This window comes from Phalangium opilio, unplaced genomic scaffold, assembly GCF_054372755.1.
Source record: "Phalangium opilio isolate 3A_F unplaced genomic scaffold, DU_Popi_V2 ptg000209l_1, whole genome shotgun sequence".
Classification (NCBI taxonomy): domain Eukaryota; kingdom Metazoa; phylum Arthropoda; class Arachnida; order Opiliones; family Phalangiidae; genus Phalangium; species Phalangium opilio.
This window is the reverse complement of record NW_028324217.1, coordinates 22,100,613-22,642,015: the sequence shown is the minus strand read 5'-3', so window position 1 is coordinate 22,642,015 and position 541,403 is coordinate 22,100,613. Positions and strand designations below refer to the sequence as shown.

The 541,403-nt window shown below is 38.5% G+C and overlaps 40 protein-coding genes, 8 long non-coding RNA genes and 1 other non-coding gene across 63 annotated transcripts; 40 read left to right on the top strand and 9 right to left on the bottom strand.

Moving 5' to 3' along the window:
* Positions 1-2,476: 2,476 nt before the first annotated feature.
* Positions 2,477-3,756, top strand: LOC149621324 (poly [ADP-ribose] polymerase 1-like). Its single transcript, XM_089854216.1, has 2 exons — positions 2,477-2,813; positions 2,876-3,756. Exons 1-2 carry the CDS (start codon positions 2,679-2,681, stop codon positions 2,918-2,920), a joined length of 180 nt encoding a protein of 59 aa, XP_089710342.1. The 5' UTR covers positions 2,477-2,678; the 3' UTR covers positions 2,921-3,756.
* Positions 3,757-4,393: 637 nt separating this feature from the next.
* On the bottom strand, positions 4,394-7,373 carry LOC149621323 (uncharacterized). 5 transcript variants are annotated; one of them, XR_016375205.1, is made up of 4 exons: positions 7,184-7,373; positions 5,510-6,622; positions 5,207-5,447; positions 4,394-5,148 (listed from the first exon to the last, which is right to left on the bottom strand). XR_016375205.1 is itself a non-coding variant. In XM_089854211.1 (4 exons), the coding sequence occupies exons 2-4, from the start codon at positions 6,446-6,448 to the stop codon at positions 5,409-5,411; spliced, it is 903 nt and encodes a 300-aa protein (XP_089710337.1). In that variant the 5' UTR covers positions 6,449-6,622; positions 7,184-7,373; the 3' UTR covers positions 4,394-5,408. The 5 variants fall into 5 exon arrangements, 4 of the variants coding, with proteins under 4 accessions (XP_089710337.1, XP_089710339.1, XP_089710336.1 ...); XM_089854211.1 differs by having other exon boundaries at positions 4,394-5,447; positions 5,510-5,628; positions 5,704-6,622; XM_089854213.1 differs by having other exon boundaries at positions 4,394-5,447; positions 5,510-6,201; positions 6,377-6,622.
* Positions 7,374-8,114: 741 nt separating this feature from the next.
* On the bottom strand, positions 8,115-9,413 carry LOC149621322 (uncharacterized). The gene is made up of 2 exons (XR_016375206.1): positions 9,125-9,413; positions 8,115-8,983 (listed from the first exon to the last, which is right to left on the bottom strand). It is a non-coding gene; the product is annotated as an uncharacterized LOC149621322 (long non-coding RNA).
* A 1,895-nt stretch (positions 9,414-11,308) lies between these two features.
* Positions 11,309-17,917, top strand: LOC149621321 (uncharacterized). Of its 4 annotated transcripts, XM_089854209.1 has the most exons (10): positions 11,309-11,457; positions 13,278-13,497; positions 15,351-15,432; positions 15,493-15,555; positions 15,940-16,071; positions 16,154-16,290; positions 16,354-16,397; positions 16,636-16,899; positions 16,955-16,995; positions 17,057-17,199. In XM_089854209.1, the coding sequence occupies exons 3-10, from the start codon at positions 15,358-15,360 to the stop codon at positions 17,060-17,062; spliced, it is 762 nt and encodes a 253-aa protein (XP_089710335.1). In that variant the 5' UTR covers positions 11,309-11,457; positions 13,278-13,497; positions 15,351-15,357; the 3' UTR covers positions 17,063-17,199. The 4 variants fall into 4 exon arrangements, 3 of the variants coding, with proteins under 3 accessions (XP_089710335.1, XP_089710333.1, XP_089710334.1); XR_016375204.1 differs by adding an exon at positions 17,281-17,917 and having other exon boundaries at positions 16,636-17,209; XM_089854207.1 differs by having other exon boundaries at positions 16,636-16,995; positions 17,057-17,917.
* Positions 17,918-19,672: 1,755 nt separating this feature from the next.
* LOC149621320 (uncharacterized) lies at positions 19,673-27,661 on the top strand. Its single transcript, XM_089854205.1, has 7 exons — positions 19,673-20,140; positions 23,235-23,316; positions 23,390-23,452; positions 23,833-23,964; positions 24,048-24,217; positions 24,279-24,322; positions 26,055-27,661. Exons 1-7 carry the CDS (start codon positions 20,094-20,096, stop codon positions 27,164-27,166), a joined length of 1,650 nt encoding a protein of 549 aa, XP_089710331.1. The 5' UTR covers positions 19,673-20,093; the 3' UTR covers positions 27,167-27,661.
* A 35,234-nt stretch (positions 27,662-62,895) lies between these two features.
* Positions 62,896-67,170, top strand: LOC149621319 (uncharacterized). Its single transcript, XM_089854752.1, has 6 exons — positions 62,896-63,281; positions 63,343-63,463; positions 63,574-63,709; positions 63,782-63,820; positions 65,000-65,155; positions 65,239-67,170. Exons 1-6 carry the CDS (start codon positions 63,269-63,271, stop codon positions 65,479-65,481), a joined length of 708 nt encoding a protein of 235 aa, XP_089710878.1. The 5' UTR covers positions 62,896-63,268; the 3' UTR covers positions 65,482-67,170.
* A 381-nt stretch (positions 67,171-67,551) lies between these two features.
* LOC149621318 (uncharacterized) lies at positions 67,552-71,876 on the top strand. The gene is made up of 3 exons (XM_089854751.1): positions 67,552-69,647; positions 69,713-69,975; positions 70,241-71,876. The coding sequence occupies exons 1-3, from the start codon at positions 69,318-69,320 to the stop codon at positions 71,751-71,753; spliced, it is 2,106 nt and encodes a 701-aa protein (XP_089710877.1). The 5' UTR covers positions 67,552-69,317; the 3' UTR covers positions 71,754-71,876.
* Positions 71,762-73,986, bottom strand: LOC149621317 (uncharacterized). Its single transcript, XM_089854010.1, has 2 exons — positions 73,654-73,986; positions 71,762-73,568 (listed from the first exon to the last, which is right to left on the bottom strand). The coding sequence occupies exons 1-2, from the start codon at positions 73,895-73,897 to the stop codon at positions 72,052-72,054; spliced, it is 1,761 nt and encodes a 586-aa protein (XP_089710136.1). The 5' UTR covers positions 73,898-73,986; the 3' UTR covers positions 71,762-72,051.
* On the top strand, positions 73,943-75,998 carry LOC149621316 (uncharacterized). Its single transcript, XM_089854749.1, has 6 exons — positions 73,943-74,007; positions 74,904-74,985; positions 75,045-75,107; positions 75,493-75,624; positions 75,715-75,884; positions 75,947-75,998. Exons 1-6 carry the CDS (start codon positions 73,943-73,945, stop codon positions 75,996-75,998), a joined length of 564 nt encoding a protein of 187 aa, XP_089710875.1.
* A 209-nt stretch (positions 75,999-76,207) lies between these two features.
* LOC149621315 (uncharacterized) lies at positions 76,208-77,664 on the top strand. Its single transcript, XM_089854413.1, has 2 exons — positions 76,208-77,382; positions 77,455-77,664. The coding sequence occupies exon 1, from the start codon at positions 76,235-76,237 to the stop codon at positions 77,366-77,368; it is 1,134 nt and encodes a 377-aa protein (XP_089710539.1). The 5' UTR covers positions 76,208-76,234; the 3' UTR covers positions 77,369-77,382; positions 77,455-77,664.
* Positions 77,665-80,378: 2,714 nt separating this feature from the next.
* LOC149621314 (uncharacterized) lies at positions 80,379-82,519 on the top strand. Its single transcript, XR_016375524.1, has 2 exons — positions 80,379-80,852; positions 81,171-82,519. It is a non-coding gene; the product is annotated as an uncharacterized LOC149621314 (long non-coding RNA).
* Positions 82,520-91,271: 8,752 nt separating this feature from the next.
* LOC149621313 (uncharacterized) lies at positions 91,272-93,709 on the bottom strand. Of its 2 annotated transcripts, none has more exons than XM_089855428.1 (3): positions 93,463-93,709; positions 91,987-92,103; positions 91,272-91,906 (listed from the first exon to the last, which is right to left on the bottom strand). In XM_089855428.1, exon 3 carries the CDS (start codon positions 91,884-91,886, stop codon positions 91,272-91,274), a length of 615 nt encoding a protein of 204 aa, XP_089711554.1. In that variant the 5' UTR covers positions 91,887-91,906; positions 91,987-92,103; positions 93,463-93,709. The 2 variants fall into 2 exon arrangements, with proteins under 2 accessions (XP_089711554.1, XP_089711553.1); XM_089855427.1 differs by having other exon boundaries at positions 91,272-91,892; positions 93,463-93,705.
* A 1,493-nt stretch (positions 93,710-95,202) lies between these two features.
* Positions 95,203-113,213, top strand: LOC149621311 (uncharacterized). 3 transcript variants are annotated; one of them, XM_089855449.1, is made up of 19 exons: positions 95,203-95,476; positions 98,234-98,301; positions 98,363-98,489; positions 98,577-98,722; positions 98,787-98,931; positions 99,015-99,095; positions 99,166-99,265; positions 99,338-99,556; positions 99,624-99,778; positions 109,441-109,790; positions 109,878-109,963; positions 110,039-110,149; positions 110,220-110,434; positions 110,503-110,571; positions 110,628-110,723; positions 110,803-110,926; positions 110,978-111,167; positions 111,262-111,473; positions 111,582-113,213. In XM_089855449.1, exons 1-17 carry the CDS (start codon positions 95,427-95,429, stop codon positions 111,098-111,100), a joined length of 2,265 nt encoding a protein of 754 aa, XP_089711575.1. In that variant the 5' UTR covers positions 95,203-95,426; the 3' UTR covers positions 111,101-111,167; positions 111,262-111,473; positions 111,582-113,213. The 3 variants fall into 3 exon arrangements, with proteins under 3 accessions (XP_089711575.1, XP_089711576.1, XP_089711577.1); XM_089855450.1 differs by having other exon boundaries at positions 111,262-111,477; XM_089855451.1 differs by having other exon boundaries at positions 95,361-95,476; positions 98,190-98,301.
* Positions 105,119-108,262, bottom strand: LOC149621312 (uncharacterized). Its single transcript, XM_089855452.1, has 4 exons — positions 107,137-108,262; positions 106,695-106,868; positions 106,511-106,604; positions 105,119-105,636 (listed from the first exon to the last, which is right to left on the bottom strand). The coding sequence occupies exons 1-4, from the start codon at positions 107,491-107,493 to the stop codon at positions 105,161-105,163; spliced, it is 1,101 nt and encodes a 366-aa protein (XP_089711578.1). The 5' UTR covers positions 107,494-108,262; the 3' UTR covers positions 105,119-105,160.
* Positions 113,214-128,424: 15,211 nt separating the features above from the next.
* On the top strand, positions 128,425-133,587 carry LOC149621310 (uncharacterized). Its single transcript, XM_089854748.1, has 6 exons — positions 128,425-128,596; positions 128,656-128,718; positions 129,100-129,231; positions 129,319-129,491; positions 129,554-129,597; positions 132,167-133,587. The coding sequence occupies exons 1-6, from the start codon at positions 128,486-128,488 to the stop codon at positions 133,273-133,275; spliced, it is 1,632 nt and encodes a 543-aa protein (XP_089710874.1). The 5' UTR covers positions 128,425-128,485; the 3' UTR covers positions 133,276-133,587.
* Positions 133,588-144,050: 10,463 nt separating this feature from the next.
* LOC149621309 (uncharacterized) lies at positions 144,051-154,670 on the top strand. Its single transcript, XM_089854747.1, has 4 exons — positions 144,051-144,994; positions 145,222-145,963; positions 146,492-146,508; positions 153,647-154,670. The coding sequence occupies exons 1-4, from the start codon at positions 144,677-144,679 to the stop codon at positions 154,454-154,456; spliced, it is 1,887 nt and encodes a 628-aa protein (XP_089710873.1). The 5' UTR covers positions 144,051-144,676; the 3' UTR covers positions 154,457-154,670.
* A 2,268-nt stretch (positions 154,671-156,938) lies between these two features.
* LOC149621307 (uncharacterized) lies at positions 156,939-205,929 on the top strand. Its single transcript, XM_089855426.1, has 8 exons — positions 156,939-156,960; positions 157,070-157,135; positions 197,338-197,419; positions 197,490-197,594; positions 197,892-198,023; positions 198,109-198,958; positions 204,534-205,310; positions 205,383-205,929. The coding sequence occupies exons 2-7, from the start codon at positions 157,086-157,088 to the stop codon at positions 205,286-205,288; spliced, it is 1,974 nt and encodes a 657-aa protein (XP_089711552.1). The 5' UTR covers positions 156,939-156,960; positions 157,070-157,085; the 3' UTR covers positions 205,289-205,310; positions 205,383-205,929.
* Positions 177,526-180,377, top strand: LOC149621308 (uncharacterized). Its single transcript, XM_089855463.1, has 2 exons — positions 177,526-177,787; positions 179,285-180,377. Exons 1-2 carry the CDS (start codon positions 177,589-177,591, stop codon positions 179,974-179,976), a joined length of 891 nt encoding a protein of 296 aa, XP_089711589.1. The 5' UTR covers positions 177,526-177,588; the 3' UTR covers positions 179,977-180,377.
* A 13,026-nt stretch (positions 205,930-218,955) lies between the features above and the next one.
* LOC149621304 (uncharacterized) lies at positions 218,956-246,932 on the top strand. Its single transcript, XR_016375444.1, has 2 exons — positions 218,956-219,135; positions 246,572-246,932. It is a non-coding gene; the product is annotated as an uncharacterized LOC149621304 (long non-coding RNA).
* On the top strand, positions 236,931-237,451 carry LOC149621306 (uncharacterized). The gene is made up of 2 exons (XR_016375390.1): positions 236,931-237,158; positions 237,228-237,451. It is a non-coding gene; the product is annotated as an uncharacterized LOC149621306 (long non-coding RNA).
* Positions 239,840-242,249, bottom strand: LOC149621305 (uncharacterized). Its single transcript, XR_016375148.1, has 3 exons — positions 240,211-242,249; positions 240,063-240,130; positions 239,840-239,983 (listed from the first exon to the last, which is right to left on the bottom strand). It is a non-coding gene; the product is annotated as an uncharacterized LOC149621305 (long non-coding RNA).
* A 6,360-nt stretch (positions 246,933-253,292) lies between the features above and the next one.
* Positions 253,293-263,233, top strand: LOC149621302 (uncharacterized). 3 transcript variants are annotated; one of them, XR_016375442.1, is made up of 3 exons: positions 253,293-253,866; positions 259,633-260,300; positions 262,644-263,233. XR_016375442.1 is itself a non-coding variant. In XM_089855267.1 (2 exons), exons 1-2 carry the CDS (start codon positions 253,446-253,448, stop codon positions 260,232-260,234), a joined length of 1,023 nt encoding a protein of 340 aa, XP_089711393.1. In that variant the 5' UTR covers positions 253,293-253,445; the 3' UTR covers positions 260,235-260,340. The 3 variants fall into 3 exon arrangements, 2 of the variants coding, with proteins under 2 accessions (XP_089711393.1, XP_089711392.1); XM_089855267.1 differs by lacking the exon at positions 262,644-263,233 and having other exon boundaries at positions 259,633-260,340; XM_089855266.1 differs by lacking the exons at positions 259,633-260,300; positions 262,644-263,233 and adding an exon at positions 257,756-259,233.
* On the top strand, positions 260,995-261,067 carry TRNAV-CAC (transfer RNA valine (anticodon CAC)). Its single transcript has one exon. It is a non-coding gene; the product is annotated as a tRNA-Val (tRNA).
* A 1,017-nt stretch (positions 263,234-264,250) lies between the features above and the next one.
* On the top strand, positions 264,251-267,364 carry LOC149621301 (uncharacterized). Its single transcript, XM_089855270.1, has 3 exons — positions 264,251-265,943; positions 266,011-266,313; positions 267,174-267,364. Exons 1-3 carry the CDS (start codon positions 265,818-265,820, stop codon positions 267,249-267,251), a joined length of 507 nt encoding a protein of 168 aa, XP_089711396.1. The 5' UTR covers positions 264,251-265,817; the 3' UTR covers positions 267,252-267,364.
* Positions 267,365-269,905: 2,541 nt separating this feature from the next.
* On the top strand, positions 269,906-290,738 carry LOC149621300 (uncharacterized). 2 transcript variants are annotated; one of them, XM_089855262.1, is made up of 7 exons: positions 269,906-270,194; positions 270,263-270,334; positions 271,065-271,196; positions 271,287-271,423; positions 272,830-272,918; positions 273,014-273,658; positions 288,808-290,738. In XM_089855262.1, the coding sequence occupies exons 1-7, from the start codon at positions 270,129-270,131 to the stop codon at positions 289,404-289,406; spliced, it is 1,740 nt and encodes a 579-aa protein (XP_089711388.1). In that variant the 5' UTR covers positions 269,906-270,128; the 3' UTR covers positions 289,407-290,738. The 2 variants fall into 2 exon arrangements, with proteins under 2 accessions (XP_089711388.1, XP_089711387.1); XM_089855261.1 differs by lacking the exon at positions 288,808-290,738 and adding an exon at positions 284,080-285,801.
* On the top strand, positions 290,058-405,382 carry LOC149621289 (uncharacterized). The gene is made up of 3 exons (XM_089854746.1): positions 290,058-290,067; positions 290,842-293,929; positions 403,796-405,382. Exons 1-2 carry the CDS (start codon positions 290,058-290,060, stop codon positions 291,540-291,542), a joined length of 711 nt encoding a protein of 236 aa, XP_089710872.1. The 3' UTR covers positions 291,543-293,929; positions 403,796-405,382.
* LOC149621297 (uncharacterized) lies at positions 295,359-314,845 on the top strand. Of its 2 annotated transcripts, none has more exons than XM_089855264.1 (7): positions 295,359-295,615; positions 295,684-295,755; positions 300,086-300,217; positions 300,308-300,444; positions 301,171-301,259; positions 301,355-302,002; positions 314,161-314,845. In XM_089855264.1, the coding sequence occupies exons 1-7, from the start codon at positions 295,550-295,552 to the stop codon at positions 314,406-314,408; spliced, it is 1,392 nt and encodes a 463-aa protein (XP_089711390.1). In that variant the 5' UTR covers positions 295,359-295,549; the 3' UTR covers positions 314,409-314,845. The 2 variants fall into 2 exon arrangements, with proteins under 2 accessions (XP_089711390.1, XP_089711389.1); XM_089855263.1 differs by lacking the exon at positions 314,161-314,845 and adding an exon at positions 312,652-313,677.
* LOC149621299 (uncharacterized) lies at positions 303,473-304,483 on the top strand. Its single transcript, XM_089855268.1, has 2 exons — positions 303,473-303,890; positions 303,966-304,483. Exons 1-2 carry the CDS (start codon positions 303,547-303,549, stop codon positions 304,387-304,389), a joined length of 768 nt encoding a protein of 255 aa, XP_089711394.1. The 5' UTR covers positions 303,473-303,546; the 3' UTR covers positions 304,390-304,483.
* Positions 305,268-309,225, bottom strand: LOC149621298 (uncharacterized). The gene is made up of 4 exons (XM_089855256.1): positions 308,329-309,225; positions 308,129-308,257; positions 307,877-308,073; positions 305,268-307,698 (listed from the first exon to the last, which is right to left on the bottom strand). Exons 1-4 carry the CDS (start codon positions 308,579-308,581, stop codon positions 305,344-305,346), a joined length of 2,934 nt encoding a protein of 977 aa, XP_089711382.1. The 5' UTR covers positions 308,582-309,225; the 3' UTR covers positions 305,268-305,343.
* Positions 320,670-328,267, top strand: LOC149621296 (uncharacterized). The gene is made up of 7 exons (XM_089854256.1): positions 320,670-321,173; positions 321,279-321,347; positions 321,820-321,901; positions 321,974-322,078; positions 322,433-322,564; positions 323,224-324,124; positions 325,650-328,267. The coding sequence occupies exons 2-7, from the start codon at positions 321,301-321,303 to the stop codon at positions 326,123-326,125; spliced, it is 1,743 nt and encodes a 580-aa protein (XP_089710382.1). The 5' UTR covers positions 320,670-321,173; positions 321,279-321,300; the 3' UTR covers positions 326,126-328,267.
* Positions 337,478-338,754, top strand: LOC149621295 (uncharacterized). The gene is made up of 2 exons (XM_089855164.1): positions 337,478-338,536; positions 338,625-338,754. Exon 1 carries the CDS (start codon positions 337,648-337,650, stop codon positions 338,446-338,448), a length of 801 nt encoding a protein of 266 aa, XP_089711290.1. The 5' UTR covers positions 337,478-337,647; the 3' UTR covers positions 338,449-338,536; positions 338,625-338,754.
* Positions 339,372-348,740, top strand: LOC149621294 (uncharacterized). Its single transcript, XM_089854745.1, has 7 exons — positions 339,372-339,449; positions 339,528-339,607; positions 340,934-341,015; positions 341,086-341,190; positions 341,546-341,677; positions 341,833-342,733; positions 347,698-348,740. The coding sequence occupies exons 1-7, from the start codon at positions 339,372-339,374 to the stop codon at positions 348,372-348,374; spliced, it is 2,055 nt and encodes a 684-aa protein (XP_089710871.1). The 3' UTR covers positions 348,375-348,740.
* Positions 350,715-356,940, top strand: LOC149621293 (uncharacterized). The gene is made up of 7 exons (XM_089855259.1): positions 350,715-350,851; positions 350,957-351,025; positions 351,498-351,579; positions 351,652-351,756; positions 352,112-352,243; positions 352,902-353,802; positions 355,724-356,940. The coding sequence occupies exons 2-7, from the start codon at positions 350,979-350,981 to the stop codon at positions 356,491-356,493; spliced, it is 2,037 nt and encodes a 678-aa protein (XP_089711385.1). The 5' UTR covers positions 350,715-350,851; positions 350,957-350,978; the 3' UTR covers positions 356,494-356,940.
* Positions 371,878-375,891, top strand: LOC149621292 (uncharacterized). Its single transcript, XM_089854744.1, has 2 exons — positions 371,878-373,756; positions 373,826-375,891. The coding sequence occupies exons 1-2, from the start codon at positions 373,298-373,300 to the stop codon at positions 374,576-374,578; spliced, it is 1,212 nt and encodes a 403-aa protein (XP_089710870.1). The 5' UTR covers positions 371,878-373,297; the 3' UTR covers positions 374,579-375,891.
* On the top strand, positions 378,549-383,893 carry LOC149621291 (uncharacterized). The gene is made up of 4 exons (XM_089855265.1): positions 378,549-378,587; positions 378,978-379,109; positions 379,195-380,053; positions 383,098-383,893. Exons 2-4 carry the CDS (start codon positions 379,107-379,109, stop codon positions 383,445-383,447), a joined length of 1,212 nt encoding a protein of 403 aa, XP_089711391.1. The 5' UTR covers positions 378,549-378,587; positions 378,978-379,106; the 3' UTR covers positions 383,448-383,893.
* LOC149621284 (uncharacterized) lies at positions 391,208-460,855 on the top strand. The gene is made up of 7 exons (XM_089855257.1): positions 391,208-391,395; positions 391,464-391,535; positions 392,169-392,300; positions 392,391-392,527; positions 421,790-421,878; positions 421,974-422,618; positions 459,086-460,855. The coding sequence occupies exons 1-7, from the start codon at positions 391,357-391,359 to the stop codon at positions 460,117-460,119; spliced, it is 2,148 nt and encodes a 715-aa protein (XP_089711383.1). The 5' UTR covers positions 391,208-391,356; the 3' UTR covers positions 460,120-460,855.
* LOC149621290 (uncharacterized) lies at positions 398,948-401,318 on the bottom strand. Its single transcript, XM_089855272.1, has 4 exons — positions 401,003-401,318; positions 400,050-400,210; positions 399,272-399,399; positions 398,948-399,042 (listed from the first exon to the last, which is right to left on the bottom strand). Exons 1-4 carry the CDS (start codon positions 401,038-401,040, stop codon positions 398,986-398,988), a joined length of 384 nt encoding a protein of 127 aa, XP_089711398.1. The 5' UTR covers positions 401,041-401,318; the 3' UTR covers positions 398,948-398,985.
* Positions 411,621-412,387, top strand: LOC149621288 (uncharacterized). Its single transcript, XR_016375443.1, has 2 exons — positions 411,621-411,918; positions 411,995-412,387. It is a non-coding gene; the product is annotated as an uncharacterized LOC149621288 (long non-coding RNA).
* LOC149621287 (uncharacterized) lies at positions 422,395-422,990 on the bottom strand. The gene is made up of 3 exons (XR_016375446.1): positions 422,724-422,990; positions 422,536-422,659; positions 422,395-422,453 (listed from the first exon to the last, which is right to left on the bottom strand). It is a non-coding gene; the product is annotated as an uncharacterized LOC149621287 (long non-coding RNA).
* Positions 431,387-440,128, top strand: LOC149621285 (uncharacterized). Its single transcript, XM_089855952.1, has 4 exons — positions 431,387-433,189; positions 435,169-435,257; positions 435,353-435,493; positions 437,766-440,128. The coding sequence occupies exons 1-4, from the start codon at positions 432,114-432,116 to the stop codon at positions 439,217-439,219; spliced, it is 2,760 nt and encodes a 919-aa protein (XP_089712078.1). The 5' UTR covers positions 431,387-432,113; the 3' UTR covers positions 439,220-440,128.
* On the top strand, positions 434,289-436,103 carry LOC149621286 (uncharacterized). The gene is made up of 2 exons (XM_089855269.1): positions 434,289-435,257; positions 435,353-436,103. Exon 2 carries the CDS (start codon positions 435,511-435,513, stop codon positions 436,027-436,029), a length of 519 nt encoding a protein of 172 aa, XP_089711395.1. The 5' UTR covers positions 434,289-435,257; positions 435,353-435,510; the 3' UTR covers positions 436,030-436,103.
* A 12,307-nt stretch (positions 460,856-473,162) lies between the features above and the next one.
* On the top strand, positions 473,163-478,234 carry LOC149621283 (uncharacterized). The gene is made up of 6 exons (XM_089855258.1): positions 473,163-473,615; positions 473,946-474,027; positions 474,089-474,193; positions 474,548-474,679; positions 474,765-475,590; positions 477,119-478,234. The coding sequence occupies exons 1-6, from the start codon at positions 473,449-473,451 to the stop codon at positions 477,889-477,891; spliced, it is 2,085 nt and encodes a 694-aa protein (XP_089711384.1). The 5' UTR covers positions 473,163-473,448; the 3' UTR covers positions 477,892-478,234.
* A 5,732-nt stretch (positions 478,235-483,966) lies between these two features.
* Positions 483,967-487,840, top strand: LOC149621282 (uncharacterized). The gene is made up of 4 exons (XM_089855273.1): positions 483,967-485,975; positions 486,439-486,520; positions 486,579-486,641; positions 487,002-487,840. The coding sequence occupies exons 1-4, from the start codon at positions 485,929-485,931 to the stop codon at positions 487,170-487,172; spliced, it is 363 nt and encodes a 120-aa protein (XP_089711399.1). The 5' UTR covers positions 483,967-485,928; the 3' UTR covers positions 487,173-487,840.
* On the top strand, positions 487,624-501,330 carry LOC149621280 (uncharacterized). Its single transcript, XM_089854743.1, has 5 exons — positions 487,624-487,690; positions 487,845-487,930; positions 487,982-488,181; positions 488,255-488,298; positions 500,024-501,330. Exons 1-5 carry the CDS (start codon positions 487,624-487,626, stop codon positions 501,130-501,132), a joined length of 1,506 nt encoding a protein of 501 aa, XP_089710869.1. The 3' UTR covers positions 501,133-501,330.
* LOC149621281 (uncharacterized) lies at positions 491,794-496,930 on the top strand. Its single transcript, XM_089855947.1, has 6 exons — positions 491,794-492,057; positions 495,841-495,922; positions 495,982-496,044; positions 496,426-496,557; positions 496,647-496,816; positions 496,879-496,930. Exons 1-6 carry the CDS (start codon positions 492,011-492,013, stop codon positions 496,928-496,930), a joined length of 546 nt encoding a protein of 181 aa, XP_089712073.1. The 5' UTR covers positions 491,794-492,010.
* Positions 501,331-515,870: 14,540 nt separating the features above from the next.
* On the top strand, positions 515,871-517,771 carry LOC149621279 (uncharacterized). Its single transcript, XM_089854742.1, has 4 exons — positions 515,871-515,997; positions 516,064-516,126; positions 516,186-517,010; positions 517,099-517,771. Exons 1-3 carry the CDS (start codon positions 515,871-515,873, stop codon positions 516,920-516,922), a joined length of 927 nt encoding a protein of 308 aa, XP_089710868.1. The 3' UTR covers positions 516,923-517,010; positions 517,099-517,771.
* A 2,102-nt stretch (positions 517,772-519,873) lies between these two features.
* On the top strand, positions 519,874-526,504 carry LOC149621278 (uncharacterized). Its single transcript, XM_089855946.1, has 5 exons — positions 519,874-519,884; positions 520,084-520,165; positions 520,236-520,340; positions 520,915-521,779; positions 525,457-526,504. Exons 1-5 carry the CDS (start codon positions 519,874-519,876, stop codon positions 526,227-526,229), a joined length of 1,836 nt encoding a protein of 611 aa, XP_089712072.1. The 3' UTR covers positions 526,230-526,504.
* Positions 526,505-528,040: 1,536 nt separating this feature from the next.
* Positions 528,041-529,735, top strand: LOC149621277 (uncharacterized). The gene is made up of 3 exons (XR_016375445.1): positions 528,041-528,124; positions 529,429-529,510; positions 529,582-529,735. It is a non-coding gene; the product is annotated as an uncharacterized LOC149621277 (long non-coding RNA).
* A 327-nt stretch (positions 529,736-530,062) lies between these two features.
* On the top strand, positions 530,063-533,076 carry LOC149621276 (uncharacterized). Its single transcript, XM_089855943.1, has 4 exons — positions 530,063-530,158; positions 530,251-530,420; positions 530,482-530,525; positions 531,543-533,076. Exons 1-4 carry the CDS (start codon positions 530,063-530,065, stop codon positions 532,637-532,639), a joined length of 1,407 nt encoding a protein of 468 aa, XP_089712069.1. The 3' UTR covers positions 532,640-533,076.
* The last annotated feature ends 8,327 nt before the right edge of the window (positions 533,077-541,403 follow it).

Here is a 541,403-nt window from a genome sequence, read left to right as displayed (position 1 = left end):
ACTCTACGATTACAACTATCCATGACATTGCGTTCACTGCCCTTGTACGTTTACAGTGAGTGGCACCGTGGCCAGTTATTTTAATTAAAATACCTAGGCCACAGGTCCAGTTTTAAAAAAATACTTATCCATCTATCCTTATACCTTACTGAAGGCTACAGTGAAATATCCATGAAGCGTAAGCTTCTATTATAAATCCATGGCCTAAGTAAGGCAACTTAAGCCTTGGTCGAAACTAACATCTAAAATATAAATTAAAAAGGTATCCTAAGTATAGAATTTCAACCGAGACACATAATTAAACGAAAAATAGACCCGCCAGAGAAATTTTTAATAAATATAGTGTTATATTTATTGAAAAATATCAAGTTAAAGTTCCAAGGCGGTGAAATGGCAAATTAGCGTCGTCTACTGTAGAGTAATGAACAATTAGCGTCGTCTGCTGTAGAATAATCTTTTGAGGTACTTACATTTTTAATTAAATAAACATACTTAGACTTAATTAATTTTCATGAAACTTGAAAAAGGCACACCTTGAATAGTTACTTGTTAATTTGAAAGTATTCCGAAACGTAACTTCGCTTTAGTTTTTAAATGATTCGATGTACAGGAGCACCAAAAACCCCATGTTATTCCTATGGGAAAATCGGCGAAAATCTGTGAATTTTCATTTAACATTACGGGAGGGTGTGGGATCTTATCTAGAAGGGCCTACCGGCCCTCTAGAATAGAGACGTTGTTCTTTTCGTCCTATTGCTATTTGTGCTCCGTCTTTTCTTTCTATCGTCGCGGAATGTTTGTCGAGTAAGATGCTGGCGTCTTTATCAGTGATTTGGCTTGCTGGTAGCAAATTTCCCTCAAGCTCCGGGATGTACAACGTATTTGCCAAAGTTAGGGTGCAACCTCCATTTTCTGCCGATAACTCGATTTGCAAATCTCCAATTCCAGTTGCAGTTAATACTCCACCCCCTGCCACATCCACAGTAGCACTTTCTTTCTTGAAGGTAATGAAATTTTTCCAGCGTGGCGTCATATGATCAGTGCATCCACTGTCCAACATCCAACGACCATTGGACGAAGCATGTCCATGTCTTATCGCAGTGAGAGCCGCGTGTGATATAGTTGGGTTTGCTCTGTTAGAATTTTCTTGTCTCTTGCTTACATATGTCGCCTCATGTTTTACGGAAGTCGCTTTGTACTTTCCATTCTTTTCGTCTTCTTCTCGTGTGCAGTTTCTCGCTATATGTCCAAATTCGAGACAAGTATAACATCGCAGACTAGCGTGGGATTTTGTGTCGTCAACTATACTTTCCACGTTTTTTCTGCTGCCGTTGGACCAAAAATAAATAGGGGAAAGTGTCGGACTGCCATATTTTCCTGCCTTTGCCTTAGCTTGACATGCATTTCGAGACGCTCAAGGTGTTTAAAATGGTATCAGCCAATCAGATTTGTAGTTGATGATGTCATTCTTCCCGAAAATAACGCTCGTACGCCACCAAACGGGAGAATTTGGCATAGGCTTATCTCAAGGAAGAGTTACAACCTCGGACCTCCGCGCTCTGTTCTATTTTCTTTAGTGTTATTTTTGCGTTTGAACGAGGTTGAAGTTTGTTTAAAACGTTAGCAAGCCGAAATTAAATTTAAAATGCCGCAGATGTTCTTGAAATCATCATTTAATTCAAAAAACTCATCGTTAAAATCCTTTAGAATTTCATTTAAACTTAGGCCCTGAGTTAAAACGTTTTAATATTAGTAAATAACATCAATATTAGCAAACTAAATTAAAACAATCATGTACATCATCAAATTAAATTGTGGCGATAAACTGCAGTGGCCACTTTTAGCCTCAGTCAAAAGCAGCTAATGTAAAATAAAACCGCACTATTTCTTCACGCTCAATATCACAAATTATCTTAGGTACATGGTGAATAGGTGAGGGGGATGGAACAGATTTCTCGAGTATGCATTCACCCCTCCACATGCATGTCACAGACGAAGGAGAGAGTCCGACACTTTCCCCTATTTATTTTTGGTTGGACCTATGCATTCTATTTTCACGTACTGTACTTCTGCCTCTGCTATATCGTCCTGTGTTCGAATGTCTGTAGTTACTTTGTGCAGCCATAGCGGAGTTACTGTCGTCTTCTTCTTTCACACTTCTTCTATACTGGTTGGTAGATTCAAGCCTTCTCTCTTCCTCGAGTAATTTCGACTTCAATGTTGATAAATCAAGGTCATTTTTATCAATTCGTAAACTTCTGACAAGAAATTCATACTCTTTCGGTAGTCTAAGAACGGCAAAACCAGCCAAGACTACTTCCTCAAATTCAAAACCAGCCAAGACTACTTCCTCAAATTCAAAACCAGAGTGGCTTACTTTATGGTACAGAGCACTTCTTCTAGTGAGGTATTCTCCAATACTTTCATTTTGACCTTTTCCGGTGTTAACGAAATCCTTTAAAATAAGAAGTCCATGCCACGTGTCGAAAGTAGTGTGTATATTTTTTAACGTATCCCAAATCGCTTTTGCACTTATGCATTCTGCAGTGTCATCTAAACTTTCGTCATTTACAATCAGGTACATAACGTTTTGGTTTTTAAATACATCATTAACCAGAAAAGTAAACCAAATAATCAAGCTGTGCTAAATTATTCAAACCTCTTTGTATGATTTAGAGATGGATCCAGGTCCACGGTGGCGTACCGAATATGCCAAAATTGGCAGGTCATCATGTAAAAGCTGTAAAAGCAGCATAGCTAAAGATGAGCTAAGAATGGCGGCAATTGTTCGGTCACGAATGTTTGATGGAAAGGTAAATATCAAAATTGAGCATCTGATGACGCGTGTAACATTAATTTCTTATTGTGGAAACAGGTTCCAAATTGGTACCATTTTCTTTGTTTTTTTCTAAAAGTTTAAAGTGTCAACTGAGGCTGACCGCTCACACTTTGAGGCTTTACGTTGGGAAGATCAAGAGAAAATGAGTAAAATTTCGAGTGGGTCTCAAGCAGCAGCTGCTGCTTCAAGCAAAACCCCATCTAAAGGAACAAAGAGAAAAAGCTCCTCCATTGAAATTCAAGACTTCTCAACTGAATATGCCGAAAGTAATCGGTCATCTTGCAAAGGTTGTGGAGAAACAATCGTAAAAGATCAAGTTCGCATTTCAAAACTTGACAGACAGAGTGAAAAAGCTAGACGATTTGGTCCACTACCAGCGTGGTATCACGTTGATTGCTTTGTACAAGCGAGAGAAACTTTGGAGTTTTTTGAAGATGGCTCTAAAATACCAGAATTTAAGACACTCGTTGTTGAAGATCTAAAGGCCATCAAAGAAAAAATATAGAAAATAGAAGTAACTCCACTAAAGAAGATAAAGAAAGTGTAGCGAAGTTGTGCGACGATAAAATATTCGCTTAGCATATTGCTAAGATCACGATTAAAAGTTTAAGGGGAAAACCTCACTACAAAGAGGAATAAATATAAACACGTGGTCCGGGCTCGTTACCCTTACTTTCTCTAGCGGGGTAGCGTATAAAGATTAAAATACTATTGGTCAGTATGTCTAGGGGATTTTTAGAGAGGGAATAATTAAACGACATTGAGAGTTACCAAGGTCTTAATGTTTAATTTTAATAAACTCACTAACAAATGCATAACCAATAAACTAAAATAATAAACATGCACGCGACAAAGAAAATAATAATAAAAATAAAACTATTCATGCACAATGAAATAATAAATTTATAAAAACAAAATGGTCATGGCCCATTCTCTTACTTCTCGTTAAGCGAGATATACCTATAATGGTTTCAAATGATCGTACAAAGTTTCAAAGTTTTAAAACAAATACTTCTTTTCTAGTTCCCTCACGCCAAGAAGCAGTGTAAGCACAATACAGCTCCGTGGTGTAAGGGGACTAGCCTCCCGCGTTTAGTGAACGCGAGCTCCATCTAGCGAGAACAACTCTTCTAATATGGCGATCCTTCCCCTGTGCGTTGGTTTCTCGGCAAGTATTTAGTGGAATGGTCTATCAAATGCAATTCTTAGCTTTACTAGTACAATTAAATGCAAATCTTGACCCTACTAGCACAATTAAATGCAATTCTTAACCTTATCAGCACAATTAAATGGAATACTTAACCTTACAATTAAAATTTCCTTCCTTTTAAAAAACAAACAAAGGAAAAAATATCATCACCTTACCACAATCTTCTCCCTTCACAGGCGAGCGAAAAATTTTATACTGTCAAAGGCGATAATGTGGCACAACAGCTACAGGAAGGTCGGACTAATAGCCCTATCGTAGATATACATCATACGATGTAGCGACATGTATAGAGATAGTTGCATTATCAGTGTCAGCGTTTCGATTAAAATTCAAAACGCAAAAACTTTCAAAGATTACCATCTTTTATTTATGTCTCCATTAAAGAGTGCAAAACAAAATTATTGAAAAAATGTAACAAGTACAATAGCAATTTTAAGGGACTTATTTAAAATTGCGTAAATTTAGAAAAACATTTCTTGAACATGAAATTAGTTGAAAATTTTGTATGGCCAATAAAAACTACAAACACATGTTCGTTTATTTGGAGTAAAGCTTTGAAAAAAACCCATCAAAACGAGTAACTTTATACAATAATCACTAAATACGAGAAAACTAAATGTGAACAAAAAAATTAGTATGTAATTCTGTATTACTTTTGAAAAATTGTGTAGCTTTTGAAGGAAAATTCTTGAATACGAAAGTAATACTAAGATAACCATGTTTGGGTTAATTTGAAAAAATGCTTTGAAAAAAAAAACCCCTGACAAAAGGAGGAACTTTTCCTTGTCACAGTGTAATCACTAAACAATAAACAATATTTATGTAAGGATACTAAGGATGTAAGTTACAAGATGTAACTACAACTGCGCACAATTCTAAATTACTTATTTAAAAATGCTCAGTTTTTTTGAAGAAAAAAATCAATGTACAAAATTCAACAACTTGTTTTATTTAGAAAACAAATGCACTAATTTGAAGAGGAAAAAAACCAAGTAAATATGAGTGAAGTTACACGCATTTTAAGAACAATTTGCGCAATTAAGATCCAACTCAGGAAAAAGCTGAATTAAAATACCAGTAATGGTTTCCTTCATCATATCTTGAAAGTAAAAATTCTTCAATATCTTAAGGAGGTTTTTGGCCAAGTTCTTACTGACAACAGTTCGAGCGAGGTAATATTTCAACAGATCCGTATCGTATTCAGCCAACGTTTCGATAATGGGAAGATGATCAGGAGATAACAAATTCTTGTCATAGCTCTTGGGCTCAATGCTATCAATTACCATTTTGATGGACACAGCGTCTTTGTTTACAGCCAATTCAGAAGTGATGTCATCAAAGAACCTTGAATCGATAACTTTAATTAATTCTTCTCTTGGGAATCTGGTCCAACAATATCTGAACAAAATACTACAGTTGTAGCGTCTGACAAAGTCGAACGCGCCATCAGCAAACTCTACCAAATCATTGCCGTTTGTAGCTTCAATGGCGCCTTCCAATTTGCCAATGTAATGGCCCAATGCCTTTAGAATATGCGTATTTCTTGGCCACGCGAAGTATGATATGTTCATCAATAACTCTTCAGGAGGTTGAAATTTGGATACTAATGCGCACATTTGCGTGTAATTTAATTGACTCAATAAATATCCCTGACCTGATACTTCTGAAAGTTGGAGAGGGTTGTTGCTTGCATAATTCGATGGTTTAAAAATAATATCCAAGGCCTCAATTTTTTCTTCTACAGTTAAATTATTAAACAGAAATTTTACAGTTGATTTTCTAAATTCCAAACGATGAAAAACCATGACAAAAAATTGAACATCAATTGTCGTAAAAAAAGATGGGTCTAAAAAGGAATAATCCGGCGGGGCCAGCCCTCCTACTTTATAAATCCAGTATCTAACCATCAAATATTCATTATCATGGAAATATTTTAAATGCTGTTCGTCTCTGATTCTTGGCCACAATTCCCCAATTTTATCCTCCAAACAGTACGTGCACGCCATGTAAAAACTGAATGTCAAATCGAGGTCACTTTGATTCTCTAGTAGTAATCTGGTCATCTTGGGTCGATTTAATGAGCCTTCAACAGTCCAGCTCAAATTGGAGAGTTGGTGTTCCAGGGTAATGTCAGTGATGTGGTTTTTGATTTCTAAAAGCCAATGATATATTTCATTTCCTACATCATTCAATACCATTAGGGTAATTTCTTTAAAAAGTGTTGGTATGTTGGAACGCTTCAATTCGTCAATTGCTCCGTCGTTCAGTGACTCGAGGTTTAACCGAAAACGCAGAGGATATCGCAAGGATTTTTTAATTGAACTAACCCATACTAACGAGGCGAATTTAGTCAGGGCTTGGCGTTGAAGCGAAATCGCAGGCAGCTTGGCAAGCTCCATTTCGAATCTTTCAATACGGCTTTTAATAAATGGGCGTATTCCCTATGTGTACATACTTGATGTATCGAATCTTCAAAATTTCCAATAGTGAGTAATAGTGTTAACTAAATGTTTTCGATATGAATCTTCAATCTAATCATCAGGAATTATCGCTTTTGTTGCAATGCGACTGACCTTAAACCATAAAAATTAAATAAGAACAAGAGGTTATTTCTTCCATGCAAAAGCAAGAAAAAAACATGCATTACTGCAGTCATCGCTAAATAAAAAATGCATTAATGCAGTTATTGCAAAATAAAACATTCCAAAAGGGATTTCAAAAATGAAATACAACTCCATGCATCTTACAAGAAGATAGATTGCTAAAACGCATCACGATGGTACCCATAGTTAATTGTAATTACCGACAATTATCTTCAATTTTTCTAACTTCAGAGCTTCAAACAACGGTTTAAAATATGAATGGATTTAACAGTCACAGTAAAACGTTAAGAGTATGATGAAATACTAATTAAACGAGTACACCAACTGAAATATTTAAGTTAATGCCAAAATTAAAGGAAATGCCACCCCACATGTCTCCCAAAACAAGCTCTAATTTCCTTCTAGAAAACAGATGAGAATTTGAGAAAGGACTCTGTTTCCGCCCAAACGCCAAGTTTCCAGCACAAAATAAACACCTATAATGTCGTTTCGGCAGAAAAGTAAATTAAGGAAAAAAGTAATTATAAAAACCTTTGCAAGTAGCCAATTCCGAACACTCGATGAATTCTTTACTATTTACATTAAACGATGTGTTTTTAACAGACAATATTCAGCGGCATGCCACGTTTTACCGCTTTTTTGAAGCAGACGACTGAAGACGGCTTTGTTTGGTCACTTTCAGCGTGGGAAATAAGGCGGTGGCACACGGCAAATGACCAGTTTAAAATTGCCTGGACCAGTTTAAAAATTAAATCGGAGGGGGGGGGGGTCAGTGGTCCACAGGACCACTAAGAAAATTCAAGGGTTTCCAGAGCCCAGACATTAGGTATAGTCTGTCACATAGATATATTAAAAGGGTAGATACACAATTCAATGGGAGGTCGACGTGGAAGGGGCAACGAGCAGACAGCCGCTATTTTCTGGGGGTAGCCGTATAAAACGCCATCTATCGGGAACTTTCGAAACTAAATTAAAGGATGAGCTTAGAGTAGTGGCACTCTATGTTAACCCCCTATAGGGCATAATAAGTCAAACCCTCGGAGATGCCATTACTCCATTTTATACGAGCTAAGAGCAGAAAAACTTATTTTATAAATTTTACACCTGTAAAATTGTTTAAAAAACACTTGGAACTTGTATTTCTACTTACTTTCGAGGAAATACCACCGTTTTCTGAAGGTAAGAGTCTTTTTTTATACATTTATTAGTAATAAAAACATTTAAGGCGAGCTAAGCCTTGGTCTTGTAAAACACGGCAGATTAGTGATTAGCGTTGTTTTCAGTGTTGAAAAACGTTATTTTATCATGTTAAAAAAACGTTAGCAACGTTTTAAGGTACTGATATTTAAATATCCGGACATTAAACTGTTACATATTCTTAAAATAAGAGTCGATAATGGTGCCCACCATAACAAACTTTGTTAAGTGTGTGTCTCTATATCTAAAGGCATAAAACAAAATATAACATAAACGTTTTTATTTACTTATTTATGTAACAATCATGGCTTCAACTCATGTTTGCTGCGTTCAAACTGTAGGTGTAAAGAACGTTTTCTTTCTTACCACAACTTTCCGAAAGAAGTGGATTAATTCTATAACAACAGCTGTAGGACCTCTGTCCACTGATATCTCCAGTTTACGGATTTGTTCAAAACATTTTACAAAATCAGATTTCTTTCCCACCACTGGAAAGAGACTACGTAGAGCGCTCAAACCGTACGGTTCGCGATTCCATCCTAATTTGGAGATCAAATTAATGTAACCGATGAAATTATCCCTAAACTGACTCTCCGTAATTTGACTCTCGAGCAACAATCTGAAGCATTAGAAGAAATGGGAGCGTTGTCCTTTGATCATGGATTGAAGCATGAACCCGCTGCTTTTTCAAATATTCAGGCAACACATCAATACCCAGTGTCACACCTCTGTGGGTTTGATTGTTAATCCACAATTTTGCTTCCTTGGGGCAAGCCCCGATTGCCTTATACTGGTTGAGGACCAGCTGTACTTAGTGGAGATCAAATGCCCTTACACTATTTTCAAGAATAAAGAAACTATCAGAGGAAAAGCAGCTTCGGGTAACTTTTACCTTTACATTGACGAAGAAACGGATGAACTGGAACGGCTATCATCAGATTCAGGGTCAGCTTTTCGTGTGTAACGTACCCGTATGCTTTTGGGCAGTATTTGTGCCACCCGATAACATCGAAATCTTGATGATAGTGAAAGACAACCAATTCATCAATGATACCTTGCTTCCAAAATTATCCTCTAAATATTTCATTAGTCTCCTAGGCCTACCTCATTTTGCCATAGAAATGTTCGAAAAGCCTAAAAAATAAATTTTCCAAGTCACTAAAGTACAGCCTCTTTTCTCTATGTGCAAATCAAATCTACATTATGGCCATGACCAAGGCTTAGCTCGCCTTAAATGTTTTTATTACTAATAAATGTATACAAAAAGACTCTTACCTTCAGAAAACGGTGGTATTTCCTCGAAAGTAAGTAGAAATACAAGTTCCAAGTGTTTTTTAAACGATTTTACAGGTGTAAAATTTATAAAATACGTTTTTCTGCTCTTAGCTCGTATAAAATGGAGTAATGGCATCTCCGAGGGTTTGACTTATTATGCCCTATAGGGGGTTAACATAGAGTGCCACTACTCTAAGCTCATCCCTTAATTTATTTTCGAAAGTTCCCGATAGATGGCGTTTTATACGGCTACCCCCAGAAAATAGCGGCTGTCTGCTCGTTGCCCCTTACACGTTTTTTTCGTTAAGCCTAAGCCAGCGAAGTGGATCTAGACCCTTTATAGTTTTACTATATCTATGGTCTGTCAAACGAAAGAAGAGCCCTGAGAAATTTGTCCAAATTGGTGTCGCCACCATCGACCCCATAGTACTTTATACCAGTCTTGGAAATAAGGATTTTTTTGAAACTAGTCCTCGGGACCAGTGACCCCCAGCGTCTACAATATTAAACTGGTTTTTGGGACCAGTGACCCTATACTTAATTTATTTTTTACTAATCCTATTAAAAAATTAAGGAAGTATTTCGTTGACGCACAGCCCACTCGATCGGGCTATAGAAGCAAAATTATGTCAAAAATCAGAGTTAACTCTTAACATTGTCGTCAATGGGAGGAACACCGTTTTTTGGTCCTAATTTTGAAAATACTGGTTGAAATCTCTTGAATTTTTTATGAGATTTCCAAAATAAAGTTTGATATTTTTGTGCAAAGTTTTTCTCTTCCAAAGTTTTTTGTAAGAACATTAAAACCAAAATTAACCATAATTTAATTTCCAAAACATAGCAAACGTTGTTTTGCACATCTGTTTAAAATTTCAAGAGATTTACACCAGTAATTTCAAAATTAGCCGGTCATGTTAAAAGCAGGCTCCTTGGATTTTTCGAGCGAAAAAGCCCAAAATTACCAACACGCTCTTTTACAAAGGAAAAACATTGTGTGACTCTGGAGGGGCTTCTATAGCGTGTGAAGCCAAAGCGTGATCGAGTGGGCTGTGGTTGTAGCATGGAAGGCAAGAATGAGAAAAAGTCAAGGCTAGGAGACTATATCCATGGAGTAGAAATTTATAATGACTAGAATTTTTAAACTGGTCCCTCCAGAATTTTCATAAAAATTCTCAATAAATAAACTGGTCCCAAGGACCAGTAACCCCCGGGGTTTGAATAAAAAAACTGGTCCGAGCAATTAATAAACTGGTTTTTGACCTGTGGACCTGTGCTATTTCCAAGACTGCTTTATACTTGTTTTGTTTTGTCAATAGTCGTCTGTAATATAGTCTGCTATAAACAGATAGGCTTAATCGCAATAGAACCAATACATTTTGCTATATATATTTAATATGTTTATGTTTCATGATTTTTTACGATCATCGAGTATTAAAGAATAAAAAACAAAATTAACGACAAGACACCAGTTTTACCTTCGTTGAACTAGCATTGCAATATATTTTAATGACATAAGTTAAAGTACTTGTCCATAAGTCTAAGTAGTAAGTAGTTCAGTATCAAAGCGTCTTCAGTCCACATCTTCATCAGAGTCTTCGCTGTCTTCTTGCATATTAATTTTAAGAGGTTCAATTATGGTTTCGATGATGGAATCTTTTTCCCAATACTCATGCATTATATTCTCGACGTGAACTTTATGAAATAATCAAGCGTCACAAGTCCAGACCAGAACCCTGAAGTACGAAATTGACGAGGTTGCTAAAAGTAGAGGTCACACGGTAGTGAGGATTCCACCGTACCATTGCCAGTTTAACCCGATTGAACTAATATGGGCACAAGTGAAGAACGACGTTGCGAAGCAGAATTCTGGTTTCAAACTCTCGACGGTCAAAGATGCAACATTGAGGGCCATTGAACGTGTGACACCAGAGAATTGGTGTAAGGCAATAGAGCACGTCGAGAATATAATGCATGAGTATTGGGAAAAAGATCCCATCATCGAAACCACAATTGAACCTCTTAAAATTAATATGCAAGAAGACAGCGAAGACTCTGATGAAAACGTGGACTGAAGACGCTTTGATGCTGAACTACTTATGGACAAGTACTTTAACTTATGTCATTAAAATATATTGCAATGCTAGTTCAACGAAGGTAAAACTGGTGTCTTGTCGTTAATTTTGTTTTTTATTCTTTAATACTCGATGATCGTAAAAAATCATGAAACATAAACATATTAAATATATATAGCAAAATTTATTGGTTCTATTGCGATTAAGCCTATCTGTTTATAGCAGACTATATTACAGACGACTATTGACAAAACAAAACAAGTATAAAGTACTATGGGGTCGATGGTGGCGACACCAATTTGGACAAATTTCTCAGGGCTCTTCTTTCGTTTGACAGACTATAATACAGGGTGTTTCTGGAAAGTCTGGCACACATTAACACGCATGTTCCTTGGGTCAAAAGGAGTCCGAATGGTCCTATGACGTTTTGGGGTAAAGCGCTCCGTTGCGACGTTATGGGCGCTCAAAAGTAGGCCGAAAAACAAGGAGATTTTGCAGAATTATAGCACTAGTATTGTGGTTTTGACCCAATTGTTTTCGATTATTGAGCATAAGGCAATGATCGAAATAAGTTCAAACCTAGTGGAAGACCGTGAACGTGTTAAACGGCCAAAAGCGCTAATCCCTTTGTTTTTATTAATGATTGTAATTAAAGGTAAGGAAAGTAGCTCAGATACTGGTTACTTGTTTGTTCAGATGTACTGGTAACTGACCAGTCTTTTATTCTTTATTTGAATTAGACACATTACTTTTACAATAATTCGAATGAACCCCATTACTTTTACAATATTAATTCGAATGAACCCCTTAACCTTTACAATAATTCGAATGAACCCCTTAACCTTTACAATAATTCGAATGAACTCCTTACAATAATTCGAATGAACCCCTTAACCTTTACAATAATTCGAATGAACCCCTTAATTTTTACAATAAATCGAATCGAACCCATTAATTTTACAATAAATCGAATCGAACCCATTAGTTTTCCAATAAATCGAATCGAACCCATTAATTTTACAATAATTCGAAACGAACCCATTACATTTACAATAATTCGAATCGAACCCATTATATTTACAATAATTCGAATTGAACCCATTTCATTTACAATAATTCGAATTGAACCCATTTCATTTACAATAATTCGAATTGAACCCATTACATTTACAATAATTCGAATTGAACCCATTACATTTAAAATAATTCGAATTGAACCCATTACATTTTCAATAATTCGAATTTTTCCCCTGCTGTCTTGGTCTAAACATTAGGGTAGTTTTCAACGTCAGAAGTTGTAAGTTTTTTACAGACGGCTTAAATGTGTGTACCTTAACGTGCTTCATGGCGTACGCGCGCAAGTTTGCTTAAACGTTGATGGTGCCCATTTTGAATAATTTTCGTAGAACAATGTAATTGGGTTTCATTCGAATTATTGTAAAGTATGGGGTTCGATTCGAATTATTGTAAATGTAATGGGGTTCATTAGAATTATTGTAAATGTAATGGGTTCGATTCGAATTATTGTAAATGTAATGGGGTTCATTCGAATCATTGTAAATGTAATGGGTTCGATTCGATTTATTGTAAAATTTAAGGGGTTCATTCGAATTATTGTAAAACTTAAGGGGTTCATTCGAATTATTGTAAAGGTTATGAGTCTAATTCAAATAAAGAATAAAAGACTGGTCAGTTATCAGTACATCTGAACAAACAAGTAACCAATATCTGAGCTACTTTCCTTACCTTTAATTACAATCATTAATAAAAACAAAGGGATTAACGCTTTTGGCCGTTTAACACGTTCACGGTCTTGCACTAGGTTTGAACTTATTTCGATCATTGCCTTATGCTCAATAATCGAAAACAATTGGGTCAAAACCACAATACTAGTGCTATAATTCTGCAAAATCTCCTTGTTTTTCGGCCTTCTTTTGAGAGCCCATAACGTCGCAACGGAGCGCTTTACCCCAAAACGTCATAGGACCTTTCGGACTCCTTTTGACCCAAGGAACATGCCTGTTAATTTGTGCCAGACTTTCCAGAAACACCCTGTATATTGTAATTATCCACGTCTTCAGTTTAGCAGACGACGCGGCCTGGTCAGTGGTCATGCACCTGTTTATTTATTCCAAGCCAGAGGGGTCGCTGGCCCAATGTCCAGCTTAAAACAAATCCTTATTTTCCACCCTGTCAAAGATCGTAACGAAGTCTGTGGCAGTCTGGGAAATAGCACACTTCCTCTGGTCCAAAACCAGTTTATTAATTGCTTGGACTAGTTTTTAAATTCAAGAAGTGGAGGTAACTGATCCTCGGGACCAGTTTATTAATTGCAAATCTATAGGAAAACAAAGGCTAGGACCAGTCCAGAGACCAGTTTATTATTTCAGACACTAGGGGGTCACTGGTCCAAAGGACTAGTTTAAAAATTATCATTATTTCCCCAGACCAGTGTGGGAAATAAGGCACAATCACAGGCCAATAGCCAGTTTAAAAATTACCTGGGTCAGTTTAAAAATTAAACGTTTTGGGGTCTACTGGCCCTGGTGGCCACTTAATTAATTCAAAGTTTTCCCCCCTCAAGATTTTGGTTCATTAAATAAATACTATGGGATTAATCCCTAAAATTATCTCGTCTTTGCTTCTGTGCTGTTTGCTTGTTTGGCCTGAATTGTATATTTGGGAGTGGGATTATGGGTGGGTTTTGTATGTCTGTCTACGCTCTACACAGTGTACAATCTGTAGATGAAGTGATTTTTGGCAGTTAGCTAAAGGGAAGATAATCTCTCGGTAGTCTTGTTTGGGTCTGGTCTTTAGGGAAAGGCAGCCTGCTGATTTTCACTGTATTAGCGTCCATGGGAAGATAACAATGGAGTGCCAACTCCCTCCCTACGGGTTGAATTTTTTAATTTAGCATTACTCAATAAAGACTTATAGTTCTTGATTTTGGACTCCAATATTTTGAAATACCCATACCTGTAAAAACTAACCTACTAAGCCTATGCCATAGCACATATTGTCATGAATAGATAATTTGGCCATAAATTACGAAAGCCTGATTTTTGAGGCTAAAAATGGTAGGTGGCCCTGTGGCCAGTTTTTTAATTAAAATACCTAGGCTCTAATGGCCACAGGTCCAGTTTTAAAAAAATCCTTATTTCCCACACTGCCCCAGACATGAGCGGCTAAATGTGCGCCGGTTTTTATTATTATCAAGTTTTATCAACTGAATAAATTTCCCCTTTTCCATAATTTTACTAAATAGAATATGTTTTTACCCCTAATTATTGGTACCTTTCCAAATTATGGCTAATTAGCTTTTTTATTGCCACCTTTTCCAAAAAATTGTTATTTTTGGTTTCTTTCTACCCTAAAAAGAGGCGCACTTTTAGCCATTCGTGTTTTCCTTAGTGAGAAATATTTTAGTAGAATAGTAGTAAAAATAGTAGTATTCACCCGTGCGCGGAAAAGCAAAACCTATGATGGAGAAAATGGGATAAAATTGCTACATTGTGCCGTGCGGTCTAATTGTAGCAAAAGAAAATAATATTATAATTATTATTAATTATATTATTAATTATAATTATTATATTATTTTCTATTTTCTTTTGATTGTAGTAACAGTAAAGAATAGGGAGCTCATATTGAAAATATGCCTCCTGAGTAGTCAAACTGTCGCTATCTATAGTATTTTCTCCGTCATTCGTTTAGCTTTTCAGTCTAGAAAAAATAGTACTGTTTTTACTACTATCCCTCTCAAAAAAAAATTCCCATTATCAAAGGCGACCTCCTAACTAGGAATGATCCCACATAATGATGTACATTCTTTCGGAAATATTAGACCCCTCACTAATCACAGTTCAACAACATTTTATAATGAATGTTAATTATACAAAATTATTTTATTTAAAATTTATATATACGAAGATCTGATTAGTTTTAACATGAAATAATTGAGTCGGAATTTTGACAATGCTCTTGCTCTTGCACTAATCAAACCTTTCAGCTTTGAAACTCTTTGTCTCACAAAGGTCATGGGAACGCTATAAACTCATATTAGTTTAAAATATAAACATTTTACTCCATTCCTTCGCTTGTTGTTCAAATAATGTTTCATGTTTCAAAACATACCTTCATTCAAAGTTTAATTTTAGGAAAGAAATGTGTCGACACAAACTGTCTTTACGCAAAGCCTATATGAATTTGGTCGATTCTCAAAGAGTTGTTCTCGGAGAGGTATTTGAGCAAATATTGTTCTACCGCGTGAAATTACAAAAAAACTGCTGTTTGTTTTAGGAAATGGATAAGAATGATTGTTTCTTAAGCAATGATGATAAAATGAAGAAACTGAGGAACAAGGTACTATTTGACCAAACGAGAAAACTTCCCAAATATTGTTCCCATAGAAAAAACATTACGAGGAAATCTGGCAGGAAAAACGAAGCAAGGGGCACTTTCACCATGCTTGAGCGAAAGCGCCCAGTTTTCTTGTCTACCGCCACTCCATGGCTGATGAACATTGAACTTTTTTAAATGTACTGCCAATGAAAAATTCCCCTCTGATTGGCTAAAAGCTCAGAGGGTTTGAGGTCCCTTGTTTTAAGCATCATTGAAAATAAGGACCTATAACGTTTTTTCGCGTCATTGGTTTCTCCTTTTTCTTCCTTGTCCCTTTAAAAGGCATTCTGTCTGAAGGTCCCATGGAAATCAGCTGTAGTAATGGAATCTTATTTGAATTTTTAGTTTGACGTTTTAATTTCAAACGTGAGAAAAGAGAGGATGGAAAATGAGCTAACTATTAATGAACAACGAGGTAAGATTGACAGGCTCAATAAGGTCAGAGAAGAATTGAAAAACAAAGTCAAAGATCTCAAGGTACGCGACATTGTTCATTTGATGAAAACGCAAATATGACGTTAGATATTCTTTAACCATTATAAATTGTTCAAAAAATTAGGAGAAAAATGGAGAAATTCAAAAGGCTAACGATGTATCAGTGAAAGTTGAACCAGTTGATTATGATTTAGAGCCAGATAGCCAAGCATTATCCCTATCAATTGCGGAACAGCAACAACCTCAATCTCAAAATGAAAGGTATTGCAAGAGAAAAAAAGGTATATTTTATTGTTTTGTTTTATCACAATTTTAATTGTATAGCTCGGAAGGAGTCCCTACTGAGGCCAGGAACCGCAAGCAGCCTGGTTTGTAAATTGCAGAATATTGCATTTTTAACGTTAATTTTTGGACTACGCATGAATATTACTAAGAGAAAAGAGATGAGATTCTGAGAATCTTTCACTCCTAGTCCCCACTGTGTAACGATCATTTTTTGAAAAGGGGTCGGACTAGCTCCGTCCACATCTCATAGAATCATCGCACTTTCCTTGTGTCGAATCTATAATTTCCAGATGTTACATGATTATTTCCTTATTTATGTAGGTAAATCCAAGGCAATTCATAATATTGAAGATGAAAGACTTGTTGAACTTCGCTCTAAAATTCATACTAGAGAACGAAGCTTCAAATGTGATCAGTGTGATTATGCAAGTAAGGAGAAGTATTATTTGATTAGGCATCGACGCATTCACAGTAGTGAAAAAGCCTTCAAATGTGATCAGTGTGACTACTTCAGCAAGATCAATCATCACTGGGTTGCCCATCAATGCAAACACAGTGGGGAAAAACTCTTCAAATGTGTTCAGTGTGAGTATACTAGCACGCTCAAGTGTAATTTGATCATGCATCAACGCATTCACAGTGGTGAAAAACCCTTCAAATGTGATCGGTGTGACTATAAAGGTACGCAGAAGGCTCATTTGATCATACATCAACGCATTCACAGTGGTGAAAAACCATTCAGATGTGATCAGTGTGACTATAGATGCAGGCAGACGAGTTCTTTGCTCAGACATCAACGCATTCACAGTGGGGGGAAAACCCTTCAAATGTGATCAGTGTGACTATACTGGTAGAGATAAGAGCAAATTGATCGCACATCTACGTAATCACATTGGTAAAAAACCCTTCAAATGTGATCAGTGTGACTATAAATGTAGGCAGAGTAGTAATTTGATCGTACATCAGTGCATTCACCTTAAGGAGGAAACCTTTCAATTGTGATCAATGTGACTCTACCAGCACACGTTAGTCTAATTTGATCACACATCAGGGCGTTGATAATGGTGAAATACCATTCAAGTTTTTTCATTGTGAAGATGTATCATCACACCAATGTTGAAAGCACATGGGCGAATAGAATGGATTTGAAGGACTGGTAAAGATTAGAATCGAGGAATGTTTTTATTGTAAGGCCTATTTGTATAATGAAAAATTTCCAATGTTGTAAAATGAAACGATGTTCCTCTGACAAATTCCTTTTCCGTTACACGAACTATTGCGGGCAACACTTGTTCATGGTGTGATAAAAATTGCGCCCGACATTGATTATAACCCGAAACCTTTGTTAGCTTTTCATTTCAGATAGATTACATAACTGTAATTAGACATAGCTGTCTCATTGCCTATGAAATCTATATTTATTTTGATTTTTAAATTCATTAAAAACTATCACGGAGCAGCAATGATACCATTGTCCAATCTTCATTACAAGTAAATTCTCCTAATTCTGAAATAAAGTACGTTGATTTCTTGATGTTCTGTTTTTATTGTTTTATTGTAAATGGATTTTTACGAAGATTAAAATTTATAAAATCTGCTTAAATGATATCAGTTTTCAGATGGTAATTTCAATTGTAAAAAGTTACCTAACCTTTGGGGGGGGGCAACATGATACATAATTACATACAAAAAAATGAAAACGTTTATGCAAAATTACGGTTTTATTTATTTATTACAAGCACATGCTCACCAAAATTTATTTGTAATTCAAATAATATTTCTGAAAACAGTTGCGGATCCCCTGTTGTATGATTCTTAAAAAGCCACTTGTTCCTGAAAAATTAGATACAATGCAGCTTAAAGCCTGACAAAAGCTTAAAAACTATGGAGTTGGGATTATTGTCGTGATATACTACAGTAGAAAGTTGTTGAGTCAATTTTACATATTTCATTCGTCAAACTGACCTATCGATGGAAATAATGTACAGTATGAACACTTCATAGTTTACGAGATATCTACGCTGAAATACCTATTTTCTTCCAGTGTGAAATTGAAAATGATTCTATTTAATTTCAGAATTTCATTTAGATCGCGAGTTTAACGTTAAAAAACTTTCTGTGCTCCCATTTTTTTTCCGAGAGCCCGACAAGGAATTGAGCGAAGTTTTTTTAAAACGATTGCTATGATTGCTTAAAGACTTCAACGAAACAAGCTGTTGGCGCCGAGCACAGATCGAGTGAGCTCTGGTGAGTGGGACATAATTTCTTAAAAATAATCTTTTGTGAAATAAGTCTGAAAGCAGTTTTGACAATTATCCCGTCGCGAGTCCAGCCAGATCTTATGCTCTACATTCTGATTTGATGGTCTGCTAGTGGTTCAATGGAAATAGTTTAAATAGATTAATTAGCTAATTTTTTAAAAGATATCACCAGAAGGGGAACGGGATTTAGATATAACCCATTATGTCTTGAAGATATAGCATTTAGTTTTGGAATACCACATGTTGTTCACTTTTACTACATTTTATATCTAATTTAATTTATAATGTTTAATTTTGGAGTTTGAAGGTAAAATATTGATATTTTAATAAATTATCCATTATATATTTCTACTTTTGCAATTAAAGCGCTTAAAAATAATAATTTGTTATTTAAGTCTGAATTTAGTTTTGACAATTTTCCTGTCACGAGTAGAGCAAGATTTTGGTCCACGATAGTCTACAATCTGCATCACGCTGACCAGGACGACCGCCTTATTTCTACGTTATTAATCACGTTGTCTTGATCTACAGTTCTACACACAGTTTTCAAGGTCTGCTACGTTCTGGCTAATTGACGCCTTTATGAGACATACCTCATGCGATTGATTGAGCCGTTGATAAGATAATTCATTATAATAACATTAAGAGTATTCATTATAAATAGGTTTAATTATAATTAATCAAATATTCTAGTTCAATATAACAAATAACGTAATCAAAGGGCGGGAAAAGCTGACTGGGTTTGGTATTGAAATAATTTGTGTTTCATTTTGCTAGTTGGTTCAAAGGTCTGAAATTATTTTTACGTCGCGAGTTCGGCAGAATTTCAGTTCTTTTTTCCGAGCAAGTTTGCGTCGTTGAGTGCGTGATCGAGTGGGCTATGGTTTTTGAAAACTGCTGTCGCATATTTCTCGATGACGGTGATTGAAACTTGAAAGGCCGTCAATTTGCCAGAACGCAAAAGCAATTTGCAAAACCACCGTGGCCAAACTAGCCCAGAAAAACCGAACGGAAATATCTGCCGGACTCGCGCTAAGGCTGAGAATTAAGAAATAAGGATTTTTAAAGTGGATATTTTTCCAGGGCCACCACCTTATTTCTCACATTCTCAGCCTGCTGAGTCTAGAGATTAGTCAGATAAGTATTGCATTATCTTCGCCAACATTATTATTACTGTTGGCAAAGGTTTTATCTAAATTCCACTCCAACAATAAAAATAATACCACCTCCAAGCCCGAGACTGGGAAACTTAGCTGTCTGCTAGTCATTCTTATCTTATTATGACACGAAAAGCGGTCAACATCAACAAAGTAGACGGAAGCCTTTAAATGCGCATTACTAAAATTACTAATGCTTAGTACTAGAAATACTATTAGTAAAAGAAGAAACTCTTTCTCCAACTAGAGCAAAACAAGTAGTTAATGCAAAAGCATTCAGTTAGACGATATAGGGCTTGACTTATAGCCTTGAATGATTGGTTTAGTCTGATTCTTTGGCGTGTAAAAGAGGACAAGTAGGATGGATTCGTTGAAAGATTGTGTTGTTACGTTGAAGCCTTTAAGCTGGTAAGTAATAAAAATATTTCGAACTCGAAGAATGCCTCAAGTGGTTTAATGGAATTGCCCAGGCTAAACCGTATCTAAGCAGACCTAATCTGGGCTAATGTAACCAAACTTAACACGAAACAAGTTTCAGTTCTTTGATCCATCTATCATAGAATGGCCAAATGGGCCAGAGAAATGAAAATCGTTAAACTAATTACAAATCACGAACTCTTCAAAAAACACGTCTAGATGTACATTCCCTCACAAATCACGTCGTGATGTACATTCCCTCACTAATCACGTCATGATGTACATTCCCTCACTAATCACGTCATGATGTACATTCCCTCACTAATCACGTCGTGATGTAAATTCCCTCACTAATCACGTCGTGATGTACATTCCCTCACTAATCACGTCGTGATGTACATTCCCTCACTAATCACGTCGTGATGTACATTCCCTCACTAATCACGTCGTGATGTACATTCCCTCACCAATCCCGTCGTGATGTACATTCCCTCACTAATCACGTCGTGATGTACATTCCCTCACCAATCCCGTCGTGATATACATTCCCTCACCAATCCCGTCGTGATGTACATTCCCTCACTAATCCCGTCGTGATGTACATTCCCTCACTAATCACGTCGTGATGTACATTCCCTCACTAATCCCGTCGTGATGTACATTCCCTCACTAATCACGTCGTGATGTACATTCCCTCACTAATCACGTCGTGATGTACATTAACTCACTAATCACGTCGTGATGTACATTCCCTCACTAATCACGTCGTGATGTACATTCCCTCACTAATCACGTCGTGATGTACATTCCCTCACTAATCACGTCGTGATGTACATTCCCTCACTAATCACGTCGTGATGTACATTCCCTCACTAATCAGGTCGTGATGTACATTCCCTCACTAATCACGTCGTGATGTACATTCTCTCACTAATCAGGTCGTGATGTACATTCCCTCACTAATCACGTCGTGATGTACATTCCCTCACTAATCAGGTCGTGATGTACATTCCCTCACTAATCACGTCGTGATGTACATTCCCTCACTAATCACGTCGTGATGTACATTCCCTCACTAATCACGTCGTGATGTACATTCCCTCACTAATCAGGTCGTGATGTACATTCCCTCACTAATCAGGTCGTGATGTACATTCCCTCACTAATCACGTCGTGATGTACATTCCCTCACCAATCCCGTCGTGATGTACATTCCCTCACCAATCCCGTCGTGATGTACATTCCCTCACTAATCACGTCGTGATGTACATTCCCTCACCAATCCCGTCGTGATGTACATTCCCTCACTAATCACGTCGTGATGTACATTCCCTCACTAATCCCGTCGTGATGTACATTCCCTCACTAATCCCGTCGTGATGTACATTCCCTCACTAATCACGTCGTGATGTACATTCCCTCACTAATCACGTCGTGATGTACATTCCCTCACTAATCACGTCGTGATGTACATTCCCTCACTAATCACGTCGTGATGTACATTCCCTCACTAATCACGTCGTGATGTACATTCCCTCACTAATCACGTCGTGATGTACATTCCCTCACTAATCACGTCGTGATGTACATTCCCTCACTAATCACGTCGTGATGTACATTCCCTCACTAATCAGGTCGTGATGTACATTCCCTCACTAATCAGGTCGTGATGTACATTCCCTCACTAATTACGTCGTGATGTACATTCCCTCACTAATCAGGTCGTGATGTACATTCCCTCACTAATCACGTCGTGATGTACATTCCCTCACTAATCACGTCGTGATGTACATTCCCTCACTAATCAGGTCGTGATGTACATTCCCTCACTAATCAGGTCGTGATGTACATTCCCTCACTAATCACGTCGTGATGTACATTCCCTCACTAATCAGGTCGTGATGTACATTCCCTCACTAATCACGTCGTGATGTACATTCCCTCACTAATCACGTCGTGATGTACATTCCCTCACTAATCACGTCGTGATGTACATTCCCTCACTAATCACGTCGTGATGTACATTCCCTCACTAATCAGGTCGTGATGTACATTCCCTCACTAATCACGTCGTGATGTACATTCCCTCACTTATCGCGTCGTGATGTACATTCCCTCACTTATCGCGTCGTGATGTACATTCCCTCACTTATCGCGTCGTGATGTACATTCCCTCACTTATCGCGTCGTGATGTACATTCCCTCACTAATCAGGTCGTGATGTACATTCCCTCACTAATCAGGTCGTGATGTACATTCCCTCACTAATCACGTCGTGATGTACATTCCCTCACTAATCAGGTCGTGATGTACATTCCCTCACTAATCACGTCGTGATGTACATTCCCTCACTAATCACGTCGTGATGTACATTCCCTCACTAATCAGGTCGTGATGTACATTCCCTCACTAATCAGGTCGTGATGTACATTCCCTCACTAATCACGTCGTGATGTACATTCCCTCACTAATCACGTCGTGATGTACATTCCCTCACTAATCAGGTCGTGATGTACATTCCCTCACTAATCACGTCGTGATGTACATTCCCTCACTAATCAGGTCGTGATGTACATTCCCTCACTAATCACGTCGTGATGTACATTTCCTCACTAATGACGTCGTGATGTACATTCCCTCACTAATCACGTCGTGATGTACATTCCCTCACTAATCACGTCGTGATGTACATTCCCTCACTAATCAGGTCGTGATGTACATTCCCTCACTAATCAGGTCGTGATGTACATTCCCTCACTAATCACGTCGTGATGTACATTCCCTCACTAATCCCGTCGTGATGTACATTCCCTCATTAATCACAGTTCAATGACATTTTATGAGTGTTAAATATAAAAAATATTTTATTAAAATTTAATATTAGACACTAATCAGTCGGAATTTGTAACAATGCTCTCCCACTAATCAAACCTTTCAGCCTTGAGCCGGTTTGTCTCACAAAAGTTTGGCAACACTGTAAACTATTATTAGTTTAAAAAATCAACATTTTTCTCCATTCCTTAGCTTGTTTTTCAAAAAATGTTTCATGTTTCGAAACACGTCTTCATTCAAAGTTTAATTTTAGGAAAGAAATGTGTCGACATAAACTGTCTTTACGCAACGCCTATATGAATGTGGTCTATTTTCAAAGGGATAGTCATAGAAAGGTATTTGACCATAAATTGAACTATTCCTTGTTCTACCGCGTGAAATTACAAAAAAAACTGCTGTTTGTTCTAGGAAATGGATGAGAATGATTGTTGCTTAAGTAAAGATGATAAAATGAAGAAACTGAGGAACAAGGTACTATTTGACAAAACGAGAAAACTTCCCAAATAGTGTTCCCATAGAAAAAACATTACGAGGAAATGTAACATAAAACATGCTTGAGCGAAAGCGCCCAGTTTTCCTGTCCCCTATGAAGTCTTTATGAGATTCAAAATAACATTGTCTACCCCCATTAAATGGCTGATGAACATTGAACTTTTGTAAATGTCCTGCCAACGAAAAATTTCACTCTCATTGGCTAGAAGTTTAGAGGATAAAGGTCCCTTGTTTTCATCATCATTGAAAATGAGGATTATAAATGTTCTTTCACGTCATTGGTTTCCCCTCTCTCTTGTTTGTCCTGAAAGTCACATGGAAATCAGCTATAGTAATGGAATCTTATTTCAATTTTTTAGTTTGACGTTTTAATCTCAAACGTGAGAAAAGAGAGAATGGAAAATGAATTAACTATTAATGAACAACGAGATAAAATTGACAGGCTCAATAAGGTCAGAGAAGAATTGAAAAACAAAGTCAAAGATCTTAAGGTACGCGACATTGTTCATTTGATGAACACGCAAATATGAGGTTAGATATTCTTAAATCATTGTTAATTGTTTCAAAAAATTAGGGGAAAAATTTAGAAATTGAAAAGGCTAACGATGTATCAGTGAAATTTGAACCGGTTGATTATGATTCAGAGCCAAAAGTTGAACCAGTTGATAATGATTCAGAACCAGATAGCCAAGCATTATCTCTACCAGTTGCGGAACAGCAACAACCTCAACCTCAAAATGAAAGGTTTGCAAGTGAAAATAAATTGTATTTTATTGTTTTATTTTATCACAATTTAATTGTATAGCTCGGAAGGAGTCCCTACTGAGGACGACAACCACAACCAGCCTGGTGTGTAAATTTTTACTTTAGTAGAAATATTGTAAGACTCCCCAAGTCACTTGCTGGGTGCACAATTTTTTGAACCCCCCACGGATAAGCTACAACTAAAGCCCCGACGAGTTTTACGCCAACTTCTAAAAGCTTTATTAGTCAGTGGTGATGGTATGAAGTTGGCCAAACACATTGCGGAACCCTTAAAGAATGTGCATTATACGTCATTATTATGTAATGAAATGCTTTGCACAATTTGATGGCTTAACATACAAGAATGAAATTCATTCGACCCCTGTTGGCGGAAGTAGCAAATGTGATTTTATTTCTGAACTCAAAGATCAAGACATCGCCCAAATAGCAACTAGTTCAAATCTTCCAACAGTCTTTTGAGGATCGACAGAGCATGCTGGGAAATAACTTATGATAACCTGATTGAGCTACGATGGCACAGAGAAAGGCTTTAAAGTATTATAACGGCAAAAGCAATAAGCCAGAGCTTGAACGCCTCAATTATTATCGTTTATGATCAGATTAGAATTTTTATATGATAAGTGAAACAAATGTAGGCTTTACTTACAGCGAAATTACGTATGTTCGATTTTGGGAAAAGATTAGGCATTATTAGTTATCTAAGCAAACGATTGCCACTAGAATACGTATTTCTGTGAAATATTTGAGTTAAATTTTGGGATGTGTAAATTCGCCTCACCTTTAGTCCAAAAACTCGCCCCTAGGTCCAAATATAAGTGTGCTTGCAGAATTCCGAATTTTTTATGTTAATTTGTGGACTACGCGTGAATATTACTAAGAAAAAATAGATGCGATTCTGAGAATCTTTCACTCCTAGTCCCCATTGTGTGTGAAAAGTGGGCGGATACTTTAGAAGGCTCGCGACTAATTATGGGGTGTGATACGAGCTCCGTCCACATCTCATAGAATCATGGCGCTTTCCAGTAGGCCTGTGCGGGTAGTGATTTTTGGGTTTCGGGTCGGGTACGGGTAGTTGAAAAAACTTCCAATCGGGTATCGGGTCGGGTACCTGGATTTCTAACGGGTACTCGAATAAGTAGGCCTAGCTAAACTACCATTATTCGGGTGCTTTTCGGGTAGCAAAAAATCATATCGGGCACTTATCGGGATGAAATACTTTTATATGTGAAAAAAATAAGTGTCATGAAAGACTTGGATACCATTATGGCGAAAAGTACAAAAATAAGACGCTAAAGGTGGAATTCATAAACGTCGGACGCAACGGAATTTAGTACAGGCAAAGGCAGGGCGTCGTGCGCAAACTTCCGCCTTTTACGCACGACGCCCTGCCTTTGCCTGTACTAAATTGCATCCGACGTTTATGAGAAGTTTGCGCACGACGCCCTGCCTTTGCCTGTACTAAATTGCGTCCGACGTTTATGAATTCCACCTTTAAGCTATTAGCGAGGATTGAAATAATGAATAATACTGAGCATTGTGGAAAAGTTTACTCAAACTTAAGTTCTTCTAAGTTCAAGAAACTTTGCCAAACCAATAACAGATTGTCCTAAGCCTTGTCATGGGTAATGAGCGGGAAAATTTAAATATTCGAATAATTTCGGGTATTAAGAAATTAAATTTTCGGGTACCGGGTACTCGCACAGGCCTACTAATTATGGTGTGTGATACGAGCTCCGTCCACATCTCATAGAATCATCGCGCTTTCCAGATGTAACATGATTTTTTCTTTATGAAATGTATTTTTTGATTTGTGTAGGTAAACCCAAGGAAAAACATAATATTGAAGATAAAAGAGTTGTTGAACTTCGCTTCAAAATTCATAATAGAGAACAAATCTTCAAATGTGATCAGTGTGAATTTTCCAGCACACAGAAAAGTAATTTGATCAAGCACAAACTCATTCACTTTGGGGGAAAAGGAAGACCCTTCAAATGTAATCAGTGTGATTATGCCAGCAAGCTGGAGAGTAATTTGATCGCGCATGAACGCATTCATAGCGGTGAATTACCCTTCAAATGTGATCAGTGTGAATATGCCTGCACACGGAAGCATTATCTTATCGCGCATAAAAGCACGATGCATAGTCTTGAAACACCCTTCAAATGCGAGCATTGTGACTTTAGTAGTGTGTGGAAGCATTGTTTCATTAGACATCAACGTCTTTACCATGGTGTAAATCCCTTCAGATGTGATCAGTGTGAATTTGTAACCACAGAGAGTGGTCATTTGATCAGTCATCAGATCAGTCATCAGCGCATTCGCAGTAGTGAAAAACCATTCAAATGCGATCAGTGTGACTTTGCTTGTACTCGGAAGTATGATTTGGAAATACATCAAAGCATTCACAGGGGAGAAAGACCCTTCAAATGTGATCTCTGTGACTTTGCAAGTACTCGGAAGTATGATTTGAACAAACATGAACGCATACACGATGATGAAAAATCCTTCAAATGTGATCAGTGTGACTTTGCAAGTATTCGTAAGATTGGTTTGATCAGACATCAACGCGTACACGGTGATGAAAAATCCTTCAAATGTGATCAGTGTGACTTTGCAAGTATTGGTAAGAATGGTTTGATCAGACATAAACGCATTCATGGTGATGAAACACCATTCAAATGTGAGCATTGTGAATATGCAACCACACAGAGGAGTAGTTTGAACATACATCAACGCATTCACAGTGGTGAAAACCCCTCCAAATTCGATGAGAGTGAATACGCTATCGCGTGGAAGAGCTTATTGATCAAACGTCCACGCATTCACAGTGGTGAAAAACCCTTCAAATGTGATCGGTGTGGCTATGCATGCACGCATAGGGCTCATTTGATCAATCATCAACGCATTCACAGTGGTGAAAAACCATAATAAACCATTCTAATGTGAATAGTGACCTATGTTAGCGCGTGGAAGTGCTTATTGATCACACATGAACGAATTCATGGCGGTGAAAAACTTCGTAAGTTATCATTGTTATTTTAGGTGAGCTGTGAGAGTAATTTTATCAGACCCGTCAACGCGTTCACAGTAGGGAAAAACACTTCTAATGTGATCATTGTGACTTTACCAGCAAACCCTTCGCACGTGATCGCAATAAATATTCAAAACCACTGACCATAACTAAATATTCAAAAGAATTCTAAATGAAATTTATTAATAAACAGTAGTGGAGGATGCTAATGTATAATCTTCATTATAGGTTAATACTACTAAATTTTTAACTTTTTAATTTTTTTACTTACTCTGATTTTATTATAAGTGAATTTTAATTGTTTGAGTTTCATTTTTAGAAAGAAAGTTAGTTGTACAAGCCTTTAATAATGTAACGAGTATTAAAATTAATAAAAATCTGTTTAAATGATATCAATTTTCAGTTGGTAATTCAATTGGGGTGGCTCCCATAATCCCCCTGGACATAATCCCTCCAAAATTTCCCCCCGTCCAAATGGGCATAAAGGGATACTTTCTTTTAATTTCATTGCAATAAATCCCTATAAGGTTAATTTATTTCGATAGATAGACAAATAAGGATTCTGAAAATATATATGTTTTTATATTTTAGTTTAATTAATGATTTTTAAATTACGATTAAAAGATCCAAAATGCTCTTGTTTTGCGATCATCAGGGCACCTGGTGACACAGAGCCGAACCACCGAAAAACGTTACTAGTTCGTCTCTACCAATTTCTCCGTAGTGTTTTTCCTACTGGTAGGGGGATTCATTCTGTGAGCGCAGTATGATACAGATTGACGGGAATTGGTATGGCTGCACACCAAATTCTTCTACTTCAGAAGAACTACCCTCAGATTCGTTTATTATAAATTGTTCCGAATTTTCTGAATCCAAAGAATCAGAGTTCGAACTTTCATCCTCAGATTCAGGACCGGAATGATCAGAAATACTTTCTCGTCTGACATTCTTAAGCATATAAGCAGACGACGATTCACCAGGCAAGCTGACCTAGATTCTCGTTCCTACTACTTTTTACTCCTTAAACGACAGTTTTCATTCCAACTACTACCAACCAATCAGAGGCCGAACTTTACCTACGTAGGTAATGGGTTGAAAATGGTGGCCGATTTTAAATCTGGCGTTCAAAATTTCAATTTTTATTCACGTTTATTTTAATTAATAAATTTTTCTCGCGATTTCTACTGACCCCCATGTTTTTAGGGGTGGTTAATTTATAGAAAACCAATGTTAGTGTGACCAACTCAGATAAAGCCGATTCTATCCCTATAAGACAATATCCCCCCAAACTGGAGACAAAATCCCCCCAAACTGGAGACAAAATCCCCCCAAACTGGAGAAAAAATCCCCCCAAACTGGAGACAAAACCCCCCAAATTGGAGACAAAATCCCCCGCTTACGGAACAAAATCCCCCGCTTACGGAACAAAATCCCCCGCTTACGGAACAAAATCCCCCGCTTACGGAACAAAATCCCCCGCTTACGGAACGAAATCCCCAACTTGGAGACGAACCCTTCAGGGGTCATTCCTATTTTAGAGGTCGTTTTCCACAGTGGAAAATTTTTTAGTAGGATAGTAGTAAAAATAGTAGCATTCCCCCTACGAGGAAAAGCGGAACCAATGATGGAGAAAATAGTATGAATTGCCGACTAACCATAAATTTTCGCCTTTTCCAAAATATTGCTGACTAACCATAAATTTCCGCCTTTTCCAAAATATCGCTGACTAACCATAAATTTACGCCTTTTCCAAAATACTGCTGACTAACCATAAATTTCCGCCTTTTCCAAAATATTGCTGACTAACCATAAATTTCTGCCTTTTCCAAAATATCGCTGACTAATCATAAATTGCCGCCTTTTCCAAAATATTTTTGACTAACCACAAATTTCCGCCTTTTCCAAATTGGAGACAAAATCCCCCGCTTACGGAACGAAATCCCCAACTTGGAGACGAACCCTTCAGGGGTCATTCCTATTTTAGAGGTCGTTTTCCACAGTGGAAAATTTTTTAGTAGGATAGTAGTAAAAATAGTAGTATTCCCCCTACGAGGAAAAGCGGAACCAATGATGGAGAAAATAGTATGAATTGCCGACTAACCATAAATTTTCGCCTTTTCCAAAATATTGCTGACTAACCATAAATTTCCGCCTTTTCCAAAATATCGCTGACTAACCATAAATTTACGCCTTTTCCAAAATACTGCTGACTAACCATAAATTTCCGCCTTTTCCAAAATATTGCTGACTAACCATAAATTTCTGCCTTTTCCAAAATATCGCTGACTAATCATAAATTGCCGCCTTTTCCAAAATATTTTTGACTAACCACAAATTTCCGCCTTTTCCAAATTGGAGACAAAATCCCCCGCTTACGGAACGAAATCCCCAACTTGGAGACGAACCCTTCAGGGGTCATTCCTATTTTAGAGGTCGTTTTCCACAGTGGAAAATTTTTTAGTAGGATAGTAGTAAAAATAGTAGTATTCCCCCTACGAGGAAAAGCGGAACCAATGATGGAGAAAATAGTATGAATTGCCGACTAACCATAAATTTTCGCCTTTTCCAAAATATTGCTGACTAACCATAAATTTCCGCCTTTTCCAAAATATCGCTGACTAACCATAAATTTACGCCTTTTCCAAAATACTGCTGACTAACCATAAATTTCCGCCTTTTCCAAAATATTGCTGACTAACCATAAATTTCTGCCTTTTCCAAAATATCGCTGACTAATCATAAATTGCCGCCTTTTCCAAAATATTTTTGACTAACCACAAATTTCCGCCTTTTCCAAATTGGAGACAAAATCCCCCGCTTACGGAACGAAATCCCCAACTTGGAGACGAACCCTTCAGGGGTCATTCCTATTTTAGAGGTCGTTTTCCACAGTGGAAAATTTTTAGTAGGATAGTAGTAAAAATAGTAGTATTCCCCCTACGAGGAAAAGCGGAACCGATGGAGAAAATAATATGAATTGCCGACTAACCATAAATTTTCGCCTTTTCCAAAATATTGCTGACTAACCATAAATTTCCCCCTTTTCCAAAATATCGCTGACTAACCATAAATTTCCGCCTTTTCCAAAATATCGCTGACTAACCATAAATTTCCGCCTTTTCCAAAATATTGCTGACTAACCATAAATTGCCGCCTTTTCCAAAATATTGGAATTTTGGAAATAAGTTAAAACAAAATCAGTAGTTTACTTCTTTTGGTTTAGAAACATTGTTTGCAATACCTTTCACTCTTGTGAATTATACTTTTGCATTATTATTAAAGATAATCTTTGGATTTGGGCTTCCGTTTACCTTTACTTCTAAATGCCTATTATTTGGGGGGATTTTCAATAAAATTATCCTTTCGGTAGGATTTTGTTGAACAGTTTTCCTTTTGGGGGATTTTGTCCTGGACTTTTTCTCTGGGGGGATTTTGTACAAACACGTCTAAAATCGGGGGAAAAAGTCTTGGCAAATCCAAAATAGGGGGATTTTGTCCGGGGGGATTATGTCCAGGGGGATTATGTACGAGACCCATTCAATTGAAGTGCCTAGCCTTGTCATACTGAGATAAAAATGGCCTATATTCATTTCATTTGGCAATATCACATCTCTTTCCTTTGAGATATTAACAAATGAAGTTTTTGAGCGGTGCAGGACTGTATTCGAGGTTTAGTATATGAATAGACCATTCCATTGTTTACTTGAAGAGAAACCAATAGACAGCGTACTCCCCTCAAGCCAAGAAGCAAAGCAACGTCCCGCCGACTCGTACTGCTTCGTCGAGCGCGTCAAAGGGCCAGGCTTTCCAGCGCTGTTAGTCAACTTGCCTACTTTTTTGTACAGGGAGTTGCACATCCTATAGAGCTTCGAATGTTTTTCACGCCCATCCTTTATCCATTGACCTCCTTTCTTTATTGTGATTATTTTCATTTTTGGTAACTAAAATTGCGTCAGCGCCGCACTTTACAAAGACTACTCTCCTTATCCTGGAACTAACTGCAAAAATTCACAGAAAAATGTACCTTCAAACAAAATAGCTATTAGAAAACTGTTAGTCTCTCATTGGAAAAGCAAGACATGACCTTGCAAAGACGCAAGTACAAGTATTTTACAATTAACGCATCATCGCTACCAATAATTTAAACCATTTTTCCTAACGTAATAATGAATGTAAATCCTTTATTGTTTAGTAATAAACAATGTATATGTTGTGTTTAAAACATGGTGGGAAATATTTTAAAATCTATATAATAACACAAATATTCACCTTTTTATTAAGATTTGAACTAATTAGCAACACCAATGATTTAAAACTAAGCATTTTAAATTTCGCGCCAAAGAGTAGATTTTCTCGCTATTTACGTGTTGCTGTTGGAAGTAAAACATCCAGTGGTTATTGCGCATGTCAATGGGCGGGGCTTTACATTTCCCGAATCCCCACTCGGTCTATATCCCACTCTAGCCGCTGCGACTGCGAGCAGCTTGTGTCCAGGAGCGCATGATCGAGTTGGCTATGGTATACCCCTGGTGCCAGCTCCGGCACCCAGCCGCGCCGTGCTCAAAAATTAAAACCTACTGCTAGAGATTAGTTTTTGGCGGCAATTGGTGTAGTTATCTTTTGTAACAATTTCAGTTAAGTTTTAGCCATACAGCTGGAAAACGGTAAATAAAAGAGGAATCTATCTCTCCAAAGAGCAAGAATATCAGAACAGTGTAAGTGATAACTGATAACATTATTTTTATAGAGTTTAATCAATAATAAAAGAAATGCACATGGGTAAAATAAATTATTATAAAAGTTAAAAGGAGGGTGAAATCAAGCGATTTTTTTATGGATTCTTCTACTAATTATAAGACCAGTCTACATTATGAAATATTCAGGAAATACCTCCAAATGATTTCAAAATTCAAATTAGGTTGAGATTTTATGGATAATTTGAAATAAGCACCTCCGACCAATCGCATAACGCTTTGCATTCCTGTTAAAAAAAATTCGTTGCACCCTCTACATCTGGCCCAGTTTTAAAAAATCTTGCGCTAAATTTCATTCGACATGGAGCACGTACCGCGAGAATTTTGTTATCAAGAGGGCAAGGCGGTATGCGATTGCCCAGAGGTGCTTATTTCAAATAGTCCATAAAATCTCAAATAGGTAAAAAAATCACTTAACCATTTATGATAACATTATTACTAAAAAAGTACATTTTTTTAAGCCTCGACTTAGAATTCTGTTGTACTAAACTTATCAATGCCAAATCTTTTTATTATTTTAAAATTTTCCGTGTCAAAGGTCCTTGACAAACAGAGAAAATCGGGATATTACGTCGCAGTCCATGAAAGTGTGAGTTCCTCAACTGAATGTCGAAGTCAAAAAACGATTTGGAATTGTCCCTTGAAAGAAATATGGAGAACGAATCAATTGTAGAATCTTTGGAAGCACAGGAATCTAAAAATAAGTGTCATGAAAAAGGAAATATTGAACCGATCTACGGTTTGCCGGAAATGACCCCGGTTCATCTGGAAAGCGACTTACCGGATATATCGCCTGAACTTGAAAACGATACTTCAGTGTCCAACTTAGATGCCCTTGAACCTTGCGCCTCAAACCATTCGTCTGCTAGTTCGAAAATTGGTAAGTATTTTTATTCTTAAAAAGTGTGAGTACCTGAGAGAGTCATACTGCTACCGTGTTTGAAAATAAGCTTGAGCAATATATCCACTGACACTGGTAAAAAGGGTGATTTTGAAAAGTCCATCAATTATGAGGGATCGTGTTTATTGGGAACAACTGAGTGGAAAGTATCAATGAACATGTTGTGTACAACATTTGGTTACGGATATATACCACCCCCCAAAACATTGACCATTAAAACAAGGAAATATCCAACAACTACTTTAATCCGAGTAACCAGCTTGTTTAGAACTAGCAGACAATTTCAATAACCTTCAATCTAAGTTAGATTCAAAACCTTTAACTAGGTTGTTAATGGCACATGAAAACGACTGTCGTACCTTTTCAGCACCGCGGTAAGCCTCCATTTTCTGTTTAGTTTGCTCGAGGTTTTTTTCTATAGTCGGAATACGTCATTCGTGTCTGTATGACCCAACACCCACGGGATCCAATGGGACAGGGCGGAGTAATGACGGACATGAAAGAGGTGGGGCTTACTTGTCCACTGACACCGGCGTAAGAGTATAAGCGGAAGATCTCGCAACTTATATCTTCTTATAGTATATTCCTTTTTGCTTTAACCATAGTTATTAATTTGCAAAATGTGAAAATATCTCAGGGTTTGAAATGATTTTTTAAAAGTCTATCGAATCACGCGTCGCACGGTGATACCATAAGTTCATAAGACATGTTACATAAGTTTCTCAGTTTATACTGAACGCTTGTCATGAAGTGACGTAGGTGAAGAGTCATAGATTCTCGAAAAGCGACGCCTGGTTTTGGTGCTGTCAAAGGCTTAGTTTAGACTAAATAGGATGATGGAACTCTTGCAAAACCGCGTGTAGTCAATTGATGTGTCGTTCTCGAACTAGCTCTAATTAAGTCTCTAGCATTACGAAGTATAGGAAGTGTCATACTTATGGAACACATCTTATAAACTTATGGTGATACGAATGAACCAAAAATTATTAAGTAAGATCTGCATGGTGAGCAACTGATCACCAAAACTGGTCAGGGATATCTTGCAACAGCCGACGATTTTCCATCGGAAAATTTCGTCCTAAGAGTATTTTTTATACTATTTATACTCCTATTTTTTCCTATGAGGGATTTACATTTTTGGCTGGGCTCCCTTCAACTATAATTTTTGTGATAATTAAACTTCTTCAGAAGTGAATGATAATCCTCTAAAACTTTGCAAATTCATAACCTTTTTGAAAACAAACCGAACATTATATTATCTGGAAAATTTGTATCAAGGAGACACAAATTATTTATTTATTTATTTATTTATTTATACAAGACAATTGCCCACAGAGCCAGCTGAGTGGCTTAAGCGTGAGCAGCGATAATAACATGCGTTTCCTATGAGAGGTAATAGAATATATATATACATTTTTAAAGAGAACAATTAAGTTAAGATACAATTGGAATGGAGGGGCCTCCTATAGGGGGAGGCAAGTATGGCGAAACAAACGATCAAGAAACTAAGCTAAGGTAAAGACTTAAAATACTCGGATAATTTACGGCGAAATTGGGACTTATTGGTAATAGTAACGAGGTCAGGGGGTAAAGAGTTCCAGTCATCAATGACGGCAGTAGTAAAATGAGTTTGACGATAGGTAGTTAGAGCCCTAGGCTTAAATAATTTGTGAGAGTGACCACGGGTGCGAGTACTTGAATTACGGGTAAAATAGTCGGAGAAGGCGGAGGCAAGGTGACCATGAATAAAGTCGTGAACGAGGCAGAGATTATTCATTTTGAGGCGGGTGGCGACAGGGTCAAGGTGTAATAATGAGAGCCTGAGCGGGGCTGGGCGATTGCAGATTTGATTGGGGAGCTTCGAGTACGCATTTAACAGAGGGTTCAGCTTTTTGTGCTAACTTCGATCTAAACTTATATTCAAGGGTTAATTTTCTTTCTAAAGAAAAATCCAAGAATGAACTTTCAACTCGATGCGAGTATCCCAAAAATGATGAAGAACGTCAAATGCGAAAGAGGAACGTTGAAAAGATCTTCAAATGTGATGACTTTTCCAGCAAAGAGAATAGTCTTTTGATCACACATCAACTTATTCACAGTCGGGAAAAACCATTCAAATGTGATCAGTGCGAATATAAATGTTCGCACAAGAGTAGGTTGATAGCACATCAACGCATTCACACTGGGGAAAAACCATTCAAATGTGATCAGTGTGAATTTAAATGTACGCAAAAGAGTGCTTTGATCACACATCAACGCATTCACACTGGAGAGAAACCATTCAAATGTGAACAGTGTGAATTTAAATGTGCGCAAAAGAGTGGTTTGATCACACATCAACGCATTCACACTGGAGAGAAACCATTCAAATGTGAACAGTGTGGATATGCCAGCAATAACAAGACTAGTTTAATCAGACACCAACGCATTCACAGTGGTGAAAAACCATTCAGATGTGATCAGTGTGATTATGCCTGCACGCAGAAGAGTGGTTTGATCACACATCAACGCATTCACACTGGGGAAAAACCATTCAAATGTAATCAGTGTGAATATAATTGTACGAAGAAGAGTGGTTTGATCACACATCAACGCATTCACACTGGAGAAAAACTATTCAAATGTGATCAGTGTGGATATATATGTTCGCAAAAGAATGCTTTGATCACACATCAACGCATTCACAGTAGTGAAAAACCCTTCAAATGTGATCAGTGTGATTATGCCAGCACGAAGAAGAATAATTTGATCAGACATCAACGCATTCACAGTGGTGAAAAACCATTCAAATGTGATCATTGTGATTATGCCTGCACGCAAAGAAGCAATTTGATCACACATCAATTCACTCACAGTGGAGATAAACCATTCAAATGTGTTCAGTGTGGATATGCTAGCACTCACAAGACTAGATTAATCAGACACCAACGCATTCACAGTGGAGAAAAACCATTCAAATGTGATCAGTGACAACGTGAGCGCGTCGATGTGCTTATTGTTCACACATCAACGAATTCATGGTATTTATAAACTTCGTATTTGATCATTGTGATTTTAGGTGAGCTGCGAGAGTAATTTTATCAGACCCGTCAACGCGTTCACAGTTGAGAAAAACCCTTCTAATGTGATCAGTGTGACTTTACCAGCAAATTCTTAACACGTGATCGCAATAAATATTCAAAACCATTGACCATAACTAAATATTCAAAAGAATTCTAAATGAAAACTATTAAGAAACAGTAGTGGAGGATGCCAACGTATAATCTTCATTATAAGTTAATACTACTACATTTTTAACAATTTAAATTTTTTACTTAATACTCTGATTTTATTATAAGTGAATTTTAATTGTTTTAGTTTGTAACTTCGACCCATTTCATTTATTGAAACAAAGTTAGTTGTACAAGCATTTAATATTCGAACGAATATTAAAATTCATAAAATCTATTTAAAGAATATCAATTTTCAGGTGTAAGTTCCGCTATATTTTTCCTATGAGATATTAACAAATGAAACGTTTTTGAGCGGTGCAGGACTGTATTAGAGATTTAGTATATGAATAGACCATTCCATTGTTTACTTGAAGAGAAACCAACACACAGGTGTACTTCCCTCGGCGCCAAGAAGCAAGGCAACGTCCCGCCTACTAGTGTTGCCTTTAATGCGAGCAGCTTGCTTCGTTGAGCGCGTGATCGAGTGGGCTATAGCCCGGTACTTTTAATTTATCACGCAAGGGCAAGACTTTCCAGCGCTGTTAGCTGGCGTCGCTAGCATCGACTTGTCTACTTTTTAGTACAGCGAGTTGCACATCCTATAGACCTTCGAATGTTTATCACGCCCACCCCTCGCTTTTGAAAATTGTTATAGATAGTTTTTGCGGTCCAAGTCTGGCAGAATCTCTGATATTTTCTCGAGGGCGAATCGGTTGGGCAATACGTCACGGACTTAAGACTCAAAGCCAAAAGCTGTCAGTTTAAGGAAACAGACAACATGATTAGAGATCAACTCGTAACGGGAATTAAGGATCCCAAATTACGTAAACGTATGATGGCGGAGACAGATGGTGATTTAACGCTGACAAAGGCAATAACTATTTGTCAAGCAGCGGAAACTTTAACTATGCAACTACAAACATGGGGTGACAATGTCAAAACACATGAGACCCACAAAGAACAAGTAGATTCGTTAACACATAGTAAAGGAAAACGGTCAGCGGGAAACACATATAAGAACTATCCGGCCAAAACGGAGGCTACATCCTCCAGATCGCCAAGCAATATGATTAAAAACTGCTATCGATGTTGCGGAACTCACGAACGTCTGAAATGTCCTGCATATGGACAAAAATGCCTAAAATGTAACGGTAATAACCATTTTGCCAAGGCTTGCCGACTAGCAAAACAGAAGGTAAACGTACTGGAAACGGGAAACAGCGACAGTGAAGACTACGTCTTTGACATGTCTGAGGTACATTCTTTGAATGTTTATAACATAGACACTCCTACATCCCGAGACTGGATAGTACATGGCCAAGTTGGAGGTTCAAAGGCAACAGCTCCATTCAAGGTGGATACTGGAGCACAGACGAATCTTTTACCACTACGCTATTACCACAACTTGCAAGACAAACCTAACTTAAAACCATACGATAAAACAGTTACTGGTTATATGGGAGAGGAAATACCCATATACGGTTATGTTAGGATGACTGTGCAGGTTGGGAGTGCCAAGATACTCACGAAATTGGTCATCGGCCCAGATGATAAGAAACCAATTCTTGGCCTGAGATCGAGTGAATCTCTAGGTCTCGTGGACACACAGGCAGGTCCCAAATCAGCTGAAATAGGAGCAGTCTCCACTAACGATAGTTCCGAGGGGGATGAAACATTCAAGCAGGCAATGATTACACAGTATCCCACCATATTCAATGGAATTGGTTGTTTGGAGACCAAATGCAGTATTAAGCTAAAGGAAGATGCCATACCGGTAATATCTCCACCTCGCAGGATCCCCTTTGCCATGAAGGATAGACTACAACAGGAGCTAGCCTCTATGGAACAGATCGCTATTATACGGAAGGTAGATGAACCTACGGACTGGGTGAGCCCTCTGGTACTAATTGAGAAAGGCAAGAAGCCGAACCAGACAGGCCAAGGGAGAATACGAATTTGCCTGGATCCGCAGCGGTTGAATGAAAATATTCGTCGTGAACATTTTCCGATTCCTACAAAAGAGGAGATACAAGCCGACTTAGCGGGAGCCGCGTTTTTCACAAAATTGGACGCTGCTTCAGGCTTTTACCAAATACCTCTTGACAAAGAAAGTGAGCTATTGACCACTTTCAATACACCTTTTGGAAGGTATTGTTTTAAGAGAATGCCGTTTTGGGATAGCGTCAGCACCGGAGATCTTTTTCAAAGCTTTTAGTCACGTTTTCGATTCAGCTGAGGGCATACGACCTCTTCACGATGATGTGTTGGTATGGGGTAAAACACTTGCCGAACATGATGCTAATCTCCACGAAGCTTTGCGACGCCTTTCAAAGGCAAACGCGTCTTTGACATGTCTGAGGTACATTCTTTGAATGTTTATAACATAGACACTCCTACATCCCGAGACTGGATAGTACATGGCCAAGTTGGAGGTTCAAAGGCAACAGTTCCATTCAAGGTGGATACTGGAGCACAGACGAATCTTTTACCACTACGCTATTACCACAACTTGCAAGACAAACCTAACTTAAAACCATACGATAAAACAGTTACTGGTAATATGGGAGAGGAAATACCCATATACGGTTATGTTAGGATGACTGTGCAGGTTGGGAGTGCCAAGATACTCACGAAATTGGTCATCGGCCCAGATGATAAGAAACCAATTCTTGGCCTGAGATCGAGTGAATCTCTAGGTCTCGTGGACACACAGGCAGGTCCCAAATCAGCTGAAATAGGAGCAGTCTCCACTAACGACAGTTCCGAGGGGGATGAAACATTCAAGCAGGCAATGATTACACAGTATCCCACCATATTCAATGGAATTGGTTGTTTGGAGACCAAATGCAGTATTAAGCTAAAGGAAGATGCCATACCGGTAATATCTCCACCTCGCAGGATCCCCTTTGCCATGAAGGATAGACTACAACAGGAGCTAGCCTCTATGGAACAGATCGGTATTATACGGAAGGTAGATGAACCTACGGACTGGGTGAGCCCTCTGGTACTAATTGAGAAAGGCAAGAAGCCGAACCAGACAGGCCAAGGGAGAATACGAATTTGCCTGGATCCGCAGCGGTTGAATGAAAATATTCGTCGTGAACATTTTCCGATTCCTACAAAAGAGGAGATACAAGCCGACTTAGCGGGAGCCGCGTTTTTCACAAAATTGGACGCTGCTTCAGGCTTTTACCAAATACCTCTTGACAAAGAAAGTGAGCTATTGACCACTTTCAATACACCTTTTGGAAGGTATTGTTTTAAGAGAATGCCGTTTTGGGATAGCGTCAGCACCGGAGATCTTTTTCAAAGCTTTTAGTCACGTTTTCGATTCAGCTGAGGGCATACGACCTCTTCACGATGATGTGTTGGTATGGGGTAAAACACTTGCCGAACATGATGCTAATCTCCACGAAGCTTTGCGACGCCTTTCAAAGGCAAACGCGACGTTAAATCCTGAGAAATGCGTATTCCGTACAAACCAGGTCAGGTATATGGGCGAGCTGATCTCAAGGGAAGGTATGAAACCAGACCCGAGTAAAGTAGAAGCGATTGCAAAGATGCCAACTCCACGTTCAAGAGCCGATGTAGAGAGAGCCTTGGGGGTAGTAAACTTTCTAGGAAGATACGTTCCACATTTGTCTTCACACACAATTCAATTAAGAACATATCTCAAGCAAGATCTCGAACCACAATGGTCAGAAGAGCATGACGAAGAGTGGAAGTATATACAACAGGTATTGGTAAGCAAACCGGTTCTTCAGTTCTATGATCCGTCGAAGAACACGAAAGTATCGACAGACGCCTCAAACTATGGTCTAGGGGCCGTATTGCTACAAGAGCACAAGGATCAATGGAAACCCGTAGCTTACGCTTCTCGAGCCCTAACAGATGCTGAAACAAGGTACGCTCAAATTGAGAAAGAGAGCCTCGGACTAGTCTTTGGATGCACGAAATTCCACAACTATATATATGGAAAATCTGTCGTTCTGGAAACGGATCATAAACCGTTATTGGCAATGTCAAAGCGACCAATTGCGGACATACCGCCTAGACTACAAAGGTTATTTTTGAGACTTACCAAATATCAATACACGCTGGAGTTCAAGCCAGGCAAAGAATTAATCGTGGCTGATGCACTCTCAAGAGCCACTTTGCCAAGTAAGCACGAAGATCAGACATGGCAAGATGAAACAGAAATCCATGTAAGCGAAGTAGTCAAAAGCTTACCAGTAGGAAACTTGATGCTGCAACGCTTAAAAGACGCCACTGCCAAGGATAATACGCTAATGGCCTTACGACAACAAATGTCAACGGGATGGGCGAACATGGATTCGACATTACACGCTTATGCCGGTGTAAGGTCCGAACTAACGGCAGCTGAGGGCCTCATACTCAAGGGTACACGAATAGTAGTACCACAGATCTTACGACCCGAGATGTTACGCCTAATACACGATGGTCATCTAGGGATTGAGAAATGTCGCAGGCGAGCGAGACAAGCACTCTATTGGCCAAAGTTAAATGATGATATAGAGCGAACGTGTAAAAGTTGCGCTTCCTGTAATAAAGTACATTACATTCCACCTCACGAACCACTGTTGATGAGAGACACCCCGAGTAAACCATGGATCAGAGTAGCCACAGACCTTTTCCATCTCTCAGGCATTGATTATATTGTGGTCATCGACGCATATTCAACCTACATCGAAGTTGAAGCGCTCAAATCCACAGCAACAAGTACAGTCATAAAAAGTCTTAAAAGAATATTCGGACGGCATGGCATACCGGAAGAGGTGTTGTCAGACAATATGCCTTTCGACTCAACTGACTTTCAGAGTTTTGCGAAAGCCTATGGCTTCACGTCAACTAGATCGAGCCCACACTATCCACGTTCAAACGGATTAGCTGAAAAAGGGGTTCAGATAGCGAAACGGCTCTTGAAAAAAGCTCTGGATTCTAAAGAGGATTTTGAACTTGGGTTGTTAAGCTATCGCAACACACCACTAGATCATGGGAAATCCCCGTCTCAGTTGCTTATGGGTCGGACTTTGCGAACACGTCTGCCGGTCTATCATAAACCAACACGACAACCACCACCAAAGAAACATTCACAGGTCTCGAGTGGTCGACCTCTTGCGAAATTGGAGCAGGGCGACGTGATACGAATTCACAATCCAAACGATTCGAGTTGGGCACGGAAAGGACAGATCAAACAGGAACTAACACCGCGGTCATATCAAGTACAACTGGATGATGGGGCTCTTCTGAGACGAAATCGCCACCAGATTTTGAAGACTGAAGAAACACCGACGCCATCCTCACCGCGAGTCGCAGAAAAGGAAGCCGTCAGTCCCCCAGTACCTCCGCTCGAGGTCAGAGATGATATTCCACTGAGAAGATCTACTAGGGTGATTAAACCACCGAGAAGGCTGGACCTCTAAGGCTGGACGTCATCCATTTCTTAACATTGACGATTAGTGTTTAATATGTTTAGAGTTAATATGTTTTCAAGTTAATATGTTTTAAAATTTAAAGTTTCAAGTTAATATGGTTTAAAATTTAAAGTTTCAAGTTAATATGGTTTAAAATTTAAGTTTCAAGTTAATATGGGTTAAAGTTTCAACTTAATATAGTTTAAAGTTTCATACGATTAAAGTAACATTTGTTTTGTTTTACGAGAAGAGATGTATCAATAGCATGTTTGAACTTCCCGCCTATACTGTTGTTACCAAGAGGGCGACACTGTACTGTAAAAAGACAAGAGTAAGGGAGAACCCTCTAGAACGTAGTAGCAAGTACGAGGCAGAACAATAAAGAAGTTTTGTTACAACTGCTGCCCATTATTTAAGTGATTAATTAACACTACCCTACCAACAGTAGAAAACGATACACATGATACTTCTAGAGAACCACACTTCACTCCACAGCAGTGACAGCAGTCTTCAGCACACTTCCTCTGGTTCAAAACCAGTTTATTAATTGCTTGGACTAGTTTTAAAATTCAAGAAGTGAGGGTTACTGGTCCTCAGGACCAGTTTATTAATTAAGAACAAAGGTGGGGGCCAGTCCGGAAACCAGTTTATTATTTCGGACACTAGGGGGGAACACTGGTACCAAGCAGCGTGGGAAGTAAGGCGGTGGCATAGGGCGAATGACCAGTTTAAAAATTGCCAGGACCAGTTTAAAAAATGCCAGGACCAGTTTAAAAAATGCCAGGACCAGTTTAAAAAATGCCAGGACCAGTTTAAAAAATGCCAGGACCAGTTTAAAAAAATGCCAGGACCAGATTAAAAAATGCCAGGACCAGTTTAAAAAATGCCAGGACCAGTTTAAAAATTGCCTGGACCCGTTTAAAAATTTAATCGGAGGGGGTCAGTGGTGTACTTGACCACTAATAAAATTCAAGGGTAACTGGGTAACCAGAGTCCAGATATTATCTCAACTATTTCAATTATCCACTTCTTTATTTTAGCAGACGACGCGTTCTGGTCAATCTTCATGGATCAGTTTATTTATTCCAGACCAGGGGGGGGGGTGGCTGGCCCAGTGTCCAGTTTTAAAAAATCCTTATTTCCAACACTGTACTCCCAAGGACTAGTTTAAAAAAATCCTTATTTCCCAGACTGATTGACGGCGGTTAGGAAAAAATTAAAGCTGTCTGCTAGACGTTCCCTTTTTTTGGCGTTCGTACTTTGTAGTGATTAGTGAATACCTTTGTTACGGTAACGGTTCCTCCTTTGAAGGCTTTAATGTATTTTTATTGATTATTAATAAGAGTATCTATATACAAGAAAAGCTCTTAATAAAAGTTGAAGCTTTTTCTCTTTTTTAACCCCAAAAACAGAAGAGTCAACAGTGTGAGTAACTGTGAAACCGAAACAACGTTAATATAAGCCTTGCCTGGTAAGAATGTATATTAAACTGTGGGGAAACGCCCTTGGTAACACTAAATCTTTGTTTATGGCCATACTTTTTATTATTATTAAAATTTTACGTATATTATCTTAACAGGGAAACTGTACAAAAAGTGATGGAATTTGTTAAAGAATGTCGTGTTATGATCGAACGTTTAAACTGGTTAGTGATGAATATAATGCAACTTGGATCATGTTAAACAGGCATAACGGATCCAAACCTATTGAAACTATTATACCTTGAAAAGAAATAGATCTTTCTTGCTGTTTAAAAAATAAAAAATGCTTGCAGAATAAATAATTTATTCGAAGCTAGTTGTAGTTGTATTCAGAAAATGTGCTTGAGAAAATCCCTAGTCTTGAACGAAAGTGTCACAATTTAAGCATTGCTATGTTTTTCTTAGCTTTTTATAGCGAAAGCTACAATGTATGGGGAAACGTTCCTTGTCCGTTTTTGATTTACCTTCAGTTTGGAAAATTATTTTATTTTAGGGTAGATTTTCAATCTCACCAACTCTCTTTACAAAATTCCGAAATGAGTTTAGTAAATCTTCAAAGGTTGGCGATTAAAGAGGTATTTGCGAAATTATTGGAATATTGCCTGTTTAAGAGAAACTGAAGATGACGAAAACTTTGTTTTTAGGAAATGGACTACGAGGAAGAATGTAACTATGATCACTTGAGCAAAGATGATCTAATCAATGAAGTAAAAGCTAGAGATGATCGAGTTAGGGAACTGGAAGCCAAGGTATTTTCAAAGCATAGGGGTTTTTTAGCAGTGTGAAATTAAGCACAGAGATATGAGGAACTTTAAATGGATCAGTTATCGAATCAGGTGTCCCTTAAAATAGAACCAAACTCTATGAGTGGGTTAATTAATTTAGGTTATTGGTGAAAACACCTATCAGGATTGGCACAAAGCTAAGGGGATTGGCAACACGTCCTTCGTTTCTTTATTAACAAATAAACCCGACGAGGGCCTTTGTTGCTGATCCCCTTCTTGCGTGTCATTATCTTCCCCTTTTTCTCGCTTGCCCCTTTAAAATACGTTTAGCCAAAGAAACTCCGAAGATTGTTTTGTAATGGAATCTCTTTTGGTTTAGTGTAATGTTTTAATTTCAAAAATGGCAAAAGAGAGAGTGAAAACATCATTAACGATAAATAAGCAAATAGACGAAATTGAAAGACTTAATAGGGTCATTAAAGAGTTGGAAAATAGAATCAAAGATCTGATGGTATGCAACATCCTTCACTTTCATACTCGATTGGAAAGAGAATTACTTTAAGAATGAAAGTTATTGTTAATTGTTTAAAAAATAGGAGAAGAGTGGAATACTTCAATTTCCTAACGATGAATTAGTGAAAACTGAACCCGTTGAAGATGATTCTGGAAATAATGGCCAGGAGTTAACCCTTCCAGTTGTGATGCGCAATGTCCAAGGCAACCTGTGTAAAGAAAACATTAGTCAAGAATCACCTGTTTCTGAGGTTGGCAATACAAACCCTGAAACTACCTTGAAAAAAACTGAAAATATGGGGTTTATAAAGCGAATTACGAATCCATGTGTCCCTAAACCGAAATACAGTGACAGTTTGCCTCAAAGTGCGCCTTCACCAAAAATTAAAGTTGAAAACGAATTCGAAATGTCCCCTGACACAAACACGGAAAGTGATTCGCCACAAGAACCTCTTGAAAACAATATTACCATTAACGATTCTTATCGTAAATCGCCAAGTGTCTCGACGGAGGGGGACACTGAGGATAATTCAACTAAATCGAAGAGATTTCGTGTTCCTGAATTGAATGTTGAATCCGAAAAACATTTGGATCTTTCTGTTGACGCAAATGCCGAAGACGATTCATTAGAAGGATCCCCAGAAAATGATCTTGATGATAACCAATACAGAATCAACTTGACAGGTGCAAAGAAAAGTGATATATTGAGTGTGCCAGTGCTTGATCCTGAAGAAGAACGTAAAGCAATTGAGCTATCAGAATTGAGCTCCGTCTCTATGGAAAGCGATTTACCCGAAGTTCCAATTGCAGTTCATCTTGATAGTTCGGTGTCCAACTCGGAGACATTAGAAGATGTCGCTCCAAAGAATCCAGAAGGTAAAACCTCATCGCCTCGTTCGGAAATTGCACGTAAGTCACTTCATTCTTTAATAGTCTTGAGTACCTAGATTGAAATATCATATTTCTAAGCAACTATTTTCGCCTTCTCATTTAACTGCTCGTAATACAATCCGAATGTATTTTTCACCCTCCGAAAAACGCGAATGATGAAGACATGGCCTCCCTGATTTTGGACGCAATTCCGCTTTAAACTTAGATGAAAACTAATCTTGGGTCGAAAGCCCCTAAGCGAGGCTTATTTTCAATCGTTGTGGTTGTAAATACTTAATAACAGTGGCATGACGCCATATTGTTGCGCAATTTAGTGTAGTTATACTGCTTATATTATTGAAGCGTACGCTGATTCACGTGATCAAAGCCTTTACTTTTCTTCGACATTTCTTCTTCGTACAACTTGGCATTCTGTTCTTTTCAAGTGCGTCTACACAATTCTACGTATTTAATGCCTTTTTTTTGCAAACTTTATGTGATGAGTACATCGTTAATTCTACCGTGAAAGGTTTTTTCTTCATCCAGGCTAAATTAATTCAGTATCAAACTTAGTAAGGATGAAATTTATAACGTCCCATTAAAACGCGAACCGGAAAAACCCCTCAAATGAGATTAGTGTTCCTTTGGAAGCACGCAAGAAATTATTTGATGAAAATCAATGCATTTACAAATTACACTAAGAAACTTCACATTTCTAGCCGCCATTTTTCAAGATGTCCTCGGATTAAAACCAATTTCTTTAACGTCCCTGCAACATTTATGCGGGGACGGTTAGGCCGGGGCATTGAGTATCAATTAGGTACGACTTTTACTTAACAACACCAGGGTGCCTATTCTGTACGCTTCGAAAGGGAGTTGTCGATCGACATCTCTCTCGGTCTCGAAAATCACAAAAATGGTATTCTGTCGGAAGTTGTCGAGTATCGACAAGTTGTCGAACTAGATATCGACAGGGTTTCGTTTCGAGTAACCCCTCTTACATGAGTTTTAATCTGAGAGTGAATAGCTGCCCTTCTACATTTATCTCGTTTTGAGTTAAATAATCTGGCTAGGGAAATTATTCGGTGAGTTTTACGAAGACAACGTTCTATCAGAAGTAGAAGAAGATGTAGTTGTACTCAGGGTGCCTTTTGCTAGGCAGAGAAACAAAGTGCAAACTAGATGTGACAACAGAGAGTGGGTGCCAGAACGAAAGAAAATGGTAGCTTGTCTGCACGCAGCATCAGTTAGCATTTGATTCTCCGAACATCCGTTGAATTTGAAAATTCAATTTATGTTCATCCCCTTTTTACCTCTCCGTTTGACGATGTCGTCACGGAGAGGTATTACACTGGACGTGTCTGTCGTCACGGAGAGGTATTACACTGGACGTGTCTGTCGTCACGGAGAGGTATTACACTGGACCTGTCTGTCACCGCGTTCACGCAATTGCTGGTTTTCTTATTATTTACTGTGAATCAATCGCCTTATATACCCTAAATTTCAAAAAATTGTTAAAGAGGCATACGCTTGAATTGAAACGTCAACAATAGCTATGTTTAAAATGATTTTAGGAATAACGTTTCTTAGGGTTACCCCCCATTTCACCCAATTTAAAAGACCCAATTCCCATTTGCCCTAACCTCATTTAACCCAATTCCCAGTTCCCCTATTCCGATTAACCCAATATAGCATACCCAAAAAGACTCAAATAGCAGTAATTAATTCAGCACGAACTTCATGATGTATCTTTAATTCATAATTTGTGAAATGCATTACGTAATTAGACATTTGTAAATCTCAAACCTAATAGGACAATATTTTGGAAAAGGCGGCAGCTAATTAATAGGAAAATCTTTTGGAAAAGGCGGCAGCTAATTAATAGGAAAATCTTTTGGAAAAGGCGGCAGCTAATTAATAGGAAAATCTTTTGGAAAAGGCGGCAGCTCATTAATAGGAAAATCTTTTGGAAAAGGCGGCAGCTAATTAATAGGAAAATCTTTTGGAAAAGGCGGCAGCTAATTAATAGGAAAATCTTTTGGAAAAGGCGGCAGCTAATTAATAGGAAAATCTTTTGGAAAAGGCGGCAGCTAATTAATAGGAAAATCTTTTGGAAAAGGCGGCAGCTAATTTATAGGAAAATCTTTTGGAAAAGGCGGCAGCTAATTAATAGGAAAATCTTTTGGAAAAGGCGGCAGCTAATTAATAGGAAAATCTTTTGGAAAAGGCGGCAGCTAATTAATAGGAAAATCTTTTGGAAAAGGCGGCAGCTAATTAATAGGAAAATCTTTTGGAAAAGGCGGCAGCTAATTAATAGAAAAATCTTTTGGAAAAGGCGGCAGCTAATTAATAGGAAAATCTTTTGGAAAAGGCGGCAGCTAATTAATAGGAAAATCTTTTGGAAAAGGCGGCAGCTCATTAATAGGAAAATCTTTTGGAAAAGGCGGCAGCTCATTAATAGGAAAATCTTTTGGAAAAGGCGGCAGCTAATTAATAGGAAAATCTTTTGGAAAAGGCGGCAGCTAATTAATAGGAAAATCTTTTGGAAAAGGCGGCAGCTAATTAATAGGAAAATCTTTTGGAAAAGGCGGCAGCTAATTAATAGGAAAATCTTTTGGAAAAGGCGGCAGCTAATTAATAGGAAAATCTTTTGGAAAAGGCGGCAGCTAATTAATAGGAAAATCTTTTGGAAAAGGCGGCAGCTAATTAATAGGAAAATCTTTTGGAAAAGGCGGCAGCTAATTAATAGGAAAATCTTTTGGAAAAGGCGGCAGCTAATTAATAGGAAAATCTTTTGGAAAAGGCGGCAGCTAATTAATAGGAAAATCTTTTGGAAAAGGCGGCAGCTAATTAATAGGAAAATCTTTTGGAAAAGGCGGCAGCTAATTAATAGGAAAATCTTTTGGAAAACGCGGCAGCTAATTAATAGGAAAATCTTTTGGAAAACGCTGCAGCTAATTAATAGGAAAATCTTTTGGAAAAGGCGGCAGCTAATTAATAGGAAAATCTTTTGGAAAACGTGGCAGCTAATTAATAGGAAAATCTTTTGGAAAAGGTGGCAGCTAATTAATAGGAGAATATTTTGGAAAAGGTGGCAGCTAATTAATAGGAGAATATTTTGGAAAAGGTGGAAGCTAATTAAAAGGAGAATATTCTGGAAAAGGTGTCAACGAATTATTGGAACCTAACCTAACCTAGAAAAAGGTATTGATACGTACGTTGTTAACAGAATCCAGTGGCTTCGAAATAACTCTATCCTTCATAATCTCAACTGCTCTTTTCTTAATGACATGCAAATGGTCTATGGGATGATTGTGCTCATTTTTGGCATATAAAACTGTTTTATTGGCGGTCGCCCCTGTCACCTTGCATTCCGCTATCGGGCATCGCCAGTATTTGCGATCTCGAACTACGTTTTTTATCGTCATCATCTGACCACGAATTACGGGGGCGCATTTTCCTTTCGACGTTTTCAGCCACTTGTTAGCGCCCAAACCCCCTTACTAATAGATGGCGCTAGAGTCCTGCCAAAAACTCGATCAATAACCCTATTCCCTCGCCTCGCACACGCTTAGGTAGGAAAGAGGAGGAATACGGCCTCTTAACGCGCGGCTCTCGTAGAGAGAGGACGGTAGTATTAACGCTATGTAACGTACCTGATTTACTTTATTTTATTTCATTGATTAAACTCTTTTATTACACTAATGATCCTGACTAATCAATACACGACTCTTACATCTCAGAAGTGGGATATTTATCCAATTACGCCGTTATATTAGGAGATGAAACGCGATACGAAAAACATTTTTGCCCGGTACGAAAACGTGCAGAAAACAAAGCCGAGTCCTAAGCCTCGTCACGTAGTAACGGGAAACGTTATGTTTTTATCGCGCTAACATCGGTATTTCTATTTCTACGGTAAACGAAACAGTCGGTTTTATTATGTTTACATATAACGAACCTTCGGTTAACGGCGCGGATGAACTGAACGATTAATGAACGATTAAATTGCGAACTTTGGCCTTATTTTTACTCGTGAGCTTTTGTGAGACAAAGGGAGCTACGCGGTCACCTTGCCAACGATTCATGCAAGAAACAGAGAGCTGTCTCCACGTACGAAGAAGCGAGCGAGTGAAAAATACTAGGCCCACGAGGTGCATTTTATGCCGCGAAACGAAACCGCCAACTGGTAGCACGAAACGAAGAGAAAACCCCACTGAAATTACATCGCGAACAGATTCCAACGTTCTTGAATCTGTAGGCCACGAAACGCCAAACGTAAGCGAAGAACTTTCATACGAAAATCTCACCATTAAGCATTCTACCAGCGCGATTAACGAAATTACTGACGACTTTCCTTCACGAACGGGTTCCAACGTCCTAGAACCCGGAGGCAACGAAGCGCCTACGGTAAGCAAAGATAATTTCGCCGAGAATAACGATTTCAACGTAACCAACGACACGGCGGGTTCCGAAGTCTCTGAACCCGAGGGCAACGATCAGCCTACTATAAACGAGGAGCTTTCCAACGACTATTTTGAGGAGAATAACCAAACTCACGGCTCATCTAGCGGAAACTCCGACACCCATCGCGTTCTCTCCGAAAGAGTTTACGCCTTGAACGAAGGTTCTCGATTAATCCACGTCAACAACGAACATATCAGCGATAGCGAAGATTCTTTTCACGAATTATCAGAATCTCCTCGAGCTGTTGGTCCAATGAGTGTCAACTCGGACTCTGGAGACGAGGATAACGAACGAGAACGGGGATCCGTCTCACGTGAGAATTCCCGCAACGAACGAATTATTCCACCCGGAATGGAAGGGCTTAGGCTACAAGACGAAGCTGGCAGGCAAGTACCTCAAGGAATGCTTTCTCTTACGGCCTTTGAACAAGCGATAAAATTAGCGGTCGGTGCTGCTGTAGAGCAAACGTTAGCGGCGGCTGGGAATGGCGCTAACCGGAATCACGATACTAATTCCGGGGATGCCAGTAGAATTATCCCTGATTTTGATCCTGCAATGGCACCTCATCAAACGATAAATCAATGGATAAGGAAGATTGACGATGCTGCAAGGGCCTACGGTTGGTCTGAGCGTCTCATCATCAACACAGCAATGCCGAAACTCAAAGGAACTGCTCAAGTATGGTATGAAAGCCTTGATACTGTGGTACACACTTGGGGCGAATGGAAGGAACTTCTCGTAGAATGGTTCCCGCCAGTCAAGAACTCTCAAAGGCTTTACCGCGATATGGAACAGAGGACCCGCCGTTCAGGGGAATCTGTAGAAGTATATTATCACGACAAAGTAGCCAAGGCGAGGCTCTGCGGCCTCTCAAACGATGACATGATGGAATACATAATCACAGGTCTGCACGACGAACAGCTGATTGCGTCTTTGAGCGTCCGTGACTACGATACACTACCGGAGCTACTTAAGGCGATGCGACAGTTGGAAGACCGATTACAATCATCAAAACGAAACAAAGCCAACTTATCCAACGAATCAGTCAAGGATAACAATGGGCGTCACGGAAGGGCTCCCGATCTGAAGCCCCAACCCCAAGAACCAAAGACTGAGGAACGTAGCAATGGATCGTCTAATTCCCGAAGAAAACCGAAGTTTAAACATGGTGAACCTCTCTGTTTTAACTGTTCTTCATATGGACACATGTCGCGAGACTGCAAGAAGCCCCAGAAGGTAATGCGTTGCTTCTCGTGTAGACGACCAGGGCACGAATCTAAGGATTGCACCACGAAATCGCTTCCAAGTCAAACTCGAGAAATCGCTCACGTTGAGAGTAAACACGCTGATGTTGATGCCAATCAGAAGTATTTCATGGATGCGGAAGTTAATGGAATACAGATAAGGTCGTACGTTGACTTGGGTAGCAAATGCGTCGCTATACGAAAAAGCGAAGCTGAGCAGCTGAAAATAGAAACCGATGAAGTCGACGGAGACTCGTTCATAGGTGGTTACGGCTCAGGGAAAACGAAGCTTTTAGGAGTGGGCAAGGTTAGTCTCAGGGTTGACCAGGCGACGGCCGAGGTCAAGATCCACGTAGTACCAGACACAGCTCAAGATATACCCCTCTTAATCGGACAGCCCTTTACCGAACAACAACATATTGTAGTTGTCAAGCGAAAGAAAAACTTACGTATTTTTGAAGAACGTTCCAACGAGCAAGACGGCGACGAATGCCTTCTCAATCTGGATATCCCGTCGTTGCCAGAACCGGCGGTAAACCTTTGGGCTAAAGGAGCCACTGTTATCCCGTCTAACTACATAGGAGTAGTAGACCTAGTAACGCAAGGACGTAGTCACGACCCACTAGACTTGTACATAGAAACCAGCATGAGGATGAAGCCGGGAAACGAATATTGCATCCCCCGTACTGTTTGCTCAGTTGGTCAAGATGGGGAAACGTCACTGCCAATTTTCAATGTATCGGATCAAGATTTAACTATTAAAGCTGGGCAGATAGTAGCACGAGGCGAACCGTGCTTTAGGGAAACAGCATCCGTCACCGAAGTTTTACACGCGGAAATCGTCCAAAGACCTCCGCTTCCTGTGGAAGATATCGTTACGGGACCGGACGTATCCGAAGAAACTCGGTTGCAGTTACACGAGCTGTTAAACTCATATCGAGACTGCTTCGCCAGCGATCTGATGGAACTCGGCAGAACGGACAGGGCCGAAATGAAAATTGAGCTAGTAACGAATGAGCCGGTCTCCTATCGACCTTACCGCTTGTCCTTTGCTGAAAGGGGCCGGGTACGAACGAAGATCTCAGAGCTTTTGGAAGCCGGGATTATAGAAGAGTCTAACTCGCCGTATGCCAGTCCCATAATAATAGTTAAGAAGAAAAACGGAGAAGAACGCTTGTGCGTAGATTATCGCGCTCTAAACAAGATTACGAAGAAAAACGCTTACCCGTTGCCGTTGATAGAAAGCCAGTTGGAACGGCTTAGCGGTAATAAGCTCTTTACAAGCTTGGATATGATGTCGGGTTACTACCAAATTCCTGTGGACAAGGATTCGAGAGAAAAGACGGCTTTCGTGACCCCCGATGGTCATTACCAGTTCATTACGATGCCGTTTGGGCTCTCCAACGCCTGTGGAGTTTTCCAAAAGATGATCAACTCTGTATTAGGAACGCTACGGTACGCTATAGCGCTCACCTACATGGACGATGTTTTGATTCCGTCAGTCAATGAAAGCGAAGGCCTCAACCACTTACGTCAAGTGCTAGAAGTCATACGGAACGCGCACCTGTCATTAAACCTGAAGAAATGCCGATTTCTGCTCAGTGACATAGAGTACCTGGGATTCGAGATAAGTCGGTATGGGATCCGTCCCGGTTCAAGAAAGGTCGACTGCGTAAAAGAATTTCCGCCACCGAAAAACGTCCACGAGCTCCGGCGATTCTTAGGACTCGCCAGCTATTTCCGGCGTTTTGTTAAGGGTTTCGCTATGGAAGCTCAACCACTCACGACACTCTTACGAAAGGATATGGAATGGGTATGGAAGCCCGAACAAGAAAAGGCTTTTACCTTCCTCAAAGCAAAACTCACGGAGAGGCCCATTTTAGCCTTATACGATATGAACGCTAAAACGGAAGTTCACACGGATGCGAGTAAAATTGGTCTCGGCTCGATACTTCTCCAGCAAGCTGAGGATCAGAAATGGCACCCAATTTGCTACGCCAGCAGGAAGACGACGAAGGAGGAAGCGAAATACCACTCAAGTGAGCTAGAGACGTTAGCTGTGGTTTGGAGCCTAGAAAAGTTTCGAGTTTTTCTAATTGGAATGGAGTTCGACGTGGTAACGGATTGTAATTCGGTGCGGTGCACCCTCTCGAAGAAACACCTGGTCCCACGAATTGGACGTTGGTGGTTGCGACTTCAAGAGTATACGTTTCAAGTCACACATCGCCCCGGAACCCGAATGGCACACGTAGATGCTCTGAGCAGAGCGCCATGGGACGAAGCCGAAGATATGGAACCTACGGACGGTCTTCAGATTTTTCACGTTGAAATAACCCGCGAAGATTTCCTAGTCGCGGCCCAAAACGAGGATCCTAAAATGAAACTAATCAAGGACCAGCTAACGAAAACAGGGAAGCTATCGAAAGAAGAAATAGGAGTTCGTAAGGAATACGTCCTCAAACAAGGAAGGCTCTTTAAGAAGATCCGAATGGACGAAAACAAGGAAGAAACCTTACTCTTGGTAGTACCAAATCGTGCCAGGTGGCGCGTGGTAAAAAGTTGCCATGATGACCTGGGCCATTTTGGTCTGGACAAGACTATCCAGAAAATTAAAGAAGACTTTTGGTTCCCTGGTATGAAACGCTACGTCAGACGCTATATTTCGTCGTGTCTCGAATGTTTGTTTCACAAACGCCCCTCCGGCAGGCAGCCAGGCTTCCTACATTCGATAGATAAGATTGGTCTACCCTTTCACACGCTGCATTTAGACCACCTGGGTCCGTTCGTTCGAAGTGTAAACGAAAACACTTACTTGATTGTTGCCATCGACGCTTTTACAAAGTTTACAATCTTGAAGCCAGTTCGAAACGCGGGAATGAACCCTACCAAACGATTTTTACAAGAACTCATCGGAGTATTTGGAGCCCCGAAACGTATCATTACGGATCAAGGCACAGCCTACACGGGAAAGGCTTTTGAAGACGCTTGCAAGTTAGCACGTATCACCCATGTTCTTAACGCCACCGCAACGCCTCGCGGGACTGGTCAGGTTGAACGCCTAAACCGAGTTTTGAGTCCGGCTTTAGCAAGCATGACCGTACGTGAAGATGACAAGGATTGGGACGAGCATGTTCACCAAATCCAGTGGGGAATAAATAACACGATACATAAGGCTACGCAAAGAACGCCTTTCTCCCTACTCTTCAACTACGCGTCGAGAAATCCAACGGGAAGCGCTCTCATAGACGGCGTACGAGAAACCTTTGACGAAGATACGCTCGAACGACGAGCCAAAGCCATTGAAGCTATAAGGATCGACCAAGCGAAGCAGAGAACTCGATACAACGCAAAACGGGCCAAAGCACCAACCTTTGAGCCTGGTGACCTTGTCGTAGTTGAGCGCAAACCCGAGGCTACCGGGTTACCAAGGAAAACAGCAGCGGTCTATAAAGGACCATACGTTGTCGCTGAGAAGCTAAAACACGACCGTTATCTTATAGAGGATTGCCCGGAGAACCAACGAAAGCAGAAGTTCTACCGAAATACGGCTCCGGTAGACAAAATTAAACGTTTTCTCATAGTTGACAATGCCGATGACGATTCCGGAGACGAGTCCCAAGATGACGTCCCACCACCTTCACCAGGAGTTCCGGTCTTTGCTGATTCCAAACGCACGCAATTCCGTCCAGCTAGCAGTGAGTCGACCATTTCCCAAGAGGATACAACAGCCGAAAACGAGACGGCTGTCGAAGCTGATGGTACGAATACTCTGTCCGAGCATGATGCCGACGAAGACGACGGAATGAGACGCAGTTCCAGGCGACGCAGAACTCCGCTCTATTTAAAAGACTTTATTTGCTAAATTTAATTTTTACCATACGCGGGTTAATATTTTTGTTACGCGTTTTCACGTCGTTACTACGCAATTTAGTTAGTCTTTTGTAACGTTTTTCACCAAACAGGTGTTTGTTAACTTTTTTATTTTATTTTGGATGGCCGAGTGTTAGCGCCCAAACCCCCTTACTAATAGATGGCGCTAGAGTCCTGCCAAAAACTCGATCAATAACCCTATTCCCTCGCCTCGCACACGCTTAGGTAGGAAAGAGGAGGAATACGGCCTCTTAACGCGCGGCTCTCGTAGAGAGAGGACGGTAGTATTAACGCTATGTAACGTACCTGATTTACTTTATTTTATTTCATTGATTAAACTCTTTTATTACACTAATGATCCTGACTAATCAATACACGACTCTTACACACTCGACTTCCATATTTAATAAATTACACTGATCAACAGTCTCTTATATACTAATTTTAAAAAACTTATTTTGAAATATTGGTTTTTTATAAGAAAATACGAATTAATAAAACGGGTACTTTTTTTGTGCCAACTTCCTGTTTTATCGCCTTTTGGGGCAAACGGGAATTGGGAGAAATGCATTTGGGTGAAGCAGGAATAACCGAATTCTTCCGATTGGGGCAAATGAGATTGGGTGATATGGGAGGACACCTTTCTTAGAATGCCTAAACTAATATTAAGCTAAATTACTGACGATAAAAGTAATCAATATAAATTATATTTAATTAAGAACAACGTCTCGACTCGTAGAGGTCTATTTTGGTTTCCCAACTTGTTGTTTATAAGGTCGTTTACTCATACTTAAAAAAAAACAATGAGTTTTCGTATTGTTCTTGAATGTTACTGTATTTTGATACTATACATTAAATGATGTATGTGTCGTTTTTATATTTCATTAATAAATTTCTGTAGGGAAATTCAGGAAGCAACGTTCAACTCGGACCAAATATTCTGATGAATATAAAAGGGGTCCACAACGTCACACTAAGAAGGGTAACGAAGAAAAACGCTTCAAATGTGATCAGTGTGACTTTTCAAGCACGCAGAAGGGTAATTTGATTGCGCATCAACGTATTCACAGTGGTGAAAAACCCTTCGTATGTGATCAGTGTGACTTTTCAAGCACGCAGAAGGGTAATTTGATCGCGCATCAACGTATTCACAGTGGTGAAAAACCCTTCGTATGTGATCAGTGTGACTATGCAAGCACGCAGAAGAATAATTTGATCCAACATCAACGCATTCACAGAGGTGAAAAACCCTTCAAATGTGATCAGTGTGACTATGCAAGTACGTGGAAGATTAGTTTGATCGCACATCAACATATTCACAGTGGTGAAAAACCTTTCAAATGTGATCAGTGTGACTATGCAAGCACGCAGAAGGGTCATTTGATCAGACATCAATTTATTCACAGTGGTGAAAAACCCCACAAAATTTAATTAGTGCTAATATGCTAGTAATCATTTGAGTAATTTGATGATACAATGTTGAAAAACGCCTCAATAGTGATCGGTGGGACTATATATATGCAGACAGAAGTGTCATTTGATAGTACATAAACGTAGAAGTCACACGAATGAATAGATGGATTTACATTTTAAATGTGTAGGACAATAACCATATTTCATCGGCTTGTGTAATGAATGGGCCGAAACTGTGTATGTAACAATCCATTAAATTTCTCCATTATAAATTGTATTAACGGAAGCGCCGGAAGACTCTTGGTGCACTATACCCAGTTGTAACACCACCATTTTCAGAACTAATTTTATATTAAATGTAATAAAATTCACATAGACGATGCTAAAATAAGCCATAATAAATTTTGGATACGTTTTTCGAATTGTTCGAAACTTATTTCCAAACGTTTGAGCTTTTCTTCTTTCGAGCGATTTCCATTTCCGTTATCAGTGCCCTCGGAGCTTTCGTTAGCACATAAATTGTCTGAAGTTTCTTCAGGTTTTGATGTAGTACTTGCTAAATGTCCTGGATCGTCATTTGCGTCTTTAATTACTTTAACTTCGTCATCAGCTCATGTACTGGATGGTTTCAACAGAGACAGGAAAATTTTCGCTAACCCTGACTTTACCGTTGAAATCAGGCTTTTTGTGTTTTCAGTACTTAGTACCTTTATCATTAGATTTAATGGCTGAATTTTACTGTTAGATCATATTGTCACGTATATTTTATCATGTGTTCATTAGGATACGTTTGCATTCCGTATATTGTCTTAGGACCGTTTCAGTGATCAAATTTTAATCTAAATATATTTTCGAAAGTTGTTTCTTTGTTTATGTTAATTTTTTCCGAATTTGACCGAGCTGCCTGGTTTATATCGGTAACACTATTGGGAAGTTTTAAAACTGGTTTGATTGAGTTCTTCTATAGACTGGTAAGAACATACTATTCTGGATCCGTAACATCTGAGCTTTATGATTAACCACTATTAAAGCATCGTATCGTTACATAGAATTTGAAAACTATCCGTTGTTCGCTTTAGGCGGACGCTACTTCTTTAGCGCCACCGCGTGACCGATACATAACAAGCTAATTAACTTTTTTAGGATAATATTACTAAATCTTGGGTTAATTGAAAAATGACAGTCACCATCGGTTGCTAATTCTAACCACCAAATATGCTATACACTCACGAAAGTGAGTCGGAAGTAGCTAGCTCTCGTAGGAAAAGGAAACTAGCCGGGTAGCCGCGCGACTGCGAGCAGCTTGTGTCCGCGAGCGCGTGATCGAGTTGGCTATGGGACGGCCCAGGCGCTGGGGTCAAAAACTAAAACTGTCTGCTAGAGATAACGGTAAATGAAAGGGGAAACTACTACTACTTCTTCAAAGAGGAAAATAATCATAACAGTGTAAGTTATAACTGATAACATTATTTTTATAGAGTTTAATCAAAAATTGAAGAGATACACAGGTTAAATCTTTATTATAAAAGTTCAAAATATTTAACAGAAACTTTCGAGCTCGTGGCTCATTTTCAACTGCCACCCACGTGCTCGGAAGCTTCTGTTAAAAGCAGGGTGAAAAGGAAACTCAAGCGATTTTTTGTCGATTCTTCTACTAATTATAAGACCAGGCTGCATAATGAAACATTCAGAAAATACTTCCAAATGATTTTAAAATTCAAATTAGGTTGAGATTTTATGGATAGTTTTAAATAAGCACCTCCGACCAATCACGTAACGTTTTGCATTACTGTTATCAAAATTGCTATTGCACGCTCTACATCTCGCACAATTTTATCAAATTTCATTCGGCTAGGAGCGTGCCACGAGAATTTTGTTATCAAGAAGGCAGGGCGTTACGCGATTGGCCGGAGGTGCTTATACATAGTTTTCAGGAATGGAGATTTGCAACCATTAACACAAGGAGACCAGGCGATAGCAGACGATTTTACGCTTTTAGTCGCCTAATCTCCTTCTATTAATGGTAGGAATCCTAGATGCCTGTAAACTATGTATTTCAAATTGTCCAATAAATCTCAACAGAATTGTAATTTTAAAATCACTCGGAGATATTTCCTGGGTGTTTCACTATCCAGAATTCCAGATTGGTCTTATAGTTAGCAGAAGAATAGGTAAAAAACCACTTAACCATGAACGTAAATAATTTTAAAATTTATGATAACATAATTATTAACATAGTACTTACGTTTTTTAAGCTTCGACTTAGAATTCTGTTGTACTAAACTTATCAATGTGAAATCTAGATTTATATTTATTTTTATTATATTAAAATTTTACGTGTCAAAGGTCCTTGACAAAGAGAGAAAATCGAGATATTAAATCGCAGTCCACGAAAGTGTGAGTTCCTCAACTGATTGTCGAAGTCAAAAACATTTGGAATTGTCCCTTGAAAGAAATATGGAGATCGATTCAATTATAGACTCTTTGTTTGAAAAACTAGAAGCACAGGAATCTAAAAATAAGCTTCATGAAAATGGAGATATTGAACCGAGCTTCGGTTCACCTGAACTGACCCCGGTTGATCTGGAAAGCGACTTACCGGTTATACCGCTTGAACTTGAAAATGATACTTCAGTGTCCAACTTAGATGCCTTTGAACATTGCGCGGAAAACTATTCGTCTGCTAGTTCGAAAATTGGTAAGTAATTTTATTCTTAAATAGTGTGAGTACCTAGTATCATGTTTCGCGCATTGATACCATAAGACATGATCCACAAGTTTCTCACTTGTTACTGAGAGTGAGAGCTTGTCATGAAGTGACGTAAGATTCTCGTAAAGCGACGCCTGGTTTTGGCGCTGTCAAAGGCTTAATACAGACTAAATAGGAAGATGAACTGCAAAATTAATGGAGTGTAGCAAATCGATTCTCGAACTAGCTCTCATGAAGTCTCTAGAATTAGGAATTATAGGACACATCTTATAAGCTTATGGTGATACCAATAGAGAGCTAACAGTTCTGAACCTGAAACGTCACACCCTTCTATCTCTTACTGGAATTTCATCCCCCCTAACGGTTGGAAAGAGTATTCTACGCGCAAAAATGCCAACTAGAGAATGGTTGCGTGACGTCAGACTATCTCGTTCCCCTAGCCAGTTGTTAGCTCCCTATAAACCAAAAACTATGAAGTAAGGTCTGCATGGTGAGCAACTGAACACCAAAACTGGTCAGGGATATCTTGCAATACACCCTTTCGACGGCAAAAAGGGGGGTAGGCAACCCTTAGTATCGGGAGATACAAGGGGGTTGCTCCAGTGCCGTGTTTGCGCACTCTCAGATCCAAAACGCCTACAGCGCAGGCGCTAAAAAGCGAGATGGAAGGCAGAGTTTTACCCCCGCGCCTTTCCCTCTTAGACTCGTCGAAAGGGTGTATAGCCGACGATTTTCAATCTAAAAATATCGTGCGAAGAGCATTATTATGCAGAATCAGTTGTAAAAACAACCTTAAATGTTCTGATTAAGACTATCGTTTTACCTTGTTTCAATAATGGCACTAGTTTTAACTTTTGTGGCACCAGGTGGCACCTTTTGTAAAAACTTTAAAATTTAAAGGAAAAGATTACGTCACATAACATTATTCCTTAAAAGAACGGAATTTTTCTAAATATAAAAGAAAGAATATTAAAAAAAAATGATCTCTTATTACAAAATAATTAGCACTTAATTAGTCTTAAAAACAATCAAGGACTACTGCGCCATCCGCCATTGGTTTAGTTCCGTCTGCTAAATCGAACCACTTACCCCTACGGGAGTAACGGGATTGGTTGAATTCAGACAGGCTGAGAGAGGTAGGGGTAAGAGGTTCGATTTGGCAGACACCACTAAACCAAAGGCGCGGATTGCGCAGTAGTCCTTGATTATTTTTAAGACTAATTAAATGCTAATTATTTTGAAATAAGAGATCATATATTTTTTTAATATTGTTCCTTTTATGTTTAGAAAAAGGCCGTTCTTTTAAAGTATAATGTTATGTTATCTTCCCTTTTCCTTTAAATGTAATCCGCCATTTTCAAAATTAATTATTTATTAATTTTAATTAACTCCATTTAGTGTATTGGAATGGGAAAATATTAAATAACACTGACCAGCGTCCAAAATACAGGGAACCCAGAGGTCCTATAATTCCGACAAAATTCTATATTTTTGAACATGACTTATATTATCATATAATTTCCTATATTTTTCGAAGTTTCGGTATAGTTTAGCATCAAATTTATCAAAATTTAGCTCAGTTATCGAGATCCCATTTGACTATAGACACCGAAATTGCTGAGCTCCCTTCGCTTAACTAGTTAAAAATGCCTCGGTATATTATGGTTCTGGTGAGCTTTGCGTCTTGGGCCTGTGGGCAGCTAATAGATTATCTATTAAGTTGTCGTTTGCTAGATCACATTTTTTTAGTGCCCTATGTAATCCTATAATTCTGGAAAAACGTCCTATAAATTCCTATATTTTCATGAAAAAATACCTATAATTCCTATAAATATTTTCGAAATTCGGCTGGGGGTCCTGGTTTACAGAAATGACTTGAATAAAAATGCGCTAAAACTTCGGACATTTTAACCTTTTAGATTTTGAAAACAAACCGAACTTTATATCATCTGAGAAATTTGTATCAAGGAGACAGGGGACACAAATTAAAAGAGGGTTCAGCTTTTTGTGCTGACTTCGATTTAAACTTATATTGATGGGTAAATTTTCTTTCTGTAGAAAAGTCCAAGAATGAACTTACAACTCGATGCGAATATTCTAAGAATGATGAAGAACTTCAAATGCGAAAGAGGAACGTTGAAGAGATTTTCAAATGTGATCAGTGTGACCATGCCTGCACACGGAAGCATTATCTTATCGCGCATAAAAGCATGACACATAGTCTTGAAACACCCTTCAAATGCGAGCATTGTGACTTTGGTAGTGTGTGGAAGCATTGTTTCATTAGACATCAACGTCTTTACCATGGTGTAAATCCCTTTAGATGTGATCAGTGTGAATTTGTAACCACAGAGAGTGGTCAATTGATCAGTCATCAGATCAGTCATCACCGCATTCACAGTGGTGAAAAACCATTCAAATGTGATCACTGTGACTTTGCAAGTACTCGGAAGTATGATTTGAACAAACATCAACGCATACACGGCGATGAAAAATCCTTCAAATGTGATCAGTGTGAATTTGTAACCACAGAGAGTGGTCATTTGATCAGTCATCAAATCAGTCATCAGCGCATTCACAGTGGTGGAAAACCATTCAAATGCGATCAGTGTGACTTTGCAAGTACTCGGAAGTATGATTTGAAAATACATCAACGCATTCACAGGGGGGAAAGACCCTTCAAATGTGATCAGTGTGACTTTGACAGTGCTCGGAAGCATGATTTGTTCAGACATCAACGCACTCACAGTGGTGAAACACCCTTCAAATGTGATCAGTGTGACTTTTCTAGCAAAGAGAATAGTCATTTGATCACGCATCAACTCACTCACAGTAGTGAAAAACCCTTCAAATGTGATGAGTGTGACTATGCAAGTAAGCGTAAGAGAAATTTGACCAGACATGAACGCATTCATAGTGGTGAGAAACCCTTCCAATGTGATCTATGTGGCTATAAATGTAGGCTGAAGTGTACGTTGCGCGCACATCAACTCATTCACAGTGAAGAAAAACCGTTCAAATGTGATCAGTGTGACTATGCAAGTAAGCGAAAGGGTGATTTGGCCAGACATGAACGCATTCACAATGCCGAAAAAGCTTTCTGATGTGATCTTTGTGACTATGCCAGTACAAGAAGATTAGTTTCATCACACATCAACATCCAAAACACCTCTAAGTAATTTAAAACTTTGTAAGGAGATTTATTTAAATGTATTGTTCAACGCGTTTTAATTTTCTTAATAAATATTAATGTTATTGGCCACTCTTATTAATATACATATGCTTGGCACCTTTTGGAAGGTGACCAGTTGAGACTTAAGCCGGTGTAAAGAATATTAAACCCGCGATTTTATATCTGATCCAACAAAACAGCTTCATGACTTTACATACATTTGCAAATTTATTGACGTAGTAGGTATCCTAAAACTAAGTAGTTTTAAAATTCATACACTCCGCCATAGAACCACGATGAACTATTTTTAAGGCAAATTATTCATTAAAGTTTTAGGAGAATTTCTTAAAGTTAAGTTGGAGTATTTTAAGGAAAATTGGAGGTAACATAACATTATACCTTAATATAATATATATAATATAATATATTTTATATATTATATATTATATTATTACAATATGATAATTAGCATTTAATTAGTCTTAAAAACAACGAAGGACTGCTGCGCTATCCGCCATTTGTTTAGTGGTGTCTGCTAAATCGAACCACTCACCCCTACGGGATTGGTTGTATTCTCACACGCCGAGAGAGGGTAAGGGGTAAGAGGTTCGATTTAGCAGACGCCACTTAATCAATGGCGGATGGCGCAGTAGCCCTCGTTTTTAAGACTAATTAAATGCTAATCATTTTGTAGTAAGAAATCATTTATTTTTTATATATATTTTTTCCCTTTTATATTTAGAAAAAGGCCGTTCTTTTAAGGTATATGCCTATAATAGTTTTTTTATAAAAAATAAAAATCATCACATAGTAGAGAAATAAATCCTTCAATTTCTCTACTATGTGATGATTTTTATTTTTTATAAAAAAAACTATTATAGCTGAAGTCTTGAAATTTTACAGGATAATATCAAACCTTTCAATACACGTCTCATTAAAAATTCGTGAGATTTGAACCAGTGGATGCACTAATATTGTCAAAAACGTTGATAAAACTGGTCCCCTCCCATACAGGCCCATGTTAAAACCAGACGGGTTTGCATTTTAGACCGAACCTATGCTAGTCTCATTTTTAGGGTCGATTGAGCGGGCTTCTATAGCGCGTGCAGCCAGCGTGATCAAGTGGGCTATGATAACACTAACTGAAATATTAGAAATTTTTTTGTAGTTCAGGAAAATATCACAGTGAAAGGCTTAGGAAACTTTTGGAAATTTTGGCTTTGGAAATTACTATGGCGAATAAAGGTAAAAAATTGAACTAAACCAATTACTGTCTGACAAATTAGAAATCCATTATGTTTTGCAGAACCTATCCATAGAATAAAGCTCAGTAATGCAGTTTTTCAAAGATGGACAATGGAGAGGAATCGGTGGGGTATAGGATCACAAAATGATAAATTTGTCACATTCCTACTTGACAAACTGCAGTAAGTTTTTGAGGCCTGTTCTTACGCTATTGCGACCCCAAACCCTCTTTTTCACAGTAATAATTACACTGTTAACTAATATATATATATATATGTTTATTGAAAACAAGTCAAGGGGAAATGTGTAATAAATGGACCCAAAGTGTGTTCAATACCACAGAGAAAAATATTCAAACTGACCCCATTACCACATTTGAGAAGATGACATCTCCAGGGTTTCCTCCTCAAAGACATTATATGAAGGTTGTAATTCATATTTGTTTTAAGAGACCCATGCTGTAAATTTATATTTTACAATAAAACTGAAATTTATTTTAGGAAAGCAAAGATGATCAAATTAAGGAACTGAAAGCCAAGGTAATTTACATGGTATTCCTTGAAGGTCGTTTTTTTATTTTTTGGGCTGGGCGTTTATGTCAAGAATGTCCCCTATGTCTTAAAAAAAAATGTTTATTCTCACACAAATAAAATGGGAAAACAGTTTTGAAAAATGGCGCCAAGTGGCAGCACTAGTCACTAGGTACATACACTTGGAGACGTTCATAGCAGCACATGACCCACAACCATTTCTACTCCATTATACACTTTCCTCCATGTTAAAGCGAGTCTCGGCTGTGGTTTAGTTTAAAAAAATGCCACTAGATGTTCCTATAATCGAGGGGTGGAATTGACTGACCCTCTAAGCTTATTAAAAGATAGTTTTAGCTCCGCCCTCACGGACGAGTTCTGATTGGCTCCTGCCTTTGGCAAGGTAAAATTTGTGTGTAGAAGATCAGCCATATTGTTAGGGTTTTGCATAAATCGGTGATACCAAATGTGGATGAGAGGGAAAGTATGACAATGGCCACAGAGCCCGTGTTAAAAAACGGGGACATCAAAGTTTCGCCAATAACTATTTAGTTTACTAGTAACTGATGGACTTGCAAACTCGCGACTGAAAGTAGTTCAAACATTTATGCTCCTTGGTTTAACCATAGCCCACTTGATCACGCGCATCACGACGCAAGCTGCTCGCGCTATATAGGTAAATTACCGAGATTTGTTTTAAGCGTATCTAGTTTTATGTGCTCTTCTATCGCTAAGATAACCTTACTCAAATCCATATTGTACCTTCAAATACCTTTTAAAACATTACCAGCTACTCTGTCCTGACTACAAACACAAATCGAGGAAGTTCTAGCATACACAATAGCAGACGACGGTAACCGCGTAACCGCGAATTAACACAAGACCTATTTTAAGGGAGTGAACAGGCCCAGTATAGCTACGCCAATAAAACGGTCAACTACAAACTCTGATGACTCGCGACTTTTGGCCATTTTCATACTTTTCCTCTCATCCACTTTTGGTGATACTATGAACATTTTACATGTAAAAGCGCCATATATTTGTTTAAAATGAACTAAGAAAATATCATGTGGCGCCATCAAACGGAATTTGAATCAGTATCGGTTTAACCGATACAGTACTATTTTGAAACAATGAGTATCACTGCCAATACTGATATGTACAGGTTTTAATTTTTTTTTTGCGTAGTGTGATGTTTTAATTCTGAATACGAGGAAAGAGAAAATGAAAATTACACTAATGCTAAATCATCAACGAGAGGAAACAGAAAGACTAAGTGCGGAAAGTGAAAGGCTCAATACAGTCATTGAAGAATTGAAAAAGGTACTTGAAGAAGATCTCTTGGTATGTTCATGTTGATGAGAATTGAGAAGCGAAAATCTAGTTGAAGTATCAGTCTAATCATGATTAATTTACAATATGCTTAGGAGAAAAATGACACTAATCAAAAGGCCAGCAACGAATGCGTGAAAGATGAACCAGTTGAATATGATTATCAAAATACTAACGATGAATGCCTCAAAGCTGAACCAATTGAGTATGGTTCGGAAATGTATAGCCAAGAAATGCAAATTGGCCAAAAACGATTCAAATGTGATCAGTGTGACTTTGGATGCAAGAGCGAGGATTATTTCATTAGACACAAACGATTCAAATGTGATCATTGTTAGTTTAGGTGCAAGAACATGAGTGATTTGATCATACATCAAAACATTCACAGTGGTGAAAAACCCTTCAAATGTGATCAGTGTGACTATTGATGCTCGAAAAAGACTACTTTGATCATACATCAAGGAATTCATAGAAGTGAAAAACCCTTAAAATGTGATCACTGCAAGTTTAGATGTAAGAACAAGAGAGGTTTGATCAAACATCAACGCGTTCACAGTGGCGAAAAACCCTTCAAATGTGATCAGTGAGTGTGATTATGGGTGCGCGGTCAATAGTAATTTGATCAGACATAAACGCATTCACAGTTGTTGTGAAAAGATATTCAAATGCAATCAATGTGACTATACTGGCAACTATAAGCATAATTTGATCAATCATCAATGCAATCACTTCGTGAAAAAGCACTTCAAATGTGAACAGTATAACTCTTCTAAGGTGCAGAAGATTACTTTGATCACATATCGATGTAGAAAACTTGCGAAATAGAATGGATTTATCAGTCAAATCTCACTTATGGGAACCTGAAATAGATTTAACATAACATAACAGAAAAGAATGTTTGCCCACTGAAAAAGCTGGAACAAGACCGTTGTTGCGTCAAAATGCACTTATCATTCAAATTAGAATTGGTAGTATCTACTCTGGAAGATGAAGACACTTGCTGTGCTAAATATTTTTTTAGAAGTTAAAAACCGGTTTTTAAAGATAATTTTAATTTTATAAGTGCCAAACTATAAAGAGGCAAAAAAGGTTTAATAAATGTGCCTATGGAAATCCGCATCTTTGTTCTTTATAAGCAAGAGTTGAATCACAAGACATCCGCCGCTTTTACTTCAAATTTTGATGACACCTAACCCTAATCGCCTATAGAGTGCTGTCAGAAGCGCCGGTGTGACGTCACCCATGCGGTTTTCCCATAAAGAAAAAAACGGTAACTGTCATGGCCGCCCATTGTTAAAGGCAGACTCGTGACGTTTAACCTTGGATTTGACGTCACAACTGACAGCACTCTATATAGATCTCGCACTCTCTTAGAACGGCCGATCCCGATGTTAACACTGTTTACTAGGTATTTAACACTGTTTATTGTTCATTTATCCCTTGCGTTATTTCACTAATTGTAGGGTAATGACAGTGCTACGTGAGCAAACACCCTTCTATATCACAGCTCAGTGTCACAGCCCCTAATGGGCGCGTACAACAGTCTGGGAAATAGCACACTTCCTCTGGTCCAAAACCAGTTTATTAATTGCTTGGAGTAGTTTTAAAATTCAAAAAGTGGGGGTTACTGGTCCTCGGGACCAGTTTATTGATTACAAATCTATAGGAGAACAAAGGCTGGGACCAGTTTATTATTTCAGACATTAGGGGGTCACTGGTCCAAAGGATTAATTTTAAAAAATATCCTTTTTTCCCCAGACTGGCATACAATCCCAATCTTACAAGAGCGCACCTAGAAGGGGGATACACAGTCTACACCCCTCTCTACGCCCACTGGTTTATAGAGTAATTTCTTTCCAATATATGGGAACGTCATAACCCTCTATCTCTTACAAAGTTTCCCCCAACGTTGGGGATACAAAGTTCACTCCCCCTCTCTACCGAAATTACTCTAAAGTGTCTGCTAGTTATCATTCGGAAATTTTTTTTGGGGGTGGGGGATATTTTTCACATTTTAAAATTTAAAATAATCGGCGACGAATCAGTCATAGAGATAGGAACATATATACCTCTAGAGTCACAACGTATATCCCGAGACAGGCCGCACTTTTTAAAACCATGTAAACTTTATCATTCGACACCAGCGCCACTATCGGCGATATTCTTAACTAAAATATTATTCGAGCTACAAATAGATGGCGTTGCTAAATAAGGTTTTCGCGCTAAAATGACTTTTTGGCGGGAAAAATATATCAAAATAGTTCTTCCGTTTTTGCACAGATGGCGCTGGGTGTATTTGATAAAGTATACTGTTTTTAACGTTGTATATTCACTAATGATAAGGTTAAAGTCTATGGGGACGCTTCCATGTTGTGACTCTAGAGGTATATATGTTCCTATCTCTATGGAATCAGTACGGATGGTTCACTAATGTTTTACTCCATATTCTGACTTTCGCGATATCTATTTGCAGTTGAGATTTCAATTTCCCGCCGATAATCCCATAGTTACGTTTTTGGGCCAGGCAGAGAAATAAGGACAAATATCCTCCTTAGAAATTAACTGCGCCAGATTAAAAATTAACTACTTGGGGTCTACTGGAGTACTGGCCTCGTGGCTACCTAATTAATTAAAAATGTTCCAAGATTAACAATTTCAAGTGGCTAATGTCCTGTTTATTTAATAAAATTACTTGGGCTCTACTGGCCATATGACCAGTTGAAAAAAAAACCTTATTTCTCAGCCTGTGCAGCGTGACTCTAGAGTCTAAAGAGATAAATCAGTAAGTACTATATTATATCAATACCACTCCAGTAGTCAAAATATTACCGCCTCCAAGTCCGAAACTGGGAAACATTCCTGTCTGCTAGTCATTCTTGTCTTATTATGGCGGCTGGCGCGAAAAGTGGCCAACGAACAGCGTAGACGGACGGAACGGAAGCCTTTAAATGTGTATTACTAAAATTATTAAGGCTCCTTAGTACTAGAAATACTATTAATAAAACAAGAACAAAGGAATTAGTTACTTGTAACAGGAAAACCTTTCAGTTAGACGATAAAGGGCTTGATTGCCCTGGCAAAACCTAACCTAAGTTTATCTATCCTGGGCCAGCGAATCTAGAAAAGATTCGTAATTTAGAGCAGTCTTGGAAATAAGGATTTTTTTGAAACTAGTCCTCGGGACCAGTGACCCCCAGCGTCTACAATATTAAACTGGTTTTTGGGACCAGTGACCCTATACTTAATTTATTTTTTACTAATCCTATTAAAAAATTAAGGAAGTATTTCGTTGACGCACAGCCCACTCGATCGGGCTATAGAAGCAAAATTATGTCAAAAATCAGAGTTAACTCTTAACATTGTCGTCAATGGGAGGAACACCGTTTTTTGGTCCTAATTTTGAAAATACTGGTTGAAATCTCTTGAATTTTTTATGAGATTTCCAAAATAAAGTTTGATATTTTTGTGCAAAGTTTTTCTCTTCCAAAGTTTTTTGTAAGAACATTAAAACCAAAATTAACCATAATTTAATTTCCAAAACATAGCAAACGTTGTTTTGCACATCTGTTTAAAATTTCAAGAGATTTACACCAGTAATTTCAAAATTAGCCGGTCATGTTAAAAGCAGGCTCCTTGGATTTTTCGAGCGAAAAAGCCCAAAATTACCAACACGCTCTTTTACAAAGGAAAAACATTGTGTGACTCTGGAGGGGCTTCTATAGCGTGTGAAGCCAAAGCGTGATCGAGTGGGCTGTGGTTGTAGCATGGAAGGCAAGAATGAGAAAAAGTCAAGGCTAGGAGACTATATCCATAGAGTAGAAATTTATAATGACTAGAATTTTTAAACTGGTCCCTCCAGAATTTTCATAAAAATTCTCAATAAATAAACTGGTCCCAAGGACCAGTAACCCCCGGGGTTTGAATAAAAAAACTGGTCCGAGCAATTAATAAACTGGTTTTTGACCTGTGGACCTGTGCTATTTCCAAGACTGATTTAGAGGCCGTTTTTCTATGTGCGCCTGTTTTTATTATAGGGAAACAGCATGAAGCGGTTTTTGACCTTCTAGTGACGTCACGCCCGGAAGCCGCGACCTCTGGATTTGTTTTTTTTTAATGGCCGCCATGTTGTATGTGAATTATTGGTAAAAAGCACATTATAAATATAGTGGAAGACATGGCAAATCAACAAATTAATTTCGATAAATCAGATTATTTAGAAACTTTAGCCGAAACAACTAAAAAAAGGTATATAGAAAAAATTTCATTGGTTAATTATGAGGATCCTTACTGTAAAAATACGGTAAATTGGAGCCAAGGCTTAAATGATTACCCGGGCATAACGTATCCGGACTTGATTTCATATTTACTATTTAAGGAGAGTTACTATAGTTTTGAGGAATTTAGGGCTTACAAAAGCCTTGAAGCCTATAAACAGTTTGTGGATGGTTGGGTTCGAGATGTTAAAGTGAAGAAATTTAATTCACTTTGCATAGTCAAATGTCATGTAAGTGTAACTGCAAAACTTTTATGTGAAGATTCTTTTACGAAACTTCTGTTTGGATTTGGCAGGTTCTTCATTCTCAAAGGTTAAGGGCAACCGAAAAGCCATTAATACCATGGATAATAGCAGAGGAAGAAGGGAAAATTATTTGCGGTCATTGTACCTGTATCGCAGGACTCGCGGAAAGTTGCACTCACATTGGTGCATTACTGTTTTTTCTTGAATACGCGGTTAGATATAGACAAACAAAAACTGTAACCTGTGAAGCAGCTTACTGGTTAGTACCCCAACTGAAAGAAGTAACCCCATCGACTATCAGTAGCATCATAAGTTTATAAGATATGTTCCATAAGTATGTCACTACCCATACTTCGTAATGTTAGAGGCTTAATGAGAGCTAGTTCAAGAACGACGTGAGAATTGACTACACTCGGTTTTGCAGTCCATCCTCCTCTTTAGTCTGTACTAAGCCTTTGACAGCGCCTCACTAGGGGTCGCTTTACGAGAATCTATGACGTTTCACCTACGTCACTTCATGACAAGCTCTCATTAACGGGTGACACACTTATGGAACATATCTTATAAACTTATGGTAGCATTGACTTCACAACGCCGGCAAGAAAGAAAATAAAGTTAGACAACCTTCTCGATTCATCTCTTCCTTCATCAATACCAGTGTCTAATGTAAAGAAATCTAAGCCCGTTCCGGCACAAAGTAAAGAAGAATTGAACTCTTATAGGCAAAAATTACACGCAGCTAATCCGAAGGCAGCTATTTTCTCCCTTTTACACGAGTACCAAGAATCGTTCATCCCAAAATGCTTTGAGAAGTGTAGATTTCCACAGATTTTAACCGAGCTATATGAAGAGGATAATGTGAATCTTTCATTTCAAGAACTTGTGGAGAAGAGTAAGCACCTCCAAATCAAAGTTTCCAAGGAGCAATTGTTAAATGTGGAAAAATCCACTAGGGGACAAGCTAATTCAAATAAATGGTTTTTATTCCGAAGTGGGCGTATAACCGCTTCTAAGTTGAAAGCATCTTGCCACACTAATCCTGACAAGCCATCAATCTCTCTGATAAAATCTGTATGCTATCCAAAGTCATGCACATTTTCAACCGAAGCTACTAAATGGGGGTCTACTAATGAACGGGATGCGAGAAGTCAATATTACAATTTAATGAAGCACAAGCACAAAAATCTACGCGTTGAGGAGTGTGGACTTTTCTTAAGTGAAGATTATCCTTATCTTGGCGCGTCCCCAGATGGTTTAATATCTTGTGATTGCTGTGGAGAGGGAGTTTTGGAATTGAAATGCCCTTATGTTTTTCGCAACGCAGTAATAGAAGAAACCATTGGTTCAGAAAATTCCTGTCTCGATGGGGAGATGTTGTTGATTAAAAATAATTCCTATTTCTATCAAGTTCAGGCGCAGATTTTTATAACAAATAGGAAATTTTGTGACTTTTGCATTTGGACAACAAAAGATTTTTTTATTCAACGAGTTCTGCCTGATCAAGTTTTTTGGAGTTCTGTCCTTAGAAAGGCAGGTTTTTTTTTCGACAACGTGATAATGCCTGAACTTTTGGGGAAATTTTTCACGCGCAGTTGGCAAGTTCCAAAGGAAAATGTATTGTCCGTACAAGAATCAGACAGTCTATCTTCATTAGTTCCACAACCAGGAACAGCAAATTTACAAGCTCAAACTATTCAAGCTTTCGCGCCTCCTAAAATGAGTCAGGTGCAAAAACCCTCGCAAGGCGAAACCGACCCAATTTCAAAAAAACCTGAGACTCAAAGACCCTCACCTTCTAAAACACGTTCCCCTTCAATTCTACAAGCAACTCTGGCGCAATCCCCACAAAGAGTGAACCAGAGAATTCTTACTCCTCAAAGTCCTAACATCAGGTGTAACAGTTCTAAGAAATTGGAAAGAAAGCGTAAAAAGTGGTGTTTGCCTAACTGTAAAGGCAAACGAACGGATAAATTCATTGCTTGTGATAACGCGACCTGTTCAGTAGAATGGTTTCACGTGAAGTGCTTGGGAATGAAATCCATTCCTCCGGGTTCTTGGTTTTGTCCTCAGTGCAGAATCCAAACAAAATAATATATGAATTAACTGAAAACATTGTTATATTTTATTTATTTTAAAAAAGGTTAAAGGTTTCAAAAACCTCGGCATTAAAACAAAGCTTAAAAAGTTAAGTTCCTATTATTTATATGTTATAATCTATTTATATATAATAATTAGAGTTTATGTATTTTTTAATATTTGTTTGGATTTAAATCTTAATATATTTAACTCCTTTTTTTAAGTACAAAATAATAAAATATGGGATATCAATAAAAAGTAAATTTTCTTTTCCTTGAAATAAACCAAACATAGTTTTTCTAGTCAATGATAGTTATTCAAATGGTATAATTGGACTAGAAAGATTCGTCAATGCACAACAAACTACCGCAATTTTGTCAATTGCCGCTAAATCCTCGCCATCGCAACATCCCAAAAGTTCAATTGGCATTTTTATATGGAGAATCCTAAATTTTTGGCGAAGAAAACCGATAACACGCTCCACATGTATCCTTACATGTACTATATCTCTCGTGGACTCCACGTCTTTTGCCGCTAATTGGTTTTTTCTTCCTTTTTTCGTAGGGATTTTAACTTCGGCATAATGAAATGCAACACTCTCCTCAATGTCAAAACCCCTATCTGCTAAAAGCACGTCTCCAGGCAGAAGATTTTCCAAAATACCACAATTTTCGGTGATGTGTGTGTCTGTCACACGACCTCCCCAGCCTTTCGAAATGAAAGTTACTGTCCCTTGAGGACTAATTCCAATTAAAAATTTCACAGTATTTTGATGTTTATACTGAGACCAAGTTTGCGCTTTTGCCAAGAGCGAGGCTGATTTGTCACAAAACACCTCAAAACAATCTATGACAACAACCACCTTTTTACCAAATTTTTCTTGGAAAGTTATGGGCATTGTTTTTTGAAGGGCCTCTCGTTCTGGCCAAAAAATGTTTTTACAATTTCGATGGTATAAAGCATTTAGACAGTTATAAAATGTTCTCCCAACAGTACGGTCTGAAACGTTAAATCTGTACGCAAGATCCAAGTGGGTGCAACCTAATCTTAATTTCATAAGCGTTAAAATCAGTTGTTGAAACTCGGTTAATTTGGCTTTCGGGGGCTTAAAAAGGTAAGGTTTGACTTCTTCATACACTACGAGCAATAATTCATAATTTTCTAATCCCGTAAAAAAGTTCACCTTCGCGTCTTGGTCCTTGAAAAATGACTGCTTCAACAAATGTTTTTCTAGTTCCTTTTTAGTTTCAAGGAGACTAGAATTTAATTCCTTCAAATCATTGATAAGATTTTTAGTCTGTTCTTCCGACACTTTCAGCTTTTCTTTCAAGTTTTCAATTCGTAACTCTGCACTTTCTAATTCAAAAGTGTAAGAAACCCTAAACTTGGTTTGCGTTCCCTGGTGAATTAAATCAGGTCTTGCTGGTGTTTTCTGCAGTATTATATCTTGCTCCATCTGCATATCATCCTCAGTTAAAAACTCATTTGTCTGTGTGCCCTGCTCAATTAAAATGGTATTTGTTTGCGTGACCTGCTCAGTTAAAACCGTATCAGTCGCTGTGCATTCGTCGACATTAGAAAGTCTTTTATCTCCTGTTCGTTCGCAGTTTAGAGTGTTTACATCAATGTCTTGCATCACTTGTTCTTCATCTACTCTAGGTATCGGCCCGACTATATTCGATGGTTCATTTGGACGAGCATGGCGTTTTAGCCTCCTTTCATACCGTTTCGCCTTAGATAGAATGGCTTGTTGTTTACTTAGTTTTGGCCATACCAACAGCGAGGGTGCCCAGTCTGGATGAGTTTCATCGTAAAGCTTTGCTGGAATTCCTATACAAGTAACACATATTAATAGATGCTCGTTTTTAATTCTTTCCATTTTCAATTTTCATACAACAAAATATTTAGCACAAACCTGAAATAAAATGTTTGGAACACACCCGCATTAAGTCTATTTGTGCATCACTCAGCTTAGTACTACATATGCCCGTTTGCGGCCTTGGTCCAATGCTTCTCATCCACTGAAATCGCCTCTTCGTTGATAAATCCAAGGTTTTTTTACCTTGATTTCTTATTATTCTTGGAATTCTAAAGAATTTCTCACGACTTTCAGCAACAGCTTTGCTTTTACACTCAAAAACGCAACAGTATAGCACCATCTTTCGAGAGTTTATTGTATTTTTGTAGAGGGCGACACATACAATATGGCGGCCGATTCAAAATTCAAATCGGGCGGTAAAAAATTACAAACCGGTGACGTCACTGAATTGTTCGTGCTGTTTCCCTATTATCAAGTTTTATCAACTGAATAAATTTCCCCTTTTCCATAATTTTACTAAATAGAATATGTTTTTACCCCTAATTATTGGTACCTTTCCAAATTATGGCTAATTAGCTTTTTTATTGCCACCTTTTCCAAAAAATTGTTATTTTTAGTTTCTTTCTACCCTAAAAAGAGGCGCACTTTTAGCAATTCGTGTTTTCCTTAGTGAGAAATATTTTAGTAGGATAGTAGTAAAAATAGTAGTATTCACCCCTGCGCGGAAAAGCAAAACCTATGATGGAGAAAATGGGATAAAATTGCTACATTGTGCCGTGCGGACTAATTGTAGGCCCCCTAGTAACAGTAAAGAATAGGGAGCTCATATTGAAATATGCCTCCTGAGTAGTCAAACTGTCGCTATCCATAGTATTTTCTCCGTCATTCGTTTAGCTTTTCAGTCTAGAAAAAATAGTACTATTTCTACTACTATCCTACTCAAAAAAAATTCCCATTATCAAAGGCGACCTCCTAACTAGGTCCACTAGGAATGATCCCACATAATGATGTACATTCTTTCGGAAATATTAGACCCCTCACTAATCACAGTTCAACAACATTTTATAATGAATGTTAAATATGCAAAATTATTTTATTTAAAATTTATATATACGAAGATCTGATTAGTTTTAACATGAATTTTATTGAGTCGGAATTTTGACAATGCTCTTGTTCTTGCACTAATCAAACCTTTCAGCCTTGAAACTCTTTGTCTCACAAAGGTCATGGGAACGCTATAAACTCATATAAGTTTAAAATATAAACATTTTACTCCATTCCTTCGCTTGTTGTTCAAATAATGTTTCATGTTTCAAAACATACCTTCATTCAAAGTTTAATTCTAGGGAAGAAATGTGTCGACACAAACTGTCTTTACGCAAAGCCTATATGAATTTGGTCGATTCTCAAAGAGTTGTTCTCGGAGAGGTATTTGAGCAAATATTGTTCTACCGCGTGAAATTAATAAGAACTGCTGTTTGTTTTAGGAACTGGATAAGAATGATTGTTTCTTAAGCAAAGATGATAAAATGAAGAAACTGAGGAAAAAGGTACTATTTGACAAAACGAGAAAACTTCCCAAATATTATCCCTATAGATAAAGCATTAAGAGGCAATCTGGCAGGAAAAACGAAGCAAGGGGCACTTTCACCATACTTGAGCGAAAGGGCCCAGTTTTCTTGTCTACAGCCACTCCATGGCTGATGAACATTGGACTTTTGTAAATGTACTGCCAATGAAAAATTCCACTCTGATTGGCTAAAAGCTCAGAGGGTTTGAGGTCCCTTGTTTTAAGCATCATTAAAAATAAGGACCTATAACGTTCTTTCGCGTCATTGGTTTCTCCTCTTTCTTGCCTGTCCCTTTAAAAGGCATTCTGTTTGAAGGTCCCATGGAAATCAGCTGTAGTAATGGAATCTTATTTGAATTTTTTAGTTTGACATTTTAATTTCAAACGTGAGAAAAGAGAGGATGGAAAATGAGCTAACTATTAATGAACAACGAGGTAAAATTGACAGGCTCAATAAGGTCAGGGAAGAATTGAAAAACAAAGTCAAAGATCTCAAGGTATGCGACATTGTTCATTTGATGAACACGCAAATATGAGGTTAGGTATAGCAATATTCATTAATCATTATAAATTGTTCAAAAAATTAGGAGAAAAATGGAGAAATTCAAAAGGCTAACGATGTATCAGTGAAAGTTGAACCAGTTGATTATGATTCAGTGCCAAAAGTTGAACCAGTTGATAATGATTCAGAACCAGATAGCCAAGCATTATCTCTACCAGTTGCGGAACAGCAACAACCTCAATCTCAAAATGAAAGGTATTGCGAGAGAAAAAAGGTATATTTTATTGTTTTGTTTTATCACAATTTTAATTGTATAGCTCGGAAGGAGTCCCTACTGAGGCCAGGAACCGCAAGCAGCCTGGTGTGTAAATTGCAGAATATAGCATTTTTAACGTTAATTTGTGGACTACGCATGAATATTACTAAGAGAAAAGAGATGAGATTCTGAGAATCTTTCACTCCTAGTCCCCACTGTGTAACGATCATTTTTTGAAAAGGGGTCGAATATTTAGAAAGCTCATAACTCATTAAGGGGTGTGACACGAGCTCCGTCCACATCTCATAGAATCATCGCACTTTCCTTGTGTCGTATCTATAATTTCCAGATGTTACATGATTATTTCCTTATTTATGTAGGTAAACCCAAGGCAAAACATGATATTGAAGATGAAAGAGTTGTTGAACTAAGCTCTAAAATTCATACTAGAGAACGAAGCTTCAAATGTGATCAGTTTGAATTTTCCAGCACACAGAAAAGTAATTTCATCAGACATCAACGTATTCACGTTGGGGGAAAACCCTTCAAATGTAATCAGTGTGATTATAGTACCAAGAAAAAGTATGATTTGATTAAACGTCAACGCCTTCACAGTAGTGAAAGACCCTTCAAATGTGATCAGTGTGATTATGCAAGTAAGGAGAAGTGTTATTTGATTAGACATAAACGTATTCACAGTGGTGGAAAACCCTTCAAATGTAATCAGTGTGATTATGCCAGCAAGCTGAAGAGTAATTTGATCAGACATCAACGCATTCATAGCGGTGAAAAACCGTTCGAATGTGATCGGTGTGACTATGAAGGTAAGGATAAGTATTATTTGATCAGACATCAACTCATTCACATTAGTGAAAAACCCTTCAAATGTGATCAGTGTGATTATGGTAGCAAGCGAAAGTACGATTTGAAAAAACATCAACACATAAATCACAGTAGTGAAAAACCCTTCAAATGTGATCAATGTGAATATGCTAGCGCGACTAAAAATTATTTGTTTAAACATAAACGTATTCACTTTGGTGAAAAACCCTTCAAATGTGATCAGTGTGACTATGGATCCACGCAGAAGGCTCATTTAATCGCACATCAACGCATTCACTTTGGTGAAAAACCCTTCAAATGTGATCGGTGTGATTATGCCAGCACAATCAAGAGTAGTTTAATAATACATCAACGCATTCACAGTAGTGAAAAATCCTTCAAATGTGATCAATGTGAACATGCTAGCGCGACTAAAAAGTATTTGTTTAAACATAAACGTATTCATAGTGGTGGAAAACGCTTCAAATGTGAACAGTGCGACTATGCAAGTGTGTGGAAGGCTCATTTAATCGCACATCAACGCATTCACAGTGGTGAAAAACCCTTCAAATGTGATCGGTGTGACTATAAATGTAGGCAGAGTAGTAATTTGATCGTACATCAGCGCATTCACCTTAAGAAGAAAACCTTTCAAATGTGATTATACCAGCACAAGTGAGTCTAATTTGATCACACAACAGCGCGTTGATAGTGGTGAAATACCATTCAAGTTTTATCATTGTGAAGATGTATCATCACACCAACGTAGAAAGCACATAGGCGAATGGAATGGATTTGAAGGACTAGTAAAGAGTAAAATCGAGGAATGTTTTTATTGTAAGACCTATTTGTATAATGAAAAATTTCTAATCATTGTAAAAATCGAAATAAATTGAGATTTCGCTTTTGAATGAAACGATGTTGTTTTGACAAATTCCTAATACCTTTTCCGTTACACGCACTTTTTCCGGCAACATTTTGTTCATAGTGTTATTCTACAGGGCCGGTAGGCCCTTGTAGATATGACTTGATACCGTTTTGTAACGTTAAAGTAATATTCACCCGCTTTTGCTAATTTCCTATGGAGATTAACATGGGTTTTTCGTGATTTTTCCCCACCGATAACTTAAAAACTACAGCGAAGATACTTTTCGGAATTATCTTAAATTAACAATTAAGTATTCAGGGTGTGCTATCGGCCAGCTTGATCAAAACAATTAAGTCTAAGTATGTTAATTTTACTTAATTACAGAAGTACGGCTTTGACCATCGCGATTGGACAAATAATTAGCTAGATCTCTTGGAAAACTCAGTGTCACTACGTCTCTGTAGTGTGGTGGTTATCACGTCCGCGTCACACGCGGAAGGTCCCTGGTTCGAGCCCTGGTAGATACATGTATTGACCATCGTGATTGGACATAAGAATTAGCTAGATCTCTTGGAAAACTTAGACTTACCACGTGTCTGTGGTGTAGTGGTTGTAATATATATTTAACAATTATTTCACTTCACTTGATTTAATAAGGTGACATATAGGCAGCGTACTTTTCCCCTACTTTTAAAACCATTAAACTAAGTAATATTACAAGTTCAATAGATTGTCTAAAAAAGATGTTAAAAGCCACGGTAAATGGTGCATAAATGCTTAATATTTCCTTAATACTTGCAAATAATATTAGTAAATGGCGTGAATTGATCATAGAAATGGGGTTAAAGTACACCCTAAATGATGTCTTTTATGGCACTGGAAAAAACAGCATTTATGGTGTTTGAATGCACCATTATATTTTAGAGTGCAAATGTATGACGGTAAAGCAAACATAATTATTCAAAATTTAATTACATTAAGTCTGAAGTGACAGATATTATATAAAAACGTCTTGGTTTGGACCAAGGCCGAAAAAACAAACGATATGTGTGAGGTTTATCAATTGACTGAAGTTCAGATATTGAAATTTTTTTCTAGTTCTTTTTATCCACTCAATCCTTAATCAATATTTAATTTAATCAACTGATTTTACTGTTAATCGATCTAGTCTATCTAAATTAATTGAAAAAATTACATATCTACGCTTTTTCAAGAACAATTAATTTCATGATAAAATGTTTTCGAAAATGTAATTGTTCTTGAAAAAGCGTAGATATGTAATTTTTTAAATTAATTTAGAGGGACTAGATCGATTAACAGTAAAATCAGTTGATTGAATTAAATATTGATTAAGGATTGAGTGGATAAAAAGAACTAGAAAAAAATTTCAATATCTGAACTTCAGTCAATTGATAAACCTCACACATATCGTTTGTTTTTTCGGCCTTGGTCCAAACCAAGACGTTTTTATATAATAAACATTGCTCCCGAAATAGATTATAACCCGAAAAGTTTATCAGCTTTTCATTTCAGGTTGTTACGTAACTGTCTAATTATCTATGAAATCTATACTTATTTTGATTTTTAAAATAATTGAAAACTATCAAGGAGCAGTAATGGATGAAACCATTGTCCAATGAATATGAATGAATATTAAAATTCCTAAAATCTTTTTAAATTATATCAGTTTTTAGATGGTAATTTCAATTGAAGTGTGTTACCTAACCTTTTGGGGCAACATCGTGCATAGAGATGTGAAATTACCGTAATTTTTAAAAACGGGTAAATTACCAGTAAATTACCGATTTAAATTTTTGGAAAACAAAAATTACTGTTCAGTCGGTAATTTTTGGAAATTTATATTTTCGTGTGCTTACAATCCATTACTTAAAACAAAGTTTTTAATTATGAGCACTATCTGACTACTTTACACGTATTTGCGGCTTTTGCTACCAAGACGGCAGCCGTGGCCTATCTAATCTGATTTCTAATTAAAGTTTTATTAAAGACAAATATCTAACGCAACTTTGTAAGAACTGGCTAGCGAATAGCGCCTGGCGAGTCATTTTAGAAGTAAACACAGAAATTATTGATCATTTAAGAGTAAAATGAACATTTAATGCGTAATAAAAATGTTTGGTAATTTACAATGGTAATTTACCGGTAAATTACCATTGTAAAATTACGGTAAGATATAAAACGTTATTTACGCGGTATTTGGTAAATTACCAGTAATTTACGGACGGTAAATTACCGACTCACATCTCTAATCGTGCATATAAAGAAATGAAAAGGTTTTGGGCAGTGCAATTTACAATCGTAATTTGTGGGACGGGACCGTATTAGAGACTTGGCTTATTAGAAAGTGTACTAATTTCTGCCCAACATATTGATATGTGAATCTTGACAAAAACAAATTGAAAGAACTTTACAAGTAAGAAAACCAATATAAGAAACTAAAGTGGTATCAGAAGTATATTATAAGTAGCAAAGTGCCTTGTTACACCTTAAGTCTAATTCTAGGAGAGCGATAGCTCTCTTAGATAAGACCTCATACCGACTTCAATGTATAAGGATGGTTTTTTGATTGGTTATAACTTTTTTTGTATCGTATTAACTGCTTTGAAAAAATTCCACAGAACTACAATTCGGGCCCTCAATATGTGGTTAAAATTTCAAGAAGATCCACCCATTAGTTTATTGTATAAAAAATAAAGTTGCTAAGGGTGGTTTTCATTTCCATAAAATTAATCAGCCCTTTTGGTGAAAAAGTTAAATTTTCCCATAGAAATAATATGGAGTTTTTTTCAAATTTAGCCATTTTGTCGCCACCCTTTTGAAATGAAATATTCGTTTGTTACGTTTGGGAACGGTTTTATATCAAAATTTAAACCTTTTTCTAGGACCATTTTTAAGGTTTTTGAGAAAAATTAATTTTAAGTATGTTTAATTTAAAATTTTAAAAACTACCCCAATCTGCGATATTTTAGCATGGATACACTGTTTTATTAGTAGATATCAGCGCGACCAATATTGGCCTTTTTTTACGTATAGTTGCCTCATAATAATCCGATTGTTTATTCTTAATGCCTTTTGGTTGAAATGGCCTATCGATAGTGAGATAAGACTGCTTTAATAGCTCTTTTCCCCTTTTTCACCCCGTTTGTGGCCGCCATTTTTTTTTAAGGGGAAAACATTTTAGAGTGGGTCCTTTTTCGTTGTCATTTTCATATGTTTTGAGGATTTGCTCATGGATGGATTTTAAATATAATATAAAGTAGGTTTCAAGCTTTAATATAAGCCTAATTTCATAATTTTCCACCTTTTTATTGTCCCACAATCTATTTGTAAACTTGGCACTTTTTTTAAGGCGGTGAAATTGCGCTAAGCCTTGGCTTAACGTTAATTTTTGCCGTTTATAAAAATGTTTATTTCTCGTTGCCCGTTACTTCGCCTTCTCGTATCGTCGTACTTTAAAAGTTTAGACTTTGAAAGTAGTGCTTTGTTTTCTTAAATATTACTTAATTGTATAAAATTTCAATATTATAATTGCCTAAAACGTCCGTATTAACGAATTCAATGTTTTTTGTTGAAGGGACGCGCCTTGCATTTGAATTTCGTTCCCTCGAAACTACCCCCTTTAAGAGACCGGCCGCCGGAGGCTTTTTCTTTTACGCCCTCTCGGTCGCTCGTTCAGCCCCGATTCCCCCGAAAACAGCTGTAGTGAGTGACTCTGTTATTTACCAAAAATGTATGCGGTCAGTGTGTTGTTTTTGCATTTTAATGCTTCTAATCGTGGTGCACGTCGAGGTTTACGAATCCAACGTGTGTTGCGTAATGAAAATCAAGGGTGGATACTATATGATCTAATGATCTATGCTTTAAAAGGAATTTGACGGCGACAGTCATGCAAAAACGGTATTAGGCCTTGCCAAAAGTTGACTAAGCTATAGTGAGCCTTCGTCAGTCAATGATATAAGAAATTGACCCTCGGATATCCTCTGACTAGGAGATGGTTATAAAGTTACTAACTCTCGATTTTGGAGGTAGATACTGTCTAGTGACACTTAAAGTAACGACTTAATCTTATAAACAGACTAACATCATAAGCCCATATCGTAAATTCACCGATGTTGATATCTAAGCTTACTTGAAATACCAATACCAATTTTTTTAACTCAATGAATCTTAAATATCAACATCAAAAATTATCTACTGAAAGAGATATCTACTAATATTCCATTCAAATTTCTCGCAACATTTCAAATTAACGAATAGAAATGTGCAAATGAAGTTCAAACTGATTAATTGGGCAAATTGCTATATTGGTCACCATTACCGATCACAGATAGATTTGCGCCCTTCAGTAGTGTTTATTATGCTTGTAAAATGGTAAGCGAAATCTGTGATTAAAGTTTAAAATAGACATGAGCAAAAAGGGCTTTATAAATATCAACTCGATTACCGAATATCTAAATTTGACCAAAATTAAAAAAATATTCTCTTCGTGATTAAAAATCTTGTTTGAAGCAGCAAGCGGCCATCTAATCCTTATTTACCTTATTTTGAATTAAAAAAAAAATAGGTTAATACCTCTTTCAGTAGATGATTCATTGATATTTCAGTTTCATTGAGTTTAAAAAAAATTAGTTCCACCATTGGTTGATTTTCAATATTGACCAATCGATAATCACAAATTTTAATAACTAAATCACAAAAACCGGTTCAAAACCATATTAGTTTTGAAACGATTAAATTATAATTTTAAACATATATATACTAGTTAATTCCTCGTAGTCGTAGGTAATTAGTTTATTTCCTTAGTGAAAATAATGCTGAATATTATATACACAAAGTAAATAATAAATTGACTTCTAAAATTTAAATGTAAAGTGTGTGCATTATTTCCCAATTAATAAAAGATATCCACCTATTTTTCATTCAAATTAATTACTAATTTGTGGATAATGGATAGAAAATGTCGAGCTCTTAAAATAGTATTACAATTTTTTTAATTAAATAATTATTAATAAATTTCAATAAAATAAATTCTGGTTAAATACATAACACTACTTTTTATTAAGTTTCTGAAATTATCAGAGCTAAATATCAAAGAGACACATAATTAATTGTTCTCATAAGGTGAAAACCCAGCTGACTTATAGCGTTTTCCTTTGGGTCCTCGCGGAGCGCTCCCAAGGAGCAATAAAAATGGTAGTAGTAGTTTCCAGCTTCGTTAAAGACTGTTTTTGAAGCATAGGATCTCCTAATTTTATTCCTCCATGGGAGCGCTCCGCGAGGACCCTAATAGCGAATTCCACTTACTGCTCTCGGAGCGCTCCCATGGAGCAATAAATATAGGAGACCCTGATTTAGCATAAACAGTCTTTAACGAAGCCGAGAACTACTTCTCCCATTTATATAGCTCCATGGGAGCGCTCCGCGAGCAGTCAGTGGAAATCGCTATAAGGAAAACGCTATTAGAAGTAAAAAAATACCAGGCTGCCAGGCTGTCTCTTACACAACAGAGTTGGCCATTCTCGCTTATGAGAAATGAATCCTTGTCATATGCATCTCTGGACTTTAGGAGCTCCAGGACTCCCAACTGAATCAGGGTGGGAAATAGGAATTTTTTTAAAACTAGACATTGGGCCAGCGACCCCCTGCCCAGGAATAAATAAACTGGTCCATGACCATTGACCAGGGCGCGGCGTCTGCTAAACTAAAGAAGTGGGTAATTAAAATAGTTGAGATAATGTCTGGACCCTGGTTACCCTAGAATTTCCATTATGGTCGTGTGGACCACTGCTCACCCTCCGATTTAATTTTTAAACTGGTCATTTTCCCGGTGCCACCGCCTTATTTGCAACGCTGATCTGAAGATTTCTTTTGACCGGACCATAGCCTACTCGATCACGCGCAACACGTCGCAAGCTGCTTGCGCTATAGCGCGAGTCAGGGTGGGAAATAAGGATTTTTTTAAACTGGACATTAGGCCAGAGACCCTCCTGACTTGGAATAAATAAACTGGTCCCTGACCATTGGCCAGAGCACGTCGTCTGCTAAGCTAAGGAAGTGGATAATTAAAGTATTAGAATTTTAATGTGTGGACTCTGGTTACCCTTGAATTTTTTAGTAGTCTCGTGGACCACTGACCCCCCTCCGATTTAATTTTTGAACTGTACCAGGCAATTTTTAAACTCGTCATTTGCCCTGTGTTACCGCCTTATTTCCCACGCTGGCGCGAGTTGCTTTGCGTTGTCGAGTGCGTGATGGAGCGGGCTATGCCTGGAGTCCCAACCCCCGTTACTTACTACCAAAATACCCACTAGCATAGCCCACTCGATCACGCTCTCTTTTCCCCGGCTACATATTTTGAAGAGGGCACTTTTTAGGCGTATTTTTAACAATCTTGGATCACCTTTGTGGACTTTTAGGGTAGCCCTTATAAATTGAGTCTTCATTGCCCTGACTATATTGTGTTTAAGGTTTATAAGCTTAATATCAAACAGACGTTAGTTAATGCTACAAAAAAGTTCGAAATTGATAATCTTGGATCGTCTTTGAGAAGTTTTAAGGATATCCGAATTTCATATTGGGCTTATGAAAAGTTTGAGCTAAAGGTTAAACAGACATAAATCAGCGTCTTAAAAAATTGTGTAAAACTGTCAATTTGGTTCGATTTGTGGAATTTTTAGGGGAGCGCCCCGCGTTTCAATAAAGGGTTGTAAAAAATTGTATTATGTTAATTACAATAAGAATACAAACTTTCAATGAGTTACGTTTTTATTTTTTGGAGTATCATTATAAATAAATGACTGATTGAGCAAAAGTTACGGTCCCATTTTTATATGTTTCTGCTTAGTGTAGATTTTGAAAATGTAAAACAGTTTCTTAACAATCTTAATTAAAATGAAGACTGAAGGAGCAGATATTAATCAAAAATGTCTTGATTAGAATCAAGTCCTAAAAAGTATCGATAAGACTGAGGTTATCACTTGACTGAAGGATCAGATATTAACTTTTCTTTTTAATTGAAACTTAAAGGCATGCTTAAGAAAAAACAACGTTCCATTACCGTTTTCCGTTGAAATAACTTATTTTACAGGTAATCAATTTCAAAAATTTACTTATCTCGGGTTTTCGGGCACAATTCCATTCCCCCAAAACATTTTATCATTACATTAATTACTTTTGAGAGATAACGTGTCAAAATAAGCTTTAAAACAATAAAAAACTGAATGAGCGGTCTGTTTAGCCATGACCAAAACCTTCAAATCAGTGTTGCTAATGTTAGAAAGTGGATGTTCCCACTTCCATTTTAAAAATTTGCCGCATTTCCCACACCCCCTTTTTTACAGTCATATTTATCTGGACTATTTTATCATACTAAGTTTAATATGGAATATCACTCCGCATGGCTTTGACAATATGTACAAATGCTTTAAAGCTTTAAAATTCTCAAAATATGCTTTCTTTTTTTCAGTGCCAAACTTAAAATCACCGAATTTATTTCAAAATGTCGCTTGAAATTATTAAACCGAATAAAATTTTCGAAAATGCACTTATTTTAACTGTGCAGTTAAAATTAGTGCATTTTTGAAAATTTTGCACTATTAACCCTTGAACAGGAAAATTCCGACATTTGATTGATTTCGGAAAAATATTACTTTTTCCCCACAGAGCCTAAAACCAAACCTAAATCTCCCACGATGTGGGAAATTACCCACACATTGGCAACACTGCTTTAAAAACTTATAACAAGCACACTTTCGAGACATGTTCTGAACAAATTAGTGCTTAACCCTCTAATAGTACGACCACGGAGAATTGATGTAAACTGTAGTTGAAATATATTCATGTGCGACCTGCGGCACTGAATGGTCTCTAACCATTGTTTGAAACTAGAGAGAGAAATAGTGAGCAGCATTAATCATGTCCTGAGCTATGAGAATGAACAGTATGACTGTTGACTGAAGTACACTAGACATTACATCATTTTGCATAACCACGAGTAAAAATCTAACTGTCCCTACTTAATTTTCCGCCATTGTTTTAAAACGTATCCACTGCGAAGCATGCCGGGCACAAATGAGGGAACCTTTTAAAACTCAATGTCATACACGTACTCTCTCAAAAGTAATTAATGTAATGATAAAATGTTTTGGGGGAATGGAATTGTGCCCGAAAACCCGAGATAAGTAAATTTTTGAAATTGATTACCTGTAAAATAAGTTATTTCAACGGAAAACGGTAATGGAACGTTGTTTTTTCTTAAGCATGCCTTTAAGTTTCAATTAAAAAGAAAAGTTAATATCTGATCCTTCAGTCAAGTGATAACCTCAGTCTTATCGATACTTTTTAGGACTTGATTCTAATCAAGACATTTTTGATTAATAAAGACAATGAATTAATTATTTTACTTCGATAAATATTCGTAGGTTTTCATTAATAATAATTTTCCGTCGTGGAGCTATTTCTTCTTGGGAACATCCATCGAGAAGGCGCTATCTCTTTCCTAGTGGCATATTTTTCCGCACCATTTTAACCGTACAATAAAGGTGGAACTTTATATTGTTACGAGTTACTAACTCGAATAAAACCGCATAATTCCTCGCAGATATTGATATTCAAGCGATATAAATCTTTTTGGTCCGTGAAGTTTTAAATTAAAAATAATCGAATTTATCCTTACCGCATTTAGTGTATAGTTCCTCTTCTCTCACAATCCAGCAAAGCAACTGATTTAATGATTTTGGCTTACACAATGCTTTTATCTCCGAGCACCAATCTTTTAAACGTTTGCTCTAAACGATTTTGTAGGCTTTAAATATAATATAGGTAATTAGCACGGCTGTCTGTTAAATGTATTTTGGTGTCATTTATATTTATAGAAATCCAAGATGTCGGACAATATGCCAATAGAAACTATAAGGCGTACCTAATATTCTTCGCAATCTACTGAAAAACAATGTACCTTGTCAAAGGCAGGAACCATTTATAACTCATTCACGAGGGCGGAGCTAAAACTAGCCTTTGCTAAGCTTAGGGAGCCAGTTAACTCCACCAAAATTTAGCGTCATTTCTTTAAACCACAGCCGAAACTTGCTTAAAGCTGAAATTCCAAAACATTTCAGTATCGGACATTTTCGATGTAAAAAAGGAGGGTAGGCAATTCTCAGTATCGGGACATACAAGATGGTTGATACATCGCCGTCTTTGCGAAGTCTCATTATACAAAAAGCAAGGTGGAAGGCAAAGTTTTACCCTAGTGTCTTTCCCTTTTAGTTACATCCAAATGGTCTATTGACAACGAGATATTTATTAGGAACGTCAATTTCACTTCGAAATCTAAAAGGATAAATTTTGAAATTGTCCCTTCCCTCCTAGAATTCACAGAGTAGGTTAAAACCAGACTTGCTGAATCTATCTTTGACTGGAAACTTTACATCTGTTAATCAAGTCACGAAGAATATTTCGTAATATCTGCTTGTGTGTGTGTGTACTGTTTTGTGTCGCGGCATGGTCAAACTGAACTTTCGATGGAAGTGATTCCATGAAGGGAAAATGATTCTAGTTTAATTGTTGTTAAGATAAATTTCAGAATTTCATTTAGATCGCGAGCTTGACTTTAAAAATTTCCTGCGCTCCCATTTTTCCCGAGAGTCCGAGCACATTTGTTAATCAAGTCACGAAAACTATTTCGTAATATCTGCTTGTGTGTACTAATTTGTGTCGCGTGTATATCTTTATATCGTGTTAAATTAGTACACAATACCCGTGTTTCCTAATTTTCTAAGGTAAGATACAAAACGTTGACACTGTGTTTAGTCGATATTCATCACTTGCGAATCGCAAGTGATGAATATCGAAGTGATGAAGTTGCGATAGCTCGCTGAAAAGTATATCCCCAATTGCCGGTTACGCGGGGGGAGGGGGTACTATGGTTTGAGGAAAGTGGCCCATAGAGACATGTTCCCATGTCTAAAGCTGCAAATACTGTACATATAGTTTTCGGACTTGGAGGATTCATACTATTTACACAGGGGCTACAAAAGTGCTACAAGTAGCTTGGCCACCTTATGTGAATGGTATGTATTCTCCTAGTCTGAAAACTATGCATAGAGTAATGGCAGTACTACTTTTGCAATGGCAATAGTCATATCCTTCTATCTCACACCTCAGTGTCACCTCCATACAAGAGCGCTCCCAGAGGTAGGGATACACAGTCTGCACACCTTTCTACTGCCACTAATCTAGTTATTATTCGGAAATTTAAAAATTCCGAAGCGAATTAGTAGAGATGGCTCTAATATTTCATTCCATTTACTGCTTTGGAGCGATCCGAAGACTTTTTCGATTTCTATTTGCAGTTGTGATTTTTCGCCTCCTTTGAATTTTCCGCCGATAATCCGGGAGTTACTTGGGCTCTACTGGCCTTATGACCAGTTTAAAAAAAATCCTTATTTCTCAGCCTGCGCAGCACCTTCCTATCCTTAGTCAGAGAGGAAACTTGGTCGTCAGTGACTCTAGCTCTAGAGGTAATCAGATAAGTATTTTATTTTCTAAATGCCACTCCGATAACAAAAATATTACGACCTCCAAGCCCGAAAGCCCCGAAGCTGGGAGTGGGAAACTTAACTTACCCAGGGTGAGAAATAAGGAAATTTTTTAAACTGGTCATTTGACCAGTGGAGCCCAAGGGTTTTAATTAAAAAACTGGTCAATGACCACTTAATATTTCTACATACTGTCAGAACTGCGCTGAAATGGTTCTAGGTTTTATATACTGTCTATTTGTTTTATATGTATTAATTTCTATAACCCACTACTGGGAATTTATTTTTTTACTAAAGAAGGGTAATTTAAAAAGTGGTCACGGTGACCACTAGACCCTCAGGCATTTAATAAATAAACTGGTCACAGCAATTTTTAAACTGGTCATTTGCCCAGTGCCACCGCCTTATTTCTCACCCTGAATTTAATGCAAGTTATTTTGTAATAAAAGATATTTTTTTTAATATATTTCCTTTTATGTTTAAAAAAAGGCCGTTCTTTTAAGGTATAATGTTATGTTGCTTGACCCTTTCCTTTAATTATGGTGATATTATGAAAATGGCTTTTTGACGTTTTCCATTAGACTAAATTGAAAGGAAAATAAGCCTTCACCCCCTAAGAGATAAAATTGTAAGGAATAAATCTTTAAGTTTATTTCCAAAGAAAATATCAATATCGAGAAGGCCTCCAGTTTTCAACAACAAGCCAGTCTAAAAATAGACATCTAGTGAATAGGCGAGCTATGATCGCTTTTGGGGGCAAGGGGTCAGGGGGGGGTGTGTGATTGCGCGATTAAACGGTGAAGAAATAAAGCAAAAATCTTGAGAACGCCGACTACGCCAGCATCAAAACCCGGGTACCCTTAATATACGTTCGTTACTGTGAGTCACGACGTGCATCTTTAAATTACTGCGAGTTTTGGTATGGTAATCGCAAGTATTGCATTTGATCTTTTACTTTTACGAATATTGGCCATGGAATACTAAATTTATGGGCATGATTGTTACTCTAGAACACATCGTTCTGGTATAATGATCAACTGAGGCAGCAATGATTCAAAGTTTGTGAAGAACATTTTTATTCTTTAGCACTTAACATATTCGTCCTTCCCTTTTAAATCTATACTTGCACCACGTCATTGGTGACGTTGGGATCCATACTCAGTTAAAGAACAAAACTCGGATTATACAATAAGGGAAGTAAGACTTGAAAAATTCTTAACTGATGGGTTATGAGAGTTACCGTTTTCTCATCGACTTACCCTTACCATGTACCACTAATACCATTTAATAAGATTTCTATTATCCAGTACTTTTAAGTCAAATAAGACTTAAAACTTTCACATCGATGACATCAAGTACCCAATATATTATCGAATATGTTAAACTCTTTTTTTTAACCCTTCGAAACGCAATCTTAACATTTTATCCCGTATTATCCTTCACAATCTGATTTTAACAAAATAAAGAGGACAAAATTTCTTAAGGTTTAATACAAATCTCTAATAAAAAGGCTTATTTTCAAATCAATTTTCTTACGTAAGTTCAGCTTTCATTTGCAAACATTCAATAAACTTTTGACCGTTTGTTTCCAAATAGAGAGGTTAAGAAGAAACAGAATATACATAAAAAGTCTTACTTAAACGGAGTTGTTTTGAGGCAGTTAGAAAGTTTGTAACGAAATTCATCAATTGGAAAACATACATAGACTCTTTAGTCAAATGACATTACTAAAAACATAGTCAAAAGGAAACTCAATGACAGTATTCAAAACATACATAGACTCTTTGGTCAAATGGAAACTAAATGACATTATTCAAATTAACTTTAACCGCCTCGTAAATGTAAGGTGGTTCTTTCATTCTTATGTAATAGTATCCAACATAATTCCCCGAATCTTCCAATTTTTTCAAAATAATAGAACAATGTTTGTTGGTAAACTGATTTTCATCGTTACCCAAACCGAACTCATTCTTCAGGTGATCAATTGGTTCTTCCCATTTTACGCTTGATTCCAACCTCGAAGCGTCAGGATCTGGGCAATAAATCACTTCGTTCACTGGGAGAGGCGTTGCAGCTTCGTTTTCCAATTTGACACGATTTAAGTGAAACTCTGAACTAACATTATCACTCGATAAAGGTTCTGGTTCTTTCTTTACTTCCTTGGAAGTTATGGTATTAACTTCGCACTTGGAAGGCGAAGTATTTAATGAAATTACTTGGTTAATGTTGGAACCGATATGTTTTGAATTGGTACATTTAGACTTCCTCGCGTTTCCGGGTTCATCAGGATCTGATTCTGAATGAATTTCGACTTGTTTTGACTGGTCAGTTTCATTGAGAGAATCATCGTTTATATTTGTCATCTGTCCCCGTTTGTCGTCTGGCTTGAATTTTAATGGACACGCAGAGTCTGCAACATTCTTTGATTGATCGCTATCGTTCTTCCTTCTTAACGAGACCGTTTTCCGAGTTTTTCGTCCAATTCGAGATTTTAACGGATGAAGTCTAGCAATGTGATTTCTTAGTCCATGTTTTAATTTGGCTGCGAAATCACAAAACGTACACTTAAACGGACGTTCGTCACTGTGAGACACGACGTGCTTCTTTAAACTCCAGCGTGTTCGGGTACGGTGACCGCAAATATCGCATTTGAATGGACTCTCCTCACTGTGAGTCATGACGTGTATCTTTAAATTCCCGCGTGTTCGGGAGCAATAATCGCAAATATCGCATTTGAATGGACGCTCCTCACTGTGAGCCAAGACGTGAATCTTTAAATTCCCGCGTATTCGGGAGCGATAATCGCAAATATCGCATTTGAATGAACGCTCGTCACTGTGAGTCATGACGTGTATCTTTAAATTTCCGCGTGTTCGGGCACGGTAATCGCAAATATTGCATTTTAATGGACGCTCGTCACTGTGAGTTTCGACGTGTATCTTTAAATATCTGCGTGTTCGGGCACGGTAATCGCAAATATTGCATTTGAATGGGCGCTCGTCACTATGAGTTGTGACATGTTTCTTTAAATCATCTCGTCTTTGGGAACGATAATCGCAAATATCGCATTTGAATGGACGCTCATCGCTGTGCGTCAATATGTGTCTCCTTAAATCCTCTCGCCTACGGGAACGATATTAGCAAATATCGCATTTGAATGGACGCTGGTCACTGTGAGTTACGACGTGTATCTTTAAATTCCTGCGTGTTCGGGTACGGTAATCGCAAATATTGCATTTGAATGGACGCTGGTCACTGTGCGTCAATACGTGTGTCTTTAAATTCCTGCGTGTTTGGGTACGATAATCGCAAACATCGCATTTGAATGGACGCTCGTCGCTGTGCGTCAATACGTGTCTCTTTAAATCCACGCGTGTTTTGGAGCGATGCTCACAAACATCGCATTTGTACGGACGCTCGTCACTATGAGATGCGACATGTTGCTTTAAAACATCTTGTCTTTGGGTACGGTAATCGCAAATATCGCATTTGTAAGGACGCTCATCACTGTGCGTCAATACGTGCATCTTTAAATTCCCACGTGTTTTGGAGCGATACTCACAAATATCACATTTGTACGGACGCTCGTCACTATGAGTTGCGACATGCATCTTTAAATGGCTGCGTTTTCGGGAACGATAATCGCAAATATCGCATTTGTACGGACGCTCGTCACTGTGAATTAATTTATGATTCTTGAAGACTGAGCTCATTCCTGTCTGGAAACCGCACTGTTCACACTTTAACTTCATCTCTCCCTATTGAATCAATACTTTAAATCACTATGCTTTGGGAATCTCATAAGAGTTGCATTTAAACAATGTAACGGTAAGATAAGTGATTTGGGCATACCGGTTAATTCTCACATAAACATCCAAATGTCTTATTGATCGAAATCTGAATCGGATTGCAAATTTTACATCAGTGTACGTGTTGAACAGCAGATACTGAGCTAAATTGTCATTAAAGCTGAAAAAACATAACTATATTATGAAAATGCTCCACAATTACATTAGTTGAGGATTCATGCAAAAATGAGGAAATCATCCAACATTCTAACTAGAGTAATCTATCCAGTTTACCATAGGACTGCGATAAAAGACGAATGGCTAAAAGTGCGCCTCTTTTTAGGGTAAAAAGGAACTAAAAATAACAATTTTTTGGAAAAGGTGGCAATAAACAAGCTAATTAGCCAGAATTAGGAAAGGTACCAATAATTAGGGGTAAAAACATATTCTATTTAGTAAAATTTTGGAAAAGGGGAAATTTATTCAGTTGTTAAAACTTGATAATAACAAAAACAAGCGCACATTTAGCCGCTCATGATAAAAGTGATCTAATTAATTAATCAGCCAAAAAGGCATGGCCAATATGACACTATCAATAATGGCGTTTTCCTTTGGGCAGATTTTTTACTGCCGGAGGCGCTCGAAAAACCTTTGCGTATTCCAATGGTTTAAGTTCAGTAGTGATGAGACGCGGTGCATGCTCCATTGGTAAAATTAGCCTTGAACTCCCAGCGCCATGCCAGCACTACTGACTTGCCAACACGGCAATAATAAATCGAAACAGGGCGCTAATAAAGTCCATTGGAATACGATTTCATGGGCTATCGTTTCATAATTATCGTCTGCTCGAACGTCGGCGTGCTAAGTAGTGATGTAATGAAAGCGGAGCGATTTTGTAATTATCAGACATATTCATGTCCCTAGAAAAAAATGTAGATGGCGTTGGTAAAGCCAAGGCCCAGTTGGATATCCGCAAAGATCCCAAAGGTCGAAAAGCAAAGTGGGTGTGGTAAAGTGCATCAAAAATTATCAAAGAATGGCACTGCGCAAGCTCTAAATTGAGTAGAACTGAACTGAACTACTTTTCAGAAGGGAAATTCGGCTTTCACGCTTTTGTTCCGGCAATTAGGGCGATGGGAATGTGACATTTTTCCAATGGAATATGCATACTACAAAATTTATTGTGTCGTCACGATCACGTGATCGTAACACCAATGGATTTACATGGCAAACTTGCATTTATCGGTTCTTAAGGGGCATTTTCCACCCTACCAATGGAATACGCACTTTGTACTAGTATAAGAACGGACTTCTTCCGAACATAGCTATTTCGTACCAAAGTCGAACGAATAGTGTGTTCCATTGAAACAAGATTAAATATGTTATTGTCATGGGTATATTCCATTGACATTTGAAGTTGTCGATAATTTGTTTGATCCTGTAACAGCATTACGCGAAATTCGGTTTTTTTGCCGCCAGCGCCGGCAACACAAAATTGGCCCAAAGGAAAACGGTATAATATTCAAAAAATCGAAATTACCTTTAATTTTAAACTCCGAGATAACGTTTTTATACGCTTCCAACTTCCGAGTAGATCCAACATACTTCCCTTGGGGGAACACTATTTTACCCCGAAATTATTTTTGCCGAACTTTTGCCGAATTACCCCAAATTCTAAAATAGTAGAAATCTCCCATGCGTCGTCTGCGAAAACATCCTAAATGACTTCTGGTTTCGCCTTCGGCTTTTCGGGGTAAATTAGTGGCCGTTTCGGCACTTTTCAGCACAAAAGAGTGGGGTAAAATATAAAAATACGGCCCCCACACTAAAAGTCGCAATTAAATCAAACTCTTTTGTGCCGAAAAGTGCCGAAACGGCCACTAATTCAGGGTGAGAAATAAGGAAATTTTTTAAACTGGTCATTTGACCAGTGGAGCCCAAGGGTTTTAATTAAAAAACTGGTCAATGACCACTTAATATTTCTACATACTGTCAGAACTGCGCTGAAATGGTTCTAGGTTTTATATACTGTCTATTTGTTTTATATGTATTAATTTCTATAACCCACTACTGGGAATTTATTTTTTTACTAAAGAAGGGGAATTTAAAAAGTGGTCACGGTGACCACTAGACCCTCAGGCATTTAATAAATAAACTGGTCACAGCAATTTTTAAACTGGTCATTTGCCCAGTGCCACCGCCTTATTTCTCACCCTGCACTAATTTACCCCAAAAAGCCGAAGGCGAAGCCAGAAGTCATTTAGGATGTTTTAGCAGACGACGCATGGGAGATTTCTACTATTTTAGAATTTGGGGTAATTCGGCAAAAGTTCGGCAAAAATAATTTCGGGGTAATATAGTGTTCCCCCTTTCCGGGGACCGCGTCTACAAAACCAGGGTAAGAAATAAGGGGTACGTTCAGTAACGAAAATCTCAAGGAAATCGCTGTTTTCTTGATGTTTGGTTGATGGGCTAGAGACGTCACAGTGACGTAGAAGGCTGTTGAACGGTAAAGTGACATTTTGAAGTTAGCGTTGTTTTCGAAATTGGACTTGGGGAAACGTATTACCCGCAAAGCGCAAATGGCTCGTCTCAATTATTAACAGGCTCGCAAATAATGAATTTTTTTAAGAAAATTATGTCTATTTGAATGGTAGAAGCAGTTTTGTCAAGAAAACTAATACAATTACTGTAGGAATAGCATCATTGGAATTTAAATTTTAAATACCGCGCCAAATTTTCGTCTGTCAAGTGTTCAACAATCAAGCACTACGTCACGCCATCAAAAAAACCATATCGATTACATGGTTTTTTTTATGGATAAGCGCTGAGCATCATGACGTCAAAACCGGAAACGCGAAAAAGCGTACAGTAGGGAAAATCTGACATCGCTTAGTAAGCGCTGTCATCAAAGAGGGTTACTGAACGTACCCAAGGAAATTTTTAAGAACTGGTCATTTGACCAGTAGAGCCCAAGAGTTTTAATTAAAAAACTGGTCAATGACCACTTAATATTTCTACATACTGTATGAGCTGCACTGAAATGGATTAATTTCTATAACCCACTACTGGGAATTTATTTTTTACTAAAGAAGGGGAATTTAAAAAGTGGTCACGGTGACCACTGGACCCCCAGGCATTTAATAAATAAACTGGTCAAAGCAATTTTTAAACTGGTCATTTGCCCAGTGCCACCGCCTTATTTCTCACCCTGAACTTAGCCGTCTCAGGCTGTCTGCTAGTCATTCTTATCCTGGCGCCCGCGATAAGCGGTCAACGTCACGAGACAACGAACATCGTAGACGAAAGCCCTTAAATGTGTATTACTAAAATTAGTAATCCTTAGTACTAGAAATACTATTAATAAGAGAAGAAACTCTCCAACAAGAACAAAAGGCATTAGTTACTAGTAACAGGAAAACGATTCAATTAGATGATAAAATGTTAATTTAGCTTTGAATCATTGGTTTAATCAGATTGGTTGACGGGTAAAAGAGGACAAGTATGATTGATTCTTTGAAAGATTGTGTTGTTACGGTGAAACCTTTAAGCTGGTAAGTAATAAAAATGTTTCGGAAATTTGAAGAATACCTCAAGAGGTTTAATGGAACTGCCCTGGCAAACCCTAACCTAAGTTAATCTAATCCGGCCTAACTAACCAAACACAATGTAAAACAGGGTTCAGTTTTTTTGTCCATCTATCTTAGAAAAGCCAAATGGGCCAGAGATTCAAGAAAAGAGTTGCTTTGGGCTTACTTTATTGTACAAAAAGGGAAACCTTAAAAGCCAATTAATATTTTTTGGAAAATAGAGTAATGGCAGCCCTCTGCCTTCGACTGGGTAGGATTGCACTTTACGTGACCCACCCAACTAACAATGGTTTCTAGTTAATTGGACCATGAGGAGTCCGAAAAAAATAGTTAAAAAATTATTTGACCGCCGCAAGTTGGTCAAAAAATTTTTTGAAAATTTTAAAATCCATGCACTTACCGCCATTGAAACCGCTATCCGCTTAACGCATTCTGCACTCAATCTTGCAAAATAAGCCGAGGAGGTCTGTGAAAAATTGCCGGACTCGCGCCGGAGTTTTATAGCTATGGATTTTTTTAAGCTTATGGAAACATTTATTTCTGATAAAAGGAGGGAAATATAAATGCGAGAAAAACTGAAATGTTTTGGGAAAATCGTTGAATTTTTTGGGAATTCAATAATTGATAGCGGGAAATTTTGAAAACAGCCGTCAAATTATTCGGGATTTTTTTTAATTCACTCAACATTATTTTTGGGAAAATGTGTCAAATCCTTGGTAAATATGATTTTTTGTAAAAAAAAATTGAAATAAAAGGCGTAGAGAAAAGGTGTCAAAATATAGGGAAATTAGCAAATGTCAACGTCAATATTTCAGAAAAGGAGTCTAGTTTTTTTTGCAACTATATTTTGGGAAAGGCGACAAATTATTGAGAAAGAACCAAATGTCAACATCAATATTTTGGAAAAGGCGTCAATTTATTTCAACAATATTTCGGAAAAGGCGGCAAATTATTGGGCAGTTAGCAAATGTCAACATCAATATATATGAGGCGTCAATTTATTTCAACTTTATTTTGGAAAAGGCGTCAATTTATTTCAACTATATTTTGTAAAAGGCGTCAATTTATTTCAACTATATTTTGGAAAAGGCGTCAATTTATTTCAACTATATTTTGGAAAAGGCGTCAATTTATTTCAACTATATTTTGGAAAAGGCGTCAATTTATTTCAACTATATTTTGGAAAAGGCGTCAATTTATTTCAACTATATTTTGGAAAAGGCGTCAATTTATTTCAACTATATTTTGGAAAAGGCGTCAATTTATTTCAACTATTTTTTGGAAAAGGAGTCAATTTATTTCAACTATATTTTGTAAAAGGCGTCAATTTATTTCAATATTTTGGAAAAGGCGTCTAGTTATTTCAGCAATATTTTGGAAAAGGCGTCTAGTTATTTCAGCAATATTTTGGAAAAGGCGACACACTATTGGTCAATTATCAAACGTCAACATCAATATTTTGGAAGTCATTGCAACTATATTTTGGAAAGGTGCCTATTTTTCGGCAATTTGATAAATGTAAACACCTTTTCCAAAATATCGTCCTTTACATTTACCAAATTCGGGACTAATTTGATGCCTTTTCCAAAGTATCGTCCTTCACATTTATCAAATTCCCAAATAATTTGACACCTTTTCCAAAATATCGTCATTCACATTTATCAAATTCCCAAATAATTTGACACCTTTTCAAAATATCGTCATTCACATTTATCAAATTCCCAAATAATTTGATACCTTTTCCAAAATATCGTCATTCACATTTATCAAATTCCCAAATAATTTGACACCTTTTCCAAAATATCATCCTTCACATTTATCAAACACCCAAATAATTTGACACCTTTTCCAAAATATCATCCTTCACATTTATCAAACACCCAAATAATTTGACACCTTTTCCAAAATAACGTCCTCCAGATTTATCAAATTCAGATTAATTTGACACCTTTTTCCATGATATCGTCCTTCAGATTTATCAAATTCAAGAATAATTTGACGGCATTTACCAAAATTCACCGTTATCATTTATCGAATTCCCCAAAAATTCAACGACTTTCCCAAAACATAGCAGTTTTTCTCGCAATATATTTCCGTCCTTTTATCAGAAATGAAAGTTTCAGTAAGCTTAAAAAATTCCATAGCTATATCTCCGGCGCGAGTACGTCAATTTTTCACAGTCCCACCCGGCTTATTTTGCAAGATTGAGTGCAGAATGCGTTAAAGGTTACGTCGGCGCCGTTTATTACCGATCTGGAACGCTAGATGGCGCCAGGAGAAGACAGTGTTGTATAGGATTTCCAAAAAAGTCCATACCCCACGATTGGCTGAATTATATGACGTCATACAAAGACCCTATTCTGGACTGTCCAATACAATATCAATCATGGCTTGCTAGAACCCGCGAGTAGGGCGTCCGTTTAGGGTATATTGTCGCGTCTTTTTCTTTCAGGATTCGGTTTCATCCGGTTTTCGCAACGGTTTTCTAAGTTTGAAATTCATTCTAACTTTGCTGTCGTAGAGAGCTGTACTAGACTAGTTCGTTACGATTTGAATATAAAGTTGACACGAATTTGTTGCTGTTTTTATAATTTTTTGTTACATTTATTATAATTTTCATAACATAATTTAAGAATTAATAGTACTAGTAACTGAAATATTAGAAAATATTTTGTAGTTTAGGAAAATATCACAGTGAGTGAAACGTTTGTTTTGACCAAGGCTTAGGAAACTTTCAAATTTTGGCTTCGGAAATTCATTTATAAGTAAAGATACTATGGCGACTAAAGGTAAAAAATTTAACTAAACCAATTACTGTCTGACAAATTAGAAATCCATTATGTTTTGCAGAACCTATCCATAGAATTAAGCTTAGTAAAGCAGTTTTTGAAAGATGGACAACGGAGAAGAATCGGTGGGGTATGGGAATAGAATCACAAAATGATAAATTTGTGACATTCCTGCTTGACAAACTGCAGTAAGTTTTTGAGGCCCCCAACCCTCTTTTTCACAGTAATTATTATGCTGTTGGCTAATATATATTTATATGTTTATTGAAAACAAGCCAGGGGGAAATGTGTCATAAATGGACCCAAAGTGTGTTTGATACCACTGAGAAAATTACTCAAACTGACCCCATTACCACATTTGAGATGATGACATCTCCAGGGTTTCCTCCTCAAAGACATTATCGGCGTGTGACACCAAAAGGTAGATATTCAATGCTTTATTCACCTAACTAAGCCCGGGAGTTTATTTTTTCTTTTATTTGCAGATAAACCAGAGACTCCTACCTATAAGAGGCTAGGTTTGGCTATGGAGTCACCATTGGCTAATACGCCTGTTAAAAGAACTCCAACAAAACGGGCAAAACGTACCTTATTTGAAGTGGAAATGGAGGAGGAGGAAGAGCTTGAAAAGTAAACATGCCCTTTTCATTTGTGTTAAACTTAAAACAATCCTACAGTCTTGGTTCTTTCTAATTTGGGCAACCTTAATTCAGGGAGGAAGATGGAGATGAAATGGAAAGAGACGCTGATGAAGTAGAGCAGGAGGCATTGGGAGACGAACTTGAAAATCTAGAGTAATATTTTTTGGAATATTGTTTAATTAATTTGTTAGAAATTTTCCTAAATCTCCGCAAACACTTATAGTAATGAAGGAGAATGTGATGATCTCAATTTTGAAAATGATTTTACGGAAGATGACGATAAAGATGCTGATTATGAAGAATTAATAATTGAGTACAATGAAGTAAGTTCTCCCACTTTAATTCTTCAATCTTCTTATAATTTCAAATTAATACTTATATGTTACTCTTTTTAGCCTGTGCCGCAAAAACCTAAACATCTAACGGCTGAAGAAATAATAAGGGAACCTATGTGTTTTGTGTTTACTCCTTTTCTGACATCTCTCGTTCAAAAAGCTTTTGGAACAAAGTGCCAATATTGCAAATCAGCCATCACCTACAAAGTTCATAGGCGAGCTACCGCCTTCATTTATATGTGGAATTGTTGCGAAGGATCAGGTGGAAAACATGCAAAGGTAATTAGAAGATTTCCATTGTTTTCTTTCAATCACAAATGCCTAAGGTATATCTCAACTCTTATAGGGCAAATGGGAAAGCCAACCGAATTTTCACGGCCTCTATGCTGGAAATTTATCACTTGCAAGTTCTATAGTTCTCTCTGGTAACCAGTACGGAAAAGTGGCGTTATTGATGCAACATTCCAATGTACATTTTTTTGGAAAAGACACCTTTTTCAGGTAATTCAGTCTTTTTCTTTATGGTGCTGGGACCCCATTCTGTAACGTCCATTCAGAGAAGCTACTCTGTTAGAACCCTATCCTATTATAAGGAGAGAAATACTCCATAGAGTACTTTCATTTTGCCTATATACAGAATTTTCAAATTAATATTTTTCATCATGCCTACAAACATATCCCTAGTAAAGATTCTGCCCAAAAACAATTCTTCCCTTTTTTTTTATTATGATCTACATCCTGTCACAGCCCTCCTCCTCTTTTGCTGTTTATAGTTTTGAAGAGAATTGCAAAATAAGCGTCCTTCCAAATAGAAATTTCAATTTTCTTTTATAGTTTTTCGTAAATTTTTAAAAACAATGGCTTACGCCCACGTTTCCGTTTTTCTAGTGTGTATCAATGTACCGCAGGGTTTGTACACGACCTGGAAAAGTCTGGGAAATTGAAAATAGGCCTAAAAAGTCAGGGGAAAATATTTTTGAATTAAAAGTCAGGTAATTGTCAGGGGAAAATATTTTTGAAGTAAAAGTCAGGTAATAGTGAGGGGAAATTGGAAGTAGTAATGGATAGGCGGGTACACTAGCCATACAGTAACCTCAAAATCGCTGTAGGCTGTAGGCAATTTCACACGTATTTGAAACTAAGGTCTAGAGTAGGCCTGTGCGGGTAGTGATTTTTGGGTTTCGGGTCGGGTACGGGTAGTTGAAAAAACTTCCAATCGGGTATCGGGTCAATTAGGCCTAGCTAAACTACCATTAGTCGGGTGCTTTTCGGGTAGCAAAAAATCATATCGGGTACTTATCGGGATGAAATACTTTTTTTTGTGAAAAAAATAAGTGTCATGAAAGACTTGGATACCATTATGGCGAAAAGTACAAAAATAAGACGCTAAAGGTGGAATTCATAAACGTCGGACGCAACGCAATTTAGTACAGGCAAAGGCAGGGCGTCGTGCGCAAAAGGCGGAAGTTTGCGCACGACGCCCTGCCTTTGCCTGTACTAAATTGCGCTGCGTCCGACGTTTATGAATTCCACCTTTAAGCTATTAGCGAGGATTGAAATAATGAATAATACTGAGCATTGTGGAAAAGTTTACTCAAACTTAAGTTTTTCTAAGTTCAAGAAACTTTGCCAAACCAATACCCGATTGTCCTAAGCCTTGTCACGGGTAATGAGCGGGAAAATTTAAATATTCGAATAATTTCGGGTATTAAGAAATTAAGTTTTCGGGTATCGGGTCGGGTACCCGACCCGATACCCGACCGGGTAATTTTCGGATACCGGGTACTCGCACAGGCCTAGTCTAGAGTTCCTGCACTGGAGCTAAAAAAACTGGGGGATATTTTCCTGAAGATCCTGAAGTTTTTAGTCTCTTGACAGCACGTACCAAGCTGCTACGTCACATAGAGACTTCGCTTTGCGCGTGCTGACAAGCGATGTTGTAACAGAGTATATACAGAATAAGCTGTCGTCCGAGATAGGGAGTTGCCTATCCTGTAGAGTGAAAAGAATTTCCTCACGCGCATTCTTTATCCACGGTAATAGTTTCAAAAAGAGGGCTAAAAAAATTGGGAATTGAATTTTTGTCAAAAGGAGCCTTTTTATGAACTCCTTCGGTGGAAGGGTAAGAACACCGTTCGTCTCTACTCCCCCCCCCTGCAAAATATTCTTTTCGCGGGAGGGATGAACACCCTTCGGCCCTGCTTTCCTCCCCCAGCAACATTGGGATTTTATGTAAAGGCCAATTTCAAAAAAGGACCGGCAGACTAAGCCCCCCCCCCCTCATCATTTTTTGACAGCCAAGCTTTTGATGGAATCTGATGGGGTACAACTTCAATATTTTTGGTCTCAGGCTCTAAACCCAGTGACACACTGAGACATTTCGTGAATTTCAAGGTCGTCCGCCAAACACCAAGGTATCTCTTGTGTGTAAAATTTATATGCTATTGGCTTGAAAGGCCAAATTTTCAGTCTGCAAGTGGCTTTACTAATTTATAGCGTATATTTATTTAGACTGTATTAATTTATATGATTAAAAAGGCCTAATTTAAATGAAATAGTATAATTTTAATTGCAACTAGCCTTTTTTAATTATATACATATTATATTGAAACCGTTTCTACAATCGGAAAAAACCTGATATATATACTACATCGTTGATTTTGGGTCGCCACTCACTGTTCTTGTGACGGCCTCTAAGGGACAGATATTGTTTATTCTCACCGTTTCATATAACACCACCATTTATTAAAGCGGTAATATTACGTCATGACAATTAATTTCACATGTCACAGCTAAAAACTGTCGATTCTTATCAGGGGCGTCAACTTCATTATCTTAACACATTTTCTTTACTTTTTATTTCGGCTGACATTTTTTGAAGCTAAAAATAAATAATTTTTGCCATAACAACGAAGTTATGGTAAAAATGTCAGCCGAAATAAAAAGTAAAGAAAATGTGTTAAGATAATGAAGTTGACGCCCCTGATAAGAATCGACAGTTTTTAGCTGTGACATGTGAAATTAATTGTCATGACGTAATATTACCGCTTTAACAGTTGGTGCTGTCATGACATGTGATATTAATTGTCATGACGCAATGTTACCGCTTTAATAAATGGTGGTGTTATATGAAACGGTTAGAATAAATAATATCTGTCCCTTAGAGGCCGTCACAAGAACAGTGAGTGGCGACCCAAAATCAACGATGTAGTATATATCAGGTTTTTTCCGATTGTAGAAACGGTTTTAATATAATATGTATATGATTAAAAAAGGCTAGTTGCAATTAAAATTATACTATTTCATTTAAATTAGGCCTTTTTAATCATATAAATTAATACAGTCTAAATAAATATACGCTATAAATTAGTAAAGCCACTTGCAGACTGAAAATTTGGCCTTTCAAGCCAATAGCATATAAATTTTACACACAAGAGATACATTGGTGTTTGGCGGACGACCTTGAAATTCACGAAATGTCTCAGTGTGTCACTGGGTTTAGAGCCTGAGACCAAAAATATTGAAGTTGTACCCCATCAGATTCCATCAAAAGCGTGGCTGTCAAAAAATGATGAGGGGGGGGGCTTAGTCTGCCGGTCCTTTTTTGAAATTGGCCTTTACATAAAATCCCTATGTTGCTGGGGGAGGAAAGCAGGGCCGAAGGGTGTTCATCCCTCCCGCGAAAAGAATATTTTGCAGGGGGGGGGGGAGTAGATACGAACGGTGTTCTTACCCTTCCACCGAAGGAGTTCATAAAAAGGCTCCTTTTGACAAAAATTCAATTCCCAATTTTTTTAGCCCTCTTTTTGAAACTATTACCATGGATAAAGAATGCGCGTGAGGAAATTCTTTTCACTCTACAGGATAGGCAACTCCCTATCTCGGACGACAGCTTATTCTGTATATACTCTGTTACAATATCGGTTGTCAGCACGCGCAAACCCACGTCTCTATGTGACGTAGCAGCTTGGTACGTCCTGTCAAGAGTCTAAAAACTTCAGGATCTTCAGGAAAATATCCCCCAGTTTTTTTAGCTCCAGTGCAGGACCTCTAGGTAGACCTTATTTTCAAATACGTGTGAAATTGCCTACAGCCTATTACACGTATTTGAAACTAAGGCCTAGAGGCCCGTGCACCCGAGCTAAAAAAACTGGCGGATATTTTAAATCCTGAAGAACCTCAAGTTTTTTGTCTATTGTCAGCACGCATAAACCTAGATTGCATAGAGACCTAGGTTTGCGCGTGCTGAGAACCCATGTTGTAACAGAGTATATACAGAATAAGCTGCCGTCCGAGATAGGGTGTTGCCTATCCTATAGCGTGAAAACAAATTTCCTCAAGCGCATTCTATTACTACCGTGAATTGATAGAAGGCCGGAGACCAAGGAGACTGTATAATAGGCGATTTAAAAAATGACGTTTCACATGGGGCGCGTGCAGAAACGCGGGAGGGAAAAATGCCATCCATCTCCGCTTTCCTCCCCCATTACATCGTTTGTACAGGGAACTTTTTAAAAAGGCCTATTATATATCCTCCTTGCTGAAAGCTCTCTCTCCCAATAAACGTGTTTTTCCCCTACCAACCTCCCTCCCTCCCCCCTCCCCAAAGACCCTTCGCTCGGGAGAGAGGAAAGGGGAAGTAGTTTCTATCAATTCACTATGCCTCTGCATTCAAAAAGCCCGCGAAATTTAAACTACATTTCTTTCCTCTCTCTCTCTCTCCTCCCCGGGCGAGACGCCCGTCTCCCTCCTCCCCCTCTCACTATATACCAGGCACGGCAGGCAGGCAGTTCTCTCTCTACGTCGCGCTTTCAATTCGTTTCTCGGAGAGACCAAATTCTCCGTCAGCCGCCCTTTCAAAAACGTTACCAGTGCCAGTGGCTCTCTAAGAGCGTGGCGCACATGCGCAATCGGCGCAACCGAGAGAGAAAAAAGTCAGAAGTTTGTTTACATTGTTTATTACGCGGCCGAGGCTTGAGTTTTACGGTGTCGGTATCTCGGCGATACTCCGATACTGGAGCCGCTTCGCGAATCGTGCGTGCCTACAGTGCTTCGGCGACGGGTTTCTCTCCGAGCTTCTCTCTCTCCGTATCGTGTACGCGTCTGGTAAAATAAAAAAAATCAGGGGTTGGGGGGGGGGGTCTTGTGGCGTGGGCGTCGGGTTTTAAAAAAAAGGACGCTTATTTTGTAATTCTCTTCAAAACTTTAAAAACGGTACAACTTTATGAATTCCGAACTACCCAGCAGCGGTTCCCACGGATGGGCCATGCCATTACAAAAGATGGGGGAGGGCTGCGACAGGATATAGGTAAAAAAAGGGGGGGGGCAGCTTTCGTGCACCTAAAAATTTGAATCTTTGCCCGGGATTTGTTAGTAAGCATGGTGAATGATGTTAATTTAAAAATTTCGTAATGGCAGTTCTAAGTATGCAAACGTCACACCCTTCTATGTCTTAGCTCAGTGTAATCCCACTACCAAGCGCGTAAGTATCCACTCTCATAAATGCGCGCCCAGAGGAAGGGATACATAGTTTACACCCCCTCTCTACCGCCACTAGTCTATAGGCAAAAATGTTATTTATATAAGTGAATTGCAACAAATTTACAAAACCTGTATGAATTCAAATAAAGGTTTACTAAGAAATCATTGAAATTATAAACATATTTACAAAACATAAAAATTATAAACATATTTACAAAACATAAAAAGTATAAACATATTTACAAAACATAAAAATTATAAACATATTTACAAAACATAAAAATTATAAACATATTTACAAAACATAAAAATTATAAACATATTTACAAAACAGAAAAATTATAAACATATTTACATAAATCTCCCTCTTTAACCTCCCCCCCCCTCAGGCAACTCTTTCAATTACCCCGGAAATCTTCCCGGTTGGAACCCTCGGTATTCCCCATCGGGGCTTGGAAATGATTCACGAATACGCCTTACACAACAGGCTGGCAAAACCATCCTGTTGCCAAGGCCGAGGAACCCAAAGAGGGATAGACATAGATTCGCGTAAGCTTGAAATCTCAAGTTTGCGTTATCTATGTCTAAATTCCTCTCTAGGATTAACTCGCCCCTGAGGCGCATCGTCAATATGAGTACCATTGGTTCCAAACAAAATAATTGAAATTGTGGCCTGAGGGTTTCGCATTGAATGGTGCCCTGGATGGTACGACAGCACACATTCTCAAGCGCTGTTGGCATAGGCATACAGATTCCGCATAGGCAGAACTGTTGCCCCTGCGCGGGGGGTGAGGAAGGAGGGGGACATTCCCTCAATCTATCGCTAGTTTGTGTTTGTGGTGCGTCTCCGAGGCCAGGGTCGTCGTTTTCACGTAAAACTATTTCATTAAAACATTGAATATTATCAACCATTCATATTTTAGGCTTTGCATCTAAAATTGCATGAAAGAAACATGGAAGTTTGAAACTGATTTTAGTAGAAGTGTGTGCGTGTTAGTTAGGGTTGGTCAAAGAGCGTTTACCCTAGGTTCGGGAACCTTATTCAAACCAAGGAGGGTATAATGAAGAGGTGTAGAAGGCTAAGGTTGAGAGTTCTCGCTTTGTGCATTTTGCAGCATGCTGGCGTATCTTTCACTGCCCTCACATTGGTTGAAATACAGTAATCGGGGAATTTTAAACTTCCCCCTCTAACTTCTGTTCATTCAGCGCGCCATCGCTTTCGCCTCTCTCTTTCTCTCCAAATCGGCCACTGTCTTCCCCTCTTAAATTTACCTTTAGCTTCTCTCTCTCCAAATCGTGCGCGCGTCCAGGAAAGGCCAGACGCTTGAACCCTCTCTTAAATTTTACCGTAATTATAATTCCATAATTCCGTGTAAAATTAAAAACGAAAAGCGAGAACTCTAAAAATGCCTTGTCAAAGCCGTTAGCTTCTACTTCTCTTCTTTCTATCCTCTTCGTTTAAAGTATAGGGTCCTCGCCTGTGACGTCATTTCATTCCCCCTTTCCTGTCCCCTTGCTGTTTCCATGAGTATGTCCTTTCAACGCCATATTCACTAACCCGTAAACCGGCTTTAGACCCCTACTTCTTATCCCATTTTTTTCACGCAAAGACCGTATACATAGTCGTGTTCAGTCAGAATGTTATATAGCATAGAAAGTAGGACTACTGAAGTCCAACTGAACACAGCTATAAATGTCTATGGAAAGAGACTTGGAAAGTCTCTGTTATTAGACAGTTAGAAAATGTCTTACTTTCTCCTAAAATGGCTTCCGTTTCCGGAATCAACCTGGCCAATCTTCGGAGAAGTCTATCTTTAGTGGTGATATCTAGACCGTCGATAACATCCTACAAAAAATGTCGTTTACCTTTGAATGTAATTCAAAAAATATATATATATATATATATATATATATATATATATATATATATACGTACATCAACGGCTCTAGATATATTTTCACTAATAGACGGCCCTGCCTCGGCAGGCACTACCAAAACCGAAAATGCCCCCCTCATCGCCGGGTCTTGCGCTTGTCGCACCCTTTTTAGAGCCGGTTGCCGTCTTGCCTGGGCACCGCGACTCCTACGTTTTTTAGGAGCAGGGGTGGGCTATAAAATTTATATTTTGTCCTTTACATCATATGAAAACTAAAAAAATGGGGCTGTCATTCAAATCATGCGTGCATGCAATATTTATCCTCGGATGCTTTATAAACTTATGTTAAAATGGTCTTTAAAGAAATCTGGCCAATGAACAAAGAATGACTTAGGCTAATTTCACGCTATGCCACGCTTGATGCGGCGGTCGCAACACTAAATGTCCCGGACCGTCAAACTGGCCTTATTTTATATTAATTTCAAAAAGTCAAAACCTAACCTCCAGCTCGGGAAGTTCTTCTGAGGAAGAATCTTCCTTGGGATCCTCATCTTGAGAATTCGAATCCTCGCTTCCTCTTTCCAATTCTTCGATGAGGTCCCGAGTTGGCTCCCCTGCTCTTCCCACAATTATTTGAGGGTCTGGGGCGCGGGAGGTGCTAGGTCTTTGCTGGTTTGTGCAAACTAGCACCTTTTTGCCCACAAACCCGCAGCTACATCGATCGGTGCACTCGACACCATTTGCCCTACATGGGCACCCTAGGCGCCCATGGGCTCGAGCACACACGGACCGACACGAACAACAATTAGAAAAGGGGTCGGCTGAACCCGATTTCATTGCAATTGGGAAGTCTTCCATATTTTTGAACCTTTGTAACGTTGCCCGGATATGTACGTTACAGGTCTCTCTACGAGCGCGATTTTAAGTAGCGAATGTAGGAGATATTAAAAAGTGACTCTTCGTTTTGAGGGTAGAAATAGAACTGATATTTTATTATTCGGAACAACAGTCAACCTGTCATAAAACCATTCGGAGAGAGTTTCTTAACATCTCTCCGCCAAGTCATCAAGCCATAAATTTAGGTAGATTATCGGAAACTCCAATTAGTGCCTAATGGCATCCTAGTCCGGGAGGTCAGGGTCACGAGGACCATCCCAGCTAAGATGACAATAGGACACCCTAAAGGCATAGAGGGTTGGAGAGTATGGAGAGTATGGAGACGCGCGGCTTTTAGCGACTATACGGCGAGTGAAGTAGCCGGCCGTTACACCTTCTACTCTCAAGAACACAAGTTTTAAAATGAAATGAAATGGTAGAGTGGGAAAAAGTGAAGCGAGCAATTTTAGCACGTTGGCGTTAAAATCAAAGGGGTGATCACTTTTGGTTTCGTGCCTAATAACCAATGGATAAGGAAAAAGTAATCGTTGTAGACGCTGTACCTTTTACTACAATATAAGGATTATGCTTAACCTTTAAAGGGAGGGTGAAGTAGAAAATGAAGTGATTTTTTATCGATTCTTCTACCGATTAAAAAACCAGTCTGTATGGTGTAACATTCGGAAAATATTCCCGAGTGATTTTAAAATTAAAATTAGGTTCAGATTTTAATAATAATTTTAATTAAGGACGTCCGAGCAATCGCGTAACGCCCTGCCTTTTTGTTAACCAAATTCTCGTGTCACGCGCCATGTCTCGCGCCACGATTGTCACGTCGCGCGCAAATTTTATCAAATCTCGTGATAAATTTCATTCAACACGGAACGTGTCACGAGAATTTTGTTAACAGAAAGGCACGGCGTTACGCGATTGGTCGGACGTCCTTATTTAAAATTATCCTTAAAACCTGAGCCTAATTTTAATTTTAAAATTTTTCTGATGTATTTCCTAAATGTTTCACTATGAAGACTGGACTTATAATTTGGACAAGAATCAATAAAAAAATCACTTCATTTTCTACTTCACCCTCCCTTTTTAAGTGGCGTGCACTTGATAGCGCTAACATCCTTACATATAATACCTTTGAACACGAAATCTGATAGTGATTATCCCCTCGATATAATTATAGTCAGGCTTATCAGCTCCTCTTGTTGGTTGCCCCAAGTTTTTATTGTTGTGCTAAAAGCATTCACTTGGTTATTTTGTATACGAGAAGCTATGGGAAACCTTTTACTTTTAGAAGGACAGGATGGTTGCAATTTGGGGGGGGGGTTACAGAGTCAGGACCAATAAACTTAATGGCTCATGGGACAGACAAGGAGATTGGTTAAAGAATTTTTAGCTTTCCGATGCTTTTGAAATGAAAGCAATGTCTTTTTACTGTTTTTCTACTACAAATTTGTCATAGCGTTGGTGTTGGGTAAAGAACTGAAGAAGTACAGTCAAAACAAAACTGGAGACTTCAGTTACGGTTTTAATATCCATTAAAAGCACTCAAAACGGTGTATCCCTCCCTCTAGGCGCCTGGTAGGGGGATGACACTGAGCTAAGAGCAAAGTAGTCCATACAAGAGCGCGACCAGAGGGAGGGATACACCGTCTACACCCCCTCTACCGCTAGTCCCGTTACTAGTCTATAGCCTTAGATCGTTGTTGGGTGATGTACAACCTTAGCACATTGGAAAGCACACGGACTAATGGAAAATGATTATTGCCTTGTTTGAGAATGATAAAATAAAGGGACTAGATAAAATTCATCCCCTCTCACCTTTAGAGAAAACGATGTATAGACATGGAGACCGGGGAGTTCTCGCTAGCGAGCATATATCATTATTATTAAATTGGGCATGAAATTGTTTTTCACCATCAGCTATCAGCTTCATTTTTTGAAGCCAGCTGTTGATGTTTTCTGGGAGAGGACACAAAAAGAAACTTTCGAAGAATTGTCGGGAAAAGAACTTGTAGTAGCTGGAGATGGAAGGATGGACAGTCCAGGGCATTCCGCCATGTTTTGCACGTACACTTTGGCAGATACTGAATCAAAGAAAATCATAGCTATATCCAACAAAGACGTTCGACACGCTGAAGGGAAAAGCCCGAACATGGAGCTCCTGGCTTTCAAAGGTGCTTCCAAAGAGGTTCTGGAGCTTGGCGCCCAACACAATGTCAAAGTGCTGGAAGTCGTCACAGATGCTCATTCAGCAATTTCAGCTGAGCTAAGTTAGTTTGAAGCACGACATTAACGTTTGGCGATTTTAGAATGAATGGTATATTTATGAAAAAAAATTTATTCGCGACTATTCGTAGGGAAGGAGGATTCTTGTTTGCCAGGTGTAAAACACTCGTGGGACACGTGGCATGGTGGCAAAATAATATTAAAGAGATTGAACGAAGTAAATATGTTTCCATTTTTAAATCTCTTGTCACACCCTTTATCAAGTGAATGAAACAGAACGTGTTTCATGTAGATTGGACTCAAATCTAAAGAACATAGAGATTTATGTCACTGGGCTCCTCTACTACGTAATCATTTCTGGTGGTGCTCCAAAAATTGTCAAGGACAGGTCTTCACTATGAAGGTATTGTGCTATGATTACCTTGAATGAATCTTGAAGAACAGGTGGTCATTTGAAATCCAATTATTTATAGAGTTTGTGGTTGACTTGTCTCCACCATGTTATCAACGAGCATGAGTGGCACTTGGAGATAGGCATGTTCAATCATTGCGACCATGAACCTTTAACTGAAGAGCAGCTGGAAAAACACCCCTGGTTACAAGCCAACTCTCCCACTTTCTTAAAATTAAGAAGCGAAGTTATGAGGAAGTACCTCTTGAAAAATATGGGATACTTCACAAACTTTAGGTATGCGTGAGTACATAGAGAGATGAACTGTACCACCATTCATCACGCGCAAATCTTGTTTGTTACAGGCACACAGGCTTTCTCGAAAGTTACCACAGTCTAATTCTAATGTATGCCCCAAAAAGAATCGCTTTTGGGTATGTCTAACTTTGTTTCCATCGTAATCACATAGTAATTTTTGTCTGTGATGTAGCTACTGGGGCTACCAAATAAGGATTAAATTAGCCGCCATAGACCACAACAAGCACTGTGGAAGGCCTCGGGCTTGTAGACAAGATGGACAGCCAAAGTAAAATTTCATTAATATACTTATTATAGCCTATGTGTTTGTGAAATAAGCATAACGGTCATAAATGTGTGGATTCCAGAGATACACGTGCCTACAGTAAACGAACGAAGGCGTGGTACATTGTGCCAATATATGAGAAGAAAAAATATTCATATATTCCGGAATTAATGCGGATCATTTTCGAACAGAGGGAAAACTTCAAGGTAAAAATAAAATCTGTTCTTTTTCAGCTATAAATTTATTATGATTTCTAGGGGTCATTGAAACAAAAAGTACCACTGGATGCTGATCACCCGTTAAGGATTGCCAAAACCAGAGGAATGGTAGAAGCCCCTTCAAAGGAGGAATTAAGAGAGAAACAGATATCTCGATTTTAAATAATAACTAATAACTAAATTTCTTGGGAAATGACCGCAAAGCGACCCCCCACCACCCTAATAACTCGTAAGTCATAGGAAGGGAAATTTGCTGTCATCGTGCACTGTCAGTCCTTGAAGGGAAATGAAATCACTTTTCTAATGTCAAAAATAAACTTCAGCAATCCACGAAATAAGAGGTTTCGACAGTTGGAATGCTGAGGAATCAACGCTTAATAGGCTTGGGATCCTAGACATAAGAGACCCAACAAAGGCTTGGGATCCTAGACATAAGAGACCCAACAAAGGCTTGGGATCCTAGACATAAGACACCTGAAAAATCCATCACCACCCTCTTCTTTGGACCAACGTTAGTCGTCCTCATCACCAACGGGTAGGTAAGATGGTGCCTGCATGACACAATCACTGCTATTTAGTATCAGCTCTGGCTTGATATTGATGGCCTGAAACTGACGAAACAGTTTGTTGATGGTCCTTGCAGGTCTTGAGCTTGGGACCTTGTAATGGATGCAGCGAGATGGCGTCATTTGGCATTAGTGACCTTTCATCCCGCATATACCCGCTTAGTCGGTAAACGTTAGGGGCGGCATGGTTTGGGCTGACTTGGCGGTATACCGGTGTCTCCTTGGTCACTTAGATGGACAACACATCCCCATACGATAAAGGACTTCAACCGTTGAAATAAAAGAGAACCAAAGCACGTAACGTATTATTACTTATTAGACTCTAAACTTGGCCTTAATACATCAGTTCATATTTCTTGTTTTATAACCTTCATACTTTATGACATCGGAGGAGAGGTTCCTCAGTATCACCACCATGAAGGGGCCGGATACCTTCCCGCAATTGGAAGCGCCTGAGGAGTTACCCACATCGGAGGCATCAGCGCGGAAGGACCTGCATACCAATGTACCGTTACCATATCTAGATGAGGAATGTACCGAACGCCCTGGAAGCGGAGTCAACGAAGGAAACATGATGCGCCAGTGTCGAACGAGAAGCCTAAACTCCTGTGCCACAAGCAACCAAGAAAGTCGTTTTGTATATCAAGCGATACAGGCTCGAGAAGAGACGCTGTAAAGGAGTTTTCCTCCGCGGTCTAACCCGGTTTCTCCTTTCCATTAGTTAGTATGCTGTGGCATAGGGGCTAGCCACCACCCCTCTATGCAATGTAAAGGGACCCACCTGTAAACTAGCCACAGGCTTAGTGTAGAAATCCCTTCATAGACAAAGCCTAGTTATTATTATTAGTCCATCTATATCTATATAAATCAAAGTCCTGACAGACTGATAATCAACGCCCAGCCCAAACCGCTTGCCCTAGAAAGCTGAAACTTTGCAGGAACGTTACTTAAAAGCAGTAGGCGCGTACTAAGAAAGATTTTTTCCAATTTGCCGCCATCTTAAAAAATGGCGCCCACAAATGTAAAAACTTCTCCATGCAACAAAGCCCGCGCGTTTCAACCGATTTCACAAATATTTAGTACACTAGCAACCTATAGACGGGCTGAATGGTTTTTCGGGTTCGATTTGTTGCCATCTTTCTAAATGGCGGCCAAAAACTTAAAAACCCTTCTTTATGGAATAATGACCGCGTGAACAGTAATAAAAAATGTCCCGACGGGCTAGCGGGCAACGCTGAGTGCCTTTGCTCCTACGGTGCTACAAAAATATTATTTATCTGTTAAATCTAACCATTCTTTGTATCATTTTGATGGAAGTTCTTATTACACGCGAGCGACGCCGCCAGTAACAGCTAGTCAGAACATATATATCAACCAATTTTTAAATTTAAATTAAATACAAAATTTTACTTCCTAATTTATACCTACTACTATTTTGTTGAATAATTATATATTTGTTATGCCTAATAGGATTATCGATTGTAACATTTTATATTTCTGTATAATTATCATATTTGAATGTGTTTGGGGAACAAGTAACGGACGCCGCCACGAGGCGTCGTTTTCCGTTTGTGACCTTTGATCCCCAATATACGCGCTTAGTCACTTTTCATTTAGGTGCGGCATGGTTTGGGCTTAGTTGGCGGTATACGGGTGTCTCTCACTTAGATGGAAAACTGTTGGAATAAAAGAACTAAATGACGTAACGTATTATTTATTTCTTAATTAATGGACTCTATAGTAGTAAGATGTTTTCTCTGGCCCGCTAACTAGCTTTAATGTACGGATTGTACGATTTGGTCTGTTACAGCCTTACTCGGCTCAGCAGATGTGATATTAGGCTTAATAGACACCTGCATTAGATACTGATTCTTTCTCTCCTCTTTGCTGCAGCTACAGTGAGGGTGCACAATATGCATTTGGCATCAGTGGTGGGACGTGACTCCTCCCACAATAATAATGACTATAATTAAAGGGTTCCACATCCACAAGTCGCTTGGTACGGATGAAATGACACTACCTAGCTTAAACTGCACTAGGTGAAAGTAGCGCCATTGTCGCGGAGCAAGATTTTTCCAGTGGAAAGTATATAAAAGGAATGGCCGACTGACTTGTGCAAAGTGGTAGTCTAGTGCACATATCAAAATATATTTCCACTGCATATTTTGAGTTTCTATTTTAGAATCAGATACCGCGGTGAACTTCTTGCAAGGTTTTATAATAATAATAATAATAAAGGCTTTTTATTGGAACAAGCATTAAGGTGGAGTCCTTATTTACAATGATGTCCAGAGTTAATTTAATAAATAAAAGTAATAGATAATAACTTAGATTAAAAGTATAGAGCCTGTTTACAGATAATTGCAGCCTCATTGGTCAAAGTAGTAGTTGTAGTCCGTGGTATTTATATTTGCGACTTCCGTCGCGGAGGAGTATTTTCGAGTATTGGATATAAATGTATGTATATTTTTGAAAGTAATTGGTTTATTTGTTCACTTTGTTTATATATTGGAAACACTAAGTTGTCCCTTTGATTACGTGTGGCAGAATTGGGCTCAAACATGTTTATTTGCTATTACAATTATGAAACTAAATTAGTCAAACGCAAAGGTTAATCTATTTCTTTTCAACGTCAATAAAGGATCAATGTATTGTATTTGTGGTTTATCATTATAATAAGCACATAGTAAGACCAAGTGTAAGTCACTGAACTAAATTAAATACTTACTAAAATAGGACGAATGCATTTCAATATCGTGGCTATGTAGGATCACATCCGCAAACCAAAATTTTGGAATAAAAAGAGTATAAAACAAGCGTTCAATATAAAACTATTTTATTTTTTTCCCGAGTGACCGAACATTCTCAAATATAATAAGTAAATCTTACACCTTCATTTCAGTTTAGACCATCTAAATAATCAAAAACAAACCACCCTTTCACAGCATGAAGTTAGAATAATAAACAGCCCGCGCCTTCAAACCGTCGTCTGCTCTAAGTCTAAACTGTTAAATGGCAACTTATGTCCAGCACTGGTAGAAAAAAAAGGTCTGATCATAAACCAACCTTAAAAATTAAAGGTGGCAGCACATTCTTGGATTTTTTTGAAGCTGTGCGGACAAGTACAACTCTAGGGGCGAATCGTGAGCAGATTTCCGCTTTAAGCGGATAGCGGCTTCAATGAGGGTAAATGAGTGGATTTTGAAATTTTCAAAATTTTTTTTAACCAACTTGCGGCGGCCAAATAATTTTTTAACTATTTTTTTCGGACTCCCCACAGTCTAATTAACTAGAAACCATTGTTAGTTGGGTGGGTCACGTAAAGTGCAATCCTACCAAACAGGTTTCAGTTCTTTGATGCATCTATCTTAGAATGGCCAAATGGGTCAGAGAAATGAAAATCGTTAAGTTAATTAGAAATCACGAACTCTTCAAAAAACACGTCATGATGTACATTCCCTCGCTAATCACGTCGTGATGTACATTCCCTCACTAATCCCGTCGTGATGTACATTCCCTCGCTAATCACGTCGTGATGTACATTCCCTCACTAATCCCGTCGTGATGTACATTCCCTCACTAATCCCGTCGTGATGTACATTCCCTCACTAATCACGTCGTGATGTACATTCCCTCACTAATCACGTCGTGATGTACATTCCCTCACTAATCCCGTCGTGATGTACATTCCCTCGCTAATCACGTCGTGATGTACATTCCCTCACTAATCCCGTCGTGATGTACATTCCCTCGCTAATCACGTCGTGATGTACATTCCCTCACTAATCCCGTCGTGATGTACATTCCCTCACTAATCCCGTCGTGATGTACATTCCCTCGCTAATCACGTCGTGATGTACATTCCCTCACTAATCACGTCGTGATGTACATTCCCTCACTAATCACGTCGTGATGTACATTCCCTCGCTAATCACGTCGTGATTTACATTCCCTCGCTAATCACGTCGTGATGTACATTCCATCACTAATCACGTCGTGATGTACATTCCCTCACTAATCACGTCGTGATGTACATTCCCTCACTAATCACGTCGTGATGTACATTCCCTCGCTAATCACGTCGTGATGTACATTCCCTCACTAATCCCGTCGTGATGTACATTCCCTCACTAATCCCGTCGTGATGTACATTCCCTCGCTAATCACGTCGTGATGTACATTCCCTCACTAATCCCGTCGTGATGTACATTCCCTCACTAATCCCGTCGTGATGTACATTCCCTCACTAATCCCGTCGTGATGTACATTCCCTCACTAATCACGTCGTGATGTACATTCCCTCACTAATCCCGTCGTGATGTACATTCCCTCACTAATCCCGTCGTGATGTACATTCCCTCACTAATCCCGTCGTGATGTACATTCCCTCACTAATCACGTCGTGATGTACATTCCCTCGCTAATCACGTCGTGATGTACATTCCCTCACTAATCCCGTCGTGATGTACATTCCCTCACTAATCACGTCGTGATGTACATTCCCTCACTAATCACGTCGTGATGTACATTCCCTCACTAATCCCGTCGTGATGTACATTCCCTCGCTAATCACGTCGTGATGTACATTCCCTCACTAATCCCGTCGTGATGTACATTCCCTCGCTAATCACGTCGTGATGTACATTCCCTCACTAATCCCGTCGTGATGTACATTCCCTCACTAATCCCGTCGTGATGTACATTCCCTCGCTAATCACGTCGTGATGTACATTCCCTCACTAATCACGTCGTGATGTACATTCCCTCACTAATCCCGTCGTGATGTACATTCCCTCACTAATCCCGTCGTGATGTACATTCCCTCACTAATCACGTCGTGATGTACATTCCCTCACTAATCACGTCGTGATGTACATTCCCTCACTAATCCCGTCGTGATGTACATTCCCTCGCTAATCACGTCGTGATGTACATTCCCTCACTAATCCCGTCGTGATGTACATTCCCTCGCTAATCTTGTCGTGATGTACATTCCCTCGCTAATCACGTCGTGATGTACATTCCCTCACTAATCCCGTCGTGATGTACATTCCCTCACTAATCCCGTCGTGATGTACATTCCCTCACTAATCCCGTCGTGATGTACATTCCCTCGCTAATCACGTCGTGATGTACATTCCCTCACTAATCACGTCGTGATGTACATTCCCTCACTAATCACGTCGTGATGTACATTCCCTCGCTAATCACGTCGTGATTTACATTCCCTCGCTAATCACGTCGTGATTTACATTCCATCACTAATCACGTCGTGATGTACATTCCCTCACTAATCACGTCGTGATTTACATTCCCTCGCTAATCACGTCGTGATGTACATTCCATCACTAATCACGTCGTGATGTACATTCCCTCACTAATCACGTCGTGATGTACATTCCCTCACTAATCACGTCGTGATGTACATTCCCTCGCTAATCACGTCGTGATGTACATTCCCTCACTAATCCCGTCGTGATGTACATTCCCTCACTAATCCCGTCGTGATGTACATTCCCTCGCTAATCACGTCGTGATGTACATTCCCTCACTAATCCCGTCGTGATGTACATTCCCTCACTAATCCCGTCGTGATGTACATTCCCTCGCTAATCACGTCGTGATGTACATTCCCTCACTAATCCCGTCGTGATGTACATTCCCTCACTAATCACGTCGTGATGTACATTCCCTCACTAATCCCGTCGTGATGTACATTCCCTCACTAATCCCGTCGTGATGTACATTCCCTCACTAATCCCGTCGTGATGTACATTCCCTCACTAATCACGTCGTGATGTACATTCCCTCGCTAATCACGTCGTGATGTACATTCCCTCACTAATCCCGTCGTGATGTACATTCCCTCACTAATCACGTCGTGATGTACATTCCCTCACTAATCACGTCGTGATGTACATTCCCTCTCTAATCCCGTCGTGATGTACATTTCCTCGCTAATCACGTCGTGATGTACATTCCCTCACTAATCCCGTCGTGATGTACATTCCCTCGCTAATCACGTCGTGATGTACATTCCCTCGCTAATCACGTCGTGATGTACATTCCCTCACTAATCCCGTCGTGATGTACATTCCCTCGCTAATCCCGTCGTGATGTACATTCCCTCGCTAATCCCGTCGTGATGTACATTCCCTCGCTAATCACGTCGTGATGTACATTCCCTCGCTAATCACGTCGTGATGTACATTCCCTCACTAATCCCGTCGTGATGTACATTCCCTCACTAATCCCGTCGTGATGTACATTCCCTCGCTAATCACGTCGTGATGTACATTCCCTCACTAATCCCGTCGTGATGTACATTCCCTCACTAATCCCGTCGTGATGTACATTCCCTCGCTAATCACGTCGTGATGTACATTCCCTCACTAATCCCGTCGTGATGTACATTCCCTCACTAATCACGTCGTGATGTACATTCCCTCACTAATCCCGTCGTGATGTACATTCCCTCACTAATCCCGTCGTGATGTACATTCCCTCACTAATCCCGTCGTGATGTACATTCCCTCACTAATCACGTCGTGATGTACATTCCCTCGCTAATCACGTCGTGATGTACATTCCCTCACTAATCCCGTCGTGATGTACATTCCCTCACTAATCACGTCGTGATGTACATTCCCTCACTAATCCCGTCGTGATGTACATTCCCTCGCTAATCCCGTCGTGATGTACATTCCCTCGCTAATCACGTCGTGATGTACATTCCCTCGCTAATCACGTCGTGATGTACATTCCCTCACTAATCCCGTCGTGATGTACATTCCCTCACTAATCCCGTCGTGATGTACATTCCCTCGCTAATCACGTCGTGATGTACATTCCCTCACTAATCCCGTCGTGATGTACATTCCCTCACTAATCCCGTCGTGATGTACATTCCCTCGCTAATCACGTCGTGATGTACATTCCCTCACTAATCCCGTCGTGATGTACATTCCCTCACTAATCACGTCGTGATGTACATTCCCTCACTAATCCCGTCGTGATGTACATTCCCTCACTAATCCCGTCGTGATGTACATTCCCTCACTAATCCCGTCGTGATGTACATTCCCTCACTAATCACGTCGTGATGTACATTCCCTCGCTAATCACGTCGTGATGTACATTCCCTCACTAATCCCGTCGTGATGTACATTCCCTCACTAATCACGTCGTGATGTACATTCCCTCACTAATCACGTCGTGATGTACATTCCCTCTCTAATCCCGTCGTGATGTACATTCCCTCGCTAATCACGTCGTGATGTACATTCCCTCACTAATCCCGTCGTGATGTACATTCCCTCGCTAATCACGTCGTGATGTACATTCCCTCGCTAATCACGTCGTGATGTACATTCCCTCACTAATCCCGTCGTGATGTACATTCCCTCACTAATCACGTCGTGATGTACATTCCCTCACTAATCACGTCGTGATGTACATTCCCTCACTAATCCCGTCGTGATGTACATTCCCTCGCTAATCACGTCGTGATGTACATTCCCTCACTAATCCCGTCGTGATGTACATTCCCTCACTAATCACGTCGTGATGTACATTCCCTCGCTAATCACGTCGTGATGTACATTCCCTCGCTAATCACGTCGTGATGTACATTCCCTCACTAATCCCGTCGTGATGTACATTCCCTCACTAATCACGTCGTGATGTACATTCCCTCACTAATCACGTCGTGATGTACATTCCCTCACTAATCACGTCGTGATGTACATTCCCTCACTAATCACGTCGTGATGTACATTCCCTCACTAATCACGTCGTGATGTACATTCCCTCACTAATCCCGTCGTGATGTACATTCCCTCGCTAATCACGTCGTGATGTACATTCCCTCACTAATCCCGTCGTGATGTACATTCCCTCGCTAATCACGTCGTGATGTACATTCCCTCACTAGTCCCGTCGTGATGTACATTCCCTCGCTAATCACGTCGTGATGTACATTCCCTCACTAATCGCGTCGTGATGTACATTCCCTCAATAATCGCGTCGTGATGTACATTCCCTCAATAATCGCGTCGTGATGTACATTCCCTCACTAATCGCGTCGTGATGTACATTCCCTCACTAATCGCGTCGTGATGTACATTCCCTCGCTAATCACGTCGTGATGTACATTCCCTCGCTAATCACGTCGTGATGTACATTCCCTCGCTAATCACGTCGTGATGTACATTCCCTCGCTAATCACGTCGTGATGTACATTCCCTCGCTAATCACGTCGTGATGTACATTCCCTCACTAATCACGTCGTGATGTACATTCCCTCGCTAATCACGTCGTGATGTACATTCCCTCACTAATCACGTCGTGATGTACATTCCCTCACTAATCACGTCGTGATGTACATTCCCTCACTAATCCCGTCGTGATGTACATTCCCTCACTAATCCCGTCGTGATGTACATTCCCTCACTAATCCCGTCGTGATGTACATTCCCTCACTAATCACGTCGTGATGTACATTCCCTCACTAATCAGGTCGTGATGTACATTCCCTCACTAATCACGTCGTGATGTACATTCCCTCACTAATCACGTCGTGATGTACATTCCCTCACTAATCACGTCGTGATGTACATTCCCTCACTAATCACGTCGTGATGTACATTCCCTCACTAATCACGTCGTGATGTACATTCCCTCACTAATCACGTCGTGATGTACATTCCCTCGCTAATCACGTCGTGATGTACATTCCCTCGCTAATCACGTCGTGATGTACATTCCCTCGCTAATCACGTCGTGATGTACATTCCCTCACTAATCACGTAGTGATGTACATTCCCTCACTAATCACGTCGTGATGTACATTCCCTCACTAATCACGTCGTGATGTACATTCCCTCACTAATCACGTCGTGATGTACATTCCCTCACTAATCCCGTCGTGATGTACATTCCCTCACTAATCACGTCGTGATGTACATTCCCTCACTAATCCCGTCGTGATGTACATTCCCTCACTAATCCCGTCGTGATGTACATTCCCTCACTAATCACGTCGTGATGTACATTCCCTCACTAATCACGTCGTGATGTACATTCCCTCACTAATCACGTCGTGATGTACATTCCCTCACTAATCACGTCGTGATGTACATTCCCTCACTAATCACGTCGTGATGTACATTCCCTCACTAATCCCGTCGTGATGTACATTCCCTCGCTAATCACGTCGTGATGTACATTCCCTCACTAATCCCGTCGTGATGTACATTCCCTCGCTAATCACGTCGTGATGTACATTCCCTCACTAGTCCCGTCGTGATGTACATTCCCTCGCTAATCACGTCGTGATGTACATTCCCTCACTAATCGCGTCGTGATGTACATTCCCTCAATAATCGCGTCGTGATGTACATTCCCTCAATAATCGCGTCGTGATGTACATTCCCTCACTAATCGCGTCGTGATGTACATTCCCTCACTAATCGCGTCGTGATGTACATTCCCTCGCTAATCACGTCGTGATGTACATTCCCTCGCTAATCACGTCGTGATGTACATTCCCTCGCTAATCACGTCGTGATGTACATTCCCTCGCTAATCACGTCGTGATGTACATTCCCTCGCTAATCACGTCGTGATGTACATTCCCTCACTAATCACGTCGTGATGTACATTCCCTCGCTAATCACGTCGTGATGTACATTCCCTCACTAATCCCGTCGTGATGTACATTCCCTCACTAATCCCGTCGTGATGTACATTCCCTCACTAATCCCGTCGTGATGTACATTCCCTCACTAATCCCGTCATGATGTACATTCCCTCACTAATCACGTCGTGATGTACATTCCCTCACTAATCAGGTCGTGATGTACATTCCCTCACTAATCACGTCGTGATGTACATTCCCTCACTAATCACGTCGTGATGTACATTCCCTCACTAATCACGTCGTGATGTACATTCCCTCACTAATCACGTCGTGATGTACATTCCCTCACTAATCACGTCGTGATGTACATTCCCTCACTAATCACGTCGTGATGTACATTCCCTCGCTAATCACGTCGTGATGTACATTCCCTCGCTAATCACGTCGTGATGTACATTCCCTCGCTAATCACGTCGTGATGTACATTCCCTCACTAATCACGTAGTGATGTACATTCCCTCACTAATCACGTCGTGATGTACATTCCCTCACTAATCACGTCGTGATGTACATTCCCTCACTAATCACGTCGTGATGTACATTCCCTCACTAATCACGTCGTGATGTACATTCCCTCGCTAATCACGTCGTGATGTACATTCCCTCACTAATCACGTCGTGATGTACATTCCCTCGCTAATCACGTCGTGATGTACATTCCCTCACTAATCCCGTCGTGATGTACATTCCCTCACTAATCACGTCGTGATGTACATTCCCTCACTAATCCCGTCGTGATGTACATTCCCTCACTAATCCCGTCGTGATGTACATTCCCTCACTAATCACGTCGTGATGTACATTCCCTCACTAATCAGGTCGTGATGTACATTCCCTCACTAATCACGTCGTGATGTACATTCCCTCGCTAATCACGTCGTGATGTACATTCCCTCGCTAATCACGTCGTGATGTACATTCCCTCACTAATCACGTCGTGATGTACATTCCCTCGCTAATCACGTCGTGATGTACATTCCCTCACTAATCACGTCGTGATGTACATTCCCTCACTAATCACGTCGTGATGTACATTCCCTCACTAATCCCGTCGTGATGTACATTCCCTCACTAATCCCGTCGTGATGTACATTCCCTCACTAATCCCGTCGTGATGTACATTCCCTCACTAATCACGTCGTGATGTACATTCCCTCACTAATCAGGTCGTGATGTACATTCCCTCACTAATCACGTCGTGATGTACATTCCCTCACTAATCACGTCGTGATGTACATTCCCTCACTAATCACGTCGTGATGTACATTCCCTCACTAATCACGTCGTGATGTACATTCCCTCACTAATCACGTCGTGATGTACATTCCCTCACTAATCACGTCGTGATGTACATTCCCTCGCTAATCACGTCGTGATGTACATTCCCTCGCTAATCACGTCGTGATGTACATTCCCTCGCTAATCACGTCGTGATGTACATTCCCTCACTAATCACGTAGTGATGTACATTCCCTCACTAATCACGTCGTGATGTACATTCCCTCACTAATCACGTCGTGATGTACATTCCCTCACTAATCACGTCGTGATGTACATTCCCTCACTAATCCCGTCGTGATGTACATTCCCTCACTAATCACGTCGTGATGTACATTCCCTCACTAATCCCGTCGTGATGTACATTCCCTCACTAATCCCGTCGTGATGTACATTCCCTCACTAATCACGTCGTGATGTACATTCCCTCACTAATCACGTCGTGATGTACATTCCCTCACTAATCACGTCGTGATGTACATTCCCTCACTAATCACGTCGTGATGTACATTCCCTCACTAATCACGTCGTGATGTACATTCCCTCACTAATCCCGTCGTGATGTACATTCCCTCGCTAATCACGTCGTGATGTACATTCCCTCACTAATCCCGTCGTGATGTACATTCCCTCGCTAATCACGTCGTGATGTACATTCCCTCACTAGTCCCGTCGTGATGTACATTCCCTCGCTAATCACGTCGTGATGTACATTCCCTCACTAATCGCGTCGTGATGTACATTCCCTCAATAATCGCGTCGTGATGTACATTCCCTCAATAATCGCGTCGTGATGTACATTCCCTCACTAATCGCGTCGTGATGTACATTCCCTCACTAATCGCGTCGTGATGTACATTCCCTCGCTAATCACGTCGTGATGTACATTCCCTCGCTAATCACGTCGTGATGTACATTCCCTCGCTAATCACGTCGTGATGTACATTCCCTCGCTAATCACGTCGTGATGTACATTCCCTCGCTAATCACGTCGTGATGTACATTCCCTCACTAATCACGTCGTGATGTACATTCCCTCGCTAATCACGTCGTGATGTACATTCCCTCACTAATCCCGTCGTGATGTACATTCCCTCACTAATCCCGTCGTGATGTACATTCCCTCACTAATCCCGTCGTGATGTACATTCCCTCACTAATCCCGTCGTGATGTACATTCCCTCACTAATCACGTCGTGATGTACATTCCCTCACTAATCAGGTCGTGATGTACATTCCCTCACTAATCACGTCGTGATGTACATTCCCTCACTAATCACGTCGTGATGTACATTCCCTCACTAATCACGTCGTGATGTACATTCCCTCACTAATCACGTCGTGATGTACATTCCCTCACTAATCACGTCGTGATGTACATTCCCTCACTAATCACGTCGTGATGTACATTCCCTCGCTAATCACGTCGTGATGTACATTCCCTCGCTAATCACGTCGTGATGTACATTCCCTCGCTAATCACGTCGTGATGTACATTCCCTCGCTAATCACGTCGTGATGTACATTCCCTCACTAATCACGTCGTGATGTACATTCCCTCGCTAATCACGTCGTGATGTACATTCCCTCACTAATCCCGTCGTGATGTACATTCCCTCACTAATCCCGTCGTGATGTACATTCCCTCACTAATCCCGTCGTGATGTACATTCCCTCACTAATCCCGTCATGATGTACATTCCCTCACTAATCACGTCGTGATGTACATTCCCTCACTAATCAGGTCGTGATGTACATTCCCTCACTAATCACGTCGTGATGTACATTCCCTCACTAATCACGTCGTGATGTACATTCCCTCACTAATCACGTCGTGATGTACATTCCCTCACTAATCACGTCGTGATGTACATTCCCTCACTAATCACGTCGTGATGTACATTCCCTCACTAATCACGTCGTGATGTACATTCCCTCGCTAATCACGTCGTGATGTACATTCCCTCGCTAATCACGTCGTGATGTACATTCCCTCGCTAATCACGTCGTGATGTACATTCCCTCACTAATCACGTAGTGATGTACATTCCCTCACTAATCACGTCGTGATGTACATTCCCTCACTAATCACGTCGTGATGTACATTCCCTCACTAATCACGTCGTGATGTACATTCCCTCACTAATCACGTCGTGATGTACATTCCCTCGCTAATCACGTCGTGATGTACATTCCCTCACTAATCACGTCGTGATGTACATTCCCTCGCTAATCACGTCGTGATGTACATTCCCTCACTAATCCCGTCGTGATGTACATTCCCTCACTAATCACGTCGTGATGTACATTCCCTCACTAATCCCGTCGTGATGTACATTCCCTCACTAATCCCGTCGTGATGTACATTCCCTCACTAATCACGTCGTGATGTACATTCCCTCACTAATCAGGTCGTGATGTACATTCCCTCACTAATCACGTCGTGATGTACATTCCCTCGCTAATCACGTCGTGATGTACATTCCCTCGCTAATCACGTCGTGATGTACATTCCCTCACTAATCACGTCGTGATGTACATTCCCTCGCTAATCACGTCGTGATGTACATTCCCTCACTAATCACGTCGTGATGTACATTCCCTCACTAATCACGTCGTGATGTACATTCCCTCACTAATCCCGTCGTGATGTACATTCCCTCACTAATCCCGTCGTGATGTACATTCCCTCACTAATCCCGTCGTGATGTACATTCCCTCACTAATCACGTCGTGATGTACATTCCCTCACTAATCAGGTCGTGATGTACATTCCCTCACTAATCACGTCGTGATGTACATTCCCTCACTAATCACGTCGTGATGTACATTCCCTCACTAATCACGTCGTGATGTACATTCCCTCACTAATCACGTCGTGATGTACATTCCCTCACTAATCACGTCGTGATGTACATTCCCTCACTAATCACGTCGTGATGTACATTCCCTCGCTAATCACGTCGTGATGTACATTCCCTCGCTAATCACGTCGTGATGTACATTCCCTCGCTAATCACGTCGTGATGTACATTCCCTCACTAATCACGTAGTGATGTACATTCCCTCACTAATCACGTCGTGATGTACATTCCCTCACTAATCACGTCGTGATGTACATTCCCTCACTAATCACGTCGTGATGTACATTCCCTCACTAATCCCGTCGTGATGTACATTCCCTCACTAATCACGTCGTGATGTACATTCCCTCACTAATCCCGTCGTGATGTACATTCCCTCACTAATCCCGTCGTGATGTACATTCCCTCACTAATCACGTCGTGATGTACATTCCCTCACTAATCACGTCGTGATGTACATTCCCTCACTAATCACGTCGTGATGTACATTCCCTCACTAATCACGTCGTGATGTACATTCCCTCACTAATCACGTCGTGATGTACATTCCCTCACTAATCCCGTCGTGATGTACATTCCCTCGCTAATCACGTCGTGATGTACATTCCCTCACTAATCCCGTCGTGATGTACATTCCCTCGCTAATCACGTCGTGATGTACATTCCCTCACTAGTCCCGTCGTGATGTACATTCCCTCGCTAATCACGTCGTGATGTACATTCCCTCACTAATCGCGTCGTGATGTACATTCCCTCAATAATCGCGTCGTGATGTACATTCCCTCAATAATCGCGTCGTGATGTACATTCCCTCACTAATCGCGTCGTGATGTACATTCCCTCACTAATCGCGTCGTGATGTACATTCCCTCGCTAATCACGTCGTGATGTACATTCCCTCGCTAATCACGTCGTGATGTACATTCCCTCGCTAATCACGTCGTGATGTACATTCCCTCGCTAATCACGTCGTGATGTACATTCCCTCGCTAATCACGTCGTGATGTACATTCCCTCACTAATCACGTCGTGATGTACATTCCCTCGCTAATCACGTCGTGATGTACATTCCCTCACTAATCCCGTCGTGATGTACATTCCCTCACTAATCCCGTCGTGATGTACATTCCCTCACTAATCCCGTCGTGATGTACATTCCCTCACTAATCCCGTCGTGATGTACATTCCCTCACTAATCACGTCGTGATGTACATTCCCTCACTAATCAGGTCGTGATGTACATTCCCTCACTAATCACGTCGTGATGTACATTCCCTCACTAATCACGTCGTGATGTACATTCCCTCACTAATCACGTCGTGATGTACATTCCCTCACTAATCACGTCGTGATGTACATTCCCTCACTAATCACGTCGTGATGTACATTCCCTCACTAATCACGTCGTGATGTACATTCCCTCGCTAATCACGTCGTGATGTACATTCCCTCGCTAATCACGTCGTGATGTACATTCCCTCGCTAATCACGTCGTGATGTACATTCCCTCACTAATCACGTAGTGATGTACATTCCCTCACTAATCACGTCGTGATGTACATTCCCTCACTAATCACGTCGTGATGTACATTCCCTCACTAATCACGTCGTGATGTACATTCCCTCACTAATCACGTCGTGATGTACATTCCCTCGCTAATCACGTCGTGATGTACATTCCCTCACTAATCACGTCGTGATGTACATTCCCTCGCTAATCACGTCGTGATGTACATTCCCTCACTAATCCCGTCGTGATGTACATTCCCTCACTAATCACGTCGTGATGTACATTCCCTCACTAATCCCGTCGTGATGTACATTCCCTCACTAATCCCGTCGTGATGTACATTCCCTCACTAATCACGTCGTGATGTACATTCCCTCACTAATCAGGTCGTGATGTACATTCCCTCACTAATCACGTCGTGATGTACATTCCCTCGCTAATCACGTCGTGATGTACATTCCCTCGCTAATCACGTCGTGATGTACATTCCCTCGCTAATCACGTCGTGATGTACATTCCCTCACTAATCACGTAGTGATGTACATTCCCTCACTAATCACGTCGTGATGTACATTCCCTCACTAATCACGTCGTGATGTACATTCCCTCACTAATCACGTCGTGATGTACATTCCCTCACTAATCACGTCGTGATGTACATTCCCTCACTAATCACGTCGTGATGTACATTCCCTCGCTAATCACGTCGTGATGTACATTCCCTCGCTAATCACGTCGTGATGTACATTCCCTCGCTAATCACGTCGTGATGTACATTCCCTCACTAATCACGTAGTGATGTACATTCCCTCACTAATCACGTCGTGATGTACATTCCCTCACTAATCACGTCGTGATGTACATTCCCTCGCTAATCACGTCGTGATGTACATTCCCTCGCTAATCACGTCGTGATGTACATTCCCTCACTAATCACGTCGTGATGTACATTCCCTCACTAATCACGTCGTGATGTACATTCCCTCACTAATCACGTCGTGATGTACATTCCCTCACTAATCACGTCGTGATGTACATTCCCTCACTAATCACGTCGTGATGTACATTCCCTCACTAATCACGTCGTGATGTACATTCCCTCACTAATCACGTCGTGATGTACATTCCCTCACTAATCACGTCGTGAGGTACATTCCCTCACTAATCACGTCGTGAGGTACATTCCCTCACTAATCACGTCGTGAGGTACATTCCCTCACTAATCGCGTCGTGAGGTACATTCCCTCACTAATCACGTCGTGACGTTCATTCCCTCACTAATCACGTCGTGACGTTCATTCCCTCACTAATCACGTCGTGATGGACATTCCCTCACTAATCGCGTCGTGATGTACATTCCCTCACTAATCGCGTCGTGATGTACATTGCCTCATTAATCACAGTTCAACGACATTTTATGAGTGTTAAATATAAAAAAAATATTTTATTAAAATTTAATATTAGACACTAATCAGGAGATCTGATTAGTTTTAACATGTATTAATTCAGTCGGAATTTGTAACAATGCTCTTCCACTAATCAAACCTTTGTTTGTCTGGCGGCACTGTGAACTCTTATTAGTTTAAAATATCAACATTTTTCTCCATTCCTTAGCTTGTTTTTCAAAAAATGTTTCATGTTTCAATGTTTAATTTTAGGAAAGAAATGTGTCGACACAAACTGTCTTTACGCAACGCCTATATGAATTTGGTCGATTCTCAAAGAGTTGTTCTCGGAGAGGTATTTGAGCAAATATTGTTCTACCGCGTGAAATTAATAAAAACTGCTGTTTGTTCTAGGAAATGGATGAGAATGATTGTTTCTTAAGCAAAGATGATAAAATGAAGAAACTGAGGAACAAGGTACTATTTGACAAATCGAGAAAACTTCCCAAATATAGTTCCCATAGAAAAAACATTACAAGGAAATCTAACATAAAACATGCTTGAGCGAAAGCGCCCAGTTTTCCTGTCCCCTATGAAGGTTTTATGAGATTCAAAATAACATTGTCTACCCCCATTAAATGGCTGATGAACATTGAACTTTTGTAAATGTCCTGCCAACGAAAAATTTCACTCTCATTGGTTAGAAGTTTAGAGGATAAAGCTCCCTTGTTTTAAGCATCATTGAAAATGAGGTTTATCAATGTTCTTTAAACGACATTGGTTTCCCCTCTCTCTTGTTTGTCCTTAATGTCCCATGGAAATCAGCTTTTGTAATGGAATCTTAATTCAATTTTTAAGTTTGACGTTTTTATTTCAAACGTGAGGAAAGAGAGAATGGAAAATGAATTAACTATTAATGAACAACGAGATAAAATTGACAGGCTCAATAAGGTCAGAGAAGAATTGAAAAACAAAGTCAAAGATCTCAAGGTACGCGACATTGTTCATTTGATGAACACGCAATTTGATGATATTAGCAATATTCATTAATCATTGTTAATTGTTTCAAAAAATTAGGGGGGAAATGGAGAAATTGAAAAGGTTAACAATGTATCAGTGAAAGTTGAACCAGTTGATTATGATTCGGAGCCAAAAGTTGAACCAGTTGATAATGATTCAGAACCACCAGAAAGCCAAGCATTATCCCTACCAGTTGCGGAACAGCAACAACCTCAACCTCAAAATGAAAGGTTTGCAAGTGAAAAAAAGGTGTATTTTATTGTTTTATTTTATCATAATTTTAATTGTATAGCTCGGAAGGAGTCCCTACTGAGGACCAGAACCACAACCAGCCTGGTGTGTAAATTTTTATTTTAGTAGGAATATTGTAAGACTCCCCAAGTCACTTGCTGTGTTCACAATAATTTGAACCCCCACGGATAAACTACAACTAAAGACCCGACGAGTTTTACGGCAATTTCTGAAAGCCTTATTAGTCAGTGGTGATGGTATGAAGTTGGGCAAACACATTGTGGAACCCTTAAAGAATGTGCATTATACGTAATTTATATGTAATGAAATGCTTTGCATAATTTGTTGGCTTAACATACAAGAATGAAATTCATTCGACCCCTGTTGGCGAAAGTAGTGAATGTGATTTTATTTCTGAACTCTACTGCTGATGCCAATCACAAAGATCAAGACATCGGCCCAAATAGCAACTAGTTCAAATTTCCCAACAGTCTTTTGAGGATCGACAGAGCATGCTGGGAAATAACTTATGATAACCTGATTGAGCTAAGATGGCACAGAGAAAGGCTTTAAAATATTATAATGGCAAAAGCAATAAAGCCAGAGCTTGAACGCCCCAATTATTATCGTTTATGATCAGATTAGAATTTTTATATGATAAGTGAAACAAATGTAGGCTTTACTTACAGCGAAGTTACGTATGTTCGATTTTGGGAAAAGATTAGGCAGTATTAGTTATCTAAGCAAACGATTTGCCACTCAAATACTTGTTTCTGTGAAATATTTGAGTTAAATGTTGGGAAGTGTAAATTCGCCTCAACTTTAGCCCAAAAACTCGCCCCTAGGTCCAAATATAAGTGTGCTTGCAGAATTCCGAATTTTTAATGTTAATTTGTAAATAACGCATGAATATTACCAGGGATAGATAGACTTTTTTAAGACGGAATAAACAATGTTTGGCCTTTACTTCAGTCCGACTCATAGACGAGTATATAGTCCCTTCCTTCAACACGTAACCAAAAAATTAAATTATCTTTACGTATTGGTGACGTTGCTGACGGGGAGGGCCAAAAATACGTAATTCCTGTTTACCTCTGTCGCCATGACTACGACCCCTCTTGCGTTGTACCATAGCCCGCTCGATCACGCGCGTCACGACGCAAGCTGCTCGCGCTATAGCTATAGAGCGCGGATCGAGTGGGCTATGGTTTTACAGATAAGCGTCTTCACAGGGGTTCAAAATGGAGCCGTCTAAATGCGAGGGTCCGGTAATTATTCGGGAATTGTTTTTAATAGCAATTAAGAAGGTAGATTTGGTGCCGGTGTTTTGGATTTGGAGTACATCTGTAACGGTGAAAAGTGTTCGCTAATTCTTTCTTAAGCCAAGTATGTCTACTATCCTCATGATTTTGTAAACGAATTTGATGAAGTTAACCAAGGCTTAGTGAATGGTCAGGAGTTTTGTGAGCTTAGTGTTTGGTTAAAACCTGTTCGTGCTGTAATATCTATGAAGACTTTTACTCAATTCTAACTCACTTTTAATTTTCTTGGGTCTTCCCCGTTTTTTTCAGTTGCAAGCCCTATGTCTTGTGTAACTTCCATTTTTAAACAATGTTATTTCAAAAATTACAATCCGAGCCCATTCCAACTTGGCAGACGAAGGGGCAGACGTCGTTTATTTGACCCGGATATACATACAACGCCATAACAAAAATAAGACCCGCCTCTTCTTTCATACCCCTCCGTCACGGGTAAGGGGGTCGTGGACTAGGACGCGCACCCGAATAACCCTGTTACCCATTCCGTCTTAAAAAAGTCTATCTATACCTGATATTACTAAGAAAAAATAGATGCGATTCTGAGAATCTTTCACTCCTAGTCCCCACTGTGTGTGAAAAGTGGGCGGATACTTTAGAAGGGTCGTGACTAATTATGGGGTGTGATTCGAGCTCCGTCCACATCTCATAGAATCATCGCGCTTTCCAGTAGGCCTGTGCGGGTAGTGATTTTTGGGTTTCGGGTCGGGTACGGGTAGTTGGAAAAACTTCCAATCCGGTATCGGGTCGGGTACCTGGATTTCTAACGGGTACTCGAATAAGTAGGCCTAGCTAAACTACCATTATTCGGGTGCTTTTCGGGTAGCAAAAAATCATATCGGGCACTTATCGGGATGAAATACTTTTATATGTGAAAAAAATAAGTGTCATGAAAGACTTGGATACCATTATGGCGAAAAGTACAAAAATAAGACGCTAAAGGTGGAATTCATAAACGTCGGACGCAACGGAATTTGGTACAGGCAAAGGCAGGGCGTCTTGCGCAAACTTCCGCCTTTTGCGCACGACGCCCTGCCTTTGCCTGTACTAAATTGCGTTGCGTCCGACGTTTATGAATTCCACCTTTAAGCTATTAGCGAGGATTGAAATAATGAATAATACTGAGCATTGTGGAAAAGTTTACTCAAACTTAAGTTCTTCTAAGTTCAAGAAACTTTGCCAAACCAATACCCGATTGTCCTAAGCCTTGTCACGGGTAATGAGCGGGGAAATTTAAATATTCGAATAATTTCGGGTATTAAGAAATTAGGTTTTCGGGTACCGGGTACTCGCACAGGCCTACTTTCCAGATGTAACATGATTTTTTCTTTATGAAATGTATTTTTTGATTTGTGTAGGTAAACCCAAGGAAAAACATAATATTGAAGATAAAAGAGTTGTTGAACTTCGCTTCAAAATTCATAATAGAGAACAAATCTTCAAATGTGATCAGTGTGAATTTTCCAGCACACAGAAAAGTAATTTGATCAAGCACAAACTCATTCACTTTGAGGGAAAAGGAAGACCCTTCAAATGTAATCAGTGTGATTATGCCAGCAAGCTGGAGAGTAATTTGATCGCGCATGAACGCATTCATAGCGGTGAATTACCCTTCAAATGTGATCAGTGTGAATATGCCTGTACACGGAAGCATTATCTTATCGCGCATAAAAGCACGATGCATATTGAAACACCCTTCAAATGCGAGCATTGTGACTTTAGTAGTGTGTGGAAGCATTGTTTCATTAGACATCAACGTCTTTACCATGGTGTAAATCCCTTCAGATGTGATCAGTGTGAATTTGTAACCACAGAGAGTGGTCATTTGATCAGTCATCAGATCAGTCACCAGCGCATTCGCAGTAGTGAAAAACCATTCAAATGCGATCAGTGTGACTTTGCTTGTACTCGGAAGTATGATTTGGAAATACATCAAAGCATTCACAGGGGGGAAAGACCCTTCAAATGTGATCTCTGTGACTTTGCAAGTACTCGGAAGTATGATTTGAACAAACATGAACGCATACACGATGATGAAAAATCCTTCAAATGTGATCAGTGTGACTTTGCAAGTATTCGTAAGATTGGTTTGATCAGACATCAACGCGTACACGGTGATGAAAAATCCTTCAAATGTGATCAGTGTGACTTTGCAAGTATTCGTAAGAATGGTTTGATCAGACATAAACGCATTCATGGTGATGAAACACCATTCAAATGTGAGCATTGTGAATATGCAACCACACAGAGGAGTAGTTTGAACATACATCAACGCATTCACGGTGGTGAAAACCCCTCCAAATTCGATGAGAGTGAATACGCTATCGCGTGGAAGAGCTTATTGATCAAACGTCCACGCATTCACAGTGGTGAAAAACCCTTCAAATGTGATCGGTGTGGCTATGCATGCACGCATAGGGCTCATTTGATCAATCTTCAACGCATTCACAGTGGTGAAAAACCATAATAAACCATTCAAATGTGAATAGTGACCTATGTTAGCGCGTGGAAGTCCTTATTGATCACACATCAACGAATTCATGGTATGTGATCATTGTGATTTTAGATGAGCTGAAAGAGTAGTTTTATCAGACTCGTCAATGCGTTCACAGTTGGGAAAAACCCTTCTAATGTGATCAGTGTGACTTTACCAGCAAACCCTTAGCACGTGATCGCAATAAATATTCAAAACCACTGACCATAACTAAATTTTCAAAAGAATTCTAAATGAAATTTATTAAGAAACAGTAGTGGAGGATGAAATGTATAATATTCATTATAGGTTAATACTACTAAAAGTAATATAAGAAACCTCCCTTCGGGAGGAAAGTATACAATGGCGAATATTTCCCGAGACATCCTCGTACCGCGAATGTCCCCGCGCACTTATACGGCAGTAAACAAAGTTTAAAAAATAGGCCCGGGCCGCGTAAAGCGTAGGAATACATTCTCTGATCTCGCGATTGCGTCGGCTGCTTAAGTTATGTCAATTTCACAGATGCATTGTAATTTTAAACATTTCCAATGAAATAATTCATGCAGTATTTTTAGATTTTGATGATAATCAATCATTAATAAACAGGCAGTGACTCGATTATAGGATTTTCATAGGTCTTTGCATGAAATTTGAATAAAACCCTTACCTTGCCAAGGTATATGACTAACACTATACATAGATAGATTTTAAAATGGTGTTATTATCAATCTCGAAATTGGATTCTTGTATTCATAATTTTCATCTTCTTGGCTTCACAACAAACTAGATTTACGTTTCGAAATAATCGTATGTGAATATTTATTAACAAAATCAGGAATCTTCCATTTCTTTACGACAGACGGCTAAGCAGACTACACGAGTTTGAAGCGCTTTTTCCCTCTTTCCCTTTCCAACGACCATATCAAAGGACTAAGATGTACCGTACCTTGTCCATGAGCAATAGTGTCTGAATATGGTATTTGGCGGTTCGAGGATGTCTCGCGTGTTTTAACGTTATTATGGCGTCTTGTATACTTCCCTCCCGTAGGGAGGTTTCTTATATTACTTCTGATACTACTAAATTTTTAACTTTTTAATTTTTTTACTTACTCTGATTTTATTATAAGTGAATTTTAATTGTTTGAGTTTCATTTTTAGAAAGAAAGTTAGTTGTACGAGCCTTTAATATTGTAACGAGTATTAAAATTAATAAAATCTGTTTAAATGATATCAATTTTCAGTTGGTAATTCAATTGAAGTGCCTAACCTTGTCATACTGAGATAAATATGGCCTATATTCGTTTCATTTGGCAATATCACATCTCTTTCCTTTGAGATATTAACAAATGAAGTTTTTGAGCGGTGCAAGACTGTATTCGAGGTTTAGTATATGAATAGACCATTCCATTGTTTACTTGAAGAGAAACCAATAGACAGCGTACTCCCCTCAAGCCAAGAAGCAAAGCAACGTCCCGCCGACTCGTACTGCTTCGTCGAGCGCGTCAAAGGGCCAGGCTTTCCAGCGCTGTTAGTCAGGCGTCGCTAGTATCAACTTGCCTACTTTTTTGTACAGGGAGTTGCACATCCTATAGAGCTTCGAATGTTTTTCACGCCCATCCTTTATCCATTGACCTCCTTTCTTTATTGTGATTATTTTCATTTTTGGTAACTAAAATTGCCTCAGCGAAGCACTTTACAAAGACTACTCTCCTTATCCTGGAACTAACTGCAAAAATTCACAGAAAAATGTACCTTCAAACAAAATAGCTATTAGAAAACTGTAGTCTCTCATTGAAAAAGCAAGAAGTGACCTTGCAAAGACGCAAGTGCAGGTATTTTACAATTAAAACATCATCGCTCGGTCTACCAATAATTTAAACCATTTTTCCTAACGTAATAATGAATGTAAATCCTTTATTGTTTAGTAATAAACAATGTATATGTTGTGTTTAAAACATGGTGGGAAATATTTTAAAATCTATATAATAACACAAATATTCACCTTTTTATTAAGATTTGAACTAACATTATCTATAGCAACACCAATGATTTAAAACTAAGCATTTTAAATTTCGCGCCAAAGAGTAGATTTTCTCGCTATTTACGTGTTGCTGTTGGAAGTAAAACATCCAGTGGTTATTGCGCATGTCAATGGGCGGGGCTTTACATTTCCCCACTCGGTCTATATCCCACTCTAGCCGCTGCGACTGCGAGCAGCTTGTGTCCAGGAGCGCATGATCGAGTTGGCTATGGCATACCCCAGGTGCCAGCCCCGGCCCCCAGTCGAGCCGTCCTCAAAAATTAGAACCTTCTGAGTCTGCTAGAGATTAGTTTTTGGCGGCAATTGGTGTAGTTATCTTTTGTTCCGAAATCCGTAACTACTTCAGTTAAGTTTTAGCCATACAGCTGGAAAACGGTAAATAAAAGAGGAATCTATCTCTCCAAAGAGCAAGAATATCAGAACAGTGTAAGTGATAACTGATAACATTATTTTTATAGGGTTTAATCAATAATAAAAGAAATGCACATGGGTAAAATAAATTATTATAAAAGTTAAAAGGAGGGTGAAATCAAGCGATTTTTTTATGGACTCTTCTACTAATTATAAGACCAGTCTACATTATGAAATATTCAGGAAATTCCTCCAAATGATTTCAAAATTCAAATTAGGTTGAGATTTTATGGATAATTTGAAATAAGCACCTCCGACCAATCGCATAACGCTTTGCATTCCTGTTAAAAAAAAATTCGTTGCACCCTCTACATCTCCCACCCAATTTTAAAAAATCTCGCGCTAAATTTCATTCGACATGAAGCACGTACCGCGAGAATTTTGTTATCAAGAGGGCAGGGTGGTACGCAATTGCCCAGAGGTGCTTATTTCAAATAGTCCATAAAATCTCAAATAGGTAAAAAAAACACTTAACCATGGACATGAGTAATTTTAAAATTTATGATAACACTATTACTAAAATAGTATATTTTTTAAGCCTCGACTTAGAACTCTGTTGTACTAAACTTATCAATGCCAAATCTTGATTTACATTTATTTTTATTATATTAAAACTTTTCGTGTCAAAGGTCCTTGACAAAGAGAGAAAATCGAGATATTACATCGCAGTCCATGAAAGTGTGAGTTCCTCAACTGAATGTCGAAGTCAAAAAACGATTTGGAATTGTCCCTTGAAAGAAATATGGAGAACGATTCAATTATAGAATCTATGGAAGCACAGGAATCTAAAAATAAATGTCATGAAAAAGGAAATATTGAACCGAGCTGCGGTTCATCTGAACTGACCCCGGTTCATCTGGATAGCGACTTACCGGATATATCGCCTGAACCTAAAAACGATACTTCAGTGCCCAACTTAGACGCCCTTGAACCTTGCACGACAAACTATTCGTCTGCTAGTTCGAAAATTGGTAAGTTATTTTCTTCTTAAAAAGTGTGGGTACCTAGAGAGAGAATAGCCCGAGTCATACTACTGTGTTTGTGTTGTGTACATAAAAAGTAGTCTAAATAGTTTTTTATGTAACAACGCGAGATAAAGAATAGGGCAAAATTTGTATATATAAAGATAAGAGAAGCTTGCACAGCAATCATTCCTACGCGCGCCGTGACGGTGATAAGTTCATTTACTATGTATTAAGTTTAACGTTTAATGTGATCATTAATAAATTTATTTTAAATTACAACCAGTATGTTTGTCAATGTCGGCTCTTACTTAAGTTAACCCCACACACAAACACAAAAATTGGCGACGGACACTACGAACTTTTAAAAAAAAACACGCGGACGTTGACGTTAGACTCATCATTTCCGTTACATCGGGAGCAGTTCGCACACAAACGACATGGCTTCTGGTCGACTTTTTGACCCTTTCGATGAAAATCTGGAAACTTGGACTATTTACGCCGAACGACTGGAATTCTTTTTCCAAACTATGGGCATCACGGACGAAGATAAGAAGAAAACACACTTACTTACTTGCGTTGGCTCTACAGTATACACGACTCTTCGAAGTATCCTGAATCCAGTCACACCACAGGATGCCGCCTGTACTTACGCGACAGTTTTGGACACGTTGAAAAAGTTTTACAACCCCATTCCGACTGAAATCGCAGAGAGGGAAAAATTCTACAACAGATCACGTCATCCCGGAGAAACCATTGCCACGTACCTCACAGAGCTACGAAAGATGAGTGAGTTTTGTAAATTTAAAGACCTGGAAACAATGATACGTGATCGTTTGATATTTGGAATCAATAACCAACAAATCTACGAGCGACTGATTACTATAAAGGACATAACCCTGGAAATAGCAACGACCACGGCAATCTCCATGGAAACCGCTGCCCGAAACTCCAGAGAATTGAAGCAAGGTCCTAACGCCAGCTCAACAGTAGTCAACGCAATACACAATCGTAGACGCAGATCTCACGCTAAAACGTCACAAGTGAAATCTCAAAACCCCACGTTCAATCCACCAGCGAGGAAACCGGATCTTACACACCAACGTAGTTGCATTCGTTGCAAGGACTCCAACCACATACCGTCAAGTTGTCCATACCTTAACGCTACGTGTTTAAAGTGTAACAAAAAAGGCCACATCGCCAGAGCATGCCTCGCCGAGAGAACGTTTTCCAGACAACAACGTCACAACACGAATTTGATCACCTCGGAAGAACCAATGCAATTATCGACAGACACCGGCAAAAACCATCAGGAACACTATGGATACGAAGTCTTCCACCTGAAACCCGATGGAGCCTGCTCGAAACACGAAAAACCTCCGAAACCAACGATCATCGCATGCGAAATCAATGGCCAAACCACGCATATGGAATACGATACCGGATCCGCATATTCCATTATGCCCATGGACAAATTCAAAACTATATCTACAACGGAAGACATAGAACCTTTCACGGAAAGAACGCTTATCGCCTACAACGGGGACCCTGTAACCATCCTTGGACAAACCACAGTCCACGTAAACTTTTCCGGACGATCAGCGATGCTATCACTATTAATTGCCAGTGACAACAGACCCACCATTTGCGGTCGAGCATGGATTTACTCTTCACTACGAATTGAAGACCCTGCATTTCAAGCTCTCCACGTCAACCATATTAATAGAAATAATCCTGAAGTAACGGCAATCCTGGACAAACACAAGAAGCTATTCTCAGACACTATGGGTTGTCTGAAAGACGTCAAGGTACATCTACACACTAAAGCAGGAATCACACCCAAGTTCTACAAAGCCAGAAGCGTACCATACGCGTTGAAGGACAAGGTCAACGAGGAACTGGATAGACTGGAGAAAATGGGGATCATTGAACCAATTCCTCATTCCAACTTCGCCACACCAATAGTACCAGTACTGAAACCTAATAAAACAGTGCGGATATGCGGCGACTACAAGATCACAGCGAACCTGATGATCGATACGGAAGTTTATCCATTACCCAAGGCTGAAGATGTCTTTGCCAAAATGGCTGGATGCAAAGTTTTCGCAAGACTTGATATGCGCGACGCATACAACCAGTTAGCCCTGGATGAAGAATCAAAGAAACTGGTGGTCGTTAACACGCCGAAAGGATTATACGCCTACAACCGCCTACCTTTCGGAGTTTCATCAGCCAGCGCTATATTCCAGAAGCAAATGGAAATATTACTTGCCAAGCATGATGGTGTTTGCCCGTTCCAGGACGACACACTCATCGGTGGAAGAGACGACCAAGACTGCTTAAAAAGAATAGATCAAGTACTAACAACACTAGAAAACGCTAACCTACGCTTACGCAGAGACAAGTGTTTATTCATGGTACCCGAATTGGACTTTCTGGGCTACAGACTCGATCAACACGGACTTCACCCACAAGAGGAAAAATTGAAGGCCATAATGGAAGCGCCGTCCCCAAAGAACGCCGACGAACTACGCTCGTTCCTGGGATTATTCAATTATTACTCGAAGTTCATACCGAATAACTCTACGCTGCTGTCACCACTATACCACCTTCTGAAGAAATCCGTAGCATGGACTTGGGGAGACGATCACGAAAGAGTGATGAAAACAGCCAAGCTCGCTCTTAAAAACTCCAATGTACTAACGCATTTCGACACAACAAAGGACGTTCTACTCGCCTGCGACGCGTCACCTGTCGGAATCGGCGCAGTTATATCGCACATAATCGACGGTGTAGAGAGACCGATTGCTTTTTCATCAAGGACCCTCACCACGGCGGAAAAGAAATATCCCCAGATAGAAAAAGAAGCCCTCGCACTAGTCTATGGAGTGTCCAAATTCAGAGATTATCTACTCGGACGGACATTTACTCTTCTCACGGATCATCAACCATTAGTATCAATCTTATCAGAAAAAAAACCTATATCACCGATGGCCGCCTCCAGACTCCAACGATGGGCACTTCTCTTATCATCACACAATTACAAGATCGTATACAAGAAAGGGATATTGAACTCGAACGCCGACGCCATCAGTCGTTTACCATTGATAACCGACGATTTCACTACATCTCAACCTCAAGAATACGTGCTACTACTTGAAGATTTGAACAACCAACCAATTACCACCACCACGATGATGAAAGCAACATCTCAAGACCCGACTCTACAGACAGTCATGGGATATTTCCTCCATGGATGGCCGTCGAAATCAGAAATTGAGCCCGAATTAACGCCCTTTTTCAAGAAAAAAGACGAACTATCCATTGCGCACGATATAGTCATAACTGGATCGAGAGCTGTCGTTCCAAAAAGTTTGCAGCCTGCAGTATTGCAAGAACTTCACACGACACATGACGGCATCGTTCGAATGAAAAACAAAGCCCGCACAACCGTGTGGTGGCCAAAAATCGACCAGCAAATTGAAGAAATGGCAAGGAATTGCAAAACGTGTAACGAAAACGCAGCCATGCCACCACGAAACTACAATCCTTGGCCAATCACCAATCAAGCTTGGGAAAGAACTCATATTGACTATGCCGGTCCTCTTGACGGAAAATACTTATTCATCATAGTCGACGCATACACCAAATGGATCGAAGTCTACATAAGGGATAACACATCATCTGAATCTTCAATCACAGCACTAAGAGACCACGTTGCTAGATACGGGATAATGAAGACATTGGTCAGCGACAACGCCACGTCTTTCACAAGCGAACAATTTAAATTATTCACGTCTCAGAATGGTATAAAACATCTTACGATCGCACCATACCATCCAGCTTCAAATGGACAAGCGGAAAGGAGCGTCAGAATAATCAAAACGTCACTTAAAAAGAACCCCGGACTAACAACTGAAGAAATCAACGTCTTAAATCATGGTTTCGACACTTACAGAAAAGGAACCCTAGCACAACGTTTGGCACGAATCCTAATCAACTATAGACGCACTCCACTGAATTCTGGAAAGTCACCGTCCGAACTACTTTTCGGGAGGAATATCACAACAAGACTAGACCTACTTCATCCGAAAAATTTATCTACACAAGAAGTTCAGACGTCACATGAAAAGCAACCGCACCATCGATCGTTCGATATAGGAGATGCAGTCTATGCCAACGTTCACAATCAATCAAGAAAAACCACATGGCTTCCAGCACTAGTTACTAAACGACTGGGTAATACGATGTACGAGGTCAACTCTGAAAACGGGACATTGCGAAAGCACTCAAACCAGCTACGAGGACGTTCATCTAACAGCGATAAACAAGAAACTGATCCTGAGCCTGAACCATACAGCTATCCTTTAGATTTTCCGGAACCTACAATCAACGAATCAGGAGGCACGACCCAAAGGCAAACTTCTGAACAAGTCATCCTCGAGTCGACTGATCAAACCATACAGCCGGAACCTTCTACCTCCAGCGTCATTCCCATTCCTGTTGAAGCAACGTCCATAGCCAAATCTAAGTCATCGACCTCAGAACCCTCAGTACCTGCCGGATCTACCCTTACCAACGATAACGACATTCAAGGAAATCACTCCGCTCAAGTCAGACGAACTTCCGGCCGACGAATTAAACCACCCGATAGATTAGGTCTTTAAAAAAAGGGGATATTGTTGTGTACATAAAAAGTAGTCTAAATAGTTTTTTATGTAACAACGCGAGATAAAGAATAGGCCAAAATTTGTATATATAAAGATAAGAGAAGCTTGCACAGCAATCATTCCTACGCGCGCCGTGACGGTGATAAGTTCATTTACTATGTATTAAGTTTAACGTTTAATGTGATCATTAATAAATTTATTTTAAATTACAACCAGTATGTTTGTCAATGTCGGCTCTTACTTAAGTTAACCCCACACACAAACACAAAAGTTTGAAAATAACCTTGAGCAATGTATCCACTGAAGCTGGTAAAAAGGGTGAATTTGAAAAGTCCGTCAATTATGAGGGATCGTGTTTATTGGGAACAACTGAGTGAAAAGTATCAATGAACATGGGGTGTACATCAATTGGTTACAGATATATGCCCCCCCCCCCCAAACATTGACCATTATAACAAGGAAATATCCAACAATGTAGAGTACGACTTTAATCCGAGTAACCAGCTTGTTTAGAACTATCAGACAATTTCTATAACTTTGAATCTAAGTTAGATTCAAAACCTTTAACTAGCTTGTTGATGGCACTTGAAAACGACGGGGTTTCTTTAGTAACTGGGTCAACTAGAAAATTATGCAGCTAAAATGGTTACGTAGATAATAGTATGGACTGTGTTCAGATCTATGCAACATTGTACTAACAATAGTATTTGGACAAAGTTAATTTTGTCTGTTTTCCATCGAATAAAATGAAAATGTGGGGAATATTTTTCGATAATTCGAGGCAGAGTGTAATACTGTAGCCAGTAAAGACAATTTTAACTCAATATTACGATACTTTTGGTTAATTTTTGCATTTCAAAATGTGTTTTGATCCTAACTTAGCTAGACCAAAATGGATATATATACTAAGCCAAATCATCTCAACGGCACCGAGCTCAGTATCCTAAGCTTGGAGCAGGTAAATCCAGCTGCTTCGAAATCGAGGCTTTAACGGTCTGGAGTGGACCGAAAGTTAATTACACTCTTAAATTATGCCTATGTTTAAGATTAATGGAATAGTCATATTTCTTTACATGATCTCTCTTATTTCAGGGTTATTAGGGTCATACACATTTTTAATACATCTTTAACACATCTAAGCATTTTTTTGGAAAAGGTGGTAGCTAATTAGTAGCACAATATTTTGGGAAACGTGACAACGAATTATTGGAACCATTGTTTTGGAAAAGTTGACACCTAACTATTAGGAAAATATTTTGGAAAAGGAGGGAACTAATTAATAGGTGAATATTTTGGAAAAGGTGACAGCTAACTATTAGGAGAATGTTTAGGAAAAGGTGGCAACCAATTAATAGGAGAATATTTTGGAAAAAGTGGCAGCTAAACTGATGATGGAGGAATATCAAATTGGGGGTGAGGGTTTGGTGGTAGAGATAGACGAAACCAAAAGTACCATCGAGGCTGTAAACTTGACGGACAATGTATAGTTGGGATGATAGAACTTCAAACTGGAAGCGAACGCGGTGGAGGAAGGTTCCGCATCGAATTATGTCCGGATAATCGCCACGATAGTACTACATTATTGAGGAGTTGTTCAAACCAAGGACTTGGACATGCACCTATGCGAGTATTTGTTGCACCGTGAAGCTTTACGATGTGGAGACGACGTGTTTTATCACTTTCTTTTATGTGTTAAAAATGTGGATGACCCTAATAACCCTGAAATAAAAGAGGTCATGTAATGAATTCTGACTATTCCATTAATCTTAAATGCAGGCATAATTTAAGTGTGTAATTAACTTTCGGTCCACTCCAGACCGTTAAAGCCTCGATTTCGAGGCAGCAGGATTTACCTGCTCCAAGCCTAGGATACTGAGCTCGGTGCCGTGAACATGATTTGGCTTAGTATATATATATCCATTTTGGTCTAGCTAAGTTAGGATCAAATTCATTTTGAAATGCAATAATTAACCAAAATTATAGTAATATTGAGTTAAAATTGTCTTTACTGGCTACAGTATTACACTCTGCCTCGAATTATCAAAAAATATTCCCCACATTTTCATTTTATTCGATGGAAAAACAGACAAAATTAACTTTGTTAACGTTATGTCCAAATACTATTGTTAGTACAATGTTGCATAGATCTGAACACAGTCCATACTATTATCTACGTTAGTATATTGGCTTCATAATTTTCTAGTTGCCCCAGTTATTAAAGAACAGCCAAAACGACTGTCGTACCTTTTCAGCACCGCGGTTAGCTTCCATTTTCTGTTTAGTTTGCTCGAGGTTTTTTTCTCTAGTCGGAATACGTCATTCGTGTCTGTAAGACCTATCCCCCTTGGGATCCAATGGGAAAGGGCGGAGTAATGACGGACATGAAAAGGGTTTACTTGTCCACTGACACCGGCGTAAGAGTAGAAGTTAATGATCTCGCAACTTATACCTTCTTATAGTATATTCCTTTTTGTTTTAACCATAGCTAAGTTATTAATTTGCAAAATGTGAAAATATCTCAGGGTTTGAAATGATTCTTAAAAGGCCTATCGAATCACTCGTCGCACAGTGATACCATAATTTCATAAGACATGTTACATATGTTTCTCAGTTGTTACTGAACACTTGTCATGAAGTGACGTTGGTGAAACAACATAGATTCTCGAAAATTGACGCCTGGTTATGGCGATGTCAAAGGCTTAGTTCCGACTAAATAGGATGATGAAACTACTGCAAAACCGCGTGTAGTCAATTGACGTGTCGTTCGCGAACTAGCTCTCATTATGTCTCTAGCATTACGAAGTATTAGAAGTGTCATACTTATGGAATATTTCTTATAAACTTATGGTGATACCAACGAACCAAAATTATGAAGTAAGGTCTGCATGGTGAGCAACTGATCACCAAAACTGGTCAGGGATATCTTGCAACAGCCGACGATTTTTCATCGGAAAATTTCGTCCGAAGAGTATTTTTTTATACTATTTATACTCCTATTTTTTCCTATGAGGGATTTACATTTTTGGCTGGGCTCCCTTCAACTATAATTTTCGTGATAATTAAACTTCTTCAGAAGTGAATGATAATCCTCTAAAACTTTGGAAATTCATAACCTTTTTGAAAACAAACCGAACGTTATATTATCTGGAAAATTTGTATCAAGGAGACACAAATTAACAGAGGGTTCAGCTTTTTGTGCTAACTTCGATTTAAACTTATATTCAAGGGTTAATTTTCTTTCTGTAGAAAAATCCAAGAATGAACTTTCAACTCGATGCAAATACTCTAAAAATGATCAAGAACGTCACATGCGAAAGAGGAACGTTGAAGAGATCTTCAAATGTGATGAGTGTGACTTTTCCAGCAAAGAGAATAGTCTTTTGATCACACATCAACTTATTCACAGTCGGGAAAAACCATTCAAATGTGTTCAGTGCGAATATAAATGTTCGCACAAGAGTAGGTTGATCACACATCAACGCATTCACACTGGAGAAAAACCATTCAAATGTGATCAGTGTGAATTTAAATGTACGCAAAAGAGTGGTTTGATCACACATCAACGCATTCACACTGGAGAAAAACCATTCAAATGTGTTCAGTGCGAATATAAATGTTCGCAAAGAGTAGGTTGATCACACATCAACGCATTCACACTGGAGAAAAACCATTCAAATGTGATCAGTGTGAATTTAAATGTACGCAAAAGAGTGGTTTGATCACACATCAACGCATTCACACTGGAGAAAAACCATTCAAATGTGATCAGTGTGAATTTAAATGTACGAAAAAGAGTGGTTTGATCCCACATCAACGCATTCACACTGGAGAAAAACCATTCAAATGTGATCAGTGTGGATATGCCAGCAATAACAAGATTAGTTTAATCAGACACCAACGCATTCACAGTGGGGAAAAACCATTGAAATGTAATCATTGTGAATATAAATGTACGCAAAAGAGTGGTTTGATCACACATCAACGCATTCACACTGGAGAAAAACCGTTCAAATGTGACCAGTGTGAATTTAAATGTACGCAAAAGAGTGGTTTGATCGCACATAAACGCATTCACACTGGGGAAAAACCATTCAAATGTGATCAGTGTGGATATATATGTTCGCAAAAGAATGCTTTGATCACACATAAACGCATTCACAGTAGTGAAAAACCCTTCAAATGTGATCAGTGTGATTATGCCTGCACGCAGAAGAGTGGTTTGATCACACATATACGCATTCACACTGGGGAAAAACCATTCAAATGTAATCAGTGTGAATATAAATGTACGCAAAAGAGTGGTTTGATCACACATCAACGCATTCACACTGGAGAAAAACCATTCAAATGTGATCAGTGTGAATTTAAATGTACGCAAAAGAGTGGTTTGATCGCACATCAACGCATTCACACTGGGGAAAAAAGATTCAAATGTGATCAGTGTGGATATATATGTTCGCTAAAGAATGCTTTGATCACACATAAACGCATTCACAACAGTGAAAAACCCTTCAAATGTAATCAGTGTGATTATGCCAGCAATTACAAGATTAGTTTAATCAGACACCAACGCATTCACAGTGGGGGAAAACCATGCATTTAAATGTGATCAGTGACAACGTTAGCGCGTGGAAGTGCTTATTGATCACATATCAACGAATCCATGGTGGTGAAAAACGTCGTATGTGATCATTCTGATTTTAGGTGAGCTGAGAGAGTAGATTTACCATTTTTTACCAGACCCGTCAACGCGTTCACAGTAGAGAAAAACCCTTCTAATGTGATCAGTGTGACTTTACAAGCAAACCCTTAACTGTGATCGCATAAATATTCAAATCCATTGACAATAACTAAATATTCAAAAGAATTCTAAATGAAAACTATTAAGAAACAGTAGTGGTGGATGCCAATGTATAATCTTCATTATAAGTTAATACTACTACATTTTGAACAATTTAAATTTTTTACTTCATACTCTGATTTTATTATAATGGTATTTTAATTGTTTGATTTTGTAACTTCGACCCATTTCATTTATTGAAAGAAAGTTAATTGTACAAGCATTTAATATTCGAACGAATATTAAAGTTCATAAAATCTATTTAAAGAATATCAATTTTCAGGTGGTAATTCGATTGAAGTAAGTGCCTAACCTTGTCATATTGTGAAAAATATAGTCAATTCATCTTGAATAAATGAACGTCCCGCCGACTCGTACCAGGGAGTAAGGAACGTTAGAGGGAGTGTTGATCTAATGCTAAAAAAACCGTCATACAGTGGCAAATGGGAAAGAAAGGGGGGGGGGGGTAGGAATTTTTATCTCCGTTCCTCAATTTTAGCTAACGCGCAGGCGCGAGTGACGTCGTTTACTACCGCCAGCTTCCATCGACTGGCGACTGCTGCCCCACTCACTCTGTTCAACCAACAATCAACGTCTGTTGGGAGGAAACCGAGGCTTAATAAAAATGCCAAATTGTTTTTGCAGGGTTCCCACCAGGTCCCTAAAAGTCCCTAAAGTCCCTATTTCCCTACAAGGTCCTTAATCTACCCTAAAATTGGTATTTGGTCCTTAAATCACCCTATTTATATAAACCTTAGAAAAAGTATAAGGGTGACCTGAAAATGTCTTGTCTGAGATTTTAACAGAGACCCAAATTTGCGGAGCTCGCTTCGCTCGCGCCGGTTATTTATGATTTACTTAATGTTAAATTTAATCGAATTAATTGGCCAATTGTTATAACAACAAAAACGGGTGAAAAATATTCGACTGAATTTAGACGGGTTTTCATATATGTTCGCCATGTACGTTATTGCAAATGGTCAGAGAAATTTGTTCAAGTTAGTTAGTAAACATGATACGAAAATAGTTACTTCTAATCAGAAAACCTACCGTTCCCTAAGAATAAGAATATAAACAAAAGAAAGTCAGAAATAATATCCTATTTTGTCGAAAAAATAGAAAAGAGTAATAGGTTCCTAACTGTTTGTGATATTTTCACAGAATAGATATCATTTTGCTTTACCAGTGGTCCCTTTTTGGTTCCTACTTTTAAAATTAAGGTCCCTATTTTACCCTATTTTTATCGTGAAAAGTCCCTTTTTCCCCTATTTATTTTTGAGATTTTGGTGGGAGCCCTGTTTTTGTAACGGTTGTAGGAATGATTCAAGGTATTCGCTTAAAAATATATGAAAGGAATATCCTTCCACGCGTTCCCAAAGCCAAAAACCCAGATAGAAAAATGTAAAAGATGGATATTAGCTTGTGAAAGACCGATTTCCACTAGCTTCCATTCACTTTCAATAAATTTCAAGCTTTGTTTTTGGTTTGGGAAATGGTTTGAAAACGATATTTACCATGTCGGGTCTTGTTAAATACTCAGGGTTACTTGAACAATTAAAAAAACAACACTTCTTATAGTTAACCATGGGAGAAATTCAAACACGACCTTCCCCTTCTAGTTCAAAGCCGGTTTTTAAATTTGACGCATGCGCGCGGACACCGCAATGAGTCCCCGAGTCAACGCCAGAGAGAGACGAGTTTAGCCAGGAAAGCGAACGAACGCGCCTATTCACTTTAACGCTCCCTCTCAAGTCTCTCCTCCCTGGTCGAGCGCGTGATCGAGTGGGTTATAGCCCAGTACTTTCAATTAATTACGCAAGGCAGGGTGGGACATAATAATTTTTATTAAACTGGACATTTGGCCAGCGACCCCCCCCCCTGGCCTGAAATAAACTGAACCATGACCATTGACCAGTTCGCGTCGTTTGCTGAATTTTAGAAGTGGATAATTAAAATAGTTGAGATAATGTCTGGACTCTGGTTACCCTTGAATTTTCCTCGGATTTAATTTATAAACTGGTCCAGGCACTATTTAAACTAGTCATTTGCCCTTATTTCCCACGCTGATTAGTAGACGCCTTTAAATATATGCCACTTAAATTGCTAATATCCGTCTCGAAGATTTCTTCCAGCTACAAACAGCTTCCATTACAAGGGGCCATGCCCACAAACTATTAAAAAGCCCCTCAAACACTTGTCCACTACTGTCTGTCTAACGCACTTCACCCATTTCTTATATATATTCAAATTCCACTCCAATAATAACAATATTACAGCCTCCATGTCTTAGTCTGGGAAACTTAACTGTCTGGTAGTCATTCTTATTGGCGCGAAAAGTGGGAGACAAAGTAGACGCCGAAAACTCCGCTCGACCATTATGATTACACTCCATCAAACTCACTTCACCATAAATTTCCCTTGACTGCACTCCAATTAACTGACAAATCGAAATTACGGAAAGCCCTCTCTCCCCACTACTCCATAAATCATAACTTCTTTATCGCATAATAGAGTAGTGTCAGTAGAGAGGGGAGTAGACTGTGTATCCCTCCCTCTAGGCGCGCTTTTGTAAGAGAGGATACTGTACGCGCCTGGTAGGGGGGACGACACTGAGCTAAGAGATAGAAGAGTATGACGTTTGCATACGTAGAACTGACATTACTCTATTACTACACATAAAACAAGATGGCCCCGGCCAGATTAGAGCCCCATCGTTTTTAAGGCTCCAGCTGTGTAAAACATTTTACATGTAAAAAATGCCATAATCTTTGAAATCCCAATCGTTCCCCCGCTACATAGATCGAAAAGAAGCCCAATTTGGGCGGTAAACCGACCATCTGGAAACTGAAGCTATTTCATAGGAAGTAAGTAAATAAATAATAACAAGTTGGGAAACCAAAATAAACCTCTCCGAGCCGAGACGAATTTACTTTCTAAACACAGGTCCACCAGCCAATGAGAAAGACCGGAAATACATAGTTCAAATTGGCGAAATATTGCCAAGGTCTTTAGCAAAGGCTTAAGCGTTTAACATTTTCCTTTGTATCCTCAATAATTCTAATGAGGACCTAAAATGTATCACTGAAGGGTGTATTTAACTTTCGGCTCACTCTGAACCGTTAACACCTCCTATAAGAGGAGGCGAAACAAGGTCATTTCTAGTTTAAATCTAGAGTATCTTATTTCACAGACCCAATCGTTTCAACACTTGTGGATAGATGAAGAATTAACATCCATATTATCTAATTAATATAAAAAATGCGATTACACTATATATAAATGTAGTAAAGCTGAATTAAAAAGTAAACACCAAATTTGAAATGTTAATATCAAAAGATGTTCTTGGAATATTAAGATGAAACAGAGCTTTATGGCTACACAACTACTTAAAGAATCGTAATGCCGAAAAATATTTAAAATATTTCCATTTAATATTCTGCAAAAAGGAAATGTTATCGTTTTGTAAGAGATCTTATCATCCTACTCGCTTTATATTAACTTTGATGTGCGTGTAGTGTTTTGATTCGGATGCAATCTTCATTACTCGTTCTATATAAACACTCACTTGTGTCATTACATAGAAATAAGTTTATCTTAAATAATTAATTAAATATAAATGATATTAATTATTTTAATCGCCAGTAAATAACTTTAAAAATAGTTGAATCGTTTAAAATAAAGTTGTTCCTATTATCTTTCGAAACTTTGCTAATATTGACGTTTAAAGTGAAGGGTACCCCTCTTGCCCGCTTTCTTCAAATTTTGGGGTATATATACGATTCGTTTCCATTATAATAATAGATAACAAGTTGGGAAAACCAAAATATTACCTCTCCGAGTCCAGAGGTCTACTACTACAAAGTTATTTACCTAGATATGCAATTATTTCACCTTTTTGAAGTAAAAATTTACGAAATATTGAAGCAGTATTCCAAGCATAGCGAATATACAGTAAAGCAGACGACATTTTACATCCAATAAGGATAAATCTTGGACACATGGAAATCAGTCAATGGCAAAAAGAACAGGAAATGAAGTCTACGCTTCAGCTGACAGCTACATTCACAACTGGTTAGCAGTGTAAACACTACCGTCTCGTCTCACCTCAACAATATTCTTAGTTTGCCAACATGAGCGTCAACGTTAAATAATACCAAAGCTATATTGTAGCTAGACGCACTGATAGTCTATGCGCACCATAAAGAGAATAAAAACTCTGTAGTTTAGCCCTACTAATCTAATTGCCACCATGATCTTTTCTTCTATTATAAAATCTTAACCTGATTATTTAAGAGTGTATTTAACTTTCGGCTCACTCTGAACCGTTGATGTCTCTTCATTTCAGACACGAAAATCAAAACCCAAAGTTTACTTCACCTCAGGCCTCAATTATTTACTCTTTATTTCACTAATACTAGATATACCCGCCGGAGTTTAGATCTTAGCTTTCTTCATGAAATCACTAAACCAAGGATTATTCTATATACAGATGTAGTATAGCTTAAGTAATATGTAAACAGCCATTTCAAATAATAATATTAAAAAGAATCTTTGGAATATCAAAGTGAAACAGAGCTTTAAAGCTACGAAAGTACTAAATGCATCGTAATTACGAAAAATATTTCCACATATTCACTTTATATTAAGGATAAAGGGAATATTATGGTTCTGTAGGATTTCTTTACACATCAAAACAAAACGAACTTCTAACGCAGCGCACTAGTGTAACAACGGACGGACACACACAGACAAAAACATAGACTGCTTTTTAACTCTTTCCGTATTAATTTTGAATTGAGAAACAAGATTATCTTAAATATTAAAATAAATATAATTAATATTTAATATTTTCTTCGTTAGTTATTCGCCTTATTGAACGTTACATCGTTTTAAAAAAGAACAATTAATCATTCTTGAGAGACTTGACTAATATTGGCGTTTGAATTGAAGCATGCGCCGGTTGCTTCGCCCTACTCAAATAGGTAGTATATAAGGGTTTCGAATCGCAGCTATGGATAAGAACATCGCAAAAGCCAGTTGTACAGACTGGTGTCCATGTGGGATGGACAAAGAATAGAATATGGTGGTGTTTAGAAGCCAGTAAGTACAGACTGGTGTCCATGTGGAATGGACAAAGACGAGAAGGTAGTGGTGTTTAGAAGCCTGTAAGTACAGACTGGTGTCCATGTGGAATGGGCGAAAGACTACAAGATCGTGGTGTTTAGAAGCTAGTAAGTTCAGACTGGTGTCCATGTGGGGTGGACAAATGAACAGAGTTGTTAGACAGGCAATGGAGTAATAGCCTGTAAGTGGAATACAATTTCTGGGACTGTAAATAAGGTCTGGAAATTGAATACACGTTTGCTCCGATTTACAAACTGCGAACGCGGTCACGTGGGTGTAACAACGGACAGACAGACACACAGACAGACAGACAGACACGTCGAAATTAGAACCTCTCCGTGACATACGTCACTCGGAGAGGTAAAAACGCATTCGCGTGAACCGATGGTGGAAGCCCTGCCGTTGGGAGGCTAGACGTTTCTCGTAACCCTAGCCGATCGCCGCGTATATCTTAAAACCAAACGATAACGATGGAGAAGAAGCCGGAATGGACAAGTTGGGAAAACCAAAATATTACCTCTCCGAGTCAAGAGATCTACTACTGCAAACTTATTTAACTAGATATGGAATTATTTCTCTTTTTTTGAAGTAAAAATTTATAAATTATTGAAGCAGTATTCCAAGCATTGCGAATATATAGTAAAGCAGACGACATTTTACATCAAATAAGGATAAATCTTGGACACATGGAAATCAGTCAATGGGGAAAAGAACAGGAAATGAAGTGTATAAATTTTGGAGAGATATAACCTTTATGTGTTTGTAAAGGCCCAATTGTCTACGCTTCAGCTGCGTGTTATGCGTGTTAAACTTAATTAACACCAAAGCTGATTTGTGGCTAAACGCACTGAAAGTCTTGCGCACCATAAAAAGAATGAAAACTCCGTAGCTAATACCCGTTTACCATCAGCCCTTTCACTGGTCTAATCGCCACCATGATCTTTTCTTCGATTATTATATCTACACCTCATCATTTAAGCGTGTATTTAACTTTCGGCTCACTCTGAACCGTTAATGTCTCTACAATACAGACACGAAAATCAACACCCATAGTTTACTACACCTTGGGCCTCAATTATTTACTCTTTAGTTCACTAGGCATGTTACGGATAATACTTGATTTAACCGACAGTGTGTAAACCTTAGCGTTCTTCTTTATATAAGTAAAGCAAGGATTATTCTATATACAGATGTAGTATAGCTTAAGTAATATATAAACAGCCATTTCAAATAATAATATTAAAAAAATGCCCTTGGAATATCAAAATGAAACAGAGCTTTCAAGTTACAAAACTACTAAATGCATCGTAATTACGAAAAATACTTCCACATATTCACTTTATATTATGGAAAAAGGGAATATTAAGGTTCTGTATGATTTCTTATCACATCAACACAAGGCTAACTGCTAACGCGACGCACTAGTGTAACAATGGACGGACACACACAGACAAAAACATAGACTGCTTTTTAACTCTTTCCGTATTAATTTTGAGTTGAGAAACAAGATTACCTTAAATATAAAAATAAATATAATTAATATTAAATATTTTCGTTAGTTGTTCGCCTTATTGAGCGTTACATCGTTTTGATAAAGAACAATTAAACATTCTTGAGAGGCTTGACTAATATTGGCGTTTGAAATGAAGCATACGCCGGTTGCTTCCCCTTACTCAAATAGGTAGTATATAATGGTGTCGAACTACAGTTAAAAGCAAGAACAACCGCAATTGCGAAAACCTCTGGTGGACAACCCACCTTAGGGAGGCTAGACGTTTCTCGTAGCCTTAGCTGATCGCCGCGAATGTCTTAAATCAAACGATGACGATGGAGTTAGAAGCCAATGAGACAGATTGGTGTCTATGTGGAATAGACGGAAGACCAGTAGATGGTGGTGTCTAGAAGCTAGTATGTACAGACTGGTGTCCAAGTGGGATGGACAAAGACCAAAAGATGGTGGTGATTAGAAGTCAGTAAGTACAGACTGGTGTCCGTGTGGGATGGACAAAGACCAGAAGATGGTGGTGTGAGAACTCAAGTAGAGGAGCCATTTCCGTGACTGCGAAAGCAGTTCGGAAATGGCGAACACGTTTGCTCCGATTTGGAAACTGCGAACGCGGTCACGTGGGTGTAACAACAGACACACACACACACAAACACACAGACGGACACACACGATCGTTTCAGAACCTCTCCGTGACTTACGTCGCTCGGAGAGGTAACAAAGAACAGAAGATGGTGGTGCTTACGAGCCAGAAAGTACATGCTAGTGTCCATGTGGGATGGACAAAGACTAGCAGATTGTGGTCCTTAGAAGCCAGTTAGTAAAGACCGGTGTTGGCAAAAACCAATCAAATGTGATCAGTGTGGATATAAATGTACACTGAAGAGTAATTTGATCAAACATCAACGCATTCACACTGGAGAAAAACCATTCAAATGTGATCAGTGTGAATATAATTGTAGGCGGAAGAGTGCTTTGATCACACATCAACGCATTCACACTGGAGAAAAACCATTCAAATGTGATCAGTGTGAATATAAATCTACGCAGAAGAGTGCTTTGATCACACATCAACGCCTTCACACTGGGGAAAAACCATTCAAATGTAATCAGTGTGGATATAAATGTACTCTGAAGAGTAATTTGATCAAACATCAAGGCATTCACACTGGAGAAAAACCATTCAAATGTAATCAGTGTGAATATAAATGTACGCAAAAGAGTGCTTTGATCACACATCAACGCATTCATAGTAGTGAAAAACTCTTAAAATGTGATCAGTGTGCTTATGCCAGCACTCAGAAGAATAATTTGATCACACATCAACGCATTCACAGTAGTGAAAAACCCTTCAAATGTGATCAGTGTGATTATGTCTGCACGCAAAAAAGCCACTTGGTCACACATCAACGCATTCACACTGGGGAAAAACCATTCAAATGTGACCAGTGTGATTATGCCTGCACGCTGAAGAACCATTTGATCGCACATCAACTCACTCACAGTGGAGATAAGCCATTCAAATGTGTTCAGTGTGGATATGCTAGCACTTACAAAATTAGTTTAATCAGACACCAACGCATTCACTGTGGAGAAAAACCATCCAAATGTGATCAGTGACAACATTGGCGCGTGGATGTGCTTATTGATCACACATCAAGGAATTCACGGTGTTGAAAAACTTCGTATTTGATCATTGTGATTTTAGGTGAGCTGCGTGAGTAATTTTATCAGACCCATCAACGCGTTCACAGTAGAGAAAAACCCTTCTAATGTGATCAGTGTGACTTTACCAGGCAAACCCTTTGCACGTGATCGCAATAAATATTCAAAACCATTGACTATAACTAAATATTCAAAAGAATTCTAAATGAAAACTATTAAGAAACAGTAGTGGAGGATGTCAATGTATAATCTTCATTATAAGTTAATACTACTACATTTTTAACAATTTAAATATTTTACTTAAAACTCTGATTTTATTATAAGTGAATTTTAATTGTTTTAGTTTGTAACTTCGACCCATTTCATTTATTGAAACAAAGTTAGTTGTACAAGCACTTAATATTCGAACGAATATTAAGGTTCATAAAATCTATTTAAAGAATATCAATTTTCAGGTGGTAATTCGATTGAAGTAAGTGCCTAACCTTATCATATGGTGAAAAATATTGTCATTTTATTTGGAAAATCATACTCATCTATCTCTTTCCTTTGAAATATTAACAAATGAATAGTTTTTGAGCGGTGCAGGACTGTATTAGAGATTTAGTATATGAATAGACCATTCCATTGTTTACTTGAAGAGAAACCAACACACAGGTGGGAAGTCTACTTTTCAGCAGGGTTGTTGATTTTTTTGATCTTTTCAAAAAAATCAAAAAAATCGATTTTTTTTATATAAATCGGATTTTTTTGATTTTAATTGATTTATTTGATTTTTTTTATTTTTATTGAACTACTAGATAGTAAATTACCAACATGAAAACTTTTGAGTCAAAATTAACCAAAAGCAAAATAATCATGACATTTAAGCAGCTATTGGATATTGTTACTATTCAAATGCTTGTATAAAAAGACTAGTTTGACCGCTATTTCATTTCCTAGCCTTTCCTGCAAGACAAACTGGAGTTCTGGGAAAAACTTAAACTGAAATATACCAAAACCATGATTATTTTTAATTTTAGGTCTTTTCTAGTTAAGTTTCTTCTCGAGTTTCTTAAACTACTTCTTGGAATCTTAGAAAACATTTTTTAAAAATAAAAATATATTCTTGATTTTAATCAAATGATTTTTTTTAAAAAAATCGCTTGATTTAAATCATGATTTAAATCAGTGATTTAAATCAAACTGATTTAAATCAAACAACCCTGCTTTTCAGCGTACTTCCCTCGCGCCAAGAAGCAAAGCTTGAAAGCAACGTCCCGCCTACTAGTGTTGCCTTTAATGCGAGCAGCTTGCTTCGTTGAGCGCGTGATCGAGTGGGCTATAGCCCGGTACTTTTTACCTCTCCGTGTGACGTAGTCCAGGAGACGATCTGTAACGGCCGTGTCTGTGTGTCTGTCTGTCTGTCCGTTGTTACACCCACGTTACTCAATTCATCCAGCGTCTATTCACACGATCCAACTACTTGATTCAACTCGAGTTGACCCGTCAAGCTGAGCCAAAAAGTTGGATCGTCTGAAAGAGCCTTAAATATACTTCAAACTAACTTTATACCAAGTTTCATGCTTTCTTGAAAAAGTGCATGATTATTTCAGCTATCCTCCAGACTATTTTTAGTACAGCGAGTTGCACATCCTATAGACCTTCGAATGTTTATCACGCCCACCCCTCGCTTTTGAAAATTGTTATAGATAGTTTTTGCGGTCCAAGTCTGGCAGAATCTCCGATATTTTCTCGACATGATACTTCTAGAGAACCACAGTTCACTCCACAGCAGTGACAGTCACAGTAGTCTTCAGCACACTTCCTCTGGCTCAAAACCAGTTTATTAATTGCTTGGACTAGTTTTAAAATTCAAGAAGTGAGGGTTACTGGTCCTCAGGACCAGTTTATTAATTAAGAACAAAGGTGGGGGCCAGTCCGGAAACCAGTTTATTATCTCGGACACTAGGGGGGGGGTCACTGGTACCAAGCAGCGTGGGAAGTAAGGCGGTGGCATAGGGCGAATGACCAGTTTAAAAATTGCCTGGACCAGTTTAAAAAAATGCCAGGACCAGTTTAAAAATTGCCTGGACCCGTTCTACTATTTCAATTATCAACTTCTTTATTTTAGCAGACGACGCGTTCTGGTCAATGGTCATGGATCAGTTTATTTATTCCAGACCAGGGGGGGGGGCGGCTGGCCCAGTGTCCAGTTTTAAAAAATCATTTCCCAAACTATACTCTCAAGGGAAGGACTAGTTAAAAAAAAAATCCTTATTTCCCAGACTGATTGACGGCGGTTAGGAAAAAGTTAATAAGCTGTCTGCTAGACGTTCCCTTCTTTTGGCGACGTAAGAGTATCTATATACAAGAAAAGCTCTTAATAAAGGTTGAAGCTTTTTCTCTTTTTTAACCCCAAAAACAGAACAGTGTGAGCAACTGTGAAAGAAAAACAACGTTAATATAAGCCTTGCCTGGTAAGAATGTATATTAAACTGAGGGGGAAAGGCCCTTGGTAACACTAAATCTTTGTTTATGGCCATACTTTTTATTATTATTAAAATATTACGTATATTATCTTAACAGGATAACTGTACAAAGTATGATGGAATTTGTTAAAGAATGTCGTGTTATGGTGGAACGTTTAAGCTGGTAAGTGATGAATATAATGCAACTTGGATGTCAACAAGGCATAACGGATCCAAACCTATTGAAACTATTATACCTTGAAAAGAAATAGATCTTTCTTGCTGTTTAAAAAATTAAAAATGCTAGCAGAATAAATAATTTATACGAAGCTAGTTGTAGTTGTATTCAGAAAATGTGCTTGAGAAAATACCTAGTCTTGAACAAAAGTGTCACAATTTAAGCATCACTATGTTTTTCTTAGCTTTTCATAGCGAACGGGAAACTTTCCTTGTCCGTTTTTGATTTACCTTCAGTTTAAAAAATTATTTTATTTTAGGGTTGATTTACAATCTCACCAACTCTCGTTACAAAATTCCGAAATGAGTTTAGTAAATCTTCAAAGGTTGGCGATCAAAGAGGTATTTTGCGAAATTATTGGAATATTCCTTGTTTTAGGCAAACTGAGTTAAGTTATTGAAACTTTGTTTTTAGGAAATGGACTACGAAGAAGATTGTAACTATGATCACTTGAGCAAAGATGATCTAATCAAAGAAGTAAAAGCTAGAGATGATCGAATTAAGAAACTGGAAGCCAAGGTATTTTTCTGAGCATAGGGGTTTTTTAGCAGTGTGAAATTAAGCACAGAGATATGAGAAAAATTAAATGGACAGTTGTCGAATCAGGTGTCCCTTAAAATAGAACCAAACTCTATGAGTGGGTTAATTAATTAAGGTTATTGGTGAAAACACCTATCAGGATTGGCACAAAGCTAAGGGGATTGGCAACACGTCCTTCGTTTCTTTATTAACAAAGAAACCCGACGAGGGCCTTTGTTGCTGATCCCCTTCTTGCGTGTCATTATCTTCCGCTTTTTCTCGCTTGCCCCTTTAAAATACGTTCAGCCAAAGAAACTCCGAAGATTGTTTTGTAATGGAATCTCATTTTGTTTAGTGTAATGTTTTAATTTCAAAAATGGCAAAAGAGAGAGTGAAAACATCATTTACGATAAATAAGCAAATAGACGAAATTGAAAGACTCAAAAGGGTCAATAAAGAGTTGGAAAAAAGAGTCAAAGATCTGATGGTATGGAACATTCTTCACTTTCATACTCGATTGGAAAGAGAATTACTTTAAGAATGAGAGTTATTGTTAATTGTTTAAAAAATAGGAGAAGAGTGGAATACTTCAATTTCCTAACAATGAATTAGTGAAAACTGAACCCGTTGAAGATGATTTGGGAAATAATGGCCAGGAGTTAACCCTTCCAGTTGTGATGCACAATGTCCAAGGCAACCTGTGTAAAGAAAATATAAGTCCAGAATCACCTGTTTCTGAGGTTGGCAATGCAAACACCGAAACTACCTTGAAAAAAACTGAAAATATGGGGTTTATAAAGCGAAATACGAATCCATGTGTAAATGAAATACAGTGACAGTTTGCCTCAAAGTGCGCCTTCACCTAAAATTAAGGTTGAAAACACATTCGAAATGTCTCCTGACACGAACACGGAAAGTGATTCGCCACGAGAACCTCTTGAAAACAATATTACCATTAACGATTCTCTTCTTAAATCGCCAAGTGTCTCGACAGAGGGGGACACTGAGGATAGTTCAACTCGATCGAAGAAATTTCGTGTTCCTGAATTGAATGTTGAATCCGAAAAACATTTGGATCTTTCTCTTGATGCAAATGCCGAAAGCGATCCGCTAGAAGAAGCCCGTGAAAACGATCTTGATGAAAACCAATCCGAAATCGCCGTGACAGATACAAAGAAAAGTGATGGGCAAATTCAAAGTGTGGAACTGTTTGTCGATCCGAGTTCATTGAGTGTGCCAGCGTTTGTTCCTGAAGTAGAACGTAACCCAATTGAACTATCAGAACTGACTTCCGTCTCTATGGAAAGCGATTTACCCGAAGTGCCAATTGCAGTTCAACGTAATAGATCGGTGTCCAACTCGGAGACATTAGAAGATGTCGCTCCAAAGAATCCAGAAGGTAAAACCTCATCGCCTCGTTCGGAAGTTGCAGGTAAGTCATTTTAACCTTTTATAGTCTTGAGTGCCTAGATTGAGATATCATATTTCTAAGCAACTATTTCCGCCTTCTCGGTATAAAGTCTAGTCGCGTATTTCTTTTAACTGCTCGTAATACAATCCGAATGTATTATTTCACCCTCTGAAAAACGCGAATGATGGAGACACGGCCTCCCTGCTTTTGGACGTAATTCCGCTTTAAACTTAGATGAAAACTAATCTTGAGTCGAAAGCCCCCTAAGCGATGCTCATTTTCAATCGTGTGGTTGTAAATACTTAATAACAAATAACAGTGGCTTTGAGTTAAATAATCTGGCTAGAGAAATTATTCGGTGAGTTTTACGAAGACAACGTTCTATCAGAAGTAGAAGAAGAAGATGTAGTTGCTAGGCAGAGAAACAAATTGAAAATTAGATGTGACAACAGAGAGTGGGTTCCAGAAGGAATGGGAATGGTAGCTTGTCTGCACGCAGCATCAGCTAGCATTTGATTCTCCGAACATCCGTTGAATTTGAAAATACGTCCTTTCGAGCCAAGGTTTCTCAATTCAATTTATGTTCATCCCCTTTTTACCTCTCCGTTTGACGATGTCGTCACGGAGAGGTATTACACTGGACGTGTCTGTCACAGCGTTCGCAGTTTACAAATCGGAGCAAACGTATATGCTATATCCGGATCTCGTTCACAGTTCCATTATCGTTGTTAGGGTAAAGATGTACGCGGCGATCACCTACGAGAAATGTCTAGCCTTCCAATGGCAAGGCTTCCACCAAAGGTTCACGTAATTTCGGGTTTTCTTATTATTTATTATTAATCAATCGCCTTATATACCCTAAATTTCCAAAAATTGTTAAAGAGGCATACGCTTGAATTGAAACGTCAACAATAGCTATGTTTAAAATGATTTTAGGAATAACGTTTCTTAGAATGACTAAACTAATATTAAGCTAAATTACTGACGATAAAAGTAATCAATATAAATTATTTTTAATTAAGAACAACGTCTCGACTCGTAGAGGTCTCTTTTGGTTTCCCAACTTGTTGTTTATAAGGTCGTTTACTCATACTTTAATAAAAAACAATGAGTTTTCGTAGTGCGCTTGAATATTACTGTATTTTTGATACTATATTGTAAATGACGTATGTGTCGTTTTTATATTTCATTAATAAATTTCTGTAGGGAAATTCAGGAAGAAACGTGCAACTCGGACCAAATATTCTGCTGAATATAAAAGGGATCCACAACGTCACATTAAGAAGGGTAACGAAGAAAAACGCTTCAAATGTGATCGGTGTGACTATGCAAGTACTCGGAACTATGATTTGAAAATACATCTACGCGTTCATAGCGGTGAAAAACGCTTCAAATGTGATCGGTGTGACTATGCAAGTACTCGGAACTATGATTTGAAAATACATCTACGCGTTCATAGCGGTGAAAAACCCTTCAAATGTGTTCGGTGTGACTATGCAAGCACGCAGAAGAATAATTTGATCAAACATCAACGCATTCACAGAGGTGAAAAACCCTTCGTATGTGATCAGTGTGACTTTTCAAGCACGCAGAAGGGTAATTTGATCCAACATCAACGCATTCACAGTGGTGAAAAACCCTTCAAATGCGATCGGTGTAACTATGCAAGTGCGTGGATTAATAGATTGATCCAACATCAACGCATTCATAGTGGTGAAAAACCCTTCATATGTGATCAGTGTGACTTTTCAAGCACGCAGAAGGGTAATTTGATCGCGCATCAACGCATTCATAGCGGCGAAAAACCCTTCAAATGTGATCAGTGTGACTATGCAAGCACGCAGAAGGGTCATTTGATCAGACATCAATTTATTCACAGTGGTGAAAAACCCCACAAAATTTAATTAGTGCGAATATCTAGTAATCATATGAGTAATTTGATGATACAATGTTGAAAAACGCCTCAATAGTGATCGGTGGGACTATATATATGCAGACAGAAGTGTCATTTGATAGTACATAAACGTAGAAGTCACATGAATGAATAGATGGATTTACATTTTAAATGAGTAGGACAATAACCATATTTCATCGTTTTGTGTAATGAATGGGCCGACACTGTGTATGTAACAATCCATTAAATTTCTCCGTTATAAATTGTATCAACGGAAGCGCCGCTCATTTCCAGAGACAAGACTCTTGGGGCACTATACCCAGAAATAATTTTATATTAAATGTAATAAAATTCACAAAGACGATGCTAAAATAAGCCGTAATAAATTTTGGATACGTTTTTCGAATTGTTCCAAACTTGTTTCCAAACGTTTGAGGTTTTTTCTTTCGAGCGATTTCCACTTCCGTTATCAGTCACCTCGGAGCTTTCATTACCACTTAAATTGTCTGAAGTTTCTTCAGGTTTTGATGTAGTACTTGCTAAATGTCCTGGATCGTCATTTGCATCTTTAATTACTTTAACTTCGTCATCAGGTCAGGTACTAGATGGTTTCAACAGAGACAGGAAAATTGTCGCTAACCCTGACTTTACCGTTGAAATCAGGCTTTTTGTGTTTTACTGTTTGTTCATATTGTCGCGTATATTTTATCATGCGTTCATTAGGATACGTTTGCATTCTGTATATTGTCTGAGGACCGCTTCAGTGATCAAATTTTAATCTAAATATATTTTCGAAAGTTGTTTCTTTCTTTATGTTTATTTTTTCCGAATTTGACCGAGCTGCCTGGTTTATATCGGTAACACTATTGGGAAGTTTTAAAACTGGTTTGATTGAGTTCTTCTATAGACTGGCAAGAACATACTATTCTGGATCCGTAACATCTGAGCTTTATGATTAACCACTATTAAAGCATCGTTACATAGAATTTGAAAACTATCCGTTGTTCGCTTTAGGCGGACGCTACTTCTTTAGCGCCACCGCGTGACCGATACATAACAAGCTAATTATCATTTTTAGGATAATATTACCAAATGTGGATGAGAGGGAAAGTATGACAATGGCCATAGAGCCTGTGTTAAAAAACGCGGACATCAAAGTTTCGCCAATAACTATTTAGTTTACTAGTGACTGATGGACTTGCAAACTCGCGACTGAAAGTAGTTCAGACATTTATGCTCCTTGGTTTAACCATAGCCCTCTCGATCACGCGCATCACGACGCAAGCTGCTCGCGCCATAGCAAAATAACCGTGATTTGTTTTAAACGTATCTAGTTTTATGTGCTCTTCTATTTCTTCGATAACCTTACTTAAATCCATATTATACCTTCAAATACCTTTAAAACATCACCAGCTACTCTGTCCTGACTACAAAGACAAATCGAGGAAGTTCTAGCATACACAATAGCAGACGACGGTAACCGCGTAACCGCGAATTAACACAAGACCTATTTTAAGGGAGTAAACAGGCCCAGTATAGCTACGCCAATAAAACGGTCAACTACGGCGAAACTCTGATGACTCGCGACTTTTGGCCATTTTCATACTTTTCCTCTCATCCACTTTTGATATTACTAAATCTTGGGTAATTTAAAAATGACAGTCACCATCGGGGATTCGGGGGCTAATTCTAACCACCAAATATGCTGTACACTCACGATAGTGAGTCGGAAGCAGCTAGCTCTCGTAGGAAAAACGAACTAGCCGGGTAGCCGCTGCGACTGCGAGCACTCAGTGCCATGCTCAGTGCTCGCAGTCGCAGCTTGTGTCCGCGAGCGCGTGATCGAGTTGGCTATGGGACGGCCCAGGCGCTGGGGTCAAAAACTAAAACTGTCTGCTAGAGATAACGGTAAATGAAAGGGGAAACTACTACTACTTCTTCAAAGAGGAAAATAATCATAACAGTGTAAGTTATAACTGATAACATTATTTTTATAGAGTTTAATCAAAAATTCAAGAAATACACAGGTTAAATCTTTATTATAAAAGTTCAAAATATTTAACAGAAACTTTCGAGCTCGTGGCTCATTTTCAACTGCCACCCACGTGCTCGGAAGCTTCTGTTAAAAGCAGGGTGAAAAAGAAAATCAAACGATTTTTTGTCGATTCTTCTACTAATTATAAGACCAGGCTGCATAATGAAACATTCAGAAAATATTTCCAAATGATTTTAAAATTCAAATTAGGTTGAGATTTTATGGATAGTTTTAGATACGCACCTCCGACCAATCGCATAACGCTTTGCATTACTGTTATCAGAGGTGGATTATCAAAATTGCCATTGCACGCTCTACATCTCGAGCAATTTTATCAAATCTCTCGCTAAATTTAATTCGGCATGGAGCGTGCCACGAGAATTTTGTTATCAAGAAGGCAGGGCGTTACGCAATTGGTCAGAGGTGCTTATACATAGTTTTCAGGAATGGAGATTTGCTACCATTAAAACAAGGAGACTAGGCGACTTAGAGTGTAAAATAGCAGACGATTTTACACTCTTAGTCGCCTGATCTCCTTCTATTGATGGTAGCAAAAGTTTATTAATTAACTTTTGATGGTAGGAATCCTAGATGCCTGGAAAATATGTATTTCAAATTGTCCATAAAATCTCAACATAATTGTAATTTTAAAATCACTTGGAGATATTTCCTGGGTGTTTCACTATCCTGATTGGCCTTATAGTTAGCAGAAGAATAGGTAAAAAATAACTTAACCATGAACGTAAATAATTTTAAAATTTATGATAACATAATTATTAACATAGTACTTACGTTTTTTAAGCCTCGACTTAGAATTCTGTTGTACTAAACTTATCAATGTGAAATCTAGATTTACATTTAGTTTTATTATATTAAAATTATACATGTCAAAGGTCCTTGACAAAGAGAGAAAATCGGGATATTACGTCGCAGTCCATGAAAGTGTGAGTTGCTCAACTGAATGTCGAAGTCAAAAAACATTTGGAATTGTCCCTTGAAAGAAAAATGGAGATCGATTCAATTGTAGAATCTTTGTTTGAAAAACTAGAATCCCAGGAATCTAAAAATAAGTTTCATGAAAATGGAAATATTGAACCGATCTACGATTTACCGGAAATGACCCCGGTTTGTCTTGAAAGCGACTTACTGGATATACCGCTTGAACTGAAAAACGATACTTCAGTGTCCAATTTAGATGCCCTTGAACCTTGCACGACAAACTATTCGTCTGCTAGTTCGAAAATTGGTAAGTAATTTTGTTCTTTAAAAGTGTGAATACCTAGCCTATCGAATCATGTGTCGCACATTGATACCATAAGTTCATAAGACATGTTCCACAAATTTCTCACTTGTTACTGAGAGCTTGTCATGAAAAAATACCTAATATTCCTATATTTTCATGAAAAAATACCTATAATTCCTATATTTTCATGAAAAAATACCTATAATTCCTATATTTTCATGAAAAAATACCCATAATTCCTATATTTTCTTGAAAAAAATACCTATAATTCCTATATTTTCATGAAGAAATACCTATAATTCCTATAAATATTTTCGAAATTCGGCTGGGGGTCCTGGTTTACTGAAATGACTTGAATAAAAATGCGCTAAAACTTTTTTATCAAGGAGACACAGATTAACAGAGGGTTCAGCTTTTTGTGCTAACTTCGATTTTAACTTTTATTGATGGGTTAATTTTCTTTCTGTAGAAAAATCCAAGAATGAACTTTCAACTCGATGCGAATATCCTAAAAATGATCAAGAACGTCAAATGCGAAAGAATAACGTTAAAAAGATTTTCAAATGTGACGAGTGTGACTTTTCCACCAAAGAGAATAGTCTTTTGATCACACATCAACTCACTCACAGTCGGGAAAAACCCTTCAAATGTGATATGTGTGAATATAAATGCAAGCAGAAGAGTAGGTTGAGCGCACATCAACGCATTCACAGTTGTGAAAAACCATTCAAATGTGATCAGTGTGACTATGCAAGTCACCCATCAATAAAAGTTAAAATCGAAGTTAGCACAAAAAGCTGTTAATCTGTGTCTCCTTGATAAAAAAGTTTTAGCGCATTTTTATTCAAGTCATTTCAGTAAACCAGGACCCCCAGCCGAATTTCGAAAATATTTATAGGAATTATAGGTATTTTTTCATGAAAATATAGGAATTATAGGTATTTTTTCATGAAAATATAGGAATTATGGGTATTTTTTCATGAAAATATAGGGATTATAGGTATTTTTTCATGAAAATATAGGGATTATAGGTATTTTTTCATGAAAATATAGGAATATTAGGGATTTTTTCATGAAAATATAGGAATATTAGGTATTTTTTCATGACAAGCTCTCAGTAACAAGTGAGAAATTTGTGGAACATGTCTTATGAACTTATGGTATCAATGTGCGACACATGATTCGATAGGCTAGGTATTCACACTTTTAAAGAACAAAATTACTTACCAATTTTCGAACTAGCAGACGAATAGTTTGTCGTGCAAGGTTCAAGGGCATCTAAATTGGACACTGAAGTATCGTTTTTCAGTTCAAGCGGTATATCCAGTAAGTCGCTTTCAAGACAAACCGGGGTCATTTCCGGTAAATCGTAGATCGGTTCAATATTTCCATTTTCATGAAACTTATTTTTAGATTCCTGGGATTCTAGTTTTTCAAACAAAGATTCTACAATTGAATCGATCTCCATTTTTCTTTCAAGGGACAATTCCAAATGTTTTTTGACTTCGACATTCAGTTGAGCAACTCACACTTTCATGGACTGCGACGTAATATCCCGATTTTCTCTCTTTGTCAAGGACCTTTGACATGTATAATTTTAATATAATAAAACTAAATGTAAATCTAGATTTCACATTGATAAGTTTAGTACAACAGAATTCTAAGTCGAGGCTTAAAAAACGTAAGTACTATGTTAATAATTATGTTATCATAAATTTTAAAATTATTTACGTTCATGGTTAAGTTATTTTTTACCTATTCTTCTGCTAACTATAAGGCCAATCAGGATAGTGAAACACCCAGGAAATATCTCCAAGTGATTTTAAAATTACAATTATGTTGAGATTTTATGGACAATTTGAAATACATATTTTCCAGGCATCTAGGATTCCTACCATCAAAAGTTAATTAATAAACTTTTGCTACCATCAATAGAAGGAGATCAGGCGACTAAGAGTGTAAAATCGTCTGCTATTTTACACTCTAAGTCGCCTAGTCTCCTTGTTTTAATGGTAGCAAATCTCCATTCCTGAAAACTATGTATAAGCACCTCTGACCAATTGCGTAACGCCCTGCCTTCTTGATAACAAAATTCTCGTGGCACGCTCCATGCCGAATTAAATTTAGCGAGAGATTTGATAAAATTGCTCGAGATGTAGAGCGTGCAATGGCAATTTTGATAATCCACCTCTGATAACAGTAATGCAAAGCGTTATGCGATTGGTCGGAGGTGCGTATCTAAAACTATCCATAAAATCTCAACCTAATTTGAATTTTAAAATCATTTGGAAATATTTTCTGAATGTTTCATTATGCAGCCTGGTCTTATAATTAGTAGAAGAATCGACAAAAAATCGTTTGATTTTCTTTTTCACCCTGCTTTTAACAGAAGCTTCCGAGCACGTGGGTGGCAGTTGAAAATGAGCCACGAGCTCGAAAGTTTCTGTTAAATATTTTGAACTTTTATAATAAAGATTTAACCTGTGTATTTCTTGAATTTTTGATTAAACTCTATAAAAATAATGTTATCAGTTATAACTTACACTGTTATGATTATTTTCCTCTTTGAAGAAGTAGTAGTAGTTTCCCCTTTCATTTACCGTTATCTCTAGCAGACAGTTTTAGTTTTTGACCCCAGCGCCTGGGCCGTCCCATAGCCAACTCGATCACGCGCTCGCGGACACAAGCTGCGACTGCGAGCACTGAGCATGGCACTGAGTGCTCGCAGTCGCAGCGGCTACCCGGCTAGTTCGTTTTTCCTACGAGAGCTAGCTGCTTCCGACTCACTATCGTGAGTGTACAGCATATTTGGTGGTTAGAATTAGCCCCCGAATCCCCGATGGTGACTGTCATTTTTAAATTACCCAAGATTTAGTAATATCAAAAGTGGATGAGAGGAAAAGTATGAAAATGGCCAAAAGTCGCGAGTCATCAGAGTTTCGCCGTAGTTGACCGTTTTATTGGCGTAGCTATACTGGGCCTGTTTACTCCCTTAAAATAGGTCTTGTGTTAATTCGCGGTTACGCGGTTACCGTCGTCTGCTATTGTGTATGCTAGAACTTCCTCGATTTGTCTTTGTAGTCAGGACAGAGTAGCTGGTGATGTTTTAAAGGTATTTGAAGGTATAATATGGATTTAAGTAAGGTTATCGAAGAAATAGAAGAGCACATAAAACTAGATACGTTTAAAACAAATCACGGTTATTTTGCTATGGCGCGAGCAGCTTGCGTCGTGATGCGCGTGATCGAGAGGGCTATGGTTAAACCAAGGAGCATAAATGTCTGAACTACTTTCAGTCGCGAGTTTGCAAGTCCATCAGTCACTAGTAAACTAAATAGTTATTGGCGAAACTTTGATGTCCGCGTTTTTTAACACAGGCTCTATGGCCATTGTCATACTTTCCCTCTCATCCACATTTGGTAATATTATCCTAAAAATGATAATTAGCTTGTTATGTATCGGTCACGCGGTGGCGCTAAAGAAGTAGCGTCCGCCTAAAGCGAACAACGGATAGTTTTCAAATTCTATGTAACGATGCTTTAATAGTGGTTAATCATAAAGCTCAGATGTTACGGATCCAGAATAGTATGTTCTTGCCAGTCTATAGAAGAACTCAATCAAACCAGTTTTAAAACTTCCCAATAGTGTTACCGATATAAACCAGGCAGCTCGGTCAAATTCGGAAAAAATAAACATAAAGAAAGAAACAACTTTCGAAAATATATTTAGATTAAAATTTGATCACTGAAGCGGTCCTCAGACAATATACAGAATGCAAACGTATCCTAATGAACGCATGATAAAATATACGCGACAATATGAACAAACAGTAAAACACAAAAAGCCTGATTTCAACGGTAAAGTCAGGGTTAGCGACAATTTTCCTGTCTCTGTTGAAACCATCTAGTACCTGACCTGATGACGAAGTTAAAGTAATTAAAGATGCAAATGACGATCCAGGACATTTAGCAAGTACTACATCAAAACCTGAAGAAACTTCAGACAATTTAAGTGGTAATGAAAGCTCCGAGGTGACTGATAACGGAAGTGGAAATCGCTCGAAAGAAAAAACCTCAAACGTTTGGAAACAAGTTTGGAACAATTCGAAAAACGTATCCAAAATTTATTACGGCTTATTTTAGCATCGTCTTTGTGAATTTTATTACATTTAATATAAAATTATTTCTGGGTATAGTGCCCCAAGAGTCTTGTCTCTGGAAATGAGCGGCGCTTCCGTTGATACAATTTATAACGGAGAAATTTAATGGATTGTTACATACACAGTGTCGGCCCATTCATTACACAAAACGATGAAATATGGTTATTGTCCTACTCATTTAAAATGTAAATCCATCTATTCATTCATGTGACTTCTACGTTTATGTACTATCAAATGACACTTCTGTCTGCATATATATAGTCCCACCGATCACTATTGAGGCGTTTTTCAACATTGTATCATCAAATTACTCATATGATTACTAGATATTCGCACTAATTAAATTTTGTGGGGTTTTTCACCACTGTGAATAAATTGATGTCTGATCAAATGACCCTTCTGCGTGCTTGCATAGTCACACTGATCACATTTGAAGGGTTTTTCGCCGCTATGAATGCGTTGATGCGCGATCAAATTACCCTTCTGCGTGCTTGAAAAGTCACACTGATCACATATGAAGGGTTTTTCACCACTATGAATGCGTTGATGTTGGATCAATCTATTAATCCACGCACTTGCATAGTCACACCGATCGCATTTGAAGGGTTTTTCACCACTGTGAATGCGTTGATGTTGGATCAAATTACCCTTCTGCGTGCTTGAAAAGTCACACTGATCACATACGAAGGGTTTTTCACCTCTGTGAATGCGTTGATGTTTGATCAAATTATTCTTCTGCGTGCTTGCATAGTCACACCGAACACATTTGAAGGGTTTTTCACCGCTATGAACGCGTAGATGTATTTTCAAATCATAGTTCCGAGTACTTGCATAGTCACACCGATCACATTTGAAGCGTTTTTCACCGCTATGAACGCGTAGATGTATTTTCAAATCATAGTTCCGAGTACTTGCATAGTCACACCGATCACATTTGAAGCGTTTTTCTTCGTTACCCTTCTTAATGTGACGTTGTGGATCCCTTTTATATTCAGCAGAATATTTGGTCCGAGTTGCACGTTTCTTCCTGAATTTCCCTACAGAAATTTATTAATGAAATATAAAAACGACACATACGTCATTTACAATATAGTATCAAAAATACAGTAATATTCAAGCGCACTACGAAAACTCATTGTTTTTTATTAAAGTATGAGTAAACGACCTTATAAACAACAAGTTGGGAAACCAAAAGAGACCTCTACGAGTCGAGACGTTGTTCTTAATTAAAAATAATTTATATTGATTACTTTTATCGTCAGTAATTTAGCTTAATATTAGTTTAGTCATTCTAAGAAACGTTATTCCTAAAATCATTTTAAACATAGCTATTGTTGACGTTTCAATTCAAGCGTATGCCTCTTTAACAATTTTTGGAAATTTAGGGTATATAAGGCGATTGATTAATAATAAATAATAAGAAAACCCGAAATTACGTGAACCTTTGGTGGAAGCCTTGCCATTGGAAGGCTAGACATTTCTCGTAGGTGATCGCCGCGTACATCTTTACCCTAACAACGATAATGGAACTGTGAACGAGATCCGGATATAGCATATACGTTTGCTCCGATTTGTAAACTGCGAACGCTGTGACAGACACGTCCAGTGTAATACCTCTCCGTGACGACATCGTCAAACGGAGAGGTAAAAAGGGGATGAACATAAATTGAATTGAGAAACCTTGGCTCGAAAGGACGTATTTTCAAATTCAACGGATGTTCGGAGAATCAAATGCTAGCTGATGCTGCGTGCAGACAAGCTACCATTCCCATTCCTTCTGGAACCCACTCTCTGTTGTCACATCTAATTTTCAATTTGTTTCTCTGCCTAGCAACTACATCTTCTTCTTCTACTTCTGATAGAACGTTGTCTTCGTAAAACTCACCGAATAATTTCCCTAGCCAGATTATTTAACTCAAAGCCACTGTTATTTGTTATTAAGTATTTACAACCACACGATTGAAAATGAGCATCGCTTAGGGGGCTTTCGACTCAAGATTAGTTTTCATCTAAGTTTAAAGCGGAGATTGGTACAGTGCTCGAAGGTGGTTGACGAAAATATATGGAATACCGAGTTGGATCAGCGTTTCCCATAGTTTCTGGCGGTTAACGCTATCATACGCGCGTTGCAAGTCCAGAAAGGCAACATATAGACTTCGGTTTTCAATACGGGCAATATCAATTAGTTGCGTAAGGACGAAGAGGTTATCCGCTCCACATCTATCTTTACGAAAGCCATTCTGTAATTCCCCCAAAATGTTGTGCTGCTCGACGAATCAAGCAGCGTGGGAAGTAAGGCGGTGGCATAGGGCGAATGACCAGTTTAAAAATTGCCAGGACCAGTTTAAAAAATGCCAGGACCAGTTTAAAAATTGCCAGGACCAGTTTAAAAAATGCCAGGACCAGTTTAAAAAATTCCAGGACCAGTTTAAAAATTGCCAGCACCAGTTTAAAAAATGACAGGACCAGTTTAAAAAATGCCAGGACCAGTTTAAAAAATGCCAGGACCAGTTTAAAAAATTGCCAGGACCAGTTTAAAAAATGCCAGAACCAGTTTAAAAAATGCCAGAACCAGTTTAAAAAATTGCCAGGACCAGTTTAAAAAATTGCCAGGACCAGTTTAAAAAATTGCCAGGACCAGTTTAAAAAATTGCCAGGACCAGTTTAAAAAATGCCAGGACCAGTTTAAAAAATGCCAGGACCAGTTTAAAAATTGCCAGATTTCGATTTAATTTAGTAGTCAAGGCATTTTTTTTAGTAGTCAAATGCCTTGACTAGTGCCGTATGTCATACCCATTGAGTTCTAATATATGTATTTCTAGAGTTTTTGTTGAATTTCCTCCTCGCGTACTCGGATTCGTCGAATTTCATTACTGTATCATTAGTCGTTAGCGCCATCTGTCGCCTTACGTGAGAAGCTTAAAACAATTTCCCACGATTTTGCGGGAAAGCGCCCCGCAATATCGCCGCAGCTCGAGTTTGAAAATTAGGCTTAGGAAGAAGTAAAGCGCGAAATATGAAAGTTAGGTAATTGAAAAACAGTAAGTGGAGCCTGATAAATAAAATTTGATATTTAATAAATGGAATATTGATCAATTTCTTATTAAATGCATGTTTTACTTGGGAATTATATGTTATTAGTTATTAAAGTAACACATAATGTGAAAATGTATTAAATTTTAAAATGGGTCGAAAATGCTCAGTAGAAAAGTGTGTCAACACTGGTAGAAATAAAAATGTTTTGTGACATAAGTATATAATATACGGATAGAAAATTAATAAATATTTAGATAGTTCAACCCTTTTTGAACTGTACCGTTAAGATTCCCTACAAAAAATTCGGAATTACCAAAACAATAGTGTCAGGCCATTAATGGAATTGAATGGACTCCAAAAAAAGACATTTGCAGTGATCATTTTTGTCAAGTTGACTATCATGAAAGCTCAAAAATACATATACTATCGGTTAATGCAGTTACTTCTCTGTTTTTACTCGAATCTAGCAATTTACTTCCATTATCATATCGGTTTCTAAACATTTCCTATCTATATTAAGAAATTATAGCAGACGCCATAGTTACAAATATGTGTTTTTAAGTGAAATAGATGGCGCCACCACCTAAGTTATCCGTCCGTCCCATAATTTCAAAAACGATGGTCGCGCGAGCGAGAAAACCCGATATCCAAATAGAACTCTAGAAAGATATATGTTCTGAACTCAATGGTCATACCCTGGTTAGGAAAAAGTTTAAGCTGTCTGCTAGACGTTCCCTTTTTTGGCGTTTGTACTTTGTAGTGATTAGTGAATTCCTTTGTTACGGAAACGGTTCCTCCTTTAAAGGCTTTAATGTATTTTTATTGATTATTAAAAAGAGTATATATATACAAGAAAAGCTCTTAATAAAGGTTGAAGCTTTTTCTCTTTAAGACCCCAAAAACAGAACAGTGTGAGTAACTTTGAAACCAAAACAACGTTAATATAAGCCTTGCCTGGTAAGAATGTATATTAAACTGAGGGAAACGCCCTTGGTAACACTAATTCTTTGTTTATGGCCATACTTTTTATTATTATTAAAATATTACGTATATTATCTTAACAGGGACACTGTACAAAGTATGATGGAATTTGTTAAAGAATGTCGTGTTATGGTCGAACGTTTAAACTGGTAAGTGATGAATATAATGCAACTTGGATCGTGTTAAACAGGCATAACGGATCCAAACCGATTATTATACCTTGAAAAGAAATAGATCTTTCTTGCTGTTTAAAAAATTAAAAATGCTAGCAGAATAAATAATTTATACCAAAAGTAATATAAGAAACCTGCCTTCGGGAGGAAAGTATACAAAGGCGAATTTTTCCCGATACATCCTCGTACCGCGAATGTACCCGCTCACTTATACGGCCGTAAACAAAGTTTAAAAAATAGGGCCGCGCCGCGTAGAGCGTAGGAATACATTCTCCTGATCTCGCGATTGTGTCGGCTGCTTAAGTTAAGTCAATTTCACAGACTCATTGTAATTTTAAACTTTTCCAATGAAATAATTAACGCAGCATTTTTAGATTTTGATGATAATCAATTATTAATAAACAGGCAGTGACTCGATTGTAGGATTTTCATAGGTCTTTGCGTAAAATTTAAAATAAACCCTTACTTTGCCCAGGTATATGACTAACACTATACATAGATTTCAAAATGGTGTTATTATCTATCTCGAAATTTTATTCTTGTATTCATAAATTTCATCTTCTTCTTCGCTTCACAAAAAACTACATTTTCGTTTCGAAATAACCGTATGTGAATATTTATTAACAAAATCAGGAATCTTCTGTTTCTTTAAGACAGACGGCTTAGCAGACTACACTAGTTTGAAGCGCTTTTTCCCAGACTTGTAAATAGGGGGTACCAGGGAGCCTGTGACACCCAAGAAAATTCACAGGACACCCTGAAAAAAATATTTTTAGGGGGGGGTCGGGTACCACCCGGGTACCCTGAAAAATTCGGGGTGATGATTAGTTGAGAACTCTCACCCATAAGCACAACTCAAAACAGCTCTCAAAAAAGGGGAAAAAATGTAATGACGAATATTACCCCTCAAAACTGTGCCCTCCCTCACATTTTGTTTATTTACCTTCTTCCACTAGGGAGCCCCGGGTACCCAAGAAAATTCTGCTTTGGGGGGTCGGGAGCCCGCAGGGCTCCCGATGAAATTATCACTATTTACAAGTCTGCAAGTTTTTCCTCTTTCCCTTTCCAACGACCATATCAAAGGACTAAGATCTACTGTACCTTGTCCATGAGCAATAGTGTCTTAATATGATATTTGGCGGTTCGAGGATGTATCATCGTGTATCGCGTGTTTTAACGTTATGCCTATGGCGCCTTGTATACTTCCCTCCCGTAGGGAGGTTTCTTATATTATTTCTGTTTATACGAAGCTAGTTGTAGTTGTATTCAGAAAATGTGCTTGAGAAAATCCCTAGTCTTGAACAAAAGTCACAATTTAAGCATTGCTATGTTTTTCTTAGCTTTTTATAGCGAAAGCTACAATGTATGGGGAAACTTTCCTTGTCCGTTTTTAATTTTACACGGAATTTTAATTCCGGTAAAATTTTAAGAAACGGCACCAAAACCCCTGTCCCTGTGCCGGACGCGTCCGCGAAAGGAACGCTTACGATAAGAGAGGGAAACCGGTCGCGTCCGCGAAACGTACGCTTACGATGAGAGAGAGATCGCTAGCGTACGCGGTGGCGATACGAAGCTCCGCGTAGAGAGAGAACTGCCTGCCTGGTATATTAGTGAGAGGGGGAAGAGGGAGAGGGGGCATCCCGCTCGGAGAGAGAGGAAAGAAAGGTAGTTTAAATCTCGCGGGCTTTTTTGAGTGAAGGGAAACAAGATGATAATTTTCGTGCACTACTGCACTTTGTGCGCGTGATACATCAGAGATTATGCTGGATGGTTAGGTTAGGTTTCGTAAAATAGAGGGGACGCTTTACGGTCATAGTGATTTCTGGTTTAGGGGATCCAGGATTTTGTTTAAATACATTATTTGATTCGTATGGTTTTTAAAAATTATACTTTAGTGGGGTGCACAATTTAGTTTCATTAATATTATTTGAAATGTGACGTTATTAGAAATTAAAGGGATACACGATTGTGTTTCAGAAATGTTTTTAGTTGTACGATTTATTGGAGATCAACTATACGGGGGGTCACGTGAGCCGTGTAAAATTACTATTAAGGCCCAGCCCTTGGGCCATCTTGTTGATTTACCTTCAGTTTGAAAAATAATTTTATTTTAGGGTAGATTTTCAATCTCACCAACTCTCGTTACAAAACTCCGAAATGAGTTTAGTAAATCTTCAAAGGTTGGCAATTAAAGAGGTATTTTGCGAAATTATTGGAATATTGCCTGTTTTAGGCAATCTGGAAGTTATTGAAACTTTGTTTTTAGGAAATGGACTACGAGGAAGATTGTAACTATGATCACTTGAGCAAAGATGATCTAATCAATGAAGTAAAAGCTAGAGATGATCGAATTAGGAAACTGGAAGCCAAGGTATTTTCAAAGCATAGGGGTTTTTTAGCAGTGTGAAATTAAGCACAGAGATATGAGAAAATTTAAATGGACAGTTGTTGAATCAGGTGTCCCTTAAAATAGAACCAAACTCTATGAGTGGGTTAATTAATTAAGGTTATTGATGAAAACACCTATCAGGATTGGCACAAAGCTAAGGGGATTTGTAACACGTCCTTCGTTTCTTTATCAACAAAGTAACCCGACGAGGGGATTGTCTACAATTGGGTCGAATCCCATTGGATCGAATGTCTCGTTCGACCGAATCCCATTAGACCGAATACCGCAATTTGGGCGGTTTTCCAATCATGAATTTTCCTTTCAATCCTATTTTTCTATTGATTTTCCTATTAAATTTCTTGTTATTGCAGAAAATACTAAACCAAACGTAACCTAATATAACAGTAATGTTATGGAAAAGGCATATTTTTGGAGAAGTCAATGAAGCTAAATTTCAATATTTTGGAAAAGACGTAACATTGTTAAATGATTTATAAATTATTACTAACCTAATTTAACCAAACCTAACCTAACATAGAAGTAATGTTTTGGAAAAGGCATATTATTTGAGAAGTCAATCAAGCTAAACATCAATCTTTTGGAAAAGGCGTAACATTGTTAAATGAATTATAAAATATTACTAACCTAACCTAACCTAACCAAACCAAACCTAACCTAACATAACAGTAATGTTTTGGAAAAGGCATATTATTTGAGAAGTCAATGAAGCTAAATTTCAATATTTTGGAAAAGGCGTAACATTGTTAAATGATTTATAAAATATTACTAACCTAACCTAACCAAACCTAACCAAACCTAACCTAACCTAACCTAACCTAACCAAACCTAACCTAACCTAACCAAACCTAACCTAACCAAACCAACCTAACCAAACCAAACCAAACCAAACCTAACCTAACCAAACCTGACCTAACCTAACCTAACCTAACCTAACCAAACCTAACCTAACCTAACCTAACCTAACCTAACCAAACCTAACCTAACCTAACCTAACCTAACCTAACCAAACCTAACCTAACCTAACCAAACCTAACCTAACCTAACCAAACCTAACCAAACCTAACCTAAACTAACCTAAACTAACCTAACCTAACCTAACCTAACCTAACCTAACCTAACCTAACCTGACCAAACCTAACCTAACCCAAAAATAAAATTGATTTTCTTATTAAACTTCTTGATACTGCAGCAAATAATATGTGTTCACCAATAACATTCTTCAATAAGTTTCAGAAAATAACTTCCATTTTTGGAAATTGTATAACCCTAACCTAACCATACCTAACGTAATCTAACCTTACCATTAAGAGATCTCCCTCCCAAGTACTGACGGCGCTCGATGCTGCTTAACTTCTTCGATCATCCAAATCACTATATCCATTGCGCTACTGGAGCCCGGCAACTCAAGGAAAACGCTATGATTTTATATGTGTAAACCCATCCCATTCAGTCGAAAGCTCTTCCATTTAAATATTCCCATTCAGTAGAAAATCGCTCTTTGGGCTATAAATTGTTTTAAATTTGGCTACAATTTTAGAAATTTGAATTCGATCCAACGGGATTCTATCCAATAGGATATTACCGACGAGGGCCTTTGTTGCTGATCCCCTTCTTGCGTGTCATTATCTTCCCCTTTTTCTTGCTTGCCCCTTTAAAATACGTTTAGCCAAAGAAACTCCGAAGATTGTTTTGTAATGGAATCTCATTTTGTTTAGTGCAATGTTTTAATTTCAAAAATGGCAAAAGAGAGAGTGAAAACATCATTAACGATAAATAAGCAAATAGACGAAATTGAAAGACTCAATAGGGTCATTAAAGAGTTGGAATGGAGAATCAAAGATCTGATGGTATGCAAGATCCTTCACTTTCATACTCCATTGGAAAGAGAATTACTTTAAGAATGAGAGTTATTGTTAATTGTTTAAAAAATAGGAGAGAAATGGAATACATCAATTAGATAATGATGAATTAGTGAAAACTGAACCTGTTGGAAATGATTCTGGAATAAATGGCCAGGAGTTAACCCTTCCTGTTGTGATGCACAGTGTCCAAGGCAACCTGTGTAAAGAAAATATTAGTCAAGAATCACCTGTTTCTGAGGTTGGCAATACAAACACCGAAACTACCTTGAAAAAAACTGAAAATACGGGGTTTATAAAGCGAAATACGAATCCATGTGTCCCTAAACTGAACTACAGTAACAGTTTGCCTCAAAGTGCGCCTTCACCTAAAATTAATGTTGAACCTATTCGAAATGAGAGCGATCCGCCACGAGAACCTCTTGAAAACAATATTACTATTAACGATTCTTATCGTAAATCGCCAAGTGTCTCGACAGAGGGGGACACTGAGGATAATTCAACTCGATCAAAGAAATTTGGTGTTCCTGAATTGAATGTTGAAGTTGAAAAACATTTGGATCTTTCTCTTGATGCAAATGTCGAAAGAGATTTAATAGAAGGATCCCCAGAAAACGATCTTGATGATAACCAATACAGAATCAACTTGACAGGTGCAAAGAAAAGTGATATATTGAGCATGCCAGTGCATGTTCCTGAAGTAGAACGTAACGCAATTGAACTATCAGAATTGACCCGCGTCTCTATGGAAAGCGATTTACCCGAAGTTCCAATTGCAGTTCAACATGATAGTTCGGTGTCCAACTCGGAGACATTAGAAGATGTCGCTGCAAAGAATCCAGATGGTAAAACCTCATCGCCTCGTTCGGAAGTTGCAGGTAAGTCATTAAATTCTTTAATAGTCTTGAGTGCCTAGATTGAGATATCACATTTCTAAGCCACTATTTCCGACTCCTCGGTATAAAGTCTAGTCGCGTATTTCTTTTGACTGCTCGTGGTACAATCCGAATGTATTTTTCCCCCTCCGAAAAACGCGAATGATGGAGACAATGCCTCCCTGCTTTTGGACGTAATTCCGCTTTAAACTTAGATGAAAACTAATCTTGGGTCGAAAGCCCCTAAGCGATGCTTATTTTCAATCGTTGTGGTTGTAAATACTTAATAACAGTGGCTTGACGCCATATAGTTGCGCACTTTAGTGTAGTTATACTGCTTATATTATTGAAGCGTACGCTGATTCACGTGATCAAAGCCTTTACTTTTCTTCGACATTGCTTCTTCGTACAACTAGGCATTCTGTTCTTTTCGAGTGCGTCTACACAATTCTACGTATTTAATGCCTTTTTTTGCAAACTTTACGTGATGAGTACGTCGTTAATTCTACCGTGAAAGGTTTTTCTTCATCCAGGCTAAATTAATTCAGTATCAAACTTAGTAAGGATGAAATTTGTAACGTCCCATTAAAACGCAAACCAGAAAAACCCCTCAAATGAGATTAGTGTTCCTTTGGAAGCATTTACAAATTACACTAAGAAACTTCACATTTCTAGCCGCCATTTTTCAAGATGTCCGCGGATTAAAACCAATTTCTTTAACGTCCCTGCAACATTTATGCGGGGACGGTTAGGCCGGGGCATTGAGTATCAATTAGGTACGACTTTTACTTAACAACACCAGGGTGCCTATTCTGTAAGCTTCGAAAGAGAGTTGTCGATAATCACAAAAATGGTATTCTGTCAGAAGTTGTCGAGTATCGACAAGTTGTCGAACTAGATTCTGGACCCGAAACATTTTACCTTTATAATAAACCACTATTTAAGCATCGTTACATAGAATTTGAAAACTTAAAAAAAAAAAAAAAATAGAAACAATGGGGGCAATTCTCTAACTTTTTAAGTGAGTTATCGCAAGTGATAACTTTCGTCTAAAGGGTTTATGCCAACCTCGTGCCGTCTATGAGAGCGCGATATCTAAATAGGTGATTAGTCATAGGTGTCATCAAACCTTGAACAAAAGGTGGCGGATGTTTCGCGAATTCCCCTCGTGCTAAAAGCAAGGTGGTCAAGTTAAAATTTCACGGTCTTTAGTTATAAAGCAAGCGATAACTTATGGACCAGTTTAACCCTTTCGATAAGTTACCACTCTCTATGGTTTCGAGCCGAGCTAGTTTCTCCTCGCCATTTAAGTTAATCTTCATCCCCTTTTGTTGATATGCTCGTTCACTCATCAGCACTGTTTCTTTTCTTTAACACTGAGTTTTCGTAGAGGCCTCAGCATTACGTTTTTTTTTTAAAGTTCGCTTGAATGTTACTGTATTTTTGATACTAAATTATAAGTTATGTCGTTTTTATATTTCTTTTATGTATATTCTATAGGTAAATTCAAGAAGAAACTTCTTTTAAAGTGTTCTACTGAATATAAAAGGGATCTGCAACGTCACGTTAGAAAGGGTAACGAAGAAAAACACAAATGTGATCAGTGTGACTATGCACACAAGTATAAGAGAAATTTGATCAGACATCAACACGTTCATAGCGGCGAAAAACCCTTCATATGTGATCAGTGTGACTTTGCTAGTGCGTGGAAGGGTAATTTGATCGCGCATCAACGCATTCATAGCGGCAAAAAACTCTTCAAATGTGATCAGTGTGACTATGGATCCAGGCAGAAGGTTCATTTGATCAGACATCAACGCATTCACAGTGGTGATAAACCCTTCAAATGTGATCAGTGTGACTATACAAGCACGCAGAAGAATAATTTTATCAGACATCAATTTGTTCACAGTGGTGAAAAACCCTTCAAATGTGATCGGTGTGACTATGCAAGTACGCAGAAGATTTCATTGATCAAGCATGAACTTATTCACAGTGGTGAAAAACCCTTCAAATGTGATCAGTGTGACTATGCAAGTGCGTGGAAGACTCATTTGAAGAGACATCAACTCATTCACAGTGGTGAAAAACCCTTCAAATGTAATCATTGTGACTATGCAAGCACGCAGAAGGTTCATTTGATCAGACATCAATTTATTCACAGTGGTGAAAAACCCACAGAATTTAATTAGTGCGAATATGCTAGTAATCGTTTGAGTAATTTGATGATACAATGGTGAAAGAACTCCTCAAGTGTGATCGGTGGGACTATGTATATGCAGACAGAAGTGTCATTTTATAGTACATAAACGTAGAAGTGAATGAATAGATGGATTTACATTTTAAATGTGTAGTACAGTAACCATATTTCATCGTTTTGTGTAATGAATCGGCCGACACTGTTTATGTAACAATACATTAAATTTCTCCATTATAAATTGTGTTAACGGAAGCGCCGGAAGACTCTGTTGTGATTAATAAAGTAACACTTTATAAAGTCTAAGTTAGTTTATTGTTAACCGGTCAGTAGCACATTGTATAATGATCTCTAGCTCTTTCCGACTCTGGCTCACTCGCCCGTACCACGTGATCATCGGCCAGCGCAATCTATTAAACTTCACGATAGGCTATTACATAACATCTTTCTCTGTCAATATTTTACAAATACATTTTAAAATCTCTAACTTATTCCATCATTAATATTTTAACAATATACCATACACCAGAAGTGGTATGAGACTAGAAGTGAAGGGCTCTAGCATTGGTAATAGATCCTGGCACTAGTGAACAAATTTGAGGATTTTATGCCGCTTCCCACGCGCTAAAACTAGAGAGAGAAAAATTGGTCGAGTTCCAAAAACATTTCCTACCCCCTTCCCCTCAACCTAAAGCCGCAGAACACGGACCCGGCTCCTTGAATCTAGTTCGGCCGTCCACCACCGCGAGCGTCTCACGTTTTGGAGGGAAAAATTCTGAATCCGCCACTAGAGGGCCAACCGTTTGTGTTTTATCAAGTCTTTTCACTAATGCCGAGTGAAGAATTTGGTTAACTCAATACTTCTAGTATCATACCACTTCTGCATACACTAGTCTATTTTACAATTAATATTTCACTTTACAATTTCTTCTATATTATTTAAAACGTAGCGGCGGCTGAGTTATCCGTCCGCTTCTTGTCCTTGTAATGGTGTCGCCTGCGTTATTTAATGCTAAATGTGGTGTGAACGCGGGTTGTTTAGGAGGTCCTTGCATGCCATTGGGGACATCAAATTGGCTGTCGATAGTGGTGCGAGTCGTGGTGAGTCTCCTGGCACTGTTGGATAGGTCTTCCTTAGGTTTGGTTCGTGTGATGGTGGTAATGACATTTGTTGTGGACTTTGTGGTTCGTCCTGTGTCTGTAATCCGTTTGTTGGCTGAACTTCTTCATTTGTCTGCGATATCTGTCCTTTTTCCCTGCCATTAGGATTTTCTATTTGGAGAGTGGTCCGCTGCAATCGTTTCGATGGCACTATTGTCTGTGCCATACTTATGTTGCTTGTTTGTTCAGCATGTATTGGTTGTCTCGTTTTACTGATAGGCCGGTCAATTGTCGGGGCTATGGTTGGTCTCAGATGTATCCGATTTCGGCGCAGCTGTTTACCATCGTTTGTTAGGATTATGTAAGATTGAGGTTCGGGCCCTTTTTCGATTAATAAAAACTGTCTTTGACACAAAGACGCGAAAAAGTAAGAGATAAGTGTAGAAAATTAATTGTTTGAAGTAACAGATATTCAAATTTTCATTTTTGAAGGCGTGATTATAAAACATCAATTATTTGAAAAAATTTCTTATCTTAGTTTTTTTCACCAAAATTCCTTAAGTAAAATATTTTATCCTTAAACATGTGCATCATTTTAAAAATAGAAAACGTATGCATTTTATTTTCTTTTTAAAATTTAGAGCTAGTTTGAGTATTCGGGCCTATAAGGAGAATAAAATGGGCAGAAAATTGTTGATAGCAGACAAAATAAAACAAGCATGAAAACTTAACAAAACGTGTTCGTTTATTTTAAAGTTTTCGAGGTTTCAAAAATTGACGTGTTGTATATCGCTCAAAGCTACAGATATTTTGACTCTAATAACTACATCACAGTCAAAGGGCGAATGTAATTTTCGGTTCGCAATATTTTCAATTTTGAAATATAAAAATAAATACTTCTAGCTCTATTTTTCAGATATCCGAGTATTTGAACTTCCTCGAAGCAAATGTTTCTCGAAAATAAACAGTAGTATCAAGGTAGTTTCTCTGAAATTTTTGTGAAAAAAACTAAGATAAGAAATTTTTTCAAATAATTGATGTTTTATAATGACGTCTTCAAAAATGAAAATTTGAATATCTGTTACTTCAAACAATTAATTTTCTACACTTATCTCTTACTTTTTCGCGTCTTTGTGTACAAAGACAGTTTTTATTTATATCTGTCACTTCAGTCTTAATATGAATTAAAACTGTTTAGAAACTAGTATTTTAAACCGTATACTGAAAAGCAGGCGCTCCATTTAAGTCTTGTGGTGTTGCGCGTATATTAGTTACCACGTTTGAACTAACAAGGCCCTAACCATCTATTATAGAAGTATTTATCCTGATTGCTTCAACGCCCAGTCCAACTCAAATTGCCTTCCCGTCGTTTTCACGTGCAAAGCACAGTGGATGCAATAATACAAATAGATTCCGAAGACTCAGGCTAAAAAATTATTACGTAGACCTGTGTACAAAAACAATCTATACACCTGTGCACAAACATATTCCATAGACCTGCGCTGGGTGACCACATTTCCTAAATTTTATAATTTTTCCTATTTTCGGATGTCTTCCTATTAGTTCCTATAATTTCGATAATTTTCCTATATTTTCCTATTTTTTGAAATTGTAGATATTTTGTGCGCTCTCACTTTTGGTTCCATAAGTATGACACTTCCTATATTTCGAAATGCTAGAGACTTAATGAGAGCTAGTTCGAGAACGACGCGAGAATTGACTACACACGATTCTCTACTCCATCTTCCTATATAGTCTGTACTAAGCCTTTGACAGGGCCTCATCAGGCGTCGCTTTACGAGAATCTATGACGTTTCATTTACGTCACTTCGAGACAAGCTCTCAGTTTCCAGTGACAAATTTATGTAACATATCTTACGAAATTATGGTTATAATTAAACCAAAGCTCCTTTGTAAATCTTGTCTTATTACTTTCAAAGCATTTGCAACATATATTTTGCTATTTTTTCAAGAGTAGTTCTCTTGTCTTTTCCTGTTTTTTTAATTATACACCTATATCTATATAAATCAAAGTCCTGACTGACTGACAGACTGACTGATAATCATCGCCCAGCCCAAACCGCTGGCCCCAGAAGGCTGAAAATTTGGAGGAACGTTACTCGTAAGTAGTAGGCGCGTACTAAGAAAGATTTTTCCAATCCGCCGCCATCTTCATAAATGGCGCCCAGAAATGTAACAAATCTTCTCTTTGTAAGAAAGTCCGTGAGTTTCAACCGATTTCACAAATATTTAGTACACTGGATTCCTATAACCTATAGACGGGTCTTGGTCTTTCGGGATCGATTTGTTGCCATCATTTTAAATGGCGGCCAGATATTTAAAAACCTTTCTTTATAGAATGTCTGCGTGTAAAGTAATAAAAAATGTCCCGACGAGATGATGGGCGACGCCGAGTGCCTTCGCTCCTAGGATGCTACAAAAATATTAGTCGAATCAGTAAAATGTACCCATACCTGATACACTCAAGCGATGCCGCGGGTAACAGCTAGTCTCCTATAATTTCCTGTAAATCAATTGTAAATTTCCTATTTTCCTATAACTATTACAAGGTTATTTGTGGTCACCCTGAGTGCACAAACATATTTCGTAGATAACATAGACTTGTGAAAACACATGTCATATAATTGTGTACAAACAGATCCCGTAGACTTGTGCACAAACAGATCCCTTAGAATTGTGCAAAAACAGATCCCTTAGAATTGAGCACAAACTGATGTCATAGACTTGCGCACAAAATTATGTCATAGACTTACGCACAAACAGATGTCATAAACTTGTGCAAAAAGAGATGTTATATACCTGTACACAAAACGATTCCATGGACCTGTGCACAAAAACATTCCATACCCCTATGCTCAAAAATATGCTCAAGAATATCTCGTACACCAGTGCACAAAAGTACTACATATCCATTTGCACAAAAATATCCCGTATCCATTTGCAGAAAAATGTTCTTTAGACCTGTGCACAAACAGATGCAGTGGCCTTTGCAAAGACAGATTCCTTGGCCCTCTGCACAAACCGATTCAGTAGGCTTGTGCACAAAAATATTCCGTAGACCTGTGCACAAAAATATTCCGTAGACCTGTGCACAAACAGATACCGTAGACATGTGCACAAACAGATACCGTAGACATGTGCACAAACATTCCGGATACTTGGACACAAACGGAAGTCACAGGGTTGTGCACAAACAGATGTCATAGACTTGCACAAAAAAATACATCATAGACTTGCGCAATAAGAGATGTCAAGGATATGTGCACATCAGAATCCACGGACTAGTGCAAAAACAGAAGTCTTAGACTTGTTTACAAACAGAAGTCATAGACCTGTTTCCATAAAGATTCCATACCCATTTGCACAAAACAATTTCATACCCATTTGCACGAAACGATTCCATACCCATTTGAACAAAACGATTCCATAGACCTGTGCCCAAAGAGATTCCATAAAACAGTGCACAAAAGATTCCCTAGACCTGTGCTCAAAAAAATATGCCGTAGGCCTGTGCACAAACAGACGCCGTACACCTGTAAAGAAACAGATTCCGTAAACCTGTGCACAAACAGATGCCGTAGGCCTGTGTACAAACAGATGCCGTAGGCCTGTGTACAAACAGATTCCGGAGATCTGTGCATAGATTCCGTAGCCATGTGCACAAACAAATTGCGTAGACTTGTACACAAGTGGAAGTCACAGGCTTGTGCACAACAGATGTCATAGACATGTTCAAACCAGATTCCATAGTTTTGTGCACAAACAGAAGTCATAGACATGTGCACAAAAAACATTCTATACTTGTGCACATCAAGTTTCCATAGACCTGTGCACAAAAGATTTCATGGAGATGTGCACAAAATATTTCATGGAACTGTGCACAAAACATTATATATGCTTGTGTACATAAAGATTCCATAGACCTGTGTACATAAAGATTTCATACCCATAGCACAAAACTATTCCATAACCATTTGCACAGAAATATTCCCTAGACCTGCGCACAAAATATTTCATAAAACTGTGCTGTGTACAAAACGATTCCATTGACCTATGCACAAAATATTCTATTGGCTTTTGTATAAACATGTGACATAGACCTGTGTACAAAAATATTCCATGGACCTGTGCACAAAAACATGCCTTGGACCTGTTCAGAAACATTCCATACCCATATATGCTCAAAAATATTCCACACCCATTTGCACAAACATTTTCCGTAGACCCGTGCACAAACAGATGCCGTAGACTAGCGCATAAACAGATTCCATAGATTTGCGCACAAATATATTACGTAGACTCGTGCACAAATAGATTCCACAGACTTGTACACAAACAGAAGTCACACGGTTTTGCACAATCCGATGTCATAGACTTGTGCACAACAGATGCTTGTGTAAAAAACTGATTTCATACTTCCTCAAAAAGAGATGTCATCGACATTTGCACAAGAGATTCCGTAGACTTGTGCACATAAAGATTCTTCAGACTTGTGCACAAACATATTTTGTAGACCTGTACACACAGATACCATAGACTTGTGCAAAAATAGATGTCAAATATTTGTGCAAAAACACATACCTTAGACTTTTGCACAAACTGATGCCATAGACTTGTGCTCAATCATATGTCCTAGACCGGTGTACAAAACATTCTATAGATTTGTGCACAAACATGAGTCATATACCTGTACACAAAAATATTCCACGGACTTCTGCACAAAAACATTCCATATACCTGTACACAAAAATAATCCATGGACCTCTGCACAAAAACATTCCATATCCCTATGCTCAAAAATGTTCCTTACCCATTTGCACAAAAATATCACGTTCACCTGTGCACAAAACTATCACGTACACCTGTGCACAAAAATATTCGGTATCCATTTTCACAAAATTATTCGGTATCCATTTTCACAAAAATATTCCGTACACCTGTGCACAAAAATATTCCGTACACCTGTGCACAAAAATACTCCAAATCCATTTTCATCATAATATTCCATACACCTATGCACAAAAATATTCCGTACACCTGTGAACAAAAACAGTTCGTACACCTATGCACAAAAATTTCCGTACAATTGTGCATAAAAATATTCCGTACACCAATGCATAAAAATATTTCGTACACTTGTGCACAGTCGCAGACTTGCGCAAAAAGAGATGTTATAGACATGTGCACATCAGATTCCATAGAGTTATGCACAAACATTTTCAATGCCCCTATGCTCAAACAGATTTCAAACCCTTATGCTCAAAAATATTCCATACCCATTTGCACAAAAATAATACGTAGACCCGTGCTCAAAAATATTCCGTAGACCTTTGCTCAGACAGAAGTCACTCGCGTGTGCACAAACAGATGTCATAGACTTATGAATAAACAGATGTTATAGACTTGTGAATAAACAGATGTTATAGACTTGTGCACAAAGAGATGTTATAGACTTGTTCACACACAGGTGTTATAGACTTGTTCACAAGCAGGTGTTATAGAATTGATCACAAACAGGTGTTATAGACTTGTTCACAAACAGATGATTTAGACTTGTGCACAAACAGATGCTTTAGACTTGTGCACAAACAGATGCTTTAGACTTGTGCACAAACAGATGCTTTAGACTTGTGCACAAACAGATGGAATAGACTTGTGCACAAACAGATGTTTTAGTCTTGTGTACAAACAGATGTTTTAGACTTGTGCACAAACAGATGTTTTAGGCTTGTGTACAAACAGATGTTTTAGACTTGAGCATAAACAAATGTTATTGACTTGCGCAAAAAGAGATGTTTTGGACTTGAGCATAAACAAATGTTATTGACTTGCGCAAAAAGAGATGTCATAGAAATGAGCAAATCAGATTCCATAGACCTGTGCTCAAACAGAGGTCGTAGACCTGTGAACAAACAGATGTCGTAGACCTGTGCACAAACAGAAGTCGTAGACCTGTGCAAATAAAGATTTTTCACTTGGACACAAAGATTCTTCAGACTTGTGTGTGCACATAATGATTCTTCAGACTTGTGTGCACATAAAGATTCTTCAGACTTGTGTGCACATAAAGATTCTTCAGACTTGTGTGCATATAAAGATTCTTCAGACTTGTGTGCACATAAAGATTCTTCAGACTTGTGTGCACATAATGATTCTTCAGACTTGTGTGCACTTAATGATTCTTCAGACTTGTGTGCACATAAAGATTCTTCAGACTTGTGTGCATATAAAGATTCTTCAGACTTGTGTGCACATAAAGATTCTTCAGACTTGTGTGCACATAAAGATTCTTCAGACTTGTGTGCACATAAAGATTCTTCAGACTTGTGTGCACATATAGATTCTTCAGACTTGTGTGCACTTAATGATTCTTCAGACTTGTGTGCACATAAAGATTCTTCAGACTTGTGTGCACATAATGATTCTTCAGACTTGTGTGCACATAAAGATTCTTCAAACTTGTACACATAAATATACCATAGACCCATGAACAAAAAATTCCACAGACCTGTGCACAGAAGATTCCATACTCCTATACTCAAAAGGATTCCATGCAGATTTGCACAAAAACATTCCGTAGACCTGTGTAAAACAATATTCCAGAGGCTGTGTAAAACAATATTCCATAGGCCTGTGCACGAAATGATTGCATAGGCCTCTGCACAAAGAGAATTTATACTCCTTTGCACAAAAATATTCTGTAGGTCTGCGCTTAAACAGATTCCGTAGACTTGTACACAAACAGATGTTATAGTTTAGACTCGTGTAAAAATTTAATTACCTATAATTGGTAATTATCTTTAATTGCTTATTTTGTTTAATTAAGTTTAATCTGTACTTCGCAACTAAATTAGTTGGACGCGCAATAGTTATAATGACAATTAAGCTAGCTAATTGCCCTACAAATTTGATTATCCGCAGTAAAACGACGTAAGTCCTAGAATGACTTTCCTTATTACTTAACCCAAGCAAAAAAGGTTCCACAGTTTAAAGGTAAACCACGTAATTCGGAGCAGGTACTTAAAACTATTAAAAACAATACTTAAACTTTGTTTTTCTTAATGAAACAAAAATTGGCGCCCACTTTAAAAATGGGGCTTACATTTAAGACCGTTTTCAAATCTATCAAACGTATAGTTACTTTTGTAAGGGTAGTTACAAAATGGGTAAGTTTGGAAAATTTCCCATGTTATTTCTATGGAGATTCTCTAGTTTTTCGCCAAAATCTGTGATTAATTTTATGGAAATGAAAACCACCCTTAGCAACTTTATGCTTTATAAAATAAACTATTAGGTGGATCATCTTGAAATTTTTACCACATATTAAGGGCCCGGTTTTTAGTTCTGTAGAAAAATTTCGAAACAATAAACTTAATACGAAAAAAGTTAAAACCAATCCAAAAACCTTCCTTATACATTAAAGCCGTCATCAGGCCTTATCTAAGGGAGCTACCGCTCCCTTAGAATAATCCTAGCTGGAAGCCAGTTTCTATGGTTAGCCTGATAGTGTATAAGTTGTCCTTGATGTAACGGTGGTAGATTTTTTGTTGCTTTTGCGTTATACTGGGATATCATTTCGTCTTGTTGCTTTCGAAGTTGGTGCCGTGTGTCTCGGAGCGTATAGTGCGGCTCCAGGGCATAGTTTGTTGTTGTCATTGGAGTTCTTAGACGGCGTCCCATACTAAGTTCGGCTGGGGAAGGTAGGTTGGTTTTTGGCGTTGTACGATATTCGAGAAGAACCTGCTGTAGGCCTTTGCCTTCCTGTTGTGCCTTAATAAGGGAGTTTTTTATTGTCTGAATGGCCCGTTCAGCCATACCATTGGATCGAGGGTAATGTGGCGAAGATGTTACATGGTCCACTCCCCATTGTAGCATAAACTGTTTTAATATGGCAGAGTTAAAAGGAGGACCGTTGTCCGAAATAATGCGTTGAGGGGGGCCGTAACGAGCGAATTGAGCGTCCAGAAAGACCATGACCGCTTGTGTAGTTGTCAGAGACATTTCTTGTACTTCTATGTATTTAGAGAAGTAGTCCACCAGTAATATGTACTTCTGAGAGTTCACTTGAAACAAATCCATGCCGGCAAGTTCCCATGGTAGGGTCGGTATCGGATGAGGTGTTAGCGGAAGTTTTTGGTTTGCGCTCGCTCTGTTGTTGCATATATCACATGCTTGTATGAACTCTGTTAAATCCCGAGTAAGAGATGGCCAGAAAACATTGATCTTTGCTTTTGCGATACAGGAGTTGATATCTTGGTGTGTGTTATGTATTTTCTTCATGATTTGCGTCCGCATAGCTTTAGGGATTACCAAGGTAGCTCCTCGAAACAGCAGGTCGTCCTGCGAGTAAAGTTCTTCTTGGTGTGGCCAGTAAGGCCGCATTTCAGGGGCGAGCATTTTCATAGTGCGGGGCCAGCCTTTCTGTGATAATTCTATTACCTTTACTAAGGTCTCATCTTGATTTGTGGCCATTTTGAATTGCGCTAGTTCGTTTGTTGGTATTGCAGTGATGACATGAACTGCTGTGTGTGGTCCTTCTAGATTAGTCGTATCAATGAGTTGATGTTGTTGCGGGGCTCTTGATAGCATGTCCGCTATGTGCAATTGTGCTCCAGGGACATATACTAGTTTAATTTGATAACGAAATAGTCTCATTAGTAACCTTTGTAAGCGTGGAGATATTAAATGGAGCGGTTTTTTCGAAAGTCCAATAAGGGGATTATGATCTGTATGGACGGTGATAGGAGTGCCGGCCACATAGTAGTGAAAATGTTCACATGCGAATACGATGGCTAAGAGTTCCTTTTCGATTTGGGCATATCTTGATTGGGTGAGATTGAAAGAAGTCGACGCGTATTCGACAGGGTGCGCGTCTTGCATTAAGACAGCTCCTGCGCCTATCTGGCTTGCGTCAACGGAGAGAATAATTGGAGCTTGAGGATTAAAAAATGCTAGGACCGGTGTTGTAGAGGCGAATTTTTTGAGTTGGTCATAATGTTGTTGGTGGTCTGGCTCCCACGTGAAGACCGCTTCCTTCTTCAATAGTGTTCTCATGGGTGCCGTGTGCTGATTGGCTTCAGGGATGAATTTAGCAATGTAATTTATCATCCCTAGGAAACTCTGTAAGGCAGCTTTGTCACGTGGAGGTGGAAGGGAGCAAATGGCGGTGGTTTTCTTAGGATCAGCCTCAATTCCCACGGCACTTATGATATGACCCAAATAGTTTATTTTAGGAACGGCCAATTGCATTTTCGTGGAATTAAACTTCAATCCCGTCGTAATAGCGCGATCAAATACTTTTATGAGAGTATCTGTATGGCGTGTGATGTCAGCATCGGCAATTAGGAAGTCGTCTGTAGAAATGTAGACGTTAGGGAAGTCTCTCGTAGGATATAGTGAGCGCATTGCATGTTGACAAATTTCAGTACCTGTGACGATACCATAAGGGTAAACCGGAAACGTCCATAAGGTGTGGCAAATGTGCAGAGTTTGGAACTTTCTTCAGTGAGTTTAATTTGCCAAAAGGCACTCTGAGCGTCCAATACGGTGAAGATATTAGCTCTCCGCAGTTGTGAAAATATCTCCTGTGTGGTCGGAAGAGGATATGGTTGTCGTTTTATGGAAGTGTTAAGTTTCCTGGGGTCCAGGCATATACGGACTTTGATTTGGTTTGAATCGGGACTTGGTTTAGGTACTACCACCATTGGGTGGACCCAGTCTGTCGGTTCCGTAACGGGGATAATTATACCTTCCTGTTGCATACGTTGAAGTTCAGTATGTACTGCGTTCCGATATGCAAAAGGTATTTGATGGGCCGCTGAAATGGATGGTATCGCATTAGGTTTGAGTTCTATGGAATATTCACCTGGGAGTTGTCCTATGGCGTCAAAACATTCGTGATATTGCTGTATGACGGCTTGAGGTTGAATCAAAAGTGAGTCAACGTTGGCGGTAATCCTTGTTGGGCAGTGGGAGTATTTGTCCATTTGGTGGCTTTCTGAAAATCAGCCCTAATCCCATTGAAGCCTTGGCGCCAAGGATGGGAGTGCGGGATTCTCTTGAAATATAGAACGGAAATGTAGCCTTGGCGTTAAGTGTAGAACAGGGTATCATGGTGACTCCTATCATTGGGACCATATGACCCGAATAGGCTGTGATTGTATGCAAGGGAGGCGAGATGGGTGGTCGTTCCGGAAGGGAGTTGTACATCTGTTCCGTTATGATATTTACTTGCGATCCCGTATCCACTTTGAAAGTAGTGGGGGAGTCATACAGATAGACCTGGTCATATATCTCATCTTTATCCTGAGCCAATGTATGTAGTGTGAGGCAGGACGGAATAGGAAGAGTCCCGGCCGAAAGCGGCTGTAATGTGAGGCTGTATATGGCGTAATCGTCCGTGTATTCCTGGTTCTGTCCCCAAAAGGACTCCATGGGCACGTTGGGATCGTAGTGTTCTTCGGTGTCATTGGAATCCTCTGTATCATAATCTGTATAGTATATATCAGGCGGTTGATGTCGTTGGTAATCTTCATTCACTGGTAAAGGATGTGTACTATGTAGTGAGTGAGTAACCCGGCAGCGGCTAGCCCAATGGCCGCGAATACCGCAACGCACACAGGAAGTAGTCTGTGCAGGGCAGGGACGATTGTCATGAGAGGTGCCACATCGAGAACAGCGTGGTGATGTGTTGTACGGGTGCGAAGGGTGGGGCGGCCCGGGGCGAAATTGAGTCGAATGGCTGTGATGGCGTCCCGAGAAACGAGTATGTCCATAACGTGGTTGTGACGTGAGTGGCCTCCGAGTGCGGGTGCGACCTGAAGGGCGGTAGGCGTTCATCTTGTTTTGTCGGTGAATGACATCAATGTTGCTTGTAGGCTGTGTATGAGAGTCTCGATTTTGATGACTGGACATTGCCCCGGCATAAACGGTGGAACTTTCATCAGCCTGACATATCTGCACGGCTTCACGTAATGTCAAACGTGGTATTGTAAGAAGCTTTTTGCGTATTATTTCGGATCTAACACCCTTAACAATCATTAAAGTGATGATGTCATCATGTAGAGTACCTAATTCACAGTTTTGGGCCTTGGTCCGCACGTCAATAAAGAATTCATCAAATGTCTGTGCCTGAGTTTGTGTTGTCGATAACAGCATGTATCGCAAGTAGGTTACATTCTTATAGGGCGCGTAATAAGCGTCGAGTGCGGCAAAAATCACAGGTAGGGTTAGTGCATCTCCAGTTTCAGGTATCGTTAACGTGTTATATATGCGTCGGCCAGCCGGGCCTAATATATGCAGAAACGTGGCAGGGCAGCTCTGACTTTATGTAAAAACATCAAGTGGTCATTGACCAGTCTTTTAATTGAAACCCTTAGGCTCTACTGGTCAAATGACCAGTTTAAAAAATTTCCTTATTTCTCACCCTGCTCCCAAGTACTAGTTTAAAAAATATCCTTATTTCCCAGACTGATTGACGGCGGTTAGGAAAAAAGCTGTCTGCTAGACGTTCCCTTTTTTTGGCGTTTGTGCTTTGTAGTGATTAATGAATTCCTTTGTTAGATGGACCCTAAAAGGCACACCTTTCACACCCGCACACTTTTTACACCTCTTCAAAAATCGCTATTTTCCACAACTAGACTATTTTTACTTTACAGCAAACTTCTACTACCCTTCCACTCTTGCGTCCCGTAACACCAAGGCTTAGTTCAAGCGTCTCTGAGCGCTAAGATAGGTTGAAAATCATGTCGGCGATTAAAATACAACGCCTTGAACAATTTCAACAAAACAATACCACACTGCAAACTCCTACTATAATTCTATGCTTCCGCCTCCAGCACCAAGGCTTAGCTACGCAATTCAAGCACGGTAGGTATAATTGCATGCCGTGGCACACCCCCATTCACACCGGCGACCTTTGCACACCTTTCCCATCAGCCTAAAAATGTCCCGATATGACAGCACACCCATGTTTTACTTTTCACACCATTCTTCAGTTCTCGCACACCTCAACCTTACAGTGTGACAGCACACCTATCTTTTAGTTGTGTAAGCTTTTCACACCTTTTTAAAATCCTAGCACACCTCTTTTAGTTTTAATACTTTTTCTCAATCCTCGCACACCTTAACCTTAAGTATGACAACACACCTATCTTTAGTTTTTTACACCATTCTTCAATCCTCGCACCTATCTTTATGTTTTTCACACCCTTTTTCAATGCAAGCGCACCCGGATCTTGCAGATTGACAGCACACCTATCTCTTAGGTGTTCACACCTATCTTTTAGTTGTGTAAGCTTTTCACACCTTTTTAAAATCCTAGCACACCTCAATCTTACACTATCTAAGCACGGTAGGTATAATCCCATGCCGACAAACATCCCATTCACACCGGCGAATACTTCACTCGGTACCCGTCCCGATAAAAACCGCGGCTTTTCGAAAGCGTCGCTCTTGTTATAAATCCGTGCCGTGGCACACCACTATTCACACCGGCGAAATTTGCACAACTTTCCCTTCAGCCGAAACCCGTCCCGGTAAAAACCACCGCTTCGCCTAAGCGACGCTCTTTTTATAAATCCGTGCCGTGGAACACCCCCTTTCACACCGGCGATAACCACAGACAACCAGGCTTGGAAATAAGGTTTATTTCTGAACTAGTCCTCCGGACCAGTGACCCCTGATGTCTTAAATATGAAACTGGTCCCAGGACCAGTGACCCTTCCCCAATTTATTTTTCTACTGGTCCCAGGACTTGTGGTTGTTCTCTCTTCTAAAAAAATCTCTCTCGGCTTAGGGTTGTATACACAACTAGACTCCTGGAGTCGAAATTTATGTTAAAATGAAAATAATTAAAGAGGTCCCCATATCAATTTTTAATAAAAGTAGGAATTAATAAACTAGTCATTGGGACCAGTGACCCTCGCGGTTTGGATAAAAAAAGTGGTCCAAGCTATTAATAAACTGGTTTTTGACCTGTAAACCTGTCTTATTTCCTAGCCTGCAGACAACTTTCCCTCGAAATGCCACGGATCATCCGTGGCAATACCAAGGCTTAGAAATACACTAAAAGGCACACCTTTTCAGCTTTGAGAATCTACCGCTACGAGCGCTTTCAATTCCCATCGACCAATGGGTAGTCAAGCTACTCAAGCGGCAAATTTAAATCGTTCAATGGCATTTTCCGATGTATTTCAGTTTGAAATGAAACTATCAGCATCTTTGTGTTTTTACATCATTTTCCAATCCAAGCAAACCTGCAGATTATAATTTGATGTCAAACCTGTAATTTTTAATTTTTCCCTTTTTTTATAAATCCTCGCACACCTCAACGTTATAGTATGACAGGCTGACAGCACACCTCCATTTTATAGCTTGACAGCACCCTTATGAACTTCACTTATTAGCCTTTGAAATAATGAACAAACAGTTTAGGAGGAAAGCCACTTTCTCCCCACCTCAACCAGACCTTTGCTGCCCTTTTAAGTTTTATGATTAATAAAAAAGTAATTACACTTTGACAAGAACTTTATTTACTTAAATAAATATAAAATAATGAAAATGCCATTGAACGATTTAAATTTGCCGCTTGAGTAGCTTGACTACCCATTGGTCGATGGGAATTGAAAGCGCTCGTAGCGGTAGATTCTCAAAGCTGAAAAGGTGTGCCTTTTAGTGTATTTCTAAGCCTTGGTATTGCCACGGATGATCCGTGGCATTTCGAGGGAAAGTTGTCTGTGGTTATCGCCGGTGTGAAAGGGGGTGTTCCACGGCACGGATTTATAAAAAGAGCGTCGCTTAGGCGAGGCGGTGGTTTTTACCGGGACGGGTTTCGGCTGAAGGGAAAGTTGTGCAAATTTCGCCGGTGTGAATAGTGGTGTGCCACGGCACGGATTTATAACAAGAGCGACGCTTTCGAAAAGCCGCGGTTTTTATCGGGACGGGTACCGAGTGAAGTATTCGCCGGTGTGAATGGGATGTTTGTCGGCATGGGATTATACCTACCGTGCTTAGATAGTGAAAGATTGAGATTTGCTAGGATTTGGAAAAGGTGTGAAATACTAAAAGATGGGTGTGAAAAACTAAAAGATGGGTGCTTGCCGCTTGAGTAGCTTGACTTCCCCATTGGTCGATGGGAATTGAAAGCGCTCGTAGCGGTAGATTCTCAAAGCTCAAAAGGTGTGCCTTTTAGTGTATTTCTAAGCCTTGGTACTGCTACGGATGATCCGTGGCATTTCGAGGGAAACTTGTCTGCGATTATCGCCGGTGTGAAAGGGGTGTGCCACGGCATGGATTTATAACAAGAGTGTCGCGCTTTCGCTTACGCGGGACGGGATTCGGCTAAAGGGAAAGGTGTGCAAAATTCGCCGGTGTGAATGGTGGTGTACCAGGGCATGGAATTATACCGACCGTGCTTGGAGAGTGTAAGATGTAGATATGAAAGGCTTGAAAAAAGGGTTAAAAACGTAAAGATTGGTGTGCTGTCAGATTATAAGATCGAGTTATGTTCGGATTGATGAATGGTGTAGAAAAACTGTAAAATAGGTTTGATGTAATACTATAAGGTGGAGCTGTGCGAGGATTGAAAAAGGTGTGAAAACTAAAAAATAGGTGTACTGTCACACTGTAAGGTTGAGGTGTGCGAGAACTGAAGAATATTGTGAAAACTAAAAAATAGGTGTGCTGTCATAATAAAAGTTTGAGGTGAGCGAGCTGTGCTATGAAATTATTATATCGAGGTAAGCTAGGATTGAAAAATGCTGTTAAACATAAAGATAAGAGTGCTGCGATATTAAATACGGTTAATTTTAAGTCTAATACATTGAAAAATGCCATTGAACGATTTAAATTTGCCGCTTGAGTGGCTTGACTACCCCATTGGTCGAAAGGAATAAACGTGCTCCTAGCGATAGATTCTCGAAGCTGAAAAGGTGTGCCTTTTAGTGTATTTCTAAGCCTTGGTATTTCAAGGGAAATTTGACTGTGGTTATCGCCGGTGTGAATGGTGGTGTGCCACGGCATGGATATATATAGCAAGAACGTCGCTTACTCGAAACCTTGGTTTTATCGGGACGGGTACCGGTTGAAGGGAAAGGTGTTGAAGTATTTCCCGGTGTGAATGGGGATTTGCCACGGCATGGATTTATAACAGAGGTAGCTTAGGCGAAGTCTTGTTTATTATCGGGACATTTTTAGGCTGATGGGAAAGGTGTGCAAAAGTCGCCGGTGTGAATGGGGGTGTGCCACGGCATGGAATTATACCTACCGTGCTTGAATTACGTAGCTAAGCCTTGGTGCTGGGGGCGGAAGAATAGAAGTAAAGTAGGAGTTTGCAGTGTGGTATTTTTTGTTGAAATTGTTCAAGACGTTGTATTAATCGCCGACATGATTTTCAACCTATCTTAGCGCTCAGAGACGCTTGAACTAAGCCTTGGTGTTACGGGACGCAAGAGCGGAAGGGTAGTAGAAGTTTGCAGTAATGCAAAAATAGTCTAGTTGTGGAAAATAGCGATTTTTGAAGAGGTGTGAAAAGTGTGCGGGTGTGAAAGGTGTGCCTTTTAGGGTCCATCCTTTGTTACAGTAACGGTTCCTCCTTTAAAGGCTTTAATGTATTTTTATTGACCATTAAAAAGAGTATCTATAAACAAGAAAAGCTCTTAATAAAAGTTGAAGCTTTTTCTCCTTTTTAACCCCAAAAACAGAACAGTGTGAGTAACTTTGAAACCAAAACAACGTTAATATAAGCCTTGCCTGGTAAGAATGTACATTAAACTGAGGGAAACGCCCTTGGTAACACTAAATCTTTGTTTATGGCCATACTTTTTATTATTATTAAAAATGTTACGTATTTTATCATAACAGGATAACTGTACAAAATATGATGGAATTTGTTAAAGAATGTCGTGTTATGGTCGAACGTTTAAACTGGTAAGTGATGAATATAATGCAACTTGGATAATGTCAATAGGGCATAACCTATTGAAACTATTATACCTTGAAAAGAAATAGATCTTCCTTGCTGTTTAAAAAATAAAAAATGCTAGCAGAATAAAATAATTTATACGAAGCTAGTTGTAGTTGTATTCAAAAAATGTGCTTGAGAAAATCCCTAGTCTTGAACAAAAGTGTCACAATTTAAGCATTGCAATGTTTTTCTTAGCTTTTTATAGCGAACGGGAAACTTTCCTTGTCCGTTTTTGATTTACCTTCAGTTTGAAAAATTATTTTATTTTAGGGAAGATTTACAATCTCACCAACTCTCGTTACAAAATTCCGAAATGAGTTTAGTAAATCTTCAACGGTTGGCGATTAAAGAGGTATTTTGCGAAATTATTGGAATATTGCCTGTTTTAGGCAATCTGGAAGTTATTGAAACTTTGTTTTTAGGAAATGGACTACGAGGAAGATTGTAACTATGATCATTTGAGCAAAGATGATCTAATCAATGAAGTAAAAGCTAGAGATGATCGAGTTAGGAAACTGGAAGCCAAGGTATTTTCAAAGCATAGGGGTTTTTTAGCAGTGTGAAATTAAGCACAGAGATATGAGAAAATTTAAATGGACAGTTGTTGAATCAGGTGTCCCTTCAAATAGAACTAAACTCTATGAGTGGGTTAATTAATTAAGGTTATTGGTGAAAACACCCATCAGGATTGGCACAAAGCTAAGGGGATTGGTAACACGTCCTTCGTTTCTTTATCAACAAAGTAACCCGATGAGGGCCTTTGTTGCTGATCCCCTTCTTGCGTGTCCGCAGATTGTTTTGTAATGGAATCTCATTTTGTTTAGTGTAATGTTTTAATTTCAAAAATGGCAAAAGAGAGAGTGAAAACATCATTAACGATAAATAAGCAAATAGACGAAATTGAAAGACTCAATTGGGTCATTAAAGACTTGGAAAGGAGAATCAAAGATCTGATGGTATGCAACATCCTTCACTTTCATACTCGATTGGAAAGAGAATTACTTTAAGAATGAGAGTTATTGTTAATTGTTTAAAAAATAGGAGAGAAATGGAATACATCAATTAGATAATGATGAATTAGTGAAAACTGAACCTGTTGGAAATGATTCTGGAATAAATGGCCAGGAGTTAACCCTTCCTGTTGTGATGCACAGTGTCCAAGGCAACCTGTGTAAAGAAAATATTAGTCAAGAATCACCTGTTTCTGAGGTTGGCAATACAAACACCGAAACTACCTTGAAAAAAACTGAAAATACGGGGTTTATAAAGCGAAATACGAATCCATGTGTCCCTAAACTGAACTACAGTAACAGTTTGCCTCAAAGTGCGCCTTCACCTAAAATTAATGTTGAACCTATTCGAAATGAGAGCGATCCGCCACGAGAACCTCTTGAAAACAATATTACCATTAACGATTCTTATCGTAAATCGCCAAGTGTCTCGACAGAGGGGGACACTGAGGATAATTCAACTCCATCGAAGAAATTTCGTGTTCCTGAATTGAATGTTGAATCCGAAAAACATTTGGATCTTTCTCTTGATGCAAATGTTGAAAGCGATTCACTAGAAAGAGTCCTAGAAAACGAACTTGATGAAAACCAATACAGAATCAACTTGACAGGTGCAAAGAAAAGTGATGGACAAAATCAAAGTGTGGAACTGTTACTGTTTGTCGGTCCGAGTTCATTGAGTGTTCCAGTGTTTGTTCCTGAAGTAGAACGCAACCCAATTGAACTATCAGAATTGAACCCCGTCTATATGGAAAGCGATTTACCCGAAGTTCCAATTGCAGGTCAACATAATAGTTCGGTGTCCAACTCGGAGACATTAGAAGATGTCGCTCCAAAGAATCCAGAAGGTGAAACCTCATCGCCTCGTTCGGAAGTTGCAGGTAAGTCATTTTAACCTTTTATAGTCTTGAGTGCCTAGATTGAGATATCACATTTCTAAGCCACTATTTTCGACTCCTCGGTATAAAGTCTAGTCGCGTATTTCTTTTGACTGCTCGTAATACAATCCGAATGTATTTTTCCCCCTCCGAAAAACGCGAATGATGGAGACACGGCCTCCCTGCTTTTGGACGTAATTCCGCTTTAAACTTAGATGAAAACTAATCTTGGGTCGAAAGCCCCTAAGCGATGCTTATTTTCAATCGTTGTGGTTGTAAATACTTAATAACAGTGGCTTGACGCCATATTGTTGCGCACTTTAGTGTAGTTATACTGCTTATATTATTGAAGCGTACGCAGCTCAGGGCCGGATTAAGAAGATTTTCGCCCGGGGTCAGTGGCTCGATGGGCGCCCCCTCCCTTGGCCCCATAATTTATAAAAACCTGCTAGAAATTTTAACAATTTTGTTTTATTGGAAATATAGGGAGCTAACAGTTCTGACCCTGAAACGTCACACCCTTCTATCTCTTACTGGAGTTTCATCCCCCCTAACGGTTGGAAACAGTATTCTACGCGCAAAAATGCCAACCCATGGATTAACTAACGCTAGGGATTGTTCACTAACCGTGTTTCCCATGTAATGCTATCGCCAACTACATGTTCCGAATTATCCGTTGATTCCCCTCTTCATTCCCCCAATTTATTGGACCAAAACGGATGTAGATATAGCGCTATCTCTCGCCAGAATAAATCGTTTTTGCCCAATTTAGGCAGTATTTCAATTTTGACGTCATAGGACACGTGATATTTGGTCCAATTTTCTTTTAACATCCTGTTAGGGATAGTAGCTGCTGCTAGGTGGCGTTTGGAACATGCATGCTTTATCTTTTTGGGGGAACGAACTATCCCTAGGGTTAGTTAATCCATGGCCAACCAGAGGGCGGCTGCGTGACGTCAGACTATCTCTTTCCCCTAGCCAGCTGTTAGCTCCCTATTGTAATTTTGTTAAGTGAAAAGTATCCCTATGCATGGCTGATACTCACTCATACGCTCAATTTTAGTTGAATAAGTGACTAATAAATTTAAAAATAGTAAGCAAAAAGTGACTAAATAGGGGCAAATCAAGCTATAAAAAAGGGCCATTTGAAATGAAATGTTTTCAGACATGATCGATTTTCATAATTATTTTCAGTAGTTAAAGATATTTTAAAGGTCGGTGCCGTAATTAAGCCTATGGGTGCCTCCTCTGCCCCCCCCCCTTAATCCGGCCCTGCGTACGCTGATTCACGTGATCAAAGCCTTTACTTTTCTTCGACATTGCTTCTTCGTACAACTTGGCATTCTGTTCTTTTCAAGTGCGTCTACACGATTCTACGTATTTAATGCCTTTTTTTTGCAAACTTTATGTGATGAGTACATCGTTAATTCTACCGTGAAAGGTTTTTCTTCATCCAGGCTTAATTAATTCAGTATCAAACTTAGTAAGGATGAAATTTATAGCGTCCCATTAAAACGCGAACCAGAAAAACCCCTAAAATGAGATTAGTGTTCCTTTGGAAGCACGCAAGAAATTAATTTGATGAAAATCAATGCATTTACAAATTACACTAAGAAACTTCACATTTCTAGCCGCCATTTTTCAAGATGTCCACAGATTAAACCAATTTCTTTAACGTCTCTGCAACATTTATTCGGGGGACGGTTAGGCATTGAGTATCAATCAGGTACTACTTTTACTCAACAACACCAGGGTGCTGCCTATTCTGTAAGCTTCGAAAGGGAGTTGTCGATCGACAGCTCTGTCGGTCTCGAAAATCACAAAAATGGTATTCTGTCAGAAGTTGTCGAACTAGTTATCGACAGGGTTTCGTTTCGAGTAACCCCTCTTACATGAGTTTTAATCTGACAGTAAATAGCTGCCCTTCTACATTTATCTCGCTTTGAGTTAAATAATCTGGCTAGGGAAATTATTTGGTGAGTTTTACGAAGACAACGTTCTATCAGAAGTAGAAGAAGAAGATGTAGTTGTACTCAGGGTGCCTTTTGCAAGGCAGAGAAACAAAGTGAAAACTATATGTCACAACAGTCAACAGAGAGTGGGTTCCAGAAGGAATGAGAATGGTAGCTTGTCTGCACGCATTGATTTTCAGAACATCCGTTGAATTTGAAAATACGTCCTTTCGAGCCAAAGTTTCTCTTGCAATTCAGTTTATGTTCATCCCCTTTTTACCTCTCCGTTTGACGATGTCTTCACGGAGAGGTATTACACTGGACGTGTCTGTCACCGCGTTCGCAGTTTACAAATTGGAGCAAACGTATATGCTATATCCGGAACTCGTTCACAGTTCCATTATCGTTGTTAGGGTAAAGATGTACGCGGCGATCACCTACGAGAAATGTCTAGCCTCCTAATGACAGGACTTCCACCAAACTTTCACGCAATTGCCGGTTTTCTTTTCATTTACTGTGAATCAATCACCTTATATACTCTAAATTTGCAAAATTTGTTAAAGAGGCATACGCTTGAATTCAAACATCAACAATAGCTATGTTTAAAATGATTTTAGGAATAACGTTTCTTAGAATGCCTAAACTAATATCAGGAGTTCATAATAACCCCCCTTCGGGGGGGAAGTACGAAACTAGTTAAAAAGCCCGTAACAACAAAGTTTCGCCGTAAAGCTCAGCGGATTTATACACCGCTTAACTCCCAAAGAAATAGTTACCCACGCGCATTAATTTCCCATATTCCGGGTTAGCACTATTTTATCTTGTGATTTTGGGAGCGAAAATGGCTCGCGAGTCGCGTCTGTCGGCGCGGTCAGCCGCGGTGTACATTAAGCCTTGGCTAAGAAGTTGGCTTTGCGATGGTTTCTAGTTTTCTACAAAACATTTAAACGATAGTCATTAATGTTTTCTTGTGATATGTGTGAGAATTCCGTGGTTAAATTAAAACGGTATGGACAAATTGATTCCCAGTATCTTTAATATAAGAATTCCATCGTGTTTCTACATCCACATACTCGCCATTTTTCTTAACGACGGAGATCCCAGGCTCCCAGCCAAGTTTTGGAACGAAAACCAAGGAGTATAGATACTACCATAAGCATATAAAACCCCACCTACCGGTAAAATTTATAGGCTTATGATACTACTACAATCTATTGTAAAGTTGTATGTCCATCAACAGGCTAGTCCTTTATATGCGCAACGACAAAATCTTGTTGTTCGCGATTTTTACCATTAGCTCTATGGCAAGTTTCGTACTTCCCCCCCCGAAGGGGGGTTATTATGAACTCCTGCTAATATTAAGCTAAATTACTGACGATAAAAATAATCAATATAAATTATATTTAATTAAGAACGTCTCGACTCGTAGAGGTCTATTTTGGTTTCCCAACTTGTTGTTTATAAGGTCGTTTACTCATACTTAAAAAAAAACAATGAGTTTTCGTAGTGCGCTTGAATGTAACTGTATTTTTGATACTATATTGTAAATGACGTATGTGTCGTTTTTATATTTCATTAATAAATTTCTGTAGGGAAATTCAGGAAGAAACGTTCAACTCGGATCAAATATTGTGCTGAATATAAAAGGGGTCCACAACGTCACACAAAGATGGGTAACGAAGAAAAACCCTTCAAATGTGATCGGTGTGACTATGCAAGTACGTGGAAGAATAATTTGATCAAACACCAACGCATTCACAGTGGTGAAAAACCCTTCAAATGTGATCAGTGTGACTATTCAAGCACGCAGAAGAATACTTTGAAAAGACATCAACTCATTCACAGTGGTGAAAAACCTTTCAAATGTCATCAGTGTGACTATGGATGCACTCAGAAGAGTAATTTGATCAGACACAAACGCATTCACAGTGTGTGATCAGTGTGACTTTGCAAACACGTGGAAGAGTAGTTTAGTCGCACATCAACGTATTCACAGTGGTGAAAAACGCTTCAAATGTAATCAGTGTGACTATGGATATACGCAGAAGATTCATTTGATCCGACATAAACGTAGAAAACACATGTATGAATAGGTGGATGTATAGGACAAAAACCATATTTGCTCGTCTTCTGTAATTAATGGGCCGAAACTGTGGATGTATCAATTCATTAAATTTCTTCATTCTAAATTGTATTAACGGAAGCGCCTCTCATTTTCAGATAAAATAATCTTGGGGCACTATACCCTGTTGTAACAACTCCATTTTCAGATGTAATTTTATATTAAACGAAATAAAATTCAGGTAGAGCATGTTAAAATAAACCAGGTACTTTTTTCGAATTACGGTGTAATTTACCATTTTTCTAAATTACCGTTATTTTTGATGGATCTTCATTTGCGTCTTTAATTACTTTAACTTCGGGATCAGCTTTCAATAGAATCAACACAGACACGAAAATTGTCGAATTATAAACTTGTTTTTCCAGTACTGAGTAGGCGTAGTTGTTTGTTTGAATTTATCTTCGGTAACACTATTGGGAAGTTTTAGAAGTGGTTTGATTGAGTTCTTCTCTAGACTGGTAATGCGACGAACCCCTAGCCTGTTAAGAGCCTACTATTCTGGACCCGTAACGTATTTAACAAAACGTTCACACTTTTTTATGTTGCTTTTAAATTTGTGCATAACGTATATTTGAACTGTAGCACTTATGACTTTTCATCCTCTTGAATAATGAAAATAATAAAATGGCCCTCTTTCCCAAGGGTCTTTACTCATTTCTTATTATCGCTGGTAATTATTTTGACCAAAACTATTTTAACAAAGAGGGGGTGCCAGAACGCGATAAATTGGTAACTTGTCTTTAAGCGGCGTTACCTAGCATTTGATTCACTGAAAATCCGTTGAATATGGTTAGAGCAAAGAGAAGCTTAAAATACGGCCGTTCGATTTTTGAGCCAAGGTTTCTTCGACGTTTAAGTTGATGTTCATCCCCTTCTAATTGATATGCTCGTTTATTTATCAGTACGTATTTTATGAACGACGCTTCTTTTCATAAACACTGTGTTTTCGTTCGCCTCAGCATTACATTTTAATGAAGTTCCCTTGAATGTTACTGTATTAGTGTATTTTCGATACTAAATAAATGATATATGTCGTTTATAAGTTTTATATGTATAATTATTATCGTTAGGGGTAAGATTACAGGAACTGTCTACCCTCCACATGGCTAGACTTACGACAAATGTTCGCGCATCTATTCTTATCCCGCTCCTTAATGATTCATAACTATTATGAACCTCCTATTTTTGTAATTAAACAAGTCCTACATACTTTAGAATTAGTTTCATCGCGCAGTAAGTTCTAATGAACCTATCTTAAAACGATTTAACGAAAATTAATTTGCGAGCAAAGAAAAGTTAAAAGTACAACCTTTCGCATTTGCATTTATTAAAGTTTATCTTCATCCCCCTTTTTGTTGATATGCTCGTTTACTCTAGGCTAACGCCTCAATTGAACATCTCACCTTTTTTCTGCGTTTTCGTGCGCATTACCTTTTTTATGAAATTCGCTTGAATGGAAATGTATTTTTTGATACTTAATTTGTGTTTTTTATATTTTCTGTAGGTAAATTCGAGAAGAAACGTATAACGGGGACCAAATATTCAACTGAATATGAAAGGGGTCTACAACTTCGCGTTAGAAAGGGTAAAGAAGAAAAACGCTTCAAATGTGAACAGTGTAACTATGGATGCATTCACAGGGGTGAAAAACGTTTCAAATGTGATCAGTGTGACTATGCCAGCACAATGAAGTATAATTTGATCATCCATCAACGCGTTCACAGTGGTGAAAAACCGTTCAAATGTGATCAGTGTGGCTATGCATTCACGCAGACGAGTTCTTTGTACGCTCATCAACGCATTCACAGTGGGGTAAAACCCCACAAATGTGATCAGTGTAAATATGCCAGCACTAAGAAGAATAGTTTAATCATACATCAACGCATGCATAGCGGTGAAAAACCCTTCAAATGTGATCAGTGTGAATATAGATGTAGTCGGAAGAGTCATTTGATCGCACATCAACGCATTTACAGTGGTGAAAAACCCTTCAAATGTGATCAGTGTGAATATAGATGCAGTCGGAAGAGTCATTTGATCGAACATCAACACATTCACAGTGGTGAAAAACCCCACAAGTGTGATCAGTGTAAATATGCCAGCACTAACAAGAATACTTTAATCATACATCAACGGAGGCATAGCGGTGAAAAACCCTTCAAATGTGATCAGTGTGACTATGCGTGCGCGCGGAAGTATCATTTGACCTTACATAAACGACCATACAAAACTATGAGAACACACAGTTTCCAAGGATGATTTTTTATTTATAATATAAAATGTAAATTTTTACGCACGTTTTCGTATGAAGGGTTTTTGACAAGACTGACAACATAATGTTAATATTTTCCAGAGCCACATGACGTACCTCAAAGGGCGAATCATAATATAGAAGCACACTTGGCGTTTGCATATTATCTACTGTGGACAAAATTCTGCATTATTTTTCCTTAAGATGAACAGCAAGTTCTTGTTGGTGTCTCGCGTTGTTTTCTTACGGGTGGTAGCAATACTGGGAGCATCCAATGCTTAAAGTGGCATAGTCTTATATGTTGGAGTAGGATATTGTCACGAGTAGGAATTGACAAGGCGATATTGTAATAGAACGATAATGGTTTATTCGATTGAGTTTAATAAATACAGTAATAATAATAATAATGTACAGTGAACTAAATAACGCGTGGAAATTACGGAGACCGTGAGCGCGGGTAGTTCGGAAATACGGGCCGAGTAAGGCTACTCTTCTCCGGGGAGGTTCTAGCGTTCTAGGGCAAGCTTTTCAGCTTAATGCTTCCCAGTCGGCTAGGTCTCTTAGTAGGCTTGGCTTTTTCAGCCTAAATGTTTCCCACGAAAAAGTCCCCTTTCTAGAGGCGAGCCGGCCCTTTTATACCCTGGCCCCGCTCTGGGCGAGTCGCGCTCTGGCTGTTGGTTTTTCTCTCTCTGTCTGTCTTCTCTTCTCGATACCCGTCCCGCGGGGTTGGGGCTGACAGCTCCCTGTTAGAAAAAGAGCCGACTCGGCGACCAACTTCGTCGGCGAGAAAGGTGGCATCGTCGCGGTCGATGAAGTCCGTGATGAAATTGGGATCCGAAATACCACTTACGTTGGTGGGAGTCGGGGTACGCGGCGTGACGAGGGCGTCCGACGGTGAGAGGCGGTGAATTGGGTGGTCGAAGAAGTCCGGATCCGGGGCATCGCCTACGATGTATGGAGCCGGAGTGTAAGGCTTGGTAAGGTCATCCGCTGGTGTTTGGCGCTGGAGTCGACGGTCGGCCCGGCGTTGTCTTTTCTCCATGCGTTTAATAACACGGGGGTTAAGAGTGGCGATAGTCTCCAGGTGTTGAACATGTTGTTGAAAACGGGCACGACGTAATTTAGCCGAGGGTTTCATTCTAAAAAATGGTCTCGAGGGTCGGAAAGTAGAGCACTGACGTTAGATCTCGTCTTTAAAGAGGTGAGAAACGAAATGATGTTGTTTATCGTTTTCTAAACTCCAGGTGAATACCTATCGGGGCTAGTACGAGCGCGGGTTGACCGTCGAAGGCCCCCCGGGGGGTCTGCAGCTGCAGGGGAGGGTTGAATAGAGGAATTAGCGTGACTTTCGCTCACAGTAGAACGAGTTTCTGGAGCATCATCGGGAAAATATGGCCAGATGGTCGGTTTTTCCTGGAACTGGACTCGTCGTTCGGCCTTGAGAAAATCTTTCCGATGGGTGAAGGGTTTTAACCTTTCGACGGAGACTATATCGCTTCTACCCCCCGCAGAGGCGCGAATTTCAAAGTTATTCTCAGCTGTTTGGCGAATAATTTGGAAGGGGCCCGCGTATTGGTGGAGAAGCTTTTCTGATAAACCCGGTACCCGGCGAGGTGTTTTCAGGTAGACGAGGTCGCCCTCCTGGTAGGTTGCTTCCCGGCGTCGGAGGTCAAAGCGGGCTTTATCTTTACTCTGAGCTATGGCGTGGCGTTCGGCTGCTAATGAGCGAGCGCGTTCTGCATACAAAATGTTCTCGAAGCCGAACTGGGTTTTTACCGTTGACGACGGAAGCTGTAGCGCAGCATCCACGCGCAAGTCAGCTTCGTAGCCATGGAGCAAAAAGAAGGGGGAGTATCCGGTGGTAGCGTGAAGAGAGGTGTTGTACGCGAATACGAGGAAGGGCAAAAACCGATCCCAATCTTTATGATTGTTATTCACGTACTGGGACATCATATCCGCCAGTGTTTTATTAAATCTTTCCACGAGCCCATTTGTTCGAGGATGATACGCGGTGGTGCGTTTGTGATGGACGGTGTAGAGTTTGTTTATTTCATCCATGAGATGGTTTACATTCTCTGTACCCCTATCTGTGAGTAATTCTTTGGGAGCGCCGTACTTAAGCATGACGTCTTGTGTAAAGAACCGAGCAATTTCGTCAGCGGTCCCCCGAGGAATGGCTTTAGCGACTACCATGCGTGTACAGTAGTCGGTGCAGATAATTATGTGGATGTTACCGTCATGAGACTGGGGGAATGGTCCGAGTTTATCCATCCCTACCCGTTCGAAAGGCTTTAAAGTGGGCGGTATGGGTTGCAGTAGACCGGCGGGTTTCCCAGGATAGATTTTTTGTTGTTGGCACTGGTGGCAGGATTGCACGTAGTTAGCGACGTGGGCCAACATTTTGGGCCAAAAGAATCGGTTGCGGATGCGTTGCCAGGTACGGTTAAGACCTAAATGTCCAGCAGTGACGTCATCGTGTAAGGCAAAGAGAACAGCGTTCCGGATTTCTTTTGGGGCTACCAAAACGGACTTTTGGCCGTCTTCGGTGCGTATGCGGCGAAACAGGCAGCCGTTGTTGAGCTCGAAGCAGCGTGCAGTTCGGACGAGTTGTCTGGGTGCCGTCAACGGTTTAGTTTCCAGAAGGTGGATAATGGGACCCATGAACTTATCGTCGCGTTGCAATTGTGGGATGTCATATTGCGTTAGATCCAAGGGGTCCTTTGCTACCGGTGCTAGGAGAGAGTCATGGATGGCCGGAGCCGGTTCATATGGGCTTCGTGAAAGGGCATCAGCGTCCAGATGTTTGCGGCCGCTTTTGAATCGGATGGTGGGACTGAATTCTTGAAGAGTCAGTGACCACCGGGCCAATCGACCGTTTGGGTTCTTGACTGAGGTTAGCCAGCATAGCCCGTGATGGTCAGTGACGATGGTGAGTGGGCGCCCATAAACGTAAGGGCGAAATTTGTTGGTTCCAAAGACAATGGCGAGGCATTCCCGTTCGGTGGGGCTGTAATTTCTTTCGGCTGCATTCAATAATCGGCTGGCGTATGCTATAACCCGTTCTTGGTTGTTAATTCGTTGTTTGAGAATTGCACCAATTCCAAAGGCTGACGCGTCGGTGTGTATCTCAAATGGCTCGTTCCATTGAGGGTGACGGACGATGGGCGTGGAGACGAGGCAGTCCCGGAGATAGCGGAAGGCTTGGTCGGCTGCGAGACTCCAGACGAAGGGGTTGTCCTTTTTAGTCAGCTCGGTTAATGGTCTGGCAACACCGGCAAAATCCTGAATGAATCGGCGGTAGTACCCCGCGAGACCCAAGAATTGCTGCACTTGTTTGACGGTTTTAGGTGTATTGAATTTGGCTACGGCGTCTAGGTTGCGGGGGTCAGGCATGATCCCATTTCCGTCGATGACGTGTCCCAAGTAGCGGATGCGCGGTTGAGCGAAAGAACATTTGCTCGGCTTGATTTTCAAGTTCGCTTTTCGTAAGCAGGTTAATACTTGGTCTAGGTGGTGTAGATGCGAGTCAAAGGACTGGGAGAATATGATGATGTCGTCCAGGTACGCCATGGTGACCTGCCACATGAGGCTGCCTAGCGTCTTGTACATTAACCGTTGAAATGTTGCAGGGGCATTACACAGTCCCATGCCGAGGACATTAAATTCATACTGCCCGTCCGGAGTAACGAAGGCAGTTTTTTCTTTAATGGATTCCTCCAGTTCTACTTGAAAGTACCCGGAGGCTAAGTCTAAGGTGGAGAATAAAGTAGATCCAGCCAGTCGGTCAAGGGTGTCGTCGATCCGTGGCAGAGGGTGGACGTCCTTTTTCGTGATGGCGTTTAATTTTCGCCAGTCAACGCAGAAACGCCAGGTGCCATCTCGTTTCTTGATCAAGAGGACTGGGGCAGCCCACGGGCTACACGATTCACGAATGGTTCCATTATCGAGTAGCTTCTGTACTTCCTTGTGGAGGACTTCTCTTTCTTTTAGCGATTTCCGGTACGGGTGAGAACGGACGGGGGCGTTGTCACCAGTGTGTATTTGATGTCGGATGAGGGACGTTCGCCCCAGATCGCCTTCGAATTGAGAAAAGACGTCTGCATGTTGTTGCAAGAGGACGAGTAACCGTTCCTTGTCGGTGGCAGAGAGCTGGGCCCCCAGATCTAAGTCATTCGGGAGGTTGGTTTCCGGTTGTGCACTATCCGTATTTATGACGTTTAGTTCTATAACCTCGTGTGCCCGAGCCAGTTTAGCGTTACGCGGGAGAATTATTGGTCGATTGTGGGGGTTAGCCACCCGAACTAGAGCTTTCTCGTTTTCGAAAGTTGTCAGCGTTTTACACACAAGTAGCCCGAATCGTTGGTAAGTTGACGGGAGAGGTTCGATCAGGACGGAACCTGTTGTTTGCGAGGCTATAACTTCGAGGGCAAGTTCGGAGGATGGAGGGATGGTAATGTCCGCTACGTTTCGTACCAAATTGGAATGTTCGAAGAGGGTGTCCGGTAGGGGGAAGGACGCGCCGCCGATGGTGACAGAGCGATTTTTAAAACTAATCTCAACCTCGTTGTCATCGCAGAACTCGAGCCCAAGGAGGAGCTCGTAGTCAAAGTTGGCTATTATAAGGGCGTCGACCGGATACGGGGTCTGACCGATGTTGATGTTGAAGGTGGTGACCCCTAAGGGTGTGAGTAGGGTGCCGTCTGCTACACGAAGTTTAGTTGAGTCGGCAGGCCGGACGGGTAGGTTTAATTCTTGGACGACGGTAGGGTTGATTATATTTTTAGTGCTGCCGGAGTCGAGGATGAGGTTTAATTGTTTATTGTTTATGGTGCCGGGTAACGAAACTAGCTTGTTGGAAGGATTTAGGAGGAGCGGGTAGATAGACTTGGACGGCGAGGTACCTCCCTTTACGACCGTCGGGCCTCGTTTCCCGAAGTTCCATTGGGGTGAGGCGAGGGGCTGCGACCTCTGCGCCAGTCGGAGGACGTGCGGTTCGGTGCGAATGGCGAGGGACTTCGGTTTCTGGAGGCGTAATGAGGCGATGGCCGGAACGGGGATCGATTTCGGTTTTCGGTCGAGTACGAGCCAGACCGATTTGGCGGGGTGCCGAGATTTCTTGAGGAATAATGGTTATCGCCGTGGTTTCCCGCGCTGTATCGGTCCGCCTGAGTGGTCTCTCGACAGTAGGAGGCGTAATGGTCCTTGCGCCCACACTTGTAGCATGATAAGCCCGATGGGCTAGGGTCCCGGCGTCATGATGTGGACCGCAAAGAGTCCATTTCGCGACGCAAGTCCTTCATTTCCTGTCGCAAGGTGTCGAGTTCTCCGCTGGCGGTGGTTTGGTAAAGGGCAGGCGCGTATACTGGTACGGCAGGTGTTGTTTCGGTGGCGATGTGGGTCAGGAGCTCTAGAATTTTTCCCTCCGAGGTGCCGAGAGAAGATGGTGTCGTCATTTGAACGGAGCCGAGAAGATGTAGTTTAGTGAGGAAGTCCTGGGGGCTACTAGGACACATCAGGATCAGTTTATCACGGAGTTCCGGTATTAGTCCGCGGAGAAGAAAGTTCACTTTCTCCGACTGAGCCATGTTTGGGTTGGCCAGTGAGCAAAGAGTCATTGTGTCTCGGTAGTAGGTGACCGGATCGGTCCCCGGAAGTTGTCGATGAGCCAGTAATTCGTTAAATATGGCTTGGGGGGAGCGACCGAATTCGCTTAATAGGGCAGCTTTCCATTCTTGCCATGTGTTACGGGGTGTCGCAGCCGTTATCCGGACTTGGGTGGAATACCAAGCGAGCGACTTTCCCAGGAAGACAGACGGAAGCAAGGCAATGCGGTCGGCGTCAGTTTTTCCCGTCGTCTTCTGTTCGAATATGGTGATGAAATCGTTTACATCCTGTGTTTCCGGGTCGTATTTTGGTACGTCCCTTTGTAGCGTTAGGGCGCTGAGTGCCGCGGCAACAGCGGCTGCGATATCGGCGGCAGAGGCCATGGTGGCGGGTACGGCTTTAGTACCAGGCGATGGCCGGCGTCGGATCGGGTGCTCTAGGGCGGCGACCTCCGGAGCGAGATGGAGAATCCGACGGGATGTTCGCGGTGGAAGCTCGGAACGTTTTTCGGGTAGAGTCGGTAACTGAAGTTTTTCCGGAGATTCAGGCGCCGAATAGATTTCGGTATCGTCTGAGGAGTATTCCGAGCGCGGTGATTTAGAACGGGGGTGGCTACTCATAAGAGTGTAACAGAGCACGGTACGATCGTTGCCCGGCGTCTCCACCAGTTGTCACGAGTAGGAATTGACAAGGCGATATTGTAATAGAACGATAATGGTTTATTCGATTGAGTTTAATAAATACAGTAATAATAATAATGTACAGTGAACTAAATAACGCGTGGAAATTACGGAGACCGTGAGCGCGGGTAGTTCGGAAATACGGGCCGAGTAAGGCTACTCTTCTCCGGGGAGGTTCTAGCGTTCTAGGGCAAGCTTTTCAGCTTAATGCTTCCCAGTCGGCTAGGTCTCTTAGTAGGCTTGGCTTTTTCAGCCTAAATGTTTCCCACTAAGAGTCCCTTCGAAAAAGTCCCCTTTCTAGAGGCGAGCCGGCCCTTTCATACCCTGGCCCCGCTCTGGGCGAGTCGCGCTCTGGCTGTTGGTTTTTCTCTCTCTGTCTGTCTTCTCTTCTCGATACCCGTCCCGCGGGGTTGGGGCTGACAATATCTATAAACCAAGTAGAGTTAATAGGCCAAAATTGGCGTCAAAGTTCTAAGTAACGAGCAAACGCATTATGTTTCCGCTCGTTGCCGATAGATGGCTCTTTTAGTGAAAGTCTTTGGGTAGCTGCATTTCAGTTCTTTATAAGACTGATGGCGCCATCTAAGAGTAGCAATCGCATATCTTGTATTTATAGTTTAATAATTTTCATGCATTAAAGTATATTGGAAAATTACAATAAATACCAAATGAAATCGGTAAAATATTTCAATAAAAAATATTATGGTTTGACTTTAAAGAATTCTTCAACGGATCATTCTCATAACCGACAAAAAGGGTAGACACAGAACATTGCAAACAAGATGGACTCGTCCATCGTTATACTCCGCTGTAATTCAAAACTCTACTTCTATACGATTCTTAGCAGTGCATCGTCGTGCAACCTTGGAAGCCGTATATTTTATACGTAAAAGAGCCCGATCTCTATGCGAAAACATACGTTTCTAAGGCTGTAGCTCATTCTTCAAGGTACATGGATTATACTACCTTCGCAGACATTTTCCGAAAAACAAAGCATAAATTATAAAATCTAGATGTATGGTTGTCTTAACCATGGAGCAATAAAAGTAAAGGACATGACTCTCATAACTTTAGAAAATACGACGTGAAAGAGTGCGAGCTCGTGGTGGAGACCAAGGCTTACCAGTTATCTTGAAAATGCACCAACAGCAACATATCGATTTTATTAGAATTTATTGTCTTTGTAAAAACGTGCATTTTTATCATATAAATAACGATTAAGCCAAACTTCTTTAACAAATAGATTTGTCCAGTATTTTGTTGCTCAATAAATTTATCCAATATTTTGTTGCTCAATAAATTTATCCAATATTTTGTTGCTCAATAAATTTATTCAATATTTTGTTGCTCAATAAATTTATCCAATATTTTGTTGCTCAATAAATTTATCCAATATTTCGTTGTTCAATAAATTTATCCAATATTTTGTTGCTCAATAAATTTGTCCAATATTTTGTTGCTCAATAAATTTGTCCAATATTTTGTTGCTCAATAAATTCGTCCAATATTTTGTTGCTCGATAAATTCGTCCAATATTTCGTTACTCGATAAGTTTGTCCAATATTTTGTTGCTCAATAAATTGGTCCAATATTTTGTTGCTCGATAAATTCGTCCAATATTTCGTTACTCGATAAGTTTGTCCAATATTTTGTTGCTCGAGAAATTTGTCCAATATTTTGTTGCTCAAGAAATTTGTCCAATATTTTGTTGCTCAATAAATTTGTTCAATATTTTGTTGCTCAATAAATTTGTCCAATATTTTTTTGCTCAATAAATTTGAAAAATATTTGGTTGCTCAATAAATTTGTCCAATATTTTGTTGCTCAATAAATTTGTCCAATATTTCGTTGCTCAAGAAATTTGTCCAATATTTTGTTGCTCAATAAATTTGTCCAATATTTTGTTTCTCAATAAATTTGTCCAATATTTTGTTGCTCAATAAATTTGAAAAATATTTTCTTATTCAAAAAATTGAAAAGTGGAACTCTGACAAATATCATGGTAGAAAAATATTATTTTTTTTGACGTCTGCCAACTCAGTTTAAAAAATTTCTTCTGTAAAATTCGTACTGTAGAAGGCAAAGCAACCTTTGAAGAGATATATTTTACATGGGAAAGAGCGGTTCTCTATGAGAAGATTCACGATTTCAAAGGATGATTCTTACTTTTTAATATGATGTAGTTAGTCTTCGTAGTTCGTACATTTTTTTGACAAGTTTGACTAGACAATATCCTTTCTTTTCCAAACCTCGAAATGATTCACATAAAAGCACGCTTGGGCTTTGCGTTATTATTCAGAAACCTTCCGTGAAAGATTCTCTACTGTCCAAGAAATTCTACATTATTTTGCCTTCAAGATGAACAGCAAGTACTTTGTGGTCTTTTGCGTTTCGTTGCTGGTGGTAGCAATGGGAGCATCCAATGCCGAAAACGGTACGCTTTACTAAATTTTATAGTTTGTAGACTGATAAAGGAAAAAGTCCCGTAACAGTCCAGAGGGTGATTAAATCTCAAACGCTATTTAATTGCACTTAAATATTATTTCTGAAATACTAGTTAATTTTAATCTGATTAAAATCACTTAAAGAGTAAATTCACGTTAAATTCTAAGCGCTAAAGAGCACTAAAGAGTAAATTCACGTTAAATTCTAAGCACTAAAGAGCACTAAAGAGTAAATTCACGTTAAATACTAAGCACTAAAGAGTAAATTCACGTTAAATTCTAAGCACTAAGGAGTAAATTCACGTTAAATTCTAAGCACTAAAGAGTAATTTCACGTTAAATTCTAAGCGCTAAAGAGCACTAAAGAGTAAATTCACGTTAAATTCTAAGCGCCAAAGAGCACTAAAGAGTAAATTCACGTTAAATTCTAAGCACTAAAGAGTAAATTCACGTTAAATTCTAAGCACTAAAGAGTAAATTCACGTTAAATTCTAAGCACTAAAGAGTAAATTCACGTTAAATTCTAAGAACTAAAGAGTAAATTCACGTTAAATTCTAAGCACTAAAGAGTAAATTCACGTTAAATTCTAAGAACTAAAGAGTAAATTCACGTTAAATTCTAAGCACTAAAGAGTAAATTCACGTTAAATTCTAAGAACTAAAGAGTAAATTCACGTTAAATTCTAAGCACTAAAGAGTAACTTCACGTTAAATTCTAAGCGATAAAGAGTAAATTAAATTCACGTTAAATCCTAAGCACTAAAGAGTAAATTCACGTTAAATTCTAAGCACTAAAGAGTAAATTCACGTTAAATTCTAAGCACTAAAGAGTAATTTCACGTTAAATTCTAAGCACTAAAGAGTAAATTCACGTTAAATTCTAAGAACTAAAGAGTAAATTCACGTTAAATTCTAAGCACTAAAGAGTAAATTCACGTTAAATTCTAAGAACTAAAGAGTAAATTCACGTTAAATTCTAAGAACTAAAGAGTAAATTCACGTTAAATTCTAAGCACTAAAGAGTAACTTCACGTTAAATTCTAAGCGATAAAGAGTAAATTAAATTCACGTTAAATCCTAAGCACTAAAGAGTTAATTCAAGTTAAATTCTAAGCACTAAAGAGTAAATTCACGTCAAATTTAATCTGGGAAATCATTAGCGAAAACATTTTCTGCTATGGTAGCCTTAACAATGTACCTTTAAACCTCGATGTGCCCGCTTAGAAACGACATATGTTGCCGTAGAGATAAGCTCTATTTTACATGTAAAATCAGGGATAGATGTAATTTTGGAAGCAGGAATGGAGAACGGTTAGTATTTACTTCAGTTATTCCGACTCATAGCGCTGTATAACGGGTCCGGGACTTTGACGCACGCCCAGATTACTCTGTTCTCCATTCCTACTTCTAAAATTAAAGGCCGACTTCCATCGAAAAGAGTTCTAGCGAACTGAAAACCGAGCACAGAGATGAACAATGGGGCGACCGTGTCGATTTTCGAATCCCCGCTGGGGTGAAAGTTGGAAGGGTTCTAGCTAACTGAAAGCCGTGCAATGTGGTTCTAGCGAACTGAAGAAACGCAATAGAGAATTTCCTTCAGGGGAAAGTAAAAATTCGAGAGGAAATAAATTTAAAAGGATTTCTATTGTTCATCTTCAGTTCGCTAGAACCACATTGCACGGCTTTCAGTTAGCGAGAACCCATCCAACTTTTGCCCCCCAGCGGGGCTTCGAAAATCGGCACGGTCGCTTCATTGTTAGTCTCGATGCTCGGTTTTCAGTTCGCTAGAACCCTTTTCGCTGGAAGTCGGCCTTTAAATCTATCCCTGAACAGGGATTTTAAAAAATTACTCTTTTTGCCTTTATAGTTGCAAATAAAAAGGGAGAAATGATAAGGAATAAAAGATCCGAATTGCGCTCGTCAGCCTACTTAGTTAAAATGCTGAAAGGTGATGTTAGCTGTTGTTTCGGTCGATGTTGCCCCACTTGTTGCGGTACATGGTAAAGATTCGCGCTAAGAAATAGCAGCTAGGTGGTGGGAAATATATTAAATGGTATATAAACGCTATGGTGTAATGGAACTGTTTTTGGCATTATTGAAAACAAACAAATAAATAGACGCAATATTATGTATTCCAATAAAAAACAATTAAAACGTTATAATTAAATTTAAAACAGTTTCAAATATTCTTATAAATATTGTAAATGTAATGAGTATTTTTCCGCAATAAAAACCTTATAGTGCAACGCAATAAATATTCTATTTTTAAAACCTCACCTAACCTAATCTTACTATCATTTCAACAATTAAACAAAGTAAAATAAACAGTAATTTAAAATTCACCTATTTCAAAATTGATATTAAAGGAAATTGGGTTGTCAGAGATCTTCTATGATCGTACTGAAGTCTTGAAGAATCAAAGGTCAAGGGGTCAATGTTTGGAAGTAAAAATACCCACTCCTTTGATCTTTAAGTATCAATAAATCACGCGCAATTTACTAACAAAAGTCATGGGGTCATAACCCGTATCAGGGTCCCTTTCGAGTTCTCTACCTTTGATAATTAAGGCATTTCGAGCTTTTGCTACTGTTCCATTTATCTATTCTATATTTATATAAATCAAAGTCCTGTCTGACTGATAATCAACGCCATTTAAAAAGATGGCAACAAATCGAACCCAAAAGACCATTCTGCCCGTAAAGGAAACCAGTGTACTAAATATTTGTGAAATCGGTTGAAACGCGCGGACTTTGTTGCATAGAGAAGTTTTTTTTACATTTCTGGTCGCCATTTTTTAAGATGGCGGCGGATTGGAAAAATCATTCTTAGTACGCGCCTACTACTTATGAGTAACGTTCCTGCAAATTTTCAGCCTTCTAGGGCTAGCGGTTAGGGCTGGGCGTTGATTATCAGTCAGTCAGTCAGTCAGTCAGATTTATAGAGATAGAAGTTATACATTTTCGATTCTCGAAATTGATAATTTCCCATAGAACCACTCCACTGTACATCAGTCCTATAATTAACCTCACTTTTTTATAACACCCTGTATATTACTTTTAACATGTGGATTATGGATATCTTCAGCTTCAATGGCAAAAAAATCAATCAACAATTTTTTAAAATTGCCAATGACATTCTTCTCGACACACCTGTGGCCGTACATCGTATGGTATCGTTCCTTTCAACCGAATTCCCAATGGACCGAAATCCCATTCGACCGAATATCCCGCAATGATTTTAGATTTCCAGCCCAATGGCTATATTCCCGATGGACCGAAATCCCAATCGTCCGAATATGCCCCTAAAAAATACATGAATATAACTTGAAACACTGTAGCCGTCAACGATTCGGTGGTGTAGTGGATACGATGTTGGACTGCGAAGCGATAGGTTGTTGGTTCGAATCTCCGAAAGGTATGTTAATAATATTAAAAGTAAATGTTTCGTGATACTAATTAAATCGCTCACTTTCAAGGCAAGAGATATATAGAATTAATAAACTAATTAAATCGCTCACATTCATTCCTTTCAAGGCAAGAGATATATAGAATTAATAAACAAATTGTGCTTAAAATGAAGTACAGTCTTAATGGTAGTTCCATCAATGTCTTTAAATTTTAAATTAAAATTTTAATATTTTGGTTTCGGGTGGGTTAGGTTAGGTTAGGTTAGGTTAGGGTAGGTTAGGTTAGGTTTGGTTAGGTTAGCTTAGCTTAGCTTAGGTTAGTTTAGGTTTGGTTTGGTTTGGTTCCAATAATTCGTTGACACCTTTTCCAAAATATTCTCCCTTTAAATAGCTACCACCTTTTCCAAAACATTCTCCTATTAATTAGCTGCCACCTTTTCCAAAAGATTTTCCTATTAATTAGCTGCCACCTTTTCCAAAATATTCTCCTATTAATTAGCTGCAACCTTTTCCAAAACATTCTCTTACTAATTAGCTACCACATTTTCCAAAATATTCTCTTACTAATTAGCTACCACATTTTCCAAAATATTCTCCTTTTAACTAGCTACCACCTTTTCCAAAATATTCTCCTTTTAATTAGCTACCACCTTTTCCAAAACATTCTCCTATTAATTAGCTGCCACCTTTTCCAAAATATTCTCCTATTAATTAGCTGCAACCTTTTCCAAAACATTCTCCTACTAATTAGCTGCCACATTTTCCAAAATATTCTCCTTTTAATTAGCTACCACCTTTTCTAAAATATTCTCCTATTAATTAGCTGCCACCTTTTCCAAAAGATTTTCCTATTAATTAGCTGCCACCTTTTCCAAAATATTCTCCTATTAATTAGCTGCCACCTTTTCCAAAATATTCTCCAATTAATTATCTGACATCTTTTCCAAAATATTTCTATTATTGCTAATAAATTGTTCGTGGTAAGAGGCGGGCTTTTAATACTCATATAAATAATATTTTTACCTCCAAACAAGGTTGGGTTGGGTTAGGTTAGGTTACGTTTGGTTAGGTTAGGTTAGGCTAGGGTAGGTGAGGTTCGCCGTAATTAAAACGTAGTTAAAATAAGTGCAGTAATACATTTTCAACTCACATTTATTTTAACAATAATAAGTTGTGAAATTAAAAATATATTTAATGCAAAACCACACAGTATGTCTTCTTCCAGTTCAATAGAATTTCGGTCCAATGGGACTATAATAAAATCGCACCTTTGGCTACATTCGGTCGAATGGTACTATAATAAAATCGCACCTTTGGCTACATTCGGTCGAATGGGACCCCAAAAAAACCCCTTCTGTCGAATGGGAATTCGGTTCAATGGGACCAAAGCCATCGTATACCCAAAGTAATTTTAACCGAGTTTTTTTTAAACCAAACAATTCACAAAGGCTCGTTATCATCACGCTCTCCATATGAAAGGGTGTTTGTGCTATAAGAACCTGCGCCTTCTGGATCTCATCACTTAGTAATACGACTAGACCTACACCAAGTTTGTAGTGTTATTCGAAACGGTTACTGGAAACCAAATTGCTGAAAATTCTACTTCCCTAAAGGATTATTCTACAATAGTTCCTTTAAGATGAACAGCAAGTACTTGGCAGTCTTTTGCGTTGTTTTGTTGCTGGTGGTGGTAGCAATGGGAGAATCCAATGCCGAAAGTGGTATGTTATGCTAAACTTGTATAGAATCAGTAATATATATAAAAAATATTGAAAAATTGAAAAATCGCGCGTCTGCTCGTAAGCGTGTCGTACATTTGCTCCACAGTTTTTGTATTTTGGAAATATTTAACTTAATTAATTAACTAATTATTACTTAAATTAGTTTTAATTTGAGTGTTATTTATGCTTTTCAAGCATTAGTTGTTGTCATAGTTTAGTATTTTGTGAAGGATAATGGTTTTGGTCTTCTTAACCAAGGCTTAACTTTAGTTTTCAAAGTTTGGTCAACGACTCAACGCAGGCCTATCGGTCCTACCGATTTTTCGAGTGCTACTTCTATGGTTTTGGTGGTAATGAAATTTTCGTTATAATGACGTTACTTGGGTGTCAGTGTTACTAAGGCCATTGCAGACTTTAACGCGGTTTTTCGCGTTAGCCGATCCTTCGGACAACTGTCAACCTGATAATCTAACTCCTTCGCGGCTTGTTGACACTTCTTCAACCCCTACACTGACATCTCCGTCCTCTGGTCAGCCTCGCTTTAAATTGTCTACTTGCTCGACTTGCAACCATAGTTTTCTCATCTCTGTGACTTCGGTAATATTGCCTTGTCCACTTTGTGTACTGGCCCAAACCTTGGATTCTCTTAAAACTGATGTTCGTAAACTTCAAGACACTGTGTCGCAAATAAGTGACTGCTACAAATGGAATTGATCTACTGACCTTATCAAGTAATATCAAGGCAGTTGATGCCTCGCTGTCTACTATCACTTGCAACCTGGTCAACCATTCTGACTTTGACTCTCATCCTGTTATTAAAACTATACATTCTGATCTACAAACTCATGACGCAGCTATTTCATCCATCACTTCCAAACTTGACGACTGTCTCACTAACTCTCCTATAGTTAGTTCTCAACCTGCCTTATCTGATATCGTGAGTCAAGATCACGATGAAACTGCCTCCATGTTCGATAGACAATGCAATATCCTTATCTTCGGTCTCCCTGAATCCGGACACAATGATGAAACCGATCAAATCACATCGCTCATTTCAAATTGCAATATTAAGTCTTTTGTACGTTTCTTTAGACTTGGTCGTGTTCCCCCCCCTTCATGGTGCGCGTCCCCACCCAGTAAAGGTGATTCTTCTTTCCCCTGGTCACAAGGGCCTGATTTATCATTACTTTCGCTTGCGAAAAACCGAAGATCCTAACTTTTCGCTTGAAGCGCGACCCGATTACACTCCGTCCCAGCGTACCAAGCTGGCCGCTGCCAGAGCTGAACTCTCCCGTCGACTCGCTAATGGTGAAACTGGTCTTCACATTCGTAACTGTAAAATAGTTAAGGGACCTCAACGCCCCACACCTCTCCCACGTTCTACAAACAGTTCTTCTGTGGGCAAGTCTACTACTCCCTCCCATAGTCTTTCTTCTGGTACTGTGCCGAAAACGTTTGCCTTTAACGCACCTCCAACTCCCCCACCAGCTCCATTCGCCAATGGTCCACCTCTATCCTTCCCCAATAATCTTCCAGTTGGTGTCCCATCTCTCCCTGGTACTGTTGGACAACCTCCGTACCCTCCCCCAGTACCGTGGTCCCCTTACATATGTCCTCCGCCGTTCACCACTCATCGTCCCCAGGCATTTCTTGCCGTGTGATACCACTGTAATATCAACCTTAAACTCTCGTGCCGCTGTTTTTCGTCCTACTTTGTCTACATATTTACAATGTTACGCTTCGTCAATTTTACCCACTGGCCCCCGAGTACCACTGACCGTGTTTCCCTCTTATCTTCTTGTGATTCTCGCGCGCTACTGACCAATGTTCGTAGCCTTAACAATCGTTATAAACTGGATGAGCTTACTACTTTAGTCGCCACATATCATCTCTCCCTGACTGCCGTTACCGAAACCTGGTGGTCACCCGAAGTTCAGGACTGTGAATATCCCCTACCGGGATTAACCCTCTCTCTCCCTGATTGCCGTTACCGAAACCTGGTGGTCACCCGAAGTTCAGGACTGTGACTATCCCCTACCGGGATTAACCCTCTATCGGCAAGATCGACTTACTAGTTCCTACGGCGGTGTAGCGCTATATATACTCTCTTCGTTACAGGTTACCGTCTTAAGTTTTCAAGACTTTGGTCTTCCCAATTTCACCCCGAATATCCATGGTCTTGATATTTTAACTGTTTTAGTGTCCCAGTCTACCTTTAAGATTGTTATATCTTTAATTTACCGTTCGAACAATGCGGCTTACCGCAATCACGACCCATTAATTTCGTACTTAAATATGTTAATTGCCTACTGTTCCTACTCCTCCTCCTAGGTGATTTTAATTACCCCTTAATTGATTGGTCTACGACCTCCCCTAAACCTGGTGCGTGTCGGTTCACTAAACTTTTCTGTGATGTTATACAACAACATTCCCTAACTCAAACTGTTCGTTTTGCTACCCGTGACGGTGGTCCATTTTGTAATGATAATTTATTAGACCTCATCTTTAGTTCTGATCCTAACCTTGCACATACCCCAGTTTTATTACCTCCAATTGGTTCGAGTGACCACGGTTCCGTCTTATTCAACATTGTACTCTCTCCCACCAGTCGGATACATATCCCTAAGCCTAATTTTTTTAAAGCTGACTATACTGCATTTAGTTGCTTTTTATCTACCATTGATTGGTCGTTGATCTTGTGTCAAGGTGATTTAGATACTACTTGTTCTTCCCTCCTCACACTGATCCATTCTGGCGTGCGAGCTTTTGCCCCATTAACCAAACCCCGTAAAGATATCTCCGCTGCTCTTCGCACTCAAGCTAGTCATGACTTCAAACAAAAAGCTTGGCAGCGTTTATGTAAAGCTAAATCCCGTGGTGCTGCGTCTGCAACACTCCTTCGTCTCCGTAATGCTTACTGTCAAGCTCGTAATGCTTACTGTCAAGCTCGTAATGCCCACACGACACATTACCGGAATTCTCGGCGTCGGTATGAAAATTCCCTCACCACCCTTATCCGTTCCAACCCGAAATCATTTTATTCCCATATAAATAACTTTCGTCAGTGTAGATACACAGTCCTGCAATTAAAACGCCCAGATGGCTCCCTGACCAACACTATCAAGGAGTGTGCTACCCTCCTTAACGATTACCTTGCCACTACTGTCCAATATCAATCCTCGCGTCCAACGTTCAACTTCCCTCCAATCCCCACGAATTCCTCGGTTCTCCCCTTAAGTGAATTTACTTGTGACCCTAGCGATATCCTTCGACTCCTCACTCTATTAGATGTAAAACAATCACCAGGTCCCGATGGTATCCACCCTAACCTCTTAAAAGCCCTTGCACCTCTCTTAGCTCTACCACTTTACTTACTCATAGCGCGTTCCTTTTCTTCGTGTTTTGTACCCAAGCCAATATCACTCCTATACATAAAAAAGGGTCTAGGGCCGATCCCACTAATTACCGCCCTGTTAGTTCCTTAACCCAAGTCTCGAAGTTATGTGAACGTCTCGTTCATGAACAATTGCGTTCCTTTCTCGAATCGAAAAACTTTTTCTCCCCTTATCAACATGGTTTCCTTCCCCGTCGTTCTTGTCTCACAAACTTACTTTTTGCCACGAATGAATGGACACAGTGGTTGGATGATGGCCACTCCGTTGACGTATTATATCTCGATTTTAGTAAAGCTTTTGATTCGATCCCTCACTGTGTCCTTATCTATGCCCTCGAGGTTGCTGGTGTCACGGGTAACGCCCTTGCTTGGCTCTCCCACTATCTCCTAAATGGGCGTAGCGAGTCGTCCTCCAAGGTGTCACAACCGACTGGCAGTATGTTGAGAAGGGGATGCCCCAGGGGTCCATCTTGGGTCCCCTCCTTTTCAACATATTTATTAACTCCATGCCGTCAGTTGTGAAACACTCTTCTATTATCCTTTTTGCCGATGACGCCAAGCTTTATCGTAGTATCCGTAACTCCACTGATCAAACTTTGGTCCAACTTGATCTTGATGCACTGGTTCACTGGGGTATTGCAAACGGACTCTCATTTAATGTCACTAAATGCAAAACTCTCCATTTAGGTCGCCGTAATCCCCTATTCGACTACTCTATAAATGCTACAACTTTAGCCACGACCTCTTGTGAAAGAGACCTAGGGGTATTTATTGACCCCCTTCTCAAACATTCCGTTCACACACTTAAAATTTCTAAGCGTATTAGGAGTCTGACAGGCATAATCCGTCGTAACTTAAATTTTAGGTCCATACCCCTTATTAAAACGCTCTACAATTCATTAGTCCTTCCTCTAATTGACTATTGTTCACCAGTCTGGTCCCCCCATTTATTAACTGATATCCACTTATTACAAAAGGCCCAAAATGCTTACTCCAAGCTCCCGCATAAACTTAGCAACTACCCAGCCCCCCAACGTCTATCTTCACTAAACATTGACCCTATCACCTTACGTCACAAAATCAACAACCTGTGTTTAGTATTCGATATTGTCCATCGTAACCTTGATTTGGACCCCTCATTATTTTTCACCCCCTATTCCAATACAAGAACTCGTGGTCACTCACAGAAATTAACTAAACCGCGGGTCGCGACTACCTTCCGCCAAACGCATTTTGCCAATTCTGTCATTGATGATTGGAACTCTTTGCCCAATGATATTATCATACTCTCTACCAAATCTCAATTCCGTCGTCATTTGATAAACGTTTTTCGCGCTACTTTGTAACTTTCATTACCCTAAGTTCCTCACTGTATTTTTAGTTTTTTTCTTTTTTTATTCTGAATGACCAACTTATATTGTACCATTTTATTTAATTATCATTATTATCTTTATCTTATTTTATTTTATTATTTTTTTATTCTACAGGGCCGGTAGGCCCTTGTAGATATGACATGACACCCTTCCGTAATGTTAAAGAAAAAGTCACACCTTTTAGGGTTAGCGTCCCATAGAAAAAGCATTAAAAAATTTTCGTTTTTTTAACGAAATGGTCATAGGCCATACGGAAAAAGTACATATAGCGAAGTTAGTTTTCGGAATACTTCTAAATTAACAAGCATTTATTAAACGGGAAACTTACGGGTTTCGATTTTTAATTAATGAATTCTAATTTTTGTAATTTAACTAATTAAGATAGTAAGTCAAAAAATTACTTTTGGGTCAGATGTCAGCCTAACCTTATAGCGCGCTTAAACCTATTTTCTTCATTTCGTTCTCGTTGACAACTAGAAGGTCCTAGGTTTGTGGGTGCTAACAAGTTACGTTGACTAATTGTAAATGTTGGCTTTCTTGCTGATCTTGCTGATTTTCCTAATTTCTTAGCAGTAGACTCCAGCAAATTACTTTTGTATTTCGTCCGAGCTTGAGCACCTTTATATGTATTTTCTAATTAACTGTAGCACCCTTAATAAGAAATACGTCGTTATCAGGTCGAATTTTCGTCTAGAAAAGTAATTCAGGTAAATAATTACAGTTAATAGAGGTTTTTATATCATTTAAAGTAAGCTTTTCGACGTTCTTTACGGCCAAGGCTTAAGTTGTATTTTAGTTACTCTGTTATATAGTGTCTTTCCTTTTAAAGATTATAAGAAAGCTAATTTCCAGCTCTGTTTGGAATTACAAAATACGTAGTCTGCTTCGATTCATGCTACAAATCCCAACCCTAGGGCCAAGGTTTTACGCTTCTTGTAACTTAATACTGTATCTATGACAGTAAAAAATGGCATATATATCCAAATTATTATGGTTTAGAAATCAACGGTAGTGTTTTGACCCTGTGAAGAATTCGACTTCAAAATATTACAGGAAAGATGACAAAATTTCCAATTTGTTTTCCCTTCGGCAGTTAAAAGAGTGGTGTTAATGTTAGCGCTGTTAAGTCAACATTCTCATTTGAGGACTGGTATAAACGGTTTCATTATTTGTTAATCTCACTAAAATGCTACTAATTGTCAATGTGTGTGGTATAATTCCTGAAACTAAACCAATGTAGAGGACCAGATTATTCGTTAAAACAATTTTGATCCTATTGAATCAGTCATACAGTGATGTTACGTTATCATTTTATAAAGGCCGTGTCTATTTTGGCCTGTTTTCGGGGCGGAAATAGTCCATGGGCTATTTATGCCTGTTTTTCGGGCCTAATTAGCCGGCCCCTAGCGGCCCACTATTTTGGCCCGAAAAACAGGCTTAAATAGTGTAGGAGGGCGACGGAGCTATTTAGGCCTGTTTTTCATGCTAGGCCTAAATAGCTCTCTGGGACTTACAGCCTATTTAAGCCTGTTTTTCGGGCGGCGAAATTACCAGGCCAAAATAGACACGGCCGCGCGGACCCTCCTATTTACGCCTGTTTTTCGGGCGTCAAAATTATCAGGCCAAAATAGTAAGTTAACAAACGGCCAGCTATTTTCGCCTGTTTTTGGAGCGTAAAATTCCCTCAGGCCAAAATAGACATGGCCGCGCGGACCCTCCTATTTACGCCTGTTTTTCGGGCGTCAAAATTATCAGGCCAAAATAGTAAGTTAACAAACGGCCAGCTATTTTCGCCTGTTTTTGGAGCGTAAAATTCCCTCAGGCCAAAATAGACATGGCCGCGCGGACCCTACTATTTACGCCTGTTTTTCGGGCGTCAAAATTATCAGGCCAAAATAGTAAGTTAACAAACGGCCAGCTATTTTCGCCTGTTTTTGGAGCGTAAAATTCCCTCAGGCCAAAATAGACATGGCCGCGCGGACTTTACTATTTAGGCCTGTTTTTCAGGCGTCAAAATTATCAGACCAAAAGGGTACGTTAACAAACGGGCAGCTATTTTCGCCGGTTTTTTGTGATGCAAATTCCTTCAGGCCACAATAGACACGGCCGCTCCGGGGGGGAGGGGGGGGGGTGCGCCGGCCTAGATATTTGCATCAAGATGCATTCACACGATAATATTTAATTCGTAGTTTTTATTAAATCCGTGTTTCTGAAAGAGAAAGATTGAGTATCAAGGTGCGTTCACACGGTAACATTTTCTACATAAGTTTTTTTTTAATAAAACTGAGTGTGCAAAGTTGATCAAGTAAGATTATTTCAACGAGGCATACATATTTGAATCTACAAATTATCTATGTAAATGTGTGTGTTTGTATACTTTCTCTGTAAGAACTTACTCATACGCAGAGTCCGAGTGGGAAATTGATTCCCTTCCTGGTGGGAAAAGCTACGAAAAGACCTAAGTTATAAATAAACTTCTAATACCACAATAAAACTTTACTGAACTAAAATATATTGTTTTATTCAGAATAAGGAAAACCTTTGTATTATAATAATTATTTGTTAATGTTTCGAAGTGTTAAGCTCTACGAACCTATGTTTTTGCGTCAACCTGTCCCGTCGATAAAGTTTTAAGCGTAATTGAATGTACAACAAACATTCTAAAACTAAATTTTATTTTTATAAATAATTTTATAATAAATTTATAACCCGATATTTAATTTGCTTAATTTTTCCCTGGCCTATTTTGTTGTACACTGATTAGGCGTAATCATGTTAGCGCTGTCAAGGGCTTCTAAAGTTTACACGTAATCCTCTCATTACAGTCGTGTACACCGACAGCGCAGTGACTGGCCTCTCGACATAAACTGTATAAATGTCTGTGTTCAACATGAATAATGAACCATAGAAGAATATGTTTTCTCGCGTTTTACCTCCCAGTTATAGAGTAGTGTCAGTGCTAAGTAGAGCAACGTTACACCTATGTACTTCTAAGCTCAGTATCATCCCGCCTAAGAGGCGCTTATAGTATTCCTTCTTACAAAAGCGTACCTACACTGTCCACTCCCCTCTCTTCTGAATCTACTCTATAAGGTAGGCCCGAATGAGAGCCTATACTTTAGGCAGACCATTCGGTTAACCAGTGAAATGACGAGGATTCCACTCTTAAGAGCGAGTAAAAATTACCCTTTCACACCCAACGGGATATATCTGGCAGCAGTAATAAGCCTATTCTAATTGATAATTTTCTATGATGTATTACATTTATCCTGGTATTTTAATTTTTCAAGCCTATGGGATTTATGTCAGTGGCCTTTTTGCGTCAGTGGCGTCGCTATGATATATATGCCCCCCCCCCAAATAAAATCCGTAAACCCTACCAAAAATTGCTGTTAGCATCCTAAAATTCTTTAGCAATATATAAAAAATTATAATGAAAGATTCGTTAAGTTTCATCTCTGCAGAGATGAATTTCAATATCAAACAGTACAATTTTGAAGAAAAGAACAGATGGACACAAGAAAAAATGTTTCATGTTCTTTCAAAGGGAGTCCCAATAGTGTGGACTAAAACCTAACCAAAACTAAAAATAAACTTAAGACGAGTGAAAATCCTTCATAATTGGTTCCGTTTTTATCAATAAAAAGCTGTATATCTTTAAAATACTAATAATTTCACGTTGACACAAAATTACGTAGTTTTAAAGGTCTACACATTATCCAATGAACCCATTATGCAATTTTTTAATTAAGTTCTTATAATAACTAGTTTGCATAGACTTAGCCCCCCCCCCCAAATTTCAAGCCCTAGCGACGCTACTGTTTTGCGTAAAATTGTTTCGGGTACCGGCCAGACGTTCCCATCCTATAGGTATGGAGGGCTTTTCTTGAAATTTTGGTGTCTCGACCCTACAGGGCCGAACACACACACGTCGGAGCAATTATCTCCCAACAATTGTCAAAATGTTATTTATGGGGACACTCTGACGTCCAGGTTTACTGGCGCCCATTTTTGGGTACCAGCTTAAAGGGGTTACCAGCATTTACATTTATTAGAAAGGTTCCTCTCTGTCGCGCCGCCTATGCGGTCCACACAGAGAGAGAACGGACTATATAGTTGATGAGAGCCAAGATAAAATCAGTTCTAAGAACATCCATGAGAAAGTTTTGAAAAAGTGGTTCATGACATGGGAACACAATTTAACGGCTTGAAAAGTATTTGCTATTCTGACAAGAGCTGCCATCTATAATAAAATATAGAGAGAATGGGTTATTCTCTAGAAGGGCCGGTAGAATATAGTTCATATATAGTTTTTCTGAACCAACTTTCTTCGCGCTCGGTGTGGCTAGCGCTCAAATGTGCGTCGCGTCAACTGACCCAAGTCCTAAACTAAAGTTCTTCCAAAGAAATCATTGTTCCTAAAGTGAAATGAAGAAGACGGTATAGCAATTGCTTGGCTAACTGAAATAAATGTAAGTACTTACTTTTCAATCAATACAAGATGTTTATAATTGGTGGTAGAAGCGAAGAACTGAAAAGGTTCAATGATATTTTGTCATCCGGGTCACCATTTTCAAGTTTGGATTAGAGTGTTTAATGGGTCACCCCTGAAATTTAAGTACTAAAGTAAAACTAAATGTTAATTAATTTAAGGGGTCATTGACTCATTCGTTAAGTACTGAAATGCAAACTTGAAAATGGTGGCCCGGACGACAAAATGTACTAGAATATTTTCAGCTCAAAATCGCCCATAAAGTCACAGTTCTTCGGTTCTACACCCTGTACACTGCGTGGATCATATCTAAATTTTCACAACCATCAAATTTAAACATACATTTTCATAGAAATTTTAAATAGTTCTCAAATAAATTACCCTTTCTCCCTACTTTTCTAATGAATTTCTTATTAATGTAAACAGATATATTTACTGTGAAACTATGGATATCAAATTAAAGCAACAATTCGAAGACTGGGAATCTTGCGAAAAAAACCACTTCGACTTTTGTAGAAAGACCTTTTCGCCAATTCTAAGCAAGTATGAACACGCTACTACTGTGCAAAGTCACAATAAAACTGCGTCAAGCAGAGCGAAAGGCAGTTTTACTCAGTTGTCCGAAAAACTTAAGTATGCGAAAGTGAAAATGGTGTGCGTTCACTACGGCCAGTACTTATCAAAAGCCCAGGGGCAGAGAAAATCGTCAACTTTTAGGAATTCTTGCCCAGCTCACATAACTTATTCGGCTAACGCGAAATTTCAATTTCTATATGTTTCTTCAATTGATTTAAATCATAATCATGAAATTGGACCCGAACTTTACGAAAAGTACCCAGCGAATCGTGCACTGCGACAAGCGAATTTGGAAGATAAAGAAAAAGTGCGTGATTTTGTAAAAGTCCGGGGTGACAATAAGTTGATTCTCGAAGAACTGCGACAGGCCGATACGAAATTCCTAAATCCCTTCAAAACTTCAAAGCGAAGCAGTTAATGAAGGCCGACATAGGTGCCGACTCTGCGCAAAAACTCATCAACGAGTTGCAGAAAGATCAGAAAGACGACCCAGAAATGGTAAGCTTTTGTAAATTCGCTTATTTCAAGGGGTTCCTGTTTAGGCCGATGAAGATGTACGGTCTTTGTGGATAGCCCAAATATTGCATAAACAGGGCGTAAATAACTACCTGTCGCTTTAAGAAATTGATATGGTTCAAAGGGTTTAATATGGAAAAGCTTGACGCCTACAAACATTACAATACCACAGATCTTTGGCTCGGAAGTCACTTGGTGACAACTCCTATATACCTAATTTAACAACCTTATTAGCAGTGGCGCCGCCAGGATTTTTTTACAGGATGGCTAACGAAGATTTGGGGGCCCCTTATAAAATTTGAAGAGAAAAATTTAGTTGCACAGCGTCGATAATATTAAATTAACAACTATTTTTATCATATTATTCATATAGAGAAGTTGAATAGATTAAAGTTCAGTATTATCAGACAATAGACATATTATTATATAAACTATAGTTTGCGAAAATAATAAAGCACGGAGTCGAACAGAAAGGGGGATTTTTAGTTAAGCCGCCTATGAGGTCACAGTGCACTCTCGATGTGGTGAGGAAAAGGGAACTAGGTTTACAAAAAGGAGTCTGACTCCGAAGTTTTATGGGACTAGAAGGAACGGGAGAGAAGGTTAGGTAAAGAGCGCGAAACAAACAAGGTGACCCAAGGGCTGGGCTCATAATTTTAGCCACATCGTAACGAATAGAAAAATTTAGTGAATAGCCCCTCGACGCGCTACCTTTATGTGTGATGTAATGATTACTAGCAGAAGGGGATAATAGAAGAAGGATGACACTCTGTATCCTCTTAATGCTTTAGTTATGTAACGTCATTCTTCCCAGGCTCACCCTTTTAGTTTGCTTTCCCGCTCATCAATTTACAAAAGGGCATCGCACCGTAAGGTGAATTCTACAGCTGTTTGGCACTAAATGCCCAGCAATCATCCCACAAACCTCGTCTTGGGGTGGGACAAAAATCCACAAGCGCGTCTTGCCAAATATTTAAACGCTAATAGAGTAATGATGAGGGAACTATTTATCGTGTATGTGATTCGGTTTAGTAACCTTGCTCTAAATGCTCTGATGTTGGGAAGAGTGACGTTACACTTACCCCGCGTTGTGGTACACTTCTCTCGAAGAGAAGTATTATATAGTTCTGTTACTAGTAATTCTAACTTCAATTCATTTTCTTCTGTTATAATTATAATAGTGCGACACTAAAAGGAAACTTGAGCACCCTTTAACAGTGCTAAAATGATTAATCGTAACGCATAAGCAAACCCTTAATTGAAGTACAGAAAATTAGACTGATTGGTCCCTCGATGCGCTATCTTTAACTGTGCTAAAATGATTGCCCGTAATCTGTACATCAATAATTTAATAGTTTACCTTCTTTTATAATTGTAATAGTGCGACACAAACAGAAAACTTGAGTGAGTAGCACCACAATAACGCACACCTAAACCTTAATTGAAGTAAAGAAAATCCAAGTGATTAGCCCCTCGTTTCCCTGACCTAAAAAACAATTACCTGGGCCGTAATCCTTACGTTCATAAATTTACTTATTTTAAAATTGTGATACACTATATTAAATATATGAAGATACTATATACTTATCTATAGCCCCCCCCCCCCACCCCCAAAAAGGCCTAGCGACGCCACTGCTTGAATGTTTAAATAGAAGAGCGGGATTGAATGCGTGAAATCCTTATTATCGACGGGTGACAGAAATTTTAAAGGGAGAGTTTAACACCTTCCATTATATTAAGGCAATCCAATAATCGTTTCTTTCGCTTAGATATATCGAGAAAACGTAAAACACAATTCACTATCATTAACCTCATTTGTACAATTAAGTGAAATGCTTAAACTTACTATTACAATCCCCATGCATGTTAAAAAAAGAACGAAAAATACCACCTCACCACAATCCTCTTTCATCCACTGTCCCTTCAATGACGAACCAAAAATTTTACACTACTACTATTACGAGAATGATAGGCAGGTCAAACTAAGAGCCTCATCGTAGATGTACATCATACGATGTGGCTAAAAATCAAAAAGCGAGATAACTTTTCTGGGTAGTCAAAAACTTTTAACACGAAAGTGTTAACCCACTTCCCATTTTTTAGAATATTGTAAAAATCAGATGCCAAAAGGTTCATCATCCTTGTGAAACTTTGTCTAAAGTAAATTGCCTTGTAGGCCTAGATCAAAATATTGTAATAATGGTATTTATATATTATGGGAACCAAATTTAGGGGCCCCTCTGAAATTTACGGGTAGGTTGTAGCCTACCCAGCCTACCCCCTGGCGGCGCCACTGCTTATTAGTAAGAAAAAACTGAATTGAATTGACGTTAGGCGTTAAAATGCAACGTTAAATCCGTTCGGTACGCACATCAATGGGTCTACCATCATGGTGAAGGCACTCTTGAAAACGACTATCCATGTTTTGCCCCTCAACATTGGCCCCTAAAACTAGGATATTTCCACACATGTAGAGTAAGACATACCAGCCTGCTCATCTTGTTTACACAATTTCAATAGCCTCCAATCTTAGAAAGTTATTAAGCAGAAGTGTATTTTTAACGGTAGAAGTGTGCCTAATCTAAAGGTAGTTCAAAGTGCGAGGGGTATGACACTAGCCAAAATCTAGAAATATATTCAATAAGGGAAATTAACTCTTAAATCTTAAAATCCCTCCAAAAATGGCTTTAAGATCCCAAAATCTCTTTCAAATTTCAAAATCCCTTACACATAAATGCTATGTGTGTGAACCCTCATCAAAGTGTCATAGCATAAGAGTACTCCCGAAACTACATCTTATAGACCCCATGTTCTTTGCACTCCGAGAACACACCCTTTCATTTATGACATGCTTATCAGAAACACCCTGTATACTTCAAACAAACATTACACCAAGCACCAAGTTTCATGCTTTCTTGAGAAAGGGCAGCTATCCTCCTGACTACCAAGGTTTTAATTATAAAATGAAAAGTATTGTTAATAATTTAATTTCAACGATACCACTAACTTTATTGAAATACTAATTACGCCTTGAGGCAATAAAAATTTACGGGTCTGTCATTCATTTAAGTTATGACTTTTTTAAGTTGAAATTGTTCCAATTTAGGCACATGACCATACGTCAAGTTAAATTACTCTTCCTTCTTTTTTATAGATAGTCGTTGCATCCGTCGAACCTTCGACGAACCGTTTAGAGTTTGTATTTTGGCAGACCAGTCGGATGAGGCAAATTTTTGAAAAGTATCCGGAGCACTTTTTGTGTGACGCTACCTTTTGTTTAAATCGATGCGGAATGCCATTATATATAATAATGGCTGTCGATGGAAATTTACAAAGCGAAATAGTTGCACTATGTCTAACCCAAAATGGGAAAAAAGAGTTTGTGCAAAAGCTCTTTGAGGAATTTCAGAACCATAATCCGAATTGGAATAGCACCAGGTCAATCATGGTAGATAAGGATTTGGCTGAAATCTCTGTTTTGCGAGAACTTTTTCCAAAAGCGCATGTAGAAATATGCCTTTTTTACGTGCTAAAAGCCATTAAATCAAAAATTACCTCTCTGAGGATGACAAAGCCGCGAGCATGGCAGCGAAAGCTCACGCTCAAAAATTGGCGTATTCGTATAAAGAAGAAGATTTCAAAACCAACGTTGAAGCTCTGCTAGGTGACGAAGTGTTCGAGAGTTTCCCAGAATTTGCAAAATATATGCAAGAAAACTGGGTTTCTATAAAAGAAATGTGGGTACAAGCTTACCGGAGGCAACATTTCAACTTAGGCGAAGCCACGAATAATCGGTTGGAATCTTACAACCAAAAAATCAAAGGCATCTGCAGGCGCAACGCTGCCCTGGATGACTTTTATCGCGATATAAAGGTTCTTTGCACCTACGTAGAAAACATCAATGACCACGAAAAGTTCCAAGCCAAAACGAAAAAGAAATTCCATCGCTACACTTTCGAAAACTCTAATTTCCAAGATGCAGCTCGTGAAATTTTCGATAAAGTTGTCCCGGTATATTCGGGAAAAGTGGTCGAAAACCTCATGAAAGCGGGATCCAGCAAAAGTACATGTACTTCAGTCGATAATAGCGATTCCATTGTCATCAAAATTGATAACCTAACCCAAGTTATATCCAATGGTATTACTTGCACTTGTTCAACCTTCCTCACTCAAGAAATACCCTGCTTTCACATTTTTATCGCCCGTATTCAACTGGGAAAGGCTATTTTCTCGGAGGAAATTTTGTCGAATAGGATTTCCAAAACAAGATGGGTTGAAGGCCTGAAATTCACGAGTGTTGCCCAAAAACGTTCCATTTTTAAATGTCAATATCCATCGAAACCAAACAAAAGCAAAACATCCCAAGAAAAATACAGTGAAGCCATGCCCATTCTTCAGACTCTAGGCAACATTTTGTCTTCCTGCGGTCAAGAAACCTTTCAAAGACGAATGAGGATTATCACGAAGATGACTGAAACTTGGTCTGAAAGAAAAGATTTCAAACTCTTCATTGATCATAAAGAATATGATCCCGATGAGGTCATCGAAGATGTGGGCGAAGGCAAGGGAGATGATGATAGTGATAAGGGAGATGATGATTGTGATAAGGGAGATGATGATTGTGATAAGGGAGATGATGATTGTGATAAGGGAGATGATGATTGTGATAAGGGAGGTGATGATTGTGATAAGGGAGGTGATGATAGTGATAAGGGATATGATGATAGTGATAAGGGAGATGATGATAGTGATAAGGGAGATGATGTTAATGATAAGGGAAATGATGATAGTGATAAGAGAGATGATGATAGTGATAAGAGAGATGATGATAGTGATAAGGAAGGTCTGGTCTGATAAATGAAAGTGATAATGGAGAAGATGCAAAAGATGAAAAGAAGAATCGGGAAAAGGGCAAGGAAAGTCTGAAAAAATATCGAAATAAATTAAAGCGAAAGAATAAAACTCAAGAACAGAACAGTGAAATGCGAAGGAACTTGAAAGATGATTTTGACGAAACGGAACCGATGGAAAAATCAATCAAAATGGCAAAATTGAGCTCTTTGCCAGAAATTAGGGAACCTTTAAAACTAAGCGTTGTAGGTAGGCCCAAGGGCATTTTCCAAACGGTAATCGGACTCCGCAGAAAACGCCTACCGAAGAAACAGAATTTATGCGGTACTGAGTCAAGCCCTATTAGGGCGAGAAGTAACCGACATTCTTTAACGCCTGTTAAGGTGGGAGATGAAGTGTACCCGGAAAGTACTGAAAGAATAGAAGAAACGGAAATTTGGCTTACAAAACCTAGAGTTTTAACCAAGGAACATGAACTAAGTGTTATTACGAGAGCCTATATCTTTTGCGAAGTAATAGACGCTGCTCAACTTATTTTAAAGACACAGTTCAAAAATATAACAGCAGGACTGAACTCTTTGTTTAGAATTAGTACAGGCATCGGGAAGCAAGACATCCCTTTTATTCAAAACAATGTAGAGAATGAAGGTTTTTTTGTTCAAATTTACAATATCAGAAGCCATTTGTTTTGCGCAGCCGGATTTTACGGGGAAGAAGAAGCTAACATATCAATTTACGATTCCCTCACTTATCAATCTTTGGCGCACAGAATTCAAAGGTTACCACAGTTGGTATCGCTTTTAAGTGGACAGTTCAAGAATACGAACGTTGAAAAATTGAACTTGAAATATGTTAAGGTGACCGAACAGGTCGAAGTAGAGTGCGGCGCTCATGCCATTGCAAATGCCTTGAACGCCTGTTTAAATATAGAGCCAGGAACAGTAGAATATCATAAGGCCGATGACGCCATGAGAAAGCATTTGCACAGTTGCATGGAAAAAAACCATTTAACTCCGTTTAGTGTTCGTGTACACGATCCCACCTCTTAAAACGTGTTATACGAAAGTTCACACAAACTCGTGTACTGCGTTTGCAGAAAAGAATACACAGGAGCTCGCATGATCCAGTGTGATAAGTGTTCGGAGTGGTTTCACGAAACGTGTGTGAAAACCTCCAAAAGACGACCCAAAAAGGAATGCAAATGGTTTTGTGAATTTAGATGTGAACCCGACACAATTGATATCTAATTCACAAAAATCTGAATGAAAAAATAATGTCCTCTATCGTTCATACCTTGTAAAATAACAAACAATTAATGTGAATTTTTTTTCTTTTTTTTTTATCTTTTTACATCTTTCTGAAGAAAACTGATCTTATGCTCATCTTAACAAATATATTTTAGTTCATTAAAGTTTTATTGTGGTATTAGAAGTTTATTTATAACTTAGGTCTTTTCGTAGCTTTTTCCCACCAGGGAGGGAATCAATTTCCCACTCGGACTCTGCGTATGAGTAAGTTCTTACAGAGAAAGTATACAAACACACACATTTACATAGATAATTTGTAGATTCAAATATGTATGCCTCGTTGAAATAATCTTACTTGATCAACTTTACACACTCAGTTTTATTAAAAAAAACTTATGTAGAAAATGTTACCGTGTGAACGCACCTTGATACTCAATCTTTCTCTTTCAGAAACACGGATTTAATAAAAACTACGAATTAAATATTATCGTGTGAATGCATCTTGATGCAAATATCTAGGCCGGCGCACCCCCCCCCCCTCCCCCCGGAGCGGCCGTGTCTATTGTGGCCTGAAGGAATTTGCATCACAAAAAACCGGCGAAAATAGCTGCCCGTTTGTTAACGTACTCTTTTGGTCTGATAATTTTGACGCCTGAAAAACAGGCCTAATAGTAAAGTCCGCGCGGCCATGTCTATTTTGGCCTGAGGAAATTTTACGCTCCAAAAACAGGCGAAAATAGCTGGCCGTTTGTTAACTTACTATTTTGGCCTGATAATTTTGACGCCCGAAAAACAGGCGTAAATAGTAGGGTCCGCGCGGCCATGTCTATTTTGGCCTGAGGGAATTTTACGCTCCAAAAACAGGCGAAAATAGCTGGCCGTTTGTTAACTTACTATTTTGGCCTGATAATTTTGACGCCTGAAAAACAGGCGTAAATAGTAGGGTCCGCGCGGCCATGTCTATTTTGGCCTGAGGGAATTTTACGCTCCAAAAACAGGCGAAAATAGCTGGCCGTTTGTTAACTTACTATTTTGGCCTGATAATTTTGACGCCCGAAAAACAGGCGTAAATAGAAGGGTCCGCGCGGCCGTGTCTAATTTGGCCTGGTAATTTCGCCGCCCGAAAAACAGGCTTAAATAGGCTGTAAGTCCCAGAGAGCTATTTAGGCCTAGCATGAAAAACAGGCCTAAATAGCTCCGTCGCCCTCCTACACTATTTAAGCCTGTTTTTCGGGCCAAAATAGTGGGCCGCTAGGGGCCGGCTAATTAGGCCTGAAAAACAGGCATAAATAGCCCATGGACTATTTCCGCCCCGAAAACAGGCCAAAATAGACACTACGTTTTATAAACTACTTGTTACTAACAGTGGATTGTTTAATTCATAAGAAACAGTTGTGCTGGTTAATCCAGGAGGACAGTGTCGTTATATAACTTAATTAGTCAAATAATTTTCATGTTTACAACCCAGATTCTCTCAACCTAACCACGTTAGAAACGGAGGGTTACGTTGTTTTCTATTTCCACAGTCCACATTGCCGTTTGTTTATTGGTTTAAATTGCTATGAATTGTAAAGGTATTTGATTTAATTACTGATATTAAAGCTAAACTATAGAATAACATCATTCATTAACATATTGTATAGATAATCTTTATGTTACCACAAACCTAGCTCAGGATATGATAAAAATTTAACGCAATTTGTTGGAAATAATCAAAAACTCCTCTAAACATTAGAGTTAAGGTGAATTATTTTTTAAAAGACATTTTATAAGCTTAATGAGCACTGACGACAAGTTAATTTCAACGTAATTAACTGTAATTAAGGTAAAATTAAACTAAAATATACATTTTTTTGGATGAAAACTCAGATAACTCTTAAATGATGTTCTTGATTAAGATTGTATCTACCCAAGCCGTTGGTAAAGCCCCACACATAAGCTAATTTAAATTATCTCCAAAGTACCTTAATAGGCGCGAAATTCAAAACTTTAGCGTAAAATGAGAATCTAAAACTCCACTAAAAATTGCAATTAAGGTGAAGTATACATTTAAACTCATTTTATAACACTAAATGTATAGTGCCAAAACACAGTCCTACGTTAATTAAACATAATTAACGTGAAATTAAACCAAAATATACATTCCCTTACGAAAATAATGGGTCTTCATTTAGGAGCAGTTTAGACCAGTTGCTATTTTCACGTTGTTAAGAGGTTTAAGACCTCTTCTAGACATCTAGAATACTTCTATTTGAGGTCTTTTAGAAGTATTCTAGACGTCTAGAAGAGGTCTTAAACCTCTTAATAATTTGCACCTGCGCGAAACCATTTTTAGTCTGATTTTAAGATGGTCTACAGACCTCTGTATAGAATAGCCCTATACAACGTCTGTTAAAAGTATGGTTAGAAGATGTCCCTGAGAGGTCTGATTGGAAGATGCTCTGTAGAAGTCTGAAGAAAAGATGCTCTGTAGAAGTCTGAATAGAAGATGTTCTCGAGAAGCCTGAATGGAAGATGTTCTCGAGAAGCCTGAATGGAAGATGTTCTCGAGAAGTCTGAATGGAAGATGTTCTCGAGAAGTCTGAATGGAAGATGTTCTCGAGAAGTCTGAATGGAAGATGTTCTCGAGAAGTCTGAATGGAAGATGTTCTCGAGAAGTCTGAATGGAAGATGTTCTCGAGAAGTCTGAATGGAAGATGTTCTCGAGAAGCCTGAATGGAAGATGTTCTCGAGAAGCCTGAATGGAAGATGTTCTCGAGAAGTCTGAGTGGAAGATGTTCTCGAGAAGTCTGAATGGAAGATGTTCTCGAGAAGTCTGAATGGAAGATGTTCTCGAGAAGTCTGAATGGAAGATGTTCTCGAGAAGTCTGAATGGAAGATGTTCTCGAGAAGTCTGAATGGAAGATGTTCTCGAGAAGTCTGAATGGAAGATGTTCTCGAGAAGTCTGAATGGAAGATGTTCTCGAGAAGTCTGAATGGAAGATGTTCTGTAGAAGTCTGAATGGAAGATGTTCTGTAGAAGTCTGAATGGAAGATGTTCTCGAGAAGTCTGAATGGAAGATGTTCTCGAGAAGTCTGAATGGAAGATGTTCTCGAGAAGTCTGAATGGAAGATGTTCTCGAGAAGTCTGAATGGAAGATGTTCTCGAGAAGTCTGAATGGAAGATGTTCTCGAGAAGTCTGAATGGAAGATGTTCTCGAGAAGTCTGAATGGAAGATGTTCTCGAGAAGTCTGAATGGAAGATGTTCTCGAGAAGTCTGAATGGAAGATGTTCTGTAGAAGTCTGAATGGAAGATGTTCTGTAGAAGTCTGAATGGAAGATGTTCTGTAGAAGTCTGAATGGAAGATGTTCTCGAGAAGCCTGATTGGAAGATGTTCTCGAGAAGCCTGATTGGAAGATGTTCTCGAGAAGCCTGATTGGAAGATGTTCTCGAGAAGCCTGATTGGAAGATGTTCTCGAGAAGCCTGATCGGAAGATGTTCTCGAGAAGCCTGATTGGAAGATGTTCTCGAGAAGCCTGATTGGAAGATGTTCTCGAGAAGCCTGATTGGAAGATGTTCTCGAGAAGCCTGATTGGAAGATGTTCTCGAGAAGCCTGATTGAAAGATGTTCTCGAGAAGCCTGATTGGAAGATTATCTCGAGAAGCCTGATTGGAAGATGCTCTCGAGAAGCCTGATTGGAAGATGCTCTCGAGAAGCCTGATTGGAAGATGTTCTCGAGAAGCCTGATTGGAAGATGTTCTCGAGAAGCCTGATTGGAAGATGTTCTCGAGAAGCCTGATTGGAAGATGTTCTCGAGAAGCCTGATTGAAAGATGTTCTCGAGAAGCCTGATTGGAAGATTATCTCGAGAAGCCTGATTGGAAGATGTTCTCGAGAAGCCTGATTGGAAGATGCTCTCGAGAAGCCTGATTGGAAGATGCTCTCGAGAAGCCTGATTGGAAGATGCTCTCGAGAAGCCTGATTGGAAGATGCTCTCGAGACGCCTGAATGGAAGATGCTCTCGAGAAGCCTGATTGGAAGATGCTCTCGAGAAGCCTGATTGGAAGATGCTCTCGAGACGCCTGAATGGAAGATGCTCTCGAGAAGCCTGATTGGAGGATGCTCTCGAGAAGCCTGATTGGAGGATGCTCTCGAGAAGCCTGATTGGAGGATGCTCTCGAGAAGCCTGAATTCAAGTCGTCCGATGTTTAAGAGAAATTCGGGCTGAGTCACGGAATAAACGTATATAATATTTTTTCAATCATCACCATTAGTTTAAGCATTTTAGGTATTTTTATTTAAATGATAATGTCTTCGTGCACATTTCCTTCAATGTCACTCCCACTTTGTTGCTCAACGGCGACGGACTTGCATTTCCCAATAGATTCTTCATTTGAATCATCTGCTCTGCTGCATGGCTACAATAATCGGAATTATTTCACTATCATTTAAAACTTAGAACACCATAGAAGAATAAATCTTCTTTTTTAGATTTACCATTTTTCGTTGTTTATAGTCTCAATTAAGTTGGCCATTTCAGATATTTCAGGCGTCGTTGGTAAAATCTATAAATATTTACACGCCACAAATAGAATATTAAGTATACTTTTCCCTGCTTACTATTAAAACAGCGTAAAATATTTACTTGGTACAATTTAGTCAAACGATGCAGGTTTAGTATGAAAATTAATCCGATGATACCTGACAGATCTTTTAAAAACGGGAATATGGAAGCGCGAAAAAACCGTTATGTACATAACCTGCAGGCTCTCACCCGACTGTGGCTCGATGCTCGAACGTTCATTTCCCGCCTTTTTATTATACTTCCACGCATGCGTCAGGCTGTTTCTAGGCTAGAAACCTCTTATTTTTAGACCTTCTCACGCTTTTATGTTTTTTCCTTTGACCTTCTACAGTCTGCATGTTCATTTCCCGCCTTTTTCTTACACAACCTGGCTGTTTTTAGGCTAAAAACCTCTTATTTTTGGAACTTAAGCAAAAAGTCTCGAGCTTTAATTTCTAGACCTACAGTCTGCCCTTTTAAAGGTACTTATTTTAGACCTTTCAAACTGTTCGAACGGAAAACTTATACGAGTTTAACGCTGCTAAGAATGAAAAGACATAACTGTTTCATTACATACCAAAATAGCGACGGTGGCTTAGATTAAGGATAAATTATTTCTTTCTTAAACACGAACCCCCCCCCCCTTCAACCGAACCCCAGAATATTTTGCTATTGTTAAGAAACTGATAGTTGATGATTGCTTTACAACGGAGACCTAGCCTTCTTAAATCGACATCCCATAAAAATGGTTGTTTACACTAGAAATGATGGCACAGAAAAAATTTCTGTCAATAATATTAATTCGCATCAGACTTCTGTTTGGGTTGGGGATGATATTTTTCTAAATGACATTGTTAACGTGTTGGAATATGACAAGATCATGAATAAACATAGACGTCTGAAAATGTAGATCATGATTTTCTGCGTCTATAAGGACTTGCAGCTTACGACGTTATCCTAAACCCTGAGCATAAGCGTCTATAAGACTGCTTAAACATCTTAATATTAGAACGGACTGAAAAACGTACCTCTTGGAAAGAGGTAGAATTAAAACCTCTAAGTTGGTCTACAAGGGCAACAGATTTTGGGTGTCTTCTTTAACCCTGAACATAGGCGTCTTTAAGACGTCTTAAATATCTTAATGTTAGACTGGACTAAAGAACCTCTTGGAAAGAGGAAGAATGAAGACCTCTAAGTTGGTCTACAAGGGCAACCGTTTTTAGATGTCATTCTTAACCATGAAAATAGGCGTCCTTAAGACGTCTTAAACATCTTATCTTGGACCGGACTGAAGAAACTCTTCAAAAGAGGAAATACGTAGGACCTCTATGTTGGTCTACAAGGGCACCAGAATTTAGATGGCATCCTTAACCATGAAAATAGGCGTCTTTAAGACGTCATTAAACATCTTAATGTTAGACCGGACTGAAGAACATCTTGGAAAGACGAAGAATGAAGACCTCTAAGTTGGTCTATAAGGGCAACCGATTTTAGATGTCATCTTTAACACTGAACATAGGCGTCTTTAAAACGTCTAAACATCTTAATGTTAGACCGGACCGAAGAACATCTTGGAAAGAGGAAGAATTAAGACCCATAAGTGGGTCTACAAGGGCAACCGATTTTAGATGTCATCTTTAACACTGAACATAGGCGTCTTTAAAACGTCTAAACATCTTAATGTTAGACCGGACCGAAGAACATCTTGGAAAGAGGAAGAATTAAGAGCCATAAGTGGGTCTACAATGGCAACCGATTTTAGATGTCATCTTTAACTCTGAACATAGGCGTCTTTAAGACGTCTTCAGCATCTTAATGTTAGACTGGACTAAAGAACCTCTTGGAAAAAGGAAAAAGTAGGACCTTTATGTTGGTCTGTAATTTAGGGAATCCAGAATTGCTCTTGGCTAAGACCGTGCAAAGACGTATCATAAGCCTAAAATGGATCTTAAGCTAGACCATCTTAAAACTAAAGCTAAATATTGGTCTTATAATAGCCTAAAATAAACCTTCGATCATCCCTATTTTTAACTTAGACTAATCAAGAACAAAATAAGACTTCTTTTAGTGTTTAAAGTGCAAGAATAGACCATGTTTAGACCGATTTATTTTCGTAAGGGTTTTTTGGATAAAGGCTCAAATAACTTTTAAATAAACTCTTTAATTTTGATTAAAACTACCCGAGCCATTGGTAAAGTCGAATATTTTCTATTTGACACTTAAGTTAATTTAAACTATTTTAAAGTACAATAATTGCCGCGAAATTCAAAAGTTTTGGGTTAAAAAATGAATTTGCGGAAAAAATATTAAACTGCACTAAACATTGCAATTAGGGTAAAAAATTCAAATAAATTTTAAGCTTAATCCACTCTCACGAGAACCACGCTCAAATTAAGATTAAAACATCACAAGTTTTTCGTACAGCCACAGTAGTTTCCTATTTCACTTTCAAATTAATTTAAATGATCGTTAAAATACATCAGAAGCGCATACATTAAAATTTTAGGGTGATTGCAATTAAAGTTAATATTTTATTGAAACTTGTTTTATAAACGAAATCCACGCTAGATAAACAAGATAAGCCGTTAAATTAAACTTAAGTATAATTAATGTGAAATTAGCCCAAAACACGAATGTTTTGGGTAAATTCATAGATACCTTATAATTAGACTAACAAATTAAAATTAAAACTACACTTATCTTTCACCCAGCCTCCATTTTCCTGTTGAATTCTTTCGATTAATTAAATTGTCATTTAAAAGCATTTTTCCCATTTTTAAAAAGAGAGCCATTGAAAAGGCGCGATATTTAAAAGTTTTGGGGCAAAATAGTGATTGTTCCGCAAGAGTCAAGCAGGCACTCCTCTAAAGTTTGCAATTTAGGAGAATTTCTTATTCAAACTCGTATAATAAACTGCAATAACACTAATAAAAGAAGATAAGCCGTTAATTTCAACTTAATAACCATATTTAACGTGAAATTAATCGAAAACAACAGGTTTTTTGGGTAACTATAGATAACCTTTAACTGAAATAAGAAAATAAGATTAAACTACGCGAGTTCTTTCAGCCTAAACGTTTTCCTATTTAACACTAAAATTAATTACATTATCACTATAATGCATTTAATAGGCTCCAAATACAAAATTTTAGGGTTAGGAATGTGTCAAAATGTAACTTTTCCATTTAAATTTTAATATATCATTAACATAGTTCGTAAAATCACCAGCAACAATTTAATCTGGCAACATTCAATGCTGTTGGTCTGATCTCGACAATACTGTATGTGTATACAGTGTTACCATGAATTTATTTATTAACATGAATATATATGTGTATCATTAGCCTTTCTATCATGTTATTCAGGGATGGGAGGGACCTTTCTATTACATACGCGTTTAACGTCATCGTGGTAGCCAATCAAAATCGAGACACCTGGAAGTTCGAACAGCAGACGACCAGTTTAACAAAATTATATGGGGGATACAATTTTCGGTTAGGTTCACCAAACTGCGTCAACTGAATATTAATAGCGTTTTCCTTTGGGTCCTCGCGGAGCGCTCCCATGGAGGAATAAAACTAGGAGATCCTATTCTTCAAAAACAGTCTTTAACGAAGCTGGAAACTACTACTACCATTTTTATTGCTCCTTGGGAGCGCTCCGCGAGGACCCAAAGGAAAACGCTATAAAAATGATCGCCGATACGTGAATAAATATCTCAACACGATGTCCGAAAGTGATATTGATCTTTTAAACGAAATTATAATAAGTGCCTGCAATGTTTTTCCTAATCTAAAACTGAAAACTGTTGGTAAAGTGCTAAGCCTTGGCCATTATGAAAATTAATGTAACGGTTAAAAGTAAACTACTAACATTTTAAATCGTGAGAATTGATGATGCTGGTTTTTCCCTGCTGTTGGAGTTAAATAATGCGGTAATTGATCAATTTACAAGCATGATTAGCCTTCCGCGTGACAAGAGCTTTAGCTTTAAAAACAAACCGCGAGAAATTCTCTGACGTCACTCAAACTAAGCCCCTCCCATCCCTGAATATGTAGTTTAACTAGTCAATGCAGATATATATTCATGTTAATAAATAAATTCATGGTGTTACGAAACAAATATTTTTCTTCCATATTTCAAATACCGTCGTTTTTAAACTTCTTTCATAAATAAAGTACAACCATAAGTCTATTATGTAAGGTCCCCATAATAGACTTATGGTACAACATTATATGGATATCAAAATCAATGTTATTGGATATAAGTTAAATGTAATTAACGATAATTAAGTACTTCTTTAAGCAATTAGAAATAGATCAACCCCAAATGTTTGACGGTAAAGCAAAAATAAAATTATTCAAATTTTAATTACATTAAGACTGAAGTGACAGATATTATAGAAAAACGTCTTGGTTTGGACCAAGGCCGAAAAAACAAACGATATGTGTGAGGTTTATCATTTGACTGAAGTTTCAGATATTGCAATTGTTTTAGTTATTTTTATCCATTTAATCCTTAATCAGTATTAAATTCAATCAACTGATTTTACTGTTAATCGATCCATTCCCTCTAAATTAATTGAAAAAATTACATATCTACGCTTTTTCAAGAACAATTACATTTTCCGAAAACATTTTATCATGAAATTAATTATTTTGAAGGGATTTCGTGTCGATGATTACTAACTTGAAAGCACATTGACGGTCATAGTTTTAATTAAGGCTGGCTTGACAAATTTTGAAGTTTGCAGCAAAAAAGTTTAAATCTGTAGTAAGTTTCTGAGAAGACTGATGTTCAAGAAATTATGATAAATAACTTATTTTGCTCAAACTTATTTATAAACTAATGTCGTCCTCATAAGACAAAGCATCAACGTTTATCGTGTGTGGTTTCTTTGAGTAGGTGGCACTCTGTAGCACACAAAGAATTTATTATTTTATTTTAATGTATGCGCTTTTGATGTAACTCCCCCCCCATTCCTTCATATTCCCAATATATACAGTTTTACAATCACCAGTGGTTCCAGTGTATGGGTCATCTGAGCCGTCGCAACACACTCAGCCAATATTATCATATAGTTCGAGACCTTTTCACATTAGTGAACGGTACATGACTCTCCGGACTTGCCCGCCAACATTAATAACCTAAAACTATAAAACATTCGTGTACATGAATGATTACGGTTGTGGCCTGACACTCGCTAGCGCCTGAAGGACCGATAACTCAGTGTAATCGGTGTACATTTGTAAGTGAGTGGACCATTTTGGAAATTACATACAGATAATTAAAACACAGGGGTGATACCACCATTGAGGTCTTCTCTCTCTTGCCTAGAAGCACCGCTATAGGCAGTGAGATTTGACTAGCCTCTTGCCTGTAGTGAACTTTGGCACAGTCTGGCGGTGACCCTTGGTGTGAGGGAGAATACCCCAATGGTGGCCTCGCCCCTGTGTGTTTTCCGAAATGGTCTTTATGCGTACTAAAAGGATTACACGTAATACGTAACCGGTGTACAAGTAGCGCCAACAATGTAGAAAGGGGTGGTGACGTTTCAAATGAAGACTGAATTATGACCAAGAAATTCTAAAGCACGGAAAGGGAAATTGCAGTGTAATCTTTTCTTCATAGAGGCGACAATAGAAATGTAGCATTTCGTTATACGAAATTAAATGTATAAATTAGTGCAACACCCTTGTTTGGAATCCACTATTAAATATTTACATTTTCCTTTCGAATTATGTCAAAGTTCACCTGCTCTTTTAAGAAAGTCAGTAGAATATTTCAAATATTCTATATTGACACCTCAATACGTACTCCCTTCAAAATAATTAATTTCATGATAAAATGTTTTCGGAAAATGTAATTGTTCTTGAAAAAGCGTAGATATGTAATTTTTTCAATTAATTTAGAGGGAATGGATCGATTAACAGTAAAATCAGTTGATTGAATTTAATACTGATTAAGGATTAAATGGATAAAAATAACTAAAACAATTGCAATATCTGAAACTTCAGTCAAATGATAAACCTCACACATATCGTTTGTTTTTTCGGCCTTGGTCCAAACCAAGACGTTTTTCTATAATACATATACATGGTCTTAATTAATCTCGTGTTATTATTCTTGCCCAATACTATTGTACTATTTGCTCCTGATTACTTGTTGTTGATGTTTTCTTATTTTGTAATTACATTTAGTTTTTCTTTTCTCTTGACAATTTGTAAGTACGTACGATGCCCATTTACACGTCACTTTGATGACTTTGTGGGCAATCATTCATTCAATAAATAAATAAAATAAACTTAGCATTGAAATTCATATTAAACATCGATCATGAATCTCAAATATATTGAAAATTCCACTAAAAAGATCAGCCTAAATTTAACTAGATATGAAATCTGCAAAAGAAATTTTCTAAATCTTTCTTTCGTCTCTATAGTTGCGAATAATGAAAAATCACCGATAATGAAGTTACTGCGCTCTAAAAGATCAGAACTTCGATCGAAGCCTTTCTTATCTAAAACAGCAGGAAAATTTTCATTAGAAGCTAGTGGTGATGGAATTGTATGTTGTAATCCAATGGACTAAATTAGAATGCTAACAAGGCAGCTATGGTGGAGGGTATATTTTAATTATTTCGGGCTTCAAACCACTCGCAATTATTGTAATAATTAAGTATAATTATGTTTAATGTAATGTATAAATGCTGAAATAAAGAGAAATATTGTCATACACTTAATGAAATCAGAAAAACTCATTAAAGTTAAAGTGTTTTTCCTGAATTTTTCTAAAGGCTCTTTCAGACGATCCAACTTTTTGACTCAGCTTGATGGGTCAACTCGAGTTGAATCAACTAGTTGGATCGTGTGAATAGACGCGGGATGAGTTGAGTCAACAAAAAAGTTGGCTAGGAAAAATTGGATGAGTGATCCAATTTTTGCTGACTCAACTTTTTAAGTTCATTTCTTCAGCCAATCAAAATGAATTACAAAAAAGCCTTTTTCGGCGGTTATTTCGTAAGTGCCATGGTAGGTGGCGCTTAAAAAGTTCCATTTTGGCGGTAAAAGTTTCGTCGTGTGAAAAGGAAGGATTTATTTCACTTTTTCCTTCAAAAGTTGGGCAAGTTGATACAACGTTTTGACCCATCAAGCTGAGTCAAAAAGTTGGATCATCTGAAAGAGCCTTAAGTCTCTGTTTATGATTTTGAAACGCCTCGTGATTGGTTGGTGAAAATTGTGTTTGCTACCCAAACGATAAATTATATCCCATTGAACCATCCCACTGCATGTACATTTGTCCTTTAATTACACCCTTTTTATAACACCAGGGATAGATTTAATTTTAGAAGTAGGAATAGAGAACAGAGCAATGTGGGCGCGCGTCAAATTCCCGGACCTCCTTCCACGTAACGGATGGGTATGAAAGAAGAGGCGGACGGGTCATAGCGACAGAGGTAAAAAGGAATTACGTATTTTCACCGTCGCCGTCAGCAACGTCATCAAAACGTAGTTGAAATGAGCCAATAAGATAATTTAAACTTTTCGCTACGTGTTGGAGGGAGGGGCTCTATACTAGCCTATGAGTCGGACTGAAGTAAATACTAACCGTTCTCTATTCCTACTCTTCAGTATCGATGGCAAAACATTAAATCAACAATTTTTTTTTAAATCATCATTATCCTCGACACACCTGTGACCGTACATCGTAAATCAAAAGTAATTAAGAAAATCCCGTCAGGGATTTTCTATTTATACTCAATCCGAATTCGTAATGTTAAACTCTATGGAGCTTAACATTATGAGGTGGAAACATTTTCGCGACCAAGGGGGTACACTTTTTTCACAGCCTAACTTTACAGCACTAGCAAAGGCTGAACAGGTATAGTATCTCATTTCTCGTAGTGTAAGGTTAACTTGGCCTTTTTGTATAGGTTTTAAAAATAAATATTTTAAACCACGCGCTAGCTCACGCGCCAGCACGCGCTGCATTTCAATTAAAGTTTCAATTCAAATCTCGCGCTTAATTTCACCATTTTGATTCTCAAATTAAGTTCACGTGATTTTTTTAAAACTTTTTGGGCCTAATTTTTGTCTTTGTAAGCCTAACGTTAAATGATCACAAAGAAATAGTTGGAGAATTTTTATAATTTTCACATGGTTTCAACGAATATTTAGCATAGTGTGTTTTTATACAGTGCATTGTATTATCCGACCATTCCAATTTCCGAATGCAAGTTACGATTTAGTGAAATACTATATAATTAGTCTTAAAAAATTGGACGAATGAGTTTCACTATTCCAGAACTAATTTATTCCCAAATAACGTTTCTCCCCAAAAAGGGACAGATATTATACAAAAACGAGTTTTGCTTCGCAGTCCTTAAAAAACTGCATTTATACACAATCCGCGGCACTTTTTCAAACCCACAAAGGGCCAGAAATTAGAAACTATTTTATGTATTGCAATTTGAAATTAAGTTTAATCGATATGAGAAATTTGGTTTTAATTGCGTAGTTCAAACATTTTTTATGATTAGAAATTTTACAACAAAAACGGGTATAAATGCGGCGTTTCGGAACAAAGAGCTAAATCAAGGACGATTATGACTCGAGTTCGAATTGAAGTTTAAAACTTATACAAGATGTAACAACACACATATGAACACCTTTTCTGAATGTATGATAAATGTCTGAAATACGACACTGCTTTTAAAACCACAAATCAGAATGAGGGACCTCATTTTAGGAGTAGTAAAGCGACATTTTACTCGAAATAAGTGTTTTTATCTCTTCCACCCTGAAAAATTAAAATGTTAAAAGCTCATTTTGTATTTTTTCGCCTTAATTATTTGACAGGGATAAGTTTTTACGGGAACAGATTCTATATAATTTCATACGTGAAAATCTAAGCTCCCTTTATCTCGAAACGCCGCATTTATACCCGTTTTTGTTGTAAAATTTCTAATCATATCAAATGTTTGAACTACGCAATTAAAACCAAATTTCTCATATCGATTAAACTCAATTTCAAATTGCAATACATAAAATAATTTCTAATTTCTGGCCCTTTGTGGGTTTGAAAAAGTGCCGCGGATTGTGTATAAATGCAGTTTTTTAAGGACTGCGAAGCAAAACTCGTTTTTGTATAATCATTTTATATTTGGAGCAAGGTTACTATTAAGCCAAATCACACGCGTTAAATAGTTCCCTCATCATTACTCTATTGGCGCTTAACTATTTGCCAAGGCTCAAGGCGCATGCGCTTGTGGTCATTTTTGTCCCATCCACGTCAAGACAATCACGGTTTCTGCAGAGTTGATTGCTGAGGATTTAGCAAATACCAAACAGTTATAGAATTGTTGTTGTGATGCCCATCTGAAGTTTGTTGAGCAGGAAAGCAAATGTTCAAAAAGGGGTCCTTCGCCTGGGAAGAATCATGTTACATGATATAACTAAAGAGTGTCATCCTTTTTCTATTATCCCCTTCTGATAAAGTGTATTAATCTTTTATTACTGTTGCTATATCAGTTTTTAACGATTTTTTATTTGTATAGTTCGCAAAGTATACCAGCTGAGGTTACCAACAACATTTACCAAAGTCTGCTTAAAGTGGAAGCCACGAACCTCGAGCAATTTGGGATAGGTATGGTGTCACATTATTGTGATTCTGACACGCAACCTGATGTAGTTCCAGTTTAATGAAACTATTAGGGTTATTTTTTCGTTTTGATCATCAAGGTTCGTTGGTAAAAGCCGAAGGTGCTTGCAATATCGAAGGAATTCTGACGGAAGAAGACATTAAGGAAGAATCACCTGAATGTGATGCGGAGATTGGCAAAGGAAACACGTCCCAAACTAAAACTACCTCAAAAAATGCGCGTTTTACAACGCGAATTATGAAACTATGTGTTCCTAAACTCAAATACCGTGACGGTTGTTAGATTAAGTTACTAGTAAATGAGATCTTCACATACACAGTTATGGGCCAGGTTAAATCAAGCTTATTTTAATCAAGAGATACACAATTAACTTTGTTACAAACTGCGGCTAAGAGGCGTTCTTCCTAGCTGCACTGCGGGCTGGAGATCCGCTCTGGACTGCCAGTCCCTCATGTAGCTAGTAATTGTTATAGTGTTTGTTATAATGTTTGTGATTAGGCTGGCGCCGTCTAGGGAGGTTTTAAGGTACTAATGTAAGGCGCGTAATACAACAGGTACAAATGTAACAACTTTCTTTTTTTTTTCTCCTTTTTGGCGAGTGTACTGTTGCTTGTTTAAGTAGTTAGTTTGTGTAGCGGAGTGGCTTGCGAATGTCACGCTTCGGGCGACTAGGCAACTGTGATAACGGTGGATCCATCGGTGTGGGCGGAGCACCTTGGGAGACCGAATGTTCGATCGGCACATCGGTCGGTGCAGTGCCGGTTGGTAGAGGAGTCTCACGATGGTGGGATGAGACGGCAGGAGGGACAAGTGGCGGTGGAGCCGGACGTGCCTTCGTGTGAGTGTGCCATGCAACTGGTTCCGGGTCATGCCTCATTGGTTGGCATGGGGTGAACCATGTGTGATCGGAATGTGTATCGGGTGTACGTTCGATGTCCGAGGGATCTAACCGAATTTGGCTTCTCGTGCGACGGATGAGTTTATCCAGGGTTGTGTGTAGTTGGTAGGATAGAAGTTCAGGGCCAACTGAAGCTATTCTAGCCGGGAACCACAATCTAGGGCCAGCGAGGTAGCGGACAGCCTGACCAGGGTATAATTGAGGTAGAGGCTTGGTTGACGTGTTGTTGAAAGTTGCAACCATGTTCTTTTGGCCTTCGTGAAGGACCCGTTTGGTGTCGTTCGTGGGATACAATGGCTCAAGTGAGGTGTTGGTGGTAGTTAAGTGTGTGCGTAGGCGACGACCCATAAGTAATTCGGCTGGTGATGGAAGATCTGTTTTGGGTGTAGTGCGATAATCCAGTAATACATGATCCAGGTCACGATGTTCCTTCTTGGCCTTTATTAAGGAGTTCTCAAGCATTTGAATGGTCCGTTCCGTCATGCCATTCGATTTCGGATAGTAGGGGCTGGAGGTAGTGTGTCTAACACCCCACTGCTCAAGATAGTGTTTAAAAGCCGCAGACAAGAACGGCGGGCCATTATCCGTGACCAACAGTTGAGGTGCGCCGTAGCGGGCAAAATTGGATTTCATAAAATTGATCACCGCCTGTGCATTGGTGGATTGAAGCAACTTTGCCTCAACAAACTTGGAATGGTAATCCACCAATAGAATGTAATGTTGGGAGTCCACTTGAAAAAGGTCAGAACCAACAGTTTCCCATGGGAGTTGTGGGACTGGATGGGGTGTCCAGGAAGTTGGCCTAAGGTGTCAAAAAGCATGGGATACTGCGCCATGACTGCAGCCGGAGTGAAGGTGTCGTCGTCACCCTGAGTGCGCAGTTCCATCGTCTGAAGTCGAGGTGGGGGACCAAGGGGTCGGTCGATGTGATCGATAAGCCCAAGGGCGAGCGAAGCTTGGGCGCCCAATATAGGAGTGCGGTCCTCATCGGTGACATAAAATTGACAGGAGCAGGCAGCAGTGTGAGAGGTGCACGGGAGGCTCGTCATCCCCGTACTGGGAACAGTGTGACCAGAATATGACGTAACGCGGTGCTTTGGCATCTGCAACGACGGTTGATGTGGTAAGGCATCGTAAATGGTTTTCGTGATAATGTTCACTTGTGAACCAGTGTCGACCTTGAACGTGGTTGGTTGATTGTAGATGTAAATCTCGTCATAGAGCTCATCAGACTCGTACCGTGATTGAACGGTATGTACCGTAAGGTTTCCGTCTTGTGAAACCTGTGGATGGAGGGTGAGGCCATAACTTAGATAATCGGAAGGGGCATGGTCATGGTCACCCTCATAATCATAGCCCGGGTGAGCGTCGGTGTCCGAGTCGACATAATCGTCATGGGGCGCGTCACGGGCTTCTAAGGCATGAGTAGACCGACAGACGGAAGCCCAGTGACCACGAGCATTGCACTTCAAGCATGTGGTGTTTCGAGCAGGGCAAGGTCTGGATGAGTGAGGTCTGCCCCCACAGTTAGGACATTTGCGCTGTTGAGGGGAGGCAGGATTGCGACGAAGTTCCGGCCGCCCGGAAGACGTAAAGTCAGGCCGCGGGGAAGACGATGAACGTGGCAAAGTGCGAGAGGAAGGCGTGTGCGGAGACGGACGCCCAGACTCTCGTGGTGGACCCCCACCACGAGGGTGAAACCGATTTCGGCTCGTAGACGAGCGGTGATGTATCTGATTTACCGCGTCAACCTGTTGAGGTGTCGTATTTGTGTTAGTGAGAGCCATGGCACTGGCATGAATACCAGAAGTTTCCTCCGCTTGACAGAGTGAAATGGCGTCAGTCAATATTAACTTCGGTTTGGCTAATAAGGTTTTACGCAATGATTCCTTTCGAATACCAAAAACAATAGCCATGCACAATAAGATATCAGTTAAGGGGGAAAGTTCACTGTCCTGAGCTTTAATTTTCAAATCGGTATAGAGTTCATCGAACGTCTGGGTCTCCTTTTGTTTAGACGTGAAGAATTGATACCTGATATATGTGAGGTTCTTGTAAGGTTCATAATATGTGTCAAATGCCGCATAGATGATTGGCAACGTACGAGCATCGTCAACCTGGGGTATCGTTAGAGTTTTATAAATCCTCCGCCCAGCGGGGCCCAGTATATGAAGAAACGTAGCCCGTTGTGTGAAAACTGTTTCAGTGCCGAGTTTAGAAGCCGTAGCATATAGTTCGAATCCCTCTTTATACTCAGACCACGCCAAAGCTGGGTCTGATCCAGGTGAGAAAGGTTCAGGGCTTTTAAAATGAGTCATTGTGTCGGCAAGAGTTGCGAAGGCACAACGTGGTGTGGCCAAGGCTTAGCAGTCGCGATGAGTTCGTTACCGAAGGAAATTCAGCATCCCACCGCTGTCACCATGTTAGATTAAGTTACTAGTAAATGAGATCTTCACATACACAGTTATGGGCCAGGTTAAATCAAGCTTATTTTAATCAAGAGATACACAATTAACTTTGTTACAAACTGCGGCTAAGAGGCGTTCTTCCTAGCTGCACTGCGGGCTGGAGATCCGCTCTGGACTGCCAGTCCCTCATGTAGCTAGTAATTATTATAGTGTTTGTTATAATGTTTGTGATTAGGCTGGCGCCGTCTAGGGAGGTTTTAAGGTACTAATGTAAGGCGCGTAATACAACAGGTACAAATGTAACAACGGTGTTCCTTTACTTAACCTTGAAGGCGAAGCGCAGTTCGAAATGTCTCCTGTCCCAACGACAGATTCGCCTCCCGAGAACAATCTTAGCGTTAACAATTCTTATCCCAAATCACGAATTTCTTCGACCAAGAGAGGAAATGAGAGTATAGCAACTCGATCCAAGAAATTGTGCCTTGAAAAACATGGGGAATTGCCGTCGCTTGACGCAAATAAGGAAAGCAATTCTCAGGAAGAAGGTCCAGAGGAGAATCTTGATGATAACCAGTCCAAAGTCACCTCGACCGATTCAAAGAAAACTGATAATAGACAAAATGAAACTATGAAACTGTGCTTGCCAAGCGATTTAGCAAAAGTACCGATTGAAGTTGAAGATAATACTTCAGTGTCCAGCTCTGATACATCCGAAAGTAGCTCGTCAAGTAGTTCCGAAAGTAATACAACTTCTGCCAGTTCGGAAATTGGTAAGTCATTTTACGCTTAGGGTCAACAACGATTTTCGGGACTGGAACATAAGACTCAAAAATCGTCAAATTGAGCCACTTACGGTAGAAACCTCACCAAAAACAGAGGATGTTTCGAAATTTTCTAGTGGTAGTTCCCCTAACAGGTTTTTTAACCCCGTCCTTTCTAACCCTCATTACTTTCTGTCTTCCCTGGGATTTTTCAACCCAATCCTCAATCTTTAGCATGTTAAATCTTAAGTTTCCAAAAATTTTGTCTCATTTAAATTAATACGTTTTTAACTTTAAATTTAAACGGAAAATTGTCCCTGCGAATAATATTAAGCTCAAAACTTGATTGCCTAAATTCAGCTGGTTAAGCCTGAGCTCCGTGGCCACCGGACGAGAAAAAATTCCCTTTTAAAAATGCAGGTACCCGGCCGTCCTTGATGACTTAAGGAGCCCAAGCAAACGTTGCTCAGATTGATAAGACCTTAGTGCTTTACTCCCAATGGTCTTTGAAACTGTGAATAATTTCATCTAAAGAATATTTTAGAGACCCTACTCCGTCTTTATAGCAGTTCTCGAATCTATGCAAGTGGTTAATCGGTTCTTGAGAATAATTGTCCTTCGCGTGCTAGGAGGTTCTATAGGAGGCGTTTCGAATATATCGTGTAGCTCACCTATGGCCCAAGATCCATACTTTGTGTGTGAAGCCTTACCGCTTTTGGTCTTACTGATAATGAAATATGAAACGATCTATTATTGAAAACGTAATGGATACCATTTCTTATGTATTGAAAGTGACTTAATGTATGGGAAACAAGGGTTTTAAAGAGAAAATGGTGTTAAGGTAAACATCCTTGAGATTTGGGTTGAGCCTTTCGGCAAAATAATGTTATAGTCGTTGATAACTATCCAAGACGTTTTCTTTTCTTCTGACTTAATCGTTGCTATAAGTAAATCGCGATTTTGTCACATACACCGCTTACGCCTCGGAGAAGTGGCCATCATATCCTAAAATTATGATGATATCCAACTTATCGAAAATTTTCCACTTTCTCTACCATCATATTCAGTTCATAAGGGTAACGCCAGGGCCAAATGTTTCCCACACAGTCTTGAGCTAATTAGGAGTTACATGTTAACGAATTGCAGTTACTTGCATTTTAACTTGATCACCTAGAACCAAAAAAGAGGAGAGGACATTATAACGCCTTTCAATAACGGTAGTCATATCATTTATCTTCCAGTTTATTTTATAAGCATATTTATATTGCAATAGACTAAAACCTTAAATATTTTCTTAATAATTAACAACCATTAGTTTCCACTCTCAGATGGGTAAAGTCTTCGGAGATAGTCATATCGATTCGGAGCGGTACTAATTTTTTTCCGAACTTGTTTTCTTTAACTTTGTGCCATTTTTGTCCTCGGCATGACCGGTTTTATCAAGTGCTATTGAACATAGTAATGTGTTTGATTCAAATTGTAAGGAACTTTCAGTTTGTTTGCTTTCTGAAAGGAAAATCCGAGAAGCAGTGTTCAACTCTTTGCAAATATTCTCCTGAATATAAAATTGATCTTGAAAGTCACATTACAAATGGTACTGAAGAAAAACGCTTCAAACGTGATCAGTGTGACTATACTAGCTCCGAGAATGGTTCTTTGATCAGACGTGAACATTATTTAACTGCTCTGAGATCGACCTTTTTTGGCTTTCATCTTCCAAAAATCGCGAATGTGGGAGACACAGACTCCCTGCCGGAAAATCAGGCCGAAAAATTCCGCTTTAAAGTTAGATGAAAACTAATCTTGGGCAAAAAGCCGCTAATCTATGCTAATTTTAAGTCGTTGTGGTTGTAACATATTTAAATGTGTTGGACGAAACGTTCACACTTTTTATGTTATTTTTAAGATTCACAATAATTTGAACTGTAGAACTTGAATAATGAAACAAACCCTTAAAATGATCCCTTTCCCAAGGATCTTCACTCTTATCTTATCATCACTGGTGCTTATTTCGACCCAAAATACTTTGGCAATAGAGAGGGGGTGCCAGAATAAATTGGAAATTGGTAACGATTTGAACGTCCATCAGCGCATTCACAGTGGTGAAAAACCCTTCAAATGTGATCAGTGTGACTATGCTACTGCCCGTAAGTGTACTTTAATCGCACATCAATGCATTCATAGCGGTGAAAAACCCTTCAAATGTGATCAGTGTGATTAGGCCAGCACGATGAAGAATCATTTGATCTGTCATCAACGCATTCACAGTGGCGAAAAACCCCTCAAATGTGATCAGTGTGACTTTGGAAGCACTCGGAAGAGTAGCTTGATTGCACATAAACACATTCATAGGATAGGTACATATCGGGCTGTTTAACAAAGTTTCTTTAGATAATGTAATGTGCAATGCACATTAATGTTTAATTACAATTGTCTGCAAAGATTTAACGGCTCGGGCCGGATCGAAATTAAAATTCACACTAAGGCATAAAGCAGACTGTGCGTTGTCTCTAAATAGAGATTCAGATGGTTCTATAAGTTTAACTAATCGAATCAGGGGAAAGCTTCCATTCCCGCTCCTTGATCGAAACTGGGGACATCACTGCAAATATATTCAGCCGTCATAGGTTTGTGCACCTCCTAGGTTCACGTGGAATATCATTGAAACAAATAATATAGAATCTGTTTATAAGTCTATTTTTTTTTTGAAGTTTCCACAATTTCAAAGCATATATTAGGTTAGGAATCATCAAAATTGTCGCTAAGCTTAACTTTACCCTTGAATTCGTACTTGTGTTTTATCACTTCTTAGTAGGTGTTATCATGCACCTACAGAGGTTTAATGGCAGAATATGGCTGTTCATATTGTCACGTATATTTTATTGTACGTTTATTATGGGGAAGTTTGCATTCTGTATTACGCGAGTGTCTAACGTGGGATCAAGTTTGAATCTTCCTCGTTCTCAACGCATGTATTAGATTCGGTAAGGTCAAACCTTTGGAAACCGCTATTTCGACTCGGACATCGGTTATTGTTTCTGAACTTGTTTTGTTTGCGCCTTTGTGTCTTTTTAAGCCTAAGCATAACCAAAAGTAGATAGGGGGGAAAGTAAAGCCATGAAAACCTAGAAACCCCCTTTCCTCTCTCACACAGTTCCTACCCCCTCGCGTAGGAGAGGCATTGCACATTGCCAGTGCCTATTTGCAACTGAAAAATAGTTCTGTAAACAGTTTTAAACGGACTCCTACTAGCTAAGGCTTAACAAGATTGCATACGAATATACGGACGATACTGGAAGTAGATTAGTAGAATTAGAATATTTAACTGTATGAAAGGTAATGGATCCATGAATGAACTGTTATATGATATGATTTGCCAGTGTGATCTTCTTAAGTCAAAACATGAAGAAGATAGTGGTGGTTATTCTGCATTTCTTTTTGCCTGGACTAGCTGGATTAGTCAACTAAAATGGGCCCGACCCTGTAATTATACGTGACATAGGGAAATACAAAAATTAAAGGATAAAAATCAGCGCCCGAATTTTTAAACGATGTAACACTTGGTCGATTTAAATTTTCCTTTAGAGCAGATAATTTCACCGGCTACTGTCCCGGGGCGCTGCCGTCGCTATGAACTACCTCTCAAAAAAATCGATAAGGGGTTGGGGTGTTTTCTCAAACGTCATTGGCTAACTCGCATAGGGGGTAAGGGAGAGGAGAGAGAGCTTCTAAACTTAGAGGAAACCCACAGTCAAAGGTGGGGGACCATCCTCGAGCTTTACTTTCCCCCTATCTACTTTTGGCATAACCTGTTATTCAATTCCCTTTGAAAATTGAAATGTTTGTGATGCGAGTTGTTTGATATCATATGAGATTTTAATCTATTTCCTTTCTGTAGGAAAATCCAAGAAAAAATGTTCAACTCGATACAAATGTTCACCTGAAAATGAAAGGGAGCTTGAACTTGATATTCGAAAGGATATCAAAGAAAAACGCTTCAAATGTGATCAGTGTGGCTACGCTAGTACGTGGAAGTCTCAGTTGATCGAACATCAGGGCATTCACAGTGGTGAAAAACCTTTCAAATGTGATCGGTGTGACTATGCAAGTGCGTGGAAGAGTGATTTGATCACTCATCAGCGCATTCACAGTGGTGAAAAACCCTTCAAATGCGTTCAGTGTGATTATAAAGGCACACGGAAGAGTAATTTGATCACTCATCAACGCATTCACAGAGGTGAAAAACCCTTCAAAAGTGATCAGTGTGGCTATGCATGTACGTGGAAGAATCGCTTGATCAGACATCAACGCATTCACAGTGGTGAAAAACGCTTCAAATGTGAACAGTGTGGCTATGCAAGTACGTGGAAGAATTGCTTGATCAGTCATCAACGCATTCACAGTGGTGCAAAATTCTTCAAATGCGATCAGTGTGATTTTAAAGGCACACGGAAGAGTAATTTGATCACTCGTCAACGCATTCACGGTGGTGAAAAACTCTTCAAATGTGATCAGTGTGACTATGTGAGTACGCGGAAGTAAGATTTGAACAAACATCAACGCATTCACAGTGGTGACAAACCCTTCAAATGTGATCAGTGTGACTTTGCAAGCACGCACAAGGGTAATTTGGTCGCTCATCAACGAATTCATAGCGGCGAAAAACCCTTCAATTGTGCTAGGTGCTACTATAAATGTACACAGAAGCATAATTTGATCAAACATCAACGCATTCATAGCATTGAAAAAACTCTTCATATGTGATCAGTGTGATTATGGCAGCACGCAGAAGATTAGTTTGATCAGACATCGACGTTATAATCACATGGACTAATAAAATAGATTGTAGTTAAGCATACTCAGCAATTTAAAACTTGGAAAGAACCATTTCAAAATGTGTTAATTGCGCAACGTGTTTTCATTTTCGTTTCACATATTAGCGTTCTTGACAACTGTAGTAGATGCTCACTAACAAAATGTTTTCGATCATAGAAAAATTATTAAAAACTAAAAAAACCTATCCTGACAGAATAGTCACAGGGCAGGCTACACGGTTTTACAAAATTGTGGAATGTAACAAGCCTAACGTCTTAACGGAAAACTGGTAGTAATACGATGTTTGTATGGTGTTAATTATTTATAAAACCTTCACGACAATATTTAATGTAACCTTTTTTTTTTAAACTATAACTAACTATATTTAATATGACAAATGGTGTATCAGTAATTATATCTTCGCTATTAAAGAATGATATTTTTACCATAATAATTGATTAATCATAATTTGCTTCTTTCCTTTCTTTAACTTCGTCATCACTTCTTGTTCTAGTTGGTTTCAGCAGAAACGAGAGACAGCAAAATTGTAGCTAAGCTTAACTTTACCGTTGAATTCATGGTTGTGTTTTTTCACTTCTTAGTAGGTGTTATCATGCACCCACAGAGGTTTAATGGCAGAACATGGCTGTTCATATTGTCACGTATATTTTATTGTACGTTTATAATGGGGAAGTTTGCATTCTGTATTACGCGAGTGTCTAACGTGGGATCAAGTTTGAATCTTCCACGTTCTCAACGCATATATTAGATTTGGTAAGATAAAATCTTTGGAAACCGCTGTTTCGACTCGGACATCGATTATTGTTTCTGAACTTGTTTTGTTTGCGTCTTTTTAAGCCTAAGCATAACCTGTTATATCAATTGCCTTTGAACATTGAAATGTTTGTGATGCGAGTTGTTTGATATCATATGAAGTTTTAATCTATGTCCTTTCTGTAGGAAAATCCAAGAAAAAATGTCCAACTCGATACAAATGTTCACCTGAAAATGAAAGGGATCTTGAACTTGGCATTCGAAGGGATACCAAGGAAAAACGCTTCAAATGTGATCAGTGTGACTATGCAAGTGCGTGGAAGATTAATTTGATCAGACATCAACGAATTCACAGTGGAGAAAAACCCTTCAAATGTGATCAGTGTGACTATGGATCCTCGCAGAAGATTAATTTGATCAAACATCAACGCATTCATAGCGGTGAAAAACCGTTCAAATGTCATCAGTGTGACTTTGCAAGTACGCAGAAGAGTACATTGATCACACATGAACTTATTCACAGTGATGAAAAACCCTTCGTATGTGATCAGTGTGACTTTGCAAGTACGCGGAAGAACGATTTGAACGTCCATCAGCACATTCACACTGGAGAAAAACCCTTCAAATGTGATCAGTGTGACTATGGATCCACGCAGAAGATTAATTTCATCAAACATCATCGCATTCATAGCGGTGAAAACCCCTTCAAATATGATCAGTGTGACTATGCTTGCGCGCGGAAGTATCATTTGACCTTACATAAACGTAACAGACACGTGTATGAATAGATGGATTTACATTTTAAATATGTTGGACAATAACCACATTTGATCCTCTGAATGGGCCAAAACTGTGTATGTAACAATCCATTAAATTTCTCCATTCTAAATTGTATTAACGGAAGCGCCGCTCATTTTCGGAGGCAATACTCTTGGGGCACTATTCTACAGGGCCGTTAGGCCCTTGTAGATATGACTTGATACCGTTTTGTAACGTTAAATTAATATTCACCCACTTTTGCTAATTTCCTATGGAGATTAACATGGGTTTTTCGTGATTTTTCCCCACCGATAACTTAAAAACTACAGCGAAGATACTTATCGGAATTATCTTAAATTAACAATTATGTATTCAGGGTGTGCTATCGGCCAGCTTGATCAAAACAATTAAGTCTATGTATGTTAATTTTACTTAATTACAGAAGTACGGCTTTGACCATCGTGATTGGACATAATAATTATCTAGATCTCTTGGAAAAGTCAGTGTCGCTACGAATTTGTAGTGTGTTGGTAATCACGTCCGCTTCACACGCGGAAGGTCCCAGGTTCGAACCCTGGTAGATACATGTATTGACCATCGTGATTGGACATAGGAATTAGCTAGATCTCTTGGGAAACTCAGCGCTACCACGGATCTATGGTGCAGTGGTTATCACGTTCGCTTCACGCGTGGAAGGTCCAAGGTTCAAGCCCTGGTAGATACATGTTTTGACCATCGTGATTGGGCAAAAGAATTAGCTAGATCTCTTGAAAAACTCAGTATTACCACGTATCTATGGTGTAGTGGTTATCACGTCCGTTTCACACGCGGAAAGTCCCAGGTTCGAGCCCAGGTAGATACATGTTTTAACCATCTTGATTGGACATAATAATTAGTTAGATCTCTAGGAAAACTTAGACTTAAAACGTGTCTGTGGTGTAGTGGTTATAATAAATATTTAACAATTATTTCACTTCACTTGGTTTAATAAGGTGACATAGGTAGCGTACTTTTTCCCTACTTTTAAAACCATAAAACTAAGTTATATTATAGAGGTGTGCGGTTAACCGTTTCAATCGAATAATTCGATCGAATACCGAACCGAATAATTCGATTCGGTATTCGATAAGCCCATTTTCACTATTCGATTCGAATATCGAATACCGAACTGACTATTCGGTTAAAGTTCGACTACCATAAATTTAGGTCCTTGACACCTTATTTAAAAAAATATCTTCCCAATTTTATTTGTATCCCATCAAAAACTACCAGCAAGTGCATAGGAAAATTTTAAGAAATACTTGACCACCAATGGTGAGAGGTATTTTGAAATTTAGGAGCTTCTAAATGTTTTTCTCCTTGCTTTGTATTGTCTATTGGCGAATGTTAGGGTTACTACCCGATTAACCGCGAATAGTTGGCCAAGTATTCGCGAATATTAGGGTTAAATATTCGCGGTTACTAGGCTTAGCTATTCGCGATTAATCGGAAAGGAAAAAAATTACCAAGGCCCAGTTATTCGGTATTCGATTTGAAATAAACTATTCGATTCGGTATTTGATAACGAAAATTTTTTGGTATTCGATAACTGGTTCGATACCCAAAAAGTGGTATTCGCACACCCCTATAATATTAGAAGTTCAATAGATTGTCTAAAAAAGATGTTAAAAGCCACTGTAAATGGTGCTTAAATGCTTAATATTTCCTTAATACTTGCAAATAATATTAGTGAATGGCGTGAATTGATCATAGAAATGGGGTTAAAGTACACCCTAAATGATGTCTTTTATGGCACTGGAAAAAACAGCATATATGGTGTTTGAATGCACCATTATATTTTAGAGTGCAAATGTATGATGGTAAAGCAAACATAATTATTCAAAATTTAATAACATTAAGACTGAAGTGACAGATATTATATAAAAACGTCTTGGTTTGGACCAAGGCCGAAAAAACAAACGATATGTGTGAGGTTTATCAATTGACTGAAGTTCAGATATTGAAATTTTTTTCTAGTTCTTCTTATCCACTCAATCCTTAATCAATATTTAATTCAATCAACTGATTTTACTGTTAATCCATCTAGACCCTCTAAATTTATTGAAAAAATTACATATCTACGCTTTTTCAAGAACAATTAATTTCATGATAAAATGTTTTCGAAAATGTAATTGTTCTTGAAAAAGCGTAGATATGTAATTTTTTCTATCGATTAACAGTAAACTCAGTTGATTGAATTAAATATTGATTAAGGATTGAGTGGATAAAAAGAACTAGAAAAAAATTTCAATATCTGAAACTTCAGTCAATTGATAAACCTCACACATATCGTTTGTTTTTTCGGCCTTGGTCCAAACCAAGACGTTTTTATATAATATACTGTTGTAACACCGCATAATTTACCATTTTCCTAAATTACTGCAATTTTCTTACCCTAGTCCTGGATCTTCATTTGCGTCTTTCATTACTTTAACTTCGTCATCGGCTTTAAACAACAGAGATAGGAAAACGGTCGAATTCAAACTTGTTGTTTTTCCAGTACTTAGTAGGTATATGACGTAAAGAAGTTTAATTGGCTGAATTTTACTGTTCAATCATATTGTAACGTATATTTTATCATGCTTTTATTAGTATAAGCAGGAGTTCATGTAACTTTGCATTCTGTATATTGTCTCAGTTATCAAATTTTAATCTACATATATATTTTCGAAAGTTGTTTGTGTGAATTTTTCTCCTTTCCGAGTATGACCAAGCTGCCTTTATATCGGTAACACTATGGGGAAGTTTTAAAACTGGTTTGATTGAGTTCTTCTCTAGACTGGTAATGCGACGAACCCCTAGACATTAAGCCTGTTAAGTACGTACTATTCTGGACCCGTAACATGTTTAAATGCGTTGGACAAAACGTTCACACTTTTTTTATGTTATTTTATGCATAACGTACATTTGAACTGTAGCACTTACTACCTTGAATAATGAAAATAATAAAATGCCCTCTTTCCTAAGGGTCTTTACTCATTTCTTATAATCGCTACCAATTATTTCGACCAAAACTATTTTAACAAAGAGGGGGTGCCAGAACGCGATAAATTGGTAACTTGTCTTTAAGCGGCGTTACCTAGCATTTGATTCACTGAAAATCCGTTGAAAGCAAGAAAAGTTTAAAATACGGCCGTTCGATTTTTGAGCCGTGGTTTCTTCTCCATTTAAGTTGATCTTCATCCCCTTTTTGTATATGCTCGATTACACATCGGCTAACGCTTTAATTGATCAACACCCCTTTTTTCTGTACGCATCTTCTTTTTTATGAAGTGCGCTTGAATGTTATTGTATTTTTGATGCTAAATTGTAAATGATGTTTTTGGTTTTTATATTTTCTGTAGGGAAATTGAAGAAGAAACGTACAACCGGGTTCAAATATTCAACTGAATATAAAAAGGGCCTACAACGTCGCATTAGAAAGGGTAAAGAAGAAAAACGATTTAAATGTGATCGGTGTGACTATTCATGCAAGTATGAGTACGATTTCATCAAACATGAACGAAGGCATATCGGTGACAAACCGTTCAAATGTGATCAGTGCGATTATGCATGTAAGCGGAAGTATGTTTTGATCACACATCAACGCGTTCACAGTGGTGAAAAACCCTTCAAATGTCATCAGTGTGACTATGGATTCACGCAGAAGAGTTCATTGATCAGACATGAACTTATTCACAATGGTGAAAAACCCTTCAAATGTCATCAGTGTGACTTCGAAAGTACGCGGAAGAGTGATTTGATCAGACACGAACGCATTCACAGTGGTGAAAAACCCCTCAAAAGTGATAAGTGTGATAGATATATGGTTTTTGGGTTTTGAAATCGCGGTCATCTTGGAAAATGGCTGCCATAAAAGTAATGAAATCGTCGTAGCGGGGTAACGTCTGTATATTTTAGCCTCTTTTACCGCTGTTTCTGGTTTGTGTAAAATCTTCTTAACTATGTAATAGAGATACATCGGTTTTTTTTCTGGTTTTGTTTTAATCCACGACCATCTTGGGAATTGGCGGCCAAAAGTAAGTAAAACGTAAAGGCATAACGTACCTATATTTTAACCAAATAGCTTTACACATGTAACGCGGGGGAACCTTTTCTTCTAGCTTCATAAAATTACACAACTATTTCCCTTCTTCAAGTTATGAACTTCTGGTTTTCTACATAAATTATATGGAAAATGAAATAGATTTTATACCACAAAAATTTAATATTTGATTAGGCCCACATTCAGCCTCGAACCACTCAACTTGGCTGACGGAAATACGTGACTAGTCGATTCGTTAATCACGTGTTTTAATTATAATCAATAATTGAGACAAATTATGTTTAAAATGATAATTAGGGCCAGGGGCGTCGGAAGTGTTTTTAAGTTGGGGGGGGGGCTTGGGCTCCGATGAAGACCAAGGAGGATGTATGGGTCTTGGGATGGCGCCCCAAACCTGCTCCGGAGCGTCTTTTGAAAGCTGTTGTCGTAATTTACACAAGTATAATTTTAAATAGTATAATTATAGATATACACCGGGGATGAGGCATGAGAGTGTAAGGGGATATTCACCGGGGATGAGGCATGAGACTGTAAGACGATATTAACCTGGACTGAGACTATACATAAGGTATTCAGGGCTGATACTCACTCATACGCTCAATTTTAGTTGAATAAGTGACTAATTAATTTAGAAATAGTAAGCAAAAAGTGACTAAATAGGGGCAAATCAAGCTATAAAAAAGGGCCACTTGAAATGAAATGTTTTCAGAGATGACCGATTTAAAAGATATTTTAAAGGTCGGAGTCGTAATTAAGCCCAATCTATGGTCTTAGATATTTCCAGTCAAAGGAAAGGTCACCTCATAAAACGTCTACGGCGAAATTCAATTACAGAATGCAAAGCATTCAAAAATAAAACAAACATTCATTTGAATTGGATTAATTTAAAATAATAAGTTAAAAATTTGCTGAGCGAGCGAAGCGAGCTCCACGATTTTGGACTTTGATCAACTGTGATCTCGCTATTTTTGCGTTTAAACCGTCATAAGACAAATATATTACGTTTGTGGTCGAGAAGATAAATAACACCGAAATACTCAAAAATCCGAAAATAGTGAAAAATAGTAACTAATTTTTGGAAAAGTGACTTTTAGTGAAAAAAGTGACTTAGTATCAGCCCTGGACCGTATTTCTCAAAGAAATTCAGAAAGTATAGCTAAAATATACTTTACAATTTTTTGTAATGCAGTAGGTAGTGTTCGTACGGGGACCCCGACCCCGACCCCGAAAACCGGGGATCCCCGACTTTTTCCCCCGACCCCGACCCCGGTACCTAAAATGTAAAATGTAGTCGGGGTTTTTTTTCGGGGTTAGATTTTGGTTAGGTTATTTTTAGCAAATAATTTTTTGTCCTGCGCCAAAAACAATCATCTCATTCGTCTCAAATAAGTGCTCCGCTTCTCCTTTATGAAAAAAAAGGGCAAGGGGGTAACTAACAACAAACAAAATACAGTAAAAACAGTCACCAAAATTCCAAAGTTCACCATCCTCCCTCTCGTGGATCGGCGGCCCTCCCCCGTCTTTTGTAATGGCAGTGGTCTTTCGTCATGATGCGATGTCTTACCCCGACCCCGACCCCGACTTGTTTTTTTCGGGGATAACCTGCCCCCGACCCCGACCCCGATTAAATTTTTACCCCGTACGAACACTAGCAGTAGGTCTTAAAATATAGAAATTTTTTATTTTTAATCTAAAATTTAATACCTCACATTTCGTTATAGCAGGGGCTTGAGCCCTCCCTCCCTGCCCCCCCCCCGGTTCCGACGCCACTGATTAGGGTTAAGAAAACGAACCTTGGATTGTTTATATTGTTCGTTGTTATAAGTGTGGCGTTTTACTTCACTTGCGGTCGTGATTACGTCATGATGAAATTTCAACCAATGACCGAAGAGGAAGATTTTGAATCTGATGATGTGGTTTATTATTCTATGGAGAATGATGATGATTATTTGCCTGTAAATTTTCCCACGGAAATTATTGAATATGAAGAAGAATTTAAAGTTCAAAAGGATGTTTTGTATAAGGTTTCCCACAGTTCAGTTCAAACAGTTCAGTTTTCGGTTCAGTTCAGTTATTTTCGGTTTCAGTTTAGGCCCTAAACTGATTTGATTGCTTCAGTTCAGTTTCAGTTTGCAAATCTCCAAACTGATCAGTTTTCAGTTCGGTTCGGTTTATTTCTTAAACTGAACTGATGAAAACTGAACTGAAGAGATAATTAAGTACTCTTTCGATCTATCGCGAGAAACGATATCAAAACGTTCCCACAAACATTAGTAGAACAATAGAAAACTGGCATCGTTTAGTATTGCATGCTGGATGATATTTTGGGGGATGTGTCGCGTAAATTAAGATACCTTATTAGTGTCGCGTATATTTCATCATTTATGTCTCTCTGCATAGAAATAAGCTATTAATTTAAGTCCCGTGATTAGCTGGGACCCTCTGCAGAGAGACACAGGCTAAAAGAATACCAAAAATTAGTAACTAAAAAGGGTATCATAATTAGTTAATTAGTCAAAGTTAAATTGTTCAATGTTAATAATTTGTAGTTAGTGAAATAAACATGACTTTTAAGGGGTGGAACTTCACGATTCCAAAATACTTAGTAGTAGTAGAAAATGTTAGCGGTTAATAGTTACAATCTGGGTATTTTCGGCCTCTGACACCGAATTTTTCTTCTTGATAACCTCTGAAGGGGTTTTCGGTTCAGTTCAGTTATAACTGAAAACTGAACTGATCAGTTCGGTTTCCTGGCTGAACCGAACTGATAATTTCAGTTCAGTTTCAGTTCTTGAAAATCTTAACTGAAAAGTTTCAGTTCAGTTTCAGTTTTAGTCCAAAACCGATTTGAACCGAACTGTGGGAAACCTTAGTTTTGTATCAGGTGTTTTTTTTAGTCAGTTTAATGACGTGGAACATTTTGAATTATACGAATATGTACGCGTTCGACAAGTGTATTTAATCAGAATTAGTAAACTTTAGGTGTACTATAATAATAATAATCTTGATTTTACTTTAACACACAAGAAATCAGACCAGTGTAACTATCTATTGAATTTAAAGTTTTGTTTTGCAAATTAATTTTCATTTATCAACTTTAAAACTTCGAAACCTTTTTAGTATAATCAAAAGCGTATAGAAAATCATAAAGTGAAGGTCTTTACCGCCTGGGCTGAACGTGTAAAAGTAGGAGCCCCCTCTCTATCGCGTTGTTCCGACCCCCCTCCTCGTTAGAGCCGGTACGATGCCGCTTCGTCCTGGCGGAAGATTAAATTCGCGAAGTGTTACACAAGGTACATGAGTGAGTTGGCTACAAAATATAGCTCCACTAAATTTCGTAGGAGTTGCGTCGGCTGCTTTTATTATTAGGCCTAAAGACGAGTGTGCCGTCCAATTTCGGTAGTTGGAGAAACAACTTTCTTATCGGTTTCCGTTTGAATTGATATGTCCTTATTTAGTTTAGGAATGGGTATATTTATGATCGTTTGTACACCCAAAGTACGACATTCTTTCACATAAAAATTGTATTGCGTACTTTGGTTTTTTGGCTTTAAAGCTAAAAGAGCAATCTGCTCTGTGGTTTTTTTCCGAGGCATTTCAAAAACGAATAATAATAATAACGGCTTTATAATATTTGTATCATTAAAAGAACTACCACGACAACTACATATTCTAAACTAAACTTAGTAAACTAGTCTACTTTAAATATTTATATAACAATTAAATTATCACCTTGGGAAGTTAGGAAAAAAGTCGGGGTACTTTAGGCCTTGCCGCCTTTGACTTAGCGTGCCCTGGCGTTAACGCGGTGACCGAAGAGGCGAAGACCCGAAGCGCTCCCGACTCGGTTCCGGGGTTGTTTAAAAAAAGCAGACGATATTTTAGTGTTTCTATTTTTGCCCTGAAGTAGCCGGCGCCGCTAGCGTCGCAAAACTATTTCTTGCTTGAGTATGACGTCTGCCTACGATCAGGGCCGGAAATAAGAAAAAAATCTTATAGGACATGTGTCCAGTGACCCCCCATTTTACTGGAAAATTTATTGGACATTGTCCACTGGAGTGTGCTAAAATAGTGTCGCATCTTCATAGTCAAGCTATCAAAACTTCGGAAAATTTATTGGTCAAAATGTCCAGTGACCCCCTTAGTTTTTTAAAAAGTTATGGGACATTTTAAAATTTTATTGGACAATGTCCAGTGTCCTGTGCTTATTTCCGGCCCTGCCTACGATTCGGATGAGGTAATGCAAGTGGAAGGTGATTGGTTGTTTAATCGGAGGAGCTTACTTAGATCTCGTGAGCTTCTCATTTTACATGTTAACCAAAGCCAAAGCCTAAGATAAGTTACTGACCTTCACTTTATGGTTTTCTATACGCTTTTGGTATAATCTATGGCCAGGGATAAATTCAATTTTAGAAGTAGGAATGGAGAACGGTTAGTATTTAGTTCAGTCCGACTAATAGCCCAGCATATACCCCTCCCTCCAACACGTAACGAAAATTTTAAATTATTCTATTGGTTCACTTAATCTACGTTTTGATGACGTTGCTGATGGGGGCGTCGAAAAATACGTAATTCCTTTTTACCTCTATCGCTATGACCCGACTCTTCTTCGGGGCTTTGACGCGCGCCCACATTACTCTGTTCTCCATTCCTACTTCTAAAATTAAATCTATCCCTGATATGGCAAAATATAATGTATTGCAACACATGTCTCAATGAAATTTCTGGTCATTCGAATCAACAGAATCGTCCGTGGGCGTATGATCGAGTGGGCTATGACTTTCCTACTTGGAGAAGAGAGTGGGATTGGGACCCCATCTCTTTACCTATAAAGTAGCCTCTATAAACACATCTATGGCAACTACGTTCTCCGAGCATCCTCGATTCCTCGCTGTGTCGGTATGGGGTAATACGGTACGAAAACGTCAAAGATGCCCATTATGTCTTAAAAATAGAAACTACTCTCATACAAATACAATGGTGCTACACGTCATCAACTATGGAAGGATAGTGGCGTCCGCAAGGTACTCCTGGAGACTTTCATTGCCGCACGTTCCACCAACATTTTACTCCAGCCCACTATCTCCTCCAAGTTAAATCATTGAGCTTCCATGGAGCAATGAAAATGGGAGAAGTATTTGAGAATCAAGGTCTGCAATTTTTATTGTTCCTTGATAGCGCTCATTCGCCTTGAAAAGTTTATATTTAGAATTGAATAATTCTCTCTTTGAAGCACTTTATTTAAAATTTCAAAAGGGAAATTAGGGAATGCCCGACAGGGTGAGAAATAAGGCGGTGGCACTGGGCAAATGACTAGTTTAAAAATTGCTTTGACCAGTTTATTTATTAAATGCCTGGGGGTCCAGTGGTCACCGTGACCACTATTTAAATTCCCGTTCTTTAGTAAAAAATAATTCCCAGTAGTGGGTTACAGAAATTAATGCTTATAAAACAAATAAGCAGTATATAAAACCATCCCTAGAGCCATTTCAGTGCAGCTCTGACAGTATGTAGAAATATTAAGTGGTCATTGACCAGTTTTTTAATTAAAACCCTTGGGCTCTACTGGTCAAATGACCAGTTTAAAAATTTTCCTTATTTCTCACCCTGATGCCCGATTGCCCGTGCCAGGCTGCCAGCCCAGCGTGGTAGCGTGCCGCCCTTATACCATCGTCTGCTACCATGACTGCTACACAATTTAAACCGAAACTGGCCCCAACCTGAAGGGGTTTCGGAATTTTCGCATTAAATTTTATTATTCTATAACTTATAGCCTTTCTGTCTTCTCTCTCAATTTATTTGGTAACATTGGGGGAATGATTTTCGTAAAGGAAAAGTTATGTCTTTAGAGTCAGACATTTCGGAAATGAGTTTAATAAGTCTTCAAAGTGTGGCGCTTAAAGAGGTACTTGAGAAATTATCCGTGGTTTGCGCAGGAATTTTAAATTTCAAAAAACTGGACTTTGTTTATAGGAAATGGAGGCGAATGATTGTAACTGTCATCATTTAAGCAAAGATGATCAAATAAAGCAACTAAAAGCCAAGGTGAGTTTCAAAGCCTGTAGAGTAGTGGCACTCCATGTTAATTTCTCATAGAGCGTAACGTAGCCAAAGGCAGGGAGGTGCCATTACTCTATAGCGTTTTGGCCAGTACAGCATGAGACATCCAATCTAGTATTATTATTATTATCTAGTATCCCTTTAAAGCCAGTCTCAGCTGTGACTGTGGTTTAGTGTAAAAAAACGGCACTAGATGCTCCCATAGTCGAGGGGTGGAGTTGACTGACCCAATAAGCTTATCAAAGACTAGGTCTAGCTCCGCCCTTCAGGACGATTTCTGATTGGTTCCTGCCTTTGGCTACATAAAATTGGTGTGTAGAAGGTTAATCAGTGTGTTAGGGGCGCCACAGTAGCTGATATTTGCTTTAAAGTATAAATCGCAATAGAAAAACCTTAAGTAAACCAATGTTTATTGGTGGGTGATTAGAACACATTAAGCCTATCACACATCCCTCGACCATTTATAGCGTTATTAAAGGGCACCACAAAAGCCTTGTGGGAGCTGTATGCCCACACACACAAGCTGCAGCCTTCCTTATAGTTCTTGCGAAGCTACCGCGCCCGCAAGCCTCTGGTGGCGCCCTTGACGAAAAACCCCTCCTGATCCCCCCCTTTGTTGACGTCACTGGTTTCTCTGTTTTCTTTCTGGACACTTTAAAAGACATTCTGCATTTAAGAAAGTCCTATTTTGTAACGCAGTCTATTTCCTTTTCAGTGTAATGGTTTAATATCAAACATGAAAGAAGTGAGAATGACAATTTTATTTGCGATAAATGAGAAACTGGACGAAATTGAGCGGCTCAATGGGGTCATTAAGGAGTTGGAAAGTGAAATCAAGGATCTGATGGTTTGTAACATTCTTCAGTTTCAAAGTCGATGTGAAAGAGAATCAGGTTAAAAGTGTTAGTTCAATTATTGTTAACTGTTTATAACTTAGGAGGAAAGTGGAATACACGAAAGAGCCAACATTGAACGCGTGAAATCAGAACCTGTTGAAAATGATTTAGGACTGAATGAACAGGAATTGTCTCATCCTGTTCTGATAAATCAACAAACAGAAGAACAATTACAAAGGTATATAAAACAAAAAACCAATGAGAACTTGTCAACGAGGGCGGAGCTGAAACTAGCCTTTGCTTATGCTAAGCTAAGCAGGCCTGCCAGCTCCACCCCTCGACTATGGGAGCATCTAGTGTCACTTGTTTGAACTAAACCATAGAGCTATTTCAGAGGGGGTAATGGCTACGTCACCCATGCTATTTGCCCATAGAGAAAACCCTCACAAAATGTCCGCCCTACACTCAAAGGCAGGCCCAATTTTCGTAGCAGACGAAATTTTTCCCCCACTGAAATAGCTCTATAGTCAAGTCTCGGCTATGGTTAAGTTTAAGCTCAAGTATAATATTTTATTTGACTGACTAATTGTCGTCCATAAAACTTGATTCGTTAAGCCTTGTCCTGAGAATCGTGAATAAAATCAGAAGTATGTATGTAATGCTTCGAGGGAGAAGTGGGGTAATTGTAACATGATTCTTCCCAACATCATTTTATATTTGGAGCAAGGTTACTATTAAACCAAATCACACGCGTTAAATAGTTCCCTCATTATTACTCTATTGGCGCTTAACTATTTGCCAAGGCGCATGCGCTTGTGGTCATTTTTGTCCCACGTCAAGACAATCAAGGTTTGTGCAGAGTTGATTGCTGAGGATTTAGCAAATACCAAACAGTTATAGAATTCACCCCACGTTGTGATGGCCAGGGTTGTTTGATTTAAATCAGTTTGATTTAAATCACTGATTTAAATCATGATTTAAATCAAGCGATTTTTTTAAAAAAATCATTTGATTAAAATCAAGAATATATTTTTATTTTTAAAAAATGTTTTCTAAGATTCCAAGAAGTAGTTTAAGAAACTCGAAACTAAACTTAACTAGAAAAGACCTAAAATTAAAAATAATCATGGTTTTGGTATATTTCAGTTTAAGTTTTTCCCAGAACTCCAGTTTGTCTTGCTGGAAAGGCTAGGAAATGAAATAGAGGTCAAGCTAGTCTTTTTATACAAGCATTTGAATAGTAATAATATCCAATAGCTGCTGAAATGTCATGATTATTTTGCTTTTGGTTAATTTTGACTCAAAAGTTTTAATCTTGGTAATTTACTATCTATTAGTTCAATAAAAATCAAAAAAAATCAAATAAATCAATTAAAATCAAAAAAATCCGATTTAAATCAAAAAAATCGATTTTTTTGATTTTTTTGAAAAAATCAAAAAAATCAACAACCCTGTGTGATGCCCATCTGAAGTTTGTTGAGCAGGACAGCAAATGTTCAAAAAGGGGTCCTTCGCCTGGGAAGAATCATGTTACGTGATATAACTAAAGAGTGTCACCCTTTTTCTATTATCCCCTTCTGATAAAATGTATTAATCTTTTATTGTTGTTGCTATATCAGTTTTGACGATTTCTTATTTGGATAGTTCGCAAAGTATACCAGCTGAGATTACCAACAACATTGACCAAAGTCTGCTTAAAGTGGAAGCCACGAACCTCGAGCAATTTGGGATAGGTATGGTGTCACATTATTGTGATTCTGACACGCAACCTGATGTAGTTCCAGTTTGATGAAACTGTTTGATTTATTTTTTCGTTTTGATCATCAAGGTTCGTTGGTAAAAGCCGAAGGTGCTTGCAATATCGAAGGAATTCTGACTGAAGAAGACATTAAGGAAGAATCACCTGAATGTGATGCGGAGATTGGCAAAGGAAACACGTCCCAAACTAAAACTACCTCAAAAAATGCGCGAATTATGAAACTATGCATTCCTAAACTCAAATGCCGTGACGGTGTTCCTTTACTTAACCTTGAAGGCGAAGCGCAGTTGGATATGTCTCCTGTCCCAACGACAGATTCGCCTCCCGAGAACAATCTTAGCGTTAACAATTCTTATCCCAAATCACGAATTTCTTCGACCAAGAGAGGAAATGAGAGAATAGCAACTCGATCCAAGAAATTGTGCCTTGAAAAACATGGGGAATTGTCGTCCCTTGACGCAAATAAGGAAAGCAATTCTCAGGAAGAAGCCCTAGAGGAGAATCTTGATGATAACCAGTCCAAAAACACCTCGACCGATTCAAAGAAAACTGATGATAGACAAAATGAAACTTTGAAACTGTGCTTGCCAAGCGATTTACCAGAAGAACCGATTGAAGTTGAAGATAATACTTCAGTGTCCAGCTCTGATACACCCGAAAGTAGCTCGTCAAGTAGTTCCGAAAGTAATACAACTTCTGCCAGTTCGGAAATTGGTAAGTCATTTCACGCTTAGGGTCAGCAACGATTTTCGGGACTGAAACATAAGACTCAAAAATCGTCAAAATTGAGCCACTTACGGTAGAAACCTCACCAAAAACAGAGGATGTTTCGAAATTTTCTAGTGGTAGTTCCCCTAACAGGTTTTTTAACCCCGTCCTTTCTAACCCTGATTACTTTCTGTCTTCCCTGGGATTTTTCAACCTCATCCTCAATCTTTAGCATGTTAAATCTTAAGTTTCTAAAAATTTTGTCTCATTTAAATTAATACGTTTTTAACTTTAAATTTAAACGGAAAATTGTCCCTGCGAATAATATTAAGCTCAAAACTTGGTTACTTAAATTCAGCGGTTCAGACTGAGCTCCGTGGCCACCGGAGGAGACAAAATTCCCTTTTAAAAATGCAGGTACCCGGCCGTCCTTGGTGTCTTAAGGAGCCCAAGCAAACGTTGCTCAGATTGATAAGACCTTAGTGCTTTACTCCCAATGGTCTTTGAAACTGTGAATAATTTCATCTAAAGAATATTTAAGAGAACTTTAGCAGTTATCGAATATTTGTAAGTGGTTAATCGGTTCTTGAGGTAGTGTCGAAGGAACCGCGTCACCGAATAATTGTCCTTCGCGTGCTAGGAGGTTCTATACGAGGCGTTGCGAATATATCGTGTAGCTCACCTATGGCCCACCTCAAGGCGCTGAATCAGTGCCTTGTCGATTCCAGACTGGTGCTCAGCTGTCTGGATCTGCTGGGCTCTTTGGCTGCCCGCAACAAGGTTCAATTGCTGTGGGTGCCAGGGCACTGCGGATACCTGGGCAATGAGAGGGCTGATATGTATGCCAAAAGGGGGGCTGAGGCGAAGTTCTTCGGACCAGAGCCTGCGGTTCCCATCCCCCATGGCATCATTCGCCATATGATTCACTGCCGGATGTCTGCACTTCAACTGCAGCTCTGGCTTGACATGGATGGACAGAGACAGGCCAAGGAGTTTGTCCCGGGTCCTTCTATCACTAGGGCAAAGGAACTGCTTGCCCTCACCAAAAACAAAATTAGGCTGGTCACCAGTCTCCTCACTGGACACTGCCGGCTGAATAGACACCTGCACTTATTGGGCATCGTTGATGACCCACTCTGTAGGTTCTGCCGGGAGGTAGAGGAAACCTCCTCCCATATCCTCTGTAGCTGCGACTACCTCGCGGCCATGAGGTTCGAGCATTTCGACATGCATACTATGGAACCTCACCAGTTCTCTACTGTCTCGGCCAATCGGATTCTCCGATTCATCGAGGCGACAGGACTCTTCATAGTCTAACAAGCTCGGGGCGCACAATATACCCTTGGTATCGGTGCTCGGCGCGGCGACGCGCCACCCCCTTCAACAATAACAATAATAACACCTATGGCCCAAGATGCATACTTTGTGTGTGAAGCCTTACCGCTTTTGGTCTTACTGATAATGAAATATGAAACTATCTATTATTGAAAATGTAATGGACACCATTTGTAATGCATTGAAAATTACTTAATGTATGGGGAAACAAGGATTTTAAAGAGAAAATGGTGTTAAGGTAAACATCCTTGAGATTTGGGTTGAGCTTTTCGGAAAAATAATGTTAAAGTCGTTGCTAACTATCCAAGACGATTTCTTTTCTTCTGACTCAATCGTTGCAATAAGTAAATCGCGATTTTGTCACATACACCGCTTACACTGAGTGACTACCTTCCTCGGAGAAGTGGCCATCATATCCTAAAATTATGATATCCGACTTATCGAAAATTTTCCACTTTCTCCACCATCATATTCTGCTCAAAAGGGTAACGCCAGTCCAAGTGCTTGGAGTTGCGTTTTAACGAATTGCAGTTCCTTGCATTTAAACTCGATCACCTAGAAACAAACCAGAAGAGAGGACATTATAACGTCTTTTAATAATGGCAGTCATCATTTTCCCTTCCAATATATTTTATAAACATATATATATTGCAATAGACTAAAACCTTAAATATTTTCTTAATAATTAATAACCATTAGTTTCCACTCTCAGATGGGTAAAATCTTCGGAGATAGTCATCTCGATTCGGAGCGGTATTAATTTTGTTTTCCGAACTTGTGTTTTCTTTAACTTGGTGTAATTTTAGTACTCGGCATGACCGGTTTTATCAAGTGCTATTGAACAGTTTGATTCAAAGTGTGACAAATTTCAATTTGCTTGCTTTCTGAAGTAAAATCCGAGAAGCAGCGTTCAACTCTTTGCAAATATTCTGTAATGAGTAATTTTCCACCCTATACCCAAAATTCCTCTTTCCAGTATTTTTCCTCTGTAAGCGGACAGCTCTCTTGATAAACATGTTTACTACTTTTTTGCCCTATAATAATGACGTAGGAGAAAAACCCTTTTTGGGTTTGGGACCCAGGTGAAAAAGAAGAGAGCTGGCTGAGAGGGGATAAAAAAAACACTTCTTCTTGAGACTTCGATGGAGAAAGACATGTTAATAAAATTTCTAAACTTTTAACTATTTTATCCCGAGCGATATTTTATTCCCTCGGAAGATTACTTTTTGTAACTAAAGTGCGCGCTTGTGCCTATGTCCAAGACTGCCTGTTACAAAATGGTGGAGGCGCGGGGCAGGCCATAATATACCGACGTGTGTGCCTACTCCGAAGATACCCTTAACCCGAAGTCTACAGATGACTCCAGGCTGAAGAACCGACGCTCCCGTTCCGGCGAACGACGTTTTCCGTTCCGCCTAACAAAGTTTCCCGTTCCGGCGGACGACGCTTTCCGTTCCGCCTAACGAAGTTTCCCGTTCCGGCGAACGACGCTTTCCGTTCCGCCTAACGAAGTTTCCCGTTCCGGCGAACGACGCTTTCCGTTCCGCCTAACGAAGTTTCCCGTTCCGGCGAACGACGCTTTCCGTTCCGCCTAACAAAGTTTCCCGTTCCGGCGGACGACGCTTTCCGTTCCGCCTAACGAAGTTTCCCGTTCCGGCGAACGACGCTTTCCGTTCCGCCTAACGAAGTTTCCCGTTCCGGCGAACGACGCTTTCCGTTCCGCCTAACGAAGTTTCCCGTTCCGGCGAACGACGCTTTCCGTTCCGCCTAACGAAGTTTCCCATTCCGGCGAACGACGATTTCCGTTCCGACGATCGACTAACGACGCTTTCCGTTCCCGACGATCGAATAACGACGCTTTCCGTTCCCGACGATCGAATAACGACGCTTTCCGTTCCCGACGATCGAATAACGACGCTTTCCGTTCCCGACGATCGAATAACGACGCTTTCCGTTTCCGACGATCGAATAACGACGCTTTCCGTTCCCGACGATCAAATAACGACGCTTTCCGTTCCCGAAAATCGGCCTACGACGCTTTCCGTTCCCAAAAATCGGCCAACGACGCTTTCCGTTCCCGAAAATCGGCCAACAACGCTTTCCGTTCCCGAAAATCGGCCAATGACGCTTTTCAACCGCAGGGCCCGTGGCCTCAAACCAATAGGATTATAAAGTGCTTAATGAATTAGAAGAACTGTGACTGAACTATACTTCTATTATCGCAAACCTTCAAGAATTCACCCGTGAAGATCGCAGTAAGAGTGAAATAACTTCCTTAAAATTTTATTTTATTAGTCCTGGTTTTCCCTATTTAAATTTGCGGTGTTGTATGAATTACATGATCACCCAACAGCAGGTCATTTGGGTTATGAAAAAACCCTCTATCGCTTGCGTAACACGGCGTATTGGGATGATATGGCTTCTGACTGCAAGGCTTATGTAAATTCTTGCGAAACCTGCCAGAAATATAAGAAATATAAGATTAGCAACACTAAACCTTCTGGTCTTTTGTCCACGATCATACCCACTAGCCCTTGGGAAGTCATTGGCGCGGATTTGATGGGTCCATTACCAACAAGTACAAAGCGCAATACTTGTTTGTTGGTGGTGGTAGATCACTTTTCCAAGTATGTTGAATTGTTTGCCTTGAGAGCGGGAACGTCTAGTGTTATTGCCCGAAAGCTTTCGGATGAAATCTATACGCGTTATGGCGTACCGCGTCTTTTAATAGTAGACAATGGCAAGCAGTTCAACTCCAAACAGTTCATCGCTGCTTGTGGTGATTGGGGTGTCAAAATTAATAACACCACACCTTATCACCCGCAAAGCAACTTTACTGAGACTGCTAATCGCACTATCAAGACTATGATAGCTTCGTACGTTGGTGACGCTCACCAAACCTGGGACGCTAATTTACCCCAATTCGCTTTAGCTATCCGCTCCTCTGTTAATGCTTCAACTGGTTATAGTCCGCATTTCATGCTTACTGGCAGAGAGATGAGTCTTCCTTTGCAGCGCGTCTTAGCGAAATCTGACAATACAGAACCCACTCCTATAGCCCAATACGTTGACGAATTAAAAGAAAAGGTCGCGGTCAATGAAAACGTCCTGTCTGCTCGCGCCAAGGCTCACGACACACAAAAACACGCGTACGATAAGGGTCATCGCCATATTACTTATGACGTTGGCGATAAAGTATGGTTGAAAACGCACCACTTGTCAAATAAAAGCGAGCGGTTTACAAAGAAGTTGGACCCGAAGTGGGAAGGGCCATTTACTATTCAGAAAATCATTTCCGAACTGGATTATGTCCTAGTTGGTAAACAGGATGGGAAAATTTTAGATGTAGGTACCCATCACGTTTCTCACCTCAAGCCTTATCGTGAGCGTAATTATTCTCCTAGTTCCGAATCGGATACACGAACCCCCGCTAGAACTTTAAGTCCCGCCCCATGCGCTACAACGAGGCTTAACAGTGAATCTCAAGGCGTTAGGTCTAGAGCTCATCGTTCTCATGTGTCCAATGACGTAAAAACTAATGACCCTGTTTCACCCCCACTGCGTCCAAAACGCTTAACCAAACCAATTAAACGATATCCCAATTAAAAAGTATGTTAAATTTTGTCTATGACTATTATTATTATTGTAATTACTTGTTTTAAAATGTTTTCATTGTTTGGATAACTTTATACTGTAAAAAAAAAATTTATTTTACGCGTTACTAGATACTGTCATTTTTTTTGTGTTCGCGTTACTCAATGCTGTAATTTTTTTTTCTTATTGTACGCGTTACTACATGCTGTATTTTTTTTATTATTCTTATTTTAGGCGTTCCTACATTCTGTACGCGTTCCTCTTTGGCTATGTTATAATTTTGTTCTAGACACTGTGATTTTGTTTATTGACGCTTTATTGGTCATTATTGAGTTGTAATGAGTAATTTTCCACCCTATACCCAAAATTCCTCTTTCCAGTATTTTTCCTCTGTAAGCGGACAGCTCTCTTGATAAACATGTTTACTACTTTTTTGCCCTATAATAATGACGTAGGAGAAAAACCCTTTTTGGGTTTGGGACCCAGGTGAAAAAGAAGAGAGCTGGCTGAGAGGGGATAAAAAAACACTTCTTCTTGAGACTTCGATGGAGAAAGACATGTTAATAAAATTTCTAAACTTTTAACTATTTTATCCCGAGCGATATTTTATTCCCTCGGAAGATTACTTTTTGTAACTAAAGTGCGCGCTTGTGCCTATGTCCAAGACTGCCTGTTACAAAATGGTGGAGGCGCGGGGCAGGCCATAATATACCGACGTGTGTGCCTACTCCGAAGATACCCTTAACCCGAAGTCTACAGATGACTCCAGGCTGAAGAACCGACGCTCCCGTTCCGGCGAACGACGTTTTCCGTTCCGCCTAACAAAGTTTCCCGTTCCGGCGGACGACGCTTTCCGTTCCGCCTAACGAAGTTTCCCGTTCCGGCGAACGACGCTTTCCGTTCCGCCTAACGAAGTTTCCCGTTCCGGCGAACGACGCTTTCCGTTCCGCCTAACGAAGTTTCCCGTTCCGGCGAACGACGCTTTCCGTTCCGCCTAACAAAGTTTCCCGTTCCGGCGGACGACGCTTTCCGTTCCGCCTAACGAAGTTTCCCGTTCCGGCGAACGACGCTTTCCGTTCCGCCTAACGAAGTTTCCCGTTCCGGCGAACGACGCTTTCCGTTCCGCCTAACGAAGTTTCCCGTTCCGGCGAACGACGCTTTCCGTTCCGCCTAACGAAGTTTCCCATTCCGGCGAACGACGATTTCCGTTCCGACGATCGACTAACGACGCTTTCCGTTCCCGACGATCGAATAACGACGCTTTCCGTTCCCGACGATCGAATAACGACGCTTTCCGTTCCCGACGATCGAATAACGACGCTTTCCGTTCCCGACGATCGAATAACGACGCTTTCCGTTTCCGACGATCGAATAACGACGCTTTCCGTTCCCGACGATCAAATAACGACGCTTTCCGTTCCCGAAAATCGGCCTACGACGCTTTCCGTTCCCAAAAATCGGCCAACGACGCTTTCCGTTCCCGAAAATCGGCCAACAACGCTTTCCGTTCCCGAAAATCGGCCAATGACGCTTTTCAACCGCAGGGCCCGTGGCCTCAAACCAATAGGATTATAAAGTGCTTAATGAATTAGAAGAACTGTGACTGAACTATACTTCTATTATCGCAAACCTTCAAGAATTCACCCGTGAAGATCGCAGTAAGAGTGAAATAACTTCCTTAAAATTTTATTTTATTAGTCCTGGTTTTCCCTATTTAAATTTGCGGTGTTGTATGAATTACATGATCACCCAACAGCAGGTCATTTGGGTTATGAAAAAACCCTCTATCGCTTGCGTAACACGGCGTATTGGGATGATATGGCTTCTGACTGCAAGGCTTATGTAAATTCTTGCGAAACCTGCCAGAAATATAAGAAATATAAGATTAGCAACACTAAACCTTCTGGTCTTTTGTCCACGATCATACCCACTAGCCCTTGGGAAGTCATTGGCGCGGATTTGATGGGTCCATTACCAACAAGTACAAAGCGCAATACTTGTTTGTTGGTGGTGGTAGATCACTTTTCCAAGTATGTTGAATTGTTTGCCTTGAGAGCGGGAACGTCTAGTGTTATTGCCCGAAAGCTTTCGGATGAAATCTATACGCGTTATGGCGTACCGCGTCTTTTAATAGTAGACAATGGCAAGCAGTTCAACTCCAAACAGTTCATCGCTGCTTGTGGTGATTGGGGTGTCAAAATTAATAACACCACACCTTATCACCCGCAAAGCAACTTTACTGAGACTGCTAATCGCACTATCAAGACTATGATAGCTTCGTACGTTGGTGACGCTCACCAAACCTGGGACGCTAATTTACCCCAATTCGCTTTAGCTATCCGCTCCTCTGTTAATGCTTCAACTGGTTATAGTCCGCATTTCATGCTTACTGGCAGAGAGATGAGTCTTCCTTTGCAGCGCGTCTTAGCGAAATCTGACAATACAGAACCCACTCCTATAGCCCAATACGTTGACGAATTAAAAGAAAAGGTCGCGGTCAATGAAAACGTCCTGTCTGCTCGCGCCAAGGCTCACGACACACAAAAACACGCGTACGATAAGGGTCATCGCCATATTACTTATGACGTTGGCGATAAAGTATGGTTGAAAACGCACCACTTGTCAAATAAAAGCGAGCGGTTTACAAAGAAGTTGGACCCGAAGTGGGAAGGGCCGTTTACTATTCAGAAAATCATTTCCGAACTGGATTATGTCCTAGTTGGTAAACGGGATGGGAAAATTTTAGATGTAGGTACCCATCTCGTTTCTCACCTCAAGCCTTATCGTGAGCGTAATTATTCTCCTAGTTCCGAATCGGATACACGAACCCCCGCTAGAACTTTAAGTCCCGCCCCATGCGCTACAACGAGGCTTAACAGTGAATCTCAAGGCGTTAGGTCTAGAGCTCATCGTTCTCATGTGTCCAATGACGTAAAAACTAATGACCCTGTTTCACCCCCACTGCGTCCAAAACGCTTAACCAAACCAATTAAACGATATCCCAATTAAAAAGTATGTTAAATTTTGTCTATGACTATTATTATTATTGTAATTACTTGTTTTAAAATGTTTTCATTGTTTGGATAACTTTATACTGTAAAAAAAAAAATTTATTTTACGCGTTACTAGATACTGTCTTTTTTTTTTGTGTTCGCGTTACTCAATGCTGTAATTTTTTTTTCTTATTGTACGCGTTACTACATGCTGTATTTTTTTTATTATTCTTATTTTAGGCGTTCCTACATTCTGTACGCGTTCCTCTTTGGCTATGTTATAATTTTGTTCTAGACACTGTGATTTTGTTTATTGACGCTTTATTGGTCATTATTGAGTTGTAATGAGTAATTTTCCACCCTATACCCAAAATTCCTCTTTCCAGTATTTTTCCTCTGTAAGCGGACAGCTCTCTTGATAAACATGTTTACTACTTTTTTGCCCTATAATAATGACGTAGGAGAAAAACCCTTTTTGGGTTTGGGACCCAGGTGAAAAAGAAGAGAGCTGGCTGAGAGGGGATAAAAAAAACACTTCTTCTTGAGACTTCGATGTAGAAAGACATGTTAATAAAATTTCTAAACTTTTAACTATTTTATCCCGAGCGATATTTTATTCCCTCGGAAGATTATTTTTTGTAACTAAAGTGCGCGCTTGTGCCTATGTCCAAGACTGCCTGTTACAATTCTCCTGAATATAACAGTGATCTTGAACGTCACATGGTACTGAAGAAATACGCTTCAAACTTGATCAGTGTGACCATACTAGCTCTGAGAACGGTTCTTTGATCAGACACCAACATGATTTAACTGCTATGAGATCGACCTTGTTAGGCTTTCATCTTCCAAAAATCGCGAATGTGGGAGACACAGACTCCCTGCCGGAAAATCAGGCCGAAAAATTCCGCTTTAAAGTTAGATGAAAACTAATCTTGGGCAAAAAGCCGCTAATCTATGCTAATTTTCAGTCGTTGTGGTTGTAACATATTTAAATGTGTTGGACGAAACGTTCACACTTTTTATGTTATTTTTAAGATTCTCCATAATTTGAACTGTAGCACTTGAATAATGACACAAACCCTTAAAATGATCGCTTTCCCAAGGATCTTCACTCTTATCTTATCATCACTGGTGCTTATTTCGGCCCAAAATACTTTGGCAATAGAGAGGGGGTGCCCGAATAAATTGGAAATTGGTAACGATTTGATCATCCATCAGCGCATTCACAGTGGTGAAAAACCCTTCAAATGTGATCAGTGTGACTATGCTACTGCCCGTAAGTGTACTTTAATCGCACATCAATGCATTCATAGCGGTGAAAAAACCCTTCAAATGTCATCAGTGTGATTATGCCAGCACGCACAAGAGTAGTTCAATAATATATCAACGAGTTCACAGTGGTGAAAAACCCTTCAAATGTGATCAGTGCGACTATGGTAGTAATCGTGCGAGTAATTTGATCATACATAAACGCATTCACAATCGTATTGACAGTGCTGAAAACCCTTCAAATGTGATCAGTGTGATTAGGCCAGCACGATGAAGAATCATTTGATCTGTCATCAACGCATTCACAGTGGCGAAAAACCCTTCAAATGTGATCAGTGTGACTTTGGAAGCACTCGGAAGAGTAGCTTGATTGCACATAAACACATTCATAGGATAGGTACATACATATCGGGCTGTTTAACAAAGTTTCTTTAGATAATGTAATGTTCAATGCACATTAATGTTTAATTACAATTGTCTGCAAAGATTTAACGGCTCGGGCTGGATCGAAATTAAAATTCACACTAAGGCATAAAGCAGATTGTGCGTTGTCTCTAAATAGAGACTCGGACAGTTCTATAAGTTTAATTAATCGAATCAGGGGGAAAGCTTCCATTCCCGCTCCTTGATCGAACCTGATGACATCACTGCAAATATATTCAACAGTCATAGTTTGTGCACCTCCTAGGTTCACGTGGAATATCATTGAAACAAATAATATAGAATCTGTTTATAAGTCTATTTTTATTACCATAGAATGTTTTTTTTTTTGAAGTTTCCACAATTTCAAAGCATATATTAGGTTAGGAATCATCAAAATTGTCGCTAAGCTTAACTTTACCCTTGAATTCGTACTTGTGTTTTTTCACTAGTTTGTAGGTGTTATCATGCACCTACAGAGGTTTAATGGCAGAATATGGCTGTTCATATTGTCACGTATATTTTATTGTACGTTTATTATGGGGAAGTTTGCATTCTGTATTACGCGAGTGTCTTACGAGGGATCAAGTTTGAATCTTCCACGTTCTCAACGCATGTATTAGGTTTGGTAAGGTCAAACCTTTGGAAACCGCTGTTTCGACTCGGACATCGATTATTGTTTCTGAACTTGTTTTGTTTGCCTTTGTGTTTTTTTAAGCCTAAGCATAACCTGTTATATCAATTGCCTTTGAACATCAAAATGTTTGTGACGCGAGTTGATATCAAATGAAGTATTAATTTTTTTCCTTTCTGTAGGAAAATCCAAGAAAAAATGTTCAACTCGATACAAATATTCACCTGAAAATAAAAGGGAGCTTGAACGTGGTCACATTCGGAAGGATACCAAAGAAAAACGCTTCAAATGTGATCAGTGTGACTTTGCAAGTACGCGGAAGACTGATTTGATCAGACATCTATGCATTCACAGTGGTGAAAAACCCTTCAAATGTGATCAGTGTGACTTTGAATGTACGCGGAAGACTGATTTGATCTGTCATCAACGCATTCACAGTGGTGAAAAACCCTTCAAATGTGATCAGTGTGACTATGCGTGCAAGAACAAGAGTAATTTGAACAAACATCAACGCATTCACAGTGGTGAAAAATTCTTCAAATGCGATCAGTGTGATTATGCGTGCATGCAGAAGAATGCTTTGATCAGCCATCAACTCATTCACAGTGGTGAAAAACCCTTCAAATGTGATCAGTGTGACTATGTAAGTACGCGGAAGGATGGTTTGATCAGGCATCAACGAATTCACAGTGTTGACAAACCCTTTAAATGTGATCAGTGTGACTATGCAAGTGCGTGGAAGATTAATTTGATCATCCATCAACGAATTCACAGTGGTGAAAAACCCTTCAAATGTGATCAGTGTGACTACGCAAGTGCGCGGAAGAGTAATTTGACCAGACATCAACATATTCACAATTGTAAAAAAACCCTTCAAATGTGATCGGTGTGACTATAAAGGTACGCAGAAGGTTCATTTGATCATACATCAACGAATTCATAGCGGCGAAAAACCCTTCATATGTGATCAGTGTGATTATGGCAGCACGCAGAAGATTAGTTTGATCAGACATCGACGCATTCATAGCGGCGAAAAACCCTTCAAATGTGCTCGGTGTGACTATAAATGTGCACAGAAGATTAGTTTGATCAAACATCAACGCATTCATAGCGTTGAAAAAACCCTTCATATGTGATCAGTGTGATTATGGATTCACGCAAAAGAGTAATTTGACCAGACATCGACGTTATAATCACATGGACTAATAAAATGGATTGTAGTTAAGCATACCCAGCAATTTAAAACTTGGAAAGAACCATTTCAAAAAGTGTTAATTGCGCAACGTGTTTTCATTTTCGTTTCACACATTACCGTTCTTGACAACTGTAGTAGATGCTCACTAACAAAATGTTTTCGATCATAGAAAAATTATTAAAAACTAAAAAGCCAATCGTGACGGAAGAGTCACAGGGCAGGCCACATGGTTTTACAAAATTGTGGAATGTAACAAGCCTAACGTCTTAACGGAAAACTGGTAGTAACACGATGTTTGTGTTAGTTATTTATAAAACCTTCACGACAATATTTAATGTAACCTTTTTTTAAAAAAATATAATTAACAATATTTAATATGACAAATGGTGTATCAGTAATTATATCTTCACTATTAAAGAATTATATTTTTACCATAATAATTGATTAATGATAATTTGCTTCTTTCCTTACTTACTTCATCATCACTTCTTATCGTATTATAAAATTGTGAAATGTAACTAGCCTAATGTCTTAACGGGAAACTGGTAGTAATACTATGTTTGTGTTAGTTATTTATAAATCCTTCACCAACAATATTGAATATAGCCCTTTATTTGACTATAATTAACAATATTTATATTAAAAATGGAATATCATGTTCGCTATTAAAGAATAAAAATGTTACCCTAATAATTGATTAATATGTTATTGCATTGAATCTTAATTTGCTTCTTTAATAACTTCATCTTTGTCATCACTTCTGTTGCTAGTTGGTTTCAGCAGAAACATCAGGAGACAGCAAAATTGTCGCTAAGCTTAACTTTACCCTTGAATTCGTACTTCTGTTTTTTCACTACTTTGTAGGTGTTATCATGCACCTACAGAGGTTTAATGGCAGAATATGGCTGTTCATATTGTCACGTGTGTTTTATTATACGTTTATTATGGGGAAGTTTGCATTCTGTATTACACAAGTGTCTAACGTGGGATCAAGTTTGAATCTTCCACGTTCTCAACGCAGTGGCGGCTTAAGTCAAGTGGAGGCCCCAAGCGGTAACCATTTTGGGGCCCCCAAACTCAAGATATTAAAATTAAATAGTAGTTGTAAGATGGAATTTATATAAGAAGGCCTAAAATAGCGTCCGGTGCGCGCGTGATAGTCGACAATCCCCCCTTAATGGGTGGGGGGGTGGATAAGGAGCCGGGACTTAGAATTTTATCTTATATCGTTTTTTTGGGGCGCCTGAGAGCGCTCCGAGATAGCTTCAAATTTACGTGTTACGTCATCGCTCTAGCTCGGATGACCGAATGTAGTTGCTCCGAATGAAAGACAAAAGTTTTTTCAGAGCGGTTTTGTGACGTCTTCAGGCGCTCCGTCTCTAGACTCGAAGCGGTTGGGATCAATCCGGAAGTGAGCGACTGGGTCATTGTAAGACGCGCCTGTTGTAATATTAGTTCCGAAATAATCACGAATACTCTTCTTTAAGTTTAAAAATGAAAATTTTAATGTTTCGTGAGGAAGTACATCCTTCCACTCGCGCTCTTCTTTTTCTTCTACCTTTCTTTCTTCAAAAAAAAAAACTAGCTTCAATACAAAAAAGGGGTATGGGGAGAGCGTGACTCAGAAAACTTTCCATTCCATAAGGGAGAACGTTTTTCTCTCCCAAAACCCCGCGACCTCCGTGAAGTGGGGTTTTTGGTCCTTTCGACCACCCTACACGTTTTTCAGGAGTCTTAAAATCCATCTACACTCTTATGGTTGCAACAGCGCCGCCGTCTCGGAGCAGCTCGTTTTTACCGCAAAGAAAAACGCTACATGTTTTCCACCATCTATTTCTTTTACCTTTTCGTTAAGCCTTGGTTTGGTTTTTGGAACTCACGAAATCATTGGTGTATAGTACACTTGATTCGATTTAGAAACAATTACAGAACGAACGATTTTCACATAGATACACATATTCAAAATCCATCAAGATAAGTTCAAAACCTTTAACTTACTTCTTCATGACAATTATAGGCAACCGTCGTAAAGTTACAGCAAAGTGGAGAGAAAGGCGGAGAGAGAATCGGTATAGGCAGCCGTGATCCATGCGTTGTGAAAACGGGGTTAAATATACGGTACACCGCGGCGCCTGAGCGCAGCTTTCTCGCGCATAGTTAACGTAGGGGATGACAGAGATAAGGCGAGGAGGTCAATCCACCATGCACAAAGGATGAGCGTCCTAAAACTAAACGTACCGAAAAATGTTTTTACTACCCCCCTATTTTCCCATTTTTCGGCGGATTTTATAAAGCGCGTTTCTATCTCCCTCTCTCTCTCTCTCTTTGGTTTCGGCACCGCGGCCAGCCTCCATTTTCTGTTTTCTTTGCTCGAGGTTTGCTTTTTCTCTAGTCGGAATCATTCGCGTCCGTATAACCTATCCCCATGGGATCCAATGGGAAAGCCCAGAGCAATGACGGGCATGAAAGGGGTGGGGCTTACTTGCCCACTGACACCGGCGTAAGAGTAGAAGCGTAAAATCTCGCGACTTCTTATATAAATCCCTTCTTGGTAAAATACTGAAAGGGAAAATATTCGTCATTTATTTCCATTTAAAACTAGTAAGGGGGGTTTTCAAAGGCGCGTGTTGAGGATATTTTTTAGCGAGAAGCGGACCACGCGATTTTTTTTTTCTCGCTAAGAAATTTTCTTTAGCGATACTTTTTTGCAAACCGTTTTCATGTGCGCGATAAACGTGCACAGAGAGATCGTTAAGCCTAATTTTTCAGTAAATGTTTTACATTCGTTTTCTAAATAGTAAACATTTTAGCTGAAGAAAAACACCTATATCACAAAAAAACCTACTATTCATCTCCATTTTCGTCGCTTCATCCATCCATTTATTCTCTTTAAATCTGTGTCCATAAGCTCCATATAATGTCTCTTTTTTCTAACTAAATCTATCAATTTTTCTTTCTTTTCATCTAAAACTCCTTTATTCTCAGCTCGAATTAGTCATATAATTAATTGTTTACCCATTTTTATATTCACTTTTAAAACTCGGAATAATTAGGCTTAAAACGTAAGACTTTTAAATCTCGCGCTGCACTTAAAACACGCGCCGAAGTTTTCGACGCTCCTATTGGCTATGAAAAATATGACATCACAAACATTAAGCGAGAAAGAAAAACGCTTAGCGAGAATATCTAATTGAATCTGATCGGAGCGGGTAGCGATTTTTTTCCCCGCTCGCGGTTTTTACTCGCACCCGCAAAAAATATCGCTTTAATGAAAACGGTTGCTCGCGGAGCGGGTGCGAGAATTTTTAATTTTTTCTCGCACCCGCTCGATTTTTACCCTCAACACGCGCCTTTGAAAACGCACCTTTAGTCTCCTCCATTTTTTACTTCGAAAAAAAAAAAATATTGTTAATGGAAGAAAATTAATTCTGCTTAATTCAGGGCCCCATGCATCCCGGGGCCCCAAGCGGCCGCTTAGTCCGCTTACCGTTAAACCCGCCACTGTCTCAACGCGTATATTAGGTTTGGTAAGGTCAAACCTTTGGTAACCGCTATTTCGACTCGGACATCGGTTATTGTTTCTGAACTTGTTTCGTTTGCCTTTGTTTTTAAGCCTAAGCATAACCTGTTATATCACTTGCCTTTGAACAATGAAATGTTTGTGACGCGAGTTGTTTGATATCATATGAAGTTTTAATTTATTTCCTTTCTGTAGGAAAATCCAAGAAAAAATGTTCAACTCGATATAAATGTTCACCTGAAAATGAAAGGGAGCTTGAACTTGACATTCGAAAGGATACCAAAGAAAAACGCTTCAAATGTGATCAGTGTGACTATGGTAGCAAGAATAAGAGTAATTTGATCACACATCAACGCATTCACACTGGAGAAAAACCCTTCAAATGTGATCAGTGTGACTATGGTAGCAAGCGCAAGAGTACTTTGATCACACATCAACGCATTCACAGTGGAGAAAAACCCTTCAAATGTGATAAGTGTGGCTATGCTAGTGCGTGGAAGAGTGATTTGATCAGCCATCAGCGCATTCACAGTGGTGAAAAACCTTTCAAGTGTGGACAGTGTGATTATGCCAGCGCGTGGAAGACTAGTTTGATCAGACATCAAGGCTTTCACAGTAGTGAAAAACCCTTCAAATGCGATCAGTGTGATTATGCTTGCCCGCGGAATTGTGATTTGTTCAGACATCAACGCATTCACTGTGGTGAAAATCTCTTCAAATGTGATCAGTGTGACTATGGATTCACGCAGAAGAGTAATTTGATCAGACATCAACGTAATAGTCACTTGGACTAATAAAATGGATTGTATTTAAGCATACTCACTAATTTAAAACTTGGCAGGGTTCGTACGGAACCTGGATAACCTTGAAAACCTGGATAAGTCAGGGATATGGAAAATAGCGGAAAAAGTCAGGGATTTAAAACATTTTCCTAAAAAGTCAGGGATATGTCAGGGATTTCGTTTGGTATATCAAACCATGCTTCGAGCAATGCTAAATATGAGCCAGGTGTGAAAAGTGGGCTCTGGTAAATACCTTAAAATGGTCAGGGATATTGCGAAAATTTGGTCAGGGATAACCTGGAAAAGTCAGGGATTTTGAATGTAAAAATTTCGTACGAACCTTGCTTGGAAAGAACCATTTCAAAATGTGTTAATTCGCAACGTGTTTTCATTTTAGTTTCACATATTACTGTTTTTGACAACTGTAGTAGTTGCTCACTAACAAAATGTTTTCGTTCATAGAAAAATTATAAAATTTAAAAAACCTATCGTGATTCGTGACGGAATAGTCACAGGGCAGGCTACACGGTTTTACAAAATTGTGGAATGTAACAAGCCTACCTAAGCTGGTAGTAATACGATGTTTGTGTTAGTTATTTATGAAACCTTCACGACAATATTTAGTGTAACCCTTTTTTTAAAGTATAATTAACAATATTTAATATGACAAATGGTATATCAGTAATTATATCTTCGCTATTAAAGAATGATATTTTTACCATAATAATTGATTAATCATAATTTGCTCCTTTTCTTACTTTAACTTCGTCATCACTTCTTGTGCTAGTTAATTTCAGCAGAAACAGGAGAGACAGCAAGATTGTCGCTAAGCTTAACTTTACCGTTGAATTCATGGTTGTGTTTTTTCACTTCTTAGTAGGTGTTATCATGCACCTACAGAGGTTTAATGGCAGAATATGGCTGTTCATATTGTCACGTATATTTTATTATACCTATATTATGGGGAAGTTTGCATTCTGTATTACACAAGTGTCTAACGTGGGATCAAGTTTGAATCTTCCACGTTCTCAACATTTTGCAAAACTGTCTCGATTAACCACTAGCGTAGGTGTAAATGCGCGTGTATGCAAAATTTTATGCAATTTAAACGACGGAAAGACAAGATATATTGGAATTAGTAACTTTAAATTTAATGTCATTTAACTTGATGTAATTTCAAAAATAAAAGTTTTTCACAATTTTGTTGTAATCTTTGAAATGTTGTCTTTCGGTTTGTAAAGTCTTGAAATTTTTTATTTGAAACACTTGCTTGGAAATGAGCAGAAACTAAACGCATATGAAAAACCCCTCCCCCTTCCCAAGTTGGCTTTAGCTCGACCTTAAGCCTAAGCATAAACTGTTATATCAATTGCCTTTGAACATTGAAATGTTTGTGATGCGAGTTGTTTGATATCATTTGAAGTTTTAATTTATTTCCTTTCTGTAGGAAAATCCAAGAAAAAATGTTCAACTACATACAAATGTTCACCTGAAAATGAAAGGGAGCTTGAACTTGACATTCGAAAGGATATCAAAGAAAAACGCTTCAAATGTGATCAGTGTGGCTATGCAAGTGCGTGGAAGGATGATTTGATCAGACATCAACGCATTCACAGTGGTGAAACACCTTTCAAGTGTGAACAGTGTGACTATGGTAACAAGAACAAGAGTAATTTGATCAAACACAAACGCATTCACAGCGGCGAAAGACCCTTCAAATGTGATCTGTGTGATTATGCCTTCACGCAGAAAATTAATTTGATCACACATCAACTCATTCACAGTGGTGACAAACCTTTCAAATGTGATCAGTGTGACTATGCAAGTACGACAAAGAATGGTTTGATCAGACATCAACGCATTCACAGTGGTGACAAACCCTTCAAATGTGATCAGTGTGACTATGCAGGTGCGCGGAATGATGATTTGATCAGACATCAATGCATTCACACTGGTGAAAAACCCTTTAAATGCGATCAGTGTGATTATGCCTTCACGCAGAAAATTAATTTGATCACACATCAACTCATTCACAGTGGTGACAAACCCTTCAAATGTGATCAGTGTGGCTATGCAAGTACGACGAAGAATGGTTTGATCAGACATCAACGCATTCACACTGGTGAAAAACTATTTATATTTGATTAGGCCCACATTCAGCCTCGAACAGCGTGGGAAATAAGGCGGTGGGCGCCGGTGGCACAGGGCAAATGACCAGTTTAAAAATTGCCTGGACCAGTTTAAAAATTAAATCGGAGGGGGGTCAGTGGTCCACGGGACCACTAAGGAAATTCAAGGGTAGCCAGAGTCCTATTATTATCTCTCAACTATTTCAATTACCCACTTCTTTAGTTTAGCAAACGCCGCGCCCTGGTCAATGGTCATGGACCAGTTTATTTACTCCAGGCCAGGGGGGTCGCTGGCCCAATGTCCAGTTTTAAAAAAATCCTTATTTCCCACCATGGCCTCGAACCACTCAGCATGGCTGACGGAAATACGTCACTAGTCGCTTCGTTAATCACGTGTTTTAATTATAATCAATGATTTAGACAGAAATTATGTTTAAAATGATAATTAGGGTTAAGAAAAAGAACCTTGGATTGTTTATATTGTTCGTCGTTATAAGTGCGGCGTTTTACTTCACTCGCGGTCGTGATTACGTCATGATGAAATTTCAACCAATGACCGAAGAGGATGATTTTGAATCTGATGATGTGGTTTATTACTCTATGGAGAATGATGATGATTATTTACCTTTAAATTTTCCCACGGAAATTATTGAATATGAAGAAAAATTTAAGTTCAAAAGGATGTTTTGTATCAGGTGATTTTGGAGTCAGTTTAATGTAGAGTCCGACGCCGCCGATAGTACGCCGGCGCGCCGCCACATTTCCAGTTTTTAACCCCGCCGCCGCCGTACGTACTTTTAAACAGCGCGCCGCCCCGCCGCGACGCCGAAATATCACCGGCGTACGCCGGCGTGCCATGGACGAACCAATACTGAAGGACGGATGGCAGGGGGAGAAAGTTGAAATATACTTGATAATTCGCCTTCTAGCGGCAAATAGTAGCAAACCGGATAGTGGGGGAATCATGGGGGAATCAACGTTCTAAAGAGGGAAGCATCTAACGTCTCATTTTGTCTAGATGGCGCTAGCTTTTTCGGGGATTTGACTCGGTATTTTCATTTTTCATAACCCCCCTTCATTTTGGGGCTGAAAAGGGGGAAGTAAGCTTAACGTTGGTCGTTTAGTCGCTTAGTATGGGGCTCTATGGGCTGCCATCGGTCCTTCAGTATTCCATGGGCGTGCCAACCAGTCTTGGAAATAGCACAGGTCCACAGGTCCAAAACCAGTTTAATAATTGCTCTGACCAGTTTTTTTTTTATTCTAAATCCGGGGTTTACAGGTCCTTGGGATCAGTTTATTAATTGAGAACTTTTAAGAAAGTTGAGGAGGGACCAGTTTAAAAATTCTAGTCATAATAAATTTGTACTCCACGGATCTAGACTCCTATCCTTGACTGGTTCTCATTTCTGCCTTCCTTGCTACAACCACAGCCCACTGGATCACTCTTTGGCTTCACACGCCAATGTTTTTCCTATGTAAAAGCGCGTGTTGGTAATTTTGGGCTTTATCGCTCGAAAAATCGAAGGAGCCATAGGCCGGCTATGGGAGGAACACAGTTATTTAGGCAGAATGTTGAAACAACTGGTTCAAATCTCTTGAAATTTTAAAGAGATGTGCAAAACAACGTTTGCTACTTTTTGGAAATTTTCAAATCATTTCCTTTTATAGTTTTTAATAAATATTAAAACGAAAATTAGCCCTAATTAAAGGGCTTGGTCTTCGAACGGTTTAAAGGTTTCTTCCGTTTCACTTGATCGAATCTCCTGAAATTTTAGTGAGAGGCATATTGAAGGGTTTTAAATTATGATGCAAAGTTTCAAAATTTTTAAACGAACAATTCACTTCCAAAAAATTTTGTTTGTGCATAATCCTACAACCTATTTAGTCGCTTAGGAAAATTTTACGAAAACAACTATTCGTTTCAAAACTTTGAAATTTTACACGATAATTTAAAACCTTTCAATATGCCTCTCACTAAAATTTCAAGAGATTCGAACCAGTGAAGCTGAAGGAAATAAATTTAAACTGTTTGAGACTAAGCCATTAAATTATGCTTAATTTTCGTTCTAATGTTCTTACAAAAAGCCAGGAAAGAGAAACATTTTAAACTTCGCACAAAAATACCAAACATTATTTTGCAAATCACATTAAAGTTTCAAGAGATTTCAACCAGTATTTTCGAACATGGACTGATCTTGTGAACACCACCACTTCACAACTGAGAACTACATACGACATTAATCACTCGTTGTGAACTTACACGCCTCTAACGCCGCCGCCGCCAATAAAATTGTATGCAACGCCGCCGCCGGTTTATAGAACGGCGCGCCGGCGGCGCGCCGTCGCCAATATGCCTAAACTGTGCAAACGCCGCCGCCGACTTATTTTTCGCGGCGTCGGACTCTAGTTTAATGACGTGGAGTATTTTGAATTATACGAATATGTACGCGTTCGACTAGTGTATTTAATCAGAATTAGTAAAATAATAAATTGAGTTAAACACCTTGATAACGCAAAAATTAAATTTCGTAATTAAATTAATGAACTTCTTCTGATGTTACGTTACATGTATACTTGTTATTTATGCACAGTCGATTAAGCCTTATACACCCGTAACATTTAAGCTTCGTTTAGCAAGTAATTTGGACAAATAAAATTCTTATGTTTGAACATTTTTAGACTGTAGGTGTACTATAATAATAATAATCTTTATGTTATTTTAACACACAAGAAATGAGACCAGTGTTAACGAAGATATTGTGTGAGTAATTATCTATTGAGTTTACAGTTTTGTTATTGCAAATTAATTTTTATTTATCAACTTTAAGACTTCGAAACCTTTTGGTATAATCTATGGCCAGGGATAAATTCAATTTTAGAAGCAGGAATGGAGAACGGTTAGTATTTACTTCAGTCCGACTAATAGCCCAGTATAGACCCCTCCCTCCAACACGTAACGAAAATTTTAAATTATTCTATTGGTTCAGTTAAACTACGTTTTGATGACGTTGCTGATGGGGGCGTCGAAAAATACGTAATTCCGTTTTGCCTCTATCTCTATGACCCGACTTTTCTTTCATACCCCCCATCCCGGGGAAGGGGGTCCGGGGCTTTGACGCGCGCCCACATTACTCTGTTCTCCATTCCTACTTCTAAAATTAATTCTATCCCTGCTATGTAAAAATATAATGTATTGCAACACATGTCTCAATGAAATTTCTGGTCATTCGAATCAATAGAATCACCCGTGGGCGTATGATCGAGTGGGCTATGACTTTCCTACTTGGAGAAGAGAGTGGGATGGAGACTTCATCTCTTTACCTATAAAGTAGCCTCTATAAACACATCTATGGCAACTACGTTCTCCGAGCATCCTCGCTGTTTCGGTATGGGGTAATACGGTACGAAAACGTCAAAGATGCCCATTATGTCATAAAAATAGAAACTACTCTCATACAAATACAATGGTGCTACGCGGCAGAACTTAATAATCAACTATGGAAGGGTAGTTGCGTCCGCAAGGTACTCCTGGAGACTTTCATTGCCGCACATGTCCCACCAACATTTTACTCCAGCCCACTATCTCCTCCAAGTTAACTCATTGAGCTTCCATGGAGCAATGAAAATGGGAGAAGTATTTGAGGCCACCAGTTAAAGACCGTTTCTGCAGAATCAAGGTCTGCAATTTTTATTGTTCCTTGATAGCGCTCATTCGCCTTGAAAAGTTCATATTTAGAATTGAATAATTCTCTCTTTGAAGCACTTTATTTAAAATTTCAAAAGGGAAATTAGGGAATGCTGGCAGCGTGCCGCCCTTGTACCGTCGTCTGCTACCGTGACTGCTACACAATTTAAACCGAAACTGGCCCCAACCTGAATGGGTTTTGAATTTTCGCATTCAATTTTAGTATTCTATAACTTACAGCCTTTCTGTCTTCCCTCTCAATTTATTTGGCAACATTGGGGGAATGATTTTCGTAAAAGATTTTGTTTGTATTTGATAAAATAGTTCTAGTTTGAAAAGTTATGTCTTTAGAGTCAGACATTTCGGAAATGAGTTTAATAAGTCTTCAAAGGGTGGCGCTTAAAGAGGTACTTGAGAAATTATCCGTGGTTTACACAGGAATTTTAAATTTCAAAAAACTGGACTTTGTTTATAGGAAATGGAGGCGAATGATTGTAACTGTGATCATTTAAGCAAAGATGATCAAATAAAGCAACTAAAAGCCAAGGTGAGTTTCAAAGCCTATAGCGTTTTGGCCAGTACAGCATGAGCCATCCAATCTAGTATCCCTTTAAAGCGAGTCTCGGCTGTGACTGTGGTTTAGTGTAAAAAAACGGCACTAGATGCTCCCATAGTCGAGGGGTGGAGTTGACTGACCCAATAAGCTTATCAAAGACTAGGTCTAGCTCCGCCCTTGAGGACGATTTCTGATTGGTTCCTGCCTTTGGCTACATATAATTGGTGTGTGGAAGGTTAATCCTTGGATGAAGAATAGTTACACTTGGATATATCAGTCGACAAATTTTATGACCACAAATCAGACTTGTAAATAGGGGGTACCAGGGAGCCTGTGACACCCAAGAAAATTCACAGGACACCCTGAAAAAATATTTTTAGGGGGGTCGGGTACCACCCGGGTACCCTGAAAAATTCGAGGCGATGATAACTCTCCCCCATAACTACAGACCAAAACAGCTCTCAAAAAAGGAAAAAAAATAAATTAGTTCAGCTAGCTAGCTAATTGGACCAAGTCATCTTGCGACTTATTGCCACTTATCTAACGCCTTAACAATGCATAGAATTGACGAATAGGCCTGTAACTGATTCGCTGTAAAAGCGAGGTTACAGAGTGAAATAATGAGCTCAAAACCAATAATGATATGTTTGAACTCTTTTATTAGGTTCAGGGGTTAGTAGGGTTACAGAATATAATTAAATAAATAAATAACAAAATAAATGATAATGGCTATTTACAATGTATGTGATAGGATGGGAAGTGAGAGCGCCAGACTAGGGGTGTGCCTTTCGGAGGTAGCTAATAAAGCATCACTTACTAGGGTTGAAGTAGAGCCATTTGTGTCCCAAAGTAGGTCTACTGGAGTGATGGCACGAACTGAGAGAGTTAACGCGCGAAGACTAGTCATTACGGACTATATCACTGGATTGCCTCGTAGAAGGTCAATCTACCCTACATCTAAACAGGTTAAAGGCCCGTTCGCAAGCGCGCGAGAAGCTGAGAGTGGAAGCGAGTCTGTCTTCTCGCTCGCAGATCCGTATCTCGCATACGCTCTCTGCCGTCGGAATCAGCTGCTATATTTTTGTTCACAAGAAAAGCAGATCGTCCCTCGCGAGTCGCAAGAAGCTGAAGTTGTTCGAAAATTAAAATGGAGGAGGATGCGGAAATAGTACGAGCTTGGGTCATTAAATTGCTCTTATTAAAGAAAAAAAACATTATTAATAAAAGAAAAAACTAAAATTATAAATAAAAATACGTTGGTGGGTGCATCCCATTTGGATGTAACGATAAGAAGGATATTTTCGTACTTTGGTAAGATTTTAGCTTCATAGCAAAGGCTTAGGTATTTTATAAGCCGCGATAAATGATTCTTGAACAAAAACTTTAAAAATGTGCAGCATGTTTTGAATTTAGTACCTATATTTTAATTCAAATATATTGGTAGCTGTTGCAAAATATTTCCATTTCTTTTTTCTGTTTTAAAGACGACATCACAGACTGTTTAATCAAATCGAAAGACTTTATGCTAGCAGGCGCTTGTTTCTGGTTTACGCGTTAAATGGGGGTGAAAAGGGGGAAAAATTGACGCTGATTTCAGAAAATATCTATCCGAGATAGATCGTTGCGAGATGCCGAGAAGTGATGATCCGCTCTCGCAATAGCGCCGTCATCGCGCTTGAGAACAGCTGGTAGAATTGCGAGAATCGCATTTAGAGTACGGTTTCAGCTTTCAGCTTTCAGCTTGAGCTTCTCGCGCGCTTGCGAACGGGCCTTAGCTTAGATGGTGAATACGGCCTACGGGCCTACCGCACTAGCTAACTAACTCTCAACTAACACCAACAACTATCCTAGATAAACTGCCACTATCAGGATACTATCATGATGACTAATGAAACAGACTGCTTAACAGACTGCAACAAGATGAGACTGTACTCTGACTGTACTCTGACTCTAATGCACAGCTGACCCGACTTTATATAGCCCTAGCAATAGGCTTGGCTCAATATAGGGGGCGCTCACCAAAGGTGCAATATGAGACGCCACCTATCCCACTCATGTTCAACTAATCTATTATAAGGTTAAAAAAAGTCTTACTATAAAAACTTAAGATTAGAGAGCAAGGGGAGCCGGACATAAGCTTAGCTATGTGTGATTGTGAAGGCTCAGTAGCGCATCCGCTACAGGCCTATTTCCCCTCAAATCTGTAGACGGAATGCATCCTTCCCTCCCTCACATTTTGTTTTGGGCTTGCTCCCTTACTCCCTAGCCTCTGTTCCCTTCACTCCCTTTAGGCGAGTGTGACGCAGTTTTTAGGATCAAGAGTTCCAGGCTCAGTTGTCCACTAGGGAGCCCCGGGTACCCAAGAAAATTGGGCTTTGGGGGGAGGGGGGGTCGAAGAAATGATCACTATTTACAAGTCTGCCACAAATGGCTTACGCGACCTTCGCGCCGCGTAGTGTGAAAATCTTGAAACTCCCGTAACAAACAAGAAACACGTGTTTAGTTTAGCCAAGGCCTAAGGCTATTTAAACATCAACTTTACTGGTTTCTTTTATTATAGAAGGTAATTATATTTAAAGTATAAAGTCACCTACTATAATAATTAGAAGAATAATAGTTCATCTTTAAAACTTCCATAATCATAAATCACCGCATAAACAAAAGCCACTGAAAACGATCTTAACCCTAACCGCCGTTTATTTTTCAAATTCAAACGGAATCAGAGCAGAAGACGTAACAAACGGAAACCACAGCCGGTAAAAACAGCTTGTCGCGTTACCAAATTTCGAACCCCTCTAATGCGCATCCGCGACCGCGGCCAGAAGCACACGTTATACTTAAAGTGACCATACGTCCCGGTTTAGCCGGGACAGTCCCGGTGTCCCCGAAGAATGCCTCGGGACACTAAAAAATCCCGTTTTCTGGAAATTGTCCCAGTTTTGATTATCGCGCGGTATATGTAATTATGTATTCTGCTAAATATTTCTTCAAATCTGTGAACAATGTCAAGGTGACTTGTGTAGTTTTTCTAGTGACGAGTGAGTCTTCTTTTATTCAAAATACCTAAACGCAAATGCGTATTTAACGACAACCTTCAAAAGAGTTAGTTAGGCGCCAAGTTTATCAAAATTTAGCTCTTTCATCGAGATCAAATTTATAGACAGCGAAATTGCGGAGCTCGCTTCGCTCGCTCTGAATTTTTAAACATAATATTTTCAATAGGCTTTGCTTTTCAAAGTAAAATCCGATTAGTTTTTTTGAGATTTTTCTACATAGCTAAAATAGGTTTACCTATGAGGATTTTTAGTACTATATTTCCTATAAAAACACACTTTCTTTTCAATAATATCATAATTCATATTTTCTATTAGGAATTAAAATTTTTGGCTGAGCTCCCTGGTGTTGCCTTGGGCCCCAGCCCCCCTGAGAAAAACAATGATCGGCGCCCCTGCTTAAAATCATCACCAGACCTCCATGAACAAATCTGTGCTTCAGAAAAATATAAGAAAGACAATATCAACCCTTGGAAAAATCTTAGTTGTGTTTACTTCAATCCGAATTTTAGTTTGTTTCTAGTGTTTACAAGCCGTCCCGGTTTGGGGTAAAAAATAAATGGTCACTTTAGTTATACTACGAGTGATATATCCAAGTGTAACTATTCTTCATCCAAGGTTAATCAGTGTGTTACGGGCGCCACAGAAGCTGATATTTGCCTTAAAGTATAAATCGCAGTAGAAAAACCTTAAGTAAACCAATGTTTATTGGTGGGTGATTAGAAACACCATAAGCCTATCACACATCCCTCGACCATGCCCACACACACAAACTGCAGCCTTGCTTATAGTTCTAGCGAAGCTACCGCGCCCCCAAACCATGGATTAACTAACGCCAACTACATGTTCTGAATCATTCTTTGATTCCCCTCTTCATTCCCCCAATTTATTGAACCAAAACGGATGTAGATAGCGCCATCTCTCGGCAAAATAAATCGTTTTTTTCCCAATTTAGGCAGTATTTCAATCTTGACGTCATGGACCACGTGATATTTGGTCCAATTTTCTTATTTAACTAACTGTTAAGGATAGTAGTTGCTGCTAGGGGGCGTTTGGAACATGCATGCTTCATCTTTTGGGGGGAACGAACTTTCCCTAGCATTAGTTAATCCATGCCCAAACCTCTGGTGGCGCCCTTGACGAAAAAACCCCTTCTGATCCCCCCCCTTTGTTGACGTCACTGGTTTCCCTGTTTTCTTTCTGGACGCTTTAAAAGACATTCTGCGTATAAGAAAGTCCTATTTTGTAATGCAGTCTATTTTTTTCAGTGTAATGGTTTAATATCAAACATGAAAGAAGTGAGAATGACAATTTTGTTTACGATAAATAAGAAACTGGACGAAATTGAAAGGCTCAATGGGGTCATCAAGGAGTTGGAAAGTGAAATCAAGGATCTGATGGTTTGTAACATTCTTCAGTTTCGTAGTCGATGTGAAAGAGAATCGGGTTAAAAGTATTAGTTCAATTATTGTTAATTGTTTATAACGTAGGAGGAAAGTGGAATACACGAAAGAGCCAACATTGAACGCTTGAAATCAGAACCTGTTGAAAATGATTTAGGACTGAATGAACAGGAATTATCTCATCCTGTTCTGATAAATCAACAAACAGAAGAACAAATACAAAGGTATTTAAAGCAAAAAACCAATGAGAACTTGTCAACGAGGGCGGAGCTAAAACTAGCCTTTGCTTATGCTAAGCTAAGCAGGCCGGTCAACTCCACCCCTCGACTATGGGAGCATCTAGTGTCATTTGTTTGAACTAAACCATAGTCAAGTCTCGGCTATGGTTAAGTTTAAGCTCAAGCATAGTTTTTTATTTCACTGACTTATTGTCGTCCATAAAAATTGATTCGTTAAGCCTTGCCCTGAGAATCGTGAATAAAATCAGAAGTATGCAATGCTTCGAGGGAGAAGTGGGGTAATTGTAACATGATTCTTCCCAACATCATTTTATATTTGGAGCAAGGTTACTATTAAACCGAATCACACGCGTTAAATAGTTCCCTCATTATTACTCTATTGGCGCTTAACTATTTGCCAAGGCGCATGCATGCGCTTGTGGTCATTTTTGTCCCATCCACGTCAAGACAATCAAGGTTTGTGCAGAGTTGATTGCTGAGGATTTAGCAAATACCAAACAGTTATAGACTTCACCCCACGTTGTGATGCCCATCTGAAGTTTGTTGAGCAGGAAAGCAAATGTTCAAAAAGGGGTCCTTCGCCTGGGAAGAATCATGTTATGTGACATAACTAAAGAGTGTCATCCTTTTTCTGCTGTCCCCTTCTGATAAAATGTATTAATCTTTTATTGCTGTTGCTACATCAGTTTTGACGATTTTTTATTTGGATAGTTCGCAAAGTATACCAGCTGAGATTAGCAACAACATTTACCAAAGTCTGATTAAAGTGGAAGCCACGAACCTCGAGCAATTTGGGATAGGTATGGTGTCACATTATTGTGATTCTGACACGCAACCTGATGTAGTTCCAGTTTGATGAAACTATTAGGGTTATTTTTTCGTTTTGATCATCAAGGTTCGTTGGTAAAAGCCGAAGGTGCTTGCAATATCGAAGGAACGCTGACTGAAGAAGACATTAAGGAAGAATCACCTGAATGTGACGCGGAGATTGGCAAAGGAGACACGTCCCAAACTAAAACTACCTCAAAAAATGCGCGTTTTACAACGCGAATTATGAAACTATGTATTCCTGAACTCAAATGCCGTGACGGTGTTCCTTTACTTAACCTTGAGGGCGAAGCGCAGTTCGAAATGTCTCCTGTCCCAACGACAGATTCGCCTCCCGAGAACAATCTTAGCGTTAACAATTCTTATCCCAAATCACGAATTTCTTCGACCAAGAGAGGAAATGAGAGAATAGCAACTCGATCCAAGAAATTGTGCCTTGAAAAACATGGGGAATTGTCGTCGCTTGACGCAGATAAGGAAAGCAATTCTCTAGAAGAAGCTCTAGAGAAGAATCTTGATGATAACCAGTCCAAAAACACCTTGACCGATTCAAAGAAAACTGATAATAGACAAAATCAAACTTGCTTGCCAAGCGATTTACCAGAAGAACCGATTGAAGTTGAAGATAATACTTCAGTGTCCAGCTCTGATACACCCGAAAGTAGCTCGTCAAGTAGTTCCGAAAGTAATACAACTCCTGCCAGTTCGGAAATTGGTAAGTCATTTTACGCTTAGGGTCAGCAACGATTTTTGGGACTGGAACATAAGACTCAAAAATCGTCAAAATTGACCCACTTACGGTAGAAACCTCACCAAAAACAGAGGATATTTTCGGAATTTTCTAGTGGTAGTTCCCCTAACAGGTTTTTTAACCCCGTTCTTTCTAACCCTGATTACTTTCTGTCTTCCCTGGGATTTTTCAACCTCATCCTCAATCTTTAGCATGTTAAATCTTAAGTTTCTAAAAATTCTGTCTCATTTAAATTAATACGTTTTTAACTTTAAATTTAAACGGAAAATTGTCCCTACTAATAATATTAAGCTCAAAATTTGATTGCCTAAATTCAGCGGTTGAGCCTGAACTCCGTGGCCACCGGAGGAGACAAAATTCCCTTTTAAAAATGCAGGTACCCGGCCGTCCTTGGTGTCTTAAGGAGCCCAAGCAAACGTTGCTCAGATTGATAAGACCTTAGTGCTTTACTCCCAATGGTCTTTGAAACTGTGAATAATTTCACCTAAAGAATATTTTAGAGACCATACTCCGTCTCTATAGCAGTTCTCGAATCTATGCAAGCAAAGAGAATATACCAAGAGGAGCAGAAAGTCTAGCCTTTCACAAGGCTTTTGAAAGGCTCGGCCACAGTTTTGGTCGTAACTAGATCCGGTTTGTGTTGATTGGCTAAGCAGCGACGCCTTTTATCGGTTAATTATGTCGACTGCTCATTTTTGGTGGTGGCTACAGGGCCGGAAATATGAAAAAATTCTTATAGGACACGTGTCCAGTGGCCCCTCTATTTGACTGGAAAATTTACTAGTTGCTCCAAATTCAGAGCCGGTCCCTTTTTACAAAGTTTCTGCTCCTCTTGGTATATTCTCTTTGATGCAAGTGGTTAATCGGTTCTTGAGGTAGTGTCGAAGGAACCGCGTCACCGAATAATTGTCCTTCGCGTGCTAGGACTGCAGGGCCGGAAATAAGAAAAAATTCTTATAGGACATGTGTCCAGTGACCCCCTGTTTGACTCCAAAAATTTATTGGACATTTTCCACTGGAGTGTGCAAAAATAGTGTCGCATCTCATAGTCAATGTATCAAAACTTCGCAAAATGTATTGGTCAAAATGTCCAGTGACCCCCTTAGTTTTTAGAAAAATTATGGGACATTTTAAAATTTTATTGGACAATGTCCAGTGTCCTGCGTTTCAAATATATCGTGTAGCTCACCTAGGCCCAAGATGCATACTTTGTGTGTGAAGCCTTACCTCTTTTGGTCTTACTGATAATAATAATAACAGGAGTTCATACCGGAGTGATGAAATGAGCTCTAATAGTGGCGCGCATTTACCGACGCGTGACGTTTCCGCGATACCTTTACGCTCTCTAGTGGGAGAATCAAATACTACCATAGGAATGTGATTGAAAGCATGAAAAGCGACACCTAGCGTTAGGGGCGGGGGTAGGCTGCGGAATAATAGGCCAATCATAGGTTCTGTTACAAATTTGAAATTATATCGTCTGCTAAACAGCTGAGATCGGTATTGCAATGGAAGTAAAATTTGATTTTGAAGAATTTAAATCGTTCCTATTAATTAAATCGGAAGAAGAGTGGCACATAAGTAAAAATGATGTTAGGTGCGATGTAAATGTTTACATTCTACAATCATGTGAGGCCAAAAACCTAATATTAAGGATGGTCCACATCTTCAAAGACTCTATGAAGTTGAAAGAGGGGAAAGTCGACGTTTTGGATTACATCAACTCTGCCAATACATACAGAATATCATTTTATGAGCATTTTCTAAAGATTGGTGAAACCTCCAGTGGCACAAAAATTCTGAAAGGAGATATCCAGGAGTTATTTAACTTTTACATATTCAGTCTCTTCAAGTAAGTTAAGGTTTACGCCACAAACTGCCTAAAAGCAATCCAGGTAATAATAACCTAATGACCACTATACCATAGTTTTCTAAAAACGAAGCTGAAAGCCACCCTAAACATGGATGTTCTCGAGAACATAGAGCTGAAAGAAGAGTCACTGAGTTCACTATTGAGAATGGGAGGTGGTGCAATAGGAGAAATATTTCAGGTAGCTAAGAGGAACAAAAATGGAAACGTTAAAACGACTGCGTTACAACGAGTCCGTCAAGTTAAACTATATAACTTGTGTTTCACCGTGAGCATGACAAAAAAAGAAAAGGAAGCATTCCTACCAGTAGAATTAAAAGCTCGAGATAATGGTGGTCTCTTCTTTCCTAAAATGCAGTTCCTACCATTTTTAAAAGAATTAAATAAAATAGTGAAAACAAATGCGAATGAAAAGTCCTTGAATTTTCATGGAAAACAAATGATTCAAGTAAGACTATATTCTCACCATATTTATAATTAAACATCAATAACTTAGGACATGAACTCTTACTATAGGTTTGCTTCGACGCTGTGATGAGAAGCGATAACTTACGGTCTTTGTTTTACGAGGGTTTGTCAGCTATAAACTGTCCTCAAAATAAGCTTTTTTCACGAAGAGATACAGACGAGTTTTTTTCCCATTGGAGACGTAAATACACTCATGCTAGAATTCAGGATTTTATCGGGCACCGGACCAAAAAAATATGCAAGGGAGGTCACACATTGCGAGATAACCTTTACAGCATGGTGAAGAAATCCAAAAATTTAAACTGTGAAGGTAAGAAAAGGACTACTAAAGAAGCAAAACCAAGGAATAAGGGAACAAAAGATAGTAAAAAGGAAGCAAAACAACACAATCTAGTCAGGAAATCCTTAATAAGTGAAAACACGAAACAAAATCTAAGAAAAAAAGAGAATAAGTCTAAGAAAAAAGAAAAAATAAGGAATGTGGGAAGGAAAGACCAGAAGAAGAAAGAAACAACACAACCCAAAAATCTAGTCACAAAACCTTTAATAAGTGAAGGCGCAAATAAAAATGTAAGAAAGAAAGGTGCTAAAACAAATCAGAAAAATAAACGTGAAATCAGAAAAATAGTTGGAAAAGAACTATCACAAAAACGAAGAGTCTTTGAGTTGAAAGAACGTGACGTAACACAGAGCAAAGAAACTAGCGAGGAGGAAGAAGTCATAGCATCGTCAACATTTTCTTTATCGGGAATAAAACGTTTAACACCAAAGCGGTTGAAATTAGACACTGCTGATGGCCAGATGAATGAAACTAGAGTAATAAACCCTGAGATAACTAAAGAAGTCCCTAAGTCCAGATTTTCAATGCAATTACGTAAGAGGGTTGTTTAAAGTGATTTTCTTTATTGAACAGTCAATATTTGTACAAAATTCATTGTGATAAATTTTAACATAATTTTCAAGTCATTTATAAAAAGTTCAAAACCTGATCTCTATAGTTGTCGTTGCTGCTTTTAGAACTTCTAATATTAGATTTAATTCTTACAGCTTTCTGGGCAGAGGGGAAATTAATACCACTGAGTTTACTTCCAGTAGCGTACTTAAGCTGGGAAAAAAGGGACTCGATCGCGCTTCCGTTTACTCTAACTGGTGTAATGAAGTTGTCAGGATAACGGGTAGTAAAATCGTCTACTAGCATTTCAAATCCAAATACAGTTATTCGTAGTAAGTCCCACGTTTGCCAAGACAAAAAAACGTCTTGTTTAGGATCTCTTAAATTTATTTCCGGGTCAGATTCCAAAATTTCTGTTAGCCAGTCACAAAAATATTTGTATCCATCTTTTATAGATGAAATAATTGGATCATTAACGCTATAAACATGTTTGTTATTGAGGAGACCACTTTCAAAAATTTGGCTGCACGCTAACAAGTAACGGTAGCACTCGTGAGCTTCCAACTGGTTTAATTTTTGGCATCTTGGCAAAGTAAGGTCTTGACTAAAAGCCAAAAGTTCGGCTAACACTTCTTGCTGTTGCATTATTTTAGACGGTTTAACATTTAGCCTTGTCCATGGATCGCGGATAATGTAACTGTCATGAAGTCGCGGGACGCTTCTTATTAGACCATTTTCCGCCCGTTTATCATCTCTCATTTTAATTTGACGAATTTGATTCCAGCCAAAGTTCACGCTATTTCTGTGAAAGCTTTTAGTTCCATTTTCTCTCGATGAATGAAGTGCTGAAATTAGACTTTTGAGCTCATGCGAGGGACAGATTACGAAATAAATTTTTCTTTCAGGTTCGCATGGGTTGGGAAAATAGGGCTCAATTTTGTACTGGTTTTTAGCTTGATCAAGAACTGACCCAAACGAGGCATGCTGATTCATGAGACCTTTAATAGTTGATAGGTTGCTGGCAGCGCCGTCGCAAATCAAGCCCATTGTTCTAAATCCATAACTAGAAAATGCACGGATGCTCTCAAGAATGCATCCTCGCAAAAAGTCTTGTTTTACGGAAGACGAAAAGGAAAAATACGGGCCAATAACATCAAATCCAGAAGAGAGGTCGCGCCAGAGAAATTGTAGTATGTATTGGGTTGGAGAAGGAGTACCGTTCCTTTGAAGAATATCTTCGAGCATCGGGTATTCATCTTCATCCATGGCAAAACCAATAAATTCGTGGTTTTTTGAGTTCCATATCACCTTTTCAATAACTTTTACTTCATCCAGAATTAATATCCCCTCACCATTTGGTAGTGGCTGTCGGTATTCTTCCTTTTGCCTCTTTAAGGCTTTGTACATGGTCTGTTGCTGGAATAAATACTCGTGGTTAACACCTGTCTTGTTGTTGAACACTTTAGAACGTTTCTTCAAAGTACTTATGCACGGAAGTTTAATGATATTAAGCGATTGTAATGCTTGATACGCTGATGGGCTCCTACTGAATACTGCTAAAGCCACGCGAATGCTGACGGAATTCCAGTTGTTTCCAGTTTTGCTTAGGTTGTTGTTTAGTTGATCTCCGAAAAAGGCTTTCTTTTGGTCAAGCAATGAACGGTTATTGTCACTTTCCCATATTTGTTTTATAGAGTCAGCACACTTGCCGGTACTTGCAATCGCTGCGTCTACTTCTTCTTGAAAATCAGTACTAAGAAGGTTAAACATTGATTCCATTTCCTTTGACTGTTCATCGTTTAAAAGAATCTGACGATGAGCTAGTTGTTCTTCCAGCTTTTTGACTCTCAAGCTTAAAGTATTTCTATCTTTTCTGACTCTATTCAAGCGATACTTTCTACTTCTGGGAGTGAGTTGAGATATGGGATAGTTACTTCCAATACTACGGCGCTTATTTTGTCTCGTTGGGGTTTCATCGAGCTTTCTTTTCTTGGAACGTGAAATGTACTTGGAAATATTCCTACAGCTTTTACATTGCAAGGACTTCGACTTCTTTTCACCGTTTAAAAACCACACGGTACAATCTTTGCCTTGATCTCTCTTGATGGGGCTAAAACATTCGATGATGTTTTCTTTCGCATAGCTTTCCGAAACACACTTTTTTATCTGATCTTGCTCAAAAAGAATACCGGGACAAAAGCTAAAATTATTTCCAGCTACCACGTCCAAGTTCCGTAAGATGTCATCTTCATATATATCACCACCCAGAATTACATTACTTTCAACTACCGGTTTAAACACAATAAAAAGGCTGCACTTTCCAGACTCTGTTACCGAGAGTGTCACTGGTTCAATATCAATCCCAAATATTCCACAAATGTTCGAGTTCGTGACTAGGATGGTGTCTTCATTCCGTATATTTTTTAGAATCTACCAAAGATAAAATATATTATCATCATTGTAGCTTTGCTGAAGCTCCAAATATCATTAAAGGGGTACTGATACAAAGTTATCAATATATTTAGGATATGGGATTTTAGCTAAGCCTCATTTTTCAATCAAGGTTTTTGGACGAAGCATTTAAAGTTTATTGAAAACGGAGCATTACTCTGTATGACAACGATAAAGTTTCCGCTCCTTTAACCACGAAACCAATAACTGGCGCAAGATCTTGATTAGGTTCTCCAGAAACACAGCTTTGGGAAATCGGAGTTATGCCAGTCTTTCGCTGAGGGTATGGCACTGATGACATTGTAAATTTATCATTTTCAAGCAATCTCGTTTCATCAGCTTGCACACCAAAATCTGAAAATAACTGACATCACAACCAGATATTTCACATCAGAGCAGTTAAACTTACCAGTTGTTGAAGGTCGTATTAAACATTGGGTTGAAATTGTTTTAGAAAATTGGGTTAAGTTTATCTGAGTGCTGATATGTCTTTTCAACACCGTAGGTTCACATCTTAAGTGTTTTTGGGTACTACAACCTGTATTATTTACTGTAGTTAGTTAATTAAGTTTCATTTCACACCAAATCGCAATGTACTGGCCTACTTACCTTCGGTTGGAACTTTGACTAAGCTTTCTTCAAAGTTTTTAAATTTAATTCTGCCTCCAACGTTAACATTTTGTGCTTGGCTTGATTTGTAAACAACGCCAAGGCTTAACTCGGAAGGCGTACTAGGTTTAAAAGAAGTAACTTGAACGGTTTGAGTAGACTGACTTTTATACTTTACTGGATCTTCTCTTAGGTAAAAGTTGCACTGCGTTAACTTATTTAATTTAATCTTATCCCTAATTACGTACGCCATGCCGATAGTCCGATACCGACAACTTTAACCCTAACAGCTGATTTTCCACGGTATCCGAGCTCAGCTCCCACAAAACTATAGAATGCTAGCCTTTTTGCTAGGTAGACAGGCTTCTTTAGGGAAACCCAACAAGACAGAGAACGGGTGAAGGTTTTTGCTATTGCACTATGAAGCCAGTAAAATATTAGTGTCGCCAGTCTATGTTAGTTAGTCTTTACAAAATCAAAATGTAAGAAGGCTTTCGATTGGTCAGAGCAGTTCATGTGATCAAAGCTTTTTTACCCAGAGTCCCTTGGAAGAAATGAGAGGCGAGGTTAGTAACCGGTAAGAGCTTTCCACCCCAAATTTGATTTTAGAGACGAGGAGAGAGGTTTTTGTGACGTCAGGCGTCTACAAATGCGAATTTAATAGCCCGCGTGTTATGTATTTCACTCCGGTATGAACTCCTGATAATAATCTAAGCTTTGTCTATGAAGGGATTTCCACATAAGCCTGTGGCTTGTTTACAGGTGGGTCTCTTTACAATGCATAGAGGGGTGGTGGCTAGCAGACTTGTAAATAGGGGGTACTGTACCAGGGAGCCTGTGACACCCAAGAAAATTCACAGGACACCCTGAAAAAATATTTTTAGTGGGGTTCGGGTACCTCCCGGGTGCCCTGAAAAATTCGGGTCGATGAGAGCTCTCTCCCATAACCAAAGAGGAGGGAAATAGGGAGAGATAATCGCATAGGCAGCCGTGATCCATCCGTATTGAGAAGAGGGGAAAATTTGTGAGACGCGGCGGCTCTTAACGCGCACCTTATTCGCGCACAGTTGACGTTATTGGTTCTCCTCTTTCGGGCTACTACGTTTATTTACCTTCGTCCACTAGGGTCTAGGGAGCCCCGGGTACCCAAGAAAATCCTGCTTTGGGGGGGGGGGGTCGGGAGCCCTGTGAAATTATCACTATTTACAAGTCTGGTGGCTAGCCCCTATGCCACAGCTAACCTACAGCGCCCTATACTAACTATTACCGTTAACCTCTGCAAGTTTTAATGGAAAGGAGAAACTGGGTTAGACCGCGGAGGAAAACCCCTTTTAACAAGCGGGGAGAGACCTTGCAAACTCTAATAATGAAATATGAAACTATCTATTATTGAAAATGTAATGGATACCATTTGTAATATATTGAAAATGACTTAATGTAAAATACCGCCCACATATACCTCCTGCCTTCGCCAAGCCAAAACTGGAGTTCGTAAGGAAAGTCACCTTGTAGGGGAACCACTGTACCCGCTTTAAGGTAAACATCCTTGAGATTTGGGGGGGGGGGCTTTCGGCAAAATAATGTTATAGTCGTTGCAAACTATACAAGACGATTTCTTTTCTTCTGACTCAATCGTTGCAATAAGTAAATCGCGATTTTGTCACATACACCGCTTACACTGAGTGTCTACCTTCCTCGGCCATCATATCCTCAAATTATAATGATATCCGACTTATTGAAAATTTTCCACTTTCTCCACCATCATATTCTGCTCAAAAGGGTAACGCCAGTCAAAGTGCTTAATTTGGTGTTACGTGCTAACGAATTGCAGTTACTTGCATTTTAACTTGATCACCTTGAACCAAAAAAGAGGAGAGGACATTATAACGCCTTTCAATAACGGCAGCCATATCATTTTTCTTCCAATTTATTTTATCAGCATATTGCAATAGACTAAAACCTTAAATATTTTCTTAATAATTAACAACCATTAGTTTCCACTTTCTGATGGGTGAAATCTTCGGAGATAGTCATATCGATTCGGAGCGGTATTAATTTTGTTTTCCGAACTTGTGTTTTCTTTAACTTGGTGTAATTTTAGTACTCGGCATGACCGGTTTTATCAAGTGCTATTGAACATAGTAATGTGTTTGATTCAAATTGTAAGGAAGTTTCAGTTTGTTTGCTTTTTGAAGGGAAAATCCGAGAAGCAGCGTTCAACTCTTTGCAAATATTCTCCTGAATATAAAATTGATCTTGAACGTCACATTACAAATGGTACTGAAGAAAAACGCTTCAAACTTGATCAGTGTGACTATACTAGCTCCGAGAATGGTTCTTTGACCAGATGTGAACATTATTTAACTGCTCTGAGATCGACCTTGTTTGGCTTTCATCTTCCAAAAATCGCGAATGTGGGAGACACAGACTCCCTGCCGGAAAGTCAGGCCGAAAAATTCCGCTTTAAAGTTAGATGAAAACTAATCTTGGGCAAAAGCCGCTAATCTATGCTAATTTTCAGTCGTTGTGGTTGTAACATATTTATATGTATTGGACGAAACGTTCACACTTTTTATGTTATTTTTAAGATTCTCCATAATTTGAACTGTAGCACTTGAATAATGACACAAACCCTTAAAATGATCCCTTTCCCAAGGATCTTCACTCTTATCTTATCATCACTGGTGCTTATTTCGACCCAAAATACTTTGGCAATAGAGAGGGGGTGCCAGAATAAATTGGAAATTGGTAACGATTTGAACGTCCATCAGCGCATTCACAGTGGTGAAAAACCCTTCAAATGTGATCAGTGTGACTATGCTACTGCCCGTAAGTGTACTTCAATCGCACATCAATGCATTCATAGCGGTGAAAAACCCTTCAAATGTGATCAATGTGAATATGCCAGCTCACAGAGCTGTCATTTGAACGTCCATCAACGCATTCACCGTGGTGAAAAACCATTCAAATGTGATCAGTGTAATTATGCCAGCACGCATAAGAGTAGTTTAATAATATATCAACGAGTTCACAGTGGTGAAAAACCCTTCAAATGTGATCAGTGTGACTTTGGAAGCACTCGGAAGAGTAGCTTGATTGCACATAAACACATTCATAGGATAGGTACATATCGGGCTGTTTAACAAAGTTTCTTTAGATAACATGCAGGGAGCCTACGGGTCCTATAATTCCTATAAATTCCTATATTTTTGAAGCAGTCCTATATTATCCTATAATTTCATGAAAGGTCCTATAATATCCTATATTTTTGACTTAGTCCAAGTTTTCGTATAGTTTAGCATCAAATTTATCAAAATTTAGCTGTTTTTTATCGAGATCACATTTGAATAGACACCGAAATTAGGATTTTTTATATATTATATTATATTTAATTAAGTTCTTCTGAGTTTTCAAAGTAAAATCCAATTTGTTATTTTTTATTTTTTGAGATTTTTTCTACGTAGTTTAAGCCCCAAAATTGTATTATATATGAGCATTTTTCGTCCTATGTTTTCCTATAAAAACACATTTTTTTCTCCTATAAAATCCTATAATTCCGGAAAAAAAATTCCTATTTTTCCTATAAGGAATTTAAATTTAAGAGTGGGCTCCCTGTGTAATGTGCAATGCACATTAATGTTTAATTACAATTGTCTGCAAAGATTTAACGGCTCGGGCTGGATCGAAATTAAAATTCACACTAAGGCATAAAGCAGACTGTGCGTTGTCTTTAAATAGAGACTCAGACGGTTCTATAAGTTTGATTAATCGAATCAGGGGGAAAGCTTATAACTTCGCTATTAAAGAATGATATTTTTACCATAATAATTGATAAATCATAATTTGCTTCTTTCCTTACTTTATCTTCGTCATCACTTCTTGTGCTAGTTGGTTTCAGCAGAAACGAGAGAGACTGCAAAATTGTCGCCAAGCTTAACTTTACCGTTGAATTCGTACTTGTGTTTTTTCACTAGTTTGTAGGTGTTTAATGGCAGAACAGGGCTGTTCATATTGTCACGTATATTTTATTATACGTTTATTATGGGGAAGTTTACATTCTGTATTACACAAGTGTCTAACGTGGGATCAAGTTTGAATCGTCCACGTTCTCAACGCATATATTAGATTTGGTAAGGTCAGGTCTTTGGAAACCGCTGTTTCGATTCGGACATCGATTATTGTTTCTGAACTTGTTTTGTTTGCCTTTGTGTCTTTTTAAGCCTAAGCATAACCGCGTTATATCAATTGCCTTTAAACATTGAAATGTTTGTGACGCGAGTTGTTTGATATCATATGAGATTTTAATCTATTTCCTTTCTGTAGGAAAATCCAAGAAAAAATGTTCAACTCGATACAAATGTTCACCTGAAAATGAAAGGGAGCTTGAACTTGACATTCGAAAGGATACCAAAGAAAAGCGCTTCAAATGTGATCAGTGTGGCTATGCTAGTACGTGGAAGTCTCATTTGATCGAACATCAGCGCATTCACAGTGGTGAAAAACCCTTCAAATGTGATCGGTGTTACTATGCAAGTGCGTGGAAGGTTGATTTGATCATCCATCAACGAATTCACAGTGTTGACAAATGCTTTAAATGTGATCAGTGTGACTATGCAAGTGCGTGGAAGATTAAATTGATCAGACATCAAGGCATTCACAGTAGTGAAAAACCCTTCAAATGTGATCAGTGTGACTACGCAAGTGCGCGGAAGTGTAATTTGACCAGACATCAACATATTCACAATTGTAAAAAAAACCTTCAAATGTGATCGTCGTGACTATAAAGGTACGCAGAAGGTTCATTTGATCATACATCAACGAATTCATAGCGGCGAAAAACCCTTCATATGTGATCAGTGTGATTATGGCAGCACGCAGAAGATTAGTTTGATCAGACATCGTCGTTATAATCACATGGACTAATAAAATGGTTTGAAGTTAAGCATACTCAGCAATTTAAACCTTGGAAAGAACCATTTCAAAATGTGTCAATTTCGCAACGCTTTTTCATTTTCGTTTCACACATTGCTGTTCTTGACAACTGTAGTAGATGCTCACTAACAAAATGTTTTCGATCATAGAAAAATTATAAAAAACTAAAAAACCATTCGTGACGGATTTGTCACCGGACAGGCTACACGGTTTTACAAAATTGTGGAATGTAACAAGCCTAACTTCTTTTAACGGAAAACTGGTAGTAATACGATGTTTGTGTTAGTTATTTATAAAACCTTCACGACGATATTTAATGTAACCTTTTTTTAAAAAATATAATTAACAATATTTAATATGACAAATGGTGTATCAGTAATTATATCTTCGCTATTAAAGAATGATATTTTTACCATAATACTTGAATAATCATATTTACTTTAACTTCGTCATCACTTCTTGTTCTTGTTGGTTTCAACAGAAACGAGAGACTGCAAAATTGTCGCCAAGCTTAACTTTACCGTTGAATTCGTACTTGTGTTTTTTCACTAGTTTGTAGGTGTTTAATGGCAGAACATGGCTGTTCATATTGTCACGTATATTTTATTATACGTTTATTACGGGGAAGTTTGCATTCTCTATTACTTGAGTGTCTAACGTGGGATCAAGTTTGAATGTTCCACATTCTCAACGCATATATTAGATTTGGTAAGGTCAAACCTTTGGAAACCGCTATTTCGACTCGGACATCGATTATTGTTTCTGAACTTGTTTTGTTTGCCTTTGTGTCTTTTTAAGCCTAAGCATAACCTGTTATATCAATTGCCTTTGAACATTGAAATGTTTGTGACGCGACTTGTTTGATATCATATGAAGTTTTAATTTATTTCCTTTCTGTAGGAAAATCCAAGAAAAAATGTTCAACTCGATACGAATATTCACCCGAAAATAAAAGGGATATTGAGCTTGACATTCGAAAGGATATCAAGGAAAAACGCTTCAAATGTGATCAGTGTGGCTACGCTAGTACGTGGAAGTCTCATTTGATCGAACATCAGCGCATTCACAGTGGTGAAAAACCCTTCAAATGTCAGGGTTGCCACAGTACCTGGAAATCCTGGAAAACCTGGAAAAGTCAGGGAATTTAAAAATGGGCCGAAAAGGTCAGGGAAAAGTCAGGGAATTTTAAAAGTTTCGGCAAAAACAGGGAAAAGTCAGGGAATTTGATTTTAGTGGGTAAAATTTCTGGGAATGAAAGTTTCTCCTCATCCTCTCTTAACACAGAAAACTCTAGAGTAATCCTTAAAAATGTCTAGAATTGTTTTTGTAAAGTAAACGCCTTTAAAAAAGTCTCTTAGACTGTTATTTATAGTTAAAATGTTTCTTAATCATTTTGGTGCAACAAATACATTGGAAAACTTAATGTAGATCGAGGTTATTTAATTATAAGCACCACTTAAAACGTGCTGTAAACATTTACACTTTCGGCCTAAAAAGGTCAGGGAAAATCGCAGAAAAGGTCAGGGAAAACCTGGAAAAGTCAGGGAATTTGGTTCTGAAAATTCCGTGGCAACCCTGAATGTGATCGGTGTAATTATGCAAGTGCGTGGAACAGTGATTTGATCAGACATCAACGCATTCACAGTGGTGCAAAATTCTTCAAATGCGATCAGTGTGATTATAAATGCACGTGGAAGAGTAATTTGATCACTCATCAACGAAGCCATAGCGGTGAAAAACCCTTCAAATATGATCAGTGTGGCTATGCTAGTACGTGGAAGTCTCATTTGATCGAACATCAGCGCATTCACAGTGGTGAAAAACCCTTCAAATGTGATCAGTGTGACTATGCAAGTGCGTGGAAGAAGGATTTGAACAGACACCAACGCATTCACAGTGGTGAAAAATTCTTCAATCGCGATCAGTGTGATTATAAAGGCACGCGGAAGAGTAATTTGATCACTCATCAACGAAGCCATAGCGGTGAAAAACCCTTCAAATGTGATCAGTGTGGCTATGCAATTACGCGGAAGACTGATTTTATATCAGACATCAACGCATTCACAGTGGTGAAAAACCCTTCAACTGTGATCAGTGTGACTATGGCAGCACGTATAAGAATGATTTGATCAAACATCAACGCATTCATAGCGGTGAAAAACCCTTCAAATGTGATCAGTGCGACTATGGATTCACGCAGAAGAGTAATTTGATCAGACATCAACGTAATAATCACTTGGACTAATAAAATGGATTGTAGTTAAGCATAATCAGCAATTTAAAACTTGGAAAGAACCATTTCAAAGTGTGTTAATTGCGCAACGTGTTTTAATTTTCTTTCACACTTTGCTGTTCTTGACAACTGTAGTAGATGCTCACTAAGAAAAAGTTTTCGTTCGTGGGAAAATTGTAAAAGCCTATCGTTACGGATTAATCACCGGACAGGCTATATCGTATTATAAAATTGTGAAATGTAACTAGCCTAACGTCTTAACGGGAAACTGGTAGTAATACTATGTTTGTGTTAGTTATTTATAAATACTTCACGAACAATATTGAATATTTGACTATTATTAACAATATTTTATATTAAAAATGGAATATCATCTTCGCTATTAAAGAATAAAAATTTTACCATAATGATTGATTTATATGTTATTGCATTGAATCTTAATTTGCTTCATCTTTGATTTCATCTTTGTCATCTCTTCTGGTGCTAGTTGGTTTCAGCAGAAACAAGAGAGACTGCAAAATTGTCGCTAAGCTTAAAGGGGCTGTCCGACACCCTCTCCTTTTTACCCACCCGCTATGTTAGGCTCTATGAGGAAGATCGTCGTTTGTCCCAGTGTCCGCACATAACTTTATCCTTGACTTCATACTTGTGTTTTTTCACTACTTTTTAGGTGTTAACATGTACCTACAGAGGTTTAATGGCAGAATATGGCTGTTCATATTGTCACGTGTATTTTATTGTACGTTGATCATGCGAAAGTTTGCATTCAGTTCTACCCAAATTTCTAACGTGGGATCAAGTTTGAAATTATATATATATATATATATATTTGAGAAAGTTGTTTGTTAGTTTTTTATGACACACGCAGTCACGATTAGTTAATTTCCAAATTCGACCAAGCTGCGGGGTTGATATCACTGATACCAGGAATTAAAAAAATCTTCCACGTTCCCATGTTATCCCAACGCGTAAGGTCAAACCTTTGGAAACCTCTGTTTCGACTCGGACATCGATTATTGTTTCTGAACTTGTTTTGTTTGCCTTTGTTTTTTTTAAGCCTAAGCATAACCTGTTATATCAATTGCCTTTGAAAATAGAAATGTTTGTGATGCGAGTTGTTTGATATCGTATGAAGTTTTAGTTTATTTCCTTTCTGTAGGAAAATCTAAGAAAAAATGTTCAACTCGATACAAATGTTCACCTGAAAATGAAAGGGAGCTCGAACTCGACATTCGAAAGGATACCAAAGAAAAACGCTTCAAATGTGATCAGTGTGACTATGCTAGTACGCGAAAGGATGATTTGATCAGACATCAACGCATTCACAGTGGTGAAACACCCTTCAAGTGTGAACAGTGTGACTATGGTAGCAAGAACAAGAGTAATTTGATCAAACACAAACGCATTCACAGCGGCGAAAGACCCTTCAAATGTGACCAGTGTGATTATGCCTTCACGCAGAAGATTAATTTGATCACACATCAACTCATTCACAGTGGTGACAAACCCTTCAAATGTGATCAGTGTGACTATGCAAGTACGACGAAGAATGGTTTGATCAGACATCAACGCATTCACAGTGGTGACAAACCCTTCAAATGTGATCAGTGTGACTATGCAGGTGCGCGGAAGGATGATTTGACCAGACATCAATGCATTCATACTGGTGAAAAACCCTTTCAATGCGATCAGTGTGATTATTCTTACACACGGAATAGTGATTTGTTCAGACATCAACGCATTCACAGAGGTGAAAAACCCTTCAAATGTGATCAATGTGACTATGCAATACGTGGAAGAATGCTTTGAAAAGACATCAACTCATTCACAGTGGTGAAAGTCAAATGTGATCATTGTGATTATGGCAGCGCACGGAAGAGCCATTTAATCCGACATCAACGTAGTAATCACTAGGAACATAAGTGGATCATGATTCACTTCTGCTAGGAATAATAAAATGGATTATAGTTAAAGATACTCAGCAAACTTGGACAGAACATTTACTAAATGTGTTGTACTACAAAATGTTTTTATTTTCTGAATATATATTGTTCTTTACAATTGTATTAGGTAATCTCTAAGAAAACTTTCCATTCTTAGAAATGATGTAAGCACCCTTATTTACCGACTAATTACCATGCCGGCTCTATGGTTGTGTGCTTTAAATATACTGCAGTATATTAAAATGGCGGCCGGAACTAACCAAATGTCTTAACGGTCAACGCCGAACCTTTTTTCTAAAAGTAGTAATAATAATATGATTTTGCTAGTTATTCATAAAACCATTACGAACTGATAGTAAAATTTATTAGTAACAATATTGTCTCAAAGGCTTTATTTAACATCAATTAATATTACAACTGGATTTACAGTATTTAAGTCTACGCTTACCGTAATAATTGACTAATTTTAATGGTCATCTCCCTTTTAAATTTCTCCAAAGTATTATTTAGTTTCGTTGCTTCCATGGCAAAACTGACCCTCATACCGGAAACTTGTTTCAAATTACGTTCAATATTTTTCTCAATTCTTGCCAATCTCTTCTCAAATTTTTTCATAACCTTTTCCTGGCGATTTTGGATACGTTTTTCGAATTGTTCCAAGCGCTTTTCCAAACGTTTGAGCTTTTCTTCTTTCGAACGAGTAACATTTTTGCCACCAGACTCCTCGGAACTTTCATTACCACTTAAATTGTCTGAAGTTTCTTCAGGTTTTGGCGTAGTACTTGCTAAAAGTCCTGGATCTTCATTTGCGTCTTTAATTACTTTAACTTCGTCACCAGCCCTGGTAGTAGATGGTTTCAAAAGAAGCAAGAGAGACAGGAAAATTGTCGCTAACCCTAGCTTCACCGTTGAATTCGTGCTCTTGCTTTTTTTCAGTACTTAGTAGGTGTATCACGTATAGAGGTTTAATGGCTGAATATTACTGTTTGTTCATATTGTCACGTATATTTTATCATACGTTTATTAGGATAAGTTTGCATTCTGTATAATGTCTTAGGAACGTTTCAGTGATGAAATTTTAATCAAAATATATTAGCTGCCAGGTTTAGAGTGGTTTGATTGAGTTCTTCTATAGACTGGTAATGCAGTGAACCCCTAGCCTTTAAGCCTGTTAAGAACGTCCTATTCTGGGCCAGTAACATTTTAGTTTTATGATTTACCACTATTTAAGTATCGTTACACTGAATTTGAAAGTTGTAAGAAAATTTAAACAATATTGCGAAGATACTTCATAGAGGTGGTCTCCAAGTCTATTTAGTGTTTATTGTCTACATAGATGCAGGAAAATTGTCGCTAACTTTACCGTTGAATTCATGCTCTTTTTTTTAGTACTTAGTAGGTGTATTCACGTATAGAGGTTTAATGGGAGAATTTTACTGTTTGTTCATTTTGTCCAGTTTATTTTATCATACGTTTATTAGGTTAAGTTTGCATTCTGATGATTCTGTATATAAACTAAACAATGAAAGCTTTTTTGTACCTTAAAAAACAGGTTTTTAATTAATTTCAATTAGAATGACCGAGGTGCAATTAACGAGATCGGGATCATTCGAGAGTGGAGTTCAATTCAAGGTTTTTGTTTTTCCCGCGCAAAAACCTGTATTTAAATTAGCTCTGTCTAGTAATTATTTTTTATTAGAACGACTGATTTGTAAGCGTTAAGATACATTTACTTGAGGACATATGAATTGATTTAATCGCGAAATACCTACCTACTTTTACAGATATATTTAGTTTGCTTTTGAAAATTGTTATAGATACTTTTTGCGGTCCAAGTCTGGCAGAATCTCCGATATTTTCTCGACATGATACTTCTAGAACCTTTTTTTTTTTTTTGCTCCGTTTTTATTGTTGAGCTAGGACCAAAGAAAAAGGTCTTACACTCCACAGCAGTGTTCAGCACACTTCCTCTGGTTCAAAACCAGTTTACTAATAGCTTGGACTAGTTTGAAAATTCAAGAACTGAGGGTTACTGGTCCTCGGGACCAGTTTATTAATTAAGAACAAAGGTGGGGGACTGGGGGCCAGTCCGGAGACCAGTTTATTATTTCGGACACTAGGAGGGATCACTGGTCCCAAGCAGCGTGGGAAATAAGGCGGTGGCATATGGCGAATGACCAGTTTAAAAATTGCCTGGACCAGTTTTAAAATTAAATCGGAGGGGGGTCAGTGATCCACGACCACTAATAAAATTCAAGGGTAACCAGAGTCCAGACGTTATCTCAACTATTTTAATTATCCACTAAGTGGATTCCACTTCTTCATTTTAGCACACGACGCGTCCTGGTCAATGGTCATGGAATAAGACAGGTTCACAAGTCCAAAACCAGTTTATTAATTGGTCGGACCAGTTTATTTATTCCAAAACTTGGGGTCAGTGGTCCCAGGGACCATTTTATTAATTATGGTTTTTGGAAAAAATAGACGGTGGGACCAGTTTATTAAGTTCGGGGTTCCTTATTAGAATTTTTCTAGCTCAACACATTTTCTACCAATTCTACTCATAGGTAGTTAGTACTCCTTGGCTACAACTTCCCTACAAAAGTTTTGTAGTCTATACTCTATTGACTATCGATCTTGTCTAGCGTCTATACTCACAGGATTTTGATCTGGCTTACTGATAGCGAGAGAAGATATTGCCACCGAATTTATGTAAAATGCAATAAGGAAAAAGGATAGTTCAGAAAAGGATTAAGAACTTCAAATATCATTAGACATGTTGATTGATATTTAGTGGCAACTAGTTGAAAAATTGTGATAAGAAATAAAAGTAAACTGTTATGGATTGTTATATGCTACCTTTTCCTACAGTAAAAAATTCAAAATCAATTAGAATTTTCAGCTTCTTTACTTTTCTGTCTTTACGTGCTTATTATTCTCACCATTTTAGAAATTTAATTTATAGTGGGACCGGTAAAATAATAATTAATGCGAGGGTCACTGGTCCCAAGGACCAGTTTACTAATTCCAACATGAGGGGTCGCTGGTATCGAGCACCACTTACAAAATTCACCTTATTTCCAACCCTGTCACGGACCATTTATTCCAGACCAGGGGTGGGGTGGCAGGCCCAATGTCCAGTTTTAAAAAATCCTTATTTCCCATTCCCACCCTGTACTCCCAACTTCCCAAGGACTAGTTTAAAAAAATATCCTTATTTCCCAGACTGATTGGTTAGGAAAAAGCTGTCTGCTAGACGTTCTCTTTTTTTGGCGTTTGTACCAGGGCCGGAAATAAGAAAAATTTCTTATAGGACATATGTCCAGTGACCCCCTATTTGACTGGAAAATTTATAGGACATGGTCCACTGGACTGTGCAAAATAGTGTCGCACCTGCATAGTCAAGCTATCAAAACTTCGCAAAATTTATTGGTCAAACTGTCCAGTTACCCCCTTATTTTTTTAAAAAATTATGGGACATTTTAAAATTTTATTGGACATTGTCCAGTGTCCTGTGCTTATTTCCGGCCCTGGTTTGTACTTTGTTGTGAATTTCTTTGTTACGGTAACGGCTCCTCCTTTAAAGGCTTTAATGTATTTTTTGATTATTAAAAAGAGTATCTATATACAAGAAAAGCTCTTTATAAAAGTTGAAGTTTTTTCTCATTTTTAACCCCAAAAACAGAACAGTGTGAGTAACTGTGAAACCAAAACAACGTTGATATAAGCCTTGCCTGGTAAGAATGTATATTAAACTGAGGGGAAACGCCCTTTTTAACACTAAATCTTTGTTTATGGCCATACTTTTTATTATTATTAAAATGTTACGTATTTTATCATAGCAGGATAACTGTACAAAAAGTGATGGAATTTGTTAAAGAATGTCGTGTTATGGTGGAACGTTTAAAATGGTAAGTGATGAATATAATGCAACTTGGATCATGTTAAACAGGCATAACGGATCTAAACCTATAGAGCTATTTCAGTGGGGGAAAAATTTCGTCTGCTACGAAAATTGGGCCTGCCTTTGAGTGTAGGGCGGCCATTTTATGAGAGTTTTCTCTATGGGCAAATAGCATTGGTGACGTAGCCATTACCCCCTCTGAAATAGCTCTATTGAAACTATTATACCTTGGAAAGAAATAGATCTTTCTTGCTGTTTAAAAAATAAAAATGCTAGCAGAATAAATAATTTATACGAAGCTAGTTGTAGTTGTATTCAAAAAATGTGCTTGAGAAAATCCCTAGTCTTGAACAAAAGTGTCACAATTTAAGCATCGCTAAGTTTTTCTTAGCTTTTTATAGCGAAAGCTACAATGTAAGGGGAAACTTTCCTTGTCCGTTTTTGATTTCCCTTCAGTTTGGAAAATTATTTTATTTTAGGGTAGATTTTCAATCTCACCAACTCTCGTTACAAAATTCCGAAATGAGTTTAGTAAATCTTCAAAGGTTGGCGATCAAAGAGGTATTTGCGAAATTATTGGAATATTCCCTTTTTTAGACAAACTGAGTTAAGTTATTGAAACTTTGTTTTTAGGAAATGGACTACGAGGAAGAATGTAACTATGATCACTTGAGCAAAGATGATCTAATCAAAGAAGTGAAAGCTAGAGATGATCGAGTTAGGGAACTGGAAGCCAAGGTATTTTTCGAAGCATAGGGGTTTTTAAGGAGTGTGAAATTAAGCACAGAGATATGAGAAAATTTAAATGGACAGTTGTTGAATCAGGTGTGCCTTAAAATAGAAGCAAACTCTATAAGTGGGTTAATTAATTAAGGTTATTGGTGAAAACACCTATCAGGATTGGCACAAAGCTAAGGGGATTGGCAACACGTCCTTCGTTTCTTTATTAACAAAGAAACCCGACGATGGCCTTTGTTGCTGATCCCCTTCTTCTGTGTCATTATCTTCCCCCTTTTCTCGCTTGCCCCTTTAAAATAGTTTAGCCAAAGAAACTCCGAAGATTGTTTTGTAATGGAATCTCATTTTGTTTAGTGCAATGTTTTAATTTCAAAAATGGCAAAAGAGAGAGTGAAAACATCATTAACGATAAATAAGCAAATAGACGAAATTGAAAGACTCAATAGGGTCAATAAAGAGTTGGAAAGTAGAATCAAAGATCTGATGGTATGGGCTGCGTTCAGTAACACTCATCAGGAAAAACATCGATGTTTGGGAAAATGAAATCGGTGTTCTTTTGACGTCATGATGACGTTGAAGTTGTTGAACGGGAAAATTTTATGTAATCGATGCTTTTCAAAATGGCGACTATATTATGATAACGTTAAACTGAACTATTTACAAATATATTATACTTCAATTTATCAATTAAATCAAAACGCCTAGCTCTTAAAATTCTGTCATAATCCTTTTTTAACGAAATAATACGTTACTTTTTAGTATTATCATACCACTTTTGGTATTATTATCCATAAATATAATATTTGCCAATTCTTCATTATTAAAAATTGCGGAAGATAGGGATGAAGTTCCCTACTATTTTTTTGTCGCGGCGCAAAATGACGAAAATTACGTCATGAATCCGATGCTCATCAAAAAAACCTCCTATCACAGCTGATTTTTCTGATGGGCATCCGATGAGCATCATGACGTCACGCCCAAAGACGCGAAAAACCGTTCAGTAAGACATCGATGTCATCATTTAGCCATCGATGTTTTTGATGCCGGTTACTGAACGCAGCCATGGAACATTCTTCACTTTCATACTCGATTGGAAAGATAATTACTTTAAGAATGAAAGTTATTGTTAATTGTTTAAAAAATAGGAGAAAAGTGGAATAATTCAATTTCCTAACGATGAATACGTGAAAACTGAACCCGTTGAAAATGATTTGGGAAATAATGGCCAGGAGTTAACCCTTCCAATTGCGATGCACAGTGTCCAAGCTGTCAATGTCCAAGGCATTCTGTCTAAAGAAAATATTAGTCAAGAATCACCTGGTTCTGAGGTTGGCAATTCAAACCCTGAAACTACCTTGAAAAATACTGAAAATATGGGGCTTATAACGCGAAAAACGAATCCGTGTGTCCTTAAACTGAAATACAGTGACAGTTTGCCTTATAGTGCGCCTTCACCAAAAATTAAGGTTGAAAACCCATTCGAAATGTCTCCTGACACGAACACGGAGAGCGATTCTCCACGAGAACCTCTTGAAAACAATTTTACCATTAACGATTCTTATCGTAAATCGCCAAGTTTCTCGACAGAGGGGGACACTGAGGATAATTCAACTACATCGAAGAAATTTCGTGTTCCTGAATTGAATGTTGAATCCGAAAAACATTTGGATCTTTCTCTTGATGCAAATGCCGAAAGCGATCCGCTAGAAGAAGCCCGTGAAAACGATCTTGATGATAACCAATCCACGATCATCTTGACAGATGCAAAGAAAACTTACAATAAGCAAAATCAAACTATGAGACTGTGCTTGCCAAAACTGAAGCGTGTTGATCCGAAGTCATTGAGTGTGCCAGTGTGTGTTCCTCAACTTGAACGCAACCCAAATGACCTATCAGAATTGACCCCCGTCTCTATGGAAAGCGATTTGCCCGAAGTTCCAATTGCAGGTCAACATAATAGTTCGGTGTCCAGCTCGGAGACATTAGAAGATGTCGCTCCAAAGAATCCAGATGGTAAAACCTCATCGCCTCGTTCGGAAATTGCAGGTAAGTCATTTCATTCTTTAATAGTCTTGAGTACCTAGATTGAAATATCATATTTCTAAGCCACTATTTCCGCCTTCTCGGAATAAAGTCTAGTCGCGTATTTCTTTTAACTGCTCAGTGGTTCGTACAACTTGGCATTGTGTTCTTTTCAAGTGGGTCTACACAATTCTACGTATTTAATGCCTTTTTTTGCAAACTTTATGTGATGAGTACATCGTTAATTCTACCGTGAAAGGTTTTTCTTCATCCATGCTAAATTAATTCAGTATCAAACTTAGTAAGGATGAAATTTATAACGTCCCATTAAAACGCGAACCAGAAAAACCCCTCAAATGAGATTAGTGTTCCCTTGGAAGCACGCAAGAAATTAATTTGATGAAAATCAATGCATTTACAAATTACACTAAGAAACTTCACATTTCTAGCCGCCATTTTTCAAGATGTCCACAGATTAAACCAATTTCTTTAACGTCCCTGCAACATTTATGCGCGAACGGTAAGGCCGGGGCATTGAGTATCAATCAGGTACGACTTTTACTTAAGAACACCAGGGTGCCTATTCTGTAAGCTTCGAAAGGGAGTTGTCGATCGACATCTCTCTCGGTCTCGAAAATCACAAAAATGGTATTCTGTCAGAAGTTGTCGAACTAGATATCGACAGGGTTTCGTTTCGAGTAACCCCTCTTGGATGAGTTTTAATCTGACAGTAAAGAGCTGCCCTTCTACATTTATCTCGCTTTGAGTTAAATAATCTGGCTAGGGAAATTATTCGGTGAGTTTTACGAAGACAATGTTCTAACTGAAGTAGAAGAAGATGTAGTTGTACTCAGGGTGCCTTTTGCTAGGTAGAGAAACAAAGTGCAAACTAGATGTGATAACAGAGAGTTGGTGCCAGAACGAAAGAAAATGGTAGCTTGTCTGCACGCAGAATCAGCTAGCATTTTATTCTCCGAACATCCGTTGAATTTGAAAATACGTCCTTTCGAGCCAAGGTTTCTCTTGCAATTCAATTTATGTGCATCCCCTTTTTACCTCTCCGTTTGACGATGTCGTCACGGAGAGGTATTACACTGGACGTGTCTGTCGTCACGGAGAGGTATTACACTGGACGTGTCTGTCACAGCGTTCACGCAATTGCGGGTTTTCTTATTATTGATTTTGAATCAATCGCCTTATATACCCTAAATTTCCAAAAATTGTTAAAGAGGCATACACTTGAATTGAAACGTCAACAATAGCTATGTTTAAAATGATTTTAGGAATAACGTTTCTTAGAATGACTAAACTAATATTAAGCTAAATTACTGACGTTAAAAATAATCAATATAAATTATATTTAATTAAGAACGTCTCGACTCGTAAAGGTCTATTTTCGTTTCCCAACTTGTTGTTTATAAGGTCGTTTACTCATACGTTAAAAAAAACAATGAGTTTTCGTAGTGCGATTGAATGTTACTGTATTTTTGATACTATATTGTAAATGACGTATGTGCCGTTTTTATATTTCATTAATAAATTTATGTAGGGAAATTCAGCAAGAAACGTTCAACTCGGATCAAATATTCTGCTGAATATAAAAGGGTTCCACAACGTCACATTAAGAAGGGTAACGCAGAAAAACGCTTCAAATGTGATCGGTGTGACTTTGCAAGTACTCGGAACTATGATTTGAAAATACATCTACGCGTTCATAGCGGTGAAAAACCCTTCAAATGTGATCAGTGTGACTATGCAAGCACGCAGAAGAATCATTTGATCACACATCAACGCATTCACAGTGGTGAAAAACCCTTCAAATGTGATCGATGTGACTATGCAAGTACGCAGAAGATTTCATTGATCGGACATGAACTTATTCACAGAGGTGAAAAACCCTTCAAATGTGATCAGTGTGACTATGCAAGTACGCAGAAGATTCATTTGATCAGACATCAATTTATTCACAGTGGTGAAAAACCCACAGAATGGATGGATTTACATTTTAAATGTGTAGGGCAATAACCATATTTCATCGGCTTGTGTAATGAATGGGCCGACACTGTGTATGTAACAGTCCATTAAATTTCTCCATTATAAATTGTATTAACGGAAGCGCCGGAAGACTCTTGGTGCACTATACCCAGTTGTAAAAGCACCATTTTCAGAACTAATTTTATATTAAATGTAATAAAATTCACTTAGACGATGCTAAAATAAGCCATAATAAATTTTGGATACGTTTTTCGAATTGTTCGAAACTTATTTCCAAACGGTTGAGCTTTTCTTCTTTCGAGCGATTTCCATTTCCGTTATCAGTCCCCTCGGAGCTTTCATTAGCACATAAATTGTCTGAAGTTTCTTCTGGTTTTGATGTAGTACTTGCTAAATGTCCTGGATCGTCATTTGCGTCTTTAATTACTTTAACTTCGTCATCAGCTCTGGTAGTAGATGGTTTCAACAGAGACAGGAAAATTGTCGCTAACCCTGACTTTACCGTTGAAATCAGTATTTATTAGGTTTATCACGTATAGAGGTTTAATGGCAGAATTTTACTGTTTGTTCATATTGTCAAGTTTATTTTATCATGCGTTCATTAGGATACGTTTGCATTCCGTATATTGTCTTAGGACCGTTTCAGTGATCAAATTTTAATCTAAATATATATTCGAAAGTTGTTTCTTTGTTTATGTTTATTTTTTCCGAATTTGACCGAGCTGCATGGTTTATATCGGTAACACTATTGGGAAGTGTTAAAACTGGTTTGATTGAGTTCCTCTATAGACTGGTAAGAACATACTATTCTGGATCCATCTGACCTTTATCATTAACCACTATTAAAGCATCGTTACATAGAATTTGAAAACCATCCGTTGTTCGCTTTAGGCGGACGCAACTTCTTTAGCGCCACCGCGTGACCGATACATAACAAGCTAATTATCAGTTTTAGGATAATATTACTAAATTTTGGGTTAATTGAAAAATGACTGTCACCATCGGTTGCTAATTCTAACCACCAAATATGCTGTACACTCACGAAAGTGAGTCGGAAGCAGCTAGCTCTCGTAGGAAAAAGAAACTAGCCGGGTAGCCGCGTGACTGCGAGCAGCTTGTGTCCGCGAGCGCGTGATCGAGTTGGCCATGGGACGCCCCAGGCGCTGGGGTCAAAAACTAAAACTGTCTGCTAGAGATAACGGTAAATGAAAGGGGAAACTACTACTTCAAAAGTTCAAAGAGGAAAATAATCATAACAGTGTAAGTGATAACTGATAACATTATTTTTATAGAGTTTAATCAAAAATTGAAGAAATACACAGGTTAAATCTTTATTATAAAAGTACAAAATATTTAACAGAAACTTTCGAGCTCGTGGCTCTTTTTCAACTGCCACCCACGTGCTCGGAAGCTTCTGTTAAAAGCAGGGTGAAAAGGAAACTCAAGCGATTTTTTGCCGATTCTTCTACTAATTATAAGACCAGGCTGCATAATGAAACATTCAGAAAATATTTCCAAATGATTTTAAAATTCAAATTAGGGTGAGATTTTATGGATAGTTTTAAATGAGCACCTCCGACGAATCGCATAACGCTTTGCATTACTGTTATCAGAGGTGGATTATCAAAATTGAGATTGCACGATCTACATCTCGAGCAATTTTATCAAATCTCGCGCTAAATTTCATTCGGCATGGAGCGTGCCACGAGAATTTTGTTATCAAGAAGGCAGGACGTTACGCGATTGGCCGGAGGTGCTTATACATAGTTTACAGGAATGGAGATTTGCTACCATTAAAACAAGGAGACCAGGCGACTTAGAGTGCTAAATAGCAGACGATTTTACGCTCTTAGTCGCCTGATCTCCTTCTATTAATGGTACGAATCCTAGATGCCTGGAAAATATGTATTTCAAATTTTCCATAAAATCTCAACAGAATTGTAATTTTAAAATCACTCTGCGATATTTCATGGATATCCAGATTGGTCTTATAGTTAACAAAAGAATAGGTAAAAAATCACTTAACCATGATCATAAATAATTTTAAAATTTATGATAACATAATTATTAAAACAGTACATTTTTTTTAAGCCTCGACTTAGAATTCTGTTGTACTAAACTTATCAATGCTAAATCTTGATTTACATTTAGTTTTATTATATTAAAATTTTACATGTCAAATAGTCAGGAGACGCTTGTATTTTACTTGGCAAAATTAGCCAAGTTTGATTTTATAAGTGAAATAGATTAAACACGTCATAAACTATCGATTTATACTTGTCTTCAAAATTTTATCAGCTGAAATTAATTAGTTTTAACTCTTTCAATTACACGAAAAATTCACTTTTTGTTGCTGGAACTTTGTGATTCTTAGAACTATAGCTTTTAACTTCGCTACGCTTCCCATACGCCTAACACTACAAACCTTTCTTACACAAAATCTAAGCAACATAATACATTATATTTAAATAAATTAAATTCAACCAAGTAAAGTATATTTAACATATTTAATTCATTATTTTTGGTTATTTATGCTTGAAAGTGAATTTTAAGACAGTTTAAATCAGGTAAATTAGAATATGCAACTCATAAAAAGTTCAAATTAGCAAAAGTCTCTTCTTCAATATTTTGAATAATTTTTAAGTTATGACATGATTCGTTGCAACTACAAAGGTCTGTACAGTTCAAATTGTTCTTGAAGCAACCACATCTACCATGACAGCCTTTCTTGCAAGAACATTTTCGCAAAGCTAAAAGGGCTTCTGGTGCTGGAGGCAACGTACACCGCTGTGGATGGAAAACACCATTCCTTTCCTCCCAACCGAACTCCGTTGGTTTGGGAAAGTTTGGCGTTGTTGTGTTAGAATTTTTAACCACTAAGCTTTGTAAATAAGCTCTCTTAATGTGTGGTATCAAGGTAGCCATTGTTGGTGGAAGTTGCCTTCCTTCCTTTCCGGATTTGGCAAACATATCCCAACGAAGGTCTTTCAAAGACTCATGATCTGCATTCGTTTTGTAGAGAAGGCAGACGTACCTTTCCATTTGTGCAACGATTTCATGACATATAAGGGCATTGGTTCCAAAAAGGGCAAATGCCTCCAAGATGCTGTCATCACATGCCATTAAGGTTTTGAAGTGGGATTTAAGAGCTTTGGTTGCGAAACATCCAGTACTATCACAGCCTTTAAAGCAATACCAACCGATCAACGCTGAGGCTTTTTTTGGTCCTAGTCTGTAGTAGAAGTCGTTAATTTTATATTGTTCTTTGTTTCGGAGCATCGTTGTACTAGTTGGTATATCTTTGTAAAATCCTGTGAGGAACACTAGTACATCAGTGTCTAGCGAATATACATCCAGTTGAGTGCCTCTGGGACTTATTCTCGCAACGTCTTGGGCGTGAAGAATAATTTGTTGATCTGCTTCTTCCAATGAATGACGACCGTGTCTCATCTCTTGGCTTGCAAAAACATCTTCCAATGGACGATTCGCCGAAATCAGATTATGATGAGAAACTACTAAGATCGTCTCACTGTCTTTAAAATAAGACAATAATTTATCCGAAAGATAAGAAGTCAATTCGGACTTCGTTTCAGAATGGAGAAGAAATTTTTTCACGTTATGAAATTTGGTTGCATCGTTTACGTGGTAGTGGACGGCTGTATTTTTCCCAATTCTCTTAGACCGTGTTGCATCTTTCAAAGAAGCCACAACGTATTGATCAAACAGTACCCTTATTTCGTCGTACATAAAACCCATGCGCTCAACCTTTTGTACAAATTTATCTGAGAGTTCTTGTGCCGAGGTAATATCCTTAGAGCTTTGGAAGGATTGAACGACGCACATGGCATCAATAATGAGGACCTTTCTTTCAGGAAGTGTACGGCCATAGATGTTTAGGACTTCTGGTAGTGGCAGCTTTAAGATTTCCGTTATAAGTTCGTGTTTATTAGCTAGCATGTGCATAGTGCCGTCAGGATTGAAAAGTGATGGAGGTGACACCTGAAACTCGTATTCCCCAATGGCATCTTTCGCGGCCAGATCTGGTCTTGCCTTTGCAACAACCAATAGTCTTGAGATTAGGCTTCTCTCTTCCTTAAGAGTATGGAGATCACCTTTGACTTTAATGGTGGTTTGAGATCCGAAGTCCTTGAAATATTTATATTTGTTTCGTTTTTGTGAATCCCAAAACCCCACGGAACGTTGAATAAGTCTTTCTTCGACAAATTTGGAGAAAGCTGCTTTTCCAAGTTCATCCCTATTCAAAATGTCATTTGCGATTTCGGTAGACGGTACAGCAAATGTCATCAAATTATGGATATCACCGTCAAGAAATGGATTGCCTTCTTTGGAAATTGCTAAGGATATACTTATGGCATGTTTAACAATTTTATATCCTTTATTTCCATAGCTTTCATGGTGAAGCGATGAAGGGGTTCTATTTTCTATGCCTGCTTGTTCCTTAAATTTTTCAACCATCGAACTTAACAGTGGTGCAATTGTGAAGTAATTTTGGAGAGCTGTAGGGTTTCCTGTTATTCCAACGACTCCGCCTCTGATCTTCATTTTCTTATGTTCCTGTTCAATTGCATGGTCAGGATCTAATGAAGTGAATGGAACTTTACCTTTGGTAATAACAAAGTTGCCATTGTTTAAAAAGCTCCAAGTCTCGGGATCTTCAATTTCTAGCTCTTTCATGTCAGCTATGTATAAAGGTGCCCAGCGACCGTAATTTTGTTGATCGTGGGCGTGAAAGTATATACACATTTCTTCTAGGGTTGCTAAATGAAGCTTCCAGTTGGCGCTGCGAGTTGCATGGATAAACGAGAGCAAGTTAAGAACTTGCTTAATGTAGTTTTGAAGAAAGGCTCCGTTCCCTTTGCATTCGGATGTTCGAACTTTTAGCTTTTGAAGAACGTTCTCATTGTTTAAAGCTTTTTGAGCTGCTAAGACGTCTGATCTGAGAGAAGATGGTTCTTTATCATCTTCGAATAATTTCTGGAGCTCAATCATTTGTTTTGAAACATGAAATTTTTCGTCTACAGAAAGTGTATTCTCCAAAAATAAGGAGTGAATAGCGAGAAGTGTGATGATGTGTGCTTCTAGACCTCTATACACGTGTCGCCCCTCTAAAATCTGACTGACTGTTGCTGCCCCATATACTCCAGCCACTTCCCAGGCCACATCAAGACCACTTCCTTCAATGTACTTTCCTAAGCATTTTAAAGAAGCCATAATTGTGTGTAACGATCCCAAACGGAACACCCAGTGTGTTTTGTAATCTTTCATTTTAACGGCGCGATCGTACAAATCACCATCGAGGGTAATTATGGGTCTAGATCCACCTCCACTTATGGTGTTGTTAATTTTCTCAGCATGGGCCAAAATGGTTCTTAAAACAGGCCATTCGGTTGGACTGCGACCATATAAAGGCGTTACTATACCGATATCACTTTCGTCCACGGCTTCCACTATGTGAGAATGGAATGCTCCCCAGGTTGGAATTTTACTTAAATTTCCTTTAGCCACCAATTCAGGTTCATCTACTACATTCTCTTGGTTTTCATTTCGGACACTCATTTCTTTTTCGACATAGTCACTGCTTTGGGTAGAGTTCGCGCCTTCTTCATCGGAAACATTTACATCGCAGACTATTTTCTTCGTAATATTAGGCATAACTGCTGTAGACGCAAGAAGTAACCAAAGAATCGATAAGTCTGTTGCTGAATTAATGGTGACAGAATCATTTATGTTCCCCAATGAAATGTATGGAGAAAATGATGAATAATGTATTTCTGGATCAAGAGGTTTGATGCACGGTAAATAATCAATATTGATTAGGGTTTGGTTTGAAATTAAGCTTTTGTCAGAAAATCTGCATAATTTTCCCAGAGATTTAGCTCCTACGCTTCGCTTCTGAGCAATTAACAAATCTGCGCCATGAAATGACCCAGCGTCACTACCAAAGTCTATATTATCTGTGGCAAAAATGGGCCGAACTCCTTCTTTAACGAAAGCTGGCAAGATGTTTCTAATGCTGTTTTCAGTCAACGTCTCCTTGATAATATAATCAGACAGACTCTTTGTTATTCTTTTGACATTCTTGTAATTAATTGAAAGATTGAGGTCGTAAAAAAATTCTAAATCTTGTTTCGATCTATTTCTTTGATACATCATTAAAGCATTTCCAACTGTTAAGGGGGTTTCACGGTTTTTACAAAACCCAGACCCAAACTTCCCTTTATACGAGACTTGCCGTTTTGATTTGAAGCATGAAACCACATGCTGAGCCAAAATTTTTGCGGCTGCAATAGCCTCATCATTCCTCTTACCAGTCAGGGTATCTTGCGGGCCAACTATTATCCATTCCATAAGTTGTGTGAGTTTTTTTGGAAATTTAAAGTCAGAGAAAGATCCTTCAAATTTCCATTCTGTCATTTCACTGATTTCCCGTCTAGCCGCCTTAGCCGTCTCCAAAAAGCACCCCATCTCATCGGCAATATTTTGTTGTTCAAAATATTCTTCTAGGATCAGATCTCTGGTCTTGGTACGAAATACCTTTTGAGAATATCGACCCCTTTTAAAAAACTCTATATCAGAAATGTTTTTCTTTAAAAGTGCCTTGATATGTTTCTTGAAGATATCTTCGGGTAAATGTGGAACACTTTTCTCGTTGAGTAGGGTTTTGTATTTTATATTCAGAGTGTTCATATCCGTTTCTGGCCTTTGGCAAGTGTCAGTTGGTGTCAGACAATGCTTAACTATGTTAACTATTTCCAAATCACAGATAGATCTTTCTAGTTGCATATCAGGTATAACTTCGGAAGACTTTTTGACCTGCAGTTCTACATTTTTTGTTTCGTGGCGAAGGCAATTCCTGTGGTAGCGCATGTTTTGGGCAAATGCGTCTTTATCCTCCACCAAATAAGCTAACCTGGCGCGTACTTCTTCTCTTTTCGAATGGGTTTTGATTAAAATGAATTTATTACCCATATCAGGGGTACAGACTTTGAATGTTTTCGAACCATCGTCATGTTGGCAAAAAACGCATAGTTTATCATTGAATGAAACCCGTACTCTTTTGTTTTCTCTCATGGTGCTCTCTGAAGGTTCTTTACGTTTTGGCCTACCTCTCGTTTTGGAACTTGAAGTACTCAAGACACTTTCCTGCAGCTTTTCATAATTCAGAATGTTTGTTTGATTGCAAAAGGATTTGTAGCATTTACGATGATAAAAAATTGGGTTTTTATCATCAAATACAGTTGTTTGAATGCGGCTGAACGAATCACCGTGTTTTCCGAGAGCATACCACCTTGATGAAAAGTTCTTAATTGTAGCCAGAGATTTTGATGTAGCCTCTGAAAATGCATCATCACGTTTCCCGTTACAGACCGTACATATTGACATAAGTTCATGATCTTTTTCTTTAGCACTAGCCATTGTATTAAATCGTTTCTAATTTTGACATATACATTTTTCTTTTGCACGTTAACCTAAGAGTCAACTACCTTTCGAGGTGAGAAGCTAGCTAGAATATGGAAAGATGTGTTGTTTGTAAAAGCTGTGAACACTGTATGGAAAATTTTCTAAACCCACTCACCGAGAGGTCAGATACTCTGAATCGTTGCCTGCACTGAGATAATACATTCCTTCTAAGACTGAATCAATTCCCGTCATTTTGTTCAACCGAGATATCGAGTACATGACCCCTTGAATCCACATTCTTAAGGCGGGATTTTACCCTCGACACGCGACTTTGAAAACCAGCCTTTACAATGCAGAAAGGTATCGTGTGGATTCCAAGTAGTGCACGTGGACGGTATGAATAGAAAGAATTTACTCGAGATTTTAAGGGATTTTACTCGGGGGTATTATTAAGCATTTTTGGTGTTTTTGAACTATTTTTTCATTCTTTGGATTATTAAACATTTAATGAGATAGTTATTCACTTAATTTCAGTTTAGTTAATGTATAATGTATCATATTAGTTGTTTGATTAGCTGAAATATAATTTTAAGATAGGCGTGGAAGGTTGTTCGTATTGTGTGCAAAATAAAAAAAGGTGAAAAATATTCCAAACTTAAACACAGAGCTCTTGAATTCACAAAGTTCCAGCAACAAAAAAGTGAATTTTTCGTTTAATTGAAAGAGTTAAAACTAATTAATTTCAGCTGATGAAATTTTGAAGACAAGTCTAAATCGATAGCTTATCATGTTTTTAACATATTTCACTTATAAAATCAAACTTGGCTAATTCCGCCAAGTAACACCGAAAAATTAACAACTCTCCCCTGACTAAAAGGTCTATGACAAAGCGAGAAAATCGGGATATTACATCGCAGTCCAAGAAAGTGCGAGTTCCTCAACTGAATGTCGATGTCAAAAAACATTTGGAATTATCCTTTGAAAGAAATATGGAGATCGATTCAATTGTAGAATCTTTGTTTGAAAAACTAGAAGCACAGGAATCTAAAAATAAGTTTCATGAAAATGGAAATATTGAACCGATCTACGATTTACCGGAAATGACCCCGGTTTGTCTTGAAAGCGACTTACTGGATATACCGCTTGAACTGAAAAACGATACTTCAGTGTCCAATTTAGATGCCCTTGAACCTTGCGCGGCAAACTATTCGTCTGCTAGTTCGAAAATTGGTAAGTAATTTTATTCTTTAAAAGTGTGAATACCTAGCCTATCGAATCATGTGTCGCACATTGATACCATAAGTTCATAAGACATGTTCCACAAATTTCTCACTTGTTGCTGAGAGCTTGTCATGAAAAAATACCTAATATTCCTATATTTTCATGAAAAAATACCTAATATTCCTATATTTTCATGAAAAAAATACCTATAATTCCTATATTTTCATGAAAAAAATACCTATAATTCCTATATTTTCATGAAAAAAATACCTATAATTCCTATATTTTCATGAAAAAAATACCTATAATTCCTATATTTTCATGAAAAAATACCTATAATTCCTATATTTTCATGAAAAAATACCTATAATTCCTATATTTTCATGAAAAAAATACCTATAATTCCTATATTTTCATGAAAAAATACCTATAATTCCTATATTTTCATGAAAAAATACCTATAATTCCTATATTTTCATGAAAAAATACCTATAATTCCTATATTTTCATGAAAAAATACCTATAATTCCTATATTTTCATGAAAAAAATACCTATAATTCCTATATTTTCATGAAAAAAATACCTATAATTCCTATATTTTCATGAAAAAATACCTATAATTCCTATATTTTCATGAAAAAATACCCATAATTCCTATATTTTCTTGAAAAAAATACCTATAATTCCTATATTTTCATGAAGAAATACCTATAATTCCTATAAATATTTTCGAAATTCGGCTGGGGGTCCTGGTTTACTGAAATGACTTGAATAAAAATGCGCTAAAACTTTTTTATCAAGGAGACACAGATTAACAGAGGGTTCAGCTTTTTGTGCTAACTTCGATTTTAACTTTTATTGATGGGTTAATTTTCTTTCTGTAGAAAAATCCAAGAATGAACTTTCAACTCGATGCGAATATCCTAAAAATGATCAAGAATGTCAAATGCGAAAGAATAACGTTTAAAAGATTTTCAAATGTGACGAGTGTGACTTTTCCACCAAAGAGAATAGTCTTTTGATCACACATCAACTCACTCACAGTCGGGAAAAACCCTTCAAATGTGATATGTGTGAATATAAATGCAAGCAGAAGAGTAGGTTGAGCGCACATCAACGCATTCACAGTTGTGAAAAACCATTCAAATGTGATCAGTGTGACTATGCAAGTAAGCGAAAGGATGATTTGACCAGACATGAACGCATTCACAGTTGTGAAAAATCATTCAAATGTGATCAGTGTGATTATAAATGTAGGCTGAAGTGTAGGTTGAGCGCACATCAACGCATTCATAGTTGTGAAAAACCCTTCGTATGAGATCAGTGTGACTATGCAAGTAAGCGAAAGGATGATTTGACCAGACATGAACGCATTCACAGTTGTGAAAAACCATTCAAATGTGACTTTTCCAGCAGTAAGAAGAGTAATTTGATCACCCATGATCGCATTCACAGTGGTGAAAAACCATTCAAATGCGATCAGTGTGACTATGCCAGCACTCGGAAGTATGGTTTGTACAAACACCAACGCATTCACAATGCCGAAAAACCTTTCTAATGTGATCAGTGTGACTATGCCAGTACAAGAAGATTAGTTTCATCACACATCAACATCCAAAACAACACTCAGTAATTTAAAACTTTGTAAGGAGATTTATTTAAATGTATTGTTCAACGCGTTTTAATTTTCTTAATAAATATAAATATTAATCTTATTGACCACTGTTATTAATATTGTAACCACTCTTGCGATATTTATAAAGTCGCCCCACGTGGCCATAAAAGCCTTGGCTAATACTAAGAATAAACTACACTTGTTCCTTAGGTTCAATCATACTTTATTAAACTAACTAATTAAACAATAATTAAATGCCACTTGCATTATACAAATAAAGAACTTATAATAATTACTGATAATAAGGATGAAGTCCAATCCTAGGGCAAAGCCCTTCACTCGAGCGACTACTACATCTTAGTAGTAAAGGAGAACTGACTTAATGTCATAAGCAGACGATGCTTATATAGTACGGGGAAAGGTCAGAGGTAACGCTGTGTGTTAATCCTCTATGTAACCGTACACCCCTGGAGTGGAAACCCAGGAGGTCCCTTAATTATTACGGGAGGTTACAATTATTTATTAAATTTAATTAACTCCATTTAGGGCTATTGGAATGGGAAAATATTAAATAACACTGACCAGCGTCCAAACTACAGGGAACCCAGGGGTCCTATAATTCCAACAAAATTCTATTTTTTTGCACTTGACCTATATTATCATATAATATCCTAAATTTTTCGAGGTTTTCGTATAGTTTTGCATCAACTTTATCAGTATTCAGCTCAGTTATCGAGATCCCATTTGAACAGACACCGAACTTGCTGAACTCCCTTCCCTTGCTCAGGATTTTTTATTTATTAAATTTTATTTACCTAAGTTTCTCTGTTCAAAGTAAAATCAAATTTTGCAATTTTTTGAGATTTTCCTACATAGTCTTAACCAAAGGAATATTATATATGAGCATTTATTGTCCTATGCTTTCCTATAAAAACACGTTTTATTTCCTATGAAATCCTATAATTCAGGAAAGAAGAAATTTACATTTTTGGCTGGGCTCCCTGCAACTATCATTTTCGTGATAACTAAACTTCTTCAAGTTTACTGAAATGAAGTGAATCCGTTACATTCGTAACCTTTTTGATTTTGAAAACAAACCGAACTTTATATCATCTGAGAAATTTGTATCAAGGAGACACAGGGGACACAAATTAAAAGAGGGTTCCGCTTTTTGTGCTGACTTCGATTTAAACTTAGGCATATATTGATGGGTTTTTTCTTTCTGTAGAAAAGTCCAAGAATGAACTGTTTACAACTCGATGCGAATATTCTAAGAATGATCAAGAACTTCAAATGCGAAAGAGGAACGTTGAAGAGATCTTCAAATGTGATGAGTTCGACTATTCCAGCAACAAGAAAAACCTTTTGATCACACATCAACTTATTCACAGTCCGGAAAAACCATTCCAATGTGATCAGTGTGAATATAAATGTACGCAGAAGAGTGGTTTGATCACACATCAACGCATTCACACTGGAGAAAAACCATTCAAATGTGATCAGTGTGAATATAAATCTACGCAGAAGAGTGCTTTGATCACACATCAACGCCTTCACACTGGGGAAAAACCAATCAAATGTGATCAGTGTGGATATAAATGTACACTGAAGAGTAATTTGATCAAACATCAACGCATTCACACTGGAGAAAAACCATTCAAATGTGATCAGTGTGAATATAATTGTAGGCGGAAGAGTGCTTTGATCACACATCAACGCATTCATAGTAGTGAAAAACTCTTAAAATGTGATCAGTGTGCTTATGCCAGCACTCAGAAGAATAATTTGATCACACATCAACGCATTCACAGTAGTGAAAAACCCTTCAAATGTGATCAGTGTGATTATGTCTGCACGCAAAAAAGCCACTTGGTCACACATCAACGCATTCACACTGGGGAAAAACCATTCAAATGTGACCAGTGTGATTATGCCTGCACGCAGAAGAACCATTTGATCGCACATCAACTCACTCACAGTGGAGATAAGCCATTCAAATGTGTTCAGTGTGGATATGCTAGCACTTACAAAATTAGTTTAATCAGACACCAACGCATTCACTGTGGAGAAAAACCATCCAAATGTGATCAGTGACAACATTGGCGCGTGGATGTGCTTATTGATCACACATCAAGGAATTCACGGTGTTGAAAAACTTCGTATTTGATCATTGTGATTTTAGGTGAGCTGCGTGAGTAATTTTATCAGACCCATCAACGCGTTCACAGTAGAGAAAAACCCTTCTAATGTGATCAGTGTGACTTTTCCAGGCAAACCCTTTGCACGTGATCGCAATAAATATTCAAAACCATTGACCATAACTAAATATTGAAAAGAATTCTAAATGAAAACTATTAAGAAACAGTAGTGGAGGATGCCAATGTATAATCTTCATTATAAGATAATACTACTACATTTTTAACAATTTAAATATATTGTTTACTTGAAGAGAAACCAACACACAGGTGGGAAGTCTCCTTTTCAGCGTACTTCCCTCGGCGCCAAGAAGCAAAGCAACGTCCCGCCTACTAGTGTTGCCTTTAATGCGAGCAGCTTGCTTCGTTGAGCGCGTGATCGAGTGGGCTATAGCCCGGTACTTTTTTTTTACCTCTCCGTGTGACGTAGTCCAGGAGACGTTCTGTAACGGCCGTGTCTGTGTGTCTGTCTGTCTGTCTGTCTGTCTGTCCGTTGTTACACCCACGTGACTCAACTCATCCAGCGTCTATTCACACGATCCAACTACTTGATTCAACTCGAGTTGACCCGTCAAGCTGAGCCAAAAAGTTGGATCGTCTGAAAGAGCCTTAAATATACTTCAAACTAACTTTATACCAAGTTTCATGCTTTCATGAAAAAGTGCATGATTATTTCAGCTATCCTCCAGACTATTTTTAGTACAGCGAGTTGCACATCCTATAGACCTTCGAATGTTTATCACGCCCACCCCTCGCTTTTGAAAATTGTTATAGATAGTTTTTGCGGTCCAAGTCTGGCAGAATCTCCGATATTTTCTCGACATGATACTTCTAGAGAACCACAGTTCACTCCACAGCAGTGACAGTAGTCTTCAGCACACTTCCTCTTGTTCAAAACCAGTTTATTAATTGCTTGGACTAGTTTTAAAATTCAAGAAGTGAGGGTTACTGGTCCTCAGGACCAGTTTATTATCTAAGAACAAAGGTGGGGGCCAGTCCGGAAACCAGTTTATTATCTCGGACACTAGGGGGGGGGGTCACTGGTACCAAGCAGCGTGGTAAGTAAGGCGGTGGCATAGGGCGAATGACCAGTTTAAAAATTGCCAGGACCAGTTTAAAAATTGCCAGGACCAGTTTAAAAATTGCCAGGACCAGTTTAAAAAATGCCAGGACCAGTTTAAAAATTGCCAGGACCAGTTTAAAAATTGCCAGGACCAGTTTAAAAATTGTCAGGACCAGTTTAAAAATTATCAGGACCAGTTTAAAAATTGTCAGGACCAGTTTAAAAATTGCCAGGACCAGTTTAAAAATTGCCAGGACCAGTTTAAAAAATGCCAGGACCAGTTTAAAAATTGCCAGGACCAGTTTAAAAATTGCCAGGACCAGTTTAAAAATTGTCAGGACCAGTTTAAAAATTGTCAGGACCAGTTTAAAAATTGTCAGGACCAGTTTAAAAATTGCCAGGACCAGTTTAAAAATTGCCAGGACCAGTTTAAAAATTGCCAGGACCAGTTTAAAAATTGCCAGGACCAGTTTAAAAATTGCCAGGACCAGTTTAAAAATTGCCAGGACCAGTTTAAAAAATGCCAGGACCAGTTTAAAAAATGCCAGGACCAGTTTAAAAATTGCCAGGACCAGATTAAAAAATGCCAGGACCAGTTTGAAAAATGCCAGGACCAGTTTAAAAATTGCCAGGACCAGTTTAAAAATTGCCAGGACCAGTTTAAAAAATGCCAGGACCCGTTTAAAAACTAAATCGGAGGGGGGGTCAGTGGTGTACTTGACCACTAATAAAATTCATGTGTAACTGGGTAACCAGAGTCCAGATATTATCTCAACTATTTCAATTATCCACTTCTTTATTTTAGCAGACGACGCGTTCTGGTCAATGGTCATGGATCAGTTTATTTATTCCAGACCAGGGGGGGGTGGCTGGCCCAGTGTCCAGTTTTAAAAAATCCCAAACTGTACTCCCAAGGACTAGTTTAAAAAAAATCCTTATTTCCCAGACTGATTGACGGCGGTTAGGAAAAGCTGTCTGCTAGACGTTCCCTTTTTTTTGGCGTTTGTACTTTGTAGTGATAAGTGAATTCCTTCACACCCCTTCCGTCACCTCCCAAGTAAACCTCATTTCCTTCCCTGATTATTCACATACTGAAACCTGAATAATCGCATCCTTGCCGAGGACGTAAGAGCCCGCTTCGCATTGAAACCTCCAAAAAAAAAAAAAAAAAAAAAAAAAAAGTGAATTCCTTTGTTACGGTAACGGTTCCTCCTTTAAAGGCTTTAGTGTATTTTTATTGATTATTAAAAAGAGTACCTATATACAAGAAAAGCTCTTAATAAAACTTGAAGCTTTTTCTCTTTTTTAACCCCAAAAACAGGGTAGATTTACAATCTCACCAACTCTCGTTACAAAATTCCGAAATGAGTTTAGTAAATCTTCAAAAGGTGGCGATCAAAGAGGTATTTTGTGAAATTATTGGAATGTTGCCCGTTTAAGACAAACTGAAGATGACGAAAACTTTGTTTTTAGGAAATGGACTACGAGGAAGAATGTAACTATGATCACTTGAGCAAAGATGAACTGATCAATGAACTAAAAGCTAAAGATGATCGAATTAGGAATCTGGAAGCCAAGGTATTTTCAAAGCATAGGTGGTTTTTAGCAGTGTGAAATTAAGTACAGAGATATGAGAAAATTTAAATGGACAGTTGTTGAATCAGGTGTCCCTTAAATTAGAACCAAACTCTATGAGTGGGTTAATTAATTAAGGTTATTGGTGAAAACACCTGTCAGGATTGGCACAAAGCTAAGGGGATTGGCAACACGTCCTTCGTTTTATTTATTAACAAAGAAACCCGACGATGGCCTTTGTTGCTGATCCCCTTCTTGCGTGTCATTATCTTCCGCTTTTTCTTGCTTGCCCCTTTAAAATACGTTTAGCCAAAGAAACTCCGAAGATTGTTTTGTAATGGAATCTCATTTTGTTTAGTGTAATGTTTTAATTTCAAAAATGGCAAAAGAGAGAGTGAAAACATCATTAACGATAAATAAGCAAATAGACGAAATTGAAAGACTCAATAGGGTCAATAAAGAGTTGGAAAGTAGAATCAAAGATCTGATGGTATGGGCTGCGTTCAGTAACACTCATCAGGAAAAACATCGATGTTTTTGATGCCGGTTACTGAACGCAGCCATGGAACATTCTTCACTTTCATACTCGATTGGAAAGATAATTACTTTAAGAATGAAAGTTATTGTTAATTGTTTAAAAAATAGGAGAAAAGTGGAATAATTCAATTTCCTAACGATGAATACGTGAAAACTGAACCCGTTGAAAATGATTTGGGAAATAATGGCCAGGAGTTAACCCTTCCAATTGCGATGCACAGTGTCCAAGCCGTCAATGTCCAAGGCATTCTGTCTAAAGAAAATATTAGTCAAGAATCACCTGGTTCTGAGGTTGGCAATTCAAACCCTGAAACTACCTTGAAAAATACTGAAAATATGGGGCTTATAACGCGAAAAACGAATCCGTGTGTCCTTAAACTGAAATACAGTGACAGTTTGCCTCAAAGTGCGCCTTCACCAAAAATTAAGGTTGAAAACCCATTCGAAATGTCTCCTGACACGAACACGGAGAGCGATTCTCCACGAGAACCTCTTGAAAACAATTTTACCATTAACGATTCTTATCGTAAATCGCCAAGTTTCTCGACAGAGGGGGACACTGAGGATAATTCAACTACATCGAAGAAATTTCGTGTTCCTGAATTGAATGTTGAATCCGAAAAACATTTGGATCTTTCTCTTGATGCAAATGCCGAAAGCGATCCGCTAGAAGAAGCCCGTGAAAACGATCTTGATGATAACCAATCCACGATCATCTTGACAGATGCAAAGAAAACTTACAATAAGCAAAATCAAACTATGAGACTGTGCTTGCCAAAACTGAAGCGTGTTGATCCGAAGTCATTGAGTGTGCCAGTGTGTGTTCCTCAACTTGAACGCAACCCAAATGACCTATCAGAATTGACCCCCGTCTCTATGGAAAGCGATTTGCCCGAAGTTCCAATTGCAGGTCAACATAATAGTTCGGTGTCCAGCTCGGAGACATTAGAAGATGTCGCTCCAAAGAATCCAGAGGGTAAAACCTCATCGCCTCGTTCGGAAATTGCAGGTAAGTCATTTCATTCTTTAATAGTCTTGAGTACCTAGATTGAGATATCATATTTCTAAGCCACTATTTCCGCATTCTCGATATAAAGTCTAGTCGCGTATTTCTTTTAACTGCTCAGTGGTTCGTACAACTTGGCATTCTGTTCTTTTCAAGTGCGTCTACACGATTCTACGTATTTAATGCCTTTTTTTGCAAACTTTATGTGATGAGTACATCGTTAATTCTACCGTGAAAGGTTTTTTCTTCATCCAGGCTTAATTAATTCAGTATCAAACTTAGTAAGGATGAAATTTATAACGTCCCATTAAAACGCGAACCAGTAAAACCCGTCAAATGAGATTAGTGTTCCCTTGGAAGCACGCAAGAAATTAATTTGATGAAAATCAACGCATTTACAAATTACACTAAGAAACTTCACATTTCTAGCCGCCATTTTTCAAGATGTCCACAGATTAAACCAATTTCTTTAAAGTCCCTGCAACATTTATGCGCGAACGGTAAGGCCGGGCATTGAGTATCAATTATGTACGACTTTTACTTAACAACACCAGGGTGCCTATTCTGTAAGCTTCGAAAGAGAGTTGTCGATCGACATCTCTCTCGGTCTCGAAAATCACAAAAATGGTATTCTGTCAGAAGTTGTCGAGTATCGACAAGTTGTCGAACTAGATATCGACAGGGTTTCGTTTCCGGTAACCCCTCTTGCATGAGTTTTAATCTGAGAGTAAATAGCTGCCCATCTACATTTATCTCGCTTTGAGTTAAATAATCTGGCTAGGGAAATTATTCGGTGAGTTTTATGAAGACAACGTTCTATCAGAAGTAGAAGAAGAAGATCGAGTTGCACTCAGGGTGCCTTTTGCTAGGTAGAGAAACAAAGTGAAAACTAGATGTGACAACAGAGAGTGGGTGCCAGAACGAAAGAAAATGGTAGCTTGTCTGCACGCAGCATCAGCTAGCATTTGATTCTCCGAACATCCGTTGAATTTGAAAATACGTCCTTTCGAGCCAAGGTTTCTCAATTCAATTTATGTTCATCCCCTTTTTACCTCTCCGTTTGACGATGTCGTCACGGAGAGGTATTACACTGGACGTGTCTGTCGTCACGGAGAGGTATTACACTGGACGTGTCTGTCGTCACGGAGAGGTATTACACTGGACGTGTCTGTCACCGCGTTCACGCAATTGCCCGTTTTCTTTTCAATTACTGTGATTCAATCGCTTTATATACCCTAAATTTCCAAAAATTGTTAAAGAGGCATACGCTTGAATTCAAACGTCAACAATAGCTATGTTTAAAATGATTTTAGGAATTACGTTTCTTAGAATGACTAAACTAATATTAAGCTAAATTACTGACGTTAAAAATAATCAATATAAATTATATTTAATTAAGCACAACGTCTCGACTCGTAGAGGTCTATTTTGGTTTCCCAACTTGTTGTTTATAAGGTCGTTTACTCATACTTTAAAAAAACAATGATTTTTCGTATTGGTCTTGAATGTTACTGTATTTTTGATACTATATTGTAAATGACGTATGTGTCGTTTTTATATTTCATTAATAAATTTCTGTAGGGAAATTCAGGAAGAAACGTTCAACTCGGACCAAATATTCTGCTGAATATAAAAGGGGTCCACAACGTCACATTAAGAAGGGTAACGAAGAAAAACGCTTCAAATGTGATCGGTGTGACTATGCAAGTACGCGGAAGGGTAATTTGATCCAACATCAACGCATTCACAGAGGTGAAAAACCCTTCGTATGTGATCAGTGTGACTATGCAAGTACGTGGAAGAATGCTTTGATAAATCATCAACGCATTCACAGAGGTGAAAAACCCTTCGTGTGTGATCAGTGCGACTTTTCAAGCACGCAGAAGGGTAATTTGATCGCGCATCAACGCATTCACAGAGGTGAAAAACCCTTCAAATGTGATCAGTGTGACTTTGCAAGTACGCGAAAGTGCGGTTTGACAGTACATCAACACATTCACAGAGGTGAAAAACCCTTCAAATGTGATCAGTGTGACTTTTCAAGCACGCAGAAGGGTAATTTGATCGCGCATCAACGCATTCATAGCGGCGAAAAACCCTTCAAATGTGATCGGTGTGACTATGCAAGCACGCAGAAGGTTCATTTGATCAGACATCAATTTATTCACAGTGGTGAAAAACCCACAGAATTAGATTAGTGCGAATATGCCAGTAATCGTATGAGTAATTTGATGATACAATGGTGAAAAACGCCTCAATAGTGATCGGTGGGACTATATATATATGCAGACAGAAGTGTCATTTGATAGTACATAAACGTAGATGTCACATGAATGAATAGATGGATTTACATTTTAAATGTGTAGGACAATAACCATATTTCATCGTTTTGTGTAATGAATGGGCCGACACTGTGTATGTAACTGTCCATTAAATTTCTCCATTATAAATTGTATTAACGGAAGCGCCGCTCATTTTCAGAGACAAGACTCTTGGTGCACTATACCCAGTTGTAAAAGCACCATTTTCAGAACTAATTTTATATTAAATGTAATAAAATTCACAAAGACGATGCTAAAATAAGCCATAATAAATTTTGGATACGTTTTTCGAATTGTTCCAAACTTGTTTCCAAACGTTTGAGGTGTTTTCTTTCGAGCGATTTCCATTTTCGTTATCAGTCCCCTCGGAGGTCTCATTAGCACATAAATTGTGGGAAGTTTCTTCAGTTTTGATGTAGTACTTGCTAAATGTCCTGTATCGTCATTTGCGTCTTTAATTACTTTAACTTCGCAGGGCTCCCAGAGTACCTATAATACCTATAAATACCTATAATTCTAAGATGGTCCTATAAAAACCTATAATTCGTGAATTTATCCTATTATACCTATATTTTGGATATGTTGAAGTTAGGTTTTAAGTTATACATTCAAGAAGGCGATTTAAACGCTCTAGTTTAGTTATTTAGAATAATGACAGTTGGGCCTAAACATGTGAAGGAAAATCGTAATAAAAGACTGACAAAACCTGTGAAAGTCATGGAATTTTAATCTGAAAATTTCGTAGTCCCAAGTAATTTAAATAATGATCATATTTTTATAAATCTGTTTAAAAGTTGTAGTCTACTCTCGAATATATAATATACTTCCTGTAAAACTCCTGGACCTATAAATATCCTATAATTTTAGCCTTTTAGACCTATAATACCTATTATTTTTTGTGCACTAAGCGCTGGGAGCCCTGAGTCTTCGTCATCAGCTCCAGGTACTAGATGGTTTCAACAGAGACAGGAAAATTTTCGCTAACCCTGACTTTACCGTTGAAATCAGGCTTGTTGTGTTTTCAGTATTTAGTACGTTTATCACGTATAGAGGTTTAATGGCTGAATTTTACTGTTTGTTCATATTGTCGCGTATATTTTATCATGCTTTCATTGGGATACGTTTGCATTCTGTATATTGTCTGAGGACCGTTTCAGTGATCAAATTTTAATCTAAATATATTTTCGAAAGTTGTTTCTTTGTTTATGTTTATTTTTTCCGAATTTGACCGAGCTGCCTGGTTTTATCGGTAATACTATTGGGAAGTTTTAAAACTGGTTTGATTGAGTTCTTCTATAGACTGGTAAGAACATACTATTCTGGATCCGTAACATCTGAGCTTTAACCACTATTAAAGCATCGTTACATAGAATTTGAAAACTTAAAAAAAAAAAAAAAATAGAAACAATGGGGGCAATTCTCTAACTTTTTAAGCGAGTTATTTCAAGTGATAACTTTAGGGCTGTGCGAGCCTTGAATTTTTGGTTTCGAGTCGAGTCTCGAGTATTGAAATTTTCCCTTATCGAGTATCGAGCCGAGTCTCGAGTACTCGAATCGAGTATCGAGTAGTTGGAAAATTTGTTTCGAGTATTTATCGAGTAATTGGGAATTGATTTTCTAGTATTTTTACACACTTTCTGCTAATTTATCGCTCTCATAGTGTAATTTTGATCATCGACAGATATACTTCAAACAATTCCCAGATGGTATTAGTCTTCTGCCCTTTAAATTTAACAAACTTAATTCCTCATTAGTATCTTCTTCGGATTCTCATTCCTCACTGAAGTCACTTCTAGCCATTGTTATACTTCGCGCAACTCCCAAACGAAAATTACTAAGCTGAACTTCAAAAAAATAATTAAATAAAAAAAAATAGTCAACTTGCCTTTAACTGTATTTTATTACTTTTACTTCCACTATTGAACCAACTAGGAGCTACTACCCTACTACATTACACTAGTATTATGATCTAAACTACTCAATGAGCACTAACTCGCGTCTGTCAACCAATAAGCGTGACTTTCTAGTAGAATTTTATAGCTGCTGCATCCCATTTTCAGAGTTGAAGGCCTTCCAAAAGCAGGTTCGAGTATTTATCGAGCCTTGGTTTGATACTCGAAACTTTTTCGAGTCTCAGAAAATCTCTTATCGAGTACTCGCACAGCACTAGATAACTTTCGTCTAAAGGGTTGTAGTCAACCTCGTGCCGTCTATGAGAGCGCGATATCTAAATAGGTGATTAGTCATAGGTGTCATCAAACCTTGAACGAAAAGCGGCGGATGTTTCGCGAATTCCCCTCGTGCTATTAAAAACAAGGTGGTCAAGTTAAAATTTCACGGTCTTTAGTTATAAAGCAAGCGATAACTTATGGACCAGTTTAACCGAGTTTAACCCTTTCGATAAGTTACCACTCTCTCTGGTTTCGAGCCAAGGTTTCTCTTCGCCATTTAAGTTAATCTTCATCCCCTTTTTGTTGATATGCTCGTTTACTCATCAGCACTGTTTCTTTTGTTTAACACTGAGTTTTCGTAGAGGCCTCAGCATTACCTATTTAGTGAAGTTCACTTGAATGTTACTGTATTTTCGATACTAGGCTAAATTATAAATTTAGTCGTTTTTATATTTCTTTTATATACATTCTATAGGTAAATTCAAGAAGAAACTTCGGTTAAAGTGTTCTACTGAATATAAAAGGGATATGCAACGTCACGTTAGAAAGGGTAACGAAGAAAAGCACAAATGTGATCAGTGTGACTATGCACACAAGTATAAGAGAAATTTGATCAGACATCAACTCGTTCACAGTGGTGAAAAACCCTTCAGATGTAATCAGTGTGAATATGCAAGCACGCGGAAGGGTAATTTGATCGTGCATCAACGCATTCATAGCGGCGAAAAACCCTTCAAATGTACTCGTTGTGACTATAAAGGTACACTGAAGATTAGTTTGATCGCACATCAACGCATTCACAGTGGTGATAAACCCTTCAAATGTGATCAGTGTGACTTTTCAAGCACGCAGAAGGGTAATTTGATAGCGCATCAACGCATTCACAGTGGTGATAAATCCTTCAGATGTAATCAGTGTGACTTTGCAAGCACGCGGAAGGATACTTTGATCGCGCATCAACGCATTCACAGTGGTGATAAACCCTTCAAATGTGATCAATGTGAGTTTTCAAGCACGCAGAAGGGTAATTTGATCGCGCATCAACATATTCACAGTGGCAAAAAACCCTTCAAATGTGATCAGTGTGACTATGCATGTACGCGGAAGAGTTCTTTGATAGCACATCAACGTAGAAGGCACAAGAATGAATAGATGGATTTGAAGGCTGCTAGACAATGTAAAATTTCTTTTTAAACTTAAAATGAACATTTTAAATTTGTTGTGCAAAAAGCATCTTTCATCCTCTTTTATAATGAATTTGACGAAACTGTTTACGTAAGAATCCATTAAATTTCTCCTTTCTGAATTGTATTAACGGAAACGGTGCGCATTGTCAAGGACAGGAATCTTGTTTCACTAACCGCCGTTTTCAGAATTAATTTTAAATTAAATGACGTTACTAAAATAAAAAAATAAAGGGACGCCTCTTCATCTTGTTTTGGGTGCTTCTCTCCAGGCTAGAAAATTGCCAAACGGGCAATCGAGAGCGAATAAATATTTGTAACTTGTCTTCTCCTATCTTTTGGTTGCAATTAATTCCAAGAATATCTGTTAAACATTCTGACTGAAAAATTAAACGACCGTTTGACCAAAGGTATGTACTTCCTTTTATTTAATGTTCATCACATTTATATCCATAACGTTTATTCGCCGGTACACTGCGGTCGGGAACGTTATGCTATTGAGAGGTACTGTCAGGGACGTTTCTGTGTCTGGCTTTCTGTGCTTGGTTACAATAGAGCGCGTTCACAGGTTTTACATGGATGTAAACGCGCTCCCCATTTCTGAACCGCGTACGCTTTTTCCCGTAATCGGGGGAAATTGTATTTCACCAAAAACGGATTTATGGGATAAGAACGTCGGAGTTAGCGAATTCACTCCCCATCCTCGCATACTTTATTGAGAAACTTCGTCTGCTTATATTTTGACTCCACCCACAAATTCTGTATATAGCTACTTCTAGAGATCGAATTTGTGGGTGGAGTCAAAATATAAGCAGACGAAGTTTCTCAATAAAGTATGCGAGGATGGTACTAGAGGCTAAAGCTATGATCCGACGTTCTTATCCCATAAATCCGTTTTTGATTTCACTATGTTAACTATTTTACTTGAGTACCGATCCACCCTTTTAGTGGCCACTATTCCTTTATCTGCCTAATCTCCCGTCCATTCCACAAGAACCGAATCTGTCGCATTGGCTTCTAACTCCACCACCTTCTGTTATCTATCTATTCCGTATAAAAAATGTTTCAGATTACCTTCTACTTCATTAACATCGTCAGGGGTACGACATGTAAACGACTAACGAGTAACGTAAAGCCTCCAAATGGCGGGACATTCACCAAATGTTCACGCTATTGATTTGGGTTGATTTAAAATTATCGTTCAGTAATAAAAAAAAAAGTTCAGCTAGCTAATTGGACCAAGTCATCTTGCGACTTATTGCCACTTATCTAACGCCTTTTCAATGCATGAGGCTGTACGAACACCATGTAAAGTTTACTTTTACAGATATATTTAGTTTGCTTTTGAAAATTGTTATAGATACTTTTTGCGGTCCAAGTCTTGTAGAATCTCCGATATTTTCTCGACATGACACTTCTAGAACCACAGTTCACTCCAGCAGTCTGGGAAATAGCACACTTCCTCTGGTCCAAAAACCAGTTTATTAATTGCTTGGACTAGTTTTTTAATTCAAAAAGTGGGGCTTACTGGTCCTCGGGACCAGTTTATTAATTGCAAATCTATAAGAGAACAAAGCCTGGGACCACTCCGGAGACCAGTTTATTATTTCGGACCCTAGGGGGGTCACTGGTCCCAAGGACTAGTTTAAAAAATATCCTTATTTCCCAGACTGCACTCCAGTCCACACTCCACAGCAGTCTTCACTCTTCAGCACACTTCCTCTGGTTCAAAACCAGTTTACTAATAGCTTGGACTAGTTTTAAAATTCAAAGTGAGGGTTACTGGTCCTCGGGACCAGTTTATTAATTAAGAACAAAGGTGGGGGACTGGGGGCCAGTCCGGAGACCAGTTTATTATTTCGGACACTAGGGGGGGGGGGTCACTGGTCCCAAGCAGCGTGGGAAATAAGGCGGTGGCATATGGCGAATGACCAGTTTAAAAATTGCCTGGACCATTTTTAAAATTAAGTCGGAGGGGGGTCAGTGATCCACTTGCCCACTAATAAAATTCAAGGGTAACCAGAGTCCAGACGTTTTTAGCAGACGACGCGTCCTGGTCAATGGTCATAGACCAGTTTATTTATTCCAGACCAGGGGGTGGCAGGCCCAATGTCCAGTTTTAAAAAATCCTTATTTCCCATTCCCACCCTGTACTCCCATGGACTAGTTTAAAAAATATCCTTATTTCCCAGACTGATTGTTTAGGAAAAAGCTGTCTGCTAGACGTTCTCTTTTTTTGGCGTTTGTACTTTGTTGTGAATTTCTTTGTTACGGTAACGGCTCCTCCTTTAAAGGCTTTAATGTATTTTTTGATTATTAAAAAGAGTATCTATATACAAGAAAAGCTCTTTATAAAAGTTGAAGTTTTTTCTCATTTTTAACCCCAAAAACAGAACAGTGTGAGTAACTGTGAAACCAAAACAACGTTGATATAAGCCTTGCCTGGTAAGAATGTATATTAAACTGAGGGGAAACGCCCTTTTTAACACTAAATCTTTGTTTATGGCCATACTTTTTATTATTATTAAAATGTTACGTATTTTATCATAGCAGGATAACTGTACAAAAAGTGATGGAATTTGTTAAAGAATGTCGTGTTATGGTGGAACGTTTAAAATGGTAAGTGATGAATATAATGCAACTTGGATCATGTTAAACAGGCATAACGGATCTAAACCTATAGAGCTATTTCAGTGGGGGAAAAATTTCGTCTGCTACGAAAATTGGGCCTGCCTTTGAGTGTAGGGCGGCCATTTTATGAGAGTTTTCTCTATGGGCAAATAGCATTGGTGACGTAGCCATTACCCCCTCTGAAATAGCTCTATTGAAACTATTATACCTTGGAAAGAAATAGATCTTTCTTGCTGTTTAAAAAATAAAAATGCTAGCAGAATAAATAATTTATACGAAGCTAGTTGTAGTTGTATTCAAAAAATGTGCTTGAGAAAATCCCTAGTCTTGAACAAAAGTGTCACAATTTAAGCATCGCTAAGTTTTTCTTAGCTTTTTATAGCGAAAGCTACAATGTAAGGGGAAACTTTCCTTGTCCGTTTTTGATTTCCCTTCAGTTTGGAAAATTATTTTATTTTAGGGTAGATTTTCAATCTCACCAACTCTCGTTACAAAATTCCGAAATGAGTTTAGTAAATCTTCAAAGGTTGGCGATCAAAGAGGTATTTGCGAAATTATTGGAATATTCCCTTTTTTAGACAAACTGAGTTAAGTTATTGAAACTTTGTTTTTAGGAAATGGACTACGAGGAAGAATGTAACTATGATCACTTGAGCAAAGATGATCTAATCAAAGAAGTGAAAGCTAGAGATGATCGAGTTAGGGAACTGGAAGCCAAGGTATTTTTCGAAGCATAGGGGTTTTTAAGGAGTGTGAAATTAAGCACAGAGATATGAGAAAATTTAAATGGACAGTTGTTGAATCAGGTGTGCCTTAAAATAGAAGCAAACTCTATAAGTGGGTTAATTAATTAAGGTTATTGGTGAAAACACCTATCAGGATTGGCACAAAGCTAAGGGGATTGGCAACACGTCCTTCGTTTCTTTATTAACAAAGAAACCCGACGATGGCCTTTGTTGCTGATCCCCTTCTTCTGTGTCATTATCTTCCCCCTTTTCTCGCTTGCCCCTTTAAAATACGTTTAGCCAAAGAAACTCCGAAGATTGTTTTGTAATGGAATCTCATTTTGTTTAGTGCAATGTTTTAATTTCAAAAATGGCAAAAGAGAGAGTGAAAACATCATTAACGATAAATAAGCAAATAGACGAAATTGAAAGACTCAATAGGGTCAATAAAGAGTTGGAAAGTAGAATCAAAGATCTGATGGTATGGGCTGCGTTCAGTAACACTCATCAGGAAAAACATCGATGTTTGGGAAAATGAAATCGGTGTTCTTTTGACGTCATGATGACGTTGAAGTTGTTGAACGGGAAAATTTTATGTAATCGATGCTTTTCAAAATGGCGACTATATTATGATAACGTTAAACTGAACTATTTACAAATATATTATACTTCAATTTATCAATTAAATCAAAACGCCTAGCTCTTAAAATTCTGTCATAATCCTTTTTTAACGAAATAATACGTTACTTTTTAGTATTATCATACCACTTCTGGTATTATTATCCATAAATATAATATTGCCAATTCTTCATTATTAAAAATTGCGGAAGATAGGGATGAAGTTCCCTACTATTTTTTTGTCGCGGCGCAAAATGACGAAAATTACGTCATGAATCCGATGCTCATCAAAAAAACCTCCTATCACAGCTGATTTTTCTGATGGGCATCCGATGAGCATCATGACGTCACGCCCAAAGACGCGAAAAACCGTTCAGTAAGACATCGATGTCATCATTTAGCCATCGATGTTTTTGATGCCGGTTACTGAACGCAGCCATGGAACATTCTTCACTTTCATACTCGATTGGAAAGATAATTACTTTAAGAATGAAAGTTATTGTTAATTGTTTAAAAAATAGGAGAAAAGTGGAATAATTCAATTTCCTAACGATGAATACGTGAAAACTGAACCCGTTGAAAATGATTTGGGAAATAATGGCCAGGAGTTAACCCTTCCAATTGCGATGCACAGTGTCCAAGCTGTCAATGTCCAAGGCATTCTGTCTAAAGAAAATATTAGTCAAGAATCACCTGGTTCTGAGGTTGGCAATTCAAACCCTGAAACTACCTTGAAAAATACTGAAAATATGGGGCTTATAACGCGAAAAACGAATCCGTGTGTCCTTAAACTGAAATACAGTGACAGTTTGCCTTATAGTGCGCCTTCACCAAAAATTAAGGTTGAAAACCCATTCGAAATGTCTCCTGACACGAACACGGAGAGCGATTCTCCACGAGAACCTCTTGAAAACAATTTTACCATTAACGATTCTTATCGTAAATCGCCAAGTTTCTCGACAGAGGGGGACACTGAGGATAATTCAACTACATCGAAGAAATTTCGTGTTCCTGAATTGAATGTTGAATCCGAAAAACATTTGGATCTTTCTCTTGATGCAAATGCCGAAAGCGATCCGCTAGAAGAAGCCCGTGAAAACGATCTTGATGATAACCAATCCACGATCATCTTGACAGATGCAAAGAAAACTTACAATAAGCAAAATCAAACTATGAGACTGTGCTTGCCAAAACTGAAGCGTGTTGATCCGAAGTCATTGAGTGTGCCAGTGTGTGTTCCTCAACTTGAACGCAACCCAAATGACCTATCAGAATTGACCCCCGTCTCTATGGAAAGCGATTTGCCCGAAGTTCCAATTGCAGGTCAACATAATAGTTCGGTGTCCAGCTCGGAGACATTAGAAGATGTCGCTCCAAAGAATCCAGAGGGTAAAACCTCATCGCCTCGTTCGGGAATTGCAGGTAAGTCATTTCATTCTTTAATAGTCTTGAGTACCTAGATTGAAATATCATATTTCTAAGCCACTATTTCCGCCTTCTCGGAATAAAGTCTAGTCGCGTATTTCTTTTAACTGCTCGTAATACAAAACGAATATATTATTTCCCCCTCCGAAATACGCGAATGATGGAAACACGGCCTCCCTGCTTTTGGACGTAATTCCGCTTTAAACTTAGATGAAAACTAATCTTGAGTCGAAAGCCCCCTAAGCGATGCTTATTTTCAATCGTGAGGTTGTAAATACTTAATAACAAATAACAGTGGCATGACGCCATATTGTTGCGCACTTTAGTGTAGTTATACTGCTTATATTATTGGAGCGTACGCTGATTCACGTGATCAAAGCCTTGACTTTTCTTCGACATTGCTTGTTCGTACAACTTGACATTCTGTTCTTTTCAAGTGCGTCTACACAATTCTACCTATTTAATGCCTTTTTTTTTGCAAACTTTATGTGATGAGTACATCGTTAATTCTACCGTTAAAGGTTTTTCTTCATCCAGGCTAAATTAATTCAGTATCAAACTTAGTAAGGATGAAATTTATAGCGTCCCATTAAAACGCGAACCAGAAAAACCCCTCAAATGAGATTAGTGTTCCTTTGGAAGCACGCAAGGAATTAATTTGATGAAAATCAGTGCATTTACAAATTACACTAAGAAACTTCACATTTCTAGCCGCCATTTTTCAAGATGTCCGCGGATTAAACCAATTTCTTTAACGTCCCTGCAACATTTATTCGGGGGACGGTTAGGCCAGGGCATTGAGTATCAATCAGGAACGATTTTTACTTAACAAAACCAGGGTGCCTATTCTGTAAGCTCGATCGACAACTCTCTCGGTCTCGAAAATCACAAAAATGGTATTCTGTCAGAAGTTGTCGAACTAGATATCGACAGGGTTTCGTTTCGAGTAACCCCTCTTGCATGTGTTTTAATCTGAGAGTTAATAGCTGCCCTTCTGCATTTATCTCGCTTTGAGTTAAATAATCTGGCTAGGGAAATTATTTGGTGAGTTTTACGAAGACAACGTTCTATCAGAAGTAGTAGAAGAAGAAGATGTAGTTGTACTCAGGGTGCCTGTTTCTAGGTAGAGAAATAAAGTGAAAACTAGATTTGACAACAGAGAGTGGGTGCCAGAACGAAAGAAAATGGTAGCTTGTCTGCACGCAGCATCAGTAATTAGCATTTGATTCTCCGAACATCCGTTGAATTTGAAAATACGTCCTTTCGAGCCAAAGTTTCTTTTTCAATTCAATTTATGTTCATCCCCTTTTTACCTCTCCGTTTGACGATGTCGTCATAGAGAGGTATTACACTGGACGTGTCTGTCACCGCGTTCGCAGTTTACAAATCGGAGCAAACGTATATGCTATATCCGGAACTCGTTCACAGTTCCATTATCGTTGTTAGGTTAAAGATGTACGCGGCGATCACCTACGAGAAATGTCTAGCCTCCTAATGACAGGGCTTCCACCAAAGGTTCACGCAATTGCCGGTTTTCTTTTCATTTACTGTGAATCAATCGCCTTATATACTCTAAATTTCCAAAAATTGTTAGAGGCATACGCTTGAATTCAAACGTCAACAATAGCTATGTTTAAAATGATTTTAAGAATAACGTTTCTTAGAATGACTAAACTAACATTAAGCTAAATTACTGACGATAAAAATAATCAATATAAATTATATTTAATTAAGAACAACCTCTCGACTCGTAGAGGTCTATTTTGGTTTCCCAACTTGTTGTTTATAAGGTCGTTTACTCATACTTTAATAAAAAACAATGAGTTTTCGTAGTGCTCTTGAATGTTACTGTATTTTTGATACTATATTGTAAATGACGTATGTGCCGTTTTTATATTTCATTAATAAATTTCTGTAGGGAAATTCAGGAAGAAACGTGCAACTCGGGTCAAATATTCTGCTGAATATAAAAAGGGTCCACAACGTCACACAAAGAAGTGTAACGAAGAAAAACCCTTCAAATGTGATCGGTGTGACTTTTCAAGCACGCAGAAGGGTAATTTGATCGCGCATCAACGTATTCACAGAGGTGAAAAACCCTTCGTATGTGATCAGTGTGACTATGCAAGTACGTGGAAGAATGCTTTGATCAATCATCAACGCTTTCACAGTGGTGAAAAACCCTTCAAATGTGATCAGTGTGACTATGCAAGCACGCAGAAGGGTAATTTGATCGCGCATCAACGTATTCACAGTGGTGAAAAACCCTTCAAATGTGATCAGTGTGACTATGCAAGCACGCAGAAGGTTCAATTGATCGCACATCACCGCATTCACAGAGGTGAAAAACCCTTCGTATGTGATCAGTGTGACTATGCAAGTACGTGGAAGAATGCTTTGATCGCGCATCAACGTATTCACAGTGGTGAAAAACCCTTCAAATGTGATCAGTGTGACTATGCAAGCACGCAGAAGGTTCAATTGATCGCACATCAACTTATTCACAGAGGTGAAAAACCCTTCGTATGTGATCAGTGTGACTATGCAAGTACGTGGAAGAATGCTTTGATCAATCATCAACGCATTCACAGTGGTGAAAAACCCTTCAAATGTGATCAGTGTGACTATGCAAGCACGCAGAAGGGTAATTTGATAGCACATAAACGTAGAAGTCACAAGAACGAATAGATGAGTTTGAAGGCTGCTAGACAATGTAAAATTTCTTTTTAATCTTAAAATGAACATTTTAAATTTGTTGTACAAAAACCATCTTTCATCCTCTTTTGTAATGAATTTGACGAAACTGTTTACGTAAGAATCCATTAAATTTCTCCTTTCTGAATTCAATTGTATTAACGGAAACGGTGCGCATTGTCAAGGACAGGAATCTTGTTTCACTAACCGCCGTTTTCAGAATTAATTTTAAATTAAATGACGTTACTAAAATAAAAAATAGAGACGCCTCTTCATCTTGTTTTGGGTGCTTCTCTCCAGGCTTGAAAATTGCCAAACGGGCAATCGAGAGCGAATAAATATTTGAAACTTGTCTTCTCCTATCTTTTGGTTGCAATTAATTCCAAGAATATCTGTTAAACATTTTGAGTGAAAAATTAAACGACCGTTTGACCAAAGGTATCTACTTCCTTTTTATTTAATGTTCATCACATTTATATCCATAACGTTTATTCGCCGGGAACGTTATGCTATTGAGAGTACTGTCAGGGACGTTTCTATGTCTGGCTTTCTGTGCTTGGATACAATAGAGCGCGTTCACAGGTTTTACATGGATGTAAACGCGCTCCTCCATTTCTGAATCGCGTACGCTTTTTCCCGTAATCGGGGGAAATTATTATTATTTCGCTATGTTAACTATTTTACTCTAGTCCCGATCCACCATTTTAGTGGCCACTATTCCTTTATCTGCCTAGTCTCCCGTCCATTCCACAAGAACCGAATCTGTCGCATTGGCTTCTAACTCCACCACCTTCTGTTATCTATCTATTCCGTATAAAAAAATCGTTCAGATTACCTTCTACTTCATTAACATCGTTAGGGGTACGACATGTAACGAGTAACGTAAAGCCTCCAAATGGCGGGGCATTCACCAAATGTTCACGCTATTGATTTGGGTTAATTTAAAATTATCGTTCAGTAATAGACACCCATTATCCGTAAAATAGGAAACATTTGAGGCTGTACGAACACCATGTAAAGTTTACTTTTACAGATATATTTAGTTTGCTTTTGAAATTTGTTAAAGATACTTTTTGCGGTCCAAGTCTGGTAGAATCTCCGATATTTTCTCGACATGATACTTCTAGAACCACAGTTCACTCCAGTCCACACTCCACAGCAGTCTTCAGCACATAGAGATAGGAACATATATACCTCTAGAGTCACAACATGGAAGTGTCCCCATAGACTTTAACCTTATCATTAGTGAATATACAACGTTAAAAACAGTATACTTTATCAAATACACCCAGCGCCATCTGTGAAAAAACCGAAGAACTATTTTGATATATTTTCAACCGCGTAGTCTGCTACTGTGTCTGTGCGTGTGTATTGTATTCTATCAAATTCGAGGGAAGTGATAATGAATTAATTAAACAAATTGATGGTGATTTGACAAGTTAGTTAAACAAACATTTGGAGTGAATTAAGGAATCATGAACGCTGAATGTAAAATGTACGTATATAATGTGTAATGTACCAAGTTACCAACTAATAAATAAATTCAAATTATAAATATACTATTATTGTCCTTGGAATAAAATCAGTTTGGTCAGTCGTTTTCTAATATTCTCTCTTTTCATTTTCTCGTTCATATTCTTTGCTATTTTCCTCAGCCTGATATCTGTGTAGATGTTTATAGCCTTTTTAACTATGTGATTTAAATGGTGGTTCCAGCCGAACTCTTGGTCATACATGTGCTCCGTTAGAGTGGGAAATATGTTTTCATGCATTAAGCATCGTCTAACAAGAGTTTCTATTTTGAGCGGAAGGTTTTTAATGCAACCACCGCATTTTTCAAGATTAAGACTTCTAATGCATTTTTCAGTAAGATCAATGATTTTGACAATATCCTTAGACGAATGGATCAAACCACCATGGTCGCGAATAAAATAAAACACTTAAATATACTTTGGAAACATTTATTTAGATAGTTAAGAACATATAATATAATAATAATAATATAAGGTCCGTCAACTGAAAAAAGTTTGAAAACGTTACAGATTTAGCGCGAAAAGTTCATTTTTCCCGCCAAAAATTCATTTTTAGCGCGGAAAACCTTATTTAGCTACGCCATCTATTTTTAGCTCGAATAATATTTTAGTTAAGAATATCGCCGATAGTGGCGCAGGTGTCGAATGATAAAGTTTACATGGTTTTAAAAAGTGCGGCCTGCCTCGGGATATACGTTGTGACTCTAGAGGTATATATGTTCAGGCCCGTAGCCAGAAAAGTTACGCAGAGGGGGCAGTATCTTTCTGTGAGTTGGCATGGCAAATGGACTTTTTTTGTAGAATAACATAACATAAATATCAAAATGTCAGACAATAAATATTTCCACAGGTATTTCATTATTTAACATTTGAAAATCAAACTTTTTTTTAAAAAGTTTAAAAAAAAATAAATTGTTAATAAACAGTTCTAAATATAAATTTCTAGTCAGATATTTTTCGTAGGCTAGGAAAGTTAAGTTTCACTTTCTTTAATGTGACATAGCTCGTCGTTAAAGTGAAAATACGCGAGTAGGGCAAGAAAAGCTTGCCTCGCAACTTCGCAAGTCGCTGTTGAGGCGTCAAATGTAAGTCTGTACCCCGAGGGGTCGGTCATTCGTTAACTCCCGTAGGCTATCCGTGAAATCCAACTTAAGAAATCCGAAATCAATGCTGATTTTGAAATCAAATAAAAAATCCGAAATCAGCAACGAAATCACAAAATCATTAAAGAAATCATAAAATCAGGAAAAAAACACAAAGTCAACTAAGAAATCACGAAATAAACATAAAAATCACGAAATAAGAAGCGAAATCACAATATCAGAAACATAATCAGTAAAGAAATCGTGAAATCCAAAGAAATCACAAAATCCGAGGAAATCACGTAAAAAATCTCAAAATCCGAGGAAATCACGTAAAAAATCTCAAAATCCGAGGAAATCACGTAAAAAATCTCAAAATCCGAGGAAATCACCTAAAAAATCTCAAAATCCAACGAAATCAATGGAAATATCGCAAAATCCGTCGAAATAACGAGAAAATAAATCCGACGGAATCATGGGAAAAATCTAAAAATTCGATGAAATTCATTGGATTTTATCGAATTCTGAAATCAAACGGAATCCGAAGAAATCAAATTGGATTTCGAAATCCCGAACACTTTTTCCAAAACGCCCGACCCCTCGCTGTACCCCGACATAATATTTTGGTCCTGGATGACAAATCCAACGATATATATCAAGGATAACGACAAAAAGCTAAAAATTCCAGTGCATCAGGGAATTTAAAACATACAAATGAATCAGAGATATATCAAGTAAAAAAATTCAAGTGTATCAGGAATATACACAGATAAAGACAATAAAGTCTAAAATATGTTGATATACATTCTTAATACTTTTAATATTTGTGAACCAAAATGAAAACTTAATTTGATAAGGGGCATTGGAAAATTTTGAGGGGCATTTAGGGGCAAACCGAAATCTTATTTGAGGGGGCAGGATATATTTTTGAGGGGCATTGCCCCCTGGTGCCCCCCCCCGTGGCTACGGGCCTGTATATGTTCCTATCTCTATGCTTCAGCACACTTCCTCTGGTTCAAAACCAGTTTACTAATAGCTTGGACTAGTTTTAAAATTCAAAGTGAGGGTTACTGTTCCCCGGGACGTGTTTCTTAATTAAGAACAAAGGTGGGGGACTGGGGGCCATTCCGGAGACCAGTTTATTATTTCGGACACTAGGGGGGGTCACTGGTCCCAAGCAGCGTGGGAAATAAGGCGGTGGCATATGGCGAATGACCAGTTTAAAAATTGCCTGGATCAGTTTTAAAATTAAATCGGAGGGGGGTCAGTGATCCACTTGACCACTAATAAAATTCAAGGGTAACCAGAGTCCAGACGTTATCTCAAATATTTTAATTATCCACTAAGTGGATTCCACTTCTTCATTTTAGCAGACGACGCGTCCTGGTCAATGGTCAGGGACCAGTTTATTTAATCCAGACCAGGGGGTGGCAGGCCCACAGTGGCGTCGCCAGGGTCTCGATTTTGGGAGGGCTTAAGCCCTACCTAAAGCACTGTGTTACCAATTTTTCAAAACACATCACGTTTATCACGACACCCTCTTGTCTATAAGACGAATATTAGAGTAATAAAATAAGGAAAAGTAATTAAGGACTGAACGCATGTTTTATCAAAAAAGCTTTTGCATCACACAAATTAATTTGATTACTGTTAAAATGTTTGAATATAACTTGACATTGACTATATCAGGACTAGACTAAACTCGAGTGGGCGTGCTTAATTGAGGGGGTCAGTTAATGGGAAAATTTCAATTATTCGATTCGGATATCCTCGGTAGTTAGTGGCTAGAGGACGGGGCGAAGTTATTTTTTAGACCTTGCTTCGGAAGGCACGCGATTGAGGCGAAAGGGGGTAGATGTTGCCCTCAGTGCTTGGGACAGTGTAGGTTAGCTATGCTACAGAAAAAAATCAAGAAAATAGACTGTTACGACTGTATAAATACGCTCTAGATGATATAAATATGAAATAGTGTTTCTGTGTGTATTTCACTTTCATATAGTAAAAACTTCAATTCACCCCAACTGAATAATTAGGAGAGGCTTTCAGTAAATATATGGGGGCGCTTCGGAGAATTTTCAGGGGGCTCAAGCGCCTCCAAAAAACCCCTGGCGACGCCACTGCAGGCCCAACCCCAATGTCCAGTTTTAAAAAAATCCTTATTTCCCATTCCCACCCTGTACTCCCAAGGACAAGTTTAAAAATATCCTTATTTCCAGGGCCGGAAATAAGCACAGGACACTGGACATTGTCCAATAAAATTTTAAAATGCCCCATAACTTTTTAAAAAACTATGGGGGTCACTGGACATTTTGACCAATATATTTTCTGAAGTTTTGATAGTTTTTTTATGATAATGCGACACTAATTTTGCGCATTCCAGTGGACTATTAGCTTTCTTTGGTCGTCTGATATTTAGACGTCTGAGTCAGGAAGAAATTACGGTTGAGGGTTGATAGAAAATCATTATTTATTGATAAAGCGTTAACATTTGATTGAGAAAATTATCGTACGTCCGTACATTACGAGAGCAGATACGCGAACGCGCCAAATATCCCGACAACGTGCTTTGATGGGGATGCGAAAGCGGAAAAACTGGTTTTGGGGCTAGACCCCTCGTACCTACTCTAGAGACGGTTTCGCCCTCTACCTTCGTTCCTTTTGGCGGGCGTTACAAACTCGTACAAAAAATATAAGGGAAATAAAATATAGTAAAAGTAAATGAAAACGTTAATATTCGGCCATCCGTTACTATTGACCTCCCGGTTATTTGAAAGTTATTAACTAATTGGTACTCAAAATTAAATTCAAAAAATATGTTTTGTACACAATACTAATGTAGAAATTAAGGTTTTTTTTTTGCAACGTCAGTTCTTTTATAATTAAAAATTCAAATGATATTCTTGCAAGTGTCTTGGCCGTTTCACCTGTCTTTTTGGCCTCGTTCGCACTTCTCCTTCGGTTGGCGGAAGTGACTCGGATTCGTTCATCCTGGGGATGTTCTTCGTCTTATCGTTCTTTAGGGTTGTTCGTATTACATTGGTTTTTGCTTTTAAATGTTTCTCGTCTCGTTCTAACTCTTCATCCTCTGACTGTTCAGAACTTGAATCGTCACTGTTATCAGGAACTATAAATCGCTTCAGTTTGTCAGCGGGCGCCGTGTTTCGGTAAAATCTTTGCGATCTCTGCGTTTCAGGCAAGTCTTCTATTACGTATCGGTCATAATCGAGCTTCTGAGAGACCACGTAAGGGCCACGGTAGGCAGCGTTGGTCTTACGGGGTTCTCCGGTTGCAGGTGTTTCACGGCGGACGACTACTAAATCACCCGGTTTGTATGTCTCAGCTTCACAGCGTTTAGAGTTGTAACGTTCTCGCTGGCGTTTTTGATCTTCTCGAATTCTCGCGATAGCAGTTGCTCGTCTTTTGAGAACCTCCTCGTCGAAACTGTCTCGTATGGCATTCGTTACTTCGTTGCCTACTGGAGATCGTGAGTGATAATTGAATAACAGGGCGAACGGCGTCGTTTGCGTTGCCTTGTGAATTGTGTTATTCAATCCCCATTGAACCTGGGATAATCTGGCATCCCAGTCCTTTTCATCGTCACGTTCGCACAAGCTGGCGATTGACGGGGTAATTGTGCGATTAAAACGTTCTACCTGTGCGTTTCCTCTTGGGGTGGCGGTCGCATTTAGCACATGACAAATATTTGCGTCTTGACAAAGTTGTTTGAATTTTCCGCCTGTATACGATGTCCCCTGATCGGTTATCAGTCTTCGTGGTGCACCAAAAATAGCAATGATTTCCTCCAAAAACTGTTTAGCCTGGTTCATTCCCGCATTTCGTACAGCTTTCAGTAAGGTGAATTTGGTGAAACCATCTACCGCGACTATCAGGTAAGTATTGCCCTTTAAACTGCGAGTAAAAGGTCCTAGGTGATCCATGTGGATCGTGTGGAATGGCTCTCCGACTTTTTCAATGGAGTGAAGCATCCCTGGTTGTTTTCCGGCGGGCTTTTTATGGTATAAACATGGCAAGCATGTAGAAATATAACGACGTACATACCGCTTCATGCGAGGGAACCAGTACTCGGACTTCAGTTTAGCGTACGTTTTGTCAACGGAGAAATGACCGACATCGTCATGGCACGACTTAACAATTCTCCATCGAGCGTTGTCTGGAACGACCCATAAAAATTTCGCTTCCAATGCGTCGGCGTTCGGGTTTTGGCGGAAAACGCGCCCGTGCTTCAATGTAAATTCAGTCTTCACTTGTCGATCGGCCTTAGTCAAGTTCTCTGTCTTCAGAAGGTGATCCTTAATTCTACGGACTCGTTTATCAGAGTGTTGAGCTGCCGCTAACCAATCTTCGGTGGTCAGTTGAAGACTTAAAACTTCCAGTCCAGTGGCAATGTCTGTTGCCAAAGCTTCGTCTACTGGAGCTCGACTGAGAGCGTCCACATGGGCCATTCTGGTTCCAGGTCGATGCTCTATCTCGTACGTAAACTCTTCTAGTTTTAGAAACCATCGTCCAATCCTTGGAATTAGGTGCTTTTTGGAGTGTGTGTTTCGCATAGAATTACAGTCTGTTACGACGGTGAACTGTTTTCCAATAAGGAACGTTCTAAATTTTTCAAGCGCCCACACCACGGCTAAGGTTTCGAGCTCATACGAATGATATTTTTGTTCGTCTTCTGTGGTTGACCTACTGGCATAACTTATTGGATGCTTCTTGTTGTCTGCCCCGGTTTGAAGCAAAATTGCGCCTAGACCTAGTTGGGACGCGTCGGTATGAACTTCGGTTTCCGCTGTAGGATTATAAAGTCCCAGAACTGGTCTGTTTGCCAGACACGTTTTTAGGCAGTCGAATGCGTCTTCCTCTGGTTTTCCCCATTTCCAGGGAGCGTCCTTCCGTAGTAAAGCGTTCAGTGGACTGGCTATACTAGCGAAACCTTTTACGAAACGGCGAAAATAGCTCGCTAGGCCAAGAAACCTTCGGACCTCGTTCACGTTCGTGGGGCAGGGAAAATTTCGTACACAATCAGTTTTGCTTTTTCCCGGCTGTATACCGTCTTTGCTTACTTCGAATCCCAGAAAGTCTATTCTACTTTGCAGGAAGAAACATTTTTTAAGGTTTAGCGTTAGTCCGGCATTTCTCAAAACTTCTAAAATTTGCTTCAAATTCTTAAGCCCGTCTTCAACGGTGACGCTGGGCAGGAGCAGGTCATCCAGGTACGCCATTGCAATGGTGTAACGTAGTGGTCCCAAAATATTGTTCATTATGCGTTGAAAAATTGCAGGGCCATTTGTAAGGCCGAATGGCATGACGTTAAATTCAAAGTGACCATCTGGGGTCACAAACGCTGTTTTTTCTCTGGAATTTTCTTCTACAGGGATTTGATAATATCCCGACGCTAAATCGAGTGTAGTGAATAATTGAGCTCCTTGAAGGCGTTCTAGTTGGTCGTCAATTCTTGGTAACGGAAATGCATCTCGTTTTGTAAGTTTATTGAGCGCTCGAAAATCGATGCAAACTCTTTCTTCTCCGTTCTTCTTCTTCACAAGTAAGATCGGACTTGCGTACGGTGAATGCGAATCGACAACGACACCCGTTTCTTTAAGTTCAGCGATTTTCTTTCTAACCGTTTCTCGTTCAGCGTAAGACAAACGATACGGGCGAAACGTTACCGGCTCGTCTGAGGTCAGCTCGATCTTCAGCTCGGCTTTATTCGTTCGACCGAGTTCATGAAGGTTTTCTGCGAAACAATCGCGATAGTCGTTCAATAATGCAACCAACTCGTCCTTCTGTTTTTTCGTAACCTTTGGACCAACATGAATAGCTTCGCATTCGAGTGCTTTTCGCTTATGAAGGTTCATGTGCAGAACAGTTTGTGGCTCTTCGTCGTTCGGAACTGCTAAACAAACTTCTGCTTTAGCAAACTTCTGTCCCTTTTCAATCTTCAACTCTTTTTCTGATACATTAGCTACGGTCATTACGGAATTCCCCTTGGAATCAACTGAGATAAGACTACGTGGGAGGCAATGTTCTTGCCCCGGATGGAGTCGAAGTTGAGCGTCGACAAACAAGTTTTGATCCATGGCTTCGGCATCGTGCGTCATAAGGTTTATGTAACCAACGTAGTTTGGTGCAATTACCACTGCGTCCTTAGCCCATAGTTTTATCTTTTCCTTAGGTAAGGCTGGTATGTGAATGCGCTCGAGGCAATTATCTTCTTCGTCGTCTTCGTGCTTCTCGTTAAACAGTCGTACTGTGTTTTGTCTCTTAACGACAGTGACATGAGGTTGATCGGTTAGTGGTTGACCGATAAGAAGAGGTATTGATTGTATGTGGTCCTCCACGACATAGATATCTACGACAGCGTTCGCTTGGTCTACTTTGACTTCGCCTTGTAAAAAGCCAACAGGTACGGTCTTCCCTAATCCAAACCCGCTAATTACAGAACCTGCAGGTGGCTCGTCGTACGCAATATTCATTGTCTCGGCAACAGTCTTCTGTAATGTTACGCATCTACTTCCTTGGTCAACATACGATCGTATGGGCTTTCCATCCAACCAGGCGTCTTTAAAGTATTTCTCGTTTGACTGGCTAGACGCGTTCTTAGTGTCAACGTGAAGTTGTTGAGTCTGAGTGTTTGTTCGGGAGTCCTTATTCGGTCGGGAAACCCGCCAACGGCATTTGTCGGCCGTGTGCCCCGTTCTCTGGCAAGACGTGCACCTTAATTTTCTTTGAGGTTTAGGGCATTCAATTGACATATGTCCGTACTCCAGGCAATTAAAACATAAGAATTCACCTTTCGAGTTTCGACTAGGTTTATAGGCAGTACTTTGTCGATCGTTCGTTTCTGGTGTTTGTCGTTCAAAAGTGCGTTCCGATTTCGTTACGTGCTTTGTTCGTTCGTTAAGGTGAAAGTTCGTTCGATTTTTCTTCGTCAACGCCCGTCGTTCTTCTATTTGACTGATGCTCTGTAGTAGTTCGTGCGCTGATTCGAAGTTTCTCGCGTTTAACGCTGTGGCCATATTCTCATCGTTTAAGCCAGCTATAAGGTAATCAATCATCGTTTCGTCATCAAGTCCTGCTCTTCGAGCTTTTGCCACTTTATCGTGAAAGTACTCCTCCAATCGTTCAGAGGGGCCTCGTACTCTGCGTTCCATTTCCTTCATTAAGTACATGGTTCCTTTTGTGGCTGGAAACCACTTCGTCAGCAGATCTTTCCATTCAGACCACGTATGGGTGACGGTATCGAGGCTTTCGAACCATATTTTAGCGGTCCCTCTCAATTTAGGCAGTGCGTATCGTATTTTATCTCTATCGTCCCACACGTACGTTTCGGCCAGTTGTTCGACCTTCCTCTGCCACATTGTAACGGTCTGCTGGGGTTGTTGCGGATCAAATTCCGGAACTAACTTTTCGGCATCGTGCATTTGCCGCGCTTGTGGCACCACTTGTTGTACTTGTAAAGCTGCCGCTACAGCCGCTTGGATAGCTTGATTAAGAGCAGCTATCGGAATGAAATCGGGCGGTATTTCGTTCACCCCGTGCCTTGCGTTCGCTCTGTGACGGCGGGCGTTCTCTCTCCTGCGGTGGTCTACGTTCGGATTATATGCGGGATCTCGAAAATCATCCCGTTCGCTGCCGCTTTCATCGGGGTAGTCGCTTCCCCTGTCAGACGCTCTGTCGCTCCCTCTGTCGGACGTTCTGTCGCCTTCCCTGTTACCTTCACCACCATCAGCCATTTCGAAAATAGGATCTTGCACGTTCTCTCCTAGATTTCCCGTTCTTGGGGTGGGGTTGTCGTTCTCTGAAGGCGCGACGTTTTCGTTCACGTTGGGCGTAACCCTCTCGGACAATACTTCGTTTTGGGGTTTAGGATGCTCAATTATAGAGATGTGCTTACGGTTACTTCTTTCGTTCGTCGTACTTTTCTGAGTAGTTTCTTCGTTCTGTTTATCTGAACAGCGTTCGTTTGACTCTTTTGGCGAACTCGTTCTATCGTTCTTGAGCGGTTTCGATAACGTTCTGCAGTCGTCGCAAAAATCGCATACACGCTGTGCTTTCGTTCTTGTACTTCTTCTTAGCTCATAATTACTCATTAAAATAGTGTCTCTCGTTCTCGTTCAGCAAAATAATTATACACCGTTCACGTACTATAAGGCGGCGTTCATGTGCCTCGTGTCGTCGTTCTGATAGTCCCTTTCACGTTCTATAGGGCGGCGGTCGCGTACCTCGTGTTGCTTTTGAAATCAATTTTCATCAGCGGACTCAGTTATCCCACTTCTGAAATATTAGCTTTCTTTGGTCGTCTGATATTTAGACGTCTGAGTCAGGAAGAAATTACGGTTGAGGGTTGATAGAAAATCATTATTTATTGATAAAGCGTTAACATTTGATTGAGAAAATTATCGTACGTCCGTACATTACGAGAGCAGATACGCGAACGCGCCAAATATCCCGACAACGTGCTTTGATGGGGATGCGAAAGCGGAAAAACTGGTTTTGGGGCTAGACCCCTCGTACCTACTCTAGAGACGGTTTCGCCCTCTACCTTCGTTCCTTTTGGCGGGCGTTACAAACTCGTACAAAAAATATAAGGGAAATAAAATATAGTAAAAGTAAATGAAAACGTTAATAGGACAATGTCCTATAAATTTTCCAGTCAAAGGGGGTATCACTGGACAATTTTGGACATATGTCCTATAAGACATTTTTCTTATTTCCGGCCCTGCTTATTTCCCAGATTGATTGGTTAGGAAAAAGCTGTCTGCTAGACGTTCTCTTTTTTTGGCGTTTGTACTTTGTTGTGAATTCCTTTGTTACGGTAACGGCTCCTCCTTTAAAGGCTTTAATGTATTTTTTATTGATTATTAATAAGAGTATCTATATACAAGAAAAGCTCTTAATAAAACTTTAAGCTTTTTCTCTTTTTTAACCCCAAAAACATAACAGTGTGAGTAACTGTGAAACCAAAACTTCGTTAATATAAGCCTTGCCTGGTAAGAATGTATATTAAACTGAGGGAAACGCCCTTGGTAACACTAAATCTTTGTTTATGGCCATACTTTTTATTATTATTAAAATGTTACGTTTATCATAACAGGAAAACTGTACAAACTATGATGGAATTTGTTAAAGAATGTCGTGTTATGGTGGAACGTTTAAACTGGTAAGTGATGAATAAAATGCAACTTGGATCATGTTAAACAGGCATAACGGATCCAAACCTATTGAAAAGAAATAGATCTTTCTTGCTGTTTAAAAAATTAAAAATGCTAGCAGAATAAATAATTTATACGAAGCTAGTTGTAGTTGTATTCAGAAAATGTGCTTGAGAAAATCCCTAGTCTTGAACAAAAGTGTCACAATTTAAGCATCGCTATGTTTTTCTTAGCTTTTTATAGCGAACGGGAAACTTTCCTTGTCCGTTTTTGATTTACCTTCAGTTTGGAAAATTATTTTATTTTAGGGTAGATTTTCAATCTCACCAACTCTCGTTACAAAATTCCGAAATGAGTTTAGTAAATCTTCAAAGGTTGGCGATCAAAGAGGTATTTGCGAAATTATTGGAATATTCCCTTTTTTAGACAAACTGAGTTAAGTTATTGAAACTTTGTTTTTAGGAAATGGACTACGAAAAAGATTGTAACTATGATCACTTGAGCAAAGATGATCTAATCAATGAAGTAAAAGCGAGAGTTGATCGAATTAGGAAACTGGAAGCCAAGGTATTTTTCTAAGCATAGGGGTTTTTTAGCAGTGTGAAATTAAGCACAGAGATATGAGAAACTTTAAATGGATTAGTTGTCGAATCAGGTGTCCCTTTAAATAGAACCAAACTCTATGAGTGGGTTAATTAATTAAGGTTATTGGTGAAAACACCTATCAGGATTGGCAACACGACCTTCGTTTCTTTATTAACAAAGAAACCCGACGAGGGCCTTTGTTGCTGATCCCCTTCTTCTGTGTCATTATCTTCCCCCTTTTCTCGCTTGCCCCTTCAAAATACGTTCAGCCAAAGAAACTCCGAAGATTGTTTTGTAATGGAATCTCATTTTGTTTAGTGTAATGTTTTAATTTCAAAAATGGCAAAAGAGAGAGTGAAAACATCATTAACGATAAATAAGCAAATAGACGAAATTGAAAGACTCAATAGGGTCATTAAAGAGTTGGAAAGAAGAATCAAAGATCTGATGGTATGGAACATTCTTCACTTTCATAGTCGATTGGAAAGATAATTACTTTAAGAATGAAAGTTATTGTTAATTGTTTAAAAAATGGGAGAAAAGTGGAATATTTCAATTTCCTAACGATGAATTAGTGAAAACTGAACCCGTCGAAAATGATTTGGGAAATCCCTTCCTATTGTGATGCACAGTGTCCAAGCTGTCAATGTCCAAGGCATTCTGTCTAAAGAAAATATTAGTCAAGAATCGCCTGGTTCTGAGGTTGGCAATACAAACCCTGAAACTATACCTTGAAAAAAACTGAAAATATGGGGTTAATAACGCGAAATACGAATCCATGTGTCCCTAAACCGAACTACAGTGACAGTTTGCCTCAAAGTGCGCCTTCACCAAAAATTAAGGTTGAAAACACATTCGAAATGTCTCCTGACACGAACACGGAAAGCGATTCGCCACGAGAACCTCTTGAAAACAATATTACCATTAATGATTCTTATCGTCAATCGCCAAGTTTCTCGACAGAGGGGGACACTGAGGATAATTCAACTCCATCGAAGAGATTTCGTGTTCCTGAATTGAATGTTGAATACGAAAAACATTTGGATCTTTCTCTTGATGCAAATGTCGAAAGCGATTCACTAGAAAGAGTCCTAGAAAACGAACTTGATGAAAACCAATCCGAAATCGCCGTGACAGATGCAAAGAAAAGTGATGGACAAAATCAAAGTGTGGAGCTGTTTGTCGATCCGAGTTCATTGAGTGTGCCAGTGCTTGTTCCTGAAGTAGAACGTAACCCAATTGAACTATCAGAATTGAACCCCGTCTCTATGGAAAGCGATTTACCCGAAGTTCCAAATGCAGGTCAACATAATAGTTCGGTGTCCAACTCGGAGACATTAGAAGATGTCGCTCCAAAGAATCCAGGGGGTAAAACCTCATCGCCTCGTTCGGAAATTGCAGGTAAGTCATTTCATTCTTTAATAGTCTTGAGTACCTAGAGTGAGAAGTCATATTTCTAAGCAACTATTTCCGACTCCTCGGTATAAAGTCTAGTCGCGTATTCCATTTGAATACTTTAAGATCGCTCTCGATTTGCTCAATAAAATCCGAATGTATTTTTTTTTTTTCATCTTTCAAAAATCGCGAATGTGGGAGACACGAACTTCCTACCGGAGAGTCAGTGTTCAGTTTTAGGATCTAATTCCGCTTTAAACTTAGATGAAAACTAATCTTGGGTTATATTAATTCAAAATCTAAAACGTCACATTAAAACGCGAACCAGGAAAAAAATCTTCAACTTTTATTAGTGTTTCTTTGCAAGCAAACTGAAAATTAATTTGGTCAAACAATTGTCAAGCCATTTACAAATGGGGGGAAAAACCTTTGTTCGTGATCATCAATTAGGGCTGTGCGAGCCTTGAATTTTTGGTTTCGAGTCGAGTCTCGAGTATTGAAATTTTCCCTTATTGAGTATCGAGCCGAGTCTCGAGTACTCGAATCGAGTATCGAGTAGTTGGAAAATTTGTTTCGAGTATTTATCGAGTAATTGGGAATTGATTTTCTAGTGTTTTCACACTTTCTGTTAACTTATTGCTCTCATAATAGACATTTGGTGTAATTTTGATCATCGACAACTACTTCCATCAATTCCCAGACGGTATTAGTCTTCTTCCCTTTAAATTTAACTAACTTAATTTCTCATTAATATCTTCTTCGGAATCTCATTCCTCACCGAAGTAACTTGTAGCCATTGTTATGCTTCGCGCAAAGTTCCAAACGAACATTTCTAACCTAAACTTAAAAAATAAATAAATAAAATAATAGTAGTAAACGCGCCTTTAACTGTATTTCATTACTTTTACTTCCACTATTTTACCAGCTAGGAGCTACCACAATACTACATTGCACTGGCATTATGATCTAAACTACCCAATGAGCACTAATATGCGTCTGTTAACCAATAAGCGTTACTTTCTTGTAGATTTTTATAGTTACTCCATCCTATTTTCAGAGTTCAAGACTTTCCAAAAGCAGGTTCGAGTATTTATCGAGCCTTGGTTTGATACTCGAAACTTTTTCGAGTCTCAGAAAATCTCTTATCGAGTACTCGCACAGCACTATCATCAATGTGCCTTAGGATGAACGTTCTTGACTTGGTAAAAGCATCTGTAAATAGAATGGATTTGAAGACTACACAGCCAAAAAAAAACTTCATTTACGTCCTATATGGAACATATTTAAATGTCTTGGACAAAACGTTCACACTTTTTATGTTATTTTTAAGATTCTGCGTAACGTATATTTGAATTGTAGCACTTAACGACCTTTCAGCCTCTTGAATAATGAGACTTTCCCAAGGGTCTTCACTCTTTTCTTATCATCGCTGGTACTTATTTCAGCCAAAAATTCTTTTGCAATAGAGAGGGGGTGCGAGGACGAATTAAAGGGGTAACTTGTCATCATGCAGCGTCACCTAGCATTTGATTCCCTAAAAATCCGTTGAATATTTTGAGAGCAAAGCAGTAGCGTCGCTAGGGTTTGAAATTTGGGGGCGGGGGGGGGGCAAAATCTGGGCAAACTAGTTATTATAAGAACTTAATATAAAAAATTGAATAATGGGTTCATTGGAAAATGTGTAGACCTTTAAAACTATCCGTAAATTTGTGTCAACGTGAAATTATTCGTATTTTAAAGATATACAGCCTTTTATATATAAAGACTACGGAACCGATTATGTAGGATTTTCACTCGTCTTAGGTTTATTTTTAGTTGTGGTTAGCTTTTAGAACACACTACTGGGACTCCCTTCGAAAGAACATGAAACATTTTACTTGTCTCCATCTGTTTTTTTCTTCAAAATTTTACTGTTTGATGTTTAAAAATTTTTATATATTGCTACAGAATTTTACGTTGCTAACAGCAATTTTTTGGTAGGGTTTACGGATTATTTTGGGTGGGGGGGGGGTAAGTTTGGAATTTGGGGGCTATAGCCCTCCCCCCAAAAAAGGCCTAGCTTATAAAACCTGATTATAAAAGGGGTGTACAAAGTCATATTTCAAAGGGTAACGAAGAAAAATGCTTCAAATGGGATCAGTGCGAATGTAGATTCAAGCGCAAGTGTCATTTAATCGCGCATAAACACATTCATAGCGCTGAAAAACTCTTTACATATGATCAGTGTGACTATGGGTGTTTTTAACTTTTTCCCTCGGTAAACATTATTAATCAACGCTACTATTTACCTCTCCAAGTGACATATGTCATTGAGAGTTACTGTCTGGGACGTTTCAGTGTCTGTCTGTCTTTTGTTACCATAGAGCGCGTTCACAGGTTGCGTATGGAAGTAGAAGTGTTCGCGTTTTCCGATGGTCGATAAAAATTGTATTTCACTATGTTAATTTTTCTACTTGAGGACCAATCCACACTATTCCTTCATCTGCCTAGTCTCTCGTACATTCCACATAAACCGAATCTGTTGCATTGGTTTCAGACTCCACCGCCTTCTAGTGTCCATGTACTTCGTATATTTGAGATGAGCTTCTACTTCATCACCATCCTTAGGGGTACTAGGAACGTCTAGCCTCCAAGGGGCGGGGCTTACGCAAAATTTTCACGGTATTTCGCTATTCATCATCAAATGATTGCCTGCAAGTCTGCAACTCCATTATAATCGTTACGGATAAGATCACGGGAACTGTCTAACCTCCACATGGAGGAACTTACAACAAATGTCATAACAATTATGAACCTCTTATTTTAGTAATTAAATCAGTCCTACATTCTTAAACATAAGTTAGATCTGGCAATAAGTTAAAACGATTGAACAAAAGTTATTTTGAGAGCAAAGAAATGTTAAAAGTCCAACCTTTCGGGTTTCGAGCCAAGGTGATGTTTATGGTTTATATTTTTTGTAGGGAAATTGAAGAAGAAACGTAAAAAGAGCTTCAAATATTCAACTGAATATAAAAAGGCTCTACAACGTCGCATTAGAATGGGTAAAGAAGAAAAGGGCTTCCAATGTGAACAATGTGACTATTCTTGCAAGTATAAGTACGATTTCATCAAACATAAACGCATTCATGGCGGTGAAAAACTTTTCAAGTGTGATCAGTGTGACTTCGCAAGTACGCGGAAGATTGATTTGATCAGACACGAACGCATTCACAGTGGTGAAAAACCCTTCAAATGTGATCAGTGTGAATATAGATGCAGTCAGAAGAGTTATTTAAAACAACATCGACGCCTTCACAGCGGTGAAAAACGCTTCAAATGTGATCATTGTGACTATGCAAGTACGTGGAAGAATGATTTCAAAAGACATCAACGCATTCACAGTGGTGAAAAACCCTTCAAATGTGATCAGTGTATCTTTGCTTGTAATCGTAAGGGTAATTTGATCATACACAAACGCATTCACAGTGGTCAAAAACCCTTCAAATGTGCTCGGTGTGACTATGCAAGTGCGTGGAAGAATAATTTGATCACACATCAATTTATTCACAGTGGTGATAAACCCTTCAAATGTGATCAGTGTGACTTTGCAAGTGCGTGGAAGACTGATGTGATCAGACATCAACGAATTCACAGTGGTGAAAAACCCTTCAAATGTGATCAGTGTGACTATGTAAGTACGCGGAAGAAAGATTTGAACAAACATCAACGCATTCACAGTGGTGACAAACCGTTCAAATGTGATCAGTGTGACTTTGCAAGCGTGCACAAGGGTAATTTGGTCGCTCATCAACGAATTCATAGCGGCGAAAAACCCTTCAATTGTGCTCGGTGTGACTATAAATGTACACAGAAGTTTAGTTTGATCGCACATCAACGCACTCACAGTGGTGAAAAACTCTTCAAATGTGATCAGTGTGACTATGTAAGTACGCGGAAGAAAGATTTGAACAAACATCAACGCATTCACAGTGGTGACAAACCGTTCAAATGTGATCAGTGTGACTTTGCAAGCGTGCACAAGGGTAATTTGGTCGCTCATCAACGAATTCATAGCGGCGAAAAACCCTTCAATTGTGCTCGGTGTGACTATAAATGTACACAGAAGATTAGTTTGATCGCTCATCAACGAATTCACAGTAGTGAAAAACCCTTCAAATGTGATCAGTGTGACTGTGCAAGTACGTGGAAGTATGCTTTGAAAAGACATCAACTCATTCACAGTGGTGAAAAACCCTTCAATTGTGATCAATGTGACTATGCATGTACGCGGAAGAGTTCTTTGATAGTACATAAACGTAGAAGTCACAAGAAGGAATAGATGGATTTGAAGGCTGCTTGACAATGTAAAATTTCTTTTTAATCGTAAAATGAACATTTTAAATTTTTTGGAGAAAAACCATCTTTCATCCTCTTTTGTAATGAATTTGCCGAAACTGTTTACGTAAGAATCCATTAAATTTCTCCTTTCTGAATTCAATTGTATTAACGGAAACTGTGCGCTTTGTCAAGGACAGGATTCTTGGCTCACTAACCGCCGTTTTCAGAATTAATTTTAAATTAAATGACGTTACTAAAATAAAAAAATAAAGGAACGCCTCTTCATCTTGTTTTGGGTGTTTCTCTCCAGGCTAGAAAATTTCCAAACGTGCAATCAAGAGCGAATAAATATTTGTAACTTGTCTTCTCCTATCTTTTAGTTGCAATTAATTCCAAGAATATCTGTTAAACATTTTGAGTGAAAAATTAAACGACCGTTTCACCAAAGGTATGTACTTCCTTTTTATTTAATGTTCATCACATTTATATCGATAACGTTTATTCACCGGGACACTGCGGCCGGTAACGTTATGCTATTGAGAGGTACCCTGGAGGTACTGTCAGGGACGTTTCTGTGTCACGCTTTCTGTGCTTGGTTACAATAGAGCGCGTTCACAGGTTTTACGTGGATGTAAACGCGCTACCCATTTCTGAATCGCGTACGCTTTTTCTCGTAATCGGTGGAAATTGTATTTCACTATGTTAACTATTTTACTCTAGTCCCGATCCACCCTTTTAGTGGCCACTATTCCTTTTATTTATTTATTTGGACTAGTTACGTACAAGCTAGCCTTAGGCTTTTGTGGTACGGACGGAATGGTTTTGATTTTCACATGAGAATAGTAAACAAATTAGAATTAAATGAACAGTGCATATAGATAATTAAAGATTTTAAAAATGAAAATAGTAAACAAATATTAAGAATTAAATGAGCAGTGCATATAGGTAATTAAATTAAAGATTTTAAACATGAGAATATTAAACAAATATTAAGAATTAAATGAACAAATTGTATTTAGATAAATAATTAATGATTTTAAACATGAGAATAGTATAAAATATTAAGATTTAAATGAACAAACGAATTTTGACTTGGGAATAGTAACAAATATTAAAAATTAAATGAACCAAGCGCTTAAAGGTAATTAATTAAATTTAGGAATGGAATAGTAGTAAACTAATTTAAGATTTAAACTAACAAAGGGCTTGAAGGTAATTAATTAATTAATGAAAGAATTTCCAGGACTAGTGGGAGGAATGACAAGTGGATGATATTACAAGTGAAAATGTTGGGAAAGTGCAGCGCGGAATTTAGACCTTGGGTACGTTCAGTAACCCTCTTTGATGACAGCGCTTACTAAGCGATGCCAGATTTTCACTATTGTACGCTTTTTCGCGTTTCCGGTTTTGACGTCATGATGCTCAGCGCTTGCTCATCAGAAAAACCATCTAATCGATATGGTTTTTTTGATGGCGTGACGTAGCGCTTGACTGTTGTTGGCGCGGGATTTAAAAATTAAATTCCAATAATGCTATTCCAACAGTAATTGTATTAGTTTTCTTTACAAAACTACTTCTACCATTCAAATGGACATAATTTTCTTAAACAATTTCATTATTTGCGAGCTCGTTAATAGTGTACAAGAACCATTTGCGCTTCGTAACGTTTTGAGGGCCAGTAAGACGTTTCCCCAATCCCATTTTCGAAAACAGCGCTAACTTCAAAATGCTACTTTTCCGTTCAACAACCTTTTACGTCACTTTGACGTCTCGAGCCCATCAACCAAACATCAAGAAAACAGCGATTTCTTTGAGATTTCGTTACTGAACGTACCCCTTATAGGGATCGAGATTATTGATTCTGGGAGTGCCTTCCAATCAGAGACGACCGAGCTTGTATCTGCCTAGTCTCTCGTCCATTCCACATAAACCGAATCTGTCCCATTGGCTTCTAACTTCACCACCTGCTATCTATCTATTCCTTATAAAAAAATCTTTCAGATTACCTTCTACTTCAGAAAAATCGTTAGGGGTACGACATGTAACGAGTAACGTATAGTCTCCAAATGGCGGGGCATTCACCAAATGTTCACGCTTTTGATTTGGGTTAATTTAAAATTATCGTTCAGTAATAGACACCCACTATCCGTGAAATAGGAAACATTTGAGGCTGTACGAACACCATGTAAAGTTTACTTTTACAGATATATTTAGTTTGCTTTTGAAAATTGTTATAGATACTTTTTGCGGTCCAAGTCTGGTAGAATCTCCGATATTTTCTCGACATGATACTTCTAGAACCACAGTTCACTCCAGTCCACACTCCACAGCAGTCTTCAGCACACTTCCTCTGGTTCAAAACCAGTTTACTAATAGCTTGGACTAGTTTTGTGAGGGTTACTGGTCCTCGGGACCAGTTTATTAATTAAGAACAAAGGTGGGGGACTGGGGGCCAGACCGGAGACCAGTTTATTATTTCGGACACGGGGGGGGGGGTAACTGGTCCCAAGCAGCGTGGGAAATAAGGCGGTGGCATATGGCGAATGACCAGTTTAAGAATTGCCTGGACCTGTTTTAAAATTAAATCGGAGGGGGTCAGTGATCCACTTGACCACTAATAAAATTCAAGGGTAACAAGAGTCCAGACGTTATCTGAACTTTTAATTATCCACTAAGTGGATTCCACTTCTTCATTTTAGCAGACGACGCGTCCTGGTCAATGATCATGGATCAGTTTATTTATTCCAGACCAGGGCAGGCCCAATGTCCAGTTTTAAAAAATCCTTATTTCCCATTCCACCCTGTACTCCCAAGGACTAGTTTCAAAAATATATCCTTATTTCCCAGACTGAATGCTTGGGAAAAAGCTGTCTGCTAGACGTTCTCTTTTTTTGGCGTTTGTAACTTTGTACTTTGTTGTGAATTCCTTTGTCACGGTAACGGCTCCTCCTTTGAAGGCTTTAATGTATTTTTATTGATTATTAAAAAGAGGTTCTATATACAAGAAAAGCTCTTAAAAAAGTTGAAGCTTTTTCTCTTTTTTAACCCCAAAAACAGAACAGTGTGAGTAACTGTGAAACCAAAACAACTTTAATATAAGCCTTACCTGGTAAGAATGTATATTAAACTGAGGGGAAACGCCCTTTTTAACACTAAATCTCTGTTTATGGCCATACTTTTTATTATTATTAAAATGTTACGTATTATATTATCTTAACAGGGAAACTGTACAAAAAGTGATGGAATTTGTTAAAGAATGTCGTGTTATGGTCGAACGTTTAAACTGGTAAGTTATGAATATAATGCAACTTGGATCATGTCAACAAGGCATAACGGATCCAAACCTATTGAAACTAATATACCTTGAAAAGAAATAGATCTTTCTTGCTGTTAAAAAAATAGAAAATGTTAGCAGAGTAAATAATTTATACGAAGCTAGTTGTAGTTGTATTCAGAAAATGTGCTTGAGAAAATCCCTAGTCTTGAACAAAAGTGTCACAATTTAAGCATTGCTATGTTTTTCTTAGCTTTTTATAGCGAAAGCTACAATGTATGGGGAAACTCTCCTTGTCCGATTTTGATTTACCTTCAGTTTGAAAAATTATTTTATTTTAGGGAAGATTTACAATCTCACCAACTCTCGTTACAAAATTCCGAAATGAGTTTAGTAAATCTTCAACGGTTGGCAATTAAGGAGGTATTTGCGCAATTATTGCAATATTGCCTGTTTAAGACAAACTGAAGATGACGAAAAATGGATTTGGAAGTATCCTTGTTGCCGCCTCTTGAGAAATATACCTTTAACACAGTTGGTTCTCTCTCTCTTGTTTATATTATTAACAAGTAAAGTTAATATTAATTTTCGTCGTCTCAAGAGCAATAAATGGGAATCCATTTTACCCAAGTATTCGTCTGCTACTGGTTTTCATTATATTTTGTGCCTACAACGCCACATATATCTATGGAAATCGGTGGCGTTGGTGCTAGCGACGCGTCAAACCAAACTGTAGGTGTGCATGATTTTCCGCTGACGCGCTCCGTTGGCCGTTGCCGCTACCGTTCCGTTTACCGCTCCCAAACCCATGTATGCATCCGCCTTTAGCGCATGCGCGTCGGCGACAACGGAGAGCGGCAACGGCTCAGCGGCGTATGTGTGCATCCGCCTTAATTATGGACTGTTCGATATTGGTGAAAACACCTATCAGGATTGGCACAAAGCTAAGGGGATTGGCAACACGTCCTTCGTTTCTTTATTAACAAAGAAACCCGACGATGGCCTTTGTTGCTGATCCCCTTCTTGCGTGTCATCATCTTCCCCTTTTTCTCGCTTGCCCCTTTAAAATACGTTTAGCCAAAGAAACTCCGAAGATTGTTTTGTAATGGAATCTCATTTTGTTTAGTGTAATGTTTTAATTTCAAAAATGGAAAAAGAGAGAGTGAAAACATCATAAACGATAAATAAGCAAATAGACGAAATTGAAAGACTCAAGAGGGTCAATAAAGAGTTGGAATGGAGAATCAAAGACCTGATGGTATGCAACATCCTTCACTTTCATACTCGATTGGAAAGATAACTACTTTAAGAATGAAAGTTATTGTTAATTGTTTAAAAAATAGGAGAAAAGTGGAATACTTCAATTTCCTAACGATGAATTAGGGAAAACTGAACCCGTTGAAAAAGATTTGGGAAATAATGGCCAGGAGTTAACCCTTCCTATTGCGATGCACAGTGTCCAAGCTGTCAATGTCCAAGGCAACCTGTGTAAAGAAAACATTAGTCAAGAATCACCTGTTTCTGAGGTTGGCAATGCAAACACCGAAACTACCTTGAAAAAAAGTGAAAATGTGGTGTTTATAAAGCGAAATACGAATCCATGTGTCCCTAAACTGAACTACAGTGACAGTTTGCCTCAAAGTGCGCCTTCACCTAAAATTAAGGTTGAATCTATTCGAAATGAGAGCGATCCGCCACGAGAACCTCTGGAAAACAATATTAACAGTAACGACTTCCTTCGTAAATCGCCAAGTGTCTCGACAGAGAGGGACACTGAGGATAATAGAACTCGATCGAAGAAATTTCGTGTTCCTGAGTTGAATGTTGAATCCGAAACACATTTGGATCTTTCTCTTGACGCAAATGCCGAAAGCGATTCACTAGAATTAGTCGTAGAAAACGAACTTGATGAAAACCAATCCGAAATCGCCGTGACAGATGCAAAAAAAAGTGATGGACAAAATCAAAGTGTGGAGCTGTTTGTCGATCCGAGTTCATCGAGTGTGCCAGTGTTTGTTCCTGAAGTAGAACGTAACCCAATTGAACTATCAGTATTGACCCCCGTCTCTATGGAAAGCGATTTACCCGAAGTTGCAATTGCAGTTCATCATGATTGTTCGGTGTCCAACTCGGAGACATTAGAAGATGTCGCTCCAAAGAATCCAGAGGGTAAAACCTCATCGCCTCGTTCGGAAATTGCAGGTAAGTCATTTCATTCTTTAATAGTCTTGAGTGCCTAGATTGAGATATCACATTTCTAAGCAACTATTTCCGCCTTCTCGATATAAAGTCTAGTCGCGTATTTCTTTTAACTGCTCAGTGGTTCGTACAACTTGGCATTCTGTTCTTTTCAAGTGCGTCTACACGATTCTACGTATTTAATGCCTTTTTTTGCAAACTTTATGTGATGAGTACATCGTTAATTCTACCGTGAAAGGTTTTTCTTCATCCATGCTAAATTAATTCAGTATCAAACTTAGTAAGGATGAAATTTATAACGACCCATTAAAACGCGAAGCAGAAAAACCCCTCAAATGAGATTAGTGTTCCTTTGGAAGCACGCAAGAAATTAATTTGATGAAAGTAATGCATTTACAAATTACACCAAGAAGCTTCACATTTCTAGCCGCCATCTTTCAAGATGTCCGCGGATTAAAACCAATTTCTTTAACGTCCCTGCAACATTTATGCGGGGACGGTTAGGCCGGGGCATTGAGTATTAATCAGATACGACTTTTACTTAACAACACCAGGGTGCCTATTCTGTAAGCTTCGAAAGAGAGTTGTCGATCGACATCTCTCTCAGTCTCGAAAATCACAAAAATGGTATTCTGTCGGAAGTTGTCGAGTATCGACAAGTTGTCGAACTAGATATCGACAGGGTTTCGTTTCGAGTAACCCCTCTTACATGAGTTTTAATCTGAGAGTAAAGAGCTGCCCTTCTACATTTATCTCGCTTTGTGTTAAATAATCTGGCTAGGGAAATTATTCGGTGAGTTTTACGAAGACAACGTTCTATCAGAAGTAGAAGAAGAAGATGTAGTTGTACTCAGGGTGCCTTTTGCTAAGCAGAGAAACAAAGTGAAAACTAGATGTGACAACAGAGAGTGGGTGCCAGAACGAAAGAAAATGGTAGCTTGTCTGCACGCATTGATTCTCCGAACATCCGTTGAATTTGAAAATACGTCCTTTCGAGGCAAAGTTTCTCTTGCAATTCAATTTATGTTCATCCCCTTTTTACCTCTCCGTTTGACGATGTCGTCACGGAGAGGTATTACACTGGGTTCACGGGTAGTTGAGCGGTTTTCAAAAGAGCGTTTTGGAATAAAGCGGTGCCCAAAACAGCGGTTTGCAAAACCGCGGTTGCTGTTTCCGCGTTTCTCAATACAGCGCTATTTCCCAAAACAGCTGTTGCTGTTTCCGCGTTTCTCAATATAGCGCTGTTTTCCCAACCAGCGGTTTAGCACTACAGCGTTTCATAACCGTTTGTGATCCTCACGTTATGAACTGGTTCGCGGAATATATTTTGGAAAAGGTGGCAGCAAATTAATAGGAGAATATTTTGGAAAAGGTGGCAGTTAATTAATAGGAAAATATTTTGGAAAAGGTGGCAGCTAATTAATAGGAGAATATTTTGGAAAAGGTGGCAGCTAATTAAGAGGAGAATATTTTGGAAAAGGTGGCAGCTAATTAAGAGGAGAATATTTTGGAAAAGGTGGCAGCTAATTAATAGGAGAATATTTTGGAAAAGGTGGCAGCTAATTAATAGGAGAATATTTTGGAAAAGGTGGCAGCTAATTATTAGGAGGATATTTTGGAAAAGGTGGTAGATAATTAATAGGAGAATATTTTGGAAAAGGTGGCAGCTAATTAATAGGAGAATATTTTGGAAAAGGTGGCAGCTAATTAATGGGAGAATATTTTGGAAAAGGTGGCATCTAATTAATGGGAGAATATTTTGGAAAAGGTGGCAGCTAATAGGAGAATATTTTGGAAAAGGTGGCAGCTAATCAATATCAGAATATTCTGGAAAAGGTGGCAGCTGATTAATAGGAGGATATTTTGGATAAGGTGGAAGGTAATTTATAGGAGTTCAAATAACCCATCCCAACCAAACATTAAAACGCTAGACCACGAAACTGTTTGTTTGACATTCATTAAAATTCAAACCTAAAGCTGAAATCAATACTAATTAAAGCTCGGCATTATCCATCCGTTATCCGTAAATTAGTGAATAATCGATTATTTATAGATAAATGTTTTGGACATAATTCGATTTAATATACAACTTCTGTTGATAATTCTGGATTATGGATAAAATAACGTGGATAATGGATAGATAATGCCGAGCTCTAATACTTATACCTTCAACAATACGAAACAACGCTCAAGATATAAACGCTGTAATCAAAATGCGCTCAAACGAGAAATGGCTATAATGGCAAACGCGTTTATGAAAAAGCCTTTTGGACAATGCTGTTTTGATAACACGCCCAATCGATAACATACCATTACACTGGACGTGTCTGTCACCGCGTTCACGCACTTGCGGGTTTTCTTATTATTTATTGTGAATCAATAGCCTTATATACCCAGGATTCGTACGGAACCTAGATAACCTGGAAAACCTGGATAAGTCAGGGATATGGAAAATAGGAGCAAAAGTCAGGGATAAGTCAGGGATTTAAAAAAATTCCTAAAAAGTCAGGGATATGTCAGCGATTTCGTTTGGTGTATCAAACCATGCTTCGACCAATGCTAAATATGAGACAGGTGTGATGAAGTGGGCTCTGGTAAACACCTTAAAATGGTCAGGGATATTGCCAAAAATTTGGTCAGGGATAACCTGGAAAAGTCAAGGATTTTGAAAGTAAAAATTTCGTACGAACCCTGATACCCTAAATTTCCAAAAATTGTTAAAGAGGGATACGCTTGAATTGAAACGTCAACAATAGCTATGTTTAAAATGATTTTAGGAATAACGTTTCTTAGAATGACTAAACTAATATTAAGCTAAATTACTGACGAATAAAAATAATCAATATAAATTATATTTAATTAAGCACAACGTCTCGACTCGTAGAGGTCTATTTTGGTTTCCCAACTTGTTGTTTATTAGGTCGTTTACTCATACTTTGAAAAAAACAATGAGTTTTCGTAGTGCGCTTGAATGTTACTGTATTTTTGATACTATATTGTAAATGACGTATGTGTCGTTTTTATATTTCATTAATATATTTCTGTAGGGAAATTCAGGAAGAAACGTGCAACTCGGGTCAAATATTCTGCTGAATATAAAAGGGGTCCACAACGTCACACAAAGAAGGGTAACGAAGAAAAACGCTTCAAATGTGATCGGTGTGACTATGCAAGTACGTGGAAGGTTCATTTGATCAAACATCAACGCATTCACAGTGGTGAAAAACCCTTCAAATGTGATCAGTGTGGCTTTGCAAGTGCGTGGAAGACTGATGTGATCAGACATCAACGAATTCACAGTAATGAAAAACCCTTCAATTGTGATCAATGTGACTATGCATGTACGCGGAAGAGTTCTTTGATAGCACATAAACGTAGAAGTCACAAGAATGAATAGATGAGTTTGAAGGCTGCTAGACAATGTAAAATTTCTTTAAAATCGTAAAATGAACATTTTAAATTTGTTGTACAAAAACCATCTTTCATCCTCTTTTGTAATGAATTTACCGAAACTGTTTACGTAAGAATCCATTAAATTTCTCCTTTCTGAATTCAATTGTATTAACGGAAACGGTGCGCATTGTCAAGGACAGCACTCTTGGTTCACTAACAGCCGTTTTCAGAATTTATTTTAAATTAAATGACGTTACTAAAATAAAACAATAAAGAGACGCCTCTTCATTTTGTTTTGGGTGCTTCTCTCCAGGCTAGAAAATTGCCAAACGTGCAATCAAGAGCGAATAAATATTTGTAACTTGTCTTCTCCTATCTTTTGGTTGCAATTAATTCCAAGAATATCTGTTAAACATTCTGAGTGAAAAATTAAACGACCGTTTGACCAAAGGTATCCACTTCCTTTTTATTTAATGTTCATCACATTTATATCCATAACGTTTATTCGCCGGGAACGTTATGCTATTGAGAGTACTGTCAGGGACGTTTCTTCATTGCCATCGTTAGATATAACGAGGAACGTCTAGCCTCCAAGGGGCGGGGCTTACGCAAAATTTTCACCGAATTTCGCTATTCATCATCAAATGATTGCCTGCAAGTCTGAAACACCATTTTAATCGTTAGGGGTAAGATTACGGGAACTGTCTAACCTCCACATGGAGGAACTTACAACAAATGTCATAACAATTATGAACCTCTTATTTTAGTAATTAAATCAGTCCTACATTCTTAAACATAAGTTAGATCTGGCAATAAGTTAAAACGATTGAACAAAAATTATTTTGAGAGCAAAGAAATGTTAAAAGTACAACCTTTCGGGTTTCGAGCCAAGGTGATGTTTATGGTTTATATTTTTTGTAGGGAAATTGAAGAAGAAACGTAAAAAGGGCTTCAAATATTCAACTGAATATAAAAAGGCTCTACAACGTCGCATTAGAATGGGTAAAGAAGAAAAGGGCTTCAAATGTGGTCAGTGTGATTAAGCCGGTAGAGATAATAGCAATTTGATCGCACATCAACGCATTCGCAGTGGTGAAAAACCCTTCGTATGTGATCAGTGTGACTATGGATGCACTCAGAAGGGTAATTTGATCAGACACAAACGCATTCACAGTGGTGAAAAACCCTTCAAATGTGCTCGGTGTGACTATGCAAGCACGCAGAAGAATAATTTGATCACACATCAATTTATTCACAGTGGTGAAAAACGCTTCAAATGTGATCAGTGTGACTATGGATATACGCGGAAGATTCATTTGTTCCGACATAAACGTAGAAAACACACGCATGAATAGGTGGATGTATTGTACAAAAACCGTATTTGCTCGTCTTCTGTAATTAATGGGCCGAAACTGTGGATGTTTCTTCATTCTAAATTGTATTAACGGAAGCGCCTCTCATTTTCAGAGAAAATAATCTTGGTGCACTATACCCAGTTGTAACAACTCCATTTTCAGAACTAATTTTATATTAAATGTAATAAAATTCACGTAGAGGATGTTAAAATAAACCAGGTACTTTTTTGAATTGATCCAAACGTATGAGCTTTTCTTCTTTCGAACCATTTTCATTTCTGTTACCAGCCCACTCGGAACTTTCATTAATTTAGAATAAAAACTATCAATATAATATTTTTTTGAATTTTGGTAAATAAGTTCAGCTAGCTAATTGGACCAAGTCATCTTGCGACTTATTGCCACTTATCTAACGCCTTTACAATGCATAGAGGGGTGGTGGCTAGCCCCTATGCCACAGCTAACCGACAGCGCCCTATACTAACTATTACCGTTAACCATTTTTCTAAATTACCGTTATTTTTGATGGATCTTCATTTGCGTCTTTAATTACTTTAACTTCGTGATCAGCTTTCAATAGAAACAACACAGACACGAAAATTGTCGAATTATAAACTTGTTTTTCCAGTACTGAGTATAGGCGTAGTTGTTTGTTTGAATTTATCTTCTTTCCGAATATGACCAAGCCGCCTGGTTTATATCGGTAACACTATTGGGAAGTTTTAGAATTGGTTTGATTGAGTTCTTCTCTAGACTGGTAATGCGACGAACCCCTAGCCTGTTAAGAGCCTACTATTCTGGACCCGTAACGTATTTAACAAAACGTTCACACTTTTTTATGTTGCTTTTAAAATTGTGCATAACGTATATTTGAACTGTAGCACTTATGACTTTTCATCCTCTTGAATAATGAAAATAATAAAATGGCCCTCTTTCCCAAGGGTCTTTACTCATTTCTTATTATCGCTGGTAATTATTTCGACCAAAATTATTTTAACAAAGAGGGGGTGCCAGAACGCGATAAATTGGTAACTTGTCTTTAAGCAGCGTTACCTAGCATTTGATTCACTGAAAATCCGTTGAATTTGGTGAGAGCAAAGAGAAGCTTAAAATACGGCCGTTCGATTTTTGAGCCAAGGTTTCTTCTCCGTTTAAGTTGATGTTCATCCCCTTCTAATTGATATGCTCGTTTATTTATCAGCTAACGTATTTTATGAACGACGCTTCTTTTCATAAACACTGTGTTTTCGTTCGCCTCAGCATTACATTTTAATAAAGTTCCCTTGAATGTTACTGTATTAGTGTATTTTCGATACTAAATAAATGATATATGATATATGTCGTTTTTAAGTTTTATATGTATAATTATAATCTTTAGGGGTAAGATTAGGGGAACTGTCTAACCTCCACATGGCTAGATTTACGACAAATGTTCGCGCATCTATTCTTATCCCGCTCCTTAATGATTCATAACTATTATGAACCTCCTATTTTTGTAATTAAACAAGTCCTACATACTTTAGAATTAGTTTCATCTCGCAGTAAGTTCTAATGAACCTATCTTCAAACGATTTAACGAAAATTAATTTGCGAGCAAAGAAAAGTTAAAAGTACAACCTTTCGGATTTGCATTTATTTTAGTTTATCTTCATCCCCCTTTTTGTTGATATGCTCGTTTACTCTAGGCTAAAGCCTCAACTGATCAACTCACCTTTTTTCTGCGTTTTCGTGCGCATTACCTTTTTTTATGAAATTCGCTTGAATGGAAATGTATTTTTTGATACTAAATTTGTGTTTTTTATATTTTCTGTAGGTAAATTCGAGAAGAAACGTATAACGGGGACCAAATTTTCAACTGAATATGAAAGGGGTCTACGACTTCGCGTTAGAAAGGGTAAAGAAGAAAAACGCTTCAAATCTGAGCAGTGTAACTATGGATGCTCGCAGAAGAGTTCTTTGAACATTAACCAACGCATTCACAGTGGTGAAAAACCCTTCAAATGTGATCGGTGTGAATATAAATGTACACAGAAGAGTACTTTGATCAGACACGAACGCATGCATAGTCGTGAAAAACGCTTCAAATGTGATCAGTGTGACTATGCATTCACGCAGACGAGTTCTTTGTACGCTCGTCAACGCATTCACAGTGGGGTAAAACCCCACAAATGTGATCAGTGTAAATATGCCAGCACTAAGAAGAATAGTTTAATCATACATCAACGCATGCATAGCGGTGAAAAACCCTTCAAATGTGATCGGTGTGAATATAGATGCAGTCGGAAGAGTCATTTGATCGCACATCAACGCATTCATAGTGGTGAAAAACCCTTCAAATGTGATCAGTGTGACCATGGATTCACACAGAAGAGTTCAATGGACATTCATAAACGTATTCACAGTGGTGAGAAACCCTTCAAATGTGACCAGTGTGAATATAGATGTAGTCGGAAGAGTCATTTGATCGCACATCAACGCATTCACAGTGGTGAAAAACCCTTCAAATGTGATCAGTGTGAATATAGATGCAGTCGGAAGAGTCATTTGATCGAACATCAACACATTCACAGTGGTGAAAAACCCCACAAGTGTGATCAGTGTAAATATGCCAGCACTAACAAGAATACATTAATCATACATCAACGGAGGCATAGCGGTGAAAAACCCTTCAAATGTGATCAGTGTGACTATGCGTGCGCGCGGAAGTATCATTTGACCTTACATAAACGTAACAGACACGTGTATGAATAGATGGATTTACCTTTTTAAATATGTTGGACAATAACCACATTTGATCCTCTGAATCATGGGCCAAAACTGTGTATGTAACAATCCATTAAATTTCTCCATTCTAAATTGTATTAACAGAAGCGCCGCTCATTTTCGGAGAAAATACTCTTGGGGCACTATATACTGTTGTAACACCGCATAATTTACCATTTTCCTAAATTACCGCAATTTTCTTACCCTAGTCCTGGATCTTCATTTGCGTCTTTCATTACTTTAACTTCGTCATCGGCTTTAAACAATAGAGATAGGAAAACGGTCGAATTCAAACTTGTTGTTTTTCCAGTACTTAGTAGGTATATGACGTAAAGAGGTTTAATTTGCTGAATTTTACTGTTCAATCATATTGTAACGTATATTTTATCATGCGTTTATTAGTATAAGCAGGAGTTCATGTAACTTTGCATTCTGTATATTGTCTCAGTTATCAAATTTTAATCTACATATATATTTTCGAGAGTTGTTTGTGTGAATTTTTCTACTTTCCGAGTATGACCAAGCAGCCTTTATATCGGTAACACTATGGGGAAGTTTTAAAACTGGTTTGATTGAGTTCTTCTCTAGACTGGTAATGCGACGAACCCCTAGACATTAAGCCTGTTAAGTACGTACTATTCTATTCTGGACCCGTAACATGTTTAAATGCGTTGGACAAAACGTTCACACTTTTTTATGTTATTTTATGCATAACGTACATTTGAACTGTAGCACTTACTACCTTGAATAATGAAAATAATAAAATGCCCTCTTTCCCAAGGGTCTTTACTCATTTCTTATAATCGCTACCAATTATTTCGACCAAAAATATTTTGACAGAGAGGGGGTGCCAGAACGCAATAAATAAATTGGTAACTTGTCTATACGCGGCGATTCACTGAAAATCCGTTGTTAATGGTGAGAGCAAAGAGAAAATTTTAAAATACGGCCGTTCGATTTTCGAGCCAAGGTTTCTTCTCCATCTAAGTTGATGTTCTCCCCTTCTAATTGATATGCTCGTTTATTCAGCTAACGGTTTTGATCAACAACGCTTCTTTTCATAAACACACTTTTTTCGGTCGCCTCAGCATTATATTTAATGAAGTTCCCTTGAATGTTACTGTATTAGTGTATTTTCGATACTAAATAAATGATATATGATATAAATGTCGTTTTTATGTTTTTTTGGCTATCGATGCATGCATAAGAGAATTTTGATCATACATCAACGTATTCACAGTGGTGATAAACCCTTCAAATGTGATCAGTGTGATTATGCAAGTACGTGGAAGAGTGATTTGATCAGACATCAACGCATTCACAGTGGTGACAAACCGTTCAAATGTGATCAGTGCGATTATGCATGTAAGCGGAAGTATGTTTTGATCACACATCAACCCTTCAAATGTGTCACACTGATCAAGCAGAAGAGTTCATTGATCAGACATGAACTTATTCACAATGGTGAAAAACTCTTCAAATGTCATCAGTGTGACTTTGCAAGTACGCGGAAGAGTGATTTGAACAGACACGAACGCATTCACAGTGGTGAAAAACCCTTCAAATGTGATCAGTGTGATAGATATATGGTTTTTGGGTTTTGAAATCGCGGTCATCTTGGAAAATGGCAGCTATAAAAGAAATGAAATCGTCGTAGCGGGGTAACGTCTGTATATTTTAGCCTCTTTTACCGCTGTTTCTGGTTTGTGTAAAATCTTGTTTACTATGTAATAGAGATACATGGGAGTTTTTTTTGGTTTTGTTTTAATCCACGACCATCTTGGGAATTGGCGGCCAAAAAGTAAGTAAAACGTAAAGGCATAACGTACCTATATTTTAACCAAATAGCTTTACACATGTAACGCGGGGGAACCTTTTCTTCTAGCTTCATTTAATTACACAACTATTTCCCTTCTTCAAGTTATGAACTTCTGGTTTTCTACATAAATTATATAGAAAATGAAATAGATTTTATACCGCAAAAATTTAATATTTGATTAGGCCCACATTCAGCCTCGAACCACTCAGCATGGCTGACGGAAATACGTCACAAGTCGATTCGTTAATCACGTGTTTAATTATAATCAATAATTGAGACTGAAATTATGTTTAAAATGTTAATTAGGGTTAAGAAAACGAACCTTGGATTGTTTATATTGTTCGTCGTTATAAGTGTGGCGTTTTACTTCACTTGCGGTCGTGATTACGTCATGACGAAATTTCAACCAATGACCGAAGAGTATGATTTTGAATCTGATGATGTGGTTTATTATTCTATGGAGAATGATGATGATTATTTGCCAGTATAAATTTTCCCACGGAAATTATTGAATATGAAGAAGAATTTAAAGTTCAAAAGGATGTTTTGTATCAGGTGATTTTGGAGTCAGTTTAATGATGTGGAATATTTTGAATTATACGAATATGTACGCGTTCGACTAGTGTCTTTAATCAGAATTAGTAAACTTTAGGTGTACTATAATAACAATCTTGATTAAACTTTAACACACAAGAAATCAGACCAGTGTAACTATCTATTGAATTTAAAGTTTTGTTTTGCAAATTAATTTTTATTTATCAACTTTAACACTTTGAAACCTTTTTAGTATAATCTATGGCCAGGGATAAATTCAATTTTAGAAGTAGGAATGGAGAACGGTTAGTATTTACTTCAGTCCGACTCATAGCCCAGCATAGACCCCTCCCTCCAACACGTAACGAAAATTTTAAATTATTCTATTGGTTCACTTAAACTACATTTTGATGACGTTGCTGATGGGGGCGTCGAAAAATACGTAATTCCTTTTTACCTCTATCGCTATGACCCGACTCTTCTTCGGGGCTTTGACGCGCGCCCACATTACTCTGTTCTCCATTCCTACTTCTAAAATTAAATCTATCCCTGCTATGGCAAAATAGAATGTATTGCAACACATGTCTCAATGAAATTTCTGGTCATTCGAATCAATAGAATCGTCCGAGGGCTTATGATCGAGTGAGCTATGACTTTCCTACTTGGAGAAGAGAATGGGATGGAGACTTCATCTCTTTACCTATAAAGTAGCCTCTATAAACACATCTATGGCAACTACGTTCTCCGAGCATCCTCGCTGTTTCGGTATGGGGTAATACGGTACGAAAACGTCAAAGATGTCCATTATGTCTTAAAAATAGAAACTACTCTCATACAAATACAATGGTGCTACGCGGCAGAACTTAATAATCAACTATGGAAGGGTAGTGGCGTCCGCAAGGTACTCATGGAGACTTTCATTGCCGCACATGTTCCACCAACATTTTACTCCAGCCCACTATTTCCTCCAAGTTAACTCATTGAGTTTCCATGGAGCAATGAAAATAGGAGAAGTATTTGAGGCCATCAGTTAAAACCGTTTCTGCAGAATCAAGGTCTGCAATTTTTATTGTTCCTTGATAGCGCTCATTCGCCTTGAAAAGTTCATATTTAGAATTGAATAATTCTCTCTTTGAAGCACTTTATTTAAAATTTCAAAAGGGAAATTAGGGAATGCCCGTGCCAGCCTGCCAGGCTGCCAGCGTGGTAGCGTGCCGCCCTTATACCGTCGTCTGCTACCATGACTGCTACACAATTTAAACCGAAATTGGCCCCAACATGAAGGGGTTCTGAATTTTCGCGTTAAATTTTAGTATTCTGTCTTCCCTCTCAATTTATTTGGCAACATTGGGGGAATGATTTTCGTAAAGGATTCGTTGTTTGTTTTTGATAAAATAGCTCTAGTTTGAAAAGTTACGTCTTTAGAGTCAGACATTTCGGAAATGAGTTTAATAAGTCTTCAAAGTGTGGCGCTTAAAGAGGTACTTGAGAAATTATCCGTGGTTTGCACAGGAATTTTAAATTTCAAAAAACTGGACTTTGCTTATAGGAAATGGAGGCGAATGATTGTAACTGTGATCATTTAAGCAAAGATGATGAAATAAAGCAACTAAAAGCCAAGGTGAGTTTCAAAGCCTATAGCGTTTTTCCAGAACAGCATGAGCCATCCAATCTAGTATCCCTTTAAAGCCAGTCTCAGCTGTGACTGTGCTTTAGTGTAAAAAAACGGCACCAGATGCTCCCACAGTCGAGGGGTGGAGTTGACTGACCCAATAAGCTTATCAAGGACTAGGTCTAGCTCCGCCCTTGAGGACAATTTCTGATTGGTTCCTGCCTTTGGCTACATAAAATTGGTGTGTAGAAGGTTAATCAGTGTGTTAGGGGCGCCACAGTAGCTGATATTTGCTTTAAAGTATAAATCGCAATAGAAAAGCCTTAAGTAAACCAATGTTCATTGGTGGGTGATTAGAAACACCATAAGCCTATCACACATCCCTCGACCATTTATAGCGTTATTAAAGGGCACCACAAAGCCTTGTGGGAGCTGTATGCCCACACACACAAACTGCAGCCTTCCTTATAGTTCTTGCAAAGCTACCGCGCCCGCAAGCCTCTGGTGGCGCCCTTGACAAAAAAACCCCTTCTGATCCCCCTTTGTTGACGTCACTGGTTTCTCTGTTTTCTTTCTGGACACTTTAAAAGACATTCTGCATAAAAGAAAGTCCTATTTTGTAACGCAGTCTATTTTTTTCAGTGTAATGGTTTAATATCAAACATGAAAGAAGTGAGAATGACAATTTTATTTGCGATAAATAAGAAACTGGACGAAATTGAAAGGGTCAATGGGGTCATTAAGAAGTTGGAAAGTGAAATCAAGGATCTGATGGTTTGTAACATTCTTCATTTTCATTGTCGATGTGAAAGAGAATCGGGTTAAAAGTATTAGTTCAATTATTGTTAATTGTTTATAACACAGGAGGAAAGTGGAATACACGAAAGAGCCAACATTGAACGCGTGAAATCAGAACCTGTTGAAAATGATTTAGGACTGAATGAACAGGAATTATCTCATCCTGTTCTGATAAATCAACAAACAGAAGAACAAATACAAAGGTATTTAAAGCAAAAAACCAATGAGAACTTGTCGACGAGGGCGGAGCTAAAACTAGCCTTTGCTAAGCTTAGCAGGTCTGTCAACTCCACCCCTCGACTATGGGAGCATCTTGTGTCATTTGTTTGAACTAAACCATAGCCTACTCTCGGCTATGGTTAACTTTAAGCTCAAGTATAATTCGTTAAGCCTTGTCCTGAGAATCGTGAATAAAATCACTAAATCAGAAGTATATAATGTTTCGAGGGAGAAGTGGGGTAATTGTAACATGATTTTTCCCAACATCATTTAATATTTGGAGCAAGGTTACTATTAAACCAAATCACACGCGTTAAATAGTTCCCTCATTATTACTCTATTAGTGCCTAACTATTTGCCAAGGCGCATGCATGCGCTTGTGGTCATTTTTGTCCCACGTCAAGACAATCAGGGTTTGTGCAGTGTTGATTGCTGAGGATTTAGCAAATACCAAACAGTTATAGAATTCACCCCACGTTGTGATGCCCATCTGAAGTTTGTGGAGCAGGAAAGCAAATGTTCAAAAAGGGGTCCTTCGCCTGGGAAGAATCATGTTACAGTCGTCTCCAATGAAAACTTTCTCTCCCGCGACGTCTTGTTCATTCATTAGTACCCCAAATATTAGGTCTTGTGAAAGAAATTAAGAAACCAAAGTTGATCGTCACTTTTAACAATCTAAGTAGGTGATGATTGTTCTCATCAACTAGGATAAGAATATGGTTTTTTATTAAATGAAGAAGTTATGTTTTGTTAGGAATATTATATATATGAATATGAGGTCATGTCTGCGTGCAGGATATAACTCGCAGTTTAGAACAATAAATGGGAAAATGCGTAGCACGCTTGTTAAAAAAAATCAGTTCCAAACACGTTATTGCGATTGCAAGTAAATTTATTCAAAAGTCTATACGTGGGCAAGCAGTTTATTTATTTCAATATGGATCACTAAAGTGTTATTAAATAGGGTTCTTAAAGTTATAAATTTAATCAATATCTTGTCATCTTTCCGTTAACATCGATGACGTTTTGTAGCCTTCGTGGCATCGATGCGAACAACTCCGCCGTGTAGTTTTGTCTTTCACTGATTTCCTCCCAGGCAACCTTCACCATAGCCCAAAGCTCATCTGCGTTTTGAGGTGCCACTACAATCCGTCCCATGCTCTTCTTCATTTCCGCCCAAACGTGTTCAATTGGAGACAGATCTGGTGAACATGTTGGCCATCTAAGAAGAGCAATTTCCGGACGATACTCCCGAAAATATTGCAGCGTTGCGCGCGAAGTGTGAATCCTCGAGTTGTCTTGCTGGAAAGTGAATTTTCCATCCGGAAAGTAGTTGTCAAGGACGTGAGGAACGAAGCTGTGCTCAATTATGTCTATATATTTTTCTGAGTTCAAATGCCCATCGATGCGCACCAAACATCCTAGCCCTTCTCGACTGATGTAAACCCAAACAGGAACGGAAAAACGACCACTATTCTTTCGAGAATTAATGAATGAAGGATCATACCTGCAGCCTATCTCCCTCCATACCCGACATTGGTGATTTTGGCTAGAGCAAAAGGTTGACTCGTCGCTTATAATAACCTGATTCCATTCATTTCCCCAATGCAAATAATCGCGCGCAAAGCCCAGTCGTTGTGCTTCTTGCTCTGGCTTTAGGAAACGTTTGTTGGCTGCGATGCGGCTTCGAAGCCCGGAAGCACGAATCCTTCTTCTGATAGTCTGTTCCGAAGCTTCTAAGTCCATGAGGAATTTGATGGGACGACACGTGATTGTCGGGTTGTTCAAAGCGATGGCTGCAATAACTTCATCCTCTTCTTGTGTCGTAACTCTTTGTGCTCCAGGTCTTGGCATGAAGAGCTATTAACCTTTCCCAATCTAGATTACTTAATCTCGGCATAGTGAATGTTCTCTAAACCTCATTGTTAAGCTCTATTTATATGAAATGGCCAAATGAACTTTGACCTTAGTTCATTGGACAATTTTTGATAATACAGTGTCGATGAAGCATTGCCTGAAGAACAAACACGCATGAATTTTTCCCTTTATTATCCTTAAACTGTGAGTTTTATCCTGCACGCATACTTGACCTTACATATATATATATATATATATATATTAATTAATACATTTTATCAGAAGGGGATAATAGAAAAAGGATGACACTCTTTAGTTATATGTACAGTCGTCTCCAATGAAAACTTTCTCTCCCGCGACGATTTGTTCATTCATTAGTACCCCAAATATATATATATATATATATATATAACGATTTGTTCATTCATTAGTACCCCAAATATATATATATATATATATATATATATATTTGGGGTACTAATGAATGAACAAATCGTCGCGGGAGAGAAAGTTTTCATTGGAGACGACTGTACATCCCTTGCCGAAATAATTACATACGGTTTTAAGAGGTCTATTCTCTAGAAAAAACGTTGAGTTTTAGACGCCCCAAAGACCACATAAAAAGGTACTCTGAAGCTGTGTAGGAGGTTATGGAGACGTTATACAGAGCGACTTATTCAGAAACATTTAGGATGTATCATTGTAAGACGTCTTGACTAGGTGTACAATGAGACGTCTTTAACAGGGCATACTTTAAGAACATGGAGGAAAGTCTTTATTTAGCCTACTTAAGGACTACTTACATTGAGAATACCCATAATCGTGCTGTAGTAAGCTCAATAGTGGTGTCCACCTGGGAAGGTGCTAAATGAGATCTTGTACTGGTCATGCTAAGAAAGGTCTTTGACGTATCCATCTAATTGAGCTCGTGATGTACCTGTTCGCGAAAAGGCCTATTTGCAGCGGTGTATACTTCGTCTAACATGAAGCACACTCAAAAAGCTCTTGGTGTAGCGTTCTAAGTCAGGTCCGAATTCCGAACAGCTAGAGATGTCTAATAGATGCCGTCTAAATGGCGTCTAATATAGAGTACACCCAAAAAGGTCTTAATGAAGCGTTCTAAGTCAGGTCCGAATACCGACCAGCTGAAGATGTCTAATAGATGCCGTCTAAATGACGTCTAATATAGAGTACCCCCAAACAGGTCTTAATGAAGCGTTCTAAGTCAGGTCCGAATACCGACCAGCTGAAGATGTCTAATAGATGCCGTCTAAATGACGTCTAATATAGAGTACCCCCAAACAGGTCTTAATGAAGCGTTCTAAGTCAGGTCCGAATACCGACCAGCTGAAGATGTCTGATAGATGCCGTCTAAATGACGTCTAATATAGAGTACCCCCAAACAGGTCTTAATGAAGCGTTCTAAGTCAGGTCCGAATACCGACCAGCTGAAGATGTCTAATAGATGCCGTCTAAATGACGTCTAATATAGAGTACCCCCAAAGAGGTCTTAATGAAGCGTTCTAAGTCAGGTCCGAATACCGACCAGCTGAAGATGTCTAATAGATGCCGTCTAAATGACGTCTAATATAGAGTACCCCCAAACAGGTCTTAATGAAGCGTTCTAAGTCAGGTCCGAATACCGACCAGCTGAAGATGTCTGATAGATGCCGTCTAAATGACGTCTAATATAGAGTACCCCCAAACAGGTCTTAATGAAGCGTTCTAAGTCAGGTCCGAATACCGACCAGCTAGAGATGTCTGATAGATGCCGTCTAAATGACGTCTAATATAGAGTACCCCCAAAGAGGTCTTAATGAAGCGTTCTAAGTCAGGTCCGAATACCGACCAGCTGAAGATGTCTAATAGATGCCGTCTAAATGACGTCTAATATAGAGTACCCCCAAAGAGGTCTTAATGAAGCGTTCTAAGTCTGGTCCGAATACCGACCAGCTAGAGATGTCTGATAGATGCCGTCTAGATGACGTCTAATATAGAGTACCCCCAAAGAGGTCTTAATGAAGCGTTCTAAGTCAGGTCCGAATACCGACCAGCTAGAGATGTCTGATAGATGCCGTCTAAATGACGTCTAATATAGAGTACCCCCAAAGAGGTCTTAATGAAGCGTTCTAAGTCAGGTCCGAATACCGACCAGCTGAAGATGTCTAATAGATGCCGTCTAAGTGACGTCTAATATAGAGTACCCCCAAAGAGGTCTTAATGAAGCGTTCTAAGTCAGGTCCGAATACCGACTAGCTAGAGATGTCTGATAGATGCCGTCTAAATGACGTCTAATATAGAGTACCCCCAAACAGGTCTTAATGAAGCGTTCTAAGTCAGGTCCGAATACCGACCAGCTAGAGATGTCTGATAGATGCCGTCTAGATGACGTCTAATATAGAGTACCCCCAAAGAGGTCTTAATGAAGCGTTCTAAGTCAGGTCCGAATACCGACCAGCTAGAGATGTCTGATAGATGCCGTCTAAATGACGTCTAATATAGAGTACCCCCAAACAGGTCTTAATGAAGCGTTCTAAGTCAGGTCCGAATACCGACCAGCTGAAGATGTCTAATAGATGCCGTCTAAATGACGTCTAATATAGAGTACCCCCAAAGAGGTCTTAATGAAGCGTTCTAAGTCAGGTCCGAATACCGACCAGCTAGAGATGTCTGATAGATGCCGTCTAGATGACGTCTAATATAGAATACCCCCAAAGAGGTCTTAATGAAGCGTTCTAAGTCAGGTCCGAATACCGACCAGCTGAAGATGTCTAATAGATGCCGTCTAAATGACGTCTAATATAGAGTACCCCCAAAGAGGTCTTAATGAAGCGTTCTAAGTCAGGTCCGAATACCGACCAGCTAGAGATGTCTGATAGATGCCGTCTAGATGACGTCTAATATAGAGTACCCCCAAACAGGTCTTAATGAAGCGTTCTAAGTCAGATCCGAATTCCGAACAGCTGAAGATGTCTATTGGATGCCGTCTAAATGACGTCTAATATAGAGTACACCCAAAACGTTCTTAATGTAGCGTACTAAGGTCAGGACCTGACCACATAGGCTGTCTAAATTACATCGAATATAGAGTACGCATTTACCATTGCCCGCAAATTGTACGAATCTCAGGATATATCACATCCAGACATTAGAATACCTTAAAAGCTCTAAACACGTGACGGGCTAACGGACTTAACGAGTTCAAATTTTAGGGTCACCGAGAAATATTTAAATTTCAAGGCCATCGTCGACACTATGTGCCCTTAACACAGAATACGTTTACATTCCCTTTTTTTTTATTTTTTGTTTTACACTTAGTTTTGTCTACACTTGGATATTATTGTCGTTTTTTTCGTCGTTTTCCTCATCATTTTCGTCGCTTTCCTGATCATTTCCGTCTTTTTTGGGTGTATCTTCTTTTTCGATCAACTGCTCTTGTTCCTGGGCATCCTCGGTTCCATCGTCCTCGTCGTCGTTTTTTTGCCGTTTTTCGGTTTTCTTTTCGCCTTTTCGAAGACTGTGTCGAATATTCGCGCACTTCTTATTGATAATGCGATTTATGTCACTTCTTGTAATCGTCCTCCCCTTTTTCCATCCGAATTGCCTTGTTACTAGAACCGGAATAATGTAAGTCCAATTAAATTTTGAAGAATGATTCACTTCACTGGTTTGGACAATTACGCAACATGTTAAGATAGGTCATATCCCACTAGTTACTGAGAGGTAGTCCTGAAATGACGTAGACGAAAGGTCATAACTCTTAGAGAGAGACCTTGTAACACTTAGCAGAATCGAAAATGAGATGGAACTCGTTAACTAAAGTAATGCGTCGGACTACCTGTCAGTAATTATTAACCAGTTCAAACTATTGCAAGTGGCAGACGTCTCTAATCTTACATATATTTCAGTACGTTGTCATTACCGAATGTGACCAACATCAGTAACACTAAAGGGAATGGTTTTAGAAGGCAGGGTTCATTTTAGAAAAATGTTCATAAACATAGGTTTAACATTGAAGGCTCCTAACTCTGGTACTATTAAAGATACGAGCATGTCCTTGAAGTATGTTATAGTCATCTTTGTCACCGTTTCTAACGATACTAAGTACTTGGGGTTTCAGGGGTTAATTAAGCATATAATGATCCTTAACTTTCGGGATACTTAATATATGGGGGCAAACCTGGAAATACCAGCGGAGAAATTCAAGGGAAACATTCTGGAAATATGAGATATTGGTTTTCTAAAGATTGTATGAACCTGTAAAGTGGTCTTGTTGAATTCCCCAACGTTTGCCCGATGATCTCTAGTCTTTTACAACCGTGATACTTTAGTTTTATCATTAACTTCTAAGCATCGTTCAAATTGAAATGCCCAAAAACAACAAACAAAAGGACAACGGTGGGTAGATTTTAAAATTATGGTTATTAAAATAGTGAGCCCTTACGATGAATTACGTCAAGGTGTTCTTTAGGCAAGCCCTTCCATTCCGTGGTGCCCAATGCCGTCATTTGGGCAAGTTCATCTTCCGTATGCAGCATTCTTAACAACTCATGGATCATGCGGCTTTCACTTTCCAGATGAGTTTCTAAATTTTTTTGGCGACGTCTGAAACGAATACATTGTACCCTTCGCACAACCTAACCTGTTAAAGAGTGAAACCGAAAAAAAAAATTAATTCGGTTCTGAAAATGTTCTATTCCACCCAAACCCATAGTCATCACGAATTCCACATTACGGGATTTGCTAATGCAAACCCATAATCGAGTAATACAATTAGCACACCCATCTTTTAAAGGAATTCTCAAGTATTTGGGTACGATCAGTTGATCAAATTGAGATATAGCGCATTCATTATTCTATAGAAATCATACCTTCTGTCTCTTTGATGCCGTTTTTCTTTGAGGAATGGGCTCGTCCTCTGATGAGCTGTCGATGCCACTATGTTGATCGGCCATCAATGCGATTTTTCGGCAAAATTTGACAACCGATTTTGTAATACCTAAAATATATACGCTGCTCAGTTGGTAACATATGTATCGAATGGACTAGTCGGACAATTGGGGGCAATTCTCTAACGTTTTAAGCGAGGAGTTATCGCAAGTGATGACTATCGTCTAAAGGGTTGGTGCATATCTTGTTCCGTCTTTGAGAGCGCGACATCGAAATTGGTGATTAGTCATGCGTGTCGTCATACCTTGAACGAAAATTGGCGGATGTCTCGTGAATTCCCCTCGTGATAATAAAAAACCAAGGTGGGCAAATTAAAATTTTACCGTTTTTAATGTTCACGAGAGTGATAACTTAGTAAAAGGGTTAAGCAGGTGGATAAGTTATCGCATGCTTTATAACTGAAGACGGTAAAATGTTAACGTGACCACCTTGTTTTCTATTTGCACGATGAGAATTCCGCCGATTTTCGTTCAAGGTTTGATGACACCTAAGACTAATCACCTACTTAAATATCACGCTCTGATAGACGGCACAAGGTTGACAACAACCCTTTACACGATAGTTATCACTTGCAATAACTCTGTTAAAATCTTAGAGAATTGCCCCCACTGACCATAAATGTTTAGCACCCTACAAGTTCTGCCCTTAAAATACTTCTACTATTGCAAGGAGTCCATGACTACTTCTACTATTGCTTACCCAACTCTTGGAAAGTGGCTTGAATTTTCATAGCTTCCGTGGAAGAACTTGAAGGCAAAACAGTGGAATTTTGAAGGCTCCTTGAACTGCAGGGTATCAGGCCCATTTCTTTAGCAGCATCAACACTTGATTGGCTCGGTTCCAGGGTTTTTTGACTAGGGCTATGCAAAGTAAAAATATAACAATATGTTTACTGCAGTCTCGAATGTAGCTCGCCCAAATAGTACTGCAACACAGTCACAAGTCATTGTTCAGAGTGTAAATTTCGTACTTTAGTTCACCGATGTCTCAAAGGTTATTACGCGACTGTAAAGATTTTAAAATTGAAATTAGGTTCAGATTTTAGGGATAATTTGAAATAAATTACCTCCGACCAATTGCACAACGCCCTGCCTTTTTGTTAACAAAATTCCAGTGGCACGCGCTCCATGTCGAATGAAATTTATCGCGAGATTTGATAACATTTGCGCGCGATGTGACAATCGTGGCTTGAGACATGGGGCGTGCGACGATAATTGTTTTAACAAAAAGGCAGAGCGTTACATGATCGGTCGGAGGTCATTATTTCAAATTATCCTAAAATCAGAACCTAATTTGAATTTTAAAATCGTTCGGAAGTATTTCCTGAAGGTTTCACTATGCAAAATGATCTTATAACTAGACGAAGACTCGATAACAAATCACTTCTTTTTCCACTTCACCCTCCCTTTAAAGGGAGTAGAAACCCTCTACTTCAAAAGGTATGAGCAAACATACTTCATCTTGCTCATATCATGATAAATATTACAATATTGTTCCATGCTTTAATACCAAGTGCTGTTTTATAACGTAGAGTAAGTATTGCTAATTGATGGAAGACATATGCCTGAATCACAAGATTAATTGTGCTACTTCCCGCTTATATTTTACCCAGCTTTGGTACGAATCATGCGCTTGGCTACATTAATGTATACCTTTCATTGTTCAGGTTTCCCAGGGGCTCCTTCATCATGATTTCTTGGCATGTTTTGGCCGCTAATTTTTTGACGTCTTTTTTGGCTTTTTTTTGGACGTCTTGAGTTGATTTTTTTCCGAGAACATTGTTGATGAACGTTTTAATGTCGTTGTCATCGTCTAAAAAAACAAATCACATAATATTGCAAAGCCTTAGGTTTTAGATCCCGTAAACCGACCAACAATAAAAGGAAAAAAACAGGTTAAATGTTTATCGATTCTTCTGTCAATTCGAAGGCTTTCAAGAATTATTTCCCAGTGAATTTAAATATTCAATTCGCTACCGATTCCATTGACTATTATATATTAAGTAATATCACTAATCACGTATAGTCCTGCCTTCCACTTTACACAAATGCAAGAGCACGATCTGTGTGTCGCGTAATTTATCGCATGATGTGGTCAATATTGCAAGCGAATTGTGTGATTGGTTCTACTCCTTGTTATGAAATATAACAATGGAAAATAAAACTATTCCGTTTCTAAAATCATAAGGATATAATTCCTGAAATTGTAACTAGCGGGTAGTTCTTAGAACTAGTAAAGCAATCAATAAAAGATCATTTAATGTTCCTTTTCAGCCTCCCTTTAAAAACAGTGTGAAAACGAAATTCAAGTGATTTTTTATTGATTATTCTACTAATTAAATATAAGACCTATTTGTATAGTGAAACATCCAGGAAATACCTCCGAGTTAGTTTGTTATTTTATTGATAAAATGTCGAATGTCGAATGCAATTTGGCGCTAGTTTTGATATAAATCGCGCGCTGTCTTACAATCTTGTCGCAAGATATAGTGTGAGACACGGAAATTTTTGTTAACAGGAAAGCGGGGCATTACGTAATTGGTCGGAGGTGCTAATTTAAAATCTCAATCTAATGTGAATTTTAAAGGAGGCATTTTCCTGAGGTTTCACTATGGAGACTGGTCTTATAAATAGTGCCACTTCTTGAAGGAAGGATCAAAGGGAGGGTGAAGTGTAAAATCAAGTGATGTTTTATCGTTGATTCTTCTAATTATTAGACGCTCATGTTAGTTATGTCGAGAAAGTTACACTTTGCTCAAAAGTCTGATGTAGAATAATTTAAAAACATCGTCATTATCCTCTGCACCCTCTTTTAAACATTCGGTTCCTTTAAATTAAGATTAAGACGAAAATGATTACCTGAAAAATGAAGCAATTTCGCCTGATAAATCTGGGATTTTTTGCTTCCGCAACCTCGCTTCCAAATGACATCGGTCATTTTATTTATCGCGTCTTTGCTTCTTAACGATGGGTTAATAATTTGGTCTAAACTGACCGCGCTTATTTTCTGGTCGTTTTGCCATTGCACTACTACCTTTAAGCGTTTGGAGCTCATTTTTAAACGCGTTAAAACGAAACCCGATCTATAACGCAAACTTCAATGTAATAATAGTCGCGGCGGTCTTACAATACTGAAAGAGCGTAAATGTAGCAATGAATTTCGCATACAATTATGTATGAACCCCAAACCTCTAGGGAGGCCCAAGGGTCATCTTTTTATCAGTACCGCAAATAGAGCTAGATTATCTGTAGTAGACCAAGCAGCGTAAATAGGCCAAATACGACGTCAACCCACCTATTTGTTGGAAAATGTACAAGTTTCAGCTTTTTTGGCGATATGTCTCTATGTTCTATGCACCAAATGGTGAACTATGCGGACATATACTGGATGCCGAAAATATATTAGCGCGGAGTTAATTCATAGAACATTTAATATTGCCATTTTGCGTAAAGAAGTATATTGTTTAAAAAACTGAAGTCCTAAAACATTTACGAGTTTTCAACCCTTTTCCCCAAACGTAGGAGCGATGAGGTCATGTTGGGCCTATTCAGGCTACTCGGACTGTACATGAACTTTAAACTGTAGTTTGACTCGCGCTAGATGCTGACCTTGAAGTTCAAAGATCAGTTTTTACTGATACATTATTCGGCGGCATGCGTTGAATAAAATTCGAGTAAGGAAATAAGCATGTGAAATTACCATACATAAAGTACTGGTACGTTACCGATTCCAATTTTGGGGAAAATAAAATTACCATTTGTCGGTGATTTAGATTTTTCCACGCGCAGAGATATAGTCCATTAAACTACGTTGAAATGTGAGCACTTTATTAGGTGCTTTACACAGCGCAAACCATAAGTTTATAAGATATGTTCCATAAGTATGTCACTACCCATACTTCGTAATGTTAGAGGCTTAATGAGAGCTAGTTCAAGAACGACGCGAGAATTGACTACACTCGGTTTTGCAGTCCATACTCCTCTTTAGTCTGTACTAAGCCTTTGACAGCGCCTCACTAGGCGTCACTTTACGAGATTCTATGACGTTTCACCTACGTCACTTCATGACAAGCTCTCATTAAGGAGTGACACACTTATGGAACATATCTTATAAACTTATGCGCAAACGGATAGGAAAATTCAGGGAAAGATGGGCTCCGAAGTAAAATTGGCACATTGTTACAGTCTCTTGCACTTAGTTTTACTCAAATATACAGGTAAGAGCTGGAAAAGGTTTCTATTTTAGAGACTGATTAACACTGTGGTATGATGTAGATCAGTAATTTGCTGAGGTAATTCGCAAATTACAAGTAATTTACTGACGGTAATTGAACTAGACCAAAGCTGGAGCCATGTAATTAACCATTTACTCCTTTGGTTAATCACAACACTTGCACCATGAGCTTATAAAATATGTTCCATAAGTTTGTCACTGGTTACCGAGAGCTTGTCATGAAGTGATGTAGGTGGAACGTCATAGATTCTTGTTAACGCGACGCCTGGTAAAGGCTTAGTGTATGCAGACTAAGTAAGAATATGGACTGCAAACACCGAGGGTTGACAATTCTCGCTTGTCGTTCTCAACTAGCTCGAGCTGTAAGTGTCTAGCATTAAGAAGTATAGGTAGTGTCATACTTATGGAACATATCGCAAGCCGATTTAAAGGGAGGGTGAATTGGAACATCAAGTGATTTTTTTTATCGATATTTCTTCTAATTATAAGATCATTTTGCATAGTGAAACATCCAGGAAATATCTCCGAATGATTTTAAAAATTGAAATTAGGTTCATATTTTAAAGGATAATTTAAAATTAAGACCTTCGACCAATCGTATAACACCCTGCCTTTTTGTTAACAAAATGATCCAGGTCTCGCGCCACGATTGTCACATCGAACGCAAAGTTTATCAAATGTCACGATAAATTTCATTCGACTTGGAGCGTACCTCGAGAATTTTGTTAACAAAATGGCATGACGTTATGCAATTGGTCGGAGGGGCTTATTTCAAATTATCCTTAAAATCTGAACCTAATTTGAATTCTAAATTCATTCGGAGGTATTTTCTGAATGTTTCACTATGCCGAATGATCTTATAATTCAAAGAAGAATCGATAAAAAATCACTTTATTATCTACTTCACCCTCCCTTTAACATATCAGCAACAGTTCCTTTCGTAGGCACTAGAAAATAAAGGTTATAGTTAGTTACAAGACCACGACTATGTTTCGTTTTCAACGTTTAATCGTTTTAACACATAAACACATCTTACATTGTATGAACAATTGATTTTTAAGTCTGTGTACAAAATACATGCGGAAATAAATTTGAGATATGGTTTCCTGGTCCAAATGCAGACAATTTTGCGATATTGCGTGCACTTTATAAAGCTACTCAAATTCATTGAAATTTACCACATCTAGCAGAAACCATATATTATCGACGTTAAACGCTATCTGTATGTTATTAATATGTTGCACATCAATTATGTCCAAATTCTCGGTATCATTGCGTGTAATCTTTTTTATGTGCAGAGCAATGCACTTATTAGTGGAGTCTTTTGTAGTTTTAAAACATGATGTTTCCACTGTACATTTTGTAACAACAGAATGGTATTCAGGTTTGCAAATGCATTTATCCTCAAACATTTCACATCGACACAGAGGAGTGTGCTTAAAGAAGTACATTATTTGCCCATAGTTCAAATATCCATTCGATATGTAAGAAATAAACGAATTATTGTGCTTTCGAAGTCTAGTGTACGTACTAGCTACAAAAAGAACGTTCTGGATGTTAAGTCTTAAAAACTTGTAACACTTCCCTATGTTTCCTTTTGACGCCAAAAAAAGGGAAACACAAGTGGGAATGGGCGTCAACTTTTTAAACACCCCTATAACTGTGATGTTTGAAGTTATTTGATCATTTACGCGTAGTATTTGATGATGTGCCGTCAATTTCTTGCAAAACTTTGATATCGGTCTTAGAGGGTCTAACGTTTGAATTAGTAGTGGAGTTTGAAGGTAATAACCCAGCTTTAAAGCAATTTGGTGGCAAGACGATCTTGTGCCATGTACAAACTTGACAATGGTACCGTTGATTGATTCGAAAGGGAAACAGGATGTGACCCATAGTGGTCCCAATTTCCGACAACTATTTGGCAAATGGAGGAGGAGGTGGATGACCATAGACATTTTATCCTGACCATATAGGGCTTCGAACATACAAACATAGCACATTAAGGCCTTTTCCGTGGCGTTTAGTACCTCTCTAGAAATACTCTGCTGACTAAGAGCGTACACGGATGTGACTAATAACAAATGGTGTTCCCAGTATTCAATGGGCAACACGTCACTCAATACTGGAATAGAGTAATAGAGCAACCAGTTCTTAAATTCAGAGGCCTTCCAGTGCGCTATGTCCGTAGTTGGCCTGGGAAGCCTTTGTATAATGCTTGGTGGTTGAATTTGGCAGAGACGACTATCTACCTTAGACCTATGTTTTGAAATTGAAAACTCGAAAAGGCTATATTTCGAGTCGAACCACAAACTTAAAAGTTTCTTCGTAACTCCAGAATACACTGTGTGCATGACATCAATACCTGTACCATCTATGATGTCTGGAACTAGTTTTGATAAAAAGCTTGGACCTTTAACACCGTAAACTGATTTATCTCTGGAGTTCATAGCAGCAATTCCATATTCCGACGTTTCTCTGTGGCTCCTCATAGGACCATTTATGTTTTCGTGGTCAAAAGGGTATACATAGCTTTTGGCACCCATTGCACCCTTTTGCAAACAAATGTGACACCCGTAACTGCCATTATACTGTGTCATATCAAGCACTGCTGCTTTCGCTGGAAGATCGCAAGTACCAGCGATTAGTATGCCTTTCACCATTATCGGCTCTTTTCCTCCCTTAAAGTCTGGTGATAATAATTCAATACCCGATCGTAATTCCTTCAAACACTCATACTGGTTGCCAAAGAACACAGTCATATCAGGCTTTTTACGGCCAATCCAGATAGCTGGTACAAGCATGTTTTGCAAAATGACACGATCACGATATGGTAGCTCATTAATGGCCAGGTAAATCGGCCAAATACTCACAGTGGAAGACTTAAACAAAGACACTCCGTCTGTATACCACATTAAGGAGATATTGGTGCTATTGCTATCTAAAAAGCCATTTTCCCCATTAAATCTCTTGTATACCTCGCCATCATAAATGTCCCTGAGCTTATCAGTCGATGTATTGTCTTTTCGAGAAGGCCCGCGTACTTTATTGAAAAAGCCATTTCGTGAGTAAAGTGTTTGTAATTGTCTCTTAAGCGGTATTTGAACCATATAACCACAAGCATCTTTAGCGTCGATGTTAGATTTACAATAAACGCATTCTTTAGAAGCCCCTAGTTCTAAGAGACTATTACATGCCAGGCAAAATCCTTTATGTAATATATTGAAATTACTGGTTTTAAAATACTTTTTAAAAAAGTGCATTGTCTTCATGCACTTATTTGGGTATTTACAATGACTATCTATCAAGGTTAATAAGTCGCTTAAACATTCTCCGGTTAGTGAGTGTTTCATGCTAAAAAGAAGAATGAGTAAAACGCTTTCATTAATAGATATTGGAGCATCATTGTAAATAGGTTCATCCATTTCATCTTGGTTGTGGATCCAGTTAAACCCGTCAGTGTTAATATCACGTGCCCCTTCACTCTCGTCATCATCGGATCCTTCATTACTAGTTTCATACTCGTTTTGACCTTCACTATCGAAATGCGCTTCGAGAAAGTCGTCAGTATGAGTTTTGGTGCTATCAGTGTCGGATTGACTGTCTGTGGTGCTCATTGCTTCTGATTCGTCCCTTGCATGAAGTTCTACTAATTCTAAATTGCCATCGTAATCCTCAGTGTTATAAACTGCGTCTGATTCGTTACTTGTGCCAAAAGCAACACCTTTCTATTCTACCGATTCTAAACGTGTGCCATAATCCCCAAAACTATATTCCATATCTGAATCCGAATGTGCGGAAACGGGTCTCTCATCACGCAATTCCGTTCTAAGGAGATTACTATGGTCTGTAAAGTTCAGAAATATACCCTTTTAATAGTGTTATACGTATAAACATATTACCAGAAGGGGATAATAGAGGAAGGATGACACTGTATCCTCCAAATACTTCAGTTATGTAACGTCATTCTTCCCAGGCTCAACCTTTTTGTTTGCTCTCCCGCTCATCAAACTTCAGGTGGGCATCGCACCGTAAGGCGAATTCTAAAATTATTTGGCACTAAATCCTCAGCAATCAACCAACAAAAACCTTGTCAGGGGGTGGGACAAAATCCACAAGCGGTTTAGTAACCTTGCCCCAAATGATCCGATGTTTGGAAGAATGACGTTACATTTACCCCAATTTGCGGTACACTTCTTTCTGTTATTACACATCCTCTCGCTCTTTCCCAAAAATGCTATCTTAACGTTTGAAAACATTCAGCTGGTGGTTACAAATCAATGTGACGATAGATGTGGCGCAAAACCCATTGACATACAAGAACGTACTAGCGATGTGAAACACCGTATCGGTAACTTACCGATCCATTTTCTCCAGAAATATAAAAATATCGAAAAAATGACAATTTAGCATGGGGTTTGTTTCTGATTATCGCAGTTTGATGGCAATTTACAACGGTAAAGCTACGGTATTTATAAATCGGTTATCTGCAGTACTATTTGATATTTTACCCGTAATGGTAATTTACAGACTTTAAAATACCGATTCACATCGCTTAAACGTACAAATACCAGTGGTAGCATTCGAATTCCAGAACCTCATATTTATTGGTAACACGACCGGCTTCAAGGATAGACGAGTTACTCTAGAATAATACCATGAATCTATATAATTGGTTATATAGATTCATGGTAATACTATACCCATAGAACGATCGGAAGTATCGATCTGTGGAAAGGAGAAATATGTGACCCATAATTCCTCTTGTTTTTGGGCTCTGCAGTGAGCGACGCCCAACCCAAAACGTCATGCTTGAGCAGTTACCATTGCTCCTCACATTTCGACTCCGATGAAACGCGTCTATCCTTCAAGCTGTAACTGATTCATTGCTAGTTAAATGTAGTTATAATGGGGACATGGGCTGTTTTATTATTTTGCACTCCGGCCTGCCATTTCGGAGACAGGAAATGATTATGTACGAATGGTCCCTTCAAAGTGTAAATTTGGAACAGACCCATCCGGTATGTTTATTCACATTTATGGTGTCAAACACAGGGCCAAATTAAAAAATGGTGGGCCCTGGGTCAGAGATGAAATGCGCCCACTTAAGCTAGAAAACAGGCGCCCTTAATACGGTCCTGGTCAAGGACACTTTCGTTGTAAGGTAATCATCGACAATTAGTGAAATGTAATGATTTACATCATGCTTTTAACAATACATTCAAATTATGTTCAATCTCTTCCCTTTATAGCTAATCATACTTTATTTGGGTTTTGCGAGGCCAACTCTGCATTTGTCGTTAATTAGCTTCCTTAGGTTTTATTTAACTGACAGTGTCTATGTCATAGGAGCCTAAAAATGTCCCATCTCCGGAATGGGGGCTAGGAGGACAAAATCATTGAACAATCTCTACTACAACTGGCCCTAGATCGTGTATAATCGCGCTTCAAGAAACACCCTGTATAGTTCTTATATGAGAAATTTTACATTTACCCGATAATAATTCGTCACAATCGCTTGGAGAGGATAATTCGTCAAACATTCCTTTGGCAACTAACAGTGAATTTTCAAAGTGTTGTCTGTCACGGTCCATTGTCACTAACATTCATTACAAGACATGTTAAAACACTGTCTACAAATATCGGAAATATTTATTGTCTAATTAGAATAACATCCCAAGCTTCAGTGCTTCACATGTCTATCAAACATCACCCCTCTTCCTCGTTAGCGTATGCAAGGTTCAAATATTCGCCGGCGACCAGTCATGATACGTCTCCTAAAGCGGAGTTGTTTTGGAGCGAAAACATGTAAGCATAACTTCATAAGATGTATGTTCCATACGTATGACACGTCCTATTCTTCGTAATGCTACCTACTGAGAGTTACTTGGAGAACGACACGTGAGAATTGAATACACTGGGTTCTGAAGTCCATAGTTTGTACTAATCCTTTGACAGCGCCTCAGATGGCGTCGCTTCACGAGAATCTACGACGATTCAACTACGTCACTTCATGATAAGCTCTCAGTAACTAGTGACAAACTTATGGAACATACCTTATGAACTTATGGTGTAAGGGAGTTACAGGCTCTAGAGGAGACATTAAAGAAGTAGAGTAATTGCTTTACCTCTTATTGGTGTGGTATTAATTCATTTCAGTTCCGTTAAATATACTAACTCAAAAGGTTTTATCTAGCTTGTTAAGCAAAGCAAAGGGTTGTGCCTGTGAACAAAACGATGGTCGCGCAATTGCGACGGTAAATCTCGATCCATTTTATTTCTTTACTAGCACGTCGTATACATTATTCCTGTGTAACACCAACGCGTTAAGAGAGAAATATCTACGATGGTCGCTGGCGACCGTCTCCACACTATATAACGGAATGTTTTCTAAGCAATTACCGACCGCGAAATTCTTAACATTTAACGAAGTTAAATATTCTAAAACTCTAGTAGACCTATATACTACCTTATCGTGAACATGGGGACCTTTCTGCATTGCATATACTAAACCGTCCTCGAGGAAATAGGCGAGATGGAGTATAGAAGAAATCTCCATACCTAAAACCACGGAGGAGTAGACATGGAAACTAACTGTACGCGGTTTTTAGAGTAAACACTGTCACCAACTCACCATACACTTAAACAACGGGAGAAAAGAGGGATGGGTAAAATATTTCGTCAGAAGTGGCAAGAAGCATAAGATTTCCCGCAAAGACGCACTGCGAACTTCCCTTTAGTGAGAATCATGATAAGAAAACATGCGTCCGTTCACTGTGGCAGCATGGATCCTGTTTCGAACTCACAGTGTGGGCGGCGTAGCGGTTCGCGCTTTCGCCTCGCAGCAAGAGGATCCCGGGTTCGATCCCGGACTGTGGCACCGGGTGAAAAATCTGGGAAGAAATCCTTCTGCGTAGAGTTTGCAAGTTCTCTCCCCGCTTGTTAAAGGAGTTTTCCTCCGCGGTCTAACCTGGTTTCTCCTTTCCATCAAAACTTGCAGAGGTTAACGGTAATAGTTAGTATAGGGCGCTGTAGGTTAGCTGTGGCATAGGGGCTAGCCACCACCCCTCTATGCATTGTAAAGGCGTTAGATAAGTGGCAATAAGTCGCAAGATGACTTCGTCCAATTAGCTAGCTGAACTTATATTAACTTATATATCATCCCGGTCAGCAGCGGGTACCCTTATAAGGCTTTTTTGTCCGATGTCTTATTGGTTTTGGAACAGGGAAAGTATGATATCCTGACCACGTGAGTCCTTATTCACGATTTTTACACAACTCAAAGACTCAGTATTTCATCATTGTACATAAACTAATTTCTTTTCTCATAAACTAAAACGCGGGAGGCTGGCACCTTTATGCTTAAACCTTGCACTGATTGCGCAACGATTCTCACTAAAAGGCAATTCGTAGTATGTTTTTGAGGGATATCTGATGCCGCGCCCCACATGATAACTTGTAATGAAGTTTTTGGTCAACCAACTTTGCTCCTCTTGTGGGAGTATATGGTGACAGTGGTCAGAACAATTCCTCTCCGTGTCTACTCTTCTTTTTATAGCGTAGCATCTGCAACCCCATCTACGGCAACAAAAGCCTCCCAGCATCGACAGAGTTTCGGTAGGGTCGTGCAATAGAAAAACCGTCGGCAATGCCCCCTGTCTAAATCATAGAAGCTAATTCACGAGAAGTAGCTTCCATGTTTAAATGGCGCTATGTGGCAGCGCTTAAAAAACCAACGATAATTAGGGATGCAAATCAAAATTCTTACTCATCTGCCGGTAGAACCAAACGTATTGCAAATCAATTCAGAAATGTTTCCACATTGGATGATTACTTTACGTGGCACAAGCTTCCGATTCCAACGTTACTTAGCGTATAAGCCACAACTACTTTCTACAGTTTTAACTCAAACCGCATGCTTCTTTATTAAGAGGGCGGTGATAATTTAATAGGTTCCCCTCGCCACATCCTGTTGAAAGTTGCCCTTTGGACGAGCGCACCAAAAATAGACTATCAAACCATTTAAAAAACTAACTTTAACTATAATATCTATTTATTCGTAAAGTATGGAATGTAACATGAGAAGCAACCATTTTATATTTGGAATATACAGGGTGTTTCAGAAGGTTCTTTCGGAACGCTGAAGATATCTGTAGTACTTGCGAGGACAGCGATTTGAATTATAACTATAGTTGCCATGAAAGTAAATGAACACGTTGCAATAGATCTCTGAACAAGAATAATTCTTTCACCTCCGCAACCGCCTTTACGCAAACTTGAATGGGTTCCACTAAAATAGGCGAAGAACTCATTAGAGGAGCCTGTGGCAAACTTTCACGTATGTTACTAAATATAAAGGTGACGCGCACTCTATACCCGCGTCGCTTTAATTAGCCGCACTTAAACGTTGACAGAATTAAACGGATTGAAAGTTGAGTTCCTCAAGTATGTTAGTCCTTTAGTGAACGGTACTGTGAACCTTATCTATATTTTGGGAGCAGCTAACTGCCAGCGGTTTTCAGACATGTTAAAAGAGGGTTGTAGAGGCGATAAAATTGGCGTGCTTCTCCTAATTGTCAATTTGCTTTAATGGGACTGAAGTCGGTACCTCTTCCAATTCACTTCCTCCGCAACTACTTGAAAGAATTCAATCAGAAAGCCGAATCGTTTAGAAAGAACATTCTTGAACAGCCTGTAAAGCCGCTGTCCTCCAAGGGCATGGGTCACTAGATAAAACAATGGATTTTTATGGCCTCTCATTCTAATTCATTTGGCTGAAAACCGCTGAAATGGGATGTTTTTTTTTATACATGGATGTATAATGTTCAGGTTAACCAGACCAATCCCATGCAATTTAATCCACGGTTTAGTGTGAAATACGCGAATGTCTTATTTATTTCGCGGTTCTTAATATTCTATTTAACCTGGTAGTACTTAATACATATTGTTCAAACATTTCTTATTAAACATTGCAATGGTAATCTTGAACGTTGAGGGATTTTTTGGGCTTCATTTTGATGCCACCGTAGCATGCCAATAGACCTTTTCCACGTAGGTAACCCTCATAGTATCGGGACATACAAGTGGTTGATACCTAGCCGACTTTGCGCTTTCTCATCATACAAAAAGACTAGCGCACGCGCTAAAAACACGAGGAGGGCAAAGTTTTACCACGGTGTCTTTCCCTCTTAGGTACATCGAGATGGTCTATTTAGAGGCTGAGAGCCTTCAAACAATTTCATATAGGGCTCATATTGTTTACGTCCATCATGCTGACTTTGGTCTATAGATTGACTATCAGTTTTATGCGGTAATTTCCTGATATAAGTGAGAACTTAAGGATACTTGTAAACGTTTTCCTTTTTAACGTCCCCCTCAGGAGATAGGGGGACATAATGTTTGTGGGATTGCAACATGATAATCAAGATTGTGGAAGATACAAGATATCGAAGTTCCACGCGGAGGACTCGCGCGTATATATTTTCATGTGGACAGGGCTCGTATTATAAGGCAGTGCGTTTTCGTTTTTAATCACATACGATGACCTTTTAGTTTCACCTAGTGAAAAGAAGGAGAAGAAAATGATGATGTACAAGATGCTTCGTTCGTTATTTTTCAATTGCACTTCGCAAAACCACTTCTAGGTGGTGCTGGCCAAATAATTTCTTTATCAACGAGTTTTAAATTCATATTATTTATTTTCCTTTCCACCACCACGTGGAACCGAACCCGGGACCTTCGGATAGGCAGCCTGATACTATACCAATTCCTCTAAAAATACTTGTTGAAACTTGGTTGAAAGAGGGTTGCAGAGACAGTAGGTGAGAGAGAACGAAAGGATATGGGAGCGGTCCCAGCTGTGCTTAGTAAGCTCCGAAAGAGAGAGGAATAGCATATAGGTTCGGTACGAGCGTGCGAGGATTCTATAGAAGTGCGCGCGCTTTGGATATTTTGCCCATAGATCTCTTGCTATGTTCTCAGGTGCAAGGTATCGATGGAACCATAAGAAAATAATATATAGCTCCCTATAAGTATGAAACGTAGTACATTTTCATACTACAGCATTTGCCCCCAAATTTGGCGCGCTTACGCTTTTACGCCCCGTGGGAGAAGTTTCGGTACTACGAGTAGAAGGGGGGCGAAACCACCGCCGCCACCTAAGGTGTCCGCGAAAGGCACGATGGTCCGGGAAATATTGCCGCGCCCGTAGAGACTCAAGATGCTCCTTACCTCGTACCTGTGTTGGTGCTAGCCTTGTTCGTCAAAATCTCGCGCCATCTATTAATTTATTATGATAATTTTGACATGTACTTAATCAGTTATAATTATCATAATTAAAACTTCTTAAAACTTACAAAATAAAATTTGAAACCTTTCAAAACAAATATTTCATCTTTTTTACAAAAAAACTCTTAAAAGGTGGCATAAGAAACCTTTTACAAATTTCAATGGAAGAAAATGCTGTTTACATGGCTTAAATGGAGAGTTTCATACTTATAGGGAGCTATATATTATTTTCTTATGATGGAACTAATAGTCATGGCCAGAACGTGCTTCCATTTTGGGCCAGAGAACGGGGCAAAAACTGCTTTAATTGGTTATTTAAATTGTTATGGGTCCATAGGGCTATAGTTAGTAGTTAGTCCATTGTGAGGAGTCGGAGATGCGAGTTTTAAGGTTCGGCAGGAGGTGTGCCTCCTACAACTACAAGTAATCACCAGTGCCGTTTTCAACCTCTAACATTATACCCCTTAACCTCTAAGGAAATATATTGTATGAATGATGCTTCGGAAGTTTCTCCTTCTGTATCTACCTCTAAATTAGTTGCATTGACCAATGACGTTAAAAGTTGCTATTTTACCATGGCTTGTAGCATATTTTGCTGATAAGTGTTTTCACGTAACACGACGATTTTACAAATGAGATGTCGTTTGTAATTGGGGCGTTTGTTTCTGAACTATCGAATACTCGAACATCACGGGCACGATAATTCTAAATGGGACTGCTAATGCGACAACTTTATGACTGTTTCATTTCAAAAATAGGGGCATGCGCACGGTTCTGATATTTAGCGTAAAGGTGACGTTGAAAACATATTGGGATAAAAAGACGTACAGAAATAATAATGTTAACTGTGTCGCTCCATTTCTGTCGGGTATTTTCCTGCTTTTTCCGGTTTCACTGTTTCCAAACGGGTTTATTACCTGAGTTCGTTCCAAATACTTTGGTTTCACATGTAAACTTAAAAGAAAAACACAGTTTGTGAACAGAACATGACAGTTTATTGGAATTATATGAGATTACGACGATCTATGTTTACAGAGCAAAATATATATATTAAAAATCAACTAAATTCGGTGGCGACGCAAGGGGGTGGACTGATTAGGCTGTACCCGACGCATAAACGTCCAAAGCAGCCCAAGGGGACCCCAAATTGGATCCATAAAGGACCCGCCTATTTTTGGAGATGAGAAAGCTTCCAAGGGGCCCCAAAAGTTTAACCGTACTAATTGGAAAATTTGCATTTCTAATATTCAGACACGTTATGAAAATTATTGTGGGCATGGTGTTTTATTTAAGACAACTGCAGACATATTTTACGAAGACTCGATATGGACCTATTCGCGCCTCTTCTCCTCGTCTTAATATAGACGTCTGCAGACATACTTTATTAAGACTCGATATGGACCTATTCGCGCCTCTTCTCCTCGTCTTAATATAGACGTCTGCAGACATACTTTATTAAGACTCGATATGGACCTATTCGCGCCTCTTCAGCTCGTCTTAATATAGACGTCTGCAGACATACTTTATTAAGACTCGATATGGACCTATTCGCGCCTCTTCTCCTCGTCTTAATATAGACGTCTGCAGACATACTTTATTAAGACTCGATATGGACCTATTCGCGCCTCTTCTCCTCGTCTTAATATAGACGTCTGCAGACATACTTTATTAAGACTCGATATGGACCTATTCGCGCCTCTTCTCCTCGTCTTAATATAGACGTCTGCAGACATACTTTATTAAGACTCGATATGGACCTATTCGCGCCTCTTCTCCTCGTCTTAATATAGACGTCTGCAGACATACTTTATTGAGACTCGATATGGACCTATTCGCGCCTCTTCAGCTCGTCTTAATATAGACGTCTGCAGACATACTTTATTAAGACTCGATATGGACCTATTCGCGCCTCTTCTCCTCGTCTTAATATAGACGTCTGCAGACATACTTTATTAAGACTCGATATGGACCTATTCGCGCCTCTTCAGCTCGTCTTAATATAGACGTCTGCAGACATACTTTATTAAGACTCGATATGGACCTATTCGCGCCTCTTCTCCTCGTCTTAATATAGACGTCTGCAGACATACTTTATTAAGACTCGATATGGACCTATTCGCGCCTCTTCTCCTCGTCTTAATATAGACGTCTGCAGACATACTTTATTAAGAGTCGATATGGACCTATTCGCGCCTCTTCAGCTCGTCTTAATATAGACGTCTGCAGACATACTTTATTAAGACTCGATATGGACCTATTCGCGCCTCTTCAGCTCGTCTTAATATAGACGTCTGCAGACATACTTTATTAAGACTCGATATGGACCTATTCGCGCCTCTTCTCCTCGTCTTAATATAGACGTCTGCAGACATACTTTATTGAGACTCGATATGGACCTATTCGCGCCTCTTCTCCTCGTCTTAATATAGACGTCTGCAGACATACTTTATTGAGACTCGATATGGACCTATTCGCGCCTCTTCTCCTCGTCTTAATATAGACGTCTGCAGACATACTTTATTGAGACTCGATATGGACCTATTCGCGCCTCTTCTCCTCGTCTTAATATAGACGTCTGCAGACATACTTTATTGAGACTCGATATGGACCTATTCGCGCCTCTTCTCCTCGTCTTAATATAGACGTCTGCAGACATACTTTATTGAGACTCGATATGGACCTATTCGCGCCTCTTCTCCTCGTCTTAATATAGACGTCTGCAGACATACTTTATTGAGACTCGATATGGACCTATTCGCGCCTCTTCTCCTCGTCTTAATATAGACGTCTGCAGACATACTTTATTGAGACTCGATATGGACCTATTCGCGCCTCTTCTCCTCGTCTTAATATAGACGTCTGCAGACATACTTTATTGAGACTCGATATGGACCTATTCGCGCCTCTTCTCCTCGTCTTAATATAGACGTCTGCAGACATACTTTATTAAGACTCGATATGGACCTATTCGCGCCTCTTCTCCTCGTCTTAATATAGACGTCTGCAGACATACTTTATTGAGACTCGATATGGACCTATTCGCGCCTCTTCTCCTCGTCTTAATATAGACGTCTGCAGATATACTTTATTGAGACTCGATATGGACCTATTCGCGCCTCTTCTCCTCGTCTTAATATAGACGTCTGCAGATATACTTTATTGAGACTCGATATGGACCTATTCGCGCCTCTTCTCCTCGTCTTAATATAGACGTCTGCAGACATACTTTATTGAGACTCGATATGGACCTATTCGCGCCTCTTCTCCTCGTCTTAATATAGACGTCTGCAGACATACTTTATTGAGACTCGATATGGACCTATTCGCGCCTCTTCTCCTCGTCTTAATATAGACGTCTGCAGATATACTTTATTGAGACTCGATATGGACCTATTCGCGCCTCTTCTCCTCGTCTTAATATAGACGTCTGCAGATATACTTTATTGAGACTCGATATGGACCTATTCGCGCCTCTTCTCCTCGTCTTAATATAGACGTCTGCAGACATACTTTATTGAGACTCGATATGGACCTATTCGCGCCTCTTCTCCTCGTCTTAATATAGACGTCTGCAGACATACTTTATTGAGACTCGATATGGACCTATTCGCGCCTCTTCTCCTCGTCTTAATATAGACGTCTGCAGATATACTTTATTGAGACTCGATATGGACCTATTCGCGCCTCTTCTCCTCGTCTTAATATAGACGTCTGCAGACATACTTTATTGAGACTCGATATGGACCTATTCGCGCCTCTTCTCCTCGTCTTAATATAGACGTCTGCAGACATACTTTATTGAGACTCGATATGGACCTATTCGCGCCTCTTCTCCTCGTCTTAATATAGACGTCTGCAGACATACTTTATTGAGACTCGATATGGACCTATTCGCGCCTCTTCTCCTCGTCTTAATATAGACGTCTGCAGACATACTTTATTGAGACTCGATATGGACCTATTCGCGCCTCTTCTCCTCGTCTTAATATAGACGTCTGCAGACATACTTTATTGAGACTCGATATGGACCTATTCGCGCCTCTTCTCCTCGTCTTAATATAGACGTCTGCAGACATACTTTATTGAGACTCGATATGGACCTATTCGCGCCTCTTCTCCTCGTCTTAATATAGACGTCTGCAGACATACTTTATTGAGACTCGATATGGACCTATTCGCGCCTCTTCTCCTCGTCTTAATATAGACGTCTGCAGACATACTTTATTGAGACTCGATATGGACCTATTCGCGCCTCTTCTCCTCGTCTTAATATAGACGTCTGCAGACATACTTTATTGAGACTCGATATGGACCTATTCGCGCCTCTTCTCCTCGTCTTAATATAGACGTCTGCAGACATACTTTATTGAGACTCGATATGGACCTATTCGCGCCTCTTCTCCTCGTCTTAATATAGACGTCTGCAGACATACTTTATTGAGACTCGATATGGACCTATTCGCGCCTCTTCTCCTCGTCTTAATATAGACGTCTGCAGACATACTTTATTGAGACTCGATATGGACCTATTCGCGCCTCTTCTCCTCGTCTTAATATAGACGTCTGCAGACATACTTTATTGAGACTCGATATGGACCTATTCGCGCCTCTTCTCCTCGTCTTAATATAGACGTCTGCAGACATACTTTATTGAGACTCGATATGGACCTATTCGCGCCTCTTCTCCTCGTCTTAATATAGACGTCTGCAGACATACTTTATTGAGACTCGATATGGACCTATTCGCGCCTCTTCTCCTCGTCTTAATATAGACGTCTGCAGACATACTTTATTGAGACTCGATATGGACCTATTCGCGCCTCTTCTCCTCGTCTTAATATAGACGTCTGCAGACATACTTTATTGAGACTCGATATGGACCTATTCGCGCCTCTTCTCCTCGTCTTAATATAGACGTCTGCAGACATACTTTATTGAGACTCGATATGGACCTATTCGCGCCTCTTCTCCTCGTCTTAATATAGACGTCTGCAGACATACTTTATTGAGACTCGATATGGACCTATTCGCGCCTCTTCTCCTCGTCTTAATATAGACGTCTGCAGACATACTTTATTGAGACTCGATATGGACCTATTCGCGCCTCTTCTCCTCGTCTTAATATAGACGTCTGCAGACATACTTTATTGAGACTCGATATGGACCTATTCGCGCCTCTTCTCCTCGTCTTAATATAGACGTCTGCAGACATACTTTATTGAGACTCGATATGGACCTATTCGCGCCTCTTCTCCTCGTCTTAATATAGACGTCTGCAGACATACTTTATTGAGACTCGATATGGACCTATTCGCGCCTCTTCTCCTCGTCTTAATATAGACGTCTGCAGACATACTTTATTGAGACTCGATATGGACCTATTCGCGCCTCTTCTCCTCGTCTTAATATAGACGTCTGCAGATATACTTTATTGAGACTCGATATGGACCTATTCGCGCCTCTTCTCCTCGTCTTAATATAGACGTCTGCAGACATACTTTATTGAGACTCGATATGGACCTATTCGCGCCTCTTCTCCTCGTCTTAATATAGACGTCTGCAGACATACTTTATTGAGACTCGATATGGACCTATTCGCGCCTCTTCTCCTCGTCTTAATATAGACGTCTGCAGACATACTTTATTGAGACTCGATATGGACCTATTCACGCCTCTTCTCCTCGTCTTAATATAGACGTCTGCAGATATACTTTATTGAGACTCGATATGGACCTATTCGCGCCTCTTCTCCTCGTCTTAATATAGACGTCTGCAGACATACTTTATTGAGACTCGATATGGACCTATTCGCGCCTCTTCTCCTCGTCTTAATATAGACGTCTGCAGACATACTTTATTGAGACTCGATATGGACCTATTCGCGCCTCTTCTCCTCGTCTTAATATAGACGTCTGCAGACATACTTTATTGAGACTCGATATGGACCTATTCGCGCCTCTTCTCCTCGTCTTAATATAGACGTCTGCAGACATACTTTATTGAGACTCGATATGGACCTATTCGCGCCTCTTCTCCTCGTCTTAATATAGACGTCTGCAGACATACTTTATTGAGACTCGATATGGACCTATTCGCGCCTCTTCTCCTCGTCTTAATATAGACGTCTGCAGATATACTTTATTGAGACTCGATATGGACCTATTCGCGCCTCTTCTCCTCGTCTTAATATAGACGTCTGCAGACATACTTTATTGAGACTCGATATGGACCTATTCGCGCCTCTTCTCCTCGTCTTAATATAGACGTCTGCAGACATACTTTATTGAGACTCGATATGGACCTATTCGCGCCTCTTCTCCTCGTCTTAATATAGACGTCTGCAGACATACTTTATTGAGACTCGATATGGACCTATTCGCGCCTCTTCTCCTCGTCTTAATATAGACGTCTGCAGACATACTTTATTGAGACTCGATATGGACCTATTCGCGCCTCTTCTCCTCGTCTTAATATAGACGTCTGCAGACATACTTTATTGAGACTCGATATGGACCTATTCGCGCCTCTTCTCCTCGTCTTAATATAGACGTCTGCAGACATACTTTATTGAGACTCGATATGGACCTATTCGCGCCTCTTCTCCTCGTCTTAATATAGACGTCTGCAGATATACTTTATTGAGACTCGATATGGACCTATTCGCGCCTCTTCTCCTCGTCTTAATATAGACGTCTGCAGATATACTTTATTGAGACTCGATATGGACCTATTCGCGCCTCTTCTCCTCGTCTTAATATAGACGTCTGCAGACATACTTTATTGAGACTCGATATGGACCTATTCGCGCCTCTTCTCCTCGTCTTAATATAGACGTCTGCAGACATACTTTATTGAGACTCGATATGGACCTATTCGCGCCTCTTCTCCTCGTCTTAATATAGACGTCTGCAGACATACTTTATTGAGACTCGATATGGACCTATTCGCGCCTCTTCTCCTCGTCTTAATATAGACGTCTGCAGACATACTTTATTGAGACTCGATATGGACCTATTCGCGCCTCTTCTCCTCGTCTTAATATAGACGTCTGCAGACATACTTTATTGAGACTCGATATGGACCTATTCGCGCCTCTTCTCCTCGTCTTAATATAGACGTCTGCAGATATACTTTATTGAGACTCGATATGGACCTATTCGCGCCTCTTCTCCTCGTCTTAATATAGACGTCTGCAGACATACTTTATTGAGACTCGATATGGACCTTTTCGCGCCTCTTCTCCTCGTCTTAATATAGACGTCTGCAGACATACTTTATTGAGACTCGATATGGACCTATTCGCGCCTCTTCTCCTCGTCTTAATATAGACGTCTGCAGACATACTTTATTGAGACTCGATATGGACCTATTCGCGCCTCTTCTCCTCGTCTTAATATAGACGTCTGCAGACATACTTTATTGAGACTCGATATGGACCTATTCGCGCCTCTTCTCCTCGTCTTAATATAGACGTCTGCAGACATACTTTATTGAGACTCGATATGGACCTATTCGCGCCTCTTCTCCTCGTCTTAATATAGACGTCTGCAGACCTTTTCTATCGAGACATAAGTTGGATTTGATGGGGAGTCTGTTTTTGTTCTTTCTTTAAGACCTCTCATAGGAAGATGCGTTAGAGTTGCTATAGACGAATTACTCTTACCTTAAGGATTATTGAAGATGCAGAAGGTCTTCATTTAGGTCTATATTTTTCTAACCAAATGCTCAAGACTACTATTAGATGTCATTTAGAGGTGACAGATGTCTTGAAGACCAATTTTGGACCACATTTAGAGGAAATATTTCGGCAAGAGATATAACTAAAGAGTGTCATCCTTTTTCTATTATCCCCTTCTGATAAAATGTATTAATCTTTTATTGCTGTTGCTACATCAGTTTTTAACAATTTTTTATTGGGATAGTTCGCAAAGTATACCAGCTGAGATTACCAACAACATTTACCAAAGTCTACTTGAAGTGGAAGCCACGAACCTCGAGCAATTTGGGATAGGTATGGTGTCACATTATCGTGATTCTGACACGCAACCTGATGTAGTTCCAGTTTGATGAAACTATTAGGGTTATTGTTTCGTTTTGATCATCAAGGTTCGTTGGTAAAAGCCGAAGGTGCTTGCAATATCGAAGGCACGCTGACTGAAGAAGACATTAAGGAAGAATCACCTGAATGTGATGCGGAGATTGGCAAAGGAAACACGTCCCAAACTAAAACTACCTCAAAAAATGCGCGAATTATGAAACTATGTATTCCTAAACTCAAATGCCGTGACGGTGTTCCTTTACTTAACCTTGAGGGCGAAGCGCAGTTCGAAATGTCTCCTGTCCCAACGACAGATTCGCCTCCCGAGAACAATCTTAGCGTTAACAATTCTTATCCCAAATCACGAATTTCTTCGACCAAGAGAGGAAATGAGAGAATAGCAACTCGATCCAAGAAATTGTGCCTTGAAAAACATGGGGAATTCTCGTCGCTTGACGCAAATAAGGAAAGCAATTCTCAGGAAGAAGGTCCAGAGGAGAATCTTGATGATAACCAATCCAAAGTCACCTTGACCGATTCAAAGAAAACTGATAATAGACAAAATAAAACTATGAAACTGTGCTTGCCAAGCGATTTACCAAAAGTACCGATTGAAGTTGAAGATAATACTTCAGTGTCCAGCTCTGATACATCCGAAAGTAGCTCGTCAAGTAGTTCCGAAAGTAATACAACTTCTGCCAGTTCGGAAATTGGTAAGTCATTTTACGCTTAGGGTCAGCAACGATTTTCGGGACTGGAACATAAGACTCAAAAATCGTCAAAATCGAGCCACTTACAGTAGAATTTAGAAACCTCACCAAAAACAGGGGATGTTTCGAAATTTTCTAGTGGTAGTTCCCCTAACAGGTTTTTTAACCCCGTCCTTTCTAACCCTGATTACTTTCTGTCTTCCCTGCGATTTTTCAACCTAATCCTCAATGTTTAGCATGTTAAATCTTAAGTTTCCAAAAATTTTGTGTCATTTAAATTAATACGTTTTTAACTTTAAATTAAAACGGAAAATTGTCCCTGCTAATAATATTAAGCTCAATACTTGGTTACCTAAATTCAGCGGTTGAGCCTGAGCTCCGTGGCCACCGGACGAGACAAAATTCTCTTTTAAAAATGCAGGCACCCGGCCGTCCTTGGTGTCTTAAGGAGCCCAAGCAAACGTTGCTCAGATTGATAAGACCTTATTGCTTTACTCCCAATGGTCTTTGAAACTGTGAATAATTTCATCTGAAGAATATTTTAGAGACCCTATTCCGTCTCTATAGCAGTTCTCGAATATTTGTAAGTGGTTAATCGGTTCTTGAGGTAGTGTCGAAGGAACCGCGTCACCGAATAATTGTCCTTCGCGTGCTGGGAGGTTCTATAGGAGGCGTTGCGAATATATCGTGTAGCTCACCTATGGCCCAAGATGCATACTTTGTGTGTGAAGCTTTACCTCTTTTGGTCTTACCAGGAGTTCATAATAACACCCCTTCGGAGGGGAAGTACGAAACGTGCCATAGAGCTAATGGTAAAAATCGCGAACAACAAGATTTTGTCGTTGCGCATATAAAGGACTAGCCTGTTGATGGACATACAACTTTACAGTAGATTGTAGTAGTATCTATACTCCTTGGTTTTCGTTCCAAAACTTCCGTTTTCTGGGATCTCCGTCGTTAAAGGGGCTGGTCGGAGCTGTTGGGGGTGAAGGGGGGGGGTCAAACTGTTGGTTAGCATATTGCTTACCCGCCCACCGCGACGGTGGCGCCATTCCTTATGGCCAAAGAGCTGGGTGTTTTCCCCCTGAACTAAGGGCGGACTTCACCCCAACAGCGCTGGTTAGCCCCTTTAAGATAAATGGCGAGTATGTGGACGTAGAAACACGATGGAAATGTTATATTAAAGATACAGGGAATAAATTTGTCCAAACCGTTTTAATTTAACCACGGAATTCTCACTCACACATATCACAACAAAACATTATTGACGATCGTATAAATGTTTAGTACAAAACTAGGAACCACCGCAAAGCCAACTTCTTAGCCAAGGCTTAATGTACCCCCCCCCCCCGCCGACAGGCGCGACTCGCGAGCCATTTAAGCTTCCAAAATCACAAGATAAAAATAGTGCTAAACCGGAAAATGGGAAATTAATGCGCGTGGGCGCAAAAAATTGGGATAACTATTTCTTTGGGAGTTAAGCGGTGTATAAATCCGCTGAGCTTTACGGCGAAACTTTGTTGTTACGGCCTTTTTAGCCAGTTTCGTACTTTCCCCCCCCCCTAAGGGGGGTTATTATGAACTCCTGGTCTTACTGATAATGAAAGATAAAAGATCTATTATTGAAAATGTAATGGTCACAATTTGTAATGCACTGAAAATTACTTAATGTATGGGGAAACAAGGGTTTTAAAGAGAAAATGGTGTTAAGGTAAACATCCTGTTATATTTAGTGGAAGTACATAAAAATCAATCACTTAGTTTATGTAAATTGTGCTTTTAATGACATGAAGTGACATGACCAGAACGCGAGAGAACAACAATGCTGGTAGATTGTAACCACGCGTACATACATATAAAACGAGATGATTTGTACAGATGTCGCCACTGTTTGGCTGTGATAAATAGTCCCGCGAAATTTAAAGTTCTTCTAGGTCGTCTAACACCCCTCCTGGATCTATGATCCCCAAACTTTCAAGATGTTGCTTCATTTTGGGACTAGGTAATACTTTGGTCAGTCCGTCAGCTAGGTTCAGTTGTGAAGCGACGTATGTTAACTTGATTTTCCTTGCTTCAATCAAATCACGAATGTGAAACAGTCTTAAGTCGATGTGTTTTGATCTTTCTGACGTGGTAGGATTTTCTGACAATTTCATCGCGCCTTGGTTGTCGATTTTGATTTCTAACGGGTTGCCTAAGAATTTGGCCTGACCAATTTCTTCCAGCATATTCCTGATCCATGTACATTCCTTTCCACATTCGCTTAGAGCAACGAATTCGGCTTCGACTGTGCTAAGTGCTGTACATTTTTGTTTCTTGCATGACCAACTAACTGCCGCTCCTCCAACTTTGATTACATATCCGCTGAAAGATCTCCTGTCTTCAATGTCAGATCCCCAATCTGAATCAGTGAAAACATCCATTTTCTTGTTACTCTTCTGATAATGTATCGACAATGCCTTTGTACCATTTAGGTATCTTAAAACGTTCTGCATTCCTGTCCAATGTTCAGTAGAAGGGTTTTGGTTGAATTTGCTTAAGTAGCTTGTTGCAAACGACAAATCCGGCCTTGTATGCGTCGCTAAATAAAGCAGACTACCAACAGCGTGTCTATACTGAACAGCCTTTTCTTCACTTAGTTCCTGTCCTGGTTGGCAGCATTGATATTTTGCTCCCAAGCATAGTGGTGTTGATACAGGTTTGGAGTTCAACATACTCATACTTTCGAGTAACTCGTTGGCGTATAATGTTTGGTCTAAGATGATGGCATCTTGTGTCCTTCTTACTCTCATTGATAAGATGTGCTTAGCCTCCCCTAGATCTTTAACTTCAAATCGATCTTGTATAGCTTTCTTGAAATGTTCAATGTTTTCTAAACTTCCGTAGAGTACAAGGTCATCAACATAGGTTGTGATCAAAAATTCTTTATTCTTGCAATAATATAGGCAAGGATCTGCTCGAGATCTTAGTAGTCCTTGGGATTTAAGGAATTTGTCCAGGTGTATATTCCACAAACGACCTGATTGATGTAAACCGTAAATACTTTTCTTCAATTTTAATTTAGTATCTTGTAGTTCTGTTGTTGGTGGAATATGAGGGAAAGAACTTCTCAATTCTTCACATAGTTCTTGAAAATTCTCCGGCGTTTCGATGTAAACATCTTCATCGATATTAGCATTTAGATACGCAGCCTTTATATCCAAATGATGTATCGCCCAATTTTTCTCAGCCGCGATACCAAAAAGAATTCTAGTAGTTTTCATTTGCACTACTGGTGAATAGGTTTGGTCAAAATCCAATCCGGGTCGTTGGGTATTGCCCAACGCTACCAATCTCGCTCTATGTCTTGCTAAGTTACCTTTCTCGTCATACTTGGTTTTAAATATCCATTTACAACGAATTGCCCTCTGTTTTGGTTTTGGACCTTTTAAGAAAGTGAATGTGTCGTTGCGTAAAAGATTTTCTGTTTCTTCAAGCATAAAAAGATTTTCTGTTTCTTCAAGCATAGCTTGTTTCCATCTATGACTATCCGGACCCTTCAAAGCTTCGGCTGGAGACTGTGGGTCTGATTTCTTTGTTAAGCTTGCTGCTGTGTTACATTTATAATCTTTCATCCAATTTGGTTTCCTGAGTGGTCTACCCGCTCGCGATTGTCTTTGCTGCGGTTCATCCACATTTCCATCTTCCCTGTCTTCTTCTATATTTCCATCTTCCCGGTCGTCTACATTTCCATCTTCCCTGTCTTCTTCTATATTTCCATCTTCCCTGTCTTCTTCTCTATTTCCGTCTTCCCTGTCTTCTTCTATATTTCCATTCCCCTCCTCGTTATGAGTGCGCTCGTCATCAAAGCTCTCATCGGAACTAGAAATATCGATCTCTGACTCAGTGGCCATGTCTGGTACACCCATGGGATGGTGTTCTACATCGAATGCACGCCATATAGTGTCATTGAGGTTGAGGGACTTTGTGGCCACTTCTTCCCTTCGATGCTTGAAAGGAAATTTGGATTCCTTAAATACTACATCACGGCTTATAAAAACTTTGTCATTCGTTTCATCCCAAAGGCGATATGCTTTTGCGTGTGTGTCATATCCTATGAAGATGCATCCTATGCCTTTGTCCGTGAATTTAGTGGATCTCTGTTTATTTACCGCCCAAGCACGACATCCAAAAACCTTAACGTGTGATAAATTTGCGGGTTTTTTCTTCCAAAGTTCTAATGGAGGCGTTCCTTCATTTGCAACTGTTGGGCATCTATTTCTTACGTAGGCGGCCGTATGTACTGCATCTGCCCAAAATGATGTGGGCATGCCTGATTCTATTAACATACATCTTGCTGTATCAAGAATCGTTTGGTTAGCTCGTTCGGCAACGCCATTCTGTTGCGGTGTTCCTGGGATTGTCAGTTGACGGTCTATGCCCAGTTCCGTTAATTTACTTTGGAAAGATTTCCCAAGGTATTCGCCCCCGTTGTCGCTTCTGAGTGTGACGATCTTCTTTCCTTGAAAATTTTCCACTCTTCGTCTATATTCGTCAAATTTATCTTCTACTTGGTTTTTGCGTTGTAACATATGGACTTCAGTGTACCTTGTATTGTCATCGATGAAGGTTACAAAGTATTTAGAACCCCCTTTGGAAATAGGTGTTATCGGTCCTACGACGTCCGAGTGTATTAAACGTAACGTTTCTGTCTCTCTAGTCAAACTCCGTTTAGGAAAAGGTTTCGTTTTTAGTTTACCTTTCATGCAAACCTCGCACTTTTCATCTTGAGGATCTTCGTCAATCTCTATAACTACGGAATCTTTACAAGCTAGTTGTTTAACCGCGGCAATATGCAGGTGACCCAATCGTCTGTGCCATACTTCTTCAGAGGTGTTTTTCGTCTTGGTAACCAATGATTTGACAGTAATAGGACTTATCTCTTCTTTGAAATAATATAGATTCCCTTCTTTCTTTCCTTTGGCAATGATGTCACCTTCCCTTTCAATGATAGCTTCTTGGTTATTGAGTAGAACTTCTAGACCCTTGTCAGTTATCTGAGATGCAGACATGAGGTTGCCTCCTAACTCAGGTACGTATAATGCGTTACGAAAAGTTAATTTCCAGCCTCCACATTCTTTGGCTAATTGGATACGAACATTTCCTTTGCCGGTACATTTTAGATTTCCTCCACCAGCTACTTCGATATCAGTATTATAGCTTTGAAAAGTAACAAATTTCTCACGAGATGACGTCATGTGGTCCGTCGCCCCACTATCCATCACCCAAATGTTATTTACATTTGCATCTCGATTTGTTTCTCTCGTGGCTTTTAGCGCTAAATGGTGAATATGTGCATCGCTTTCTACCCTGACAAGTTCCGTACTGCTTAATTTAGCTATTGATGCTGAGTGCATTTTGCTAGTAGTATTTTCATCACATTTTTTCTTCATTTCTACCTCGTCATATGGACACTCTCTTGCGATATGCCCAAACTCCAGACATTTATAGCATCGTCGGTTTGAATAATCTGCCGTTGGATTTCTGGATGTATCTCTTCTGGTACCTCCAGGTGCGTCATTTTGTTCCGAGTACCGCCTCGCAGGACCTCCTCGAACCCGGCCTCTGCTAATTCCACGACCTCTACCCTTAGAGAATGCTTGAGTAGCAAGGGCTTTAGTTTCGTTTCGGTAAGAAGAACGTTCCCTTCCATCTTCGTTATCTTTGGAAAATTGCAATCGTCTCTCTTCTTCTATGAGTTTTGCTTTAAGCTTCGTCATGCATAGATCACCTTGGTCGAGTCTCAGACTCCGTGACAAAAACTCAAATTCTGACGGTAGTCCCAAAACGGCAAACCCTGCTATCGCTTTTTCTTCGAACTCAAATCCAGCGTCTTTCACCTTACGATATAGGCCATTACGTCTCGTTAAATAATCACCTATTGATTCATCAAGTTTCTTTGTGTTTACAAAATCCTTCAATAATAATAAACCATGCCATGTGTCGTATACTGTATGTATACTCTTCAGAGTATTCCATATGGCCTTCGCTGTAGCGCAGTCGGCAATATCGTCCAGACTTTCATCGTTAAGTATCATGTAGAAAATTCCCTTTGCTTTGTGGTCCAACGCTTGTTGCGTTGCCGTAGCTTCATCGGGGAAACCAGGATTAACGGCATTCCAGCAGTTTTTAGTTTCTAACAGTCCCTGGGCTCTCAAAGACCAATAACGATAATTCTTTGAGTTTAATTTCTCCACTTTATACTCGTCTCCCATGGTGAATGTTATTTTATAGAGGTTGTTCTTCAGTAGTTTTGATTCAACGTTCGTCGCGTTAACAACAGTACATATTCGATATCAGTATCTTCACTTAACTGCGGCTCATCAATCGTGCCTTACTAATGTCTTTGTTAAACGTTTGTCCTCTCTGTGTGCAGTATCTTCACTTAACTGCGGCTCATCAACTGTGCCTTACGAATGTCTTTGTTAAAGGTTAGACTCTTCACTGTGTCGTCTTCCTCGTGGGTGCGTTAGGCCTTGGTCACTTTATTAGGTGGGTTGGAAAAGCATATACATCGCTTACTTTTCTTGTCTGACTTGTCTTAGTGTAATTTCTTCTTGTTTACGCGTTAACACAGTCGTGCGGGGCCCATAATCTGTTATATTTAGTGGAAGTACATAAAAATCAATCACTTAGTTTATGTAAATTGTGCTTTTAATGACATGAAGTGACATGACCAGAACGCGAGAGAACAACAATGCTGGTAGATTGTAACCACGCGTACATACATATAAAACGAGATGATTTGTACAGATGTCGCCACTGTTTGGCTGTGATAAATAGTCCCGCAAAATTTAAAGTTCTTCTAGGTCGTCTAACACATCCTTGGGATTTGGGTTGAGCCTTTCGGAAAAATAATGTTATAGTCGTTGCAAACTATCCAAGACGATTTCTTTTCTTCTGACTTAATCGTTGCAATAAGTAAATCACGATTTTGTCGCACACACCGCTTACGCCTCGGAGAAGTGGCCATCATATCCTAAAATTATGATGATATCCAACTTATCGAAAATTTTCCGCTTTCTCTACCATCATATTCAGTTCATAAGGGTAACGCCAGGGCCAAATGTTTCCCACACAGTCTTGAGTTAATTTGGTGTTACGTGTTAACGAATTGCAGTTACTTCCGTTTAAACTCGATCACCTAGAAACAAAAAAGAGGAGAGGACATTATAACGCCTTTCAATAACGGCAGTCATACCATTTTACCTTCCAATTTATTTTATAAGCATATTTATATTGCAATAGACTAAAACCTTAAATATTTTCTTAATAATTAACAACCATTAGTTTCCACTCTCAGATGGGTAAAATCTCGATTCGGAGCGGTATTAATTTTGTTTTCCGAACTTGTGTTTTCTTTAACTTGGTGTAATTTTAGTACTCGGCATGACCGGTTTTATCAAGTGCTATTGAACATAGTAATGTGTTTGATTCAAATTGTAAGGAAGTTTCAGTTTGTTTGCTTTCTGAAGGAAAATCCGAGAAGCAGCGTTCAACTCTTTGCAAATATTCTCCTGAATATAAAATTGATCTTGAACGTCACATTACAAATGGCACTGAAGAAAAACGCTTCAAACGTGATCAGTGCGACTATACTAGCTTTGAGAACAGTTCTCTGATCAGACGTGAACATTATTTAACTGCTCTGTGATCGACCTTGTTTGGCTTTCATCTTCCAAAAATCGCGAATGTGGGAGACACAGACTCCCTGCCGGAAAATTAGGCCGAGAAATTCCGCTTTAAAGTTAGATGAAAACTAATCTTGGGCAAAAAGCCGCTAATCTATGCTAATTTTCAGTCGTTGTGGTTGTAACATATTTAAATGTGTTGGACGAAACGTTCACACTTTTTATGTTATTTTCAAGATTCTCCATAATTTGAACTGTAGAACTTGAATAATGACACAAACCCTTAAAATGCTCCCTTTCCCAAGGATCTTCACTGTTATCTTATCATCACTGGTGCTTATTTCGACCCAAAATACTTTGGCAATAGAGAGGGGGTGCCAGAATAAATTGGAAATTGGTAACGATTTGAACGTCCATCAGCGCATTCACAGTGGTGAAAAACCCTTCAAATGTGATCAGTGTGACTATGCTACTGCCCGTAAGTGTACTTTAATCGCACATCAATGCATTCATAGCGGTGAAAAACCCTTCAAATGTGATCAGTGTGATTATGCCAGAACAATGAAGAAAAGTTTGAGAATACATCGACGCATTCACAGCGGTGAAAAACCCTTCAAATGTGATCAATGTGAATATGCTAGCTCGCAGAGCTGTCGTTTGAACGTCCATCAACGCATTCACCGTGGTGAAAAACCATTCAAATGTGATCAGTGTGATTATGCCTGCACGCACAAGAGTAGTTTAATAATATATCAACGAGTTCACAGTGGTGAAAAACCCTTAAATGTGATCAGTGCGACTATGGTAGTAATCGTGTGAGTAATTGGATCATACATTCACAATCGTATTGACAGTGCTGAAAAACCCTTCAAATGTGATCAGTGTGATTAGGCCAGCACGATGAAGAATCATTTGATCTGTCATCAACGCATTCACAGTGGCGAAAAACCCTTCAAATGTGATCAGTGTGACTTTGAAGCACTCGGAAGAGTAGCTTGATTGCACATAAACACATTCATAGGATAGGTACATATCGGGCTGTTTAACAACGTTTCTTTAGATAATGTAATGTGCAATGCACATTAATGCTTAATTACAATTGTCTGCAAAGATTAACGGCTCGGGCCGGATCGAAATTAAAATTCACACTAAGGCATAAAGCAGACTGTGCATTGTCTCTAAATAGAGATTCAGATGGTTCTATAAGTTTAATTAATCGAATCAGGGGGAAAGCTTCCATTCCCGCTCCCTGATCGAACCCGGTGACATCACTGCAAATATATTCAACCGTCATAGGTTTGTGCACCTCCTAGGTTCACGTGGAATATCATTGAAACAAATAATATAGAATCTGTTTATAAGTCTATTTTTATTACCATAGAATATTTTTTTTTTTTTGAAGTTTCCACAATTTCAAAGCATATATTAGGTTAGGAATCATCAAAATTGTCGCTAAGCTTAACTTTACCCTTGAATTCGTACTTGTGTTTTATCACTACTTTGTAGGTGTTATCATGCACCTACAGAGGTTTAATGGCAGAATATGGCTGTTCATATTGTCACGTATATTTTATTGTACGTTTATTATGGAGAAGTTTGCATTCTGTATTACGCGAGTGTCTAACGTGGGATCAAGTTTGAATCTTCCACGTTCTCAACGCATATATTAGATTTGGTAAGGTCGGGTCTTTGGAAACCGCTGTTTCGATTCGGACATCGATTATTGTTTCTGAACTTTTTTCGTTTGCCTTTGTGTCTTTTTAAGCCTAAGCATAACCGCGTTATATCAATTGCCTTTGGATAGTGAAATGTTTGTGACGCGAGTTGTATGATATCATATGAAGTTTTAATTTATTTCCTTTCTGTAGGAAAATCCAAGAAGAAATGCTCAACTCGATACAAATGTTCACCTGAAAATGAAAGGGAGCTTGAACTTGGCATTCGAAAGGATACCAAGGAAAAACGCTTCAAATGTGATCAGTGTGACTATGGTAGCAAGCGCAAGAGTAACTTGATCACACATCAACGCATTCATACTGGAGAAAAACCCTTCAAATGTGATCAGTGTGACTATGGTAGCAAGCGCAAGAGTACTTTGATCACACATCAACGCATTCACACTGGAGAAAAACCCTTCAAATGTGATAAGTGTTTCTATGCTGGTGCGTGGAAGAGTGATTTGATCAGCCATCAGCGCATTCACAGTGGTGAAAAACCTTTCAAGTGTGAACAGTGTGAATATGCCAGCGCGTGGAAGACTAGTTTGATCAGACATCAAGGCCTTCACAGTAGTGAAAAACCCTTCAAATGCGATCAGTGTGATTATGCTTGCACGCGGAATTGTGATTTGTTCAGACATCAACGCTTTCACAGTGGTGAAAAACCCTTCAAATGTGATCAGTGCGACTATGCTAGTACCTTGAAGAGTACTTTAATCAAACATCAGCGCATTCATACCGGTGAAAAACCCTTCAAATGTGATCAGTGTGGCTATACTAGTACGTGGAAGTCTCATTTGATCGAGCATCAGCGCATTCACAGTGGTGAAAAACCCTTCAAATGCGATCAGTGTGACTATGCAAGTGCGTGGAAGAATGATTTGATCAGACATCAACGCATTCACAGTGGTGAAAAATTCTTCAAATGCGATCAGTGTGATTATAAAGGTACGGAGAAGGTTTATTTGATCAGACATCAACGCATTCACAGTGGTGAAAAACCCTTCAAATGTGATCAGTGTGACTATGGATCCACGCAGAAGATTAATTTGATCAGACATCAACGCATTCATAGCGGTGAAAAACCCTTCAAATGTGATCAGTGTGACTATACCAGCACAATAAAGTATAATTTGACCAGTCATCAACTCATTCACAGTGGTGACAAACCCTTCAAATGTGATTAGTGTGACTACGCAAGTGCGCGGAAGGATTATTTGACCAGACATCAACATGTTCACAATTATAATAAAAACCCCTTCAAATGTGATCAGTGTGACTATGGATCCACGCAGAAGGGTAATTTGGTCGCTCATCAACGAATTCATAGCGGCGAAAACCCTTCAATTGTGCTCGGTGTGACTATATATATGTACACAGAAGTATAATTTGATCAAACATCAAAGCATTCACAGCGTTGAAAAAACCCTTCATATGTGATCAGTGTGATTATGGCAGCACGCAGAAAATTAGTTAGATCACACATTACCGTTTTTGACAACTGTAGTAGATGCTCACTAACAAAATGTTTTCGATCATAGATAAACTATAACAAGGCGACCCAAGGGCTCGTAATAGTAGCCACATCGTACGAGTGAATAGCCCCTCTATACCTACCCTAATGAGTGGATAACCCCTCTATACCTTACCTAACCTACTGTGATTGTTCAATCCTTTACTCCTCAATTCGAACTAGGAAACGATAAAAATGTACTGCGCACACACGACAATTTAAACGAACGTCAACAACAACAAAAAATTATTAATTATAATAAGAAATTACAAAATAATTGTTAAAAGAAGTTAAAAAAATATTCCGCAATATCTTAGCACCAAAAAATAAACGTCTCTTCGTTTTGAAGCTTTAACAAGAATGAAAGGAAAGGAATGCTGCCCCAAGCTAGTACCTTCTTTTAAAACTCTTCTCGATTTATGGAGAAACGACGTAACTTCTAGTAATAAACACCACCTTTCCAAATATAACGTCGGTATATAGTTCCTTTTGCTTTTTAAAAATCTCCCTCGATTTCTCTGAATTTTGAAATCGGGGGGTGAGATGAAAAGCGTGAAACCCTTATTGTTGACGGGTGACAGGAATTTTAAAGGGAGTATTAAACCTTCCATTTAAATTAAGCCAATACTAAATTCCTCTCTCTCTCTCTAGCTTTAAATATATGGAGCAAACGTAAACCACATTTCACAAAGCTTAACCTTACCTGTACAATTAAATGTATGCTTGCACTTACTATTATAATCCCCATCCTTTTAAAATACACGAACGAAAAATATCACCTCACCACAATTCTCTCACATTCACTCTCTCTTCAATGTCGAACGAAACGTTTTATACTGCCAAAGCAATAAAATAACCATTTCTTCGGTTAGCTCTGACTAACTATTTCCTTGGGTAACTCTGACCACATTCCAAATCGCGAAAAACTACTACGACCACCACACCCACACCCACAGGCTCGCGGGACAAACTAATAGCCTCATCGTATATATACGATGTGGCTAAAAACTATTGAGAACTTGTCAACGAGGGCGGAGCTAAAACTAGCCTTTGCTTATGCTAAGCTTAGCAGGGCTGTCAACTCCATCCCCTCGACTATGGGAGCATTTTGTGTCATTTGTTTGAACTAAACCATAGTCAAGTCTCGGCTATGGTTAAGTTTAAGCTCAAGCATAATTTTTTATTTGACTGACTAATTCGCGTCCACAAAACTTGATTCGTTAAGCCTTGCCCTGAGAATCGTGAATAAAATCAGAAGTATATAATGCTTCGAGGGAGAAGTGGGGTAATTGTAAACTGATTCTTCCCAACATCATTTTATATTCGGAGCAAGGTTACTATTGAACTCTATTAGTGCTTAACTATTTGCCAAGGGGCATGCGCTTGTGGTCATTTTTGTCCCACGTCATGACAATCAAGGTTTGTGCAGAGTTGATTGCTGAGGATTTAGCAAATACCAAACAGTTATAGTATTCACCCCACGTTGCGATGCCCATCTGAAGTTTGTTGAGCAGGAAAGCAAATGTTCAAAAAGGGGTCCTTCGCCTGGGAAGAATCATGTTACATGATATAACTAAAGAGTGTCATCCTTTTTCCATTATCCCCTTCTGATAAAATGCTATATCAGTTTTAACGATTTTTTATTGGGATAGTTCGCAAAGTATACCAGCTGAGATTACCAACAACATTGACCAAAGTCTGATTAAAGTGGAAGCCACGAACCTCGAGCAATTTGGGATAGGTATGGTGTCACATTATTGTGATTCTGACACGCAACCTGATGTAGTTCCAGTTTGATGAAACTATTAGGGTTATTTTTTCGTTTTGATCATCAAGGTTCGTTGGTAAAAGCCGAAGGTGCTTGCAATATCGAAGGCACGCTGACTGAAGAAGACATTAAGGAAGAATCCCCTGAATGTGATGCGGAGATTGGCAAAGGAAACACGTCCCAAACTAAAACTACCTCAAAAAATGCGCGTTTTACAACGCGAATTATGAAACTATGTATTCCTAAACTCAAATGCCGTGACGGTGTTCCTTTACTTAACCTTGAAGGCGAAGCGCAGTTCGAAATGTCTCCTGTCCCAACGACAGATTCGACTCCCGAGAACAATCTTAGCGTTAACAATTCTTATCCCAAATCACGAATTTCTTCGACCAAGAGAGGAAATGAGAGTATAGCAACTCGATCCAAGAAATTGTGCCTTGAAAAACATGGGGAATTGTCGTCGCTTGACGCAAATAAGGAAGGCAATTCTCAGGAAGAAGGTCCAGAGGAGAATCTTGATGATAACCAGTCCAAAATCACCTCGACCGATTCAAAGATAACTGATAATAGACAAAATCAAACTATGAAACTGTGCTTGCCAAGCGATTTAGCAAAAGAACCAATTGAAGTTGAAGATAATACTTCAGTGTCCAGCTCTGATACACCCGAAAGTAGCTCGTCAAGTAGTTCCGAAAGTAATACAACTCCTGCCAGTTCGGAAATTGGTAAGTCATTTTACGCTTAGGGTCAGCAACGATTTTTGGGACTGGAACATAAGACTCAAAAATCGTCAAAATTGAGCCACTTACAGTAGAAACCTCACCAAAAACAGGGGATGTTTCGAAATTTTCTAGTGGTAGTTCCCCTAACAGGTTTTTTAACCCCGTCCTTTCTAACCCTCATTACTTTCTGTCTTCCCTGGGATTTTTCAACTTCATCCTCAATCCTTTGCATTTTAAAGCTTCTAAAAATTTTGTCTCATTTAAATTAATACGTTTTTAACTTTAAATTTAAACGGAAAATTGTCCCTGCTAATAATATTAAGCTCCAAACTTGGTTACCTAAATTCAGCGGTTGAGCCTGAGCTCCGTGGCCACCGGAGGAGACAAAATTCCCTTTTAAAAATGCAGGTACCCGGCCGTCCTTGGTGTCTTAAGGAGCCCAAGCAAACGTTGCTCAGATTGATAAGACCTTAGTGCTTTACTCCCAATGGTCTTTGAAACTGTGAATAATTTCACCTAAAGAATATTTTAGAGACCATACTCCGTCTTTATAGCAGTTCTCGAATCTATGCAAGCAAAGAGAATATACCAAGAAGAGCAGAAAGTCTAGCCTTTCACAAGGCTTTTGAAAGGCTCGGCCACAGTTTTGGTCGTAACTAGATCCGGTTTGTGTTGATTGGCTAAGCAGCGACGCCTTTTATCGGTTAAATTATGTCGACTGCTCATTTTTGGTGGTGGCTACAGGGCCGGAAATATGAAAAATTTCTTATAGGACACGTGTCCAGTGGCCCCTCTATTTGACTGGAAAATTTACTAGTTGCTCCAAATTCAGAGCCGGTCCCTTTTTACAAAGTTTCTGCTCCTCTTGGTATATTCTCTTTGATGCAAGTGGTTAATCGGTTCTTGAGGTAGTGTCGAAGGAACCGCGTCACCGAATAATTGTCCTTCGCGTGCTAGGAGGTTCTATACGAGGCGTTGCGAATATATCGTGTAGCTCACCTATGGCCCAAGATGCATACTTTGTGTGTGAAGCCTTACCGCTTTTGGTCTTACTGATAATGAAATATGAAACGATCTATTATTGAAAATGTAATGGACACAATTTGTAATGCATTGAAAATTACTTAATGTATGGGGAAACAAGGATTTTAAAGAGAAAATGGTGTTAAGGTAAACATCCTTGGGATTTGGGTAGAGCCTTTCGGCAAAATAATGTTATAGTCGTTGCAAACTATCCAAGACGATTTCTTTTCTTCTGACTTAATCGTTGCAATAAGTAAATCACGATTTTGTCACATACACCGCTTACGCGTCGGAGAAGTGGCCATCATATCCTAAAATTATGATGATATCCAACTTATCGAAAATTTTCCGCTTTCTCTACCATCATATTCAGTTCATAAGGGTAACGCCAGGGCCAAATGTTTCCCACACAGTCTTGAGTTAATTTGGTGTTACGTGTTAACGAATTGCAGTTACTTGCATTTAAACTCGATCACCTAGAACCAAAAAGAGGAGAGGACATTATAACGCCTTTCAATAACGGCAGTCATACCATTTTTCTTCCAATTTATTTTATCAGCATATATATATTGCAATAGACTAAAACCTTAAATATTTTCTTAATAATTAACAACCATTAGTTTCCACTTTCTGATAAGTAAAATCTTCGGAGATAGTCATTTCGATTCGGAGCGGTACTAATTTTTTTTCCGAACTTGTGTTTTCTTTAACTTTGTGCCATTTTTGTCCTCGGCATGACCGGTTTTATCAAGTGCTATTGAACATAGTAATGTGTTTGATTCAAATTGTAAGAAGTTTCAGTTTGTTTGCTTTCTGAAGGGAAAATCCGAGAAGCAGCGTTCAACTCCTTGCAAATATTCTCCTGAATATAAAATTGATCTTGAACGTCACATTACAAATGGTACTGAAGAAAAACGCTTGAAATGTGATCAGTGTGATTATGCCAGAACAATGAAGAAAAGTTTGAGAATACATCGACGCATTCACAGCGGTGAAAAACCCTTCAAATGTGATCAGTGTGACTATGGATCCACGCAGAAGATTAATTTGATCAAACATCAACACATTCATAGCGGTGAAAAACCGTTCAAATGTCATCGGTGTGACTTTGCAAGTACGCAGAAGAGTTCATTGATCAGACATGAACTTACTCACAGTGATGAAAAACCCTTTGTATGTGATCAGTGTGACTTTGCAAGTACGCGGAAGAACGATTTGAAAAGACATCAACGCATTCACAGTGGTGAAAAACCCTTCAAATGTGATCAGTGTGACTATGCAAGTACGCGGAAGTATCGTTTGATCATTCATCAACGAATTCACAGTGATGACAAACCCTTCAAATGTGATCAGTGTGACTATTCAAGTGCGACCAAGAATGGTTTGATCATACATCAACGCATTCACACTGGTGAAAAACCCTTCAAATGTGATCAGTGTGACTATGCAAGTGCGACGAAGAATGATTTGATCAGACATCAACGCATTCACAGTGGTGATAAACCCTTCAAATGTGATCAGTGTGACTATGGATCCACGCAGAAGGGTAATTTGATCGCTCATCAACGAATTCATAGCGGCGAAAAACCCTTCAAATGTGCTCGGTGTGACTATAAATGTACACAGAAGATCAGTTTGATCACACATCAACGCGTTCATAGCGGTGAAAAGCCCTTCAAGTGTGAACAGCGTGACTATGGTAGCAAGAACAGGAGTACTTTGATCAAACCCAAACGAATTCACAGCGGCGAAAAACCATTCAAATGTGATCAGTGTGATTATGCCTTCACGCAGAAGATTAATTTGATCACACATCAACTCATTCACAGTCGTGACAAACCCTTCAAATGTGATCAGTGTGACTATGCAAGTGCGCGGAAGAGTAATTTGACCAGACATCAACATATTCACAATTGTAAAAAACCCTTCAAATGTGATCGGTGTGACTATAAAGGTACGCAGAAGGTTCATTTGATCATACATCAACGAATTCATACCGGCGAAAAACCCTTCATATGTGATCAGTGTGATTATGGCAGCACGCAGAAGATAAGTTTGATCAGACATCGACGCATTCATAGCGGCGAAAAACCCTTCAAATGTGCTCGGTGTGACTATAAATGTACACAGAAGCATAATTTGATCAAACATCATCGCAATCATAGCGTTGAAAAAACTCTTCATATGTGATCAGTGTGATTATGGCAGCACGCAGAAGATTAGTTTGATCAACAATCGACGTTATAATCACATGGACTAATAAAATAGATTGTAGTTAAGCATACTCAGCAATTCAAAACTTGGAAAGAACCATTTCAAAAAGTGTTAATTGCGCAACGTGTTTTCATTTTCGTTTCACACATTACCGTTCTTGACAACTGTAGTAGACGCTCACTAACAAAATATTTTCGTTCATAGCAAAATTATAAAATACTAAAAAACCAATCGTGACGGAATAGTCACAGGTCAGGCTACACGGTTTTACAAAATTGTGGAATGTAACAAGCCTAACTTCTTTTAACGGAAAACTGGTAGTAATACGATGTTTGTGTTAGTTATTTATAAAACCTTCACGACGATATTTAATGTAACCTTTTTTACCTCTCCGAGTGACGTATGTCACGGAGAGGTTCTAATTTCGACGTGTGTGTCTGTCTGTCTGTCTGTCTGTCTGTCTGTCTGTCTGTCTGTTGTTACACCCACGTGACCGCGTTCGCAGTTTCCAAATCGGAGCAAACGTGTTCGCCATTTCCGAACTGCTTTCACAGTCACGGAAATGGCTACTTTACTTGAGTTCTCACACCACCATCTTCTGGTCGTTGTCCATTCCACACGGACACCAGTCTGTACATACTGGCTTCTAATCACCACCATCTTCTGGTCTTTGCCCATTCCACACGGACACCAGTCTGTACATACTGGCTTCTAATCACCACCATCTTCTGGTCTTCGTCCATTCCACTTGGACACCAGTCTGTACATACTGGATTCTAATCACCACCATCTTTTGGTCTTCGTCCATCCCACATGCACACCAGTCTGTACATACTGGCTTCTAATCACCACCATCTTTTGGTCTTCGTCCATCCCACATGGACACCAGTCTGTACACCTGGCTTCTAATCACCACCATCTTTTGGTCTTCGTCCATCCCACATGGACACCAGTCTGTACACCTGGCTTCTAATCACCACCATCTTCTGGTCTTCGTCCATTCCACACGGACACCAGTCTGTACATACTGGCTTCTAATCACCACCATCTTCTGGTCTTTGTCCATTCCACTTGGACACCAGTCTGTACACCTGGCTTCTAATCACCACCATCTTCTGGTCTTCGTCCATTCCACTTGGACACCAGTCTGTACACCTGGCTTCTAATCACCACCATCTTCTGGTCTTCGTCCATTCCACTTGGACACCAGTCTGTACACCTGGCTTCTACTCCATCGTCATCGTTGGGTTTAAGACATTCGCGGCGATCAGCTAGGGTTACGAGAAACGTCTAGCCTCCCTAAGGTGGGTTGTCCACCAAAGGTTTTCGCAATTGCGGTTGTTCTTGCTTTTAGCTGTAGTTCGACACCCTTATATACTACCTATTTGAATAAGGTAATGCAACCGGAGTATGCTTCATTTCAAACGCCAATATTAGTCAGGTCTCTCAAGAATGTCTAATTGTTCTTTATAAACGCGATGTAACGCTCAATAAGGCGAACAACTAACGAAGAAAATATTTAATATTAATTATATTTATTTTAATATTCAAGATAATCTAGTTTCTCAACTCAAAATTAAAACGGAAAGAGTTAAGAAGCAGCCTATGTTTTAGTCTGTGTGTGTCCGTCCGTTAGTGCACCGCGTTAGCAGTTCGCTTTGTTTTGTGGAAAGAAATCCTACAAAACCTTAAAATTTGGTTTTCTCATAATGTATAATTAATATTTGGAAATATTGTTCGTAATTTCGATGCGTTTAGTGATTTTGTAGCTATAAAGCTCTGTTTCATTTCGATATCCCAAGAATATTTTTAATTATTATTATTTGAAATCGATGTTTATATATTACTTAAGCTATACTACATCTGTTTATAACATAATTCTTTCTAAAGTGATTTCAAGAAGAACGCAACTATATTGGTCAAATAAATTTTTGTTTGTCAATAGGCCTAGTGAACCAAAAAGTTAACGCTTGGGTTTGGTTTTCGTTTCTGTAATACAGAGACATTAACGGTTCAGAGTGAGCCGAAAGTTAAATACACTTTTTACCTCTCCGAGTGACGTATGTCACGGAGAGGTTTTGTAACGATCGTGTGTGTCTGTCTGTCTGTCTGTCTGTTGTTACACCCACGTGACCGCGTTCGCAGTTTCCAAATCGGAGCAAACGTCTTCGCCATTTCCGAACTGCATTCACAGTCACGGAAATGGCTCCTCTACTTGAGTTCTCACACCACCATCTTCTGGTCTTTGTCCATTCCACACGGACACCAGTCTGTACATACTGGCTTCTAATCACCACCATCTTCTGGTATTCGTCCATCCCACATGGACACCAGTCTGTACATACTGGCTTCTAATCACCACCATCTTCTGGTCTTCGTCCATTCCACTTGGACACCAGTCTGTACATCCTGGCTTCTATTCACCACCATCTTCTGGTCTTCGTCCATTCCACTTGGACACCAGTCTGTACACCTGGCTTCTACTCCATCGTCATCGTTGGGTTTAAGACATTCGCGGCGATCAGCTAGGGTTACGAGAAACGTCTAGCCTCCCTAGGGTGGGTTGTCCACCAAAGGTTTTCGCAATTGCGGTTGTTCTTGCTTTTAGCTGTAGTTCGACACCCTTATATACTACCTATTTGAGTAAGGCGAAGCAACCGGGGTATGCTTCATTTCAAACGCCAATATTAGTCAAGTCTCTCAAGAATGTCTTATTGTTCTTTATCAACGCGATGTAACGCTCTATAAGGCGAACAACTAACGAAGAAAATATTTAATATTAATTATATTTATTTTAATATTTAAGATAATCTTGTTTCTCAACTCAAAATTAATACGGAAAGAGTTTAAAAGCAGTTTATGTTTTTCTCTGTGTGTGTCCGTCCATTTTTACACTGTGATAACTAAAACCATGTAGTCAAAGTTTATATAGGACGAGTTATGAAGATTGCGTATAAAGTCGATACACTATGGAAACTCTTGAAAGTTAAAATAGGTCGAGTATTGATGTTAATAGAGACGGAGTAGAAGAGTTGAATTAGGATAAATAACAAATTCAGTTTGTTGTGTTACTGTCTCAGTTAGAGAGGTAACGGTTGGTAAGTGCGAAACTATCGTAAGTGTGATAGGTTGTGTTTCCCTGTTTTGGGCACATTCGCGTTGTATGTACACAATTAGAAAGATGTTTTCAATCCGCGGCCATCTTTGAAACTTCCACACCTCTGTTCATACTCCTTGGGGGTTTCCAATTTCTTTTCTTAAAGAATTAAGAAGTTGAAACTATATATTTTATTAGCGGTGTATTTAAATATTTTTTACCGTCGCGAAACACCACAATGATAAGGAAACATTTTTTTAAAACATAATCAGATGAATTTGAGTTTTAAAGGACTAAAATCCTGTGCATACCTAGGAGTAATGGAGTGAATTTTTACCAATGTCCAGAGATGATAAACATAAGCGGGATTGTTTCATATTTGAATAAAAATACTGTTTCCAATAATGGGTTTATACTCCTTGTTTGTGTAAGAGTAGTGTAGCTGTAGAGTGTAATCTAATCTAATCTAATCTAAGCTTTTTTAATCATGACAAAGGCTTAAATTAAATTGACATTTTTTAATCCTCTTGATTTATTATTAATAAGAATATTAAACATTTATTCTTTGTTAAAAAATATTTTATGAGCTTTGATTTTAAGATTGCTTTAGAAAAATCCAAACTGTTGGGCAGGGTTAAAAAAGACAAATTGTAGAGATTAAAATTGATATTTACGTTTTGATAAAGACTAAAGCTTCCACTATTGTGTTTGCACTCCTTGTTTGTTTGACTTAAAACCATCTAGCTTTAGATAACAGTTCGAAAAAAAATCACAAAAATGATATTTTTTAAATCTAATGAGATAACGCCCACCTAGTTGAAAATTGACCTTTTTAGTCCTCGGGAGCCATTCTTAATAAGAATTTCTATGCTAGTAGGTTGTCAATTAAACTACCGGTATATTATTGTTGTTGGAAGTTGGAGAGTAAGTGAAATTAAGTGGTTGTAAAGAGCCAGCAGGTTTTTGCCGCTTCTTTTTGTGAGTATTTGACTTTTTGTATGTAAAATGGAGGAAGATAATGTTGAAAGTAAGGAGGAAATGCGAAAGCGTAAAGCTAGGGAAAGGATGAGGGCCAAAAGGTCGGATCCAGAGTTTAAAAAGAGAGAAAATGAAAGGAGAAGAGTTTTAGCAGCTCAGAAAAAAGCTAAGGGTGAAGGTAGCGGTGCTAGAACGTCCAGTCCTAATATGCTTGATAGTTCTATGGCGTCGCCAGTCGGCCACGGTAGTTCTGGTTCAGATCGCTCTTTTGTAAACCCAGAGCTGGTTATTGACGATGAATCTATGAATTTAGTTAGTAATAATGCTAATAGTTCGACAATGGTAGCGAACGATGAACAATTACCTTGTACGTCTCATGGTAATGTGTATCCGTTAGAGAGAATGAGAATTTTGAGACAGAATGAAGAGTATAGAATGAAAGAGGCGCGATCAATGGCCAAAAAGCGGGAGAATGAGTCATATCGTGAAAGGGAAAATCAGTATGGTATATTTACTAAGCGAATGAAAAGGCTTGATGAATGGTATAGAGCAAGCGAAAGAGTTAAGGACCAATTAAGTAAGGCTAGTAAACGCCAAGATTTGGAGCACGTTGAAGCAGAACGTGTAAGAAATCAGTTGAATAAGGCTAGTAAACGCCAAGATTTAGATTACGTTGAAACTGAACGTGTTAGAAATCAGTTGAGTAAGGCTAGTAAACGCCAAGATTTAGAGTACGTTGAAACTGAACGTGTTAGAAATCAGTTGAGTAAGGCTAGTAAACGCCAAGATTTAGAGTACGTTGAAACTGAACGTGTTAGAAATCAGTTGAGTAAGGCTAGTAAACGCCAAGATTTAGAGTACGTTGAAACTGAACGTGTTAGAAATCAGTTGAGTAAGGCTAGTAAACGCCAAGATTTGGAGTACGTTGAAACTGAACGTGTTAGAAATCAGTTGAGTAAGGCTAGTAAACGCCAAGATTTGGAGTACGTTGAAACTGAACGTGTTAGAAATCAGTTGAGTAAGGCTAGTAAACGCCAAGATTTGGAGTACGTTGAAACTGAACGTGTTAGAAATCAGTTGAGTAAGGCTAGTAAACGCCAAGATTTGGAGTACGTTGAAACTGAACGTGTTAGAAATCAGTTGAGTAAGGTTGCCAGGCGTGAAAATGTAAATGTTAGAAGCCCAGAGCGTTCTAGAAATAGATTGTCTATGGCTGAAAGGAGGACAAATCCTTTGTTTATAGAGCAGACTTATTTTGAAAGTATTAAAGAAGGTCCAACGTGGCCATGTGAAGGGTGCTCAGGTCTTTTTTTTAAAGCATCGGGTAGCTTTGTTAAGTCTACAGTGCTTTTGGCTGTTCCTGGGATTCACGGTCGTGAATTAGGTGACAAAGTATTTTTATGTAGTACTTGTAATAAAGCTGTGAAAAAGAACGAAATCCCCAAGTTTTCCAAAGAAAATGGATTTGAATTCCCCGAAATTCCGGCAGAACTAGTTAATTTGTCTAATTTGGAGGAAAGAATGATTTCACCAAGAATACCTTTTATGCAAATAAGAAGGTTAGGTTGTGATCAACAAAGAGGGATTAAGGGAAACGTGGTCAACGTTCCTATAAATGTAGAGTCTACAGTGTCAGTGTTACCACGGTTACCCCGTGAAACAGATACTATTCAAATTGAGTTTATGAGGAGAATGCAATATAATACACCCTATTTGTATGAAACTGTTAGGCCGAAAAAAATGCACGAAGCTCTTAAGGTTTTGGTGAAAACACCGTTGTATATTAAGCATGGGATAACCGTTAGGAGCGATATATTAGATCCAATTCCAGAAGAACTTGAATTTATTGTTGACGAAAATGACCGTCAGTTAAACCATGGTGATGCATTAAGTGAAAACCCACAAGGGTCAAGGAATGTAGAGAATGAGAATGATAGCGATGAAATTTGGAATGAATCTAACGAAGTTAATTCATTCCCAGTTGGGAATCAAGACACGTTGTTAGTGTCATTGTCTGATTTCCTACCCACTAATACCATGCATGTTAAGTTTGCTCCTGGTGAAGGTCAAACGCCAATGTCTTTACTCTATGACGAGGACGCGGAGGAATTGTCATTCCCCAGTATTTATGTGGGTCAGAAGAGAGACCTTAAAGTTAAAGGTAGTTTTGGGGACATTGCTAAGTGGGAGCTTCGTAATATTGATAGGCGTTGTGCTAAAAATCCGTCTAAATTGTTTTACACTTTTGTTAAGTTGGAAACTATGAAAGTTAGAGATTCCATACAAGTTTGTATGAGAAAAACCAAGAGAAAAGATGGCTCAAACTACACTGCTGGGTTTTTATCGTCTGCTGGTGCACTCGATTCAATTATTAAGCAGGATGATGGTTTTAGAGTATTAGAAAATTTGCAGTCCTCGCCTTCATATTGGCAGCATAGGCAGAAAGAGTTGATGGCTATGATTAGGCAGCTTGGTACGGCTACCTTTTTTATAACGTTTTCAGCTGCAGAAGGCAAATGGCCTGAGCTTTTGAACATATTGAGGGTGACTTCGTGTCAGGATCGCTTAGCGAATGATGATATTGGCAATTTAAGTTTTTCGGAAAAGGCAAAGTTGATTCAGGATGATCCTGTTACTTGTGCTAGATATTTTGACCACCGTTTTCGGGCACTTCTTAAAGCTCTGCAAAAGCTAGGCCCTCTTGGTGTTATTGAAGATTATTACTTCAGGGTTGAAATACAGCAAAGAGGCTCTCCTCATCAACATGGGTTGATTTGGATTAAAGATGCGCCGAAGCTTAAAGGTGACTTGTCAAATGTTAAAGAGGTAGAGGAATATATTGATAAAGTTATTTCTTGCGCTGGTAAATTGAACGATGATAATGGGGATTTGTTAACGTCATTGCAAATGCATAAACACACGACAACGTGTAGGAAGAAGGTTAATGATAGTTCAGTTTGTCGTTTTGGAATTCCATTTCCTCCCATGCCTAGAACTATTATTTATGATCCGAGTTTAAGAGAACCCGGTACTCTTGACGAAGAACTTAAGTGTAAGAACAATTCCAAGAAATTGCGTGAGCTTTTGCAATCGAAAGAAAAAGAATTGTGGGTAGATAGTTTTGAGGAGTTGATGGAAAAGTTGCGTATAACTGAAGATGATTATATTAAAGCCATTACGTATGATCTCAAAAGGAAAGTGGTTTTATTGAAAAGACACCCTAAAGATACTAGGGTTAATCCGTACAACCCGTGCACTTTGCGCCTCTGGCAAGCGAATATGGACATTCAGTTTGTACTTGATCCATACGCTCTGGTTATGTATATCGTGTCTTATATAGGGAAATCTCAGCGTGGTATGTCAATGCTTCTGCGTGAAGCTGCTAAACGAGCGCAGTCAGATAAATGCACGGTGAAGCAAAAGTTGAAGGTGATTGCTAATCAGTTTTTGAACGCGCACGAGGTAAGCGCGCAGGAAGCGGCTTATAGTGCTTTACAAATTCCAGTCTCCAGGTGTAGTCGGGCTTGCGTTTATGTTAATACAAATGTGCCCGAAAATCGTGTTCATATTCTCAAAAGCAAAGTTGAGCTTGAACAATTGTCCAAAGATAGTATGGATGTTTTCGCTTCTGGAATGTTAGACCATTATGTTCAAAGGCCAGATGATTTAGAGGCAGTAACGTTAGCTCAATTTGCGGCTTGGTATGAATTTTCCAAAAGTCGTAGAGTTTCGAAAAATCAAAGTCATATTGATGACGGTGAGAACGATGAAGTTCAATGTGGTAAATGGTTAAAACTGAAAAATGATTCAGGGTTCATTAGAAAACGTGGTCACTCTAAAATAATACGGTATCGTAGATTCAATTTAGTGAAAGATCCCGAGCAGTTTTATCGTGAACAAGTCATGTTATTCTCGCCTTGGCGTGATGAGAGTAGAGATATTTTGACAAAGGATGTAAAATCTGAGTATGAGCTTAGGCTTGAGATTATAACGGAATCTAGAAAAGAATTTCATAATGAAATTGACGAAGCAGCTATTGAACAGGCTGTGAGAGATTTCGAAAGTGAAGCTGTTGAAGCTGATCTTACTAATATCCAACCTGAATTGGAACATCAGAATGAAAATGATAGGTCTTTAATTGTTGAAGATTCTGAATTTCTAATTAATACAGTGGAAGAGGCAGTAGGAAATATTAACAGAGATATTCTTGATGGTAATGCGGAAAAAACTGTTGCTCCATCAGTCACGTTAGTTAATGATTCAGAATACAATGCCCTTGTTAGAAAGCTGAATTTGAAACAGAGAGAAATATTTTATAAAGTTCTGCACCATTTAAAGTGCAAAGAAACGCCTTTACGGCTATTTGTTACAGGAGGCGCTGGTGTTGGAAAAAGCGTTTTGATAAGTGCCATATTTGAATCTGTTACTAGATTTTACAATAAGCAACCAGGGTCTAATCCCTCGGAGGTTAAAGTTCTGCGATGCGCACCTACGGGCAAGGCTGCCTTTAATATAGGTGGGGCGACTTTGCATAGTACCTTTTGTCTACCCGTTAGTCAATTTGCCGGAAGCATTTCCAGATTAGAAAGTGAAACTCTTCACAATTGTAGATTGATGTATGGTCAAGTGAAGTTGTTAATTATTGACGAAATATCAATGGTTGGTGCGAAGGTTTTTAACCGAGTTAACTCGAGATTGCAAGAGATAATGGGTTGCCCAGATTATTTTGGTGGTGTCTCTGTACTTTTAGTTGGAGATTTTAACCAACTTAGACCCGTCCGGGATCATTTCGCTTTTCAAAGTCAAAGTGATAGTGACAATCCATATGCGTCTTTAATTGGTAACCCAATATGGGAGGAATTCCAATTTGGTGAGCTTGAAGAGATTATGAGGCAAAAAGATGATAAGAGGTTTGCGGAAGCTTTGAATAGAATGGCTGTGGGAACTATGAATCAGGATGATATTGACTTATTCGTAAGTTTAGAAGTAAACAGAGAGCGTGTACCGCCAAAAGAAGCGATACATCTTTTCCCTACTAACGTTGAAGTCAACCAATTTAACCAAGAGACTCTATTAAAAATGAATACGGAAAAGTGTATTTCATTTTCAGTAGATGTTGTAAATGGTGATCTTAGTAGCGAAGTTAAAAGTAACATTCTTTCCCAAGTTCAAACGTTAGCAACGTCTGATACGTATGGTCTTCCTAAAGAACTAACACTCGCTTGTGGTGCGAGATATATGATGACTAACAATGTAGATACGTCTGATGGACTTACGAATGGTGCGACAGGTTGGTTAAGAAAGATAGAGTACGGTACTAATAGGCTCGGGGAACAAATTCCGTTCAGAGTTTGGATTGAGTTTGCTGATGCTAATGTTGGGAAGTTGTTGAGACAAAAGTGTCTTGGATTGTACGAGCAGAATAACTATAACAGGACTTGGACTCCTGTCGAAAAAGTTATTAAGGCATTTAGTAGAAAATGGAGGCAAAATAATGTTTCAGTCTCTAGGAGACAGTTTCCTTTGGTCATTTCTGAGGCTATTACGATACACAAGAGTCAAGGCGATACATATTCGTCCGTAGTAGTGCATTGTAATCCCAGAAAGAAATTAGAGAGAACTCATTTATACGTTGCTTGTAGTAGGGCTAGAAACGCCTCCGGTTTGTATATTGAGGGTAAATTTCAAGTTCCAAATGCGCCTAAGAACAATCAAGTAGAAATGGAACTTCAAAGATTACGAGCTACGAGGAGTATTGTATTACCGTTTTTGAACGAACGTGTTTACATTTATGTTCATAATGTGCAGTCCTTAAACGCGCATTTGGATGATATTTTAGCAGATACGGTAATAAAAAATGCCCAGTTATTATGCTTTGTTGAAACGTGGAAGAAAGATACCGATGATTTTAGTGTGCCATCCTTTAAGGAAGTGGGCGGTATTTATCTGCCAAGAACGGCACGTAGAATTGCGTTTGGTTCTTCCATTTATTTAAAAGATATACCCGAAAATGTTGTTAACGATTTGGATAATAGGGTTTTGCGAACCGATAGACCTTTCAGAAATTCGCATGTGGAACGTTGCTGGTTGGATGTTTCCATTGAAAATGAACCGATGACTGTTGTTTTGTTGTATAAATCGCCCGGAGCGAGTTTGAGATCAGTTTTTGAGGATTTTAATCCTTTATTCGATATTAGATACGATGCCTCTGTTCCAACAGTTGTAGTCGGAGATTTTAATATAAATTTTTTAAAAAGTAAAACGGCACTGAAAATGTTCTTTGATTCTTTTAACATGTCTCTTATGCCGGGTCTTGAAGAGAAAATTTCAACTGACTATCATTGCCAGTTAGATTTAGCGTTCGGAAACAAACTTTTCCAAGACAGATTCGAAGCCAGTTACAGAGAATCGTACTATTCGTATCATAAAGGTATATGTTTTGTTAAAAAGACAGCATAACTGTAGAAGTTTCGTAAGAGCAACCGTAATGGTTGGTGAGCATCCTGGCTGTAGAAGCTTTGTATTATAACCCGAAAGGGTTAGTGGTAGTCCTAGCTCTCGAAGCTTTGTATGATCAGCCTTAATTAATGGTAGATAGAAATCCTAGCTCTCGAAGCTTTGTATGATCAGCCTTAATTAATGGTTGATAGAAATCCTAGCTCTAGGAGCTTTGTATGATCAGCCTTAATTAATGGTTGATGGAAATCCTAGCTCTAGGAGCTTTGTATGATCAGCCTTAATTAATGGTTGATGGAAATCCTAGCTCTAGGAGCTTTGTATGATCAGCCTTAATTAATGGTTGATGGAAATCCTAGCTCTAGGAGCTTTGTATGATCAGCCTTAATTAATGGTTGATGGAAGATGAAAGTTATGTATCATTGAGTGGCGTAGCGTGAGGGGTGAACTGAGCTCTATTTTAAGGGATTAGATTGTACAGTTTAGTCGAAACTTGAAAGAGGTTATCTAAAATTGTTATAATGGTGATATAATCATCAAAGCTGCCATAAGTAATGCGAGTTGAGAGAAGATTCTCGGATTAAAAAGTATTAAAGCCTACTATGTTCAAGTCGAGATTAACAAATCTCCTTATCTTGAAAATCCAACAATAGGTATAAATCGTCTTTTATCACTATACTAAAGACTTTGCGTTGCAAAAACACGCAGAATAAAAGTTCATTTAATGAAATACTTATTTGAGTCCTTTCGATAATAGTAAAATATTATCACAGCTTTATTAAATAGTTAAATAAGCATAATTGCAAAAACAGGAGGGCAGAAAAATTTATGGTAGGCCGCGGGTAGGATAAATTCACGCACAAGTCGAGATTAACAAATCTCCTTATCTTGACAATCGAACAATCGGTATATATCGACTTATATCACTATACTTAAGACTTTGCGTGGCAAAGAACATGCAAAATAAAAATCTATTTTATGAAATACGTTTTATTTGAATCCTTTCGAAAATAGTGAAACAAAATCAGAGGTTTATTACAGAGCTCAATAAGCATAATAGAGAAAAAAGAGAGGGGAAACTTTATGGTTGGCCTCGGGTGGGATAACTTCACGCTACGCCACTGCTATAGTAAGAGTTGCTCAAAAAGGGTTAACGATAGTCCTAGCTCTTGGAGCTTTGTATGATCAGCCTTAATTAATGGTTGATGGAAATCCTAGCTCTAGGAGCTTTGTATGATCAGCCTTAATTAATGGTAGATGGAAATCCTAGCTCTAGGAGCTTTGTATGATCAGCCTTAATTAATGGTTGATGGAAATCCTAGCTCTAGGAGCTTTGTATGATCAGCCTTAATTAATGGTTGATGGAAATCCTAGCTCTAGGAGCTTTGTATGATCAGCCTTAATTAATGGTTGATGGAAATCCTAGCTCTAGGAGCTTTGTATGATCAGCCTTAATTAATGGTTGATGGAAGATGAAAGTTATGTATCATTGAGTGGCGTAGCGTGAGGGGTGAACTGAGCTCTATTTTAAGGGATTAGATTGTACAGTTTAGTCGAAACTTGAAAGAGGTTATCTAAAATTGTTATAATGGTGATATAATCATCAAAGCTGCCATAAGTAATGCGAGTTGAGAGAAGATTCTCGGATTAAAAAGTATTAAAGCCTACTATGTTCAAGTCGAGATTAACAAATCTCCTTATCTTGAAAATCCAACAATAGGTATAAATCGTCTTTTATCACTATACTAAAGACTTTGCGTTGCAAAAACACGCAGAATAAAAGTTCATTTAATGAAATACTTATTTGAGTCCTTTCGATAATAGTAAAATATTATCACAGCTTTATTAAATAGTTAAATAAGCATAATTGCAAAAACAGGAGGGCAGAAAAATTTATGGTAGGCCGCGGGTAGGATAAATTCACGCACAAGTCGAGATTAACAAATCTCCTTATCTTGACAATCGAACAATCGGTATATATCGACTTATATCACTATACTTAAGACTTTGCGTGGCAAAGAACATGCAAAATAAAAATCTATTTTATGAAATACGTTTTATTTGAATCCTTTCGAAAATAGTGAAACAAAATCAGAGGTTTATTACAGAGCTCAATAAGCATAATAGAGAAAAAAAGAGAGGGGAAACTTTATGGTTGGCCTCGGGTGGGATAAATTCACGCTACGCCACTGCTATAGTAAGAGTTGCTCAAAAAGGGTTAACGATAGTCCTAGCTCTTGGAGCTTTGTATGATCAGCCTTAATTAATGGTTGATGGAAATCCTAGCTCTAGGAGCTTTGTATGATCAGCCTTAATTAATGGTTGATGGAAATCCTAGCTCTAGGAGCTTTGTATGATCAGCCTTAATTAATGGTTGATGGAAATCCTAGCTCTAGGAGCTTTGTATGATCAGCCTTAATTAATGGTTGATGGAAATCCTAGCTCTAGGAGCTTTGTATGATCAGCCTTAATTAATGGTTGATGGAAATCCTAGCTCTAGGAGCTTTGTATGATCAGCCTTAATTAATGGTTGATGGAAATCCTAGCTCTAGGAGCTTTGTATGATCAGCCTTAATTAATGGTTGATGGAAATCCTAGCTCTAGGAGCTTTGTATGATCAGCCTTAATTAAAGGGTCGCTCAAATTGGAAACCTATTGCCCGAAAGGGTCGCTCAAATTGGAAACCTATTGCCCGAAAGGGTCGCTCAAATTGGAAACCTATTGCCCGAAAGGGTCGCTCAAATTGGAAACCTATTGCCCGAAAGGGTCGCTCAAATTGGAAACCTATTGCCCGAAAGGGTCGCTCAAATTGGAAACCTATTGCCCGAAAGGGTCGCTCAAATTGGAAACCTATTGCCCGAAAGGGTCGCTCAAATTGGAAACCTATTGCCCGAAAGGGTCGCTCAAATTGGAAACCTATTGCCCGAAAGGGTCGCTCAAATTGGAAACTTATTGCCCGAAAGGGTCGCTCAAATTGGAAACTTATTGCCCGAAAGGGTCGCTCAAATTGGAAACCTATTGCCCGAAAGGGTCGCTCAAATTGGAAACCTATTGCCCGAAAGGGTCGCTCAAATTGGAAACCTATTGCCCGAAAGGGTCGCTCAAATTGGAAACCTATTGCCAGAAAGGGTCGCTCAAATTGGAAACCTATTGCCCGAAAGGGCCGCTCAAATTGGAAACCTATTGCCCGAAAGGGTCGCTCAAATTGGAAACCTATTGCCCGAAATGGTCGCTCAAATTGGAAACTGTGGAAGAAGTAACTAGATATGATGGGTTGCTGGTATGTTCAGTTGGTAGAGTTACTATTCTCTCATCAGATGTAATTGGTAAGTTAAATAAAATCACTTTTGATAAAAAGTAGAGGAGGTAGTCTATCGTTAAATATAAAAAAAGAAATCACTTCTGTGTTACGTATAGTGAACAAGTTTATTTGCGTGAAGATGCGTTTATACAAAGCGCGATACTAGTCGTATCCATATTAGTTATTACTAATGTTTAAATAAAAACAGATGAATGAAGTTTAGTTCACAATTTAACACGAAGTGTTTTTTATCTTTAACATTATCACCTTTGATAGTGTTTAAAACGTTTTTTACCATGATAGAAAAAGGACGCTAACCATTATTTTATTATTGACTACGTTTAAGATACTCATGACTAATGGAGCACCACCATAAAAATGTTCAAAGTCAGGCACTGAAAATGAGAGCGCAGATGGCGATGATGGAATGGATGAAAATGCCGTTCCGATCTGCATCGATCCAAGGAACTTGAATAAAGAAAGCGACATATCCAATGCCTACCGATCAACAAATCAAAGCTGGTCTTCACTGCTCACAAATTTTCACCGTACTGGACGCGCAAAGTGCGTTCTGACACATAGAGCGGAATGAACCAAGTACTTACTTGTGTACATTCACAACACCTTACGGACAATACAGATTCCTGCGGCTACCTTATGGTCTCTCCTCAGCGTCAGAATTATTTCAAAGCACCATGCACCACCTTTTTCACCACAAAACTTTCCGTACATCCACATTTCCACGGATGACTTTCTGATAAATGACAAAGACCAGCAAAAACACAATCAAGTACTGGTTGCAGTCTTTGAAAGAGCCCGCCAAAGCAACCTAAAATTCAGTCGGCAGAAAATGCAACTAGCGGTAGACAAGATGGAATACTTGGGCAAGATCCTGTCCTCCAAAGGTGTCGAAATTTCACCAACCAAAGTTCAAGCGATTCAATCAATACCGTCCCCAACAGACAAAAAATCACTACTAAGATTCCTTGGCATGCTGAATTATTGTCCAAATTTCTGCCCCAACTATTACAGTTCCACTACGCGAGCTTCTGATGAAAAAGGTCTCATTCATGTGGGACGCGAACTCGGAAACTGTCTTCCGAAGCCGGGAGTGTGGCGCACTCCTGTAAGCCAAGCTTCTGGGCGGCAAAGTTTGAGGGAATAAGACACATGTCGGCGATCCTACCCTATAGGTGCCGACTGCCCCGTGTCCACCGGAGGTGACTTGACCCCCACCCCCCGTCCGTCACCTCCCAAGTAAACCTCATTTTCTTCCCCTGCTTACACACGTACTGAAACCTGTATAATCACATCCTTGCCGAGGTCCACTGACCCACTCGCATTGAAACCCTCCAAAAAAAAACTGTCTTCCGAAAACTTAAACAACTCATCTCCTCGTCCCAAGTACTGGCCTATTACAATCCGCAAGCCACAAGCACAATATCAGTAGACAGCGGCCTAATAGGCGTCGGTGCGGTACTACTTCAAAATGGTCAACCTGTTGAGTATGCTTCAACCACTCATGACTAATGGAGCACCACCATAAAAATGTTCAAAGTCAGGCACTGAAAATGAGAGCGCAGATGGCGATGCTGGAAAGGATGAAAATGCCGTTCGGATATGCATCGATCCAAGGAATTTGAACGCAGCTATAAAGAAAGCGACATATCCAATGCCTACCGATCAACAAATCTAAGCTGGTCTTCACGGCTCACAAATCTTCACCGTACTAGACGCGCAAAGTGCGTTCTGACACATAGAGCTGGGTGAACCAAGTACTTACTTGTGTACATTCGCAACACCTTACGGTAGATACAGATTCCTCCGGCTACCTTATGATCTCTCCTCAGCGTCAGAACTATTTCAAAGCACCATGCACCACGTTTTTCATCACAAAACTTTCCGTACGTCCACATTTCTACAGATGACTTTCTGATAAATGAAAAAGACCAGCAAAAACACAATAAGTACTGCTTGCAGTCTTTGAGAGAACTCGCCAAAGCATCCTAAAATTCAGTCGGCAGAAAATGCAACTAACGGTAGACAAGATGGAATACTTGGGGAACATCCTGTCCTCCAAAGGCGTCGAAATATCACCAACAAAAGTTCAAGCGATTCAATCAATACCGTCTCCAACAGACAAAAAATCACTACTAAGATTCCTGCCTCAACTATTACAGCTCCACTTCTGATGAAAGAGTTCTCATTCATGTGGGACGGAAACTCGGAAGCTGTCTTCCGAAAACTTAAACAACTCATCTCCTCGTCCCAAGTACTGGCTTATTACAATCCGCAAGCCACAAGCACAATATCAGTGGACAGCAGCGTAATAGGCGTCGGTGCTGTACTACTCCAAAGTGGTAAACCTGTTGAGTATGCTTCAACCACTTTCACCCGCACACAACAAAACTACGCGCCAGAAGAACGTGAACTTCTAGGCAAAGTCCACGCGTGCGAACGATTCCACTATTATGTCATTGGAGTCCCCTTTATCGTACAGACCGATCATAAACCTTTAATTACCATCATTAAGAAACCGATGCAATTACTCTCACCACGCATCGAACCCTTTGTTCTTCGCCTGCTCAGATACCAAATAACGATTGGCACTCATTTACAAGTGGCCGACACGTTGTCACGTGCCTCTTAATCCACGACACAAATTGACACATCCTGCTTAGAAGGACCCCATGTCGTAGTGCATACAACCACAGCTCTGTTGCAAGCGAAACAATCGCAATTCAAAAACGCTACCACATCCGAGCCAATTGCACAAACGGTACTTTTGCACATAAAAGGATGGCTATATGCATACGAAAAATTACACACCGAGTTAAAACCGTTCTGGGCGATCAAAGAAGAACTTCATGCATCAGAAGGCATAATTTACCGAGTGGATACGCTTTAGGTCCCTGATGCGCTACGCCATGATGTTATGACCCAAATTCACTCAGTTCATCAAGGAATAACCGCGTGCCTATCTAAAGCCAAGCTGAATCTCTACTGGCCCCAAATGACAAGAGACCTCACAGAGTATGTTCACAACTGTACAACTTGCCGACAAAGGGACCGTTCCAACACGCCCTATGCTCTTACGCCTCACCATGCACCACAGCTACACCGACACACTGTTGGTACGGATCTGTTCCACATCAATAATACAAATCTGATCATTCTCGTTGACTATTTCTCCAAATACGTCCAAGCTCAAGAGTTACGAACCACTAATGCTGATAATAAGGTTCCTAAATCTACAATTCTGTCGACATGGTGCCCCGCAGAAAATGGTGTCTCATAATGGTCCCCCTTTCAATCAAGCTTATTCAAGGGTTTCCTCCAACAATGGGCAGTACAACAGATAAAATCCAGCCCATACCATCCTAATAGCTACGGTATGACAGAACGAACCATACAAAAAATAAAAAACCTGGCAATCAAAGCGCAACAAGAAGGTACCTACAGTATGTTCTTATGGAATATCACTCGACGCCCATTGTAAGTTACCATCGCCCAGCGAGATGTTAATGGGACGCCGTACCAGAACACGATTAACGAAGCAACAAACACTTCGACCGACCGTCATATTCGCAAAACGTTACTGGACGGAAAAAACCTCATGGTTAAACGACAAAATCACGCGCACCGCCCGGTACCTGAAACCCCAAAGGTCGAGAGACCATTATATTGCCAAGTCTGACCACGGCAATGGAAACCTGCAGAAGAAGTACACGGAAGCAAAGAGGTCTTGTCGTATGTCCTGAAGACAATGAAGGCAAAACATTGCGGAGAACTCAAGACCAAATACGGCCGACACACCTACACAGTACAGTACCTCAAAGCAGTTATGCTGAACAAAACACGGCAGATGAAGTACAACAGGTGGAGGACAATTGTGTTAAGCATTTGCGGCAAACTTTAACCAATCAACCCGATCCTGCGGCCAATACACGCCGAACCACTTCAAGAGTCAGACTAGGAGAATTACTACCACTCATACACAAACGAACTTCAATCTCAACATCTCAAATTCATTCACCGACCTCGGCAACACAGAACAAATCTCCAACACCACGACCCACACAAAACCAAACTTCAATTTCAACACCTCAAATTCATTCATCGACTTTGGCAATACAGAACACATCTCCAACCCCACAACCCTTGCAAAATCAAACTTCAATGTCAACAACTCAAACCAATTCAGCTATTTCAGCAACACAGATCCGATTTCCTACTATACTTCAAACGCCAAGACGAGACCAAAAGCCAATAGTGGTTGTAATTACACCACGTAAACTCGAACCGCGACGTACAACACCAATATCAAACATTAGGAAATTAAGTCCTTCTAGCACGACGACTGTTCGAAGGCTGGACAACACAGCTACTCGAATTTCTCCAAGAACGTCCCCATTTTCCAAGACTATTTCTGTATACGCCGTACAGCACACGAGCACCATTTACAGCAAGTACACAACAACTAAGGTCAACCCGAACAAGAACTAATATTTTCCCTTCAAAACGTTTTTGTAATACTAAATTTTTTTTAAAGAAGGAAAGATGTTATATCCTCCTGTTAAATACTTTTGTTAGACAGTTGTTATATACTCTTGCTATATACTCTTAATAACATTATCATATATTGTAAATGATGGTAGTACTACCCTTATGTATTCCCACTAGTGAGCGCGACCCATAGCGAATAACGAGGTTTCCTCATAAAGGAGCTAGCTATTTTGTAGTCAGTTTACAATGACGAGCACAGTCAATAAATATTCTATTACAATTAATTATGTCGACTTACTAATCATAACAGTGGGTTTTCCCAGAACTTTTTTCTCGCGTACAAGTGGTTCATTTGGTTCGACTTAGCCTTTAGTAGTTTTCCATAAGTTGGTTGTAATGTAAATTAGAGAAACGTTTAGGACATGTTGTTTTGATTAGGGAGGCTAGAGATAAAATAAAGATTTATGATTTGAAAGTGAACTTTTAAAATTAAATTACCGAGATGAACACTTTTCACTTCTATAACCTTGAAAAACAGATAAGGAAAGTTCAGGCTTTCGTTAGAAAGGAATCAGGATCTTTTCGTAAAGTTGTGTTATAATGGAAATCGTGTCTTACAGATTTTATTCTAAATTAAACGTTATATAAAGCAAAACTACTGGTATGCATCAGAGAATAAAATTTAAGATAGAACTTTTATATTCCTTTGTAAATAATGGTTTGAAACCAAGGATTAGCGGATGATAATAGATTTAGACAGTGTAGAGAAAACTATTCGATCATTTAAGCTTCGTTAGACAAAAAAAAAAGCCAAAAATGTAGGTTAAGTATTTCGATATTCAGTCAGATACTAGTCTTTTTCTCGGCTCGGAGAGGTAATATTTTGGTTTTCCCAACTTGTTTAAAAAATATAATTAACAATATTTAATATGACAAATGGTGTATCAGTAATTATATCTTCGCTATTAAAGAATGATATTTTTACCATAATAATTGACTAATCGTAATTTGCTTCTTTCCTTACTTTAACATCGTCATCACTTCTTGTTCTTGTTGGTTTCAGCAGAAACGAGAGACTGCAAAATTGTCGCTAAGCTTAACTTTGCCGTTGAATTCATGGTTGCGTTTTTTCACTTCTTAGTAGGTGTTATCATGCACCTACAGAGGCTTAATGGCAGAACATGGCTGTTCATATTGTCACGTATATTTTATTGTACGTTTATTATGGGGAAGTTTGCATTCTGTATTACGCGAGTGTCTTACGTGGGATCAAGTTTGAATCTTCCACGTTCTCAACGCGTATATTAGATTTGGTAAGGTCAAACCTTTGGAAACCGCTGTTTCGACTCGGACATCGGTTATTGTTTCTGAGCTTCTTTTGTTTGCCTTTGTGTCTTTTTAAGCCTAAGCATAACCTGTTATATCAATTGCCTTTGGATAGTGAATGTTTGTGATGCGAGTTGTATGATATAATTTGAGGTTTTAATCTATTTCCTTTCTGTAGGAAAATCCGAGAAAAAATGTTCAGCTCGATACAAATGTTCACCTGAAAATGAAAGGGAGCTTGAACTTGACGACCGAAAGGATACCAAAGAAAAACGCTTCAAATGTGATCAGTGTGGCTATGCAAGTACGTGGAAGAATCGCTTGATCAGACATCAACGCATTCACAGTGGTAAAAAACCCTTCAAATGTGAACACTGTGACTATGGTAGCAAGAACAAGAGTAAGTTGAACAAACATCAACGCATTCACACTGGAGAAAAACCCTTCAAATGTGATCAGTGTGACTATGCAAGTGCGTGTAAGAGTGGTTTGATCAGACATCAACGCATTCACAGTGGTAAAAAACCCTTCAAATGTGAACACTGTGACTATGGTAGCAAGAACAAGAGTAATTTGAATAAACATCAACGCATTCACACTGGAGAAAAACCCTTCAAATGTGATCAGTGTGACTATGCAAGTGCGTGTAAGAGTGGTTTGATCAGACATCAACGCATTCACAGTGGTGAAAAATTCTTCAAATGCGATCAGTGTGATTATAGAGGTACGCAGAAGTATCATTTGATCGAACATCAACGCATTCACAGTGGTGAAAAACCCTTCAAATGCGATCAGTGTGATTATAGAGGTACGCAGAAGTATCATTTGATCGAACATCAACGCATTCACACTGGAGAAAAACCCTTCAAATGTGATCAGTGTGACTATGCAAGTCCGTGGAAGAGTGGTTTCATCAGACATCAACGCATTCACAGTGGTGAAAAATTCTTCAAATGCGATCAGTGTGACTATGTAAGTACACGGAAGAACGATTTGAACAAACATCAACGCATTCACAGTGGTGACAAACCCTTCAAATGTGATCAGTGTGACTTTGCAAGCACGCACAAGGGTAATTTGGTCGCTCATCAACGAATTCATAGCGGCGAAAGACCCTTCAATTGTGCTCGGTGTGACTATAAATGTACACAGAAGCATAATTTGATCAAACATCAACGCATTCATAGCGTTGAAAAAACTCTTCATATGTGATCAGTGTGATTATGGCAGCACGCAGAAGATTATTTTGATCAGACATCGACGTTATAATCACAAGGACTAATAAAATAGATTGTAGTTAAACATACTCAGCAATTTAAAACTTGGAAAGAACCATTTCAAAAAGTGTTAATTGCGCAACGTGTTTTCACTTTCGTTTCACACATTACCGTTCTTGACAACTGTAGTAGATGCTCACTAACAAAATGTTTTCGATCATAGAAAAATTATAAAAAACTAAAAAACCATTCGTGACGGATTTGTCACCGGACAGGCTACACGGTTTTACAAAATTGTGGAATGTAACAAGCCTAACTTCTTTTAACGGAAAACTGGTAGTAATACGATGTTTGTGTTAGTTATTTATAAAACCTTCACGACGATATTTAATGTAACCTTTTTTTAAAAAATTTAATTAACAATATTTAATATGACAAATGGTGTATCAGTAATTATATCTTCGCTATTAAAGAATGATATTTTTACCATAATAATTGATTAATCATATTTGCTTCTTTCCTTACTTTAAATTCGTCATCACTTCTTGTTCTTGTTGGTTTCAGCAGAAACGAGAGACTGCAAAATTGTCGCTAAGCTTAACTTTGCCGTTGAATTCATGGTTGCGTTTTTTCAATTCTTAGTAGGTGTTATCATGCACCTACAGAGGCTTAATGGCAGAACATGGCTGTTCATATTGTCACGTATATTTTATTGAACGTTTATTATGGGGAAGTTTGCATTCTGTATTACGCGAGTGTCTTACGTGGGATCAAGTTTGAATCTTCCACGTTCTCAACGCGTATATTAGATTTGGTAAGGTCAAACCTTTGGAAACCGCTGTTTCGACTCGGACATCGGTTATTGTTTCTGAGCTTGTTTTGTTTGCCTTTGTGTCTTTTTAAGCCTAAGCATAACCTGTTATATCAATTGCCTTTGGATAGTGAAATGTTTGTGATGCGAGTTGTATGATATAATTTGAGGTTTTAATCTATTTCCTTTCTGTAGGAAAATCCGAGAAAAAATGTTCAGCTCGATACAAATGTTCAACTGAAAATGAAAGGGAGCTTGAACTTGATGACCGAAAGGATACCAAAGAAAAACGCTTCAAATGTGATCAGTGTGGCTACGCTAGTACGTGGAAGTCTCATTGGATCGAACATCAGCGCATTCACAGTGGTGAAAAACCCTTCAAATGTGATCGGTGTAATTATGCAAGTGCGTGGAACAGTGATTTGATCAGACATCAACGCATTCACAGTGGTGCAAAATTCTTCAAATGCGATCAGTGTGATTATAAATGCACGTGGAAGAGTAATTTGATCACTCATCAACGAAGCCATAGCGGTGAAAAACCCTTCAAATGTGATCAGTGTGGCTATGTAAGTACGCGGAAGACTGATTTTATCAGACATCAACGCATTCACAGTGGTGAAAAACCCTTCAACTGTGATCGGTGTGACTATGCCAGCGCAATCAAGGGTAATTTGATCACTCATCAACGCATTCACAGTGGTGAAAAACCCTTCAAATGTGATCAGTGTGGCTGTGCTAGTACGTGGAAGTCTCATTTGATCGAACATCAGCGCATTCACAGTGGTGAAAAACCCTTCAAATGTGATCAGTGTGACTATGCAAGTGCGTGGAAGAAGGATTTGATCAGACATCAACGCATTCACAGTGGTAAAAAATTCTTCAATCGCGATCAGTGTGATTATAAAGGCACGCGGAAGAGAAATTTGATCACTCATCAACGAAGCCATAGCGGTGAAAAACCCTTCAAATGTGATCAGTGTGGCTATGCAAGTACGCGGAAGACTGATTTTATCAGACATCAACGCATTCACAGTGGTGAAAAACCCTTCAACTGTGATCGGTGTGACTATGCCAGCACAATCAAGGGTAATTTGATCACTCATCAACGCATTCACAGTGGTGAAAAACCCTTTAAATGTGATCAGTGTGACTATGGCAGCACGTATAAGAATGATTTGATCAAACATCAACGCATTCATAGCGGTGAAAAACCCTTCAAATGTGATCAGTGCGACTATGGATTCACGCAGAAGAGTAATTTGATCAGACATCAACGTAATAATCACTTGGACTAATAAAATGGATTGTAGTTAAGCATACTCAGCAATTTAAAACTTGGAAAGAACCATTTCAAAATGTGTTAATTGCACAACGTGTTTTAATTTTCTTTCACACTTTGCTGTTCTTGACAACTGTAGTAGATGCTCACTAAGAAAAAGTTTTCGTTCATGGGAAAATTGTAAAAGCCTATCGTTACGGATTAATCACCGGACAGGCTATATCGTAATATAAAATTGTGAAATGTAACTAGCCTAACGTCTTATCGGGAAACTGGTAGTAATACTATGTTTGTGTTAGTTATTTATAAATAATTCACGAACAATTTTGAATATTTGACTATTATTAACAATATTTTATATTAAAAATGGAATATCATCTTCGCTATTAAAGAATAAAAATTTTACCATAATGATTGATTTATATGTTATTGCATTGAATCTTAATTTGCTTCTTTAATAACTTCATCTTTGTCATCACTTCTGGTGCTAGTTGGTTTCAGAGAGAGACTGCAAAATTGTCGCTAAGCTTAAAGGGGCTTTCCGACCCCCTCTCCTTTTTACCCACCCGCTATGTTAAGCTCTATGAGGAAGATCGTCGTTTGTCCCAGTGTTCGAACAGCCCCTTTAACTTTACCCCTGACTTCATACTTGTGTTCTTTCACTACTTTTTAGGTGTTATCATGTACCTACAGAGGTTTAATGGCAGAATATGGCTGTTCATATTGTCACGTGTATTTTATTGTACGTTGATCATGCGAAAGTTTGCATTAATTTCTACCCAAATTTCTAACGTGGGATCAAGTTTGAAATTTGAATCATATATATATATATATATATATTGAGAAAGTTGTTTGTTAGTTTTTTATGACACACGCAGTCACGATTAGTTAATTTCCAAATTCGACCAAGCTGCGGGGATAATATCACTGATACCAGGAATTAAAAAAATCTTCCACGTTCCCATGTTATCCCAACGCGTAAGGTCAAACCTTTGGAAACCTCTGTTTCGACTCGGACATCGATTATTGTTTCTGAACTTGTTTTGTTTGCCTTTGTGTTTTTTTAAGCCTAAGCATAACCTGTTATATCAATTGCCTTTGAACATAGAAATGTTTGTGAGGCGAGTTGTTTGATATCGTATGAAGTTTTAATTTATTTCTTTTCTGTAGGAAAATCTAAGAAAAAATGTTCAGCTCGATACAAATGTTCAACTGAAAATGAAAGGGAGCTTGAACTTGATGACCGAAAGGATACCAAAGAAAAACGCTTCAAATGTGATCAGTGTGGCTACGCTAGTACGTGGAAGTCTCATTTGATCGAACATCAGCGCATTCACAGTGGTGAAAAACCCTTCAAATGTGATCGGTGTAATTATGCAAGTGCGTGGAACAGTGATTTGATCAGACATCAACGCATTCACAGTGGTGCAAAATTCTTCAAATGCGATCAGTGTGATTATAAATGCACGTGGAAGAGTAATTTGATCACTCATCAACGAAACGCTTCAAATGTGATCAGTGTGACTATGCAAGTACGCGGAAGGATGATTTGATCAGACATCAACGCATTCACAGTGGTGAAACACCCTTCAAGTGTGAACAGTGTGACTATGGTAGCAAGAACAAGAGTAATTTGATCAAACACAAACGCATTCACAGCGGCGAAAGACCCTTCAAATGTGACCAGTGTGATTATGCCTTCACGCAGAAGATTAATTTGATCACACATCAACTCATTCACAGTGGTGACAAACCCTTCAAATGTGATCAGTGTGACTATGCAAGTACGACGAAGAATGGTTTGATCAGACATCAACGCATTCACAGTGGTGACAAACCCTTCAAATGTGATCAGTGTGACTATGCAGGTGCGCGGAAGGATGATTTGACCAGACATCAATGCATTCATACTGGTGAAAAACCCTTTCAATGCGATCAGTGTGATTATTCTTACACACGGAATAGTGATTTGTTCAGACATCAACGCATTCACAGAGGTGAAAAACCCTTCAAATGTGATCAGTGTGACTATGCAAGTACGTGGAAGAATGCTTTGAAAAGACATCAACTCATTCACAGTGGTGAAAGTCAAATGTGATCATTGTGATTATGGCAGCGCACGGAAGAGCCATTTAATCCGACATCAACGTAGTAATCACTAGGAACATAAGTGGATCATGATTCACTTCTGCTAGGAACAATAAAATGGATTATAGTTAAAGATACTCAGCAAACTTGGACAGAACATTTACTAAATGTGTTGTACTACAAAATGTTTTTATTTTCTAAATAACTATTGTTCTTTACAATTGTATTAGGTAATCTCTAAGAAAACTTTCCATTCTTAGAAATGATGTAAGCACCCTTATTTACCGAATAATTACCATGCCGGCTCTATGGTTGTGTGCTTTAAATATACTGCAGTATATTAAAATGGCGGCCGGAACTAACCAAATGTCTTAACGGTCAACGCCGAACCTTTTTTCTAAAAGTAGTAATAATAATATGATTTTGCTAGTTATTCATAAAACCATTACGAACTGATAGTAAAATTTATTAGTAACAATATTGTCTCAAAGGCTTTATTTAACATCAATTAACATTACAACTGGGTTTACAGTATTTAAGTCTACGCTTACCGTAATAATTGACTAATTTTATTGGTCATCTCCCTTTTAAATTTCTCCAAGGTATTATTTAGTTTCGTTGCTTCCATGGCAAAACTGACCCTCATGCCGGAAAGTTGTTTTAAATTACGTTCAATATTTTTCTCAATTCTTACCAATCTCTTCTCAAATTTTTTCATAACCTTTTCCTGGCGATTTTGGATACGTTTTTTGAATTGTTCCAAGCGCTTTTCCAAACGTTTGAGCTTTTTTTCTTTCGAACGAGTTCCATTTTTGCCACCAGACTCCTCGGAACTTTCATTACCACTGTCTGAAGTTTCTTCAGGTTTTGGCGTAGTACTTGCTAAAGGTCCAGGATCGTCATTTGCGTCTTTAATTACTTTAACTTCGCCATCAGCTCTGGTAGTAGATGGTTTCAAAAGAAACAAGAGAGACAGGAAAATTGTCGCTAACCCTAGCTTTACCGTTGAATTCATGCTCTTGCTTTTTCAGTACTTAGTAAATGTATCACGTATAGAGGTTTAATGGCTGAATATTACTGTTTGTTCATATTGTCACGTATATTTTATCATACGTTTATTGGGTTAAGTTTGCATTCTGTATACTGTCTTAGGACCGTTTCAGAGATGAAATTTTAATCAAAATATATTAGCTGCCTGGTTAATTAGAGTGGTTTGATTGAGTTCTTCTATAGACTGGTAATGCAGTGAACCCCTAGCCTTTAAGCCTGTTAAGAACGTCCTATTCTGGGCCAGTAACATTTTAGTTTTATGATTTACCACTATTTAAGTATCGTTACACTGAATTTGAAAGTTGTAAGAAAATTTAAACAATATCACGAAGATACTTCATAGAGGTGGTCTCCAAGTCTATTTAGTGTTTATTCTCTACATAGATGCAGGAAAATTGTCGCTAACTTTACCGTTGAATTCATGCTCTTTTTTTTAGTACGTAGTAGGTGTATTCACGTATAGAGGTTTAATGTGAGAATTTTACTGTTTGTTCATATTGTCAAGTTTATTTTATCATACGTTTATTGGGTTAAGTTTGCATTCTGATGATTCTGTATATAAACTAAACAATGAAAGCTTTTTTGTACCTTAAAAAACAGGTTTTTAATTAATTTCAATTAGAATGACCGAGGTGCAATTAACGAGATCGGGATCATTCGAGAGTGGAGTTCAATTCAAGGTTTTTGTTTTTCCCGCGCAAAAACCTGTATTTAAATTAGCTCTGTCTAGTAATTATTTTTTATTAGAACGACTGATTTGTAAGCGTTACGATACATTTACTTGAGGACATATGAATTGGTTTAATCGCGAAATACCTACCTACTTTTACAGGTATATTTAGTTTGCTTTTGAAAATTGTTAGAGATACTTTTTGCGGTCCAAGTCTGGCAGAATCTCCGATATTTTCTCGACATGATACTTCTAGAACCACAGTTCACTCCAGTCCACACTCCACAGCAGTCTTCAGCACACTTCCTCTGGTTCAAAACCAGTTTACTAATAGCTTGGACTAGTTTTAAAATTCAAGAAGTGAGGGTTACTGGTCCTCGGGACCAGTTTATTAATTAAGAACAAAGGTGGGGGACTGGGGGCCATTCCGGAGACCAGTTTATTATTTCGGACACTAGGAGGGGTCACTGGTCCCAAGCAGCGTGGGAAATAAGGCGGTGGCATATGGCGAATGACCAGTTTAAAAATTGCCTGGACCAGTTTTAAAATTAAATCGGAGGGGGGTCAGTGATCCACTTGACCACTAATAAAATTCAAGGGTAACCAGAGTCCAGACGTTATCTCAACTATTTTAATTATCCACTAAGTGGATTACCAATTCTACTCATAGGTAGTTAGTACTCCTTGGCTACAACTTCCCTACAAAAGTTTTGTAGTCTAATACTCTATTGACTATCGATCTTGTCTAGCGTCTATACTCACAGGATTTTGATCTGGCTTACTGATAGCGAGAGAAGATATTGCCACCGAATTTATGTAAAATGCAATAAGGAATAAGGATAGTTCAGAAAAGGATTAAGAACTTCAAATATCATTAGACATGTTGATTGATATTTAGTGGCAACTAGTTGAAAAATTGTGATTAAGAAATAAAAGTTAACTGTTATGGATTGTTATATGCTACCTTTTCCGACAGTAAAAAATTCAAAATCAATTAGAATTTTCAGCTTCTTTACTTTTGTGTCTTTACGTGCTTATTATTCTCACCATTTTAGAAATTTAATTTATAGTGGGACCATGAGTGGGACCAGTAAAATAATAATTAATGCGAGGGTCACTGGTCCCAAGGACCAGTTTACTAATTCCAACATGAGGGGTCGCTGGTATCGAGGACCACTTACAAAATTCACCTTATTTCCAACCCTGTCATGGACCAGTTTATTTATTCCAGACCAGGGGGTGGCAGGCCCAGGGTACGTTCAGTAACCCTCTTTGATGACAGCGCTTACTAAGCTATGCCAGATTTTCACTACTGTACGCTTTTTCGCGTTTCCGGTTTTGACGTCATGATGCTCAGCGCTTGCTCATCAGAAAAACCATCTAATCGATATGGTTTTTTTGATGGCGTGACGTAGCGCTTGACTGTTGAAAATTTGACAGACGAAAAGTTGGCGCGGGATTTAAAAATTAAATTTCAACAATGCTATTCCTATAGTAATTGTATTAGTTTTCATTACAAAAATACTTCTACAATTCAAATAGACATAATTTTCTTAAACTATTTCATTATTTGCGAGCTCGTTAATAGTGGACAAGAACCATTTGTGCTTCGTAACGTTTTGAGGGCCAGTAAGACGTTTCCCCAACCCCATTTTCGAAAACAGCGCTAACTTCAAAATGTGACTTTTCCGTTCAACAACCTTTTACGTCACTGTGACGTCTCGAGCCCATCAACCAAACATCAAGAAAACAGCGATTTCTTTGAGATTTTCGTTACTGAACGTACCCCCAGTGTCCAGTTTTAAAAAATCCTTATTTCCCATTCCCACCCTGTACTTTTGCGGGAAACTTTGCCAAATTGACTCGCGCTTCTCTACGCTCTTTTTTTGACTGAAATCGGTATAATTACCTTAAATCTTTGATCAATCTTTAGTTGGAAGTTATTCTACGTGCTATTTTAATCTTTGTGTCGTTAATGTGTTCATAATGTCTCTGAACGGTTTCAAAGGATGGCCTGGCCAAGGTCTAATAGTCTTTCTGCGATCTCCCCTAAGCCTCGGCTTAAGTCTGTACTACATTTATATGTGAACAATGGTAGTCACCCACTCACCCAAAAAGCAGGGTCGTACCTGTGTTTTGGACAGTACTCTGCCGTCTACAAATGCACCTTTCACCGATACATTAACATTGTCTTGTCACAAGCCTGCCTTATGTTCGACTCATAATGCCTCAGTTCCTACGTCACAGGTTCCTCTTGCTACACCTTCAAGTGACCTCTCACATAATGATCAAAGTCATGCAAATACCTTATCCTGTGATACTGATACTAATAGTTCCTCGTCTGGCTCTTTGATATGTGACAATTCCTCTCCGGCAACTGAATTGTCAGGTGCTTTTGCCTATGATATTGCCCGTACTTTACTAAGTGATATCATCAATGATGCTACCTGTGATATCTCGCGTTCTTCTGTTAATGACAATGCGCGTACTCTCTCCAGTGATATCTCCAATGATGCTACCTGTGACATACTTAGTTTACCTCCTCCAAGTTCCGATGCCCAAAAAGCTCAAGTCAGTAACTCTACATGTGATAATGAGGTCAACCCCCCACGTGCGCCACGTGGTCGTCCTAAAGGCTCCCGCAATAAAGGAGGTCCTCAGAAAGTTACCCTTTCTACTTCTATCTCTCAGGCGCAAAAAACAAAAACAAAAACTAAAGCTAAACCTCCGAAACTCACCACCGATGTCTTTTCTCCCTGCCCAGTTTGCTCACAATTTGTGGAAGATACCCACCCCTCATTTCAATGTGAGGCCTGTCTAAACTGGTGTCACATTAGCTGCGTTAACATCTCTTCAGCCCTATACGAGTTCCATCAAGCCAATCCATGTGATAGCCTACTATTTTTCTGTCCAGACTGTCTTCAACATGCCCCGTCAATCCTACAAACTCTCTCAAGCCTCTCTCGAGACTTTGAATCTACAAAAATGAAATTGGACCCCCTAGCCTTGAAATTTCACTCACTATGTGCTGCAACGGCTAAACTCACTGAAGACTTTAAAAACATTCCAACTATGCCACTCAATACCTCTCCACCTCCTGAGTTTAATACCCTAGAAGACACTGTTCGTCATTTCGAATCTCATTTGGAGGCGGTGGTAGCCGATGCCTCTAATTCACGCACTTCCATTATCGAAGAACTCCACGCCCTAAAGGCCTTTCAGTCAATCCTAACTGAGCAACTGGAAGCACAAAGTGATGAATTGCAAAACCTGAAGACCCAGCTACACACAAATCAAGACAAATTGGAAACTCACCTCGCTCATGTTACTCCTACTACTGCCCATGATTATTTTCCCCAACTAACCTCCTTACTACCTCAGTAAAATCGACTGATTTCCCTATTACTGTTTCTTCACCTCCTCCTTGTAATGAAGCCCCGCCAACCATTCCATCTCAAATGCTGCAATGTCCTCTCAACCCAGTCACTCCAGCATCAAACGTTGCCCGGCCTACCATCTACCATAATGGTGGTCCTCTGACCTCAACAAGCACGATACATAATCCTGCCACTATAAACTGTTACCCTCCCCATTTTGCCTTGAATGCACATACCTATGGGCCCACCCAGAGCTCCACCAAGAGCTGTACCAATACCACCAATGATGACTACCAAGAAATCTCGCGTCGAAAACGAAATGCCCTTCTTTTTCACGTTCCTGATACTGCAGATCCAAGCGCGGACAATACTCTAGCCTATGACATTCTCCGTGATATGGAGTTCACCCATGCTCAATGTACCTGTATTCGCGTTACGCGTCTCGGCCAATTTCCTCCAGGCTACTGCCGTCCCTTACGTTTTGAGTTTCGCTCAGTAAACCACCGTCAATACTTTGTTCGTGGCATTGCTCATTGGCGGTCCCACTTTCACTATGAATATGCGGTCTCCCCCGACCGTACTGAATCCCAGCGGCTCCTCCACCGTCGTCTACTAGCCGAACTACGCGACCGTCGCGCCAGAGGTGAAACAAACCTTGTTATTCGTCAGGGTAAATTAATTGTGCGTGGTACTAACTCACAAGACACGCCCATCCCTGAAAATTCAACCCATAGTATGCCGATACCTCTCTCCTCTCCCAATTCCAACCCTGTTCAATAATAACCCCTTCATTCCAACAACACCTTATCCATGCAAAAAAACTAACTGATACCCCACCGTCCACCACCAGCCTCGTCGTAATTTCATTTAATGCCCAAAATCTATATGGTAAAAGGCAAGAACTATCAGCGTTATCTCACACTTGGAATGCAGATTGTATCTGCATAACTGAAACCTGGGCAACTCCCTCGTTAAGTGATGCGGTATATAACCTGCCTGGCTATACCCTACTACGTCAAGACCGTTCTGATCGCCCTGGTGGTGGGGTGTTTATTTATCTCCGTCAAGATTTAGTTTTTCATCAAATAACTACCCGTGTGAGTTACTCTGAAGCTGTATGGCTTGAATTAAAACCACGTTCCTCAACCTCCTGGATTATACTTGGGTGCATCTATCGTGCTCCCAATACGTCTGAGGCAGCCACCTTAAATCTCTATCAGGACATCAAGTCTTTTTCTTCTCGTGCTGGGGAAATCATCGTCACGGGAGACTTCAACCTACCCAAAATATGCTGGTCAACTTTATCATGTTCGATAGGATCGACAAAGCTTCATAGAGCTTTCCTTGACCTCTTACATTCCGCGGCTCTTCAGCAACATGTAAATTTCCCCACTCGTTACAGCCAAAGCCATTTAGTGAGTGCCAATACACTAGATCTTGTATTAACCAAACTTAATATAATACCAACGGTCGCTGCTCTCCCACCACTTGGAGGTAGTGACCACTCAGTACTACACGTTTTATATCCCCTCCTGGGTCCATCCCAATCAAACTCTGGCCATTTCACCCGAGACTACACGCGTGGTGACTATGTTCGCCTTAACTACCTAATATCTAACCATGACTGGTCCGTTATCACCGGTCTAGCCACTGATGCTGCTTGGACTTACTTTAAAAATACGCTCTTTGACTTCATCGCTAAGTCTATCCCCTTATATGACCACTCGGATGCCCGTTCGTCTCGCCCTTGGATATCGGTATCCACCAAACGTGCGATACGAAAAAAAGAGAGACTTTGGAAAAAACTATGTCGACTTTCGAAGTCTGGAAACTCACTTCGTCATAATCTTACGCAAGCGGCCTATAAACAACAAACGCGACTTGTAAAAAAACTCCTCCATGATGCAATTGCAAAATCTCACCATCGCAAGCTAAACTCTATTCACGCAAATACTCACGCTTTCTACCGATTTGTGCGTAGAAACCTACGCTCTATGCCATCTCGCCTTAATATTTGCCTACCGAATGGTTTAAAAACGGACTCTGATTTTGCAATGGCAAACTGTGTCAATCATACTCTAGTTCAAAATTTTAACTCGTCACCCCCCAATTTCAATAATCTCCCTTCTCCATGCCCTAATAACATGCAAGATTTCTATCCAACACCCAATGACATTTACTCTATCCTCCGTAAACTTGATGTTAAAAGTGCCTCTGGTCCAGATGGGATACCCAATAGAGTACTAAAAAATTGTGCCTTTTCTTTATCCAACCCACTTCATGCTCTCTTTACCATATCCTTATCTGAAGGTGCGTTACCGTGTGATTGGTGCACAGCGCATGTTACCCCTATCTATAAGGGCAAGGGAAAAAAAGCGATGCTACTAATTACAGACCTATTAGTCTTACTTCTACAGTTTGTAAGGTTTTAGAAAAATGCATTCGCGCCCCGCTGTTAAAATTTGTAGGCCCCGTCCTCAGTAATTTTCAGCACGGATTCCTTAATAACCGGTCCGTGGAATCAAATCTGTTATCCGCCTTTAATACCTGGTTTGCCGCCTATGATTCAGGAACACGTGTTGATGTTATATATCTCGATCTTGCCAAGGCATTTGATACTGTCCCCCATGCACGGCTCTTAGCCAAGCTCGATTCTTTAGGCGTCCGTAACAATATCCTATGTTGGATTAAATCCTACCTCCAAAACAGATCCCAATCAGTGCGCGTCAATGCTTGCCTTGGCGACCCCCTTCCTGTTGTTAGTGGAGTACCCCAGGGCAGTGTTCTCGGCCCGCTTTTGTTCCTAATCTATATAAATGACCTTCCGAACAACTTAACTTCCCCCCTATGTTTATTTGCAGATGACCTTAAAATTTACCGCGAAATTCACTCTTTTAATGATGTCAGTCTTCTTCAAGCTGACCTTACTCGGCTTGAGACCTGGTCTGTTGACAATGGTCTAACCTTCAACAGTCAAAAATCTATGGTACTATCAATTGCGCGTACCAAAGCAAACCCTGCATTACCATCCCCGTACTACCTAGCCGGAAAAAACATTCAACGTGTTAACGAATGTCGGGACTTTGGCATCCAGGTCACACATGACCTCACCTTCCATGCGCATATTAGCAAAACGTACCGTCGTGCCACAGGTCTCCTTGCAACTATTAGAGCAAATTTTCCAAAAATTTCAAATAAGCTGCTAACCAGGCTCTTCCAATGTTATGTCCTCCCTGTTATCGAATTTGGCAGCCAAATATGGAATCCATATCGCGTTGCTGATATAAATTTATTAAATAAAATACAGGCCAGGGCCTCAAAAATCCCCCTTTATCTTCGTAAATTACCACGTGGGGCGCGATTATCTGCTCTAAATTGGTCGCCTCTCGCATCCCGACGTACTTACCTAGATCTAGTTAGCTTATTTCGTATTCTTTCCCGTGAAGATCAAATTATTTTAGGTATCCTCCTCCAGCAACTCACAATACCCGAGGGCATAGGCGTAAACTTTTCCTACCCTCATCCTGTAAAGACCCCATGAAGTACTCCTTTTTTCGGCGGGTTATTCCCATCTGGAACTCTCTCCCCTCTGATCTGGTTTTGGCCCCCTCCTTACCTGCTTTTAAACTAGGACTACGAAAATTCCTCAAAATTTAGTATTTAGTCCCGAACCCTCCTCCCTTCATGTCCACCTACCTGGAGCTGTAAGGTTTATTGTAAACCCTAGCTCGTCATCCCACACGGAGCAAAAAAAAAGGACTAGTTTAAAAAATATCCTTATTTCCCAGACTGATTGGTTAGGAAAAAGCTGTCTGCTAGACGTTCTCTTTTTTGGCGTTTGTACTTTGTTGTGAATTCCTTTGTTACGGTTACGGCTCCTCCTTTAAAGGCTTTAATGTATTTTTATTGATTATTAAAAAGAGTATCTATATACAAGAAAAGCTTTTAATAAAAGTTGAAGCTTTTTCTCTTTTTTACCCAAAAACAGAACAGTATGAGTAACTGTGAAACCAAAACAAAGTTAATAAAAGCCTTGCCTGGTAAGAATGTATATTAAACTGAGGGGAAACGCCTTTGGTAACACTAAATCTTTGTTAATGGCCATACTTTTTATTATTCATAAATATTACGTATATTATCTTAACAGGGAAACTGTACAAAAAGTGATGGAATTTATTAAAGAATGTCGTGTTATGGTGGAACGTTTAAGCTGGTAAGTGATGAATATAATGCAACTTGGATGATGTCAACCAGGCATAACGGATCCAAACCTATTGAAACTATTATACCTTGAAAAGAAATAGATCTTTTTTGCTGTTTAAAAAAGAAAAAAATGCTAGCAGAATAAATAATTTATACGAAGCTGGTTGTAGTTGTATTCAGAAAATGTGCTTGAGAAAATCCCTAGTCTTGTACAAAAGTGTCACAATTTAAGCATTGCTATGTTTTTCTTAGCTTTTTATAGCGAAAGCTACAATGTATGGGGAAACTTTCCTTGTCCGTTTTTGATTTACCTTCAGTTTGAAAAATTATTTTATTTTAGGGTAGATTTACAATCTCACCAACTCTCGTTACAAAATTCCGAAATGAGTTTAGTAAATCTTCAAAGGTTGGCGATCAAAGAGGTATTTGCGAAATTATTATTTATTTAAGACAAACTGAAGATGACGAAAACTTTGTTTTTAGGAAATGGACTACGAGGAAGAATGTCACTATGATCACTTGAGCAAAGATGATCTAATCAATGAAGTGAAAGCTAGAGATGATCGAGTTAGGGAACTGGAAGCCAAGGTATTTTCAAAGCAAAGGGGTTTTAAAGGAGTGTGAAATTAAGCACAGAGATATGAGAAAATTTAAATGGACAATTGTCGAATCAGGTGTCCCTTAAAATAGAACCAAACTCTATGAGTGGGTTAATTAATTAAGGTTATTGGTGAAAACACCTATCAGGATTGGCACAAAGCTAAGGGGATTGACAACACGTCCTTCGTTTCTTTATTAACAAAGAAACTCGACGAGGTCCTTTGTCGCTGATCCCCTTCTTGCGTGTCATCATCTTCCCCTTTTTCTCGCTTACCCCTTTAAAATACGTTTAGCCAAAGAAACTCCGAAGATTGTTTTGTAATGGAATCTCTTTTTGTTTAGTGTAATGTTTTAATTTCAAAAATGGCAAAAGAGAGAGTGAAAACATCATTAACGATAAATAAGCAAATAGACGAAATTGAAAGACTCAATAGGGTCATTAAAGAGTTGGAATGGCGAATCAAAGACCTGATGGTATGGAACATCCTTCACTTTCATAGTCGATTGGAAAGAGAATTACTTTAAGAATGAAAGTTATTGTTAATTGTTTAAAAAATAGGAGAAAAGTGGAATAATTCAATTTCCTAACGATGAATACGTGAAAACTGAACCCGTTGAAGATGATTTGGGAAATAATGGCCAGGAGTTAACCCTTCCAGTTGAGATGCGCAATGTCCAAGGCAACCTGTGTAAAGAAAATATTAGTCAAGAATCACCTGTTTCTGAGGTTGTCAATACAAACCCTGAAACTACCTTGAAAAAAACTGAAAATATGGGGTTTATAACGCGAAATACGAATCCATGTGTCCCTAAACTGAAATACAGTGACAGTTTGCCTCAAAGTGCGCCTTCACCTAAAATTAAGTTTAAAAACCCATTCGAAATGTCCCCTGACACGAACACGGAGAGTGATTCTCCACGAGAACCTTTTGAAAACAATTTTACCATTAACGATTCTTATCGTAAATTGCCAAGTGTCTCGACAGAGGGGGACACTGAGGATAATACAACTCGATCGAAGAAATTTCGTGTTCCTGAATTGAATGTTGAAGTTGAAAAACATTTGGATCTTTCTCTCGACGCAAATGCCGAAAGCGATTCATTAGAAGGATCCCCAGAAAACGATCTTGCTGATAACCAATACAGAATCAACTTGACAGGTGCAAAGAAAAGTGATATATTGAGTGTACCGGTGTTTGTTCCTGAAGTAGAACGCAACCCAATTGAACTATCAGAATTGAACCCCGTCTCTATGGAAAGCGATTTGCCCGAAGTTCCAATTGCAGTTCAACATAATAGTTCGGTGTCCAACTCGGAGACATTAGAAGATGTCGCTCCAAAGATTCCACAAGGTAAAACCTCATCGCCTCGTTCGGAAATTGCAGGTAAGTCATTTCATTCTTTAATAGTCTTGAGTACCTAGATTGAGATATCATATTTCTAAGCAACTATTTCCGCCTTCTCGGAATAAAGTCTAGTCGCGTATTTCATTTAACTGCTCGTAATACAATCCGAATGTATTTTTCCCCCTCCGAAAAACGCGAATGATGGAGACACGGCCTCCCTGCTTTTGGACGCAATTCCGCTTTAAACTTAGATGAAAACTAATCTTTGGTCGAAAGCCCCTAAGCGATGCTTATTTTCAATCGTGTGGTTGTAAATACTTAATAACAGTGACATGACGCCATATTGTTGCGCACTTTTGTGTAGTTATACTGCTTATATTATTGAAGCGTATGCTGATTCACGTGATCAAAGCCTTTACTTTTCTTCGACATTGCTTGTTCGTACAACTTGGCATTCTGTTCTTTTCAAGTGCGTCTCCACAATTCTACGTTTTTAATGCCTTTTTTTGCAAACTTTGTGTGATGAGTACATCGTTAATTCTACCGTGAAATGTTTTTCTTCATCCAGGCTAAATTAATTCAGTATCAAACTTAGTAAGGATGAAATTATAACGTCCCATTATAACGCGAACCAGAAAAACCCCTCAAATGAGATTAGCGTTCCTTTGGAATCACGCAAGAAATTAATTTAATGAAAATCAATGCATTTACGAATTATTGCCGCCATTTTTCTTGATGTCCGCGGATTCTGTATATTGTCTGAGGACCGTTTCAGTGATAAAATTTTAATCTAAATATATTTTCGGAAGTTGTTTATTTGTTTATGTTTATTTTTTCCGAATTTTACCGAGCTACCTGGTTCATATCGGTAACACTATTGGGAAATTTTAAAATTGATTTGATTGAGTTCTTCTATGGACTGGTACTGCGGCGAACCCCTGGCCTGTTAGAACATCCTATTCTGGACCCGAAACATTTTACCTTTATAATTAACCACTATTTATGCATCGTTACATAGAATTTGAAAAGATTTTTTTCTTTAAAAAAAATAGATACAATGGGGGCAATTCTCAAACTTTTTAAGCGAGTTATCGCAGTGATAACTTTCGTCTAAAGGGTTTATGCCGACCTCGTGCCGTCTATGAGAGCGCGATATCTAAATAGGTGATTAGTCATAGGTGTCATCAAACCTCGAACGAAAAGCGGCGGATGTTTCGCGAATTCCCTTCGTGCTAATAAAAAACAAGGTGGTCAAGTTAAAATTTCACGGTCTTTAGTTATAAAGCAAGCGATAACTTATCGACCAGTTTAACCCTTTCGATAAGTTACCACTCTCTCTGGTTTCGAGCCAAGGTTTCTCCTCGCCATTTAAGTTAATCTTCATCCCCTTTTTGTTGATATGCTCGTTTAGTCATCAGCACTGTTTCTTTTCTTTAACACTGAGTTTTCGTAGAGGCCTCAGCATTACCTATTTTAAGGAAGTTCACTTGAATGTTACTGTATTTTCGATACTAGGCTAAATTATAAATTTAGTCGTTTTTATATTTCTTTTATATATATTCTATAGGTAAATTCAAGAAGAAACTTCGGTTAAAGTGTTCTACTGAATATAAAAGGGATCTGCAACGTCACGTTAGAAAGGATAACGAAGAAAAACACAAATGTGATCAGTGTGACTATGCACACAAGTATAAGAGAAATTTGATCAGACATCAAGTCGTTCACAGTAGTGAAAAACCCTTCAGATGTAATCAGTGTGACTTTGCAAGCACGCGGAAGGGTAATTTGATCGTGCATCAACGCATTCATAGCGACGAAAAACCCTTCAAATGTACTCGTTGTGACTATAAATGTACACAGAAGATTAGTTTGATCGCACATCAACGCAATCACAGTGGTGAAAAACCCTTCAAATGTGATCAGTGTGACTTTGCAAGTGCGTGGAAGACTGATGTGATCAGACATCAACGAATTCATAGCGGCGAAAAACCCTTCAAATGTACTCGTTGTGACTATAAATGTACACAGAAGAATAATTTGATCAAACATCAACGCATTCACAGACGTGAAAAACCCTTCGTATGTGATCAGTGTGACTTTTCAAGCACGCAGAAGGGTAATTTGATCGCGCATCAACGTATTCACAGTGGTGAAAAACCCTTCAAATGTGATCAGTGTGACTATGCAAGTGCGTGGAAGACTCATTTGAAAAGACATCAACTCATTCATAGTGGTGAAAAACCCTTCAAATGTAATCATTGTGACTATGCAAGCACGCGGAAGAATAATTTTATCAGACATCAATTTATTCACAGTGGTGAAAAACCCCACAGAATTTAATTAGTGCGAATATGCTAGTAATCGTATGTGTAATTTGATGATGCAATGGTGAAAAACGCCTCAAGTGTGATCGGTGGGACTATGTCTATGCAGACAGAAGTGTCATTTGATAGTACATAAACGTAGAAGTCACATGAATGAATAGATGGATTTACATTTTAAGTGTGTAGGACAATAACCATATTTCATCGTTTTGTGTAATGAATGGGCCGAAACTGTGTATTAACAATCCATTAAATTTCTCCATTATAAATTGTGTTAACGGAAGCGCCGGAAGACTCTTGGTGCACTATACCCAGTTGTAACACCACCATTTTCAGAACTAATTTTATATTAAATGTAATAAAATTCACTAAAACGATGCTAAAATAAGCCATAATAAATTTTGGATACGTTTTTCGAATTGTTCCAAACTTGTTTCCAAACCTTTGAGCTTTTCTTCTTTCGAGCGATTTCCATTTCCGTTATCAGTGCCCTCGGAACTTTCATTAGCACATAAATTGTCGGAAGTTTCTTCAGGTTTTGATGTAGTACTTACTAAATGTCCTGGATCGTCATTTGCGTCTTTAATTACTTTAACTTCGTCATCAGCTCAGGTACTAGATGGTTTCAACAGAGGCAGGAAAATTGTCGCTAACCCTGACTTTACCGTTGAAATCAGGCATGTTGTGTTTTCAGTATTTATTAGGTTTATCACGTATAGAGGTTTAATGGCAGAATTTTACTGTTTGTTCATATTGTCGCGTATATTTTATCATGCGTCCATTAGGATACGTTTGCATTCCGTATATTGTCTGAGGACCGTTTCAGTGATCAAATTTTAATCTAAATATATTTTCGAAAGTTGTTTCTTTGTTTATGTTAATTTTTTCCGAATTTGACCGAGCTGCCTGGTTTATATCGGCAGAAGTAATATAAGAAACCTCCCTACGGGAGGGAAGTATACAAGGCGCCATAGGCATAACGTTAAAACACGCGAGACATCCTCGAACCGCCAAATACCATATTCAGACACTATTGCTCACGGACAAGGTACGTCAGATCTTAGTACTTTGATATGGTCGTTGGAATTGGGAAAGAGGAAAAAACCAGGGCTCTACATAAGGATATTTTTTTAGTAGTCAGCCTGACTAGTGAGCCCCCCTATCCCAATTTTTTTTAGTAGTCACTGAATAGTGAGACGCATGGTTTACGAATATTTGGGACATTTTTTTACTAGTCAAGTTGACTAGTGAACCCCCAGATTTCGATTTATTTTAGTAGTCAAGGCATTTTTTTAGTAGTCAAATGCCTTGACTAGTGCCTTATGTAGATCCCTGGAAAAAACTCTTCAAACTAGTGTAGTCTGCTTAGCCGTCTGTCGTAAAGAAATAGAAGATTCCTGATTTTGCTAATAAATATTCACATACGGTTATTTCGAAACGAAAATCTAGTTTGTTGTGAAGCCAAGATGAAGAGGAAAATTATGAATACAAGAACAAAATTTCGAGATAGATAATAACACCATTTTAAAATCTATCTATGTATAGTGTTAGTCATATACCTTGGCAAGGTAAGGGTTTAATTCAAATTTTATGCAAAGACCTATGAAAATCCTATAATCGAGTTTAGGTCCTTAGGAATCATTGATTATCATCAAAATCTAAAAATGCTGCATGAATTATTTCATTGGAAAAGTTTAAAATTACAATGAGTCTGTGAAATTGACTTAACTTAAGCAGCCGACGCAATTGCGAGATCAGAGAATGTATTCCTACGCTCTCCGCGGCGCGGCCCTATTTTTTAAACTTTGTTTACGGCTGTATAAGTGCGCGGGGACATTCGCGGTACGAGGATGTATGGGGAAAAATTTGCCTTTGTATACTTTTCTCCCGAAGGGAGGTTTCTTATATTACTTTTGATATCGGTAACACTATTGGGAAGTGTTAAAACTGGTTTGATTGAGTTCTTCTTTAGACTGGTAAGAACATACTATTCTGGATCCGTAACATCTGAGCTTTATGATTAACCACTATTAAAGCATCGTTACATAGAATTTGAAAACTATCCGTTGTTCGCTTTAGGCGGACGCTACTTCTTTAGCGCCACCGCGTGACCGATACATAACAAGCTAATTATCATTTTTAGGATAATATTACTAAATCTTGGGTTATTTGAAAAATGACAGTCACCATCGGTTGCTAATTCTAACCACCAAATATGCTGTCAGGGATAGATAGACTTTTTTAAGACGGAATAAACAATGTTTGGCCTTTACTTCAGTCCGACTCATAGCCGAGTATATAGCCCCTTCCTTCAACACCTAACCAAAAAATTAAATTATCTTATTGGGTCACTAAAACTACGTATTGGTGACGTTGCTGACAAGGAGGGCCAAAAATACGTAATTCCTGTTTACCTCTGTCGCCATGACTGCGACCCCTCTTGCGTTGTACCATAGCCCACTCGATCACGCGCGTCACGACGCAAGCTTCTCGCGCTATAGCGGGAGCGCGGATCGAGTGGGCTATGGTTGTACAGATAAGCGTCTTCACAGGAGCTCAAAATGGAGCCGTCTGAATGCGAGGGTCCGGTAATTATTCGGGAATTGTTTTTAATAGAAATTAAGAAGGTAGTTAGTGAATTTGGTGCCGGTGTTTTGGATTTGGAGTACATCTGTAAAGGTGAAAAGTGTTCGCTAATTCTTTCTTAAGCCAGGCATGTCTACTATCCTCATGATTTTGTAAACGAATTTGATGAAGTTAACCAAGGCTTAGTGAATGGGCAGGAGTTTTGTGAGCTTAGTGTTTGGTTAAAACCTGTTCGTGCTGTAATGTCTATGAAGACTTTTACTCAATTCTAACTCACTTTTAATTTTCTTGGGTCTTCCCCGTTTTTTTTCACTTGCAAGCCCTATGTCTTGCGTAACTTCCATTTTTAAACAATGTTATTTCAAAAATTACAATCCAAACCCATTCCAACTTGGCAGACGAAGGGGCAGACGACGTTTATTTGACCCGGATATACATACAACGCCATAACGAAAATAAGACCCGCCTCTTATTTTATATCCCTCCGTCACGGGTAAGGGGGTCGTGGACTTGGACGCGCACCCGAATAACCCTGTTACCCATTCCGTCTTAAAAAAGTATCTATCCCTGATGCTGTACACTCACGAAAGTGAGTCGGAAGTAGCTAGCTCTCGTAGGAAAAAGAAACTAACCGGGTAGCCGCGCGACTGCAAGCAGCTTGTGTCCGCGAGCGCGTGATCGAGTTGGCTATGGGACGGCCCAGGCGCTGGGGTCAAAAACTAAAACTGTCTGCTAGAGATAACGGTAAATGAAAGGGGAAACTACTACTACTTCTTCAAAGAGGAATATAATCATAACAGTGTAAGTTATAACTGATAACATTATTTTTATAGAGTTTAATCAAAAATTGAAGAGATACACAGGTTAAATCTTTATTATAAAAGTTCAAAATATTTAACAGAAACTTTCGAGCTCGTGGCTCTTTTTCAACTGCCACCCACGTGCTCGGAATTTTCTGTTAAAAGGAGGGTGAAAAGAAAAACCAAGCGATTTTTTGTCGATTCTTCTACTAATTATAAGACCAGGCTGCATAATGAAACATTCAGAAAATACTTCCAAATGATTTTAAAATTCAAATTAGGTTGAGATTTTATGGATAGTTTTAAATGAGCAATTTTATCAAATCTCGCGCTAAATTTCATTCGGCATAGAGCGTGTCACGAGAATTTTGTTATCAAGAAGGCAGGGCGTTACGCGATTGGCCGGAGGTGCTTATACATAGTTTACAGGAATGGAGATTTGCTACCATTAAAACAAGGAGACCAGGCGACTTAGAGTGTAAAATAGCAGACGATTTTACGCTTTTAGTCGCCTGATCTCCTTCTATTAATGGTAGGAATCCTAGATGCCTGGAAAATATGTATTTCAAATTGTCCATAAAATCTCAACATAATTGTAATTTTAAAATCACTCTGCGATATTTCATAGATATCCAGATTGGTCTTATAGTTAGCAGAAGAATAGGTAAAAAATCACTTAACCATGTACATAAATAACTTTAAAATTTATGATAACATAATTATTAACATAATACATTTTTTAAGCTTCGACTTAGAATTCTGTTGTACTAAACTTATCAATGCCAAATCTTGATTTATTAGTAGTTTTATTATATTAAAACTTCAAAGGTCCTTGACAAAGAGAGAAAATCGGGATATTAAATCGCAGTCCAAGAAAGTGCGAGTTCCTCAACTGAATGTCGAAGTCAAAAAACATTTGGAATTGTCCCTTGAAAGAAATATGGAGATCGATTCAATTATAGAATCTTTGTTCGAAAAACTAGAATCACAGGAATCTAAAAATAAGTTTCGTGAAAATGGAAATATTGAACCGATCTACTGTTTACCGGAAATGACCCCGGTTTGTCTTGCAAGCGACTTACTGGATATACCGCTTGAACTCGAAAACGATACTTCAGTGTCCAACTTAGATGCCTTTGAACATTGCGCGGCAAACTATTCGTCTGCTAGTTCGAAAATTGGTAAGGAATTTTATTCTTTAAAAGTGTGAATACCTAGCCTATCGAATCATGTGTCGCACATTGATACCATGAGTTCATAAGACATGTTCCACAAATTTCTCACTTGTTACTGAGAGCTTGTCATGAAAAAATACCTAATATTCCTATATTTTCATGAAAAAATCCCTAATATTCCTATATTTTCATGAAAAAATACCTATAATCCCTATATTTTCATGAAAAAATACCTATAATCCCTATATTTTCATGAAAAAATACCCATAATTCCTATATTTTCATGAAAAAATACCTATAATTCCTATATTTTCATGAAAAAATACCTATAATTCCTATAAATATTTTCGAAATTCGGCTGGGGGTCCTGGTTTACTGAAATGACTTGAATAAAAATGCGCTAAAACTTTTTTATCAAGGAGACACAGATTAACAGAGGGTTCAGCTTTTTGTGCTAACTTCGATTTTAACTTTTATTGATGGGTTAATTTTCTTTCTGTAGAAAAATCCAAGAATGAACTTTCAACTCGATGCGAATATCCTAAAAATGATCAAGAACGTCACATGCGAAAGAGGAACGTTGAAGAGATTTTCAAATGTGACGAGTGTGATTTTTCCACCAAAGAGAATAGTCTTTTGATCACACATCAACTCACTCACAGTCGGGAAAAACCCTTCAAATGTGATATGTGTGAATATAAATGCAAGCAGAAGAGTAGGTTGAGCGCACATCAACGCATTCACAGTTGTGAAAAACCATTCAAATGTGATCAGTGTGACTATGCAAGTAAGCGAAAGGATGATTTGACCAGACATGAACGCATTCACAGTTGTGAAAAACCATTCAAATGTGATCAGTGCGAATATAAGTGCAAGCAGAAGAGTAGGTTGAGCGCACATCAACGCATTCACAGTTGTGAAAAACCATTCAAATGTGATCAGTGTGACTATGCAAGTAAGCGAAAGGATGATTTGACCAGACATGAACGCATTCACAGTTGTGAAAAACCATTCAAATGTGACTTTTCCAGCAGTAAGAAGAGTAATTTGATCACCCATGAACGCATTCACAGTGGTGAAAAACCATTCAAATGCGATCAGTGTGACTATGCCAGCACTCGGAAATATGGTTTGTACAAACACCAACGCATTCACAATGCCGAAAAACCGTTCAAATGTGATCAATGTGACTATGCAAGTAAGCGAAAGGGTGATTTGGCCAGGCATGAACGCATTCACAATGCCGAAAAAGCTTTCTGATGTGATCTTTGTGACTATGCCAGTACAAGAAGATTAGTTTCATCACACATCAACATCCAAAACACCACTCAGTAATTTAAAACTTTGTAAGGAGATTTATTTAAATGTATTGTTCAACGCGTTTTAATTTTCTTAATAAATATTAATGTTATTGACCACTCTTATTAATATACATATGCTTTGCACCTTTTGGAAGGTGACCAGTTGAGACTTAAGCCGGTGTAAAGGAAATTAAACCCGCGATTTTATATCTGATCCAACAAAACAGCTTCATGACTTTGCATACATTTGCAAATTTATTGACGTAGTGGGTATCCTAAAACTAAGTAGTTTTAGAATTCATACACTCCGCCATAGAACCCCGATGAACTATTTTTAAGGCAAATTATTCATTAAAGTTTTATGAGAATTTCTTAAAGTTAAGTTGGAGTACTTAAAGGAAAATTGGAGGTAACATAACATTATTCCTTAAAGGGATAGAACCAAGTTTTTTCATCTAGTATAAACTGCATTTGGTTACATATAAAAAAGTATGCCTAAAATTATGTGGTGTACGTGAAAAGTCTGAAAAAAGATTTTAATTACGGAAAAAGAACGTTATAAGTTTAAAAATTTAAACTATACATGGGCAACCGCCAACTTGTTTATCCCCGTTGTTTCGTCACAACGGGATGCGATCCTATTGGTCGGGAAAAAACTGAAATGCTTCCACCGACTTTAGCTTCTGCAGTACGATTTTTGTTACTTTTTGTACTGGGGAAGCAGCGCATATTTGAGACGTTTGTAAACATAATTCTCAATTTTCATATTTATTATCCTTTGTTCTCGTAACTCTTGGTTACGTTGTAGAGTAAGAATGATAGCGATTTGTCAAAATTGTCACAGGTAATGTCCAAAACACCACATTTTTACCCTATTTTAGCAAAGGCTTAGCTCCATATATAATAATGGTATGGCTTTATTTTAGCCTAATGGCTCTAATCTAAGCTTCAACACATTTTTATTTGTAATTAAACATTGTAAAACTACTACTTTGAACACCAAAATTACAGTGAAACTATTTACCTTCCTTTATAACTCTCAAAGCATCCGTATCGAAATGAAAAATATTAATATAGCGAAATCCGCGAAAATGCAGAATAGTATGAAAACTACTTTTAGGAGTAAATCTACCATATTTCCGTGTGAGAGGAGGGTAGTGGGGGTTAAACTATCAATATATATATATTTTTGAAAACGTAATTTTAGGTTCTATCTGATTTAAAAAAATGAAAGCTTTTCATTAGTGGTCAAAAGATTGATTCTATCCCTTTAAAAGAACGGTATTTTTCTAAATATATATGGTAAAATATTAAAAATGACTAAATTATCTCTTATTACAGTATGATAATTAGCATTTAATTAGTCTTAAAAACAATGAAGGACTGCTGCGCTACCCGCCATTGGTTTAGTGGTGTCTGCTAAATCGAACCACTCACCACTACGGGATTGGTTGAATTCTCACACGCCGAGAGAGATAAGGGGTAAGAGGTTAGATTTAGCAGACGCCACTAAATCAATGGCGGATGGCCAGGCTGGGAAATAGCACACTTCCTCTGGTCCAAACCCAGTTTATTAATTGCTTGGACTAGTTTTTAAATTCAAGAAGTGGGGGTTACTGGTCCTCGGGACCAGTTTATTAATTGCAAATCTATTGGAGAGCAAAGGCTGGGACCAGTCCGGAGACCAGTAAATGATTTCAGCCACAAGGGGGTCACTGGTCCAAAGGACTAGTTTAAAAAATATCCTTATTTCCCAGCCTGCGGATGGCGCAGTAGCCATAGACATTAGAATGGTCCTGAGTCTAGCTCTAGAGATAACTCAGATAAGTATTGTATTTTCTAAATGCCACTCCAATAACAAAAATATTACTACCTCCAAGCCCGAAGCTGGGAAACTTACCTCTCTCAGGCTGTCTGCTAGTCATTCTAATTATGGCGCGAAAAGCGGTCGCCGGTCAACGAGACAACGAACATCGTAGACAGAAGCCCTTAAATGTGTATTACTAAAATTATTAATCCTTAGCACTAGAAATACTATTAATAAGAGAAGAAACTCTTTCTCCAACAAGAGCAAAAGTCATTAGTTACTAGTAACAAGAAAACTTTTCAGTTAGACGATAAAGGGCTTGACTTTTAGCCTTGAATGATTGGTTTAATCAGCTTTTTTGACGGGTAAAAGAGGACAAGTAGGATGGATTCATTGAAAGATTGTGTTGTTACGATGAAACCTTTAAGCTGGTAAGTAGTAAAAATGTTTCGGAAATTTGAAGAATACCTCAAGAGGTTTAAGGGAACTGCCCTGGCAAAACCTAACCTAAGTTGATCTAATCCGGCCTAACTAACCAAACACAATGTAAAACAGGATTAAATTTTTTGGCCCATCTATCTTAGAAAGGCCAAATGGGCCAGGGAATCAAGAAAAGATTTGCTTTGTGAATACTTTATTGTACAAAAAGGGAAACTTTAGCCTGAGTTGATTGAAAAAAGACAGTTACTATGGGAGCTAATTCTAACAACCAAATACGTGAAATCTCGTACGCTTCTCGCGAAACCAGAATCAAAGATGAAATTATAAGTCGCGAAATCATTGAAACTAAACTTGAAAAAAAGATCTCTAAATTAATTAGAAATTCATTTTTCTCCATTCCTTTGCTTGTTTTTCAAAGAATGTTCCATGTCTTCATTCAAAGTTTAATTTTAGGGAAGAAATGTGTCGTCACAAACTGTCTTTACGCAACGCCTATATGAATTTGGTCAATTTTCAAAGGAATATTCAAAGACAGGTATATGAGAAAATATTGTTCTACCGCGTGAAGTTTAAAATTACGATGAAAATTTTAGGAAATGGATGAGAATGATGGTTTCTTAAGCAAAGATGATAAAATGAAGAAACTGAGGAGTAAGGTGATAATTGACAAAACGAGAACACTTACAAAATATTATTTCCATAGAAAAAGCATTGCAAGGAAACCTGATGGGAAAAACGAAACTAGGGGTGCTTTCGCCATTGTCTGGAGTTCAATGCTCATCAGCCATTAAATGGCTGATGAGCATTGAACTTTTGTAAATGTCCTGCCAATGAAAAATTTCACTCTCATTGGCTAGAAGTTTAGTGGATGAAGCTCCCTTGTTTTCATCATCATTAAAAAATTAGGATCAACAATTTTCTTTAAAGGACATTGGTTTCCTCTCTCTCTCTCTTGTTTGTCCTGAAGGTCCCATGGAAATCAGCTTTTGTAATGGAATCTTATTTGAATTTTTCAGTTTGACGTTTTAATTTCAAACGTGAGAAAAGAGAGGATGGAAAATGAGTTAACTATTAATGAGCAACGAGGTAAAATTGACAGGCTCAATAAGGTCAGAGAAGAATTGAAAAACAAAGTCAAAGATCTCAGGGTGCACAACTTTGTTCATTTGATGAAAACGCAAATATGAGGTTGGTTTGGTCCCGATTCGCCGCCCATCCATTTCGCCGCCACTTCATTTCGGAGTCGTCGCATTTCGCCGCTTTTTTGTGATTAGACTTTAATATTTTAAGAAGTAGGGTATAAGAATATCGTGCTTGTTATTTCGCGTCTCAAATGGCTTCTCAAACGCTGCTGGCCCATTGGGCCGAACCCCATTAGACCGAATGTCCCATTGAACCGCATCCCGTTGGACCGAATATAGCCAAATAATTTGTTGGAAAAGGCCCCCTTTTCCTACGTAAGGACCTCAATGAAAATAAAAATATTATGGAAAATCGGTTATCCTAACCTAACCTAACCTAACCTGACCTAACCTAACCTAACCTAACCTAACCTAATACATCCAAATATATTTGAATTAATTAAAGTTCTGAAGGAAGAAGAAGTCAAGGTAGTGGACGATTTGAAACTTCTTCGGAATGGAAGGATTATCCGTAGGCGTGATCCAACTTACAGCCAACTGGACAAGCGTCTTGTCGAGCTCAAGTTAAGATTTGAAAGTTCAGATTTAACTTGGATTGAATATCTAAACGCGGCTAGTCATCTTGTAAAACATAAGTATTTTACCTTTGGTTTTACATTTATGTCAAAATGAAGTTTTTTATGAATATGGTATATTAGAAAATCTCATCTTAATAAGTCCCGTTTGGCGGCGAAATGAAAAGCGGCGAATCGGAACTTCTTGGCGGCGAAATGAAAAGCGGCGAATCGGGACTGGACCATGAGGTTAGGTATTAGCAATAATCATTAATCATTGTTAATTGTTTAAAAAATTAGGAGAAAAAAGTAATTCAAAACGTTAAAAATGTATCAGTGAAAGTTGAACCAGTTGATTATGATTCAGAGCCAAAAGTTGAACCAGTTGATTATGATTCAGAGCCAAAAGTTGAACCAGTTGATTATGATTCAGAGCCAGATAGCCAAGCATTATCCCTACCAGTTGCGGAACAGCAACAACCTCAACCTCAAAATGAAAGGTATTGCAAGAGAAAAAAAGGTGTATTGATTTTGTTGTTTACACATGTTTTTTATCATAAATTATCTCTGTAGTTCGGAAGGAGTCCCTACTGAGGACCGGAACCACAAGCAGCCTGGTGCGTAAATTTTTATTTATGTAGAAATATTGTAGGTCTCCCCAAGTCACTTATGTTGGGTGCATAATCCTTTCAACCACTTATTTCTGTAAGATCTTTGAGTTAAAATGTTGGAAAGTGTTAATTGGCCTCATTTTCAGCATTAGCCCAAAAACTCACCCCTTGGTCCAAATAATTGGTTTCTTTTCAACTTTCATCTGTTTTAAAGATAATCACTATTGTAAATGAGCTTGATTATATAAGGAAATAAGAGGAGAATTAATGGATAATCTCATTTGAAAGATGGACATTTTCCAACTTTGCTAAGGGGAAATAGTTTGACCCTATGTGCCCACAACAAGGCTTGCATTGGTTTGGAGAGAAAGCAACTACTTCTTTTCTTTAATAGTGTGCGCCTTCATATGCCCCTGCATTCCTTATTTTTTCATGTGCGCTTGCAGAACAAAGCCTTTTTTATGTTAATTTATAAACTACGCGTGAATATTACTAAGAAAAAATACACGTGATTCTTTGAAAAGTGGGCGGATACTAATTAAGGGGTGTGACACGAGCTCCGTCCACATCTCATAGAATCATCGCGGTTTCCTTGTGTCGAATCAATAATTTCCAGACGTTACATTTCCTGAATGAAATGTAGTTTTGCTTTGTGTAGGTAAATCCAAGAAAAATCAAAATATTGAAGATAAAAGAGGAGTAGAACATCGCTCTAAAATTCGTGCTAGAGAACAAAGCTTCAAATGTGATCAGTGTGACTACGGCAGCAAGCAGAAGCGTGATTTGATCAAACATAAACGAATTCACAGTGCTGAAAGACCTTTCAAGTGTGATCATTGTGACTATTCAACCAGACTGAAAACTAATTTGATCGTGCATCAGCGAGTTCACAGTGTTGAAAAACCTTTTAAATGTGATCAGTGTGAATATGCCTTCGCGCAGAAGTATCTTCTGATCGCACACAAGAGCATTCATAGTGGTGAGAAACCCTTCAAATGTGATCAATGTGACTTTTCTACCCTGTGGAAGTATAATTTGATCGGACATAAACGGATTCACAGCGGTGAAAAACACTTCTCATGCCATCAATGTGACTATCAATGCACGCGGAAGACTAGTTTGATCACGCATCAAAGCATTCATAGTGATGGAAAACCATTCAAATGTGATCAGTGTGAATATGCTAGCGCGAGCAAGAATTTTTTGATTAAACATAAACGATCTCACAGTTCTGAAAAACCTTTCAAATGTGATCAGTGTGAATTTTCTAGCACGAGCAAGAATGCTTTGATTAAACATAAACGCTCTCACAGTTCTGAAAAAATCTTCAAATGCGATCAGTGTGACTATTCCAGCAAGAACAAGTGTCACCTTATTTGCCATCGACGCATTCACAGTGGTGAAAAACCCTTTATATGTGATCAGTGTGATTATAAATGTGCGCAGAAGAGTAGTTTGATTTTACATCAACGTTTTCATAGTGGCGAAAAACCATTCAAATGTGATCAGTGTGAATATGCCAGCACGCGGAAGTGTCATTTGGCCTCGCATAAACGCGTTCATAGTGGTTAAAAACCATTAAAGGTTTAACATTGTGAAGATGTATCATCACACCAACGTAGAAAGCTCATGGACGAATAGAATGGATTTGAAGGACTGGTAAAGAGTAGAATCGAGGAATGTTTTTATTGTAAGACCTATTTGTATAATGAAAAATTTCCAATCATTGTAAAAATCGAAATAAATTGAGATTTCGCTATTGAATGAAACGATGTTGCTTTGACAAATTCCCAGTATCATTTCCGTTGCACGCACTATTTCGGGCAACATTTTGTTCATGGTGTGATAAAAATTGCGGCCGACATTGATTATAACCCGAAAACTTTGTTAGCTTTCATTTCAGGTAGATTACATAACTGTAATTAGACATAGCTGTCTAATTACCTATGAAATCTATGTTTATTTTGATATTTAAAATCATTGAAAACTATCACGGAGTTGTAATGGATGATACCATTATCGAATCTTCAATTACAAGTTAATTCTGAAATAATGTAAATTGTTTTCTTGATATTCTGTTTTTATTGTTTTATTGTAAATGAATTTTTATGAATATTAAAATCTATAAAATCTGCTTTAAATGATATCGGTTTTCAGATGGTAATTTCAATTCAGGTAAGTTACCTAACCTTTGGGGGGCAACATCATACATAATTACATATAAACAAATGAAAACGTTTATGCGAGTCCAACCAGATCCTATGCTCTACATTCTGATTTGATGGTCTGCTAGTGGTTCAAAGGAAATAGTTTAAATTGATTAATTAACTAATTTTTTAAAAGATATCACCAAAAGGGAACGAGATTTAGATATAACCCATTATGTCTTGAAGATATAGCATTTAGTTTTGGAATACCACATGTTGTTCACTTTTACTACATTTTATATCTAATTTAATTTATAATGTTTAATTTTGGAGTTTGAAGGTAAAATATTGATAATTTAATAAATTATCCATTATATATTTCTACTTTTGCAATTAAAGCGCTTAAAAATAATAATTTGTTGTTTAAGTCTGAATTTAGTTTTGACAATTTTCCTGTCACGAGTAGAGCAAAATTTTGGTCCACGATAGTCTACAATCTACATCACGCTGACCAGGACGACCGCCTTATTTCTACGTTATTAATCACGTAGTCTTGATCTACAGTTCTACACACAGTTTTCAAGGTCTGCTACGTTCTGGCTAATTGACGCCTTTATGAGACATACCTCATGCGATTGATTGAGCCGTTGATAAGATAATTCATTATAATAACATTAAGAGTATTCATTATAAATAGTGTTGAAGGTTTAATTATAATTAATCAAATATTCTAGTTTAATATAACAAATAACGTAATCAAAGGGCGGGAAAAGCTGACTGGGTTTGGTATTGAAATAATTTGTGTTTCATTTTGCTAGTTTGCTCAAAGGTCTGAAACTATTTTTACGTCGCGAGTCCGGCAGAATTTAATTTCTTTTTTCCGAGCAAGTTTGCGTCGTTGAGTGCGTGATCGAGTGGGCTATGGTTTTTGAAAACTGCTGTCGCATATTTCTCGATGACGGTGATTGAAACTTGAAAGGCCGTCAATTTGCCAGAACGCAAAAACCATTTGCAAAACCACTGTGGCCAAACTAGCGCAGAAAACCGAACGGAAATTTCTGCCGGACTCGCGCTAAGGCTGAGAATTAAGAAATGAGGATTTTTAAAGTGGACATTTTTCCAGAGCCACCACCTTATTTCTCACATTCTCAGCCTGCTGAGTCTAGAGATTAGTCAGATAAGTATTGCATTATCTTCGCCAACATTATTAATACTGTTGGCAAAGGTTTTATCTAAATTCCACTCCAATAATAAAAATAATACCACCTCCAAGCCCGAGACTGGGAAACTTAGCTGTCTGCTAGTCATTCTTATCTTATTATTGCCCGAAAAGCGGTCAACATCGACAAACAAAGAAAGTAGACGGAAGCCTTTGAATGCGCATTACTAAAATTACTAATGCTTAGTACTAGAAATACTATTAGTAAAAGAAGAAACTCTTTCTCCAACTAGAGCAAAACAAGTAGTAGATGCAAAACCATTCAGTTAGACGATATAGGGCTTGACTTATAGCCTTGCCTTGAATGATTGGTTTAATCTGATTCTTTGGCGTGTAAAAGAGGACAAGTAGGATGTATTCGTTGAAAGATTGTGTTGTTACGTTGAAGCCTTTAAGCTGGTAAGTAATAAAAATATTTCGAACTTGAAGAATGCCTCAAGAGGTTTAATGTAACTGGCCTGGCGAAACCTTATCTAAGCTGACCTAATCCGGGCTAACATGAAACAGGTTTCAGTTCTTTGATCCATCTATCTTAGAATGGCCAAATGGGCCAGAGAAATGAAAATCGTTAAATTAATTAGAAATCACGAACTCTTCAAAAAACACGTCATGATGTACATTCCCTCACTAATCACGTCGTGATGTACATTCCCTCACTAATCACGTCGTGATGTACATTCCCTCACTAATCACGTCGTGATGTACATTCCCTCACTAATCACGTCGTGATGTACATTCCCTCACTAATCACGTCGTGATGTACATTCCCTCACTAATCACGTCGTGATGTACATTCCCTCACTAATCACGTCGTGATGTACATTCCCTCACTAATCACGTCGTCATGTACATTCCCTCACTAATCACGTCGTGATGTACATTCCCTCACTAATCACGTCGTGATGTACATTCCCTCACTAATCACGTCGTGATGTACATTCCCTCACTAATCACGTCGTGATGTACATTCCCTCACTAATCACGTCGTGATGTACATTCCCTCACTAATCACGTCGTGATGTACATTCCCTCACTAATCACGTCGTGATGTACATTCCCTCACTAATCACGTCGTGATGTACATTCCCTCACTAATCACGTCGTCATGTACATTCCCTCACTAATCACGTCGTGATGTACATTCCCTCACTAATCACGTCGTCATGTACATTCCCTCACTAATCACGTCGTGATGTACATTCCCTCACTAATCACGTCGTGATGTACATTCCCTCACTAATCACGTCGTGATGTACATTCCCTCACTAATCACGTCGTGATGTACATTCCCTCACTAATCACGTCGTGATGTACATTCCCTCACTAATCACGTCATGATGTACATTCCCTCACTAATCACGTCATGATGTACATTCCCTCACTAATCACGTCGTGATGTACATTCCCTCACTAATCACGTCGTGATGTACATTCCCTCACTAATCACGTCATGATGTACATTCCCTCACTAATCACGTCATGATGTACATTCCCTCACTAATCACGTCATGATGTACATTCCCTCACTAATCACGTCATGATGTACATTCCCTCACTAATCACGTCGTGATGTACATTCCCTCACTAATCACGTCGTGATGTACATTCCCTCACTAATCACGTCGTGATGTACATTCCCTCACTAATCACGTCGTGATGTACATTCCCTCACTAATCACGTCGTGATGTACATTCCCTCACTAATCACGTCGTGATGTACATTCCCTCACTAATCACGTCGTGATGTACATTCCCTCACTAATCACGTCATGATGTACATTCCCTCACTAATCACGTCGTGATGTACATTCCCTCACTAATCACGTCATGATGTACATTCCCTCACTAATCACGTCGTGATGTACATTCCCTCACTAATCACGTCGTGATGTACATTCCCTCACTAATCACGTCGTGATGTACATTCCCTCACTAATCACGTCATGATGTACATTCCCTCACTAATCACGTCGTGATGTACATTCCCTCACTAATCACGTCATGATGTACATTCCCTCACTAATCACGTCGTGATGTACATTCCCTCACTAGTCACGTCGTGATGTACATTCCCTCACTAATCACGTCGTGATGTACATTCCCTCACTAATCACGTCGTGATGTACATTCCCTCACTAATCACGTCGTGATGTACATTCCCTCACTAATCACGTCGTGATGTACATTCCCTCACTAATCACGTCATGATGTACATTCCCTCACTAATCACGTCGTGATGTACATTCCCTCACTAATCCCGTCGTGATGTACATTCCCTCACTAATCCCGTCGTGATGTACATTCCTCACTAATCCCGTCGTGATGTACATTCCCTCACTAATCACGTCGTGATGTACATTCCCTCACTAATCACGTCATGATGTACATTCCCTCACTAATCACGTCGTGATGTACATTCCCTCACTAATCCCGTCGTGATGTACATTCCCTCACTAATCCCGTCGTGATGTACATTCCTCACTAATCCCGTCGTGGTGTACATTCCCTCACTAATCCCTTCGTGATGTACATTCCCTCACTAATCACGTCGTGATGTACATTCCCTCACTAATCACGTCGTGATGTACATTCCCTCACTAATCACGTCGTGATGTACATTCCCTCACTAATCACGTCGTGATGTACATTCCCTCACTAATCACGTCCTGATGTACATTCCCTCACTAATCACGTCGTGATGTACATTCCCTCACTAATCACGTCGTGATGTACATTCCCTCACTAATCACGTCCTGATGTACATTCCCTCACTAATCACGTCGTGATGTACATTCCCTCACTAATCACGTCATGATGTACATTCCCTCACTAATCACGTCGTGATGTACATTCCCTCACTAATCACGTCGTGATGTACATTCCCTCACTAATCACGTCGTGATGTACATTCCCTCACTAATCACGTCGTGATGTACATTCCCTCACTAATCACGTCGTGGTGTACATTCCCTCACTAATCACGTCGTGGTGTACATTCCCTCACTAATCACGTCGTGGTGTACATTCCCTCACTAATCACGTCGTGGTGTACATTCCCTCACTAATCACGTCGTGATGTACATTCCCTCACTAATCACGTCGTGATGTACATTCCCTCACTAATCACGTCGTGATGTACATTCCCTCACTAATCACGTCGTGATGTACATTCCCTCACTAATCACGTCGTGATGTACATTCCCTCACTAATCACGTCGTGGTGTACATTCCCTCACTAATCACGTCGTGGTGTACATTCCCTCACTAATCACGTCGTGGTGTACATTCCCTCACTAATCACGTCGTGGTGTACATTCCCTCACTAATCACGTCGTGATGTACATTCCCTCACTAATCACGTCGTGATGTACATTCCCTCACTAATCACGTCGTGATGTACATTCCCTCACTAATCACGTCGTGATGTACATTCCCTCACTAATCACGTCGTGATGTACATTCCCTCACTAATCACGTCGTGATGTACATTCCCTCACTAATCACGTCGTGATGTACATTCCCTCACTAATCACGTCGTGATGTACATTCCCTCACTAATCACGTCGTGATGTACATTCCCTCACTAATCACGTCGTGATGTACATTCCCTCACTAATCACGTCGTGATGTACATTCCCTCACTAATCACGTCGTGATGTACATTCCCTCACTAATCACGTCGTGATGTACATTCCCTCACTAATCACGTCGTGATGTACATTCCCTCACTAATCACGTCGTGATGTACATTCCCTCACTAATCACGTCGTGATGTACATTCCCTCACTAATCACGTCGTGATGTACATTCCCTCACTAATCACGTCGTGATGTACATTCCCTCACTAATCACGTCGTGATGTACATTCCCTCACTAATCCCGTCGTGATGTACATTCCCTCACTAATCACGTCGTGATGTACATTCCCTCATTAAACACAGTTCAACGACATTTTATGAGTGTTAAATATAAAAAATATTTTATTAAAATTTATCTGATTAGTTTTAACATGTATTAATTCAGTCGGAATTTGTAACAATGCTCTCCCACTAATCAAACCTTTCGGCCTTGGGCCTGTTTGTCTGGCGTGCGGCACTGTGAATTCTTATTAGTTTAAAATATCAACATTTTTCTCCATTCTTTAGCTTGTTTTTCAAAAAATGTTTCAATGTTTAATTTTAGGAAAGAAATGTGTCGCCATAAACTGTCTTTACGCAAAGCCTATATGAATTTGGTCGATTCTCAAAGAGTTGTTCTCGGAGAGGTATTTGAGCAAATATTGTTCTACCGCGTGAAATTAATAAAAACTGCTGTTTGTTTTAGGAAATGGATAAAGATGATTGTTTCTTAAGCAAAGATGATAAAATGAAGAAACTGAGGAACAAGGTACTATTTGACAAAACGAGAAAACTTCCCAAATATTGTTCCCATAGAAAAAACATTACGAGGAAATGTAACATAAAACATGCTTGAGCGAAAGCGCCTAGTTTTCCTGTCCCCTATGAAGTCTTTATGAGATTCAAAATAACATTGTCTACCGCCATTAAATGGCGGTTGAACATTGAACGTTTGTAAATGTCCTGCCAATGATAAATTTCACTCTCATTGGCTAGAAGTTTAGAGGATAAAGCTCCCTTGTTTTAAGCATCATTGAAAATGAGGTTTATCAATGTTCTTTAAACGACATTGGTTTCCCCTCTCTCTTTTTTGTCCTCAAAGTCCCATGGAAATCAGCTATAGTAATGGAATCTTAATTAAATTTTTTAGTTTGACGTTTTAATTTCAAACGTGAGAAAGGAGAGAATGGAAAATGAATTAACTATTAATGAGCAAGGAGATAAAATTGACAGGCTCAATAAGGTCAGAGAAGAATTGAAAAACAAAGTCAAAGATCTCAAGGTACGCGACATTGTTCATTTGATGAAAACGAAAGATGAGATTAGATTTTAGGAATATTCATTAATCATTGTTAATTGTTTAAAAATTAGGAGAAAAATGAAACTGTTCAAAAGGCTAACGATGTATCAGTGAAAGTTGAACCAGTTGATTATGATTCAGAGCCAAAAGTTGAACCAGTTGATAATGATTCAGAGCCAGATAGCCAAGCATTATCCCTACCAGTTGCGGAACAGCAACAACCTCAATCTCAAAATGAAAGGTTTGCAAGTGAAAAAAAGGTGTATTTTATTGTTTTATTTTATCATAATTTTAATTGTATAGCTCGGAAGGAGTCCCTACTGAGGACCGGAACCACAACCAGCCTGGTGTGTAAATTTTTATTTTAGTAGAAATATTGTAAGACCCCCCAAGTCACTTGCTGGGTGCACAATAATTTGAACCCCCCACGGATAAGCTACAACTTTCCCCAACGAGTTTTACGGCAATTTCTAAAAGCCTTATTAGTCAGTGGTGATGGTATGAAGTTGGCCAAACACATTGTGGAACCTTAAAGAATGTGCATTATACGTAATTTTTACCTCTCCGAGTGACGTATGTCACGGAGAGGTATTACACCGGCCGTGTCTGTCTGTCTGTGTGTCTGTCTGTCTGTCTGTCTGTCTGTCAGACCCCACGTGACCGCGTTCGCAGTTTGCGTATCGGAGCAAACAAATACCCGATTTCCGGAACGCGTTCGCGGTTCACGGAAATTTGGCCATTCATCTACCAACACCAGTCTTTACTAACTGGCTTCTAAGGACCACAATCTGCTAGTTTTTGTCCATCCCACATGGACACTAGTCTGTACTTGCTAGCTTCCAAGCACAACCATCTTCTGTTCTTCGTCAATTTCACCTTGACACCAGCTTCTATGCACCACCATCTTCTGTTCTTCGTCAGTTCCACTTTGACACCAGCTTCTATGCACCACCATCTTCAGGTCTTTGTCCATTCCACATGGACGCCAGTCAGTCCATTCTGGCTTCTTTTCCTTCGTCATCGTTTGGTTTCAAGATATACGCGGCGATCGGCTAGGGTTACGAGAAACGTCTAGCCTCCCAATGGCAGGGCTTCCACCATCGGTTCACGCGAATGCGTTTTTATCTATTATTATAATGGAAACTAATCGTATATACCCCAAAATTTGAAGAAAGCGGGCAGGAGGGGGCACCCTTAGGGTTCGAAAATTACGGTAATTTTGGAAAATGGTAAATTACGCGGTAATTTACCGCGTAAATTACCGTTCTTGGTAATTTACGAAAATTCAAAAATAAATTATATTGATCGTTTCTAAGCTAAATATTGAAAAATACCACTTGAACATAGCTATACCTTTCAAAGCATAGTGTCGTACATTATTTAAATACCGAGTTTTGATGTTTGCAGTTCACATATTACTTTTGAACAGCTACATCCACTTTCTTCTTCTTACCCATTTTTTGAATTATTGCTATTTCACGTTTTTAGAACAAAATTCTAGAGATGGGCCGATACCAGTTTAAACCTATATATCGGTACCGATACAGATATTGGTATCGGCCCATCTCTACAAAATTCTAACAACTACAGGGTTTCCTGCTGACGCAAAGGAACTCGACGACAAGAATAGACCAGAAAATAAAATTTCATTTCCTTAATCAAGTTTTTTCCACGCTTACTGTTCGATTTCTATGACTTACTCATGTCTCATGAAAAGAAATAAGTGTGCATGCGCGGCTAGAGCAAAATATGGAGCTTTTAGACCATTTTCCAAGAGAAAGACATGAGAATTCGGTGGTAAATTACCATCGTGGTAATTTACGACGGTAAATTACCACGGTAATTACCAGGGTAATTACCGTTTTCGTAATTTACCCGGGAAAATCGTAAATTACAGTTACCCTGGTAAATTACCGTGTAAATTACGATGGTAATTTACCGATTTTGAACCCTAGGCACCCTTCACTTTAAACGTCAATATTAGCAAAGTTTCGAAAGATAATAGGAACAACTTTATTTTAAACGATTTAACTATTTTTAAAGTTATTTACTGGCGATTAAAATAATTAATATCATTTATATTTAATTAATTATTTAAGATAAACTTATTTCTACGTACTGACACAAGTGAGAGTTAATATAGAACGAGTAATGAAGATTGCATCTGAATCGAAACACTACACGCATATCAAAGTTAATATAAAGCGAGTAGGATGAAAAGATCTCTTACAAAACGATAACATTTTCTTTTTGCAGAATATTAAATGGAAATACTTAAATATTTTTCGGCATTACGATTCTTTTAGTAGTTGTGTAGCTATAAAGCTCTGTTTCATCTCAATATTCCAAGAACATCTTTTGATATTAACATTTAAAATTTGGTGTTTACTTTTTAATTCATCTTTACTACATTTATATATAGTGTAAACGTAACTTTTAGCTTCATTAAATAATAAGGATGTTAATACTTCATCTCTCCATACGTGTTGAAACGACTGGGTCAATGAGATAAGATAACCTAGATCTTAACCATAATTGACCTTGTTTCATGTCCTCTTATAGGAGGTCTTAACGGTTCAGAGTGAGCCGAAAGTTAAATACACATTTAAATGATAGATATTAGGTCCTCATTAGAATTATTGAGGATACGCAGGAAATTATTAAACGCTTTAAACTAAATGATCATGGCAATATCTCGCCGATTAGAACTATGTATTTCCGGTTTGTCTCATTGGCTGGCGGATCTGTGTTTGGAAAGTAAATTCGTCTCGGCTCGGAGAGGTTTATTTTGGTTTCCCAACTTGTTATGTATTGAACTGATTTGCATAATTTGATGGCTTAACGTACAAGAATGAAATTCATTCGACCCCTGTTGGCGAAAGTAGGGAATGTGATTTTATTTCTGAACTCTACTGCTGATGCCAATCACAAAGATCAAGACATCGGTCCAAATAGCAACTAGTTCAAATTTTCCAACAGTCTTTTGAGGATCGACAGAGCATGCTGGGAAATAACTTATGATAATCTGATTGAGCTAAGATGGCACAGAGAAAGGCTTTAAAATATTATAATGGCAAAAGCAATAAAGCTCAAATACTTATTTCTGTGAAATATTTGAGTTAAATGTTGGGAAGTGTAAATTCGCCTCATTTTCAGCTTTAGCCCAAAAACTCGCCCCTAGGTCCAAATATAAGTGTGCTTGCAGAATACAGAATTTTTAATGTTAATTTGTGGACTACGCGTGATTATTACTTAGAAAAAATTGATGCGTTTCTGAGAATCTTTCACTCCTAGTCCCCACTGTGTGTGAAAAAGGGCGGATACTTTAGAAGGCTCGCAACTAATTAAGGGGTGTGATACGAGCTCCGTCCACATCTCATAGAATCATCGCGCTTTCCAGATGTTACATGATTTTTTCTTTATGAAATGTATTTTTTGATTTGTGTAGGTAAACCCAAGGAAAAACATAATATTGAAGATAAAAGAGTTGTTGAACTTCGCTTCAAAATTCATAATAGAGAACAAATCTTCAAATGTGATCAGTGTGAATTTTCCAGCACACAGAAAAGTAATTTGATCAAGCACAAACTCATTCACTTTGGGGGAAAAGGAAGACCCTTCAAATGTGATCAGTGTGATTATGCCAGCAAGCTGGAGAGTAATTTGATCGCGCATGAACGCATTCATAGCGGAGAATTACCCTTCAAATGTGATCAGTGTGAATATGCCTGCACACGGAAGCATTATCTTATCGCGCATAAAAGCACGATGCATATTGAAACACCCTTCAAATGCGAGCATTGTGACTTTAGTAGTGTGTGGAAGCATTGTTTCATTAGACATCAACGTCTTTACCATGGTGTAAATCCCTTCAGATGTGATCAGTGTGAATTTGTAACCACAGAGAGTGGTCATTTGATCAGTCATCAGATCAGTCATCAGCGCATTCGCAGTAGTGAAAAACCATTCAAATGCGATCAGTGTGACTTTGCTTGTACTCGGAAGTATGATTTGGAAATACATCAAAGCATTCACAGGGGGGAAAGACCCTTCAAATGTGATCTCTGTGACTTTGCAAGTACTCGGAAGTATGATTTGAACAAACATGAACGCATACACGATGATGAAAAATCCTTCAAATGTGATCAGTGTGACTTTGCAAGTATTCGTAAGATTGGTTTGATCAGACATAAACGCGTACACGGTGATGAAAAATCCTTCAAATGTGATCAGTGTGACTTTGCAAGTATTCGTAAGAATGGTTTGATCAGACATAAACGCATTCATGGTGATGAAACACCATTCAAATGTGAGCATTGTGAATATGCAACCACACAGAGGAGTAGTTTGAACATACATCAACGCATTCACAGTGGTGAAAACCCCTCCAAATGGGATGAGAGTGAATACGTTATCGCGTGGAAGAGCTTATTGATCAAACGTCCACGCATTCACAGTGGTGAAAAACCCTTCAAATGCGATCGGTGTGGCTATGCATGCACGCATAGGGCTCATTTGATCAATCATCAGCGCATTCACAGTGGTGAAAAACCATAATAAACCATTCAAATGTGAATAGTGACCTATGTTAGCGCGTGGAAGTCCTTATTGATCACACATCAACGAATTCATGGTGGTGAAAAACTTCGTAAGTGATCATTGTGATTTTAGGTGAGCTGAAAGAGTAGTTTTATCAGACTCGTCAACGCGTTCACAGTAGGGAAAACCCTTCTTATGTGATCATTGTGATTTTGCCAGCAAACCCTTCGCACGTGATCGCAATAAATATTCAAAACCACTGACCATAACTAAATTTTCAAAAGAATTCTAAATGCCAATGTATAATCTTCATTATAGGTTAATACTACGAAATTTTTAACTTTTTAATTTTTTTACTTACTCTGATTTTATTATAAGTGAATTTTAATTGTTTGAGTTTCATTTTTAGAAAGAAAGTTAGTTGTAGGCCTACAAGCCTTTAATATTGTAACGAGTATTAAAATTAATAAATCTGTTCAAATGATATCAATTTTCAGTTGGTAATTCAATTGAAGTGCGTAGCCTTGTCATACTGAGATAAATATGGCCTATATTCATTTCATTTGGCAATATCATATCTCTTTCCTTTGAGATATTAACAAATGAAGTTTTTGAGCGGTGCAAGACTGTATTCGAGGTTTAGTATATGAATAGACCATTCCATTGTTTACTTGAAGAGAAACCAATAGACAGCGTATTCCCCTAAGCCAAGAAGCAAAGCAACGTCCCGCCGACTCGTACTGCCTCGTCGAGCGCGTCAAAGGGCCAGGCTTTCCAGCGCTGTTAGTCAGGCGTCGCTAGTATCAACTTGTCTACTTTTTTTTACAGGGAGTTTGCACATCTTATCTTTATTGTGATTATTTTCATTTTTGGAAACTAAAATTGCCTCAGCGCCGCACTTTACAAAGACTACTCTCCTTATCCTGGAACTAACTGCAAAAATTCTCCTTCAAACAAAATAGCTATTAGAAAACTGTTAGTATTTCATTCAAAAAGCAAGACATGACCTTGCAAAGACGCAAGTGCGGGTATTTTACAATTAAAGCACCATCGCTCGGTCTACCAATAATTTAAACCATTTTTCCTAACGTAGGGATTAATAATAATGAATGTAAATCCATTATTGTTTAGTAATAAACAATGTATACAGGGTGTTTGTGAAATGTCCATCAATAATGAAAGAGCGTATTTATTGGGCCATTTTGAGTCGAAAATGTTCAATGGCATTTTTCCGTCCGAGCCACTGTTTTCAAATTATGATTGGAGTAGTTTACGGATGACCCCTTAAATTTAATTAAGAAATTGAAAGACCGCTAATTTAATAAAGGGGTCATCCCTAAAATATTCAAATCATAACTCGAAAACCGTGGCCCGGACGGCAAAATGTCATAGAACATTTTCGACTCAAATGACACAAAAAACATCACCCTTAATTTGTGATGGACCTTTCAAAAACACCCTGTATGTTGTGTTTAAAACATAGTGGGAAATATTTTAAAATCTATATAATATCACAAATATTCACCTTTTTATTAAAATTTGAACTAACATTATCTGTAGCAAAACCAATGTTCTAAAACGAAGCATTTTAAATTTCGCGCCAAAGAGTAGATTTTCTGGCTATTTACGTGTTGCTGTTGGAAGTAAAACATCCAGTGGTTATTGCGCATGTCAATTAATGGGCGGGGCTTTACATTTCCCCACTCGGTCTATATCCCACTCTAGCCGCTGCGACTGCGAGCAGCTTGTGTCCAGGAGCGCATGATCGAGTTGGCTATGGCATACCCCAGGTGCCAGCCCCGGCCCCCAGTCGAGCCGTGCTCAAAAATTAAAACCTTCTGAGTCTGCTAGAGATTAGTTTTTGGCGGCAATTGGTGTAGTTATCTTTTGTTCCGATATCCGTAACAACTTCAGTTAAGTTTTAGCCATACAGCTGGAAAACAGTAAATAAAAGAGGAATCTATCTCTCCAAAGAGCAAGAATATCATAACAGTGTAAGTGATAACTGATTTTTTAAAGAGTTTAATCAATAATAAAAGAAATACACATGGGTAAAAAATATTATTAAAGTTAAAAGGAAGGTGAAATCAAGCGATTTTTTACCGATTCTTCTACTAAGACCAGTCTGCATAATGAAATTTTCAGGAAATAGGGTCAGCTGCCCTAATTTGGAACAGCTCCAATTTGGAACACCTTTCTTAAAATCGTCATAATTTCAGTTTGAGAGCTTCAAATGAATATTCTAAGGGCTCATTTTGAAGATTGAAATTCCCTCTATCCATAAAACACGGCTTTAAGAATCTATCATAAAATCCAGAGAAGATACAAGCATAATTAGACAACCTCATATTTTGCATAATTATTTTTTCCCAAAATTAAGGGAAAGTTCTCCCATGGGTCTCGGGAAATAAGCTTTCACGGCCAATGGGAAAAACATAGGCTTACGAAAACAATTCCATTGAAAACTTCGGACGTTTCTCTTCAAATTAAACACTTTAAACGCCAGGTTAGGCCTAAAAATTATTGAGAAAACTCGAAAAGAAAATACGTCTTCATTTGCCTAAAATGGAACACCCCGAAACACGGAAATTTACTCCATCTTCTTACATCCATAACTAATGTTTTACTCACTAAAGGACAGCAAAAAGACCTTAGAAGATGCATTGATTCATTACCTGTCCAATAATGTTTGTCCTGTAAGCGTAGATTAAAATGCGGAAAAGTTACGGGTGTTAATAGCCCAGTATCCAGATTTAGTCATAAACGTGATGCTAATTTTAGCTTATTTAGCATGTTTCGCCGAGTGATATTGGGTTTCAAACACCGTATCATGACTCACTTGATGTAAAATGTAGATTCGACAACTTTTTCGCCACAAAACATAGCAGTGTATGTTACTTTGATTTAACTTAGTAACTATTTCATTTGAAATACCGTACATAAGCGTTAGAGCGCGTTTAATTTACAATGTTTAACCGTAATGAACTGACAGCGCGCCAATTTTTGAAGCTTTAAGCAGATGACACTAAGTGCCCTTTAAAATATATGTACAGGTATAAAAGGGTAAGCGTTGGTCGCTAGATGGTCGTAGCATCACTGACAAATTATATTTGCTTATTATTAGTTACAAAAACTCAGATTTTTTCGTATTTAAATTAGGGTGTTCCAAATTAGGACGGGGTGTTCCAATTTAGGACGGGGGCGTTCCAATTTAGGACGGACCATTCCAAGTTAGGGCTGAAATCGACCTTTTCTAAAACCCATTTTGCAGGAAAAGTACGCGTCTTAGCAATCTGAAAATGGGTGCAATAGATCGGCAATAGTTCAAACTTATTGTATTGGTGTGCTTTTTAACTTCAGTAACTTATTTGGTACTGAAAAATCTGAATTTACAAAGAGCTTGAGAAAGTGTTCCAAGATAGGGCTACTGACCATACCTCAAAATGTTTTCAAAATTCAAATTATTTTGAGATTTTATGGATAATTTGAAATAAGCACCTCCGACCAATCGCATAACGCTTTGCATTCCTGTTAAAAAAAATTCGTTGCACCCTCTACATCTCCCACCCAATTTTAAAAAATCTCGCGCTAAATTTCATTCGACATGAAGCACGTACCGCGAGAATTTTGTTATCAAGAGGGCAGGGTGGTACGCAATTGCCCAGAGGTGCTTATTTCAAATAGTCCATAAAATCTCAAATAGGTAAAAAAACACTTAACCATGGACATGAGTAATTTTAAAATTTATGATAACACTATTACTAGGCCTGTGCGAGTCCAGTTTTTTGGGCTTCGAGTCGAGTCTCGAGCCCTAAAAAAAGCTCTTATGGAATCTCGAGTCGAGTCTTTTAACTGGTATCTAGTCCTCGAGTCCTAAAGGCAGCTTCAAAACTACGTCTCAAGCCCAGTGTCGAGTACTGATAAATTATATCAAGTCCCAGTCGAGTCCTAATAAATTATTTTATGTCAAAATCAAGGCTAAATATTTTTATATCTTTAATTTTTTACTCTTCCTTTGTTCAAATATCACAGCTTGGATACAAAAAGTAACAAACGTCAATAAACATAATTTTAGCTTTGGTTTGGGTTTGTTCTAGCTGACGTCAAATTTTTGTCCTATCAACTGTCTACTCTAAAATCTAAATGGGAAAAACCCCACTAGATACCGCGCTTTACTCGATCGAGTACTCGCCTTTGATCGAGTACTCGCACAGGCCTAACTATTACTAAAATAGTATATTTTTTAAGCCTCGACTAATAGCGTTTTCCTTTGGGTCCTCGCGGAGCGCTCCCATGGAGGAATAAAACTGGGAGATCCTATTCTTCAAAAACAGTCTTTAACGAAGCTGGAAACTACTACTACAATTTTTATTGCTCCTTGGGAGCGCTCCGCGAGGACCCAAAGGAAAACGCTATTAGAACTCTGTTGTACTAAACTTATCAATGCCAAATCTTGATTTACATTTATTTTTATTATATTAAAACTTTTCGTGTCAAAGGTCCTTGATAAAGAGAGAAAATCGAGATATTACATCGCAGTCCATGAAAGTGTGAGTTCCTCAACTGAATGTCGAAGTCAAAAAACGATTTGGAATTGTCTCTTGAAAGAAATATGGAGAACGATTCAATCGTAGAATCTTTGGAAGCACAGGAATCTAAAAATAAATGTCATGAAAAAGGAAATATTGAACCGAGCTGCGGTTCATCTGAACTGACCCCGGTTCATCTGGATAGCGACTTACCGGATATATCGCCTGAACCTAAAAACGATACTTTAGTGCCCAACTTAGACGCCCTTGAACCTTGCACGTCAAACTATTCGTCTGCTAGTTCGAGAATTGGTAAGTAATTTTCTTCTTAAAAAGTGTGGGTACCTAGAGAGAGAATAGCCCGAGTCATACTACCGTGTTTGAAAATAACCTTGAGCAATGTATCCACTGAAGCTGGTAAAAAGGGTGAATTTGAAAAGTCCGTCAATTATGAGGGATCGTGTTTATTGGGAACAACTGAGTGGAAAGTATCAATGAACATGGGGTGTACATCAATTGGTTACAGATATATGCCCCCCCCCCAAACATTGACCATTATAACAAGGAAGTATCCAACAATGTAGAGTACGACTTTAATTCGAGTAACCAGCTTGTTTAGAACTATCAGACAATTTCTATAACTTTCAATCTAAGTTAGATTCAAAACCTTTAACTAGCTTGTTGATGGCACTTGAAAACGACTGTCGTACCTTTTCAGCACCGCGGTTAGCTTCCATTTTCTGTTTAGTTTGCTAGAGGTTTTTTTCTCTAGTCGGAATACGTCATTCGTGTCTGTAAGACCTATCCCCCTTGGGATCCAATGGGAAAGGGCGGAGTAATGACGGACATGAAAAGGGTTTACTTGTCCACTGACACCGGCGTAAGAGTAGAAGTTAATGATCTCGCTACTTATACCTTCTTATAGTATATTCCTTTTTGTTTTAACCATAGCTAAGTTATTAATTTGCAAAATGTGAAAATATCTCAGGGTTTGAAATGATTCTTAAAAGGCCTATCGAATCACTCGTCGCACAGTGATACCATAATTTCATAAGACATGTTACATATGTTTCTCAGTTGTTACTGAACACTTGTCATTAAGTGACGTTGGTGAAACAACATAGATTCTCGAAAATTGACGCCTGGTTATGGCGATGTCAAAGGCTTAGTTCCGACTAAATAGGATGATGAAACTACTGCAAAACCGCGTGTAGTCAATTGACGTGTCGTTCGCGAACTAGCTCTCATTATGTCTCTAGCATTACGAAGTATTAGAAGTGTCATACTTATGGAATATTTCTTATAAACTTATGGTGATACCAACGAACCGAAATTATGAAGTAAGGTCTGCATGGTGAGCAACTGATCACCAAAACTGGTCAGGGATATCTTGCAACAGCCGACGATTTTCCATCGGAAAATTTCGTCCGAAGAGTATTTTTTTATACTATTTATACTCCTATTTTTTCCTATGAGGGATTTACATTTTTGGCTTGGCTCCCTTCAACTATAATTTTCGTGATAATTAAACTTCTTCAGAAGTGAATGATAATCCGCTAAAACTTTGGAATTCATAACCTTTTTGAAAACAAACCGAACGTTATATTATCTGGAAAATTTGTATCAAGGAGACACAAATTAACAGAGGGTTCAGCTTTTTGTGCTAACTGCGATTTAAACTTATATTTAAGGGTTAATTTTCTTTCTGTAGAAAAATCCAAGAATGAACTTTCAACTCGATGCAAATATTCTAAAAATGATCAAGAACGTCACATGCGAAAGAGGAACGTTCAAGAGATCTTCAAATGTGATGAGTGTGACTTTTCCAGCAAAGAGAATAGTCTTTTGATCACAAATCAACTTATTCACAGTCGGGAAAAACCATTCAAATGTGTTCAGTGCGAATATAAATGTTCGCACAAGAGTAGGTTGATCACACATCAACGCATTCACACTGGAGAAAAACCATTCAAATGTGATCAGTGTGAATTTAAATGTACGCAAAAGAGTGGTTTGATCACACATCAACGCATTCACACTGGAGAAAAACCATTCAAATGTGATCAGTGTGAATTTAAATGTACGAAAAAGAGTGGTTTGATCACACATCAACGCATTCACACTGGAGAAAAACCATTCAAATGTGATCAGTGTGGATATGCCAGCAATAACAAGATTAGTTTAATCAGACACCAACGCATTCACAGTGGGGAAAAACCATTCAAATGTAATCAGTGTGAATATAAATGTACGCAAAAGAGTGGTTTGATCACACATCAACGCATTCACACTGGAGAAAAACCGTTCAAATGTGACCAGTGTGAATTTAAATGTACGCAAAAGAGTGGTTTGATCGCACATGAACGCATTCACACTGGGGAAAAACCATTCAAATGTGATCAGTGTGGATATATATGTTCGCAAAAGAATGCTTTGATCACACATAAACGCATTCACAGTAGTGAAAAACCCTTCAAATGTGATCAGTGTGATTATGCCTGCACGCAGAAGAGTGGTTTGATCACACATATACGCATTCACACTGGGGAAAAACCATTCAAATGTAATCAGTGTGAATTTAAATGTACGCAAAAGAGTGGTTTGATCGCACATCAACGCATTCACACTGGGGAAAAAAGATTCAAATGTGATCAGTGTGGATATATATGTTCGCTAAAGAATGCTTTGATCACACATAAACGCATTCACAGCAGTGAAAAACCCTTCAAATGTGATCAGTGTGATTATGCCAGCAATTACAAGATTAGTTTAATCAGACACCAACGCATTCACAGTGGGGGAAAACCATGCATTCAAATGTGATCAGTGACAACGTTAGCGCGTGGAAGTGCTTATTGATCACATATCAACGAATCCATGGTGGTGAATAACGTCGTATGTGATCATTCTGATTTTAGGTGAGCTGAGAGAGTAGATTTACCATGTTTTACCAGACCCGTCAACGCGTTCACAGTAGAGAAAAACCCTTCTAATGTGATCAGTGTGACTTTACAAGCAAACCCTTAACTGTGATCGCAAAAATATTCAAATCCATTGACAATAACTAAGTATTCAAAAGAATTCCAAATGAAAACTATTAAGAAACAGTAGTGGTGGATGCCAATGTATAATCTTCATTATAAGTTAATACTACTAAATTTTTAACAATTTAAATTTTTTACTTCATACTCTGATTACCTCTCCGAGTGACGTATGTCACGGAGAGGTTCTAATTTCGACGTGTGTGTGTGTCTGTGTGTGTGTGTCTGTTGTTACACCCACGTGACCGCGTTCGCAGTTTCCAAATCGGAGCAAACGTGTTCGCCATTTCCGAACTGCTTTCACAGTCACGGAAATGGCTCCTTTATTTGAGTTCTCACACCACCATCTTCTGGTCTTTGTCCATCCTACTTGGACACCAGTCTGTACTTACTGGCCTCTAATCACCACCATCTTTTGATCTTCGTCCATCCCACATGGACACCAGTCTGTACATACTGGCTTCTAATCACCACCATCTTCTGGTCTTCGTCCATTCCACTTGGACACCAGTCTGTACATACTGGCTTCTAATCACCACCAGCTTTTGGTCTTCGTCCATCCCACATGGACACCAGTCTGTACATACTGGCTTCTAATCACCACCATCTTTTGGTCTTCGTCCATCCCACATGGACACCAGTCTGTACATACTGGCTTCTAATCACCACCATCCTCTGGTCTTCGTCCATTCCACTTGGACACCAGTCTGTACACCTGGCTTCTACTCCATCGTCGGGTTTAAGACATTCGCGGCGATCAGCTAGGGTTACGAGAAACGTCTAGCCTCCCTAGGGTGGGTTGTCCACCAAAGGTTTTCGCAATTGCGGTTGTTCTTGCTTTTAGCTGTAGTTCGACACCCTTATATACTACCTATTTGAGTAAGGTAATGCAACCGGCGTATGCTTCATTTCAAACGCCAATATTAGTCAAGTCTCTCAAGAATGTCTAATTGTTCTTTATAAACGCGATGTAACGCTCAATAAGGCGAACAACTAACGAAGAAAATATTTAATATTAATTATATTTATTTTAATATTTAAGATAATCTAGTTTCTCAACTCAAAATTAAAACGTAAAGAGTTAAAAAGCAGCCTATGTTTTAGTCTGTGTGTGTCCGTCCGTTAGTGCACCGCGTTAGCAGTTCGCTTTGTTTTGTGGAAATAAATCCTACAAAACCTTAAAATTTGGTTTTCTCATAATGTGTAATTAATATTTGGAAATATTTTTCGTAATTTCGATGCCTTTAGTGATTTTGTAGCTATAAAGCTCTGTTTCATTTTGATATCCCAAGAATATTTTTAATTATTATTATTTGAAATCGATGTTTATATATTACTTAAGCTATACTACATCTGTTTATAGCATAATTCTTTCTTAAGTGATTTCAAGAAGAACGCAACTATATTGGTCAAATGAACTTTTGTTTGTCAATAGGCAGCGCTGTTAGCAGTGACCTACAGAACGGGATTTTGTTATTGAATTTTGACGTCACGGTGCTCAGCGCTGAGCCAGCGCGTACTTCAAGGAAAATAGTCGGGTTTTTGGATAACGTGACGTAAAACGCGTAGTTCTCAGCTTGGCGAAAAAAGCATGGAGGAATTAATACAAATAGCTCTTGCTGATTCTGATGGGACTATAGCTATTTAATTGGCGTGAAACAAGTTGATCACGCGAGAAGTTTAAGAGACATGTTAGTTTCTAATTTTAATTATAAAAGTTGTTGTTATCTATCTCTTAAAATATGTTATCATACAATTTTTGTTAAGCCTTGGTACCTTGCACGCTTTATTGCGCTAGCGTTATTCTTAAAACACCAATGACCGGAGAAAAGCTATGACGACAGAGCTCACAGGTAAACGTTTTCCAAAATCCGCTGTCTTTTTTGGTGAGCTCTGCTGAACGCAGCCCAGATCAGAGAAAGGTCTGATCGTAATCGGATTATAGCTTCGTGTTTTTATGCTTTTTATGGTGCGCATTTACCTTCAGTGTGTGTAGCCACAAATTAGCTTTGGTGTTATGTAACGTTAAAAGTCATGTTGACAAAGGAAGAAAATCGTTGAGGTGAAACGAGAGGATAGTGTTTACATGGCAACCCTGTTGTGAATATGGCTTTGAACATAGAGGGTATACAGTTGAGGAGTAGAAAATTTGGCCTTTACAATCACGTAAAGGTAATATCCCTCCAAAGTTTTATCTTTTCATTTCCCGTTTTTCCCCCATCGGATGATTTTAATGTGTACAAGTATATCCTTATTGGATGTAAAATGTCGTCTGATTTACAGTATATTTGCTATGCTTTGTATACTGCTTTAATATTTCATAAATTTTAACTTCAGTATTTGTTCATAAAAAAAAGAAACATTTCCATATCTGGGAAAATAAGTTTGTAAGTAGTCCTCCTCTAGACTCGGAGAGGTAATATTTTGGTTTTCCCAACTTGTATTATAATAGTATTTTAATTGTTTGATTTTGTAACTTCGACCCATTTCATTTATTGAAAGAAAGTTAATTGTACAAGCATTTAATATTCGAACGAATATTAAAGTTCATAAAATCTATTTTTTTAAGAAGATCAATTTTCAGATGCTAATTCAATTGAAGTAGTGCTTAGGCATATTGTGAAAAATATAGTCAATTCATCTTGAACAAATCAACGTCCCGCCGACTCGTACCAGGGAGTAAGGAACGTTAGAGGGAGTGTTGATCTAATGCTAAAAAAACCGTCATACAGTGGCAAATGGGAAAGAAAGTGGGGGGGGGGGGGTAGGAATTTTTATCTCCGTTCCCCAATTTTAGCTAACGCGCAGGCGCGAGTGACGTCGTTTACTACCGCCAGCAGAGAGAATTTAAAAATTCTCTCTGCCGCCAGCGCCAGCTTCCGCTTCCATCGACTGCTGCCCCACTCACTCTGTTCAACCAACAATCAACGTCTGTTGGGAGGAAACCGAGGCTTAATAAAAATGCCACATGTTTTTTGCGGGGTTCCCACCAGGTCCCTAAAAGTCCCTAAGTCCCTATTTCCCTACAAGGTCCTTAATCTACCCTAAAATTGGTATTCGGTCCTTAAATCACCCTATTTTTGTAAACCTCAGAAAAAGTATAAGAGTGACCTGAAAATGTCTTGTCTGAGATTTTAGCAGAGACCCAAATTTGCGGAGCTCGCTTCGCTCGCGCCGGTTATTTATGATTTACTTAATGTTAAATTTAAACGAATTAATTGGCCAATTTTTATAACAACAAAAACGGGTGAAAAATATTCGACTGAATTTAGACTGGTTTTCATATATGTTCGCCATGTACGTTATTGCAAATGGTCAGAGAAATTTGTTCAAGTTAGTTAGTAAACATGATACGAAAATAGTTACTTCTAATCAGAAAACCTACCGTTCCCTAAGAATAAGAATATAAACAAAAAAAGTCAGAAATAATATCCTATTTTGTCGAAAAAATAGAAAAGAGTAATAGGTTCCTAACTGTTTGTGATATTTTCACAGAATTTTAAAATGTGCCATAATTTTGTTAAAAACTAAGGGGGTCACTGGACAGTTTGACCAATAAAATTTTGGAAGTTTTGATAGCTTGACTATGGAGATGTGTTACTATTGCTGCACACTACAGTGGACAATGTCCTATAAATTTTCCAGTCAAACAGGGGCGGCCCTGATCTTGATCCCTCAATTTTCGGCCATTTTCGGAGGTGCAATGCTACCAGACTCTTGTGCCAGACACTCTTCCCCAGAATTTTTTCCTTTTTGGACTTATCATTCCGTTTTCAAAGAATATTCGTAAAAACAATATATTTTTGTTTGTGGCGAAGTTTAATTGGCTTAATTTAAACTACTATTTAACTAAATTGGGAACCTTCAAAATACAGCATACAAGCAGCCAATTTAAAAATTGTGTCTTCTAGTTCTCTGAACTATGAATTCGAGTATGAATCAGACATAATCAGTTTCAAAAACCTGAGGGGTCGGACGTTTTGGAAAAAGTGTACGGGATTTCGAAATCCAATTTGATTTCTTCGGATTTCGTTTGATTTCGTCGGATTTCAATTGATTTCGTCGGATTTTGTTTGATTTCAAAATTCGATAAAATCCAACGAATTTTGCAATTTTTCCCGTGATTTCCTCGGATTTTTTCCATGATTTCGGCAGATTTTGGGATATTTCAATTGATTTCGTTGGATTTTGTGATTTCTTTTGAGTTAATATTTCGTGAATTTTGTAATGGATTTCGCGATTTCGTTACTGATTTTGTGATTTCTTTACTGATTTTGTGATTTCTCTACTTATTTTGTGATTTATCTACTGATTTTGTGATTTCTTTACTGTTTTGTTATTTCGTTATTGATTTCGGATTTTTTATGAGATTTCTTAAGTTGGATTTCGCGGGTAGCGTACGGGATTTCATGAATGACCGACCCCTTGCAAAAACTACTGCCCAAGCCCTCACTGGCGTGATTGAGTTAGCTATGCCACGTCAAAAACTTCTTTCCGTAAATAGCGGCCGATCACCATAGATATAGTAAAACTAACATATCTATGCCGATCACGTGATCATATTTTCCCGCGTGAAATGTCGCAGAATTCTTGAGACATAAGCGCCGATCACGTGATCATATTTTCCCGCGTGAAACGTCGCAGAATTCTTGAGACATAAGCGCCGATCACGTGGTCATATTTTCCCGCGTGAAACGTCGCAGAATTCTTGAGACATAAGCGACGATCAAATGGATCAGTATACTATCCGGGCTTGTATCTGCGCCATATAATTCTGCATAGATAATTGCTTTCGGTTGCTCTGCACCTTAGTACTTAATAGCGAAGTACATAGATATTTTTTAATTATTACAATTTAATGAAGTCTTGAGAAAAAAATAGAAATCGGCTTTAGTCTATAAATTCTATTGAAGTCACTTGAAGTCTTTAAAATATGTTGAAGTCACTAGAAGTCTTTACAAATTCTATTGAAGTCACTTGAAGCCTATAAATTATATTGAAGTCACTTGAAGTCTTCATAAATTGTATTGAAGTCACTTGAAGTCTTTATAAATTGTATTGAAGTCACTTGAAGTCTTTATAAATTGTATTGAAGTCACTTGAAGTCTTTATAAATTGTATTGAAGTCACTTGAAGTCTTTATAAATTTTATTGAAGTCATCTGAAATCAAATACAGTTAGTGAAGTCTTTGAAGTCAAATGAAGTCTATGATAGTTCAATTGAAGTCATTTGAAATCTGAAATCAGGTGTACAAAATTTTCTTAGTGGTTTCCCCCTCGTCCCCCACGGTATCCAATGGTAAAGGATAGAGAAATATTGGACATGAAAGGGGTGGGGCTTAGTTGTCCACTGACACCGGCGTAAGAGTAGAAGCGTAAGATCTCGTGCTGTCAAAGACTTAGTACAGACTGAATAGGAAGATGGAACTCCTGCTAAACTGCGTGTAGTCAATTCACGCGTCGTTCCCGAACTAGCTCTCATTAAGTCTCTAGCATTACGAAGTATAGGAAGTGTCATACTTATGGAACACATCTTATAATCTTATGGTGATATTAATGAACCAAAAATTTTGAAGTAAGCTCTGCATGGTGAGCAACTGAACACCAAAACTGGCCAGGGATATCTTGCAATAGCCGACGATTTTCCATCTGAAAATATCGTCCAAAGAGTAATTTTTATACCGTTCATCATCTTTTATGCATAATCAGATTCATGTGCTAAAATGATAACCCGTAATCCTTACTTCAATAAATTTATTTATGTCATGATTGTAATAGTGCGACGCAAAGAGAAACTTTGAATGATGCGCTACCCTTAACATTGCAAAAATGTTTACCCGTCAGTCCATTCTAAAAACGAGGGGTTACATTTAACAATGCTAAAATGATTACACATAAGTAACCCTTAATAGAAGAACAGAAAGTTCTAGTTATTACTACCTCGATGTTCGAATTACCTTTAACAGTCAAACTAAGAGACTCATCGTATATGTACATCATACGATGTGGCTAAAAACAACCTTAAATTGATTAAAACAAAAAGTACACTTCGTTGAAACTTGTTTGCGCCGCAATATGAGAAGCCCTCCTTTATCCAAAAATAGTGTCGTAGAGGGGCTACGTATGATTATCTTCCTAACCGTAGCAAGGGGGTACAAGCGGTGAATAGGTTCATAAAGTAGCAGATGCTAGCTCTAGTACCAAATGTAAAATGATCTTTTAACCTTGTTTAAATAATCACAGTAGTTTTTTGGCACCTTCTATAAAAAACTTTGTTGTTTAATGAAATGACTTTGTCTTTGGCATTTAAAATGGAAGCGATGCGCTTCTATGGGACAAATTGATCTACATTTTCAGTTCCTGCGTCACTAAATCCATTTAATTGTCATTCCACCAATTTCAAAAATTATTATTTATTAAATTTAATTAACTCCATTTAGGGCTATTGGAATGGGAAAATATTAAATAACACTGACCAGCGTCCAAACTACAGGGAACCCAGGGGTCCTATAATTCCAACAAAATTCTATTTTTTTGCACTTGACCTATATTATCATATAATATCCTAAATTTTTCGAGGTTTTCGTATAGTTTTGCATCAACTTTATCAGTATTCAGCTCAGTAATCGAGATCCCATTTGAACAGACACCGAACTTGCTGAACTCCCTTCCCTTGCTCAGGATTTTTTATTTATTAAATTTTATTTACCTAAGTTTCTCTGTTCAAAGTAAAATCAAATTTTGCAATTTTTTGAGATTTTCCTACATAGTCTTAACCAAAGGAATATTATATATGAGCATTTTTTGTCCTATGCTTTCCTATAAAAACACGTTTTTTTTCCTATGAAATCCTATAATTCAGGAAAGAAGAAATTTACATTTTTGGCTGGGTCCCTGCAACTATCATTTTCGTGATAATTAAACTTCTTCAAGTTTACTGAAATGAAGTGAATCCGTTACATTCGTAACCGTTTAGATTTTGAAAACAAACCGAACTTTATATCATCTGAGAAATTTGTATCAAGGAGACAAAGGGGACACAAATAAAAAGAGGGTTCCGCTTTTTGTGCTGACTTCGATTTAAACTTAGGCATATATTGATGGGTTTTTTCTTTCTGTAGAAAAGTCCAAGAATGAACTGTTTACAACTCGATGCGAATATTATAAGAATGATCAAGAACTTCAAATGCGAAAGAGGAACGTTGAAGAGATCTTCAAATGTGATGAGTTCGACTATTCCAGCAACAAGAAAAACCTTTTGATCACACATCAACTTATTCACAGTCCGGAAAAACCATTCCAATGTGATCAGTGTGAATATAAATGTACGCAGAAGAGTGGTTTGATCACACATCAACGCATTCACACTGGGGAAAAAGCATTCAAATGTGATCAGTGTAAATATAAATGTACGCGGAAGAGTGCTTTGATCACACATCAACGCATTCACACTGGAGAAAAACCATTCAAATGTGATCAGTGTGAATATAAATCTACGCAGAAGAGTGCTTTGATCACACATCAACGCCTTCACACTGGGAAAAACCAATCAAATGTGATCAGTGTGGATATAAATGTACACTGAAGAGTAATTTGATCAAACATCAACGCATTCACACTGGAGAAAAACCATTCAAATGTGATCAGTGTGAATATAATTGTAGGCGGAAGAGTGCTTTGATCACACATCAACGCATTCACACTGGAGAAAAACCATTCAAATGTGATCAGTGTGAATATAAATCTACGCAGAAGAGTGCTTTGATCACACATCAACGCCTTCACACTGGGGAAAAACCATTCAAATGTGATCAGTGTGGATATAAATGTACTCTGAAGAGTAATTTGATCAAACATCAACGCATTCACACTGGAGAAAAACCATTCAAATGTAATCAGTGTGAATATAAATGTACGCAAAAGAGTGCTTTGATCACACATCAACGCATTCACAGTAGTGAAAAACCCTTCAAATGTGATCAGTGTGATTATGTCTGCACGCAAAAAAGCCACTTGGTCACACATCAACGCATTCACACTGGGGAAAAACCATTCAAATGTGACCAGTGTGATTATGCCTGCACGCAGAAGAACCATTTGATCGCACATCAACTCACTCACAGTGGAGATAAGCCATTCAAATGTGTTCAGTGTGGATATGCTGGCACTTACAAAATTAGTTTAATCAGACACCAACGCATTCACTGTGGAGAAAAACCATCCAAATGTGATCAGTGACAACATTGGCGCGTGGATGTGCTTATTAATCACACATCAAGGAATTCACGGTGTTGAAAAACTTCGTATTTGATCATTGTGATTTTAGGTGAGCTGCGTGAGTAATTTTATCAGACCCATCAACGCGTTCACAGTAGAGAAAAACCCTTCTAATGTGATCAGTGTGACTTTACCAGGCAAACCCTTTGCACGTGATCGCAATAAATATTCAAAACCATTGACCATAACTAAATATTCAAAAGAATTCTAAATGAAAACTATTAAGAAACAGTAGTGGAGGATGCCAATGTATAATCTTCATTATAAGTTAATACTACTACATTTTTTAACAATTTAAATTTTTTACTTAAAACTCTGATTTTATTATAAGTGAATTTTAATTGTTTTAGTTTGTAACTTCGACCCATTTCATTTATTGAAACAAAGTTAGTTGTACAAGCATTTAATATTCGAACGAATATTAAGGTTCATAAAATCTATTTAAAGAATATCAATTTTCAGGTGGTAATTCGATTGAAGTAAGTGCCTAACCTTATCTTATGGTGAAAAATATTGTCATTTTATTTGGAAAATCATACTCATCTATCTCTTTCCTTTGAAATATTAACAAATGAATAGTTTTTGAGCGGTGCATGACTGTATTAGAGATTTAGTATATGAATAGACCATTCCATTGTTTACTTGAAGAGAAACCAACACACAGGTGGGAAGTCTACTTTCAGCGTACTTCCCTCGCGCCAAGAAGCAAAGCTTGAAAGCAACGTCCCGCCTACTAGTGTTGCCTTTAATGCGAGCAGCTTGCTTCGTTGAGCGCGTGATCGAGTGGGCTATAGCCCGGTACTTTTTACCTCTCCGTGTGACGTAGAACAGGAGACGTTCTGTAACGGCCGTGTCTGTGTGTCTGTCTGTCTGTCCGTTGTTACACCCACGTGACTCAACTCATCCAGCGTCTATTCACACGATCCAACTACTTGATTCAACTCGAGTTGACCCGTCAAGCTGAGGCAAAAAGTTGGATCGTCTGAAAGAGCCTTAAATATACTTCAAACTAACTTTATACCAAGTTTCATGCTTTCTTGAAAAAGTGCATGATTATTTCAGCTATCCTCCAGACTATTTTTAGTACAGCGAGTTGCACATCCTATAGACCTTCGAATGTTTATCACGCCCACCCCTCGCTTTTGAAAATTGTTATAGATAGTTTTTGCGGTCCAAGTCTGGCAGAATCTCCGATATTTTCTCGACATGATACTGCTACTTCTAGAGAACCACAGTTCACTCCACAGCAGTGACAGTAGTCTTCAGCACACTTCCTCTTGTTCAAAACCAGTTTATTAATTGCTCGGACTAGTTTTAAAATTTAAGAAGTGAGGGTTACCAGTTTATTAATTAAGAACAAAGGTGGGGGGCCAGTCCGGAAACCAGTTTATTATCTCGGACACTAGGGGGGGGGGGTCACTGGTACCAAGCAGCGTGGGAAGTAAGGCGGTGGCATAGGGCAAATGACCAGTTTAAAAATGGTCAGGACCAGTTTAAAAATTGCCAGGACCAGTTTAAAAAATGCCAGGACCAGTTTAAAAAATGCCAGGACCAGTTTAAAAATTGTCAGGACCAGTTTAAAAATTGTCAGGACCAGTTTAAAAATTGCCAGGACCAGTTTAAAAATTGCCAGGACCAGTTTAAAAATTGCCAGGACCAGTTTAAAAATTGCCAGGACCAGTTTAAAAATTGCCAGGACCAGTTTAAAAATTGCCAGGACCAGTTTAAAAATTGCCAGGACCAGTTTAAAAATTGCCAGGACCAGTTTAAAAAATGCCAGGACCAGTTTAAAAATTTCCAGGACCAGTTTAAAAATTGCCAGGACCAGTTTAAAAAATGCCAGGACCCGTTTAAAAACTAAATCGGAGGGGGGTCAGTGGTGTACTTGACCACTAATAAAATTCATGTGTAACTGGGTAACCAGAGTCCAGATATTATCTCAACTATTTCAATTATCCACTTCTTTAATTTAGCAGACGACGCGTTCTGGTCAATGGTCATGGATCAGTTTATTTATTCCAGACCAGGGGGGGGGTGGCTGGCCCAGTGTCCAGTTTTAAAAAATCCTTCTGTACTCCAGGCTAGGAAATAAGACAAGTTTACAGGTCAAAAACCAGTTTATTAATAGCTTGGACCACTTTTTTTATTCAAAACCTGAGGGTCACTGGTCCCAATGACTAGTTTATTAATTGCAAATCTATAGGAGAACAAGGGTGGGGACCAGTCTGGAGACCAGTTTATTATTTCGGAAACTAGGGGGTCACTGGTCCCAAGGACTAGTTTAAAAATTATGCTTATTTCCCAGCCTGCTGTACTCCCAAGGACTAGTTTAAAAAAATCCTTATTTCCCAGACTGATTGACGGCGGTTAGGAAAAGCTGTCTGCTAGACGTTCCCTTTTTTTTGGCGTTTGTACTTTCTAGTGATAAGTGAATTCCTTTGTTACGGTAACGGTTCCTCCTTTAAAGGCTTTAATGTATTTTTATTGATTATTAAAAAGAGTATCTATATACAAGAAAAGCTCTTAATAAAAGTTGAAGCTTTTTCTCTTTTTTAACCCCAAAAACAGAACGGTGTGAGTAACTGTGAAACCAAAACAACGTTAATATAAGCCTTGCCTGGTAAGAATGTATATTAAACTGAGGGAAACACCCTTGGTAACACTAGATCTTTGTTTATGGCCATACTTTTTATTATTATTAAAATGTTACGTATATTATCTTAACAGGGAAACTGTACAAAAAGTGATGGAATTTGTTAAAGAATGCCGTGTTGTGGTGGAACGTTTAAACTGGTAAGTGATGAATATAATGCAACTTGGATCGTGTCAACAAGGCATAACGGATCCAAACCTATTGAAACTATTATACCTTGAAAAGAAATAGATCTTTCTTGCTGTTTAAAAAATAAAAAATGCTAGCAGAGTAAATAATTTATACGAAGCTAGTTGTAGTTGTATTCAGAAAATGTGCTTGAGAAAATCCCTAGTCTTGAACAAAAGTGGCACAATTTAAGCATCACTATGTTTTTCTTAGCTTTTTATAGCGAAAGCTACAATGTATGGGGAAACTTTCCTTGTCCGTTTTTGATTTACCTTCAATTTGAATAATTATTTTATTTTAGGGAAGATTTACAATCTCACCAACTCTCTTTTCAAAATTCCGAAATGAGTTTAGTAAATCTTCAAAGAGTGGCAATTAAAGAGGTATTTTGCGAAATTATTGGAATGTTGCCCGTTTAAGACAAACTGAAGATGACGAAAACTTTGTTTTTAGGAAATGGACTACGAGGAAGAATGTAACTATGATCACTTGAGCAAAGATGATCTAATCAATGAAGTAAAAGCTAGATATGATCGAATTAGGAAACTGGAAGAAAAGGTATTTTTCAAAGCATAGGAATTTTTTTAGCAGTGTGAAATTAAGCACAGAGATATGAGAAACTTTAAATGGACAGTTGTTGAATCAGGTGTCCCTTGAAATAGAACCAAACTCTATGAGTGGGTTAATTAATTAAGGTTATTGGTGAAAACACCTATCAGGATTGGCACAAAGCTAAGGGGATTGGTAACACGTCCTTCGTTTCTTTATTAACAAAGAAACCCGACGAGGGCCTTTGTTGCTGATCCCCTTCTTGCGTGTCATTATCTTCCCCATTTTCTTGCTTGCCCCTTTAAAATACGTTTAGCCAATGAAAGTCCGACGATTGTTTTGTAATGGAATCTCATTTTGTTTAGTGTAATGTTTTAATTTCAAAAATGGCAAAAGAGAGAGTGAAAACATCATTAACGATAAATAAGAAAATAGACGAAATTGAAAGACTCAATAGGGTCATTAAAGAGTTGGAAAATAGAATCAAAGACCTGATGGTATGCAACATCATTCACTTTCATACTCGATTGGAAAGAGAATTACTTTAAGAATGAAAGTTATTGTTAATTGTTTAAAAAAATAGGAGAAAAGTGGAATACTTCAATTTCCTAACGATGAATACGTGAAAACTGAACCCGTTGAAAATGATTTGGGAAATAATGGCCAGGAGTTATCTCTTCCTATTGTGATGCACAATGTCCAAGGCAACCTGTGTAAAGAAAATATTAGTCAAGAATCACCTGTTTCTGAGGTTGGCAATACAAACACCGAAACTACCTTGAAAAATACTGAAAATATGGGGTTTATAACGCGAAATACGAATCCGTGTGTCCCTAAACTAAACTACAGTGACAGTTTGCCTCTATGTGCGCATTCACCTAAAATTAAGGTTGAAAACCCATTCGAAATGTCTCCTGACACGAACACTGAAAGCGATTCGCCACGAGAACCTCTTGATAACAATAGTACCATTAACGATTCTTATCGTAAATCGCCAAGTTTCTCGACAGAGGGGGACACTGAGGATAATTCAACTCCATCGAAGAAATTTCGTGTTCCTGAATTGAATGTTGAATCCGAAAAACATTTGGATCTTTCTCTTGATGCAAATGTCGAAAGCGATTCACTAGAATTAGACGTAGAAAACGAACTTGATGAAAACCAATCCGAAATCGCCGTGACAGATGCAAAAACAAGTGATGGACAAAATCAAAGTGATATATTGTTTGTCGATCCGAGTTCATTGAGTGTGCCAGTGTTTGTTCCTGAAGTAGAACGCAACCCAATTGAACTATCAGAATTGAACCCCGTCTCTATGGAAAGCGATTTACCCGAAGTTCCAATTGCAGTTCATCATGATAGTTCGGTGTCCAACACGGAGACATTACAAGATGTCGCTCCAAAGAATCCAGAAGGTAAAACCTCATCGCCTCGTTCGGAAATTGCAGGTAAGTCATTTCATTCTTTAATAGTCTTGAGTACCTAGATTGAGATATCATATTTCTAAACCACTATTTCCGCCTTCTCGGTGTAAAGTCTAGTCGCGTATTTCATTTAACTGCTCGTAATACAATCCGAATGTAGTTTTTCGCCCTCCGAGAAACGCGAATGATGGAAACACGGCTTCCCTGCTTTTGGACGTAATTCCGCTTTAAACTTAGATGAAAACTAATCTTGGGTCGAAAGCCCCCTAAGCGATGCTTATTTTCAATCGTTGTGGTTGTAAATACTTAATAACAGTGGCATGACGCCATATAGTTGCGCACTTTAGTGTAGTTATACTGCTTATATTATTGAAGCATACGCTGATTCACGTGATCAAAGCCTTTACTTTTCTTCGACATTGCTTCTTCGTACAACTTGGCATTCTGTTCTTTTCAAGTGCGTCTCCACAATTCTACGTATTTGCCTTTTTTGCAAACTTTATGTGATGAGTACATCGTTCTAATCGTTCTAATTCTACCGTGAAATGTTTTTCTTCATCCAGGCTAAATTAATTCAGTATCAAACTTAGTAAGGATGAAATTTGTAACGCCCCATTAAAACGAGAACCAGAAAACCCCCTAAAATGAGATTAGTGTTCCTTTGGAAGCACGCAAGAAATTAATTTGGTGAAAATCAATGCATTTACAAATTACACTAAGAAACTTCACATTTCTAGCCGCCATTTTTTCAAGATTTCCGCGGATTAAAACCAATTTCTTTAACGTCCCTGCAACATTTATTCGGGGACGGTTAGGCCGGGGCATTGAGTATCAATCAGGTACGACTTTTACTTAACAACACCAGGGTGCCTATTCTGTAAGCTTCGAAAGAGAGTTGTCGATCGACATCTCTCTCGGTCTCGAAAATCACAAAAATGGTATTCTGTCAGAAGTTGTCGAACTAGATATCGACAGGGTTTCGTTTCGAGTAACCCCTCTTACACGAGTTTTAATCTGAGAGTGAATAGCTGCCCTTCTACATTTATCTCGCTTTGAGTTAAATAATCTGGCTAGGGAAATTATTTGGTGAGTTTTACGAAGACAACGTTCTATCAGAAGTAGAAGAAGATGTAGTTGTACTCAGGGTGCCTTTTGCTAGGCAGAGAAACAAGTGAAAACTATATGTCACAACAGAGAGTGGGTGCCAGAACGAAAGAAAATGGTAGCTTGTCTGCACGCAGCATCAGTAATTAGCATTTGATTCTCCGAACATCCGTGTAATTTGAAACTACGTCCTTTCGAGCCTAGGTTTCTCAATTCAATTTATGTTCATCCCCTTTTTACCTCTCCGTTTGGCGATGTCGTCACGGAGAGGTATTACACTGGACGTGTCTGTCACCGCGTTCACGCTGTTGCGGGTTTTCTTATTATTTATTTTGAATCAATCGCCTTATATACCCTAAATTTCCAAAAAACTGTTAAAGAGGCATACCCTTGAATTCAAACGTCAACAATAGCTATGTTTAAAATGATTTTAGGAATAATGTTTTTAGAATGACTAAACTAATACTAAGCTAAATTACTGACGATAAAAATAATCAATATAAATTATATTTAATTAAGAACAACGTCTCGACTCGTAGAGTTCTATTTTGGTTTCCCAACTTGTTGTTTTTAAGGTCGTTTACTCATACTTTAAAAAAACAATGAGTTTTCGTAGTGCGCTTGAATGTTACTGTATTTTTGATACTATATTGTAAATGACGTGTGTGTCGTTGTTATATTTCATTATGAAATTTCTGTGGGGAAATTCAGGAAGAAACGGTCAACTCGGATCAAATATTCTGATGAATATAAAAGGGGTCCACAACGTCATATTAAGAAGGGTAACGAAGAAAAACGCTTCGTATGTGATCGGTGTGACTATGCAAGTACGTGGAAGAATAATTTGATCAAACACCAACGCATTCACAGTGGCGAAAAACCCTTCAAATGTGATCAGTGTGACTATGCAAGTACGCAGAAGAGTTCATTGATCAGACATGAACTTATTCACAGAGGTGAAAAACCCTTCAAATGTGATCAGTGTGACTATGCAAGTACGTGGAAGAATAATTTTATCAGACATCAATTTATTCACCCACAGAATTTAATTAGTGCGAATATGCTAGTAATCGTTTGAGTAATTTGATGATACAATGGTGAAAAACGCCTCAAGTGTGATCGGTGGGACTATATATATGCAGACAGAAGTGTCATTTGATAGTACTTAAACTTAGAAGTCACATGAATGAATAGATGGATTTACATTTTAAGTGTGTAGGACAATAACCATATTTCATCGGCTTGCGTTATGAATGGGCCGACACTGTGTATGTAACAGTCCATTAAATTTCTCCATTAGAAATTGTATTAACGGAAGCGCCGGAAGACTCTTGGTGCACTACACCCAGTTGTAACGCCACCATTTTCAGAAGTAATTTTATATTAAATGTAATAAAATTCACAAAGACGATGCTAAAATAAGCCTTAATAAATTTTGGATACGTTTTTCGAATTGTTCCAAACTTGTTTCCAAACCTTTGAGCTTTTCTTCTTTCGAGCGATTTCCATTTCCGTTATCAGTCCCCTCGGAGCTTTCATTACCACTTAAATTGTCTGAAGTTTCTTCAGGTTTTGACGTAGTACTTGCTAAATGTCATGGATCGTCATTTGTGTCTTTGATTACTTTAACTTCGTCATCAGCTCAGGTACTGGATGGTTTCAACAGAGACAGGAAAATTGTCGCTAACCCTGACTTTACCGTTGAAATCAAGCTTGTTGTGTTTTCAGTATTTATTAGGTGTATTCACGTATAGAGGTTTAATTGCAGAATTTTACTGTTTGTTCATATTGTCGCGTATATTTTATCATGCGTCCATTAGGATACGTTTGCATTCCGTATATTGTCTTAGGACCGTTTCAGTGATCAAATTTTAATCTAAATATAGTTTCGAAAGTTGTTTCTTTATTCATGTTTATTTTTTCCGAATTTGACCGAGCTGCCTGGTTTATATCGGTAACACTATTCGGAAGTTTTAAAACTGGTTTGATTGAGTTCTTCGGTAAGAACATACTATTCTGGATCCGTAACATCTGAGCTTAATGATTAACCACTATTAAAGCATCGTTACATAGTATTTGAAAACTTAAAAAAAAAAAAAATAGAAACAATGGGGGCAATTCTCTAACTTTTTAAGCGAGTTATCGCAAGTGATAACTTTCGTCTAAAGGGTTTATGCCAACCTCGTGCCGTCTATGAGAGCGCGATATCTAAATAGGTGATTAGTCGTAGGTGTCATCAAACCTTGAACGAAAAGCGGCGGATGTTTCGCGAATTCCCCTCGTGCTAATAAAAAACAAGGTGGTTAAGTTAAAATTTTACCGTCTTTCTTTATAAAGCAAACGATAACTTATGGACCAGTTTAACCCTTTCGATAAGTTACCACTCTCTCTGGTTTCGAGCCAAGGTTTCTCCTCACCATTTAAGTTAATCTTCATCCCCTTTTTGTTGATATGCTCGTTTACTCATCAGCACTGTTTCTTTTCTTTAATACTGAGTTTTCGAGGCCTCAGCATTACGTTTTTTTTTAAAGTTCGCTTGAATGTTACTAAATTATAAGTTATGTCGTTTTTATATTTCTTTTATATATATTATATAGGTAAATTCAAGAAGAAACTTCGGTTAAAGTGTTCTACTGAATATGAAAGGGATCTGCAACGTCACGTTAGAAAGGGTAACGAAGAAAAACACAAATGTGATCAGTGTGACTATGCACACAAGTATAAGAGAAATTTGATCAGACATCAACTCGTTCACAGTGGTGAAAAACCCTTCAGATGTAATCAGTGTGACTTTGCAAGCACGCGGAAGGGTAATTTGATCGTGCATCAACGCATTCATAGCGGCGAAAAACCCTTCAAATGTACTCGCTGTGACTATAAATGTACACAGAAGATTAGTTTGATCGCACATCAACGCAATCACAGTGGTGAAAAACCCTTCAAATGTGATCGGTGTGACTATGCAAGTACGTGGAAGATTTCATTAATCAGACATCAACGCATTCACAGAGGTGAAAAACCCTTCGTATGTGATCAGTGTGACTATGCAAGCACGCAGAAGAATAATTTGATCAAACATCAACGCATTCACAGAGGTGAAAAACCCTTCGTATGTGATCAGTGTGACTATGCAAGTACGTGTAAGAATAATTTGATCGTACATCAACGCGTTCACAGTGGTGAAAAACCCTTCGTATGTGATCAGTGTGACTATGCAAGTACGTGGAAGAATGCTTTGATCAATCATCAACGCATTCACAGTGGTGAAAAACTCTTCAAATGTGATCAGTGTGACTATGCAAGCACGCAGAAGAATAATTTTATCAGACATCAATTTATTCACAGTGGTGAAAAACCCCACAGAATTTAATTAGCGCGAATATGCTAGTAATCGTTTGAGTAATTTGATGATACAATGGTGAAAAACGCCACAAGTGTGATCGGTGGGACTATATATATGCAGACAGAAGTGTCATTTGATAGTACTTAAACTTAGAAGTCACATGAATGGATGGATTTACATTTTAAATGTGTAGGACAATAACCATATTTCATCGGCTTGTTTAATGAATGGGCCGACACTGTGTATGTAACAATCCATTAAATTTCTCCATTAGAAATTGTATTAACGGAAGCGCCGCTCATTTTCTGAGACAGGACTCTTGGGGCACAATACCCAGTTGTAACACCGCCATTTCATAACTAATTTTATATTAAATGTAATAAAATTCACATAGACGATGCTAAAATAAGCCATAATAAATTTTGGATACGTTTTTCGAATTGTTCCAAACTTGTTTCCATACGTTTGAGGTTTTTTCTTTCGAGCAATTTCCATTTCCGTTATCAGTCCCCTCGGAGCTTTCATTACCCGGGCCCACTTAAATTGTCTGAAGTTTCTTCAGGTTTTGACGTAGTACTTGCTAAATGTCCTGGATCGTCATTTGCGTCTTTAATTACTTTAACTTCGTCATCAGCTCATGTACTACATGGTTTCAACCAAAGTTTCAACAGACTGAATAATTGTCGCTAACCCTGTTATTTTATCATACGTTCATTAGGATAAGTTTGCATTCTGTATATTGTCTTAGGACCGTTTCAGTGATCAAATTTTAATCTAAAATATATTTTAGTATAGTTCATTTTATTTTTACCTTATATTTACTGTTTTACCCAATATGATCGAATTTCGCGCCTTTTCATGTAGTTTCGTGTTAATTGATATCTTGGTTCTCACTCAATAAAATGCCTGTTTTTAAGTTAATTTCAGGTTTTTTGTAATTAAATTTAAGTTGTAACGAGGGAGGGTAGTTTAGTTAGGTTTATTTAGTTTCTGAAACGGATTTAAATAATCTACTTTAATTGCGACGTTTATTGGAGTTTAAGCATTTTTAATTTATTTTTTTTTAATTAGAAGGTTTCAATGTAAATTGGGTCCATGGGTCAGCGACAAGGATGCGATTATTCAGGTTTCAGTATGTGAATAATCAGGGAAGGAAATGAGGTTTACTTGGAAGGTGACGAAAGGGGTGTGGGGGTCAAGTCACCTCCGGCGGCCACAGGGCAGTCGGCGCCTATAGGGTAGGATCGCCGACAAGTGTCATATTTCCTCAAACCCATAAGCTTGGTTTACAGGAGTGCGCCACACTCCCGGCCATGATTATGACACGAAAAGCGGTCAACATCAACTAACAAAGTAGACGGAAGCCTTTAAATGCGCATTACTAAAATTACTAATGCTCAGTACTAGAAATAATATTAGTAAAAGAAGAAACTCTTTCTCCAACTAGAGCAAAACAAGTAGTAAATGCAAAACCATTCAGTTAGACGATATAGGGCTTGACTTATAGCCTTGCCTTGAATGATTAGTTTAATCTGATTCTTAGCCGGGAGTGTGGCGCGCTCCTGTAAGCCCAGCTTCTGGGCGGCAAAGTTTGAGGGAATACGACACATGTCGGCGATCCTACCCTATAGGTGCCGACTGTCCCGTGTCCGCCGGAGGTGACTTACCCCAACTCCACCTTCCGTCACCTCCCAAGTAAACCTCATTTCCTTCCCTGCTTATCCACATACGACCTAGCGGCCCCCGTCTGTGCTGGGCCGCGTAGGGTCTCCTGTTCCATTCTTCCTGGTGCTCAAGGCCTAACGGCTAAGCACTAGTGCTCGTAGGTAGAAAAAAAAAATCTGATTCTTTGGCGGGTAAAAGAGGACAAGTAGGATGGATTCGTTGAAAGATTGTGTTGTTACGTTGAAGCCTTTAAGCTGGTAAGTAATAAAATATTTCGAACTTGAAGAATGCCTCAAGAGCTTTAATGGAATTGCCCAGGCTAAACCTTATCTAAGCAGACCTAATCTGGGCGAACGTAACCAAACATAACACGAAATAAGTTTCAGTTCTTTGATCAATCTATCTTAGAATGGCCAAATGGGCCAGAGAAATGAAAATCGTTAAATTAATTAGAAATCACGAACTCTTCAAAAACACGTCATGATGTACATTCCCTCACTAATCACGTCATGATGTACATTCCTTCACTAATCACGTCGTGAGGTACATTCCCTCATTAATCACAGTTCAACGACATTTTATGAGTGTTAAATATAAAAAATATTTTATTTAAATTTAATATTGCAACGGTTTAGGCCTACCGTTGCAGACGACCCATTGCAGACGACAGTGGACGGAAGCCTCACATGTTAAAACCGCCGGTTTATGCTCAGTCCACTGCCGTCTTGTAACTACATCAACCCCAAACATCCGAGATATTTCCTGTTGCCACCCTTCCCCCTTTCGCGGATAGGGGATAGCATCCAAATGGATTGTATAAAAGAGAAATTTTATCTTGTATTAAGACATTCGCATTCACACCCGGGTGAAATGTAGTCGTTTTCATTTGCTGAACCTCAGGGTTCAGTCTCTTCGTTTATGTTTATAATTTTCTTTATGTTAATAAAAGTCAAAGAGTTTTTGATTAACCGATCGCTATGTCTTTTAAATTGAGTTAGGGTTTTGATAGTCCTTGTACGCGGAAACGTAGTTTCGTTACGTGTTGCAATATTAGACACTAATCAGGAGATCTGATTAGTTTTAACATGTATTAATTCAGTCGGAATTTGTAACAATGCTCTCCACTCCCCCGCTAATCAAACCTTTCAGCCTTCAGCCGGTTTGTCTCACAAAGGTCATAGCAACACTGTATCGTTATGTCTTTAACGGTTGATAAGTTTTACCGTGTCTATAATAACTAGTCCAGTTTGTTGTGAGAGTACACTTTAATCATAACTCGTATAACAACTTCCTTGGTGGCTGGCCGGTACATCAGTCACGACCCAACCGCGTTTTACAATATATGGAATCCCGAAAATAATCAATACTCCCGTAGACAGTTACGCCATCTACGTGTGATGGGCTCTTTAGGAGAGCCCGCGAAACTTGAGTAACCTTATCGATACAAACACTGTAAATTCTTATTAGTTTAAAATATCAACATTTTTCTCCATTCCTTAGCTTGTTTTTCAAAAAATGTTTCATGTTTCAAAACAGGTCTTCATTCAAAGTTTAATTTTAGGAAAGAAATGTGTCGCCACAAACTGTCTTTACGCAAAGCCTATATGAATTTGGTCGATTCTCAAAGGCATATTCATAGACAGGTATTTGAGCATAAATTGAACTATTCCTTGTTCTACCGCGTGAAATTAATAAAAACTGCTGTTTGTTTTAGGAAATGGATGAGAATGATTGTTGCTTAAGCAAAGATGATATAATGAAGAAACTGAGGAACAAGGTACTTTTTGACAAAACGAGAAAACTTCCCAAATAGTGTTCCCATAGAAAAAACATTACGAGGAAATCTAACATAAAACATGCTTGAGCGAAAGCGCCTAGTTTTCCTGCCCCCTATGAAGTCTTTATGAGATTCAAAATAACATTGTCTACCGCCATTAAATGGCGGTTGAACATTGAACGTTTGTAAATGTCCTGCCAATGATAAATTTCACTCTCATTGGCTAGAAGTTGGAGGATAAAGCTCCCTTGTTTTAATCATCATTAAAAAATGAGGATTATCAATGATGCTTAAAACGACATTGGTTTCCCCTCTCTCTTGTTTGTCCTGAAGGTCTCATGGAAATCAGCTATAGTAATGGAATCTTAATTCAATTTTTTAGTTTGAAGTTTTAATTTCAAACGTCAGAAAAGAGAGGATGGAAAATGCATTAACTATTAATGAACAACGAGGTAAAATTGACCTGCTCAATAAGGTCAGAGAAGAATTGAAAAACAAAGTCGAAGATCTCAAGGTACGCGACATTGTTCATTTGATGAAAACGCAAATATGAGGTTAGGTATTAGCAATATTCATTAATCATTGTTAATTGTTTAAAAAAATTAGGAAGAAAAAGAAGTAATTCAAAATGTTAACAATGTATCAGTGAAAGTTGAACCAGTTGATTATGATTCAGAGCCAAAAATTGAACAAGTTGATAATGATTCAGAACCAGATAGCCAAGCATTATCCCTACCAGTTGCGGAACAGCAACAACCTCAATCTCAAAATGAAAGGTTTGCAAGTGAAAAAAGGTGTATTTTATTGTTTTATTTTATCATAATTTTAATTGTATAGCTCGGAAGGAGTCCCTACTGAGGACCAGAACCACAACCAGCCTGGTGTGTAAATTTTAAATTATTTTAGTAGAAATATTGTAAGACCCCAAGTCACTTGCTGGGTGCACAATAATTTGAACCCCCCACGGATAAGCTACAACTAAAGCCTCGACCAGTTTTACGGCAATTTCTAAAAGCCTTATTAGTCAGTGGTGATGGTATGAAGGTGGGCAAACACATTGTGGAACCCTTTAAGAATGTGCATTATACGTCATTATTATGTAATGAAATGCTTTGCACAATTTGATGGCTTAAGATACAAAAATGAAATTCATTCGACCCCTGTTGGCGAAAGTAGCGAATGTGATTTTATTTCTGAACTCTACTGCTGATGCCAATCACAAAGATCAAGACATCGGTCCAAACAGAAACTAGTTCAAATTTCCCAACAGTCTTTAGAGGATCAACAGAGCATGCTGGGAAATAACTTATGATAATCTGATTGAGCTAAGATGGCACAGAGAAAGGTTTTAAAATATATTATAATGGCAAAAGCAATAAAACCAGAGCTTGAACGCCTCAATTATTATCGTTCCTTACTGTTTATGATCAGATTAGAATTTTTATATGATAAGTTAAACAAATGTAGGCTTTACTTACAGCGAAATTTCGTATGTTCGATTTTGGCAAAAGATTAGGCATTATTAAGTTATCTAATCAAACGATTTGCCACTCAAATACTTATTTCTGTGAAATATTTGAGTTAAATGTTGGGAAGTGTAAATTCGCCTAATTTTCAGCTTTAGTCCAAAAACTCACCCCTAGTGTGCTTGCAGAATACAGAATTTTTAATGTTAATTTGTAAATTGCGCATGAATATTACCAAGAAAAAATAGATGCGATTCTGAGAATCTTTCAGTCCTAGTCCCCACTGTGTGTGAAAAGTGGGCGGATACTTTAGAAGGGTCGTGACTAATTATGGGGTGTGATGCGAGCTCCGTCCACATCTCATAGAATCATCGCGCTTTCCAGATGTTACATGATTTTTTCTTTATGAAATGTATTTTTTGATTTGTGTAGGTAAACCCAAGGAAAAACATAATATTGAAGATAAAAGAGTTGTTGAACTTCGCTTCAAAATTCATAATAGAGAACAAATCTTCAAATGTGATCAGTGTGAATTTTCCAGCACACAGAAAAGTAATTTGATCAAGCACAAACTCATTCACTTTGGGGGAAAAGGAAGACCCTTCAAATGTGATCAGTGTGATTATGCCAGCAAGCTGGAGAGTAATTTGATCGCGCATGAACGCATTCATAGCGGTGAATTACCCTTCAAATGTGATCAGTGTGAATATGCCTGCACACGGAAGCATTATCTTATCGCGCATAAAAGCACGATGCATATTGAAACACCCTTCAAATGCGAGCATTGTGACTTTAGTAGTGTGTGGAAGCATTGTTTCATTAGACATCAACGTCTTTACCATGGTGTAAATCCCTTCAGATGTGATCAGTGTGAATTTGTAACCACAGAGAGTGGTCATTTGATCAGTCATCAGCGCATTCGCAGTAGTGAAAAACCATTCAAATGCGATCAGTGTGACTTTGCTTGTACTCGGAAGTATGATTTGGAAATCCATCTAAGCATTCACAGGGGGGAAAGACCCTTCAAATGTGATCTCTGTGACTTTGCAAGTACTCGGAAGTATGATTTGAACAAACATGAACGCATACACGATGATGAAAAATCCTTCAAATGTGATCAGTGTGACTTTGCAAGTATTCGTAAGATTGGTTTGATCAGACATCAACGCATACACGGTGATGAAAAATCCTTCAAATGTGATCAGTGTGACTTTGCAAGTATTCGTAAGAGTGATTTGATCAGACATAAACGCATTCACGGTGATAAAACACCATTCAAATGTGAGCATTGTGAATATGCAACCACACAGAGGAGTAGTTTGAACATACATCAACGCATTCACAGTGGTGAAAACCCCTCCAAATTCGATGAGAGTGAATACGCTATCGCGTGGAAGAGCTTATTGATCAAACGTCCACGCATTCACAGTGGTGAAAAACCCTTCAAATGTGATCGGTGTGGCTATGCATGCACGCATAGGGCTCATTTGATCAATCATCAGCGCATTCACAGTGGTGAAAAACCATAATAAACCATTCAAATGTGAATAGTGACCTATGTTAGCGCGTGGAAGTCCTTATTGATCACACATCAACAAATTCATGGTGGTGAAAAACTTCGTATGTGATCATTGTGATTTTAGGTGAGCTGAAAGAGTAGTTTTATCAGACTCGTCAACGCGTTCACAGTAGGGAAAAACACTTCTAATGTGATCATTGTGACTTTACCAGCAAACCCTTCGCACGTGATCGCAATAAATATTCAAAACCAGTAACCATAACTAAATTTTCAATAGAATTCTAAATGAAATTTATTAAGAAACAGTAGTGGATGATGCTAATGTATAATCTTCATTATAGGTTAATACTACTAAATTTTTAACTTTTTAATTTTTTTACTTACTCTGATTTTATTATAAGTGAATTTTAATTGTTTGAGTTTCATTTTTAGAAAGAAAGTTAGTTGTACAAGTATTTAATATTGTAACGAGTATTAGAATTAATAAAAATCTGTTTAAATGATATCAATTTTCAGTTGGTAATTCAATTGAAGTGCCTAACCTTGTAATACTGAGATAAATATATGGCCTATATTCGTTTCATTTGGCAATATCACATCTCTTTCCTTTGAGATATTAACAAATGAAGTTTTTGAGCGGTGCAGGACTGTATTCGAGGTTTAGTATATGAATAGACCATTCCATTGTTTACTTGAAGAGAAACCAATAGACAGCGTACTCCCCTCAAGCCAAGAAGCAAAGCAACGTCCCGCCGACTCGTACTGCCTCGTCGAGCGCGGCAAGGGGCCAGACTTTCCAGCGCTGTTAGTCAGGCGTCGCTAGTATCAACTTGTCTACTTTTTTTTACAGGGAGTTTGCACATCCTATCTTTATTGTGATTATTTTCATTTTTGGTAGCTAAAATTGCTTCAGCGCCGCACTTTACAAAGACTACTGTCCTTATCCTGGAACTAACTGCAAAAATTCACAGAAAAATGTACCTTCAAACAAAATAGCTATTAGAAAACTGTAGTCTCTCATTGAAAAAGCAAGACATGACCTTGCAAAGACGCAAGTGCAGGTATTTTACAATTAACGCATCATCGCTCGGTCTACCAATAATTTAAACAATTTTTCCTAACGTAATAATGAATGTAAATCCTTTATTGTTTAGTAATAAACAATGTATATGTTGTGTTTAAAACATGGTGGGAAATATTTTAAAATCTATATAATAACAAAAATATTCACCTTTTTATTAAAATTTGAACTAACATTATCTATAGCAACGCCAATGATTTAAAACTAAGCATTTTAAATTTCGAGCCAAAGAGTAAATTTTCTCGCTATTTACGTGTTGCTGTTGGAAGTAAAACATGCAGTGGTTATTGCGCATGTCAATGGGCGGTAACCACTGGATGTTTTACTTCTAACAACAACACGTAGATGGCGGGAAAATCGTGAGTTGTTTTACAACTTTTTTTATACACAATAAACATTCAATTATAATTTTTCTCTGAATTTCTTTGGTAGACATAATAAAGAAACTCTGAAATGCAGTTCCTTCAATTGAAGCCCTATGATCAGAAGTTGATGACTGGGAAGTATTGGACACTAAGGCATTATATAGTATCCATCCCTGCAAGTCAAAATTGCCTATGGCAATCGTAAAAGAGGGTCGAAAGTTTCCTCCCCACTAGGAAAACGATCTAATCTACTGAAAAAAATCCCACGCCGAGAGGCTGTGGCACTCAAACTGTGGGGCGTGTTCAAAACTTCTTCAGCGCCAATCGATGAAAAGCCGTCTGGCTAGAACTCTACTAAAATCCATTACAATCCGTGGGCCTAGGACCCCACACTAGTTTGATCGGAATTTCTAGCAGTCTATTAAAACAGCTGTTCTTGTCACCGTTTCTGATTCGTTACCTCAAACCACAGGACACACCTTAAAGTTTCGTTTCTTGCCCGCCGCTGGCGCGCAAATCAGCCTGCCAACTCAAAATGAGGGAAATGCCGTAGGTGGCGCGGTGATCGGACCTAATAAGAAGTTGGCTAACAGAGATGGTTCCGGATATGGTTAGAGTCCAATACTTCCCAGGATAAGAAGTCATAAACTTCTGCTATGATGAATAAAAGAATGAACAGCGGAAATGTTTAATAAGTATATAGATTTAATAACATATCTTGCTTGGTTGTTTTTGTGATTTATTGTGGTTAATTGCGGGATGAGGAAAGAAGTATTTGTAAATTACGGCGCTTGAAGTTAATTGATTTACCCAAAAATGTAAATAATCACGATTATGAAATAGAATGAATGTATGTTAAACTTGTTTTGCTTCGGCTATATTAATGCAAAGTTATGACAATAACAAAAATAAACATACTTTCAGTCTGTTTTATTATCGTTTGGTAGCTAAATTGACTCCAAGCACCGCACTTTACGAAAACTACTCTCTTCATCGTGGAATTAACTGCGAAAATTCTGAGAAAAATGATCCTTCAAACATAATAGCTATTGGAAAACTATTAGTCTTTCATTGAAAAAAACAAGACATGATCTTGCAAAGACGCAAGTGCAGGTATTTTCCAATTTAGGCATCATCGATCGGTCTACAAATAATTTTAACCATTTTTCCTAACGTTGGGATTAATAATAATACATGTTGTTTAGCAATAAACAATGTGTATGTTCTGTATAAAACATGTTGGGAATTGTACTTTAAATTCTAAATTTTAGGGTATCATTGCTCGGTCCACTGATAAATTTCCTAACGTTGGGATTATTTGGGAAATAATCCGAAATATAAATTCATTTTTGTGTTTCTGAAACTCAAATGGGCATTTTACAACCCATATTTATTTAAGAAATAGTAAATTCAAATCCTAAAGACAAACTACTTCCGTAATTATACATTTAATATTGCTAAAATCATGAAATTAAACATATTTACTTTTATTTAGTAATAAACAATGTGTATGTTGTGTTTAAAACATTGTGGAAATTATATTTTAACACAAATATTTAACTTTTTATTAAGATTTGAACTAACATTATCTATATAAACACCAATGTTGTAAAACGAAGCATTTTAAATTTCGCGCCAAAGTGTAGATATTCCCGCCATCTACGTGTTGTTGTTAGTTAGTTGTGTCCAGGAGCGCATGATCGAGTTGGCTATGGTATACCACAGGTGCCAGCTCTGGCCTCCAGCCGCGCCGTGCTCAAAAATTAAAACCTACTGCTAGAGACTAGTTTTTGGCGGCAATTGGTGTAGTTATTTGTGTAGTTATCTTTTGTTCCGGAATCCGTAACAAATTCAGTTAATTAAAATTTTTTTAAGCATACAGCTGGAAAACGGTAAATAAAAGAGGAAACTATTTCTCCATAGAGCAAGAAAATCAGAACAGTGTAAGTGATAACTGATAACATTATTTTTATAGAGTTTAGTCAATAATAAAAGAAATGCACATGGGTAAAAAATATTATAAAAGTTAAAAAGAAGGTGAAATCAAGCGATTTTTTACCGATCCTTCTAATTATAAAACCAGTCTATACAGGGTGTTTCTGAAAAGTCCATTACAAATTAAGGGGCGTGTTTATGGGACCAAACTGAGCGGAAAGTACCAAAGAACATGGGGTGTACAACATTTTGTTACGGAGATATGGCCTTCCAAACATTCGCCCCTAAAACAAGGAAATATCCAAAAATGAGGAGTAACACTTAAGACCGACTAGCCAGCTTGTTTAAAATTACTAGACAATTTCAATAGCCTTTAATCGAACAATTGATTTCTACCTTTACTAATCAGAAGCGTATAAATGAGTAGAAGTATGCCTACGGTGGTAATGTAAAATTAATCCCAAGTGACATGATGTTTCAAGATCTTCCCAGCACCAAGTAAAATGGTTCTGATTGAAGGGACTTTTATTAGCACAGCGTAAACAACGTTATTTTCAGGAATTAGTCCAAATGTCCACGGGCGGCATTACAAAAACGAGGCAGTCTTTCGAATGATACTTGGACATGTTGGAAGATCCCTGGCTTGTTCCTGTTATCTCAAACCGTAAAAAGCTACGCAAATCTTCATCATCACGGACAACACTCTTGTACGTTAGGTATGACCTTGAGAAAACCTAAAAGGACATCTCGAATGTATTTGAAAAACCCATCTCCAATTAAGGGGCGTGTTGTTTGTTTCCAACAGAGTAAACTCGCCCAGAGAACAATTACAATGCAGAGCCACGTTTCGGCGTTAATGGCCCACAAAGGTGGTCCCAAAAACAAGAACAAACTTTAATTTGCTTCGTTCAGTAAGTGTTTCATGTGTCATAGATAAAACGCCATGATTAATGCACGAAGAAAATGAATTTATTGACAAGTTTTAACATTTAATTGCAACTAGTTACAAAAATTGTTCAAAGTGTTCACCACCCGCGTTAAGGCACACATTAGCACGTCTTACAAATGATTCCCTTACACGTTGAAAAATGCCTGGAGTTTCGCGAATTGTTTGACAGCCGTGAATTATTCGTCGACGTAGCTCTTCAACATCGGGCACTTCAGTCTGATAAACTAAGTCTTTCAGGTGGCCCCAAAGAAAGAAATCACAAGGGTTCAGATCGGGTGATCGAGCAGGCCACTCCACAGGTCCACCTCGACCTAACCACCGCAAAGGGAAGGTCGCGTTAAGATAATTTCGGACCGCGATGCTGAAATGTGGTGGTGCACCATCGTGCATGAACCACATTCTGTTTACCAAACCTAAGGGTACGTCTTCGAGTAGTTCCGGTAAATCGTCCCGTAAGAACTGCAAGTAAGCCACACCGTTTAACCTGGGCTCTAGGAAATGTGGCCCAATTAAATTGTCACCCACAATACCACACCACACGTTTAAACTGAATTGTACTTGGTGACTTCTAACGCAAGTTGCGTGGGGGTTTAGCTGGGACCATTGATGTTTATTATGTAAGTTAATAATACCATCCCGTGAAAAGTTAGCTTCGTCAGTAACCAACAAATCCCGTGGGAAATCGATATCGTTTACTTTAGCCAGAAACCACTGACAAAACGCCGTGCGTCGTGGGTAGTCCGCTGGATTCAAACCTTGAACTTTTTGAACATGGAAAGGATGAAACCGGTGGCTTCTGAGGATTTTCCACACGAGCGTGTGGTTTACGCCTAATCGGCGACCAACTTGGCGGGTACTTGATTCAGGCTCGTCCTCGAAAATGGTGAGAACTTCGTCTTCTACGGCCTCTGGGATGGCTCTCGCTCTAGGTTGAGGTCCAGCCGGTTGGATTCGTCCATCTTGCCTCAAACGTCTGTCCACAGCCTCGAACGTCAGTCGATTTGGTAGTCGCCTCTGCGGAAATCTTTCCTGATACAAGCGTACAGCTGCAGCGGCATTCCCCTCGGCTAGTCCATACATTAGGTGCATATCCGCATATTCGGCATTTGTGAAGAAAGGCATTGTAACAGACTTCGTTGAATTATGAGTTTAATAAAACAAACACATGTACGTGAAACCTCTTTTATTCCTTTCTTAAAAAACATAGTGCTCTGTTTTAGTGCTCTGTTTTTTAAGAATAGGCGAAGTTCTCACTATTTTCGAGGACGATCCAAAAACAAGCAGCCGCCAATTGGTTTGCTGATTAAGAAAAAACCACACGCAACTTGCGTTAGAATTCACAAAGTACAATTCAGCTTAAACGTGTGGTGTAGTATTGTGGGTGACAATTTAATTGGGCCATATTTCCTAGAGCCCAGGTTAAACGGTGTGGCTTACTTGTAGTTCTTACGGGACGATTTACCAGAACTACTCGAAGACGTACCCTTAGGTTTAATAAACAGAATGTGGTTCATGCACGATGGTGCACCACCACATTTCAGCATCGCGGTCCGAAAACTTGTCAATAACATTTTCTTTGTGCATTAATCATGGCGTTTTATCTATGACACATGAAACACTTACTGAACGAAACAAATTAAAGTTTGTTCTTTTGTTTGGGACCACCTTTGTGGGCCATTAACGCCGAAACGTGGCTCTGCATTGTAATTGTTCTCTGGGCGAGTTTACTCTGTTGGAAACAAACAACACGCCCCTTAATTGGAGATGGGTTTTTCAAATACATTCGAGATGTCCTTTTAGGTTTTCTCAAGGTCATACCTAACGTACAGTCGCGGAAATAAGTTTCGGATCATTTTCAATCGACGATATTTTCATGATGGATCGTCGTATCGCAAAATTTTTGACATTATTAGTTAAGTGTGAATGTCAAGAATAGGTCAACATCTTGTTTTTGAAAATCAGAAAATTATTGCGCTCGTGACTACTAAAAAACCAAAAAATCACTTTTCGACCAATCAAAATCCTCGCGTCACGTGACATTTTTTAGATGCATCACATAGCTCGCGTCATTTGGAAACGAACCCTTTTTGAAATTTTAAAATCGGTTCAGCCGTTCAAAAGTTGTGGCGTAAAATGTGACTGGATTTTGGTCACAAATTAAGCCTAACGTCCAAAAGATTGTTTATGAAAAGCCAATGAAGCCAAAGGCGGGTAATGTTATTTCAATGGAAAAAGGAAAACACAAAAAAAATTGCTTTTGAAAAATATTATAAAATTGAGTAACTAAAATAAAAATTTATTAATTAAAATAAAAATTGATTAATTAAAATTAAAACTCATTGAATCAAATTAAAATTGATTAAATCAAATTAAAATTGATTAAACCAAATTAAAATTGATTAAATCAAATTAAAATTGATTAAATCAAATTAAAATTGATTAAATCAAATTAAAATTGATTAAATCAAATTAAAATTGATTAAACCAATTTAAAATTGATTAAATCAAATTAAAATTGATTAAATCAAATTAAAATTGATTAAATCAAATTAAAATTGATTAAACCAAATTAAAATTGATTAAATCAAATTAAAATTGACTCATTCAAATTAAAATTGATAAAATCGATTAAATCAAATTAAAATCGATTAAATCAAATTAAAATTGATGATTAAATCAAATTAAAATCGATTAAATCAAATTAAAATCGATTAAATCAAATTAAAATTGATTAAATCAAATTAAAATTGATAAAATAAAATTAAAATTGATTAACTCAAATTAAAATTGATTAAATCAAATTAAAATTGATTAAATCAAATTAAAATTGATTAAACCAATTTAAAATTGAATAAATCAAATTAAAATTGATTAAATCAAATTAAAATTGATTAAATCAAATTAAAATTGATTAAATCAAATTAAAATTGATGATTAAATCAAATTAAAATCGATTAAATCAAATTAAAATTGATTAAATCAAATTAAAATTGATAAAATAAAATTAAAATTGATTAAATCAAATTAAAATTGATTAAATCAAATTAAAATTGATTAAACCAATTTAAAATTGATTAAATCAAATTAAAATTGATTAAACCAAATTAAAATTGACTCATTCAAATTAAAATTGATAAAATCAAATTAAAATCGATTAAATCAAATTAAAATTGATTAAATCAAATTAAAATTGATTAAATCAAATTAAAATCGATTAAATCAAATTAAAATTGATTAAATCAAATTAAAATTGATGATTAAATCAAATTAAAATCGATTAAATCAAATTAAAATCGATTAAATCAAATTAAAATCGATTAAATCAAATTAAAATTGATTAAATCAAATTAAAATTGATAAAATAAAATTAAAATTGATTAAATCAAATTAAAATTGATAAAATCAAATTAAAATTGATAAAATCAAATTAAAATTGACTCATTCAAATTAAAATTGATTAAATCAAATTAAAATTGATGATCAAATCAAATTAAAATTGATGATTAAATCAAATTAAAATTGATTAAATCAAATTAAAATTGATTAAATCAAATTAAAATTGATTAAATCAAATTAAAATTGATTAAATCAAATTAAAATTGATTAAATCAAATTAAAATTGATTAAATCAAATTAAAATTGATTAAATCAAATTAAAATTTATTAAATCAAATTAAAATTGATTAAATCAAATTAAAATTGATTAAATCAAATTAAAATTGATTAAATCAAATTAAAATTGATTAAATCAAATTAAAATTGATTAAATCAAATTAAAATTGATTAAATCAAATTAAAATTGATTAAATCAATTTAAAATTGATAAAATCAAATAAAAATTGACTCATTCAAATTAAAATTGATAAAATCAAATTAAAATTGATAAAATCAAATTAAAATTGATTAAATCAAATTAAAATTGATGATTAAATCAAATTAAAATTGATTAAATCAAATTAAAATTGATTAAATCAAATTAAAATTGATTACATCAAATTAAAATTGATTAAATCAAATTAAAATCGATTAAATCAAATTAAAATCGATTAAATCAAATTAAAATCGATTAAATCAAATTAAAATTGATTAAATCAAATTAAAATTGATAAAATAAAATTAAAATTGATTAAATCAAATTAAAATTGATAAAATCAAATTAAAATTGATAAAATCAAATTAAAATTGACTCATTCAAATTAAAATTGATTAAATCAAATTAAAATTGATGATCAAATCAAATTAAAATTGATGATTAAATCAAATTAAAATTGATTAAATCAAATTAAAATTGATTAAATCAAATTAAAATTGATTAAATCAAATTAAAATTGATTAAATCAAATTAAAATTGATTAAATCAAATTAAAATTGATTAAATCAAATTAAAATTGATTAAATCAAATTAAAATTGATTAAATCAAATTAAAATTGATTAAATCAAATT

Bases quoted from the DNA above. Each gene is read 5' to 3' on its own strand.
- LOC149621280 (XM_089854743.1), top strand. From the start codon at position 487,624: ATGGAAGGATTATCCGTAGGCGTGATCCAACTTACAGCCAACTGGACA. The intron at 487,691-487,844 runs GTTAAGATTTGA...CATCTTAATAAG, and splicing joins AAGCGTCTTGTCGAGCTCAA to TCCCGTTTGGCGGCGAAATG. The intron at 488,182-488,254 runs GTATTGCAAGAG...TTATCTCTGTAG, and splicing joins CCTCAACCTCAAAATGAAAG to TTCGGAAGGAGTCCCTACTG.
- LOC149621286 (XM_089855269.1), top strand. From the start codon at position 435,511: ATGAAACTATGTATTCCTAAACTCAAATGCCGTGACGGTGTTCCTTTA.
- LOC149621293 (XM_089855259.1), top strand. From the start codon at position 350,979: ATGGAATTTGTTAAAGAATGTCGTGTTATGGTGGAACGTTTAAAATG. The intron at 352,244-352,901 runs GTATGGGCTGCG...TTTAAAAAATAG, and splicing joins GTAGAATCAAAGATCTGATG to GAGAAAAGTGGAATAATTCA. The intron at 353,803-355,723 runs GTAAGTCATTTC...AAATTTCTGTAG, and splicing joins GCCTCGTTCGGGAATTGCAG to GGAAATTCAGGAAGAAACGT.
- LOC149621300 (XM_089855261.1), top strand. From the start codon at position 270,129: ATGTCTTTAGAGTCAGACATTTCGGAAATGAGTTTAATAAGTCTTCAA. The intron at 271,424-272,829 runs GTATATAAAACA...TTATTTGGATAG, and splicing joins ACAGAAGAACAATTACAAAG to TTCGCAAAGTATACCAGCTG. The intron at 272,919-273,013 runs GTATGGTGTCAC...TTGATCATCAAG, and splicing joins CCTCGAGCAATTTGGGATAG to GTTCGTTGGTAAAAGCCGAA.
- LOC149621294 (XM_089854745.1), top strand. From the start codon at position 339,372: ATGATACTTCTAGAGAACCACAGTTCACTCCACAGCAGTGACAGTAGT. The intron at 341,678-341,832 runs GTATGGGCTGCG...TTTAAAAAATAG, and splicing joins GTAGAATCAAAGATCTGATG to GAGAAAAGTGGAATAATTCA. The intron at 342,734-347,697 runs GTAAGTCATTTC...TACATTCTATAG, and splicing joins GCCTCGTTCGGAAATTGCAG to GTAAATTCAAGAAGAAACTT.
- LOC149621302 (XM_089855266.1), top strand. From the start codon at position 253,446: ATGTCTCCTGTCCCAACGACAGATTCGCCTCCCGAGAACAATCTTAGC. The intron at 253,867-257,755 runs GTAAGTCATTTT...TCCTTTCTGTAG, and splicing joins TTCTGCCAGTTCGGAAATTG to GAAAATCCAAGAAAAAATGT.
- LOC149621307 (XM_089855426.1), top strand. From the start codon at position 157,086: ATGATGGAATTTGTTAAAGAATGTCGTGTTATGGTGGAACGTTTAAGC. The intron at 157,136-197,337 runs GTAAGTGATGAA...ATTTTATTTTAG, and splicing joins ATGGTGGAACGTTTAAGCTG to GGAAGATTTACAATCTCACC. The intron at 197,595-197,891 runs GTATTTTCAAAG...CATTTTGTTTAG, and splicing joins TTAGGAAACTGGAAGCCAAG to TGTAATGTTTTAATTTCAAA.
- LOC149621297 (XM_089855263.1), top strand. From the start codon at position 295,550: ATGTCTTTAGAGTCAGACATTTCGGAAATGAGTTTAATAAGTCTTCAA. The intron at 295,756-300,085 runs GTGAGTTTCAAA...TATTTTTTTCAG, and splicing joins TAAAGCAACTAAAAGCCAAG to TGTAATGGTTTAATATCAAA. The intron at 302,003-312,651 runs GTAAGTCATTTT...TCCTTTCTGTAG, and splicing joins TCCTGCCAGTTCGGAAATTG to GAAAATCCAAGAAAAAATGT.
- LOC149621321 (XM_089854207.1), top strand. From the start codon at position 15,358: ATGTGTCGACACAAACTGTCTTTACGCAAAGCCTATATGAATTTGGTC. The intron at 15,556-15,939 runs GTACTATTTGAC...TTGAATTTTTAG, and splicing joins TGAAGAAACTGAGGAACAAG to TTTGACGTTTTAATTTCAAA. The intron at 16,996-17,056 runs GTACGCAGAAGG...AAAACCATTCAG, and splicing joins TGATCGGTGTGACTATAAAG to ATGTGATCAGTGTGACTATA.
- LOC149621284 (XM_089855257.1), top strand. From the start codon at position 391,357: ATGAGTTTAATAAGTCTTCAAAGTGTGGCGCTTAAAGAG. The intron at 392,301-392,390 runs GTTTGTAACATT...TTTATAACACAG, and splicing joins GTGAAATCAAGGATCTGATG to GAGGAAAGTGGAATACACGA. The intron at 392,528-421,789 runs GTATTTAAAGCA...TTATTGGGATAG, and splicing joins ACAGAAGAACAAATACAAAG to TTCGCAAAGTATACCAGCTG.
- LOC149621291 (XM_089855265.1), top strand. The intron at 380,054-383,097 runs GTAAGTCATTTC...ATATTTCTGTAG, and splicing joins GCCTCGTTCGGAAATTGCAG to GGAAATTCAGGAAGAAACGT.
- LOC149621323 (XM_089854210.1), bottom strand. From the start codon at position 6,448: ATGGAGCTTGCCAAGCTGCCTGCGATTTCGCTTCAACGCCAAGCCCTG. The intron at 5,448-5,509 runs GTAGAGTTTGCT...TATTTTGTTCAG, and splicing joins CTACAAACGGCAATGATTTG to ATATTGTTGGACCAGATTCC.
- LOC149621299 (XM_089855268.1), top strand. From the start codon at position 303,547: ATGGAAGTAAAATTTGATTTTGAAGAATTTAAATCGTTCCTATTAATT. The intron at 303,891-303,965 runs GTAAGTTAAGGT...ACTATACCATAG, and splicing joins TACATATTCAGTCTCTTCAA to TTTTCTAAAAACGAAGCTGA.
- LOC149621320 (XM_089854205.1), top strand. From the start codon at position 20,094: ATGGATTCGTTGAAAGATTGTGTTGTTACGTTGAAGCCTTTAAGCTG. The intron at 23,317-23,389 runs GTATTTGACCAT...TGTTTGTTCTAG, and splicing joins AAAGGGATAGTCATAGAAAG to GAAATGGATGAGAATGATTG. The intron at 24,323-26,054 runs GTGTGTAAATTT...TGATTTGTGTAG, and splicing joins CGACAACCACAACCAGCCTG to GTAAACCCAAGGAAAAACAT.
- LOC149621282 (XM_089855273.1), top strand. From the start codon at position 485,929: ATGGATTCATTGAAAGATTGTGTTGTTACGATGAAACCTTTAAGCTG. The intron at 485,976-486,438 runs GTAAGTAGTAAA...GTTTAATTTTAG, and splicing joins ACGATGAAACCTTTAAGCTG to GGAAGAAATGTGTCGTCACA. The intron at 486,521-486,578 runs GTATATGAGAAA...TGAAAATTTTAG, and splicing joins AAAGGAATATTCAAAGACAG to GAAATGGATGAGAATGATGG.
- LOC149621318 (XM_089854751.1), top strand. From the start codon at position 69,318: ATGGCAAATCAACAAATTAATTTCGATAAATCAGATTATTTAGAAACT. The intron at 69,648-69,712 runs GTAAGTGTAACT...TGGATTTGGCAG, and splicing joins TTTGCATAGTCAAATGTCAT to GTTCTTCATTCTCAAAGGTT. The intron at 69,976-70,240 runs TTTATAAGATAT...AACTTATGGTAG, and splicing joins ACTATCAGTAGCATCATAAG to CATTGACTTCACAACGCCGG.
- LOC149621281 (XM_089855947.1), top strand. From the start codon at position 492,011: ATGTATTCGTTGAAAGATTGTGTTGTTACGTTGAAGCCTTTAAGCTG. The intron at 492,058-495,840 runs GTAAGTAATAAA...GTTTAATTTTAG, and splicing joins ACGTTGAAGCCTTTAAGCTG to GAAAGAAATGTGTCGCCATA. The intron at 495,923-495,981 runs GTATTTGAGCAA...TGTTTGTTTTAG, and splicing joins AAAGAGTTGTTCTCGGAGAG to GAAATGGATAAAGATGATTG.
- LOC149621312 (XM_089855452.1), bottom strand. From the start codon at position 107,493: ATGGAAGACTTCCCAATTGCAATGAAATCGGGTTCAGCCGACCCCTTT. The intron at 106,605-106,694 runs GTACGTATATAT...CATTTTTTGTAG, and splicing joins ATATATCTAGAGCCGTTGAT to GATGTTATCGACGGTCTAGA. The intron at 105,637-106,510 runs GTAAGACATTTT...TTAATGAAATAG, and splicing joins GGAAGCCATTTTAGGAGAAA to TTTTACGTGAAAACGACGAC.
- LOC149621292 (XM_089854744.1), top strand. From the start codon at position 373,298: ATGGGTAAAGAAGAAAAGGGCTTCCAATGTGAACAATGTGACTATTCT. The intron at 373,757-373,825 runs GACTATGCAAGT...GATAAACCCTTC, and splicing joins CCTTCAAATGTGCTCGGTGT to AAATGTGATCAGTGTGACTT.
- LOC149621296 (XM_089854256.1), top strand. From the start codon at position 321,301: ATGGAATTTGTTAAAGAATGTCGTGTTATGGTGGAACGTTTAAAATG. The intron at 322,079-322,432 runs GTATTTTTCGAA...CATTTTGTTTAG, and splicing joins TTAGGGAACTGGAAGCCAAG to TGCAATGTTTTAATTTCAAA. The intron at 324,125-325,649 runs GTAAGTCATTTC...AAATTTATGTAG, and splicing joins GCCTCGTTCGGAAATTGCAG to GGAAATTCAGCAAGAAACGT.
- LOC149621276 (XM_089855943.1), top strand. From the start codon at position 530,063: ATGGAAAATGCATTAACTATTAATGAACAACGAGGTAAAATTGACCTG. The intron at 530,421-530,481 runs GTTTGCAAGTGA...TTAATTGTATAG, and splicing joins CCTCAATCTCAAAATGAAAG to CTCGGAAGGAGTCCCTACTG. The intron at 530,526-531,542 runs GTGTGTAAATTT...TGATTTGTGTAG, and splicing joins CCAGAACCACAACCAGCCTG to GTAAACCCAAGGAAAAACAT.
- LOC149621324 (XM_089854216.1), top strand. From the start codon at position 2,679: ATGGATCCAGGTCCACGGTGGCGTACCGAATATGCCAAAATTGGCAGG. The intron at 2,814-2,875 runs GTAAATATCAAA...TTGTGGAAACAG, and splicing joins CACGAATGTTTGATGGAAAG to GTTCCAAATTGGTACCATTT.
- LOC149621317 (XM_089854010.1), bottom strand. From the start codon at position 73,897: ATGGTGCTATACTGTTGCGTTTTTGAGTGTAAAAGCAAAGCTGTTGCT. The intron at 73,569-73,653 runs GTTTGTGCTAAA...TTACTTGTATAG, and splicing joins TTCCAAACATTTTATTTCAG to GAATTCCAGCAAAGCTTTAC.
- LOC149621310 (XM_089854748.1), top strand. From the start codon at position 128,486: ATGTTTCATGTTTCAATGTTTAATTTTAGGAAAGAAATGTGTCGACAC. The intron at 128,597-128,655 runs GTATTTGAGCAA...TGTTTGTTCTAG, and splicing joins AAAGAGTTGTTCTCGGAGAG to GAAATGGATGAGAATGATTG. The intron at 129,232-129,318 runs GTACGCGACATT...TCAAAAAATTAG, and splicing joins ACAAAGTCAAAGATCTCAAG to GGGGGAAATGGAGAAATTGA.
- LOC149621298 (XM_089855256.1), bottom strand. From the start codon at position 308,581: ATGGCGTACGTAATTAGGGATAAGATTAAATTAAATAAGTTAACGCAG. The intron at 308,074-308,128 runs GTAAGTTTAACT...AGTTATTTTCAG, and splicing joins AATACGACCTTCAACAACTG to ATTTTGGTGTGCAAGCTGAT. The intron at 307,699-307,876 runs GTAATGCTCCGT...TATCTTTGGTAG, and splicing joins CTTTATCGTTGTCATACAGA to ATTCTAAAAAATATACGGAA.
- LOC149621285 (XM_089855952.1), top strand. From the start codon at position 432,114: ATGATATCATATGAAGTTTTAATTTATTTCCTTTCTGTAGGAAAATCC. The intron at 433,190-435,168 runs GTGTGACTACGC...TTATTGGGATAG, and splicing joins AAACCCTTCAAATGTGATTA to TTCGCAAAGTATACCAGCTG. The intron at 435,494-437,765 runs GTTTTACAACGC...TGTCCTCGGCAT, and splicing joins AACTACCTCAAAAAATGCGC to GACCGGTTTTATCAAGTGCT.
- LOC149621309 (XM_089854747.1), top strand. From the start codon at position 144,677: ATGCGAAAGAGGAACGTTGAAGAGATCTTCAAATGTGATGAGTGTGAC. The intron at 144,995-145,221 runs GTAGGTTGATCA...AAATGTGATCAG, and splicing joins AATATAAATGTTCGCAAAGA to TGTGGATATGCCAGCAATAA.
- LOC149621278 (XM_089855946.1), top strand. The intron at 520,341-520,914 runs GTATTTTTCAAA...TTAAAAAAATAG, and splicing joins TTAGGAAACTGGAAGAAAAG to GAGAAAAGTGGAATACTTCA. The intron at 521,780-525,456 runs GTAAGTCATTTC...TATATTATATAG, and splicing joins GCCTCGTTCGGAAATTGCAG to GTAAATTCAAGAAGAAACTT.
- LOC149621295 (XM_089855164.1), top strand. From the start codon at position 337,648: ATGCGAAAGAGGAACGTTGAAGAGATCTTCAAATGTGATGAGTTCGAC.
- LOC149621308 (XM_089855463.1), top strand. From the start codon at position 177,589: ATGCCAGTGCATGTTCCTGAAGTAGAACGTAACGCAATTGAACTATCA. The intron at 177,788-179,284 runs GTAAGTCATTAA...TATATTCTATAG, and splicing joins GCCTCGTTCGGAAGTTGCAG to GTAAATTCAAGAAGAAACTT.
- LOC149621311 (XM_089855449.1), top strand. From the start codon at position 95,427: ATGATTGATTCTTTGAAAGATTGTGTTGTTACGGTGAAACCTTTAAGC. The intron at 98,302-98,362 runs GTAAAAAATTTA...TATGTTTTGCAG, and splicing joins AGATACTATGGCGACTAAAG to AACCTATCCATAGAATTAAG. The intron at 109,791-109,877 runs GTTAGTTTGAAG...GACTATTCGTAG, and splicing joins AGCAATTTCAGCTGAGCTAA to GGAAGGAGGATTCTTGTTTG.
- LOC149621319 (XM_089854752.1), top strand. The intron at 63,464-63,573 runs GTAAGTTTTTGA...ATTGAAAACAAG, and splicing joins TTCCTACTTGACAAACTGCA to TCAAGGGGAAATGTGTAATA. The intron at 65,156-65,238 runs GTATGTTCATGT...CAATATGCTTAG, and splicing joins TACTTGAAGAAGATCTCTTG to GAGAAAAATGACACTAATCA.
- LOC149621313 (XM_089855428.1), bottom strand. From the start codon at position 91,886: ATGAAGTTAAAGTGTGAACAGTGCGGTTTCCAGACAGGAATGAGCTCA.
- LOC149621290 (XM_089855272.1), bottom strand. From the start codon at position 401,040: ATGATGAAGGAGCCCCTGGGAAACCTGAACAATGAAAG. The intron at 400,211-401,002 runs GTATACATTAAT...TACTTTGCATAG, and splicing joins GGAAACCTGAACAATGAAAG to CCCTAGTCAAAAAACCCTGG. The intron at 399,043-399,271 runs GTATGATTTCTA...ACTCTTTAACAG, and splicing joins CGGCATCAAAGAGACAGAAG to GTTAGGTTGTGCGAAGGGTA.
- LOC149621315 (XM_089854413.1), top strand. From the start codon at position 76,235: ATGTTACATGATTATTTCCTTATTTATGTAGGTAAACCCAAGGCAAAA.
- LOC149621301 (XM_089855270.1), top strand. From the start codon at position 265,818: ATGGCAGTGGTCTTTCGTCATGATGCGATGTCTTACCCCGACCCCGAC. The intron at 265,944-266,010 runs GTAGGTCTTAAA...ATTTCGTTATAG, and splicing joins ACCCCGTACGAACACTAGCA to CAGGGGCTTGAGCCCTCCCT. The intron at 266,314-267,173 runs GTTTCCCACAGT...GTTTTGTATCAG, and splicing joins AAAAGGATGTTTTGTATAAG to GTGTTTTTTTTAGTCAGTTT.
- LOC149621279 (XM_089854742.1), top strand. From the start codon at position 515,871: ATGCGAAAGAGGAACGTTGAAGAGATCTTCAAATGTGATGAGTTCGAC. The intron at 515,998-516,063 runs GTGAATATAAAT...CTGGGGAAAAAG, and splicing joins ACCATTCCAATGTGATCAGT to CATTCAAATGTGATCAGTGT. The intron at 516,127-516,185 runs GCATTCACACTG...AAATCTACGCAG, and splicing joins TGCTTTGATCACACATCAAC to AAGAGTGCTTTGATCACACA.
- LOC149621316 (XM_089854749.1), top strand. From the start codon at position 73,943: ATGGCGGCCGATTCAAAATTCAAATCGGGCGGTAAAAAATTACAAACC. The intron at 74,986-75,044 runs GTATTTGAGCAA...TGTTTGTTTTAG, and splicing joins AAAGAGTTGTTCTCGGAGAG to GAACTGGATAAGAATGATTG. The intron at 75,885-75,946 runs GTATTGCGAGAG...TTAATTGTATAG, and splicing joins CCTCAATCTCAAAATGAAAG to CTCGGAAGGAGTCCCTACTG.
- LOC149621283 (XM_089855258.1), top strand. From the start codon at position 473,449: ATGTATATTAAACTGAGGGGAAACGCCTTTGGTAACACTAAATCTTTG. The intron at 473,616-473,945 runs GTAAGTGATGAA...ATTTTATTTTAG, and splicing joins ATGGTGGAACGTTTAAGCTG to GGTAGATTTACAATCTCACC. The intron at 475,591-477,118 runs GTAAGTCATTTC...TATATTCTATAG, and splicing joins GCCTCGTTCGGAAATTGCAG to GTAAATTCAAGAAGAAACTT.